The sequence below is a fragment of the Heterodontus francisci genome, chromosome 14 (assembly GCF_036365525.1).
Source record: "Heterodontus francisci isolate sHetFra1 chromosome 14, sHetFra1.hap1, whole genome shotgun sequence".
Taxonomy (NCBI): domain Eukaryota; kingdom Metazoa; phylum Chordata; class Chondrichthyes; order Heterodontiformes; family Heterodontidae; genus Heterodontus; species Heterodontus francisci.
In genome coordinates, this window is record NC_090384.1 from 59,270,914 (window position 1) to 59,847,629 (window position 576,716).

Below are 576,716 nucleotides of genomic sequence, written 5' to 3' on the forward strand. Positions count from 1 at the left end.
AAATGAATCATCAAACAAGGCCATGTGGGTGAAGCTGCATTACTGGGAGTGTACTATAGATGCTCAAATAGTGAGAGGGAGATTGAAGAACAAATATGTAGGTAGATTTCTGAGTGCAAAGCTTTAGGGCAATAATAGTTGGGGATGTCACCTATCCCAATATCGACTGGGTTACAAACAGTGTGAAGGGCACAGAGGGGATAAAATTCTTGAACTGCGTTCAATAGAACTTTTATAGCCAGCACGTAGCAAGTCCAACGAGAGAGGGCGCAATTCTAGATTTAGTCTTTGGTAATAAAGCTGGGCAAGTGGATGAAGTAACAGTGGGTGTCCATTTTGGAGATAGTGGCCATAATACATTAGTTTTGGCATAATCATGGAAAAGGACAAAGATAAAACAGAAGTTAAGATTCTAAATTGGGGGAAGGCAAATTTTACGAAACTGAGAGGTGACCTAGCAAAAGCAGACTGGATACAGCTACTTGAAGGAAAATCAGTGGCAAACCAGTGGGAGACATTCAAGAGCAAGATTGTACGGGTACAGTGTAGGCATGTCCTCAGAAAGATAAAGGGTGGTACTACCGAATCTAGAGCCCCCTGGTGTTCTAAAAGCTTACAGGGTAAGTTAAAGCAAAAGAAGAAAGCTTAGAAATATCTTAATACTTTAGAAAGCCTAGAGAAGTATAGAAAGTGTAGGCGTGAAGTAAAAAAGGAAATTAGAAAAGCAAAAAATTATTGGCAGGTAAAATCAAGGAAAACCCAAAGATGTTTTATCTGTACATTAAGAGTAAGAGAATAACTAAGGAAAGGGTAGGCCTATCAGAGGTACCAGAGGTCTGCGAACATTGTACCATTGTTTAAAAAGGGTGCGAGGGATAAGCCAGGAATTATAGGCCAGTCAGTTTGATTTCGGTGGTGGGTAAATTGTTAGAATCTATTCTGAGGGACAGGATAAATTGTCACTTAGAAATGCATGGATTAATCAGGGATATTCAGCATGGATTTTTTAGGGGAAGGTCATGTCTTACTAACTTGATTGAGTTTTTTGAGGAAGTGACAAGGGTAGTGCAGTTGATGTGGTTTACATGAATTTTAGCAAGGCATTTGGCAAGGTCCCGCATGACAGACTGGTCAGTAAAATGAAACCTCATGGGATACAGGGGAAGGTGGCAGGTTGGATCTAGAATTGGCTCAGTGACAGGAAACAAATGGCAGTTGTCGACGGATGTTTTTGTGAACGGAAAGCGGTTTCCAGTGGTGTTCCACAGGGCTCAGTGTTGGGTCCCTTGCTGTTTATGGAATGTATTAATGATTTGGAATTAAATGTGGGTGACATGATTGGGAAATTTGCTGATGACACAAAAATTGGTCGTGTAGTTAATAGTGAGGAGGAAAGCCAAAGACTCCAGAATGATATCAATGTTTTGGTTGAGTGGGCGGAAAAGTGGCAAATGGAATTCAATCCAGAGAAATGTGAGGTATTGCATTTGGGGAGGGCAAATAAAGCGAGGGAATATACAATAAATAGGAGGATATTGAGAGGGGTAGAAGTAGTTAGAGACCTTGGAGTGCATGTCCACAGGTCTTTGAAGGTGGCAAGATAGGTAGCTAGAATGGTAAAGAAGGCATATGGATTGCTTATGGTTCCCCTTGTCCTCACTTTTCATCCCACCAGCCTCCATATCCAAAGGATCATCCTCCGCCATTTTCGCCACCTCCAGCGTGATGCCACTACCAGTCGCATCTTCCCCTCCCTTCCCCTGTCAGCATTCCGAAGGGATCGTTCCCTCCGCGACACCCTGGTCCACTCCTCCATTACCCCCACCACCTCGTCCCCGTCCCAGGGCACCTTCCCTTGCAATCGCAGGAGGTGTAATACCTGCCCATTTACCTCCTCTCTCCTCACTATCCCAGGCCCCAAACACTCCTTTCAGGTGAAGCAGCGATTTACTTGTACTTCTTTCAATGTAGTATACTGTATTCGCTGCTCACAGTGTGGTCTCCTCTACATTGGGGAGACCAAGCGCAGACTGGGTGACCGCTTTGCGGAACATCTCCGCTCAGTCCGCAAGCAGGACCCTGAGCTTCCGGTTGCTTGCCATTTCAACACTCCCCCCTGCTCTCATGCTCACATCTCTGTCCTGGGATTGCTGCAGTGTTCCAGTGAACATCAACGCAAGCTCGAGGAACAGCATCTCATCTACCGATTAGGCACACTACAGCCTGCCGGACTGAACATTGAGTTCAATAATTTCAGAGCATGACAGCCCCCCACTTTACTTTCATTTTTAGTCATTTTTAGTTATTTTTTCTTCCTTTTTTTTGCATTCCTTTTTACATTTTTTGCATTTATTTCATTTCATCTTAGTTTGTTCAGTTTGCTTACCCACTGTTTTTTTCAGGTTGTTTTTCTTCAGGTTTGCACTTGCTGATGTTCTATATTCAGTATATTCACACCTAATCTGTACTAATGCTTTGTCTTTCAAAACACCATTAACATATTGTTTGCCTTTGCTCCGTGACCTTTTGGTCAGCTATGTGGCCTGGTCCAATCTGCACCTTCTCCTTTGTTATCTCTTGCCCAACCCCCACCTCACTTGTTTATAATCTGTGACTTTTCTAATATTTGTCAGTTCCGAAGAAGGGTCACTGACCCGAAACGTTAACTCTGCTTCTCTTTCTACAGATGCTGCCAGACCTGCTGAGTGAATCCAGCATTTCTTGTTTTTGTTTCAGATTTCCAGCATCCGCAGTATTTTGCTTTTATATGGATTGCTTACCTTTATTGGCTGAGGTATAGAGTACAAAAGCAGGGATGTGATGTTGGAACTGCATAGAGCGCTGGTTAGGCCACAGCTGGAGTATTGCGTACAGTTCTGCTCACCACATTACAAAAAGGACATTGTTGCTCTGGAGAGAGTACAGAAGAGATTTACAAGAATGTTGCCAGGGCTTGTAGATTGCAGTTATGAGGAAAGATTGGATAGGCTAGAGTTGTTTTCCCTGGAACTGAGGAGGCTGAGGGGTGACTTGATTGAGGTGTACAAAATTAGATAAAGTGGACAGGAAGGACCTGTTTTCCTTGGCGGGGAGGTCAGTAATCAGGGGGCACAGGTTTAAGGTGACTGGTAGAAGGATTAGAAGGGACATGAGGGGAAACTTTTTCACCCAGAGGGTAGTGGGTGTCTGGAATTCGCTGCCAGGAATGGTGGTGGAGGCAAAGACTATCAGTACTTTTAAAAGGTACCTGGACATGTACCTGAGGTGCTGTAACCTGCAGGGCTACGGACCAGGTGCTGGAAGGTGGGATTAATTTGGCGGATAGTTTATTCAGTCGGTGCAGACATGATGGGCTGAATGGCCTCCTTCTGTGCTGTACTTTTTCTATGGTTCTATGGTTCTATTTGATAGAGATGTTCAAACTCATGAGGGGTCTGGACAGAGTAGATAGGGAGAAACTGTTTCCAATGGCAGAAGGATCCAGACACCGATGTAAGGTGAGTGGCAAAAGAAGCAATTGTGACATGAGGAAAAATGTTTTTATGCAGCGAGTGTTTAGAATCTGGAATGCACTGCCTGAGAGTGAGGTGGAGGAAAATTCAATTAAGGCTTTCAAAAGAGAACTGGACAATTATTGAAGAGAAAAAAATTGCTTGGCTACGGGGAGATAGCAGGGGAGTGGGGCTAGGTGAGCTGTTCTTGCAGAGAGCCTGCACAGACACGACAGGCCAAATAGCCTCCTTCTGTGCTGTGCTGTAACCATTAGGGCTGAACTTAATGGGCCCCTCGGAGACAGGTTCGGAGGTGGAGGGGGGTGCGCCCATAGAATTGCAACAGCAGGCGGGGGATGGAGGGCCCGTCGCCTTCTCGTCACACTGAAATTTAGTCGGGAGTGAGATAGGCCGACAACGGTGCCTTCCTGCCCAGAGGCCCTTAAGTGGCCTATTACCAGTCACTTACAGGCCTCTTTCTTCTTCCACTGGGATTTAGCCAGTGGCGAGGGAGCTTCCACCACAAGGGAGGTTGCCCAGTAAAACGAGGTGACTTTCTTGATGGCTTAGAAGTGGGTAGCCCTCCTGCACGGGCAACCTGTAACCCATGGAGTGCCCTCACCTGGAAACACTCCAACCAAGTGAACCCCCCTCTTCCTGCACTAAATTACCACCCTTCCTCCCCGCATTGCTGGGGCCTACCAGCCTGGCCCTGGCGACCCCGCCTCACTTACTCACGGAAACATACCTTACATCCAATGTCCCAGACACCACCATCACCATTTCTGGGTATGTCTTGTCCCACCAGCACGGCAGACCCACCAGAGGTCCTGGGAGTCCACAACATTGACTCCAGTCCCCATGAAATCTCATGGCATCAGGTCAAACATGAGCAAGGAAACCTCCTGCTGATTACCACCCACCGCCCTCCCTCAGCTGATGAGTCAATACTTCTCCATGTTGAATACCACTTGGAAGAAATACTGAAGGTGGCAATGGCACAGAATGTACTCTGGTTGGGGGACTTCAATGTCCATCACCAAGAGTGGCTCAATAACACCACTACTGACTAAGCGGGCCGAGTCCTAAAGGACATATTGGCCAGACTAGAAATGTAACAGGTGGTGAGGGATCCAGGAAAAGGTAGAGGGATGGCTCTGTTAATTAATGATGGTATTAGTGCATTAGAAAGGGATGACCTAAGTTCAGGAAACTAGGATGTAGAAGTTGTTTGGGTAGAGATGAGAAATGATAAAGGCAAGAAGTCACTTGTGGCAGTGGTGTACATGCCCCCTAACAGTAACCACATGGTAGGATGGGGTATAAAGGAAGTAATAATGGGAGCTTGTCAGAAAGGTTCGGCGATAATCATGGGGGATTTTAATCTACATATAGACTGGAAATATCAGATGGACAAGGGTAACCTAGATAAGGAGCTCATTGAATGCATTTGGGATAGTTTCTTAGAACAGCACCTTCTGGAGCCAACCAAAGAGCATGCTATTACTCAAACTGATATTGTGCAATGAGATAGGATTAAATAATGACCTCATAAGTGAAGGTGCCCCGAGACAGCAGCGATCATAATATGATTGAATTTACATTCAGTTTGAGGGAGAGAAGAGTGGGTCTGAAACTAGTATTTTAATCTTAAATAAGGGCAATTATGAGGGCATGAAAGTAGAGCTAGCTAAAGGGAACTGGCAAAGTATGTTAAAGAATAGGTCAATAAAGATGCAGTGGTAGACATTTAAGGAGATATTTCAGAATACACAGAATAGATGCATTCCAATGAGAAAGAAACATTCCAAGGGGAGGACCCACCATCCAGTTAACAAAAAAAAGTTAAAGACAGTATCAAAATTAAAGAAAAACCATATAATTGCACAAAGATGGATGGCAAGTCAGAAGATTGGACAGAATATAAAAAACAGCAAAGAATGACTTTCACAGAATCACAGAATCATTACAGCACAGAAGGAGGCCATTCAGCCCATCGTGTCTGCACCAGTTCTCTGAATGAGCAACTGCCTTAGTTCTATTCCCCTGTCTTTTCCCCATTCTTCCTTTTCATATAACTGTCTAATTACCTTTTGAATGCTTCAATTGAATCTGCCTCCACCACGTTCTCAGGCAGTGCATTCCAGACCTTAACCACTCGCTGCGTGATAAAGTTTTTCCTCATATCATTTTTGCTTCTCTTACCCAATACTTTAAATCTGTGCCCTCTCGTTCTCGATCCTTTCATGAGTGGGAACTGTTTCTCTCTATTTAGACTGTCCAGACCCTGTATGATTTTGAATACCTCTATAAAATCACCACTCAGCTTTCTCTTCTCCAAGGAAAACAGTCCTAACTTCTCCAATCTATCTTCATAACTTAAATTCCTCTTCCCTGGAACCATTCTCGTGAATCTTTTCTGTACTCTCTCCAATGCCCTCACATCTTTCCTCAAGTGTTGCACCCAGGATTGGACGCAATACTCCAGCAGAGGCTGCACTAGTGTCTTATACAAGTCCAACATAACTTTCTTGCTCTTGTACTCTATGCCTCTATTAATAAAGCCCAGGACACTGTATGCTTTACTAACCGCTCCCTCAACCTGTCCTGCCACCTTCAATGACTTATGCACATATACACCTAGGTCCCTCTGTTCCTGCACCCCCTATGGAATTGTACCCTTTATTCTATATTGTCTCTCCATGTTCTTCATACCAAAATGAATCACTTCACATTTCTCTGCATTGAACTTCATCTGCCACCTGTCTACTTTGATAACTTCCACCAACTTGTCTATACCATTTTGAAGTTCTACACCATCCTCCTCACAGTTCACAATGCTTCCAAGTTTCTTATCATCTGCAAACTTTGAAATTGTGCCCTATACACCAAGGTCTAGGTCATTAATTTATATCAGGAAAAGCAAGGGTCCCAACACAGATCCTTGGGGAACCACGACAAACCTTCCTCCAGCCCGAAAAACATCCATTAACTGCTACTCTTTGTTTCCTGTCACTCTGCCAATTTCACATCCACGTTGCAATCGTCCCTTTTATTCCATGAGCTACAAGTTTGCTCAGATGTCTGTTGTGTGGTACTGTATCAAATGTCTTTTGAAAGTTTATGAACACCACCCCAACAGCATTGCCCTCATTAGCTCTCTCTGTTACCTCCTCAAAAACAGTTAAACATGATTTTCCCTTTAGAAATCCATCCTGGCTTTCCTTAATTAACTCGCATTTGTCCATGTGGCTATTGATATTGTCCCGAATTATTTTTCTAGAAGTTTTCCCACCTGCTAAACTGACTGACCTGTAGTTGCTGGGCTTACCTTTACACCCTTTACTAAAAGATTGATAAGGAGGGAAAAATTAGAGTATGGGAGAAAGTTAACTAGAAATATAAAAGCAGATATTAAGAGTTTCTATAGATATTTCAAAAAGAAAAGAGTTATCAATGGTCCTATAGAAAGTGATTCTGAGGAATTAATAATGGAAAATAAGGAGATGGCAGATGAATTGAACAGGTACTTTGCATTGGTCTTCACTATTGAGGATACAAGTAACATCCCAGAAATAGCAGTAAGTCAGGAAATGGAAGGGAGGAAGGAACTCAAGAAAATTACGATCACCAGGGATGTGGTACTGAGCAAATTGTTGGAGCTGAGGGCTGACAAGTCCTCGGGTCCTGATGGACTTCATCCTAGGGTCCTAAAAGAATTGGCTACTGAGATAGTTGATGTGTTGGTTTTAATTTTCCAAAATTCCCTAGATTCGGGGAAGGTTCCATTCGATTGGAAAATAGCGAATGTAACTGCTTTATTCAAAAAGGGGGAGAGACAGAAAACAGGAAACTATGGCCAGTTAGCTTAACATCTGTTAAAGGGAAAATGTTAGCAGCTATTGTTAAAGACGTTATATTAGGGCATTTAGAAAAATTCAAGGTAATCAGGCAGAGTCAACATGTTTCTGTGAAAGGGAAATCATGCTTAACCAATTTATTGGAGTTCTTTGAAGAAGTAACATGTGCTGTGGATAAAGTGGAACCGGTGAATGTACTACACATAGATTTATAGAAGGCATTTGATAAGGTGCCATATCAAAGGTTATTGCAGAAAATAAAAGCTCATGATGTAGGGGTAACATATTGGCATGGATAGAAGATTGGCTAGCTAACAGGAAACAGAGAGTAGGCATAAATGGGTTATTTTCTGGTTGGCAAGATGTAATGAGTGGTGTGCCACAGGGATCTGTGCTGGGCCTCAACCTTTTACAATTGATATAAATGTCTTGGATGAAGGGACCGAAGGGATGTTGCTAAATGTGCTGATGACACAATGGGCACAAAGATAGGTAGGAAAGTAAGTTGTGAAGAGGACATAAGGAGGCTACAAAGGGATATAGATAGGTTAAGTGAGTGGGCAAAGATCTGGCAAATGGTGTATAATGTGGGAAAATGTGAAATTGTCCATTTTGGCAGGAAGAATAAAAAGAAGCATATTATCTAAATGGTGAGAGATTGCAGAGGGATCTGGGTGTCCTAGTGCAAGAGTCGCAAAAGGTTAGTATGCAGTTACAGCACGTAATAAGGAAATGTTATTGTTTATTGCAAGGGGAATTAAATACAAAAGTAGGAAGCTTATGCTTCAGTTCTACAGGGCATTGGTGAGACCACATCTGGAGTATTGTGTAGAGTGTTGGTCTCCTTATTTAAGGAAGGATATAAATGCATTTGAAGCAGTTCAGAGAAGGTTTACTTGACTAATACCCAAAATGGGCGGGTTGTCTTATGAGGAAAGGTTGGACAGGCTAGGCTTGTATCCGCTGGAGTTTAGAAGAGTAACAGATAACATGTAAGATCCTGAGGGGTCTTGACAGGGTGGATGTGGAAAGGATATTTCCCCTTGTGGGAGAATCTAGAACTAGGGGTCACAGTTTAAAAATGAGAGGTTGCCCATTTAAGACAAAGATGAGGAGAAATTTTTTCTCTCAGAGGGTCGTGAGTCATTGGAACTTGCTTCCTCAAAGGCAGTGGAAGCAGAGTCTTTGAATATTTTTAAGGCAGAGGTAGATAGATTCTTGATAAGCAAGGGGGTGAAGGTTATCAGAGGTAGGTGGGAATGTGATCAGCCATGATCTTGTTGAATGGCGGAGCAGGCTCTAGGGGCCGAGTAGCCTACTCCTGTTCCTAATTCGTATGTTCGTGTAAAAAACCTACTAGACCTTGTCCTCACCAATCTACCTGTTGCAGATGCATCTGTCCATGACAGTATTGGTAGGAGTGATTACCGCACAATCTTTGTGAAAACGCAGTCCCATCTTCACACTGAGGATACCCTCCATCATGTTGTGTGGCACTACCACCATGCCTAATGGGATAGATTCAGAACAGATCTGGCAGCTCAAATCTGGAGATCCATGAGCTGCTGTGGACCAACAGCAGCAGCAGAATTGTGTTCAAACACAATCTGTAACCCTGTGGCCTAGCATATCCCTCACTCTACTATTACCATCAAGCCAAGGGATCAAGTCTAGTTCAATGAGGAGTGCAGGTAAGCATGTCCGGGGCAGCAGCAGGCATACCTAAAAATGAGGTGTTCACCCAGTGAGGCCACAACAACAGAAGCAGCATGCAATAGACAGAGCTAAGCAATCATGGTGCTTCCAGGATAGCAGGCATTCACCAACATGATTCTATGTGCCGGGCCGCAGGCCAACTGTATGTTGAGGGAGTGGAACCCTTTGCGGTTCTGATACATCTCCCTGTCGAGATGTGGAACCCGCAGAGCCACATGGATGCAGTCAAATAAAAGCAAAATACTGCAGATGCTAGAAATCTGAAATAAAAACAGAAAGTGCTAGAAATACTCAGCAGGTCAGGCAGAATCTGTGGAGCGGAAAGCAGAGTTAACGTTTCAGGTCTGTTACCTTTCATTAGTTCCGATGAAAGGTCACCGACCTGAAACGTTAACTATGTTTCTTTTGGGCATTGCCTCTTGCAGCTGAACACATGTTCCCTGGTGAGTGACAAGTGAATGCATTCTGTGGACCTGAGTGCTCCAAGTTTGTAAATCATGCATCAAATCAGCTGGAAGGGCTGCTTGATGTCATGATCTGACCATTTGAGAAGCTTCTGAAGCATGCATGGCATGCCCGTGTGAGCGCCACCCCCAGCTTGGGATGCCACCCGACCCACTGGAAGCGGTGGGAAGCGCAGCACCCCTTCCCACAACTCAGAGGGCCTCCGGCTTCCGTAGTGCCAGCTCCAGCAGTGGCACAGAGCTGAATTTCTCGGTCTGTATATGCTAACACATATAGAGTGGCTCAATGGGCATGGTACTGGAGGGGTGACTGGCCAGTATCAACATTTTCAGAAAAGAAAGAAAGATAATTGGAGAAGGGGCACTAGGGCCAAGGGAATAGAAATTATACTCTGAAATATTGTTGTACGAATACTTAGACCTTTCATATTGAATTCCTCTATTATTTTAATGGCAGTGTTAACACATTTGTCTTCATGTGATAATATTGTACAGGATAATTTCTGGGTTTAAAAGTCATTCAGTGCCCAAAAGGTTAATGACATGTGTAAATAATTCAACTATGTACATTTTTAATTGCTTAATTCTGTGCCTCTACCTGATACACCTGGCAGTGATTTGCAGCAGAATTTATGCTTGGATCCAGCAATAAAATTTTAATAATATGTAATAAGATGTTGAGTGTATGCTAAGCAGTCTTAACTTAGCATTTATCTGAGACACAGAACACCGTAAAACCAAGTATCAGTTTACAACAAAATAAATGCATAGATATAATTCCTAAAATGCTTTTTTTGATTCTTTAAGGTGAATGTAGAATGCAAATATGATAGATAAACCAATAGTGAAGTTTCATATCAAAATTCAAACTTTGGTGAAACTCAAGTCAAATTTAATCCTATCTACATTAATGCTAAACATGATACTCAATGCATTTTTAATTAACAACCCTCAGGATAACCTGCATCTTCTGAATGCAAATGCAACATTTTCCACTTGTTTTAATTGCCTAATCTGAGTAGAAATCTGATCAAAAGGGTGAATTTTTACAAAAAAGATTTACTTACTCGGCATGAATAGATCCATTTTGATAAAATGACTGAATCTTCAAAAGTCTTAAAAAGGGAAAGTGCTGAAATTTCTGGCAGGCATTGGTTAGCTTTTATTGCAAGAGGGCTGGAGTCTCAGAGAAAGGCAGCCTCACTTCAATTATATAGGGCTTTGGTGAGACCACACCTGGAGCACTGTTACTGATTTGGTCTCCTGACCTAAGGAAGTATATACTTGCCTTAGATTGATTCCTAGGATGAGAGAGTTGTCCTACGAGGACAGCTTAAGTAGAATGGGCTTATATTCTCTGGAGTTTAGAAGAATGAGAGGTGATCTCTTTGAAACGCATAAAGTTCTTAGGGAGCTTGACAAGGTAGATGCTCAGAGGTTATCTCCCCTGGCTGGAAAGTCTAGAACGAGTGGGTCATGGTCTCAGGATAAGGAGTCAGCCATTTAGGACTAAGATGAGGAGGAATTTCTTCATTCAGAGGATTGTGAATCTTCAGAGAGTTGTGGATGCTCAGTTGTTGTGTATGCTCAAGATTAAGATCAGTAGATTCTTGGACAATGAGAGAATCAAGGGATATGGGGATCATGCAGGAAAATGGAGTTGATGTAAAAATTCAGCCATGATCTTAATGAAAGACAGAGCAGGCTTGAGGGGCCGAATGACCCACTTCTGCTCCTATTTCTTATGTTCCTATATTGCTGAAATGGTACTTGCACCCATCTGACTCATCTAAATGAGGTGCTGTCCCATTCATCCCACAAACTCTGGCAGGTTCAAGACATTAGGACACAATCCCAGCAGTTATGCCGGGATCACAACAGAGGAATGTATAAAGTTACTTATGATTAACAAGACTGACCATTCATGCCAAGACGCCTACCTTCTCCAATAGATCATTAGTGAGAATGAAAACCCAGAAAAAATTATTTTATGGAGTAAATAGAAATTTATTTTACACCAGGAAAGTGTAACATGAACTCTTCAATATTTTCTGAGGTAATGCATATGATATTATGCCAGCTGGCTTCCTGCAACAATAAGTATATAAAAGAATAACACAGTTACAGCTGTTGAAAAAAAAAACAGCAAGCACAGAAGAATTCAGTGCAAGCCTTTCTATTTTGGAATATATTCAAAATGGTTACAACAGCTATACATTTTTATTCATGTTTATATGTACATTGCCTGCTCTGAGTTCTGACTGTAAAATTATGGCGGTCCGTACCATTATTCTAGTTTGGGGGGGTGTTCCAAATAAAAGCCCTGAATTTACTTTGGCAACATAAGGCTGAATTTTATCAGCGCACTGTCCTCCGTGCCGGCGCTCTGTGAAGGCAATGGCCTTCCGACACGGTAATGCCACTGCACAGCCCCCGCGATATTATGTGTGGGGCTTGATTTAAATGGAGGGTGCGGAGTATCTGCCCCTGATGATGTAGAGGGGGACACCAGCCAGACCCATGCTAATGAGATGTTCTCAAATTGACTCTACAAAGTCCAATGGGGCCAGCACTGGTAAGCTCCAGCAGGTGTGATCCCAGTATTACTGCCAGGATCATGGCCTGAGGATTCCCAATTATTTTCAACATAAATACTTAGTTCAGAGTCTCTGGAGAAATCTTTTACAAACTCTTTTACAAAATCTTTCATTAGCTATATGTATTCCTCCCCACTTCCACACTCCAGCAACCTGTTTGTAATAGTTTTCTCTCTGACTCATCATGAGCGATACCACAGAAAAACTATTTGCTCTTGTATACAAAAATTGTAGAATGTATTTTCTTTTTTGCTACAACTTGGGAATCAGCATTTATTAAAGAGCTAAAAGCCATTGACTCCTGGCAAATGTCTAAGGCTGATCCAGACCATTCACAACCTTGATATCCTATTTGACCCTGAGATGAGCTTCCAATATCTGCTCCATCACCAAGACTGCTTACTTTCACCTTTATAACGTGGCCCATCTTCACCTCTGCCTCAGCTCATCTGTTGCTGAAACCTTAATCCATGCCTTTGTTAATTCTAGACTTGGCTATTCAAGAGGCACTGGAGAAAGTGCAACAAAGATTTACTCGAATGATATCAGAACTGAGAGGTTCTACTTATCAGGAAAGATTGAACAGGCTGAAACTCTTTTCTCTAGAAAAGAGAAAACTGAGGAGTGATCTGATAGAAGTCTTCATAGTAAAATTATGAAGGTGTTTGATAGGGTAAACATAGAGAAATGTTTCCATTGTTGGGGAGACTAGATCTAGGGGCCATAAATATAAGATAACCACTAATAAATCCCACAGAGAATTAAGGAGAAACTTCTCTAAACAAACAGTAGTTAGAATGTGGAACTTGATATCGCAGAGTTGTTGAGGTTACTAGCATACACACAGTTAATGGGACGCTAGACAAGCACATGATGGAGAAAGAAATAGAAAGATATGTTAATAGGATTAGATGAAAAAGGGTAGGAGTAGGCTCATGTGGAGCATTAACATTGACATTGTTCTGTTGAGTTGGATGCCTGTTTCTATACTGTAAATACTATGTGTTATAATGCTTCAGGGATCTCCAACATTCAGGAACTCAGCTACCTCTGATGCTCCAGAAAGACCTTTCTTGTGCATGACTCCTGAGGCCAAGCACCTTAAACCAGCAAAGCTTGGCTGTGTCTGTCCTCCATCCTCCGAGGGGGCTGCCCACCACTGCTCACTCACTTCCTCTTGCTCACTTCTGAAATGCTGCTCACGCAGCATTTTGAGTCAGGCCCAAATGAGGTGAGTGCACCTGGGCTGGTGCATAATGTGTAAGTGTGATGTAATGGTGCAGGTTGAGAAGGCTGGCGATGTCTGTGCAGGACCACTCTACTCTGCCTCTGCTTCAGGCCCTCCTATGGGAAATACAAAAAGGTGGTGATGAGAACTGGGCCAACTTACAGGTGCATGAGCACAACCTGCTCCACAGATGACAACGGTTGAAGAGCCACAATGCACACTGGGAAAGTTTCCTCCATGCCCTTCACCTGAAGATAGAGCACTCAAATGACCCTGCTCTTTATGGCTTCCAGTCTCACCATCACTGACGGCCTGCCACAATGGCACCCGCGCAATATCAAGCACCACCTCCTCCATCAATGTCAGGTCGTGAAAGTTAACCACACCACCACCTGTTCGAGCCATCTTGTGCCTGTTTGTGCACCTGCTTTTCCTGCAGGACGAGGACACAAATATGTATGAGTAGGCTGCCCTCCCTCACCTCTTCTAGCATGGCATTAACATGATCTGCTGTGCTCCTCAGTGATGCCACCTTCTCAATTGCGCCCCATATGTGAGGGTTGCTAACGTCTTAGTGATGCAACTGGACACTTGCTCTGACAATGTTAGGGAGATCTATGGGCACTCAGTCTACTCCATTGATGTGCAATGTTAGAGGCCTGTCACCCGGGTGTCACTTGCCACTCACCTTCCCAGGTCTTAACAGGTCATTGAACCTCTTATGACACTGGCCAGGTATTTGAGGCTGAAAAACTTATAGGGTTATGGACAAAAAACAGGGATATGAGACGAAGCACAACTGCCACTTCAAAGAGCCAGCACAGGCACAATGGGCCGAATGACCTCCTTCCGAGCTGTAACTTTCTATGATTCTATAGAACTTGCAAAAGCATTCAAACAGGCTCCTTACAAACAGACATTAGACCTATAATAAGAGCTTTAACAAAAACCCAATTGGCAGAATGACCTTTGAAATATATGTCTCAATAACTGTTCTTACACCAACTTACAATATTTTTAATTTTAAAAAATGGGTTTACTTCTGAAAGGCTAATGAAGCTTATTGGAGTGCCTATTTTGTCTATGTAAGTTGTCTCTTCCACCACTTGCACATGAGCACAAGTCGTTAAAACTAACTTCCCACACAAATAACAATCTGAATCAAGCATGATTGAAATTCAAGTCAGTGGTTTTATGTTAATGATAAGCTATACTTAACATTAACCTCCTAAAAGGATGGCACAGTAGGGGAACAATGTGAGTGCTCAGCCTTGAGAGAGCATTTGTTAATTATTAACTGTGAGTATTGCAGAGATGCAGTGGGATGTCATGTGAAGTATCTACAGACTACCAAGGGAGAAGAAAAGTTTTCTCATCAGATAAAATTGTACTTGTGGTGGATTTTAATTTTTTATCCTGAGATACAAGTGGTAAAAATGAGCCTAAACAAACGGAAAAATATTAGCATTAGAAAGGTAGAGGACACCAACAATCTTCGCTGGGCCAGGGTTGCAAATCGAAGAGAGGAAAAACGAAATGCTCAGGTACTGAGATTCATCCAGAGAACTGCAGCTGCTAACTGCTGCAATATGAACAGAGAAAAGAAGGCACTTCAGAGATTCTTAGAGAAGGTGAAGACAACTACAGGCTACCTGCAAGAAGAGCTGCACAATTAAAGGAGTTCTAAGCATTAAGATAACAGTTGGAAGTCAGTAGTGGTTCTACATATTATATATTCCAACATGGATTATTGTTCTGCAAGTATTGTTTGCTGTCGCTTAACCACTATTTCTTGAGTTATTGTGTCTTGTCTACATTTTGCCTTGGTAATGTTCTGCTGCACCCTCACTCAGTCTTCTCAATTAATTATGGAACGCTGAAATAGGTCTCAGTATCACTTGCCTCTGCAACTTTATTGAATTCAAGGTCTTGAATGTAAACAATATGCCTCAATAAAAAGAAAAAAATTAATTATTATTGGGATTTTTACTTCCTTAGTGGGATTTCTTTCTATAGTTTCATGTTCTCACCAAAAATGCCTTTAATAAAAGGAAAAATTAAATCAGCTGTGTGCTGCTGCTTCCCAAATTTGTTCACACTGTAAAAAGCAGCCTGCTTTGTAGCCCCAGCCTGCAGCCCCATTTTTAACTGAAGCTGTTATTAGTTTAAACATTCTCTCACCCACCCCAGTCCATGTGGGATAGCTTTTAGCTTTGTTCAGACACTCTTTATTCATAATAAACATTAGCTCTACATTTGCTCCTCATGAGATTTTGTTTTTTGCCAACACAGAAGTACACAGTTTGTACTGACGGAACTGCCGTCCTGCAAACATGCTTCTGGTAATGTGCATAACACAAATTAAACTCGCCATCCTTTTGGGAAGGAAAAGCCTTGAAGAACTCAGCATGATTTTTGTCATAAAGCCGTGGTGATTTGGTGACGCTGTTATGGTCAGCCTTCATATATATTATTAAACTATTTTAGGAAACAGAAAGAAGCAATCTGATCAACTTTATTTTTTAAAAAACTATTCAGCTGCCGTTGATGTTCAGCTGTAGCTTTATTATTTTGACTATTGTTTATCCTTGGGTGTTTCAGCAGTCATTTGCTTTTTAAATGCAGTTGATCAGTTAATGTCAATGACTGAATAATGTTTAATAAGGAACATGGGTCAGCATAAGATTTAGAATAAGATAAACCTTTAGTTGGTTAATTGTTTAATTGGTACAAGGTTTTGAATGGACTAACTCAACAAAGTGATTTATCAGTTTGCTGGATGACTAAAAGACTGATATTTCTCTACATAGAACCTGACAAGCTTTCATTTCCTGGGTGTTATGGAGAGGTAAACTAGTTGGAGGCCTATTATGCCAGATACCCACCCACTTGACTTTTCCTCATCTCTGGGGCTTTCACCATTAGCAGATTCAGCATATCCATGTAAATGAGGCAACAGGGTTTTTTCCCAAACCTCTTGCCTCAAAGTCTTATTGGTATGACTACAAGGTACCCATTTCTAAAACAAAAAGCCCTAATGAGCTAGCAATTGGCCTTGTGCCTGGAAACCCTTCAGATTGGGGACTTGAGGGAGTAAGGCAGCAAGATGAAGAAGATCCAAAAGGTGAGTTTTTTATTTTATTTTCAAAGACTTACTGAATCTTTGGGTCTTGAGGACTTCTGGTTACTGTTTTCCAACAGCAGGCAGAAAGCTCTTGAGGTTGGTAGTCAGTCCTGTGCCAGGAGTGTGACTGGGTAATGCTAATGATTCAGCTTGTCATCTCTGCCAACATGGCAACTTGAGCAGATGGGCAGCACTTCTGATGCACTTTTCCTATCTATAGCTTGAGCAGAGGAGAAGCAATATCTGGGCACTGTGTGTAAGCCATACAGGCCACAAAATTTGCAAGTTTGATCTCCGATCTGAATTAGCTAACCTCAGCTGGATGTAGTAAGATTGTTGTAATATTTTCCCATTCCTGATTGCTATCCAGTAATGTCTGCTGGAAAGTATCTGTATGTGAACATCAAACAGCTTGGCTGTGTTGTCCTATGCACTTGAATAGACTGCCGCCACTCACTAACAGTGCTTACAAATAAATAACAGTTACTTGAGCAAGGAACTGAATGCAACCATTGACTGTGGAACCAAGGGAAACAACATCTTCAGGAGGGAAGGAAGCAAAAAGGAGAAAATTGAAAATTTAACTGAAAAAAATAACTAATCATGCAAACGTGATTTTCCTTAAGAAAATAAGATCAAAATAAATAATTTAACATGGAGCAGGAAATTAGATGAGTGTGGTGCATTCATGTAAAAGAGCCCGTGTTTAATTAGATTTTAAAGACCTGCGCTTTTGTATTATTTATAAGCAAGACTTAGTAGGCTGAACACAGGAATTGTGATACCACCTGCCATCAAACAGGTTAATGATAACATTAAATCCTTTTAAATTTTTAATGAAGTGTTCTCAGTTGCCAATCATTTAATGTTGTCTATACATTAACACTGGACAATATATTAAATATATTTTCAATTAAACATGGGCATATCTATGCTTTAATCACAATCATTTATGATACAGTGCATGCTTAAATATTAGTACTGAGCAAATTGGGATTTGAATGTCAGCCAAGGCAACATGAATTTGTGTGAATATTTCTGCAGCACTTTAACATCATGCTACCAGAGTATCTCACACAGAGCAGAAGAATGCCAAATAAATATTGTTCTTTGAATTTAGATTTTTGGTATTTTTTAATGCTCCTCAGGCTAAGGGATGTCTGTGTTAGAGAATAGATTTTTTTTAAACTTTTTGCACCCAGTATCAGCATCAAATACTCACAGGTGATTGGCAGCATTATATGGTGTAAAATTGCCTTTACTCTGGCTCAAGTACAATCATAAAGCCCATCCTCAGAAGACCCTTCTACAGAAGTAGCAGCAACTTCTCAATTATCATTGCAACCGTCATTATGGGTTCACTGAGTGAGGTACTCATTTGATGCAGCCAGATGTGCACACTATTTGCATCTTCACATGCTTTTTTAATTTTCTGGAGCTGCTCCTGCTGTTCTGAGGGATGAAACATTCTGCTGGGAATTCTTGAGAGAGTTTTACAAGATCAGGAATGCCAATCTCCCAAAATAACCATGAGAATTCCCACCCACAACAGTGTTACATCCCTCAGAACTGCAGGAGTGAGGAGCAATGCTTCGAGGTGGAATGACAGAAGGGAGGGGGGAGGAAAGAGCTAACATAAACTGAAGGAAGCAGCAAAGTGCCAATATGAACTGTAGATGCCAACATGATTTGCCTGGAGGGAAACAAAGGGCAGAATTTTAACTGGCAAGGGAGTCCAGGCAATGGGGAATTTTAACTGGCAATGGAGAGGCCAGGCAATGGGGAATTTTAACTGGCAATGGGGAGGTGAGTTCGGGTGTGGGCGGGTGGTTAAATTTCAGAAAAATGCTGTCTGGTCGGAAAACGTGCCTGATCCCACCCCTTCCGAGTTTTGTCAGAGTGCATTCCTAGGCAACTGGGAATTCCCCGTGTTGAATCAATGATTTAAATACTCAAACAAGCAACTAATTGTGGCTTTAATTCAGGATTCTGACTTTAACAGCCAGCACACGGATTCGTCGCGCTGTGTGGAACTTGGCAGGGTCAACAAGGCGAGAGCATGATGCGGAGTCATTGATCAATGAAACTGATAGGCTGGAAAGCCTTTAGACAGTGAAACTGCTTAGACGCTGGCCTGCCTATGTGAAAGCCTTGTGCTCACTGCACTTGCTCTGAGAAAGAGCTTTCAGTGTTTCTCAAGTGATTTTCAACTTTTTGGAAGTCATTTCAAAGGTAGGTAGCTTAGCCTTTGCAAAACCAAAATACTACAGATGCTGGAAATCTAAAATAAAAACAGAAAATGCTGGATACATTCAGCAGTTATGGCAGCATCTGTGTAACGAGAAACAGAGTTAAAGTTTCAGGACATTAACTTTTCATCAGAATTGGGAAAAGTTAAAAATGTAACAAGTTTTAAGCAAGTGTAAGGAGGGTGGGGAGAGTCGAAAAAGAACAAAAGGGAATGTTTGTGACAAGGTGGTTGCTGAAGCCTGAGGAAGCAATGCAGAATTCAGCCACACTGCCATCTGACAGGGTCCCTATAACTAAAATTCCTTCCATTGACAGGTGCAGGTCACCATCACACCCACACTCTATGATTGGTCAAGAAACCCGGAAGCGAGATGCTATTGTCATGGCTGAGTTCAAGAACCATGGCAAAGCCTGCTCAATGACAAATGGGTTCCTGACCCACTGCCCATGGCCTCCCTCCTCCCACCCTGCTGCGAGCAGTCTGTTATATTAAAATTCTGCCCAAAGAGTGCCAGTTGTCATGGTCACGCAATACAAACTGATGAACTATAAATTGAACTTATGAAATAAACCCAAAACAGACATTTTTCTGGTAAAACAAAATGGAGTTGAGAGGTCAGCTGACATTTTTTCCTCCCAATAGACATGAAACTGCAAGAACCCTGAGCTAATCTTCATGTCTGAATAGGTCTTGGAGAAGTCATTAAAATACTAATGATCTTTCGGAACATATCTTTGAGAAGTCATTAAGACTCCTTTCCCTGGTAATGGCTGCATCTCTCCAATCAATAAGATTAACAATGCTGTGGCAGACTTTTTGACTCCAGGTTTGAACTCCAGAGAAGGGGTGTGAAAAGCTTTACTTTACCAAGACGGTATGTGATTGAGTGAAACCTGCACTCCATTGTCTGACAATGGCCTAACCATCAGAACCTATTTATGAATTCAAGGGAGAGAAACTCTGGTCACATGACAGAAACTAGGGCTGAATTTTATGAGTGCGGCGCAAATCTCGGCAGTGTGCTCTGATCTCGGCGGCCCGCTAATGCAAATCTGCCATTGCTGAGTCCCCGCAATACTTCGTGCTGGGCCTCATTTAAATGGAGGGAATGGAGCAGTCAATCCAGATGACATAGAGGGGGGCAGCTGCTCCGGCAATGGCGTCCGGCACCACCGCGCAGGCACCAGTGCATTTTTAAAGGGCTTCAAGCCCTGGCAGCTGATGCAAAATTTTAAAGAGATCAGCACATTAAATTTCAATATAAACAATAAATTAAACATCAATGCCCCTCTTCCACGCCTCCCCCCCCCCCCCCCACCCCCTCCAATGATCAAACAATATATTTATTTCTGTCTCCCCCCGACAAAACATTTTTGCCGGTCCCAACCTTTCAACCTCAGACTTTGCGCTCTTTGCCCTTCAACCTGAGCAGCGGGGTGGGGTGGCTGCACCGAGGCCTCGCAGCCACTGGTAAAGTGCAGCGGGCCTTCTTGGCATCTGGGGTTGTAGTGGACCTCTCCCAGAAGAATTTTCAGGGCCCCCGCCATGAACCCTGATGTTGGAGGCCGAGTAAAATTCAGCCCTAGGTTTCTGATAAGGAGTTTTAATAAAGGTATATTCCAGGCAGACAAAAAGGAGAGAGAAAAACATCTGTGCCATCGAAGAGAAAGGAGCTGCCTAACACCACCAGCTTTTAAGCTACATGTAGGCAGAGAGTGGAGTTGGTCTTGAACTCCTCATCTGAAAAATCACACCAGGGTTTCGCCACAGAACTTTGACTGGAATATAACAAGAGAAATTTGCAACAATTTATCCATCCTGTGAAGAGTGCTAACGTAAACTAGGTTAAAAAAAGACAAAAGCAATGCCTCTGTAAACTTGAAGGACTGAGTTGAAGGTTTAGTACTTAGAAATATCAATAAATATCCACAAATGCCCACATTTCTTCACAAGAAATCCCCACAAATGTTGCTATATTCTTCAAGATACAGCTGAAGGATCTATGACCCATAGTGTAAAGAAATATCATAAGACTGCTTTTGTTAGTTTTTTTTGGACTTTTTTCTTAGAATCTACTGTTCAGCATTTTCTAATTCTCTAAAATGCCATCCATGATCTCAGTATTTGACCCCGCAAAAGTCATTCTGTGGCCTCGCTGTGCTGCATGTGGGAATTCTTGGGTTCCAGATTAATCAGGAATTCCCATCTACTGCAAAGTGGAAAATCCTGGAAAGAAGCAGAACTGTTTAGGAGCTACAGTCAGAACCAACAGTAAGATACACATCAAGAAAGTGAGTGTCTCTGTGAACTAGATGGAGTTGAAGAGGGAGGGGATCTCAATGAATAATTGGGAACAGGTTAAAGGCAATGTCTCTGTGAAGGGGAAGAGTGATGGTTGAAGTAATCTTTGGTTAAGTAATGGTCAGTTTAATATGCATATATCTTAGTGGCATTTTTTTTTTAGGAATAGGTAACAAATGCTGGCCTTGCCAGCAATGCCCACATCTCATGAAAGAATAAAAAAAAGTCACTAAGATACACATTTCCTTTAGATTAAAAATTATTAATTATGCAATAGAAAGATAATTAAATGAAACTGAATGCACATTTTTTCAAAATTTCCATGATGTCTAGAAGTGCGTCAACAAATGAATGTAGGGTGCAGTATTTGGAAAGAATATATACAATTTTAAAATATTGTTAACTACTCTAATATAGTACCAATCAGCCCATAATATCGTCAGGTTTTTGTGCTCTACCTCTTTGTCCACTGCAAGCTGAGCAGTAATTCATTTAGAGCCCTTACAACAAGCATAGACTTTTATCCAATCAGCTTAGGTTGGATTCTAATCTGAATTCCTGAGGCAAAACAGCTGGGCCACATATTTGCCTGGAAGTATTACTCTGGCTTTTAAAAAGACTACAGGCAAACCACTGTACACATGTACCAAAAACAATTGCAGACATGTTTGTGAGTGCATACTCGCTGTTCCTAACATACTCTTTTATGAAAAATTAACCAAATATATTTTAAACAGGTGTTTTTCATGATGTTTGATTTAACATCAGTGTCCTTACCTGTATGAGTGTTCCTGTACCCTGGAGACCAAATATAATATCAGGATGCCTTGATTCTATAATTTAGAAAGAACCACATTTAAAATGACAAACACTTATAAAGTGGTGAAATGGTCATCAGCCTGGCAGTGAAATGTGCTTGTTATACAGCATCATAAAGTATACAGGTGACTATTTTTCTGCAAGATGCAATATTCATGTCCAGTTGGCTCCAAACCAGTAGAGGAGGCAGAGGAGTCAAAAAGGCATAGAAGAAAATAGAAGGGAGATAAGCAAAAGAAATGATAGAAAGAGAAATGAGAAAGGAGGAACAGGCAAAAGGGAACTGAGAAAGACAATGGGGGTTTAAATTCTGCAATGCCCATTTTTGGGAGCCTCCTCCCAGCTCCCCACCCCACCCACACACAGTGTTAACACCTCGTGCATAAATGATGAGGTCCGAGGAGCCTCAGATATTGGGCCTTGGACCTCATCATAATAAGGATGGGCCAGTGGGAGGACGCAGTGCGCAGCTGAGGCTTTTGCTAGCATAATCTGTGGGCAAACAGCTGCTTCTGTGACTTACTTTGTACATCAGTGAATCAGTGAGGAAAATATCGCCAGTGGTAGCTTAAAAGGACAACGCTAATGCGACTTGCACAAAAAAGGGCAGGGCTGTCCTTAGATCTTGTCTGCAGGCAACATGTTTCAGCTTCTACAGGATTGATTTCTGGGGATGAGAGGGTTGTCCTATAAGGAGAGATTGAGTGGAATGGGTCTGAATTTCTAAAATAGAATTGGCCAGTGACACTGAACTCCAGAATTTTTACTGCTGACCCCAAATTTTTATCAAGTATTTTATGAGACTGTAACTGTTGATGTAATTACTTTAATCATTAAAATACATTTTTCCTTTATGCTTATTCCATATAAGATCATAAGAAATAGGGGGGAGTAGGAGTAGGCCATTTGGCCCCTCGAGTCTGCTCCACCATTCAACAAGATCACAGTTAACTCTTGACTCCCTTGTAGGTCAAAAATCTGTCCAACTCAGCCTTGAATATATTCAATGACCCAGCCTCCACTGCTCTCTGGGGCAGAGAATTCCAAATATTAATGACCCTCAGAGAGAGGAAATTCCTTCTCATCTCTGACTTAAAAGGGAGACTCCTTATTTTGCAACTGTGCCCCCTAGTTCTAGATTCCCCCACAAGGGGAAACGCGTCTCAGTATCTACCCTGTCAGGCCCCCTCAGAATCTTATATGTTTCAATAAAATCACCTATCATTCTTCTAAACTCCAATGACTATCGGCCAAACCTGCTTAACCTTTCCTCATAAGACAACCTCTTCATCCCAGAAATCAGGCCTTCTCTGAACTGCTTCCAATACAAGTTAATTCCTCCTTAAGATAGGAGACCGAAACTGTACACAGTACTCTAGATGTGGTCTCACCAATGATCTGTACAGTTGTAACAAGACTTCCCTATTTTCTAGTCCATCTCCCGTGCAATAAATGCCAACATTCCATTTGCCTTCCTAATTACTTGCTGTACCTTCATGCTAACTTTTTGTGATTAATGTACAACGACACCTGATTCCACTGTACCACAGAATTCTGCAGCCTCTCTCCATTTAAATAATATCCTGCTTTTCTATTCTTCCCACCAAAGTGGACAACCTCACATTTTCCCACATTATACTCCATCTACCAAATTTTTGCCCACCTTCATAACCTATCTATATCACTTTGCAATGGGGGATCAGTTAGCTCAGTTGGCTAGATAGCTAGTGTACGATGTGGAAAGATGCCAACAGTGTGGGTTCAATCCCTGTACTGGCTTTGGTAGTTTATGGAGGCCTGCTTCCTCACTTTGCCCCACACTTGAGGAGTGGTGACCCTCAAGCTATACATCACCAACTGTCTTTCCAATGGGGCAAGATGCCTGTGGCTTTAGCACATTCCTTTGCAAACTCTGTGTACTCCTCACAACTTGCTTTCCTACCTATCTTTGTAGCATCAGCAAATTTGGCTATATACACTCAGTCCCTTCATCCAAGTCATTAATGCAGATCATAAATAGTTGAAACCCCAGCACTGATCCCTGTGGCACTCCACTAGTTACAGTTTGCCAACCTGAAAATGCCCCATTTATGTCTTTTGGAAATCCAAATACATTACATCTACTGGTTCCCCTTTATCCATCCTGCTCTTTACATCCTCAGAGAATTCTAATAAATTTGTCAATCATGATTTCCTTTTCATAAAAACTATGTTGACTCTGCTTGATTGTATTATGGTTTTCTAAATGTCCTGCTACTACTTCCTTAATAATGGATTCAAGCATTTTCCCAATGACAGATGTTAGGCTAACTGGCCTATAGTTTCCTGCTTCCTGTGTCCCTCCTTCCTTTAATCGGGGCATTACATTTGCAGTTTTCCAATCCTCTGGGACCTTTCCAGAACCTAGGGAATTTTGGAAGATTACAACCAATCCACAATCCCTGCAGCCATATCTTTTAAGACCCTAGGATGCAGGCCATCAAGTCCAGAGGACTTGCCATCCTTTAGTCGCATTAGTTTTCCTAGAACCTTTTCTCTAGTGATAGTTATAATTTCAAGTCCCTCCTTCCCTTTTGCCCCATGATTTTCCACTATTACTGGCATGCTTTTATTGTCTTCTACTGTGAGGATAGATACAAAATACTTGTTCAAAGTCTCTGCCATTTCCTTGTTTTTCACTATTAGTTTGCCAGTCTCATCCGTTAAGGGATCAATGCTTACTTTAGCTACTCTTTTCCTTTTTATATACTTGTAGAAGCTTTTACTGTCTGCTTTTATATTTCTTTCTAATTTATTCTTTCTCTAATTTCTCCCTCTTAACTTTTTTTAGCCATTCTTTGCTGGTTTTTCAAATCTTCCCAAAATTCTGGCCTACCATTAATTTTTGCAGTATTGTACCCCTTTTCTTTCAATTTGATACCATCCTTAACTTAATTAGTTAGCCATGGATGGTGCATCCTTCTCATGGCGTCTTTCTTTCTCAATGGAATATATCTTTGTTGAGAGTTATGAAATATCTCCCCAAATGTTTGGTGTACGTGCGATTCCTCTCAGTTGTTTATGCAGAGTTCTATGGAATAGGTCCATGTGGGATTTCCAAATTCTGAAAGCATCGCAAGAGCTTGTGTTGCCTGGTACTTTGCTTTTGTTTTCTTTTAGCTGAAATTAAAAGAGCACTTGAGCTACATTTTAGGAAGAATAAGGTGCTCTTTGCTGATTTGTATGCTCTATAAATCTTGTTTTGACTACTACATGAGATAAGAACGGGGTGCTTCTTCCAGAATTGTGCCACAATAGATGTTACCAACAATTCTGATCTCAACATCTTTTACAAGAGCATTCTGCAAATCTCTTCTGGCCCGTGAATGATAGGAAATTGAGATAAAGATGTGTCGATGTTGCCTTGTAGCTAGATCTATACAAGCAACTAAAAGGCAGCAGCTATTATTCTGGATTTGGTCAAAGTAAATAATTGCAATGTTTACATTACTGCTTGTACTGTGATCAGCTGTAAATCTGTACTGACATGGACTCAGTATAACCCAAGCTGTTCTAAAGATAGTTTTCTTTTATGTTATAGATTGAAAGGCACAAGGGATTTTATTCAAGACCAATCTGCCAAGGCTAATTTCATTTGATCCTTAAAAGCTATCATAGTACAGTATGAATAGTGATAGGCACTACATTTTGCCCTGGAGCCTTCCAAGCTTTCCTAAACCCTCTTGAGTCTGACAAATAACAGAACAAAGCACATACAGCTGGAGTTTGGAAAGAACATGTGTAGTATTAAGGTTTGAAAATGAGATGGTGGGAGACCAAAGAGGGTAAACATTTGGAAGAAACATTAATTTGACATGTATTAGATGTTGTCATAATAAAGTAACACAGAACAAAGTTCTGATTGCCTTGCACTCTCACTAATTTTTCATCCTGCCCTGGGATTGCAAGGTCATTCTGGAATATGGTTTACAAGGACACACTCTGTTACCTTGTTCAAGTAACCATCCATCAGGTGTAAGCTCAGAAAGTGACTCAATAGACTGTTGGGCCATTGGTGAAAATTACAATTGAGCATGATCCTGTCTTCAACATCCACACGTGACTCCTCAGATACTGAAGCAGTCCGTGTAGAAATGCAGCAAGACCTGGACAATATCCAGGCTTGGGCTGATAAGTGGCAAGTAACATTTGAGCCACACAAATGCGACAGAATCTAACCATCTCCCCTTGACATTCAATGGCATTACCATCGCTGAATACCCCATTATCAACATCAAAGGGGCTACCATTGACCAGAAATTGAACTGGAGTAGCCATATAAATACCGTGGCTACAAGAGCAGGTCAGAGGCTAGGAATCCTGCGGCGAGTAACTCACCTCCTGACTCCCCAAAGCCTGTCCACCATCTACAAGGCACAAGTCAGGAGTATGATGGAATATTCTCCACTTGGCTGGATGGCTGCAGCTCCAACAACACTCAAGAAGCTCAACACCATCCAGGACAAAGCAGCCCACTTGATTGGCACCCCATTTACAAATATTCACTCCCTCCACCACTGACGCACAGTGGCAGCAGTGTGTACTATCTACAAGATGCACTGCAGCAATGCACCAAGGCTCCTTAGACAGCACCTTCCAAACCCGTGACCTCTACCAACTAGAAGGACAAGGACAGCAAATGCATGGGAACACCACCACCAACAAGTTCCCCTCCAAGTCACACACCATCCTGACTTGGAACTATATCTCCCTTCCTTCACTGTCACTGGGTCAAAATCCTGGAACTTCCTTCCTAATAGCACTGTGGGTGTACCTACCCCACATGGACTGCAACTGTTAAAGAAGGCAGCTCACCATCACCTTCTCAAGGGCAATTAGGGATAGGCAATAAACGTTGGCCTGGCCAGCGACCCCCACATCCCATGAATGAATAAAAAAAAAGCAGGGGAATTAGATAGCCAACAGAAGTGAAAAATTCTCTACAACTGTCATTTCCATAAGGAGCTGATAGCACTCTTGTGACAAAGAGCCCTTCCAGGAAAAGCCAGGAGATTTGGCAAGGATCACTCAGTTTGCAGTGATTAATTGCAAGGGCCTTCAGCTGTCCTTCTATGCATGCACACCTGTGTGGGGCCGAACCCGAAGACTAAGCCACCCAGAGGAGCTGTGCATCCCCATCTCCTTTGCAGCTGTGCATGTGCCTAGCTGGAGTCTGTGGCCTGAACCAAGTGAGAAAGTGATCCAGATGGGAAGACGGATCCTGTTCTCCCCACCTCTGTTAAATCTGGAGCACATTCCCCAACCCCACCCACTTTATACCTGCACTATGTTGTCTCTCGCCTCCCCTCTTAGACATGAATCATGGTTTTTACAATAGACGCTGCTGATTAAAAAACAAAATACTGCAGATGCTGGAAATCTGATACAAAATGATGGAAATATTCAGCAAATAAGGCAGCAATTATGGAAAAAGAAACAGAGTTAGCGTTTTATGTTCTGATGGAAGGTCATCGACCTGAAGCGGTAATTCTGTTTCTCTCTTCACAGATGCTGTCAGACCTGCTGAGTATTTCCAGCACTTTCTGTTTTTCTCTCTCTCAGATTTCCAGCTTCTGCAGTATTTTGCTTTTATCTTAGTGTTTAATTCACTGCCACTTCTTTTCCAGGAATGCCTACCTTGAAGAAGTTTTGCTCCTCTCTCCGAGATTTCTGTTTATCTCTTTTACCTTGTTCACCTTCATTGTTTTCCATTTCCTTCCTGGTGTTCGATAAGGTGTCTACCAAAACTTGTTTTCACAGCCACATCTCCTTGCTCAGCGACTGTCTCTGGCTCCTTCTTATTCCATGTGGATTCCAGCTGAAGTTTCGTCCATCATGTTTTGAATCCACGCTGGATTACAGGTATCTCCGAGACATACAAGAGCCAGAATTTTATGCTTGCTGGACGGGAGCCATCCACTGACTGAAAAGCCAATGGTGATCCCGCCTCCGTGGGGCCTGGGATCCAGACTGGATTTTAAGGTTCCCAGGTCCTTAATTGGTCTTAGGCAGGACTTCCACCTCCTTGACGTAGTGGCAGCTCTTAATCCCAGCAGCACCACCAGGAGCAGTGGCCACTGCTGGGACTGCAACACAGCTTCAAAATGAAGAGGAAGGATGGCCCCCGAAAAGAGGTTAGTTTTTGAAGCCTCACGGGGAGTGATCGGTCAGGCCCCGGAAAGGCAAGGGTGGGGGAGGTCGATTGGGGGGCGGGTGTGTGTTGGGAATTGGGGGTGGTTGGGGCATCATGGACGGCTCTTTGACCGGCACAGGGTGCCTGATCAAGATGGCGCCCCCCCCCCCCCACCACCGCCCCAGGCCATCAGAAGGCTGCCTACTTTTATCAGGCGGCTTTTCTCAGGCCTGGGCCACCCGCCTGCCAACGGTACAATCCCCATGGTGGCGGGTGGAGACCCTTAGGTGGCTATTAATTGGCCACTTAAGGGCCTTGATTGGCCTAGGGCAGGTGGGCCGTTTCTTGCCTCCGCTGCCCCACGTAAAATGGCGGGGGAGGAAGGAGTGGGTCGGGAAGCGCCCCCCCGAGCCTCCCACTCCATTTTACACCCCGCCAACCACCAGCCCGCTCTTTGGGCGGGGGGAGGCATAAAAGTCTGGCCAACATTCCTCGGACTGCTGTTCTCACCGCATCCTGAGATTCACATTCAGTGCCATGACCCATCACATGTACACGCTTAACCTCTCTCTCCAGCAGCACCAACTCACTCTATTTCAAAGCTGTCCTGCCCCGCAGTTTCATTTCCTCCTCATCTAAACTCTTGCATGTAGCTTGTCCTCCAAGAGGACCAATCAGAAATCTGGTCCAATCCAATAGCGTTGCAAATAAACACAACCATGTTTTTCAAACAAGCGCAAAAGTTCGCAGAAACTCAATATGTGTTGAACGTAATTTGTACTTGAATTTCCTCAACCTTTGCACCAGTTTGGCTACTCTTAGGTTTTGCTGATTTTTTCCAGTGCAATGTACCCAACAGAAACTCTATCCCATACAATGTGTAAAATCAATCCCAGTCACATACGGTATGGGGTCTCCAGGCTTGATTGACAGGAAGATTACTCAATCATTTCTATTCTGGCCTGGAACAGAAGTGTCACTCTATGCAGCCATCTTTTTTGGCCTGCTTCTAAAAGTTATTAACCATCTTCATTATTATTTCTTGTTTTGAAATTACAGTAAGTTAATGAATCAATATGGATTGAGTATACTACCAACATTTCTGACACCTGTAACTTAATTTGATTTGCATAATTTCCAACATATGCATCAGGTTACATTTAATTACCATCAGCCTCGTTGCTCACCCTCTATTTCAAACTTACCCCACAGCTGAATTGATTTACAATGTACTGTTTATATCAATCATATAGTGGTTACGACTTAAGCAGCATTATTGTAGTTGCTTTTAGATTCATCACTCAGTTGTGCACACTAATACACCTAAGCTTTCAGAATGTGCAGAGTTAATTTGTTCCCTACTGGGACAATTTCTATGCTAACAGTGGCATATGCATGCAAATTATTGTTGTTAACAGCATGCCTGGAAATAGGAGGATAATTTCATAGAATCATAGAATGGTGCAGCACAGAAGGAGGCTATTTGGCCCATTATATCTGTGCCAGCTCTTTGAAAGAGCTATGTAATTAGTCCCACTCTGCTGTTTTTCACCATAGCCCTGCAAATTTTCTCCCTCAGGTATTTATCCAATTCCCTTTTGAAGTTATTATTAAATCTTCTTCTGCCTTCCCCTTCAGGCAGTGCATTTCAAACCATGACAACTCGCTGCGTAAAAAAAAGTCCTCACGTCACCTCCAGTTCTTTTGCGAATTACCTTAACTTTGATTTAGCACATTTACCTCACTCAGCACCATTCCCTACCACCTCCCCAGCCCCCAGCTGTTCTAATGTATGGGCTGTGTGCAAAAACTGCAAAGCACACCAAACGTTTTCTGATATACACTGCCTGGATGCAAAATGTGGCCTCAATGGATTGTGCTGTATGGATTGTGTTCTAGTATTTGGACATATAGCAAACAATTGTAAAGATTCAATCAAAGAAATGCCATTCAATTTAATAATGAACACAGGCAGAAGCCTTCATATTTAAAGGGCTGAATTTAGTGGAGCTGCCGGTGGTCCCAATGCCGGGCCAAAAAGGCAAGGGGAACACCGCCTTGGCCCTTTGGAGCGTTCCCCCCCCCCACCCCCGACTCTATTTAACGATGCTCAGGCAGGTAATTGCCTGGCACTGTGGTCCCCATCCCTTTAAGAACGGGGATCCCGCCTCCCAGAGCTGTCGGCCAATCAGCAGTGCCACCAGGAGCAGTGGCCACTGCCAGTACTACACCAGGCCTGGGATCAGAGCCATTGCTGAAGCCCCGGACCCCAGGTAATGTGGCGTGGTCACCGGGACCAGTCCAGCAGGCCCTGGCAAGTTGTGTGGTGGTGGAGGGTGGTTATTGAGGGTTGGGGGGTGGGGAGGTGGGGCACGTGTTCTCAGAGGGGTGGCCTTTGCCACCGGGGCCCTCTGTGGGCCACAAATGGCCTATGGAGGAGGGCCCCCCAACACCACACACCCCCCACCACCTTCTTTTACTGGACAACCTCCCCACGTGGTGGAGGCTCCCTCTGCCACTGGTGTGATTCCAGTGGCGGCGAGAACAGGCCCTTAAGTGGCTATTAATTGGCCACTCGAGCCTTAATTGGCCTCTGGCTGGGAAGGCCATCTTCGGCCTTTCCTAGCTCCGATTTAATCGCAGGGCAATGGGATGGCAATGGGCACTCTGCCACCCCCCCACCTGCCTTCTGCCACTATTTTGTGGGTATCCCACCCCGTCTCCTGGGGGCCCATGAAATTCTGCCCAGTGTGCAATTTTAAATGTCTACATTTCAAATGATATCTAAAATCTATGTGACACTGTTAATGCATCACTTGTTAAAACACATCTAGCTGCTATTCATGGCTTATTTTCTTTCACATTAAATCATAATTCCACTGGAGTTAATTAATGGTTTAAATCAACAGTTCATAGTTCAGTGAGATAAATACCAGCAAGTACCGTGTCACTGATTTCCATCGTGAAACATTAAAACTAATTGCTGTGCTATATACCACATACTGATCATTTCAGGACAACAGTAATTGGTAAAATTTTCTTCCGGTACTGATGAGCCATGAGCACACAATATCGCAGAACCCTTTTCTATTACACATCACAGCTGACGTGCTCTTCCCAGACAGTCACTCAACCCAACCTCGGCAGTTCTTAGACCTCTGCAAGATTGTCACGAACTGAAACCTGTTAAGGATTCTTGGAGGCAGAAATGAAACCCTGCTAATGTGGAAGTTTTTAGTGATGAACATCTCAATATTAGTACTTGCCTAAAAACTAATAACAGGCCTGAGAAAAAATTAATTTCACATTTTCATTCCCCTTTAACCCAATTGTATTTCATAGCATTTTACTATAAAGCTAAAAGAAAGTCATTTCCATTAAAAAATCAATGGCGCAACTTCAAAAAAAACTCTGACAAGAAAGAGAGAAATTTACATCTTGTCCTTTTGGGGAAAGGGGCCATGACATTTCATGGACTACACACTGATATAAGTGTAAAACGCATCTCTCACATTTCCAGACCAGAAACCCATTGAGAGCATGAACAGATGTTAAATAAAATATTACTTCTTTTTTCCATCCTTTCTCTGAAAACAACACAGAATTGCATTATTTTACAAGTACTCATGACTGCAAGTGAAAGGGACTCAAGTCTACTGACAGAAAATAGTCCAGGAAAGGCCCAACAAAACATGATTTACAACGAAAAACATAGATAGAGAATATAAGAGGTACGTGGTGAATGAAGGGTACAAGAGCCTAATGGTTTTGGTACTAATCTAGATGATCATGATAAATATCAGCCCTCTAGGGACAGCCTGGGAGGTGAGGGGGCCCGTAAAGTGGTGAGAGAAGTCTGGGGTGGAGTGCCCGTTGCCTTCTCTATGCCATTGAAATTTTTCAAGTGCGGGGATGATTGAGGTCAGCCTTCCCACACAGAGGCCAACTGAGGCCCTTAAGTGATCAATTAATAGCCACTTAAGAGCCTCTTTCCAATGCCACTGATACTTTACCAGCGGCTGGTAGGACCCCCACCAAGTGGAGAGAGCACACAATAGAACTAGGCTGCCTCCCTGTGGGCTGGGGGTGAGGTGGGCCCTCCTGCTGAGGCAATCTGTAGCCCATGGAGGGTCCCCAGGCAGCAAAGGCTGTTACCACAACAACAAGCCCCTCACCCTCACCAACCACACTCCTTCACCCACTACCCCTCACCGTGTCCTGCCTAACTGGCCGGACCAAACTCACCCTCATTTACCTGCTTCTGAGGCCGGCGTCCATGTTGCCTCTTCGAGCTGGATGCAGTCCCAACATTGGCCACCACTCTCAGTGACGCTGCTGAGCTGCCGGTCCTCTGATTGACCGGCAGCTCTTGGAGGTGGGATCCCCATCCTTAAAGGGTGGGGAACCCTCATGCCAGGCAGATAACTGCCTGAGCTCTGTAAAATGCAGCTGGGGATCCCCCCCAAACAGCCAAGGCCAGAATCCCCCTACCACCTTTCTAGCCTGGTGTCAGGACCCCAGCCGCCTACATTGAAATTGAGTTCAATAATTCATGGGCTAGCACCTGAAAGCTTCTGGGGTGTCATAAAAACCTAACTGGTTCACTCATGTCAGCCTGCCACCATACCTGGTCTGGCCTACATGTGACTCGAGGCCTACACTATGTGGTTGACTCTTAAACCCTCTGAAGTTCAATGATAATATAATACAATTAGATGAACCTATGTACCAGGCATTGCATCAAGATAAGACTTTTTGTCAATCTCAACCCAATCAACCTTGCAAAATTCTCCTCACTAACACCTTAGAACTGGTGTCCATGCTGGGAAAGACTAGTCAAATTACCAAAACAACTGCAACATAACATCAGCATATTGGTAATGTTCTACAAGATTGCTCTGGGATTTTCACATCCTATCTCCCTGTTCCATGAGTTAACCAACACATTTTCTCAAATATAAAACCATAGATAAAAAGGTTAAAACCTGTTGTAAAGGGAACGCAGAAAGCTATTAAAATACACAATTAGAATCATTGCAGATGTGGGAGACATTCGCCAACAAGCTCAGAAAGTGAGCAATCTGTGATGTTGTGCTCTCAAACAGCAGAGAATTATAATGAATATCAACTTTTTAACTTTTATTCAAAAGGGGAAATTTATGCCTTTGCCATCCCATCAGCTAAAATTATAAAAACTATCCCAGCTACTATTAAAACAGAAGAATACAAGCAAGGATATTAACTCATGATTCTCAAAATCTAATGTTCCCTTTCTTCCTTGTGAACCACGGACAGCACAGTTGACATTCTGAAATGAATAGCTATACAAGTCACCCTTCAGACTGCACAGTAGTCAAGAGATTCACTAACTTGCCACCTTATAATATGTGTTCTCATCTCCCTTACCAGTAATTAATTGCCTGCAGAACATTAAAAACCCTTTCCTCTAAATCTTTTACATCAGCTCTCTTGTGCCGCCTGGGATACTTTTCTCAAATGTTAGCCAAAGTCTATTGCACTCAATTTTCTTACAGGAGAAGCTTACACACAATGGTCATAGTAGGCAAAGGACCAGAGAGCTCACGCTGAAGCGGCATTCTGATCTAGCTATGAGAAATAACATGATTATGGGAAGTGCAGGATTCAGGTTAGCAGAAACACACCTACATATTTGCCATGACATCCGTGTGACATGACAGACAGCCATTAAGTTTCCACATATTTCCCTGTCTCCCATTAACACTCACCCATTAATAGCTGTATCCTCCTTTCCTGCAGAACCATCACAGCAATACGGACAGAAGGAAGATGATTATGATGAGGAGGAAGAGCAGGAGGGCAGAAACTTTCTCATCAACTAAGCTGCTGCTGATAATGAGGAGAAGTACAAAAATGAACACCAGACTTCACAAGTGTTCTGGGAGCAACTCCAGTCCCATTTTCCTCTATGACAAACCATTCAATATTACCTCCTGCGTTACTTGCTTCTCAATCCTATGCAGCATCTCAGATACTGTCACCCGGAAGGTGGTCCAGAGGTGGGGGTAGGGGGCATACTGCAGGGGTTAAACAGTGGTAAAGAGTAGATGGCACTGGACATGCAGGAACCGGAGGGATGGGGAAGAAAAATTAAATTTCAAAGCATCATACATGAGGATTATTTAACAACCTTATCAAGTAAAACAAAATAAATCAAATATTTTTTCCCCTTAGACATCTTTGGAATTTTGTTTAACTGCTATATCAGCCTTCCTGGATTGCTCCAATTCATTGTCATTGCAGCATTGGGTGAATGCATCTTCAGTGGTAGTGCAGAACAGCTGTTGGTGAATCAACAACACGTTTTACACTCTACCTAATTTTCTTTACCAAATGGAAACCTACTTGTGTAGGGTTATAAAAGATTACAAAGGCATGGCAAAAGAGTTTAACAGATGTTTTATTTCTGTTTCTAACTATGGGCAGGTTAGAATTGCCCATTGCCTGACAGATAGGGCTATAACTCAGATCAATTGCTTGCAGGCCACTAGAGAAATGGTATTAGCTAATTCAAAAGACTGCATGTTAATAAAGGTAGCAAGGCTAGATTTAACTTGTCCAAAGCTGCTCAAGAAGCAAAGTGCTCAAAGTCTTATGTGATCTCCTGGCAGATATAGCTTATTTTGAACCAGGGTAGTGCAAGGTGATTAGATGGAAGCACATATAGGGGTAGGAATGTCTGGGCTCATTCTCTGTTGCTCCTGCGAGGTGCTCCCCAGTGGCTTCAGCAGAGCTGATGAAAGGCTGCTGTTACTTATTTGGGGACCCTTGAGATTCTTATGACTGATGATTTCTGGGAGCCAAAGCTTCTGTGGGCCTAGTTAGTGGCTACTGTGAAGGGAACATGAGATAGAAGAGTATGTGTTTGGAATGATAGTGCAAAGTGGTATAATGTAGCCTTGGGTGGTTACTGAAGAATGTAATAGAAGGGAGGGAATTAATGAGACTGGTGGGAGAGGGAGGAAAGTACTTCCGCAATGTGCTGTTGAGAATGTTAGAGAAATGAAGAGCTGTATTCACCTTGCTTCACTTCTGAGGTCATTGAAGCATTGCCTCGTCTGGATCTAAGTTGTGAGGGAATGTGTCTGCAGCTGACCACCTCAGCAATCTTTATCTATGTGTGATGCACTTGGTTTTGCCGGATCCTCCTGGCACTAACTGGGAAGAGAAATTTGTTTCTCACCCTGACCTCTTCCAGCAGGTCCTCTCGGGAGATTTCAGAGAACCGGGGGCTTACCTGTGACTCACGCTAACTTAGAATTTTGCAGCACCACTCCAACAGCAAAATCTTGCAGAAGGGAATGAAGCCTCTCTTTGAGAGGGTCATTCCCACATTAACAAGCCTCTAGTTAACACATTGAAAATTAGGCTACAGAAATGGGTGGGTTTCCCATCAGGACAACAAATTTGAACTGTTGAAAGGTGAAAGCATTATGGCTCTGGGGCCATCTTGCACTCACCTGCATTATTCAGTTACGATGGTCTGTCACCACATGGGCATTAATGGAACAGAATCCTTTGTGGTTCATAAAAGTCATTTGGATGTTGTTAGTAATCCTGTTGGCTACTTGAGTATTAGCGTTGAGGTCCTGCATTATCCACCTGCTAGAAGTATTGCACACTTTTGAGTTGATTTTCTTTTTAATAAGGAAAGTGACATATGTGTTCCCACTGGCAAATAAGGCTACAGTTCTACATGGAGCTTGATGCACTTGTGTACAGACATTTGACTGATGTGGCAAATGGCATCAGCGGTGCCTCGAAATTAACCACTGCCATAAAAGATCAATGTGGAGGTGACTACAGCAGGCAGGGCAGTACCTGTGCTGGATTTAATCTGTTGGTCATAATTCATAATAATTCATAAGCATAATTCAATGATAGCATCTTTGCTAAAGCTTAGCTGGCAAAGGCAGGTTTCTTTAGACACCTTCAAGTAGTTATGTGTGGGTCAGATTATCTAATTCCTGAGCAGAGATGGGTCCCAGACGCCCCAGGTGCAAGGGCACCTTCCTTTCTTCCCTCAATAGGATCTCCTCTTCCTCTGCCAAAGCCGGAGAGCGAATGGCAGACTGAGTGGAATGTCTATGCTGAGCACTATGCTTGCAATGACAATTAGGCATTGGTGGCAACAGGAATGCTGCAAAAAAAGCAGCAAGTAGCAGAAAAAAATACACAAGCTGTAATGCACAAATGTTCACCAACTCGAAGATAGCAGAAAAATTCCAAGTCTCAAAAAGTCAGGCAGCTTATCTTTAAGTATTTAAGTTATGCAATGAACAGCATGGAGGTTTCTTAGTGCTCATTTTATATGGGTACTTGGTAAATAAGGAGTGGAAACAGCCAAAGAACAATTAACATATTGTTTGCCTTTGCTCCGTGACCTTTTGGTCAGCTATGTGGCCTGGTCCAATCTGCACCTTCTCCTTTGTTATCTCTTGCCCAACCCCCACCTCACTTGTTTATAATCTGTGACTTCTCTAATATTTGTCAGTTCCGAAGAAGGGTCACTGACCCGAAACGTTAACTCTGCTTCTCTTTCCACAGATGCTGCCAAACCTGCTGAGTGAATCCGGCATTTCTTGTTTTTGTTTCAGATTTCCAGCATCCGCAGTATTTTGCTTTTATTAAAGAACAAGGGGAATTGGTCAGAGGACAATTAAAACTCATTGAGATAATTCTGTTGACTCTAACCAGGCCTGTTCATGCATGTGGAATGGTCTCCTCACCCACTGGAACTGGGCACTCAGTGCATTGGAAGCTATGTGCTTTATTCACGCAATCTGGACAGGGACTAGCCCCTCAGCAAGACATGAGGGAATCATCTCTTTAATAGTTTCCTAAACAGTCTGCTCATGAATCAGTTGGTCAGAACATTTGCTGGTGTGGTATTTAGCTATGTAGACAAGATCGTTGCAATGCTGTCCATTGAGTTAGCTAATTTCAAACACTTATGTTTATGTTATAGTTCAAAAGTTTCTCTGAAAACAGAAGGAAAGAAAAAAAGGAACAGCAGAAGGATCATTCGGTGCTGCATTTGTGTACTCCAATTGGCTCACTGACAGACGATCAAGTCATCTGGCCAACCTCCCAACCAGTTCAATGATGTGAGGGGCAGAGAGCAAGACAATCAAACATCATAAAAATGCCAGAAAGTAATTAGTATCATTCACGCTAACTGAAGCTGAGATAAAAGAGTTAATCCAATCTCCTTTAGCAGATATATATATATATATATCAACAAGGTACAACTATGAAGAAAAATAAATTAAAATAGGATAAAATGTGCTACAATGTCCAACATAGTGTCACGCTCAGGCAAGTAGAAATTATGAACTATAGAATGAACTTAGGAAAAAAAGCCCAAACAGACTTGAGGCTGCCAAAGTGGCCTGGATTCAAACTGACTAATCAGGAGAAAGGATTGTGACCAGTGACAGTGGCGCACGAGTGAAACAACAGCATGTTTTGGAACAATTGGAGTGGAATTAGTATTGGTTTTAATTCAGTTATTAGATCAAAAGTGAAAATTATATCTATTCCAGCAAAGAGGAACGACCCTGCCTAAGATTACCATCTTAAAATACATGTAGGCAGAAACTGGAGTTAGCCTTGAATTCCCTACCTGAGAAATCAAACTAGGCTTTCGCCATTGAACTGTGACTGAGATATAACAAGAGAAGTCTGCAACAATGCATCCGTCCTCCTGAACATTTCGAACTTTTTTTTTCAGTGAATCAGGAAAAAAAAACAAGCCTGCATCGTTTCAAGACTTCACCCCAGGGAAAAAGTAAATTTTAGAGCAAACTCTTTTTAAAACCATTGAACCTAAATGCGTGTTATCTTTTCATCTTTATCTTTTCTTGTGTGTGTGTATCTGTATGTCAGAGTGGGTGAAATTGCGTATATTTTCAGGTGTTACATTATAAACATTTATCTTTCTTTTAAACTTACAAGAAAACCCGTCATTTGTCCATTTGTAGACCATTAAAAGGCTCAGGGGTTAAACACTTTTTAAAAGTATGCTGTCTTCAGTCAGTTGAGTGGTGAAAAAGGGGAAACCATTCCTATCATCTCCCATCTGTCCATAACAATTGGCAATGTTGTTTTTGGACTGTTGTATAATTGACTAGTTCCTACATAGTTAATCAATATTATTTGTTTCAATTGCTGAGAGCAGGCAGTGCCATCATCGTGGTGGGTGAGGGGTGCCGCCTGGGGGTGTCCTCCATGTGCCAAAGAGTGTCCAAAAAGGAATGCCCCTCCCCTGGAACCTGCTGGAAGGCTGCCAGGGTTTACCTGGCAGTCACCCCATGCAGTGAAGGACCCTCCCCGCCACTGGTTAAATGCCAGCGGAGGCAGTAAGTGGCCTTAATTGGCTGAATTCTGTTCTGGGTGGGAGGGCTATCTGCCATCTTTACTGCCACTGGCAAGATAGCATGGCAGTGGGAAGATGACAGGCTCGCCACCTGCTGCCTTCCCATGCCATCTTCCCAGCCTTCCCACCTCCTAGCCCATCCCCAAAGGGCTGGTAAAATCCAGTCCAACAATTGTCATTACTGGAAATTTGTCAGCACTGGAAATGTGGCTAGAATTAACCCTTCGGAATGAAAACACCATTACTTGTAAAGCTTGCTGAATTTTCATTACATTCCAGTCATACCCCTTCAGAGCATAGCTTTTGTTAACATTTAAAGGGCATAAATAGGGCAAGATGTCAAGTACACTTCTGGAAATCATTTCAAGTTTTGAAGAAATTAGCATTTGGACAAAGTAGACAAAAAAATAAGAAATGCAGTAATGACAATAATTTTATTCACATTCTAGCAGGTGGTTTGGAATAATTTATGTAGAAATTTAAAGAAAACTGTAAAGCAGTTTAAACAAAAACTGGATCAATTGTTAAGGGGAATGATTATAGTGTAAAGGGACATAATTGTTAGTTTTATTTAGAGATACAGCACTGAAACAGGCCCTTCGGCCCACCGAGTCTGTGCCGACCATCAACCACCCATTTATACTAACCCTACATTAATCCCATATTTCTACCACATCCCCACAGTTCCCCTACCTTTCTGAGAGGCAATTTATAATGGCCAATTTACCTATCAACCTGCAAGTCTTTGGCTGTGGGAGGAAACCAGAGCACCCAGCGAAAACCCACGCAGTCACAGGGAGAACTTGCAAACTCCGCACAGGCAGTACCCAGAATTGAACCCGGGTCGCTGGAGCTGTGAGGCTGCAGTGCTAACCACTGCGCCACTGTGCTACCCACAAAGCTTTTAATTTCGAAGCTGCACCTGGGACTGAAAAAGAACTAAAAAACCAATTCGTATGAAATTCAACATCTGTTTATAGAAGCTGTACTTTAATGAATTAGATTTTCACCTCTGCCACACATTCAAATTTTCAAGTACATTTTTTAGAAAAGCCGAGACAATCTTCTCTACAGTTTCCTCTTCTTTTATTTCCTTGTGCTGTTCACCATCTATCAATGAAGGACATGTGGGTAACCTACTCCCACTTTTGAATGTGATCCAGGCACCTTCCTTTCAATTCCTCCTCCCTCGCTGTCAGAGGGGCCTGCCTCTGTTTCTCATCTTATTGTGGCACCGCATTTCATCAGCTTAGGGATTCAGAGAACTAAACTACCTTGCAGCATGCTACAGCATTTAGTAGGGTGCTTCAACTGATTGTGCCAATACCCTACTCCAATTCCTGAAGCCTCTACCTTTTATATGTATATCATTGTAAAAACTAATCTCAGTGCACACTAACTACATCTGCTTCTTAAATACCTTTGACTGCACGTGTAAAGTACACTCAAAAATGTGCTCATATTCCACTTTGAAATAAAATATTGTTATTTGAGTATTCCACATTTTTTAAACTATTCATTTTGATTTTACTTAAAACACTGTATGTAGAGTGATGTATAATCCAAACCCACCCATTTACAATGACAGTCTCAGTATATCTATTGGGGTGGGAATGATATCTTTCTGACCTGCCTGGAGCAGAAGGGCTAGTAATGTATGGGAAATCTGGAAGTCAGGGTTTCCCTGCACTCTGTGGAGATTTAATAATCCCTGACCCCAGTGGGGAAAGTGGGGTGGGGCGTGGTGGGTTCTGCGTCCGATCCTTCATCCTAGGAGGGAGGGGGAGGAACTGATTCTGGTAGGGGGAACTGATCCTGAGGAGGGGCGATCTTGAGGGTGTGGAGAGTTGCAAATCGGAGGCCTGTGGAATCAAGCGGCAGGAGGGTGGGTTGGGGAGTGGGGTCGGGTTCAGATGCCTTAGAGGGAAGATCAGGAAGAGATCAGAGGCCTCAGTGGGGAGGCCGGAGACCTGGGGGTGGGAGGTTGTGGGGAGATCAGAAGGGTCTAAGGGAGTGTCCGAACACAGCGGGGTTGGTGAGACTGATACATTGGATCCAGCAAGTAAGTGGAAAGGCACCCCGCAGAATTCCCAGCCTCTGACCTGCTCTCATGGCCACTGTATTTATATGGCTGGTCCAGTTAAGTTTCTGGTCAATGGTAACCCCAAGGATGTTGATGGATGTTGTGTATTTGAAAAAATTGTTTCACTGCTGCAATGAATTTGTTAAAAACTTTCAAAGTCATCAGAGTGAAGAGACAGTGGTTGTTCATTCATGTGCATTCTAAGTAGAATTGCGCACATTCATAATTCACGAAGACACTGCAAAAAATTTTGCTTTTCGTATGGACTCAAAGCTCCATCAAGGACGTGCACTGGTGAGGTGTCAAACTGTATGCATTAGATTCCTAGGATTACAAATAACTTGTAAAACCATCAAAGCTATTACAAATATAATGTGAAAAGATTCAGTACAGAAAAAATGTTTTTGTCAGGTAGAAATGTGGACAAAAGGAGAAAGTTTTCACAGTCAAGTACTGATTGGTTCAAAATATGCTTAAATATTTACTTTCAGCGCATTCCTAACCAAGATTATCTGATGATGGATACTGTTGGGGGGGGGGATGGCCTATCAGGGGAAAACAACAGCAGCAGCCAGAGCAGTGGCACCACAGCTGGCACTGTTGTTCAGCAGGGAGGGACAAAGCGCAGAAGAGCAATAGTTATAGGGGGCTCTATGGTCAGGGGCACAGATAGGCGCTTCTGTGGACATGAAAGAGACTCCAGGATGGTATGTTGCCTCCCTGGTGCCAGGGTCAAGGATGTCTCTGAACGGACAGGGAGCAGTCTGATGGGGGAGGATGAAGAGCCAGAGGTTGTGGTACACATCGGTACCAACAACATAGGCAGGAAGAGTGACGTGGTCCTGCAGAGGGAGTTTAGGGAGTTAGGTAGAAAGTTAAAAGACAGGACCTCTAGGGTTGTAATCTCGGGATTACTCCCTGTGCCAAGTGCCAGTGAGGCTAGAAATAGGAAGATAGTGCAGCTAAACATGTGGCTCAACAGCTGGTGCAGGAAGGAGGGTTTCAGATATCTGGATCATTGGAATCTCTTCAGGGACAGGTGGGACCTGTACAAGAAGGACGGGTTGCATCTAAACTGGAGGGGCACAAATATCCTGGCTGCGAGGTTTGCTAGCGTCACTCGGGAGGGTTTAAACTAGTGTGGCAGGGGGGTGGGAACCAGAGCAGTAGGACAGCAGGTGAAATAAATGAGGGGGAACTAGTAAATAAGGCCAGTAAGACTAAGTGGAAGAGCAGGCAGGACACAGCGAGACTGGTGGTCTGAAGTGCATTTTTTTCAATGCGAGAAGTATAACAGGTAAGGCAGATGAACTTAGAGCTTGGATTAGTACTTGGAAATATGATGTTGTTGCTATTACAGAGACTTGGTTGAGGGAAGGAAATGATTGGCAGCTAAATGTTCCAGGCTTTAGAAGCTTCAGGCGGGATAGAGGGGGATGTAAAAGGGGTGGGGGAGTTGCATTACTGGTTAAGGAGAATATCACAGCTGTCCTGCGGGAGGACACCTCGGAGGAGTCATGCAACAAAGCAATATGGGTGGAGCTCAGGAATAGGAAGGGTGCAGTCACGATGTTGGGGGTTTACTACAGGCCTCCCAACAGCCAGCGGGAGGTAGAGTAGCAGATATGTAGACAGATTTTGGAAAGATGTAAAGGTAACAGGGTTGTGATTGTGGGTGACTTTAACTTCCCCTGTATTGACTGGGACCCACTTAGTGGTAGGGGCTTGGATGGGGCAGAATATGTAAGGAGCATCCAGGAGGGCTTCTTGAAACAATATGTAGATAGTCCAACTAGGGATGGGGCCATACTGGACCTGGTATTGGGGAATCAGCCTGGCCAGGTGGTCGAAGTTTCAGTAGGGGAGCATTTCGGGAACAGTGACCATAATTCCTTAAATTTTAAGATACTTGTGGATAAGGATAAGAGTAGTCCTCGGGTGAAGGTGTTAAATTGGGGGAAGGCTAATTATAACAATATTAGGCAGGAACTGAAGAATTTAGATTGGGGACGGCTGTTTGAGGGGTAATCAACATCTGACGTGGGAGTCTTTCAAACGTCAGTTGATTAGAATCCAGGACCGGCATGTTCCTGTGAGGAAGAAAGATAAGTTTGGCAATTTTCGGGAACCTTGGATAACGAGGGATATTGTGAGCCTAGTCAAAAAGAAAAAGGAAGCATTTGTAAGGGCTAGAAGGCTGGGAACAGACGAAGCCCTCGAGGAATATAAAGACAGTAGAAAGGAACTTAAGCAAGGAGTCAGGAGGGCTAAAAGGGGTCATGAAAAGTCATTGGCAAACAGGATTAAGGAGAATCCCAAGGCTTTTTACACATATATAAAGAGCAAGAGGGTAACCAGGGAAAGGGTTGGCCCACTCAAGGACAGAGGAGGGAATCTATGTGTGGAGCCAGAGGAAATGGGCGAGGTACTAAATGAGTACTTTGCATCAGTATTCTCCAAAGAGAAGGACTTGGTGGATGTTGAATCTAGGGAAGGGCGTGTAGATAGTCTGGGTAATGTCGTTATCAAAAAGGAGGAGGTGTTGGGTGTCTTGCAAAGCATTAAGGTAGATAAGTCCCCCGGGGGACAGGATTTACTCCCATTTGGAAACAAACAAACTTATTAGCGAGAGGCAGCATGGTTTTGTGAAGGGGAGGTCGTGTCTCACTAACTTGATTGAGTTTTTTGAGGAAGTGATGAAGATGATTGATGAAGAAAGGGCAGTGGATGATGTCTATATGGACTTCAGTAAAGCCTTTGACAAGGTCCCTCATGGCAGACTGGTACAAAAGGTGAAGTCACATGGGATCAGAGGGGAGCTGGCAAGATGGATACAGAACTGGCTCGGTCATAGAGGACAGAGGGTAGCAGTGGAAGGGTGCTTTTCTGAATGGAGGGCTATGACTAGTGGTGTTCTGCAGGGATCAGTGCTGGGACCTTTGCTCTTTGTCGTATATATAAATGATTTGGAGGAAAATGTAGCTAGTCTGAGTAGCAAGATTGCGGACGACACAAAGGTTGGTGGAGTTGCGGATAGTGATGAAGATTGTCGGAGGATACAACAGGATATAGATCGGTTGGAGACTTGGGCGGAGAAGTGGCAGATGGAGTTTAATCCGGACAAATGTGAGGTAATGCATTTTGGAAGATCTAATACAGGTGGGAAGTATACAATAAATGGCAGAACCCTTAGGAGTATTGATTGGCAGAGAGATCTGTGCGTACAGGTCCACAGGTCACTGAAAGTGGCAACGTAGGTGGATCAGGTAATCAAGAAGGCATACGGCATGCTTGCCTTCATCAGTCGGGGCATAGAGTATAAAAATTGGCAAGTCATGCTGCATCTGTACAGAACTTTAGTTAGGCCACACTTAGAATATTGCGTACAATTCTGGTCACCACACTACCAGAAGGACGTGGAGGCTTTGGAGAGGGTACAGAAGAGCTTTACCAGGATGTTGCCTGGTCTGGAAAGCATTAGCTATGAGGAGAGGTTGGATAAACTCGGATTGTTTTCACTGGAACGACGGAAGTGGAGGGGCGACATGATAGAGGTTTACAAAGTTATGAGTGGCATGGACAGAGTAGATAGTCAGAAGCTTTTTCCCAGGGTGGAAGAGTCAGTTACTAGGGGACATAGGTTTAAGGTGTGAGGGGCAAAGTTTAGAGGGGATGTGTGAGGCAAGTTCTTTACACAGAGGGTGGTGAGTGCCTGGAACTTGCTGCCGGGGGAGGTGGTGGAAGCAGGTACGATAGCGACGTTTAAGAGGCATCTTGACAAATACATGAATAGGATGGGAATAGAGGGATACAGTCCCCGGAAGTACAGAAGGTTTTAGTTTGGACAGGCATCAAGATCGGCGCAGACTTGGAGGACCGAATGGCCTGTTCCTGTGCTGTACTGTTCTTTGTTCTTTGTATCTTTAGACAGGCTAACCTAGTCTGTCCGATATATTGATGGATTTATCTCAGTCACTCAGATATAGTGCTGGGCTTACCCCAGTCTATCCAATATATTGCTGGGTTTACTCCAGTCTATCTGATATATTGCTGGGTTTACCCCAGTCTTTCCGATATATTGCTGTGTTTATCCCAGTCTCTCCAATATATTGCTGGGTTGACCCCAGTCTCTCCGCTATATTGCTGGGTTTACCCCAGTCTATCCAATATATTGCTGGGTTTACCCCAGTCTTTCTGATACATTGCTGGGTTTACCCCAGTCTATCCAATATGTTGCTGGGTTTACCCCAGTCTTTCCGATATATTGCTGGGTTTACCCCAGTCTATCCGATATATTGCTGGGTTTACCCCAGTCTATCCGATACTTTGCTGGGTTTACCCCAGTCTACCCGATACATTGCTGGGTTTACCCCAATCTATCCGATATATTGCTGGGTTTACCCCAGTCTATCCAATATATTGCTGGGTTTACCCAGTCTCTCCGATATATTGATGGTCTTATCCCAGTCTCTCCCTGTCCAATATAGTGCTCAGTTTACCCCAATCTGTCTGATATATTGATGAGCTTAACCCAGTCTCTCCCTAATAGTGTTAGGCTTTCCCCAGTCTCTCCCTGACACTGTTGGGTTTACCCCAGTCTTTCCTTGACAGTGTTGGGTTTACCCCAGTCTCTCTCTGATAGTGTTGGGTTTACTCCAGTGTCTCCCTGATAGTAATATAAAAGCAAAATACTGCAGATGCTGGAAATCTGAAATAAAAACAAGAAATGCTGGAAATACTCAGCAGATCTGGCAGCAGCTGTGGGGAGAGAAGCAGAGTTAACTTTTCAGGTCAGTGACCCTCATCAGTCCCTGACATTGTTGGGTTTACTCCAGTCTCTCCCTGATATTGTTGGGTTTACCACAGTCTCTCCGGTACCGTAACTGTTGGAGTCACCCCAGTTTCTCTGATATAATTATTGCTCGGTTCACCCCGGTCTCGGATATTTACTCTTCTGCTCACCACAGTCTCTTTAGTATAGTTTCAGATCCATTTGTGCCAGTTTCACTTACAGTAACTACTGTCGTTTCTTACTATTTGGCTCACCCCAGTCTCTCTCATATAGGTAGTGTTGGGATTACCTTAGTCTCTCTGATATAGTTATTGGTGGACAGTCCCTTGTCTTTCTAATATAAGTAGTCTTGGGCTTGCTACAGTCATTTTGATATAGTTATTGTTGGACTGGTCATCTCTCAATATAGTGTTGGAGTTATTCTAGTCTCTCTGTACAGGTCCTGCTGGACAGAGAAACTGGAGCTCCAAAAGAACCAAGGGGGAGTTTAGTAGTTTTTTTATGCAATAGGTTGTTAGCACTTGGAATTCTCCACCAGAAATATTGGTAGAAGCAGAATCATAATAGTTTTTATAAGGAAGTGGATAAAATTTGAAAAGGGTATAAAGATAAATCAGGAGAATGGGACCAAATGGACACAATGGCTGGATGAAGTCCCACCACTGGAGCCAAAAAGTGGGAAGTGACCCCATTTTGGCCGGCAGCAGGATACAAGGAGGCATATTCCCAGCGGTGGCCAATTAAGCAGCCACCACCAGGGCCGCCCCCAAGAGCTGCTGACCCAGTCAGAGAGCCAGCAACTCAGCAGTGCAACTGCTAGTGGTGGCCATTGCTGAGGCTGCAGCTGAAGGGAGAGGGCACCTCAATGGCCTAGCGCCCTCGAAGAGGAGTAAATGGGTTGGGGGGATGAAGGCCCTGGAGATCAGAGGTGGGGGGAGGGGGCAGGCCTTTGCTGCCGGAAAGCCCCTCCATGGGGCATAGAGTGCCGAGAAAGGAGGCCCTCCCCCCCACCCCATTGCCCACTGGGAGACTGGCAAATGGGTCTCCCCACGTGGCGACGGATCCCTCAACAGAGGTGAAATGCTTGCAGAGGCAGGCCCTTAATTGGGTGGCTGATCTGCCACCTTTCCTGCTGTTGGAAAAATAGCATGGAGGCGGGAAGACGTCAGGTACCCCTCCTGTGCCTTCCCATACCATTTTGCCAGCCTTCCCACCTCCCGGCCCATCGCCAAAGACCTGGTAAAATTCCAGCCAAAAGATCAAACTTTTCCTCCTATGCTGCAAAAGTTGATTTTATAAGTAATTATTTCCAAAAATACTGTAACGTAACTTGACCACTGTAGAGTTCCTATAGTTTTTAATATTGCAATCCTCACTTTCAGTCACTTTATTACCAAGCACAAAATAAAGCTTGGCATTTAAGCATATACTTGCTTGCCAAGTCTTTGGTTACATCAACTTGTGTCTTGCAAATCAGTTTCAGCTACCTGCTGATAGATAAATATTCTGGCAGCCAGAAAAGCAACAACTTCTATTTAACATCGCTGCCTATTAACCACCACCCCTGCTCCTTGCCCTCCCCCCACCCCCCTACTCCCAATTTCCTGCAGGATTTTTTCATAGGCACATTTTCAGAAAACTTTCAAGTTAGTTTAACTTTTCGTGCTATGAACAGAAACTCAAAATTTACTTTATGAGCATTTGACTTTAAAGAACAAACAGACTGGAAACATTTGTCACGATAGGTAAAGAGAAAAGGTAGCCTATTTTTTCTCCGTCTTTAAGACTGACAGTTAAAAGAAAACAGGTATTTTTGGCTAGGCATATTGAAAATGTAATCTATGTGAGTTTGTGCTTTATTTTCTATGGTTTTTATTTCAACTCTTTTTGTTGCTGTTGGTTCCAAATACAGTCGATTCTCATTATGGGAAACTTGTTATTACAGCCCTTTCCACTGCTCCCTTTCTCGGGGGTATTGCACCATAATAATTTCTGCATGAACTCACAATGAGATAACTTGTAAAAAAAAAAATTTGAAGTATCAGTGGGGTAATTTTTAACCTCGCTGCCTGGATGGCAGCCTGGCACAGCAGATCGCCCACCCACCCGCTCTAGAACTTGTCTGATTCTACTTCCATTGAGATCAACAGTGGTTGAAAATTACCTCAGTATCTTTTTCTGAACAGTCTTGTTTACCAGGGCAACAATTTTCTTTATGTGTTAAGGGTAGTGACAGCAAAAACCTGCTTTCTGTTAATACAAGGAGTGATTCTGTTGTACCTAGTGCAATCAGGGGATGTTCCATCCAAGTATATAAATGCAAAATCAGTCTCTGGTCATCATGTATGAACTTTTAGTCCACTGGGAAATAAATTATGGAAATAATTTGAGAGTTTCAAATAAGGAAGCTCTGTTGATGGCTTTATGGAGAAATGGACAGTGTGCTGTGGTATTGAGCCTTTGAATGAGATTTGACTGCAGACACATTCATCGAGGATGTTCAACAGCATGAAGCATTGCAGCATCTTCCATTGACATGCCTCTGCCTTTATTTGTATAATTTATTTTAGTTTTTGCCTTATGTTCTCTGAATGAAAATATTAAAACATAGCATTTTTCTTCAGCAGTGGTGATTAAGCCCAGGATCTCATGTGTTCTTCAGACCTTTTGAAAGAATTATCAGACAAAACTTTCTTCCATATTTGAGCAGAGTAAGAAAGAATCCACAAGCCGAGGTTTGATTAACTGCTGGTAGTCGGAGTCCTCAAAGCTTTGTGGACAGGAAGCTGCCAGTCTCCGCAATGCTGCCTGGAACAGACAGAGAGCTATGGATCAGAAAAAATCATATTGACATACCAATAGAATCAATGAAATGCTAATGCATGTCCAGAACCTCTGAACCAAAGCAAGTGGAATTGTACTTCCCAGTGCTTAACCTACACTTCTTTATTTATTATAAATTGATTTGTTCTGAAGAGGAAGGCATTTGATGTTATTTGTTACATTTCTTTTATAATAATCTTATCCCTTTTGCTGATCTATGTGTAGAACTGCATTCTTAATATTTTAGCAATATCATACGTTGCCAAATATGTTTTCACATTTTTGGCCCATTCCTTTATTTCTCTTGACAAATATTTTTCTTCCTGTCTGTTGGTTCTGATGAACATTATAGATCCTATAGCATAATTAATAGAAGAACAGCAATTTCCCATGGGTGTCCAAGGCAACATTCCTCTCCCAATCTTTTCATTCATTAATTTGCTGGCTGTACAATCTTGCTTTGCACAAACTGGCTGCTGCTTCGAAAGTAATTCAGTAAAGGTACTTAAGTCCTAAGGTTCGTAAAGGCACTACATGAATGCAAGTTCTTTTTCCTAACCAATTTTCTCCCTTTTTTCCTGAAAGGCATTGATTCATGCTTGAATACAGTTCTATGATTGCCAGTAACTCTCCAGTTTGTCATCCATGTAGCTATTTACATATGAGTCTTCACTATGACTGTCGGCAGGCTTTCTGGTACATGTATTTTCCAACATGCATCATGATCAGGAGTGGGAACCCTGCGTCATGTTTCTTTCCACTAAATCAGAGGCAGTAAACTTTTTCATGCTGTAAAACATTCATCTTTTAAGGATTAGGATCCATTCTCAAATTCCTGGTGATTACTATTATCATCTATGATATATCACATCAAATATCCTGTACATGCATATGCTTCCTGTCTGAAAAAATATGGGTTTGAGTAATGCTTTTGTGTCAACAGTTTGTCAATCATTCCAAGTCAGCTCTTAAATTGGGGATTCCCATGCTAATTCTGCTAACAATGGGCTTTCATAATTCAGGCCTCCACCCAGTAGGTGCCGCTGTAGCAGTCCCTCTGTCCCTCTCCCAGTAATTTTAATTTTTAGTACCAACATTTCTCAATCTCTTCAGAGCTCACTATAATCTTTTTTTTTTAAAGTTCCTGTAAGTTATGGAAGTTTAATATGATTTTTTGAACTTTTTATGACTGATTATTAATATAGAATCAAAAAAATTTATAACACAGAAGGAGGCCATTTGGATCATCTTGTCTGTGCTGGTGTTTTGTGAGAGCAAACCAAAACTAACACCACTGCTCCACATATTCCCCATAGCCCTGTATCTTTCTCTGTTGATCTATCCAACTATCTTTATCCAATTTTCCTTTAAAGGATGCAATGGTTTCTGCAGTATCTTCCACCTCTCCTCACAACTATAATTGCCCATCTCAGGCTTCATTTTGGTGAATCTTTCTTTTAATTGTTATATGTCAGTATTATTTCCTTATGTATTATTCAGTAGCCTTTTCGTATTCCCTTTTAGACTTTCTATTCCCACTCTACACTTTAAAATTTATCATGATTTTCTTTAGCATTGTCAGCCCTAATTTCATCATATCTCTCTTTTTATGTCTCGTTTTATCTTCATTCTATTTATCCACAGAACTCTGTTCCTTGATACCATGATGGAATAAATATATTTATACTCCATCTATCTCATATGTGAAGATGTTCCACTGCTGATCCATTGAAGTGTTTTATTGCCCTATTTACTTTAGATCAGATAATTTCTTATCTCATTGAGCTTCACATTTTCATAGTCCAGCACTCTTGGCTTTGACTCTTCCACTCTTTTCTATTCCTACATTGAAATGTTATGGTCGCTATTTCCTAATTATTCTACTACTTTAACCTCAGGTATTTGACACATTTCATTTCCAGAATTAAATCAAGCATGCTTCTTCCCTTATTGGAATGAAAATCAACAACAACAGTAACTTGTATTTATATATTGCTTTTAACATTGTAAACCATCCCAAGGCACTTCACAAGAGCAGTATCAAACAAGATTTGACATTGAGCCACATAAGGAGATATTAGGGCAGATGACTAAAAGCTTGGTCAAAGGTTTTAAGGAACCTACTGAAGGAAGAGAGACAGAGAGGTTTTGGGAGGGAATTCCAGAGCTTTTGGCCCAGGCAGCTAAAAGCCACCGCTGCTAATGGTGGAGTGTTTAAAATTGTAGGATGCAGAAGAGGCTAGAATTGGATGAATGCAGAGATCTCCAATGTTTGTAGGCTGGAGGAAATTACAGAGATAGGGAGAGGCAAGGCCATAGATGGATATGAAAACAAGGATGAGAATTTTAAAACTGAGGATGTAAATGCAAAGACAGGGGTGATGGGTGAATGGGACGTGGTACGGAAACCCAATGAGGGATTCAAACATGACATTGTGGGAAAGCTGTGAACAGATTTGAGAGACTACAGCACATTCAAGGATTTTGGAGAGGAAAGGGAGGATGCAGATGGGGCAGTAGTTTGCAAGGACAGACCATACTGAGTTGGAAGCTTTCCTTCCAAAAAGTATTTCTCACATTGACCACATGCATTACCTTTATTCCAACCAATCTTGGAACAGTTAAAATCTCTCTGCAACTCTTCACACCTATCTGATTTCCACTGTAATGCAGACTGAACATTGTAAATTTTCTTCCCTAGTTCTTAATTCTATCCATATGGAATCTGTTGTAATCCAACCCCTATTTTTAACGTGTGCATTTTTTTTTGCATCACAAAATGCTATGCTAGTGTTGTTAATCTCTAACTACCTCAAAGCCTTTTTTCCCATTTATCTAAAATAATATATTTTCATTTATTTCAACTTACCTTCCCCACAAGGATGCTGCTGCTGCTTCATTTCAGGTGAAGGCCAATCCTTCAGGATAGCTTTCCTTGTTTCAGAACTTCGTCTAACACTCCAAGAACCCTTCCCCCATACAGCACTACAGCCACACATTGACCTTGCCAATCTTTCTTTCCTTAATCTGTGGTACAGGTTGGAATCCAGAGATTACTGCCTTTGAAGTCTTGCTTTTCAATCTCGTGCCTAATTCAAACTCATTCACACTGCAAGACCTTATTATCTCAGATGCTGCAGAGTGTGCTCATGCAAATATGCTTGCCCCTGGAAATATAGATGATCCATGATGACCCACTTACTGTATTTTGCACACATTCCCTGTGCAGATCTTCCTCTGAATCTAAATGCCTTATTTAAAAATGTGGTTGGCGTGAGCCTGAACTCACCTAAATGGAGAATTTTCTCTAAGGCTGAACTTGACACTATTGTGACATTTCTCACTGTAATAGCTTGTACCTTCGTCTCCTTCATTTATAACTGAAACTCTGATCTTTGTCCTATAAATAATGTGGGCAATGCCATGGGGAAGTTAGTGTATGTTAAAGTTTCAAGTAGAGAAACTTTGCTGATGGCCTTCTGTTCAGGAAGATTAGCGTATTTCAATCAAGGTGGTAACTGGAGTCATCGACAACTGGTTTCTACAATTCTGAGCTGGAGCAAAAAACTAAATTAGTTCAGGCCCTTGCTCCAAATCACCATTCAGTGATCTGTGCTGGAAAATGCATGCATCTTGAATAGTTTGTTGACAAATGCACTTCCCAGCTGAATGCAGTTCCACAAATAAACCAACAAAGGGGTAAGATTAACAAAAGAAATTTAACATCGAGTATCAAAAGTTACTCATCAGAAAAATAAGCTGACACTAAATTAGGAAGTAAAGACCTACAGAAAATGTTAGAATGCATGAATTACAAACTTAGAGTATGTTATAGAAAAATTAGTACGGTATTATTACTTCCATAGAGACTGAAGATCATGAATGGTGCAGTATATTTCTAACGGAGCTTATTTAAATACCTGCAGCGCACCCACTCCCTTTTTTCTTCCCCCAAATTCCATCTTTGATTTCCAACCAAGGTACTTTCTCACCTGCTCTTCTGAGTGTATTTCCCAATTCTTTCCATGTCGTTCACTCAACCCTTCCACCCACTGAGGTAGTTTTCTTACGATCTCCTCATTGAGGTATATATTTTCTTCCACCTACTTTCATCCCACTAAGGGAGTATGCCAGAAGTCTGCTTTTCCCTTTCCTCTCACTGTGGGTGGTGACTCACTCCCGACCGCTGAGAGTATTTGGATCTCCCTACTGAAAAAGTACACCATTCTCTCCCTCCTTTCACCCCGCTACCCTCACCTGCACCCATTCAGAGAGTCCCCTTGAGGTTCTCTGCTTTCTTCCCTTCTCACTGATTTGGTTATCTTGCTTCTCTCTTGCAATCCCTGCCTCCAATTGAGATAGCTTCCTTGCTCCACAGCTGAGTTATTTCCCTACCTCTTGGCTGTGGTGGTTTCCCTGCTTCCCACCCTTCAGTCCTTCTCTGCTTTGAACCAATTCTCCCCTACACTGTAATTCTGGGTGATCAAAAACTGTACTTGGTCTTGACTCCCCGTGTGCCTTGGGGGATCATCTCAATGTCCAAGTGGACTGGACCAATTGACATACAAGCAATAAAGTTACCAGTGCATTGTAACATTTACAAATGGCACATTTAATGGAAATCCGCAGTATGTTCTCTTGATATTATGTTTCTTGTCAAATTATTGTAGGGTTTATAAACCAGTAATCTAACTTTGAAAATAATACATAGTATTTAGCACAGGCATATTGGGTTTTGCATTTCATGGAGGTAAAGTGGCAATTTGGCGGCTGTTCATTGTTTGGAAAAAATGGATTGTGTAGGGCTAGAGAGTATGTCCAGGCTTAGCAGAAAATAAGCAGCTGAAGAGGCTTTGAGAGGCAGTGGAGAGAGACTATAGCCAAAAAATTTGGCTTCGTGGTGCTGCTGGAGCTAGTGCTATGAAAGCTGGAGTTTCCGAAAACGGAGGGTGCACTCCTTCTGGCATGGCCCGCGATGTTGGTAACAGCACTAGTGCAAGCATGCTGTGTGCGCACTGGAAGCTTTGACAGTTGCCAGATTGTAACATCAAACAGCCTTTCAGGCTGATTTGACAATAATTCTACCAATTTGAACTGAGCAGGTTGAGTTAACGCCGTGTTCTAAACACTCCCACCTGAACATACATGAGGGACCCCCATTAGTGTTATTTAAAGGGCCAGCCATTCAACTTGCAACTGAGACGCTTTTGATTTACTTTTGCTATTGATGTTAATTGGCCAGAGGAGTTTATTTATTTTATTTTTTTATTTATTTAGAGATACAGCACTGAAACAGGCCCTTCGGCCCACCGAGTCTGTGCCGACCAACAACCACCCATTTATACTAACCCTACAGTAATCCCATACTCCCTACCACCTACCTACACTAGGGGCAATTTATAATGGCCAATTTACCTATCAACCTGCAAGTCTTTGGCTGTGGAAGGAAACCAGAGCACCCAGCGAAAACCCACGCGGTCACAGGGAGAACTTGCAAACTCCGCACAGGCAGTACCCTGAATCGAACCCGGGTCCCTGGAGCAGTGAGGCTGCGGTGCTAACCAAAATGGAGTTCCTACAATGTGTACAAGATTCTTTTCCAACCCAATGTGCAAGAAGCCCAACAAGGAAGGATTGGCTACTAGATCCACTAATGGGGAATGAGCCAGAACAGATAAAAGAAGTAAAAATAGGGGAATAGTGGCCATAATGTTACAAGCTTGAAGATAATTATTGAAAGGACACAAATGTGACGAAGGCCAGAGTAATAGATTGGAAGAAAGAGGATTTTAAGGGGCTGAGAATAGAACTTGGGAAAATAAAATGGATGACAACATTGGTAAAAAATGATGTATATCAGCAAAGGCAAACATTTAAACTGGTGTTCAACAGAGTCCAGGAAACAAATATTCTGCTAAAAAAACAAGAGCAAGCTAAAACACTAATGGCCCACCATGGATGAATAAAGGCATAAGGAAAAAAGAGAAGAAAAAAGACATACACTAAATACATGGACAGCAAGGAAGAGCATGACTAGGAAGAATAGAAGAGATTAGAAGAGAATCAATAAAAACAATTAGAAGGGCAAAGAGGAACTCTGAAATTAATTATCAAGGAACATAAAACAAAACAGTAAAATAGTTTACAGGCACGTAAATAAAAAAAGGAAAGTTGAGATGGGGTTAGAGCCACTTAATGATGGACAGGATAATATCGCAGGCAGTGATAGAGAAGTGGCAGCAATATTAAATAATTACTTTGCTTCAGTATTTACCAGGGAAACAGGACAGGTGGACATGACATTGGATGATGAGATTAGAATAAAAAGAGGTAAAATATTAAATAAACCAATCAAACGTAAAGAGAATAAAACCCCTGGTCCAGATGAATTAAATCCATACATTTTAAAAGAATCTAGGAAGAGATAGCAGAGGCATTACTTCTTTCTTTCTTTCTTTTGGGCCTCCTTATCTCGAGAGACAATGGATACGCGCCTGGAGGTGGTCAGTGATTTTGGAGTGACCTCTCCATGGCGCATGCCTGGGCAAATTTATGGAGGTTGAGAGTTGCCCAGTCGTCAAAACCCCCCTCTCGGCCTTTCTGGTGGGGTCCAAAGGAGTGCAGGACACGACGTTTGGCACCAGTATGGCTGCAGGAACTGCCGGAAACATGCCAAAGGTGACACATGACCGCCTACGGGGTTCCGCTCCGGATTTTCTGTTAGGGTTTACTCCCTTAGCCTTGGTCTCTCCCGAGACGCCCACAAGGCAGTGGGGTTGTTGGGGCCCCTACACAGGTGTAGGATGGTGCCGGTGGGAGGAGGGGATGCAAGGGGGAGGGGTAGAGGGAGGGGGTGGGGGGGGGGGTGCAGGGGAAGGGATCTACTTATATTGTAAAAATTAAGTGAACAAGTTTAGTAGGTACACTTTCGTACTTAGAATAGTTTGGATCCAGGATTGTACGTAGGTAGAAGAAAACTTTCTTTTAATAATTATCAAAATGAGACAATTCTGGAACTGTATTATGTAAATAGGGTGTTTTTAGTTTACGAGATGTCAAAGGCAGACTACACAATACCCAGGAACAAGGATACTAACACCCTTAACCCATATGTTCATAAAATCCCTTCAGTTGTTGCATCCTACACTGACATACCAAGCTTTACACAGGCAGAATTTTGCCCAATCTGACAAATTCTCACTACATTTGAAGGAAGCTGTTGCATGTTACATTTCATTGGAATCAGCCCTGGAAAAATAATTGCAGTACTGAGACAAAAAGGAAGCAATTCCCTAAAATTTAACCAGCATTTGTTTGTATATTTACTACAGTATAAAAATAGAATTAAGTTGTGAATTTCAAAAGAAAAAAATATAAATAGAATATTCTTCTTTGGCCTCCTTGTCTCGAGAGACAATGGGTAAGCGCCTGGAGGTGGTCAGTGGTTTGTGAAGCAGTGCCTGGATATACCAGGAAATTAAAACAATGGAAGCATGAGATAGCGGGAAACAAAGTAAATCATTTCATCTAACATTAAACTTTCTCAAATTCTATTTTTGACACAAGAGTTGACTGCCCAGGTGTGACGGCAGAATAGTTCTAATCACGCCTCTTAAATGACTTTGTGCTAGTGTGAATGTAATATTCACCCAATAATGTAAACAGATGTTGCGCAATATAGAATCAGCATAAGACATTTTCCTGGAATCAGACGAAGCCCGTGTAAAAAAAAAAAGCTCCAATTGCCTGTGAAGCAAGTGTATTTATAACCCTGCTTTCTGTTCCTGGGTGTGCCCAAGGGCAATGTACCTACATATACCACTCCCTAGGGAAAGCTACAATTATCACTTTTGTGAAATAAGTGAGAAATACTGAATTGTTTCAATTGAATGCACCGTTTGTGACGTTCATTTTTACCTCATCATCATCTGCATCATAATGAGCATAGTGCTGTTCTAGCAGCTCTCTTTGATGTCGCTCCTGCTCTAGAGTTTGGCTGATCAGCTGAGCAACTTCACTGCTCTGGCCAGGTTTCTCTCGCCCAATCAGGAATCTAACACTGGCATTACTACACATTTTTAATAATGGTTAGTGAAAGGTGCAGTGCCAGAAGACTGGCAGATAGCTAATGTTATATCTATATTTAAGAAGGGAGATAGAACATGTCTAAGAAACTATAGACCAGTCAGTTTAACATTGTTGGTAGGAAATCTAATGGAATGCCTACTACAGGAGAGCAAGAAGAACATCTAGCAACAAAAATACAACAATAGATGGAGTGGATTTCAAAAGGGGAAGTCTTACTTGGCCAACCGTATTGAACTTTTTGAAGCGGTAACTGAAAGAGTAGACAAGGGTAATGCAGTAGATGTAATTTATCTAGATTTTCAAAAGGCCTTTGATAAGGTACCACATAATAAACTAGTGAATACTGGCAAATGAGTTTCAACATAGATAAATGTGAGGTATTACATTTAGGCAAGAAAACTAAGAAGGTTGCAAATTACTTAGAAAATAATCTAAATGAGTAAAGGAACAAAGGGATATGGGAGTACAAATACACAAATCACTACAAGTTGTGACACAGGTTAATTATTCCATAAAAAGCAACCCAAGCACTAGGGTTTATTTTGAGAGGGATAGATTTGAAAAGTAAAGAAGTTATGCTAAACTTTCCTCAAACCTTGGTTAGACCACACCTGGAGTACTGTGCACAATTCTGGCTGCAATATTATAAAGAAGATATAGCAGCACTGGAGAGGGTGCAAAAAAGATTTACAAGGGTGATACCAGAAATGCGGGGGTATACCTTTCAGGAGAGGCTGAACAGTTTGGGTCTCTTTTCTCTTGGAAAGAGAAGGCTGAGGGGTGACCTAATAGAGGTCTTTAACATCATGATAAGATTTTTATAGAGTGGATACAGAAAGAATGTTTCCACTTGTGGGCAAGGACAAAACTAGAGACCAGCAATATAAGATAGTCACTAAGAAATCCAATAGGGAATTCAGAAGAAACTTCTTTATCCAGAGAGTGATGAGAATGTGGAATTTGCTAGCACAGGCTGTGGTTAAAGTGAATAGTAAGATGCATTTAAGGGGAGGCTAAAAAGTATGTGAGGGAGAAGGAAATCGAGGGTTATGCTGATAGAGTTCCATGATGAAAGACAGGAGGAGGCACAAGTGCAGCATAAATGCCAGCATGGACTGGTTGGGATGAATGGTCTGTTTCTGTACTGTATATCTTATGTTAACCATGTGGAAGTACTGTGTTGTGCTCTTGGAGGAGTTTTGGTGACTTGTTGGATTTTGAAGGAGCATTACTGTATCATAAAAGGGAAGTTGAAGTTTTCTTCCCTGTGTACAGAAAGCCTCCTGGAGCTATGGGGGCTTCAGTTGCAGTGCCTCTTGTGTTGCAACATGACAGGACCATGGAACATAGGCTGCACAGAGGGGAAGCTGTGCGTAGAGGAAGAAGGAGGAAAGCTCTCCACATAAGGCCCGATCAATCAAGGGTATTCAGGGAGCACTTCTCCTGTCACAGGAACAGTGTGTGAAGTGCCTACAATTCATCAAGGAGTTGAGTCACTGAACTGGGTCAGTTCCACACAGCAGGGCAAGGACAGCGCTGCCAGTGACCATCATGGTCACAGTCGTCCTTAACTTATATGGAAGTGGATTCTTCCAGGCAGGAACAGGCAACATAGCCAACATTTTCCACTTCACTACCCACTGCTGGATCTGGGAAGGGACAAAGGTCCTGCCCTGTACACCAGGAAAGGGGGCTTCATCGTCTTCTCTCTGATGGGAGAGTAGCTGGAGGAGCAGGCATGTGGCTTTGGCAAGGTAGTGGGACTCCCATTGGTGCAGGAAGCCACTGACTGCAGTCACGTGACTCTGTGGGCAGCACATGTAAACAGGGAGAAGTACAGGAACTGCAAGGGCTACCACTCTCTCACTGTGCAGTTGGTGTGCACCCACACCCAGGACATCATGATGGTGAATGCCTGGTATTCTGGTAGCAGCCATAATGCCTTCATCATGAGAAAGTCAGCCAATCCCACTGTCTTTTGGCCATCATGCCAAACCAGAGGCTGTCTGCTTAGAGACCAGGAATACCCTCTGTACATACAGCTCATGACTTCCCTCCACCACCTGACCATGCGAGGACAGCGTATATATAACGAGAGTCATGCAACTATATGAAATATTGTGGAGCAGACCATCTGCATCCTCAAGCAACAGTTCTGCTACTTGGATTGCTCGGGGTACTCACACTCGGCGCAGGCTTGGAGGGCCAAATGGCCTGTTCCTGTGCTGTACTGTTCTTTGTTCAAACTCACCCTCCGGGATGGTTGCACACAAGCTATCCTTCTTCCCCGGCCTGGGTGCAGCCCATTCATGCTCAGTGAATCACCACGTGCAGATCCCGAATCTATACTACCCTTTAACGTACATGCTATGCCAATATCTGAGCTGGTGGCTGCGATTGTCAGATCAAGCAATGCCACTTCTTCCTGAGAGGTCTGTAGGTGCTCTCTCCCTTCCTCATGAGGCTGAAGTAGCTGGCATGTGGCAGTTCTTGGTTTTCTAAAAGAATAAATGCAGAAGGGGAGGATTAGGGTGAGAGAAGGGAGGTGGGTGGAAAGCAAGGGGTCCATGGTCGCACCATCTGCAGCTTGCGGTGCATACTAGAAAGCAGGATGAGGGCGAGGTTTGGATTTGAGAAGGGCAGAAGGCAGGAACATACTGTGATCTTGAATATTCTCAGCAGTAGCAGATTCAATGGGCTCTGGCACAGCTATCTGCAAGGTACAGAGCATCAAGTCCTCCAGAAGGAACATCTGATGCCGGCATGTCTGTGCCCTTCTGTTTCTGGTCTGTTCCTTCCTGTTATGGGCCACCTTGTCCTGCAAGAGAGAAGGAAGAATGTCCATGATTGTGTTTGGGTGATGAAAGAATGCAGAAGGAGGGAGAGATGGATGTGAGGATGGCAGCAATGGAAGGTGTGTGAGGGTGAGGTGGAGTATTTTTATGTTAGGCCTGAGTCCTGAGCGCTAGGGACTGCTGATGCATGAGTGATGGGGGTGTGATGCATTGAGCAGTGTGTGGAGTTGGTGGTGTGGTGGGTAAGAAATGTCCTGTGAAGTTACATTCACTGGCCTTGACCACCCACATGAGGTCGACAGCCAGGTCGTCAGGACGAGACTCTAGGAATTGACCTCCCTGGCCAACTATTCCCATTCCCTTCAGAGGGTTTGCCTTGAGGGTCTCCTGGTCTCCTACGGAAACATTGCTTCTCTCCACTCGTGCACTAATGCCTCCAGCGCTACATCAGAAAAAGTTGATGCCCTCTCTCTTGACTGTTGCTCCATTTGGGATGCTTCTCCTTGCAGTCCATTCCCGCACAGACAGTCAGCAGCTGCTTCCTTATAACGACTGCAACTCCCTCTTTAAGAGAGCCAGGCTGACTTTAAGAGGCATAGACTCACTTAAAGATGTGCTAGCCATGCCTGCTGCTGGGCCCCTGTTGAGCATTCAACCATCCAGCAGCATAGGCCGTGTTCAGCTTAACACGACAATCATTCAATGAGGAGGCAGCACAAAATTTGAGTACTGTCTGCCGAAACAGGACTGGGTGTGGGTTAATTACAAATCGTGATCCCTGTATCTGAAAATGGGAGCAATCCAAGTTTCCCCCCCATACAAGTCTTGAGATTAACAAAAAGAGAAAAGTTAGATTATATTATGTAATTGGTAAGGTTTTAAATATGAATTGCTTTGCTGCTTTCTATATTTAGAAAGAAAGTAGTCCTCTTAAAAAGAATATACAAAATAAACGTTTTACTGCAGCTATATCCTTCTACAGTTTACATCAAAACACTTGACTTTTGCACTTCAAGTTTCTGCTCCATGTAAACTAAACTAATGTTGTTATTTAATGTATTAGGAAATTAAACTTAAAGTCAACTAAAGTTTGGGCAACTAATTCTATACCGAGAAGAACAAATTCATTAAAATGATATTCCATAATTGCTTTTGTGGGTCAATAATTTCTCCATTGGAACAGATTTTGTCAAAAAAAGTTTGAAATTTTATTGTTGACTGTTAATAGAAAAACTATGTGGTGAATTATGAAAACAACTAACATTGTTACTAAAAATATCACTCACCAGGCATGCCACTAATACTGAATCGCTATTATTCCTCTCAGAGGGGGATCGGCAGAGCTCAATCAAACGAGGAATACCTGCATACCAGATTAATAGAAAACCATGAGATATGTATCATGGAGAATTGTAAACATATATGTACAATACTATAAGTGCAACAATGAATATATTTCTAATTGCCATATTTACTAAAAATATGACACCTATGTTTTTGAGCAAGTTGTAAACATAGTAAAATAATTTGTACATCCCTTCTTCTCTTTCCTTTCCCTTTCCATTTTCAAGATGCTGACTCTTGGGATACAGTTCTACGGATGGCGGCAACTGTACAGTACTCTGCCTAAATGGCCAATCTTCACATCTGAGTCTGAACAGTGTGTGTTGACAGATTATTCAATAGTGAAAGGCAATACAGCTGAACCCTATCCTGGCTGCACTTTCTGTCCACATACCCATACTTCCAAGCAAGGTTGAAACAATAATGATGAGGAGCTGAGACCTTGATTGAATATTCCTCTAGATTGTCAAGGGTACTTCGACCAACTTTAGTGCCTGAGTGAGACCAGCTAATTTTGATCTTGATCTGCCTGGCTCAATGCCATACTGAATATTTCACTTAATGAACCATGGGGGAGTTCATCGAGTCATAGAGTCACTTATGGCATAGAAGGAGGCCATTCAGTCAATCTAGTCCATGCCAGCTCTCCACAGAGCAATCGAGTTAGTCCCACTACCCTGCTTGATCCCCATAGCCCTGCAAGTTTATTTCCTTCAAGTGCCCATCCAATCTCCCTTTCAAATCATTGATTGTCTCCATTTCCACCACCCTTGTGATCAGCGAGTTCCAGGTCATTACCACTTGCTGCGTAAAAAGCTCTTCTTCACATTTCCCCTGCATATCTTGTCCAAAATCTTCAATCTGTATCCCCTAGTCCTTGTACCATCAGTAAATGAGAACAGATGTTCTGGTGTTTCCTATCAATTAGATTTACAGGAATACCTTAGCAAAGTATGTCTATAAACCACTATCCAGTGAATTACAAAATCAACATAGTACCGACACATGGAAGGAAATATAAATTATGTTTCATTGCATGTTGCTCTTACAGTTAAGGCTTGTGGCAATGTGGGTTATGTTCGGCTCTCTGCTTAGACGGGCTAGTGTAACTGCAGACTTTTGTAAAACTCTTTCTAATGCTGCACCCTCTGCAGAAATCCCAGGTGAGGTTTTCTCATGGAGAAACTCCAGCAAAAGCTCCACACCTTAAAAAAAAATCACAATTTTTTTTAATAATCTGTTTTAAATGTACTGTTGTCATTTTGTTCATCATTCTGGTTTAACTTGGACAAACTTTGGTCTACTTTTTATCAGAACTTAAATAATCATGCTTTACATGCCTCATGGCCAATATTGACACATTGTGCAGTGGTAAGAATCATCATCATTCTGATGAGATATTAAACTGAGGTCCCTTCCATCAAACATGATGGACACTATGAAGAAGGGACTGTTGTCCCAGTGTTCAAAGATCACGTTTCTGCTATTTGCTTTCCTCAGAGTCCCCAGTACAAATTGCTGCTAGTGACATCACAAAGCCCACTCTGCAACACAGCTAATGCCGGTTGATCAGGATGCCTAGTAACAAGCATTCAACTCACCATTAACAATGGTGCGACTGGGCAAAGCTGTTGGCCAGATGCACCAAAAATTACTAGTAACATATTGCCATAAATCAGAAATTGCACTAAAACAGAAAGATATAAAGGTTAGTCTCTTTTAGCAACTTATGGAAACATATTCTACTTTTGTATCAATCTGTTTAAGAAATATAAGGTAGAAATAAAGATAAAAAGATTTGCATTAATATAGTCTCTTTCACGGCCTCAGGAAATCCCAAAGCAGTTCCATAGCCGATAAAGTACTTTTGAAGTGTAGTCACTGTTGTTATGTAGGAATGTAAGAGGTAGGCAGTTATATTAAGGTATAAATTAGGACAGTTTTTAAAAATATGTTAAATATTATATGAGTAGCCAGCTAGAACACAAATGGGTTGAAATGATGCTGTGTGATACTTGCAACAAATACATCAAATATGTTTGTCTGATATCCCTCTGTCGACTATTTTGGCAAAGACATAAACCTTTTTTAAATGAACAGTTTAATAATTTTGTTGAAATAGTTGGTTGGCAATACCATACAGGGCAATTTTGACCCTAGAGAAGGTAATGTCTTATTTCATGTCCATATCCTTGGCAGTAGTTCTTCTCCTGTAACTGATGAAGTTCCGACTTCAAGAAATCAAAAAGCACTCAGAACCCTCTACAGCTTGTCTGAGGCACAAATAGATAGTTATGATGTTCACAGATGTAGGCATATCTGATTTATAGTAAAAAGAGAGACTTGCAAAGAAGCATTTTGTAAAGTTACTGATATAGAACAGAAATACATTTTTGAACAATAGAAAATGCAAAGGAGGAATTGAGAAGAGCAGCTGAGCAAAAAAAAACTCAGAAATGTTGGAAATGCATAGTGTTCCATCAGCATATCAAACAAGTAAAAAGGCAGGTTACTACTCAAGTACAGACCCTATTTTAGAACTCAAGAAACATGAGAAAAGAGGAGGGAGGAAAAGATCTTGTAGGTAGGTAGGTGAGGAGGAACGACAGAAAAAAAGCGGGGAGCAGTTGAGAACCAAAGCTGAGACACCAAAAAAATGACTAGTTCAAAAACATGTCTCGACACTGAAGGAATGAGATCAAGAATGACTGAAAACAACATCAGTGTTGAGTGTTAGTGCTAAGAAAATCATTCCTAGATGACAGCTGAGGTTGATAATCAGAATGAAATAAGTAATCGTCAATGTTCAGCTGAACTGCTGAAGGAAAGAAATTGTTTTTTGTAGTAAAATTGTCCTAAAATCAAGGCTGCCTTGGAACAGGATAAATTATTTGAATAATAAGTGGTCACAGAAAAAGATACATTTTAGTTTAATCTCAAGCTCAGCAGAAGGAAGGTGTATAGATAGTTTAGACTTAACACCCTTATGCAAAGAGTAGTGAATGTTTAAGAGACCAGCAGAGTCAGATAGTGTGGAAAAATTTAAGGGAGAATTGATATTTGAAACGATTAAATGGCATTAGTTTTTGGGATTGGCCAGATGTACTGCGGAAACTTTTTCAATCTTGTACTTTCCTATGTTCCCACGATCTGGCTAATTATAAAAGAACGCATTGATTTGAGTGAAACCAAGGCCCTTTTACAACCAGCTATAGAATTGAGGGGGTGTCCAAACACTGAAAGGAGCCAACAACAATACTGGAGGACTCTTTGGATTAGAAGAGGTTTTGAGGGTGGAGGGCCAGTTCTTTCATCTCCAGTTCCATTTCCTTGTCAAGAAAACGTTTTGCAACAACAATCCTATATCATTTAATTGGGGGGTGGCGGAGGAAAGAGAGAACTGAGCATAAAGAGGCACTGAAACACAAATAACAGAAATTCAAAGAGGCAATTCTGTACTCACGGTGATTGCTAGAGAATAAGAACTGACTGTAATAACCGCCCAGAAAATGTTATGGAACAACAGTGGCTTTATGTGGAAAGGTCAGGCAAAACAAATTCATTGCGCATAAGAGATGACTAGATGTCATGCATGCAAGTGAAACTGAATGTGTGCTGAGGCAAAGCCTAATCTGACAGAGAACAGGCAGTTTTGTCTAATAACACGTATTTTCAGACACAATCTAATTTACCTCTTTTATATTAAAAAAGGATTTGAATAAAATGTGAACTTTAGTTTGCAATAATTGCATTTATTTTATAATTTTCTTTTTCAAAAATAAATGGTTACCTGAATCATATGAACTCTGTCAATTTAAGTACTTTTGATCGGAGGCAATTACATATAGATTTTTTCAGTCACTGTTGTTAGTTCATGAACATTTGAATCAAATTCATGGTTCCAATAAAGCTTGTTCCCTCTCCCTTGCTCTGGCGATGTTTATTGGGTCTCTGCCACCACCATTGGGTTATTGCTGTTACTACCTCAGTGACTAAATTTTAATAACAGTTTCTCTTTTCATAATGCAATTTGTCGTCATTCATGCAATCAACAGGTAGTAAATGTGACTGTTAAAATATCATACGATTTACAATCATTTTCAGTAAAAATTGTGGGCACATGCATTACATCGCACCAGTGCAAATATTTTCTGTGCAGAAGAAAGCTCGAGTTACATTAGGATTATAACAAAGGAAAGTATGTGTATGATTAAATGCAAACCATTATCATTAATGTGACATATTAAAATAATAGATCCAGAGCTGATGCTATAAAAGTTTTGATATTTTAACATCATTATAGCTGGCTGACAAAATACTTCAACCAGCAAGATATAACCACAAGTTTGATTTTAACATCTGGCCTTTTATTACCCAGTAGCAGGGAAGATGTATATGTTTCTTCAAGGAACTTATGGCCCTGTTACACCAACTGATGCAGTATCAGCATCATTTGTAGCAGAATGTAGGGTGTGCCCATTTATTCTAGACACTCACATCACTGTGAAAGGGGGACAATGCCAGAAGCTCTTGTGTTTGTACTCAGGTGCCTGGAATTTAATTTAACAACTCACTGTACTCATGTTGTATTTATTTTCTTTTTGATCAATCCTGATGGATGATCAGTTCTCTTCAATCATTGATATATAGAATAACGGTGCCACAGATGGAATCAGTTTAAGTTGGGGTTGGGGGCGGTGGGGGTCGAGGTGGGGGGGGCAGTGGTGGAGGTTGCCGGGGAAGGCAGAAACAAAAATAGAAACTGCTAATGTACACAAATGGCCCATCAGCATCTGTGAAGAGAAAATTCAAGTTAACCTTTCAGTTGTGACTATTTCCCAGAAAGATAAGCAAGGATTTTAGTATGAAAAGATAGAAAGAGAAGAAACATTGGGCTGAATTTTACAAGCCCCTCAATGTCAGGTGTCGTGTTGGGGGGGGGGCCTAAAATTCTTCAGGGAGAGGCCCGCCTCGACCCCCGACGTCGAGAAGACCCCGCCGGATATTAGCAGGGGCGGCGAGGCCTCGGTACGGCCCCCTTCATCTAAATATTTAAATTAGCATTAATGAAATGCAAATTAACTTACTTGCCGACGGCGGCCGTCCCACATCGATTTTACGTCGTTGGAGTTCAGAGGGGAGACACTGGAGGGGAGGGGGGCACGGGGTGGGGGGGGGAGTGGGGAAACACTCTTTATTGGCTGTGGGGATGATGGGAAGGGTTTAAAGGGCAAATGTGAGAAGGTTGGGGGGGGAAGGTTCGGGTTGGGAATAAAATGAGTTTTCAGAATAAAGAGCAATGAAAAGACCATGGGGGCGGGCGGGTTGGGTTGGGAAAGGGCTGCATCTTCTACTTATTTATTAAAAACAAATAAAATGTAACATGCCTTTAAAAATGTAAAATTTATGCTAAGGACTTGAAGCCCTTTAAAAATGTCGCCGGCGCCTATGCGGTGGCACCAGACGGTGTAGCCTGGGACGCAGCAGCCGCCCCCTCTACATCATCGGGGGCAGCTGCTCCGCTCCCTCCATTTAAATCAGCAGAGCGCGGTGCGCTGATAAAATTCAACCCATCATGTAAAAGACACAATTTGTGCCAGATATAATTAAACTTCAGCTGCCCCAAGGAAAACTAAACACAGGACTATATATTTGAAACAGAAAGAACAACAAAAGGAAATTGCAGAGAAGCACCCACCAAAAACTATCAAGAAAGCTGGCAATGAAGAGAAAAAGGTTGGCGTTCAGGGAAATTGACTATCAGATATTGAGCCTTTTACCAGCATCTTATCCAGGAAAATGAGACATGCGAGAAAATCCTCCATAGATATGGTAATAATAGTCTTGTGTTATGACCAGGTGAGAAAGATGTCTGGGGGACCCTTTCAGCCTTCACCTGGTTCCACCGTAACAGCGTTTAATTTTAAACACACAGTGTTTTTAGCTCCCCCTTGGTGAATCCTTGTTCACCTCTTTCCAATTATAAGGCAAAGAAACTAGCACAAACAGATTGTCTTAGAGTTAAAGAAGAAAGATTGATATTTATTAAACTTGAACTTAATTCATTTGACGCCTACGGACACACAAATCACCCACGCTAGCATGCATAGGCAATACGCACATTCAAATAGAGAAGGAAAAGTCCCGAAGGAAAATAAAATATAGAAGTTTGAGGCAATATTTGAAGAGTTGCTGTTACGGTTCTTCGAGCTTGCTGTAGAGTCCTTGATTGTAGGTAGATCTTGCTTTTCGTTGGGGCCCAGTATTCTTCTTAAACCTTGTTCGCTGCAGGACACTTTTCTCTCTTGGGGTTCATGTGTCTTCAGTGGATTCAGAGGCCTGTGAGAAAGAGATGGGAGCAGACAGGAGAGAGATCTCAGTCCAGGAGCAAACAGTATTTCTCAGTTCAAACTCTCTGTGGCCAGTTCAAAAGAAAACCCTGGAACAGCTAATTATTCATGTGACCAGCTGGTTTAACTAGTCCTGGCCCTTGTGGATTGTATCCTCCTGAGCAGGCCCTGGAATGCACTTCTTCACCTTCGATGTCTGTTAGTTCGTAAATGTTTTTTTCCAGCCATTGCTGATCTGTTTAACAAGTCATTTCCTTCCACAAACAACAGTTAAAAATCAATGTTCATGACAAAATTGATGTGCTTCATTCTTGGGAGGTGGGGGTCTAGCGCGACATTTGCCTTGAATAGACTTGGGCTTTTCAGAAAGTTAAGTGGTGTTGAGAGAGATGAGGTGCATCAGCTTCCAGAAGGGTGTAAGTGGGTCCATGGAATGTTTTCAAAGAAAGGAGATTTTTTTAAAAAATCATTGTTATCTTCCTTATAAAGAGGTTGCAGGGGAGCTACATCAGATCCCCCAGCCCATCCACTGGCAGGCAGGTGCCAAACTTTCAGGCAGCTGGGTATCAGAGACATGTCCATAATGGAACAGGTGTCCACTGGTCCCATATAAATAAGGCATCCTACCACAGGCACTGCAAACTCTGCTAAATCAATGCTGGCAAGCACAATCCTGCTGGAACTGTCATAATCTGGCTCATAAATTTGCAGGACTAAGGCTTTCATTGTCACATTGAAAGCTATAGTGAAGATCAAGATGTAATAATTCAGCCATTGCACTGAAACAGAGGATGTTTAATCTGAACAAAATTGATTGGTCAATCTAGAATGGTACTAAAAGAGTTAGACATTGAGTGGAGGAAGTTATTGATATGAAAAAAGAAAAGAGAAAGGAGTTCTGATAAACCCCTCATGGAAAGACCAATTTGTAAAAGAACTGGAGAGCCAATTCACCTTTGCTGAAATTTCAAAAGTTCAAAATTTCAACTTGGTGAAATGCTATATAATGTAATATTTACGAGTGCATGATGCCAGAACCTGCCAAAGACTTTGGAGGCGTTGACAGCAAGGATTGATGAGTTACCAAAATCAGGTAGGAAACCAAGGATTAGGGTTATTGATGTTTTCTTGAATTGGAGTAGGGATGAAAGTGATATACTCCAGAGGCTTGATTTTCAGCCCCCACCGGGGACGGGAATGGAGGCTGGAGGGCACTAAAAAAAACACTGCCAGTGCGCGTGCCAGTTCCCTGGCTCCATCCTACCCCTGAACCATTGTCCCAGAGGCAGCACGGGGCATGGCAGGGCTACCCCCTCACTCACAGTGGGTAGCCGATTAAACCAATTAAAGGCCTATTAAGGCCTGTTAACGGAGTCCAATTGGGATTTTCAAGTTGACCTCCAGGTTCTCAGAGGCAGCAGGAGACAGTTTAGCTGCCTGGAGGCAGCCTTCCGGTGGTGGGGATGGAGGCAACCAGCATTCCAGGCAGGCTTAGAGGCCTGGCTGCAAAAAACATTTTTTTATTTAAACTTTAAAAAGGCTGGAAAGAGTTGTGGGATGACCTTAAGAAGGGACCGTTTTAAGAATCTGTAAGTAAAGGTCACTGGAGGAAGTGTTGTCGAGTCACACATGGCTAAGGAGTTGTGAGTGTAGCCCAACAGAGTGAGATGTGTGTAGATGTAGCTCCTGCAGTAGCTGTGTATATATGTTCTAGTTAAGTTATAATAAAACCTCATGTATTCTTTGGATATTGCTTGTAGTCCTGTGAATCTTACAATAGTTCACACACTAAAGGAACAAATAAGATTACATGGTGGCAATGTTTGGGATTTATTTTTCTGAAGACCACCAAATATCACACCATGGCAACATATATTTTTTTTTTCTGAAGAACACACCAAGAAAGAACAAAGAACAGCTAATTGCCTACCTGGAGTGACTGAAGATTCAGGCAGACAGCAGTTGGCAGGAGACCTCACAACAGTTCGGTGACTGCAGACAGGACCCCATGAGGTGTTGAACTCTGTGAGTACAGTAGGCAAATTGCCTGGAGATTGGAGCTTTCAACTAATCTGGCAGTGGGTCAAAAAATTTGCAAAGCAGTAGCTACAGTCATAACAGCTTTATTTTTTTTCTATGTGGGTGGGGCCTAAGCCAGAAAAAGCAGGAAAAGCTCAACAGCACCACTGGAGGTCCATCTCAAAGTAAAAGGCTGGCTGTGGCAGCTGCCAGTACTGCAAGTTGAAGTGCTCCCCCTAGGAAAAAAAACTCTCAGTTTTAAAAAAGCTCAACGTTAAAAGAAAAACAGACAAGCTGTGTAAGCAAAGGCAACTGTAATCTCACTCTTAGAAAAGGGCAAGCCTGCAAAAACAAACCTGTCAAAAAAGGAACAGAAAGCTGTACCTGTAGAGCAGAGAGCCCATAAAAGAAGCGTGCTTGTGAAAAAGAAATCCTGTAAAAAGTCGTATATTTATTTTAAAAAAGTATGATCATTCAAAAAATTACTTTCAGGTATCCAATCATGGATTGGGAGGTATCAGGCATAGTGTCTGAATTTAAACTGTTTCAACAACAGTTGGAACTGTGTTTCCTGGATCAAGAAGTGGGTGAACCAGAGAAACAAGATATCAAACTCTAGATCACACTGGGCAATGAGGGCCTGCAATGGATCAAAACATCAGGATTGTCAGCTAAGGATCAGAAGGACCCAAGCAAGCTATGGGCATTCCTGGAAGATTAACTCAAGGTAAAGGTCAATTTCCGAGTACATAGGCTTGAGCTTAGGACCTACTGGCAAAGGCAAGATGACTCCATTAACCAGTTTGTTGCAAGGTGCCGAGACAAAGCTCAGGAATGTGACTTCGCAGATATTGAATTGTCGGAACGAGCTAGTAATCAGGTCAACCCCAATAGAGGCCTTTCAAAGAGACCTGCTAGAAAAGAAGAAAGGGCACTGCATAGATGCACTACTCAATGATGGAAGGAAATTTGAAGCCACCATGGCTGGGTGCCAACAGTTACAAGCGTTGGGGGTGGCTACGACAATTGGTATCGTAACCAAGGCTCAGAAGTTTGCTATACCTTGTGACAAATGTGGCCTGACTCATCCAATTTGCAGTTGCCCAGCCTACCAGGATCAGTGCAAAGCTTGTGGCATGCGTGGACATTGGGCAAGGCAGTGCAGAAGGCCAAGCTCAGATAATGCACACCAGAATGCTGGCAGATCACATGCAGGGAGAATGTCTGCAAGACGGGGTGGCAAACGTAACAAAAGGTATGCTAACATACAATAAAAGCCCAAGCAGGTAGATCAGATCAGCGAAGAGATAGATTGCCAGGAGGATACAGATGAAGAATGCACTCGTACGATCAGCGAGCAAGCATTTCACATAGTTAATTTGGATCAACATGTCAATGCCATTACGCAATCTGAGGCATTTGCCATGATCAGGATTATATATTCTCAAAAGAGCAGTAGGCATAAGCTCAGAGTGAAAATTGATACCAGAGCAAGTGCAAATATTCTGCCCATCCGTAAGGACATATATTTAAAGAAATTGGAAACTAGCTATCTACAATCTAGTGCTTTGGAGTGATAACCTTACAGTGCAACTGTGGGAGCTCCGAGTGGCTACTACAAATGTTTTATATTGTAGACACAACTGGGAAGTCTTCCAGTATGCTGAGGTTTATGAATTGTCACAATACATGAAGTCAATAATGCACCGAAGATGGTATAAAATATACAGTTCGAGTGTTTTGGATAGTCCATGTAAAGGATGACACAAAGGCTGGGAGTCTTGACATGAAGAGGCAATATGACCGGGGATCTCGCCTCAGACTTCAGTTTGTTGTAGCAAGTACCCAGAGGCCAGAGGGATTGCTGGTGATTGGTGAAGTTGCTAGTCATCATCTGTCTTAAGTTTTCCACAGTAAAGGCTATATTTCTCTCTAAACAAAGGAAGATGAAGGTATTATATGACAGGCAAGCAGGACCAGAATTAGCTCGATTGAGAGTAGGACAGAAGCTCAGAGTCCTCAACCATGCGTCGGGAACTTGGTATCCTGCAGAAGTTGCTAGGATATGCAATCAGCCCAGATTGTATAAGGTCCAGACACCCAATGGTGCTTTTCTCAGATGGAACTGAAGTTAACACAGAGAGCTATATGACAACACTACATGTGACAACCCTGTGGCACCGTGGACACTTTCAAAGACAAAATCTGACGATGAATGTACAGAGGCTATGAGCACAGAAGAAGAATATGCTAACCAGAGTCTCAGAGGAGTAGTCAAGACGATCTCAGCTCTGGGAAGAGATTTATGATGACAAGATTGGGATGAATAAGCAAAATTCCTCTATGTTTTAGAAAGTGTTAAACTTGCTGTTACGGCCACGTGGTGTGATGTGGGTGGTTCCCCCTGTTCAACTCCCCACCTGACTGCAGCATGTGTTTTGTTATTAGGGTTTAATCCCTTTGGTGGTTTATTTCTCAAATGAACAGACAGCGACAGGTTTTCTTGTAGTCTTTAAAAAGCAGAAAATCAATTGTTTATCGATCAATATGCCTTATCCCAAAATTATTGCAACTGCACTGTCATGAAAACCCCACCTGCCAAGAATGAGGCATATTAATTTCATCATATGAAACATTAATTCTAAACTGTTGCTGGACTGAAAAGATGACTTGCTTAAAGAGATCACAGCAGTGGCTGGAAACATTTGCATTCTAAGAGACAGTTGCCTGCAGAAGACAATGGAACTGCTCCCTGATCCAATTAACCCAAATTGATTTCGATCACCAGAAATTAAATGTGTAAAACGCCAGCATTCCATTCCTTCCCCCCGCCCCCGCCCCCCACCCACTGAGGGTGTCTGCTAAGATGGAGAATCCACAAAAACGCAAGAGAATTTGTTAAAGAAAAAAGTTTTTCACGTGACTAATCTGTTGGCCCAGGTTTGGTTTTGAATTGTGTTCACAGAACAGTTTGAGTCAGACTGCAATTTGAAGACAACAGAGAAGGAAGGTCTCTCTCTCTCTCCCTCTCACGCAAAGACAGGGACCCACAGAAGGAAACTAAGCTCAAGACAGAAAACCATCTAAACAAGTTTGTAAGTGCATTGGGCCCCAATGAGATGGCAAGATTGAACTGCAATCAAAGATTTTACATCAAACTCAAAAGACAGTAAATGAACTCTAGCTATTGCCCATGATTCTTTCCCCTTTTCTGTCTCTATCTGCGTGTGTGTTTATTGTGTAGGCATGCTAGCGTGATCGCGTCACGTATTTTTAGTAGTTTTAACTGAATTAGAGTTTTAAGGTGAATAAACTCACACCTTTCTTGTTTAAATCTAAGAAAACCTGTCTGGTTGATTTCTTTGCCATTACAATTGGAGAGCAGTGAACAAGCATTCACCGAGAGGAAGCTAAAAACAGTGTTTTAAAAATTAAATCCTGTTACGGTCAAGCCAGGCAAAGATTAGAGATACAGCACTGAAACAGGCCCTTCGGCCCACCGAGTCTGTGCCGAACATCAACCACCCATTTATACTAATCCTACACTAATCCCACATTCCCACCAAACATCCCCACCTGTCCCTATATTTCCCTACCACCTACCTATACTAGTGACAATTTATAATGGCCAATTTACCTATCAACCTGCAAGTCTTTTGGCTTGTGGGAGGAAACCGGAGAAAACCCACGCAGACACAGGGAGAACTTGCAAACTCCACACAGGGAGTACCCGGAATCGAACCCGGGTCCCTGGAGCCGTGAGGCTGCGGTGCTAACCACTGCGCCACTGTGCCGCCCAAAGGCTGAGAGGGAATCCCTAGACCCCTTTCTCATCTGGTTTTAACAGACATTTGAGGGCTAGCATCTGGATTTGACCCACAGAAATTGAGAAATTGGAAGTGGGAAGTCAAATTGATCCCAATCAAAAAGAGAAAAGATTTCAATACAGGTTTTCCTGTGGTTGTGTGTGCTAGAATATTAACATGTCTGCCATTGAAGCCAGAAACTCCCTAAGCCAGGGTGAAGTTACTTGGGATAAGTTAAAAGCACTGTCTGTGGAAGAGTTGAAAAAACTGGCTGAGCAGTGTGGAATCACTGTCCGTGCCAAGGCTAGAAAGTCTAAACTCCTAAGACTAGTGGCCAACCATTTTTCCCTCGAATCTGAAGAAGGAGAATAGGTGAGATATAGACTCTGACAGGGTATTGCGAGCAAAGATACAATTGGAACAGAGGAAGCTTGAATTTCAAGAAAGAGAGAGAAAGGAGAAAGATAAAGAAAGGCAGGAAAGAGAGAAAGAAAGAGCCTTTCAGAAGGAACGTGAGGAATGAGAAAGAGAAAGACAGGAGAGAAAGAAAGATAAGAGAGAGAGAAAGAGAGAGAGGAGAGAGAAAGAGAAAGAACCTTTCAGAAGGAATGCAAGGAGAGAGAGCTGACATGGCTTGAGTTAACTAGGGGGTGACAGAGTAACGCCAGTGAAAGTACGGCCAATATGGAGGAACATAATTCAGGGCTGGGTACAGAATTGCTAAAACTTTCCCAATTGATTCCAAAATTCAACAAGGGAGACGTGGAAGCATTTTTTGTAACTTTTGAAAAACTTTCAAGGCAGTTAAAGTGGCCAGCTGAGACTTGGACTCTGCTGTTACAAAGCAAGTTAACAGGAAAAGCCCATGAGGTTTATTCCCTGTTGCCAGATGAGAGTTCATCAAATTATGAACTGTCAAAAAATGCTATCCTTGGGGCATGTGAGTTAGTACCGGAAGCCTATTACCAAAACTTTAGAACCCTCAAGAAGCAAGCTGATCAAACTTACTTGGAGTTTGAGAGAAGTAAGCAGCTGGCTTTTGACCAGCGGCAGAGGGCTGTTAAAGTGCAACCCAGCTATGAAAATCTCAAAGAGGTAATTTTGCTAGAGGAATTTTAAAAAGTCTCTCCCACTCTCCATAAAAACCCATGTAGAGGAACAGAATGTTCATAGAGCCAGGCAAGCTGCAGTTCTGGCTGATTAGTTTGTTCTCATCTATAAGTCGGATCCCCAGGGGAAAATCTTTCCGAGTCGCCCCCACAAATCCGAAAAGAACAAAGGGTGGGAAGGTGATAGAAGCCTAAGCAGTCCGGGGAGAGAAAGAAAAGCAGGAAACACAGGGGGCCCTCCTCCAGCCAAAAAGGATAGTGCTGTAAGTAGGAGTGAGACCCGGAGACCTGCGTGCTTCCATTGTAATAAAGCAGGTCATCTAAGAGGTGACTGCTGGAAACTACGGGGAAAACATGCAGGGTTAATCAGGGAACACCTGCTCAGTGCAGGAGAAGGGAGCCTGATGGAAAGCACAGCAGACCAAGCTGTGGCTTTAACTGTGGCAGTAGTAATGCCCAGAAAATGTATTGCCGTAGGTGCAGGAAAATTTAATAGGGTTCCTGAAGGCTATCAGGACTTTGTGTCTGAAGGGCGAGTAACCCCATACCCCTTGAGTGGGGCAAGCAAGCCCATAGTAATCCTTGGAGACACAGGGGCCAATAGATCCTTTTTACTGGGAAAAGGCCTGACCTTTCCCCTAGAGAGTGCGGTAAACACCAGAATGGTGGTGAATAGTATTGGAGGGGAATGTATGCCTGTACCTTTACGTCGGGTGCACTTGGAGTGCAGACTAGTTTCAGGACCAGTGACTGGAGGGATTGTCCCTAGTTTGCCTGTGGACGGGGTTGACCTGCTCCTAGGTAATGATCTGGTGGGGACGAAGGTGGTAGCTTCCCCAGTAGTGAAAGAGAGACCGCAGGAGGTCAGAGAGACAGGGCAGTGGCAGGACGGTCCCCTGCAGTTTTCCTGAATGTGTAGTGAATCGGGCCATGACCAAACCAGCTCCCCCAGAGGAGGCTGAATTGGCACAGCAGGCAGATGACCATGAGGTCTGTCTGTCCAAGACTTCCTTTGGAAAGTTAGAAGACCCAGGGAATGAGTTAAATGGATCTTTCCTAGCTGAGGCTCAGCAAGCTGACCCAGTACTGAGAGAGTTAGCACAGGCTGCCCAGTCTGAAATTGAAGCAATCTGAAATTGACTGCTACTATTTAAAGAATGAGGTACTGATGAGGAAGTGGCGTTCTCCTCGCAGGCCTGAGAGCAAGGAGTGGACAGTGGTTCACCAGTTAGTGGTGCCGCAGAGGTACCAGAGAGAAATATTAAGAATGGCCCATGAGATTACAGTGGCTGTACATGTCGGTTTACGAAAAACCAAAGCCAGCATAAAACAGCAGGTTGACTGGCCAAAACTCCACAAAGATGTGGTGGAGTATGTAGGAGTTGCCACATGTGCCAGGTTGAGGGGAAACCCCAACCTACAGTGAAATCTGCACCCCTAAGTCCTGTATTGGTGTTTGGAGGCCCTCCAACAGATGGCTGGTGACCTGTATGGGACCCTGCCAAGAATAAAAGGGGACAGACAGGCAAAGGGCTAGCAAAAAGTTAGAGAGGAAAGGGGAAAAAGGGACAAAGAGGATAGGTTAAAGGAGATCCGAGAATCCCAAATTGAAACCCTTACTATCCGCTCAACCAACGCCGAAATGTTTGAATTATCAGACCCCCTGTCCTCCTACGTAAATGTAGAAACCAGATGCACCCCATCAGAGTTGCTAACAGCATTTACAGAAACCTGCAGAGACAAAGAAAGTCTTCAAGAGGGGAGAGAAACCATTAGGGTGATGCCTCATCTAGTCGAAGTGCCGCAGGGGAGTGCAGTAGAATCGAGGCAAATACCTGCAAGCAGGGGTGTCCCAGATGACAAAGGGAAGATTAGCAAGGAATCCGCCCCCACAATCAGAAGAAAAGAGAACCAACCATCCCCTAAGGTGAAAAGCCCTTGCATGACTCATCAAAGCCCTGAGAGTTCAAAATAGATTCACCCACTACTGAGTCTCCTGAGCAGAACACCAACTTAGGGTTAATTAAATCTAACCCTCCCACTGCAGACCTCAACGGGAAGAAATACCCCATGGCAGTCATGGAAATGTGCAAACTGAAAAACTTCCCCAAAAATAACATGTTTATTGGGATGCCAAAAAGGCAGTTTAAAGCAGCACTGCTACCAAGAAAAAACAGGCGGTAACAAGTTTCAGGATTTTTGAATGAAAGAGAGAGATGCATATTGTCTTCCTCTTCCGTCTTGTCTTTTTTAATGAAATGCTCTTCTAAAAATCGCATTTGATTCCACTGGGGGTGGAGGTGCTATGAAAACCGCACCTGTCAAGAATGAGGCATATTAATTTTGTCATATGAAACATTAATTTTAAACTGTTGCTGGACTGAAAAGATGACTTGCTTAAAGAGAACACAGCAGTGGCTGGAAACATTTGCATTCTGAGAGACAGTTGCTTGGAGAAGACAATGGAACTGCTCCCTGATCAATTAACCCAAATGAAATTTGATCACCAGACATTAAATGTATAAAAAGCCAGCATTCCATTCACCCGCCCCCAACTGACGGTGTCTGCTAAGATGGAGAATCTACAAAAACACAGGAGAGTTTGTTAAAGAAAAAAGCTGTTCACATGACTAACCTGCTGGCCCAGGTTTGGTTTTGAATTGTGTTCACAGAACAGTTTGAGTCAAATTGAAGACAACAGAAAAGGAAGGTCTCTCTCTCTCTCTCCCTCTCACGTAAAGACAGGGACCCATGGAAGGAAACTAAGCCTCAAGACAGGAAACCATTGAAACAAGTTTGAAAGTGTACTGGGCCCCATCGATATGGTAAGATTGAACTGCAATCAAAGACTTTACATCAAACTCAAAAGACAGTAAATGAACTCCAGCTATTGCTCTTGATTCTTTCCCCTTTTCTGTCTCTATCTGCGTGTGTTTATCACGTATGCATGCTAGCATGGTCGTGATGTGTATTTTTAGTAGTTTTAACTGAATTAGAGTTTTAAGGTTAATAAACTCACACCTTTCTTGTTTAAATCTAAGAAAACCTGTCTGGTTGATTTCTTTGCCATTACAATTGGAGAGCAGTGAACAAGGATTCACTGAGGAGAAGCTAAAAACACGGTGTTTTAAAAATTAAACCCTGTTACGGTCAAACCAGGCAAAGGCTGAGAGGGAACTCCTAGACCCCTTTCTCACCTGGCCATAATAGCATCCACTCACGCATTCACTCACACATGCAAGAGGCAGATAGAGAGGGAAACAAAAGGAAGGTGACTTTGAGTGGGGGTGGCGGGCGGCGGGTGGAGGTCATGATAAACCTGTTGAATTCTCTTGGAAGTCAAGTTCCCAATGGGTGTAGACCTGAGATGATTGCAGATGTCTCTCTTGATTGAAGGTTAGGTTAGGCTGGGGCCAGTCCGGAAGGCCCTGGCGAGGGGGGTGGGGGATGTACATTTGGTCCAGGGGGAGGGGGGAATCTTGGGGTGAATTGGTTCCCAGTGGGGGTCTTCCGTGGACCACAAATTGCCCATGGAGGAGGGCCCCACCAGGACGGCAGGGAGGGCGCCTCATTTTCCAAGGCATCCTCCCCATGCAACGCAGGGCCCCTCACCACTGATAAGATCCCAGTGGCGGTGGGAAGAGGTCCTTAAGTAGCTGTTAATATGCCACATAAAGGCCTCAATTGGCCTCTGGGTGGGAAGGCCATTGTCAGCCTATCCTGCCCCCAGGAAGATCTGGCCCAGCAATCCCAATGTTGGGTTCCATGGGAACTGCTGCCACACTGATTCTCCAGCTCCCCTGCCACAAAACCCGACATCGGGCTGAGAACAAATTCCAGCCCTTTTTTTCAGAAGCCATTCAATTCTGGAATGTTTTTAGGATGGGGTACAATTGACACCTCTTAGCTTTGAAGATTTGTCCTTTGTCTTCGTCGGACAGTTAGAGTACACAAAAGGCCAATCCCTTGTCTTCGATGGCCATTTTGGACCATTGTTCACTTTTTAAAATAAAGGTTCATTTTTAAAAGACAAAGTGAGTTTTTCATAACTCTTCAGAGTTAGTCCATGATTGTTGTATCATTGCACTTTTGCCGTGCGTGCCACCTCCCCAAAAATGGGAAAAATGAAATTCCTTGGATTTTATTTTTATGTTTTTTTTGGGGGGAGGGGGTTAGAATGAAGGGGAAAAGAAACAGTAAGAAAGTTTCGGGTCACACCACTGTGCACATTCATTTCATTCACTCCTCCATTTTACAACTGCTGCAGCTGGCAAGCTTGTAACAGCCATTTCAGATTCAAGTTTAAGTTTTTTCATCATCCTTCCTTTGGATAACGTACCATTAAAAATTGCATTTCTTTTAGTTACATGTTGTCAAATGGGGTTGCAGTTTCTTTCGCACCAGTTTATACTACTTTAGGAATGTTAATCTCCAGGACCATGTGATTGTTGGTGAAGCTTGTAGTAGGCAAATTTCTGTTACTTCTTGTGGCAAGGTTCTCTGTACAAGCTTTAACCCCTTAACTACAGCTTCTACAATACATGGTGTTAACCATTCAGGTTCTGGCACATTGATAGTTCTTATTATTAGGGTGATTGTGGGTGATATATCGCTTATTAGCCCCTGCGAGGCATCTGGGATTTCTTCCTATCCCTTGTTTTTTCTGGGTTCTGAATCTCAATTGTTGAGTTTGATTAGCTTTGGATCTGGAGACCTGATCATGTAATTCTTCAGTGGGTAGATCCATACTGACCTCACTTTTAGTTTTTTTGTGATTTTCACAAATTTGGTTCACATTAGGATATGTTACCTTCCCTTTTCCTTTTACTTCAGAAATCAGTGTTTCCCTAATCTGTCCCATTCCCTCTTGAGCACTACTGCTCAAAGGTGGTTGTTCAACATCCACTGCATGCCCCTGTGGCACTTCAACTAGGTGAGGCATCTCCCTCACTCTTGGCTTTCCAGTTTGGGAACTTTCCTCGTCTCTATTTAAATCTTTAAAAAAGGTTTCGGCTAACCATATCACTTGTGCTTTTCCTTCAACTTTTCTGGCTTTTATCTTAGCTTCTTTACATCTTTTTGGCTTCCTCTGGGTCTTTTAAATTCTTCTGGCTTTATTGCCCCTTGTGGAATTTTTGGGACTTACCCAGCCCTCTGTTGCTGTACAGAGTTTTGTTTGCTCACCTCAGTTTCCCCAGTCTCCTTGGACTGTTCTGGACCCTATGGGTACAATACTGTGCTTCTTGTCATGTCATTGCCCAGCAATAGATCTACCCACTGTACAGGTAAGCTCGAAAAGATTCCGACTGTCGCTACCCGATAACCAACTTACGCTGTAGTTAAAGTTTTACTAAGGGAACCTTCAAGCATTTGCCAGCAAGCCCTGGAAACATGTCAGACAGATCCCTACTGGTTTATCACCTGCAATCCTTCTATTAAAAGTTGGAGACTGGTCGGCTTTTCCTTCCTGGCTCTCCTTTTCTCTCGAGCCCATTTCTGCTTCATCTGCATCCCTGCTATCTCTCCCTAGCTTGTAAGAGTTACTAGACCTAAATTTATTCTGAGTTAGGGATTTGTGTATTAATTCATTATCATCAGCCATTTTTGCGGCTTCACTTACTCTTGTGACTCTTTGTTCTTCGATGTGGGTTCCAATACTACTTTTAAAATTCTTCCAGCAACATCACTTCTCTCAAATTTTCATATGAGGGTTCTAGCTTGAGAGATTGTATCCAGCAATCAAAAGCCATAAGCTTAATACTTTCTAAATCAGTGTAAGTCTGTGTGGATCTTTTTCTGGTGTATTGGAATTTCTGTCTATATGCATCCGGTACCAGACCATATGCATTTAGAATTGCAGTTTAGGTTTGTTCATAACCAGAGGAACTTTCTTCTGATAACAGGAAAAGGGTTTCACAAGCCCTACCCACAAGCTCGTCTTGTAAGAGGAGAGTCCAAATTTCTTTCAGCCATTTTAGCCTGGTTTCAAATGAAATAAAATATGACTCAGCCTCCTCGTCATTAAATTTTGGCACTAGTCTTGAGGGTCCAGCACATCAAAGATTTGCTCTGATTTGGGGATAAGATTTGAGTGGTTGGCAGCATTCTCATTTTGGGTTTGCAGCCTCAGTAACTCAAACTTTCTGGCTGCTTCCTTTGTCTTTGCATCTCCCTTTCCTCTTTTCCCTTCTGAAACCACATCTCTTCCCTTTTCATCTGCAAATGCATTTCTTCCCTTTTCAACTGAATTCTAAACAGAGCTATTCTTTCAGACTCTGCTTCCATACTGTTTTCTTCTAGTTCTGGGGTAAGTTTAAAATGGTTAGCTATATTTTTCACCAGTTCAGGTTTCTTTGCTTTTTGTCTGAAAGTGATTCCCGCCTCTGTAGCTAAACTTTAAAACATTTTCAATGCTTAATTTGTTTAACTTATCATGGGATATCTCTCCCTGCTCTACAAACTCCTTAGCATTAAATGTGGCCAGCTGTTTTGTTTCTAACACCATACAGGAAAAAAATGGAAGAATACAAGAAAACCACAATTTTAGAGGTCAATTGTCCTCCCATTTTCCAAATCTCTTGTTTATCTGGTGGTTCAGATCACTGGCTTCAAACCCTCAATTTGTCATGGCCACGTGGTGCAATGTGGGTGGTTCCCACTGTTCAACTCCCCACCTGACCGCAGCGATTGTTTCATTATAAGGGTTTAAACTTTTAGTGTTTTATTTTTCAAATAAACAGAGTGACAGGTTTTCTTGTAGATTTTAACAAAAAAATCAATTGTTTATTGATTAATACGCCTTATCTGAAATTGTTGCAACTGCATCCACTCACGCATTCACTCACAGACAAGGGACAGATAAAGAGGGAAACAAAGGAAGGTGACTTTGAGTGGCGGTGGGTGGTGTCACGATAAACCAGTTGAATTCTCTTGGAAGTCAAGTTCTCAAGGCGTGCAGGCCTTGTAGATTGTAGATTTCTCTCTTGATTGAAGGTTCAGTTGAAGATGGTGGGACACTTCTGGTTCACTGCTATCTAATGTAGATGTAGGATTTTACAGCAGGACACATGCCTTCTGGCTTGCTGGAACACAAGCTGTTAGATATTGCTTCTCTCTCTCTCTTTCTTTCTGGCTCTCTCATTAGGCTGTCTTTTTAAAGACAAAGCTGTGCACTTCTCACCTCCTAGTAGATGTTCTGATCTCTACCCCATGGTGATCAAACAATGGCCCAGGGCAAGGCTACTTCACACCTTCTTTGTTTCAGAAGAAGACATTCAATTCTGGAATGTTTTTAGGATGGGGTGCAACTGATATCTCTTCGCTTTGAAGATTTGTTCTTTGCCTTTGTCAGACAGTTGGAATACACAAAGACTAGTCCCTTGTCTTCAGCAGCCACTGTTCACTTAGTAAATAAGGTTAATTTTTAAAAGACAAAGTGAGTTTTTCATAACTCTTCAGAGTTAGTCCATGATTGTTGTATTGTCACACTTCTGGTGCGCATGATATTGCTTACTTGTAAATAATGTTTTGTTTTATTCACGTATTGTCAGTCTGAACTGCAACATCATTGTATATTGCACATACGTTTTTATCTTTGGAAATAAGGAATGCTGTGGGCGACCTTAAGAAGGTCACATTAAGAAGCTGTAAGAGAAGGTCACTGGAGAAAGTGATGTCATGTCACACATGACTAGGGAGTTGTGGGTGTAGCCCGACAGAGGGAGATTTGTGTAGATGCGGCTCCTATAGTAGCTGTATATATATATTCCAGTTAAGTTATAATAAAAATCCACATATTCTTGGATATTACTTGTAGTCCTGTGAATCCTACAATAGTTTACACACCAAAGGAACAAGTAATATTACAGAGAGGGCACCTCGCTTTTGAAGTGTCCTCTCCGTCACTTACCTGCCATGGCATCTGCTGACCCACCTTTCTTCATTGGATGGCGAGCTTGCCCTCTAGCCATTAATTGGCCGCTCCGGGGAAAATTACATTCAGTGACTGTTCCCATTTGAGCCTGATGCCAGCATTCAGAAGCCTTAGCAAAAATCCTACCCCAGCAGTCAGTATTGTGTCCACTTACGCACTTAATATATATACATGATTTGGACTATGGGAAGTACAATATTGATATTTCGGATGGAATAGGAATTGGCCACTTGCCTCAATTGGCACATTTGATAGATCAATACCTCCTAAATGCCTTCTCATCTTTGGGTCTGCAATATTAGGAACAAATACATGAATGTGTTGATATAAAATTCCTCTATCCACCTCAGTAAAAATAGCAGATAAAAGAATTTCATAGAAACACATTAATTACTGACATCACAGAGCCTGGTTTCAATCTGCATAACTCACAATATCTCCTCTCCCAGAACACATCAAGGGTGAAATTGTTCAGTAGTGCAAAATGGGCCAATAGTAAATTGGCAGTACATTTTACATTGCACCTTATTATCTATACCATTGAAGTGCACTACTGGCGTTGACCAATTTCATCCCCATCCAATTGTCTTATGGACCGATTCCGGGGGCTGAATTTTGTTGGGGCGACGGTGGCATCGCTGGCAGACCGAAAGCCAGGGGCAACCGCACCTCGCCCGTTTCCGGGAGCCGCGACCCAATTCTGTTGCCATCAGCCAATTAACTGCCTGGCTTTGGAGCTCCCACCCCTTTAAAGGCAGAGATCCCACCTCCAAGAGCTGCTGATGCTGCCCTGGAACCAATGTGAGTGGGTCGAGGTCAGCCAGGTCTGTCAGGCAGGTGAGGGGTGGGGGAAGTCGTTGGGGAGGGAAGGGGTGGTTATTTCCATGGGGTCGCCCTTGCTGCCAGGAGGGTGGGGGCCCTTCAAGTCCATAGGGAGGCTGTCATCTTTTACTAGGTTGTCTCCCCATGCGGTGGAGGGTGCCCCAGCTGCTGTTAGAATGCCAGCAGCAGCAGGAAGAGGCCCTTAAGTGACCCTTTATTGACCTCTTAAGGGCCTCAGTTGGCCTCTGGGTGGGAAGGCTGACTTTGACTTTCCCTACCACTGATAAAGCAGCATGGTGTCGGGAAGGCAACGGGCACTCCGTCCACCCCACCCGCAACCCCCACACCACCCCCCACCCCGTGCCCTCCTCCCCCCAACCTTCCCTCACCATTTTACGGCTGCCTCCGGCTCCCAGCCCATCCCTAGAGGGCTAGAAAAATTCAGCGCATACTGTTTGTTTTCAAGGGCTTCGCAGGTATTTTCTTCCTTAAGTCCATTGTGTTTTGAATGAAAATGTTTTGCCTGATTTCCATTTTTATTTCTGATTGTCAACTATAATTTACTTAGAAGGAAAATCTATATTACTCAAGGCTTATTACTGTATCTAGATTCTTCCAGTTAAAGTATTTATCATGCTGGTCGGCCTTATGAATTGATCACAAAATTCAACATATAAAAGTATAGTTGAACCTATAAATTATAATTATGCTTGCGTCACATATTAAAACAGAAGAAGAAAAGCAAATGCTTACCATTTTCCTGTATCATCTCAGAAGCACATTGGTCTAACACAGCCATATTTGCCAGTATTGTCACTACCTGTGTTGGGTACAGTACATAAACAAATATCACATTGTGTGCAGTTAACAAGATTTGTACAGTAATACCTGACACACTTTTAACATTCTCAAGATGCAGGTTTCCCTCTAGTTTTCCTCCCCACGTGTCTTAAAAGTGATGTCACCTGGTGTCGTGGCCAATATTTATCCCTCAACCAACATGGTATAAGATATTATTAGTTAGTGGCTGTGGAACCTTGCTGTGTGCAAATTGGCTGCCATGTTTCCCTATATTACAACAGTCACTACATTTTATAACAACAACTTGAATTAGTATAGCACCTTCAACATAATAAAAAGTCCCAAGCGCATTATAAAATAAATATGACACGGAGGCACATAAAGCGATATGAGGGTAGATGACCAAAAGATGGCCAAAAAAATAGGTTTTAAGGAATGTCTTAAAGGAGGAAAGTGAGGTAGAGAGGTGGAGAGGTTTAGGGAGGGAATTCCAGAGCTTAGAGCCTAGGCAACTGAAGGCACAGCCACCAAAGGTGGAGCGATTAAAATCGGGGATGCTCAAGAAGCCACAGTTAGTGGAATGCAGATATCTGAGGGTTGTAGGGCTTGAGGAGATTACAAATATAGAGAGAGGCCAGGCTATAGAGGGTTTTGAAAACAAGGATGAGAATTTCAAAATTGAATGGTTGCTTAATCAGGAGCCAATCTAGATCAAAGCACAGGGGTGATGGGTGAACAGGATTTGATGCAAGTTAAATCACAGGCAGTGGAATTTTGGATGACCTCAAGTTTAGGGAGGGTAGAATGTGGGAGGTCGGGCAGGAGTGGGTGAGAATAGTCAAGTCTGGAGGTAACAAAGGTTTTGATGAGGGTTTCAGCAGCAGATCAGCTGAGGGACGAAGTCAGGCGATGTTACAGAGTGGAAGTAGGCAGTGTTAGTGATGGTGCAGATATGTGATCAGAAGCTCATCTTGGGGGCAAATGTGACACAGGGGTTGCGAACCGTTTAGTTTAGTCTCAGCCTGTTGCCAGGGAGAGGGATGGAGTCAGAGGGCAGGGAGCAGAGTTTGTGGTGGGGGCTGAAGACAATGGCTTTAGTTGTCCCAATATTTAATTGGAGGAAATTTCTGCTCATCCGGTGCAGTCTGACAATTTAGCAACAGCGGAGGGGTCAAGAGAAGTATAGTAATGAGGTACAGCTGGATGTTGTCAGCGTACATTTGAAAACTGACGTATTTTCAGATGATGCTGTCGAGGAACAGTATTTAAAGGATTTAATTGGCTGTGAAGCGCTTTGGGATATACTGAAGTCATGAAAGATGCTATATAAATGCAGGCGCAGGACCCAACCAATCACGTGGCAGGTGCAGTCTCCAAGGTGCAGATGATCCCTCAGCAGTGGTTAGAGCCAAAATTAAATCGGTGTCAACCCTGCTTGTATTGCTCTCTTTCAGTGAGGCAGTGCATTTGTAGCTGCTGGAGCCCTTTGATGGTAATTTGAACTGCTGGCACCCCTGCAACACTACTGTAGCTGCTGGTTCCTGTGACTACTGGACCCCACCCCACCATCAACCCCCCACCCCCTGCAACACTACTGTAGCTGCTGGTTCCTGTGACTACTGGACCCCCCCCCCCCCCACTCCCTGCAACTCTACTGTAGCTGCTGGTTCCTGTGACTACTGGACCCCACCCCACCACCCCCCCGCCACACCCCCTGCAACACTACTGTAGCTGCTGGTTCCTGTGACTACTGGACCCCACCCCACCACCCACCCCCACCCCCTGCAACACTACTGTAGCTGCTGATTCCTGTGACCACAATTCCTGGACCCCGCTGCAACAAAACTTCCGACCGTCGAAACAGAGCCTGATAGAACTGGGACCACTTCCGAGGCAAGACGGCTCCATGGTTTAGCAATGCCTCCCTGCTGATTATCCTCCAGGCTGCAAGGGAAAGGTGGGAGGTCCTCTTTCCCAGGGATGGTCAGAGACCCTCCCGCCTGATCAAGCAAGCCTGGATGGAGATCACAGAGGAGGTCAGCAGCTGTGGGGTCACCTCCCTGGCATGGGTCCAGTGCAGGAAGAGAGTCAACTACCTCCTACAGTCTGCCAAGGTGAGTGCTCCATACCTGTCTCCTCTTGGGGCTTGCATGTGGGTATGCTGCAGTTAGTGTGACATGGAGAGGGAGGCAACACAAAAACACTGACAAAGGCAGTTAGGCATCATCCTGGCTGATGTATGTATGCATCTCAACCACAGGCAGTTCTTTCAAACCTCCCCCCACTACTTCCCCTGACAGCACACAGGGCGAGAAGCCATGTAGGAAACTTCAGCAGGGACGAGAAGCTGCTACGAGCAGAACTGTTACTATCTCCCTCTTTTCACTTGCAGGACAAACCGGCCCATATCAGGAGGGAGACCTTGTGGACTGGCAGAGGAATTACTGACATACGGCCTCTCTCAATGGCTGAGGAGGAGGCACTCGAGTTAGCGGGCACCAAGGGCGGCTGCTCAATAGCGGATGGTGAGACTGGAGTCTCGGCGCAAGAGAATGAGGATTGTCTTCAATCGACATCCGATACCCTTCTGCAGATGCACATCATGCATGGATGGCATGACGAGATCTGCACAGCCTAACCCACACTTGTTTGTGTTCTCTCATGCAGGTCGGTAGACTGCAGGAGACTCCAGTAGTAGGGGGACATAATTCCACCCCTGAGAAGGATCTGGAGTCAGAGGATGCCGATCAGCAGCTTGCCTCCAGCCCAGCTGCTAGCATAGGGTTACACCTCGTAGAAGCACTCATAAATGTATAAAGAAAAGCACCCTGAGACACTTGGTGTTCACAGGTGTTTGACATTTGTTTTCTCAGATAAAATTCTTTTGTTTTTGAAATTAACTTTCATTGTGGAAAATGATTATTCTGCCATGCCTTAATTGTGAGCTGCTGACTTCATCATTCCCCCTTAGTCGATGCCAGTTGAGGCACAATTAGCATTTCCCATGGGTCATAACGCGTGGTTCCACTGGGCGCTAGGTATGCAAGACAAATAGAAAGGAAGCGACAGACTGTATGCATTGAGGTGAGTCTTTATAGATTTTACTCTGAGATGCCATCATGATGGCTGGAAGTAGATAAGTATGAAATTGAGCAATGGGCCTCCGGTGCAAGGGTTCAACATCCAGTTGAACCTGCCCAGCATTCTCCTCTATGTCCTTGTTGGTTAAGGAGTGGCATTTAATCATGTTTTCATCATGCAAAGCCTCCCCCCACTGCAGTGCTAGATTGTGCTGAGCACAACAAACCACCACGATACACGAAACCCTCACTGGGACATACTGCAGGGCTCCACTGGATTGATTGAGGCAACAGAATCTCATCTTCAACAGCCCAATACTGCACCGTGGCAAGTGCTGTACCTCTCCTCTGCTACAATGCAAGGGTTCCTCACAGGTGTCAGTAGCCACATCTTCAATGGGTAGCCCTTGTCCCTGAGAATCTGTCCCTGAAGGTGAGTGGGGTGCCTGAAAAGCTGTGATACCTGGGACTGTCGAAGTATGTAGCAATTGTGGTTGTTTCCTGGGAAGCAGGCACACACCTGCAGGAAACGCTTTCAGTGAATGCAACCAGTCCTTCTTGTTGGTGAAGGTGGATGGCTGGTCTGTGGGAGCCTTGATGGCCACATGCATGTAGTCTATCACACCAGGCACCTGGAGAAATCCAGTGATAGCCCCAAATCAGATGGCCCTCTCAGCCTGGCTGTCAGGGTCAGTCCAGTAGTGCGCATGGTCGCCGGCCCTCTTGAACAGGGCATTAGTCACCTCCTTGATGCAATGGTGGGCTGCTGCCTGGGAGACTCCACACATGTCCCCGGTGGATCCTTGGAATGATCCAGAAGCATAAAAATTAAGTGCAACAGTGATTTTCAATGCCACTGGCATTGGGTGATTCCCAAATCCCGTACGTCGTAAATTGTCCTGCAGCAGGGCACATAAGTCAGTGACAGCCCCTCTGGAGAGTCGTAGTCTTCGCTGACAGTGCTGCACAGACAGTTGGAGGAGCTGACTCGAGTCTGGCACACTCTCCGGTGCAGGTGGGCCCTTCTTGACAAGGCTGGATGCTGTTGCTTTTGTCACGGAGCTTCACGGACAGGCAAAGCTGCCTCCTGGTCCTCCTCTGTCTGAGGTGCTGCATCACACCACATGGGTGCAAAAAAGATAGGGTGTATGAGACCCATGCCAAGTAGGCATCCAGAGCGCTGATCTTGTAGATATGAACTTGCCTTGGCAGCTTTCTCTTTGCTACTTCTCCCGGCAGACTCCCTAATGGCCTTCAGTGCCCACCCTTATGGATATTCGACTCTCTCACCCAGCAGTATGGGCATCCGAACCTCTCACTCAAAAGTTTGGTCACCCGATACTGCCACCCAAAACTAAGACCCCCTTACAGACCACCCAACACCCAGCACCCTTTTGCACAACACCAGACACCCAGCACACGCGGTACTGCCACCTGAGAGCCTGCTCACCCGGTACTGCCACCCAAGACATTGCTCACTTAGTACTACCACCCGAGACCAAGCCCACCCAGTACTGCCACCCAAGACACTTCTCACCTAGTACTGCCACCTGAGACCAAGCCCACCCATGCAGAGTGCATAGCAATGCAAGCCAACAACGGTCTCCGCTCCCCTCTTGCCCTATGCAATGCTGTCCATGGCTGCCTACCCAGCTTTCAACAGCTGGGGATCCAAAGGCATGTGAGGGCTGTCCATCATCCACTGAATTCCAAGCCCCCATTGAATCACTTACAATTTAAAATTATACTCCCATCACGTCGGGCTTGGTGCTTTCCCGCCGCTGACTATATCCGGAACCGACGTCACAACATCAAGTTTGCAGGACGACTCTTCTGATGCTATTCTCCAGCCCCACCCCCCCCCACCCCCCCCACCCCTCCATTCCCGCTCCCAACGGCTGCACTAAATTCAGCCCTTTGTGTGCTCTGTGTGTTGGAAAGGTTCTGAGTGCACACCACTGTAAATGGAGGTGTTGAGTGCAGTTTATTTCTTTGGCGTTTTTCCCAACAAAATATCTTTGTAACAAGTTTACAAATTTTCAGTTCCAGTTTGATTAAATTGCTGATGGAGAAACGTTATGATGTCTGAGCATTTCCCTTTAAATGTTACAGACCAAACTCACAGTAACTGCTTTTACAAAACTGCAAAAAATCTCCAGTTGGGGGGTGATGGTGGGGGTGGGGGTGGGTGGAGGTGCGGTTGGAATTTCCACAGGGGTTCTCCCGCTTGTCCACCATAAATTCATTGGAAGAACCTGTGAAGCCCCAGAAAAATGGTGGAAATTCATTTACATCATTACAAGAGAGATTGGAGTTCTAATTTTTAATTATTTCCACAACAAATCACCTTTCCTGTAAAAATTCCTTCCTAAAACAAAACTCTGTTAAGTAACATTTTAAACTATAGCACTTATGTCCATGATAGAGAATAGAGGGCTGAATTTTATTAGCGCTCCGCACATCGTGGCAGTGCGCTTTGAAGTCTGCAGCCTGCCCGCACTGAGCGGCTGCCACAGAGCCCTCACGATACTATGCGTGGGGGCTCAATTAAATGGAGGGGGTGGAGCGGCCGCCCCCGATGACAGAGAGGGGGCGGCCGCTACATCCCCAGCAACAGTGTCTGGCGCCACCTCACAGACGCCGGCCCCATTTTTAAAGGGCTTCAAGCCCTTCGGGAGAGATTTAAATATTTAAAGGTGCCAGTTTAATAAAAATTTCTATAAAAGTTTAATTTAACCCCCGAACTTCAGCATCTTTGACCCTCAACCCCTTCCCACCATCCCCACAACCAATAGGAATAGTTTACCCGCTCCCCCCGCCCCCTGCCCTTATAATTTTAGTCCTCCCCCCTCCCCACCAGTGTCTCGCCTCGGAATTCCGTACAGAGTTCTGAAGGCACGTGAGTTGCGTCCGGTGGCCGTAAAATCGGTGCGGGACGGCCGGCGGCGGCAGGTGAGTTCTTTGCATGCTTATAACCAACATTTGAATATTTTAATGAAGGCCTTGCCGCCAAACATCGGGTTGGGGGGGGGGTGGTGGTGGGCCACACCGAGACCTCGCCACTGCCGCTAATGTCCGGCGGGGCCTTCTCGGCATGGGGGTCGTGGAGGCCTGCTCCCGCCAGCATTTTACAGGCCTCCCTGCCATGACCCACGGCATCTAGGGGCTGGTAAAATCCAGCCCAGTGAGTTTGAACATGAATTAAAATGAGACACATTGCATGTGCTTCCTTGATTGCCTAAGGCACCACTTGTGTACCAAATAATCAATACTGACCAGAAGATCTCAAGTTCAACAACTGATTTATGTTGAGTTAGCTGATCTCATCCAGAGCAGTAATATCGGTGCTGAAAATGGTCCCAGTTCTGAACAGGGAAGGGAAAAATCTGCTGGGTTCCCACTTTGAATCAGTATGTAGTGACCATGCTGAAAAATGCCCATGTGCAAACATTGAATGAGAAAACAATCAGGCTTTGCATGTGATGCCACCCTATAATAGGTCATGGCCTGAAACCCGGAAGAAAAATTGTAAGGTTTTTAAAAAGAAAAATTAAATGCCGTTCATCTACAAAGCGGGCACTCAATTTATTTCCAGGAAGGGGACAAGTGCCGAGAACTGGCAACAGTGAACAAATTTTCTGCCCTTTTAATAATGATAGGTGCCCACTTTTTCCATGCAAATAAGGGACCTCCACCGATAATGTAACCTTAATGGGGTCGTAGGCAGAGGTCATAGAATCACTGGTCCATGCATTGTCAGGGCTCTGCTATCTAAATCCACACAAGAAAAGTGGGTACTTGCGTGAAGAACTGAAAGAAAGTTGGGGCCTCTGAAAACAAAGTCCACAAAGAGGTAGGGCAGGATTTTGTTGAGTTCTCGACATAGGTCTCCGTAGCGGGGGCGGCTGGAAGATCGTACTGGCAGCGGCCCGCCACGGAGTCCAACACTAGTTTTGCCAGGCCCGATCTTCCTGGTGGCGGCAAATCTCCGTGGCGGCCACCCCACCGCTTGGCGACAGGACCCGACATTAAATATTTAAATAAAGGAAATGGACACATTTAAATAACATTCACACCAACATTACTTGCTGCTCGGGATCTCCTGTGCAGCAGCCTGCACTCACGCGTCTTTACTTTCCTGTCCAGGGAAAGCTGGCGCCACAGAGGTGGGGAAGGGGGCAACTTAGGTTTTACGTGTAGTGGGCCGGGGCGGGGAGGGGGGGTAAGTGGGGTCAAATCTGCATTTCTAGTGTGTGGCGGGGTGGAGGGGTGATCTCTGCACTTAGTGAGGTTAGTAGGGGGGAGAGATCAACTCAGCAGTTTAAGTGTTTTGGTGGGAGGGAGAGGACAACTATGCAATGTAAGTGCTTTGGGGGGTAAGGGGTAACATTTTATTAGAGGTGTATGGCGGGGGGGTGGTGGGTACAGGTTTAAATATGCAATTTTTTCGACATGTCTGGCAGCCTTTAAAAATGGTGCCAGGGCCTACGCAGAGGCAGCTGAAGCCATTGCCATCATCGCAGAGCCAGCCCCCACCATGTGATTCGGGTGGCGGGGGGTAGTGGCCTGACCGGCATATTATAATGAGCCACCACACGCCAAATTGCTGCGGCATGGTGCGTGTGGCCCGCACTTGCTGCCAATCCAGCCCATTGTGTCTATCTATTTTTGAAAGGTTGATAACTTCATTTGTCTGTATTCTGATGCTAACTAAAGTCATCACATTATATCAATGTAGATTTCTAAATTAGTGAATAGTTGATCAAAATACCCCTAGGTTGGACAGCATAAAATATTATTTCTATGCTTTTGTTCTGGCTTCTCACTGAAAAATAATCAACCATAAATTACAAAAAATACAACCCTTCATCATATCTATAAATGTCTTGCTTTGGTTTTAGTTTTGCCCACACAAGGAAATAGCTCTACAGAGCTTTAACTCCATTAGATGATAACACAGTGAGAGAATAAAACATTGCACTGGATGGTGATATTCGCACTTTAATGGGCTGGACAAGGCATGAGTGGAGTTGCTGGGTAATCTTATTACAATGTCAATCTCAAATTTAGATGACAGCCCTTCAATCCTTCAAGTGACAATTGATCCTCTCCTACTTCCAGTGACCCACCTCTCAGAAGGCTACAATTAACTAATGACTTTGTCCACTGTATATCTTAAAATTAACCTTAAAGTAGGCACTGTACAAGCTCTAGATTAGGATTTGTGACCCTTGAAATTCAGTCAAAGTGCATCAATGTTTAAATTCACTTCTTCAAATAAAATGACTCAAACTAAATTTCAGTTCTCAACTTTTTAAAAATAGGGAAAGTAAAAGAATTGAACTGCGGTGGTTTTATGAGTACTTAGTAAGAGTTGGATGTTTGCCTCAGTTGAGGTGGAAGGTTGTAGGCTTAAGCTCTGACTTGAGCACATATTCTAGGCTGACATGACAGTATCACGCTAAGGGAGTGCTGTATTGCTGGAGGTGCCATTGCTCGGATGAAATGTTAAACTGAGACTCCAGTCCAAGTGGTTGTTAAAGATCTTACAGCACCAATTGAAAAAGAATAGGAAGTGCTCCTACTGTCCTGGCCAATATTCCTTCCCTTCCCAAAAATAGATTAACTGATCATTCATCTTACATGTTTGGGGATCTCTGCTTGCCACTGATGCTTACATAACAATCAATGCACTTTAAAGTAAATTATTATCTCTGAAGTGCTATGAAACATTTCCTAGGGACAAATAAGTCACCAAATAACTCTCTGACGAGTTCCAACATGATTTAATAAAAAAAAAATGATACTTCTTGCAGGAAAGTGCTGTGCTTTAGCCCTGTCTTTTATTCTGGCTCCTGTCAATTGGGGTACCACACCGAGTGCAAATCCTCACAAAGTTACACCAACATTGTCCCTACTAGACTGCAGATATAGCTGTCTTACATAAATGTAGCACAACACCTCATGGACAGTTTCTTGGCTTCCCATTAGTGAAGGAAGTGATTGCATAAGTTCAAATCATCTGCCCATTTTTTAAAGTAAGAAAGCAATGAAATAGAACTTTAAATATATGGAAATAAAGGCGAGCAAAGCTGGCATTATAGCAGTTTCCTTTTATTACTGAGAAAGAAGATTTACTTGTGTTATTTTAAAAGTGAATAATTCTTAAATATTCACTCCCAAATCTCCTTTTTCCTCTCTAGAAGGCCACTGGATTTTACTGTGAGACAGTTACACAGATATTGGTTGCCAAGGGGTAACTTTCTCAAATGACTTCAATGGAGAGTAAACCTTTGACCCAATTTCCTGCCAGATGGGATTAAGTTAAAATTAACTCTCTTCCTCCACACTTGTTAGCAGCCTTTTTGACCATGAGGGGGAAAATCACAGCCAACTCCAATCCTGCCTTTACTTGATGTCCACAAACATGCACTTTCGAACCTTTACTCTAGGACCAAAGAGGTCAATTCTAGAGCATTCATTGACGCGTCAACTGAGATCAACTAACTCAGAACAGATTAGGGATTGAACAACTTTGCCTATGTGACTTAGTAACATAACAGGTGCTGGCTTTAACCACCAGCTTTTTTGTAAATTGTTTCATCTCACCTGGCATTTGTCCCTCTCTTTCAAATCTGGCATCATTCCACCTCTCCAAAAAAGAAAAATCCAACATCTTTCTATCCTTGCTAACCATAGCTCCACCTCCAACCTTTCTTTCCTATACAAAGTCATTAAAAGTGTTTTGGTCTACAAGGTTCATGCCCAACGTTCCCATAACTCCCTATTTGAAATTGCACCAATATATTCTTGCACCAAAACAGACCTTATCAAAGTCACAAGTGACTTTTCCTGTGACTCTGATATTGTTTCATTATTCCTCCTAGCATCCTTTAAAACAGTGATCATACCATCCTCCTCCTCCGACAAATTTGTAAAATTGTCCACCTTGTTGAATGATAATTTTCTTTAATCCACTGACTGGAGATCTGAATTTATGGCCGGAATTTTACGCCCCGAAAACGAGCAGGCTGATGGCAGGGGTGGGGTGGGGGTTGTAAAATTGAGCGGGAGGCAGTGGGACCGTTCCTGACCGCCTCCCACCTCCGTTGCAAATTTACACAGGGCGGCGGCAATGAGAAATGGCCCGCCTGCCCCCAAGGCCAATCAAGGCCCTTAAGTGACCAATTAACTGGTACTTAAGGCCCTCTGCCTGCCACCGTGAGTATTTTATCCTTGGCTGGCAGGTAGCTGATGCCTCAAAAAGCCTGCCTGGCCTTCTTGCAAGCTGGTGGGGGGCCTTCTTGATCAGGCACCCTGTGGCCCACAGAGGGTTGCCCCCATAGCCCCAACCATCCCCAACGTACAACACTCCCCTGCCCCCCTAACCGACCCCACTTGCCTCACGGGGGCCCGACCAATTGTCCCCAGCGAGGCCCTAAAAACACACCTTTTTTCCAGGGCCGTCCTTCCGATCAGTTCTGATGAAGGGTCACTAACTTGAAATGTTAACTCTGCTTCTCTCTCCACAGATGCTGCCAGACCTGCTGAGTATTTCCAGCATTTCTTGTTTTTATCCACAGACTGTATACGTTTTTTTATGGACTCTAGCTCAACCAATCTACCTATCCTCACTCTGTAACTTATTTGTGTGTGTGTAAACCTCTAGTGTGTGTGTAAGCGTGCAGAGAGATCGACCGTCGACATGCTGTTCTCCCTTCGTCAGATACAGGAGAAATGCCGCGAACAACAGATGCCCCTCTACATTGCTTTCATTGATCTCACCAAAGCCTTTGACCTCGTCAGCAGACGTGGTCTCTTCAGACTACTAGAAAAGATTGGAGGTCCACCGAAGCTACTAAGTATCATCACCTCATTCCATGACAATATGAAAGGCACAATTCAACATGGTGGCTCCTCATCAGACCCCTTTCCTATCCTGAGTGGCGTGAAACAGGGCTGTGTTCTCGCACCCACACTTTTTGGGATTTTCTTCTCCCTGCTGCTTTCACATGCGTTCAAGTCCTCTGAAGAAGGAATTTTCCTCCACACAAGATCAGGGGGCAGGTTGTTCAACCTTGCCCGTCTAAGAGCGAAGTCCAAAGTACGGAAAGTCCTCATCAGGGAACTCCTCTTTGCTGACGATGCTGCTTTAACATATCACACTGAAGAGTGCCTGCAGAGTCTCATCAACAGGTTTGCGGCTGCCTGCAATGAATTTGGCCTAACCATCAGCCTCAAGAAAACGAACATCATGGGGCAGGACGTCAGAAATGCTGCATCCATCAATATTGGTGACCACGCTCTGGAAGTGGTTCAAGACTTCGCCTACCTAGGCTCAACTATCACCAGTAACCTGTCTCTCGATGCAGAAATCAACAAGCGCATGGGAAAGGCTTCTACTGCTATGTCCAGACTGGCCAAGAGAGTGTGGCGTACTGACACGGAACACAAAAGTCCGAGTGTATCAAGCCTGTGTCCTCAGTACCTTGCTCTATGGCAGCGAGGCCTGGACAACATATGTCAGCCAAGAGCGACGTCTCAATTCATTCCATCTTCGCTGCCTCTGGAGAATACTTGGCATCAGGTGGCAGGACCGTATCTCCAACACAGAAGTCCTCGAGGCGGCCAACATCCCCAGCTTATACACACTGCTGAGTCAGCGGCGCTTGAGATGGCTTGGCCATGTGAGCCACATGGAAGATGGCAGGATCCCCAAAGACACATTGTACAGCGAGCTCGTCACTGGTATCAGACCCACCGGCCGTCCATGTCTCCGCTTTAAAGACGTCTGCAAACGCGACATGAAGTCCTGTGACATTGATCACAAGTCGTGGGAGTCAGTTGCCAGCATTCGCCAGAGCTGGCGGGCAGCCATAAAGGCGGGGCTAAAGTGTGGCAAGTCGAAGAGACTTAGCAGTTGGCAGGAAAAAAGACAGAGGCGCAAGGAGAGAGCCAACTGTGTAACAGCCCCGACAAACAAATTTTTCTGCAGCACCTGTGGAAGAGCCTGTCACTCTAGAATTGGCCTTTATAGCCACTCCAGGCGCTGCTCCACACACCACTGACCACCTCCAGGCGCTTACCCATTGTCTCTCGAGATAAGGAGGCCAAAGAAGAGTGTGTAAGAGTGAAAGTTGGTGTGTTGTTTATTATTTTATTAGTTCGGTTTAGATACAATAAAATTAACCTCTTTCTTTGTTAACTCAAGCAAACCTGTTTGTGTTATGATCATAGCAAGTAAGTAATCAAACACCTACTGAATTGGCCTGTACATCCACTTTAAAGAAGAATTAGACCTGTTTTGGTCAAACAAGGAGAGGGAAAAGAGGGAAGCCCTTCAACTCCTCCTCACTTGACCGTAACAGTGACATTTCTTGTCTTTGGTCCAGGAAGCTTTAGTTTGAGCTATGCACCTGTCAGATAAAAATGCAATGGGTTTGGACTGAACACAGATAGTTCTGCACTATTATAAAAGTCTACATCGGAGCTTCAATATAATATTTGTACAAAAACAATCATGCTCAGTTACTTAAATCAAGAATATAATTCAGTGCATTTGGCTTCAAAATGATGATACATATCCAGTCAGTTTTAGAAAAGCATAAATCAGAACTATCTCAAAGGTCTTGCTTTGCAGTTGCTAACCAAATCAATTAATCTGCCTTGAATGCCTCAATAAACTAATTCTTGCTTATTTCACCTATATGAATTTGGCATCTTACAAAAATCATTCAGCCCTATTTATAGTGACTGATTTCAAACGTCTGACCTTTCAAAGGAAAAGCTCCCTGCAGCAATAAAAAGAAAGATCATTTGACAGTATAGTGGACATGTACAAACTTTCTATATGGGAGGTATTTGAATTCTGGCATGTAATGCAATTCATTCACACTGACCACAGTGTGATGCATTTACTACATGCAAATACTCTGTTTTGTTAAAAGAAATATTTGGAGATTGTATACCCAGGGCTGGATTTTATCAGCCCCTCGGGTCGTGGCGGGGAGGCCTGTAAAATGCTAGCGGGAGCAGCCTGCCACGACCCACAATGCCGAGAAGGCCTCGCCACATATTACCAGTGGTGGTGAGGCCTCAGTGCAGCCTTCCTGCCACTGAGTGGCGGGGCCTTCATTTAAATATTAAAATGCATTCAAATAAACGGTAATGACCTTATCTGGACCAGGCAGCCGTCCCACCGTGATATTACAGGCATTGGCCGCAACTTGCCACCTTCGAAACTCCGTACGGAGATCCAAGGCGAGACACTGGTGGGGAAGGGGGAGGACTAAAATTGTCAGGGCAGGAGGGGAGAGCAGGGAAAACTATTCCTATTGGTTGTGGGGATGGTGGGAAGGGGTTGAGGGTCAAAGATGCTGAAGTTCGGGCGTGAAAGTTCGGAATTTCAAGAAGTGTTTTTTTGGGGAGATAGGTCAATTTATGTATTGAGTACTCAGTGGGGGTGAGGAGTGGGAGAGGGCATTCAAAGTTAAATTAAACTTTTTTTGAAATATTTAAATCCCTCATGAAGGGCTTGAAGCCCTTTAAAAATGGTGCCGGCGCCTGCGCTGTGGCCTCAGACGCCGTTGCCGGGGTTGCGGCGGCTGCTCCCGATGATGTAGAGGGGGCGCCCACTCCGCCCCGCCATTTAAACGTGCCCCCGCGCGTAATATCGCGGGGGGCTCTGCAGCGGCCGCATAATACGGGCAGGCTGCCAACTTCAAAGTGCACCGCTGCGATGTGCGACACGCTAATAAAATTCAGCCCCCAGAGATTCAAAATGCTAAAACAATGTTTAAACACTTCAGTTCTTCAATGAATGGTCTGATGCAGCTGCTTTATTTTGGTGATCAGATGAAGATGATGGTGTTAACAAGCCTCCTTTCCCTTCTGAAGCAGACACACTTCTGCCTCATTACCAATGTCATTAACTTCAATGTTGTTAAACAACAAGAAACATTTATTCAGCATTTTTAACATAGAAAATACCCCAAGGTGTTTCACAGAGGCATTGGGAAAACATATGCTGACTACAAGAGATTTAGTACCAAAGAGGTAGATTTAAGAAGAGGTAGGAGTAGAGAGGTAGAAATAGTTGAGGAAGAATTGCAGACCATGGGGCCTAGGCATGTCCTTCAAAACAGTGGGTGAAGGGCTGAAAGGAGGTGCAAATACTTAAAAGGCCAAAATCAAAGGGATGAAAAGCTGAGGAAGGAGTTCTAGAGCTGGACAAAGTTATGGAGATAGGGAGGGGAACTGAGGTTGTGAACTGTCTGGTTAGGTCTGACATAGTGGCTGGGAAAGTTGGTGAATTGGAAGAGTGGAATGGAGTCCACTGCATGGCTGAAGCTGAAGATTGCAGTTTTACCAATGTTTAGCCAAGGGAAGTTCAGACTCATCAAAGCTTGGATGACAAACAATCAGTTTGATAATGTCATATTGGTAGATAAACAGCATGAGAGAGATCCATTACTTAGACATGACTGCAGATGACAGGCCACAAGAATGGTAGTGCAATGGGTAAACAGTATAGGACAAATTCTGTCCCAAGCATTATGAAGCTAAACCATGGGACAGTATTGAGGAAGTGATTCATCTTTCAGAAGATACATTAAACCTAGATCCTGTCTGCCTGTTAAGTGGTTGTTAAAAATACCAAAGTATTATTCAAAGAGGGGCATGGATTTTTCCCAGTGGTTCTGGTCAACATTCCTCCCTCAACTAATATCAACACAAACAGATTAATTGGCCATTCAGCTCATTGCTGTTCATGGGATCTTGCTGGATGCAAAATGGCTGCTCAAATAACAACAGTCACTGCCTTCAGAATAAATAATTGTAAGTGATGTATTCTGAAATATTTCTAAGAGATACAGTAAGATACACTATAAATACAAGACTTTATTTTTCCATGGTGATGTTGTCAGGAGCAAGGGGGTATAGTGTAGAAAGCACCAACCTGCCATTTCTGGCATAATTATCATATATATATATTTTTTATATCTTCAAAGTCAGATCTGCAATGTGTTATGAAGGTGCTCCCATTATTAATATTCTTTGAGGACCTGTGTTTAAAAGACTGCGAAAATTGGTTCATTTGAAAGACTGAGGAGATGCTGGATTTGTTTTTTTTTAAAGATTGCTGGAAGGACACTTTGGATTATTTCTAAAACACACTGGAAGAGACAATGAAGAGTTAAATAAATATAAGGAGCCTTGCAGGCTAATGGAGTTGTTTACAGAGAAGTCGCATTCTAGGTTTATGATTGTCAGGATTTTGTGGCATTCTGATTTGGGCGTTGACTGTTAGAATGCTCAGTTGGTGTATATCCTGCTGAGAGAGAAGTCACCCAACTCATCCTTTTCCACTTGCTTTGGAAAATCTTCTGAGAATCCAATGAGATAGCTGAAATCACTCATGCAGTAATTATCTTGAAAAGCCTGCAAGATTACTCCTGGACATCTCCTGAACAGAACTGCTTCAGAAAGATCCCAGTGATAGTCGTCTGCATATACCCGGAAGCCAGAGCAAAGGTCACCTGGAACATTCCATGTCTTATCCTTTATCGTCAAGAATTGGCAATAATTTGGCCAAAGTATTTTTTTAAAAGTTGACCTCTGCAGAGCCAGTTTTTTCATTTTTCTTTATTGTGTGTGTGCATGTATGTTAGGTTATTTTAGAAGGGTAGATATTTATACTTCTGTATTTCAAACTGTGTGTTAATAAGCTTTGTATTTTTATTGAATGTCTTGTTTTATAATAAATCAACAATTTTATTGTTTATTAAAGAAACCTGGTTGACGGATTTTTATTTTGAAACTAATCTCGATAAAGTCTATAATTAGCCATATCGAAAGCTGTGTAAAACATTTAGATATATCTTGTGACCCGTGGAATAGTGGAACTAGAGAAAGACCGTGCATTCCTCCAACCTCGGTCACAACAAATGATAGAAACTCTTGAGATTTATTTACAAAATCCTTGCATCTTAGTGTTCAAGATGATTAACAAGCTCACAAAATAATGCTCATCACAGCAGTGATCTCCCAATAGAGCTGTAGTCCCTCATTCTGTTCTCATTAAATACTTCACAATATATTTAATAATGTTTAATAATTAGCATTTAATTCCATGTATGTTGAACTCAAAAAGCACAGAAAATAGGAAATGTTAGGCTTGGATAAAATTAATCTTTGACTCACATGTCTTAAAGTAATTAATTTGCAAATTTCTGCAATGTAGCCTGTGAAATCTTTCACATAGATATTATAAATTAACAAAAAGAGAAGAAAATACTTTAGAAAAAGTAACATTCATAGATACCCAAAGACCTCTGATGCCATGTTTGATCATCTCCTCACCCCACTTACACATACCCAAGAAATTCTGGGATAGTTTTTCCTGGGGTGCTGAGAACAATGGCAACATCAACAATCTCAGTACAGGTCAAGAGTACCGTCTCACTCCAAGTGCCATTGGCCTTTAGTCAACAGTATAAAGCTGTCTGTAATTGACATTAACTTTATAAGAGGATGTAAAAATATATAAGTAATGGCATCAAGAAGTAAGATCAGAGCAGGTATTTTAGTGAGAGTTATCAGTGACAGGGGAGCAAGAGGACAAATGACCTCTTTCTAAACTAAAAATTCCTATTTTAACAAAAATAGAAAAGCAAGATTTGTACAGCTAGATCTACAAAAGGTCAGTGATGCCTCAATTCTATCAGCAGAATGCAATTTTGCTGAAAATTAGCTTTGCTGAGCATTGTGCTACAAAGTGAGCCAAAGCTTCTGATTTCAATTCCTTTTGGCTATGTATCCCTTTAGATGAACAAGTCCTGGTTGTAAATTTCATTCTGCTGTAAGAAACATTGACTGCTTTGAACTGTTCTTCTTTGTAACTTAACATAGCCAATGTTTGGCAAGGCAGGACTCCCTGGTTTTCCAGTGCTCTGTCCAGAGGGCTGCTGCTTGTGCAAATCCTTCAGATCCGCAGCATGTCATCACTCCTGCAACTTGCCACTCTATTCTGATTTCTTTTAAAGTACTTTGAGTGGCATAGCTGGTATGACTTGCACTTCATTAAAAATTTCACATTTCCACAGGGGAGTAACAATGCTGGAACATTGTAAGTAAAAATGGCAACTTTTACACAACACAAAAGGAAAATGCAGAACAGTTGGAGATAAAATAATATATAAATTACAAAAAAATACTGTCCCATTATTAGAACAAATGGAAGGAGTACGGATTTGTCTTGGTGTAGGTGTATGTATGTGCAAATGAGGAAAGGAAAAGCATTTACAATCTATTTCATCCATTTTACAATGGATGCATTATTGATATCGCACCCATCGGCACTCAAAGTTAAAGTCCACATCAAACTTTTAAATTTGCAGAAACAAATGGAATTAATTTTCAGAAGTAAATTTTCATGCACTTTTTGTTGGTTCATATTCTACCTTTAGCTATTTAATGAGAATAAGAGTTCAAATACATTCCACTATTGCTTGTACAGTATGAGCAATGTTCTAACTAAATGTACTAACCTGATCTTTGGAGTAAGGAGTGTCAACTCTCTGTGGGTCATGACAAGCTTCGATGAGAATTTTTGTTGCATTCAATTGCAACAAAATCTCACAGGCCATTGAATCAAAGAATGTGATGTTGGCAAGAGCAGCAGAAGCCAGTAGAAACACTTCACTTGATGAAGTATCTTTGCATAAATCTGTGAGAAAAGAATAAATGCTTTATATAAGTACAGAGACTTCAGTGGAAGTAAACAGACCTTGGCTATTTCATATTTATCCAATTTCAAAAGAAAACAGTTTCTGCACAGTTATTTTATAGGTTCCATTCTTTGGTATAACATGTAAATTAAATAACAAATCTGACATGGAAATTTATACTCCCAAATGCCTCTTGAATTTTGTAGTTTTAAAAGTATTATATTAAAAGATTCATGTAGTACAGTTACTAAACAGCATAATGTAGATTAATATTGATTACGTTATTCACATTATTTTATCTTCTACAGCAGTGAATTTTCTTGCTAAGTAGATGCTTTGGAAATAGGATTTAGCACTGTGCAGTTGGTAAGTAAAGCACCTGGGAATTTATGCAATCACTAAGCTAGCAATAAGTTATTTTTAAAATTCTTTCAGGACAAGTGATAATCCCAGGAGGGAAGGATGTGGCTGTGTGACAGCTGGGGGTTTATTAGTACAGTAAATTACTGTAAAATGTGGGATTAATGCATACTAATTTAAAATACTAATTGAAAATATTTTGTATTCTATTATTTCTCTTCCTAAACTGACCAGTTTGTCTTGTACAAGAGCAACTCTTTGACAAATAATGCCATCTGCAGGAATATTACAAGTTTACCAAGTTCAACAATTCTACTATAAGAACGGTTTTCTCTATTGGGATGAAAGTTTCCCTTGTCAGATGGCTACAGGACTTCTTTGTGAAATTAGTTTTGGCAATCTTACTCCAGTTCCTCATGGGTTTGAATCGACAGCATAAAACTAAACCTAATTTGGCACTAATTGGTACTAAATTGGCATCCTCACTCAAAGATTGGTGTGGGAAATAGAAACATGTCATGCCGGTACAGTAAAATCCCCTTCTGAGGTTAGAGTGGAGGCAGATTGCTGGAGCAAAGTACAGGAAGCTTTGGTCTGCATCTAATATCTCACCTGGGTATATTTGACAATGAGACTGAATTCCTGGAATGTAGTAAGGAAAAGCAAAATACTGTGGATGCTCAAAATCTGAATTCAGACCATGCCCGTCTTATTTCCCGCACTTCTGCTCTCATCCCTCCTTCCCAGAACCACAATAGGATTTCCCTTGTCCTCACCGCCCACCCCACCAGCCTCCACATTCAATGAATCATCCTCTGTCATTTCTGCCACCTCCAGCAAGATGCCACCACCAAAAACATCTTCCCCTCCCCTTTCAGCATTCTGAAGGAATCATTCCCTCCACAACATCCTGGTCCATTCCTCAACCACCCCAACAACCCCTCCCATTCCCACGGCAAGCACAAGAGATATAGCACATGCCCTTTCATGTCCTCACTTCCCACTGTCCAGAGCCCTAAACACTTCTTCCAATTGAAACAGTTCAGAAGTTGTGGTGACGAACAGCTGGGTGTCATCAACATACATGTGAAAACTAGATGAGGAATAGGTGGGGGCCAAGGATAGATCCTTGGGGGATACCAGAGGTAATGGTGCGGAGTGGGAAGAGAAGCCATTGCAAGTGATATTCTGAATATAATTAGATAGATAATAATGGAACCAGGCGAGAGCAGTCCCACCAAGCTGGATGACAGTGGAGAGGCATTGAAGGAGATTGGTGTGGTCAACTACATCAAAGGCTGCAGACAGGTCAAGAAGGATGAGGAGGCACAGTCACATAGAATGCCACTTGTAACTTTCATAAGAGTTGTTTCGATACTGTGGCAGGGCAGAAACCCGACTGGAGGGTTTTATACATGGAGTTCTGGGAAAGATGGGCATGGATTTGGGAGGCAACAGCATGTTCAAGGACTTTGGAAAGGAAAAAGAGGTTGGGGATGGTATGGTAGTTTGCAAGGATGGTGGGGTCAAAGATTGTTTTATTGAGGAGAGGGATGATGATGGCAGATTTAAGAGAGAGAGGGACAACACCTGAAGAGCAAGAATCATTAACAACATCAGCTAACATAGGAACCAGGAGAGGAAGTTGTGTGTTCAGCAGTTTAGTGGGAATAGGGTTGAGAGAGCAGGAGGCGGGTCTCATGGACAAGATGAGCTCAGAGAGGGCATGAGGGGAGATATGACAAAAACTAGAGAAAGATGCAAATTAAGGGCTAGGGCAGGAGGGAACTTTAGAGGAGGTTTAGACCGGTGGGCAGGCAGAATGGAGGAACGTGGCAGAGGCAGCTGATCGGATGGTCTTGATCTTAGCGACAACCAAGTCCATGAGCTCCTCACACTTATTGTTGGAGTATTGGGTCCAATTCTGGACACCACACTTTAGGAAGGATGTGAAGACATTAGACAGGGTGCAGTGAAGATCTACATGAATGGTTCCAGGGATGAGAGATTTCAGTTATGAAGATAGGTTGGAGAAGCTGTGACTGTTCTCCTTAGAGAAGAGATAGTTGAGAGGAGACTTGATAGAGGCGTTCAAAATCATGAGGAGTCGGGACAGAGTAGATAGAGAGAAACTGTTCCCATTGGCAGAAGGTTTGAGAACCAGAGGAAGAGGCAGGGGAATGGGTGTAGTTGAAAACTCTCTTACAGAGAGTCGGCACAGACATGACGAGCTGAATGGACTCCTTCTGTGCTGTTACCATTCTATGATTCTTCCAATTGAGTATATTGTATTCGCTGCTCACAATGTGTTTTCCTCTACATTGGGGAGAGCAAATGCAGATTTGCTTTGCTGAGCACCTCTATTCACTCAGCAAGCTTGACCCTGAGCTTCTAGTCACTTGCCATTTTAGTTCTCTGTCTCACTCCCACTCTGTCTTCTGCCTCTTACACGGTTCCAATGAAGCTTAATGGAAGTTCGAGAAACAGTATCTCATCTTTCAATTAGGCATTTTACAGCTTTCTGGACTCAATATTGAGTTCAACAATTTCAGGTCATAATCGCTGCTCCCATTTTTTTCAGACAATGATTGGCAATGATTCTGCTGTTCATTAAATCACAAGCATAAAATATCTGGGATAAAAACAGAAAATGCTGGACATACTTAGCAGGTCAGGCTGCAAATGTGGAGAAAGAAACAAAATTAATGCTTCCAGTTCTGATGAAAGGTCATTTTCAGTTAATTTAATCATTCCTGCCTTGCACCCTATCACAAACCTTCCCTTTTGTTCTTTACCCCTCTCCCCCCACCACCCTGTACTTGCTTAAAACCAGTTACATGTCTAACTATTTCTACTGCTGATGACAGTTCATCGACCTAAAACATTAACTCTGTTTCTCTCTCCACAGATGCTGCCTGACCTTATTAAACTTGTCTTCTGTAATCAACTGAAGAGAGCAGTGTAAAGGAAAAGATATGGTTAGATGTAATATGGAAGAAAAAATGGTTTGTAAAATCTAGCCAGCATTGAAAATGCTCTTTAATAGGTATAGTAATGGTTTTGCTGCAGATTTGTAAGTTGCTTGCGTTAAAGAAAGTGATACTTGTGAAGATTTTCGCATTAATTGTATGAAACCAGATGCCACTTGGCATCCTGGAAACAGTTCCCAATATGTTAACAGATAAACAGATGTGAACAGAAAGAAGTCAGATTTAAACAGAGAAAACTTACCCAGAGATGAGGACATGGATATTGAGGATTGAAGAAACTGCTCTTCCAATTTAAGGCTGAGTGAGAGATGACGAGAAGGATAGGGAGAGTGTTGGATGTTTAAAGATAAAAATGAGAAAGGCTGAGATTTAAAAGACAGATATCATAAACAAGCTCAAGAGATTGAACTAGAGCTGTTCAATATTAGTATGAAATTCCAATTTCTGTTATTTTCTTACAAAGCTGCTAACTCAGTTAAAATGAACTGATTGAAGATTTGCCAAAGTGGCAGACAAGGAAGCTTCATATGAATGTGATTTTACAAAATGTAATTCCATCCAAACAGACATCACAAATGGAAAAAAGGCTGACTCAGAAATAATATAACAAGAAGGAAGACATAGCTATAATAATGAAGTACTGAGATTAAGAGGTGATCATGGAGGAATGTCTGAAGATAGATTTTTAAAAATCCAGTTCACCTTCAATTTTGTGGAGTATTATGTAGTCTTAAATCATGCAGTTACTTTTGACATGATGCTTTAATTCAATACACTATGCCTTATATGTCAATACAAATGTTCACAGCTGTCAGTATAAATATGTTAAAGCAGCTGGCAATCATGGTTCTATGTAAAATTAATGGGCGGGGGTAGGTTTCCCCAATTTTAAAACTCCTTTCAGTAGGTAAAGGAGAGAAATAAGGATCGATGAAAGTGCAAACATATCAACCTAGAAATTCAACCGTGTCTGTTTTTGGAGAACAGGAAACCCATTACCCACATCTGTTCACTGGGGCAGAGGAACCAGGTGAAAGTGGTACTGGCAGGTCATTACCATGAGGCAGGCATGCAGCTAGCACTACCCGCACTGCTTATTGACTGGCCGTTGGCTGGCTAGGGGTTATGACAGGGGTGGGGGGGAGAGAGGAAGAAATCAGGTGGCTCTGAAACCACTTAAAGGAAATCACCACCTCTAAAAGGGGAGGCACACTATGGCTGTCGACAGCAGGAAAGGTACATACAGGTGCAAAATAGCTATAAGAAGTCCAGGCCATGAGTTCTTTCTCTGATAATACAACTTTCCAGTGAAGAGAAAACAAACTTGGAAGATGCCATGGAACTTTCCCTGCCACCATCCTTCTCAGAGAAGCTTACCATCGACAAGTTTATTTCCTGGAGCAAATGGACACTCAAGGTAATCAGAAGTCGCAAACTCAAAGCAGGGAATAATGGACCATGCTTTTTTGAGTCCAGCTCTGCCAGAAGCTACTTCTTAGCTATACATGTTAAGGTCACAGGAACATTGACCTTTGTTTGTTTATGGCTCATTTCAGATGCCTGCAGGGAAATAATTCTGACATTAGCCAAGCATTCATGTTATATTGTCTGTTTCAGGTAGTCACTGCTCCTGTCAGAACAAGTCAATGTATTTGTTTCTGTTGGACAGCCCAGCAGCAACAGAATAGTCAAAAATAACTGTATCTATAATACCCAAGCCTTCCAATGATCAATAAGGTCATGAATTGCACACACCTAGCCAAGAGATTATCGCATGCAAGAAGGACAACTTTTGCTATAGAATTATATGAATATACATATGCCTATAATCCCAAACATAATATCACTCACATGGTTACTGGATTTCAAACCTCATTAATATTGTCAACTTTGTGTCTGGTTCATTGTTTTAATACAAAGGAGATTCCAAGGGTTTGAAAGGAAGAATAGGAAAATAATTGATATTTAGTTTTTTTATGTTCTTTATGGTACGATAATTGTGGCTTTCTTGCTGACTTGTGACGTCTTAAAAGAAAAGTATAAATGGGAGTTGTAGTGCATTGCTTTGCTCCTCGCCTTGATCAAAGTAATCTTATCAATCCTACATAAACTTTGACCCCATTTCTACCGTTTTCCTATATGACTATGAAGAAGCAAGTAACATCTTCCTAGCTTATGGTGTCTTATAAAATATTGCTATAGTGAGGGATATTGCCACATAGAGATGGGCAGCAGGATTAATACAGATGCCCAGTCTCATCAAACTGTGTTGCATCTACATATATATGGTCGGTAATTACCTTTCAATATGTATGATTATAGAAACGGTACATCATACATCATGCCTTTACATCATACTTCATGTGTAACACTCAAATTTTTGTCTAATTTCAAAAAAGCTATAAAGAAACAAAGGCACTTATTTAAGACTGAGGGGGCGATTTTTATCTCAGGCCCTATTTTTAGCATGAAACATGACAATAGTGAGACAAAAACTAAAAGAAAAGCCAATCATTGTGATTTTCATGTTGGTCTCAATGTAAACATCAGCCTTATATATATAGGCTTGATTATATATTTAGTACACAAGTCTTCACCTAAATTGTGACTGCCAGTTCCTAAGACCATTCACAAGCCATGAACAGCACAAGATGGGGTGGGGGTGGGGGGAGGGGGAGGCATCCTTTTCCAGAAATATATAAGGGGATCCTCAGCTGTTGTCAGGAAAACACTAGAATGTTTTAGGAGGTATTTGGCTTCTATTACAATGTGTTTTTTGTCTACTTATACCACTTCAATGTGCTTGCAGTGTTGATAGAATATTATCAGCTCTTAAGGGGCTTCTAGCAATGGACTTTTTTCATCATGCAGGGCCCTCTGGTAATTCCAGCATCTTTAGGAGAGGCAAAGACAAAATAGTGAAGTATTGTTGAGGCAACAATAATGCTTTTCTAGTAATTGTATTTAATTCCCTTAAAGGGTTTTCACTAAGTTATTTGCCGTGTATCTACTTCTGTTTGGCCTTTACCAACCAAAACAGGTATATCTTTACAACATGAGTTGATTAAATGACTATTTTCAATAACAGATAAAAACCACACTGAATGCAGTTGTACTATTTTATTACTACAGAATTGTTGAAGACATCATTTAGTCCAATCAGAAAACAAATCTTCTAATAGGACGTGCATATTCTATTGTTCATAAGAAAGAGCTCATAGTTGTAAATCAAATCTATTCCCTTACTACATTTTATGTAATAAAGTTGCTGGCTGAGCTCATTTGATGGTTCAATGGATAATTGTACCAATAAGTGAGACATTGAACAACACAGATGGTCTGATTTTGAGATTTATGGTATTTTGTTTTTCTTGACAACAGATTTTTTAAATTGTTAAATTGTTTAAATGTTGTATTTTAAAACAAAGATAATTCACACAAGTGTTTTTAAAATAAAAAAAACTACAAGCTGCATGCAGGCCGAAGGGCCTGTTTCAGTGCTGTATGTCTAAATAAATAAATAAATATTAAAGATACATATTCAAGTTAGAAAGGCTAGCTTGTGGATTGTCAGTTTTCAGTCTATTCCAAACTGATACAATGTGGGTTAATTGCTTCATTCCAGGGCCAACTAGCCAGAAAAGGCTCCTTTCATATTGAGTACAGCAGTAGACTTTTTTAAGCTCACACCCAAAGTAAGAGGAGATATCGTTGGTTATATTAGCAGGCCTACTGGTGAATCGTTGACTGGGTGGGAACAGAGAGACAGAAGGGCAAAGGATCCAGTCAGTCAAATTTCAAACAAGGGCTATGAGGGACAGTCCTCCCTGGAGACTAAAATGCAAGAAATCTTTGCAGTTATGAGTTGCCTAGAAAGATATGCCAAAACAGTAAGTCACCCCACAGTGTGGAGAGAAGTTAAGTAGAACAGAAAATTGCTGCTGCAGGACTTTGGCAACTGCAGCAGCTTGAAAGGGTTGGTTGCTATATAATGTACGAATAACGGAAGCAGAATCATTTGTCCCATGATCAATTATACTTCCCGTGTTGGACCATTTCATTTTTAAGTGGCCTCCACTAGCCCTAGCAATACTACGGCAGGATCACATTGCTCAATCATCATTACTTAACTCAAGTATATTCATCCATATATAGATGGGTACCTCTGTGGAGCTGCTGGCATTCGTGCTGGAAAATTTGACAGGTGAGGATCTGGCGTAATGGGTCCCAGCCCAATTTTCCATCTTTCCCAATCCACTACCTCCACTGCAGTACCAGAAAAGATGAAGAGAATCCTGCTGGTGTTGTCTCAGCTTACATGTGAATAAAAGTTACTTAGGGAAAGAAAGTTTCCAGCAGTCATAAAGTTTTATTTGGCTATCGGCAGACTGCCATATATAATAGCCAAACAGGTCAGATTTGACAGATCCCTCTGTGGTGTCACTACAAACAGCATGAAATGTTCCTCTCAATGAGAAAAATTATACATTTTTGAGGTTTTTCGCAGTGTGTTTACCTGGAAAGTGTTTTAAATTGAACTAAGAGAATCTGATTCTTTTATGTTATATTGAATAGGAGCAGTGAATGGAGTATATATTTTTGTTCCTGAGGATATTTCAAAATATATTAGTAATTTTGACAAATCAGTGCCCTATCATATAACCACCTTCTGATCTCAAAATGTTCTTTTTAATAATGCTAAAGATTTCTGACAGAGTTGAGGAAACTCTTTGAAAGCAAGAATGCCCTCTAGTGTACAGTTACCCACTTGCTGGTTGTACATTCTCCTGTCCCGTTTCAAAGATACAATCTGCTTAAATCAATGTTATATTATTTTTCCATAGGCATTATATGAAAAGTGGAAAATACAAATGGAATCTTAAGGTGTTGTATCAAAAGATTACACTATGACAGCTGGTGTGAAAAATATTAATATAAATTATATTATGCATTGCTCTGACCAGAGGGTGCATTTCTATTGAAGAATTGGACTTATAAAAAGGCAAAAGATTGATGGCAACAAATAATCATTTTGGAAAAAATGTGTATGTGTTTTTAACAGCACACAATTACAGGAGGTGGAAGCCATCACAGCAACAGGGAAAGAAGTCTCACACAGTTTGAATGTATATTGTCATGCAAGCAACATCTTGATATCAGCAACATCTCACAGAGATCTCCTATGTTGTTGAGTTGCTGCTTTACAAAGATTGCATAGACTAGGCTTGTATTCATTTGAAAGCGGAAGGAGGGCAGAACCCTGTCTTGAGAATCCCTTTTCCTCAGGGCAACTCCTGTCCTCTCTGCCCAAAGATCTGTAGCTCCAGGATTGGCCTGTTGAGTCACCTGAGGGCACACAAATTATGAATGCCTGGCAGACGTCATCCTCATTTCAAGGGACTGACAACAACAATTCTTTTAAATATAGAAGATTAAGGGGGGATCTAACTGAGGTGTTTTAGATGATCAAAGAAGTTAATCGAGCAGATAGAGAGAAACTAATTCCGCTGGCTGGGGAGTCTAGAACAAGGGACTATAATCTTAAAATTAGAGCTAGGCCTATCAGGGGTGATCTTAGAAAGCATGTCTTTACACAAAGAGTTGTGAAAATCTCTCCCAATAAGCTGTTGAGGCTATGTCAATTGAAATTTTCAAAACTGAGATTGATCCTTTTTGTTCAGCATTGATTTAAGGGTTACAGATCCAACAAAGCAAAAGTTTGGGGCAGCAAGGACCCAGGGATCATTTTTAAATAATTATTTCCAAGTACCTTTTCAGCCAGGAGGAACAGAAGTGGTTCTTGTGGTCCCTCAAAGATAATGTGGGCTTCCCCTTTCCTGACCTTATCCCTCCCTCCCCAATCGCTGATTTACAGATCCCCATCCTTTTATCCCAATTTGAACTTACTTTGCTCAGGACCGTTTCAATAGCGGTGCCATAATGCCCAGCTGCTCCAGGCAGGAGTTAGAGTTGGGGAATGCAAATGAAGCCCAGGAGTTAAAATCTCCTGGGCTTCACTCATCAGGGGGCTGGACAGTTTGCCATTCACTTTGGCCCCCGTACCCCGACTCCTGCCCCACTATAAATTGACCCTTATGTGCCAAGGTAGCCTGTTGATCTGTTATTAAGATTTAAAGCTGAAGGTGAGTTTCTATTTTGATACATAATTGTATAAAAAAAGATCTCTTGCTGGTAACAACAATGAAACCTGCTCACCATGTAATCCACCAGCCTGAATTTTTTTTATGACAATAGTGTCAAATTAAATTTTCTGTTCAGACATTGCAGAAGCAGTTCAAACTAAAAGGTTTTGTTATCCCACAGGCGCTATTTAAGTACTGAAGGAATATCATGATTTGTCTAATCAACTACGCAAACAGGTTTCAGAACTAAATAGAAGATATGCAATGGGAAAGAGTGGAATGCCAAGTTTATTTCACAATCCCACAAAGATTGTCCTTGGTTTGAGTAATGCTCAGGAGAATTATAATGTTTGAAATGTAATGATTTAAGTTTTATTGATTTTTGCATGTACAGTTAATGATAATTTTAACTGTACTGTCTTTTTGACTAAATTGTAAGTCACTGTACTTGAAGAAATAACTTGCTATCTAAAGTTGAGGTGTTTCAAAGTGAAAGGCACTATATAAATGAAAGTGTCATTATTAATATTGCATGGCAGCCCTGCCCATAGGTTATGTCCAGCTTTACCATTTGCTGAAAATTCCAGAAGTTCTCTCACAGTCCTCCCCAACTCTTTGTTCCATGACAAGGAGCATTTAAATATTCCTCAGTGTGTCAGGTAAGCTGTGTCATTACCTCTTTTCAGATGCAATTAGTCACCATTCTGAAAGTCTTCTGAAAAGAGGCAAAGCTTTAAAATTCTATGTTCAAGATACCACTACATTCCTAAACAACATATCAAGGAACTTTGAATAATTAGCTCCCTGACTCCATATGCTCAAATACAATTACAAATTATTAAGTAAGTGGACATAAAGAAAAGACATTTTTGATAATTCAAGTCAATTGATGTTGTTACAGTAAGTCCAGACGAAGGCTGAGGGGGACCCCAAGGCACCTTTCTCACCTGGTCGTAGGGGTTTAATTTTAAACATGCCGTGTTTTTAACTCCCCCTTGGTGAATCCTTGTTCACCGCTTTCCAATTATAAGGCAAAGAAACCAGCTCAAACAGGTTTTCTTTAAAGAAGAAAAGTTGAAATTTATTAAACTTAAACTCTAATTCGGTTAACACCTACGGATACACAACGCGCCCATGCTAGCATGCATATACGACACACACATGCAAATTGAGACCAAAAAGAGAAGAAAAATAAAGTGGAAAAGTTTGAGGCAATATCTGAAGAGTTGTTGTCATGGTTCTTTGAGCTCACTGTAGAGTCTTTGATTGTAGGTAGATCTTGATTTTCGTTGGGGCCCAGTATTCTTCTTAAACCTTGTTCACTGTAGGAGACTTATCTCTCATGGGGTTCATGTGTCTTCAGTGGATTCATTTTTGTGAGAAAGAGATGGGAGCAGACAGGAGAGATCTTCTCAGTCCAGGAACAAACAGACGTTCTCGAGTTCAAACTCTCTAAGGCTAGTTGAAAAGACCCTGGAACAACCAATTAGTCATGTGACCAGCTGGTCTAACCAGTCCTGGATTGTATCACCTTAACAGTCTCTGGAATGCTCCTCTTACACACAATACCTGGTGATAAAGGTCCATTGTGGGTTGAATGTGTCAGGGAATGGTTCTTTGTCCTTCCAAGCATTGTCTGTTAATATGCAAATGTCTTTTTCCAGCCACTGCTGATCTGTTTAACAAGTAATTTTCTCGCTCCAGCAACAGTTTAAAATCAATGTTCATGACACAATTAATGTGTCTCATTCTTGGTAGGTGGGTGCCTAGCATGACAATGTAAAGCTCCTGAATAGGACAGATATACGGTATTATTCCCGTTCTGATACTAGCGCACCAGATTGAATTTTTCTCCAAATTACCACTTATTTTGGGATGGAATTGGGAAAGCAAATGAAACAAAATAGGTTCTTAGAGGCTGCTGTTTCAAAGGCCTCCAACATATTTCTTCCACTGTCATCCCAAACCAACCTTAAATCATTACTGCTACTCTATTAGTGGTGGCAGGAGCTGCAGGAAGCTGGTGTGATCCCAATCTCAGAGAAGCAGCTGCCCTAGTAGAACCACCTTCCAATAGCCTTCTCTTGTAATAGCAAAGAGGGCCAGGCACATGCCTGAAGCTCTCTCATACCTATGCATTGGAATGGAATTTAAGGAAACAGGCTGAATGGCACACTCCAGAGCTACATTGACATCTAAAGCCACTCCTTGCCACCCACTGAAACTGGGCACAGAACCAGATGAGTTAAAGGTTGGTGTCAGTACAGTTCACATGTCCTTATCAAAGTCCCAATCTATGGTAGCACTTCAGAAGCCAATTTCTTGGCATCTTGCTGCCTTGGGATGTTTTACTATGCTAAAGGTGCTATATAGATGCAAGTTGTTGTTTTTCCTGCCGAAATCTCAGAGTGTTTGTCGGTCATGGGAAACTTCCTGCAGTGTGCTGCAGATGCAGATCGTGTATTCCTCCCAGTTGTTCATCATTGCAACTGTATGCTTGGAAACTGTCTTCCATGTTTAGGATAGAAATGCAATACTGTATTAATGTGCCTCCTGGGTGTCTGTGCTGTTGCTTATGCTGGTAGGTGCCATAAAAGATTTGGTAAGGAGATAGCAGCAGTTGACACTTTGAGTCTGCCACCAAATTTCCCAGTGAAAGTGCCTGGTTCTGATCAGCCTCTTCCTGCAAAGCACCTGCTATGATGTGAAACACAGAAAAGCTTATTTGGCTGTCCACACAGTAACCTTTCCCCTTGTGTGTAAGGGGATTGTAAAACTTTAGTAAAGCACATAAAGTTGAAACAAGCTTTATAACGAGCATGTCCAGCTTCTACCAGCCTCCGGTTACCATCTGGCCTCTAAACTTGCCCTCTCCCACAGGTTATCCAGGCTGCCTGCTTATGATGTGCAGTGCTCTGTGTTTTCAGTGCTGCTAATCCTCCCTGGGTGTATTTCTTTGGCACTAGTTGTAGGCATTGTTTTCTTTGGAGGGTAAGAAGACAATGTTATGGGAGTGTGAGTGACATAGACACTTCCCCCATATGAGTGCATACAACTCATGATGGAAAGATATTGAGGTGCACTGACCCTTTAAATGCAGAGTCCTTGAAAACCAGCTGTAGTACTGGTGACAGCCAATCTGACTTGCCAGAGTGGTTTTGAGTAAAGAGGTGATTGAGTGTTTGCAGAGATTTTCCTCTCCAGAAGTGAGTTCCCCTGGGAGCCAGATGTTGAGCGAGAAACAGTAGGATAGGTAAGGAGCTGAGGAAGGCTGTATGAGTGGTAGAGAATGTGTATGGTCAACAGCGCCTTGACTTACCTTGGCTACCCTTGTGAGATCATGGAACATTTTCTTGAACTGTGTGGTACTTCTTGCTGTGATGCTGCTTGTACTGACTGCTTCTGACCTCCCCCTGATGGAGCTTCCTGCCATTAATGCTCAGCAATCTTCTTCTTCTGGTCCTTGCCAGCTCACTGCACTTCTAGAGGTGCATCTGTGAATCTGGAGAGCCTTGCAGCAGAAGAATGCCTCCTTGCTCGAGGATGCTGCTCGTGTGACTAGAGACATTACTGCCAGTCTTTGTCTGCCTGTTCTTCAGAAAGTGATGCTTCCGTCTAACTAATTGCATCTTTTAAAAAGTTGGACGAGACAGTATTTCCCTTCCTCCCGGCTATTAGAACCAGTGTTACCACTCCAATTCCACCCTCCTAGCAAATGAGAGCCCATGGAGAAAATTTCATTGGGTTAACAGGAGACTCCAGTTGCTGGGCAGTATTTCTGCCCAGCTGCAAACCTTTCAATGGGAGAAGAATTCAGCCCACCACATCCAAAATATTCTAAAACATTGGTATCTAAGAGCACCTTTTGTATAGCACCTTATATATAAACTGTGGCTTACGATAAACAACAACTTGTATTTATAAAGCACCTTTCACATACTGAAACATCCCAAAATGATTCACAGGAGTGTAATCAAACATATTTTGTCACAGAGCCACATAAGGAGATTGACAGGCAAACCCCCCACCTGCCAAGACTGAGGCAGACATTATTTCCCCACATGAACATTAAAACTTAAAATTGCAAGCCCCCGACTGGAAAGACATTTGCATAGTAACAGACAGTGTTAGAACAAGGGGACCCAGTCGTTGCTTCCCCAATACACAGAAGAAGTGGTCAGACCAGTTTTAGTCACATGACTAACTGACTGTTGGAGTTTTTTTGAATTTGAACTTCCAACAGTGAAATAAATCAGAAAGCACTTTTCTCCTGGACTGAGAACACCTCTCTCCTGTCTGCTCTCATCTCGCTCTCACCAGCTTCGGAAACCATTGAAGACATATGAACCCCAAGAGAGAAAAGTCTCCTACAGTGAACAAGGTTTAAGAATAATACTGGGCCCCAACAAAAAGTAAGAACTGTCTACAATCAAGGACTCTGCAGTGAGCTGGAAGCACAGAAACAGTAACAAGGAACCCTCTTTAGAGACTGCTTCAAACCTCCCCATTTTATTTTTCTTCTGCTCTTCTCTGTCCCTATTTGCATGTGTGTATCGCGTGTGCATGCTAGCATGGGCAAGTCATATATCCGTAGATGTTAACCGTATTAGAGTTTAAGTTTAGAGGTTTAATAAATTTCGCTTTTCTCCTTTAAACTGAAGAAAGCTTGTTCATGCTCATTTCTTTGCCTTATAGTTGGAAAACTGTGAACAAGGGTTCAGAAAGGGGGAGCTCAAAACACAGTGCACTTAAAAATAATACCCTGCTACAATAAGACCAGGTGAAGATAGTAAAAGACCCCTAGACACCTTACTCACCTGGTCATAACAAGATATTAGGATTGATAACCAAAAATGTGGTCAAAGAGGTAGATTTTAAGGAGGTTCTTAAAGGAGGAAAGAAAGGAAGAGAGATGTAGAGGATTAGGGCGGGAAATCCAGAGCTCAGAGCTTTGGCAGATGATGGCATGGCTGCCAATGGTGGAGTGATTTAAATCGGGGATGTGCAACAGATCAGAATTAGATGAGTGCAGATATCTTGGAAGGTTGTGGGACTGGAGGAAATTACAGAGATAAGGACAGATGAGGCCATGGAGGGATTTGAAAACAAGGGTGAGAATTTTAAAATCAAACTACTTCTCCTTCGAAAGCCAACATATGTAGTTTTTAAAGTCATCATTATTCAAAAGTGCAGACGATATGGCTGCATTGTAAATGATCTTCTCGCTAAACATCTTGGTATTAATTTTTCCACATGATTTTTTTTGCAATCAGAAAACCAAAAATAATAATTTTGATTTCACAGTTTGAGTTATGCACTATCTCTATCTCACTAGACATGCAAAATGAGGGTGATTGAGTTAATACGGATCAAGATAAAAACACTTTTAAAAGCCCCTGAGTCCTACACCTTCACACATGCCAGCAAGATATGTGATAAATAACCTTCTGTTTTGTGACCTCTCCAGTACAGACCTCCCTTACACCTTCCATGGGAACTAGACTACTGAGGATAGAATAACATTAACATTTTTATTTGAAGCAGATGTAAACAGACTTCTGAAGCCTAATTTATCTCCAATCAATGTATTTTCATCTCTATCAATTCTACAGCTCTATCCATAGTGTCATGCAGACCCCCACCTGCCAAGAATGAGGCATATTAATTTTGTCATATCCACATTTGTTTTAAACAGTTGCCAGAGTGAAGAAAGGACTTGTTAAAAAAAATCACCAGACACTTGGCTGGAAAAAATATTTGCATACTAACAGACAGTGCTTGGAGAGACAAAGGGCTATTCCTTGGTCCAGTTAACCCAAAATGGGCTGTGATCACCAGACATTGAAGGTGAGGACACTCACATTCCAGGATGACTGCTAAGATGGCAGAATCCACAAAGAGAAGTGGTCAAACCAGCTGGTCACTTGACTTACCTGCTGGGCAACCTGTTTTTTTTTATTGTACCACAGAGAAAGAGGCAGAAGGCTGTTTGAACTGGAACCTGGGGCAAGGAAGCCTCTCTCTCTTTCTCTCTCTCTCACTTTCTCCCAAGCCACCAGACCCACATAAGACACATAAACCTTAAGAGAGAAAAAACTCCGACCTTGAAACAAGTTGAAGCATGCTCTGGGCCCCAATGAATTGCAAGTCTGACAGCAAATTCAAAGGACAGTAAAATAGAAACACATCTATTACCTCAAATTTTTCCCCTTTATTCTTTTCTACTTTTCTGTCTCTATTTGTGTGTATGTTTGTTGTGTATGCATGGTCGCGTCACATATTCCTAGTTAGTAACTGGATTAGAGTTTAAGATGAATAAACTTCTACCTTTCTTGTTTAAAATCTAAGAAAACCTGTCTGAATTGATTTCTTTGCCTTACAATTGGAGCAGTGAACAAGGATTCACTGAGGGGAAGCTAATAACACAGTGTTTTTAAAATTAAACCCTGTTACAGTTAAACCAAGCAAAGGCTGAGAGGGAACCCCCAGACTCCTTCACACCTGGTTGTAACAATAGCCATCTCAAAATCTGCATCCCACTGGGAGATGTGTGTTTTTACATAGGAAGCTGTCAGGTGGAAAAGTATTTATCTGACTAGTTCAATTGTCAAGCCTATGCACCTTAACGTGAGTCAACCTTTCACCAGCCCTCTTCAATAGACATTCTTATAATTGAAATTATCTTTCAAACTGGGTTTATACCAAGCCATATGTTTCTTTCAAATCAGCGAAGAAACCAAACATATGTTCAGAATATAGTTGCGTGATGGTGTGAATGTTAACTTGCTCCAAAGCACCTGGACAAATGAGTCAATAACCTCCATCCCTCTCTTCCCCTTCCTACCTTCTTTTTTTCTTCTTTGGCCTCCTTATCTCGAGAGACAATAGGTAAGCGCCTGGAGGTGGTCAGTGGTGTGTGGAGCAGCGCCTGGAGTGGCTATAAAGGCCAATTCTAGAGTGACAGGCTCTTCCACAGGTGCTGCAGAAAAATTTGTTTGTCGGGGCTGTTACACAGTTGGCTCTCCCCTTGTGCTTTTGTCTTTTTTCCTGCCAACTGCTAAGTCTCTTCGACTCGCCATACTTTATTCCCGCCTTTATGGCTGCCCGCCAGCTCTAAACAATCTGAATCTTACAAAGCTGCCCACTTCCAAAACAGTCCCATAAAGAATCATACAAATGGGACACTCCACATGGGCATGTCGCAGAGTCGGATAGTACATGGAGTTCAAGATTTGAATCAACAACCTTCCACTTAGCAGGTTCACATCAGCCAGGGCACTTGTGAGGATTAAGCGATTTTCTCCTAAGACAAAGGCCTTGAAATTCCTTGATGTCCATAGCACTGTTATAGTACCATTCACATGCAGGGTACGTTCATTTGCATATAAAGTGGCAATAGTGTTGTAAAGGTACTGGGAGCAGTGTAGGCCCCAGGTATTTTCAGTGCAGAAATGTTGCAGCCTCTGTAAGTACTGCATTCTTCATAAGAGCATTTGGGACAGAAAGGGGAGGCTGCAGAGATTCTTACCTTGATCCCTTGGCATTTATCCACTGAGGGCATCTCCCACCTTCACCTGCAGTTGTCTTGCTGGAACCATAAGGAGTAACAGGCCAGCTGTGCACACAGGTCACCATAACAGGGCAACAAGTCGCCAAAAGGCTATGAATTTTTCTCGACTTACAAGCTCTCCTGGAAGAGGTGAAAGACCAGAAGGGCAGACTCCTAGGTGTACCAGGCAGCAAACCATCCAGGAGTGCCAGCCTTCCCACTGGCAGGAGATTAGAGCAAGCACTCAATGGCAACTCCATAACACAAGTACTGCACAGCCATGTAAAAGTCCAATGGCTTGACCAAGACAGGCCTACCCTGAGCACTGTCACATTCTTGACCCTTATAAAGTAACACACACACACTACTCACCCTTCACTCTCCACCCTTCTTGGGGGTACCTATAACTGCCTATCCAGAACTATAGTCACACTCCCCTAATCTTTATTACATAACCCCAGTACACTCCATCCTCTCAAGCATACTGAAACCACTTCCCTCTGACCTCATAACACCTACCAATAACTCCTGACACATTTTTAAACTGCACGTCACAGGAGAGCTGGTAAGTGATTGGTGGGTATTTCTTTCTTCCATTTGAGCAGCGGGAGCGGTGAGAGCGCGAGCCAGGGGGCAGCCGGGAAGGTAAGTTGAGCTATAAAGTCCTTACCTCGTGATTCGGCGGACGCAGACAAGGGGACTGCTGGGTAAGTGAACTTATATATTCGGGCAGTGGCTAAACCCGAAACACTACACGTGTAGTGTCTCCCACCCATCCTCCTCCTCTAACCAAAAAAAAAGGACTCTTGTGTGGAGGGTTTGGTAAGGTAAGGTTTTCCTTTATTTTATTTTTTTTAAATCTCTTTTGTCAATTTAGAGCGGAGGGGTTGGAAGCTAGGGCAGCTGCATGCTCCTCTTGCAGGATGTGGGAGGTAAGGGTCACCACTTGTGTCCCTGCTGACTTCACCTGTTAGGGGCGGCACAGTGGCGCAGTGGTTAGCACCGCAGCCTCACAGCTCCAGGGACCCGGGTTCGATTCTGGGTACTGCCTGTGTGGAGTTTGCAAGTTCTCCCTGTGTCTGCGTGGGTTTTCTCCGGGTGCTCCGGTTTCCTCCCACAAGCCAAAAGACTTGCAGGTTGGTAGGTAAATTGGCCATTATAAATTGTCACTAGAATAGGTAGGTGGTAGGGAAATACAGGGGCAGGTGGGGATGTTTGGTAGGAATATGGGATTAGTGTAGGATTAGTATAAATGGGTGGTTGATGGTCGGCACAGACTCGGTGGGCCGAAGGGCCTGTTTCAGTGCTGTATCTCTAATCTAATCTAATCTAAGTGCACCCAACTCCAGCTCCTCACAGACCGCATTAGGGAACTGGAGCTGGAGCTGGATGAACTTCGGATCATTCAGGAGGCTGAGGGGGTGATAGAGAGCAGTTATAGGGAAGTAGTGACACCTAAGTTACAGGATAAAGGTAGCTGGGTGACCGTCAGGGGAGGGAAAGGGAATAGGCGCACAGTGCAGGGATCCCCTGTGGCCGTTCCCCTCAATAATAAGTATACCGTTTTAGATACAGTTGGGGGGGAATGACCTACCAGGGGAAAGCCACAGCAGCCAGGTCTCTGGCACTGAGCCTGGCTCTGTGGCTCAGAAGGGAAGAGGGGAGAATAGGAGAGCGATAGTGATAGGAGATTCAATGGTTAGAGGAACAGACAGGAGATTCTGTGGTCGCGAACGAGACTCCCGGATGGTATGTTGCCTCCCAGGTGCCAGGGTCAGGGATGTCTCGGATCGAGTCTACAGGATTCTTAAGGGGGAGGGGGAGCAGCCAGAAGTCGTGGTAGACATCGGTACCAATAACATAGCTAGGAAAAGGGATGCGGACCTGAAAAGTGAATATAGGGAGTTCGGTTGGAAGCTAAGAGGCAGGACAAACAGAATAGTAATCTCAGGATTGATACCGGTGCCACGTGCTAGTGAGGCTAGAAACCGAGAGCGAGTGCAGCTGAACACGTGGCTACAGAGCTGGTGGAGGAGGGAGGGCTTCAGATATGTGGATCATTGGGATACCTTCTGGGGAGGGTGGGATCTGTACAAGAAGGATGGGTTGCATCTGAACTGGAGGGGCACCAATATCCTGGGCGGGAGGTTTGCTAGAGCTCTTCGGGAGGGTTTAAACTAGTTTGGCAGGGGGATGGGAACCGGGGCTACGGATCAGTGGATGGGGTAGCTGTTGAACAGGCAGATACAGAGTGCAGAGAGTCTGTGAGGAAGGTTAGACAGTTGACAGGGCATAGTTGCAGCCAGTATGATGGGTTGAAGTGTGTCTATTTTAATGCAAGAAGTGTCAGGAATAAGGGTGATGAACTTAGAGCATGGATCAGTACTTGGAGCTACGATGTTGTGGCCATTACGGAGACTTGGATATCACAGGGGCAGGAATGGATGTTGGATGTTCCGGGGTTTAGATGTTTCAAAAGGAATAGGGAGGGAGGTAAAAGATGTGGGGGAGTGGCATTGCTAATCAGGGATAGTATCACAGCTGCAGAAAGGGAGGTTGTCGAGGAGGGTTTGTCTACTGAGTCAGTATGGGTGGAAGTCAGAAACAGGAAAGGAGCAGTCACTTTATTGGGAGTTTTCTATAGACCCCCCAATAGCAACAGAGACACGGAGGAACAGATTGGGAGGCAGATTTTGGAAAGGTGCAGAAGTAACAGGGTTGTTGTCATGGGTGACTTCAACTTCCCTAATATTGATTGGAACCTCCTTAGTGCAAATAGTTTGGATGGAGCAGATTTTGTCAGGTGTGTCCAGGAAGGTTTCCTGACTCAATATGTAGATAGGCCGACTAGAGGGGAGGATATGTTGGATTTGGTGCTTGGCAACGAACCAGGCCAGGTGGCAGATTTCTCGGTGGGAGAGCATTTCGGTGATAGTGATCACAACTCCCTAACCTTTACTATAGTCATGGAGAGGGATAGGAGCAGACGGGATGGGAAAATATTTAATTGGGGGAGGAGGAATTACAATGCTATTAGGCAGGAACTGGGGAGCTTAAATTGGGAACAGATGCTCTCAGGGAAATGCATGACAGAAATGTGGAGGTTGTTTAGGGAGCACTTGCTGCGACTGCTGGATAGGTTTGTCCCGATGAGGCAAGGAAGGGATGGTAGGGTGAAGGAACCTTGGATGACAAGAGATGTGGAACAGCTAGTCAAGAGGAAGAAGGAAGCTTACTTAAGGTTGAGGAAGCAAGAATCAGACAGGGCTCTAGAGGGTTACAAGGTAGCCAGGAAGGAACTGAAGAATGGACTTAGGAGAGCTAGAAGGGGACATGAAAAAGTCTTGGCGGGTAGGATTAAGGAAATTCCCAAGGCGTTCTACACTTATGTGAGGAAACAGAGGATGGCCAGAGTGAGGGTAGGGCCGATCAGGGATAGTGGAGGGAACTTGTGCCTGGAATCGGAAGAGGTAGGGGAGGTCCTTAATGAATACTTTGCTTCAGTATTCACTAGTGAGAGGGACCTTGTCGTTTGTGAGGACAACGTGAAACAGGCTGATATGCTCGAACAGGTTGATGTTAAGAAGGAGGATGTGCTGGAAATTTTGAAAGACATGAGGATAGATAAGTCCCCGGGGCCAGACGGGATATACCCAAGGTTATTACGGGAAGCGAGGGAAGAGATTGCCGCGCCTTTGGCGATGATCTTTGCGTCCTCACTGTCCACTAGAGTAGTACCAGATGATTGGAGGGTGGCAAATGTTATTCCCTTGTTCAAGAAAGGGAATAGGGATAACCCTGGGAATTACAGACCAGTCAGTCTTACATCGGTGGTGGGCAAATTATTGGAGAGGATTCTGAGAGACAGGATTTATGATTATTTGGAAAAGCATAGTTTGATTAGAGATAGTCAGCATGGCTTTGTGAGGGGCAGGTCATGCTTCACAAGCCTTATTGAATTCTTTGAGGATGTGACAAAACACATTGATGAAGGAAGAGCAGTGGATGTGGTGTATATGGATTTTAGCAAGGCGTTTGATAAGGTTACCCATGGTAGTCTCATTCAGAAAGTAAAGAGGCATGGGATACAGGGAAATTTGGCTGTCTGGATACAGAATTGGCTGGCCCATAGAAGACAGAGGGTGGTAGTAGATGGAAAGTATTCAGCCTGGAGCTCGGTGACCAGTGGTGTACCGCAGGGATCTGTTCTGGGACCTCTGCTTTTTGTGATTTTTATAAATGACTTGGATGAGGAAGTGGAAGGCTGGGTTAGTAAGTTTGCTGATGACACAAAGGTTGCTGGAGTTGTGGATAGTGTGGAGGGCTGTTGTAGGTTGCAACGGGACATTGACAGGATGCAGAGCTGGGCTGAGAAGTGGCAGATGGAGTTCAACCTGGAAAAGTGTGAAGTGATTCATTTTGGAAGGTCCAATTTGAATGCAGAATACAAGCTTAAAGACAGGATTCTTGGCAGTGTGGGGGAACAGAGGGATCTTGGGGTCCACGTCCATAGATCCTTCAAAGTTGCCACCTAAGTTGATAGGGTTGTTAAGAAGGCGTATGGGGTGTTGGCTTTCATTAAAAGTGGGATTGAGTTTAAGAGCCACGAGGTTATGCTGCAGCTCTATAAAGCCCTGGTTAGACCACACTTGGAATATTGTGTTCAGTTCTGGTCGCCTCATTATAGGAAGGATGTGGAAGCTTTAGAGAGGGTGCAGAGGAGATTTACCAGGATGCTGCCCAGACTGGAGGGCATGTATTATGAAGAAAGGTTGAGGGAGCTAGGGCTTTTCTCATTGGAGCGAAGAAGGATGAGAGGTGACTTGATAGAGGGGTACAAGATGATGAGAGGCATAGATAGAGTGGATAGCCAGAGACTTTTTCCCAGGGCGGAAAGGGCTATCACCAGGGGGCATAATTTTAAGGTGATTGGAGGAAGGTTTCGGGGAGATGTCAGAGGTAGGTTCTTTACACAGAGAGTGGTGGGTGCGTGGAATGCACTGCCAGCGGTGGTAGTAGAAGCAGATACATTAGGGACATTTAAGCGACTCTTGGATAGGTACATGGATGATAGTAGAATGAAGGGTATGTAGGTAGTTTGATCTTAGAGTAGGTTAAAGGGTCGGCACAACATCGTGGGCCGAAGGGCCTGTACTGTGCTGTACTGTTCTATGTTCTAAGTTTAACCCCCATTTACTTATCATATTGCAGAGATGTTGACATATAATGCAGACTCCTAATCCCGCCCACCCCCATAAGATGACCTCGGACATGCTGGGCATGTGTGGCCTTATCACTACAGGTGGAGGATTGCTAATGCCTAGGTATACCTCAACATGTACAATACCACCATGTCAGCCCATAGCGTAACTACACACACACTCAACTGCTCAGGCCTCTTGTCCATTGCACCTTCAGAGTAAAGAGGTCGTTATAGATCCTTCTCACCTTCTGCCATCCTTCCCTGGAGATGGCCTTCATCCACAGGAATCATCCATGACAGAAGAGGACTCTGTGGACCCAGTTTCAGCAATGGAGCAGGTAATTGAAGTTCTGGAGGAGGATAAGGACAGCAGGGCATGGTGCAGAGCCAGCATACTGATTCCACCCAGTTGACCTCATTCTCAACTCCAACATCCACCCCGCTGCCCCTCATTGCTCATGCCACATGCTCATGCACCCAGAACTCATGGTCCCTCTGTTAAATTCCAGAAAGCGTGTTGTGAAGGGATGATACTGGAGCCTATCTTTACTCAGTTTCATATTTATTGTACAGAGTAAAAGGATTAAAAACATGTAGTTCCTCATTCAAACCCTTCACCAGTCTCAGAGTCTCCTTAAAGTGCTCAAGTAAGACCCCAGATAACACCCTTCACCTGCATATAATTAAACAATTGATACACCCTCAACCCCCAAAAAATGTGATAAACATGCCAAGTGTTTCAAATAGAAAACACGTTTTTTGATTCAAAATAACTCCTGACAAAGCAGCCCCCCGCCGACATCGTCAGAGCGCTCCCAGTTTCACGCACGCGCAGAACAGATGTTTGCTGCCAGTATGGTGCTGCACATGCACAGCCTACGTCAGCAATCGGCTTGCCGCACCAACACAATTAATTCACGCATGCAGACGACTTAGTCATTCGTTGTTCGTCACTCCCAGCACACAGTTCCCTCCCGCTACTGGTCCTGCTACTCGTCCCTGCTCCCTCCCGCTACTGGTCCCCACTCCTTTCCACTACTGATCCCCGCTCCCTTCCACTACTGGTCCCCGCTCCCTCCTGCTACTGGTCCCCACTCCTTCCCACTACTGATCCCCGCTCCCTTCCACTACTGGTCCCCGTTCCCTCCTTCTGCTGGTCCCGCTCCTTCCCACAATCACAGCCTTTTTTCCCCGCATGGAGGAAGAGAGAGAGTGGCAAGATAGGGAAACTGGGAGCGGGAGAGCGAGCGGCCGAGGGGGAAGAAGGGCGAGGCCACAGATTCTGTTGTAATGCACACACAATCCCGCACATGCAGCTATCCTGGAGCTCAGGTCTAAGCACAAAGCTTACTGAAGTGATGCTGGATCAAGTTGTTGATTTGGCTCTTATTACAACACAGAAGCAGCTCTCTGCTGGTGTTCGTGCTGAACTCGAGCTCCCAGGATTTATCTGTTCCAACTTCCAAAGCATTAGAAATCTCTTTTTAAAATGCTCACTGGTTTAAAATTCAGGTTTGTGTCCTGAAATAATCATCAATAAAATTAATTAAACAAACCATTGCAGGGAAGAGGAGTGGGGACCAGAAGTGGCCATTTTAGTTTCATTTGTTTTCATTTTTGTGATATATTGAGCAGCGTCATCTTTGCTACTGGCAGCTGCCAAAACATCACAGACAGTGATGTTAAAGTGCACGAGGCTGCATTTGCTCATGTGCAAGTACTGTGGCACCTAGTGGTTGCATTGTTAGCAAAAACAGCCTTTTTGATTACTACACATTTTGCACCTCCCTTGTACCTTGTTGTTCATAGACATTAAAGTAATATTTGAAAGGAAGCATTCGACAGGAGTGTGTATTTATACTCAGATGATGATTATTGTCACACTCTTGTTGGAAGGATTTATCATGACCTCTTTGGGATGAAGGTGAAATGGAAAAGGGGATTGAAAGGTTGAGTGTGTGGTTATGCGCTGCCATGGTGCGATTTGTACATACTCAGCAGTCGTGTGCTAAGATTGGTACTGATTACTGGCACATATGTAGGAAAGCATGTGGATAAACAACTGTACAATCTGACTTCAGGTGGCTCTTGCAGCAGCTCAGGATGATCCCTCTGAACGTTTATCCTATTCAGACCTGCAGCTCCCTTTCCTCGGGCAATACAGGCTCCTCGTCAGGGAAGTTGAACTCATGGCTTTCCTTCAGTGCAAAATTATGCAGACTGAACCAAGCAGTGATGAGCCTTGTCAATTTTGGGGGCATGTACTGCAGTCCTTTGCTAGATCTGTCCAGACATTGAAATCTTCTCTTCTAACTCTATGGCTCTCTCGCTGCATTGGCCTGGTTGAATGTATCCTATGCCTGCAGTCTCTGTTTCCTCTGAGGAGCTTCCTGGATATAGTGGTCCTCATGGAAGAGGTTAGCAAGTGTTGAGTGGTTCAGAATGAAAGCAGCATAGAATCACAGAATTGTTACAGCACTGAAGGAAGCCATTCAGCCCATCATGTCTGCACCAGCTCTCCGAATGAGCAATTCATCTCGTACCATTCCCCTGCCTTCTCCCCGTAACCCTGCACATTCTTCCTTTTCAGATAATTATCCGATTCTCTTCTGAATGTCTCGATTGAACCTGCCTCTACCACACTCTCAGGCAGTATATTACAGACCTTAACCACTCGCTATGTGAAAACGTTTTCCTCATGTCGCTTTTGCTTCTTTTGCCAATTACTTTAAATCTGTACATGGAGCTGCCAGCATACCTGGTATTCTAACGAAGGATCTTCTGGTTGGCATCACATACGATCTGAACTTTTAGTGAATGGAATTTCTTTCTGGTCACCAATGTCAGTAGATATTCATTTGCACTGTCTGTGCAGCGAGTGTGTCATTTATAACATGTTGCATCATAAGGAATTCAGCAATGCACTAGAACTCCCTGGTTCTCTACCTCTGCTACCAAAGCACTCTCCAAAGTGGATGAACTCTGAAACTTTATCGAACAAGACATCCATGACATGTTGAATGGTTGTTGTAACCACTTCCTCACTGATGCTGCACAGATCCCCTGTGGCACTTTAAAGTATCTGGTGCCAAAAATATCAGTGCAGTGATCACTGTTGTGGTGACAGATCGAGCTGTTCTGGCAGTGAGCCTGGCTGAAGATCTTCGCAAAGGAGATTGAAGTGATGTGCAATGACAGCCTTGTACAATCACAACTTTTCAAAACAGAGATCCTCTGAGAGGCTCCTGAAGGGCCAGTGCTGCTTATAGGCACGGTGTTGAGAGTAATACCTGGAGGGGTGGTGTCTTCTGCCGTGTTTCTTTATCGTTCCTTGCACCAAGCACGGCTGTAATTCCTGCTTCTCCATAATGATGGTGTTAAGAAGTATGTCTTGGAGCAGAGGTTCCCAAACTGAGCAAGGTTATCAGGTAGATGCTAGCTGTAACTCACTAACAGTTAATTCCTGCAATACAAATTTTCTCTGTTGATGATACTGTAGCCCTCAACTCTCTCGGGCTGATTCCTGACTCTGCTCTGTCGGAAGTTTAGGCAGCCCCTGAAATCAATTGCCGCTTATAGGTATTTTCAATACTCTCATCAGTTTAAGCATGTTTTGTTGAGTTAAAAAAAGTTGTTTGTTATCTGTACTGTACATCGGGGCACGGTAAATCTCTTTTTCAAAGTGCTCATGCCCTAGGGACCCTACTATCATAGAGAAATAAATAAATAGCAGCAATTGGTGCCACCCACCCCATCCCCAAATCCGCTTCAGAAATTTATTAAAAGGTTCCGATTTCTGCAGCTCCTTAGACTGTCCTTTTATTTGATCCATGCGTCTTTGAATCTCTGTGATGTTTGGATGAAATAGATAATAGTTCTCCTTATGTTTCACTGTCATAGTGGTCAGGAAATTCCTCCAATCTGCTCACACTTCACTGGTGGCACTTCATGAGAAGAGCAGTGGAAACCTGATTCACTTCCACAGCACTTGTGACAAAGTAGCACCAGTAAAAAAAGAGCAAATTCAAGGAATTACTCGGCCACTAGTGAGTTGTAATGATATGATTCAACTTCATACCAAATCCCAAGTGTGTAAGGGAGCAGAATTAAAACAGCTAAAATGACAAAACTGATGAAGTATTCTGGGGTATCAGCTATATCTAAATTAATGTTAATTTTGAAAAAATATTGTTAGAAAGCTAAGGGGGCATGCATCTGATTTGAATCGCAGCCAGAATAGCCTTGGTTTAACTTCTCATCCGAAAGACAGAACCTCCAACAGAATAACACTCCCTCAGTTACTGTACTAGAGTGTCAACTTTGATTTCTGTGCTTGAGTCCTGGAGTGGGACTTAAACCTAGAACCTTGTGACTTAGAACACAAGAAGCACAAGAAATAGGAGCAAGAATAGACCATATGGCCCACTGAGCCTGCTCTGCCATTCAAAACGATCGTGGCTGATTTTAGGATTCAACTCCACTTTGCCGCCCACTCAACAAGAAGAGAGAGGACTACCAACTAAGCCACAGCTGACACTCTAAGTGGCACCCAGTCACCATTTATGGATATTCTACACAATAACTGCTCACTAGTACATTCTGGAATACTGTCAGCAAACTTGAGAAGATATTTATATTTATACTATCACCAAGTCGCAGTTAAATGCTGTAAATGGTGCTCTAAATCACTGGTGCAAGTTGCATTATTTAGAGCAGGTGACAGCCTGTGAACACAATACCAAACTCCCACCTAAGGAATTTTCAAGATGGTAAACAGACACTTATGAGGTGAAATAGTAAGATTCATTAAAACACCTTCTACAGTTACATTAATGCTCAAAAATTTGTTATTTTTAAATATCTTCACATATTGCAGAAACAGAATTCACAAGAGGGCTATATTCCTCACTTAGTGCCCCACACAGCATGTGATATAGTCAATGTAAAGTGTCACCATTTTTGCTCAATTAGCATAATTATTTTGATACTAAGATATTTAGCCTATTGTCATGCTTACTAATCAGAGACAATCTGAAATACATTAAACATGATCATTAAGGATTATGGCAAAAAACCAAATAAAAGCCAAGATCCAGTGGATGCTTTGTGACGAATGCATTTTTGACATTGAGAAAGCACCATTCCTAGGTCCTCGATATTATTCAAGAAATGTGGAAAAAAACAGGTGGCCTCTCAGGGGCAAATTTTTTGTCACTTAAGCTTTATTGAAAACAAAAATACACAAATGAAATCCCTTACCCACTGCGGAAAAGCTTGGAGTTAAACTTTCTCTTGTCATCTTACCTTCTCATTGATCAAGCTGTGCCCGAGAGATACTCACTAATAAGTGCTGTTACTATGTCCTCCATGTTTTCTAAGAAGCTGCTGAGATGCTGTGTGAAGGTGAGGTGTGGAGATGTAATCTGTGACACCACTGCTGCAGCTTCTGCACGTGTGGCTTCAGAGTTTGTTTCATTGGTCAGGAGATCAGCCAAGCACAGCACACCATCTACCTAAAAGAGGAACATAATTGAAAAAATGTAACAAGTAAAATATTAAACCATAATCAGTATTCCTATTTTCATCAGTCACAGAGGAGAATAGTAAGTTGTTGTTCAAACCCACACAAAGTTCTTACTAACTGAAGGAATATAGTCAAGCACAACTGGAACAAAGAAATACTCAGAATGCTGCACAATACTGGGCACCTTGACTTTCACCTCTGGACATTGCCTCGGATCTAAACTGGAATGATGGGGTAAGAACCTATTTCACATAAACAGTCCGAAAGGCCCACAGCGAAATTACAATGGGCACTTTTGATCCAGTATCTGCCTGTAAGCATCTAGGTTAAAAAAGTGCCCACAATTCAGAAATATTTGGTACTAAATCATCAGACTCACTCAGAAAATGCACAAAGATAGAAAGGAACAGATGAACCGGAGAAGGTTCTTTTAAGCCCTCAAGCCTGTTCCTCTATTCTAACAGAACATGGCTGATCTGTACCCCAATCCCCTTACCTGCCTTTGCTTCATATCTTTTGATACCCTTATCAATAAATAATATATTAACTTCAATCTTGAAAATGTCAATTGACCCATCAACTACAGCCTTCTGGAGAAGAGAGTGCCAGATTTCCACTACACATTGTGTGGAAAAGTGCTGTCTGATTTGCTCCTAGCTCTAATTTTACGATCCTGCTTGAAAAAGAGAAAATGCTGCAAATTCTCAGAGTTGATGGGTGAGTTTTGGCAGACAAGGGGAGGTGTGTTTGAGTACATGCGGGCCGTTACATCCCCTAAAGGTGTCATTGGTTCAGGATCCCAACATCATTCCGCCCGCTTCCAGGCTTTGTCTGGGCAGGTTCATTGGAAAGCAGAGAACCCCTTGTGCAGCTATTGGGTAAATCATTTAAATATTCAAATAGGTAATTAAATACTGTTTTAACCAAGGATTCTTGCTTTAACAGCAAGCGTGTCTATTTCTGGAACTGTCAGCAACTCACCAGGGTCACCAAAGCAAGTGCATAGCGGGGAGTGCTTCTTCAGTGAAACTGACAGGTTGGGAAGCCTATGATCAGTGAAACTGAAGAGCTCCAGCCATAGCCAGGTAAGAGACTGCTGCTCACAGCACTCCTTCTCAGAGAGTGCTCTCTGTACTTGACAGGTGATTGCCAACTTCTTGGAAGTGACTTCACCTGTCTCGCACTTCACTTACCTTCAGCTGCATTTCCCAGCTGCTAGCCATCACCACCATATGGAAGCAGCTTATGTAGCTACATCTTGTACCTTTGGTGAGGAACAAGAGAAACCACATCAGCAGCAGGAGCAACAGCAACACCAGCAGCAGCAGCTGCCTTCTCCTCAGCCACAGTGGGGAGGGGATGGTCACAGAGATCTAACTCCAATGAGGTGTTAACCCCAATAAAGGATTGACAGATAGATAATCAGCTGTCTCAACATTTCTGAGTGCTAGCGCCTCAGGTTTCTATGGCAAGTTGTTGCTGATCTCTGCAGCTTCCTGAACAAAACCTCTCCCAGTGGACCAGGTGAGTATGCATTACCAGCAGCCATCAAGGTGACTGTCACTACAGGGCCACTAGAGGGTATCTACCTCTCCCCTGCAAGGAGAGAAAGCAGAGAGGTATAAGTATTCGGAATGGCTTGGGTAGTTAGATGGGAAGGACAACATTTGTGAGGCATGGATTCAAGAAGACAATAAGGTGAGTGTGAGTGTTGACTGTTCACGTGGGGATATGAGGTACCTGGAGAGAGACGAATGTGCGAAGCTGCATGGTGCATTGTTCTGAGGGGTGCTGGGCAGGAGAATGCTGTGAAAGTCAGAGTGTGGGGCTTGGCACCTGAAAGTGATATGCCACTGTCAGGCAAACCCTCCACCTACCAAGACTGAGGCACACATTATTTCCCCACATGATCATTAAAACTTAAAATTGCAAGACCCTGACTGGAAGTACATTTGTATAGTACTAGCAGTGTCAGAACAATGGGGACCCAGTCATTGCTTCCCCAGTACACAGAGGAAGTGGTCAGACCAGTTTTAGTCACATGACTAACTAGCTGTTGCAGAGAATTTGATCTTCCAATAAAGGATTTGAACTGAGACAAAGCCGTGTGCTCATGGAGTGGAGATCTCTCCTGGAACTGAAGCAAGAAACATCTCCTCTCCTGTTTGCTCTCATCTCGCTCTCACCAGCTTCGGAAACCATTGAAGAGACGTAAACTCAAAGAGAGAAAAATCTCCTACGTGAACAGGCTTTAAGCAGAATACTGGCCCTAACGAAACACAAGACCATATCGTCATTCAAGAACTACAGCGAGCTCGAAAAACAGTAACAAGTTATTGCCTCAAACTATTCTACTTATCTTTTCTTCTGCTCTTTTCTGTCCCTATTTGTATGTCTCTATCGCATGTGCATGCTAGCATGGGTGTGTCATATATCCATAGGCATTAACTGTATTAAACCACAGAAAGCCTGTTTGTGCTCATTTCTTTGCCTTATAATTGGAAAGTTGTGAACAAGGATTCACAAAGGGGGAGCTCAAAACACAGTGTGTTTAAAATTGAACCCTGTTACAATAAGACCAGGTAAAGACAGCAAAAGACCTGTCGACACATTTCTCACCTGGTCATAACAGAAATTGGGTGCTAGCGTCCAGACTATTACCCACAGATGAATGAGTGAAATTTGAAGTGGGAAGACAAATTGTTCCCAATCAAAAAGAGCAAAATATAAATACAGGTTTTCTTGTGGTTGTGTGTGATTGTATACTAACATGTCTTCAACTGAAGCAAGTAGCTCTCCAAGCCAGGGTGAAGTAACTTGGGATAAGTTAAAAGCACTGTCTATGGAGGAGTTGAGAAAAATGGCTGAGCAGTGTGAGATCACTGTACATGACAAGGCTAGGAAGTCTGAACTCCTAAGGCTAGTGGCCAACCATTTTTCCCTTGAATCTAACAAAGCAGAAGCAGTGTTAGAAGCAGACCCAGAGAGGGTACTGCTAGCAAAATTACAATTGGAACAAAGGAAATTTGAATTAGAGGAAAAAGAGAGAGAGAGGCAGGAGAGGGAGAAAGAAAGAGCCTTCCGAAAGGAAAATGAAAAGAATGAAAAGCAGGAGAGAGAGAAAGAAAGAATATTCCAGAAGGAATGCGAAGAGAGTTACGGCGGCTTGAGTTAACTAGGTGACGACAGAGTAACCCTAGTGGAAGCATGGCCATTATGGAGGATCACAATTCAGGACTGGGTACAAGATTGCTAAAACTCGCCCAACTAATTCCAAAATTCAATGAGGAAGATATGGAAACATTTTTCGTGTCCTTCGAGAAACTGGCAAGGCAACTCAAATGGCCAGCTGAGACCTGGTCTGTTTTACTGCAAAGCAAACTAACTGGAAAAGGCCATGAGGTTTATTCCTTTCTGCCAGATGAGAGTTCTCAAACTATGAATTGACCAAAAATGCTATCCTCGGGGCATATGAATTAGTACCTGAAACTGACCGCCAAAAGCTTAGAACCCTCAAAAAGCAAGCCAATCAAATTTATCTGGAGTTTGAAAGAAGCTGGCTTTTGATCAGTGGCTGAGGGCTTTAAAAATACAGCTCAGCTATGAGACTCTCAGAGAAGTAATCATGTTAGAGGAATTTAAATACTCTCTCCCATTCTCAATAAAAACCCATGTAGAGGAGCAGCGGGTTCAGGGAGTTCGGCAAGCGGCCATTCTGGTTGATCAGTTTGCTTTAATTTATAAGTCGGTTTGCCAGGGGAGAACCTTTCCTGATCACCCCCACAAATCTGAAAAGGACAAAGGGTGGGAAGGTGATCTCCACCCAGGCAGTCCTGGAAGAGAAAGGAAAGCAGGAGACACAGGGGGTCCTCCTCCAGCCAAAAAGGAAGGTGCTGTGAGCAAGAGTGAGACCTGGAGACCTGTGTGCTTCCATTGTAATAAGGCAAGGCATTTAAAAGCTGACTGCTGGAAACTAAAAGGGAAACCGGTAGGGTTAATCAGGGCACACCCGCTGAGTGATGATGGGGGCCTGATGGAAAACATAGAACAAGCTGTGGCTTTAACTGCAGTAAGAGTGCAACCCAGGAAGCTTACTATGACCAGTGCAGGAAAAGTTAATAGGATTCCTAAAGGTTATCAGGATTTTGTATTTGAAGGGAAAGTAACCCCATATTCCTCGAGTGAGGCAAGCAAGCCCATAGTAATTCTCAGGGACACAGGGGTCATCAGGTCCATTTTACTGGGGAAAGGCCTGGCCTTTCCCCCCAGAGAGTTCAGTGAACACCAAAATGATGGTGAATGGTATTGGAGGGTAGTGTATTCCTGTACCTGTACATCGGGGGCACCTGGAGTGCGACCTAGTCTCGGGACCGGTGACTGTAGGGATTGTCCCTAGTTTGCCTGTGGATGGGGCTGACCTGCTCCTAGGTAATGATCTGACGGGGGTGAAGGTGCTAGACACCCCCCCACCCACCCCCGTAGTCAAAGAAAGACTGCAGCAGGTCAGTGAGGCAGGGCAGTGGCAGGAGAAGGTCTCCTGCAGCCTCCCTGAATGTGTAGTGGAACAGGTCATGATCAAACCAGCTCCCCCAGAGGAGACTGCATTGGCACTGCAGGCAAATGACCATGAGGTCTGCCTGGCTGAGACTTACTTTGCAAAGTTAGGAGACCCAGGGAATGAATTAAATGGATTTTCCCTACCTGAGGCTCAGTGAGCCGACCCAGTATTGCGAGAGTTAGCACAGGCTGCCCAGTCTGAAAGTGAAGCAGAGGGAGTCCCTGACTTCTACTATTTAAAGAATTAGGTACTGATGAGGAAATGGAATTCTCCTCACAGACCTGAGGGCAAGGAGTGGACAGTAGTTCACCAGATAGTGGTGCTACAGAGGTACCAGAGAGAAATATTAAGAAGGGCCCACGAGACTACAGTGGCTGTACATGCCGGTGTACGAAAGACCAAAACCTGCAGAAGGCAGCAGTTTAACTGGCCAAAACTCCACAAAGATATGGTGGAGTACTGCAGGAGTTGCCAATTGTGCCAGGTTGAGGGGAAACCCCAACCTACAGTGAAACCTGTACGCCTAAGTCCTGTACCAGTGTTAGAAGGACCCTCCAGCAGAGGGCTGGTGAACTGTAAGGGACCTCCGCCAAGAACAAAAGGGGACAGGCAGGCACATGGCTGGCAAATGTTTAGAAGGAGAAGGGGAAAAAGTGACCAAGATTGCAGGTTAAAGGAAGTCTGGGAAGAATCCCGGGTGAAAACCCTCACTGTCTGGTCAACCAACCCTGAAAAATCTGAAAAGTTAGACTCCACATCCTCCTATGTGAATGCAGACTCGAGAAGCACCCCACCAGGGTTGATGACTGCATTTACAGGAACATGCAAAGACAAAACGAGATCTCAAGGAGACACAGAAACTGTGAGGGTGATGCCTTACCTAGTCAAAGTGACACAGGAGAGTGCAGTGAAGTCTGCACAAATACCTGGAGGTAGGAGTGTCCCAGCGAACAAAGAGGAGAGTAGCAAAGACTCCTCCCCCACAGTCAGAAGAAAAGGGAACCACCCATCCCTTGAAGTCAAAAGTCTTTGCATGACTGGGAGGGTTCAGGATAGACCCACCCCTTTACTAACTCTCTTGAGAAAAAAAAATGGGGACATTAAAGTAGCCCTGGCACCCAGAACAGCCCATTTTTAATGAGCTTTAAGATTGGTGAATGAATGGAAATGAATGAGAGAAATGTATAGTTTTCTTTCTGTATCTTATATTTCTCAAATTCTGTAATGAAATGCACTGTTTTTCTTCAAATCGCGTTACATTCCCCTGGCTGTGGAGGTGTCAGGCAAACCCACCCCCACCTTCCAAGACTGAGGCACACATTATTTCCCCACATGATCATTAAAATTTAAAATTGCAAGACCCTGACTGGAAGGACATTTTTATAATACTAGCAGTGTTGGAACAATGGGAACCCAGTCGTTGCTTCCCCAATACACAGAAGAAGTGGTCAGACCAGTTTTAGTCACATGACTAATTGGCTGTTGCAGAGAATTTGAACTTCCAACAAAGGATTTGAACTGAGACAAAGCCGTGTGCTCATGGAGTGAAGATCTCTCCTGGAACTGAAGCAAGAAACGTCTCCTCTCCTGTCTGCCCTCATCTCGCTCTCACCAGCTTCGGAAACCATTGAAGACACATAAACTCAAGGAGAGGAAAATCTCCTACATGAACGAAGTTTAAGCAGAATACTGGCCCCAACGAAACGCAAAACCATATCGTCATTCAAGGATTACAGTGAGCTCGAAAAACAGTAACAAGATATTTCCTCAAACTGTTCTACTTATCTTTCCTTCTGCTCTTTTCTGTCCCTATTTGCATGTGTGTATCGTGTGTGCATGCTAGCATGGGCGCATCGTATATCCATAAGCATTAACCGTATTAGAGTTTAAGTTTAAGGTTTAATAAATTTCATCTTTCTTCTTTAAACCACAGAAAGCCTGTTTGTGCTCATTTCTTTGCCTTATAATTGGAAAGTTGTGAACAAGGATTCACAAAGGGGGAGCTCAAAACACAGTGTGTTTAAAATTAAACCCTGCTACAATAAGACCAGGTGAAGACAGCAAAAGACCTGTCGACACATTTCTTAGCTGGTTGTAACAACACTCACCTTTCCTGCCCTCCTGAGGTCCTGGATCCTCTTGGTGTACTGCCTCCAGTTTGGAGGGGCCACACTTCTGCTGCTGATTTCCTCGGGCACTTCCATCCATGCCCGCTTGATTTGAGAGGCTGGCCTCTTCCTCCCATCCTTGGCAAACATCAGCTCACTCCAGTCCCTCAGATCCTCCAAAGTAACAGTGAAAGACCCGAAGAGCAACATTCTCAGGTCTCCTCTCCATTCTTTTGATTGTTGCGGTTTCAAAATCCAAGTGCAATTGAGCCTTTCTGACCCATGCCCTTTAACTGGAAACCTTTTCTTTGACAGATCCAGCATGTCATCCAGCTCGCCCTCTCTGAGTGGTCAGGGAACTTGGATGCAGGATGCTAATGCTGTGGCTCATTTAAAGAGCCATGGCAAAATCCGTTGAAGATTCCAATGGGTATCCGACCTGCTAATGGCCCCACCATTTCAGCAAGGACCATATTTTAAAAAGTCCACCCTACATTTCAGGAAGATGGTCTTTCAACAGAGCCCATTTCTGATGAAAGGCCATGACTTGAAATGTTACATCTGTTTCTCTCTCCACAGATGCTACCAGACCTGCTGAGTATTTCCAGCAGTATTTCAATTTAAGATTATACTGCCTTCTTCAAGACTCCCCCACCAGAGGAAATTGTTTCTCTGTGTCTACTCTTTCAAATCCCTTAATCATTTTAAAGACCTTGATTAGATTAGCCCTCAACTTTCTGAAGTCAAGGAATATAAAGCAAGTTTATGCAACCTGTCTTCATAAATTAACCCTTTAAACACTAATATCATTCTAGTAAATCTACACTGTACCCTTGCAAGGCCAATTTATCTTCCCATGGTTTGGTGCACAAAACTGAACTTCTATAAAGATGGTGTTTGACGAAGGCTGTTTTTGTGAGAAAGGAAAAAAAAGTCACAATGGTACATCACAGCCTCTTGATATTGGTGTTGTCGAGTACCAACATGATCATCCTCATTTCTTGTCCAGCCTTTTTTTTATTCATTCAAGGGATGTGAGCATCACTGGCAAGGCTAGCATTTGTTGCTCATCCCTAATTGATGCTAAGAAGCTGGTAGTGAGCTTTGGTCTTAAAGCTGTTGTCGACATCTCAGACTTGCCTCGTTCTCCCATATAGGCCTATAGTCTCAGCCACTCCCTGCGTATTGTTTCTTTGGTAGAATCTATCACTTGCATTGCCTTCTATGACTTTTGGTGCTACTAACAGGTTTTAATTGTTGTGACCATTTCTCAGATATATCAATGGATTGTAGCTGTTGTGTTTTAATTTTGCAACCAGTATGTTGATTTCATAACTGATGTCCTTGTTCCATTATCATTGCAGTCAGCTTCTACCCAACATGCTCAGCAAGTAGAACAATTTGAAACTAAGAATCATTAGCAATATTAAAGTGCAACCTTAGATTGATTTGATTTTGAAGTTCTTGACTAAATACAATCACTCTGGACTGGAATTTTGCATTCGCAATGGCACCCCAACTTTGGGACCATTCCTAGGTACCGATCCTGCTGGAGGTCAGAGTCCGCCAAACATCAGAATTTTGTAGGAGGCGACCAATTAGTGAGTCACCTCCATAATACCGGTCTAATGAGGGATGGCAGGTCAATCAGGAGGCGGGAGTTATAAGTAGCAGGCCCAATTTAAAGGGAGCCCATCTGGATTCAAAGTCAAGCAGCCAGAGAGAATCAGCCCTGAGGGAACAGGCTATCAGAACAGTGATATGGCAGTCTGTAATAGTACAACTACTACAAGGCTCACCGACGCCTCATTGGAGCTCATGACAGAGGCGGAAGAAACATTTTATTTCCAGAGAGCAGCAGCAGTAGGCTTGCTAGGCAAGCAAAGGATTCCAATGGGTATCCGACCTGCTAATGGCCCCACCATTTCAGCAGGGACCATATTTTAAAAAGTCCACTTAAAAAGTGGCTGGAGGTCACCAGAGACGTTAGCGGGACTTGGGTCCGGTAGAGGACGTGCCTTCAACAATCTTATGCATTCTGGCAAGGTGAGTATGAGGCAAAGCCAAGCTGTCAGCCATGAGTATATTACAGGGGTCGCAAACCTCTGAGCAGCAGGGCCTCAATGCAGTCAGTGATTAGGTACACTGAGGAGATTGTTATCCATTACCAACCCTCACACAAGGGAAGTGAGGAAAGCAATGTAAGCTTGGGAGGATTTTTTTTTTTATCCTTTCATGGGATGTGGGCATTGCTGGCAAGACCAGCATTTGTTTCCCAGCCCTAATTGCCCTTGATAAGTGAGAGGCTTGCTAGGCCATTTCAGAGGGCAGTTAAGAGTCAACCACATTGCTGTAAATCTGGAGTCATATGTAGGCCAGACCAGGTAAGGACAGGAGAGATCCTTCCTTAAAAGGACATTAGTAAGCAGATGGGTTTTTATGACAATTGATGATAGTTTCATGGCACCATTACTGAGACGAGCTTTCAATTCAATAATGCAAATTGAATTCCTCTGTTAGGATTCAAAGAGAGAAAGAAGAAAGAACTTTCATTTGTATAGTGCCCATCATATCCTCAGGATGTCCCCAAACACTTCACAGACAATGAAGTACATTTATAATGTAGCCACTATTGTTTTGTAGACAAACATGGTAGCCAATTCGCACACAGAAAGGTCCCATAAACAGCTTTGAGAATATTGATTAGACTGGGGTTTAACGACTAGATAATCTGTTCTGGTCATCTTCATTTAGTGGGTGAATGTTGACCAGGGGATTGGGATTGGGATTCCTGCTTTTCTTTGAATATTGCCATGGATTTTTTTACATCCACCTGAACTGCCAGGAACAATGGTTTAACATCTTATCAGAAAGAAATAAACCTCCGACAGTGCAGGAGGCCCTCAGTACTGAACTGAAATGTCAGCCTATCTCATGTGCTTAAGTCTCTGGCATAGGGCTTGAACCCATAGCCTTCTGACTAAAAAGCAAGTGTGCTGGCAATATACACAATGGAGTATAAAACAAGGACATGCACAGTTACTTCAACAGCAATACAGCATAAAAATGACCCCCATTTTAGAAATATTTGAAAGTTACAATTTTACGGGGTCGGGATTCAGATTTAACATTTAAAAAACTGACAAGAAATGGCCAGCACACAACTGTCAAAAAGCTTTACAGCAATGAAATACCAGAGTTTATCAATTAGAAATAACTTTCCATGTTAAAAAGTACTTAAAAAACACACTTGTAAATTGTAATCCAGGTACTATGGCCGATAACTAAATTGTAGAATGACAGTAAGTGTAATTACAAGAGATATGCAAGGCCTATATCTTTTCACTAGAGGATTATATAAAATGAAACAATCTCATCTGAGCAAATTGCATCTCATGGCTGGAAGGCATATTAGAAAATATGTTTTTTCATAGCTGAGTCACAGTCCCAGGCAATATCACAATATCTTAATGAAGATATGGGAGCAAATTTCACAATCGATCATATGACTACCAATAAGCTTCACAGACAAAATTGACCGGCACCTTGTCTCTTTTTATGCCTACGGAATCTTTTGGATAGCAAAATAAGGCTCAATCACTTTGACAGAGAATACCTTAATTTAATGCAAGGTAATAGTCTGCAACAAGATCCAAAGCAATAATTCATTCAAGCATTTTCAATGGTGCCACAAATGCTTGAATGGTTCATTAGTATTATTCAAACAACAAGCTTGAATCACCCATTCCAGGATTTCCCATTTATAGTCTTTTCTATATGCAAAACATTTATTTTCAATAAAACATTATCCAACAGGCATGTTGTGCTCAGCAGTAATGTAGATGGAAAGATAACAAAAATGATAGTGTTATAGGAGCAATAGGTAAAGATTAGTGATTTGCCGTGGAAACATTTGCCAGAATTTATGGACAGCTGTGGGTAAAATCAAGACAATCCTGCTCCCTGAAAGCCAAGTAGGATTGAGTGGTAATTCACTCCACTCACTGCCTATGTTACATTAAAGTTACTCCACACTCAAATAGGCAGGGTTGCTTTTTGTCCCCCAACTCCAGTATTGCCCCACCACTGCTGTTCCAACCAACTCCCAACATTAGTCTCGATTCCCATTGGTCCCTTTCATTCAACTCTCTCTCATCCACCAATCTCCCAACTTCAATATTGGCTGCCCACTCAACTCCTGTCCGAAATCTCAACTCAAGCAGATTTTTCCCACATACTTTTGTTAAGAATAGCATGATTACTCTCTCGCATGATTATTAAAAATCTAGTTATGTGTGGCAAAAACACACTGATCACAGTAGATTGTAAAGATCACAGGATTTGCCACAGAGTGACATATCATGACAAATAATTGTAATAATAGAACAAAGAACAAAGAACAAAGAACAGTACAGCACAGGAACAGGCCATTCAGCCCTCCAAGCCTGCGCCGATCTTGATGCCTGCCGAAACTAAAACCTTCTGCACTTCCGGGGACCGGATCCCTCTATTCCCATCCTATTCATGTATTTGTCAAGATGCCTCTTAAACGTCTCTATGGTACCTGCTTCCACCACCTCCCCCGGCAGCAAGTTCCAGGCACTCACCACCCTCTGTGTAAAGAACTTGCCTCGCACATCCCCTCTAAACTTTTCCCCTCGCACCTTAAACCGATGTCCCCTAGTAACTGACTCTTCCACCCTGGGAAAAAGCTTCTGACTATCCACTCTGTCCATGCCGCTCATAACTGTAAACCTTTAGCATGTCACCCCTCCACCTCCGTCGTTCCAGTGAAAACAATCCGAGTTTATCCAACCTCTCCTCATAGCTAATGCCCTCCAGACCAGGCAACATCCTGGTAAACCTCTTCTGTACCCTCTCAAAAGCCTCCACGTCCTTCTGGTAGTGTGACGACCAGAATTGCACGCAATATTCTAAGTGTGGCCTAACTAAAGTTCTGTACAGCTACAGCATGACTTGCCAATTTTTATACTCTATGCCCTGACCGATGAAGGCAAGCATGCCGTATGCCTTCTTGACTACCTTATCCACTTGCGTTGCCACTTTCAGTGGCCTGTGGACCTGTACGCCCAGATCTCTCTGCCTGTCAATACTCCTAAGGGTTCTGCCATTTACTGTATACTTCCTACCTGCATTAGATCTTCCAAAATGCATTACCTCACATTTTTCCGGATTAAACTCCATCTGCCATTTCTCCGCCCAAGTCTCCAACCGATCTATATCCTGCTGTATCCTCTGACAATCCTCATCACTATCTGCAACTCCACCAACCTTTGTGTCGTCCGCAAACATACCAATCAGACCAGCTACATTTTCCTCCAAATCATTTATATATACGACAAACAGCAAAGATCCCAGCACTGATCCCTGTGGAACACCACTAGTCACCCCTCCATTCAGAAAAGCACCCTTTCACTGCTACCCTCTGTCTTCTATGACAGAGCCAGTTCTGTATCCATCTTGCCAGCTCACCTCTGATCCCGTGTGACTTAACCTTTTGTACCAGTCTGCCATGAGGGACCTTGTCAAAGGCTTTACTGAAGTCCATATAGAAAACATCCACTGCCCTTCCTTCATCAATCATCTTTGTCGCTTCCTCAAAAAACTCAATCAAATTAGTGAGACACGACCTACCCTTCACAAAACCATGCTGCCTCTCGCTAATAAGTTCGTTTGTTTCCAAATGGGAGTTAATCCTGTCCCAAAGAATCCTCTTTAATAATTTCTCTACCACTGACATAAGGCTTGCCGGCCTATAATTTCCTGGATTATCCTTGCTACCCTTCTTAAACAAAGGAACAACATTGGCATTCTCCAGTCCTCTGGGACCTCACCTGCAGCCAAAGAGGATGCAAAAATTTCTGTCAAGGCCCCAGCGATTTCTTCCCTTGCCTCCCTTAGTATTCTGGGGTAGATCCCATCAGGCCCTGGGGACTTATCTACCTTAATGCTTTGCAAGACACCCAACACCTCCTCCTTTTTGATAATGAGATGACTGAAACTATCTACACTCCCTTCCCTAGGCTCATCATCCACCAAGTCCTTCTCTTTGGTGAATACTGATGCAAAGTACTCATGGGGAGGTAGTCACACCTCAGGTAAAAGAAGTAGGTAGATGGGTTACCGTCAGGGGAAGGAGAGGGAACCAGCAGGCTGTGCAGGGATCCCCTGTGGCCGTTTCCCTCAACAACAGGTATACCGTTTTGGATACTGTTGCGGTGGACGACTTACCAGGGGTAAGCAATGGGGTACAGGTATCTGGCACAGAGTCTGTCCCTGTTGCTCAGAAGGGAAGGGGGAAGAGGAGCAGAGCATTAGTCATTGGGGACTCCATAGTTAGGGGAACAGATAGGAGGTTCTGTGGGAACGAGAGAGACTCACGGTTGGTGTGTTGCCTCCCAGGTGCCAGGGTTCGTGATGTCTCGGATCGTGTTTTTGGGATCCTTAAGGGGGAGGGGGAGCAGCCCCAAGTCGTGGCCCACATAGGCACCAACGACATAGGTAGGAAGAGAGATGGGGATTTAACACAGAAATTCAGGGAGCTAGGGTGGAAGCTTAGAGCGAGAACAAACAGAGTTGTTATCTCTGGGTTGTTGCCCGTGCCACGTGATAGCGAAGCGAGGAATAGGGAGAGAGAGGAGCTGAACACGTGGCTGCAGGGATGGTGCAGGAGGGAGGGTTTTGGTTTCCTGGATAATTGGGGCTCTTTCTGGGGTAGGTGGGACCTCTACAAACAGGATGGTCTTCACCTGAACCAGAGGGGTACCAATATCCTGGGGGGGAGATTTTCTAGTGCTCTTCGGGGGGGTTTAAACTAATTCAGCAGGGGAATGGGAACCTAAATTGTAGTGCCAGTGTACAGGATGTTGAGAGTAGTGAGGGCAGGGATAAGGTTACAAGGACGCAAGAGGGCACTGGCAAGCAAGAACCTGGTTTAAAGTGTGTCTACACCAACGCCAGGAGCGTCCGGAATAAGGTGGGTGAGCTTGCAGCATGGGTTGGTACCTGGGATCTCGATGTAGTGGCCATTTCGGAGACATGGGTAGAGCAGGGGCAGGAATGGATGTTGCAGGTTCCGGGATTTAGATGTTTCAGTAAGAACAGAGAAGATGGTAAAAGAGGGGTGGGTGTGGCATTGTTAATCAAGGAGAGTATTACAGCGACAGAAAGGACGTTTGAGGACTCGTCTACTGAGGTAGTATGGGCCGAGGTTAGAAACAGGAGAGGTGAGGTCACCCTGTTGGGAGTCTTTTATAGACCTCCGAATAGTTCCAGAGATGTAGAGGAAAGGATAGCGAAGATGATTCTCGACAGGGGCGAGAGTAACAGGGTAGTTGTTATGGGGGACTTTAACTTTCCAAATATTGACTGGAAATACTATAGTTCGAGTACTTTAGATGGGTCAGTTTTTGTCCAGTGTGTGCAGGAGGGTTTTCTGACACAGTATGTAGACAGGTCAACCAGGGGCGATGCCACATTGGATTTGGTACTGGGTAGTGAACCCGGCCAGGTGTTAGATTTAGATGTAGGTGAGCACTTTGGTGATAGTGATCACAATTCGGTTAGGTTTACCTTAGCGATGGGCAGGGACAGGTATATACCGCAGGGCAAAAATTATAGCTGGGGGAAAGGAAATTATGATGCGATGAGGCAAGATTTAGGATGCGTAGGATGGGGAAGGAAACTGCAGGGGATGGGAACAATCGAAATGTGGAGCTTATTCAAGGAGCAGCTACTGCGTGTCCTTGATAAGTATGTACCTGTGAGGCAGGGAGGAAGTTGTCGAGCGAGGGAGCCGTGGTTTACTAAAGAAGTTGAAGAGCTTGTCAAGAGGAAGAAGAAGGCTTATGTTAGGATGAGACGTGAAGGCTCAGTTAGGGCGCTTGAGAGTTACAAGCTAGCCAGGAAGGATCTAAAGGGAGAGCTAAGAAGAGCAAGGAGAGGACACGAGAAGTCATTGGCGGATAGGATCAGGGAAAACCCTAAGGCTTTCTATAGGTATATCAGGAATAAAAGAATGACTAGAGTTAGATTAGGGCCAATCAAGGATAGTAGTGGGAAGTTGTGTGTGGAATCAGAGGAGATAGGGGAAGCGTTAAATGAATATTTTGCGTCAGTATTTACAGTAGAGAAAGAAAATGTTGTCGAGGAGAATACTGAGATTCAGGCTACTCGGCTAGATGGGATTGAGGTTCACAAGGAGGAGGTGTTATCAATTTTGGAAAGTGTGAAAATAGATAAGTCCCCTGGGCCAGATGGGATTTATCCTAGGATTCTCTGGGAAGCTAGGGAGGAGATTGCAGAGCCTTTGTCTTTGATCTTTATGTCGTCATTGTCGACAGGAATAGTGCCGGAAGACTGGAGGATAGCAAATGTTGTCCCCTTGTTCAAGAAGGGGAGTAGAGACAGCCCTGGTAATTATAGACCTGTGAGCCTTACTTCGGTTGTGGGTAAAATGTTGGAAAAGGTTATAAGAGACAGGATTTATAATCATCTTGAAAAGAATAAGTTCATTAGCGATAGTCAGCACGGTTTTGTGACGGGTAGGTCGTGCCTCACAAACCTTATTGAGTTTTTCGAGAAGGTGACCAAACAGGTGGATGAGGGTAAAGCAGTGGATGTGGTGTATATGGATTTCAGTAAGGCGTTTGATAAGGTTCCCCATGGTAGGCTATTGCAGAAAATACGGAAGTATGGGGTTGAAGGTGATTTAGAGCTTTGGATCAGAAATTGGCTAGCTGAAAGAAGACAGAGGGTGGTGGTTGATGGAAAATGTTCATCCTGGAGTTTAGTCACTAGTGGTGTACCGCAAGGATCTTTTTTGGGGCCACTGCTGTTTGTCATTTGTATAAATGACCTGGAAGAGGGTGTAGAAGGGTGGGTTAGTAAGTTTGCGGATGACACGAAGGTCGGTGGAGTTGTGGATAGTGCCGAAGGATGTTGTAGGGTACAGAGGGAAATAGATAGGCTGCAGAGCTGGGCTGAGAGATGGCAAATGGAGTTTAATGCGGAAAAGTACGAGGTGATTCACTTTGGAAGGAGTAACAGGAATGCAGAGTACTGGGCTAATGGGAAGATTCTTGGTAGTGTAGATGAACAGAGAGATCTTGGTGTCCAGGTACATAAATCCCTGAAGGTTGCTACCCAGGTTAATAGGGCTGTTAAGAAGGCATATGGTGTGTTAGCTTTTATTAGTAGGGAGCTCGAGTTTCAGAGCCACGAGGTCATGCTGCAGCTGTACAAAACTCTGGTGAGACCGCACCTGGAGTATTGCGTGCAGTTCTGGTCACCGCATTATAGGAAGGATGTGGAAGCTTTGGAAAGGGTGCAGAGGAGATTTACTAGGATGTTGCCTGGTATGGAGGGAAGGTCTTACGAGGAAAGGCTGAGGGACTTGAGGTTGTTTTCGTTGGAGAGAAGGAGGAGGAGAGGTGACTTAATAGAGACATATAAGATAATCAGAGGGTTAGATAGGGTGGATAGTGAGCGTCTTTTTCCTCGGATGGTGATGGCAAACACGAGGGGACATAGCTTTAAGTTGAGGGGTGATAGATATAGGACAGATGTTAGAGGTAGTTTCTTTACTCAGAGAGTAGTAGGGGCGTGGAACGCCCTGCCTGCAGCAGTAGTAGACTCGCCAACTTTAAGGGCATTTAAGTGGTCATTGGATAGACATATGGATGAAAATGGAATAGTGTAGGTCAGATGGTTTCACAGGTCGGCGCAACATCGAGGGCCGAAGGGCCTGTACTGCGCTGTAATGTTCTAATTTTAATTCTAATTCTAATTTAGTACCTCGCCCATTTCCTCTGGCTCCACACATAGATTCCCTTCTCTGTCCTTGAGCGGGCCAACCCTTTCCCTAGTTACCCTCTTGCTCTTTATATATGTATAAAAAGCTTTGGGATTATCCTTAATCCTGTTTGCCAATGACTTTTCATGACCCTTTTAGCCCTCCTGACTCCTTGCTTAAGTTCCTTTCTACTGTCTTTATATTCCTCAAGGGATTCGTCTGTTACTAGCCTTCCAGCCCTTACGAATGCTTCCTTTTTCTTTTTGACTAGGCTCACTATATCCCGCGTTATCCAAGGTTCCCGAATACAAGGCATCACTTGATATGTACACCCTCTTATTGTACTATTATATCTTATGCTACTGGATCATAAGTACAGTACATAATGCATGTTTTTAACTGTATAATAGATCTTTATTCATGAATGTAAAATGAAAATGGCCCTGGCTTGCTCCAACCAGCTCTGTTTCTTTGATGATGCAGTGAAACATTGGCAGTTCCATTTTTTTCAGAAAGGGCAAACTATTTCGCATGAGAGATTTCAAAACAGTTCTACAATGGTATCGCCAAAAAAAGTACCATGTTCTAGACTACTGCTGTACACACTTGAGAAAAGCAAACACCTTCTCAGATCCTGACACTTTGACTTCAACAGTCAGAGCAAAATGCCACACAGCCATTAATTTTAAAAGGATTTCCTTTCCCCAATGAGAGTGCAGAATTTAAAATTCTATTATTTTGACAACCTTCATGGTTTTCAATTTCTATTATCTTGACATTGACATTAGAGAGAATTAAATAATTTCCAATTCCAGCACTGAACACCACTTAAATCTTTTCCCAGTTGCAGCACAGCACAGGATTTTCACTCTGTTCTCAGGTCGATATACCCAGCTCACTTGGAAGCAAAGTATAGAGGAAAAAAGTGAGCATGTCTAGTACTTTCATGTTGCTTTTGTTCAAAGCCAGAATTCCACAAATTATTTCTTTATAAGTTACAATTTACAGAACATGAATTCTATTGGTGCTATTTGTCCCAGGGCCAGGCCAAACCTTTGCTTCAGTTTTTACATAGGAAGCTCAAAATTGCCACGGTAGTTGAATTTGGAGTTACCTACTCCAGTGGTTGACTGCCAGGTGATTCATTTTTCACCCCAAGCCTTCAACCTCTCTCTTGCAGCCTACCTCATCTTTATACATTTTAATTCTTTTTTTTCTTTGGCCTCCTTGTCGCGAGAGACAATGGGTAAGTGCCTAGCGGTGGTCAGTAGTTTGTGGAGCAGCGCCTGGAGTGGCTATAAAGGCTTATTCTAGAGTGACAGACTCTTCCACAGGTGCTACAGATAAAATTGGTTGTTGGGGCTGTTACACAGTTGGCTCTCTCCTTGCACTTCTGTCTTTTTTCCTGCCAACTGCTAAGTCTCTTCGGCTCGCCACTCTTTAGCCCCGCCTTTATGGCTGTCCGCCAGCTCTGGCGATCACTGGCAACTGACTCCCACGACTTGTGGTCAATGTCACAGGACTTCATGTCGCGGTTGCAGACATCTTTAAAGCACAGACAGGATGGCCGGTGGGTCTGATACCAGTGATGAGCTCGCTGTACAATGCGTCCTTGGGGATCTTGCCATCTTCCATGTGGCTCACATGGCCAAGCCATCTCAAGCGCCGCTGGCTCAGTAGGGTGTATATGCTGGGGATGTTGGCCACCTCGAGGACTTCTGCGTTGGAGATACGGTCCTGCCACCTGATGCCAAGGATTCTCCAGAGGCAGCGAAGATGGAATGAGTTGAGAGGTCGCTCGTTTTCCAGGCCTCGCTGCCGGAGAGCAAGCTTGAAACACTCGGACTTTTGAGTTCCGTGTTCGTGCGCCATTTTCCCACACTCTCTTGGCCAGTCTGGACATAGCAGCAGATGCCTTTCCCATGTGCTTGTTGATTTCTGCATCGAGACAGGTTGCCAGTGATAGTTGAGCCTAGGTAGGTGAACTCTTGAACCACTTCGAGAGCATGGTCGTCGATATTGATGGATGGAGCATTTCTGACGTCCTGTCCCATGATGTTCGCTTTCTTGAGACTAATGGTTAGGCCAAATTCATTGCAGGCAGCCGCAATCCTGTCGATGAGTCTCTGCAGACACTCTTCTGTGTGGGATGTTAATGCAGCATCGTCAGCAAAGAGTTGTTCCCTGATGAGAACGTTCCATACTTTGGTCTTCGCTCTAAGATGGGCAAGGTTGAACAACCTGCCATCTGATCTTATGTGGAGGAAAATTCCTTCTTCTGAAGACTTGAACGCATGTGAGAGCAGCAGTGAGAAGAAGATCCCAATCAGTGCAGGTGCAAGAACACAGCCCTGTTTCACGCCACTCAGGATAGGAAAGGATTCTGATGAGGCAACGCTATGCTGCATTGTGCCTTTCATGTTGTCATGGAATGAGGTGATGATACTTAGTAGCTTTGGTGGACATCCGATCTTTGCTAATAGTCTGAAGAGACCACATCTGCTGACGAGGTCAAAGGCTTTGGTATGATCTATGAAAGCAACATAGAGGGGCATCTGTTGTTCACGGCATTTCTCCTGTAGCTGGTGAAGGGAGAACAGCATGTCAATGGTGGATCTCTCTGCTTGAAAGCCACACTGTGCCTCAGGATAAACACGCTCAGCCAGCTTCTGGAGTCTGTTTAAAACGACTCGAGCAAAGACTTCCTCCACTATGCTGAGCAGGGAGATTCCGCGGTAGTTGTTGCAGTCACCATGGTCACCCTTGTTCTTATAGAGGGTGATGATATTGGCATCGCGCATGTCCTGTGGTACTGCTCCCTCATCCCAGCACAGGCAAAGCAGTTCATGGAGTGCTGAGAGTATAGCAGGCTTGGCACTCTTGATTATTTCAGGAGTAATACCGTCCTTTCCAGGGGCTTTTCCACTGGCTAGAGAATCAATGACATCACTGAGTTCCGATTTTGTTGGCTGTTCGTCCAGCTCATCCATGACTGGCAGAGACTGGGCTGCATTGAGGGCGGTCTCAGTGACAACATTTTCCCTGGAGTACAGTTCTAGGTAATGCTCCACCCAGCGGTCCATTTGCTTGCATTGTTCAGTGATCGTTTCCCCTGATTTAGACTTGAGGGGGGCGATCTTCTTGATGGTTAGCCCAAAAGCTCTCTTAATGCCATCATACATTCCTCTGATGTTTCCGGTGTCAGAGGCCAGCTGAAAACGACAGCATAGGTGTTGTCAGTAGTCATTTGCACAGCGCCTGGCTGTTCTTTGTGCAGCGCTTCTAGCTACTTTAAGTGCTACGGATGTTAACTCGCTGGGGGCTTTCTTGTAGTTCAACAGTGCGGTGCGTTTAGCGGCTATGACAGGTTCCAGCTCTTCAAAGTGAGATTGAAAGCAGTCTGCATTTTGCTTCTCACGTTTGCCAAAGTTGGTCATTACTGAGTTATAGATGGCGTCTCTGATGTGGGCCCACTTCATCTCTGCATTCCCTGCAGGAGTGTTTTGAAGGGCTTTTCCAAATGAATTTAGAAACTTATGTAACAGCTGTGGATAAGAAATTCTGTTAGTGTTGATGCGCAGGTGGCCCTTCTGCTTGGAGTGATGTAGCTTCTTTGGTTTGAGTCTAACTTTGCTGCACACCAGGAAGTGGTTGGTGTTGCAGTCCACACTGTGGAAGCTGCGTGTGATTTGAATGCTGTTTATAGAGGCTCGCCACATGACAATGAGGTCCAGCTGATGCCAACGACGTGATCTTGGGTGTTTCCATGAAACCTGGTGACAGGGTTTCGTATGAAAGAACGAGTTGGTGATGCAGAGGTTGTGATAGGTACACAACTCAAGCAGTTTCTGTCCATTCTCATTCATCCTTCCAATGCCATAGCGCCCAAGGCAGGAGGGCCATGAGTCATGGTCGGCCCCAACCCTGGCATCAAAGTCCCCCAGCAGGAACAAATGTTCGGTATTAGGAATGCTACTAATGATATTATGGAGTTTCTCGTAGAACCGGTCTTTAACTTCAGGTGGGGAGCAGAGTGTTGGCGCATAGATGCTGAGTAGGTGTACTGGGCCAGAGGCGGTGAGAAGTCAGATGGACAGTATGCGTTCCAAGCCATTTGAGGGAGGCTCTATCATGCTGAGCAAAGAGTTTCTGATGGCGAAGCCCACTCCTTGCTGTCTTGGTTCTTCAGGATCCCTACCCTGCCAGTAGAAGGTGTAGTCTTGCTTCTTAGAGATCTGCTCACCGGGAGGCGTGTCTCCTGAAGTGCTGCAATGTCCACATGGAGTCTACTGAGCTCGTTGTTAATGACGGCGGTCTTCCGAGAATCGTTGGTTTGTGTAAGGTCTTCCGACAGGCTAGGACACATAGTGCTGATGTTCCAGCTTGCAAAATGAAGGGCTGGTACCTTCTTTCCCTTTTTTGTCATGCTGTTTGGTGCGGTGTTACAGCCACTTGTCAGGCAATGATCCTAAGCTCCAAGCACCCACTGAAGCAGGTGGACTGTGGTGAAACCTTTCTGACCGGGGGCTGCCCGGATTGAGGTGGGCGGTAGCTGTCCAGTGAGATGCGATGACCTCTCCCACCGACAAAGGCAACCTGTGGCGCCCAATCTCTATGCCAATTGAGCTGGACATAACCCATAACTGCTGCCTTCCGTGTTGTTTTGGTCGCTGTGAGGGGACTATGGAGTGACCTCTCCATGGCGCATGCCTGGGTGGAATGTATGAAGGTTGTGAGTTGCCCAAGCGTCAAAACCCCCCTCTCGGCCTTCTTAGTGGGGTCCAAAGGAGTGCAGAGAGTATGGCTGCTGGAACTGCCGGAAACATGCCAAAGGTGACACTTGACCGCCTTAGGGGTTCCGCTCCAGATTTTCTGTTAGGGTTTACTCCTTTAGCCTTGGTCTCTCCCGAGACGCCCACAAGGCAGTGGGGTTGTTAGATCCTATCCCTGAGTAGGGCCCCTAACAAATAAGCTGTGCGATTTCATGGAGAGAGAGGGAAGGGGGGAGGGGGTGGGGGGAAGTGGGTGCGGGGGTGGGGGGGGGGGGAAGGGGGGAAATGTGCACCCCCGCACATTTTAATTATAGTACAACGATTATTTCTGCTTCGAACCTTCCCCTATTGTTGCAGCTAAGCTCCAAATATGCCTTTAAATTTCTCTTCCTCCTTCTTCTATCTTAACTTTGTTGAAATCAAGAATCATTACATTGTTTCCTACTCTAAGCTCTTCTTTCCCAATACTTCAAAAGTCTGCAACTCCTTGCTTACTTAAGCCTTCCTTTCCTCCCACAATACATTGATTTTTGAACTCAAGCTTTATCTTTGATTTTAGTTACCTCATCTCTTCTGCCTTTTCAACTCTTAGTCATCTCCTGACTTGAGTCTTTGTCTTTCCCCTACATTTCTCAATTTAAAAATGTTTATTCCAATTATGGACTCAAAAAATACACTCATCCTGGAGCACATTGGCTGCCCACTGGGTGCCCTCACATTATTGTGAATTACTGAAAATTCTGCCAATACTGCTTTGAAACATATCTGTTCTAGACCATAAACAGAGTGGAGTTGCTGTGGAAGCATACATTCAGTAGAGTACAATATTTGAGAAGGTTTTATAAGTTTGAACACAATTCAATCATACATAGAACGCAATTCTTGAGAGTACAGTATCCGTAAGCTTCTTAAACACAATTCAACTAGCTTAGCACATCCTAAGTTGAACCAAGCAATATTTTGGGGGCATACCCAAATGGATTTCTGTTCAGCTATCAGATACTATAAACTTAAAGCAAAATCTCAGTCTAATCTAATCCAGTCAACAGTCACTTTTATAACCCCAGATAAATGATTGCCTGCATAGAGCACTTATATAATTAGCACTTTCATTGGTAAACTCTGGATAGGTGCCATATTTTCATCTCAGTTCTGATTAAACCATCATTTAAATTGTCAACAGTGGTGCTAACTTTGCAATGGCTAGACTAAGATGACAGTTTAAAACAAAACAGCAAAAAGTTCTCTTCTAGCAACCTCAGACACTCACAACTTACCTATAATTGCACTATTGTAGATTAGGTGACTGATATTTGAGTTTCAGAGGACCAATAGAAACTGGAGGGAAGTCAACTTTTATACTCAAGACTCTTTAGTTTACTCATTTTTGACAAAGAACCAGCAGAACTCGGGAAGATGGAGCAGAAGCAGAAAAAATGTTGACATCTGACACAAGTTACATTCGCCTGTCTTCTCGCTACTCAAACAGAAGCAATGGTCAGGATGTCATCTGCTTTGTGTAAGGAGATTCAGCATAGTATATAAATCAACCTGTCTTGCCTGTGCTGTTGCTGGCTTTTCAACTGGAGCTATCTACTCTAATCCCAATTCCCTGCCATCAAAAAGTACATTGGCCCCCAGTTAAGCCAATTGATTTTAAAATTCTCATCCTCGCTTACAAATCGCTCCATAGCCTTGCCACTCCCTATCTCTGTAATCTCCTCCAGTCCTATAGCACTCCAAAATATCTGCATTTCTCCACTTCTGGCCTCTTTAGCATCCTGTTTTAAATCACTCCATCATTGACAGCTGTCCCCTCGACTGACGAGCCCTAAGATCTGGAATTTCCTCCCTAAACCGCTCCACCTCCCTTCCTCTCTTGCCTCCTTTAAGAAGCTGCTTAAAACCTACCTCTTTCACCAAGTTTTTGGTTACCTAATATCTCCTTACGTGACTTGATGTCTAATTTTGTTTGATAATGCTCCTGTAAAATGCCTTAGGACGATTTAGTATGTTAAAGGCACTATATCATTGATGTTGTTGTTGTTCCCCAGTCTGTGCTGGATTAGCTGATCTCCTTACCAGTCCTCCTTACCAACATCTGAGGGCTTGTGCCAAAATTGGGAGAGCAGGCCCACAGACTAGTCAAGCAACAGCCTGACATAGTCATACTCACAGAATCATACCTTTCTGAAAAAGTCCCAGACACCACCATCTCCATCCTTGGGTATGTCTTGTCCCACAGACAGGACAGGCCCACCAGAGATGGCGGCACAGGAGGAGGAGGTTGCCATGGGAGTCCTCAACATTGACTCCAGAGCCCATGAAATCTCATGGCATCAGGTCAAACACAGGCAAGGAAACCTCCTGCTGATTATCACCTACCTCCCCTCTCCCCCACCCCATCGGCTGCTGTTGAACACCAATTGGAAGAAGCACTGAGGGTAGCAAGGGCACAAAATGTACTATGGCTGGGGGACTTGAATGTCCATCACCAAGTGTGGCTCGGTAGCACCACTACTGACCAAGCTGGCTGAGTCCCAAAGATATAGCTGCTAGACAGGGTCAGCGGCAGGTGGTAAAGGAACCAACAAAAGGGAAAAACCTACTTGAACTCGTCCTCACCAATCTACCTGTCATAGATGCATCTGTCCAGGACAGAATTGGTAGGAGTGATCACCGCACAGTCTTTGTGGAGACTAAGTCCCGTCTTCACACTGAGGATACCTACATCGTGTTGTGTGGCACTACTGCCGTGCTAAATTGGATAAATTTCAAACTGATCTAGCAACTCAGAACTGGGTATCCATGAGGCACTGTGGGCTATCAGCAACAGAATTGTATTCAACCACAATCTGGCCCAGCAAATACCCCACACTACCACTACCATCAAGCCGGGGGACCAACCCTCGTTCAATGAAGACTGCAGGAGGGCATGCCAGGAGCAGCACCAGGCATGCCTATAAATGAGGTGTCAGCCTGGTGAAGTTGCAACACAGGACTACATGCATTCCAAATAGCGGACACAGCATGCAATAGACAGGGCTAAGCGATCCCACAACTAACGGATCAGATCTGCAGTCCTGCCACATTCCGTCATGAATGGTGGTGAACAATTAAACAACTGACAGGAGGAGGAGACTCCACAAACAACCACATCCTTAACAATGGGGAGCCCAGCACATCAGTGCAAAAGATAAGGCTGAAGCATTTGCAGCCATCTTCAGCCAGAAGTGCCAAGTGGGTGATCCATCCTGACCTCCTGAAGACCCCTGCATCACAGATGCCAGTCTTCAGCCAATCCACTTTACTCCGCGTGATAGCAAGAAATGGCTGAAGGCACTGGATACTGCAAAGGCTATGGATCCTGACAATATTCCGGCAATAGTACTGAAGATTTGTGCTCCAGAACTAGTCGCACCCCTAGCCAAGCTGTTCCAGTACAACTACAACACTGGCATCTACCTGGCAATGTGGAAAATTGCCCAGGTATGTCCTGTACACAAAAAGCAGGACAAATCCCATCTGGTCAATTACTATCCTATCAGTCTACTCCCGATCATCAGAAAAGTGAAAAGGTGTCGTCGACAGTGCTATCAAGCAGCACTTGCTCAGCCATAACTTGCTAACTGATGCTCAGTCTGGGTTTTGCCAGAGCCACTCGGCTCCTGACCTCACTACAGCTTTGATCCAAATATGGACAAAAGAGCTGAACTCAAGAGGCGAGGTGAGAGTGACTACCCTTGACATCAAGGCAGCATTTGATAGAGTAAGGCATCAAGGAGCCCCAGCAAAACTGGAGTCAATGGGAATCAGGGTGAAACCTCTCCACTGGTTGGAGTCCTACCTAGCACAAAGGAAGATGCCCATGTTCAGATGCAGCAAGACCTGGACAACATGCAGGCTTGGGCTGATAAGTGGCAAGTAGCATTCACACCACACAAGTGTCAGGCAATTTATTTTTGTTTATTCATTCATGGGATTTGGGCGTCGCTGGCTAGGTCAGCAGTTATTGCCCATCCCTAATTGCCCTTGAGAAGGTGGTGGTGAGCTGCCTTCTTGAACTGCTGTAGTCCATGTGGGGTAGGTACTCCCACAGTACTATTAGGAAGTGAGTTCCAGGATTTTGACCCAACGACAGTGAAGGAGCAACGATATAGTTCCAAGTCCGGATGATGTGTGGCTTGGAGGGGAACTTTATTCATTCATGGGATGTGGGCGACGATGGCCAGGCCAGCATTTTTTGCCCATCCCTAATTGCCCTAGAGAAGGTGGTGGTGAGCTGCCTTGTTGAACCGCTTCAGTCCATGTGAGGTAGGTACACCCACAGTGCTGTTAGCAAGGGAGTTCCAGGATTTTGACCCAGTGACAGTGAAGGAACGGCGATATAGTTCCAAGTCAGGATGGTGTGTGACTTGGAGGGGAACTTACAGGTGGTGGTGTTCCCATGTATTTGCTGCCCTTGTCCTTCTAGCTGGTAGAGGTCGCGGGTTTGGAAGGTGCTATCTAAGGAACCTTGGTGCATTGCTGTAGTGCATCTTGTAGATGGTACACACAAGTGGAGAGTATGGCTACAAGAGCAGGTCAGAGGTTGGGAATTCTGTGGTGAGTAACTCACCTCCTGACACCCCAAAGCCTGTCCACCGTCTACAAGGCACAAGTCAGGAGTATGATGGAATACTCTGAACTTGCCTGGATGGGTGCAGTTCCAACAACACCCAAGAAGCTCGACACTATCCAGGACAAAGCAAACCACTTGATTGGCATCCCATCCATCACCTTCAACATTCACTCCCTCCACCACCAATGCACCGTGGCAGCAGTGTGTACCATCTACAAGATGCATTGCAGCAACTCACCAAGGCTCCTTCGACAGCACCTTCCGAACCCGCGACCTCTACCATTGAGAAGGATAAGGGCAGCAGATGCAAGGGAACACCTGCAAGTTCCCCTCCAAGCCACACACCATCCTAACTTGGAATTATATCACCGTTCCTTCACTGTCGCTGGGTCAAAATCCTGGAACTTCCTTCCTCGCAGCATTGTTAGTGCACCTACACCTCAAGGACTGCAGCAGTTCAAGAAGGCAGCTCATCACCACTGTCTCAAGGGCAATTAGGGATGGGCAATAAATGCTGGCCTAGCCAGTGACACCCACATCCCCTGAATGAATAAAAAAAAAGTCAGGTTGGTATTAGCAGTGTTCAGACTGGCCTAGATGCCTCTGTAACAAGAAGGAGAAAAAACAGCGAAGAGTTTCTACTCCTGTCATTGCCCTTTAACTTCTGCTGAAAAATGCACAAGTATAGATATCAGGTGAGGACAGAATCAAGTTCAGCAATTATAGCCCTAATTTTAGCACTGGACAGGAATCAAGGGAAAGAGCATGGGATGGGGAGGAAGCAGAAAATGACAATAAACCAGCTGGCCATCCAAAACCAGAGGCCCAGGCCTCATTAGCATTTGGGGAGGCGGTGGCGTACTGGTATTGTCACTGGACTAGTAACCCAGAGTCCCAGGTATTGCTCTGGGGACATGGGTTCGAATCCCACCACAGCAGAAGGTGCAATTTGAATTCAATTAATAAATCTGGAATTAAAAGCTAGTCTAATGATGGCCATGAAACCATTGTCGATTGTTTTAAAAACCCATCTGGTTCACTAATGTCCTTTAGGGAAGGAAATCTGCTGTCCTTACCTTGTCTGGCCTACAGGTGACTCCAGATCCACAGTAATATGGTTGACTCTTACATACCCTCGAAGTGGCCTAGCAAGCCACTCAGTTCAAGGGCAATTAGGGATGGGCAATAAATGCTGGCCTGGCCTGTGACGCCCACATCCCATGAATGAATAAAAAAAAAAAATTCTTGACACAGACTCATGCCAAAGCCGGTAGGAATGACATCACCACCGGTTGGGTGGGAATCAAAATTTGTTGGTGGGGGGGAATAGTGGGATTGGCGAAGTAAGAAAAGAATGGGGAGAGAATAGAGTAAGGGAAGTGTAAGGCCTTTGTGGGGCCTGGAGAAGCCATCTCAATCCCCTTCTCTGCACCATACCCACTGGGTACGTGGGTTAAATTACCCTTTATGTCTCCCAAGTTCAAATAGTCTACTGACACTCACCATTGGACTACATGAAGAATGGTCACTTTGGCAAGAGACAGAGGCTGGTTGGAAACCATAGAGTGGGTATCGAGCATGAGAGAGCACCTTCAGAAGATGAGGACAGCAAATTGTAGGGTAAAGAATAAAGAGATAGCATGTTTGGGGAAAATGAAAAATAAATAATTCTGACAGTCCTTGTGCATAAATCTTGGGGAAAATGTTCTTTTACATCAAAATGATTGACTGTACTGTGAGACAGAGATACATTTCATTGCGGTTCGCAAAGATACTGGAGAGAGAGGGATATACAAAGATTTGAAGCTTCATTTTCTTCCTTCCAACTCAAATGGCCAAAAGCATAACAAAAGATCAGAAAAAGTGAAAATGTTCTACGCACAATATTGTTGCTAAACAAAGATTTGAATTGTGGGTAAAAACAGCTTGCATTTAACGTACTGAAATATCCCAAGGTACTTCACAAAAAAGTTATCAAACAAAATCTATCACCATGTCATACAAGGAGATATTAGGACAGGTGACCAAAAGCTTGGACAAAGAATTAGGAACATCTTAAAGGAGGGGAGAGAGATGGAGACTTTTAAGGAGGGAATTTTAAAGCCTGGGGCCTAGATGGCTGAAGACACTGCCATCAATGATGGGAAGAAGAGAATTTTGAATGCTCAAGAGGCCAGAATTTGATGAATGCGAGTTTTTAGAGGGGTGTAGGGCCGGAGGAGATTACAGAGAGAGGAAGGGACAAGAGCATTGAGGAATTTGAACATAAGGATGAGAATTTTAAGTTTGAGGTATTGCTGGATTGGAAACAAAACAGGTCGGTGAGCACAAGGGTGGTGGGAGAATGGAGCTTGGGACGTGTTAGGAAATGGACAGCAAAGCTTTGGGTAAGCTCAAGTTTATGGAGGGTGGAACGCCAGAAATCACCCAAAAGGTCATTGGCGTAGTCGTGTTTTGAGGTGACAAAGGCACGGTTGAGGGTTTCAGCAACAGATGGCAGAGGCGGATGCAGGTGATATTCCAGAGGTGGAAATGAACGGTTTTGGTGATGGAGAGGGTATGGGGTCTGAAGCTCGGCTCAGGGTCAAATAGGACCACAGTAACGATCATGGGTCTTAATGCCTCAGAGTTAGAAAGTTGAGGGGTCAAGCTTCATTCCATGGAATGGATTACAAAATCTAGCCTGATACTTCAGTGTAGTACTGAGTGAGTGCTGTACCAACAGAAGTATTGTCTTTTTTTATTCGTTCTTCGTTGGCAAAGCCAGCGTTTATTGCCCATCCGAAATTGCCCTTGCAAAGATTACAATGTTAACAGCAATACTCCCCGTCCTCTCAGATGGACATTAAAGATCCCATCCCACTGTTCAAAGAGGAGCAGGGAAGTTCTTCAATTGCACATATCAACTTATTAACACTCTGCAACTGGACAGTAGAAGCACATACTCACTGCATAGGGAAGGAAACTGCAGGGGATGGGCACAATCGAAATGTGGAGCTTATTCAAGGAGCAGCTACTGCGTGTCCTTGATAAGTATGTACCTGTCAGGCAGGGAGGAAGTTGTCGAGCGAGGGAGCCGTGGTTTACTAAAGAAGTTGAAGAGCTTGTCAAGAGGAAGAAGAAGGCTTATGTTAGGATGAGACGTGAAGGCTCAGTTAGGGCACTTGAGAGTTACAAGCTAGCCAGGAAGGATCTAAAGGGAGAGATAAGAAGAGCAAGGAGAGGACATGAGAAGTCATTGGCGGATAGGATCAAAGAAAACCCTAAGGCTTTCTATAGGTATATCAGGAATAAAAGAATGACTAGAGATAGGTTAGGGCCAAGCAAGGATAGTAGTGGGAAGTTGTGTGTGGAATCGGAGGAGATAGGGGAAGTGTTAAATGAATATTTTTCGTCAGTATTTACAGTGGAGAAAGAAAATGTCGTCGAGGAGAATACTGAGATACAGACTACTAGGCTAGATGGGATTGAGGTTCACAAGGAGGAGGTGTTAGCAATTTTGGAAAGTGTGAAAATAGATAAGTCCCCTGGGCCAGATGGGATTTATCCTAGGATTCTCTGGGAAGCCAGGGAGGAGATTGCAGAGCCTTTGTCCTTGATTTTTATGTCGTCACTGTCAACAGGAATAGTGCCGGAAGACTGGAGGATAGCAAATGTTGTCCCCTTGTTCAAGAAGGGGAGTAGAGACAGCCCTGGTAATTATAGACCTGTGAGCCTTACTTCGGTTGTGGGTAAAATGTTGGAAAAGGTTATAAGAGACAGGATTTATAATCATCTTGAAAAGAATAAGTTCATTAGAGATAGTCAGCACAGTTTTGTGACGGGTAGGTCGTGCCTCACAAACCTTATTGAGTTTTTTGACAAGGTGACCAAACAGGTGGATGAGGGTAAAGCAGTGGATGTGGTCTATATGGATTTCAGTAAGGCGTTTGATAAAGTTCCCCACGGTAGGCTATTGCAGAAAATACAGAAGTATGGGATTGAAGGTGAATTAGTGCTTTGGATCAGAAATTGGCTAGCTGAAAGAAGACAGAGGGTGGTGGTTGATGGTAAATGTTCATCCTGGAGTATAGTTTCTCGTGGTGTACCGCAAGGATCTGTTTTGGGGCCACTGCTGTTTGTCATTTTTATAAATGACCTGGATGAGGGTGTAGAAGGGTGGGTTAGTAAATTTGCGGATGACACGAAGGTCGGTGGAGTTGTGGATAGTGCCGAAGGATGTTGTAGGTTACAGAGGGACATAGATAGGCTGCAGAGCTGGGCTGAGAGATGGCAAATGGAGTTTAATGCGGAAAAGTGTGAGGTGATTCACTTCGGAAGGAGTGACAGGAATGCAGAATACTGGGCTAATGGGAAGATTCTTGGTAGTGTAGGTGAGCAGAGAGATCTTGGTGTCCAGGTACATAAATCCCTGAAAGTTGCCACCCAGGTTAATAGAGCTGTTAAGAAGGCATATGGTGTGTTAGCTTTTATTAGTAGGGGGCTCGAGTTTAGGAGCCACGAGGTCATGCTGCAGCTGTACAGAACTCTGGTGCGGCCGCACCTGGAGTATTGCGTGCAGTTCTGGTCACCGCATTATAGGAAGGATGTGGAAGCTTTGGAAAAGGTGCAGAGGAGATTTACTAGGATGTTGCCTGGTATGGAGGGAAGGTCTTACGAGGAAAGGCTGAGGGACTTGAGGTTGTTTTCGTTGGAGAGAAGGAGGAGGAGAGGTGACTTAATAGAGACATATAAGATAATCAGAGCGTTAGATAGGGTGGATAGTGAGAGTCTTTTTCCTCGGATGGTGATGGCAAACACGAGGAGACATAGCTTTAAGTTGAGGGGTGATTGATATAGGACAGATGTTAGAGGTAGTTTCTTTACTCAGAGAGTAGTAGGGACGTGGAACGCCCTGCCTGCAGCAGTAGTAGACTCGCCAACTTTAAGGGCATTTAAGTGGTCATTGGATAGACATATGGATGAAAATGGAATAGTGTAGGTCAGATGGTTTCACAGATCGGCGCAACATCGAGGGCTGAAGGGCCTGTACTGCGCTGTAATGTTCTATGTTCTACGTAGGTAGACTACTCAAAAGGGTGATGATCCCACAAAATTTAATATTTCCTGGTATTTAATCCAATCCTTTATCTACAAATAATTTATACATTTCCTTTATTCCTACCAAGCTTATCCATCTCAAACAGCCTGTACAACCTGACTAAGGCCCATCCCTTCATCATTTAAAAAAAATCATATCCCCTTTTAAACTATGCTCATAAACAAGTGTCCTAAGGCTAGGTGTCATTCTATACATCTCGATGAAACCTTCCTATAGAGCCTCACCATTTACAGGATCTGAAATTAGACATGGTACTCCCAAGTGGGGATGCTATATATGTATTTTATGCTCTCCCTCCATGGCGAGTTTGAAGGCAGGGAAAGCATTTAATCAGGCAGGATGATGGCAGGTGGGGACCCTGCCATCTTCCCGCCTCCACCCCAATTAAGTCTGTGGTGGGAAGGCCTGTTCATGGTTTTCCTTCCCCACTGCAAATTGAGGCCCTTAAGTGAGCAATTAATGCCCAATTAAGGGCCTCATCCTGCTGCTGCTGGTATTAACCCAGCGGTGGACTGGTGTTCCTGTCCCGGGGTCGAGATCCCAGGAAAGGCCCGCTGCTGCCCAGTTAAGTGCCTGATTTTCACGTGGTGCAGCGGGCCTTCCTGAAAAGAGGTGTGCGGGGCTGTCACTGGCTCTTTAGCTGGCAGGCAAGATCCCAGTCGCCTCCATTAAATACTGCCTATAATGCTTTTTGTTTTATGATCAATGGACCGAGCTACACAAACAAAAACCCCATTTGCTTCCCCTATAGCCATTTCACAGTGTTTGTGCACTTGAACAAGTGTCAATAATTATCCCAGGTCCCTTTCTTGATCGATTATCCTAAAGGATTACCCTGCTTGTTAAAACCTAACACATTTGGGGCGGCACAGTGGCTAGCACCAGAGCCTCGCAACCCAGGTTCGGTTCAGGGTACTGCCTGTGCGGAGTTTGCAAGTTCTCCTTGTGACCGCGTGGGTTTCCGCCGGGTTCTCTGGCTTCCTCCCACAGCCAAAGACTTGCAGGTTGATAGGTAAATTGGCCATTGTAAATTGCCCCTAGTGTAGGGAGGTGGTAGGGAATATGGGATTAATGTAGGGTTAGTATAAATGGGTGGTTGATGGTCAGCACAGACTCGGTGGGCCAAAGGGCCTGTTTAAGTGCTGTATCTCTCTATGAGTATGACTCTATTGTTTGCTGATGTTTAAAGACATCTGACACGCAGGCCCATTCCCTAAACTTTGTCCAGATTGGCCTGCAATCGATTGATTGGTTTAAATGACACAGTTCCACATCATCTGCTAATTAAGCAATGATAACATTTATGTCCTCCTCTAAACCATTAATGAAAATTATATACAACAATGAAGACAACATGGGGCCCTTTGGAACTGCATTGGTGAAGAAACCCCATCCGATCAAGCCCCCATTAATGATAACTCTCTACCTATTGAGATCCCAACCAAAACAACGACAACTACATTTGTATAGCGGCTTTAACATAGTAAAATGTTTCAAGGTGCTTCACAGAAGTGTTATCAAACAAAATTTGACACCGAGCCACTGAAGGAAATATTAAGGCAGATTTTAATGAACATCTTAAAGCTGGAAAGAGAAGTAAGTAGGGAGGTTTAGGGATGGAATTCCAGGGCTGAGGGCCTAGGCAGCTGAAACCACGGCTATCAATGTTTGAGCAATTAAAATCCAGGATGCACGAGAGGGTAGAATTGGAGCAGCGCAGAGATCTCGGAGGGTTTGCAGCTCTGGAGAAGATGACAGAGATAGGGAGGGGTGAGACCATGTAGGGATATGAAAACAAGGATGAGAATTCTAAAACTGAGGATTTGCCAGACTGGAAACCAATGTAGGTCAGCGAGCATAGTGTTCAAGGGTAAATGTGACTTGGTGTGAGTTACGATTAGGGCAGCAGAGTTTTGGATGAGCTCAGGTTTATGGAGGGTGGAAGATGGGAGACTAGTCAGAATTGTGTTAGAATAGTCAGGTCTAGCGGTACAGTGGCGCAGTGGTTAGCACTGCAGCCTCACAGCTCCAGCGACCCGAGTTCAATTCTGGGTACTGCCTGTGTGGAGTTTGCAAGTTCTCCCTGTGTCTGCGTGGGTTTTCTCCGGGTGCTCCGGTTTCCTCCCACAAGCCAAAAGACTTGCAGGTTGGTAGGTAAATTGGCCATTATAAATTGCCCCTAGTATAGGTAGGCGGTAGAGAAATCTAGGGACAGGTGGGGATGTGGTAGGAATATGGGATTCGTGTAGGATTAGTATAAATGGGTGGTTGATGGTCGGCACAGACTCGGTGGGCCGAAGGGCCTGTTTCAGTGCTGTATCTCTAAACTAAACAAAGACATATATGAGGGTTTGAGTAGCAGATAAGCTGAGGCAGGGCAGAGTTGGGTGATGTTATGGAGGTGGAAGTAGATCGTCTTGGTGATGGCAAAGATATGTGGTCAGAAATTCATCTCAGGGTCAAATGCAGCAGCAGTTCAGCCTTAGATAGTTGTCAGTGAGAGGGATGGAGTCAGTGGCCAGGGGATGGAGATTGTGGCAAGAATTGAAGTCAGTGGCTTTGGTCTTACCAATATTTAATTGAAGGAAATTTCTGCTCATCCAGATGTTGAATAATCAGTCTGGCAAATTAGATACACTGGAGGGCTCGAGAGAGGTGGTGGTGAGATAGAACTGGGTATTGTCAGTGTACGTGTGGAACCTAATGTGGCTTTAGATGGTATTGCTGAGGGGCAGCATGTACATGGGAAATAGGAGGGGCCTAGGATAGATCCTTGGAGGAATCCTCAGGTAATGGTGCGGAAGAAAAGGGCTGAATTTTACAGACCCCCTGACATCGAGGGTCGTGGCAGTGGGTGAGGGGGAGCTGTAAAATGGCTTCGGGAGAGACCTGCCATGGACCTTGATGCCGAGAAGGCCTGGCCCCATATTGCTGGTGGCAGCGAAGCCTCCTGGCGCCACCCACCCCCGCCGCCGCTCGATGACAGGAGCTCAAATTAAATACATAAAATTATTTTAATTATTTACTGTCGCGCTCTGCCGTCCATCCTGAAGCGATATTGGTGCCAGTGGCTGGCACTCCCGTGCCTTCGGATCCCGGTCCAGGGATCAGAGGCAGAACACTGGTGGGGAGTGGGGAGCAGGTAAGTTTTTCAGTGTGGGAGGAGGGCAGCAGGGTCAACCTCATCTCATTGGTGTAGGGGATGGTGGGAAGGGTTATAATGCACAGTTTATGAACTTTGGGGGAGAAGTTAAGGTGCACAAGGTAAGTATTTTGGGGGGGGGGGGGAGAGGGCAAGGAATTAATTCAATGGTTATTGGGGGGGGTGGGAGAGGGTCAAGATCAATTTATTTAATTTTTTGAGAACAATCTAGCTTTAAATACTTAAATTGAAATGTAGGGCTCGAAGCCCTTTAAAAATGGCGTCAACGCCTGCACAAAGGGGGCAGCGCCATTGCCCGGGACGGACAGCCCACTCCCTCCATTTCATCAAGGTGGGCGGTCTGCCACAGCTATTTAAATGAGCCGTCACACTTAATATGGCGGCAGCTCCACGACTTGTGGACCACCATTGTTTACATCTGCCGCCCTAGTATAAATTTCAGCCCAAGCCATTTCAGGTGATTCTCTGGCCATGACTGGATAGCTAAGAATGGAAACAGTGAGTGCAGTCCTATCCAGCTAAAAGATGGATGAGAGGCATTGGAGAGGGATTGTGTAGCGAGATCGAGAAAGACAAGGAGGGATAGTTTACCACGGTCTCAGTCACATAGGATCCAGTCAATTATCCAGCACAAGATTTACTTAATAATCTTACGTGAGCAAATTAAATCCAACAATCTCTGCTTTGCATCAGGCAGTAATATATTGATTGGAGGCACATAGTGAAATGCATAACTTATGCAATATACCTGATATATGGAATATTGGGTAGCTTGAACTTGCCAGCTTTCTTAACATCTTCAATCTTCTGTATATGTTGCCAGGCCCTGCGGGTACTGAAGGAATTATTGATCCTGGTCACCACCGGGTCTGAGGCATGCTCTCTGATGGTCAGGGTATCTGGTAGAGCCAAAGAGGAAGCCTCTCACACACCCACTTCCATCACATCATCTGTAAAAGGGAACTTTCAGTTTCACTTCAGCAATTATGCAGAAATTCTGTTTGCTTACTGAAAGTGTCTCTGTACCTCCCAATGGCCAATTGCCTTTAAGTGGTTCCTTTTCTTTAAAAGAACAGCACAAGAAACATAGGGCTGAATTTTTCAGCCACGCCTAGGGTCCTGCCACCGGGACCAGAAGCAGAAGTGGCTGTCACTTGGGCGGGCTGGGAAGCAGTATTCAGCGGCGGCTGAGCAATTAACCACTAGTAGGTGGAGGAGGTATCCTGTAAGGCAGTGGTTTGGTGTAAGGTCATGCTGCTGGAAGTGCTGGTGCCATATTTAAAGAGCTTCCAGCACTCTCACATTGATCCAGTCCTAAAGAAGCCTGCGTGGAAGAGCTGCTATAGAAGGCCTGTAAAAGAATGGCAGAGGGAAGATCCCCGGTGGCCCCATGGTTTAATAATGCCTCCCTGCAGGTTTTCCTCCAGGCTGCTCAAGCAAGGCTGGAGGCCCTCTTCCATTGGGACAGGCGGAGGAGATCTGCCTGTCAGACTAAGCAAGCCTGGATGGAGATTGTAGATGACTGCCGTGATTCTGAAGAAGAGTTATATCCAACACAAAACGCCAACTCTGCTTCTCCCTCTACAGATACTGCCAGACCTGCTCAGTATTTCCAGCACTTTCTGTTTTTACTCCACCACAATGATACATGAGACCCTTGCTGGGGCATACTGAGGGGCTCCATCAGATCTATCTAGGCATTTGAACTGCATCTTCAAAAGCGCTGTTGCCTACTCACTGGTCACTCATGTTGTCCCATGCCAGTGTTGTATCTCTCCTCTGCAGCAGTGCTAGGGTTCCACACAGGCATCAGTAATCACGTCTTCAGTGGGTATCTCTTGTCACCATCTTTGAAGGCACGCAGGGTTCTGAAACTGCTTTAGGATGTAGGCATCGTGGCTGCTCCCCGAGAACCATGCATACATCTGGCAGGATGCGCTTCTGGTGGGCACAGACCACATGTACATTGATTGAGTGGAAGTCCTTCCTGTTGATGAAGGCAGCTGCCTGGTCCATGGGAGCTGGTACTGGCTGGCCGTCTTCAGCATGGCATTAGTGACCATCTTGATGCAGCGATGAACCACAGACTGAGAGGTCCCACTCATATCTCGAATAGATTCCTGGAATGATCCCGAGATGTAGAATTTCAGTGCCACAGGGACCTTCAGTGCCACAGGCATTGGGTGTCCTGCACTTCCCATGGGGCTCAGAGACTCAGCTCATCCTCCATCATGGCACACAGCTATGTGACAGCCTCCCTGGAGAGGCAGTCTTTGGCAACACTGCTGATCCAACATCTAAAAGTAGCTGAGCCTGAGACAATAGACCCTCTATGGCCGGCAACCTCTTCTTCACACATGAGGCTGCTTGTGTGCCCCTCTATGCCCTTCTCCTCCATCTCCACAATGAGCCTGGCCCTCCTACTGCCCCTGTCTCCCCCTCTGATGTTCCTCATCACTGGAGGAACTGAAGTCTGAATGAATGAGGCCCTGAGTGATTCACTCAGTTCTCCGGGCTTCTTACCACACCCTGCTTTACCCACAGGTGCCAGCTCCAAGATGGCACTCTGGTGGTATGCCCCACAGTTATAGCAACTCTTCCCCTTCTCCTGATTGACAGTGCCAATGCCTGTTCTGTTCCACCCTCCCTGCCAGGCTTCACGATGGCTGACAACTGGATCCAGAATTGTCCTCCCGCTAGCTCACCATCTCCTTATACCTGGCAGGATTCTGAAGCTCCGTGGTTTCCGTGCACTCCTGGAAAAATCTGAACACCCTGGAAAATTGAAGTTAATTGTCTGTTTAACAGGCTGAATGACCTTCTGCTGCATCAGAACATGAGGACCTCCCGCCATGCCGGCTGTCCTTGAGAATATCTGGGTGCGAAATGAAAACGTCAGGCTTTCTTCTCGACTTCTTCTGTCCTGATATTCTGACCCCTCCCACTTTCCAGCCCGACCCCAGTGGACCAGGAAAGTTCAGCCCATCATCTCCCAACTTGTGAGCTCCCTGAGATCGATGGCTTTATCAGGAATCTTATGAAAAAGTACATTTTCTCTGAAGTGGAAATAAAAAATACTGGCCCTACACAGCAGGTCAGTTCGGACCTGAAAGAGAACGATCAGCTAATTTTTCACCTGGATGAAGAGTGCCTCCCAAAAATTACTCTATTATTTTCTTTCTGATCCTGACTGACCTTCCATGCTCTTGCAACATTTTCTCCTTTTTTTTCAGGGGTGATCTGTTATCCTATGTTCCACATAGATTTCCACATTCCACAGAGTGCAGGTTGGTGAATAGGCTCTACTGTGTTGTAGCCGCTTTTACTGACCCCAGACCGCTGACCTGAGTGACCTATTGTGAGTCTCCCAGCTGTGAGTGCATGATTATAGAATCACCCCTGTTATCGTTTCTCTAAAATAGCCCTGTTATGTTGGGGATGGTTTTCCTTGAGGGGTATCTCAATCGGCTGCCATAACTTCAGTGGAAGATCGGCAGAATCCCCATTGTCATGCCCAGTAAAGACATATCATATCCATATGTTTAAGATTCAAACTTTATTCAACGTAGAGTCTTTGAAATTGACTTTTTCTTTTAAAAAAAGTGGACACTGTGCTGCAAAATATGGCCACTGAAGGTCAGGTGACTTGGCCTGAATATTCAAACACCGCTTCATTGTCTCAAAAGGACAAAAGGATACATTCCAGATTAAGAGGTGTCAACTGTACCCATCCTGGAACCATCAATAGACATTCCCGAATTGAATGGATTTCTTCTGAGACAAAGAAGGTGTGAAGAAGACACATCATAACTGAATGAATTCCACATCCTGGTCCATTGTGTGGTCACACCAGGGGAGAAGGCCATGTATCCAATACCAGAAATGTTAATATGATGAATTGTGACCTTAAAAGGCAACCCTCTGGAGAGATCACAGCAACATCACAGAAGGCAGTCCAGCCAGGAGCTGCGGAAAGATCCTGCCTGAACAAGAAGAAGCCCTGCTGCTAATTATACACTTCCACTTGGTGCAGCAAAGAACTGAAAGTGACCGCCACCTCCAGTCTGAAATCTTAACCACCAGAAATCTACAACAACTCAACAAGTTCAAGATTACAAACACCCAGGCCTACATCTTTAAAAGAGACTGTCCTACTTAGAAGATTCAAAAGGTTTACCGTAAATTAAAACATCTATCATACCTTGAACTCCTATTCTTTACCTTCTATCTATCTTATTTGAGATGCATGTGAGAATAAATGCATGCGTGACTAGTGTTGTGAACATTTTGGGGAATGAAAATTGTTCAATAAATAGTTAATCTTCGGTTTTAAACTTCCAAGAAAACCTGTCACTGTCTGTTTATTCGGCAAGTAAAACACTCGGGCTAACTGATCATTTTAAACAAAATACGACTGCGGTCAGTTGGGAGGTGAATAGTGGGAACCACCCATACCCCTTATCACCTGTCCATAACACCATTTACACACATAAATAGGGTTTCTGCCAAAGTTACAGTGGCTGATCAGGTGAACTCCCCAAGGAAATTCCTGACAGTTACTTATACAAATTTGGGCTGGTTCATGCACAATTCTTGTGGCAACGCATGAATCAGATCAGTGATACAAATCATCTTACTTTTTTCCAATACTCAGAGCCTGCACAATTTACATTGGAGAGGCAAAAAAAAACTCTGCAGGTTGACTCATATACAGGAAAATTATAGCAAAGAATGACAGATCTGTACATTATTTAAAAGGAAGTCATTGCTCAGTCGATCAAGTAAAATTACAGAAAGCATGATGCATAGCAATTAAGCAAGTGTGAACACATAATGTACAGACTTAGGAAATAGGCCATTGTAGCTTTATAATGTTAGACATCTTAGTAATATTGTACAGACATTTCCTGCAAATGACATACTCTATCCCAGAAGATGATGAGTTATACTCTTAAGTAACTGAAGGGAACAGCAAGAAATGAGTCAACTTTGCAGATGGAATGTTTGTCAAGTTCCAAGCTATGGATTATTTTCATAATCATGTCTTAGGCATTTATTTAGGCATGTTGTACATGTCACTGTTAGTAGCTAAGGGCACGGTCAGTTGAAATAATTGCCCCGATTATTGGAGAGCTGGCAAGTGCATATGGAAGTGCATTAACACGGGGAAACACCAGGAAGGCCAGGGACATGGAAACCTGGCAATCTTAAATAATCTGCAGCCATCTCCCCCGACAGCTAGACATATTAGCAGCCTGGCCGGCCTGCGGGGACAAAAATTTGTGACAGGCTGACCTATGCCTTTAAAGAAGAGGTAATATCACACTTGACTAGTCATATTTAAACCACAATGATAACTATATGGAACATTTAACTATAAGTTAGTTTTGTGAATGGAGTGTTCCATTTTATTGTGGTCATTGTTGAAACTCAGAATGGAAGGACATCACAGAATTTAGGTTCCTCTTAGGGGATGATTTTCTACTTGCTATTTCCCTACTTTCTCCATGTACTCTTGCATATATTCTTTTTGAATGCTGTAATTTAACATTGAGTGCCACTTGGGCATAGGCCTTGCATGAACAAGTTTCTTCCAATACTGCCCATGTATCTAGTGCTTATCTTAAAATGACTTCCTTGTGCTTTTAATTTATCAGTAGAAATAATCCATCTATGTTTGCCTTGTCTACTTCTTTGATCATTGTGTATAATTCCATCAAATTACTCTCAATCTTCTCGGTTTAAGATAATTCAGCCCTAGTTGCCTTCGTTGTTGATCATAACTCAGATCCTCCATCCCTGGAATCAGCTGGTAAACTTTTGTTGCAGAATCTTGTATGCCTTCTACAAAAAAGAGTCTACAACTGCAGAACAGCATCACAGATATGGACTTAACACAATTTTATAGAGAGTCATTGTAATGTTATTGCTTCGAATTCAATCCCTTTCAATTAAAACTCCATTTGTTGTCTTAATTTTTTTTTAAAAGCTGTCCATCCTCTGCTTCTACACTGCACTGAGAAAATTAATATTTATGATAATAGTCACTTGGTAGTACAGAACTTGAGTTTTGTTGAAAAAAGAGACATGCTGTCGAAGGTTTTCATCTTGCACTCATCAGCACAGTTGCAAAAATGCCAAATTTCAAAAGGAGCAACAATTTATACTGCATGAGAAAAGGGTGCTGATTGTTTGGCAAGTTGACTCTGGTCGAGGCGTTGCCATGGAGAATGCACCAAAGAACTACTGTCCCCCATGCTTCTGTTCAATTCAAAAAAGGCGCAATGCTTGGACATGTTCCTTTTGTCTGCAGAGGTCATTATTTCTACCTCTGGATATCTGCTGTATTCATCTTGTGGGCAAGGGCGCATCCTAAGTGGTTCAGGCTGCTTGGCATGATATGCATTCCCTTACTGCTTCTTCTACCATTTTGACAATTCCAGGGAACCATATCTTCTCTCGCAGAAGGCGTTTTGTCTTTACAATTCCTTGATGCATTGCGTGAATGATCTCAATTGCTTTTCATCTTAATGATGTAAGGACAACAAGTCTGTTGCCTTTGAGTATGAGTCCTTCACATACTGTGAACTCATCCTTGCATGATTGGTATACTTTCACATCAGGGTGTTTCCAATCATCATGCTTCTGTGTTTGTTAAACTTTCATGAGAAGTTGCAGCGTTTTATCTTTCCCTGTTCCTTTTCTTACGTTGTCTATTGTCATGGCTTAGGCACAGCATGACCACATATGTAATTTACATAGAAACATAGAAAATAGGAGCAGGAGTAGACCATTCGGCCCTTCGGGCCTGCTCCGTCATTCAAAAAAGATCATGGCTGATCATCTAATTCAGTACCCTGATCCCGCTTTTATGTGGTTAATGTCGAGTTCAGGTTCAGCAGAATTGTCTCTGATTGGATAATAACTTAAAAAGTCAACTGGGTTCTCTTTGTCTTTGCCTGGTTTGTATATTAGTTAACAGTTGTATGGCATGAGTCTCAATCTCCATTTCTCTATTCTTGCGGATATTGGTTTCTGTTTTGTAAAAATGCCCAGCAATGGTTTGTCATCTGTCACGACATTCAACTTTGCTCCATATGGGTATAGGTGGAAATATTCTACTCCCCATACAACTGTGAGCATTTCTTTCTCTGTCTGCGAATATCTGGTTTCGATGTCCATCAATGATCTGCTGGGGAATGAAATTTTTTTTTGTCTTGGCAGAGCATGGCTCCAAGACCAACTGAACTGGCATCTACTAACAACTCAGTGTGTCTTTTGGATTGAAATAAGGCATTATTTGTGTGTTTGTCAGAGCTTCCTTTAAGTTATGAAATTCCTGCAATTTTGCCTCATCCCATTTCCAATTGACATCTTGTCCAGTGAGCTGTTGAAGTGAGGCTGAGTTAGAGGCATACTCTGGGATAAATCTCGCAATGTACGATACGAATCCTAGGAGAGATTTGACTTTTTTTGCATTTGCAGGAGGATTTGCGTTCAAGATTGCCTTCAACTTCTTCGAATCGGGAGATAGACATTTTTTATGAAACATGTACCCATAGAACTTCACTTCCACAGCTGAAAGAGTGCACTTGTCTTTATTGAGTCGCAAATTGTGGAGTGACAGTGGCGTAGTGGTAATGGCACTGAACTTGTAAACTATAGGCGCAGGCTAATGTCCTTGGGACACGAGTTGAAATCCCACCATGGTAACCGGTGGAATTTAATTTAAATTAAGTTAATTTTAAAAATCTGGAATTGAAAGCTAGTCTCAGTAATGGGGCCATGAAACTGTCAACAATTGTTGTAAAAACCCATCTAGCTCACTAATGTCTTTTAGGGCAGAAAATCTGCCCTCCTTACCTGGTCTGGCCTACATGTGACTCCAGAGCCACAGCAATGAGATTGACTATTAACTGCCCTCTGAAATGGCCTAGCAAGCCACTCTGTTGTCAAGGGCAATTAGGGATGGGCAATAAATGCTGGCCTTACCAGTGATGCCCACATCCCATGAAAAAATAAAAAAAAAACTTGGAGTCGATCCAAGACTACTTGTAAGTGTTCGTCATGTTCTGTTTGTGTTCTCCCATATACAATTATGTCATCTGAGACATTCTTGATTCCATTCAGGCCTGTAAGTAGCTCTGCTAATGCCAAGTGAAAAATTTCAGAGGCTGCATTTCCTCTGAACATTAACCACTTGTATCTTCTTAATTCAACATGGGTACTAAAGGTAGTTATGTATCGACTGGATTTGTCTAACTCAAATTGGTAAGATCCCCAGTGGTCACATCTAGGGTACTAAGATTGTTGACCCATTCATGTCTTCAATTATCTCATCTAGCGTTAGCATTGTGTGCCTTTCTCGTTTATCACTTTGTTGGCCAGTCTCATGTCCATGCAAATTCACACTTGTCCTGTAGGGTTGGGGACTACAACAATTGGGCTGATCCATGGCATTGGCCCTCCTGTCTTTTCAATGATGTCCAACTCTCCAGTCTGTCCAATTTTTTCTCTATGTCTTTTCTGGTATGAAATGGAATCCTCCTGTGTTTCTGTTGTATGGATTGGCCTAACTCACCTATGTGAAGCTTGATTTTATTGTTTTTCACTTTGCCAATGCCTTAAAATAATTGTGGATATTTCTTCTGGATGTCTTCTTTTGTCAGGTAGTTTTGTCCTCTGATGGTGTGGATCGTGATCAGCTTCAATTCACTGGCAGTTTCGAAACATAGCATATTTCCCTTGCTTGAGTCTATAACATAGAACTCAGTCTGGCATGTAGACCCAGGATTTGACAGCAACTGGATGATCCCTAGGACCAGTAGAAGGGTATCTGATCTTAGGAGATTTTAGATATCGACTTGTTCAATTGTATTTTCTGTTTTCTCTGTAACTTGTAGAATGTCGGGGCATTCATTATGTTGACTGTTGCTCCTTAGTCAATTATTTCAGACATTGTCGAATTGCCTATGAACACATCACCCACGGTCAGGCGTTGGTACTTATGGTTATGAGTGACAAGAATCCCCTCGCGTGCTGCAAATATGTACTCTCGCCTTATGTTATTTGCCTCTTTCCATTCTAAGACTTTGGTTTATCTTTCACTGGCTGCCAGCATTCTGCCAATATCGAGCAACCTTTGCAGTTGAACGATTCACCCTCTCCACGAGCTTGCCTTCTTAAACTTGGTGATTGGCAGTCATAATGATCTGGGAGGTGATTTCTTTGTCCATGTTTGTGAAGTTGCAATTGTGGCTCAGACTTCTGAGTCTCGTCATGTAGTCAAGGGTCTCGCACTTGTCTTGTTTTGCTTGCCAGAAGACATAAATTTTGTAATGAGGATTTTCCCTCGATTGGAAATATTTTGGTAGAGCATTCTTCGCTGCGTCATAATCACCGTCAGGTCTGGTGCCTGTGAGTGTATCGAAGATATCATTGACTTTTGGTTCAACATAGTGTAGGAGTAACACTTTCTTTTTTCGGGGTCTATTGACATTGAGTGCCACCATTAGGCATTTAAATTTTGCTAGCCATTTGCACCAGTGTGGATTGCTGTCTGGAAAGACTGACAATTGTTGCACACACATGGTGATTATGTTTGCTCAAATCAGGATGCAATTCTCCTGTATGTTCCTGGGTTGTCTGTGTGGTTTGCCTTATAGAATCATAGAAATCATAGAAAAGTTACAGCACAGAACAAGGCCATTCAGCCCATCATGTCTGCGCCAGCTGAAAAAAACTAGCTTCCCAATCTAATCCCACTTTCCAGCACCTTGCAGGTTACAACACTTCAGGTGCATGTCCATAAACCCTTGTCTCAATGTGTCGCAAACCCTTTTTTCAAAAATAGCTAGTGTGTTCAGGTTTGCACCCCTTTTAATAATTAATTTATGGCTGCATCACATTTATTTTCCTTATTTCTGTGTACCAACAAAATGTTTTTAATTTCCTATTCCAGCCAAGGTTTTCTCTGTTCTAGTCCACAATTTCTCTCTGATCCAGTTTCTTGACTTTTTCCCATGTTCCTTAACCTTGGAACCTTCTGTACTTTGACTTTTCATTTTCTTTCTCTTTTTTTTCTCCTCGTTGCCAGAATAATGTGGTGTTGTGATGTGTTTTAAGTCTTCACTAAATGATGACCACAGGCTTCATATTTGGATTCAACACAAACACTATTTATTCTCTTACTTATCGACTTTGCATGATCTCAGGTCCAGGTCTTTTCCTCACTGCTCTCTGTGAGCCAAATGCTGTGTTTGTCTCTCAAAATGACATATCCTCCTTATATCTGTATGATGATGTCTTAAAGGTATGTTTTTTTTCAAAGGTGAAGCCACCACTACACTACCTTACAGTGCTGAGCCCATCACCTACCAGCAGTGGGGAGGGGGTGGGGCTATGCCATATGGGGGTCACTCCTGTTCGGGCACCCTGTGACCCGCTGAGGGCTTCCCCAGCAGCAAGGTCCACCCCTGCTTGAACAACTCCCCTTGGCCTTTCAAGCTGCCAGTCCTGTGATTGACCAGCAGTTCATGGAAGTGGGAAATTCTATCTCAGGCAATTAATTGCCTGACGACCGTAAAATCCAGTGCTGGATTCCAGGGCTGGCATGACTTTACAGCCAGTGGGCAGGGCCACCTTCTCCATGTTAAATGCCTGCCATAATGTCAAAGGTATGAGTTATTAGGAAAGACTGAAACAAAATCAAGGATGAGAATAGGCCTTTAAGCCCATCAAAGTTCATCCTTCCAGTAGTATAGCTCCCACATTATAATATCCAACATTACTTTCAAAGTCTCTCATATCGTGCCCAACAGATTATTCCACATATTTAGCACTCTTTGATTGAAGCAGTTCATTGTATTATTGATTATAACTTATAAACTTAAATATATGAACTCTGGCCCTACTTTTCTGGCTTATATCAAAGTCATTATCAAGGTTTTTCTTATCTACATGATAAGTATTTTATGTACCATGATGAGATCGCTCCTTAACTACTATTTTCTAGACTGTAGAACATGAGCTTCCCTATTCTTTCATCAACGTTCATCTTTTTACATTTGTGACAATTCTTGTCATCTTTCTCTGTACTTTCTCTCATGCATCTATGTTTGCATGGCATAGAATTGAATAACATCAGTGTATCTGTCCCTTTAAAAATAGTGGAATAAAATTTTGCAGGATCACTGCATAATTCAGCACATATGTATTGCAGTCTTCTTTGTTTTATTTTCTCCCACATGGATAGAAGTGGGATCTGAGTGACACCACCACAGGCCGATATGGTGGTCTTACTTTTTCTATGATTTATTGGTGCATCAGTGTGATTCCCTTTATGAACTGTTTATTGCAGCTATGTGTTCATGCTGTTCTCACTAACTTGAATGTGTTCACTTGTGAAATAACATCAGTAACTCTCTACCAATGTCATGAATCATTTATGTAACCACCACATGAGGTCACTGCTGTACAGTTTGAGCATTCCATCCCACACCACAAGCCTTGGCAACTAATGTTGATGTAATGTGTACTACTTGCCACTGCAGTTGTAACAATAAATGAGTAGCATGCTTTAAATTGGTAACACAAAAGCACAATTAAACAAACTTCATTATATATTAAATTTCACTTCTTTTACTATTATCTCCCCTCATTTCTCCCGTTCTGAAAGTGCCGACACAAGTTAGGGTGCTATTCTACAAATCCCTGTCATCCTTCACTGAGTCATCAATCTTCTTGTGTTAAGCTACAGAGTGAATTTCAGCAAGCTATTTGGCCATGGAGAGCAAGAGAGCATCACACCTGAGCCTAATTCTCTCCTGAACCAACATACATACACACAAGTGATTGGGGATCACTGGATCACAATCAGCATTAGAAACAGTGGCTGATTTTTCCACACACAAGCACAGGGCTGCTGCTGTGAGCTGTTGCATCCTTAACATCACTCCAGCCGAGATCAGATATCTCAGCAGAGGCTAGGGATCAAATCTGGAAGCTACTTGGTCCACCCGTCCCAGTTTCACAGTTTTGTGCCTTTATCTAATAAGCTATTGAGGAAACTAAATTGCCAATAACGCAGAGATTAAAGCAACATTCAGAAAGGGTTCCGCACAATCAAAACTTTGTGCTACTCTTTGGCACAACCAGAAGAGGCCACTGAAAGGGTTACAAAGATGCATTATCCACTTTTGTTGAAACTCACCACTAAACACAGCAATGGAATATCTTTTGAAAAACATCTGGAAATATTTTAAATATTATTTTCAGTACCATCTTTCGTATCTACAGCGAAGTAATGCTAAACATGTGGCCGGATCTCTTTCCATAACATTTTTGCTGTTGGCTCCTCGCCACAGAGTATAACAAGATGACATTGTGACTAACAGGCTGCAATTCGAACAGTACAAAAATATTAAGTATATATCACTGAAAGTTCAAATCAGTACATTTCCATTTGGATGCCCCAAAAATGTATTCTAATCAGAACTTTTGCTGTAATTACTCTATTTTTTTCAAGTATTTCCCCACAGCACAGAGAGTTAAGACAGAGTCTGCATGCCGTTTGATCATGCAACCATCACAGCCAAACCCAATCCCAGCCTCAGTCGATGCCTACACACATATATGTAATTTCCAGCTGCGGTCACAGGACAGTGATAAACTGCACAAACTCTGGCTGAATTCAACAATTTGGCTCATCTTCAAAATGCATGTTAACCTCTCAGTGAATCAGTAAATGCCTAATTTAGTTGGGGAATCTGATTCTACCCACGATGTTTTTAAAAATTATCTATGTAGACAGCCATTAGACTGCCCAGACATAATATGGATATGTTGCTGTTAGCATATTTGTATTCTAGTAAACATATAACTCTGTGCATCCTGACTGAAAATTTGATAATAGGACAAGAGTATCTGTAAATGAAAAGGTATAAAAATGTAAAACCGTTCTCTGAGCTGTACAATGGAGTAAAGGCCTGCCTGGGTATGAAATTGAAACCTGACCCGGGTCCTACCTGACCACATCCAACCCGAACCCGACCCGGGCCCGAGTTCTTTGATTTTTTGCCTGCGCCCGACCCGACCCGACCCAATCCGACTACTGTAATAAAGTTAATTATATCAAACATACCTTGTCCAAATGTTGTAATCCTCCATTCCGGCAGCAGGCTATCCCTGCAAAATTGTGCAGAAGTTCCCTCCCTGAGCAAGGTAGCACTGTGTCCGCGTCCAGCCCGACCTGACCCGAGCCCAAATGCCAGACCCGGAAGAGAGACCCGACCCAACCCGAACCCGACGCATGTCGCCGGGTTGGGTCGGGTTCGGATCGGGTAGCCATGCTTTACAATGGAGTGTAATAAATGATGTAAGCTTCTACACATGTAGCAGAAACACAGCACATATTGCATTCTGTACAGTGGCCTCTATTATACCCCCAGTAACCTTTCACCCCCTTCCTTATCAAGAATCTATCTACCTCTGACTTAAAAATATTCAAAGACTCTGCTTCCACTGCCTTTTGAAGAAGAGTTCCAAAGAATCACAACCCTCAGAGAAAAAAATTCTCCTTATCTCTGTCTTAAATTGCTGACCCCTTATTTTTAAATAGTGACCCCTTGTTCTTGATTCTCCCACAAGGGGAAACATCCTTTCTACATCCACCCTGTTAAGACCCCTCAGGATCTTATCTTTCAATCAGATCACCTTTTACTCTTCTAAACTCCAGCGGATTCAACCCGAGCTTGTCCAACCTTTCCTCATAAGACAACCCATCCATTCCAGGTATTAGTCTAATAAACCCTCTCTGAATTGCTTCAACGCCTTTACATCCTTCCTTAAATAAGGAGACCAATTCTGTACACAGTACTCCAGATGTGGTCTCACCTGTATAACTGTATAACTGCAGCATAACCTTCCTACTTTTGTATTCAATTTCCCTCACAATAAACTATAACATTCTAATAGCTTTCCTAATTACTTGCTGAACCTGCATACTAACCTTTTGCGATTCATGCACTAGGACACCCACATCCCTCTGCATCTCAGAGCTCTGCAATCTCTCACCATTTAGATAATATGCTTCTTTTTATTCTTCCTGCCAAAATGGACAATTTCACATTTTCCCACATTATACTCCATTTACCAGATTTTTGCCTACTCACTTAACTTATCTATAGCCCTTGGTAGCCTCCTTATGTCCTCTTCACAACTTACTTTCCTACCGATCATTGTATCATCAGCAAATTTAGCAACCATACCTTCAGTTCCTTCATCCATGTCATTTATATCAATTGTAAAAAATTGAGGCCCCAGCACAGATCCCTGTGGCACACCACTCATTACATCTTGTCAACCAGAAAATGACCCATTTATGCCTACTCACTGTTTCCTGTTAGCTAGCCAATCTTCTATCCATGCCAATACATTACCCCCTATACCATAAGCTTTAATTTCCATAATAACCTTTGATGTGGCACCTTATCACCTTAGTCTTCTGGAAAGCTAAGTACAGTATATCCACTGGTTCCTCTTTATCCAAAGCACATGCTACTTTTTCAAAAGAGCTCCACTAAATTGGTTAAACATGATTTCCCTTTCACAAAACCATGTTGAGTCTGCCTGATTACCTTGAATTCTTCTAACTGCCCTGCTATAAAGTCTTTAATAATAGCTTCTAACATTTTCCCTTCAACAGATGTTAAGCTAACTGGCCTGTAGTTTCCTGCTTTCTCTCTCCCTCTCTTTTTGAGTAAAGGAATTACATTTGCTATTTTCCAATCCAATGGAAACTTCCCCAATTCTTGGGAATTTTGGAAAATTAAAACCAACGCATCAACTATATCACTAGCCACTTCTTTTCGGACCCTAGGATGAAGTCCATCAGGACCTGGGGACTTGTCAGCCCGCAGCTCCAACAATTTGCTCAGTACCACTTCCCTGGTGATTGTAATTTCCTTGAGTTCCTCCCTTCCATTTCCTGATTTACAGCTATTTCTGGGATGTTACTTGCATCTTCTATAGTGAAGACTGATGCAAAATACCTGTTCAATTCATCTGCCACCTCCTTATTTTCCCTTATTAATTCCTCAGACTCACTTTATATAGGACCAAAGCTCAATTTGTTAACTCTTCTTTTTAAAATATCTATAGAAACTCTTAGAATCTGTTTTTACATTTCTAGCTAGCTTTCTCCCATACTCTAATGCTTCTCGCCTTATCAATCGTTTAGTCATTCTTTGTTTTTTATTATATTCTGTCCAATCTTCTGACCTACCACCCACCTTTGCACAATTGTATGCTTTATCTTTAAGTTTGATACTATCTTTACCTTTTCATAAGGTCTTCACAGCACTGCATGTGGGCCAAGAGGAGAAATCCTGGCCCAACAAGTTTATCTGCTTCCAGCACCACAATTGCCGACACCACTGTCTCTCTCCCATCATCCACACTCTCCCATGCCTGACCATGCTTTTCCCCCTCCACCCCACCACAATCCCCACAGGCCACAATGAGACCATCTCAATGACAATCTCTCACTGCCTCCCGACCTTCTCCTTGCCCAGATGCTGCCTTATGCTGCAGGCTATCCCACCCAATAGGCAGGCAGCCTGTCAATCAAGTTGGCTAGTAGGCAGGAAATCTGTAGAAAAATATTTAAAAGTAAACCTGTACTTCTGGGTTTCCCATCCAAAATTACATTTCTCATTTCTGCCTCAGGCATTTTCCATATTCTACTCATCACAAGAATCACCTATTCCTATCTCTGTAATTTTAAAGACTTCAACCCTTATTTAGTTGAATATAGTTGAATTTGTTGTCTTCACTGTCATTACCTTTAGGAATAACTTATCCAAAGTTCTACTCATTGACTTCCTGAAACAAACTCCAACTTTAAAAAAGCTCTCTCATCCAGATCATATCCTGCACCAAGTCATTCTTATGTATTCTTCCTGCCCTCATGATGTCTACTGGTTCCCCATTCTCCAACATAATAATTTCTAAGATTTTATCCTCGTTAGCAATCCTTTCATAGCCTTTCCCATCTTACATCTGCAACCTCTTTTACTTCCCAGCTTGCACCCTCTACTCTTCTGTGAAAGTGCACTAACTAAGCATTGTATGTCCCTCCGCTCCAGCATCGATATAAGAGACTTCAGCTATCATGGCCCATCACTCTGCAATTACATAATAGGGAAAAACAAGAAAGTTTACAGCAGAGGATAGACAGTTTTATAATTTGCTTGAGTTAGATGTAAGGGTTAATGTGATTAACAGCAACAATAATGCTTATTTAAGCTACAAAGAAAATTAATGCCTTTCTAAGTATTAAAACTGCCATAACTTTTGTGTCAGGAGAAACAATGGTCTATTGTTTGTGTTGCAGTTATTGCTTTGATAACTCTCTAACTGCCGAGATAAAAGTTGCAAATGTCACGTGATCGGACTACGAGCCAGAGGCTGAGTAAGCAGAAGCTCTTCACACATGGCGCATGAGATTGGAGGACCTCTGCATATGTGAGAGACTTGTGCTTAGGAAAGGAAAGAGGTGTAGCCAGGCCTAAGACGGTGATTGGACCAGCTTTGACATGGTACTGGCAAGGTATAAAATAAGAAACTCAAAGTAGGTTGGGTGTGGAAGACTTCCAGAAGAACTCAGGAGGCACCAAGATGGACCTGAAGCAAGAGGTAAGGGCTCTGAACACATGTAGTCGCAACTTCTATCTGTGACACCACGGGTAATATAAATCTCAATTGTACTCTGTAAAGTATTGTTCTAATACTATAATGTATTAAGTCTTGCTTGTACTGAATAAAGTTAAATTACTGGGTTGAATTTTACCAGCACCCCGACGTCGGGGGTCAAGGGAGGGATCCTGGAAAATCCTTCTGAGAGAAGCCCACCGTGGGCCGTGACGCTGGGAAGGCCCCACTCCATTTTACCAGCGGCGGCAAGGTCTTGTGGCGGCGCCCCCGCTCGCCCCACCCCCCCGCACCCCCCACCATCGCTCGGCACCAGAACCTTAATTTCAATATTTAAATAAATTTATATCACTGCATACTTACTTACCTTTCCACAACAGCCATCTCACGCCGATATTTCAGCCGGTTTCCAGAAGTCCCAAGCCTTCAGATCTGCATTCAGAGATCCGAAGCAAAACACTGGTGGGGAGGGGGGAGGAGTGAAGTTTTCATAGTGGGGGGGAACGGGGAAAAATTTTACTATTGGCTGAGGGGATGTTGGGAAGGGGTTGAAGGACAAAGTTATTAATTTTGGGGGTGAAAGTTCGGGACTGGCAAAAAGGTTTTTTTTGGCAAGGGTGGGAAATATAACTTGTTTGATCATGGCAGGGGTGGAAGAAGGGTTTCGATCTTTCATTGAATGTTTAAATTTAAATGCAACTTGCAGTTCTCTTAAAAAATTTTAATGACTTGTAAGGGCTTGAAGCACTTTAAAAATGGTGCCGGCGCTAGCGCAGTGCCGGATGCCAGACACCGCTGCCGAGGACAACCGACAGCTCCACCTACATCATCGGGGCTGGTGTTCTGGCCCCTTCATGTTGATGAGCCTCTGCGCACATCTTGCACTTGAGCAGCGCCGCTTTTAAAGCTCACCGTCAAGATCGGCGGTGAGCTATAAGAATTCAGTCCACTGTCACCAATATGGGTTAACTCTGAATCATTGGAAATTCATGTCCACTTTACACTTGTAAAGTTAGATTCCAATGCACCAACATCTGTGACTCAACATTTACATGACTAAATTCCAGCTCCTTCATCAAGACTCTGCTTTCAAGATAAGGGAACCAGAGACTGACCGAAAGAAATGTTAGTATAAACAAGGCCTGAGAGATGCTAGAGCTAGCAATGTTTGTAAACAGGAAGTAAAAACACGTATAACAGGTTGACTAGCATTTGAAAGAGAAAGATAGGGTGGGCCTCGATTTGAACTTGGCAACACTACTTATAGCAACAAGCAGTTTAGTGCATAACAGTTGAATTAATATTGAGTACCCATCAGGGTATACTTACAGGTGCATACTTCTTTTAGCAAATCATTATGGTGGTTAGCAAATGAAGCAAGCTGAATCCTATAGCAACGGCATGATTTAGTGAATTTCCAGAATGCTTTGCTGGAGATGTAATTTAAATACTTACACTATTTGGCATAGCATGTTCACTGCTAATTAATGAAGAGCCTTTGTCAAGAAGCGAAATCCACTAAATTAGATTTAAGGGCCTCAAAGTGGGTATTAATTAATTATTCAAAACAACGAGCAGTTGAATAAAAAGAATGCTAGGAAATAACGGGTAGAGGTACTTTGTGAAAAATATACTATCTCTGTTTTGATCATGCTCTCATTTTTTTGTTCAGCAAGCAATCAGAATATGTCTCTCAAATTGTGACCCACATAGGCCTATAGTGATGTCGGAGATACATGTCACTCACTGCAGTGACTGCAATTATAGCAGAGGTCAGTAGATTTTAGGTCAATAAATAAAAAGGCTAGCTATTATTCTTCATCAGGTAAGTGATTTGTCACAAACAAAAACTGGTGTGAATCCAACAGTCCTGAAGTCATGGTAAATGAATTGATGCATCCCATTCCCATTTAAATTACAGTCATTTGTTTTCTTCTTTGTGAGTTTGTGTATTAATACATTTTATTGTGTGCTTATACTCCTCTTATTTTATTATTACATTTTTAGAAACAACAGTTGGTATTTTAGGCATTCTTAATATTAAAAGCTTTCAAATAATGTTTCCTGGTGACAGTAGGTAAATGGACCATATGGTGTAGCACGAAGCCATAGAGAGCAGGAAGGTCCCAAGTTCATGCCTAGATTTTCCAGTTAGTGCACCTCAGCCGAGGCAGCAATGGAATTATTATAATTGATCCTACCAACCTGAATTAGAGATTGGGAAAGAAAAATCAACCAGGGTTCACACTCCCGATCATTTAACCTGCGTGAAAGAGCAGGACATTAGTTGAGTTCGGATCAGGCTCAACCTTGTTGAATAATTCACCAACTTTCACTGTTTACAGCATTTGATATGGTGAACTATAGGATCCTTGTTCATTACTACCCCTCCACTATCCAGCAATGTGGGCTGTCCTTGTGTAGCTTCACTACGAGTGGTTGTTGTTGACCTATCTAAATGCAGCCACTGCATCTCCAACAATGGGTACTCTTCCTCTCCCTACACTGACACTTAGAGTGCACTGAGATTCTAACCTTGGCCTTTCCTCAACTTCATGTAGTCCCTTGTCATGGGACCAGCTTCCATGTGCATGATGATGGCAATCTTATTTTACCTCTCCATCGGCCTACTTGATCCCATGACCACCATTTTGTTAGTCATGGATAAGCCACAATTTCCTTCAGTTTAACATTGGAAAGACAAAAGCCATCATTTGTAGCCCTATCATAAACTCTGCCCCCAACCCCCTCCTAACCATTCACTGAAACTGAACAGACCATGTGAAACTTCAACACCTTTTTCACGGTTGAGTTGAGTTTTAAACCTCATCCTTCAATCAGTGAGACTGCCTGTTATGTTCTGCACAATAGTGCATTATATCAGCGATGTAATCCTTAACTATGTTTTTGTCAAATCTAAGCTTGATTACTCCTCTGTTCTGGCTTCCAATTCCCCACAAACTCCAACTTGTCCAAAATCTAGTTTCCCACATCCTATCCTGGACTAAGGCCTGTTTGTCCACCACCCTTGTGCTCGCTGACCTCAGGATATTTCATTGCCCTAATTTTGCTGTTTCCTACAGTATTTTATACCCGTCCCACACGCTTCGATTCACTGACTCCGGTCTTTTGTGAGTCCCTTCATCATCCTCTCATTCCATCATTGGTGGCTGAGCCATCAGTTGCTGTAAAATTTAATCTCTACCTGTATTGCTGGATTGAGTTTCTTCAAATCTATAATATTTCTGTAATGTTAAATGCTGTATTTTTATTGAGCATTTAAGTTAGCAGAGATAGAGCCAAACTGGTTGCCATAGTAATCTGACATGTAAATTTGCTATCCAAAGAAAGTTTTATGACTGAGACATGATGACACCTAAACTACTTGTTTGTGCAAGTTTCTGTACCTAGGAATGTAATGACCACAGGATATCAATCAGCTGAAATGGTCAATCATTGTCAAGCTTCTTATGCTATCAGCTCTCATTCAACATTGAAAGCCTGCTGTTCTGGGTTAATTAAAAATGTCCATAGTTCCAACAGTGAGTCTAATTTTGCCTAAACATCTGACATCACAGTCCTAAGGGACAGGATCTTTCCCTTTCTTTCTCTCTATCACTGTCTTCTATGGGTGGATAGTGAGCCTGAACAGCATGGTAAAAAAAAACAGCTAGCTTTGAAATAGCTCAGCTCAAAAGTCAACATATGTTTAGGGCATTAGTAAAATTATATCTTTGTTATATACATAAAAAGGAGGATTGTAGAATATTGACTGATCTTACTGTAAAAACTGTTCATTTTTTCAAAATGAAGCAAGCCAATTTCTTGCAGTCATGCCTCATTTTGATGCAATGCTTATAAAGGTACTATATAAATGCAAATCTTTGTCTCTCTTCTGTAAAGAAAGAACATACCTGATGGTAATTGCAAAATTTCAGTAAAATATTCATAGCAAGAGTTCTGTATTCCGAATGCTTGGTCACATTCCCATTTAACTACATGTTGAGCAGAAAAGGGTGCATTTGGGATTGTAAGGGATGCAAGGTCTGCTTACATGAAAGATGATGGTATGGTTCTTAATGAATACTTTGCGTCGGTCTTCACAAAAGAGGGGGACGATGCAGATATAGTCATTAAGGAGGAGGAATGTGAAGTATTGGATGTGATAAACATAGGGAGAAAGGAAGTATTAATGGGATTAGCATCCTTGAAAATTGATAAATCACCAGGCCCAGATGAAATGTACCCCAGGCTGTTAAAAGAAGCAAGAGAGGAAATAGCAGAAGGTCTGACCATCATTTTCCAGTCCTCACCAGATACAGGTGTGGTGCCGGAGAATTGGAAAACTGCTAACGTTGTACCTCTGTTTAAAAAGGGAGTGAAGGATAGACTGAATAAATACAGGCCAGTCAGTCTAACCTCAGTAGTGAGCAAATTATTGGAATCTATTCTGAGAGACAGGATAAACAGTCACTTAGAAAGGCATAGGTTAATCAAGGATAGTCAGCATGGATTTGTTAAGGGAAGGTAATGTTTGACCAACTTGATCGAATTTTTTGAAGAAATAACAAGGAAGATAGATGAGGGTAGTGCAGTTGATGGGGTCTACATGGATTTTAGCAAGGCTTTTGACAAGGTCCCACATGGCAGACTGGTTAAAAAATGAAATCCCATGGGATCCAGGGAAACACAGCAAGGTCGATACAAAATTGGCTCAGTGGCAGGAAACAAAGGGTAATTGTTGAGAAGTGTTTTAGCAACTGGAGGGCCATTTCCAGTGGCATTCCACAGGGCTCAGTACTGGGTCCCCTTTTTGTGGTGTATATTAACGATTTGGACATAAATGTAGAGGTATGATTAAGAAGTTTGCAGATGACACAAAGATTGGCCGTGTGGTAGATAGCGAGGAGGATAGCTGTAGGCTGCAGGAAGATATTGATGGTCTGGTCAGATGGGCAGAAAAGTGGCAAATGGAATTCATCCTGGAGAAGTGTGAGGTAATGCATTTGGGGAGGTCAAACAAGGCAAAGGAATACACGATTAATGGGAAAATACTGAGAAGTGTAGAGGAAGTGAGGGATCTTGGAGTGAATGTCCACAGATACCTGAGACAGGTTGATAAGGTGGTTAAGAATGCATATGGAATCCTTTCCTTCATTAGCTGAGGTACAGAATACAACAGCAGGGAGGTTATGCTGGAACTGTATAACTCATTAGTTAGGCCACAACTTGAGTACTGTGTGCAGTTCTGGTCACCTCATTACAGATAGGATGTAATTGCACTAGAGAAGGTACAGAGGAGATTTACGAGGATAAAAGCAAAATACTGCGGATGCTGGAAATCTGAAATAAAAACAAGAAATGCTGGAAATACTCAGCAGGTCTGGCAGCATCTGTGGAGAGAGAAGCAGAGTTAACGTTTCAGGTCAGTGACCTTTCTTCAGAACTAGCAAATATTAGAAATGTAAAAGGTTATAAGCAAGTAAAGCGGGGGTGGGGCAAGAGATAACAAAGGAGAAGGTGTAAATAGGACAAAGTCACAGAATAGCTGACCAGAAGGTCGTGGAGCAAAAGCAAACAATATGTTAATGGTGTGTTGAAAGACAAAGCGTTAGTACAGATAGGGTATTAATGGACTGAAAATTGAACAGCCGCAAGTACAAACATGAAAGAAAAAGTGGGTAAGCAAACTGAACAAACTAAGATGAAATAAAATAAAAACAAAAAAAATTATATAAAAAAAAGAAAAAGAAAAAAATGGAAAAAGAAAAAAAATAACTAAAAATAAAAGTAAAATGGGGGACCCGTCATGCTCTGAAATTATTGAACTCATGTTCAGCCCGGCAGGCTATAGTGTGCCTAATAGGTAAGTGAAATGCTGTTCCTTGAGCTTGCGTTGATGTTCACTGGAACACTACAGCAATCCCAGGACAGAGATGTGAGCATGAGGGCAGGGGGGAGTGTTGAAATGGCAGGCAACCGGAAGATCGGGGTCCTGCTTGCGGACTGAGTGGAGGTGTTCCACAAAGTGGTCACCCGGTCTGCGTTTGGTCTCCCCAGTGTAGAGGAGACCATATTGTGAGCAGCGAATACAGTATACGACATTGAAAGAAGTACAAGTAAATCACTGCTTCACCTGAAAGGAGTGTTTGGGGCCTGGGATAGTGGCGATTGCAGGAGGTGTAATACCTGCCCATTTACCTCTTCTCTCAGCCCCTCCAGGAGAGGTGGGCCCTGCTGAGGCAGCTCCAAGAATGCAAAGGCACCTCAGAATGGAGGTGTCCCCGGAGCCTAAGAAATAAATAAGGAAAGGTTTTAGGTCCCTCGGATCGGACAGGAAACCCCTTCGCTTGGATAGTATGGACCTTCCTTTGATGCCTGCAGCCCCATTTTTGGGGCATGGAGCCTCCGACTCCAATGGCCACCAGAACAGCTGCAGGGAGGCTGTTTCCATTATCTGGTGGCCTCTGCACACCACTGGCAAAATGCCGGCAAGCGCACAAAAATGCCCCTAATTGGGCACTTAATTACTTCAATTGGCTGATGACCTCCATTTAGCTGGCAGCCGATTAACATGCCAGCCCGTCCCTGTGAAACCTCCCCAGCAGTGGGGATGGCATCATGCATTGGGGAGTTGTCCCAACGTAACTCCCTGTTATTTTCCGGGCCCACCCTCCCCACCGCCTCCTAGCCTACCAACCGAGGGCCAGGAAAATAAGTAGTATAAAATCTAAAATTGTAACACCTTTCCTGGTCCCACTCTTTGTTACTCCTGAATAAACCTCTCCATGTCTGCACTTCTCTTTCCTTTATGAAGACACTTCTCAAAATCTATTCTTTTGACTAGCCTTCTGGTCATTCCTCCTAATCTCTCTCTCCATTCCACTGCCCTAACTATTTTCACCCATGTGTCCTTGGACTTTTGTTTTTGGTGTTTTATAAATGCAAGCTGTTGTTCAGATTCACAAACTGAAAATCTCCTCCTAGTCAACCAACAAGTCTCCTGAACGTTCTGGTTCATGTTGGATTGTAGTTGCCCAATGACTGGCATTTTGCCTGCACTTGGTCCAAGGGCCAATTCATTTCATGAAAGCCTAGCAATCAAGTGTTGGCGAAAGGTCATCAACCTGAAACAGTGGGGGAAATTTTCATGGGCAAGGGGAGCGGGGAGTTCAATCCCCTGAAATTGACATCAGGTCGGGATCCTGACATCATGCCACCCTTTTCCGGGTTTCTACGGGGTGGGATTGAAGGTGAGCAGGACATGCCCTTGGATCTGCTGGGTAAGTAATTAAGGTAATTAAAAAGCCAATTAAGAACTGTTTTAACCCTCAATTCTGGATTTCCCAGCCAGGACATCTGTTCCCCAACCTGTCATTAACTCACCAGGGTCACTGAGGTGACTGCACAGTGGAAAGAGTTTCTTCAGTGAAACTGACAAGCTGGGAAGGCTTTGATCAGTAAAACTGAAGAGCTTCAGCCATAGCCAGGTGAGAGGCTGCTGTTCAAAGCACTTCTTCTCTCAGAGAGTGCTTTCAGTGCTTGATTGCGAACTTCTTGGAAGGAACTTCACCAGTCTAGCACTTCACTCACCTTCAGCTGCACTTCCTTGCTGCCAGCCTTCACCATGGCATGGCAGCAGCTTATGCAACTCTACCTTGTACCTCTGATGAAGAACAAGAAGAAAAGCAACACCACCACCAAACAGCACCAGCAGAAACAGAAGCAGCACCAGAAGCAGCACCAGCTGCCTTCTCATCAGCAGAGGGGATGGACACCAGCTGGAATGAGGCAAGGCCCCTATCACAGGGTCTACAGGCAGAGGATCAGTTCTCTCGACATGTCAGAGCACCACTGCCTCAGGAGGCTCAGGCTCTCATGGCAGGTCGCTGATGATATCTGCAACCTCCTGGAACAAGACCACCTTCTCAGTGGAGCAGGTGGGTATGCATTGCCAGTGGCTGATAAGGCGCCTGCCATTGGAGGTCCACCACTCACCCCCTGGGTCTCTGCCTCTCGCTAAGTTGTGTGCTCTCTTCTTCTGCAAGGAGAGAAAGCAGAGAGATGTGAATGTTCATAATGGTTTGTGTGGAAAGGAGGAAAAGACAACATTTGTAGAGGGTGACTGTGAGGCATGGGTGCAAGAGGCAGAATCACAGAATACTTACAGGGCAGAAGGAGACTGTTCGGCCCATCATGTCTGTACCAGCTCTCTGAAAGAGCAATTCCCTCAGTTCCATTCCCCTGCCTTCTCCCCATAACCCTGCGCATTCTTCCTTTTCATATAACTGTCTAATTCACTTTTGAATGCTTCAATTGAACCTGCCTCCATCATGTTCTCAGGCAGTGCATTCCTGATCTTTACCACTCGCTGCGTGAAAAAGTTTTTCCTCATGTCGCTTTTATTTCTGTTACCCATTACTTTAAATCTGTGCCCTCTTGTTCTCGATCCTTTCATGAGTGGGAACAGTTTCTCTCTATCTACTCTGTCCAGACCCCTCATGATTTTGAATACCTCTATCAAATCACCTCTCAGCCTTCTCTTCTTCAGAGAAAACAGTTCTAACTTCTCCAATCTATCTTCATAACTGAAATTTCTCATCCCTGGAACCATTCTCGTGAATTTTTTCTGTACTCTCTCCAATGCCCTCACATCTTTCCTCAAGTGCGGCGCCCAGAATTGAACGCAATACTCCAGCTGAGTTCGAACTAGTGTCTTATACAAGTTCAACATAACTTCCTTGCTCTTGTACTCTATGCCCCTATTGATAAAGCCCAGGATACTGTATGCTTTATTAACCGCTCTCTCAACCTGACCTGCTACCTTCAATGACTTATGCACATATACACTCAGGTCCCTCTGCTCCTGCACCCCCTTTAGAATTGTACCCTTTATTCTATATTGTCTCTCCATGTTCTTCTCTGCATTGAACGTCATCTGCCACCTGTCTGCCCATTCCACCAACTTGTCTATGTCATTTTGAAATCCTGCACTATCCTCCTCACAGTTCACAATGCTTCCAAGTTTCGTATCAGCTGCAAAATTTGAAATTGTGCTCTATACACCAAGGTCTAGGTCATTAATATATATCAGGAAAAGCAAGGGTCCCAATACTAAACCCTGGGGAATTCCACTACAAACCTTCCTCCAGCCCGAAAAACATCCATTAACCACTACTCTTTGTTTCCTGTCACTCAGCCAATTGTGTATCCATGTTGCTACTGTCCCTTTTATTCCATGAGCTACAAGTTTGCTCAGAAGTCTGTTGTGTGGCACTATATCAAACGCCTTTTGAAAATCCATGTACATCACATCAACAGCATTGCCCTCATCAACCCTCTCTGGTACCTCCTGAAAAAAATCCAGCAAGGCGGCACAATGGCGCAGTGGTTAGCACCGCAGCCTCACAGCTCCAGCGACCCGGGTTCAATTCTGGGTACTGCCTGTGTGGAGTTTGCAAGTTCTCCCTGTGTCTGCGTGGGTTTCCTCCGGGTGCTCTGGTTTCCTCCCACATGCCAAAGACTTGCAGGTTGATAGGTAAATTGGCCATTATAAATTGCCCCTAGTATAGGTAGGTGGTAGGGAAATATAGGGACAGGTAGGAATATGGAATTAGTGTAGGATTAGTATAAATGGGTGGTTGATGGTCGGCACAGACTCGGTGGGCCGAAGGGCCTGTTTCAGTTCTGTATCTCTAAATATAAATAAATAAAAATATAAGTTCATTAGACATGATTTTCCCTTTAGAAATCCATACTGGCTTTCTTTAATTAACTCTCATTTGTTCATGTGACTATTGATTTTGTCCCGAATTATTTTTTCCAGAAGTTTTCCCACCACCGAAGTGAAACATCCAATAGGATGATATGAGTTTGAGTTTTGGCTACTCAGAAGCGGATGTGAGGTGCATGCGGAGAGAGGAAAGATTGCAGCTGCATAGTGTGTTGTCCTAAGGAGTGCTATGCAAGAGAATGCTGTGAAAGTCAGAGGATGGAGTTTGGCACCAGAAAGTGTTATGCCACTCACCTTTCCTGCCCTCCTGAGGTCCTGGATCCTCTTGGTGCACTGTCTCCAGCTTGGAGGCACCACACTTTAGCTGCTGACTTCCTCAGCCACTTCCATCCTTGCCTGCTTGATTGGAGAGGTTGTCCTTTTTCTCCCATCCTTGGGAGAGCTCACCTCACTGCAGCCTCTCAGATCCCACAGCAAGACCTCCAGGTAAGAGTGAGGGACCTGAGGGGCAGCCTTCCCAAGTCTCCTCTTCATTCCTGTGGTTACTGCAGCATCAAAATTCCATGTGCAATTGAGCCTTTCTGACCTATGCCGTGTTACCTTTAATTAGAAATCCTTCCTTTGACAGATTGGGCATGTCTGCCTGCTCACCCTCCTTGATTGGCTGGGGAATCTGTAGGTGGGATGCTAATGCCATGGCTCAGTTAAAGAACCTCGGCAAAGCCCGTCAATGGGTTTCCCACCCGTTAATAGTCCCATCGTTTCGGCAGGGACTAAGTTGAGAAATTAGGCCCATTTTTACTGTTATTGGGATAGATATTCATTATTTAAAAAATATCAATCACACCACTTAGGTCTGAAAACTGTCAGTTAATAGAAATAAAAAACATGGCTTGTTAAAAGTTAAGAACATGATTATTTATGAATATTTACTGATAATAGAAAAACAGATTCAAAAATTACACATTCCCTGAAAATACATTGTAATTTACATAAAATACATTCAGCCAATGGGTAGAAATGACTCCATGTTATTTGGATTCAAGCAGTAGGAATATGATAACTCCTACGTTTGACATAAGTGTAAATGGAATTTATTGAGAACAAAATGGATGGAAATCTAATTTACTTTTCACAGTAAAAGTATCACAGGTTAATATTTTTATTTATGATTTGAAAATGTCTTCAAAATTCATTTATACCAATAAATAATATGGAAAAGGGCACACATAACAACAACTTTCATTTATATATTGTTTTTAATGTAGTAAAATATCCCAAGCTGATGGACAGGAGAGATTTCAAACAAAATTTGACATAAGGAAATATTAGGACAGATGACCAAAAGCTTAGTCAAAGAGGTAGATTTTAAAGAATGTCTTGCAGGAGGAGAGAGAGGTAGAGAGGCGGGATCAGAATTGGAGAGATCTTGGAGGGCTAAAGGAGATTATAGGGACAGGGAGGGATTTGAAAGCAAGAATGAGAATTTTAAAATTGAGGTGTTGCTGGACCAGGAACTAATATAAGTCAGTGAACACAGGGGTGATTGGTGAACAGGGCTTGGTGCAAGTTAGGATACAGGCAGTATGTTTTGGATGAGCTCATGTTTATGGAGGGTGGAAGGTGGGAGGCTGGTCAGGAAAGCAGTGTTATGGTCAAGTCTGGAGGTAACAAAGGCATGAAGAAGACTTTCAGCAGCAAATGAGCTGAAGCAGCAACAGAACCTAGCTGGAAAATAGGACGGTCAAAGTGTGCTGAAGAGGTGGAGTTGGGATTTGGGAGGGCAGAGCAACCAAGTGGGGAGAAATGAAAGGAGGCATGATGACAAGAACAGAAAGCCTAGGAGAGGCAAAGAGGGGAAATAGAAGCGATGGACTCAGATCTGGAGCAGCAGCCAAAACGCATACACGAACACATACAGGGATACTAAAGTTATATTGGCTTGGTTACATAGAAAGATTAGGATATTGTTATGATCTTGTAGTTTTTTTTGGGAAATATGTGGTGCATTTTTAAGACAGCAAAGGATCGGTATTGCTTTAAGAGTAAGCAGGCCTCAAGAGTTACTGAGCAGGTGCATTCTCGTTGCCTTGAATATAGCCATTCGGAGACTGTGATTCAAAGGGTGCATTCTCGTTGCCTTGGATACAGCCACTGAGACTGAGCATCGAAAGATACATTTGTTACAATTCAATTTTGAACTGGCTTATAATGCAAACAGCCTGTTCTAACAGAGGAACACAGACTGACATCTGGTGTTAGCACCTGAAAAAAGAGCTCTCAGCCATTTAAACTGAAGGAAGAGAATTTAGTCTGTTTATTTATTATTATCTCTCAAAATTGTAAAAAAAAAAGTCAAGCCAAAACAGAGATCTCTGATAATTTAAACTGAAGGAAGGGAAGTTAGACTGTGACAATCTTTTATCCCTCAAAAACTCTAAAGTCAGATTGATTCTATTGAAAGTGTTTGCAAGTTAATTGTTGAAATCCATCGCTGGAGAAGGAAAGCATCACTTACTGCTGGAATTCGACTAAGGACTGTTCGACTGTGGGAGAACCTTTTTTCCCCATTGGACAGCTGTGAGGACTTCAAGCAACATTGGACTGTAAATTTGCAAGGACTCTATTTTTTTCTGTTTTAAATGTTGCTATGTCTTAGTAGAGTTTAAGAATTTAGTTTCTCTAATTAAACAGTTAATTTGTTGATTTAAAGACACCTGGTTTGGTTAGCCTCATTCAGGGGTTAATAGATGGTACAATTTGGTTGGGTCTTTCTTGAATTTGGAAAGTTTAAAAATGATATGTTAGGCGATCTGTGGAGGGAAGGGATTGATTTAACAGTGTGTTTCTCCCACCACAATCAGAATCGTATATTTTGATTGGGGGCTTTGACTGGAGCGGTCGGTCGTAACAATATATATATATATAAAATAAAAACAGAAAATGCCAAAAGTACTCAGCAGGTCAGGCAGCATCTGTGGAGAGAGGAGGAGAATTAATGGGCAGAATTTTCTGCGCTTAGCCCTGCCAGGACGGCAGGACTATTTGTAGGTCAGGAACCCGAATGGTGAAGGAGTGAAATTTTCCATGGCTGTTTCCCAGAGCCATAGCATTAGCATCCCACCTACAGGTTGGTGGGGTGATGCGTCCATTCCTTCAAAGGAGGTATTTCTAATTAAAGGGACTATGGCACTAGTGCTCACCCATGTCGAGAGAGCTGATCCTCTGCCTCTAGACTCTGTGTTGGGGTCTTGCCTCTTTGGAACTGGATCACTGTGTCCATCCCTTCTGTAGAGCACCATGTGGCTGAGGAAAAGGCAGGCTGTGCTGTGGCTGGTGTTGTGTCTGCTGTTGGTGTTGATGTTGTTGCTTCTCTTGCTCTTTATCAGACGTGCAAGGAAAAGCTGCATCAGCTGCTCCCAAGCTGTGATGAAGACTAGCAGCAGGAAAATGTAGCTGAAGGTGAGTGAAAAGTGAGACAGATGAAGTGACTTCCAAGAAGTTGGCAATCACCTGCCAAGCACTGAAAGCACTCTCTGAAAAGGAGTGCTGTGAGCAGCAGCATCTCACCTGGCCATGGTGGGAGCTCTTCAATTTCACTGATCAAAGGCTTCCCAACCTATCAGTTTCACTGAAGTAGCAAACGCCACTGTGCACTTGCTTCAGTGACCCTGGTAAGTTCCACAGCTTGGGAAATAGGCCCACTGCCTGTTAAATTCAAAATCCTTGGTAAAAACAGTAGTTGTGAAAGAGGAGATAGTTGAGATAATGGATGGGCTAAAAATTGATAAAGCGAAGATATTGGATAGGCTAGCTGTACTTAAAGTTGATAAGTTTTTTAAAAATTCATTTGTGGGATGTGGGCATCGCTGGCCAGGCCAGCATTTATTGCCCATCCCTAATTACCCTTGAGAAGGTGCCGGTGAACTACCTTCTTGAACTGCTACAGTCCTTGGGGTGTAGGTACACCAATAATGCTGTTAAGAAGGGAGTTCCAGGATTTTGACCCGGCGACAGTGAAGGAATGGTGATAAAGTTCCAAGTCAGAATGTTATGTGGCTTAGAAACAATAATCTGTGACAAAATTAACAATTACTTGGAGATATGTGGATTAAGTAAGGAAAGCCAAAATGGATTTGTTAAGGGCAAATCATGCTTAGCTAATCTGATTGAGTTTTTGCTGAGGTAACAAAGAAGGTTGATGAGGGTAATGCATTTGCGATGGTGTACATGGACTTTCAAAAGGCATTTGATAAAGTGCCACATAACAGGCTTGTCAGCAAAGCTGGAGCCCATGGAATAAAAGAGGCAGTGGCAGCATGGATATGAAGTTGACTGGGTGACAGGAAACAGAAGAGTAGTTGTGAACAATTGTTTCTTGGACTGGAGGACGGTATAAAGTGGGGTTCCCCATGGGGCAGTATAAGGACTACTGCTTTTCATAATCTATACTAATGACCTAGACTTGGGAGTGCAGGGCAAAATTTCTAAATTTACAGATGACACAAAAGTTGGAAGTATTGTGAACTGTGAGGAGGATAGTGACAGACTTCAAGAGGACATAGACAGGCTGTTGGAATGGGCAGACACGTGGCAGATGAAACTTAATGCAGAGAAATATGAAATGATATATTTTGGTAGGAAGAACAAGAAGAGGCAATATAAAATAAAGTATACAATTCTAAAGGGGTTGCAGAAGCAGATGGACCTGTGGGTAGAAGTGCACAAATGGTTGAAGGTGGCAGTGCAGGTTGAGCAAGAGGTTAATAAGGCATACGGTATCCTGGACTTTATAAATAGGGACATAGAGTACAAAAGCAAGGAAGTTAGATGAATCTTAATAAAGCACAGCCTTGGTCTGAACTGGAGTATGGTGTCCAATTCTGGGCACATTTTAGGAAGGAAGTGAAGACATTGGAGATGGTGCAAAAACTATTTACAAGAATGGTTCCAGGGATGAGAGATCAGGGACGAGGGACTTCAGTAATGAGGATAGATTGGAGAAGCTGGGGGTATTCTCCTTAGTGAAGAGAAGGTTGAGAGGAGATTTGATATACATGTTCAAAATCATGAGGGATCTGGACAGAATAGATAGAGAGAAACTGTTCCAATTGGTGGAAGGGTCGAGAACCAGAGGGTACTGATATAAAGTGATTGGCAAAAGAACCAGAGGTGACATGAGGAAAAGTTTTTTATGCAGTGAGTGGTTAAGATCTGGAATGCACTGCCTGAGAGTGTGGTGGTGACAGATTCAATCAAGGCTTTCAAAAGGGAACTGGATAATTTTCTAAGAGAAAACATTTGCAGGGCTATGGGGAAAAGCTGAGTTGTTGGCCACTGGCCATGCCCAACACCTAAATATCCAATGACATAGGTATGAGGGAACTATTAAAATAGGCTGGGGAAGTTATTTATTGAAACCTCAATGAGGATAAGAGGAACACCTTCAATGGGTGGCCAACCCAATTCAGTCAGCTTCTTGTCAGGTGATTTAGGTTAAAATTACCCCAGAAATATCTCTTAAAATGTTTTAGTACCTTTTGTTTCTAATGTACAATCTCAATTTAATGAAATGTAGTGCTGATGAGATGTGTGGAATTAAATTAATGTTTTCAACCCTCCATTGGTGCTTTTTGTGTCAGTTATATAGAATATAGGTGTTCAAAAAGTAATTGAAAATTGGTTTATGACTGATTAAAAAAAGACAAGAATACTGTACTGGTACAGCTTGCACAGCTTGCGTAACTGAGGCCTTTTCTCCTTCTAAACAGCTGCACTACAATTCCCATGAGCCACCACATGATCCAGTGTTCATTACAAAACATGGACAAACTGTGTTACTGGACCAAGAGGCTGCTGGGATAAAAACAAACAACCATTGCACAGATGCAGACTATAACAATATTTATATAAAAATGAGAAAAGGAGATAATGGTACAATGTGTACACAAATTGGAGAAACATGCAGAAATAACACAGTTATAAGAATCCATGACTTTAATTATTTAAAGATAGATCGGGGGAAAACAATATAAATAAGAAAGAAGACGAGAAATTTTAACAGTGCATTCAGGACTGTCTTCTGGATCTTTATGCTTTTAGTCCACCAAGGAAAGAGATAGTGTTAAATCTAGGGCCAGGAAATTAAGTGAAGCAAGTAGGTTAGGGAAGGTTAAGGATAGATGAACATGTAGGGTACATATATGGATTTGGCTGAGTGAAAGGAAACAAAGAGTAGTGGTTAATGGATGTTTTTTGGGCTGGAGGAAGGTTTGTAGTGGAGTTCCCCATGGGTCAGTATTGGGACCCTTGCTTTTCCTGATATATATTAATGACCTAGACCTTGATGTACAGGGCATAATTTCAAAGTTTGTGGATGATAAAAAACTTGGAAGCATTGTGAACTGTGAGGAGGATAGTGTAGGATTTCAAAAGTATATAGATAAGTTGGTGGAATGGGAAGATAGGTGGCAGATGAAGTTCAATGCAGAGAAATGTGAAGTGATTCATTTTGGTGGGAAGAACATGGAGAGACAATATAAAATAAAGGGTACAATTCTAAAGGAGGTTCAGGAGCAGAGAGACCTGGATGTATGTGTACATAAGTCATTGAAGGTGGCAGGACAGGTTGAGAGCACGGTTAATAAAGCATACAATATCCTGTGCTTTATTAATAGGGGCATAGAGTACAAGAGCAAGGAAGTTACATTGAACTTATATAAAACACTAATTCAGCCTCAGCTGGCATATTTACAACTAGTTCTGGGCGCCGCACTTGAGGAAAGACATGAGGGCATTGGAAAAGGAACAGAAAAGTTTCACGAGAATGATTCCAAGAATGCGGAATTTCAGTTATGAAGATAGATTGGAGAAGTCGGGACTATTTTCCTTGGAGAAGAGAAGGCTGCGCTGATTTGACAGAGGTATTCAACATCATGAGGGGTCTGGACAGAGTAGATAGGGGAAACTGCTTCCACTCGTGAAAGGATCAAGAACAAGAGGGCACATATTTAAAGTAATGAGTAACAGAAGCAAAAGCGACATGAGGAAAAACTTTTACACGCAGCGAGTGGTTAAGGTCTGGAATGCACTGCCTAAGAGCGTGGTGAAGGCAGATTCAATGGAAGCATTCAAAAGAGAATTAGACAGTTCTATGAAGAAAATGCAGGGTTACGGGGAGGAGGTGGGGGAATGGCACTGAATGAATTGCTCATTTGGAGAGCCGAAGCAGACACGGTAGGCTGAACGGCCTCCTCTGTAACAATTCTGTGATTCTGTGGCCATAACATTATGAAGTTTGAAATAAAAAGAAAGATGACGCTGCTTAGCTGAAAAAGGTGTTGCAAAGAGGCCAGGTGGTTGAAGTTTCAGTAGGGGAGCATTTCGGGAGCAGTGACCATAATTCCATAAGTTTTAAGGTACTTGTGGATAAGGATAAGAGTAGTCCTCGGGTGAAGGTGCTAAATTGGGGGAAGGCTAATTATAACAATATTAGGCAGGAACTGAAGAATTCAGATTGGGGGTGGCTGTTTGAGGGTAAATCAACATCTGACATGTGGGAGGCTTTCAAACGTCAGTTGATTAGAATTCAGGACCAGCATGTTCCTGTGAGGATGAAGGATAAGTTTGGCAAGTTTCGGGAACCTTGGATAACGCAGGATATTGTGAGCCTAGTCAAAAAGAAAAAGGAAGCATTCGTAAGGGCTGGAAGGCTCGGAACAGACAAAGCCCTTGAGGAATATAAAGACAGTAGGAAGGAACTTAAGCAAGGTGTCAAGAGGGCTAAAAGGGGTCATGAAAAGTCATTGGCCAACAGGATTAAGGAGAATCCCAAGGCTTTTTATACGTATATAAAGAGCAAGAGGGTAACCAGGGAAAAGGTAGTCCCACTCAAGGACAGAGGAGGGAATCTATGTGTGGAGCCAGAGGAAATGGGCGAGGTACTAAATGAGTACTTTGCATCAGTATTCACCAAAGAGAAGAACTTGGCGGATGATGAGTCCAGGTAAGGGAGTGTAGACAGTCTCGGTCATGTCGTAATCAAAAAGGAGGAGGTGTTGGGCGTCTTGCAAAGCATTAAGGTAGATAAGTCCTCAGGGCCTGATGGGATCTACCCCAGAATACTGAGGGAGGCAAGGGAAGAAATTGCTGGGGTCTTGACAGAAATCTTTGTATCCTCATTGGCTACAGGTGATGTCCCAGAGGACTGGAGAATAGCCAATATTGTTCCTTTGTTTAACAAGGGTTGCAAGGATATTCCAGGAAATTATAGGCCGGTGAGCCTTACGTCAGTGGTAGAGAAATTATTAGAGAGGATTCTTCGGGACAGGATTTACTCCCATTTGGAAACAAACAAACTTATTAGCGAGAGGCAGCATGGTTTTGTGAAGGGGAGGTCGTGTCTCACTAACTTGATTGAGTTTTTTGAGGAAGTGATGAAGATGATTGATGAAGGAAGGGCAGTGGATGTTGTCTATATGGACTTCAGTAAAGCCTTTGACAAGGTCCCTCATGGCAGACTGGTACAAAAGGTGAAGTCACACGGGATCAGAGGTGAGCTGGCAAGATGGATACAGAACTGGCTCTGTCATAGAAGACAGAGGGTAGCAGTGGAAGGATGCTTTTCTGAATGGAGGGCTGTGATTAGTGGTGTTCCGCAGGGATCAGTGCTGGGACCTTTGCTGTTTGTCGTATATATAAATGATTGGGAGGAAAATGTAGCTAGACTGATTAGTAAGTTTGCAGACGACACAGGTTTATAGGTAAATTGGCCATTAGAAATTGCCCCTAGTATAGGTAGGTGGTAGGGAAAATATAGGGACAGGTGGGGATGTGGTAGGAATATGGGATTACTGTAGGATTAGTATAAGTGAGTGGTTGATGGTCGGCACAGACTCGGTGGGCCGAAGGGCCTGTTTCAGTGCTGTATCTCTAAACTAAACTAAAACAAAGGTTGGTGGAGTTGCGGATAGTGATGAGGATTGTAAGAGGATACAGCAGGATATAGATCGGTTGGAGACTTGGGCGGAGAAATGGCAGATGGAGTTTAATCCGGACAAATGTGAGGTAATGCATGTTGGAAGGTCTAATGCAGGTGGGAAGTATACAGTAAATGGCAGAACCCTTAGGAGTATTGACAGGCAGAGAGATCTGGGCGTACAGGTCCGCAGGTCACTGAAAGTGGCAACGCAGGTGGATAATGTCATCAAGAAGGCATACGGCATGCTTGCCCTCATCGGTTGGAGCATAGAGTATAAAAATTGGCAAGAAGGACGTGGAGGCTTTGGAGAGGGTACAGAAGAGGTTTATCAGGATGTTGCCTGGTCTGGAGGACATTAGCTATGAGGAGAGGTTGGAAAAACTCGGATTGTTTTCACTGGAACGACGGAGGTGGAGGGGCGACATGATAGAGGTTTACAAAGTTATGAGCGGCATGGACAGAGTGGATAGTCAGAAGCTTTTTCCCAGGGTGGAAGAGTCAGTTACTAGGGGACATAGATTTAAGGTGCGAGGGGCAAGTTTAGAGGGGATGTAGGAGGCAAGTTCTTTACACAGAGTATGGTGAGTGCCTGGAACTTGCTGCTGCGGGAGGTGGTGGAAGCAGGTACGATAGCGACGTTTAAGAGGCATCTTGACAAATACATGAATAGGATGGGAATAGAGGGATACGGTCCTCGGAAGTGCAGAAGGTTTTAATTTCGGCAGGCATCAAGATCGGCGCATGCTTGAAGGGCCGAATGGCCTGTTCCTGTGCTGTACTGTTCTTTGTTCTTTGTTCTTCTTTGAGAACTAATGCAGCTAAATTTTAAAGATAAATTGACAGTTGAAATGGTAAGAGTACAAGCTAAGCACATCTCCAAAAGCAGTAAGGTATGCAACAAAACCTGTAGCTCACTAGAGAAGAGAAACACTAAAATGAGGCCTAGAAAGAAGAGTATCACAAATCTGGGGCAAATAAAACCAAAAAGCAAAGACTACAGAAAATATCGAGAGGAAGCAAAAAACAGGATTGCGGTAGCTAAGCAGGTATGAAGAAATACCAGAAATTTAGTAACAGATTTTATAAACACATGAAAAGCAAACAATCATTAGAAAAAGGACAGGGCCAATTAGAAAGGAAAATGGAAATCTCATGCAGATTGAAAGAATTGTAGAAATAATAAATGAGTATTTTGGCTTAGCTGTCAATGGAATGTATGATAATGGAAATAAAAGGTACAGGAAGAGGCAATGGATTAATTAGATCGCATAACAATAGGCAGGAAACTTTGAAAAAAGTTGGTATAACTTAACGTGGTGTTGGAGCCAGCTAATTACACAGCCCTCCCTCCCACAACCCACAACCAATGAGCCACACCACTGTGTAGATTGCCGCCGCAGCTCACCGGCTGTGTTCAAAGGAGGTCCAAACCTGAAAACCATTCCAACCTCCTAACACCGGTGTTGGGTGAGACACGTGGTCACTCTGCTGATGCCATGCTCATTTGGACAGAAGCTGAAAATAACCCCTGCACTCCAGGCAGGGATTTCAAGGTAGAATAGCAAAGACGAAAACCCTGGAATCGTTTCGGAAACAATTTGATGCTGTGATTGGTGATTGTAAGGTCTTTACGGATGAAAGAGCTAAGATGAGTCAATTGGCCTTCCTCATCTATATCTATTTTGTGACAGCAAACAAGCAATCAGACAGCACATCAATAGTCATGGAATCAAAAATGGTGGTGGAAAAGTAAAACTGTGTTCCATTAGCATATATATGGAAATTGACCGCATGAATAAAAAGCAAGTTACAATTTCAGAAAGTAAGTGGGCTCCATTAATAATCTGAACTCAGCTGGCATTGACTTCTTTTGATGGTGAGTTGTGCAGTGGGCCTAGCAAGTTTTATCAGTGTCAGCCTTGGCTCAATCCATCTTCCATCTTACCCAGAAGGTTGTGGGCTCAAGCCTTACTTCAGGACATAAGTATGTAACCTAGGCTGACACTTCAGTGCAGCACTGAGGGCATGTTGCATTGCCAAAGGTGAGACATTGGCCTAGAATTTCCTGCGTGGGTCGTAAACCGGAAGTTAGGTCTGAAATTATGCCTATTCTGCCAATTTCAAGCAATGCTTAAATTTCTTGCCAATCGCATTGTCATATATCTGAATGTAAAATTGGCATAAAACAGTGTAAATTCCCAGCATGGTGTACTCATAATGGGAACATGACCAATGGTGCACAACAAGGGTGGAGGACAATAAAAGTAGAACAAAAAAACCAATTCCTTCCTAGTCTAGGCTTCCCTCCATCCCATACCACCCATCATGCAGCATCTAAGCATTGACAAAGCCATCCATTCTAACCCTCTGTTTCTCTTCACTTCAGTCATTTGCCATGGAGGAAGAGGGGTACAACAAGGAAGTGGAAGAGGAGGTGAAAGAGGGGGCGAGGGAGAAGGAGCAGCTTCCAAAGGTGTTGGCGAATGAGGACACTGGGTTTGATGAGAAATTTGTCCCCACTTAGCAGCCTGATGGTCGATGGAGAGCCAAAGCCAGACACTTCTGCTCTTTCCTGGGAGTGCAGCTTCTCTTGTACCTTCAAGATAACCCCAAGCAGAGACAGAATCATCCAGCTCTCAACCAGCGCAGCCACATTCCACTGGGACAAGAAAGCACCTGATCACTAGGTGAGCTCTCCATGTCATAATCCAGTTATGGGAAATGTGGCAACTCTGAAGAGGTGGAGGATGGCACCACCTCTCCAGAGACACTGACTAGAAGGTGATCATTGTGCGCAAATTGGCTGCCCTATTGCCTATATTACAACAGTAATTGCACTTCAAAAGAACTGAATTGGCTGGAAATTGCTTTGGAACATCCTTGCAATATTACTTGTTCCTTTGGTGTGTGATGTATTGGAAGACCCACAGGACTCCAGGTAATAGCCAAAGAAAACATGGGTTTTATTCTAACTTGAACATTTATATATATATATATATATACACACACATAGAAACAGTTACTGCTTGAGCTACATCTAAACATGTCTTGCTCTGTTGGGCTCCTCCCACAATTCCCTGGTCATTTGTGACATGACATCACTTCCTCCAGTGATCAGCACTTACAGCTCCTTAAGGTGATCCATTGTTAAGGTCATCCCACTACATCCCCCTTTTTTTCCAAAGATAAAAACATATGTACAATAAACAATGATGTTGCGGTTCGGACTAACTATACATGATTAAAACAAAACGTTATTTACAGGTAAAAAATAGAGCAGGTTTGCATATTTGTCCCGATCTGGTTACTGTGAACCTCTTCCCTTGTTTGGAAATCTTAGAAAAATGGTGACTGGCAACATCACTAATTACCGGCAATCCCTGTGGCCTCCGTGTTCTTGCCACAACAAACTGAAGCCAGAAGAGAGACTCCTGGACATAACACCTCCCCGTGTCAAAACTCCCAGCCTATGTGTCATCCTTTCTATTGGTTGACCCAATACACTCGACCTGGGTGTTTTCTATCATCTTCAGTGCATTACTAACTTCATGTATTATAACGATTCATAAATCTTGGCATACTTGAAGCCCTGCGATAGCTGGTCCAGTTGCGTCTACAATATAAAACATTTGTGGTAGCCATTCAGAGCTCCCATAGCTGCACTGCAAGGTTACCATTCCAGTGCACTTGATTGAAGAACCACTGTAGGCAGTCAGCCTAGCTGGGGTAGGTTGCACCATAGATTCCCATTTCTTTAAATACATATCCTTCAGTAAACGATGGGCAGAATATTTGTACTTGCTCCAGTGTTAATTTTTACTCTGAGCTTATGCTTGTCACTCTTCTGCGGACATACAATCCCAATCATGGTGAATGCCTTAGATTGCGTAATAACATTGACATGTTGGTCCAAGTTAACTATGCGGAATGCTTGCTTGCTGTTTGCATGAGTGTACTCTTCATCTGTATCCTCCTGGCAATCTGTCTCTCCACTGACCTGATGTACCTGCTTGGGCTTTTGTTATGTGTTAGCACATCTCTTGTTGCGTTTGCCATCCTTTTCTTGCATTCTCTCTGCATATGATCTGCCACCATTCCTGTGTGCAATATATGAGCTTGGCCTTCTGCACTACCTTGCCCAATATCTTCACATGTCACAAGCTTTACACTGGTCCTGGTATGTCGGACAACTGCGAATTGGGTGAGTCAGGCCACATTTGCCACAAGGCTTAGCAGACTTCTGAGCCTTGGTTACCATACCAATTGTTATAGCCGCCCCTAATGCTTGTAACTGTTGGCTTCAAATTTCCTTCCATCATTAAGTAGTGCATCTGTGGTGTGTGCTTTCTTCTTTTCTAGCAGGTCTTTTTGAAAGGCCTCTTGTGGGTTAGCTGCAATTATTAATTCTATTATCCATTCTGATGATTCAATATCTGTCAAATCACAGTATTGCGTTTTTCTCGGCACCTTGCAAAAAACTTGTCAATGGACTCATCTTGCCTTTGCTGGTAGGTCATAAGTTCAAACCTAGATACTCAGAAATTTACCTTCACTTTGCGATGCTGCTCCAGGAGTGTCCATATCTTGTAGGGTCCTTCTGATCCTCAGCTGACAATCCTGACTTATTGATCTGTTGCAAGCCATCATTACCCAGTGCAATCTTAATCTTGATGGCTTGTTTCTCTGGTTCACTCACTTCTTATCCATGTTTCAGGAAATACAGCACCATTTGCTGCCAGAACAGTTTAAATTCAGATGCTATGTCTGATGCCTTCAAGTCTATAACTGGATCTCTGAAAGCCATTGTCTTAATGATCCTGATCTTTTATAAATAGAGGCATTTTTACAGATTTTCCTTTTCACAGGCATAGTTCTTTTGTTACCTTTTTAAGACACATTCATTTTTGCAAACCTGCCCCTTTTAAGAGCAAGAGACTACAGCTTTCATTGCTTACACAGCTTGTCTTTTTTGAAAATGTGAGCTTCCACTTATTTTTTTAAAACAGAGCAGTATTTTTAAGAGGGCTGGAGCTTGTAATCCAAGAGCTGCCACAACCACTTTGTGCTAGACCTCCAGTGGCGCTGTTGAGTTCTTCCCACACTTTTCAGGTTAGGCCCCACCCACAAAGGAAAAAAAGGGAAACCTACTGCTTTTCAAATTTTTTGACACACTGCCAGATAGGTGAAAGCTCCAGTCTCCTGACAAACTGCCTGCTGTAATCAGAGTTTCTGGGTCCTGTCCGTAGCCTGTCTCACTGCAATTATTATCTGAATGGCTACAAACTGAGAGAGGGGAATATGCAATGAGACTTGGGTATTCTCGTACACCAGCTGCTGAAGATAAGCATTCAGGCGCAACAGGCAGTAAAAAAGGCAAATGGTATGTTGGCCTTCATAGCGAGAGGATTCAAGTACAGGAGCAGGGATGTCTTGCTGCAATTATATAGGGCCTCGGTGAGGCCACACCTGGAATATTGTGTGCAGTTTTGCTCTCCTTATCTGAGGAAGGATGTTCTTGCTTTAGAGGGAGTGCAGCGAAGGTTTACCAGACTGATTCCTGGGATGGCGGGACTGACGTATGAGGAGAGATTGAGTCGGTTAGGATTATATTCGCTGGAGTTCAGAAGAGTGAGGGGGGGATCTCATAGAAACCTATAAAATTCTAACAGGACTTGACAGAGTAGATGCAGGAAGGATGTTCCCGATGGTGGGGGAGTCCAGAACCAGTGGTCATAGTCTAAGGATACGGGGTAAACCTTTCAGGACTGAGATGAGGAGAAATTTCTTCACCCAGGGAGTGGTGAGCCTGTGGAATTCGCTACCACAGAAAGCAGTTGGGGCCAGAACATTGTATGTTTTCAAGAAGGAGTTAGATATAGCTCTTGGGTCTAAAGGGATCAAAGGATATGGGGGGAAAGCAGGAACAGGTTACTGAGTTGCATGTTTAGCCATGATCATAATGAATGGCGGAGCAGGCTCAAAGGGCCGATTGGCCTACTCCTGCTCCTATTTTCTTTGTTTCTATGTTTCAATATTGTGGGATCTGCTGCTGACTGCTACTCCAGGTAGGCAGCCTGCTGGTCTTTGTTTGCACTTCATTGGTGTGTTCTTCAGAAAAAATCCAACATTGCGACTGTGTAATTTTTGGTGGTCTTCAGGAAAATAATCCCAAATGTTGCCTCCATGTAATATTATTTGTTCCTTTGGTGTGAGAGCTATTGTGAGACTCATAGGACTACAAGCAATATCCAAAGAAAATGTGTGTTTTATTATAACTTAACTGGAACATATATATATATATATATATATATGCAAACAGTTACTGCACAAACTACATCTAAACACGTCTTGCTCTATCGGGCTCCACCCACAACTGTCTGGTAATGTGTGACATGACATCACTTCCTCCGGTGATCTTCACTTACAGCTCCTTAAGATGGTCTGCTCTTAAGGGTCTCCCACAACAATCCTGAGATTGTGAAGGTCAAATTAACATCATGGGTGTAGGGGATGGTGGGAAGGGTTATAGTTTAAAGTTTGCGCAGTTGGTTGGGGGGGGGGGGTGGCGGTGGGAAGGTCAGATGGTAAAGGTAAGTGTTTTTTGGGGGGAAAGGGGAAATAATTTATGTACTTGTTATGGGGGTGCAGATGGGAGAGGCGCAAAAGAAATGCATTTATTTAATTTCATTAAATGTTTCTTTAAATATTTAAATATCCTGGTAGGGCTAACAGCCCTTTAAAAATGGGGTGGGGGGGGGGTGGCGCGGCCTGCCCCGACTATTTAAAAGAGATGCCGCGCTAGGAATTGCGGCGGCTCTTTAGCATGCGGCCCGCATAGGCAGGCTGCCATTTTTTTCGGCGGGCTTATAAAATTCAGCCCATTGTAGTTACATGCATAATTGCTTAAGTCCAATTTTATGGTCTTTGAGGCCATGTATTTGTTTTGTACCTTGATTGTGTGATTGGTGGCAAAAGATATGCAGTAAATTTTAGCTTGTTAATGAGAGCCCTGCCTGCCTGCTCCAACTAATGTAAAAGATGCCATGGCACTATTTGAAGATTAACGTGGGTGATCTCTCAATGCCCTGGCTGATATTTATCTTCTAATCAAGTCCACCAAAACAGATTAACTGGTCATTTATCTCATAGCTATGTTATAACAGTGACTACACTTCAAATCAATACATTGGCAGTAAAGCACCTTGCAAGTTCTGAGAACATGAAAAGTGCTACATCAATGCAAGTTCCCATCATATATTTTGACTTCATACAAAGTTCCTATCTTATAGTAAAATCCAAATCTATTTTCCAGTCCAAACCAGTAAAATTCATCAACATCTTCAGTCTTCTGTTAACTGATTGTCAATAGAATATTAGAGCCATTATTCCTGATTTTACAACTTCTCGCTAATTATGTATATTAAATCAAATTTGTAATTGTGCTGTTAACATAAATTTTCTGAGTGAGATTGGGGAGTAAGACATACATCTTGATTTATTATCTTGAGTTCTTTCAACTTTATTTCGGGCAGATATCCACAGTGAGAGGAATCGTGAGTTCTTATAGAAGGTGCTGCCTGAAAGTTAAAGTAGCAACACATTTCAGTTCCGAGGGCACATATTTTCTCTTAAGCATCTCCACAGCATTGTTACCATTTCATCAGGAATTATCGGTACTCCATTGTCAATTCACCATAGATAACACACAGAAAAAAGTATGCAGTCCACTATAATTAGTAAATCAACACTTCCAGGTCTAAGCTAGACTTCAGGACTCACATTTTGTTCATACCCACAATGGATAATTTTGTGCAGGCTTTTCTTGTTTAACATTTAATAAAACCATAAAAGCAATTTTTTTCTCCTTTAATTTCCATTCATACATTTCAGATCTGAGCAATGTTAAGAATTGTGGTAAAATCAATAAAATGTCTGTTTCTGCTTTAAACCAGTTTTGTTCACATTCATTTACTAAATTTCTAAAATCTAGGAAAATAAAGTTCTTAATGATTATGGGAGAAGACATTGCTCCCATTTTCTCGATCCAAGGCAATCCTAGATCAATAGGAAATTCTTCCTCTTTTAAATATTTTTGACAAAATTCTTGGTAGAATTCTTTAATAATGCATAATAATATGTCATTTCACACACACAATTACTTGATATTTTTTACAGAGAAGTCTGTGGAAATAATTGAAAAGAAAGTGAAATGTAACCTGAAATTCACAGAATGAAAGATTGTAAATTTAGAATTAAAATGTGTGTAAAATTAGATTCAATTTTCAGAATATACTTTTAAAAATGCACATTCTTTGAATTTTAAATTCCCACAGGCAAAGGGGCAAAGCCCATGTAGCAGTATAATAATAAGACTGAAAAGAGGAAGAGATAAATCAATAAATAGTGGTTAGGCAATGCAAAGCATTTTAAAACCTACAGTTTTAGGGGGAAGGGAGGCAGAATGAGGAAAGGAGTTGCACAGTTTGGAGGTCTAGAAACCTAGAAGTTTACAGCATAAAAGGTCGTCATTGGCCATTTAAGTCTTGTTTCCATTTTTTTTCTAGAGCAAAAGTAACCTCTTCTTGTGCTTGCTTCCCATAACACTCTATCTTCTTGTACCTGAAATATTTATCCAATTTTTCTTTCAAACATGCAATTACTTCTGCCTCAAATTTCTTTTATTAATGAAATTGATTATCCAATTCAGGCCTGAGGGGGATTGCGCCAAGGATGCTATTTGAAGAAAGTGGTGAGTGACAGCAGGAATCATCCATCAAGACCAACAAAATAAATTCCTTATATCAAATTATTATAACTGAATTAAAAATTATCCAAAAACATTTATTGATTGGGAATGTCACTGTATGATGCTGTTACAGATTTAGGTCTGCCTTAGATATTCTCATGGGTACAGTGGTTCTGGTCACTCACATAAATGGTCTGATCATTTCAATTTAAGAAGCCTGACTGTCAGTGAGACTTTGTATCCCTATATTTTTATAGACTTCTGTTTATAATCAGGCCCATTTCAGACATCTCCTTCCAAGGACCTCCCAACATAACATTTATCAACTCGCGAGAGAAAAAATTGAATTGATTATTGTCTTCAGTTTTTGGGGAAGTGACCTAAATACTTTTAACATTTCCACCTTTTGTATCAGTTATTTTTCTTTAACTTGTTTGAGTACACTTTCCTTTATAATCCAATGATTAACTGATACTGACAACTTCCAATCCCAGTGAAAAATATTTCTTTTCCATATGAGATTCTAAAAGGCTGTGGATTTAAGCATTATTAAAATAATAAACATAAAATGATACCAAAATTAATGCATACTTTCAAGGCATACTTTAATCTTGAAAATGACTGAATAACATTATATTGTTTAGAAACTCTGCATCACAGATGTCCTGGAATCATTCAAAGATGGCATTCTCATCTTAGGATTCATAGACTTGTTATAAACAGCTTGGAATTGGTTTGTATTGTAATCTGAACCCTCTATCAAATTACTGTCCCATAATCAATCACTCACAGGGGGTAATTTTGACTTGGGGTGATAGTGTAAAATGGGGGGTATTGATTCAGCTGCCCGTTATATATCTCGCCCGATATTCATTTCCATTGAAGTCAATGGAATTGAAAAATTCTGAGTCTTATCTGGGGGTTAAGAGGAATTACAGGACTTATAAGGCTCGAATAGTGCTAAAAGAATTATAACAGTCTTCCAGTGGACTGTGTGAAAAGGAAAGGAAACTGCTAAATTTGAGTTTGATTCCAAAGATGGGCAAACTGTGAATGGAGAGCCAGAGATACAGCACCAAATGTGATGGGCAGGTTATCCCCCAAGCCATGTTCTGAATAACACTGATGTATAATACATGATCAATGATATGTATGCAATAATTTATGTCTGCTTATGAATACCACTGTAATAAAATAGACCACTAGATTTATGTACAGTGATCAAAACAAAAATGTGGTTGAAGCTATAAACATTTACGATCTAATAAATGTCTCAGCTTTGTTAAACCTTCATTAACATCCTATTAATCACAGTAGTTGAATGCACTAATATGGACAGCACAATTTAATGCTTATATATATATACACACACAGATAAAAGGATTTCTCACTTTCATTAATCTGCAAAGTCAAATAAATAATTTATTGCTTTTATTTTAAATTTTATTGCACTCACTGTTAGTTTGGGAATCTACAAAAAATTTTATAACTTACAATGTTCATGAGTATCCATAATATAAACTGGCTTGTCAACATTATTTATTCCCTTCATTTTGAAGTCAACAAAATTGGGTGTGGTGCACCTGAGCTGGTAGTGGGTAGGTTGGGGCTGGCTAGCACCTCCTGCTTATTTGAATAGACTCACTTTAGAAACATATATATACAGGGAACCTGGTTAAAGAGCATTTAGCTGGAGGCATGGGAAATCTAGCCAGACAGCAGCTCCTAAAGGGCTGCTGGAGCATTTGGCTGGAGGCATGGGAAATCTCGCCCTTTAGCAGCTGCTGCTGGCATTTAAAAGAGAGTTGGTGTTTTGTTGTGGATTCTGTTGTCTTTGCAGTAGAAGAACAGTAACTGCAAGAAAAGTTAAAAGAGTCTTGTGCAAGGCTAGTGCAAGAAGAGTTGTGCAAATCGAAATGTGGAGCAAACTCCCCAACTAAGAAGGATGCCTTGTAGGTCCTGCTACAGCAGGTGTAGCAAATGAAGAAAGCATTATTTGAAGTAGAACTCAGCCCCTTGTGAAAGCTGAGAAGGTTAAAGTTACTTCAAAAGAGGTTGCAAATAGACTAAATAAAGTCAGACCTGGTAATAAGCAATAAAAGTGTATTGTGGTATCAGGTGGATTATCAAGCAAAGTGAGCCCACCACTGAGTACATTGTTTGACTTTTAGGGTTTTTTTTTGCATGGTCCAAAAAATTAGCTACCTTCTTGCAAGTAATATACAAAGCATAGAGGCATCTAGTTCCTCTTTCAAAACATTCCTTTATTTTAGAATAATAGAATGATAGAGCACAAAAGAAGGGTATTCAGCTCATCATGCCTATGCCAGCTCTCTGAAAGAGCTAGCCAATTGGTTCTATTCCACTGCTCTTTCCCCACAGCACTGCAATTTTCCCTTTTAAGTATGTATGCAATTACCTATTGGAAGTTATTATTGAATCTGTTTCCCCCAACAATGATATCATTGAAGAACTCCACATGGCCTGTGACGCTGTCTGCCCTGAGAAATCAACATTATCTGCGTAGAGCCACTACAAGTGGTGCAACATAAATTAATTTCTCCCCCATTATGTTTTATAATTGCGCTGGCTCCTGGCAGACCTTGCATTCAGTGATGTGCAGATGAGTTTGAGTAGAAACATGGGAAAAAAACTCTTTCAAAATGAACACAATTTTGGGCGCAGTTTGCACCAGAATAGTCGATTGCTCCGAAAGCAGCAAGTCTACTCCCATGCAATTAACTTGAAGTAATTTATTTCTGCTTAGTGTGTATAGTTTTCTGGTGAGTAGGATGGGCCATATTAAGGTAATGCTTGATGGTAAGGTGATGTAAGATGGTATCAAGTAAATGGATATCCGCAGTATTTTGCTTTTAATTTATTATAAATGGATATGTTTACCTTGTTGTTTACTGGTACATTGTGTGGTGTTTCATCCCTCTGCAATATTTCTGCACGACTGAATCTGGGAATGGCTAGAAACAATTATCAATCATTGACTTTCATATCAATCTTACAGATGACTCTACCTCACCCTCCTCCTCTGCTTCTGCTAAAATATGTGTCATGAGTTTCTTTGTGTTATCTTAAGCAACACAATGAGGTATGTAGATTCCAGTTCCGCTGTTCTGATGACCTGAAGTGTTAACTCTGTTTCTCTCTCCACAGATGCTGCCAGACATGCTGAGCATTTCCACCATTTTCTGTTTGTATTTTAAAATGTATCTCACTATTTGGCAAACTGAATATCTCTTCAGCAGCACTATCTCAATCTCTTTCTGAGTTGTCCTGGTCCACAATTCCATTTCATCCTTTGCATCATCCGGTGCTTTAAGAAAACTGCTGTTTAGGGGTTTCTCAGTGAAGTCAGCAGCCGAGGTTGTAGATGATATCAATGATGTGCCATAAGCTAGCCATCCTTTTTGACCTTTCAAAAATGTACATAATATGGATATGGATTGTCATACGAGAAAAACTTCATGGTGCTCCGGAGATAAAGAGCAATCATGTGCATAATGTTGTTTCTGTGATCACACAACAACTGAGCATTAAATGAAAGAACCCTTTTCAATTCATATAAGCAATGGGTTGATATATAAGAAGCCTTGATATTTATGTGACACACTATATAGTTGAGATTGCTGCCACCTGGTGAAAGTTAGTACCTGACATAGCCCTCTCCACCACAATGAAACAGATGAAGATGTTGTCATCTGCTTGATATATGGGTGCATGCTGACTGGCTGATCTGATATATTTAATCTTAGAAGGCCCTATGAGCATAAAAGCTGAATGCTGTATTCATTGTCACTTCTATAGGAAGTGCCATCCATATTCTAGATGCTGGGCTGAATTTTATTCGCGGGCCGCGCTCTGCTGTGGCACACTTTCAACTTAACGGCTTTCTGACACGGAAGTGCTGCCGAGGAGCCCCCATGATATTACGAGTGGGGGCTCATTTAAATAGAGGGAGCGTGCTGCCATTTTTAAAGGGCTTTAAGCCCTAAGTGAAAATTACCATTTTAAAGGTGTAGCATTATCAATTTTTATTAAATAAAAACTGTTGTGATGAAGGCCCTTGCCCAACCTCCTAGTGGTAATTTCATAGCCCGGAATAACCAAAAAATGATTTTTTCCCATACTGAACTTCACCCCCCAACCTTCAAACCTTTGCCCTTCAACCCCTTCCCACCATTCATACAGCCGAGCAAATTTGTTTTCCTCGCTCCACCGCCCCTCCCGCCCTGAAAATTTTATTTCTCCCCCCTCCCCACCAGGTTCTCGCCTTGAAACTCCATACGGAGTTCCAAAGGCGCGCGAAGCACAAATGGTGGCCGTAAAATCGGCATGGGACGGCTGCCGCCTGCAGGTACATTTACGTATTTACGTATTATTAATGTTAATTTAAATATGTGGATGAAGGGCTCGCCACCAGGCAGCGAGGGGACTGCACCGAGGTCCCCCCGCTGCTGATAATATGCGGCGGGCCCTTCTCAACATCACGAGTCGAGACAGGCCTCTCCCCGCAAAATCCTACCATCCCTGCGCCATGACCCATGGCGTCGAGGGGCCAGTAAAATTCAGCCCGCTGTCTGTAGGTTAGTGAGCTTGCAGCAGGTGACAGTGTCCTTTGTGAGGCTTAACTGGTGAAGAATGTGCTTAGTAGACATATTCAGGTTGATGTAGTGAGGTCGATAAATGGGGGCCTGGGATCATGATGTGTGTGGACAAAATGTCTTTCATTTTCTAGCCCATTTGGGCTCATTTTAGGATGGACAAGTTAGTGCAATTTAGGTAGATGTATTCAAATGATAAATTGATGATGGGGCTATGTCATCCCATGTATTTCTTATCATTATTGCATTAGCAATGCTAGGTTTCAGGAATGCCAATGTATTTATAGCATTCAGCATTGCCAAGGTAGTTAGGAAGTTACCAATTGCTTGCTCCAAAACTGATTGCTGTGGGAAAAGTGGAATATTTGAAAAAAAAAATTAAATGTCTCTTTTCAGCTGGCCACTGCCATTATTGCACAGCAGCTATTTTATTAGCCTTACCTGAGGTGGGTAATCTGGCAGCCAAATCTAGTGGGAGCCCACCAACATGCAAGCAAGCCTGACTGTGGGTGATCCACCAGAGTCAGGGAGACAGGTAGGTACAGAATCTAGGGGGACTCTTTGTTTAAGAAAAAAAGTTTGAAATGTAATAATAATTTCTAATAATGATCTGATTGTTAGTATTCTACTAGTTGTTAAGACCAGGTGAGAAAGAAGTCTAGGGTTCCCTTTCAGCCTTCACCTGGTCTTACTGTAACAGGGCTTTATTTTTAAATACACTGTTTTTAGCTCCCCCTTGGTGAATCCTTGTTCACCGCTTCCCAATTATAAGGCAAAGAAACCAGCACAAGCAGGCTTTCTTAGGTTTAGAGAAGAAAAGTTGAAATTTATTAAACTTAAACTTCAACTCTAATTCGGTTAATGCCTACAGATACATGACGTGCCCACGCTAGCATGCATGCGCGATACACACATGCAAGAGACAGAAAAGAGCAGAAGAAAAATAAAGTGGAAAGGTTTCAGGTAATATCTGAAGAGTTGTTGTTATGGTTCTTTGAGCCCACCTGTAGAGTCCTTGATTATAGGTAGGTCTTGCTTTCCGTTGGGGCCCAGTATTCTTCTTAAACCTTGTTCACTGTAGGAGACCTTTCTCTCTTGGAGGTTCATGTGTCTTCAGTGGATTCAGAGGCTTGTGAGAAAGAGATGGGAGCAGACAGGAGAGAGACCTTCGCAGCCCAGGAGCAAAATAGCTTTTTGCCCAAACTGTTTGTACAAATTCAAAAAACACAGGTTGCCCAGCAGGTTGTTCATGTGACTAGCTGATTTGACCCATGTCCATTTGTGTAATCGGCCATCTTAGCAGTCAACCTGGAATGCGAGCTCCCCCACCATCAATGTCTGGTGATCAAAAGTCCATTGTGGGTTGAATGTCAGGGAATGGCTGCTTTGTACTTCAAAACACTGTCTGTTTATATGCAAATGTCTTTTCCAGTCATGGCTGATCTGTTCAACAAGTCCTCCCCTCACTCCAGTAACAGTTTAAAATCATATTCATGACAAAATTAATGTGCCTCATTCTTGGCAGGTGGGGGCTAGCATGAAATAGTTATCTATTAAGATAATAAAAATGGTACATCTGGCATGTCTTGTTTGTTCTTCACACTTTACATGTCACATTACAAGTTTCCTCGTCATTGTTAGAAATGTATAGAGAAACAAAGGAATGATAGGAAATACCTAGTTTCCAGCAATTTAAAATACAAAAGTGTCAGAATGTCTATTACACCTGAATGACCTTAAATCCAGGAAAAAAATAAAGAGAAAGAAGCACAAGGAAATTGATTTTACCCTCTATTCAATTAACAACAGTTAAATCTTGTGTCCTTAGAATTTGCACACAGCAAGGTCTCACTAACAATACATGAGATAAAAGATCAGTTAATCTGCATTTGGGATATTGATTGAGAGAAGAAAGTTTGCCATGGTATAATTTGGTACAGCACTTTGGGGAATGAGAAAGGAAATGAGGGAAGGATCCTATGTTTGGTTGACTGAGAAACCTGTTGCCCTCTATGGCTCTACAATTCTAAAGTACATGTTGAAGGAAATTGGGAGGAAAGAAGGAAAATGCCAACATTTGCTCGGAGGTTGATTTCTGAAAATTGTAGTAATAGAAACAGCTACTGCAGGAAATAAATAAAAACAATTTAAATTCCGAATGACAAGTTGAAAGGAGTTTTCAATAAAATTGAGAAAATGTGTCTGTCTTTTTAGATTTAAAAAACCTCTTGTACATTACAGATTCCAAAATATTTGAACTTACTCCAAATAAATTACGACAGTGATGACACTTCAAAAGTGCCTCATTGTCTATGAAACAATTTGGGATCTCCTGAGGTTGTTAAAGGCATTGCAGAAATGCAAGTTCATTCTTTCTTTCTTCCTTCTATCATACTTTTCTGGGAAGTCATGCCCCACACCTTTCCAAGAAAACAAAACTTGTTCCTTCAACACTTGTATCTACTTTCTGCTGTATGTTTGTTTGGTAGGCTATCACCTTAGTTAGTCTAACTTAGAGACATTATTTGGTCTGGAGTAATTAGAGCATTAACATTTATTATATTACAACAATATACATCTTCACACTAGTCTATGTGACTCATCCAAAGCCACACTGCATCTATCTTCAAGTCTCTCTCACATGTGATCTCTTACATCATCCTGGTTGGAGGTATGCTTTACACTGTCTCAAGAGTAACCCTTTCAGACCCTTATACTACAGTTTCATGTACCAAATCCTGCAATACAAGTGAAGGAACATTGTGGGCAATATTTTGAGTAATCACTGTCATGTAGGGGCCATGCCATCGCTAACACATATTGCAGAACAGTGTAGGTGCTGCCAGTGTGTGCTCCTCCACTTATTTAGATGCAAAGAAAACTATGATTATCCAAAGCATGATGCCTACAGCTGAGGATCTGCATCTCTATTACATATTCAGAAAATTACCTCCGTTGAGATTATCGACAATTTATGGTAAAAGTCAGTGCCCCACTATACTTGCAATATGACTATTTGCCTTCACATGTTTAAATATAGTCAGGCTTGTGTTCCGGTTGTTAGCATTTTTTAAAATTTGTTCATGGGTTGTGGGTGTCACTGCCAACATTTATTGTCCATCCCTTAACGCTCTTGAGAAGGTGGTGGTAAGCTGCCATTTTTCTTATTCTTTCATGGGATGTGGGCGTCACTGGCAAGACCAGCGTTTGTTGCCCCATCCCTAATTGCCCTTGACAACTGCGTGCCTTGCTAGGCCATTTCGGAGTCAACAACATTGCTGTGGGTCTGGAGTCACATGTCGGCCAGACCAGGTAAGGACTGCAGATTTCCTTCCTTAAAGGATATTAGTGAACCAGATATTTTGTTTTACAACAATTGATAGTTTCATGGTACCACTACTGAGACTAGCTTTCAATTCGAGATTTTGTTTTATTAATTAATTGAATTTATTCCACCAGCTGCCGTGGTGAGATTTGAATCCATGTCCCCAGGGAATTAGCTTCGGCCTCTTGATTACAAGTCCAGTGACATTACCACTATGCCATCATCTCCGCCTTCTTGTACTGCAGCAGTTTCTGATGAAAAGTCACAGATCTGAAACATTAACTTTGCTTCTCTATCCACAGATGCTGCCCGACCTGCCGAGTATTTTCAGCACTTTCTGTTTTTATATTAGCAGTTTATGTGGTGTAGGTAAGGAATTCCAGGATTTTGACCCAACGGCGATGAAGGAACAGTGATATATTTCTGAGTCAGAAGGGTGTGTGACTTTGAGGGAACTTGGAGATGGTGGCAATCCCATGCACCTGCTGCCCTTGTCCTTCTAGGCAGTAGAGGTTACGGGTGTGGCGGTGCTGTTGAAGTAACCTTTGCGAGTTACTGCAATGCATCATACAGATTGTATATACTGCAGCCACAGTGCTCCTGAGGTGGAAGGAGTGAACATTAAAGGTGATGAATAGGGTGCCAATCAAATAGGCTGCTTTATCCTGGATGGTGTCAAGCTTCTTGAGTGTTGTTGAAGCTGAACTCATCCAGGCAAATGGAGAGCATTCCATCACAATCCTGACTTGTGCTTTGTAGAAGATGGAAAGGCTTTGAGGAGCCAAGAGGAGAGTCATTCACCTCCAGAATTCCAAGCCTCTAACCTGCTCTTGTAGCCACAGTATTTATTTGGCTGGTCCAGTTAAGTTTCTAGTCCATGGTAACCCCCAGGATGTTGATGGTGGGGAATTCAGTGATGCTAACACCGTTGAATGTCAAGGGGAGACGGTTAAAGTCTCTTTTGTTGGAGATGCCATTGCCTGGCACTTGTGTGGCATGAATGTTACTTGTTATTTATCTGCCCAAGCATGAATGTTGTCCGGGTCCTGCTGCATGCAAGAATGGACTGCTTCATTATTTGAGGTGTTGCAAATGGAAATAAACGCTGTGTAATCATCAATGAGCATCCTCACTTCTGACCTTATGTTGGAGGGAAGGTCATTGATGAAGCAGCTGAAGACACTTTGGCCTAGGATGCTGCCCTGAAGTGGTGTCCTGGGGCTGAGATGATTGGCCTCCAACAATGACAACCATCTTCCTTTGTACTAGATATGACTCCGGCCAGTGGCGAGTTTTCCCGGATTCCCATTGGCTTCAATTTTACTAGGGGTCCTCGAAGCTACAATTGATTAAATGCTGCCTTGATGTCAAGGGCAGGAACTCTTAGCTCAGGCATTCAGCACTTTTGTCCATGTTTGGACTTGGGCTGCAACGAGATCTGGAGCTGAGTGGTACTGGTGGAACCCAAAATGAGCATCAGTGAGCAGATTATTGGTAAGTATTATTTGATAGCATTGTCGATAACACCTTCCATCACTTTTCTGATGATTGAGAATAGACTGATGGAGTAATAACTGGCCAGACTGGATTTGTTCTGCTTTTTGTGGACAGTAGATACCTGGCAATATTCCATTTTGTCAGGTAGATGCCAGTGTTGTGGTTGCATTGGAACAGCTTGGCTTGAGGTGCAGCTAGTTCGGCAGCACAAGTCTTCAGCACTACATCCGACATTCAGGATGTTGATGGGCCCATAGTCCTTGTTGAATCCAGTGTACACAAATGTTTCTTGATATTTTTGTAATTGTATCACCTATAACATGATGCAAACTGGCTGATGCATAGATCGCTATTCTGGAAATAGTGACCTAGGAACAAGGCTGAATCAGCTTACATATTTAAAAGGCTGCCAAACAGGTTTTTGAATCAGATGGTAGATGATGGGAACAGATTTGATCAATGATGCCTATGTTAAGCTCAAATAGCACAAAAAGATTATCTAAAATAAATCCACGTCATGTCACCAAGTGGTGGGAGGGCCGCCACAGAGCCTCGCTGCCGCCGTGAGGATCAGGACGGGCCCTCCTGCATCGAGATCCATGATGGGCCTCATTGTGACCCATCTTCAGGCCCCCACCCCATCCCGCCACGGATCATGATGTCAGCGGCTTGGTAAAATCCAGCCCAAAGTGTCTACCCTGTCCCAGCAAGAACCAAGACGTGGGAAATTTAAGGGAACTGCCTGTTCCCATTAGCAAGGCATCAAGACTATCACTTGAACAATGGCACCCTGGTAAGAAATCCCCAGCCATGGACTATTAAGCTGCAAGAAGAAATACACACTGATAACGACCATGCTTGAATCTCTGGGTGACTGTCATGTCACATGCCCCCCACCCCCCACACATCCAGCTGTGTGTCTTAAGCTGCTGTTTCTCTGCAGCAGGCTGCATCAAGGCAGCATTTGACCGAGTATGGCATCAAGGAGTCCTAGCAAAACTGGAGTAAATGGAAATCAGTGGAAAACTCTCCACTTGTTGGAGTCATACCTAGCGCAAATGTAGATGGTTGTGGTTGTTGGAGGTCAATCATCTCAGCTCCAGGACATCACTGCAGGAGTTCCTCAGGGTAGTGTCCTCGGCCCAACCATCTTCAGCTGCTTCATCAATGACCTTCCTTCAATCATTAGGTCAAATGTAGGGATGTTCACTGATTATTGTACAATGTTCAGCACCATTCATGACTCCTCAGATATTGAAGCAGTCCATGTAGAAATGCAGCAAGACTGGGACAATATCCAGACTTGGGCTGATAAGAGGCAAGTAACATTTGCACCACACAAGTGCCAGGCAATGACCATCTTCACCAAGAAAGAATCTAACCATCTCTCCTTAAAATTCAATGGCATTACCATCGCTGAATCCCTACTATCAACACCCTGGGGGTTACCATTCACCAGAAACTGAACTGGAGTAGCCATATAAATACCGCGGCTATAAGAGCAGGTCAGAGACTAGGAATCCTGTGACGAGTAACTCACCTCCTGATTCCCCAAAGCCTGTCCACCATCTACAAGGCACAAGTCAGGAGTGTGATGGAATACTCTCCACTTGCCTGGATGGGTGCAGCTCCAACAACACTCAAGAAGATCGACACCATCCAGGACCAAGAAGCCTGCTTGATTGTCACCCCATCCACAAACATACGCTCCCTTCACTACCGACACACAATGGCAACAGTGTGTACCATCTACAAGATATACTGCAGCAATGCGCCAAGGCTCCTTTGGCAGCACCTTCCAAAGCCGCAATCTCTACCACTCAGAAGGACAAGAGCAGCAGATTCATGGGAACATCACCACCTGCAAGTGCCCCTCCAAGCCACACACAACCCTGAATTGGAACTATATCACCATTCCTTCACTGTCACTGGGTCAAAATCCTGGAACTCCCTTCCTAACAGCACTGTGGGTGTACCTACCCCACATGGATTGCAGCAGTTCAAGAAGGCAGCTCACCACCACTTTCTTAAGGGAAGTTAGGAATGGGCAATAAATGCTGACCTAGACAGTGATGCCCACATCCCATGAACGAATAAAAAAAACTGGACTCTGACAAGAGCGGACCCAAGTGGGGCTCACTCCTTTCTCTCTCTCTCCATTCCAGCGTTCAAACGTCGTATCCTGCCTGCTGATGACCACCTCTGCATTACCCCTCCTCTCACATGTCCCATTCTCACTTGGCTCACTAGCTGCACTCTTCCTCTCCTCACACATTCCATTCTACTCCTCCTCCCATTCATCCCATTCTGTCTCTCCTCACACATCCCACATGTGGACTTTTAGCTCCTCATTCCCAACACAACAGCTCACACTTTCAGAAGATTAGATAAAATGCAAAAGAAGTGGGGTGGTTGCACACAGCTTAAAGTCTGGGCTTAGTCCACTGGGTTTGTAACCTTTATTTGCTGTTAAGGTTTCAGGTCATTCGGCTCCAGGTTGGGTCCTGGGCCACTGAAAGCTTCTGAACGAGGAGCACTCCCGACTCTCACTCTAATCCAGGGCTGTCAATCAGACACTCAGCAGGCCCCATTTCTTTCATCTGGCTCAGCCCCTACCCTCACAGGCTGACTGGCTACTGGGGAATTTTCCCGAGTCTCTTCTCCTTCCCCAACCCTTGATCGATGAATCCAGAGTTCTCTCAGCATCTGAATCTCAATCTCTCCTGGGGCTTTGAGGCCATGACCAGCTCCTCGCCTCCCACCCATCTTGTCATGCACTGCTGACCTCTACACACACCTCCCCTCTCCTCCAGCCAATCGTCTGCTTGATCTCGCTTTTCCTCCAATCACAGATTCCCTCTCTCCCCCACTTGCTGCTCCTCCAATCACAGCTGTACTTTTTCATACTCTATCTCTAGCTGCTCGCAATTTTGCCATTGGGAATTGCTGTTCAGCCACATCCCTTGCTTGTGCTCACTGTCATGACCAGCCTATTTATCTCAATGCGTGGTACATTCCAGATTGTTGAGCAGCTGTGCACATACACACCTTATTGGGAACATTGCTTAGGTCGCATACTCCATTGAAAATGACAATGTCAAATTTTCAATGGAAATTTCAATGTTAAAATGTTCACACCTCCCCTTTATTTTTCCCTGTAATGGCAGTAGTTGGCACTCAAATAAGGCTTCCAACCTCAACCCGAAAACAGACCCATCACAATTCACTGTAGCGCCATTTGTGGTACTTTATTATCTTTTCCCCACAAATTAATGACAATGCATTATTAGAAAAACTGCTGATCAAAATTAAACAAAATTTAAAAAAAATCAAAAATCTATGCTTCACAATATCATGATTATATTTATTCATGGATTTTTTTAAAAATACTTTTGATACTTCCATTCTAAAAGCCTGGGCTCGGAGCAGTTATTTTTCCCCAGAGCTAGGACTCTGTTAGTTGAATGTGTATTATATAATCTGAACATATTCAATGCAATCAATTTTCCAATATCAATACAATAGAATCAACTGAGATGAGGATTTTTTTGGCTTCTAGCTGGTTCCATCTGTTATTCTGAAAATTATTTGCAGAAAGAATAGTGGGCAAATTTCAAAAGCTTTATTCAGGTAAAGTTTATTTAAGTGTTTTCTTTTTTCAAACAGAGATGCTATGTATTTATGTGTGTGGGTCTGTTTGTGAGAGTGATAAAATGACAGACTCCATTGATTATATACCTATTGTGGTATTTGTTTTGTGTTTCATAAACATCTGATGTTTTTTCATCCTAATTGGAGTTAATTTAAAAAAATTAATTGTATTTGGAAGTAAATAGAAAGCTTTCCAATCACCTGCATTTTATTGATGGCTATAAAATATAAACATCCAAATTACTGGCAAAGAAGAGATATAAAGAGGGTAAGTGTTGGAGAAGGAATACATAGAAAGAGGCAGAGTGTCTTTCTTTATCGTGATTACATTTTTAAAAAGTAAGTAAATTGAAATTTGAAAACAAAAAGGGAAATGGATGGGATGGGAGGTTAGGAGAGGCTTGGAAACGAGAAACAGGTTCAGGGTAAGGTGGACTCTGGCTTAGTGAGTGGTAGTGATGAGGAAATGGTGAGAGTGCTAAGGGTGAGGCGATTGACATTGCAGCTCTGAGAAGGCGAGGAAATGATCACCCCTCAGCCAGATAGGTGGTTACTCCATTGCCAGGTGGGGTTCAGAAAAGCAAGTGGGTGACCACCCAAATAGGAATTACAGCAAGCCTCTGCAAGAATGACACTTTCAAACCAATATTCAGCATTTAATGAGGATGTGCAATGAGGGTGACGACACCTAAAATTAGTGCAGTCCCAAGCCTGGAACTGTGAAGCAAGGGACTGCACAGAAGGTACAGCAAAGTGTAGGAATGCAGTAGTAATTGGGCATTCGATAGACATGTAGTTCTGCTACTGTCGATGTGAAATCAGTATGGTATGTTGCATCCCTGGTGCCAGCTTAGGGGGCATCTCAAAAAGGGTGTAGAAAATTCTGTGGGGGAGGGAGGGGCAGGAAAAGAGCAAGAGGACAGGATCCATGTCGGAACCAATGACATAGGGAATAAGAGGATTGAGGTCCTGCAGTTTAAGAGTTCAGAAGGAAATTAAAAAGCAGGACCTCAAAGTAATTTTTTTGATTATTCCCAGTGCTCCGCAGTAATAAGAGTAGAAATAGAAGGATATGGAAGGTTAATGCGTGGTCAGAGACATGGTGCAGGAGGAAGGGCTTCAGATTCCTGGGATATTGGGACCAGTTCCAAGGCAGGAGGAATTAGGTTGCACCTGAACAGAACTGGGACCAATATCCGTGCTGGCAGGTTAACTAGTGCACTGGGGGAGGGTTTAAACTAATTTGGCAGGGGATTGGGCAACAAAATGTAATATTAAAAAGTGCAACCAAGGATCACAGAGGACTGGGAGAGGCAGAGTTAGAAATAATACAGAATTAGGTGGGATCAAAGAAAATACGAAAAGATCTGATTTAGGTTTGGAGTGCGAGTAGATAAATACATAACGTGTGCTTAATAAGGTTGATGAGCTGCAGATGCAAATAGCCATGTGGGAATATAATGCAATGGCAACACATGAGACCTGGCTCAAAAAAGGGGAGGATTGGATGCTTAATATTCCTGGATACAAGGCAAGTTAGGCATGGAAAAAATGGAGGAGGGGTAGCAATTTTGATTAAAGAAAATATTAAAGTGCTTGAACGAGAGACTGTTCCTGATAGGCCAAAGACAGAATCGATTAGGTTGGAGTTAATAAGCAATAAAGGAGCTATTACATTTTTGGGTGTATTTTATAGACAAACACATAGTGAAAAGAAGAGAGTAGATTTGCAAAGAAATTACTGAGAGATGCAAGAACTATAGAGTGCTGATAATGGGACTCTTTAACTATCCCAATATTGATTATGTCAAGGGCTGAGAAGGGGAGGAATGTCTGAAATGTGTTCAGGAGAATTTTCTTGGACAGTTTGTTTCCTACCCAATGAGGAAGGAAGAATTGCTGGATCCATCCTGGGGAATAAAGTGGTTCAAATGGAGAATGTCACAGTCAGGAAGCATCTTGGGAATCATGATCATAGTGTTATAAAGTTTTGATTAGTTATGGAGAAGGACAAGGTGCAATCTAGATTTAAAATACTTAATTGGAGGAGGGCTAATTTCAGTGAATTGAGAATAGATCTGGCCGAGGTAAATTGGAGTCAACGATTGACAGGCAGAAATGTAATGGAGAAATGGGTGGCCTTTAAAGAGGAAATGGTTCGGACGTAGTCTAGGTGCATTCCAATAAAAGAGATAAGCAGGGAATACAAAGCCAGAACTCCCTGAATAATAAGAAATTAGACAAGTAAGATTAAACAGTAAAAGGCGGCATATGACAGGTGTCAGCTTGACAATAAAAGGGAGATTCAGGCTGAATCTAAAAAATACACAGGGGATGTGAAGAAGGAAAGAACAGAGGTAGAGACAGTACAAGAATAGTTTGGAGGCTAACATAAATGGGAATCCAAAGGTATTCTATAGGCATATTAATCGTAAAAAGATTGTCAAAGGAATGGTGAGGCCATTAGGGATCAAAATGGAGATGTATGGGTGGAGGAAGAAGGCATGTTTGAGGGACTAAATTGTGTTTACCAAGGAAGAGGACTTTGCCAAAGCTGCAGTAAATGAGGTGGTGGCCGGGATACTGGATGAGATAAAAATAGATAGAGGAGGTACTAAAAAGGTTGGCAGTACTTAAAATAGATAAGTCACCTGTTCTGGGTGGAATGTATGGGTTGCTGAGTGAAGTAAGGGTAGAAATTGCGGAGATGCTGGCCACAATCTTCCAATCCTCCTTAGATGCAAGGCTGGTGCCAGAGGACTGGAAGATTGCAAATGTTGTACCCTTGTTCAAAATATGGGATAAGGATAAACCTGGCAATTACAAGCCAGGCAGTTTAATGTCGGTGGTGGGGAAGCTTTTAAAAACAATACTCCAAGAAAAGATTAACAGCCACTTGGACAAACATGGACTAATAAAGGAGAGCCAGAACAGAGTTGTTGAGGACAAATATTGTTTGATTAACTTTACTGAATTTTTAGATGGGATATTAGAGACGGTAGATGAGAGCAATGCAGTTGATGTTGTGTATATGGACTTTCAAAAGGCGTTTGATAAAGTACTACTTATTACGTTTGTTAGCAAAATTGAAACCCTTGGGATAAATGGGGCAGTAGCAGTATGGATGCAAAATTGGGTAAGGGTTAAAAAACAGAGAGTTGTAGTAAATGGCTGTTTTAGGGACTGGACACAGGTTATACATACAATGGTGTTCCACAAGTTTCAGTACTTGGACCACTGCTATTTTTGATAAACATTAATGACCTGGAATTGAGATTATAGGACACAATCTCAAAATATGCAGATGACACAAAATTTGAAAATGTAGTAAACACAGTCAGGAAGATAGTAATAGATTTCAAGAGGACATAGATAGGCTGGTGGAATGGGCAGACACATGGCAGGTGAAGTTCAATGCAGCAAAGTATGAAATGATACAATTTGAAAGAGGAAAGGCAATGTAAACTAAAGAGTACAATTCTAAAGGGGGAGTTCTAAAGGGGGTACAAGAACAAAGATACCTGAAGGTGTTTGTGCGCAAATGTTTGAAAGTGGCTGGACCAGTTAACAAAGCAGTTAAAAAGACATATGGGATCCTAGGCTTTATAAATAGAAGCATAGAGCACAAAAATCAGGAAGTTATGCTCATCCTATATAAAATACTAGTGTGGGCCTAGCTGGAGTATTGTGTTCAATTCTGGGCACCACACTTGAGGAAGGATGTGAAGGTGTTGGAGAGGGTATAGAAGAGATTTACTCAGTTGGTTCCAGGAATGACGGATTAAGGGAACGTGATTAGGCTGGAGAAGCCGGGGTTGTTCTCCTTATAGTTAAGAATAGATTGATAAAAGTGTTTCAAATCATGAAGGATTTAGAGTAAATGAAAATAAACTGTTTTGCAACGGGATTTCTGCAGCTACTGATTTGCTCAACCGCATCCTCACCTCCACCTTTGATGCCCTAGTCCGCAATAAAGCCATTTGCACTCTCTCACCCTGGCCCTGGTATGACCTGGTATGACCCTCACCTCCACTCCCTTAAGTCCAAGGGACACAGGCTTGAAAGGATATGGCAGACAACTGGTTTAGCCATCCACCGCCAGATCTGGCTGGAGCACCTAAAGCACTATTGAGTCCTGTTCTCATCTGCTAAAACTGCTCGCCATTCCAGGACCATCCTGGAATGCAAAGATAACCCTAGGCTTCTTCTCTTTGTTGCAAACCATCCACCCTCACCTCCAACAATAAGTGTGAGGAGCTCATGGACTTCTTCGTCACTAAGATCGAGACCATCCATTCAGCTGCCTCTGCCGTTTGCTTCCCTTTCCCTAGCCCACCAGGCCATGCTTCCTCTAAAGATCCCCCTGCCTTAGTTTTGAACTGGCATCTTTCTCTAGTTTCTCTCCTGTCACCCATTATGCCCTCTCTGAGCTCATTTGTCCTTGAGACCCATCTCCTTCTCCCTCAAAACTATTCCCACTAAATTGCTGACAACTCAACTTCCTCTTTGGGTCCTTATGCTTGACGAAATTGCTAACAGTTCTCTCTTCACTTTAGTCCATCTGAGTGGGACTGCTTAGAGTTGGTTCCATTCTTATCAATCTAATTGTAGCCAGATTAACCCTTGCAATGTCTTCTCTTCTTGCTCCTGCACTGTTACCTCATTGTGGGGACAGATCAAAAGTAAGCTAATCAGCTAACAAAATAACTGTGCAGTTGTGGAGCCAATTTATAAAAAATAACAAGCAGAAGCTAACAGGACAGCTGCAGATAGCTTAATAGTAGCCTATTGTTTAATAATCATCCTAACAGTTCAAGGAGGGGGGGATGTGAAACTACTGAAATAAGATGCAAGAATAAAATGTTGGGATGAATGAACCAATCATGCACTTTTGCTTTTTGTTCCTTTTGTATCCTTGCAATGTAACAACCATATACTGCAATAAAGTTTCTAAAAGTTACGGTTGGACTTCGTCTCCCTTTGTAACTGATGGGATCCAACACTCATGTTCCCCAAGGATCTATCCTTGGACCCCCCCCCCCTCCTATTTCTCATCTACATGCTCAGCAATGCCATCCAAAAGCACAGAGTTAGTTTGCACGTGTACGCTGCTGACACCCAGCTCTACCTCACCACCACCACTCCCGACTCCTCCATTGCTGCTAAATTATCAGATTACTTATCTGAGATCCAGTGCTGGATGAACAGAAATTTCCTCCAATTAAATATCAGGAAGACTGAAGCCATTGTTTTCGGTCCCCACTCTAACCTCTGTTCTCTAGCTACTGATTCCAACCCTCTACCTGGCAACAGACTGAGACCAAACCAGTTGGTTCACAGCCTTGGTGTCACATTTGACCCTGAGATGAGCTTCCGACTACATATTCGCACCATTACTAAGACACTGTAACATCGCTCGACTTCACCCCCGTCTCAGCTCATCTGCTGCTGGAACCTTCATTCATGCCTTTATTGCCTCTAGACGTGTCTACTCCGATGCACTCCTGGCTGCTCTCTCACATTCTACCCCCCATAAGATTGGTCATTCAAACCTCTGCTGCCCATATCTTAACTCACACCAAATCCGTTTCACCTATCACCCCACTGCTCACTGACCTATATTGGCTCCCGGTGAAACAATGTCTTGATTTCAAAATTCTCATCCTTGTTTTCAAATCCCTCCATGGCCTCGCCCCTCCCTATCTCTATAATTTCTGCCAGCCCCACAGCCCTCTGAGATATCTGCGCTCATCTAACTCTGGAATCTTGAGCATCCTTGATTTTAATTGTTCCACCATTGGTGGTCATGCCTTCAGTTGCCTAGGTCCTAAGCTCTGGAATTCCCTCACTACATCCCTCTTCCTCTCTGCCTCTCTTTCCTCTTTTAAGACACTTCTTAAAATCTACCTCTTCGACCAATTCTTTGTCGTCTGACCTAATTCTCTTTTATGTAGCTCAGTGTCATATTTTGTTTTATAAGGCTCCTGTATAGCCTTTGGGACATTTTATTACGTTAAAGGCATTACATAAATATAAGTTGTTGCTTCCAATGGTTCAAGGGTCAATAACCAGAGGGAGCACATTTAAGGTGATTGTCAAAAGAACCAGAAGTGACATGCAGAAAATCTATTTTACATAAGTGGCTAGGGTTTGGAATGTACTGCCTGACTGGGCGGCGGTTACAGATTCAATAGAAGCCTCTGAAGGGGAATTGGATAAATACTTAAAGGCTAAAAACAATTGTAAGGAAATGGGGAAAGAGCAGGGGATTGGAGCTAACTATATTGCTCTTCAAAAGAATCAGTGCAGACTCGATGGGCCGAATGACTTCCTTCTGTACTGTACTACACTATCATCCTACGAAGATTGAGGTAGGGATAACCATGGGAGTGAGTAGGGTTTGATTTGAAAGTGAAGGGGACAATGGGAAGGTCAAAGGCTATTGAATACAGCGGGAGATAGCAGAAGGGAAAAGCATGAGAGTTGGAGGATTAGATAGGAAGGGAGCAACTGATTGCCGATCTAATTTTTCCTGCAATCCTCAAAAGAAAATGTAGGACGCTTGCCATTATCAGCTCACCTCTGTGCCACACCACCTGCCTTGCAGAGTTAGACAGAAACAGAAGAATGAAACAGAGATAGAAACAGCAACACATCAGAGACAGATAAGAAAAAGATGATGGACTGAATTTTACGCCCTGCCCCCATAAAGTGCAGGAAGATGGCGAGGCTGGGGGGGGGGATGTAAAATGGAGCAGGAGGCACAGGGGGCCCTTCCCAACCTGCTCCCTCCTCCACCGACACCTTGCACAGGGCGTTGGCGGTGAAAACTGGCCCGCCCACCCCAAGCCAATCAAGGCCCTTAAGTGGCCAGTTAACAGCCACTTAAGGGCCTCTGCCCACCTCCACCAGGATTTTACCCTTGGCCGGTCCGGCAGCCCAGGCCCAAGAAAAGCTGCCTGATGAAAGCAGGTGGCTCTCTGAAGGCCTGGGGGTGTGGGGGGGGGGGGGATGCCCTCATGGTCAGGCACCCTATGCCCGACGGAGGGCCACCCCTGATGCCCCAACCACACCCAACACACCCCTGTCGCCCTAATCGACACCCTTTCCACACTGGAGCCCGATCAATCACCCCCGGCGAGGCCCCAAAACTTACCTTCCTTCCTCAGCCATCCTTTATCTTCCTTCCAATGGCTGGGTTGCAGTTCCAGCAGTGGCCACTGCTCCCAGTGGTGCTGCTGGAACAGAGAACGCTGGCCCACTGATTGGCTGTCAGCTCCATTAGGCGGGACTTCCTGCCTCAATGAGGTGGAATCCCCACCTCAGACCAATTAAAGGCCTGGGGACCGTAAAATGCAGGCCTGATCCACAGGTCAGGCGGAGGCGGGTTCGCCACCGACTTTTGAGTTGGTGGACGGCTCCTGTCCGACTAGGGTAAAATTCAGCCTGATATTGTCTAATTTGCATTGTGCAATACTGCAGGAGATCCAGTGATATAAAATGGCCAAAGTTCCATATCTATCATATTCCTTAAATATAAAGTGGAGTCATAACAATGGCCCGCAATCAAAACATTCCAGTGGACAAAGCAAAAGACCAGAAAAGGAAATGTGGCAATTGATTGGTGAGTATTCTTCAAAATAATATTTTATCAGGCACTACAGGTTTGATCAGCACAAGTCTTTTAAACAGCAGCTGCAGAGTGATTTATAATATATTCTCAAATCTCCAACAGGCACTCATAACAAAACAAAAATCAGTTAAGGCCTGAGCTGAAATCAATAATTCATAGATAGACTGGTATAAATATTTTACAAAGTGCTCTCTTACTCATTTATCTCTATTGTTTAATAATATTCATTTATGCATTATTGGTTGCCAATAAGAACACAGCAGCCAATTACTTGTCACAATCAATGGCTTCAAAATAAAGTGAATGTTCTTCAAATCAGGACACCATTCGTATGCCAGTTCTTGTCAGTATTTCCAATAACTTACAGATGTGTGCAGGACCAAGTTTGGTTAATTATCCCTATTGTGTTTAATACATTCTTTTGAAATTTTGAGAACAAAATTGCTCACGAATGTCAACTTAAAGACCAAAGAGTGTTCACTGTCCTTTCTATTTAACACTGAATGCCATACCTTTTCAAGTTCATTGATGCCTTCCTCCACACCACATATTGATGATAGTGCTCTGAGGGCATGTATATGCAAGTAACTAGGAGCATCTTGTCTGCATAATTTGAATAGTACTGCCACTCCTCCTTCCTGCAACAGAGGAAAAAGATACAAAATTTTACAAAACATACTCAAAGATTATTGCTTACAAACTTCTGCTTAGTCAATGAGGGCTGCAATCAATAGTAATTTTTGGTTATTGTTAAACATGGGTTGAAGAATTGGAAAAAAACTATAAATAAACCCATCTTTTTCTTAAGGTTCTGCACCAAATGTATTAATGTTAATATATGTCAGTTTCAAACCACCATTAGATCTATTTCACCAAAATGAAGTATTCCTTTCTTTATTGTATCCTGCTATTAGTTTATTTCTGTGACAGTACATATGGAGTTACAACCAGTTCAGTCACATAAATAAGTAACATTCGAGCCACACAAGTGCCAGTCAATGACCATCTCCAACAATAGAGAATCTAACCATCTCCCCTTGACATTCAATGGCATTACGATCACTGAATCCCCCGTTATCAACATCCTGGGGGTTACCATTGACCAGAAACTGAACTGGAGTAGTCTTATAAATACCATGGCTACAAGAGCAGGTCAGAAGCTAGGAATCCTGCGGCGAGTAACTCACCTCCTGATTCCCCAAAGTATGTCCATGATCTACAAGGCACAAGTCAGGAGTGTGATGGCATACTCTCCACTTGCTGGATGGATGCAGCTCCAACTACACTCAAGGAGCTCGATACCATCCATGACAAAGCAGCCCGCTTGATTGGCACCCCGTCCACAAACATTCACTCCCTTTACCACCGAAGCACAGTGGCAGCAGTGTGTACCATTTACAAGTTGCACTGCAGTAACGCACCAACGCTCCTTAGACAGCACCTTCCAAACCCGTGACCTCTACCAACTAGAAGGACAAGGGCAGCAGATGCATTGGTACACCACCACCTGCAAGTTCCCCTCCAAGCCACACACCATCCTGACTTAGCACTATATCGCCGTTCCTTCACTGTCGCTGAGTCAAAATCCTGGAACTTCCTTCCTAACAACACTGTGGGTGTACCTACCCCACATAGACTGCAGCAGTTCAAGAAGGCAGCTCACCACCACCTTCTCAAGGCAAATTAAGGATGGACAATAAATGCTGACCAGCAAAGCCCATACCCAACGAACAAATAATAAATAAATAAATTGATCCAACTTATTAGGATATAATCACTACAGTAATATTTTGGAAGTTCTGTATAATACTATTACCATGAGGACCACACTGATTCAATCAAGAAGGTGGCTTTTCACTACCATCTCAGGGTAACCAGGAATAGGCAATAAATGCTCCCTTGTCAAAATATAAATGTTGCATCCAGTCACATATCCGAGAGAGGCGCCAAAAAATTCAATTGAAATGTAAGTACATTGTGGGGTTCATTTGTATGTATGTTTGATTAATAGTTCTTTTTGAATTTGCTTGTCCCAATCATTTTTTGAAATGTATTTCTCAGCTTGCCTGATCCAAATTGAGTAGACCATCTGAAAGCATCAAAGAGAGAGAAATATAGGGCAGAGGGGGACTCTGTGGACCATCAGCAACAAACCATATCAGAAAAGTGAATATTCAAGGATCTTGGGCTAAATTTTCAAAATTAGTTCGGGAACCCGCCACCTGGATGATTTGTGGGTCCTGACACCATGCCTCAGCTGTGCAGCTAACATGACACAATCGTCAAATGTAAGTGTCCTGACTGGGCAAACGTCAATCTCAGTGCCCAATTTGTGGCGCCAAGCATCTGCAGGAGCTGCCTGCAGAGCGCAAGTGGCAAAGCCATTATGGGGCCTGCCTTGCCAATGGGACCAGACAGCTCCAGGAAGGGCCCATGGAATAAAAAGGTGAGCCAGCTCTTCCAGAATTGAAAGAAAATCCCACACTTGGCCCAGCACAAGATCCCCATAGGCCCCAAATATTTCATCGCCCACCCAAGATATTTGTCGCCTGCCTGCTGCGGGCCCAACAGCTGTGCACCTGACCGGTCAGGCTCATCAGAATCCTCATTGAAAATTGCAATGTGAACCACTCCAATATCACCCTGGCCCCTCAACAAGTTCCTCCTTGAGCTTTAATGGGCCATTAATTGGAGGCGAGCACCTTCCCCATCCCCTCCACCCTCCCCCACCCCCCGCCCTCACATTGAAGACTGCAGACTGTCCCGGAGGTTTTGGGTTTTGGAGAAGACCTCCAAGACTACAATTTTTGAATCACGTCCACACCAGCTCCTGAACCTGCAGCTCTTTGAAAATCCAGCCCCTTGTGTTTGGATGAGCTGAAGTTTACATGTTGAGGACTTCAAAAATCTAGTCTGATATAATAGCCTAACTGATGGAAAAGTTTTGTTAAAGGGCAATTAGGGATGGGCAATAAATGCTGGCCTTGCCCGCGATGCCCACTTCCCAAGAACCAATAAAAAATATATATATTTCAATGAAAATAATTTCAACATGAGTTTTGAATTAAATACATACCAGGTTATTATCCACAAGTCATCCTTAATTACTTTGCCCATGGCAGAGCATGACAAGAAACATAAATCAAGGTTACTTGTAAATGAGATGGTAACATGATACAAAATGTCATTCTTTTACATAGTCTCATTGCCCAGCTCTATTTTACTTTGATATCTGTACAATGGTTATCTCTCCCTGCAAAAAACAGTATATCCTGCAGATGTGGTAACAATGCTGATTACTATTTATGATGGAAAGGACAGCAACCAGGTTAGAGAATTATACCAATGCGGTTAGAGAAAGCAGAGTAGTTTGGTAGCTTGTAGCCCATCCAATAAAAAAATTGCTAAATTTTAAACAGTTTGACAGCCTGGAATTAAAACAAAATCTGTGATCAAAAAAATGAGGTTAATGATGTGTTGCAATAGATTTTCAAAGGAAAACGTTTTATCGTATGTCTGTCTCCATTACAAAATAACAATTTTTTGGGCACTAAATATTTCATATCTCTTATATTTAGAGTTTAATAACCAGCTACCCTTTTTGCTGCAAGAATTGCTGATCACCTCTGCAATTCTATATAATACTGTAATAATAAGACTCTCTCTAGAGTTTATGATATATTACATACAGCCAGTGAATTAATGGAGGGCCTGCAATCCAACATGTATGCTGAAGGAATATATAAATTTTAACAATCTGGCAATACCGATTGGTGCTGTCACATAACAAAACAGCTGTGATTGGAGGTAATAGATCAGATAATTGTGCTACTCATGCAATAATTTACGAATATTAGGTTAAATACTTGAAACTTCAGCTGAAGATGTTAAATCTTTTAAAATGACTAGGGAATTCAGAGGCAGAAAGAAATTACTTTTATAGGTAATATCTCAACAGCAAGGTCAACCATGCAGCAAATCCTTATAGGGATGAGAATTTATACCTTTTTTAAGGCAGATAGCAGTTAATAAATATACTGACATTGTAGGTGAAAACTGTACGAAGTCCTCTTCTTAAAGGGCTAGCACTCCATAATTTTTATTTTTTATTTATTTCAGGAGCATTAAATTAAACATAAAAATCAGGTTTAAAGATAAAGCATTTCAAAATTATGTGTACAATTACAATGTGAATTGCTATTTTAAACTGTTCAAATGAAAGCTTGTGTTTTTTTAAAGAATTTCTTTATTTTGACCATACTTCTGCAAGATAAATATAAAAAATAACTATGCTCTAGAAAGGCAAGCCGTGCAAATTTGTGGTTGTTCAGTAAGATTGATGATCAGGAGACAATTGATTATTGCATCACAAATTTCTAATCCCTATGAACTGGTTTGAAATTGTGCAAAATCATTTCAATTTGAACTCTTTAAAGAGTAGAAATTTTCATTTTGCAGTGGCTTCAAGCCAGTACGGTAGCACGATGGTTTTGTTATAGGTCCTAGTAATCCAGAGGTCTGGATTCATGATCTTGGAGACCTGAGTTCAAATCCTACTGTGGCAATTTAAATTCAGTTAATGAAATAAGTCTGGCATTACAAAGCTAGTACCAGTAATGGTGACAATGAAACTGCAGGATTGTCATAAAAAAAATCTGGTTCACTAATGGTCTTCAAGGAAGGAAATATGCCCTTACCTGATCTGGCCTATATATGAACCCAGACCCACAGCAATGTGGTTGACTCTTAACTGCCCTTTGAAATGGCCTAGCAAGCCAAGAACATGGCTCATCACCAGCTTCTCAAGGGCAATTAGGGACGGGCAATAAATGCTTGCCAGAAACACCTATATCCTGTGAATAAAATAAATGGTGATTTGGAAAGATAATGCTGTACCCTGCTGCCACTGAGTTACAAAGTTTTACTTGACTATTCTTAATTTGTTTTCTTCTTGGCTGTTTTTGGTGAGAGACATTAGTATTTGGGGAAGTAGTACTGAAGAATTACTGAGCAAGAGAACAAAAGAGTCGGGTCAACATGGTTTAAGAAGCACAGAGGTCATTTTAATCCAAAAATAAGTCAGGTTGGTACGTGTGAGAAGTTAAAATGTAAAAAAATTCAACTCCAAACCCAACCTGCCTCAAACCCACTTCTGGTTGCAACAGAGGCAGATGAGGGTTGGCCAGCCAACCTCTTTCAAGAAACAGATCCCTCATTTAAATATTTTAATGAGGTTGCGTGCATAAAGATTTCATCTGTGTTCCAGCTTCAACAAGGCTGGCAGGATTTTCCAGGCTTCAAGAAACCCAGCAGCTAAAGGGAGGCAAAACTGCTGAATGGAAGAAGTCAGTGCTTTTCCAGTACTGCTCCAGGAGGAGCCGGAGTGCTTCCCCTGGCCCACCAAGCTAATCCCCAGCACTGGAATTGCACCACCCCGCACCAGTCCACCCTCCCAACCCCTACCCAACCCATGATGCAACACCCTCCCAATGAATTCCATGACCTGCAATCTTCTCCATGGCCTCCCCGATCTTCTCCAAAGACCAACTCCCATGATCATCTCCTCATTCCGCCCCTTCTCTGATCTCTACGTCTCACTCTACAGATTGTCCCCAACCCTCAATCTCTTCTTCCCTCCTTCCAACATCTACACTCCAAGCTGTGGCATGGTGCCGCAGGCCTACCCACCCGACAGCCAGTCAGCCTTGCAATCTGGCTGGCTGTGGCCAGGAATCAGATTCCAAGATGATAATCAGGACCTGATGTTAAATTCGGTAGGACCTGAGGGAAACCCATACTTCTGGGTTTTCTGACCTGTGTGTGTGTTCTCCCCGAGGAGAGGAGCTCTTTGACATTTCAACACAAGGTGCAGGTAAATGGTTCAAAGGCTGTTGGCATCCAGGGAAGATGAAAATGGCTAGATACTTCAAACAAAAGGATGATTTTCTAGACTAGAAACTGTGGAGGTACAAAAAGCAATCAAAAAGACTAATGAAGTGTTGGCCTTTATCTCACGGGGATGAAAGTGAGGTAGTTGTGCCTCAGTTGCACATAGTCTTGGTCAGACCCCATCTGGAATACTTGTTCAGCCCCAGACACCACAACTCAGGAGGCTATATTGGCCTTGGAGGAAGTGCGACACAGATTCACCAGAAAGATATCGGGACTAAAAGGGTTAAGTTATGAGGACAGGTTGCATTGACTTGGCTTCCCTTGGGTTTATAAGGTTAAGGATCAATCTAATTAAGGTGCTTAAAATGTTTAAGGGATTGGACAGAGTTGATCAAAGATATTTCCTCTGGTGGGGAGATCCAAAACAAGGGGAACAATCTTAAAATTAGAGCTAGGCCATTCAGGGATGATGTTAGAAAGCACTTCTTCATATAAAAGGTAGTGGAAATCTGGAACTCTCCCACCACACCCCAAAAAAAGCTATGAATGTTGGTGCCAATTGGAATTTTCAAGACTGAAAAAGACATATTTTAGTTCAGTAAAAGTATCAAGAGAAACAGAGCAAAGGTGGGCAAATGGAGTCGAGGTACAGATCAGCCATGATCTAAATGAACAGGCAAGAGGGATTGAATGGCCTACTCCTGTTCCTATCACTTCCTATAAACTTCTCCCCCCATCCAGTCCCTTTCCACCAATATTGGGCCCATGTTATTTTTACTATTTGAAAGAAATTACGCTACTTGCTATTGAAATTTACAAACATTATTTATAGCGAACAGTGGAAATCTTATGTATGTTTTTTGCTTTCACACCTACAGCGCTTAATATTTCCTATCCAACTCTTCCAATCATGTCATCGATTTTCAATGTTTATAGCCCCAATTTTGACCTAGCACACCCAAGGCAGGATTTTGCCTCCGGGGTCAAGAACCTGATGTCAGGACAATTTCAAGGTCCTGAATCCACTCCAAGTGGGGGAGAGGGAAGTAGTCACAGCCCGCAATTTTGACAGAGGTGGGCTGCTAATCAGCAAGTTTTGCGGCCAATTTGGCAGCAGGTGCAGAATGGGGATGGCACTTCTAAAATCCAGCCCCAATTTAAGGGATCATGGCAGCCATTACTATGGAAGCCATTTGAAAACAGGCTGCAAGCTCATGGGCAACAGGAGGAGAGGCAAAGGCCTGGTACCCATGGTAGGGTTGTCCCTCGTTTCACTGATGCTGATCTTGTGGTGTTCCTGGAGGCTGTGAGGGAGAGGAGGGAAGTTCTGTTTCCAGGGGGTGGCAGGAGAAGGTCACCCAGCCAAACAAAACAAGCAGGGCTGGAGATAGCCGAAACTATGAGCAACATGAGTGTAGTGAGGAGGAACTGGGTGCTCTGCCGCAAGAGTTTCAATGACCTTCCTCACTCTGGCAAGATGAGTGCGAGGCATGATATTGATGACAGGCCTCTAGGTCTTCAACCTCCAGGAAACACTGTAGCGAGAAGCCTGAGGCTGCATGTTGCTCCTGAACATGGAAGAAATGTCTCCCCAGGGTATTTCCTGAGATCCCTCAACAAGGCCCAAAGCCCTAGTGCTGTTGAGGACCTGATACACTGATATATGCAACTTCTTGTCTAAATGAGCAGTTGGCATTAGTCACAGAGGTGAGCAGTGCCTTATCTCGCTCTCGTTTGTCCTTGCAGGAGAAGAGGGCACATAATTCCAGGGAGAGGGCTCGCGCTGGAGGTCGAGTGCCCCACCTAACAATCTTGACTGCAATGGAAGAGGCAGCAATGAAAATCATCAGAGTGGCCCAAAAGGACCACGTGGGGTACAGAGAAATGGGTAAATTTGGAGGAGAGGGTGAAAAATATTGCTATCTGAGAGCTTGCCTCCAGCATGCCAAAGACTCAGCTGCATTGGGAAGCCTCAGCACTGCAGAGGCTTCTGCTGTCAGAGGCAAGCTCTCACAATCTCCTTGTTGTGTCTTCCATAAGGTCAGTCATGGAGGGCGAGCAGCTGAGATCTGTCACGTCACAGGGACCACCTGAAAAATCCAAAACAGCAGAGCCAGCACTGTCACATCTTACCCTCAACCCTCCACCAGCACAGATACATTCCTATCGGTGGGTCCTTGCACATGCTTAGAAAGGGTGGTGCTGGCTGAAGAGCATGGCACTAGTGTGTAGGAGGAGGCAAGAGAGGCAGAGGCAGCTGTGGGCAGTCTCCCTTGGAAGATGGAGGACAGACACAGCCATGCTCAGCTGGGCCCAGATGCAGGGCCTCGGAAGGCACACAAGAGGAGGCTCTATCTCAAGCAGCAGCAACAAATGTGCTCCCACATGTCAAACTTTTCTGAGGCAGTGCTTCATCATGGGTAGAGAATGGAGGAGTCCATTCAGCTCATGTGTGCCATCATGGCTCAGGGCTTTGAAAGCATGAGCTCCTCCATTGACAAAGTGACCAACCTCATGCAAAGCAATATGCAGCACCACAAGTAGTGGATGCAGGAGCAGCACAGTGACTTGCACAGAATGCATACAATGCTCTGTAGCATTGACTGGTCAGTGGCACTGGTGGTACAAAGATTCATGAAGTGGATGCCAGTTCCACACTTGCTGGTAGCCCCCTCCAGTGATCTGGAGCATCATCCAAAGGCTGAGTCAGTCACTGTTGAGGAACAGGGAACCTCCACTCACGGTGTGCCATCATCATCATCAGCCTCGTTGGCCCTTCTGACTGAGGGACCATCTATGCAGCAGAGCCCTGCGATGCAAGCTGCCCCTGCATTGATGCCAGAGTAGCAGCCTCTGGAGTACACCCACTGGCACCTCCAGGCCAAGGACACATGCCACTGGCATCTCAGCCGCAAGCAGGCACGTGTGAGCAGGCTGCCCCAACCTCATCTGTGGCCACACGGGGAACACCGCGTAGAAGTGACCAAGAGCAGAGGAAACTGCATCGGTGAGAGTATTGAGTGATTCACTGGGGCTCGTTTCACTTGTTAATGTGCACTTTGTTACTTTTTGACCACATTGTAAATATTGACACGTGACTCCAGACCTATTTTTTATATTTGTTTATGGCATGTGGGCATCGCTAGCTAGGCCAGCATTTATTTCCCATCCCTAATTGCCATTGAAAAGGTGATGGTGAGATACCTTCTTGAATCGCTGCAATCCTTGGGGTGTAGGTACATGCACAGTGCTGTTAGGAAGGGAGTTCCAGGATTTTGACCCAGCGGCAGTGAAGGAATGGTGATATAGTTCCAAGTCAGGATGGTGTGTGGCTTGGAGGGGAACTAGCAGATGGTGGTGTTCCCATGCATCTGCTATCACTATCCTTCTAGGTGGTAGAGGTCGCGGGTTTGGAAGGTGCAGTTGAAGGAGCCTTTGGTTGGTTGATGCAGAGCATCTTGTAGATGGTACACACTGCTGCCATTGTGCGTTGGTGGTGAAGGGAGTGAATGTTGAGGGTTGTGGATGGGGTGCCAATCAAGCGGTCTGCTTTGTCCTGGATTGTGTTGAGTGTTGTTGGAGCTGCACCCATCAGGCATGTGGTGAGTATTCCATCACGCTCCTGACTTGTGTCTTCTAGATGGTGGACAGGCACTGGGGAGACAGGAGGTGAGTTACTCACTGCAGAATTCCCAGCCTCTGACCTGCTCTTGTAGCCACAGCATTTATGTGACTGGTTCAGTTCAGTTTCTGGTCAATGGCAACCCCTAGGACCTTGATAGTAAGGGATTCAGCGATGGTCATGTCATTGAATGACAAAGGAAGATGGTTAGATTCCCTCTCTTGTTTGAGATGATCATTGCCTGGCACTTGTGTGGCACGAATGTTACTTGCCACTTATCAGCCCAAGCCTGGATATTGTCCAGGTCTTGCTGCGTCTGGACACGGATTGCTTTAGTACCTGAGGAATGGATGGTGCTGAACATTGTGCGAACATCCCCACTTCTGACTTTATAATGAAGTGAAGGTCATTGATGAAGCAGCTGAAGACAGTTGGGCCTAGAACACTACCTTGAGGAACTCCTGCAGTGATGTCCTGGGACTGAGATGATTGACCTCCAACAACCACAACCATCTTCCTTTAGGCTAGGTATAACTCCAACCAGCGGAGAGTTTTGCTGGGGCTCCTTGATGCCATACTCAGCCAAATGCTCCCTTGATGTCAAGGGTAGTCACTCTCACCTCACCTCAGGAGTTCAGCTCTTCTGTCCATGTTTGAACCAAGGCTGCAAGGATGTCAGGAGCTGAGTGGCCCTGGCGGAATCCAAACTGAACGTCAGTGAGCAGGTTATTGCTGAGCAAGTGCCGCTTGATAGCACTGTTGCTGACCCCTTCCATCACTTTGCCGATGATCAAGAGTAGACTGATGGAGCAGTAATTGGTTGGGTTGGACATCCTGCTTTTTGTGTACAGGACATACCTGGGCAATTTTCCACATTGCCAGGTAGATGCCAGTGTGGTAGATGTACTGGAACAGCTTGGCTAGTGGCTTGGCTAGGGGCTCAGGTAGTTCTGGAGCACAAGTCTTCAGTACTAATGCCGGAATGTTGTCAGAGCCCACAGCCTTTGCAGTATCCAGTGCCTTCAGCCATATCTTGATATCACGAGAAGTGAATCAGATTGGCTGGAGACTGTCATCTGTGATGCTGGTGACTTCAGGAGGAGGCCGAGATGGATCATTCACTCAGTACTTCTGGCTGAAGATGGATGCAAATGCCTTAGCTTTTGCACTGATATGTTGGGCTCCCCCATCATTGAGGATGGGGATATTGCTGAGCCTCCTCTTCCTGTCAGTTGTTTAATTGTCCACCACTATTCACAACTGGATGTGACAGGCCTGCAGAGCTTAGATTTGATTCATTATTTGTGGGATCACTTAGCCCTATCTATAGCATGCTGCTTTCACTGTTTGGCATGCAAGTAGTCCTGTGTTGTAGCTTCACCAGGTTGACACCTCATTTTTAGGTATGCCTGGTGCTGCTCCTGGCATGTCCTCTGCACTCTTCATTGAACCAGTGTTGGTCCCCTGGCTTGATGTTAGAGTGGGGGATATGCTGAGCCATGAGGTTTCAGATTGTGGTCGAATACAGTTCTGCTACTGCTGTTGACTTACAGCGCCTCATGGATGCCCAGTTTTGAGTTGCTAGATCTGTTCGAAATCTATCCCATTTAACATGGTGGTAGTGCCACACAAAACGATGGAAGGTATCCTCAATGTGAAGACAGGCCTTCATCTCCACAAGTACTGTGCGGTGGTCACTCCTACCAATACTGTCATGGACAGATGCATCTGCGACAGGTGGATTGGTGAGGACGAGGTCATATAGATTTTCTCCCCTTGTTGGTTCTCTCACCACCTGCCTCAGACACAGTTTAGCAGCTATGTCCTTTAGGCCTCGGACAGTTCGTTCAATAGTGGTGCTACCAAGTCATTCTTGGTGATGGATATTGAAGTCCCCCACCCAGAGTACATTTTGTGCCCTTGCTACCCTCAGTATTACTTCCAATTGGTATTCAACATGGAGATGCACTGATTCATCAGCCGAGGGGATGCGGTAAGTGGGTGGTAACCAGTGGGAGATTTCTTTGCCCATGTTTGACCTGATGCCATGAGACTTCCTGGGGTCCACAGTCAATGTTGTGAACTCCCAGGGCAACTCCCTCCCGACTGTATATCACTGTGCATCCACCTCTGGTGGGTCTGTCCTGCCGGTGTGACAGGACATACCCAAGATTGGTGATGGTGGCGTCTGGGACATTTTCTGTAAGGTATGATTCTGTGAGTATGACTATAGGAGGCTGTTGCTTGACTAGTCTGTGGGACAGTTCTCCCAATTTTAGGAAAAGCCCCCAGATGTTAGTAAGAAGGATTTTGCAGGCTCGACAGGGCTGTATTTGCCATTGTTCTTTCCGGTACCCAGGTCGATGCCAGGTGGTCCGTCTAGTTTCATTCTTTTTCATATACTTTGTTGCACTTTGATACAACTGAGTGACTTGCTAGGCCATTTCAGAGGGCATTTAAGAGTCAACCACATTGCTGTGGGTCTGGAGTCACATGTAGGCCAGACCAGGTAAGGATGGCAGATTTCCTTTCCTAAAGGACATTAATGAACCTTGTGAGCTTCCATTCTTTAATGGCAAAGTTGAAAAAGAGGGGTGAAGTGGGAAAGGGAAGGAAAGGTCTTTGAAGTGGGACAGTGAGACTGCTGGACAAAACAGCACCATGTACTGATATTAATATTGGATCTATTCAAGGCTGAGTCTTCAATGGAAGTGTTCTCACAGACAGTTCAAAGTGGGTTCCAGAGCATGCTGTCATTCTAGGTTAGAATTGCAGGATTGACGTATGAGGAGAGATTGGGTCAACTAGGCTTATATTCACTAGAGTTTAGAAGAATGAGAGGGGATCTTATAAAAACCTATAAAATTCTAACAGGACGTTCCCGGTGGCTGGGGAGACCAGAACCAGGGGTCACAGTCTCAGGATATGGGGTATGCCATTTAGAACTGAGATGAGGAGAAATTTCTTCACTCAGAGGGTGGTGAACCTGTGGAATTCTTTACCACAGAAGGCAGTGGAGGCCAATTCATTAAATATATTCAAGAAGGAGTTAGATATATTTCTTAATGCAAAGGGGATCAAGGGATATGGGAAGAAAGCGAGAACAGGGTACTGAATTAGACAATCAGCCATGATCCTTTTTGAATGGCGGAGCATGCCCAAAGGACCAAATGGCCTACTCCTGCTCCTATTTTCTATGTTTCTAGAAGCACTCAGGTGATACATGCCTGGATCATATGTTCCTTGGTGTTAACTCCATCCTGATGTGACCCTCAAGTCCTGCGCCAGCATCAGCCCTGGCCCTAGCCACATTCCAGCACAGCCTGGGCACCTCTCTGCTCCGCATCTTCTTCCTCTTCCACCGATGAGCTGTGTTGTTCCAGGACCTTGCCCTCTTCAAGGTCCCCACCTCTCTGGAGGGCCATGTTATGGAGAACACAGCAGAACTCCATAATGCACGAGACCCTTGCAGGAGTGTACTGCAGGGTGCCACCTGACCAGTCCAGGCAGCAGAACCCCATCTTCAGAAGCCAGATGGCCTGTACAATGGTTGTCCTAGTGAGCAGGTGGCTTCATATGTAGCACCTCTGTGGCTCCATGTTGGGGTCATGTAGTGAATAGCCATCTCTTCAAGGGATATCCCTTGTCCCCTAGAATCCATCACAAAGTTTGTTTGATGAAATGAAGAGCTGCAGCACTCTGGACTGCCAGAGAATGAAGGACTCATGGCTGCTGCCAGGTAAGCGAGTGCATACATGCATGAAGCTCTTGATGTGCTTGCAGACCAGCTGAATTTTGAAGGAGTGGAAGCCCTTCCTGTTGATGAATCTCACTGGCCACTCACTCATCGCCTTGTTGGCCACATGGGTACAGTCAATGATGCCCTGCACCTGCGGGAATCCAGCGATAGCGGCAAATTCCACTTCCCTTTGTGCCTGTGAGGCCCCATCTGTTTAAAATTGGATGTACTGCCCAGCTGTCACAAATAGGGCATCAGTGGCCTGTGAGATGCAATGGTGCGCTGCTGCTTGAGAGACACTACCAAGGTCTGCAGCTGATCCTGGGAAGGAGACAGAGGCAAAGAGGTTCAATGCCACAGTAACTTTAACGGTTACTGGCAGGGCATGGCGAGCAGCGCTGCGAGGTGTGAGGTCTTCCGTTATGAGGGCACAAATCTCAGTGATCATCTGCCCAGATGGGACAGTTTACTGTGGCACTGGTTCTCCAAAATGGCCAGGTAGCTTCTGCTTCAGTGGTACACATAATGCTGTGAGTATGGCCTCCATTGGACTCCTGCTCGTTGTTCCTCTCCTCTACCCTCCTCATGCCCAGGACTCTGCCTCTGCTATGAAGGATGTTGATCCTCATCACTAGGATCCAACAGCTGAATACATTCATTCCATGTCCAGCTGTTGCCTTGCTCATGCTCAGCTGCACCCACAATAAGTTGTGAGGCCAACCAACCTCACCCCTCTATTGCTACACAACCTCTACACACCCGATGTTACTTGTATGCCAATGGTTGACTACCCCTCTCAGCCATGCTCCCTTTTATAGGCCCACCTAATTTGATCCCGCTGACTGGCTCCCCGCTGTTGTGCCGCCTCCATGCAACTGGACTGTCCCTGATCCAGCGTGCAACCCGAGCAACCCCCACCAAAATTTCAAACTGACCGTTGATGAACTGACAATAAGCTTGTTATAAAGATTAATTGGCTACTTATCCAAATCGGGAGTGAAGCGGGGGTGGGGTGGGGGGGGAGATGGGAGGGGTTGCTGGGATGTGCCTTCCCCCCCTCCACCCCCTGCCGAAGCAAAATTGCTGACGGAAGGAACAGCGACATCAAACCAGCATACCACCTAGCGGCACTAATGTTCGCAGCCGCCCATCTCCACAGTCGCCCCATCGAGGCCTAAAAAGCCTGCCTCCAGTGAGAACATTCGAGTCTAATGCCCAATTTACACCCCAACAGATCTTATGCTCCATTAAAATCAATGGAATTGAAAATCAAGTGGGAGCAAATTGGACATTCCTATCAAACATGCCCCCTTCATGCTGGGTACGTGAGCTTAAAATTGTAATTCTTTTGGGTGGGGGCGAAATTTAATTTTTTGAGATCCTCAAGGCGAAGGATAGGAAAGAAGCAACATACAATTATTACGCATTTTCCAAAATAGGCATCCTGTAGCTTGGGTATTGCTCAGTATGTTTTGAGCAGCTAAACCACTGAGAATTGTGTTGAGGCAGCCCAAATTTAGGACCCTTACAGAAGATAAACAGACAAGGCTTTAATCCTATAAATCTGAGCTGGATTCAAACCCAGAACTCAAAAGGTACATGTAGATTCCGACACGTTGTTTAAATATATAACTGAAAAATATATTAATTTTCTGTTTTTCAACCGTGAGGCTTTTAGAAAGTGACCTGGAGCCAAAAATCATGACTCTTTCAGTGCACTCCTGGGACCGCAAATAATTCTGGGTCTTGGACATGTCAGAGATTCCATGAAATAAGCTACTCCTTGGATAAATTCTTTGAACCACCAGACGACAAAATCTGATTTCTGTACATTTCAACATTTTGTAAAATATTTTACTTTTCTTCTTTATCTGCTGTTTACAGTTCCTGAAAGTTAAACTGAGCTGCGTCAGATATTTAAAATTATGTTTCTCCCTGATTTCATGATGCTTTAGATTATCATCTAAGCATTATAAACTGCAAAACAACAGTCAAAAAGCAAAGTAATTCTATAGCCAAACACTAAAGGAAAAAATAGAACCATCGCGAATGGGAGTGTTACTATGCTCAAATTAAATTTTTTTTATAGCTACTTCCAGGAAATAGTGGCGGTCTTCACAACTGACAGCTTTTATTGGAAGGAAAGATCTACTCAGTCAATATGTGTAATTTTACTTATCAGAAGCAAACTGATATAGACATGAAAAGATGCTAGTTTAAAATCCTATGGCTGGAATTTTTTGCTTGTCGGATCGGAGCTGTCCACCAACCGAAAAGTCGGTAGCGAACCCGCCTCCGCGGGGCCTGGGGATCTAGCCTGAATTTTACAGTACCCAGGTCCTTAATTGGCCTTAGGCAGGACATCCATCACATTGCGAGGAGCAGCCTTGACAGAACGAGGTGCGGAGCGGACTTTCAGCTGAGCGGTCAATTTCAGTAAGTTACAAGTTAATCCCCTTTTGTTTCGGAGGACCAGGGGACTGCTGGGTACGGGAAAACTATTTATTTGGGCAGTGGCAGTACCCGAGACACTACACGTGTAGTGTCTCCCACCCACCCTCCTCCTCTAACCAAAAAAAAAGGACTCTGGTGTGTTGATAAGGTAAGCTTTTTATTTAAAAAGTTCAGTCCGTCGGATTGCTAAGCGAACAAGTTTTTGACTTTTTTTTTCGTTTGGTTTTTCAGTAGATTTATTGGGAATCTAGAATAGTGGGAATGGAGGTAAAGGCAGTTGTATGTTCCTCCTGCAGAATGTGGGAGGTAGGGGTCGCCAAGAGTGTCCCTGCTGACTGCATCTGCGGGAAGTGCACCCAACTCCAGCTCCTCGCAGACCGCGTTAGGGAACTGGAGCTGGAGCTGGATGAACTTCGGATCATTCGGGAGGCGGAGGGGATTATTGAGAGGAGTTATAGGGAGGCAGTCACACCTCAGGTAAAAGAAGTAGGTAGATGGGTTACCATCAGGGGAAGGGAAGGGAACCAGCAGGCAGTGCAGGGATCCCCTGTGGCCGTTTCCCTCAACAACAGGTATACCGTTTTGGATACTGTTGGGGGGGACGACTTACCAGGGGTAAGCAATGGGGTGCAGGTCTCTGGCACAGAGTCTGTCCCTGTTGCTCAGAAGGGAAAAGGGAAGAGGAGCAGAGCATTAGTCATTGGGGACTCCATAGTTAGGGGAACAGATAGGAGGTTCTGTGGGAACGAGAGAGACTCACGGTTGGTGTGTTGCCTCCCAGGTGCCAGGGTACGTGATGTCTCCGATCGTGTTTTTGGGATCCTTAAGGGGGAGGGGGAGCACCCCCAAGTCGTGGTCCACATAGGCACCAACGACATAGGTAGGAAGAGAGATGGGGATTTAAGGCAGAAATTCAGGGAGCTAGGGTGGAAGCTTAGAGCGAGAACAACCAGAGTTGTTATCTCTGGGTTGTTGCCTGTGCCACGTGCTAGCGAAGAGAGGAATAGGGAGAGAGAGGAGTTGAACACGTGGCTGCAGGGATGGTGTAGGAGGGAGGGTTTTGGTTTCCTGGATAATTGGGGCTCTTTCTGGGGTAGGTGGGACCTCTACAAACAGGATGGTCTTCACCTGAACCAGAGGGGTACCAATATCCTGGGGGGGAGATTTGTTAGTGCTCTTCGGGGGGGTTTAAACTAAATCAGCAGGGGAATGGGAACCTAAATTGTAGTTCCAGTGTACAGGCTGTTGAGAGTAGTGAGGTAGGGGATAAGGTTACAGGGACGCAAGAGGGCACTGGCAAGCAAGAACTTGGTTTAAAGTGTGTCTACTTCAACGCCAGGAGCATCCGGAATAAGGTGGGTGAGCTTGCAGCATGGGTTGGTACCTGGGATCCTGATGTTGTGGCCATTTCAGAGACATGGGTAGAGCAGGGGCAGGAATGGATGTTGCAGGTTCCGGGATTTAGATGTTTCAGTAAGAACAGAGAAGAGGGTAAAAGAGGGGGGGGTGTGGCATTGTTAATCAAGGAAAGTATTACAGCGGCAGAAAGGACGTTTGAGGACTCGTCTACTGAGGTAGTATGGGCCGAGGTTAGAAACAGGAGAGGAGAGGTCACCCTGTTGGGAGTTTTCTATAGACCTCCGAATAGTTCCAGAGATGTAGAGGAAAGGATAGCAAAGATGATTCTCGACAGGAGCGAGAGTAACAGGGTAGTGGTTATGGGGGACTTTAACTTTCCAAATATTGACTGGAAATACTATAGTTCGAGTACTTTAGATGGGTCTGTTTTTGTCCAGTGTGTGCAGGAGGGTTTTCTGACACAGTATGTGGACAGGCCAACCAGGGGCGATGCCACATTGGATTTGGTACTGGGTAATGAACCCGGCCAGGTGTTCGATTTAGATGTAGGTGAGCACTTTGGCGATAGTGATCACAATTCGGTTAGGTTTACCTTAGCGATGGGCAGGGACAGGTATATACCGCAGGGCAAGAATTATAGCTGGGGGAAAGGAAATTATGACGTGATTAGGCAAGATTTAGGATGTGTAGGATGGGGAAGGAAACTGCAGGGGATGGGCACAAACGAAATGTGGAGCTTATTCAAGGAGCAGCTAATGCGTGTCCTTGATAAGTATGTACCTGTCAGGCAGGGAGGAAGTTGTCGAGCGAGGTTTACTCAAGAAGTTGAAGCGCTTGTCAAGAGGAAGAGGGCGGCTTATGTTAGGATGAGACGTGAAGGCTCAGTTAGGGCGCTTGAGAGTTACAAGCTAGCCAGGAAGGATCTAAAGGGAGGGCTAAGAAGAGCAAGGAGAGGACACGAGAAGTCATTGGCGGATAGGATCAAAGAAAACCCTAAGGCTTTCTATAGGTATATCAGGAATAAAAGAATGATAAGAGTTAGAACAGGGCCAATCAAGGATAGTAGTGGGACGTTGTGTGCGGAATCAGAGGAGATAGGGGAAGCGTTAAATGAATATTTTTCGTCAGTATTTACAGTAGAAAAAGAAAATGTTGCCGAGGAGATTACTGAGATACAGCCTACTAGGCTAGATGGGATTGAGATTCACAAGGAGGAGGTGTTAGCAATTTTGGAAAGAGTGAAAATAGATAAGTCCCCTGGGCCAGATGGGATTTATCCTAGGATTCTCTGGGAAGCTAGGGAGGAGATTGCAGAGCCGTTGTTGTTGATCTTTATGTCGTCATTGTCGACAGGAGTAGTGCCGGAAGACTGGAGGATAGCAAATGTTGTCCCCTTGTTCAAGAAGGGGTGTAGAGACAGCCCTGGTAATTATAGACCTGTGAGCCTTACTTCGGTTGTGGGTAAAATGTTGGAAAAGGTTATAAGAGACAGGATTTATAATCATCTTGAAAAGAATAAGTTCATTTGCGATAGTCAGCACGGTTTTGTGAAAGGTAGGTCGTGCCTCACAAACCTTATTGAGTTTTTCGAGAAGGTGACCAAACAGGTGGATGAGGGTAAAGCAGTGGATGTGGTGTATATGGATTTCAGTAAGGCGTTTGATAAGGTTCCCCACGGTAGGCTATTGCAGAAAATACGGAAGTATGGGGTTGAAGGTGATTTAGAGCTTTGGATCAGAAATTGGCTAGTTGAAAGAAGACAGAGGGTGGTGGTTGATGGCAAATGTTCATCCTGGAGTTTAGTTACTAGTGGTGTACCGCAAGGTTCTGTTTTGGGGCCACTGCTGTTTGTCATTTTTATAAACGACCTGGATGAGGGTGTAGAAGGGTGGGTTAGTAAATTTGCGGATGACACGAAGGTCGGTGGAGTTGTGGATAGTGTCGAAGGGTGTTGTAGGGTACAGAGGGACATAGATAGGCTGCAGAGCTGGGCTGAGAGATGGCAAATGGAGTTTAATGCGGAGAAGTGTGAGGTGATTCACTTTGGAAGGAGTAACAGCAATGCAGAGTACTGGGCTAATGGGAAGATTCTTGGTAGTGTAGATGAGCAGAGAGATCTTGGTATCCAGGTACATAAATCCCTGAAAGTTGCTACCCAGGTTAATAGGGCTGTTAAGAAGGCATATGGTGTGTTAGCCTTTATTAGTAGGGGGATCGAGTTTCGGAGCCACGAGGTCATGATGCAGCTGTACAAAACTCTGGTGAGGCCGCACCTTGAGTATTGCGTGCAGTTCTGGTCACCGCATTATAGGAAGGATGTGGAAGCTTTGGAAAGGGTGCAGAGGAGATTTACTAGGATGTTGCCTGGTATGGAAGGAAGGTCTTACGAGGAAAGGCTGAGGGACTTGGGGTTGTTTTCGTTAGAGAGAAGGAGGAGGAGAGGTGACTTAATAGAGACATACAAGATAATCAGAGGGTTAGATAGGGTGGATAGTGAGAGTCTTTTTCCTCGGATGAGGATGGCAAACACGAGGGGACATAGCTTTAAGTTGAGGGGTGAAAGATATAGGACAGATGTCAGAGGTAGTTTCTTTACGCAGAGAGTAGTAGGGGCGTGGAACGCCCTGCCTGCAACAGTAGTAGACTCGCCAACTTTAAGGGCATTTAAGTGGTCATTGGATAGACATATGGATGTAAATGGAATAGTGTAGGTCAGATGATCGGCGCAACATCGAGGGCCGAAGGGCCTGTACTGCGCTGTAATATTCTAAAAAAAAAAATTGAGGCAGGAAGTTCCGCCTAATAGAGCTGTTGGCTGATCAGCGGGCCAGCAGCTCTTAGGCGCAGCAGCGCCACCGGGAGCGGTGACCACTGCTGGGACTAAACCCAGCTTCAAGATAAAGAGGAAGGATGGCCCACAAAAGAAGCAGGTTTTTGGGGCCACGCCGAGAGGTGATCGGTCAGGCCCAGTGGAGCAAGGGGGGTCGATTGAGTGGGGGGGGGGTGCAGGGGGCGTGTTGGGCATTGGGGGTGGTTGAGGCATCCGGGGCGGCTCTTCATCGGGCACAGAGTGCCCAATCAGGAGGGCTCCCCCAACGCCATCAGAAGGCCGCCTACTTTTGCCAGGCAGCTTTACTCAGGCCTGAGCGGCCCACCTGCCAATGGTAAAATCCTAGTGGCAGCAAGCAGAGGCCCTTAAATGGCTGTCAGTTGGCCACTTAAGGGCCTTGATTGGCTGGGGCAGACGAGCTGTTTCCCACCCCCGCCATCCAGCGTAAAATGACGACGGAAGCGGGAGTGGGTCGGTAAGGGTCCCCAGAGCCTCTGACTCCATTTTACGCCCTCCTGCTACCAGCCTCCTCTTCGGGGGGGGTGTAAAATTCTGGCCCACAACAAAGAACATTTTGCCACACTAAATTTTCAGGATAACATTTAAAATCCGTCTAAAACAACCAATACGAACATGAAGAACAATAAAGAAATGTGAATAGCTAATGCCAACAAAGATTATTAACTCAACAATAATAGCCCTGCTTCTTCATACCAATAGGACATGTACCTACAGTTTAAGTTGTCTGTTTACACTTCAGTTCCCCTTAGACCTTTTCCTGATGCAAAGTGGCATCTGTGAAATTTATAAACATGTTATAAACCCAAGGACAATAAAGTACGACCACCACAGTGTTTCGAGATAATGACAGTAGATCTAAATGAAGTAAAATCCTGTCAAGATGTCCAAAGAAGATTGCTGGAGGCATTTTCTCATTTCTTTCCATCAGATACCAGAAGTAGATTTCCCCCATCCCCTTGCAAATACAAAGATATTCAGAACTCAGTCAGATAGACAGCTACAGAGTTATTGATCCCTTTACATTGCTGGCAAGTTAAGGAAATTCATATCACCCCGAGTGACCATTTTTGTTCATTTTCAGTTATGCACCATGACACTGAAATGAACAATAAGATTACAGCTATTCACAACTTTATTAACTGTATTTCGATCATATTAGCTCTAAACTAATAACTTAAACATCAATACACACTTAATGAACTTTTGATTTACTTGTCCCTTTCTTCCTTCTATTCCTATTTACTACTTTAATCTTAATTTCACTCTTTTCTGTCTGGTCTCTTTTACTTTTCAGTGCATTTGTTAACTTATCATTCTTTTCCTGTCTCCCTGTTCATAGTGTCGCCTTGAAATTGATTGGTGTAAACTGGGTGCAGGCTCGAGGCCTATCCGATATCAAGCCTCGGGCCTTATTTACAAGAAACTGGTGAGCTGCAGATACATGCTGGGCATCCCCAGGCAGCTTGCCGGCAAAGAAATTTCCATTTCAGGCCATAGCAAATGAGTGGATCCTGGGAGAGGGAGTGGAAGTGATCAGGAGGGAGTGGGCCAATCGTGGACATGGTGATTGGGAAAGGAATGGACAATCAGGAAAGGGGATGATGATCAGGAGAGGGACTGGTCTTCACCAGTGCTGTGGAGTAGGGAGGAGCTCTCCTCTTTTTCCCAGCTCACATTCAGGTAAGTATTTTTTTTTCAAATTTACCTTCTTAATAGCAGCCTCCAGGTAGACCATGTTTTTGGAAATGTAGTCATTTCGGTAAGGCTGAGCTCATGACAGGATGTGAGCAAAAAGGATGAGAATTTCAAACTTGAGAAATTGGAAGAGTGAGAGCCAATGTGATCGGAGGTTTACAGAGAATGGTGGATGGGAGGCCAGCCAGCAGAGCACTGGAATAGTTGAGTCTGGAAAACACAAAGGGATGCATGTCGGGTAATGCCAAGCAGGCACCTTCCTGCTCCTGTACAGTTTGATGAGGCACCCTCTCCATAATCCTCTTCTACTTGCTCTTGTTCAGCCTCCACCAGTAAAGATCATGGTCTGGATTTTATGGACACCAGTGAAAGAACTACCCTTGCCACTGACCTTGAAGAAAGCTGCCCACGAGGATCTGGTGTTCTCAATGACATGGACTTTCCTTTTCCCAATGACAGTTTAAACCTGGCGCCAAATCAAGAGGATCTCCAGACGTACAGCAGCAGTGAACAAGCAGGGTAAGCAGCCAACCACATTGCAGTATTCTCAAAGACAGCAAACTAGGAAGTTTAAAGCACTGAATCCCTTTACTTTCAATATAAAATTTCAGGAAGTGAAATAAATGATCATGATTGGATTAAGATAGAAGATAAAATAAAGATAAACAAATGTTTAAAAAATGATTTTTTAAAACGTGGAATTTTTTTTATCATAATGGAGAAATTTGACATTCCACTAATATAATGTTATTCTTTCAGGGCCAGTGAGGGTGTTTAGCAGTAATTATGAAATTAAGACACCATTGAAAACCTAGTTACATCTCGTTCAACAAGATGCAACTTTTTCAAAGGGCTTTACAGCAAGACTAACAGCGTAAGATTGGAAGTTCTCATCAGTTCACAGATTTCCCATTGGTTGCAATCTGGGGAGCTCAACACCCACCGTCTGAAGAAGGGTAGCATCACTGACAGCAACTGCTAGATTTACACATTATTCTGCGCACGTGCAGACTCCAGATGTTGCTGACAATTTCAGTGGAGTAATGATGTGGACGAACTGTCATTACCACTGCAAAATCCAGGGCAATATTCAAATACTTGTGGAGAACACCATGATCCAAAATATTTAAAGCTTGAACTGGACAGTGCACAGTAGGTAATTATCAACCCTCCTGTACTAAAAGAACAAACAAAATATCTAAATCATTCCAGAATCTATTTCCTCCAACACCTTAAACTTTCAGTTCCTCTATCACCCGCGCACCATGGCAGCAGTGTGTACCAGCTACAAGATGCACTGTAGCAATGTGCCAAGGCTTCCTTGATAGCAACTTTCAAATCTGAAACCTCTACCACCTAGAAGAACAAGGGCAGCAATTGCATGGCAACAACACCAACTGCAATTTTGCCACCAATTTACATACGATCCTGACTTAGAAATATATTGCCATCCCTTCATCGTCTCTGGATCAAAATCCTGCAACTTCCTACCTAACAGCATTGTGAGAATACTGACACTACACGGATTGAAGCGGTTCAAGAAGGCGGCTCACCACCACCTTCTCAAGGGAAATTAGGGATGGACAATAAATGCCGGCCTTGCCAGTGACACCCTTGTTCAGTGAATGAATAAAAAAGGTCTCAAGCTAAGAATACAGCCAGGACCTCTTCACATCTGATAACACAAGAAAAAAGTCAATTTATATGGTCCAAGACAGAATATAACAAAAGCACTAAATCGCACAAATAGATTAACTTTTCGCCTTTTGACTTGATATAATGGCTGGAATTTTACAGCCCCCCCAAACGAGTGGAAGCCGGGGTTGGGTTGGTGGGGGGAACCACCCCAGGCCAAGCAACTGCCACTTAAGGGCGTCCTCCCGCCGCCGCAGGTATTTTACCCTTGACGACCGGATGGTAAAGTCTCCAAAAACCCCACCTGGTAAAACCATATGGCCTTCTTGCGGGCTGCAGGGGGGACTCTCCTGATCGGGCACCCTGTGCCCCATGGAGGGCCGCCCGGAAGCCCCAACCACCCCCAATGCACAACACTCCCCACCCCCCAACCGCCACCCCTTTCCTCTCCTGGGCCTGGCCAATTGTCCCCGGCGAGGCCCCAAAAGCTTACCTGAGTTCCGGGGCCATCCTTCCTCTTGCCTCCGTTGGCTGGGTGGACTCCCAGCAGTGGGCACCACACCCGGTGGCGCTGATGGGACTAAGAATTGTCAACCCGCTAATCAGCTGGCAGCTCCATTAGGCAGGACTTTGTGCCTCAAGGAGGTGGAAGTCCCGCCCAAGACCAATTAAGGGTCTGGGGAGCAGAAAATTCTGGCGTGGCTCCCCAGGCCCGGTGGAGGCGGGCTCGCCCCCAAATTTTCGACCGGCAGGCAGGGCCTCCCGCCCAACATAAACCTCCGGCCAAAGAAAGGAAAATGTAAAATAATTTTTAGAATTGGAGTTCAGTCACTGTATGAAATTGAAGTGTGAGCCATCTATTTTAATTCCATACAGCAGCTCAATTCTAATTTGTAGAACTCTTCAACTATTTTCTGTCTATGTTGAGTCATGTACTTAAAACTTCATCCTCCGCCATGACTCACTAATGCAGTATATTCTATTTCAAGCAGAAATGATACCGTGAATTTAATTCTTCATACCCAGTCTTGCTCCTGAACCAAGAAGGCAGTTATTGACTTTTGAAGAGAACTTAAAGACAGTTCGCCTGATTGACCAAGAAATGACAAACTACTACCCTTATTGACGGTAAATCGAAAAGAACTTAAATTGAATGTATCCATACATTATTAAATCAGTGCACTTGTCACAACTTCCATTGAAAAGTTCTACATGAAAACTTCCTCGGGGGTTTTCATGTTAATTTTGTCCAAACCTGCCTGTCAGGCTTGCATTTAACTCTTTTCGCTATGAAGACGATCATTTTCGAATCGGCTTTCCAGTATTAAAGCAGCACTGTGTGATGTAGAAATATTTTGAAAGAATTGCTTCAGTATGCATGCAGGTAAAGTCTCTAACAATAAGGTGGCACTGCTGAGCTTAAAATTATTTTCTGTAGTTGCTCTTTGTCAAGAAAAATGCTTTTCACATCTGTGAGGTAAGTGTCTTTTGGCTTATACTATAAATCTATAAACATTTTTTTTTACCTTTTCCCATTTGTGGGTAATATTGGGCCACTACTGCTCATTCGCATTGCAGTTCTCTGATTGATGGAACAAGCTATTCATACCCATCTTCTTTTCCCAGGCTTCTAACTAGCCTCCCTCGCAAACTCTTCCAGATTTATCTACACACATTGGCCGAAACTTTATATAGGCAGCAGGGATCCCAATGCCAGGGCCAAAAATGGGGTAGACCCTGCTTCAGTGGGCAGCAGGACCTGGGGACGCATTTTGTTGGAGGCAGCCAATTAAGTGGCTGCTGCCAGGGCTGCAGTCCCTATTAAGGACTGCAGCCCGGCCTCAACAGCTGCCGATCCAATCACAGGATGAGGGTGCATTGATGGCCGTGTACCCTCACAGTCAGGTAAGCATGGTCTGGGGGCATTGGGGCCAGTCAGGCAGGGCCTGGCGAGGGGGGGCTGGCACAGAGAGCAGGTGGTGTCTTTGTAACAGGATGGGCATTGTCACTGGGGCCCCTCCATGGGCTAAAGAGTGCCTGAACAGGATCGCCAACGCCACCCTGGAGCCCCCCAGGAGGTTGCTCGCTTTCACTGGATGGTCTCCCCACATGGCAGAGGACCCCCCAGCAGCAGAGGTGGGAAGAGGCTCTTAATTAGCCACTTAAGTAGCTCAATTGGGCTCCGAGCAGGTGGGCTGTCTGCCAGTTTTCTGACCGCTGGCAAAATGGCACGATGGCAGGAAGATGATAGGCATGGCGCAAAAACAATCAACTACAAGGGATCCAACTTTTACAATAACATTTTCAAACTTCCAGCAACTGTCATGTGATCAGATGCCACCTTTAGATGTCATGTGATCAAACCTCCAGGAAAATATCCAACGAGAGTTGGCTACCCTATCTCATAGCTCTTTGGACAGCAGAGGTAAACACTCTATCAGACCATGCAACTCTGGCTATAATCTACGAATCAGGCTTATTAAAATAACTAAACAATTGCAAAAGATCAACACAGCAGATTTAGTTAAATTACAGCAATTAACTCAGTTTACAATGTGATAAAAATGGTGATGCTTCACTAACTTCCCCAATAATAACAAATCTTGTTCTTTATCTCCAAGTCAAATATGAAAGGTTATCAACTTGAAACTTTTTTTAAATGTTAACTGTTTCTCTCACCACAGATGCTGCCTGATCTGCTGACTAATTCCAGCAGAGAGGGGAGGTGGTGGCATAATGGTATTGTCACTGCACTAGTAACCCAGAGACCCAGGGTATTTCTCTGGAGAGGTGGAATTTGAATTCAATTAATAAATCTGGACTTAAAAGCTAGTATAATAATGGCAATTGTCAATTTTTGTAAAAACCCCTCTGGTTCACTAATGTCCTTTCGGGAAGGAAATCTCCTGTCCTTACCTGGTATGGCCTACATGTGACTCCAGACCCACAGCAATGTGGTTGACTCTTAAATGTCTAGCCAGCCACTCAGTTGTATCTAACTGCTACGAAGTCAATAAAACAGAATGAAACTGGACGGACCACCCGGCATCGACCTAGGCATCAGAAATGACAACGGCAAACCCAGCCCTGTTGACCCTGCAACAGTCCTTGTGGAGATGAAGTCCTGTCTTCACATTGAGGACACCCTCCATCGTGTTGTGTGGCACTACCACTGTGCTAAATGGGATAGATTTCGAACAGATCTAGCAATTAAAAACTGGGCATCGATCAGGCACTGTGGGCCATCAGCAGCAGCAGAACTGTACTCAACCACAATCTGTAACCACATTGCCCGGCATATTCCCCACTCTACTGTTACCATCAAGGCAGAAGACCAAACCTGGTTCAATGAAGAGTGCAGGAGGGCATGCCAGGAGCAGCACCAGGCATACCTCAATGAGGTGTCAACCTGGTGAAGCTACAGCACAGGACTAACAGCATGCCAAACTGTGTAAGCAGCATGCAATAGATAGAGCTAAGTGATCCCATAACTAACGGATCAAATTTAAGCTCTACAGTCCTACCACATCCAGCCGTGAATGGTGGTGGACAATTAAACAATTAACTGGAGGGGGTGGCTGCACAAATATCGCTATCCTCAATGATGGGGCATCCCAGCACATCAGTGCGAAAGATAAGGCTGAAGCATTTGCAACAATCTTCAGCCGAAGTGCCGAGTTGATGATCCATCTCGGCGTCCTCCTGAAGTCCCCAGCATCACAGATGCCAGACTTCAGCCAATTCGATTCACTCTACGTGATATCAAGAAACAACTGATGGCACTGGATACTGCAAAGGCTATGGACCCTGACAATATTCCGGCGATAGTATTGAAGACCTGTGCTCCAGAACTTGCCGCGCCCTTAGCCAAGCTGTTCCAGTACAGCTGCAACACTGGCATTTACCCGGCAATGTGGAATATTGTCCGGGTATGTCCTATAGACAAAAAGCAGGACAAGTCCAACCTGGCCAATTACCGCCCCATCAGTCTACTCTCAATCATCAGTAAAGTGATGGAAGTTGTCATCGACAGTGCTATCAAGCTGCACTTGCTTAACAATAACCTACTCAGTGATGCTCAGTTTGGGTTCCGCCAGGGCCACTCAGCTCCTGACCTCATTACAGCCTTGGCTCAAACATGGACAAAGGAGCTGAACTCAAGAGGTGAGGTGAGAGTGACTGCCCTTGATATCAAGGCAGCATTTGACCAAGTATGGCATAAAGGAGCCCTAGCAAAACTGAAGTCAATGGGAATCGGGAGAAAGCTCTCCATTTGTTGGAGTCATACCTCGCCCAAAGGAAGATGGTTGTGGTTGTTGGAGGTCAATCACCTCAGCTCCAGAACATCACTGCAGGAGTTCTTCAGGGTTGTGTCCTAGGCCCAGACATCTTCAGCTGTTTCATCAATGACCTTCCTTCAGTTATAAGGTCAGAAGTGGGGATGTTCACTGATGATTGCACAATGTTCAGCACCATTCGCAACTCCTCAGATACTGAAGCAGTCCGTGTAGAAATGCAGCCAGATTTGGACAATATCTAGGCATGGGCTTATAAGTGGTAAGTAACATTCGCGCCACACAAGTGCCAGGCAATGACCATCTCCAACAATACAGAATCTAACCATCTCCCCTTGACATTCAATAGCATTATGATCACTGAATCCCCCACTAACGACATCCTAGCTACCATTGACCAGAAACTGAACTGGAATAGCCATATAAATACCCATGGCTACAAGAGCAGGTCAAAGGCTAGGAATCCTGCAGCAAATAACTCACCTCCTGACTCCCCAAAGCTTGTCCGTCATCTACAAAGCACAAGTCGTGAGTGTGATGGAATATTCTCCACTTACCTGGATGTGTGCAGCTCCAACAATACTCAAGAAGCTCGACACCATCCAGGACAAAGCAGCCCACTTGATTGGCATCCCGTTCACAAACGTTCACTCCCTCCACCACCGACGCACAGTGGCAGCAGTGTGTACCATCTACCAGATGCACTGCAGCAACCCACCAAGGCTCCTTAGACAGCATATTCCTAACCTGTGACCTCTACCAACTAGAAGGACAAGGGCAGCAGATGTATGGGAACATCACCACCTGCAAGTTCCCCTCCAAGTCACACACCATCCTGACTTGGAACTATATCGCCATTCCTTCACTGTTGCTCGGTCAAAATCCTGGAACTCCCTTCCTTACAGCACTGTGGATGTAGCTACCTCACATATGCTACAGCGGTTCAAGAAGGCAGCTCACCACCACCTTCTGAAGGGCAATTAAGGATGGACAATAAATGCTGGCCTAGCCGGCGATGCTCACATCCCATGAATGAATAAAAAAATTATATTTTTAATTTGATAATCATAATGATAACCGTGCTATTAAAAAGAAGAATTGCCAATTTGTCACACTCCTCATATGTGACCTCAGCTGTTGATTATGATTTTCTCTGAAGTGGTCCATGGACAATAGCAGCCCTCTGACATCCCAATCTAAATGCTCATTTTTCATATCGAGCTTATAAAGTGAATAATGATGGTGAGTTACCATGGGGAAAAGGGGAAGAAAGTATGACAGATATTAGTTCTGTCCTTGTGTCATGCCAATATGAGCAACCAGCTGGATGGAAATCAGAAAAACACAGCACACAACAGGAAACTTATGAGAACCGGTCGCATTTAACAGAACTGTTCCTCTTATTGGTCACTCAGGATGCAGCACTCAAGAGTATCTGTGGTACAGGCTATTTTGAGGTATGTTTTCTCTCTCACACACAGATGCACATAGTTAGAGACCAAAGTGAGGAAGCCACAGTGTGGGACTGTGAAGCAGGGCAGAGCAAGTGTTTTCAGGTTGTATGACATGCAACTATAGCTTCTTGTGGCCATTTTGAGTTGCCTTAATAAATGAATGGAGAGAGACAGAGACAGGAAGAGCTTCCAGCGAAATCACACCAGTATTTGGTGCCAAGTCACTTTGTTTTTATTTTTTCAATATTTTTTATTGGCTCAAATAGATTTATTGAGTAAACACACAGTACAAGCAAGTCTACTTCCTGGATCATTGATATTTTTTAAAAACCTGAATTATTTATAAGATGAACTATTCTTATTAATGTTAATGCAATTTTGTCAAAAATTCAGTAATTATTTTTGATTTTAAGTTAGTTTAATAACCATAGTAAACCAAATTTTATATGAAATAACATCTTGATAGTTACTTGGATTAGGAATCAGTCTCGATATTTCAGGGTACTGAACCTCTGATTGACAGATAAAATTGAATTCTAAGTCTAGTCACCTGCCCTTTTCCTCTGGAAATGAAGTGAAAAATAATCAGGATAACTCAGAGAACTCATGCTGTTCAAAGAGATATTGACCAACAAATCCCCAAAGAGATTGACATTTGCTCCTGCTTAAAGAGGAAAAGAAGCAAGTGAACTATTTTGTATTCTGCTGTTGTACTCAGGTGAAAGAAGAGCATGTCATATTAGCAGATTTTTAAAATAAAAACTTATATAGGCTGTCAACTTAATTTGAAATGAACAGTTGTTACCAAGAGATTTAACACAGTTAATCTCTAACAAGTCTCAAAGTTTTTGAAACAACATTGTTGAACAGGTGAACAGGTGAAATGTGTTCTGCATTGTATTATGAGCTTCTGATTTAGAGTGTACCAATTTCTGGGAAATATTGTATTAGTATTGAAAATTAAATTTCAAATCATATACAGATCAGATCAAAGCTCTGCAGTTCTGCCACATCCACGAATGGTGGTAAACAATTAAACAACTAGAGGGAGGAGTAGGCTCCATGACCATCCCTATCCTCAATGATGGCAGAGCCCAGCACTTGAATACAAACAACAAGGGTGAAGTGCTTGCAACCATTTCCAGCCAGAAGTCCCAAGTGGATGATCCATCTCAGCCTTTTCCTGAGGTTCCCACCATCACAGAAGCCGTTCTTCAACCAATTTGATTCACTCCACGTGGTATAATTAAGTGGTTGAATGCATTGGTTACAGCAAAAGGCTACGGGCCCCAAAAACATCCCAGCTGCAGTGCGGAAGACCTGTGCTCCAGAACTAGCTGTGCCTCTAGCCAAGCTGTTCCACTACAGCTACAACACTGGCATCTACCCAGCAAAGTGGAAAATTATCCAGGTATGTCCTGTTCACAAAAAGCAGGACAAATCCAATACAGTCAAATACTGCCCCATCAGTCTACCCTCAATCATCAGCAAAGTGATGGAAGGGATCCTCCACAGCTATCAAGTGACACCTACTTACCAATCAACTGCTTACCAAAGCTCAGTTTGGGTTCCATCAGGACTAATCGGCTTCAGAAATCATTACAGCTTTGGTCAAAACATGGACAAAAGAGCTGAATTCCAGAGGTGAGGTGAGAGTGACTGCCCTTGACATCAAAGCAGCATTTGAGCATGCGTAGCATCAAGGAACCAAGTAAACCTGAAGTCAATGGGAAAAGGGGGAAAGGTCTCCACTCAATGGAAACATAATCTCAGCCCCAGGACATTTCTGCAGTGTCCTAGACCCAAATATTTCCAGCTGTTTCATTAATGGCCTTCCCTCCATCGTAAAGTCAGAAGTGGGGATGTTCGCTCTTGATTGCACAGCGTTCAGTTTCATTTGCAACTCTTCAGATATCAAACAATCCATGCCTGCATGCAGCAAGACCTGGACAACATTCAAGCTTGAGCTGAAAAATGGCAAGCCAAGCGCATGCCACACAAATGCCAGACAACGACTATCTCCAACAAGAGAGTCTAACCACCTCCCCTTGACATTCAATAGCATTACCATCATTGAATCCTCCACCATCAACAGCCAGGGGGTCACCATTGACCAGAAACTTAACTCAACTGGCCACATAAATACTGTGGCCACAAGGGCAGGTCAGAGGCTGGGAATTCTGCAGTGTGTGACTCGCCTCTTGATTCCCCAAAGCCTTTCCCCTTTGGGGACAAGACACAAGTCAGCAGTATGATGGAATACTCTCACTTATCTGGATGAGTATAGCTTCAACAACACTCAAGAAGCTCAACGCCATTCAGGAGAAAGCAGCCCACTTGATTGGCACCCCATCCTCCACTACCTTAAGCATACACTCCCTCCACCACCAGCGCACTGTGGCTGCAGTGTTTGCCAGCTACAAGATACACTGTAACAACTCGCCAAGGCTTCTTTGATAGAACCTCCCAACCTGCAACCTTTACCATCTAGAATGACAAGGGAAGCAGGCGCCTGAGGACACCACCACCTCCAAGTCATACACAATCCTGACCAGGAAATATATTGCCATTCCTTCATCACTGAGTCAAAATTCTGGAACTCCCTACCTATCAGCATTGTAGGTGTACCTACATGACACAGATTGCAGTGGTTCAAGAAGGGGGCTGGCTCATCACCACCTTCTCAAGGGCAATTATGGATGGGCAATGATTGCTGGTCTTTCCAAAGATGCCCATTTCCTTTGAATGAATAAAAAAATATCATGGCAAGAAACTCTGTTTGGTGGAAATGGCTCCACTGCTCGTGCAATTTAAATCAGATTAGCAATTGTTGGTAAACATTTAGAATCCATAATCCATTTCTTTGAGCATTTAGAGAGGCATGGGCTGTACAGATTTGTTAAAGGACGATCACGGTTGAAAAATGCAATATTTTTTGTTGAAGAAGTGGCTGATTGGAAAGAGAAAAAGAATGCAGTAGACCTTTAAGGTGGAGTGTGATAAATTGTCTCACAGGAAATTCATTATAAAAATTCAGGCTTATGCTATAAGTAGAAATGTAGCAGCAAGGATAAAAATTGGTTAACATATCATCACGAGTTAGAGTTAATAGTTGTTCTTTGGCTGAAAAAGCATTGGAAGTGGTGTACCCCATGAGTCAGTACTGGGGCCACTTTTGTTTTCAATATATAGATGAATTGAACTTGGACATTGGCAACATGATATCAAAATATCCTGGTGGAACAAAAAGTGGAGGTTTGGCAAACAGCAAGAAGGATTGTAATAGACTTCAGGACAAAAAAGTCCAGGTGCAGGCAGATAAAACTGTATTAGAGGCTATTAGCATTTTGGATTTTACAAATAAAAGCATAGAGTACAAGAGTAAAGAGGTTGTGATAAAGTTTTACAAGACAGCAATAACAAACAAACTTGTCTTTTTATAGCATTTTTCACAACCTCAAGACATCCCAAAGCACTATTCAGCCAATTAAGTGCATTTGAAGTGTAGTCACTGACATAATGTTGGAAAGTACAAAAGCCAATTTGCATACAGGTATGGTCCCAACAAGAGGAATGAGATAAATGCCCAGATAATCTGCTTTAGTGACAATGACCGAGGGGCAAATATAGCCCAGAGCATTGGAAGAATTCCTCTGCTCTTCTTTGAATACTTCCGCAGGATCTGTTATGTCCACCTGAGACAGCAGACTTGGTTTAAGTCTCAGTTGAAAGATGACATCTAAGGAATACCTTAGCACTAAAAGCAATTCATTTCTCGCCCTATTTCACTACTGTTCCTCAGGCTGCATCTTCTTGTTATACTATTCATTTTCTCAATGAAATCAGTTCCTAAGATACTACTTGCAGGATACTCCTATAAATAGGCTCAACTTTAATAATCACATTACACTTGGCACCATAACAGCCAGCTATAAAGGATAACTAACTAAATGTTTCCAAGTCATTTTTCATGTTCAACAATATCTATGTCACCAAGCTTTTGCTTTGGATTGAATGCACCAGCCCTTTTGCTAGTTTAATATACAGTAGAGATTCCTATTTGAAGTGCACACTCCTTTGCTTTGCAATAAACTGCACGTTGATGAGTGGCAGCCTGTACTTGCTCTGCAGTTATCATGTGTGAAATACTGCATGCTGGTTTCATGGACAACCAGCAATGATTCATGCAGTTAAGTCAACATTTTTGTATCAGTTTCCGCTTGTCCACGTTTGCTGACAAAATATAAACATTTCTCAGCTCTGACCTGCTAAACCTCCCCAACAAAATGAATGCAGCTGTGGATTGTAATTCATGTGATAGCTTTGCAATATGAGGAATTTCCTCACACAGCATGCAGTAGTTGGTAGCTGGAAGTAGCAATGAAGGGTGAGGGGAGGAGAGTGCTAGAATGGAAGGTGAGCAGAACACCTGTGGCTTGAACTGAGGCATGAGATGGGAGGGTGGGGGGGGGAACAGAGACAAGTAGTAGGTTGAACTGGGGGAATGGGAAGAAGAGTACAAAAACTCATAAGAGGAAAGAGCCCCAGAATTCTCAATTATCTAAATTTTGCTGGTAGGACTTAGAGGCAGTAATACCTCAATTACACTGACACAAATGCCATAGTCTGAACTTAGATGTAAAATTAGAGGATGGACTGGTGAAGATACCTCACTTTTATTGGATTCCCTCAGCTCATATTTAAATCAGAGCAAAAGCAAAAACATCCCCAAGGTGACTCTGCTTTACACTGTTATTTACGATTGGATTATAAATGAAATATTGAACTGTAACTAATTCTGGAGTTGAGCTACTCACCAAATGCAGTTTATTGCAAAGCAAAGGAGTATGCACTTTAAATAGGAATCTCTACTGTATATTAAACTAGCAAAAGGACAGGTGCATTCAATCCAAAGCAAAAGCTTGGTGACATAGATACTGTTGAACATGAAAAATGGTTTGGAAGCATTTAATTAGTTATCCTTAATAGCTGACTCTTATGGTGTCAAGTGCAATGTGATTATTAAAGCCGAGCTTATTTACAGCAGAATCCTGCAAGTAGTATCTTATTTCTGTAACTGATTTCATTGAGAAAATGAATAGTAGGTCTAACAAGGTGGTACAACCTGAGCAACAGTACTAAACTAAAGAGTCAGGAGATTGATTAGTCACTCTGCTTGTACAATTTATCACCTATGCTAATCAGTAATGATTTTGGTGATAGGTTGGACCAGAAATGTTAATTCATCTGAATCTTTCAGAAACTGACTCTCAACATTTTCCGTGGGAGATTTCTTCTGTGCACTATGCGTTACCAAATCATAAATCTGTTTATAAGAAACAAGTTTATGATTTCATTATATATAGTGCACAGAGGAAATCTCTCTATTTTCATGTCAGTCCTGGTATGCATTCTCTTGAAATACATGATTTCAAACAGACAACCTAGATGAAATCTCTCTATTTCATATTTTGTTCATTTTGAACTCTTTGTAGGGCAGAAAATACACGTGTAGGCTTGTGTGATGTGAGGCAGTGCTTGGCCTGTTTACTAAAATACTGTATGACAACTGATAAATGAAGTGACAAGATATTTGTTCCTGATGACACAATATGTTAGGCATTCCCTCTGTTTTGGGGAACATGTTTAAATCATGATAGTTTTGAGCGAAATTACATTGGAGAAAATTTTTTATGCGGTGACATTTCAGTTGAGTGACTTGTGGATGAAGGACAGTTGTGGTTGTCGACAGTTGCATCTGCAAGTGTCTCATTAAGGATTGGTATCACTTGAAAAAGATATATCCATGTGACAGAAACCCCACATGCCAAATGGAAATATTAATTTCGCTGTGTGGAACTTTGCCTGAGACTTTTACTGAGATTGTTACAGATAACTTACACAAAACAGAACAGTGAGCAGCCAAGATGGCCACACAAATTTGCACATGAGAAGCCAAATGCCGGCTGGAAACAGAGGTGATTACCCAGTCTAGCCAGAACAATGGGGTGCTCTCTGATTAAATTACCTAAAATGGTTTTGTCAATACGGTCATAAAAAAGCCATTGACACCCATTGACTGTGAAAGAGTCAATCCCCCACCCGCCTTCCCTACCAAGTATGTTTGAACAGCTTGAGAGGAGAACCTTGAATTTCAAAGACTTTTTTCCGGAAGCTTCGGTTTCAAACAAAGAGGTGGTCACATCACATGACTGCTTGTGTAACTGTGGGAGTTTGTGAATTGTGCCTCAGAAGGCAGACTGTAACTGTAAGCCAGCAAGAGAGCTGCAGTCTCTCTTTCTCTCTCCCTCTCTCTCTCTCCAGCAAAGATCCAGAGATGCCTCAGCTGCAAACCTACAGCCCAGCACAGCCATCAACAGACAAGGATAAAGCCCCTCTTCTGCCTTCCAGAACCAGAGAAGCAAGCCCGAATTATGCACGTGGCCCAGCAAGGACTTCAGGACTACAGCTTCAACTAAGGATTAGAACAAAGAACAGTACAGCACAGGAACAGGCCATTTGGCCCTCCAAGCCTGCGCCGATCTTGATGCCTGCCTAAACTAAAACCTTCTGCACTTCCGGGGACCGTATCCCTCTATTCCCATCCTATTCATGCATTTGTCAAGATGCCTCTTAAACGTCGCTATCGTACCTGCTTCCACCACCTCCCCCGGCAGCAAGTTCCAGGCACTCACCACCCTCTGTGTAAAGAACTTGCCTCGCACATCCCCTCTAAACTTTGCCCCTCGCACCTTAAACTTATGTCCCCAAGTAACTGACTCTTCCACCCTGGGAAAAAGCTTCTGACTATCCACTCTGTTCATGCCACTCATAACTTTGTAAACCTCTATCATGTCACCCCTCCACCTCCGTTGTTCCAGTGATAACAATCCGAGTTTGTCCAACCTCTCCTCGTAGCTAATGCCCTCCAGACCAGGCAACATCCTGGTAAACCTCTTCTGTACCCTCTCCAAAGCCTCCACATCCTTCTGGTAGTGTGGTGACCAGAATTGCCCACAATATTCTAAGTGTGGCCTAACTAAAGTTCTGTACAGCTGCAGCATGACTTGCCAATTTTTATACTCTGCCCCGACCGATGAAGGCAAGCATGCCGTATGCCTTCTTGACTACCTTATCCACCTGGAACTAAACTTCAGTATTTAAATTCCATTTTTTTTTAAGGACTCTACTCCAACTTCCCAACTTAGTTTTTTTTCCCTCTGTAATCTATTTGTGTGTGTGCCTCTCGTGTGACTGTGAGCTTGGATGAGTCATGTATTTTAATCGCTTTAGAGTATTAAGGTTAATAAACTCACATCTTTTGTGTTTAAACTCAAGAAAACCTGTCTGATTGGTTCATTTGCAATTATATACTGGAGTAACAGGAGCAAGTGCTCACTGAGGTGGTAAGTTAAATCACTGTGTTAAAAAGATAAACCCTATTGCAGTCAAACAGAGAAGGAGTGAAAGGGGAGCCTGAGACCCCTTCCTCACTTGGTTATAACAGGAATTTGGGGGCTCTAGTCCGGCATTGTACCCACAGACAAATGAGAAATTGGATGTGGGAAACCAAATGGATCCCAATCAAAAAAAAAATCAGTATAGGTTTTCTTGTGGTTTTTGTTGTTCGAACACTAACATGTCAGAATACAAGTCAGTACCTTCCCAAGCCAGGGTGTAGTAATTTGGGATAAGTTAAAGGCCCTATCTTTGGAAGAGTTGAAAAATGTAGCTGGGTAGTGTGGGATCCCTTTCCATGCCAAAGCTAACAGATCCAAAATCCAAAGACTTGTGGCCAATCATTTTTCTCTCAAACCTGAAGAGTTAGAGACAGGGTTGGAATTAGACTCAGACAGAATAATGTTAGCTAAAATACAATTAGAACAGAGGAGACTTGAATTGGAAGACAGAGAAAGGGAGAGACAGGAGAGAGAACTTTCCAGAAGGAGCAGGAAGACAGGGAGTTGAGGCAGCTTGAATTAGCTAGGGGTGACTGGATAACCCCAGTGAAAGCATGGCCAATATGGAAACTGCACTTAACTCAGGATGTGTGCTGAGCTCTTAAAGTTCTCCCAATTGACCCCAAAGTTCAATGAGCAAGATGTGGAAGCATTGTTTGTCACTTTTGAAAAGTTTGCTAGATAGTTAAAATGGCCGGCCAAGAGCTGGACACTACAGCTGCAAAGCAAGCTAACAGGAAAAGCCCATGATGTTTATTTCCCGTTGCCAGATGAAAGTTCATCAAATTATGAACTGACTCAAAATGTTATCCTCGGAGCATATGAGCTAGTACCAGAAGCGTACTGCAAGAAATTCCGAACCTTCCGGAAACAAGCAGATCAAATTTACCTGGAGTTTGAGAGAAGTAAGCAGCTGACTTTTGACCAGTGGTTGAGGGCCCTTAAAGTACAGCCCACGTATGAAAACCTCAGAGAGTTGATTATGCTTGAGGAATTTAAAAACTCTCTCCCCCTCTCTATATAGACCCATGTGGAGGAACAAAAAATGCACAGAGCGAGGCAAGCTGCAGTTCTGGCTGATGAGGTCACTCTCATATACACATCGGTTCCCCAAGGAAAAACCTTTCCTAGTCACACCCACAACCCCGAAAAGGATAAGAGGTGGGATGGTGATCAGAGTCCAAACAGTCCTGGGAGAGAAAGAAAAGCAGGACACAAAGGGGCCCTCCTCAAGCCAAAAAAGATAGTGCTGAGACTAGGAGTGAGACCTGGAGACCTGTGTGTTTCCATTGTAATAAGGCTGGTCACCTCAGAGCTGACTGCTGGAAACTATGGGGAAATCCTGTAGGCTTAATCAGGGCACACCCGATCAGTGCAGGAGAAGGGACCCTGATGGAAAGCACAGCAGAGCAGGTTGTGGCTTTAACTGCAACAGCAGTAAGACCCAGAAAAAATACTGCTGTGGGTGCAGGAAAATTTAATGAGATCCCTGAAGATTATCAGGATTTTGTATCCAAAGGGAGAGTAACCCCATACCCCTCGAATGGGGCAAGCAAGCCCATCGTCATATTCAGGTATACAGGGGCCACCAGATCCATTTTGCTGGAAAAAGGCATGCCCTTTCCCCCAGAGGGTGCAGTAAATTCAAGGATGGTAGTGAATAGTATCGGAGGGCGGTGTACACCTGTACCTTTCCATTGGGTGCACTTGGAGTGCAACCTACTTTCAGGACCGGTGACCGTAGAGATTGCCCTAGTTTGCCTGTGGATGGGGTTGACCTGCTCCTAGGTAATGATCTGGTTGGTGTGAAGGTGATAGCTTCCCCAGAGAGACCGAAGGAGGTCAGACAGACAGGGCAGTGGCAGGAGACGGTCCCCTGCATTTCCCATGAATGTGTAGTGAATGTGGCCATGGCCAAACCAGCTCCATAAGAGGAGACTGAACTGGCACTACAGATAGATGAACATGCTGTCTGGTTGTCTGAAACCTTCTCTGGGACGTTAGAGGACCCAGGGAATGGGTTAAACGAATCTTCCCTAGTTGAGGCTCAGCAAGCCGACCCAGTACTAAGGAAGTTAGCACAGGCTGCCCAAACTGAAATTGCAGCAGAGGAATTCCCTGATTGCTACTACATGAAGAATGAGGTGCTGATGAGGAAATGGAACTCTCCTCACAGACTTGAGGACAAAGAGTGAACAATAGTTCACCAGTTAGTGGTGCTGCCGAGGTACCGTAGGGAAATACTAAAAATGGCCCATGAGTTTACAATGGCTGTACACGTTGGTGTACGATAAACAAAAGCCCGCATAAGGCAGCAGTTTGACTGGCCAAAATTCCACAAAGATGTAGTGGAGTTCTGTAAAACTTGCCACATGTTGTGAGGAAGCCCCAACCTGCAGTAAAATCTGCACGCCGAATTCCTGTACCGGGTTTTGGGAGACCCTCCAGTAGAAGGCTGGAGGGGACATAGCTTTAAGTTGAGGGGTGAAAGATATAGGACAGATGTCAGAGGTAGTTTCTTTACGCAGAGAGTAGTAGGGGCGTGGAACGCCCTGCCTGCAACAGTAGTAGACTCGCCAACTTTAAGGGCATTTAAGTGGTCATTGGATAGACATATGGATGAAAATGGAATAGTGTAGGTCAGATGATCGGCGCAACATCGAGGGCCGAAGGGCCTGTACTGCGCTGTAATTTTCTAATCTAATCTAATCTAATCTAATAGTGAGGGACCCCTGCTGAGAATAAAAGGGGGCAGACAAGTACAGGTCTGGCAGAGAGTTAGGGAGGAAGAGGATGCAAAGAACATGAGGACAGGTTAAAGGAGGTCCAGGAGGATTCCAAAATTGAACCACCTACTGTCCGGTCAGCTAACCCCGAAATGTTGGAAAAATTAGACCCCACATCCTCCTACGTAAATGCAGGCAAAAGGAGCACCCTACCAGGGCTGCTAACATCATTTCTAGAAACCTGCAGGGACAAGTAAAGTTCCCAAAAAGGCAGAAAAACCGTGAAAGCGATGCCTCATCTAGTCGATGTGCCACAGTGGTGTGCAGTGGAATCTGGACAGATACCGGTGAGCAGGAATGTCCCAGAGGACATGGGGGTGATTAGCAAAGAAACCCTCCCCACAGTCAAGAGAAAAGGGAAACAAAAATGCCCTAAAGTGAGCAGCACTTGTATGGCTCACCAGAACACTCAAAGTGAGGCCAGGGTGAATCTACCCACTGCAGAATCCAATGATCAGAGTTCAAGCCCAGAGCTAATTTAATCCCACAATATTACTTCAGAATCCAGCAAGAACAATGGCTCAGAGGAAATCTCAGACATCTCACGGGGGCTGAAAACTAACTCATCACCAAATACTACCATAGGGAGAAAAATTAGCATGTACTAGAACATGAACGGTTAAAACCACATGTTGTAGAAACAGCAGCTTTTTTTTATCATTCATTCATGGGATGTGGGTGCGCTGGCCAGGCCAGCATTTATTGCCCATCCCTAATTGCCCTTGAGAAGGTGCCTTCTTGAACCGCTGCAGTCCATTTGGGGTAGGTATACCCACAGTGCAGTTAGGAAGGGAGTTCCAGGATTTTGACCCAGTGACAGTGAAGGAACGGCGATATAGTTCCAAGTCAGAAAGTGACTTAGAGGGGAACTTGCAGGTGGTGGTGTTCCCATGTATTTGCTGCCCTTGTCCTTCGAGGTGGTAGAGGTCGCGGGTTTGGAAGGTGCTGTCTAAGGAGCCTTGGTGCATTGCTGCAGTGCATCTTGCAGATGGTACACACTGCTGCCACTGTGTGTCGGTGGTGGAGGGAGTGAATATTTGTAGATAGGGTGCCAATCAAGCGGGCTGCTTTGTCCTGGATGGTGTCGAGCTTCTTGAGTGTTGCACCGATCCAGGCAAGTGGAGAGCATTCCATCACACTCCTGACTTGTGCCTTGTAGATGGTGGACAGGCTTTGGGGAGTCAGGAGGTGAGTTACTTGCCTCAGGATTCCTAGCCTCTGACCTGCTCTTGTAGCCACGGTATTTATATGGCCACTCCAGTTCAGTTTCTGGTCAATGGTAGCGCCCCGTATGTTGATAGTGGGGGATTCAGCGATGGTAATTCTGTTGAATGTCAAGGGGAGATGGTCAGATTCTCTCTTGTTGGAGATGGCTATTGCCTGGCACTTGTGTGGCGCGAATGTTACTTGCCACTTGTCAGCCCAAGCCTGGATATTGTCCAGGTCTGGCTGCATTTCTACACAGACTGCTTCAATATCTGAGGAGTCACGAATGGTGCTGAACATTGTGCAATCATCAGTGAACATCCCCACCTCTGACCTTATGATTGAAGGAAGGTCATTGATGAAGCAGCTGAAGATAGTTGGGCCTGGGACACCACCCTGAGGAACTCCTGCAGTGATGTCCTGGAGCTGAGACGATTGACCTCCAACAACCACAACCATCTTCCTTTGCGCTAGGTATGACTCCAGCCAGTGGAGGGTTTTCCCCTCATTCCCATTGACCTCAGTTTTGCTAGGGCTCCTTTATGCCATACTCGGTCAAATGCTGCCTTGATGTCAAGGGCAGTCACTCTCACCTCACCTCTTGAGTTCAGCTCTTTTGTCCATGTTTGAACCAAGGCTGTAATGAGGTCAGGAGCTGAGTGGCCCTGGCAGAACCCAAACTGAGCATCACTGAGCAGGTTATTGCTAAGCAAGTGCCACTTGATGGCACTGTTGATGACACCTTCCATCACTTTACTGATGATTGAGAGTAGACTAATGGGGTGGTAATTGGCCGGGTTGAACTTGCCCTGCTTTTTGTGTACAGGACATACATTTCCACATTGCAGGGTAGATGCCAGTGTTGTAGCTGTACTGGAACAGCTTGGGTAGGGGCGCGGCTAGTTCTGGAGCACAGGTCTTCAGTACTATTGCCGGAATATTGTCAGGGCCCATAGCTTTTGCAGTATCCAGTGCCTTCAGTCGTTTCTTGATATCACGCAGAGTGAATCTATTTGGCATCTGTGATGCTGGGGACTTCAGGAGGAGGCCAAGATGGATCATCAACTCGGCACTTCTGGCTGAAGATTGTTGCAAATGCTTCAGCCTTATCTTTCGCACTGATGTGCTGGGCTGCCCCATCATTGAGGATGGGGATATTTGTGGAGCCACCTCCTCCATTTAGTTGTTTAATTGTCCACCACCATTCATGGCTGGATGTGGCAGGACTGCAGAGCTTAGATCTGATCCGTTGGTTATGGGATTGCTTAGCTCTGTCTATTGCATGCTGCTTACACAGTTTGGCACACAGATAGTGTTGTAGCTTCACCAGGTTGACACCTCATTTTGAGGTGTGCCTGGTGCTGCTCCTGGCATGCCCTCCAGCACTCGTCATTGAACCAGGGTTGGTCTCCTGGCTTGATAGTAATGGTAGAGTGGGGGATATGCCAGGCCATGAGGTTATAGATTGTGGTTGAGTACAATTCTTCTGCTGCTGATGGCCCACAGCACCTCATGGATGCCCAGTTTTGCATTGCTAGGTCTGTTCGAAATCTATCCCATTTAGCACGGTGATAGTGCCACACAACACGATGGAAGGTATCCTCAATATGAAGGCGGGACTTCGTCTCCACAAGGGCTGTGCGGTGGTCACTCCTACCAATACAGTCATGGACAGAAGCATCTGCAGCAGGCAGATTGGTGAGGACGAGGTCAAGTATGTTTTTCCCTCGTGTTGGTTCCCACAGCACCTGCCGCAGACCCAGTCTAGCAGCTATGTCCTTTAGGACTCGGCCAGCTCGGTCAGTAGTGGTGCTACCGAGCCACTCTTGGTGATGGACATTGAAGTCCCCCACCCAGAGTACATTTTGTGCCCTTGGCACCCTCAGTGCTTCCTCCAAGTGGTGTTCAACATGGTGGAGTACTGAGTCATCAGCTGAGGGAGGGCGGTAAGGGGTAATCAGTAGGAGGTTACCTTGCCCATGTTTGACCTGATGCCTTGAGACTTCATGGGGTCCGGAGTCGATGTTGAGGACTCCAAGGGCAACTCCATCCCTCCAGTATACCACTGTGCTACCACCTCTGATGGGCCTGTCCTGCCGGTGGGACAGGACATACCCGGGGATGGTGATGGCAGTGTCTGGGACGTTGTCTGTAAGGTATGATTCCGTGAGTATGACTATGTCAAGCTGTTGCTTGACTAGTCTGTGGGACAGCTCTCCCAACTTTGGCAGAAGCCCCCAGATGTTAGTAAGGAGGACTTTGCAGGGTCGACAGGGCTGGGTTTGTCATTGTCGTTTCCGGTGCCTAGGTCGATGCCGTGTGGTCCGTCCGCTTTCATTCCTTTTTATTGACTTCGTAGCAGTTAGGTACAACTGAATGGCTTGCTAGGCCATTTCAGAGGGCATGTAAGAGTTAACCACATTGCTGTGGGTCTGGAGTCACATGTCGGTCAGACCAGGTAAGAACAGCAGATTTCTTTCCCTAAAGGGCATTAGTGAACCAGATGGGTATTTACAACAATCAACAATCGTTTCATGACCATCATTAGACTAGCTTTTAATTCCAGATTTATTAATTAAATTCAAATTCCACCTTCTGTTGTGGTGGGATTCGAACCCATGTCCCCAGAGAAATACCCTGGGTCTCTGGGTTACTAGTCCAGTAATAATACCACTACGCCACTGCCTACCCAACTAAGCTAAGGGGTTAAAGCTTGTGCACAAAGAACTTACCCTAGACAATTATGGAAATTTACAGACATCAGGCTTCCCCAACAACCACATGTTTATTAAGATGCCCATTCCTAGCTCATTACAAACTGATACTAAAGAAAATTTAAACCCATTGGGCAACACCTAGCCATCCCAGACCAACTTCAAGGGAAAAGGGCAGCTAAAAATCAGCACTGCTGTTGCAGGGAGAAAAAGACAAGCTGCAACAATTTTAGGATTTCTGAAAGTGAATGAAAAAAGGCATGTGTGTCTTCCTGTGTTTTCTCTTTGTAACTCCTATAATTGAATGCTCCCATTGTTGCACTTCATTTTACGTGGTACGGAGGTGTGACAGAAGCTCCACATGCCAAATGGAAATATTAATTTTGTTGTGTGGAACTTTGCCTGAGACTTTTACTGAGATTGTTACAAATAACTTTTACAAAACAGAACAGCGAGCAGCCAGGATGGCCACACACAATTTGCATGTGAGAAGCCAAAGGCCGGCTGCAGACAGAGGTAATTACCCAGTCTAACCAGAGCAATGAGGTAGTCTCTGATTAAATTACCTAAAATGGTTTTGTCAACGCAGTTGTCAAAAAGCCATCAACACCCATTGACTGTGACTGTATGTTTGAATGGCTTGAGAGGAGAGCCTTTAATTTCAAAGACCTTTTTCTGGAAGCTTCTATTTCAAACAAAGAGGTTGTCACATCACATGACTGGGAGTTTGTGAATTGTGCCTCAGAATGCAGACTGTAACTGTAAGCTAGCAAGAGAGCTGCAGTCTCTCTCTCTCTCTCTCTCGAGGAAAGATCCAGAGACACCTCAGCTGCAAACCTACAGCCCAGTACAGCCAACAACTACGGAGACACGGATAAAACCCCTTATCTGCCTTTCGGAACTAGAGAAGCTAGCTCAAATTGTGCATGTGGTCCAGTGAGGACTTCAGGACTACAACTTCAACTAAGGATTCTGGGACTAACCTTCAGTATTTAAATTCCATTTTTATTAAGGACTCTACTCCAACCTCCCAACTCCATTTTTTTCCCTCTGTTACTCTGCTCTATAGAATTCATCTGTGAAGCCATTCCCTCAGTGTCATCACGGCAAGAAATAAAAATTCAAGCCATTTTAATCTTTTCAGTGTAGAATATTACTTATTTATATCTTGATTCTGGTGTAAGAATCCATGCTGCAGACACTGTATATGATGGATGTGTCTTTAATAGGCCACTTAAGGACCTCTTCCTGCCGCTGCTGGGATCTTCCCGCCACGTGGGGAGGACATTTTGTAACACAAGGCGCCTTCCCTGCGGTCTTGGAGAGGTGTGGTCCCTCCTTAGTGGGCAATTTGTGGCCCATGGAGGAACACCACTGGGAACCAGTTTAACACCTGGGACCCCCCCCCCCCCCCCCACCCCTGGATTGCACGACCACCCTCCAAACCCTGCTCGCTGAGGCCTTCAGGACTGGCCCTGATGACCCCGCCTCAACTACCTCTGGTCTGGGGTTCCAGTGCTGGACCTGGGTCTGAGACCACTGCAGTACCAACAGTGGCCACCGCTCTCAGTAGCACTGCTGAACTGCTGGCCCTCTGATTGGCTGGCAGCTATTGGAGGCGGGATTCCTGTCCTTAAAGGGACTGGGATCCTGGCTCGTGAAACTTAGATTAAAAAAGACCTGAGGATCGCTCTGGGGTGGGGGGTGGTGTTGTTGGGGGCACACAAAGGCCAAGGCGGGGATCACCCCCCCCCCTTTTCAGCCTGGCACCAGGAGCCCCGGCTCCAGCACAAAATCCAGCCCAACATATTTGCAAAATGTTACAACCTACTTCTTCTAAATCTATCAACATAACCTCTATTCCTTTCTTCCTTGTACTCATCTAGCTTCCCCTTAAATACATCAGTGCTATTAACCTCAACTATTGCATGTTGTAGCCAGTTCCACATTCTTTACCCAGTCTCTGGGTAAAGAAGCTTCTCATAAATTTCTTATTAGATTTATTCAGGACTATCTTATATTTATTGCCCATAGTTTTGGATTCGCCCCAGTGGAAACATTTTCTCTACATTCTTTTTTTTTCTTTCTTTGGCCTCTTTATCTCGAGAGACAATGGGTAAGCGCCCGGAGGTGGTCAGTGGTGTGTGGAGCAGCGCCTGGAGTGGCTATAAAGGCCAAATCTAGAGTGACAGTCTCTTCCACAGGTGCTGCAGAAAAATGTGTTTGTTGGGGCTGTTACACAGTTGGCTCTCCCCTTGCACCTCTGTCTTTTTTCCTGCCAACTGCTAAGTCTCTTTGACTCGCCACACTTTAGCCCCGCCTTTATGGCTGCCCGCCAGCTCTGGCGAACGCTGGCAACTGACTCCCACGACTTGTGATCAATGTCACAGGATTTCATGTCGCGTTTGCAGACGTCTTTAAAGCAGAGACATGGATGGCCGGTGGGTCTGATACCAGTGGCGGGCTCGCTGTACAATGTGTCTTTGGGGATTCTGCCATCTTCCATGCGGCTCACATGGCCGAGCCATCTCAAGCGCCGCTGACTCAGTAGGGTGTATAAGTTGGGTATGTTGGCCGCCTCGAGGACTTCTGTGTTGGAGATACGGTCCTGCCATCTGATGCCAAGTATTCTCCGGAGGCAGCGAAGATGGAATGAATTGAGATGTCGCTCTTGGCTGACATAGGTTGTCCAGGCCTCGCTGCCATAGAGCAAGGTACTGAGGACACAGGCTTGATACACTTGGACTTTTTTGTTCCGTGTCAGTGCGCCATTTTCCCACACTCTCTTGGCCAGTCTGGACATAGCAGTGGAAGCCTTTCCCATGCGCTTGTTGATTTCTGCATCTAGAGACAGGTTACTGGTGATAGTTGAGCCTAGGTAGGTGAACTCTTGAACCACTTCCAGAGCGTGGTCGCCAATATTGATGGATGGAGCATTTCTGACGTCCTGCCCCATTTCCTCTACATCTACCCTATTAAACCCCCTTCATAAGTGTAAAGATCTCTATTAGATTACCCCCTCAGTCTTCTCAATTTATAGAGAAAACAGCCCCAATGTGTTCAGTCTTTCCTGATAGTTATAACTTCTCAGTTCTGGTACCATTCTTGTAAATCTTTTTTGCACCTTTGCCAATATCACTCTATCCTTTTTGCAATATTGGAACCAGAACTGTGCACAGTACTGCAAGTGTACTACAGGGTTTGATAAAATAACTTCCCTGCTTTTCAATTCTATCCCTCCAGAAGTGAACCCATTGCTTTGTCTACATTTTCTATGAGCTTGTTAATTTGCACTGCTACTTTTAATGATGTGTGATATGTGCTGCTAGATCTCTTTTGCTCCCTTTCACCATTTAGACTCTTAAGGTGGAATTTTACCAACCCTCAGGTGGCAAGCGAGGAGGGGGCCTGTAAAATGCTGGGGAGCCATAGTGGGATGGCTCCCTGACACAGTGCTCCTGCCACGGAGGTTTCCTAGCAGCAAGAATGGCAGTGGCTTGGCTGCCCACTAATCGGAGGTGAGCGGCCAATCTAGATAGTTATAATGCCAATTAATGTCCATTTTCAGGGCCGCTGATATTTTGTCAGTGGCGGAGCTGCCCCCCCCCCCCCATCTTGTGGGGAGGTGGTTGGCTGCACGAAGACAGCCTCCCTGTGGCTTCCCGGGGGATGTGGGGTGGGGGGGGTGGTGCTGCACCATCAGAGCCGGAGGCTCCACGTCTCAAGGAGGGGGCTGCCAGTGGCAAGGCCGGCCCCGCGATCCCAGTGCCGCTGCTGTAGTGGTTTCCCCTCTGATCACCGGGGCCTATCTGTTTGACTCCAGCAAAAGAAATGTCTGCCACCCCTGCAAGGGTGCCTCAAAATGGAGACACCTTGCATTTCACTTGTGGACTTAGCAGGGGCCACCTCTCTCAGTGGCACTGCCAAGGTTACAGAGCTGCCGGCCCTCTGATCGAGCTGGCAGTGTGGAAGGCCAGCCTGCCTTCCCTAATTGGCCACCTCCCCTGCCTGCCAGCTCTTGATTGCCTCATGCTGGCAGCATCGCTCGGGCCGGCTAGCCTTCCACCCAAGCATGCTGGCCACCTGAAAAACTACCCAATGTTGGAACCTCCCCCCTTTCTGGGAAGATGCTGCTCCTATTTTCCAAAGAGTAGGTGACTTCCTTATTCCTCCTACCAAAATGTACCACCTCGCATTTACCTATAATAAAATTGATTTTCTACTTACTACAAGTTTCTTAATGTCACCTTGCAATTTGTTGCAGTCTTTCCCAGTATTATCTATACCCCATCCCTCCAATTTGATGTCATCCATTTTGAACTTGTACTTCTGATTCCATGATTCAATGAGGATTTCAGTGATTTACATCATGTTGCCTTGGGTCTACAGCACAGAAACAAGCCATTCAACACAGCAGGTTTATACTACCGTTTATGCTCCGCATGAGCATCCTCTCACCCTCTCCATCTCACCATGTCAGCATATTCTTCTATTCCTTTCCCCCTTGTGTACTTATCTAGCCTCCCCATAAATCCATCCATGCAATTCGCTTCAACAACTCACTGTGATGTGCATTCCACATTCTTACCACTCTTTGGATGAAGAAGTTTCTCCTGACTTTCCTACTGAATTTATTAGTGGCTATCATTTATTTATGACCTCCAGTCCCCATGAGTAGAAACATTTTCTCTAAATCTACACAAACTCTTTCATTATCATAACGACCTCTTTTAGGTCAGCCCTCTCTTTTCCAGAGAAAAGCACCCAGCCTGTTCAACCTTTCCTGATAAATATATTCTCTCAGTTCTGGTATCATCCTTGTGAATACTTTTTCGTATCTTTTCCACTGCATCTATTTCCTTTTCATCACATGGTAACCAGAACTGCACAATATGCAAAATATGCTCTAGCCAAAGTTCGTTGCAAGTTTAACCTAACTTCGCTGCTATTCAATTCTATCCCTCTAGAATGAACCGTAGTGCTTGGTTTGTTATCTTTATGGCCTTAGTAACGTGTGTCACTACTATTAGCAACTTGAAAGTGTGTAGCCCTAGATTCCTTGCTCCTCTACTCCATTAAGATTCTTATTATCCAAGCTGTATGAGGCCTTTCAATTGTTCTTACTGAAATAAAGCACCTCATACTTATCTATATTGAAATTCATTTGTCAATTACACTTTCCTTGGTTCTGGACTCAAATATGAAAGAGTTGGGTTAACACTGACGAAGCAGGAGAGAATATCTAAACTGCGAATGGTCCTCTCTTCTCTAACAAATGTTAAATTCTCTTAAGCACACAACTCTGGAAGGACATCATTTGTGATTACTGGCGACAGTGATTTCTGGCCTACAGTTCTTTTACTGGAAATAATGCTCATTACAAAATCTAATCGTTAATAAACAAAGAGTACACACAAATGTGATTTCCAAGAACAAGCATGGAGACCTGATTTGTGCTCTCAGTTGTAGCAGACAAATTGCCTCCAGTCTGGAGTTTACAATCTATTATATGTCTTATTGATTAAAATGTCTCCCCCATATTTTGCCAGGTCATTGGCCAGTCTAATAGAGGTGGCACCGATCTCCTCCAGTTACTTCTTTGTAGCAAAGGAACTTCAACCATACAGAAACAAATTGAAAACAGGCAAATTACAAAACATAAATAGGCACTGCCAGTATTTCCAAAATTCCCTAAATTCAAAACAGTCCCAATGAATTGGAAGTTAGCAAATATAACACTGCTATTCAAGAAAGGAGGGAAGAGAGAAAATAGGGAACTACAGGTCAGTTAGCCTGACGTAAGTCATCAGGAAAATGCTGGAATGTATTTTTAGGAAAATCTTAACAAAGCACTTAGAAAATCAAAGTATGATTATAATGAGTTCTATATGTTGTCTGATGAAACGTAAGTGAGATGCGTGGAGTCCGCTAGGTGTTGCAGTTGCAGAGTGACTCTGGTTTGTAGTTACAAGACTGAATCTTGGTGTTTAGCTCATTAGTTCACTAAGATCTTAAAAGGACATCACTCTTAAAGGCAACCATACAACAATGATCAGGGAGCAGTTTAGAATTCAGCAAAGGAGGACCAAGGGATTGATTAAGAAGAGGAAAATAGAGTACGAGAGTAAGCTTGCGGGGAATATAAAAACTGACTGTAAAAGTTTCTATAGATATGTGAAGAGAAAAAGATTGGTGAAAACAAATGTAGGTCCCTTATAGTCAGAAACAGGGGAATTTATTATGTGGAACAAAGAAATGGTTGACCAACTAAATGCAAATTTTCGTTCTGTCTTCACAAAGGAGGACACAAATATCATACCAGAAATGTTGGGGAACACAGGGTTTAGTGAGAGGGAGGAACTGAAGGAAATCAGTATTAGTAGAGAAATGGTGTTGAGGAAATTGATGGGATTGAAGGCTGATAAATCCCCAGGGCCTGATGGTATGCATCGCAGAGTACTTAAGGAAGTGGCCCTAAAAATAATGGATTCATTGGTGGTCATCTTCCAAGATTCTATAGACTCTGGAACAGTTCCTACAGATTGGAGGGTAACTAATGTAACCCCACTATTTAAAAAGGGAGGGAGAGAGAAAACAGGGAAGTATAGACCAGTCAGCCTGACGTCGGTAGTGGGGAAAATTCTAGAGTCCATTATTGACGATTTTATAGCACAGTGGTAGAATCGGGCAGAGTCAACGTGGATTTACGAAAGGGAAATCATGCTTGACAAATCTACTAGCATTCTTCGAAGATATAACTAGTAGAGTTGATGAGGGGGAGCCAGTGGATGTGGTTTATTTGGGCTTTCAGAAGGTTTTCGACAAAGTCCCACATAAGAGATCAATGTGTAAAATTAAAACGCATGGGATTGGGGGTAGTGTATTGCAATGGATAGAAAATTGGTTGGCAGACAGGAAACAAAGAGTAGGAATAAACGGGGCTTTTTCCGAATGGCAGGCAGTGACTGGTGGGGTACCGCGGGGATCGGTGCTAGGACCCCAGCTATTCACAATAGTATATTAATGATTTAGATGAGGGAACTAAATGTAATATCCCCAAATTTTCAGAAGACACAAAACTGGGTGGGAGGCTGAGTTGTGAGGAGGATGCAGAGAGGCTTCAGGGTGATTTGGACAAGTTGAGTGAGTGGGCAAATGCATGGCAGATGCAGTAGAACGTGGATAAATGTGAGGTCATCCACTATGGTAGCAAAAACAGGAAGGTAGATTATTATCTGAATGGCTATAAACTGAGAGAGGGGAATACGCAATGAGACCTGGGTGTTCTCGTACATCAGTCGCTGAAGGTAAACATGCAGATGCAACAGGCGGTAAAAAAGGCAAATGATATGTTGGCCTTCATAGCGAGAAGATTCGAATACATGAGCAGGGATGTCTTGCTGCAATTATACAGGGCCTTGGTGAGGCTACACCTGGAACATTGCGTGCAGTTTTGGTCTCCTTATCTGAGGAAGGATGTTCTTGCTATAGAGGGAGTGCAGCAAAGGTTTACCAAACTGATTCCTCGGATGGCAGGACTGACGTATGAGGAGAGATTGGGTCGGTTAGGATTATATTCACTGGAGTTCAGAAGAGTGAGGGGGGATCTCATAGAAACCTATAAAATTCTAACAGGGCTTGACAGGGTAGATGCAGGAAGGATGTTCCCGATGGTGGGGGAGTCCAGAACCAGGGGTCATAGTCTAAGGATACGGGATAAACCTTTCAGGACTGAGATGAGGAGAATTTCTTCACCTAGAGAGTGGTGAGCCTGTGGAATTCACTACCACAGAAAGCAGTTGAGGCCAAAATACTGTATGTTTTCAAGAAGGAGTTAGATATAGCTCTTGGGGCGAAAGGGATCAAAGAATATGGGGGGGAAAGCGGGAACAGGTTATTGAGTTGGATGATCAGCCATGATCATAATGAATGGCGGAGCAGACACGAAGGGCCAAATGGCCTACTCCTGCTCCTATTTTCTATGTTTCTATGTTTCTACGTTTTCTGTCTCTATTTACATGTGTGTTCAACGCGTATGCATGCTAGCGTGGTCGCGTCGCGTATTCGTAGTCATTAACCGAATTAGAGTTTAAAATTAACAAACTTCCACTTTTCTTGTTTAAATCTAAGAAAACCTGTCTGATTTGATTTCTTTGCCTTGCAATTGGAAAGCAGTGAACAAGGATTCACTGAGGCGAAGCTAAAAACACGATGTTTTAAAATTAAAATTTGTTACGGTTAAACCAGGCAAAGGCTGACAGGGAACCCCTAGATCCCTTTCTCACCTGGTCGTAACAGAAATTTGGGGGCTTGCGTCCTGTATTTGACCCTCAGACAAATGAGAAATTGGAAGTGGGAAGCCAAATTGATCCCAATCAAAAAGAGAAAAGATTTCAATGCAGGTTTTCTTGTGGTTGTGTGTGCTAGAATACGAACATGTCTGCCATTGAAGCCAGAAACTCCCTAAACCAGGGTGAAGTAACTTGGGATAAGTTAAAAGCACTGTCTATGGATGAGTTGAGGAATATGGCTGAGCAGTGTGGGATCACTGTACGTGGCAAGGCTAGGAAGTCTGAACTCCTAAGACTAGCAGCCATCCATTTTCCCCTTGAATCTGAAGAAGAAGAAACAGGGTTAGAAGTAGACTCCAACATCGTATTGCCGGCAAACATACAATTAGAACAGAGGAAACTTGAATTAGAGGACAGTGAAAGAGAAAGAGAGAGGAGAGAGAGAAAGCAAGAGATGAGAGAGAAAGAGAGAGCCTTCCAGAAAGAATGCAAAGAGAGAGAACTGAGCAGGCTTGAGTTAACTGGGATGCGACAGAGTAATCCCAGTGAAAGCATGGCCAATATGGAGCGGCGTAATTCAGGGCTGGGTACAGAATTGTTAAAACTTTCCCAATTGATCGCAAAGTTCAATGAGGGAAACATGGAAGCCTTTTTTCACAGAATCACAAAATTGTTACTGGTGTCTTGAAAAACTGGCAAGGTAGTTAAACTGGCCAGCTGAAGCTTGGACTCTCCTGCTACATAGTAAGCTTACCGGAAAAGCCCATAAAATTTATTCCCTGTTGCCAGATGAGAGTTCATCTAATTATGAACTGGCAAAGAATGCTATCCTCGGGACACATGAATTAGGACCGGAAGCCTATCACCAAAAGTTTAGAACTCTCAAGAAGCAAGCTGATCAAACTTACCTGGAGTTTGAGAGAAATAAGCAGCTGGCTTTTGACCAGTGGCTGAGGGCTCTTAAAGTGCAGCCCAGCTATGAAAATCTCAGAGAAGTAATTTTGCTAGAGGAATTCAAAAACTCTCTCCCACTCTCCATTAAGACACATGTAGAGGAACAGAAGATTCATAGAGCCAGGCAAACTGCAGTTCTGGCTGATGAGTTTGCTTTAATCTATAAGTCAGTTTCCCAGGGGAAAACCTTTCCTAGTCACCCCCACAAATCCGAAAAGGACAAAGGGTGGGAAGGCGATAGAAGCCCAATCAGTTCTGGGAGAGGAAGAAAAGCAGGAGACACATGGGGCCCTCCTCCAGCCAAAAAGGAAGGTGCTGTAAGTAGGAGTGAGACCCGGAGACCCGTGTGCTTCCATTGTAATAAAGCAAGGCATCTAAGAGCTGACTGCTGGAAACTAAAGGGAAAACCTGTAGGGTTAATCAGGGCACACCTGCTCAGTGAAGACGATACCCTGATGCAAAGCACAGCAGAACAAGTTGTGGCTTTAACTGCAGTAAGAGTCAGACCCAGGAAGCTTACTGCTGCAAGTGCAGGAAAAGTTAATAGGATTCCTGAAGGTTATCAGGGTTTTGTGTCTGAAGAGAAAGTATTCCCATACCCTTTGAGTGGGGAAAGCAAGCCCATAGTAATCCTCAGGGACACAGGAGCTACTAGATTTCTTTTACTAGGAAAAGGCCTGACCTTTCCCCCAGAGAGTGCAGTGGACACCAGGATGATGGTGAATGGTATTGGAGGGCAGTGTATGCTTGTATCTTTACACTGAGTGCACTTGGAGTGCGACCTAGTTTCGGGACTGGTCACCTTAGGGATTGTCCCTAGTTTGCCTGTGGACGGGGTTGGCCTGCTCCTAGGTAATGATCTGGCGGGGATGAAAGTGGTAGCTTCCCCAGTAATGAAACAAAGACCGCTGGAGGTCAGAGAGACAGGGCAGTGGCAGGAGATGGTCCCCTGCAGTTTCCCTGAAGGTGTAGTGTATCAGACCATGATCAAACCAGCTCCCCAGAGGAGACTGAATTGGAACTGCAGACAGATGACCATAAAGGTCTATCTGTCTGAGACTTTCTTTAGAAAGTTATAATGACCAGGGAATGAGTTAAATGGATCTTCCCTAGCTGAGGCTCAGCGAGCTGACCCAGTATTGCAAGAGTTAGCACAGGCTGCCCGGTCTGAAATTGAAGCAGAATGAGGAAGTGGAGTTCTCCTCACAGACCTGACAGCAAGGAGTGGACAGTGGTTCACCAGTTAGTGGTGCCGCAGAGAACATAAGAACATAAGAAATAGGAGCAGGAGTAGGCCATTTAGCCCCTCAAGCCTGCCCCACCATTCAATAAGATCATGGCTGATCTGCCCCAGACCTCAACTCCTCTTACGTGCCAGCTCCTCATAGCCCTCAACTCCCCGAGATTTCAAAAATCTATCTACCCCCTCTTTAAATACTTTCAGTGATCTCGCCTCCACAACTCTCTGGGGTAGAGAATTCCAGACATTCACTATCCTCAGAGCAGAAATTCTTTCGCATCTCAGTTTTAAATGCATGTCCCCTTATTCTGTATCTATGTCCCCTAGTTCGAGATTCCCCCACTAGTGGAAACATCTTCTCAACATCTACTCTGTCAAGCCCCCTCAGAATCTTGTACGTTTCAATAAGATCACCCCTCATTCTTCTAAACTCTAATGAATAAAGGCCTAACCTGTTTAGCCATTCTTGAATAAGTCAACCCCTTCATCCCAGGAATCAGCCTAGTGAATCTCTTTTGAACTACCTGCAAAGCAAGTACATCCTTTCTTAAATACGTAGACCAAAACTGTACAAGGTACTCCAGGTGCGGCCTCACCAACACCCTGTATAGTTGTAACAAGACTTCCCTATTTTTAAATTCCAACCCCCTAGCAATAAAGGCCAAAATTCCATTTGCCTTCTTAATTACCTGCATGCTAACTTATTGCGTTTCATGCACAATAACACCCAGATCCCTCTGTGCTGCACTTTTTTGGAGTCTCTCTCCATTTAAATAATAGTCTGCTTTTTGATTCTTCCTACCAAAGTGGATGACCTCATACTTTCTTACATTAAACTCCATCTGCCAAGTTTTTGCCCACTTGCTCAACCTATCTACATCCCCTTGCAGATTCCTTATGTCCTCATCACAACATGCCCTCCCACCTATTTTTGTATCATCAGCAAATTTGTATATATTATACTCTGCCTCCTCCTCCAAGTCATTAATATAAATAGCAAATAATTTAGACCCTAGGACTGATCCTCATGGCACTCGTCTAGTTAGTCTTTCCAACCTGAAAAAGACCCATTAATCCCGACTCTCTGTCTTCTGTGAGTTAATCAATTCTCAATCCGTGCTAATACATTACCCCCAATTATGTGGCACCTTATCGAATGTCTTCTGGAAATCCAATTGCACTACATCTACCGGTTTCCCTTTCTCAACTCTGCTTGTTATATCCTCAAAGAACTCTAACAAATTTGTCAAACACAATTTCCTTTTCATAAAGCTGTGTTGACTCTGTTTGATTGCATTAAGCTTTTCTAAATGTCCTGCTATTTCTTCCTTAATAATGGACTCCAGCATTTTCCCAACAACCGATGTTAGGCTGACTGGCCTGTAGTTTCCTGCTTTTGGTCTCCCTTCCTTCTTGTACAGGGGCGTCACATTAGCGGTTTTCCAATCCGCTGGGACCCTCCCAGAATCCAGTGAGTTCTGGAATATTTCGACCAATGCCTCCATTATTTCTGCAGCCACTTCTTTTAAAACCCTTGGATGCAGGCCATCAGGTCCTGGTCTGCATTGAGTCCCATTTGTTTGTCAAATGCTTTGTCCCTCGTGATAGAGACTGTAACAAGATCTTTCCTCCCATTAGCTCCTTGCTTATCTGATATCTGTGGAATGTTTATAGTGTCCTCCACCATACCGACATGTGCAGCCACTGTTATCTCATGGGCCATATTTGTATATGTGCTGTCAACTCATCTACCTTGTTACAAATGCTGCATGCATTCAGATAAAGAGCCTTAAGTTTGACTTTTTACCATTATTACTCATTCTGGTTCTCATTTCTGCTGCAGTCTTCTGCTTATATTTTCTGCACCTTCCTGGCACACTGATTACCTTTCGCCTCTTCACTACCCTGCACCTCTGCTCTATCGTTTCTTTTTGATTTTTTAAACTTCCTTTCAGTTGAACTCTCCCCCCCCCCACTAATAATTTAAAGTCCTATCTACAATCCTAGTTATACAATTTGCCAGGACACTGGTCCTAGCATGGTTCAAATGAAGCCCGACCCAACAGAAGAGCTCTCTCCTTCCCCAGTACTATGTAAGTGCCCCATGAATCGAAACCCATTTCGCCCACACCAATCTTTGAGCCATGTGTTTACCTCTCTAATCTTAGAAGTACCAGAGAGAAATTTTAAGAATGGCCCTTGAGACGACAGTGGCTGTACATGTCGGTATACGAAAAACCAAAGTCCATATAAGACAGCAGTTTGACTGGCCAAAACTCCACAAAGATGTTGTGGAGTACTGTAGGAGTTACCACATGTGCCAGGTTGAGAGGAAACCCCAACCTACAGTGAAATCTGTATCACTAAGTCCTGTATTGGTGTTTGGAGGACCCTCCAGCAGAGGGCTGGTGAACTGTAAGGGATCCCTGCCGAGAACAAAAACGGACAGGCAGGCATAAGGCTGGCAAAAAGGTTTGAAAGGAAAGGGGAAAAAGGGACCAAGAGGGCAGGTTAAATCCTGGATGAAAACCCGTACTCTCTGGTCAGACAACTCCGAAATGTTTGAAAAGTTAGACCTCACATCCTCCTGTGTAAATCCAGACAACAGAAGTACCCTGCAAGAGTTGCTAACAGCATTTACAGGAATCTGCAGAGACAAAGAAGGTCCTCGAGAGAGCAGAGAAACCGTGTGAGTGATGCCTCACCTTGTCGAAGTGCTGCAGGGGAGTGTAGTAGAATCTGGACAAATACCTGCAAGCAGGAGTGTCCCAGAGAGCAAAGGGAAGAATTTCAAAGAATCCTCCCTCACAGTCATGAAAAAGGGGAAGCAACCATCCTCTCAGATGAAAAGCCCTTGCATGACTCATCAAAGCACTGAAAGAGAGTTCAGAGTGGAACCACCCATTGCCACTGCCCATGAACAGAACTCCAACCTAGGGCTAATTAAATCCAACCCTCCCCCTGCAGACCTCAATGGGAACAAAAATACTCTCGGCAGTCATGGAAATATGGAAACTGAAAAACTTCCCCTAAAACCACCTGTTAATTGGGATGCCAAAGAAGGCAGTTTAAAGTAGCACTGTTACCAAGAAAAGACAGTCTAAAACCATTTTTTTAGGATTCTTGAATGAATGAGAGAGATGCATGTGTGCTTTCCTGTACCTACTCTTCTCTCTAGTCCCTTTTAATGAAATACTCTTTTAAAAAATTGCATTTCATTCCGCTAGGTGTGGAGGTGTCATGAAGGCCCCCACCTGCCAAGAATGAGGCATATTAATTTTGTCACGAGTATTAATTTTAAACTGTTGCTGGAGTGAAGAGATGTGAAGAGGGTAGTTGTTGACGGCTGTTTCAGCGACTGTAGGGCTGTTTCCAATGGCGTTCCTCAGGGCTCAGTACTGGGTCCCCTGCTTTTTGTGGTAAGTATTAACGATTTGGACGTAAATGTAGGGGGCATGATCAAGAAGTTTGCAGATGACACAAAGATTAGCCGTGTGGTAGATAGCGAGGAGGACAGCTGTAGGCTGCAGGAAGATATTGATGGTCTGGTCAGATGGACAGAAAAGTGGCAAATGGAATTCAACTTGGAGAAGTGTGAGGTGATCAAAAAAGGCAAAGGAATACATGATTAATGGGAAAATATTCAGAAGTGTAGAGGCAGTGAGGGACCTTGGAGTGAATGTCCACAGATCCCTGAAGGTAGCAGGACAGGTCGATAAGGTGGTTAAGAAGGCATATAGAATCCTTTCCTTTATTAACCAAGGTATAGAATATAAGAGCAGGGAGGTTATGCTGGAACTGGACAACTCATTGGTTAGGCCACAAACATGAGTACTGTGTGCAGTTCTGGTCACCTCATTACAGAAAGGAGAGGGTACAGAGGAGATTTACAAGGATGTTGCCAGGACTGGAAAAATGCCGCGATGAGGAAAGATTGGATAGACTGGGGTTGTTCTGCTTGGAACAGAGAAGGTTGAGGGAGATCTGATTGAAATGTACAAAAGTTTGAAGGGCCTGGATAGAGTGGAGGTGAAGGGTCTATTCACCTTAGCTGAGAGGTCAGTGATGAGAGGGCATAGATTTAAAGTGATTGGTAGCAAAATTAGAGGGGAGATGAGGAAAAACTTTTTCACCCAGAGGATTGTGGGGGTCTGGAACTCACTGTCTGAAAGGGTAATTGAGGCAGAGACCCTCAAATCATTCAAAAGATAATCTGTAGGGCTACGGACCAAATGCTGGAAGATGGGATTAGAATAGGTGGATTATTTTTCAGCCAGCACAGACATGATGGGCCAAGTGGCTTCTTTCTGTGCCTTAAACTTTCTATGATTTTATGACTTGTTAAAGAGATCAGCAGTGGCTGGAAAAACGACTGCATACTAAGAGACAGTGCTTGGAGAGACAAAAGAATTACTCACTGATTCAATTAACAGATATTGGTCTGGGCAATAGTGATCCACATCTTGTCGGTGTAAGAGACACCACTACATCCCCCTCTGAGAGCTTTGAAATCCACAAACTGCAGGAGAGGTTGTTCCCAAATAAGGGGTTAGTCACATGACTAACTTGGAGTTTTGAATTGTGCTCACAGGGACAATTTGATGACAGAGACTGCAGATTGCAACTGATCTTGGAACAAAAGCTTCTCTCCTGTCTGGCTCTCTCTCTTTCACTAATGTCCAGATCCACTGTAGTCACTTAAACCTCAAGAGAGAAAAGACTCCTACATCGAAACAAGTTTTAAAGCACGCACTGGGCCCCAACGAAATGGCAAGACTTGCCGGCAACCAAAGACTCTACATCGACCTCAAAGGACAGTAAATAGAAACCCAGCTATTGCCTCAAACCTTTCCCCTTTATTCTTTCTACGTTTTCTGTCTCTATCTGCATGTGTGTTTATCGCAATTGCATGCGAGCGTGGTCGCGTTGCGTAATTGTAGTCGTTAGCCGGATTAGAGTTTAAAATTAATAAACTTCCACCTTTCTTCTTTAAATCTAAGAAAACCTGTCTGATTTGATTTCTTTGTCTCGCAATTGGGAAGCACTGAACAAGGATTCACTGAGGGGGAGCTAAAAACACGGTGTTTTAAAATTAAACCTGAAATGTGACAATTGGGTATTGTGAATATTTAAATAAATGGAGGACACTTTCATTGCTGAGAATCTCTCATGCTTTCCCTGCTGCTCTGCCATCTTCACACTCGGTCCCTCAATGGGCTGCCAGTGCAGGGGCAGTCTGCATATCGTCATCTTCTCAGCTCTGTGAGTGCACCTGGTGGACCTGGACACAAGGCACAAGAGTGTGATAGGAAAGAGGCAACACGTGGAATACAGTGAGGTGTGTCTTTATTGAGTTCACTTGGAACAAACATCATGGTGGCAGAAACCGGGTATGTATGAGATTGTCCCAAGCCTCCCTTGCATGTCTCTCAATGACCCTCACCTCCAGGACAAGGGCTTCATCATCCTGCTCTGCCTGCTCAGCATCCTCCTTCACATCTCCTCGTTGGATGAGGAGTGGCATTCAATCATGTCCTCTTGATGCAAGACCTCCCCCCTCTGCAGTGCTAGATTGTGCACAGCACAGCACACCACCATGATGCGCGAAACCCTCGCTGGGGTATACTGCATGGCTCCACTGGATCGATCCAGGCACCGGAATTTCATCTTCAATAGCCCAATGGCCTGATTGATGGTTGCTCGGGTGGAAATGTGACAGGTATTGTACCTCTCCACTGCTGCAGTGCTAGGTTCCTCAAAGGTGTAAGCAGCCATGTCTTCAATGGGGTAGCCTTTGTCCCTGACAATCCATCCCTGAAGGCAAGCGGGGATTGGAAATGCTGTGGCACCTGTGACTGCCAAAGCATGTAGATGTCGTGGCTGCTTCCCGGGAAGCGGGCACAAACCTCCAGGAAACGCTTTCAGTGGTCACAGACCACAGAATTGTTACAGCGCTGAAGGAGGCCATTCAGCCCATCGTGCCGCACTGGCTCTCTGAAAGAGCAATTCCCTCAGTCCTATTCCCCTGCCTTCTCCCCATAACCCTGCATATTCTTCCTTTTCATATAACTGCCTAATTCCCTCTTGAATGCTTCAGTTGAACCTGCCTCCACCACATTCTCAGGCAGTGCCTTCCAGACCTTAACCACTCGCTGCAATAAAAAGTTTTTCTCATGTCACTTTTGCTTCTCTTACCAAATACTTTAAGTCTGTCCTCTCTTGTTCTCGATCCTTTCATGAATGGGAACAGTTTCTCTCTATCTACTCTGTCCAGACCCCTCATGATTTTGAATACCTCTATCAAATCACCTCTCAGCCTTCTCTTCTCCAAGGAAAGCAGTCCTAACTTCTCCAATCTATCTTCATAACAGAAATTCCTCATCCCTGGAATCATTCTCGTGAATCTCTTCTGTACTCTCTCCAATGCTCTCTCATCTTTCCTCAAGTCCAGTTGATCATTGATTGAGTGGAGGCCCTTCCTGTTGATGAAGGCAGCTGGCTGGTCCGTGAGAGCCTTGATGGCCACATGTGTGCAATCTACCACACCCAGCACCTGGGGGAATTTAGTGATGGCCCTGAATCCGATGGCCCTCTCCATCTGACTGTCAGGGTTGGTCCAGTAGCCTCTTGAACAGGGCATTGGGCACCTCCTTGATACAGCGGTAGGCTGCTGCCTGGGAGACTCCACACATGTCCCTGGTGGATCTTTGGAAAGAACCGGTGCCGTAAAATTTGAATGTCATGGTGACCTTTAGGCCCACGAGCATAGGATGTCCACCAAAGCCCATGGGTCACACATCATCCTGCAGCATGGCACACAAGTCAGCGACGGCCTCCCTGGAGAGCTATAGTCTTCGCTGACACTGCCGCCTGGACATCTAGAGGCAACTGAGGTGAGTCCAGTGCACTCTCTGCCATAGATAGGCCTTTCTTGGCATGGCTGGCTGCTATGGCTCCCCTAGTCAATCTTTACCAGCTTGCCCAGCCGCCGCCTGGCCCTGTCTCCCTCGGAGTCTCTGCTACACAACACGGGAACTAAGAAGACTGGGTGTATGAGACCCATTCCAGCTGGTCACACCCCATCCTGTGCACTGTCCCTGGAAAGATGGCCTTGCTTTTGGAGCCTTCCCCTTGCCACTTCCCTCTGAACATGGGCTAATGCCCCTCTGCACCCATCCTTGCTTCGAGGTTTGCACTGTTTTCGGGCAATGGCCGCCGCACATCTCTATTCCCCATTCTGGATACATCCAACACTCCCCATGGCTGCCTTCCCGAGAGGGGGGAGATTGAAGAGGAGGGGATGGGAAGAAATGGACTGTAAGGAAAGAGTAAGGAATTGAGGGGAAATGTCAAAGAGGAGAGAGGGAGAGAAGGTGAAACAGCACAGAGTGGAGGTGGCATTACTGGTCTGTGTGCCACAATTCTGCTCACTAGGTCAGAGTTTAGAGATTTTACTGGTTCTACATGTTCGATTGGGCTACCTAGGAGCAAAGGGGTTGTTATGTTTTTTTCAGCTTTATATTCCAGTTGACTGTTCAGCGGGAGGGAGGGAGTTTTGATGTTACTGGGCTCAGATTGCAGAATTATTATTTGTTGGGTGTTAGATGGGGAATGAAATCTGAAAACAAATCAGAAATAACTGGAAATACTTAGCAGGTCAGCCGCATCCTTCAAGAAACAGAACGCAATCCGTCAGTCAACATTCCTGATGCCCTGAGCTGCCACAACACAATCACAACGTCAAACAATAAGTGAGGTCAGAAGAAAAGTGCTGCCTGTAGTAGAAATGTTAGGAAACTCCGAGCGGCGTTTGGCACACGCATAAGCAGAAGTCAAAAAGATCACATATGTAAGGGAGTTTGCAAAGTTTTGGGATTCAAAGTCCACCTGAAGAATCCAAATTTTGGGAATGGATCAGAAAGTAAGCCCCCAGTGCTGAGAAAGGGAGACCCATAAGGTGTGTGTGAGTAGTGGGGGTTGGATGTCTTTAGAACATAGGATGGATAAGTTTAGTGATTTTACTTTCAGAATTCTTTAATTTTTTACTATTATGTAATAATTTTTAGGGGTGCATTTTGGGCTGCATGAGGAAAGTTGATTTTTTTAAGGAATTTCATTGAATGCTTTTGTGGTTGTTCATTCAATGATATTTTAGTGAATGAAATGTTTTAAAGGGAGAGTTTTTTGAGATGATCACTTCACAGTGAATATGAAATTTGAGACAATCATCAAGCTTTACAATCCAGAGGCACGTCTAATATTTCTTCATGCCCAATAGTCACTTTCTTAAGTGTTATAGACATATGACAACCACAAATCTGGTCATCATTTAGATGCTTTGCAGTTTTACTACTCATTTGATGAAGCCTACTCGAATTACGATAGAACTTCTTTTAAAATTAGTAATCTTCTTGTATAGTTTCTTACGAAGCCAGCCTCATCTACATCATTTTTATGGCCCCGAGTTTAACTCTGTGTAAGTGAATGAGTTTTGAGTGAGTTAAAATCTCACCCAATGTGTCAGCCTTGGCCAATTGGTAGCACTCTCACCTCTTAGTCCGAAGATTTTGAGTTCAGGTCCCACTCCAGAGATTTGACCATATAATCTAGGTAGGCACAACAATGTAGTACTGAGTGAGTGCGACACTATCAGAGGTGCCTTTCAGATCAGCTGTTAAAAAGAGGCCCTGTTTGCCTCTTCGGTGGATGTAAAATATCCTGTGGAGTTTTCCCAATGTTCTGGCCAGCAGTTAACTCTCAATCAACATCTAAAATTATGATTTGGCCACTTGTTTGTGGGAGCTCGCTGTGTGCAAATTGACTGCTTTGTTTCCTATATTATAACAGTGACTACACTTTAAAAGTACTTTGTTAGTTGTAAAGCACATTGGAACATCCTGAGGCTTTGAAATACATGAGATAATTGTCTTTTATTTTATATAATGAAACCTACTCTCACTAATGAGCCGCTGGCAAAAAGGGAGCATTCAGCACTTTCAATGAAATGAATATCATAGAGAAGGATTTTGTACCATTTGTATGTTAATATGGAGAGGTTCTGAATGCGGAAAGGTGTTGGTCACATTAGGATAGCCTGCAATTTGTTAGCTCACCGTTGAACCTATTCCAGGATCAGCATAAAGTTGTCAGTGGACACTATAGGACACCCAGGCTGATTTAGCTGGTAAAAGTTTCCTGATTGCGAGAAACAAAAATGATCTCCTGATGAATCATAACTCATTCTCTGATATTGTACATGAGTACTAATTGAGTTCTATTTGTAGTATTGGAATAGGAGGATATATGAGCTGTTTGTCATGACAGATGTACATAGACATCCAACATTCGTTTAGTTCACTGGTATTTTTGTAATCGAGGCATCTGGGCTCCTAGATATCCTATCATTTTCAGTCTGCAATTGCTCACAAAAAAGGACGGATAGGTACAGTCTTGTTTTCTGATGACTGTTAGAGATATTGAATATCGATTGCAGTAACCTCATTTTCAACCAGGCCTGACCCCACACTGAGATGTTAGTGATGCTGGAAAGTAGACACGAGATTGAAGGAAATTGTATCAGTGTGTCCTGATGCTTACAAATGCACACTATAAAGTAAGGCTGTTTGGAATGGCTCCATTTGTTGTGCTGTAAGAATGCTTCTATGCCTAATGTAATATTTATGAGCTATAATTCATAATTTCAAAGAAACAAATTTTAATTTTAACAGATTTCTGTGATTCTGTAAATTTCTGTGTGCAGATTTTTGTCCATATTAACTTAAACTAGATATCTTATTTCAAAGCCATATATGCAGCATGTAAAAATTAAGGAGATATGTATTTAACTGTGGGCTGGATTTTTGTCGGGGTGGCAGGGGACCCGACTACGGCAGGAAAGCTAGAGCAACCCAGCCTCAGCCATTTGGAAGATCCAATTTCGTCTTTTATGCCCATCTGGCAAACTAATTAGCTTCCCCCTTTAAAGGATGGGCTCCTACCTCCAAGAGCTGTCGGCCAATCGGAGGGCTGGCAGCTCTTCAATCTCAGCAGCACCACCAAGATCGGTGGCCACTGCTGGGACTGTACCCAGCCGAGAGGGCGCATTTATGGATGTTGCCTTGGAATAAGATGAGCGGGATCAGAGGGGGGTGGTCGCTGTGGCCAGTCAGGCAAGCCCCGGCGAGGGAGGGGTGTTGATTCTGAGGGCAGGGGTGGGTGGGATGGTGATGCTGCTGTGGGGGTGGCTTTTGCCAATGTGGGGCTTCTCTGTTGGCCACAGAGTGCCCAATTAGGAGGGTCACAACCTCCGTCCGAGCCTGCAGGGAGGCCACCAGGGCTTACCTAGCAGTCTCCCCATGTGGCAGAGGGAAGGGTCCTTAATTGACAACTTAAGTGGCTCAATTAGCCTCTGGATGGGAGGGTGGTCCTCCACCTTCCCTGCCACTGGCAGAAAACGATGGGCACTCCAACACCCATGGCTTCCCTTGCCATCCTATTTCTCCTCCCTCCCAATCAACCCATCCCCAGAGGGCTGGTAAAATCCAGCCCTGTGTGCACAAAGTCTGTCTATTTATACTGCCTCCAAAGCCTTAAAATTAAATGTTACAGTTTGGTCTTTTTTGCAACACTTTTCTTCTATTAATGGGTAACTACAGTTTCTATACACAAAACAAGTATTTAATGAGCCAAAAATATCCTATTTATACTATTATTGTTGAAAATGTGGACTAGCAACAGACATGACCATGGAGACACCGTCTTATGAGTAAAAACAAAATCTTGCATGCTATACAGATACCTTCCATCTACATTTACTTAAATATCTACCAACATTCAGCACAAAATTTGCAGTCTTTCTCTTTCACTAAAGTTTGGACTTCTGGCAAGAGTTTGACAATCATAAAACATTTTGGGTTGGATTTTACCCGGCCAGCAGGAGTGGGAATGGAGGAGTGGGGGGGGGGAGGGCGGGGGAGCATAGAAATCAGGAGGGAAGGTGCTCGCCTGGAAAATCAACTTTGTGACTTCGGTTCCAGGTTTTGTCAGCAGCGGGAAAGGTCCAAGGCAGCGTTGCTGCTATGATGTGGCAGGGCTGCAATTATAATTGCTGAGAAGATATTTTCCATGTATTTGCATCAGCCTGACTCAGATTTAATAGGGGGAAGGTTTCCTATCTAGTGAACAGCACACGGGGATCGCATGCCTTCAGAGCCTTTCATCGTCCCAGATTTCACTCCTCCCTCCCTCTCTTTCCCCTCCATCCTTTTACCCTCCACTCCCTCCTAGCATGATGGCACTGGATGTTAAGACCATTGGTGACTGGGAAATTTTAGTGCAGAATTTTTGTCCAAGCTCAGAACTCAACAATAAGCTGACTTCCATTACAACATCTGTGTCAAACCAAGTTATATTTCATAGCTTTGAAGCAATTAGCATCGATTGTCAGTATTTTTATGGAACTGTCAATTTAATAATTCTAATTAAATTCGTTGGTGACCTATAACTTTGATATTTCTCTATAATGTCTCAAACAATCTTATTTTTTGTGACAAATTTTTATTACCCAGCTAGATTATAAACAGCCCCAACAGAATGTAATAAATACATAAATTTCTAGAAATACACAGGTCAGTTAACATCTATCAAGAGGGAAAACAAGCTAATGTTTCAGATATATATCCCTTAGTCCTGATGAAGAATCTACACCCAGAAATGAATGTATTTTTGGTTTAAAGATCTGCCTGACCTGCTGTACACTTGTAGACGGTCATAATTTTATTTCAGATTCTGCAGTTGTTTTTTTCTTTTTTATTTCCCAGCTAATTGTATAAAAAGTAACTTGCACAAAGTAAGAAAATTTGAGCCTCAATCACACAAAATTCCAATCCTTGAACTATTTTTAAGTTAGATCGACATAATGTTAAGAAAAATGCTCCATAATAGTGATTGAGCTACACCTATACATACCCTTACAAGGTCAAAATCTATCAGAAAAAGCTATCTACTCAGTTGTTTATTTATACACAACAATTTTGTGACAATGAGAAAATCAGAGTTTATCAGACTATAGGCACAGGCACACCAGGGCTGATCTGGTCAAATCTAAGAAAAGGAATGAAAGTGGACAGACCACCCGGCATCGACCTAGGCACTGGAAACGTCAATGGCAAACCCAGCCCTATCAACCTTGCAAAGTCCTCCTTACTAACATCTGGGGACTTGTGCCAAAATTAGGAGAGCTGTCCCACAGACTAGTCAAGCAATAGCCTGACATAGTCATACTCATGGAATCATACCTTCCAGGCAATGACCCAGACGCCACCATCACCATCCCTGGGTATGTCCTGTCCCACTGGCAGGTGGTGACACAGTGACAGTCGGGAGGGAGCTGCCCTGGGAGTCCTCAACATTGACTCCAGACACCATGAAGTCTCATGGCACCAGGTCAAATATGGGCAAGAAAATCTCCTGCTGATTACCACCTATCATCCCCCCTCGGGTGATGAATCAATGTTTCTCCATGTTGAACACCAATTGGAAGAAGCACTGAGGGTAGCAAGGGCTCAAAATATATTCTGGGTGGGGCCTTCAATGTCCATCACCAAGACTGGCTTGGTAGCACAATTGCTGACTGCGCTGGCTGAGTCTGAAGCTAGACCGGGTCTGCAGCAGGTGCTGTGGAAACCAACAAGAGGGAAAACCTGTTGCAGATGCATTTGTCCATGACAGTATTGGTAGGAGTGACCACCGCACAGTCCTTGTGGAGATAAAGTCCCATCTTCACACTGAGGGTACCCACTATCATGTTGCGTGGCACTACCACTGTGCTAAATGGGATAGATTTTGAACAGATCTAGCAATGCAAAACTGGGCATCCATGAGTAGCTGTGGACCATCAACAGCAGCAGAATTGTATTCAACCACAATCTGTAACCTCATGGCCCGGCACGACCCCACTCTACCATTACCATCAAGAAGGGGGACCAACCCTGGTTCAAAGAAGAGTGCAGGAGGGCATGCCAGGAGCAGCACCAGGCATACCTAAAGATGAGGTGTCAGCCTGGTGAAGCTACAACACAGGACTACTTGGATGCCAAACAGCGTACGCAGCATGCGTAGACAGGGCTAAGTGATCCCACAACCAATGGATCAGATCAAAGCTCTGCAGTCCTGTCATATGCAGTCTTGAATGGTGGTGGACAATTAAACAGCTGACAGGAGGAGGCTCCACAAACATCCCCATCCTCAATGATGGAGGAGCCCAAAATATCAGTGCAAAAGACCAAGCGGAAGCATTTGCATCCATTTTCAGCCAGAAGTGCCAGGTGGATGATCCATCTCGGCCTCCTCCTGAGGTCCCCAGCATCACAGATGCCAGTCTTCAGCCAATCCGATTCACTCCACGTGATATCAAGAAACAGCTGAAAGCACTGGATACTGCAAAGGCTATGGGCCCTGACAACATTCCAGCAATAGTACTGAAGACCTGTGCTGCAGAACTAGCCATGCCCCTAGCCAGGCTGTTCCAGTACAGCTACAACACTGGCATCTCCCCAGCATTGTGGAAAATTTCCTAGGTGTGTCCTGTGCACAAAAAGCAGAACAAATCCAACCCAGCCAATTACCACCCTATCAGTCTACTCTCAATCATCAGCAAAGTGATCATCAACAGTGCTATTAAGCAGCACTTGCTTAGCAATAAACTGCTCAGTGATGCTCAGTTTGTGTTCCGCCAGTGCCACTCAGCTCCTGACCTCATTACAGCCTTGATCTAAACATGGGCAAAAGAGTTGCGCTCCAGAGGTTAGGTTAGAGTGACTGTCCTTGGCATCAAGGCAGCAGTTGATCGAGTATGGCATCAAGGAGCCTGAGCAAAACTGGAATGAGAATCAGGGAGTACTCTTCGTTGGTTGGAATCATACCGAGCACAAAGGAAGATGGTTATGGTTGTTGTAGATCAATCATCTCAGGAGTTCCTCAGGGTAGTGTCCTAGGCCCAACCATCTTCAGCTGCTTCATCAATGACCTTCCCTCCATAATAAGGTCAGAAGTGGGGATGTTCGCTGATGTTTGTACAATGTTCAGCACCAAGCCTGGACAACATTCAGGCTTGGGCTGATAAGTGGCAAGTAACATTCTCGGCATACAAGTGCTAGGCAATGACCATCTGAAACAAGAGAGAATCTAACCATCTCCCCTTTACATTCAATAGCATTACCATCACTGAATCCCCCATATCAACATTCTGGGGGTTACCATTGAGCAGAAATTGAACTGGACCACCCACATAAATGCTGTGGCTACAAGAGCAGGTTAGAGGCTGTGAATTCTGTGATGAGTAACTCATCTCCTGTCTCCCCAAAGCCTGTCCACCATCTACAAGGCACAAGTCATGTGATGGAATAGTCTCCACTTGCCTGGATGGGTGCAGCTCCAACAACACTCAGGAAGCTCGACACCATCCAGGCCGAAGCAGCCCACTTGATTGCCACTCCATCCGCCACCTTCAACATTCCCTCTGTCTACCACCAACACACAGTGGGAGCAGTGTGTACCATCTACAAGATGCACTGTAGCAACTCACCAAGGCTCCTTCGACAGCACCTTCCAAATATGCGACCGCTACCACCTAAAAGGATAAGGGCAGCAGATGCATGGGAACACCACCACCTGCAACTTCCCCTCTAAGTCACACACCATCTTGACTTGGAACTATGTCGCCGTTCCTTCACTGTCACTGGGTCAAAATCCTGAAACTCCCTTCCTAACTGCACTATTGGTCTACCTACATCCCAAGGACTGCAGCGGTTCAAGAAGGCAGCTCACCACCACCTTCTGAAGGGCAATTATGGATGGGCAATAAATGCTGGTATAGCCAGCGATGCCCACATCCCCCGAACGAATATAAAAAAAATCTTGCAACGCTAGTCCCTTCCACCCAACTAATTTAACAGCTCCAGGATCATAAAAAACACATTCTGTCAGCTTGGCCTGGAGCACAGTCAACTGTAGGGCTTCAAAATGGGGCAAAGCAGCAACTCTTAAAGATCTTCAGCTTTCCATTTAAAGGCAGGTTGTGATGGGGCAGAAAAACTGAGCAATTGTTCAGAATGGCACATAGGAGAAATATAGGTAACACATTTCCTTTTGATGCTACAGAGCTGGAGGTGCTGTTACTGATGAGGCACCAACAGAGAAGGACCCTATTTGGGACTGAAGGACATCTTCCCACAAAAATATTGAGAGCACCGTGGACTGCTGCATGACTGTCACTGGATAATGGATTGACATGCATAATATAATTGCAGACAAACCTTTTCTGCTTATGTATGGTGTTACGACCAAGTGAGAAAGGTGTCTAGGGGTCTTTGGTTGTCTTTACCTGGTCTTATTGTAACAGGGTTTAATTTTACACACACTGTGTTTTGAGCTCCCCCTTTGTGAATACTTGTTCACAACTTTTCAATTATAAGGCAAAGACATTAGTACAAACTGGCTTCCTTTGGTTTAAAGAAGAAAGATGAAATTTATTAAACTTTAAACTTAAACTCTAATAATGTTCACACCTACGGATATACGACACACCCACGCTAGCATGCACACGCGATATAAGCATGTTGATTGGGACAAAAGAAGAGAAGAAAAGGTAAGGAGAACAGTTTGAGGCAATATCTTGTTACTGCTTCTCGAGCTCGCTGTAGTCCTTGATTGAAGATATGGTCTTGCATTTCGTTGGGGCCGAGTAGTCTTCTTACAACCTTGTTCACGTAGGAAACCTTTCTTTATTAGAGTTTCACGTGTTTTCACAAGATTCAGTTCCTTGGGAAGAGATGAAGGCAGGCAGGCAGGAGGAGGGGATGTTCTCAGTCCATGAGCACACGGCATTCTCTGTTCAAATCCCTTTGTCGGAAGTTCAAATAAAAAAAACTCCCATGTTGCCCAGCAGGGTAGTCATGTGACTAGCTCCTTATATAGAACAGTCTCTTCAACATCCTTTGTTGGAAGTTCAAATTCTCCGCAACAGCCAGTTGGCCATGTGACTAAAACTGGTCTGATCACTTTTGTGTATTGGGGAAGCAACTGCTGGGTCCCCATTGTTTCAACATTGTCTGGTACTATGTAAATATCCTTCCAGTTAGGGATTGCAATTTTTAAGTTTTTGTTCATGTGGCAAAATACTGTGTGCCTCAATTTTGGCAGGTATGGGGAGGCGGAGGAGGGGAGGTTGCCTGACAGTGGCCTTAGAGTTGATATGGGGGTTTCTACAGCACCCTCAGTTGAGAAAATCCTGCCTGAGCCCTGTTCAGCTGATGCTTCCTTTCCAAAGAGAAAGTGAATTAGTTTCCCCTTATAGTCAAAGCATTTGTCATTTGCTGGATACTCCAATGCACTGTAGATTGCCGAGTTTGGCAATTGACACCTTGAACGTGACATTGGGGAGTTTTTGTCTGGTGGGGATGCAGAAGGAAGTGAGTTTGAAACAGGATAGGGGGATGTATGTAATGAGAGATACAAGGAAGTGGCCAGATGTAGTCATGTTGGTGATTGAGATCTTGAGCATCAAGAGGCTACAGGAGATGGTGAGGTTGAGTTGATGACCGTGAGTATTGGTAGAGTGAGCCCACACAAAGGGCTAGCTTTTAAGAGCCTGCCGTCGCTCTCGGCGGTGAGCTCAGAAAATGGCAGCCCACATTTGCGGGCTGCACGCCTCAGAGGCGCCGCAATCTCCCGCTCATTTAAATGGTCGAGGTGGCCCACCCCCGCCCCCCCAATCGCGTGGAGAGGATGGGCTGTCCAACGACAGCAATGGCATCAACTGCCTGTACACATGTGCTGCCGCCATTTTTAAAGGGCGGTCAGCCCTGCTGGCATATTTAAATTTTTTAAGGTACACCTCGCCCCCCCCCCCCACCAAAATTTATCAAATAAAATTCTACCACCCCTTTCCCACCCCCCCAATACCAATTACATTAACTATTTGCCCTTCCACCCCAAAAACACTAAGCTTTTAAATCTGACCTTCCCCCCTACAGACTGCACACAGTTTAAAGTTCACGTCATCCCACCATCCCCTACACTCATTCCAATTATTTGATCCTGTTCCCCACCGACGCCCCCCCCCCCCACCACCACCACACTGAAAATCTAAACTCCTCCCCTGTTCCCACCAGTGTCACGCCGGCTTTCCCCAGATGGGGAATTGAAGGCACGGGAGTGCTGGCCGCCGCACTGAGGATTGCGGCGGGCCCGGACTATTCAAGGTAAGTTCATTTATTTTTATTCATCTCATTAATTTAAGTATTGAAATTGAGGTCCTGTTGCCCAGCGGCGGGTCCCCGCCACAGAGCTTTGCCATTGCCCGGAGAATCGGGCAGGGCCCTCCCAGCATCGAGTTCTGTGGCGGGCCTCTGCCGCAACCATTCTGCCCCCTTCCAACAGATTTGTGTACAGTGGCTATACAGAATAAATCTGGTCCCTACTCCCTACTGGTTTTCTCAGAGTTCTACAAGTGTGTCTGGGAGACGAAGAAACTCCAACCAAATTTCAGCTCCTGCTGACTGTACAATGATCCTTACTGGATATGCATTTGTAGACATCGGGTGAGGACAGAAATAGGCTTAATTGGTCTACACGGTTGCATAGCCTGCCAACACCTATGAAGGAAATTTCCCAAGGGGTCTCTTAATCAACGGGAGATCAGAGGAAACAGGGTTCCCATTGATCTTCTGTTGAAGGTACAGTAGCGGATCAGGAGAGCTTCCAAGGAAATTGCCCAGGCTCACGTCTGAGTATTGGTAACTTCAGTAAGGTACCAACTCACGGTTGTCTGGGAACTGTGCCTTAGCATGAATTACCTTCAAGAAATGAGGAGTGGGGGAAGAAGATCAGAAAAAAAAAATTAAAAAAAGGAAAGAAGAAAGAGATCAACGGAATTGCAAGAAAATTGGTAATAAGGTGGAGCCATGCTTAAATTTATTAACTATATTTGTTCAGTCGTGTAGTTCAATTCGTAAATTGTATCATAACAAACAACATGGGCTGAATTTTCCCAGGTGGGTTGTGAACTCGATGGCAGCCTCAATTCCAGGTTAGGAACCCAGAAGTGGGCATGGTGGGACGTCAGGCACAATCTTCCCGGAGGCAGCCAATTAAGAAGCCGCCTCCATGAGCCCCGTCAATTAAGGACGGCAGCCTGGTTTCAGCATCAGGAGGTCCGTTGAGCCCAGCCCATGGGTAGGGCCGCCGGCCACCCTCGCAGTGTGGGCATTGCTGAAGGGCCAGCAGCAGGAGCATCAGTTCCGCCAGAAAGGCACCTTCAGTTGGAGGGCAGCGACTGCCATTGCAGCAAGAGCTACATTAGCGGAGACATGAGTCTGCATGCAATGAAATGCCTTTTACTTGGGGAGACCCGAGCACTGCTATTTAATGCCAGCAACTTAATATAAGGTCTCACATGGAGCTGAGCATTCCTGGTCACGTGGAGGCAGTTTAGGAGACGGGACTGGAGCAAAGTTGCTATCTAGCACATCGGATTGGCTACCCAACCCGTTCCCACCTCTGAGCAATCTTGCTGGAGATGGGATCAATGCAGTAGAGGTTACCCACCCAGCAGTGGCAGGTAGCCAACCAGGCCCATTAATGGGCCAATTGCAAGGAATGTTGTTGGCACCACAGAGATCCTTGCAATGACAGACAGACCACACACTGAAGCTGGAGCCTGGCATTTAACTGGAGGCAGCCTCTTGGTGAGCATCAATGCCTCCTCTCACTCACCCCAACACAGACCCACTGGGATGAGACGGCCGCAACCATGGCCACAAGCCATCCTGTGAAGGGTTACCCAGGTGTAATTTTTGATTTTTCCCAATGCTGCAGAAAGTACCTCCATTTTGAGGCACCCTCATGGTCTCATGCCTCCTCAGCAGTGCCCACATTTCCCGGTGGGGTTACTAACTGGACATCGCTGTGGGGCCTCCTATTGGGCCTGCTGGTTCACTGGTCCGCCTACCATCCTTAATTGGTTGGTGTTCCTGGAGGTGGCTTCCTAATTGGCTGCCTCTGGGAAGATCGTGACTGACAGCCAACCAGGGCCACTTCCAGATTCCTAACCCGGAATCAAGGCAGACGTCAGGATTGCAACTCAACTGGGAAAATTCAGCCTATGGTTCACAGTGTGGACCTCCTGCTGTGAAGCTGCCTCCAAGCTTCTGACACAGCAGGGGGCCTGTGTGCTGTTGGAAAAATTGTATTCCATTTCCACAATAGGGACAATTTCCCCATTAAGTGCCCTAATTGGCTACCCACCACTGCAGGGCAAGTTGGCCTCACTGCCGGTAGCCTGCCTCCAGTTAAAGAGCACAGAGGTGGGAACATGTCACAGAATCAGGCTCACATGAGTCAACTGCATTTTCCTTGCCACCAACCTCCCCAACGCCTCCAAAGCCACCTTTGCAGGGCTGGGAAAATTCAGCCCTATGTTGGCAAATAATTGTGTTATCTATCCACTGAAAACCATTGGATTGGAAAAAATTCTTCCTTACCTTGGCTATGATGTGGCACAAGTGGGCCCCTTCCTGTGTCAGGCCATTGAGGTTACTGACAGCTGTCTCAATATTGTATATGTTGGTTGCTGAATCCAGTTGCCTCACCAGGCCCTGTAAAACAAGACAATATGAGAATAAATATTGGCGATTCCCTCCTATGAATGTAATGGTGCAATATCAATGCATAATTCCTAGCTTCACACAGATACCAAGTGCAGGGTAAACATTTGATCTGTTTAATTGCTGAGTTAACATCTAGAAAAGACCATGTTGAGTAAAATGACATAAATTTCCTGCAAGGAAGCAAATACTTGATAACATTACAAATGCATTTGAAGTTGGCTGCTTTCTTATGTTTACATTGAGAAAAGGCATAATTTTCTAGACACAAAATTTGTGGAGTTGGTTTGTTCTTATTTTGAAAAGTAATCATATTAGGTTTTATAGTGCATTCTATTTTTTCTTTTCCTCTTACAATGGGTACATTTCCACCAATGCTAGCATTTTTTGTTATTTCATGCAAACAGACATTCTTCACATGCCAGCTGAAACAATGATAATGTTATGGACAGGTGGCAAACGGTATGGGTGATTTCCATTTTCTACCTCTCAACTGACTGCAGATAGTATATATATATATTTTAAATAGTGCTTTAGTCCGTCATTGTTTTAAGGGTCAAATAAACAGACCCTTTTTAGGTTTAAAAAAGAGGAAGTTAGCTATTTACTAAACAAAACCGAAAATGCTCACAGCCTCACCCTCTCAGATACATGCACACACACAAGAAAAGATAGAGAGGAGAGGGTAGCATACAATTATAATCTGGTTGTTGCAAAGAGAGTTCACTTTAGAACCTTCTTGGTTTTCCGGGAGGAATTTTTAATAGCGTTGTCTTGGAATTGATGAAGTGTCGCAGACTCCTTTGGTTAAAACTCAGTCTGAAGTTGGTGGTAGAAATCCTGGTTCAATTTTTCAGATGGGGAGTTCTCAAGGTCACCTTGCAATCCCTCTGCCTCAGTAGCGTAAAGATGGTGCTGACAGGGCTCCTTCTTAGCTGGATCGATCTCACAGCTTCTCTGATGAGAATGGCTTTCTGTCTTTCTCTCTCTCCCTCCCTCTGGGAAGTTACTTCTTTTAAGGTAAAAACGAATCAGGTTGAGGTTTCGGTCAGGTAACTCAAAACGCTCTTCCCTGGGGTGTTCATACATTGTCCCAGGATGTGGGGACCATTGTTCCATAATGGCATCCGAATGTGGTCCATTTTGAGAAATAGGTGTTACTTCACACCTGTTATCTTGGCCTTGGCTTCGGAGTCAGTCTGTCTGCAAAAGCCTTTGCTAGCTCAATTTTTAATGATAGGAGTCGTTAGCGTGGAGTGGGCTAACTTGCATGTCAATTTGCCTGCTCAAGTCGATTCCAGACGTTAATAATGGTCCCATCTTCAACAGACAAACATGTTGATTGGCAGTACAGGAGGGGATCTCCCCCCCACCCCCCTCCCTAGAGCCGGGAAGCAGCCCGCATGGTTTGTCATGCCTTGCTTCCTGTGCAGTGAGACTGCCCACCGCATGGTTAATTGCGGCTGCAGTGGGAAGAGGCCCTTACCTGAGAGTTAATTACCCAGTTAAGGGCCTCAATTGACACCGGGGCGGGTAGGCAGTTCACATACCTTCCCGCTCCGGACTAAATTTCGGCAGAGGCAGGGTGGTGGCAGGGTACCCACCACCCCCGCAACCATCTCACCTGATTTTATGTTCTCCTCGCCTCCAAACCTGCCGCGGGAAGAGCATAAAATTCCATTCATAGAATGTGGGAAAATGTTGCACTCTTTGTTAGTAGTGTAGGTGGAGGCAGCAGGGGAGAGGGGTTTAAGGAGGAAATTTGCTCATGGAGTAAAGAAACTGGAGTAATCACCACTCCCCAGGCCAATGTAAGAGTAGTGGATAGTTTAAGAAGAGGAGAGTACAGCCAGTAGAAGTTGACATGGTCCAGCCAGATCTAGCAATGGATGGCTACAAGGAAGTGGTAGAAGATGGCCTTGTCAGTTCTCAAGACTACAGGAGTAAAGAGACAACTAGAGGTTGGGAGGTTGAAGGAATTTCCAAGAGTTTGGATATGAGAATTAATGTAGAGTGAGAGAGACAAAAGAAATTTCATAGAAATGCCCTAACATTTAACACATTGACTTCACACCACAATTATGATAAGCAGAATGGTCAACACTTCTTTGAGACAAGTTTCTCAGCCTCCACTTGTGAGGGTGAAATGTACCTCACTCTATGATTTTATTGCAGTGAGTTATTACAGGAAGACAGATGAATACAGTTATTTATTATAAACTCAAAAATTACATTAAACTTAAAATATCACAGAAAAACTTGGATATGATGCTGAGTCATTTATCTGGTTATCCTGTGAAACACTTGCCTTTATCCAAAACGTGGCTGCATTACATGAAGAATTAATGCACACTGACTGGCTGCTAAAAGACTGTAAATCAAAGTGGCAGAATACATGCTTGTCACACTGAAGTTAAGCAATGATGGATGTGTATTATGCCTGATAAATTGATTACTAAAACGTCAGAAACAAAAAGGCTTTATCTACTGAACTTGGTCTGTCTGGTTCACTCAAACCTTTTGGCCTCAGCTCAGGTATCAATTAGAAATAATTAGAAAAAATTAGAAATAACTAAAACCTGAAAAAATACAGATCCAATTTTTAGCAAGTCTGAAAAGGTGCAGATGCCAAATACGTGGGAACAAAGCACTTAGAACACCTGTTCAATATTTCACACAGATTATACTAGCAGAATAAGAAGGAAAAATGTTTGCTAATTGTAGAATGCAATGTAAGCGCATTGCTTGGATAATCTTGAAAATCTTGAAGCCATTAGTGTAACAAGAGAAAATACAATATTGTAACAAAGAAGAGTTCTTAAAGTATTGGTTAAGTAAGGTTGAAAGCATTGCTTTTCAATTTCCCTGTGAGCAGATTCACTAGAGAACTAAAAGGCTGCATTTATCAAAAGGGAAATAATCTTAATACATTAAAAACCTTCAAATGGCTAACACTATCAGGAAATGAAGCCCAAAACTATTTCCAGAGGGCATCTGGAAAGGCAGCAACATTACATGTGATGCGTCACCTTGTTCTCATTTGCTGTCATTGAATAACACATTTCATTTGAACTGGCAGATGGGAATCAGTTTTTTTTGACAAGCAGCGTAGTCTGATCTACAAAAAATTTTTTTTAATAGTTTCTTCTCTATACTTGTAGGAGCAAAATAAACATTTTTCCCATAGATCCTAATCAACAGAACAATCAATTCGACCCTTAGTTCACTTCTTTTCTTTTATAATGCGGATAGACAATCATGAGTAGCTTGACTATGATTTTCTGATATGCACTGCGGGTGAGAGAGGTTTCCCTTCACGGGGCACATACTTGGAGAATTATCTCACAAGGATTATATTATAAACCACTGGGAAGAAAAATTGGAAAGTCCTGCACCTGGTTCAAAAGCTTTGGGGTTCAATATGGAGCATAAAAGCAAAATACCACAGATGCTGGAAATCTGAAATAAAAACAGAAATTGCTGGAAGCATTTAGTAGGTCTGGCAGGATCTGTGGAGAGAGAAACATAGTTAGCGTTTCAGGTCAATGACCTTTCATAAGAATAGATAGATTTTGTGTGATCTCACACAGCTGTCAGGGACACATACAGCTACCACATATTAGAATTTCACTAGTGCACTGCCCGTTCAATGATTTCAGTTGATTTGCCAATGTTCACTGGGTATGTAAGCTCCATCCCTGGCACTGGACCTCACAAAATTGACCCCATTAGCATTTTGACATCCTTGGAGCAAAGCATTTGACTTGCTACAGCATTATAGGTGGTGGCATAGTGGTATTGTCACTGCACTAGTAACTCAGAGACCCAGGGTATTGCTCTGGGTACATGGGTTCGAATCCCACCATGGCAGAAGATGGAATTTGAATTCAATTAATAAATAATGATGGCCATGAAACCATTGTCGATTGTTGTAAAGAAACCATCTGGTTCACTAATGTCCTTGAAGGAAGGAAATCTGCTGTCCTTACCTGGTCTGGTCTACATGTGATTCCAGACCCACAGCAATGTGGTTGACTCTGAAATGGCCTAGCAAGCTACTCAGTTGTATCTGACTGCTACGAAGTCAATAAGGAATGAAACTAGATGGACCACCTGGCATCGACCTAGGATCACCATTCCTTCACTGTCAATATCCTGGAACTCATTGATGAAGCAGCTGAAGATGGTTGGGCCTAGGACACTACCCTGAGGAACTCCTGCAGTGATGACCTGGAGCTGTATCCACCTGAACAGACAGGTGGGCCATTAATTTAAAAGCTCACCCGAAAGGCATCTGCATTAATATAGCACTCCCTTAGTACTTAACTGGAGTTTGTCCACTGAGGTTATGTGCTCAGGTTCTGGACTGGGACTTGAACCTAGAATCCAATGACTTGATGGCAAGAGTAGTAACAACTGAGCCAAAGCTGATGTGACTGGGATAATTCTACAATTCTGCACTCCCAGCAGGTAATCCTGGTTGGAGATAAGGCTACAACACTGCAGCACCAATTGTTTGTGAACATAGCTCCCCACTGGGATCACAGAATTATCCTTTAAACATGTTCTGTATTATAAAGCTGCATTTCTCATTCTAAAGTTGATATTTAGAATAAGTAGTTGTCAGCCAAAATCCTGCCACAAAAGACAACCAACTTACAAGGAAAACCATATAGCTCTGCGTATACACGAAAACATAAATGTAAAATATCAGGAGTATCCTACGGCTAAGCATCTAGCCTATTTTTGACACCGAGCATCAAATCCCACACTTTCTTCTGCTCCATAACACAAATCAAACTGGTCTGCATGAGATTCGATGATTAAAATGCTCCAGTGAGTCTGTGTCCTCTTATCTGTAAATACATGTAGTAGATAGGGACAAGTTTGCAACAATTCCTAGACATTTCAAGTCTCAAGATATAGTTCAATAAATGCAAGAAATAAAAGCCAGCAAACCCGTCTATGTACTAATGGTGGAGCCATTCCGAGGGGCGGCATTACAAAGAACCCTTAAAGGCATTTTAATAAGCTTCGTGAATGTTGTCTATCACTCTCCATTTTGCAGCACTCTGATGAGGCTATTGTACCTTTTCACCAATCTTAGCTAATTTAAACCAGGAATCATAAAGTGGCCCTTAAATCTGAGCATATGTATTTGCCTGGACTTAAAGGGCTAGATTAATTAACTCAACATATAACTATATGAAACATGGAGGAAAAATCTATTGAATTTAAAATTAAGAACAATTATTACAGGAAATTATAATACTTGATAACTTCATAACAGCTAAATATTACCACAAACTAATTCATTTTCGGGTAATTCACTGCACACTGAAGCTTGCTATTCACATCCCAACAGTTGGGAATGCACATAATAAGACAGACATCAAGTTATCTACACAATATATTAGTTTTCTGAGGAGATAAATGAATTCTTAGTCCTGAAAAGATTAAGCTGCTGCAGATGTCAAAAGTTCACTAATTCCTACTGCTGAATACAAACCTGCAAATTAATAGAAGAGAATTTCTTTCAGAAGTAACTAAGGCGTTTTTTTTAACGTGTTATATGCCATATCCTATTCATGGTTATGGTCAACTGAGATTCTTGCTAGCAAGAATTATATTACTTCTTTTTCATCTGGACCAACAGACTAATAGAGGACAGAAGCAAAATACTGTGGATGCTGGAAATCTGAGATAAAAACAGAAAATGCTAGAAATATTCACCAGGTAAGGCAGCATCTATGGAGAGTGAAACAGAGTTACCATTTCAGGACAATGATCTTTCATTAGAACTGGAAAAAGTTAGAGAAAAAGTTATGCAAGTACACAGGCAGGGAAAGTGGTGGAAGGAAAGGAAAACAAAAAAGGACTGTGATAGGTGGAATGCAGGAGAGATTAAATGACAAAATGGACAATGGTGCAAGAATTAAAAGATGGGTCAAGAGGAATTGTAAATGGCAACAGCAGAATCATTGCCAACAGCTGCTGTCTAAAAAAATTGGGAACAATGGCTATGATCTGTGGTGTTTCTGCCTGGTAAGACTAATAGAGGAATTCCTCCCAGTCCCAATCACTTCGTCACAAGCCTTTCAATCACATCCGATTTTCAATTTGCCTTGATCTCATACAATGTGATGAGGTAAAATGAAAATTCAATGTCCTAGAGCTAGTGCACCAATGCATCAATTTAAGACATAAGTCCCAACATTAACTTGGAGCAAGAATCAGGTGAGCAGAGCCTAGACCAGCGCCAAACCCCTCTAACCTTCTGTGCATAAGACATGGGCAATTTTAACTCTCAGGCCTCATCTGCATGCCCCCAGTCTGTTACTTATCCAAGACTAGAGGGAAGCAGCATCTGGTCGGCAAGCAAGAGCATAATTTTGATTAGCTGGAGTCTTTCAGCTTGGATCGAAAAAATGATCCTTAGCACACAGGTATAGTGAGGTCTCCCAATTGGGAAATTGTAGAGCCCAGGACAGGTGATAACTAAACATTCCTTACGAGGGCCAGAGGAGCAACCCTGCTCTTCACGACCCCATAGGAAAATTACCAAAAAAAAAAAACTTACCATCTCCTTTTCTGCTAGTTTTACCAGGCAGGAAATCCACAATGGCTTCCCCACTTAGGCGACTGGTTAACATAGCAGTCGACTCCCAATGAAGTCATCAAAGAAAGGAAGACACTGCTGGTTTCAGAAGAACAAGTTAAACTAGAAGACATTGAACACAGAGCCAATGTTGGTGAATAAGTCTTCTGGTCAATGTTAATGGCACACTTACCTAGTTCCTGCTGGCAAGGTAATGTTAAAAACTTCCGGATCGTAGTTATGTAACCACTATACCAAAACTTACAGGAGATTCTATGCTGATCTTGCTAATGAGAACCTAGAATCATAGAATCATATTGTTTCATCTTTATGCTGTTTCTGGTTCCCAGATGTTGGAAAGAATCACACTTTAAATTTGGAAAAGGCTGGAGTCAGTCTTGTTTATTCTAGCACCATGCTTTGTGCTATAGAATCTGATTCAACTGGTTCTCCTGTTATATATAACATGACTCCCCAGTGCAGCCGTGAATGTGGCCCCCCGATTGGAACACTTACACATAACAACAAATTCCTAGCTAATTAGTTCCTAACACTTTACAGATAGTATAACAATATATAACATATATAACACATATAACACAAGAGGCCATTCAGCCCATTGTTCCTTTCCTAGTTCTATGGAACAAGTATCTAACTAGTCCCAATCTCCTGTTCTGTTCCCATTGCACAGCAAATGTTTCCCCTTCAAGTATTTAACCAATTCCTTTTCAAGGTTACGATTGAACCTGTTTTCACCAGGCTTTCAGGCAGTGCATTGCTCACCACAACAATGGGTTGCGTGAAAAAATGTTTCCTCATGTAGCTTCTGGTTCTTTTGCGAATCATATTAAATCTATATCCTCTGGTTACAACTCTTCTGCCAGTGGAAACAATTTCTCCTTATTGACTCTATGGACAGCATTCATGATTTTGAATACCTCGATCAAATCTCATCTTAGCCTTCTCTCCTTTAAGAACAACCTCAGCTTCTCCAGTCTCTCCAGATAACTGAAGTGCCTCTTCCCTGGTATCATTCCAGTAAATCTCTTCGGCAACCTCTGTAAGCACTTGACATCCTTCCCAAAGTGTGGTGCCCTGAATTGAACACAATACTCCAGCTGAGGCCTAACCAGTGCTTTATAAGCGTAACTTCCTTGCTTTTGTACTCTATTTCTCTATGAATAAAGCCAAAGAATCCATATGCTTTTTTTAAACAGCCTCTGCATTTGACCTGCCACCTTCAAAGATTTGCGAATATACATTCCCAGGTGTCTCTGTTCCTGCACCCCCTTTAAAATGGTATTTAGTTCATATTGCCTCTCCACATTCTTCCCACCCAAATGTATCACTTCACACTTGTCTATTAAATTTCATCTACCCTGTGTCTGCCCATTTCACCAGTCTCTCGATGTCCTCCTCGAGCCTATTACTTTCCTCATTGTTTACTAGTTTTGTATCATCTGAAAACTTTGAAATTATGCTGTGTATACATGAGTCAAGGTCATTAATACACAACAAAAAGAGCAGTGGTCCTAATAATAAATACATTAAATAAATAAACATCCAATCCTACTGAAGAATTCTTGTAGTATAATCTAGTAGGAAAATGGCACATAATATGAAGATGCCAAGGTAGAAAGAGAGAGATGTCAAACTGTAACAGACTTACTGCAGCATGAGCTAAAAGACATTGAAGAGCTGGCTGAGAAATTTCTAACAGGCCTCTCTCAAGTGTAAAGACCTTGAGATAAGGAGAGAATAAGACAGTGTTGTGTAAGGGCATTATGTAATTATGTAAGGTTAGCAGTCACCTGACTGGTCAAGAAAAGGCATCCACAGGGCATGAAAGCCACGGGGATGAACATGATTGGGGACGGGGAGGGGTTAATTGGAAAGAGCCAGGATAAGAAGTCAACCGATCAGTTGTAGACGGCAAAGAAGAACCAGAAACAGGAAGACAAAAGACGAGACAGAGAGAGAGAGAGAGGGAGAGAGACAAAGTGAAAAGCTTGATGACTGAAGACCAAAACTGCAAGAAAAGACATGCGCTCTTCCGTCCAGGCTGGATACAGGTAGTATAACCTGTATTAAACTGTAAATTGCTGCATGAGTTTATTGCTTGAGTTTGCATAAAACTTAATAAACTTGTTCTGAATTTATCTCAATAAGTAGCTTCACAATTGAATTTTTGTCATGTCCAATCCCATTGTAAGGAGTTAAATCCTCACAGATTGACTCCTGATTACATCCTCCTCAAGTCTGTTACTATCCTCCTCATTGTTTACTAGTTTCTTGTCATCTGCAAACTTTGAAATTATGCTCTGTATCCATGACTCCAGGTCATTAATACATAACAAAAAGAGCCTTGGGGATTAACATTTTATACTGCCCTTCGGTCTATGAAACAACCATTTACCCCTACTCCCTGCTTTCTGTCCCTTAGTCAATTTTGTATCCACACTATCACTGTCCCTTTAATCCCATTGGCTTTAATTTTACCAACAAGTCTATTATGTGGTACAACGCCGATGGAAAGTCCATACAAGTCCATCAACAATTCCCTTTACTTCATCAATGAACTCAATCAACTTAGTCAAACACGATTTGCCTGCAACAAATCCATGCTGACTTTCAATAATTAGCCCATACCTTTCAAAATGTCAATTAATTTTGTTCTGGATTATTGCCTCTAAAAGTTTCCCCACCATCGATGTTAAACTGATGAGCCTTCTGTTTTATCCCTCTCATCTCTTTTAAACAGGCGACTAACAATTGCAGTCCTCCATTTCTCCTGGCACCACCCCCATCTTTGAGGAGGATTGAAAGATTGTGGCCAGAATCTCTGCAATTTCCACCCCTACTTCCCCCAGTAACATTGGGTGTATCCATCCAGACCAGGTCCTCATTTAGTACCTCAGCCAGCCCTCTATATCTGTAAAATTATCTCCTTTTGGGTCCCTAATTGGCCCTACCCTTTCTTTGACTACCCTTTTACTATTTATATATTTAAGAAAAACCTTTTGGTTCCATTTAATGTTAGTTGCTAATCTATTCTCATCCTTCCTCTTAGGCCCACTTGTAAGAACATAAGAACATAAGAAATAGGAGCAGGAACAGGCCATTTAGCCCCTCAAGCCTGGCCTGCCATTCAATAAGATCATGGCTGATCTGTCCAAGGCCTCAACTCCTCTTTTGGGCCTGCTCTGCATACCCCTCAACGCCCCAAGATTTCAAAAATCTATCTACCTCCTCCTTAAATACATTTAGTGACCTGGCCTCCACAACTCTTGATCTCCTCTGTACTTGTAATATTTTGCTTGGTTTTCTACTGTATTATGAATCTTACATTTGTCATAAGTCCTCTGTTTCTATGTGATTTTACTCTGTTTGGGGGTTAAATTGGATAGCACCTGAAATCGGGCGCAGAGATTGGGATTACCTCGTGCCTGATCAATGTGATGCAGGCAGCACACAGGTTTCATGCTGCTTGCTCATTTTAGTGATTGTGAATGTGCTGCTGAGTGGCTGCACACCTCAGTTTGGGGCCCAAGTTCATGCGAAGCCAGCACCACTTAAAGCTAGACTGGACCTCTTAAAGGGAGGTGCATTCTGGCTGCAGCAGGTTCTGAAACTGCTTGGCAACACTTGAAATCCTTTAGGAAGGCCCTAAAATGATGCAAAAGGCAAGAGAATGTGTCCCCAGATTTTCAGATGCTGCCCTGGAGTTGCTGGTGCAGGAGGTTGACTGAAGGAGAAAGGTTTACATCTCTCCGGGGCCCAGAGGGCCCTCCAGACAAGTGTTCAGAGGGCAATGGGAGCAGGTAGCCATGGTAGTCAATGTCAAAAGCCTTGTTATGAAAGCCTGGATACAGTGTAGAAAGAATTTTAATGACCTCACACACAAATGGTCAAGGTCAGTGAATGAATCCTTACATGCCAAATCCTAGCCAGTTGCATAACTAGCCTCACCACACCCCTTCAGATGCCTACCAACAATCAGATCAACCACAACTCAAAGCTCACAGTCTTATACTTTACCTCACCTCCACACACTTAGCACTGCTGCAAGCTGCACACTGCCATCTCACAGCTTGCGCATACTATTAGTTATTCACCTGTTGTAGGGACATCATCCAAAGACATTGCAACACTCTTCTGGAGGACAAGATGGTCCTTAATAGATGGCAGCAGCAGCAAATCAGTGGACAACAGGTGCAGCTGCATGTGATGACCTTCATGGAGTATATGGTAATTGGAATGATTGGAGCCACCATCACTGGGGCAGTGACCAGTGGCATTGTTGAAGCCACTGAGAATGGCAGTATGTTCCTACCTAATGCACTTTGTAAAATCCCACTCTGCCCTCATATCACAATCTGTTGTGATGTACAAGCTGCAGATGGTGTACTCATGCATCTCTTGCTTCCCCTGGCCCCCACCACTCTTCCCTGAACATCCCCTTGTGCATTTATGCTTTCAGATACCCAAGAACTGTCTCCTGACCAGCGAGTGGTGTCTGAGGCTGAAAGCCTTGTGGGAGAGTAGATGGAGGAGGAAGTCACACTTTCACTTGATCTGACATTCGCAACTACCAGCACAGACACTAGCACTTTAGAGGGTATTATAGAGACAGGATCTGCATGTTATGAGTCACTGGGCACGCCAGGCTGGGGGAAAGGGTATCAAGGGTGCCAAGTCCCCACAGGGTAAGGTCACACACAAGTTCTGCTGCAGTGGACTCAGATAAGGACTTTGATAGGGCAGCCTACAGAAAAAGGCTGATGGGCATGCAAGCAGAAATTCTTGGTGCATTGGCAGGCCTAGCAGAGAGCCGGTTGTCACTGTGAAGGAGCATGACAGAGTCTGGATCCAACTTGGCACAGGGCTTTGTGTAGAACTTGGAGCCCAGCCTTTCCAGTGTGAAGGTGATGGCCAACTCCACATGAACACTTGCAGAACAACCGTGATGCAGCATCTGATGCCAATGTCTCAGCTTCCATTGCAGCACAGGCAGAAGCCACCCAATATCTCAGTGCTGTAGTGGAAGCACTGATGGAGGTCAAGAGATCCTTGCTCGTTGTCATGCAGCTTGGTGACATGTAGGCTGAAACCGCAGCCTTTGTGGCTACAGATACTAGTGCTTAAAGGGGTTTGCAGGGTCTCACAGAGGTCCAGCAATTTGTACTCCAGCAGATTACCAGGATTGCTAAGGTGCTGCCCCAGAGGAGCTGTGCTGTCTCCATGGAGTACGAACCTACTATGCTGTCTCAGGATGACAGCATTCGTGCCCGAACCACTGCACCTCCACCAATGCTCTTACTGTTGCCTGTCAGCCAGCCAGCCCAGACTGCTGCTGCCTATGCCAAGGTGATGCAGTCTGAAGTCAGGCCTCCAAGGCCCAAAGCTGCTTGAGGGTGTCCTGCAAGGCTATCTGCAGTCCCCCCACTGAAAGTCAGCAGCCTTCTACCATTCATGCTGCAGCCACTGGGGGAGCACTGCCCAGGAGCATTAGGCCAGGCACCCACAAGCCAGACATGAAGGGAATGCACAATAGTGATTAGTTGAGTATTGTGTGGATGCGTCGTCGGATAAAGTTGCTATGGAATTGTTTGGCCTGTGGGAACTTTTATTGCAGAATTGTGGCCAAGCGGATGCTGTAATGATCCAGAACAGAGTGAGAGTAAGGTGGGGAAGTATTGAGCAGTGGAGATCTGGGGTTTCATTCAGGGAAACTAGAGTCTGATGATGGATCCATGGATAGCTATTTGGAACAGCGATGTGCTGGCTGCATCCTCCCTTCCTCCCCCTGAGGAGTCATTAAATACTTCAGAGCATGGGCTGTACCCTCATGATGGCCAGGTTGTGAGGATGAAACAGACCACCACAAATTGGGACACCTACTCCTGTGAGTATGGAGCTCTTCTGAAGTGGTCCAGGCAATGGAGCCATTGCTTCAGCATGCTCACAGTCTGCTTGATGGTATTCCTCACTGCAGCATGGTCTCATTGAATGAGCGCTGGCCACATAGGGTTGGGTTGCAGAGGAGTGTCATTAGCCAGGTGTAGAGCAGATAACCTTTGTTGCCCAGCAGCCACCCTCTGGTTCGATGTGATGGCTGAAAGAGTGCTGGAACTAGAGGCTGATGCAGGATGAAAGTATCAGGATTTCTGCCAGGATACTGAGCATTTTCCAGCATGATGTGCTGGGTGTGATACTCTTTGCCGTATTGGTGCATCTCCCCATTGAAATGCGATGCCCACAAAGCTGTGTGCATGCAGTAAATGGGACCCTGCGCCATGGGGATGCCCGCTACCCTGGCAAAGCTACATACCCACTCCTCCTGCTTCTCTCTATTCAGGGAGAAGACAATGAAATCCCCTCTCCTGGCATACAGAGACTCTGTGACTTCCTAGATGCAACAATGGACAGCAAACTGCGAGATGTTTGCAATGTCACCTGTTCCAGCCATAAGGATCCGCTGGCGAAAATATTCAGAGTTGCGGTCATCTTCACAGCCACTGGCAGCACTATCCTTTCCCTGCTCTGGTTCCAAGAGGTGGCACAGTTCTGTAACCACCTAAGTGTTCCCTGAAGACCCTAGGTGGGTAAGGCTCCCGTTGACAGCCCTCCTCCTCCTCCCACTGCGAGCAGCTTGCCTTCTCTGCTACCTCTGCTCCATGTCCCTCTGATATTGCAGCCCAAGGAGAATTGCAACTCTGGGCCCCATGACCAGCAACAAGTGGTGTACTCAGAGGCCTTTCAGAAGCACATAATTCCTTCCAAATGTCCAGCCCCACTCCCTGCAGACATAACCAATCTTTCATTACTCCTCCCACCCCAGTACTTCCACTAACTCCGCAAGAGCAAGTAGATCGTAAAAAAGCAACTAACCTGCAAGTTGTATGGTGATGACTGTAAGTGACACTGGAGGGGGTGCCTTCAGCATTAATGCATGCTCAGCTGCACAAGTCTAGGAGAGGATGTTAACTGGATCAGCAAGGTCGAAAATGGTAGGTCTGGCATCAGATCAGTGTTAGGCGCTGAGTGATGTCATGATCTGCCCACTCTGCATATTCCTGCTGCATGCATGTTACTTTCATGGTATATCCCTCAACCATATGGCACTCGGCGCAGGCCATGCCAGAAGTAGTCAGATGCAGTGCTAACACCATTTTTCACATAGCTGGTACTTGTAGCGCTGAGACTGCCAGCTCCACAGAGAAAAAATTTGTGGCCCCCAACTTTAGTCATGCAGGGAGCTTTAGTTTGGGATGCCTTTCCATGGGAATGTGTCTATTCTATAACGAAACGATCTCCTCTGAAAGTCTCCTATTGTTCAATTACTGTTTTGCATACCAATTTTTGATTCCAATCCACCAGGGCCAGATCCCTTTTCAACTCACTGAAGTTAGTCCTCCTCTAGTTAAGTATTTTATGCTTGATTTTTTTCTTGTCCTTTTTCATTACAATTCTAAACCTGATATTATGAGCACTGTTCCCCCAAATACTCACCCTTTGAAACATACTCTACTTGCCCCATTTCATTTCCCAGAACTGGATAGAGCATTGCTTTCTTCCTTGCTGGGATGAAAACACACTGATCAAGAAATTTCTTTTGTACACATTTTAGGAATTCTTCCCTTCTTTGCCCTTTACATTGTTACTATCCTAGTCTCTATTAGGATAATTGAAGTCCTGCAATATCGCTACTTTGTAGTTCTTGCATCTTTCTGTAATTTGCTGCAAATTTGCTCCTCTATCTCTGTCGCACTATTTGGTGGCCTTTAGTGTACAATCAGTAGAGTAATAGCTCCCCCATTGTTCTTTAATTCTAATCAACAGACTCATGTCTTTGACCCCCTCAACGACATCAATCTCCAGTTCAATAATAGTTTCTTTGATCAATACTGCCACCCTTGCTCCCTTTTCCTTTCCTTATCTTTCCTGAATACCTTGTACTTAGGAATATTAAGTTCCTAATCGTCCACTTCTTTGAGCCAGGTCTCGGTTATTGCCATTGTATCATAGTCCAATGTAGTGACTTGTGCCTGCAACTCAACAACCTATTTAGCATGCTACATGCATTTACTTGCACCCAGATTTGCTGAGGAACTAATTTGTCTCTATTGGAAGGTAAAATCCAGGATAAAATAAGTAAATAAAATAAGTAAATGAAGTAGGATAATAGGGAATGGACTGTTATCTTTGTTATGGTGCCTGACGCTCACAGCCTCTTACTTCAGTTGCTGCTCTTCCTCTTCCCTTTGGGAAGGCTATTCCAGCTATTTAGTACTTCTGAACTCATCAAAACAATTTCAGATGCACAGAGACTAGCAGTACTTTTGTTAAGTATAGTTCAGAGCTCGATAAGGAACATTAAAAAAAACATTGTAAAGAAAATTGCCATCAAACTCCAGAAACCTCCATTTCAATGATATCAAGAGACTTTGGGCCTTGTTGCACCCATATATTTGGGCATAAGTCGAAGCCAGCACATCACTAGCGTAAATGCAGGAAACTTGCGCAAACTGGTCTTTTCCATGTGGTTCAGAGCAAAGTAAATGAGCGGCAAAATGTTTTAGTGGACATATCTCGGAAATGGCAGAAAGGGTTGAGAAATTGGTTCCAGTACAGCCAGCATAAATTTCCCTGGAAAAAATTGACAGCACCACTCTTGTGCTGAAAAATTGTAGGAAATTTCAGTGTGTAGATTTATTCTGGTGATTCTCCAAATGGTAATCCTGGCTATTCTTACCTTGTCAGCAGCAGTGGAGACCAGTTATTCCACCACAAGAAGGAGGACGAAATGAGAAGTGATCCTAGATGCTCGCTTGCACTTACCAGCAACCAGCTAGAGAGTAGTATTGACAGTAGTGCAGAACCTTGTCAACTCCCTGTCTTTTCAGCTGAGGAGTGATGTTTGGCACAGGGAAGTGGGGGGAAAACATGTAAATACAATGGGAAGTGTTATGATCCTGTAGTTTTTCTTTCTGGGAAGTATGCAGTGTGCCTTTAAGCCAGCAACAGGATCAGTACTGCTTTAAGGCAGCAAGCTCCATGGACTGAGTCTAAGAATGCATTCTCATTGCCATAGGATACAGCCAGCTTCAAATATGCATTCTTGTTGCCATAGGATACAGCCACTCAGCACCAAGGACACGAGATACAATGTTGCTGATTGACATTTGAAACTAGCTGAAAAACTGGCTTTTGATATACAGTTAACAAATACGCATGCAGACTGTCTGCCAGCATTCTTTTGGGCCTCCTTATCTCGAGAGACAATGGATACGCGCCTGGAGGTGGTCAGTGGTTTGTGAAGCAGCGCCTGGAGTGGCTATAAAGGCCAATTCTGGAGTAACAGGCTCTTCCACAGGTGCTGCAGAGAAATTTGTTTGTTGGGGCTGTTGCACAGTTGGCTCTCCCCTTGCGCCTCTGTCTTTTTTCCTGCCAACTACTAAGTCTCTTCGACTCGCCACAATTTAGCCCTGTCTTTATGGCTGCCCGCCAGCTCTGGCGAATGCTGGCAACTGACTCCCACGACTTGTGATCAATGTCACACGATTTCATGTCGCGTTTGCAGACGTCTTTATAACGGAGACATGGACGGCCGGTGGGTCTGATACCAGTGGCGAGCTCGCTGTACAATGTGTCTTTGGGGATCCTGCCATCTTCCATGCGGCTCACATGGCCAAGCCATCTCAAGCGCCGCTGACTCAGTAGTGTGTATAAGCTGGGGATGTTGGCCGCTTCAAGGACTTCTGTGTTGGAGATATAGTCCTGCCACCTGATGCCAAGTATTCTCCGAAGGCAGCGAAGATGGAATGAATTGAGACGTCGCTCTTGGCTGGCATACGTTGTCCAGGCCTCGCTGCCGTAGAGCAAGGTGCTGAGGACACAGGCCTGATACACTCGGACTTTTGTGTTCCGTGTCAGTGCGCCATTTTCCCACACTCTCTTGGCCAGTCTGAACATAGCAGTGGAAGCCTTACCCATGCGCTTGTTGATTTCTGCATCTAGAGACAGGTTACTGGTGATAGTTGAGCCTAGGTAGGTGAACTCTTGAACCACTTCCAGAGCGTGGTCGCCAATATTGATGGATGGAGCATTTCTGACATCCTGCCCCATGATGTTCGTTTTCTTGAGGCTGATGGTTAGGCCAAATTCATTGCAGGCAGACGCAAACCTGTCGATGAGACTCTGCAGGCACTCTTCAGTGTGAGATGTTAAAGCAGCATCGTCAGCAAAGAGGAGTTCTCTGATGAGGACTTTCCGTACTTTGGACTTCGCTCTTAGACGGGCAAGGTTGAACAACCTGCCCCCTGATCTTGTGTGGAGGAAAATTCCTTCTTCAGAGGATTTGAACGCATGTGAAAGCAGCAGGGAGAAGAAAATCCCAAAAAGTGTGGGTGCGAGAACACAGCCCTGTTTCACACCACTCAGGATAGGAAAGGGCTCTGATGAGGAGCCACCATGTTGAATTGTGCCTTTCATATTGTCATGGAATGAGGTGATGATACTTAGTAGCTTTGGTGGACATCCGATCTTTTCTAGTAGTCTGAAGAGACCACGTCTGCTGACGAGGTCAAAGGCTTTGGTGAGATCAATGAAAGCAATGTAGAGGGGCATCTGTTGTTCACGGCATTTCTCCTGTATCTGACGAAGGGAGAACAGCATGTCAATAGTCGATCTCTCTGCACGAAAGCCACACTGTGCCTCAGGGTAGACGCGCTCGGCCAGCTTCTGGAGCCTGTTCAGAGCGACTCGAGCAAAGACTTTCCCCACTATGCTGAGCAGGGAGATTCCACGGTAGTTGTTACAGTCACCGCGGTCACCTTTGTTTTTATAGAGGGTGATGATGTTGGCATCGCGCATGTCCTGGGGTACTGCTCCCTCGTCCCAGCACAGGCATAGCAGTTCATGTAGTGCTGAGAGTATAGCAGGCTTGGCACTCTTGATTATTTCAGGGGTAATACTGTCCTTCCCAGGGGCTTTTCCGCTGGCTAGGGAATCAATGGCATCACTGAGTTCCGATTTGGTTGGCTGTATGTCCAGCTCATCCATGACTGGTAGAGGCTGGGCTGCATTGAGGGCAGTCTCAGTGACAGCATTCTCCCTGGAGTACAGTTCTAGGTAGTGCTCAACCCAGCGGTCCATCTGTTTGCGTTGGTCAGTGATTATGTCCCCCGATTTAGATTTGAGGGGGGTGATCTTCTTGATGGTTGGCCCAAGAGCTCTCTTCATGCCATCATACATTCCTCTGATGTTTCCGGTGTCTGAGGCCAGCTGAATATGACTGCATAGGTGTTGCCAGTAGTCGTTTGCGCAACGCCTAGCTGTTCTTTGTGCAGTACTTCTGGCTGCCAGCATATACTGAAGGAAAAGAGAGCTCTCTCTTGGTTTATTTAAACCCTATTTATTGTACTCTCAGAATTCTGATGTCAAGCCAGATTAATTTTGTAAAAGAAAATAACCAAATTCCTTTAACTACTGATCTGTATTGCTGAAATTCATCACTAGAAAAAAGCATCAATTCAACTGCTGAATTAGACTACAGACTGTCCTACTGTTGAAGAACCTTCTTTTTCCCCCATCGAACCCTGCGAGGACTTCATAGAACCTTAGATAGTCATAGAGTCATAGAGAGTTACAGTACTGAAACAGGCCCTTTGGCCCACCGAGTCTGTGCCGACCATTCATTTATACTAATCCTACATTAATACCACATTCTGCTACACGTTGGAAGATTCCACTTTGGCAGGAGTGCAAATCTGCAAGGACGCTAATGTTTTCTATTTTAAATGTTGCTTATATCTTAGTAGGGTTTAAGAATTTTGTTTTTCTAATTAAACAGTTAATTTGTTGATCTAAAGACACCTGGTTTCACTAGCCTCATTCGGGGGTTAATAGTTGGTACAATTTGGTTGGGTCTTTCTTTAATTTGGAAAGTTTAAAATGATATGTTAGTCGATCTGTGTAGAGATGGGACTGAATTGGCCATGTTTCTCCCATCGCAATCAGAATCACATATTTTGATTGGGAGCTTTGTCTTGAATGGTCGGTCATAACAGAAGTTCCATTTTGACATTTCAGTTAAGACTCAGTGTGTACATTGTAATGCCAACAGTTTTTCAGTCATTTATCAGGAGATGGAACTTTTTTTTGACATTCTTGTTCCCTTCGCCCATAGAATAATGTATCTGGTTCAGTATAACTGCCAACTCTGTTACATGAAGTAATTCTTTAACTAAATATAATTCAGCTGATACTGGCACTTTGCCAGATCAGGGGGAAATTGAAATCATCTCCATCGCCCATTGATGAGTTAATTCATGAGGTCTTACCGTGCTTTGACTGTATTTTGATGGAGTTCTCATCCTAGGCAATTAAATATTCACAAACAGTTCATAGCCAGCTCATAGCTTCACAACTAGTATTAACAAAATAGCTGTATATTATTATTTCAATGAAAAAGCATGAACTGCCAATCAAGCATGACATCTACCTCAGTCACATAATTTGGCATCTTGATAATAGAGTCTTACATCTCAACAGATGCTTGTTTAAACAGAAAATCATATCCACGAAGCAGATTGTATAGACAGCTAAAACTCAATCTCGTTATCACTATACCATTACTTCTTGATTTACCTCATCTTCTCTCCTATTCTTTTCAACCTTGGTGTCCTGCAGGATTTAGCCCATAGATTCATAGACTAGTACAGCACAGAAGGAAGTCATTCAGTCCATCGAGTCTGAGTTTCCAAAAGCAATCCAGTTAGACCCACTCCCCTGCTCTTTCCCCATAGCTCTGCAATGTTTTTCTCCTTCAAATATTTATCCAATTCCCTTTTGAAGGATAGTATTGAATCTATATCCATCATCCGATCAGGCAGTGCATTCCAAATCCGAACCACTCATTGCATAAAAATTTTTTATTCTCATGTTGCCGCTGCTTCTTTTACCAATCACCTTAAATCTGTGCCCTCTGATTATTGATCCTTCAGGTACTGGAAACCGTTTCTCTTTATTTACTATATCTAAACCCATCATAATTTTGAACACTTCTATCAAATCTACTCTTAGCCTTTTCTGTTCCAAGAATAACTCCAGCTTCTCCAATCTGTCAACGTAACTGTAATCCCTCATCCCTGGAATCATTCCAGTAAACCTCTTCTGTACCCTCTCCAAAACCATCACATCCTTCCTAAAGTATGGTTCCCAGAATTGTACACAATACTCCAGCTGGAGCCAAACTAATGTTTTGATAGGAAGATGATGTCTAATATAAATGCATTCCTGTTACCGTATTTGTGGAATTACTAGAGTTTGAAAATGCAATAGGGAGTGGGGCGACAAAGATGACATGTGAGACTCATTTAGACTCCCACAACAGCCAACACTAAGATTGCTGGTTGTCCAAAGAGAGAAATTTGCATTTTGAGCAAAAGATTTCCACAGCACCAGAGGGAAGCGAGATGCCTCAGGAGTGTCAGAGGCCTGGCACCCGGGTCAGGGCTGCCCCTCGCTTCTTTGATGCTGACCTGGATCTAATGCTAGAGACCATGAGGGAGAGGACAGAAGTCCTCTTCCCAGAGCGTGACAGGAGGAGTGCACCTCATTGTACATCAAGGACACTTCTCTGTTTAGTGCCATCTCCCTCTGCCTCTTCTTCTTGCTCCTATCTCACCTCTTGCTCCTCCCCGATGAGCTGTCTCCCTCCAGGGCCTGACTGTCCTTGAGGTCCACATTTCTCTGGAGGGCATGTCATGGAGAGTGCAGCAAACCACCACAATGACAGAGACCCTTGCAGGAGGGACCACCCGACTGGTCCAACCACTGGAATCGCATCTTCAGACGCCCAATGGCTTGCTCAATGGTTGTCCTACTGAGCAGCTGGCATGGTTGTATCACCTTCTGTGCCTCTGTCTGGAGCACCTGCAGAGGGGTGAGTAGCCACTCTTCAAGGCATACCCCTTGGCCCCTGGGATCCATCTACGCACCATGGGGGTTGAGGTGAAGATCTGAGGCAGCCTGGACTGGCGGAGCATGAAGGAATCATGGCAGCTGCCAGGAAAGTGAGCACACACATGGAGGAAGCTCTTGATATGGTCACAGACCTGTTGAATGTTTGGAGAGTGGAAGCCCTTTCTGTTGATGAACCTGAGTAGCCGGTCACTGGGTGCCTTAATAGTCACATGGATGCAATTGATGATGTCCTGCACCTGGGGGTATCCAGGAATGGCAGTGAAACCCAATGCCCTATGCCCCTGTGAGGCCATGTCTGTCTTGAAATGAATGTACTGTCCAGCCCTGGCAAAGAGGGCCTCAGAGACCAGCAAGATGCAGTGGTGTGCAGCTGCTTTCAAAATGTCACCAGTCTGCAGCTGATCTTTGGAAGGAGCCAGAAGTGAAGAAATTCAAGGTCACAGTGACGTTGACAGCTACTGGCAGGGCCTGGCAACCAGTGCTGCAAAGTGCGAGGTCTTCCACAATGACATCACAGATGTCTGTGACCATCTGCCTCCAGAGTCGCAGTCCTGACTCCCCAAAGCCTGTCCAGCATCTACAAGGTGCAAGTCAGGAGTATAATGGCATACTCTCCACTTGTCTGGATCGGTGCCGCCAACCAGGACGGAGCAGCCCGCTTGATCGGCACCCCACTCACCACCTTCAACATTCACCGCCCCCAACACCGGCGCTCAATGGCAGCACTGCAGCAACTCACCATGCCTCCTTCGACAGCACCTTCCAAACCCACGACCTCTTCCACCTAAAAGGACAAGAACAGCAGACATATGGGAACACCACCACCTGAAAGTTCCCCTCCAAGCCACACGCCATCCTGACTTGGAACTATAATTGCTGTTCCTTCACTGTCACTGGATCAAAATCCTGGAACTCCCTTCCTAACGACATTGTGGGTGTACCTGCATCAGATGGACTTCAGCGATTCAAGAGGCAACTCACCACTATCTTCTCAAGGTCAATTAGGGATAATAAATGCTGGCATTGCCAGCGACACTCACATCCCATGAAACAAATAAAAAAAGTCTCCTGCTGCATTGGGTCTCAGTCATTTCCAGGTAGCACTGTCTTTGACAGTAGTTTCTATGTTGAGGGTACAGACTCTATTTCTTTCCTGCCCCTCTTTCCTCTCCCATGTCCTCCTGCTGCTCAAGTTTCTATATTTCCTGTGGAGGATGTTACCCCCTTATCGCCACAGGGCCCGAAATCAGACAGTCGTGCCCCTATTGCCAGGTGCAGCCTTCCTTCTGGGCAGGTGGCTGCCCTATTGTGATTGGTTGCCTTGCCCCCTGTTCTTCTGCCCCCACAATGCCAGGGGTGCCGACCCCATTCAATGCCCAGACGATGAGTGTCTATTCTCACTGCCACCTGCAAACTGCTAAGGGCACCTCCTTACCAAGTTCCGAGCCCCACTTTGTCCCACTGACCCTCTTATGGGACCAGGGTGATGCCCTGGGGCAGCCTTGACTGGCTTTCCCTCTGTACCCGCCCCCCCTTCAGCTGATCAGAAACGGACAGCACCTGAAACCCATGCAACCCTTTAAATATTCAAAGTGACTCCTGACAACACAGAGCATGCGCAGAGCAATCGTGGATGTCATCAACGTGTGCAAACATTTGCTAGCTTACCTGTAGGAATGCACGCACTCACACGCATGACCTCACCACTCAATGGCACCTCACCCCTCAATATTCCCCCGTCTCCATTCACGCGAACAGTACCCCGCTCCCTCCCACCATCCCTGCTTCAAACGCCACTCACTGCCCCTGCCCGCTTCCCCCTCCTCCCCCAGCTACTCGATCCATCCGCCTGCTTCCCCCCACACAGCTACTCGCTCCCACCCCATTGGCTGCTCTGCCCGTTTGGCCACTTGCTCCAGGCCTCGTGCTTTCTTGCCCTCCACCCTCTTCCCTACTGGGTGGTTTCCCCCCCATCAGCCGCTCACTCCAGACCTCCACCGCTCCCCCTCCCTCCCCTCGGCCCATTGTTCCCCGCTCCTCGCTTCCCCCCACTCCCCCAACCTGCCACCTTGCTCTCCGGCCACTCACTACCCACTCCCCCCAATTCCCGCCCCGCCCCCCCCCCACTACCCTATTCTCCAGCCGCTCGCTCCCCGCGCTCCCCCATCCCTCCAGCCGGTAGCTCCAGGCCGCACTGCTTCCCTCCTCTCGGCCACTCGCTCCTATGTCGCCCCATTATCTCTCGTGGCCCGCCTTGCTTCTTCAGGCAGCGCGGCGGAGAATGATCGAATGTGGAGCAAGTGAGCGAGAGGAGGAAAGTGGCGCAGCCTGGAGCTAGTGGCTGGAGCAGGGTGGAGGGAAGTGAGGAGTGGGGTACGATCAGCTGGGAGGACGGTGGGGGGGGGGTGGGGGGAGAGGGGTGCGAATAGTGGCAATGTCTGCAGCGAGCGGCTGAGTTGAGGGCGGGGAAGCGGGGAGCGAGTGGCCAGAGGTGGGGGGAGCAGTGAGGCCAAGCGAGTGGCTAAGGGAAGGCTAAGGAGGGACCAGCAAAGAGCAGTTCAATGGTAGGAGGGAGCAGGGGACTGTTGGAGATGGGATGGAGGCAGAAATGGCAGCCATTGAGGGGATTTTCAGGTTGAATTTGTTTTTTGTGATAAATTGATCAGCAACATCTTTAATCCTGGCAGCTGCCTGAAACATCACAGACAGTGATATTTCAGTGGAAGAGGCTGCATTTCAGCATGTGCTAGTACTACGCCACCTAGTGGTTGCGTTGTCAGCAAACGCAGCCTTAAATATTTCACCCTCTCCCTCCAACAAGCTCTTAACGAGCTTTTTAATGAATTTAATAGGCCTCAATTGGGAGGAGAGCGGGTTCCTGTCCTGCCCTAGTAAACATTGCTGGTGCTGGGAATGGTGTCCTGAAGCAGACATGTTGTCTGGCGGCGGTATGTTCGGCCTCTCCCTGTACCCCTGCCTCCCAACCCCACCCCCACCCCAATACCTCCATTGGCGTGGGGCTGAAAATCCAGACCTGTGGCTTTGGAAGAGGTTCCTTTGTCGCATGCAGTAACTGGGGAGACAGCTTGCACCATCCTTATAGCAGCAGCCAATATCGCGGGAAAATGTGAGAAGTGACATAACAAAGAACAAAGAACAAAGAACAGTACAGCACAGGAACAGGCCATTCAGCCCTCCAAGCCTGCCTAAACTAAAACCTTCTGCACTTCCGGGGTCCGTATCCCTCTATTCCCATCCTATTCATGTATTTGTCAAGATGCCTCTTAAACGTCTCTATGGTACATGCTTCCACCACCTCCCCCGGCAACAAGTTCCTGGCATTCACCACTCTCTGTGTAAAGAACTTGCCTCACACATCCCCTCTAAACTTTGCCCCTCTCACCTTAAACCCATGTCCCCTCGTCACTGACTCTTCCACCCTGGGAAAAAGCTTCTGACTATCCACTCTGTCCATGCCGCTTATAACTTTGTAAACCTCTATCATGTCGCCCCTCCACCTCCATCGTTCCAGTGAAAACAATTCGAGTCTACCCAACCTCTCCTCATAGCTAATGCCCTCCAGACCAGGCAACATCCTGGTAAACCTCTTCTGTACCCTCTCAAAAGCCTCCATAGCCTTCTGGTAGTGTGGCGACCAGAATTGCACGCAATATTCTAAATGTGGCCTAACTAAAGTTCTGTACAGTTGCAGCATGACTTGCCTATTTTTATACTCTATGCCCCGACCGATGAAGGCAAGCATGCCGTATGCCTTCTTGACTACCTTATCCACCTGCGTTGCCACTTTTAGTGACCTGTGGACCTGTACGCCCAGATCTCTCTGCCTGTCAATACTCCTAAGGGTTCTGCCATTTACTGTATACTTTCTACCGGCATTAGACCATCCAAATGCATTACCTCACATTTGTCCGGATTAAACTCCATCTGCCATTTCTCCGCAAAGTCTCAAACCGATCTATATCCTGCCGTATCCTCTGACAATCCTCATCACTGTCCGCAACTCCACCAACCTTTGTGTCGTCCGCAAACTTACTAATCAGACCAGCTACATTTTCCTCCAAATCATTTATATATACTACAAAGAGCAAAGGTCCCAGCACTGATCCCTGCGGAACACCACTAGTCACATCCCTCCATTCAGAAAAGCACCCTTCCACTGCTACCCTCTGTTTTCTATGACAGAGCCAGTTCTGTATCCATCTTGCCAGCTCCCCTCTGATCCCGTGTGACTTCACCTTTTGTACCAGTCTGCCATGAGGGACCTTGTCAAAGGCTTTACTGAAGTCCATATAGATAACATCCACTGCCCTTCCTTCATCAATCATCTTCGTCACTTCCTCAAAAAACTCAATCAAATTAGAGAGACACGACCTCACCTTCACAAAACCATGCTGCCTCTTGCTAATAAGTCCATTTGTTTCCAAATGGGAGTAAGTCCTGTCCCGAAGAATTCTCTCTAATAATTTCCCTACCACTGACGTAAGGCTCACCGGCCTATAATTTCCTGGATTATCCTTGCTACCCTTCTTAAACAAAGGAACAACATTGGCTATTCTCCAGTCCTCTTGGACCTCACCTGTAGCCAATGAGGATGCAAAGATTTCTGTCAAGGCCTCAGCAATTTCTTCCCTTGCCTCCCTCAGTATTCTGGGGTAGATCCCATCAGGCCCTGGGGACTTATCTACCTTAATGCTTTGCAAGACACCCAACACCTCCTCCTTTTTGATAATGAGATGACTGAGACTATCTACACTCCCTTCCCTAGGCTCATCATCCACCAAGTCCTTCTCCTTGGTGAATACTGATGCAAAGTACTCATTTAGTACCTTGCCCATTTCCTCTGGCTCCACACATAGATTCCCTTCTCTGGCCTTGAGTGGGCCAACCTTTTCCCTGGTTACCCTCTTGCTCTTTATATACGTATAAAAAGCCTTGGGATTTTCTTTAATCCTGTTTGCCAATGACTTCTCATAACCCCTTTTAGCCCTCCTGACTCCTTGCTTAAGTTCCTTCCTACTGTCTTTATATTCCTCAAGGGATTCGTCTGTTCCTAGCCTTCCAGCCCTTACGAATACTTCCTTTTTCTTTTTGACGGGGCTCACAATATCCCGCGTTATCCAAGGTTCCCAAAACTTGCCAAACTTATCCTTCTTCCTCACAGGAACATGCTGGTCCTGGATTCTAATCAATTGACATTTGAAAGACTGCCACATGTCAGATGTTGATTTACCCTCAAATAGCCGCCCCCAATCTAAATTCTTCAGTTCCGGCCTAACATTGTTATAATTAGCCTTCCCCCAATTTAGCATCTTCACCCGAGGACTACTCTTATCCTTATCCACAAGTACCTTAAAACTTATGGAATTATGGTCACTGTTCCCGAAATGCTCCCCTACCTGAAACTTCGACCACCTGGCCGGGCTCATTCCCCAATACCAGGTCCAGTACGGCCCCATCCCTAGTTGGACTATCTATGTATTGTTTCAAGAAGCCCGCCTGGATGCTCCTTACAAATTCTGCCCCATCAAAGCCCCTAGTACTAAGTGAGTCCCAGTCAATATAGGGGAAGTTAAAATCACCCACCACTACAACCCTGTTACCTTTGCATCTTTCCAAAATCTGTCTACATATCTGCTACTCTACCTCCCGCTGGCTGTTGGGAGGCCTGTAGTAAACCCCCAACATTGTGACTGCACCTTTCCTATTCCTGAGCTCCACCCATATTGCCTCGCTGCATGACCCCTCCGAGGTGTCCTCCCGCAGTACAGCTGTGATATTCTCCTTCACCAGTAATGCAACTCCCCCACCCCTTTTACATACCCCTCTATCCCGCCTGAAGCTTCTAAATCCTGGATCATTTAGCTGCCAATCCTGTCCTTCCCTCAACCAAGTCTCTGTAATAGCAACAACATCATAGTTCCAAGTATTAATCCAAGCTCTAAGTTCATCTGCCTTACCAGTTATATTTCTCGCATTGAAACAAATGCACTTCAGACCACCTGTCCCGCTGTGCTCAGCAACATCTCCCTGCCTGCTCTTCCTCTTAGTCTTACTGGCCTTATTTACTGGTTCCCCCTCATTTCTTTCACTTGCTGTCCGACTGCTCTGGTTCCCACCCCCCTGCCACACTAGTTTAAACCCTCCCGAGTGACGCTAGCAAACCTCGCAGCCAGGATATTTGTGCCCCTCCAGTTTAGATGCAACCCGTCCTTCTTGTACAGGTCCCACCTGTCCCTGAAGAGATCCCAATGGTCCAGATATCTGAAACCCTCCCTTCTACACCAGCTGTTCAGCCACGTGTTTAGCTGCACTATCTTCCTATTTCTAGCCTCACTGGCACGTGGCACAGGGAGTAATCCCGAGATTACAACCCTAGAGGTCCTGTCCTTTAACTTTCTATCTAACTCCCTAAACTCCCCCTGCAGGACCTCGTCACTCTTCCTGCCTATGTCGTTGGTACCGATGTATACCACAACGTCTGGCTGTTCACCCTCCCCCTTCAGAATGCCCCCTGTCCGTTCAGAGACATCCTTGACCTTGGCACCAGGGAGGCAACATACCATCCTGGAGTCTCTTTCACGTCCACAGAAGCGCCTATCTGTGCCCCTGACTATAGATTCCCCTATAACTATTGCTCTTCTGCGCTTTGTCCTTCCCTGCTGAACAACAGTGCCAACCGTGGTGCCACTGCTCTGGCTGCTGCTGTTTTCCCCTGATAGGCCACCCCCCCCCCCCCCAACAGTATCCAAAACGGTATACTTGTTAGAGAGGGGGATAGCCATGTTGGTTAAAAGGATAGGTTTCCAATTACATTAGATGTATCAAACAGAGAAAATGTTTAAAAAAGCATTCTGAATTTGTTGCACATAACAGAGGAATTTTTGCACTAATACATTGGTCACAAATTTTGTGTCCAATATAGATTATCTTGTCGCTTAGTATCACTGATCTCTTCCATAAGCAGAGCTTGCATCCCTCAAAGTAAGGTGTTTATTTTTGCAACCCAGTATAAATCATCTGCAAATCTCTCGATGGTACAACGTTTGAATATTCTGAAGCATGACAGTCTACGGACTGCAACCTGAAAAGAGCACATTCTAAGCTCCTCTGATGGCTCTACCATGATTGTGCATAGTTGAGCCATACAGATCAGGAGGGTGTAGTGTTTGAGCCACAGTCTCAGCTAAGTTAGCCAATCTCAGCTGTACCAGTGACAGGGTTTTTGCAATTACCCTCAGTGCCCCTGGCTAGCAAGAGGAAAATCAGCCAGGTTCCCGCTCCTGATTATTATCCAGTGACCCTTTTGTTTAAGTTCATGCCAGATGAGGCAGGATTAGCATCAGCTATGATTTCATCCATGGTGAATAACCCGTCAATACTCACTGTCCAAGCTCCCACATAAAAAATGGTGACTTAAGCAAGGTTCCAGAGTGTGACCTGCGCCTGTGAAACTTTACTGCAGCAACAAGCAGCATCACCAACAGAAAGGGACAGGGTGGGATAGTTTCAGGTAAACCCGTACCAGTATCCAAATCAGACAATAGACTAAGCATGGAGAAGACAAATGATTTATTAGCATGTTCAGCAATCTAGACAACATGAGGGCAATAAGCCTCCTGATAGTACAATGATTGATGTTTTAAAAACTCAATCTAAGCTATTAGCAGGCATTCAATTGTAGTGGATTATAATCCTAGCCCTTTTATGGGGTTATCCTGGATCAGTTCATTCCCATTTATTTCCCAAATAAGCTGTATAACTGTTAATTTCTAGGTAAGGTCCATCCTCTATGATTCCTAAGAAAGGTTGTATAACTATTAATTTCTAGGTAAGGCCTGAGCCTCTTTGATTTCGAAGAAAGGCAAGCTGAGAGCTTCATGATGGTCAAATTTTCTTTCATCATTTAACTGTGTTTCAAGATTATAATTCAGTTTTTGAGTTTGGTTAGCTTTGTCAAAAATTTAGTTGACTGTGGTTTAGGGCTATCAGCAGAAAACCATCTCATCAACTATTATGCTGTGGTAGCTTTTGATACAGTTTGCAAAACTATGTTATCAATGTTTTACCATGTCATGAGATTTGTGACAATAGGACTGGATCCCTCTTATCAGAAGCTGCCTTTATGCTTCGAAGATGAGGCCAGCTTTTTAACACAAAGGCTTATGTCCAGTTAGTATTATAGAGATTAATATTTTTTACCTTTTAAGAAGATGAATCCTTTAATTTTTTAATCCCTCATTCATAGGAAATTAACTTTTAAACTTATAACCGCTCATTATGGCTGGGTTCCTTCACACAATCTCCAGGTGACAGCTGGAAAAAACCATTCATGAGGTTGATGATCATAAGAAGATAAGTTAATTCAGGTCTGAGAAAGTGACGTTTGGCCTATTCCTCTTTATAAGCTAACTGTCCCATCATCTAATTGTAGTTTAATAATAAAAAGCATATTTTGTCATTATCATTAGCAGTGGGAATAAAGTTGATGCAAGATGGTCTCTGCTTGAATATTTTCACTAATATTAAGAATAAGTAAATTCCTGTCATAAGGTGTTAGGACTCAAGACCATAGTTTTTCTGAGCATTGCCTCACGTAACATTTTACAAAAGAGAAGAAAGCAGCAAATCTACTATCTGGGCACTTTCTGCCCACTGTATAAAATGACCACATATAGACAACACTAGTCATATCACTCCTAGTAACATTAACCATGCCATTAAGGCCGCAAATAGATGTCTTAAATTAAACAGGAAATCATTTTATTTTCTGATGGAGCTCTGTGTTTTCAGAAATAATCAGATTATACACAGGATATATATTATTTTAGTCTCTTTAAAAATGGATTTTACTCTTTGCATTCTGCTTTTAAAAATAGCACTGAAGTGATCTATCACTACCTGAATACACCCTGGGTTAGCATTTTATTGGCCCCCTGGTGGCAGGCTAGGAGATGGGTTGGTGAGGGTGTTGTGGTGCCAGTAAAATGCTGGGGAGCCACATCGGGACAGCTCCCCCATGCAGTCCTGCCACCGGGTCATTTTCCCAGTGGTGGGAACTGCAGAGGCTGCGCAGACAGCCAATTAATTGGCCTATTGTCAGCTATTTTACCAGGCTACTGGCATTCTTCCGTGTCGGAAAGGCCCCCTGCCATGTAAAAGTTCACCAGCTGCATCATTGCAGCTTTCTTGGGTGGGGGAGGGTTGTGGGGGAGCTGGGAGGTGCAGGGGCCTTCCTTTATGGAGACTCCATAACTCAAGGCTCAAGGAGGGTATCCCTGGCGGCAATGGCTGCCTCAGCAGCAATAGTCACGCTCAAAGTCCCAATTGTGCTGCTGGAGGTTTCATCCCTCCAATCACCGGGGCTTGCCTGCACAGCAGTAGACTTCTTACCTCAAAATGGAGGCAGGCTCTCCTTCTCCTTGCAGACTCAGCAGCAGCCATCTCTCTTAGTGGTGCTGCCAAGGTTGCAGAGCTGCTGGCCCTCTGACTGGGCTGGAAGCATGGAGATCCAGCGGTGGCCTCTTAATTGGCTGCTACCATTAGCCGCCTGCTCGCACGAGATCAGGACCCTCATTTGGTCCCGACATTTAGACTCACCCTGTACCAGTAAGATCCTGGCTGATCTCTGCTTTATCTTGTCCATGTCAATGGAAGACATTAAGAAAAAAAATTCCTAAAAGTTAGAGAAGCATTTTTTAAAATCACTTTGAAACCAATTCTAATGAGGTGTCAATCGTCTATATTTAGTATAAAGGGTACTTTGTTTAGTGATAGGATTTACTGCTGTGATGAATTGTACATTCGATCAGTATTTAGCTCAGTTCCTCTCCATTAATGGGATAAATCGCATACTAAATTATTCAATACTGATTGTTCTATTTATTCTGTTTCAGGATTTCCTATTCTTATTTAGTGTTCATACATAAACATAATTGATTATTGAATGTAGAAAACAGTTAAATTTATCCCAATGAATTTCCAATTCATGCTATGAATATTAAAATCCAATTGAAAGAAACACTTGTGTCATAAAATATTCAGCAATTTCAAAGGTAATATCAATTTAAATTTGAACATATAGGACTACTGTACAAGGCCTCTATCAGATGGGAATGGGGCCATAGCGGTCTAAAATTTATGGTGCTGAACTGATCACCCGATTCCTGCTCTGATCCACCAAGTACAATTTCATTTGGTTCCTTCAAAAGGGCGACAAGCACCTGCCTGCTTCAGGTAAGAGGGTTTCAATGATCTTATAGGACTCCTACACATCTTTGAGGTACTAATAGAACTATGCATAGAGCACTCTACCCATATCCTACCTTCTTTGATTGTCTCTACCCCATTAACATGACCTTTGATTCAGCTTACGTAAGAGTCACCAGATTTTGTGCCCCTCCCTTAAAGGCGCACTTCCAGTGAGTGCTGGCTCAGTGCTTGCAGCTTGCCATTGTTACACTCAGATGAAGTGAAGTGATTGAAAATACAAGAACCCAAACTGAAGAGTTATAGAAATTGACTTTTTCTATAAAAAGAAAGACGATGTGCTGCAAAATGGCCACCGAATAACAAACCTGTCTCTTCAAACTATCTTACTGTCTGGTAAGGGCAAAAGGATACATTCCAAGTTAAGAAATGTCAATTACACCCATCCTGAACTCGAGACATTTTTGAATTGAATGGGTTCTTCTGAAACAAAGAAGGTGTGAAGTAGCCACATCCTGGGCCATTGTTGGGCACCATAGGGATAATCTCCCAACATAGGCACCATTTTGATCTTAAAAGTAGCTCTGTGGAGAGGCAGAGAACCAGGACAAACATCATGATAGCTTGTCCAGCTGAGAGAAATCCAGCAAAAGACAAAGAAGGTGCCCTGCTGTGAATTCTACTTGTGCAGCAGAGAACTGAAAGTGATTCCCCATTTCTAGATTGAAGTCTCAGTTACCAGAGAAATCTACAAAACCCAAGCCTGCAACTTTAAAAGAGAAATTGACCGCTGAGAAGGTTCAACAGGTTTACCTTGTACCCCAAACACTACCTCACTTCAAACCACTTACCTCCTTTCCTCACCATCTGTCTCTTTGTATGTGTGTATGTGTGTATGTGTGAGTGAGTGAGTGAGTGAGTGAGTGAGTGAGTGAGTGAGTGAGTGAGTGAGTGAGTGAGTGAGTGAGTGAATGAATGTGGAGATATGGTTGTGACCATTTCTAGATTTTTTTATTTGATCACGGGATATGGGCAGCACTGGCCAGACCAGCATTTGTTACCCATCCCTAATTGCCCATGAGAAGGTGGTGGTGAGCTGCCTTCTTGAACTCCTGCAGTCCATGTGAGGTAAGTACACCCACAGTACTATTAGGAAGTGAGTTCCAGGATTTTGACCCAGTGACAGCGAAGGAGCAGCGATATAGTTCCAAGTCCGGATGGTGTGTGGCTTGGAGGGGAACTTGCAGGTGTTCCGAGACATCTGCTGCCCTTGTCCTTCTAGGTGGTAGAGGTCGCATGTTTGGAAGGTGCTGCCTGAGTAGCCTTGGTGCATTGCTGCAGTGCATCTTGTAGATGGTATACACTTCTGCCACTGTGCGTTGGTGGTGAAGGGAGTGAATGTTTGTGAACGGGGTGCCAATCAAGTGGGCTGCTTTGTCATGAATGGTGTCGAGCTTCTTGAGTGTTGTTGGAGCTGCACCCATCCAGGCAAGTGGAGAGTATTCCATCACACACCTGACTTGTGCCTTGTAGATGGTGGACAGGCTGTGGGGTGGCAGAAGGTGAGTTACTCAACACAGGATTCCTAGCCTCTGACTTACTCTTGTAGCCACGGTATTTATATGGCTACTCCAGTTCAGTTTCTGGTCAATGGTGACCCCCAGGATGCTGATAGTTGGGGATTCAGCGTTTGTAATGCCATTGAATGTCAAGGGGAGATGATTAGATTCTCTCTTGTTGGGGATGGTCATTGCCGGCACTTGTATGGCACAAATGTTACTTGCCAGTTATCAGCCCAAGCCTGGATATTGTCCAGGTCTTGTTGCATTTCTACACGGACTGCTTCAGTATCTGAGTTGTCGCGAATGATGCTGAACATTGTGCAATCATCAGCGAACATCCCCACTTCTGATCTTATAATTGAAGGAAGATCATTGATGAAGCAGCTGAAGATGGTTGGGCCTAGGCCACTACCCTGAGGAAATCCTGCAGTGATGTCGTGGAGCTGAGATGATTGACCTCCAGCAACCACAACCATCTTCCTTTGCGCTAGATACGATTCCAACCAGCAGAGAGAGTTTTCCCCCTGATTCCCATTGACTCCAGTTTTCCTAGGGCTCCTTGATGCCATATTCAGTCAAATGCTGCCTTGATATCAAGGGCAGTCACTCTCATCTCACCTCTTGAGTTCAGCTCTTTTGTCCATGTTTGAACCAAGGCTGTAATGAGGTCAGGAGCTGAGTGGCCCTGGCGGAACCCAAACTGAGCATCACTGAGCAGGTTATTGCTAAGCAAGTACCACTTGATAGCACTGTCAATGACACTTTCCATCACTTTTCTGATGACTGAGAGTAGACTAATGGGACGGTAATTGGCCGGGTTAGACTTGCCCTGCTTTTTGTGTACAGGACATATCTGGGCAATTTTCCACATTGCTGGGTAGATGCCAGAGTTGTGTCTGTACTGGAACAGCCTGGCTAGGTGTGCGGCAAGTTCCGGAGCAGAGGTCTTCAGTATTATTGCTGGAATATTGTCAGGGCCCATAGCCTTTGCAGTATCCAGTGCCTTCAGTCGTTTCTTGATATCACGCGGTCTGGCATCTGTGATTCTGGGGACTTCAGGAGGAGGCCAAGATGGATCATCCACTCAGCATTTCTGGCTGAAGATTGTTGCAAATGCTTCAGCCTTATCTTTCGCACTGATGTGCTGGTCTCCTCCATCTTTGAGGATGAGGATATTTGTGCAGCCACCTCCTCCTGTTAGTTGTTTAATTGTCAGTCACCATTCACAACTGGATGTGGCAGGACTGCAGAACTTAGATCTGATCAATTGGTAGTGGGGTTGCTTAGCTCTGTCTATCGCATGCTGCTTACACTATTTGGCATATAGTCCTGGGTTGTAGCTTCACATGGTTGACACCTCATTTTGAGGAATGCCTGGTGCTGTTCCTGGCATGCCCTCCTGCACTCTTCATTGAACCAGGCTTGATTCCCCGGCTTGATGATAATGGTAGAGTGGGGGATATACCAGGCCATGAGGTTACAGATTGTGGTTGAGTACAATTCTGCTGCTGCTGATGGCCCACAGCGCCTCATGGATGCCCAGTTTTGCATTGCTAGATCTGTTCGGAATCTATCCCATTTAGCACGGTATGAGTGCCACACAAGACGATGAAGGGTATCTTCAATGTGAAGACGGGACTTCGTCTCCACAAGGACTGTGCGGTGGTCACTCCTACCAATACTGTCATGGACAGATGCATCTGCGGCAGGCAGATTGGCGAGGATGAGATCAAGTATGTTTTTCCCTCGTGTTGGTTCACTTATCACCTGCCGCAGACCCAGTCTAGCAGATATGTCCTTTAGAACTCAGCAAGCTCGGTCAGTAGTGGTGCTACCGAGCCCCCCTTAGTCATGGACATTGAAGTCCCCCACCCAGAGTACATTCTGCACCCTTGCCACCCTCAGTGCTTCCTCCAAGTGGTGTTCAACATGGAAGAGTACTGATTCATCAGCTGAAGGGGGGAGGCGTTAGGTGGTAATTAGCGGGAGGTTTCCTTGCCCATGTTTGACCTGATGCCATGGGAGTTCATGGGGTCCAGAGTCGATGTTGCAGACTCCCAGGGAGATTCCTTCCCCACTGTATACCACTGTTCTGCCACCTCTGCTGGGTCTGTCCTGCCGGTGGGACAGGTCATACCCAGGGATGGTGATGGCCGTGAATGAATGTTGCTCAATAAATAGTTAATCTTTGGTTTTAAACCTGCAAGAAAACCTGCCGCCGTCTGTTTATTGAACAAATAAAACAAAGTTTTAAGCCTCTAGTCATAAAAAATACTTGCTGTGGTCAGTTGGGAGTTGAACAGTGGGAACCACCCACACCCCTTACCACTTGGTCGTAACACCATGCCTACTGAAATGAGTCCTAACCATTAAAATGGCATGGGCCTATCGGAGAGGACATCAGGTGGATGTACAATTGCATCTCCTATCATCTGTCTAATGTCTGTCCAAAGTTAAAATCAGGCCCTTTGTATATCAACACCTTCAGGATGGTATGCTGCACCAACGAGTAAAGTAACCAATACATGTCTTAATGAACAATACAGGATAAAGGTAGGGAGTTATATTCACTGTATGCTGTTTTTCCCAGCATTATACTCCATCAGTAGCTTTGGTTATGTTATTTTATGTTGCCCTCTCATTCATTAGTTGTCACTAATAGTAATTCATCAAAATCAACTATATACTCCCTTGTCTCCTATGTCAAATTGTTAATTGACTCACTAATGAAATTGACTCAGACCAGTGACTGCTGACTCACTCCTCAATGTTCACCAACAATTTATCCAGACCTGATCTATACTTGCATTCTATATAATGCATTTAAATAGCAAATACAAGAGCACATGTCCAAGAATAGTGAATGTAAGAAAAACTACTCTTGTTGGGCTTAAAGGGGAAGATAGCAGGCAGGTATTCACAAATAGAGTTTCTTCATAATCTCAAGTTACAATTGACAACACTAGAATCATAGAATGGTTACAGCGCAGAAGGAGGTCATTCAGCTTGTCATGTTTGTGCCAGCTCTCTGCAAGAGCAACTCACCTAGTCCCTTGCGTCTGCCTTTACCCCACAGCCCTGCAATCTTTTTTTCTCTTCAGATAATTATCCAATTCTCTTTTGAAGTCCTCGATTGAATTTGCCTCCACCACACTCTTAGGCATTGCATTCCAGATTATAACCATTCACTGCGTAAAAAAGTTTTTCCTCATGTCGCTGTTGCTTCTTTTGCCAATCACCTTAAATGAATGTCCTCTAGTTCTGAATCCTTCGGCCAATGGGAACAGTTTCTATCTACTCTGTCCAGACCCCTCATGATTTTGAACACTATCAAATCTCCTCTTAATCTTCTATTCTCCAGGGAGAACAGCCCCCAGCTTCTCCAATCTATCCACGTAACTGAAGTTCCTCATCCCTGGAACAATTCTCATGAATCTTTTCCGCACCCTCTCTAATGCCTTCACATCCTTCTGAAAGTGTAGTGCCCAGAACTGGGCATAATCCTTCAGTTGAGGCTGATCCAGTGTTTTATAAAGGTTTACCATGACTTCCTTGCTTTTGTACTCCTTGCCCCTCTTTATAAAGCCCAGGATCCCCCATGCTTTATTGGTCATTTTCTCAATCTGCCCTGCCACCTTCAATGATTTGTGCACATATTCCCCCAGGTCCCTCTGTTCCTGCACCCTTATTAGAAATATACCCTTTAATTTATATTGCCTCTCCTCATTCTTCCTACCAAAATGAATCACTTCACATTTCTCTGTATTAAATTTCATCTCCTATTTGTCCATGTGTTCTACCATCCTGTCGATGTGTTCCTCACAGTTCACTATACTTCCAAGTTGTGCTTTATACATGCAAGTCTATGTCATTAATATCTATCAAGAAAAGCAGGGGCCCTAACACTGACCCCTGGGGAACCTCACTATATATCTTTCTCCAGTGCGAAAAGCAACTGTTCACATGTACTTTCTGTTCCCTGTCACTCAACCAATTTTGCTTCCGTGCTCCTACTGTTCCTTTTATTCCATGGGCTCTAACTTTGCTGACAATGTTATGTGGCATTTTATCAAATGCCTTTTGAAAGTCTATGTACACCACATCAACTGCATTGGCCTCATCAACCCTTCATGTTGCCTCCTCAAAAAACTCAATCGAGTTAGCTAAACACAATTTGCCCTTAACAAATGCATGCTGGCTTTCCTTAATTAATCCACATTTTTCCAAGTGGACTGTTAATGTTGCAACAAATTATCATTTTTAAAAGTTTTCCCAACATCGAGGTTAAACTGACTGGCCTGTCGTTGCTGGGCTGATCCTGTAAGGGAATTATTGTTGGTATTCAATTGTACTAATTGTGTTAACATTTAAAGGGATTATGTTCAATTATAGTCAGCATTTAATCACGTTAACATTCCATTTTGTAACTGCTGAAAATCATGTTAATGTTCCATTTTCTAACTACTGAGACCACTAAGGGACAGCAGGGTGATTAGTTGTATGTGTTTTAAACTGTTCATGTCTGTGTAATGAACTCAGGGACAAAGTACTGGTTAGGACTACCAATTGCTAAAGTACGATTGCAGACATCATTAATTCCTGATCTTAATTGTATTAAGAAGCTATGTGGACTTTGCTTGAAACATACCTTTGGATATCCAGGACAGCTGACACAGGAGAGCAGCTTAAATTAATAAATAAGTAATTTGTATCTGTCTTTACCAAGGAAGAAGATACTGCCCATGTCATGGTGAAGGAGGACCATATAAGGAAAGCGTATGTGGTCATGCCCAATGTACCTTATAAGAAATAGTATGCAAATGTCAGTCACATGGACAGAGCTAAGCTGACTTGAACCAATCACAGAACTATTACTTGCCTTCAGAACCAATCATCAGTTAAAAACAGATGATGCACAAAGGAACTCTCATGTCCAAAACAGGATAAAAGAACACAGCCAAGAATTGGTCTTTACAAGGGAAAAGAGGAACACCACAGCAGACAGCTTCACGACTACGTAAAGATGTTATAGCAAGACAAGGGGAAGAAGCAATGAGGTCCAAGCATGCTCCGTGCCCAAGGTTAACACGGGAAGTAACGCCTGTAGCGCCCTGCAAACTACTGCCTGATTTATTAAGTTTTATACTTTTTTTATACTTAATAAATTCTCCCAAATTGCCACAAATTGATCTGTCCCTCTGTTGATTTTCTTTGTCAAGTTCAAGAATCCTCACAACCTTTACACCCTTTTTTGAACAAAAGTGTAACATTTGCAATTCTCCAGTCCTCTGGCATGGCCCGGTATACAAGAAGGATTGGAACATTATGGCCAGTGCCTCTGCAATTTCCTTCCTTACTTCCCTCAGTATCTCATCCGGTCCTTTAAGTACAGCCAGCCTATCTAATACCTTCTCGATCAATTTTTAGCTCAACTACCTCCTCCTTCACCATGGGCAGTATCTTCTTCCTTGGTAAAGACAGATACAAATTATTCATTTATTACCTCAGCCATACCCCCTGCCTCCATGCATAAATCCCCTTTTAGGTCCATAATCAGCCTTACTCCTACTTTTACCACCCTTTTACTATTTTATGCCGAGAGAAGACTTTTGGATTAACTTTTATGTTAGCTTTAAGAAGCAAATAATAGGCTAACAAATTGACATTGATGAATCAGTGCAATTTCCTACAAATACCATGTAACAACACTCTACAGTGATATTACAAAATAAATGCACTTCCCCTGAATGTAAATAACATTTTAAAATAAACTAATTTTTCTAAAAAGTAACTTCCAGTGCCCCTCTGTGGCGTATCAGTGTGGACTCTGAATGTACTGAGACAGTGTGAAGCTAATTTCCTTCAAAGTGCACATTCCACAGCAAGGAGCAACATTTACTGATTTCATGGAGACCAATCAGGGCTGAGGTTTGTGTTTTTTTAAGTACATCAGTTGAGTGTTTAGTCAATACTCTGGAGATGGGATGTCCTCCTTCCTTGCACCCACTTTGATTGCTCTTTAATGAGACCAGGAAACATTGATCTTCTTCTGTGGTGTAGTTGTGCTAACATTGATTCCTATGCCCTGTGTTCATTCCAATGTGTTTGCTTCGCCTAACATCAGCTGAACATCAGAGAGGAGCTTTCTGCACAATGATAGAGCATAGAGTTATACAGCACAGAAACAGGCCCTTTGGCCCATCGTGGCTGTGCCTGCCATCAAGCACCTAACTATTCTAGTCCCATTTTCCAGCACTTGTCCCGTAGCCTTGTATGCTATGGCGTTTCAAGCGCTCATCTAAATACTTCTTAAATGTTGTGAGGGTTCCTGCTTCTACCACCACTTCAGGCAGTGTATTCCAGTGTATTTTCACCCTCAAATCCCCTCTAAACCTCCTGCACCTTACCTTAAATCTATGCCCCCTGGTTATTGACCCCTCTGCTAAGGGAAAAAGTTTCTTCCTGTCTAACCTATCAATGCTCCTCATAATTTTGTATACTTCAATCATGTCCCCCCCTCAGCCTTCTCTGCTCTAAGGAAAACAATCCTAGCCTTTCAGTCTCTCTTCATAGCTGAAATGCTCCCGTCCAGGCAACATCCTGGTGAATCTCCTCTCCAGTGCAATCACATTCTTCCTATAGTGTGGTGCCCATAACTGTACAGAGTACTCCAGCTGTGGCCTAACTAGCGTTTTATACACTCCATCATAACCTCCCTGCTCTTATATTCTATGCCTCGGCTAATAAAGGCAAGTATCAAAAAAAAATAAATAAATAAAGGCAAGTATCCCATATGCCTTCCTAACCACCTTATCTACCTGTGCTGCTGCCTTCAGTGATCTATGGACAAGTACACCAAGATCTCTCTGACCTTCTGTACTTCCTAGGGTCCTACCATCCATTGTATGTTCCCTTGCCTTGTTAGTCCTCCCAAAATGCATTACCTCACACTTCTCAGGATTAAATTCCATTTGCCACAGCTCCGCCCATCTTACCAGCCCATCTATATCGTCCTGTAATCTAAGGCTTTCCTCCTCACTATTTGCGACACCACCAATTTTGGTGTCATCTGCAAACTTACTGATTATACCTCCTATATTCACGTCTAAATCATTAATGTACATTACAAACAGCAAGGGTCCCAGCACCGATCCCTGCGGTACACCACTGATCACAGGTTTCCACTCACAAAAACAACCCTCGACCATTACCCTCTGTTTCCTGCCACCAAGCCAATTTTGGATACAATTTGCCAAATTGCCCTGGATCCCATGGGCTCTTACCTTCTTAACCAATCTCCCATGCAGGACCTTATCAAAAGCCTTACTGAAGTCCATGTAGACTACATCAACTGCTTTTCCCTCATCTACACATCTGGTTACCTCCTCGAAAAATTCAATCAAGTTAGTGAGACACGATCTCTCCCTGACAAAGCCATGCTGACTATCCCCGATTAATCCCTGCCTCTCCAAGTAGAGATTAATCCTGTCCCTCAGAATTTTTTCCAATAGTTTCCCAACCACTGATGTTAGACTCACCAGCCTGTAACTACCTGGTCTATCCCTGCTATCCTTCTTGAATAATGGTACCCTATTCACTGTCCTCCAGTCCTCTGGCACCTTTCCCGTGGCCAGAAAGGATCTGAAAATTTGTGTCAGAGCCCCTGTTATCACCTCCCTTGCCTCACACAACAGCCTGGGATACATCTCATCTGGGCCTGGGCATTCATCCACTTTTAAGCCCACTAAAATATCTAATACTTCTTCCCTTTCAATGTTAATATGTTCAAGTATATCGCATTCCCCCTCTTCGCTCTCCTAATTACTTTTTTAAGTACCCCCCCCTACCCTTTCTATACTCCTCTAATGCCTCCGCTGTTTTCAGTGCTCCGAATCTGCCATAAGCCTCCTTTTTTTTCCTGATCCAATACTCTATATCCCTTGACATCCAGGGTTCCCTGGACTTGATGGTCCTAACCCTTCACCTTAACAGGTACATGTTGGCTCTGAACCCTCACTATTTTCTCTTTGAATGACTCCCACTGGCCTGATGTAGACTTTCCTACAAGTAGCTGCTCCTAGTCCACTTTGGCCAGATCCTGTTTTATCAAATTGAAATCAGCCTTCCCCCAATTAAGTACCTTTATATCTGGCCCATCTTTGCCCTTTTCCATAACTACCTTAAATCTTTCAGAGTTATGGTCACTATCCCCGAACTGCTCCCCCACAGATACTTCTACCACTTGTCCAGCTTCATTCCCTAGGATTAGGACCAGTACTGCCCCATCTCTTATAGGACTTTTTCCATACTGGCTCAAAAAGCTCTCCAGTATGCATTTTAAGAATTCCTCCCCCTTTAAGCCTTTTGCACTAAGACTATCCCAGTTAATATTGGGGAAGTTGAAATCCCCTACTATTATTACAGTATTATTTTTACACCTCTGAGATTTGCCTACATATCTGTTCTTCTATCTCTCCTTGACTGTTTGGAAGCCTGTAGTGCATGCCCAGCCAAGTGATTGCCCCCATTTTGTTCTTAAATTCTACCCGTATGGCCTCATTTGAGGAACCTTCTACGATATCATCCCTCCTTACTGCAGTAATTGACTCCTTGATCAACAGTGTAATACTACCTCCTCTTTTATCCCCTCCCCTATCACGCCTGAAGATTCTGTACCCTGGAATATTGAGTTGCCAGTCCTGCCCCTCCCTCAGCCATGTCTCTGTGATAGCAATAATATCATAATCCCATGTGCTAATCAATGCCCTCAATTCATCTGCTTTATTAGTAAGACTCCTGGCATTAAAGTATATGCAATCCAGCCTTGCATTTTTCACTTGTGCCTTAACAGGTCTATATTTGCTCTGCCTTCCAGACTGACTCAGTTTCTCTTCTATATCTGGCTGTGCCTCACCTCCTACTGTATCTCCACTCTGTATCCCATCCTCTTGCCAAATTAGTTTCAACACCCCCCAACAGCACTACCAAACCTCCCAGCAAGGATGTTGGTCCCGTTCCAGTTCAGGTGCAACCCATCCAACTTATACAGGTCCCACCTTTGCCAGAAACAGACCCAGTGATCCAGGAACCTAAAGCCCTCCCTCCTGTACCATCTCCTCAGCCACGCATTCATCTGCTCTATCCTCCTATTCCTATACTCGCTAGCACGTGGCACAGGGAGTAATCCAGAGATTACAACCTTTGAGGTCCTAATTTCAAAACTAAACAACCTGGAAAGCAAATTCAGATTTCTCATGAATGTCTATGGCTTTCTGTTAGCTCATATTTCATAAACAAAACAGGTTGGGGTAGAATTTACACTGGTGCAGATTTCAGGTCCAATCTCAGGATGGGGTATGGGGTGAGTGAGGGGTGAATATCCAGAGCAATTGTGGGCTAGGCTGGATTTGTGAAGCTCGGGGGAATACTCCTTCTCCTTCTGGATCCACAAAATTACAGCAAAATTTGTCTGTGGGCTCCTTTCTAGTTGGACCACCAGCTGGATAGTAGACAGAGCACATGCAGCATATGCTCTACCCAGTACAGTCCTAAAATGGCAAATGGAATACAATGTATATCATGGGATCCCTATTGCATATTAAAATGGCTCACCACTTAACTCAGACAGGTGTTCAGACTGCCAATCGAAGGCCCAAGCAAAGATTGCAGCGGCCACATTGTGATGTAGAACGTGCAAACAAACTTCAGGGAATGTGAGAGAATTACCTGATAGACAAGCAGTTGGTAAATTTGTTTCTAACCACAGCACACTGGCAGTGAGCCACATCAAACTACGGCATATGTTTGACTCCCTATTTCCGCAGTCACAACCTCTTTTCAACATGATGGAAAGATGACAGGAAGAAAAGATAACATATTCCATGTCTTCTGGCACTCTCCTACTATACAATAGAGAATGATTCCAATGGCGTTTAGGAGATTATGCAAATGCCTATTGGGCTTAACTGCTGGGTGTGTTTAAGTAGACCCCTGTTATATACACCATGCACTTGCATCCTGCTGCATTACACTATAAATTTGGGTCCCGTGATGTACATTGTACACCACTTGCCATTTTAGGACCATACTGGGTGGATTGTGGATTGAGTGTTCCGTTCATTCTCCAGCTGATGGTCAAGCCAGAGAGGAGCCCACAAAGAGACTTTGCTGTAATTTTGTGGATCCAGAAGAAGTGTTCGCCTGAGCTTCATAAAATCAGCCTAGACTACTGTCGCTCTGGCTATTCCCCACCCCCCACCCCCCAACCCAACCAGCCTCTGTATACCCCGTCCTGAGATTGGACACCCTCCTCCAGCAGAAACCCTTCTCTTCCTGCAAACAACAACAACTTGTACTTATATAGCAACTTTAATGTAGAAAAATGTCACAAGGCACCTCACAGGAATGAATATCAAAGAAAATTTGACCCCGAGCCACATAACGAGATATTAGGACAGGTGACCAAAAGCTTGGCCAAAGAGGTAGGTTTTTAAGAATATCTTAAAGCAGGTGAGAGAGGTAAAGAGAAGTTTGGGGAGGGAATTCGGAGCTTAGGGCCTCAGCATCCGAAGACAGGGCCGCTAATGGTCAATGGAGAGATGAAAATCAGAGATGCACAAGAGGCCAGATATATCTCCTGTGAAAGTCAGCAAAAGCAGAGCAATATATTATATAACATCAGTTATGTCAAATAGAGAGGAGCTTGACCTAGCAGTACAATTAGTGGAGTGAAACTCCCATTTTAATGAAACATGAGCATCCTGTCTTTCTTCATAATTTCTGCATTTTGTTAATAGGCTGCTCTGCCATTTTTTCTTTAAATGAGAAATTTTGCTTTTGGGAAGTGTACTTACAGGTCATTTTTCTCATGGAAATGCACCACAGTGTTATTTCAATCATCATTTGCATGTGCCGATACTGCTGAAGTATAACACTTCATTGCAAATACTGTTTGATACTATAATGTAGTTTGCATATCAGTGGCAGTGATAAAGGGCTGAATTTAGTTCAGAAGCCACTGGTCCCAACTTTGGGACCGGAAGCAGGTGTGCTTCCATTCAGGCCATGAGCAGTTGGCCACACACAGTCAAGTGGCGGCCGGCCAATTAAGATTAATGAGATGTGGGGGCTGTGCAATGAAGAGGATGGTGGCGGGTGCAGAAGCAGCGATGGTGGCATCAGTTGATGCCGCGTCAGGTGCTAGTGCCATTTATAAAGGACTGCCAGCCCTGCATTTAATATATGATTTTCCACTGAAAGCTTTTCTTCAAGGAAAAGGCAACACAACCATGGCAGAAGACAGACACTGGGTGGCCTCATAGTTTAGTGATGCTTCCCTCTAGGATTTCCTCCAGACTGCAAAGGAAAGGCTGGAGGTCCTCTTCCCCAGGGACGGGTGGAGACCAGCCCGCATGACGAAGCAAGCCTGTCTGTAGATAGTGGAGGAGGTCAGCAGCAGTGGGGTGACAACAAAGACTTGGATCCAGTGCTGCAAGCAGCTCTATGACCTCACCCAGGCTGCTAAAGTGAGTACCTCAAACCCTTGACCTCTTGGGCATTGCATGCATCAATGTGGGAGTGCCCATTGGGTGGAGAGGGAGTGCCCACCCAGACGTGGGCAAAGGGTCAGGGCATAAAGACACGCTGCCTGAGGCATGACAAAAAGGCGCTGAAAGGCACCTGTCTGTCATTGAAGACCCGTACAAAGTTCCTGGAAAGTGAACACATGCAAGATGCATCTGTGTGCACCCGTCAGTAACTGCTGGAATATCACCAGCACATATCTTGGGCTTGTCCTCACTAGGAGACCAACAACATTCATCTTTGTGTCTGCAGGAGAAGATAACACACAAGCATAGACAACAGACCAAGACCGATGGTGGACTGCCACATCTCTATATTCTGAGCCCAATGGAGGAGGAGGCAATACAGCTGGCATGGCTGCAAGATGGACGTTCTGTAGCAGACCGAATTGAGGCTCATGGAATAGGAGGGTCAGTGTACAATTGGATAAAAAATTCGCATAAGGGCAGAAAACAGCGAGTCGTAGTAAATGGTTGCATTTCAGACTGGAGGATGGCAGACAGTGGTGTCCCCCAAGGGTCAGTATTTTTTTATTCATTCATGGGATGTGGGTGTTGCTGGCTCGGCCAGCATTTATTTCACATCCCTAATTGCCCTTGAGAAGGGCAAGAACTGCTGGGTAGGTACAAACAAAGTGCTGTTAGGAAGGAGTTCCAGGATTTTGACTCTGCGACAGTGAAGGAACTGTAATATAGTTCCAAGTCATGATGGTCTGTGACTTGGAGGGGAACTAGCAGATGGTGATTTATTTATTTTTTTTAATTTTTTTTTTATTTAGAGATACAGCACTGAAACAGGCCCTTCAGCCCACCGAGTCTGTGCCGACCAACAATCACCCATTTATACTAACCCTACAATAATCCCATATTCCCTATCACCTACCTATACTAGGGGCAATTTACAATGGCCAATTTACCTATCACCTGCAAGTCTTTTGGATGTGGGAGGAAACCGGAGCACCCGGCGAAAACCCACGCAGACACAGGGAGAACTTGCAAACTCCGCACGTACCCAGAATCGAACCCGGGTCCCTGGAGCTGTGAGGCTGCGATGCTAACCACTGCGCCACTGTGATGTTCCCATGCATTTGCTGCCCTTGCCCTTGTAATTGGTAGAGGTCGTGGGTTTGGGAGATGCTGTCTAAGAAGCCTTGGTATGTTGCTGCAGTGCATCTTGTAGATGGTACACACTGCTGCCACTGTGCACTGGTGGTGGAGGGAGTGAATGTTTGTAAATGGTGTGCCGATCAAGTGGGCAGCTTTGTTCTGGATGGTGTCGAGCTTCTTGAGTGTTGTTGGAGCTGCACCCATCCAGGCAAGTGGAGAATATTCCATCACACTCCTGACTTGTGCCTTGTAGATGGTGGACAGACTTTGGGGAGTCAGGAGGTGAGTTACTCACCACAGGATTCCTAGCCTCTGACCTGCTCTTGTAGCCATAGATATTTATATGGCTACTCCAGTTCAGTTTCTGGTCAATGGTAGCCCCTAGGATGTTGATAGTGGGGGATTCAGCAATGGTAATGATGTTGAATGTCAAGGGGAGATGGTTAGATTCTCTTTTATTGGAGATGGTCATTGCCTGGCACGTGTATGATGCAAATGTTACTTGCCACTTAACGGCCAAGCCTGGATATTGTCCAAGTCTTGCTGCATTTCTACACGGACTGCTTCAGTATCTGAGGAGTTGCAAATGGTGCTGAACATTGTGCAATCATCAGTGAACATCCCCACTTCTGACCTCATGATTGAAGGAAGATCATTGATGGAGCTGCTGAAGATGGCAGCAGCTTTTTCGGGAGCAGTGAGTGAGCGAGTGAGCAGCTGGGAAGGTCAGTTTGAAAGTAAATTTAATTTCCTTTTGTTTTTCGGCGGAGGCCAGGGGGCTGCTGGGTAAGTAAAACACTATATATTTGGGCGGTTTAAAATAACTTTCCTTTCATTGCAGCAGCTTTTTCGGGAGCAGTGAGTGAGCGAGTGAGCAGCTGGGAAGGTCAGTTTGAAAGTAAATTTAATTTCCTTTTGTTTTTCGGCGGAGGCCAGGGGGCTGCTGGGTAAGTAAAACACTATATATTTGGGCGGTTTCTGAACCCGAGACACCACACTTGTCGTGTCTCCCACCCGCCCTCCTCCTCTAACCAAAAAAAAAGGACTCGGTGGGGTGTTTATAAGGTAAGGCTTTTTCGATTTCTCTGGTTTATTCTGATTGGTAAAAACTTTTCGTTCCTTTTTCATTTAACTAAGTTAAGCTTAAGATTAAAAATGGCAGGAGATCTCAGACCCGTGTCATGCTCCTCTTGCTCAATGTGGGAGCTCAGGGACACGGCTGATGTCTCTGACTCCTTCACGTGCAGGAAGTGTGTCCAACTGCAGCTCTTGTTAGACCGCATGACGGCTCTCGAGCTGCGGATGGACTCACTTTGGAGCATGCGCGATGCTGAGGAGGTCGTGGATAGCACGTTTAGTGAATTGGTCACACCGCAGATTAGGATTGCTGAGGGAGAAAGGGAATGGGTGACCAAAAGGCAGAGAAAGAGCAGGAAGGCAGCGCAGGAGTCCCCTGCGGTCATCTCCCTCCAAAACAAGTATACCGTTTTGGATACTGTTGGGGGAGATGGCTCACCAGGGGAAGGCAGCAGTAGCCAGGTCCATGGCACCGTGGCTGGCTCTGCTGTTCAGAAGGGCGGGAAAAAGAGTGGAAGGGCTATAGTCGTAGGGGATTCGATTGTAAGGGGAGTAGATAGGCGGTTCTGTGGTCGAAAACGAGGCTCCCGAATGGTATGTTGCCTCCCAGGTGCACGGGTCAGGGATGTCTCAGATCGGCTGCAGAACATTCTAAAGGGGGAGGGTGAACAGCCAGTTGTCATTGTGCACATAGGCACTAATGATATAGGTAAAAAACGGGATGAGGTCCTACAAGCAGAGTTTAGGGAGTTAGGAGCCAAGTTAAAAAGTAGGACCTCAGAGGTAGTAATCTCAGGATTACTACCAGTGCCACGTGATAGTCAGAGTAAAAATGAAAGAATAGTCAGGATGAATGCGTGGCTTGAGAGATGGTGCAGGAAGGAGGGGTTCAGATTTTTGGGACATTGGGACCGGTTCTGGGGGAGGTGGGACTATTACAAATTGGACGGTCTACACCTGGGCCGGACTGGAACCAATGTCCTTGGAGGTGCTTTTGCTAACGCTGTTGGGGAGGGTTTAATGTGGCAGGGGGATGGGAACCAATTGAGGTCAGTTGACAGTAAGGAGGTAGTAACAAAAGCCTGTAAGGAACTAGATAATGAAGTCAGTGTGACTAAGGGGAAGAGCAGGCAGAGAGCAGATGATGAATATAAAGGGACTGGTGGTCTGAGGTGCATTTGTTTTAATGCAAGAAGTGTAGTAGGTAAGGCAGATGAACTTAGGGCTTGGATTAGTACCTGGGAGTATGATGTTATTGCTATTACTGAGACTTGGTTGAGGGAAGGGCATGATTGGCAACTAAATATCCCAGGATATCGATGCTTCAGGCGGGATAGAGAGGGAGGTAAAAGGGGTGGAGGAGTTGCATTACTGGTCAAAGAGGATATCACAGCTGTGCTGAAGGAGGGCACTATGGAGGACTCGAGCAGTGAGGCAATATGGACAGAACTCAGAAATAGGAAGGGTGCGGTAACAATGTTGGGGCTGTACTACAGGCCTCCCAACAGCGAGCGTGAGATAGAGGTACAAATATGTAAACAGATTATGGAAAGATGTAGGAGCAACAGGGTGGTGGTGATAGGAGATTTTAATTTTCCCAACATTGACTGGGATTCGCTTAGTGTTAGAGGTCCAGATGGAGCAGAATTTGTAAGGAGCATCCAGGAAGGTTTTCTAGAGCAGTATGTAAATAGTCCAACTCGGGAAGGGGCCATACTGGACCTGGTGTTGGGGAATGAGCCTGGCCAGGTTGTTGAAGTTTCAGTAGGGGACTACTTTGGGAATAGTGATCACAATTCCGTAAGCTTTAAAATACTCATGGACAAAGACGAGAGTGGTCCTAAAGGAAGAGTGCTAAATTGGGGGAAGGCCAACTATACCAAAATTCGGCAGGAGCTGGGAAATGTAGATTGGGAGCAGCTGTTTGAAGGTAAATCCACATGTGATATGTGGGAGGCTTTTAAAGAGAGGTTGATTAGCGTTCAGGAGAGACATGTTCCTGTGAAAATGAGGGATAGAAATGGCAAGATTAGGGAACCATGGATGACAGGTGAAATTGTGAGACTAGCTAAGAGGAAAAAGGAAGCATACATAAGGTGTAGGCGGCTGATGAAAGACGAAGCTTTGAAAGAATATCGGGAATGTAGGACCAATCTGAAACGAGGAATTAAGAGGGCTAAAAGGGGTCATGAAATATCTTTAGCAAACAGGGTTAAGGAAAATCCCAAAGCCTTTTATTCATATATAAGGAGAAAGAGGGTAACTAGAGAAAGGATTGGCCCACTAAAGGACAAAGGAGGAATGTTATGCTTGGACTCAGAGAAAATGGGTGAGATTCTAAACGAGTACTTTGCATCGGTATTCACCGAGGAGAGGGACATGACGGATGTTGAGGTTAGGAACAGATGTTTGATTACTCTAGGTCAAGTCGGCATAAGGAGGGAGGAAGTGTTGGGTATTCTAAAGGGCATTAAGGTGGACAAGTCCCCAGGTCCGGATGGGATCTATCCCAGGTTACTGAGGGAAGCGAGAGAGGAAATAGCTGGGGCCTTAACAGATATCTTTGCAGCATCCTTAAACACGGGTGAGGTCCCGGAGGACTGGAGAATTGCTAATGTTGTCCCCTTGTTTAAGAAGGGTAGCAGGGATAATCCAGGTAATTATAGACCGGTGAGCCTGACGTCAGTGGTAGGGAAGCTGCTGGAGAAGATACTGAGGGATAGGATCTATTCCCATTTGGAAGAAAATGGGCTCATCAGTGATAGGCAACATGGTTTTGTGCAGGGAAGGTCATGTCTTACCAACTTAATAGAATTCTTTGAGGAAGTGACAAAGTTGATTGATGAGGGAAGGGCTGTCGATGTCATATACATGGACTTCAGTAAGGCGTTTGATAAGGTTCCCCATGGCAGGCTGATGGAGAAAGTGAAGGCGCTTGGGGTCCAAGGTGTACTAGCTAGATGGATAAAGAACTGGCTGGGCAACAGGAGACAGAGAGTAGCAGTAGAGGGGAGTTTCTCAAAATGGAGACGTGTGACCAGTGGTGTTCCACAGGGATCCGTGCTGGGATCACTGTTGTTTGTGATATACATTAATGATTTGGAGGAAGGTATAGGTGGACTGATTAGCAAGTTTGCAGACGACACTAAGATTGGTGGAGTAGCAGATAGTGAAGGGGACTGTCAGAGAATACAGCAGAATATAGATAGATTAGAGAGTTGGGCAGAGAAATGGCAGATGGAGTTCAATCAGGGCAAATGCGAGGTGATGCATTTTGGAAGATCCAATTCAAGAGTGAACTATACAGTAAATGGAAAAGTCCTGGGGAAAATTGATGTCCAGAGAGATTTGGGTGTTCAGGTCCACTGTTCCCTGAAGGTGGCAACACAGGTAAATAGAGTGGTCAAGAAGGCATACGGCATGCTTTCCTTCATCGGACGGGGCATTGAGTACAAGAGTTGGCAGGTCATGTTACAGTTGTATAGGACTTTGGTTCGGCCACATTTGGAATACTGCGTACAGTTCTGGTCGCCACATTATCAAAAGGATGTGGATGCTTTGGAGAGGGTGCAGAGGAGGTTCACCAGGATGTTGCCTGGTATGGAGGGCGCTAGCTATGAAGAGAGGTTGAGTAGATTAGGATTATTTTCATTAGAAAGACGGAGGTTGAGGGGGGACCTGATTGAGGTGTACAAAATCATGAGAGGTATAGACAGGGTGGACAGCAAGAGGCTTTTTCCCAGAGTGGGGGTTTCAATTACGAGAGGACACGAGTTCAAAGTGAAAGGGGAAATGTTTAGGGGGATATGCGTGGAAAGTTCTTTACGCAGAGGGTGGTGGGCACCTGGAACGCGTTGCCAGCGGAGGTGGTAGACGCGGGCACGATGGAGTCTTTTAAGATGTATCTAGACAGATACATGAATGGGCAGGAAGAAAAGAGATACAGAACCTTAGAAAATAGGCGACATGTTTAGAGAGAGGATCTGGATCGGCGCAGGCTTGGAGGGCAGAAGGGCCTGTTCCTGTGCTGTAATTATCTTTGTTCTTTGTTCTTTGTACCCTGAGGAACTCCTGCAGTGATTTCTTGGAACTCAGATGATTGACCTCCAACAACCACAACCATCTTCCTTTGCGTTCGGTATGACTCCAACCAGCGGAGAGTTTTCCCCCTGATTCCCATTGACTTCAGTTTTGCTAGGGCTCCCTGATGCCATACTCGGTCAAATGCTGCCTTGATGTCAAGGGCAGTCACTCACTTCACCTCGAGTTCAGCTCTTTTGTCCATGTTTGAACCAATGAGGTCAGGGGCTGAGCGGCCCTGGCGGAACCCAAACTGAACGTCACTGAGCAGGTTATTGCTAATCAAGTGCCGCTTGATAGTACTGTTGATGACACCTTCCATTACTTTACTGATGATTGCGAGTAGGCTGATGGGGCAGTAATTGGCCAGATTGGACTTGTCCTGCTTTTTGTGTACAGGACATACCTGGGCAATTTTCCACATTGCCGGGTGGATGCCAGTGTTGTAGCTGTACTGGAACAGCTTGGTTAGGGGCGCGGCAAGTTCTGGAGCACAGGTCTTCAGTACTATTGCCAGAATATTGTCAGAGCCCATAGCTTTGCAGTATCCAGTATCTTCAGTAGTTTCTTGATATCATGCGGAGTGAATCGAATTGGCTGAAATCTGGCATCTGTGATGCTGGGGACTGCAGGAGGAGGCCAAGATGGATCATCAACTCGGCAGTTCTGGCTGAAGATTGTTGCAAATGCCTTATCTTTCGCACTGATGTGCTGGACTCCCCCATCATTGAGGTTGGGATATTTGTGGAGCCACCTCCTCCAGTTAGTTGTTTAATTGTCCACTACCATGCATGGCTGGATGTGGCAGGACTGCCGAGCTTAGATCTGATCTGTTGGTTATGGGATCGCTTAGCTCTGTCTATCGCATGCTGCTTACACTGTTTGGCACGCAGATAGTCCTGTGTTGTAGCTTCACCAGGCTGACCCCTCATTTTGAGGTATGCCTGGTGCTGCTCCTGGCATGCCTTCCTGCACTCGTCATTGAACCAGGGTTGGTCTCCTGGCTTGATGGTAATGGTAGAGTGGGGGATATGCCGGGCCATGAGGTTACAGATTGTGGTTGAGTACAATTCTGCTGATGCTGATGGCCCACAGTGCCTCATGAATGCCCAGTTTTGCATTGCTAGATCTATTCAAAATCTATCCCATTTAGCACGGTGATAGTGACACACAACACGATGGATGGTATCCTCAATGTGAAGGTGGGACTGTGCGGTGGTCACTCCTACCAATACTGTCATGGACAGATGAATTTGCAGCAGGCAGATCGGTGAGGACGAGGTCAAGTATGTTTTTCCCTCCTGTTGGTTCCCTCACCACCAGCATACCCACTCTAGCAGCTAGTGTGCTGGGACCACTGCTTTTTTTGCTATATATAAATGACTTGGATCTTGGAATGGAGAGTAGAATCTGAAAATTTGCTGACGACACCAAACTTGGAGGTGTGGCAAACAGTGAGGATGAAATGAACTATCTGCAACAGGACATAGGTAGACTAGCAGAATGGGCTGAGAAGTGGCAGATAGAATTTAATACTTACAAGTTTCAGCTGATGCATTTTGGCAGAAGGACTAGGAAGAGGCAATATGTAACTTAACGGCACAATTCTAAAGAGTGTACAGCAACAGAGGGACCTGGGGGTGCTTGTGCATCGCTCTTTGAAGGTGGCAGGACACATTAAGAGTGGTTAATTGTTACGACCAAGGCAGGAGGAGTGCACTGTTAATTCAGTCCCACTTCTCCACAGGTCACAACATATCAATAAATTTTCCCACTTACCAAAACAATCAATTTGATATTCGATTTGTCCCCAGAATAAAGCACATCAACCAGATTTATTTAATAAACAACAAAATTATCCATTATTATAAACCAAATCTTAACTAATAATGAAGTACATACACAAATTGAAATATTAAAGCCTGTTTTTTTTTTTATCGTAGCCCTCACACACACTCACATTTAAAATCAGTTAACCAGGGGGAAAAAAAAGGAATTTTTCTTTCCAGCCATTACAATGAAATAAAAGGAACAAAATAAAATAACTTATACTGAAGAGAAGAGATGGAAGTCCTTCGTTTTGGCAAGGTATCCCAAAGTCAAATCGGTGGCTGCCATTAGGAATCTTTCCAGGCAATGTTAATGAACAGTCTGTTTGGGTGGGCAAAGAAATTCAACTACAGAAGGCTTCAAAAAGGTCTTACAGCAGGTGTGCAGCAACAGAGGTTTCAGTTCTCACACATTTGATGCATAGTTCTTTTAAAGATGCAAGGTTTCTGCAAACATTCCGGATTTCTTCAAAATACAGATGGTATATAAAAAAACAGTATAACTTGATACAAGATTGCTCTTTTCAAGAGCAGGGATTCTTCAAAGAGAGGTAACTGTTGTCTGGATTTTCTTCTGATCTCCTGGCAGGTCCATAAACAAACTCCAACTGCCTCTTTTAGTCCAAAACCCAGATGGCTTTTAACAGTTGAAAATGAAACTAGCTTTTTTTCAGGCAAATCCTATGATACTTATAAATCCTGTCTTGTCACAATAACCCCCTGCTAGGTTTACTTGAAATCACATGCTTTCCAGTACTTATTTACTGGTTAACCTTTCAAAAAAAACACCCACAGTGTTCAGTAATCTCCAGATGATTCAAAGCCCATGAAATCCTTTTCAGTTTTTAAAATATAGGTTCTCAAGTTTTAACAAAAAATGGAAACCCATGTAACATTAGTAAAGCATATGGGATCTTGGGCTTCATAAATAGAGGCATTGAGTACAAAAGTAGCAAAGTTATGCTGAACCTTTGTAAAGCTCTGGTTAGGCCCCAACTGAAGTACTGCATCCAGTTCTCATCACCACGCTTCAGGAAGGATGTGAGGGACCTTGACAGGGTAGACAGGAGATTTACCAGAATGGTTCCAGGAAAGGGGCATTTTAGTTACAAGTTAAGGTTGGAAAAGCTGGGTTTGTTCTCCTTAGAAGAAAGGAGATTGAGGGGAAATTTAATAGAAGTGTACAAGATTATGACAGGCTTTGATAAGTTAGACAAGGAAAAACTGTTCCCATGAACAAATGGTACACGGGAACATAGATTGAAAGTTTTGTGCAAAAGATACAGGGAGAATATGAGGAAGCACTTTTTTTTTTTTTTACACAGCAGGTGGTAATGACCTGGAACTCACCGACCACAAAAGTGGTGGAAGCGAAGACAATGACTTCAAGAGGAAGTTGGATTGCCACCTTAGAGAAATAGACTTGCAGGGCTGTGGGGATCAAGCCGCAAGTGGGACTGACTACATATCTCTGTGGAGAGCTGGCATGGACTCTATGGCCAAATGGCCTTCTTCTGTGCTGTAAATGACTCTATATGGGAGCCTTCTCAAGACAGTAAGTAAGGTTGGCATGAGGCACAAGGGTGCATCTGCAGCAAAGGAGCCATGTTGCTCATGTGGCAACTGTTGCATTCAGGGAGCTCCAACATAGGGGTGGTTGGAAAGTCAGGAGGGAAGGCCCTTGGCCCTTCAATGTCTGTTTTCTCATGCAAGTCACGTAGAACATCAACAAAGAGCCGCAGAGACAGTGGGAGAGTCTGGTGCCTCTGAGGAGGAGGAGGGAGCCTCAGAGGGTGTTCCATCACCTCATACCCCCACATCTTCCACCAGCACAGATATTCTCATGTCAATGGGTGTGGGATGCAGTTAGATTCGGTCACACAATCTGGTGAACACAGTAATGATGCGCCCGAGCAGCTAACAGAGGCTGTGACAGCCCAGGCCACTGATAGTCGGGGAACTGTGGGAGGCCAGGTCCATGCTGGGCCCCAGGATCATAACATGCCTCTGGTGTCACCAGCATCATGGGAAGTGCTGCAGCTGTAGCGAGAGGTCAGGCAACATCTGGTAGAGATGCCAGAGGCTATGCGTGTCAAATCATGGATGATTGAGGATTCCATCCAGGCCTTAACTGCTGCAGTGTCTGATTGGTGCATGAGTGGCATCCTCCATTAACAGACTGGAGGCTCTCAAGGAGAGCCACATCCAGCAGTGCAGTCAGTGTCGACAGGAGATTTGTGCAGACTGCATACCCTTGTCTTGACCATGAGCTCAAGGCAGCTGTAACAAAATGAGACAGACGAGGCATCTTGAGTCACCACCAGGTCCTCTATTCTCTCAGGTCAGCAGGGAGGCACAAGTGTGCTTGACAAGGGTGGAGGAGCAGCTGCCTCCCATTGCTGGGGGCTCCTGTCAAGCTGCTCCTGGTGTAGGCAGCAGTTCCTCAGCCCCTCTGCCAGTGACACCAGATCCTCCTCCATCCCCAACGACAGAGGGTGGTACTGTTTCTGTGCAGGAAGCACTTAGCATGCGAGGGCCCTCCAGGCCTCAAGGATCCAGAGGACAACTGCCAAGACCTTCCCTAGCCAAGGGGCAGCAAGATCAGCAGCCAGCCTCCACTTCAGCTGGCAGTGCAGGGGGTATAGGAGCATATGTAAAAGAATAAGAGCACCTAGAAGTGCTTGGGATTCACGGGTGAATGTATAAATAGAAAGGGTAGCATTTGTTTTCAGGGATAATAAAGATATGTGTCTATCTCACAAAATCTCATTCCCCTTATTTATGGCTTTTGGGGGGGGCTTCATTTTAACCTTGCCTCTGTCAAGGGGCTCAAGGAGAGGGATCATGCTGTAAGTGGTCTGGAGCCTTGTCAGCTGAGCACTGTGCACCTGGGCACTGGGCAATAGATTGCTAAAGGAAGGAAGGTGACAGCAGGGCTGCATAAAGGTAAAGCTTTATTGGTCAACTTACAACTGGTAGTAAGGATCATAGGAAATGTGATTGTATAAGGGCATCGCGTGCCTCCCTTGCACATATCTCATGGTGTCTTTCCTGGTGCCTCCACCCCCCGACCAACTTCCTTTGTCTGGAGATGCTTGGTCAGCTTCCTCCTCCTCATTATCATTGTCTGAGGTGGCACCGCACTGCTCAATATCCTCACTGGCCAATGTCTCCCTCCTCTGTAGCAACATGTTGTGCAGCCGACAGCAAACCACCATGATTCGCGAGACCCTCGCTGGGGCATCATACTGAAGGGCTCCATTGGACCGATCTAGGCACCGGAATCTCATCTCGTGTAGTCCAATGGCTTGCTCAATTGTCACTCACATTGTCCCATGGCAGATGTTGTACCTCTCCTCTGCATCTGTGGGTGGGCTCCTCACTAGCATTATCCAAGAATCCATCCCTGAAGCCGTGCAGGGGGCCAAAAAACCTCTGGCAACTGGGACTGCTTTCAAATCCAGGCATTGCGGCAACTTCACAGGATGTGTGCACAGATCTGCAGGACCCATTTACAGTGGCCACAGGCCAGTTGTACATTGAGCGATTGGAAGCCCTTCCTGAAGGCCGCTGACTGGACTGCCGGAGCCTTGATGGCCACACACGTGCAGTCGATGACATCCTGCGCATGGGGGAATCCAGCAATGACCCTGAATCCGATGGACCACTCAGTTTGACTGTTGGGATCTATGCAGAAGTGCACATAGTCACTAGCCCTCCTGAAAAGGGCACCTCTGTGATGCACCGATGGGCCACTGACTGAGATTCCACACATGTCCCCAGTGCATCCCTGAAAAGATCCAAAGGCATAGAATTTTAGTGCCACAGTAATCACTGGCATTGGATTTCAATCAAGTCCCCTGGGGCCCAGCTCATCCTGCCTCATAGTGCAGAGGTCAGTGACAGCCTCACTGGAGAGGTGGAGTCTTCATTGGCACTGCCTCTCAGACAACTGTAGGTAGTTGAGCCTCGACCATGAGAACCTCACTGGAGGGTAGCTTCTTCTGCGCAGAGGGGGCTGCCGGCTTTCCCCTCTGCACCCTGCTCCATTGTCAGGAAGCTGATGCCGACCCTCCTGTGGACGTACAGGTCGTTGCAGTGCCGCTGCCAGTGCCTGGACCACCCTCCTGCTCTGCTGAACCTCCTCAACAGGGTCCCCAAAGCCTGGATAAATGGGGCCCATGATAGGTGGCGTCTTCCTAAGTGCAAGGCCTTCACTGCCAATGGCAATACCCCCCGAACTTTCCCCCCCATTTGTCACCTCTGACAAGGTGGCACTAGCCTGTTGCCCTTCTTGCATGGCTCTCCCAGAGTGCTGGCACCTTTTCCCCCCCCAATCCTTAGGTGATTTCGGATGCCCTCCCTTCTCTACCCTGCCTGGCAATTGATGCTGCCTCTCCTGATGGTCTCCCTTTGTAGCCAGCTATTAGCTCCCACCTCCATGTTGCCTTCTTCTGAAGCCCCATGATTCCCGAGCGCCATTAGCAAGATTGAAAACGGAGAATAAAATCTGTCAATAGGCCTCTTAATTGCCTGCCCAATGAGTCGCTGTCAGATCTCCACCCTCCATGTTTGCCCATCTATAAAATCAGGAAGGGGTGTTTATGCACTGCAGCCCTCGCCCACCACCCCCCCCCCCAACCCTTGCCTCCATTCCCATCTCCAAGGGCCAATTAAAATCAGTCCAAAGATACATCCTGCAGAGCCAGAAATGTACAAGTTCCACACTGTGACCATGACATGTTTTTGACTCCAACCGCAAATTAAAAACACAGTAAGCTTTTTGGAATTTGCAGGATTTACTCATGCAACAATCACACTGATTTTCATGAAATTTTCTGTGCTTTTAGTTTTCCTATGCTGGAACATAAAAACCAATGTATAGAAACAATGCAAATACTGTGTAATGAATCAGGGCTTTAGGCAAAGCATTTTAAAAGCAAAAGGAAAGACCTCCTTGTTCAGAGTGAGGCTGCGGAGTGGAAAGTATGTGGCAGACTGCTTTTCCTCAATTAACAAAAAAAAACTTTTTTTTTTCCAGTATCTCAACAGAATTTCCATATTCACAGTGAGTAATGAACAACCATGAGATGCCAAGCAATTCTAGCATCAGGAGGACTTGAAACTTTGTGGATTGAGACATTCAGACTTTCCTGGAGGAAACAGAGACCAGATGGGACCAGCTCCTGAGCTCCAGGAAGGCCAAGACATCTCGAAAAGTCAGCTGTAGCGTATAGAGGGAGATGGAAGGGGGACTGAGTGCCAACTCTGTGACCCAAGAATGAACGAGAAGTGCCGGAAAAAATTCAAAGGCCTGACCACAGCTAAAAAAAGGCAAGAAATTCACCATTCTCTCCTTTTCTTTCTTGCCTACACTGGGTCACACCACACCTAAAACTCTCTGAAAGCAGCACTCTCAGAAGTAGCACTTCAGACAACACTTGGCTTAAGGGCACCTCTATCACCCACGACTATATTAGACATTCCCACACCATTCCACTATCACCCAGCAACTGACTAGCATAAGTGCCAAATGTACTACACCAATTTGGCACCTTAATACCGCCACCTGTCACACAGCACCTCCAGGCTGAAACTTCAAACAGCTAAAATCTACAAAGGATGCAAAAGTCGAAGGAAAAGGAATAAAAACAACCTTTTAAAATTAAATCAAACAACCTAACTCATAAGGTAAATGATTTAACATGGCTTCACATTCCAGTAAATGTCACAAATTTCTACACTTACCATGTATATTGAGATTCTTTGTCTGAGTATTGCAATTTTGCAAAATTGATTCAAAATTCCAAAACTCAATCTTATCAGAAGGAAAAAAAGCTTTAATGGCTTGTTCTGTGATTTTTCTACTGGGAATAAAAGGAAATACTATATGCCTGCTGGAACATACTTCTGAGGACTCTTTGCTAACTTTTCCTAAAATCAGTTTACTAATTTGCAATCTGGAAATCAACCCTACTATACAAAAAATGGCAATTGCGGAAAATTTCAATATAGGTCAACTTGGCCTGAAAGTAACAAACGGAACTGTTAAAAAGTGGTCCCTTTTCACCAGCAAACGCTCAAGCTGTCCTGTGTTGTTTCTTAAATGGGCTACATATGAAATACAATGTAAATTAAAATTTATACACATTAAGGTCAAGAAAGAAACTGTATTTGGACTAAATGTAATTGCCTTATGATTGACATTATTTCCATTGAATTATTCTATGTAATTTCAGCAATGAAATTAGTTGTTCCTATGTAAACTTAATGATTGAAAAATAAAATACACATGTGCACCACTGCACTAATTTCCCTTGATTCATCACGTTGAAAAGTTATAGAATGTGAGAATTCACTTCCTATTTTTTCACCTGCAAATATATACTGGCACATTACAATGTTACAAATAAATAAAGTCATATTTTCCAGACATTTTCAGCCTTAAGAGACTCATAACATTAACAAAAGAGGAGAATGAAAGCATCCACACATTATTGCATCGACTCCATGATTAGATACAGCTAGGAATGCATGAACAATACATGATCCTAAAAACTAAATACAAATATATTACCTTTTTAATGAATTATCCTTGAATTTGTATTATTAAAATGGATAGAGTTAATATTGCATATGTTCATTAAACAGAGAACTAAAGGGGCAATTAATCACAGAATAGGTAAATACTTAAAAAAGAAAGAATTAGCCGACATAATTGGCACTTCAACTGAATTTATCTACCTTTCTGACCAGTCAAAAGAGGATTATAGAAGGGCTATAATTTACAATGTGTTACTGACCTGTATTTCATAGGTTAAAGCAAGCTCCACCATCTGACTGAATGACTGACTGAATGATGTCAGGGTTTCAACAACCTCAGCTTTCATAGAGGCTATTGTTGCTTCATCTTCATCATGCAAACAGCTGTAAGGAAAGGTGTAAAATGTTCAATCACAACAGTGACACAAATTAAATTTAACCTTTGGGAATAATTTCCAATCTGACAGCAGGGCCAGGAAAAATTGCAACCTCGTCATGTAAGTCATTTATCTTTCAATTGAAACAATACTAATATAATAACAAAGTTATTCAAGTATCAGCATTCATTTTACTGCAATAAAATTCACCCTATAGAACTAAAATAAGCACAACTTTAAATAAAAACATGATTAAACACCACTTATGTTCACCTGGCTTTTTCAAACGTCTCTCAATTTTGTTGCCTGATGATTTTAGGGTTTCATTTCCTTTTTAAAAACAAAAACGCTTCTATTTCTTACCTTTCTTTCTTTTTTTTTATTCATTCATGGGATCTGGGCATCGCTGACCAGGCCAGCATTTATTGCCAATCCCTAATTGCCCTTGAGAAGGTGGTGGTGAGCTGCCTTCTTGAACCGTTGCAGTCCATGAAGGGTAGGTACACACACAGTGCAGTTAGGAAGGGAGTTCCAGGATTTTGACCCAGCGACAGTGAAGGAACAGTGATATAGTTCCAAGTCAGGATGGTGTGACTTGGAGGGGAACTTGCAGGTGATGGTGTTCCCATGCATTTTCTGCCCTTGTCCTTCTAGTTGGTAGAGGTCGCGGGTTTGGAAGGTGCTGTCTAAGGAGCCTTGGTGTGTTGCTGCAGTGCAACTTGTAGATGGTACACACTGCTGCCACGGTGCATTGGTGGTGGAGGGAGTGAATGTTTGTAGATGGTGTGCTAATCAAGTGGGCTGTTTTGTCCTGGATGGTGTCGAGCTTCTTGAGTGTTGTTGGAGCTGCACCCATCCAGGCAAGTGGACAGTATTCCATCACACTCCTGACTTGTGCCTTGTAGATGGCGGACAGGCTTTGGGGAGTCAGGAGGTGAGTTACTTGCTGCAGGCTTCCTAGCGTCTGACCTGCTCTTGTAGCTACGGTATTTATATGGCTACTCCAGTTCAGTTTCTGGTCAGTGGTAGCCCCTAGGATGTTGATAGAGGGGATTCAGCAATGGTAATGCCATTGAATGTCAAGGGGAGATGGTTAGATTCTCTCTTGTTTGAGATGGTCATTGCCTGGCACTTGTGTGGTGCGAATGTTACTTGCCACTTATCAACCCAAGCCTGGATATTGTCCAGGTCTTGTTGCATTTCTACAGGGACTGCTTCAGTATCTGAGGAGTCACGAATGATGCTGAACATTGTGCAATCAGCAAACATCCCTACTTCTGACCTTATGATTGAAGGAAGGTCATTGATGAAGCAGCTGAAGATGATTGGGCCTTGGACACGACCCTGAGAAACTCCTGCAGTGATGTCCTGGAGCTCAGATGATTGACCTCCAACAACCACAACCATCTTCCTTTGCGCTAGGTATGACTCCAACCAGCGGAGAGTTTTCCCCCTGGTTCCCATTGACCTCAATTTTGCGAGGGCTCCTTAATGCCATACTCGGTCAAATGCTGCCTTGATGTCAAGGGCAGTCACTCTCGCCTCATCTCGAGGTCAGCTCTTTTGTCCATGTTTGAACCAAGGCTGTAATGAGGTCAGGAGCTGAGTGGCCCTGGCTTAACCCAAATGGAGCATCACTGAGCAGGTTATTGCTAAGCAAGTGCCGCTTGATGGCACTGTTGATGACACTTTCCATCACTTTACTGATGATTGAGAGTAGGCTGATGGGGCAGTAAATGACCGGATTGGACTTGTCCTGTTTTTTTTGTACAGGACATACCTGGGCAATTTTCCACATTGCAGGGTGGATGCAGTGTTGTAGTTGTACTGGAACAGCTTGGCTAGGGGCGCGGCAAGTTCTGGAGCACAGGTCTTCAGTACTATTGCCGGAATATTGTCAGAGCCCATAGCCTTTGCAGTATCCAGTGCCTTCTTGATATCATGCGGAGTGAATAGAATTGGCTGAAGTCTGGCACCTGTGATGCTGGGGACTTCAGGAGGAGGCAGAGATGGATTATCAACTCAGCACTTCTGGCTGAAGATTGTTGCAAATGCTTCAGCCTTATCTTTTGCACTAATGTGCAGGGCTCCCCCATCATTGAGGATGGGGATATTCGTGAAGCCACCTCCTCCAGTTAGTTGTTTAATTGTCCACCACCATTCATGGCTGGATATGGCAGGACTGCAGAGCTTAGATCTGATCTGTTGGTTATGGGATCGCTTAGCTCTGTCTATCGCATGCTGCTTACGCAGTTTGGCACACAGATAGTCCTGTGTTGTAGCTTCACCAGGTTGACACCTCATTTTGAGGTATGCCTGGTGCTGTTCCTGGCAAGCCTTCCTGCACTCTTCATTGAACCAGGGTTGGTCTCCTGGCTTGATGGTAATGGTAGAGTGGGGGATATGCCAGGCCATGAGGTTACAGATTGTGGTTGAGTACAATTCTGCTGATGCTGATGGCTCACAGCACCTCATGGATGCCCAGTTTTGCATTGCTAGATTTGTTCGAAATCTATCCCAATTAGCATGGTGGTAGTGCCACGCAACACGATGGAGGGTATCTTCAATGTGAAAGCGGGACTTTGTCTCCACAAGAACTGTGCGGTGGTCACTCCTACCAATACTGTCATGGACAAATGCATCTGCGGCAGGCAGGGTGGTGAGGATGAGGTCAAGTATGTTTTCCCCTCTTGTTGGTTCCCCCACCACCTGCCACATACTCAGTCTAGCAGATATGTCCTTTAGGACTCGGCCAGTAGTGGTGCCACCATGCCATCTTGGTGAAGGACATTGAAGTCCCCCACCCGGAGTACATTCTGTACCCTTGCCACCTACAGTGCTTCCTCCAAGTGCTGTTCAACATGGAGGAGTACTGACTCATCAGCTAAGGGAGGGCGGTAGGTGGTAATCAGCAGAAGGAACAAGAGTAGGCCATTCAGCCCCTCAAGCCTACCCGCTATTCAATAAGATCGTGGCTGATCTGCCCCAGACCTCAACTCCTCTTTTGTGCCAGCTCCTCATAGCCCTCAACTCCGATATTTCAAAAATCTGTCTACCTCCTCTTCAAATACTTTCAGTGATCTAGCCTCCACAACTCTCTGGGGTGGAAAATTCCAGACATTCATTACCCTAAGAGAAGAAATTCCTTTGCATCTCAGTCTTAAATGAGTGTCCCCTTATTCTGTAACTATGTCCCCTAGTTCGAGATTCCCCCACTAGTGGAAACATCTTTTCAACATCTACCCTGTCAAGCCCCCTCAGAATCTTGTATGTTTCAATAAGATCACCCCACATTCTTCTAAACTCTAATGAATAAAGGCCTAACCTGTTTAGCTGTTATTGATAAGTCACCCCTTCATCCCAGGAATCAGCCTAGTGAATCTTTTGAACTGCCTCCAATGCCAGTATATCCTTTCTTAAATACGGGGACCAAAACTGTACACAGTACTCCAGGTGCGGCCTCACCAATACCTTGTACAGTCGTAACTAGACTTCCCTATTTTTAAACTCCAACCCCCTAGCAATAAAGGCCAAAATTTCATTTGCCTTCTTAATTACTTGCTGCAGCTACATGCTAACTTTGTGTTTCATGCACAACACCCAGATCCCTCTGTGCTGCACTTTTTTGAAGTCTCTCTCCAGTTAAATAATAGTCTGCCTTTTGATTCTTCCTACCAAAGTGCATGACCTCATACTTTCCTACATTAAACTCCATCTGCCAAATTTTTACCCACTCACTCAACCTATCTATATCCCCTTGCAGATTCCTTATGTCCCCATCACAACATGCCCTCCCACCTATTTTTGTATCAGCAAATTTGGATATATGACACTCTGCCCCCTCTTCCAAGTCATTAATATAGATAGTAAATAATTGAGGCCCTAGGACTGATCCTTGTGGCACTCCACTAATTACGTCTTTCCAACCTAAAAAAGACCCATTAATCCAGACTCTGTCTTCTGTGAGTTAACCAATCCTCAATCCATACTAATACATTACCCCCAGTACTGTGAACTCCTATCTTGTGCAATAATCTTTTATGTGGCATCTTATCGAATGCCTTCTGGAAATCCAAATACACTACATCTACCGGTTCCCCTTTATCAACTCTGCTTGTTATATCCTCAAAGAACTGTAGCAAATTTGTCAAACATGATTTCTCTTTCACAAAACAATGTTGACTCTGTTTGATTGCATTAAGCTTTTCTAAATGTCCTGCTATTTCTTCCTGAATAATGGACTCCAGCATTTTCTCGACAATTGATGTTAGGCTGACTGGCCTATAGTTTCCTGCTTTTTGTCTCCCTCCCTTCTTGAACAGGGCCGTCACATTAGCGGTTTTCCAATTCACTGGGACCCTCCCAGAATCCAGTGAGTTCTGGAATACTTCTACCAATGCCTCCACAATCTCTGCAGCCACTTCCTTTAAAACCCTTGGATGCAGGCCATCAGGTCCTGGAGACCTGATGCCTGTGGTCCCATTAGTTTGTCAAATACTTTGTCCTTCGTGTTAGAGACTGTTACAAGATCTTTCCTCCCATTAGCTCCTTGCTTATCTGATATCAGTGGGATATTTATAGTGTCCTCCACCGTGAAGACCGGTGCAGAATATTAGTTTAAATTATCTGCAATTTCCCTGTTCCCCGTTATCAATTCTCCAGTCACATCCTCCAAGGGAACCACCCTCACTTTAGTTACTCTTTTTATATACGCATAGAAGCTTTCACTATTTGTTTTTATATTTCTTGCCAATTTACTTTCATAATCAATTTTCTCCCTCTATTAGCTTTTTAGTCATCCGCTGCTGGTTCCTAAAAAAATTCCCAATCCTCCGGCCTGCCACAACTTTTCGCCGCTTTGTAAGCCTTAGTTTTTGATTGGATACTCTCCTTGACTGCCTTTGTTTACCACGGGTGGTTTATCGTTCTCAGAGTCCTTCTTTTTGAGCGGGATAAATGTTTGCTGAGCATTATGAAATATCTGCTTAAATGTCTGCCACTGCTCATCCACTGACCTTAGTCTATTTTCCCAGCCCGTTTTAGACAACTCTTTCTTCATACCTCCGTAATTGCCCTTGTTTAAGTTGAGGACACTGGTTTGAGACCAGAGTTGCTCACCCTCAATCTGAATTTAAAATGTTACCATGTTGTGATCGCTACCCCCTAAAGGATCCTTAACTACGAGATCTCTTATTAATCCACCAAGTCTAAAATAGCCTGTTCCTGCGTAGGTTCTGCAACGTATTGTTCTAAATAACAATCCCTGATGCACTCTACAAATTCGTCTTCCATGTTACCTCTGCCAATCTGATTTGTCCAGTCAACATGCAGATTAAAATCTATCATGACAATTGTAGCGCCCTTCTTACACGCCTCCATTATTTCCTGATACATACTTTGTCCTACAGTGAGGCAACTCTTCGGGGGCCTACAGACGACTCCCACCCATGACTTCTTCCCCTTGCTATTCCTCATTTCCACCCAAACTGATTCCACATCAATCTATTGCACCCATATCACTACTCACCACCACACTAATACCTTCCTTTATTAACAAAGCTACCCCACCTCCTTTTCCATTTTGCCTATTTTTTCAGAACATCGAATATCCTTGAATATTGAGTTCCCAGTCTTGGTCACCCTGCAAGCACGTCTTTGTAATAGCTATCAAGTCAGATTCATTTATTTCTATTTGTGCTGTCAACTCATCTATCTTGTTCCAAATGTTGCATGTATTCAGATGAAGAGCCTTAAGCTTTGACTTTTTACCATTATTACTCATTCTGGTTCTAATTTCTGCTGTACTCTTCTGCTTATATTTTCTGCCGCTTCCTGTCATACTTTGATTACCGTTCACCTTTTCACTACCCTGCACCTCTGCTCTCTCGTTTTTGATTTTTTTTAAACTTCACTTCATTTGAACCCTCCCTCCCAATAATTAGTTTAAAACCCTATTTACAACCCTAGTTATATGATTCGCCAGGACACTGGTCCCAGCACGGTTCAAATGAAGCCCGTCCCAATGGAACAGCTCTCTCCTTCCCCAGTACTGATGCCAGTGCCCCATGAATCGGAACCCATTTCTCCCCCACCAATCTTTGAGCCACGCATTTACCTCTGTAATCTTATTTACCCTAAGCCAAATTGCACATGGCTCAGGTAGTAATCCAGAGATTATTACCTTTAAGATTTTGCTTTTTAATTTAGCCCCAAGCTGCTCATAGTCACTCAGCAGAACCTCTTTCCTAGTCCTAGCCATGTCGTTGGTAACTATGTAGACCATGACAACTGGATTCTTCCCCTTCCACTCCAAATTCCTCTCCATCCCAGTAGAGATGTCCTTACTCTTGGCACCAGGTAGGCAACACAGCCTTCGGGACTCTCTGTCTTTGCCGCAGAGAGCAGTATCTATTCCCCTAACTATGCTATCCTCTATTACAACTGCATTTCTCTTTTCTCCCCCCACTTGAATGGCACTCTGAACCACGGTGCTGTGGTCAGTTCGCTCATCCTCCCAGCAGTCTGTGCCCTCGTCCACACCAGGAGCAAGAACCTCTTACCTATTGGATAAGGGCACTGGCTGAGGCTCCTCCAAAGCTAAATTCTGGATCCCCATACCTGCCTCACTCGCAGCCACACCCTCCTGTCCCTGACCACGGTCCAAATTTGATGTAATTAATCTAAGGGGCATGACTGTCTCCTAAAACAGTGTCCAGGTAACTCTCCCCCTCCATGATGTGTCACGGTGTCCTCAGCTCAGACTCCAGCTCATCAACTCTGAGCCGAAGGTCCTCAAGCAGCCAACACTTGCTGCAGATGTGGCCACCATGGATTGCACCAGCGTCCACCATAAGGTCCCATACAAGAGGTTAGTAAATAAAATTAGAGCACATGGGATTGAGGGTAATACACTGACATGGATTGTGAATTGAATAATGGACAGAAAACAGTAGGCATAAACAGGTTATTCTCAAGTTGACAGGCTGTGACTAGTGGGGCAGCACAAGGATCAATGCTTGGGCTCCAGCTATTCAAAATTTATATAATCATTTGAATGTGGGGACCAAATGTAATATTTCCAAGCTTGCTAATGACGCAAAACTAGGTGGGAATGAGAGTTGTGAAGAGGATACAAAAAGGCTTCAAGGGGATTTAGACAGGCTAAGTGAGTGGGCAAGAATATAGCAGAAGGAATATAATGTGGGAAAATGTGGAAGTTGTTCACTTTGGTAGGAAAAACAGAAATGCAGAATATTTCTTAAATGGTGAGAGATTGGGAAGTGTTGAATTCCAAAGGGACCTGGGTGACCTTGTTCATAAGTCATTGAAAGCTAATGTGCAGGTGCAGCAAGCAATTAGGAAGGGAAATGGTATGCTGGCCTTTATTGCAAGAGGATTTGTAATTGTATAGAGCCTTGGTGAGACCACACCTGGAATACTGTGTACAGTTTTTGTCTCCTTACCTAAGGAAGGATATATTTGCCATAGAGGGAGAGCAACGAAGGTTCAGCAGACGGATTCCTGAGTTGGCACGATTGTCCTATGAGGAGAGGTTGAGGAAACTGGGCCTGAATTCCCTGGAATTTAAAAGAATGAGATGTGATCTCATTCAAACATACAAAATTCTTACAGGGCTCACTGGGTTGATGCAAGAAGGATGTTTCCTCTGGCTGAGGGGTCTGGAACCAAGGGACAGCGTCTCAGAATAAGAGTTAAGCCATTTAAGATTGAGATGAGGAAGAATTTCTTCACTCAGAGGTTTGTGAATCTGTGGAATTCTCTACCTCAGAGGGTTGTGGAGGCTCAGGTCATTGAGTATGTTCAAGACAGAGTTCAATACATTTCTAGATAATAAAGATATCAAGGGATATGGGGATAGTATGGGAAAATGGCTTTGAGGTAAAAGAGCAGCCATGATAGAGTTGAATGGTGGAGCAGGTTCGAGGGGCCAAATGGCCTACTCCTGCTCCCATTTCCCATGTTCCTATGTCCTTATGATCAAACTCAGTCAACAAAATCATACATGTGTTTTCACAATCAACACATGATGCTGTTGAAATATTTACCATATTGTTCCTAGATCAATAAGTAGATTCAGGTAACTCATAATTCCATGTATTTCATATCAATTGTGGCTAAGTCGAAAAGTAGATCTGTGCAAGAGTAACCTTGCTTTGTACTGAAACAGAGAATCACTGTGGTACTGCCACAATGAAGGGTGATCAAGGAATGATATATAGGGAGTTGAATATTTTCCCAGTGATATTTTTCAGGTTTAAATATTGAGTCAGATATATATTTCATGATTGTAAAATCTTCAAGATGTTTAAAATCATGAAGGGTTTTGATAGCGTAAATAAAGAGTAACTGTTTCCAATAGCTGGTGGGTCGATGACTAGAGGGCACAGATGCAAGTTAATTGGCAAAAGAATTGAGATGACATGAGGAAAAATCTTTTTTGACACAAGTGGTTAGGGTTTGGAATGCATTGCCTGATAGGGTGGTAGATACAGAGTCATAGCAACCTTCAAAAAGAAATTGGATTAATAATTGAAGGGGAAAAAATTGCAGGAATATTGGGTAAGAGCAGGGGAGTGTGAATAGCTGGATTATTCTTTGAAAGAGCTGGCTATTTTTGATGAGTCTTTTAGATGTTGGAGAGACTTTCAGCAGATTACGCTGTCCTGCTCTTGTAGCCATGGCATTGAGATAGCTGGTTTAGTTCTGGTTAAGCTTCTGGTCAATGCTGGCCCCAAGATGTTGATGGTGCAGGGACTTTGATGTTGGGGGTGCGTTTGAAGGTTAAGTGGAGATGGTTGGTTTTTTTCTTGTTCACGATGGCCATTATATGGTACTTATGTTTTCTGCCACTTGTCAACTGAAGTCTGGATGTTATCCAGGTTCTGCTGTAGGCTGGCATGGGCTGCTCCATTATTAGTTGCGAATGGAGCTCAACACCGTGGAATCTTTGGTTGAGTCGAGGTCGCTGGTGATGACTGGCCTCCAACAAAAATAAATCTCTTCCTTTGTCAGTTATGACTCCAGCTATGGCAAGGTTTTCCCTTTAGCCCCCACTGATCTCAGTTTTGTTCTGGCTCCTTGGTCCTAAACTGTATTGAATACTGCCTTGATGTTGAGAGCAGCTAATCTCACCACTGCTCAATACTTAGTTCTTGATTTTTGTCTGTATCAAGGCAGTGAAGAAGTCTGGAGCTGAATGGTTCCAGGACAGCCTGAACAAAGCAGGTTGTTAACGAATAGGAGTCACTTGATGGTATTGTTGATGACTCACTTTTTCACTGATTGGGAGGAGACTGACAGAATATTAATTTATCCTCTCTTTTGGATGGAATATGCAGAGACATTTTCCTTCACATTGTCAGTTAGATCCCAATGGTATAGCTGTAACTGCAACCATTTGGCTAAAGGAGCATCTAGCCATGGAGTGCCATGATGCATTGAATGTTGTTTGTAAGATCTTGTGTTGGAACTCACACCAGAATACTGCAGCAACTTTGTTATAGTGCGCATTATCACATAGCCCTGGACACTAACTATGACTGGAATTTTACCCTCGGCAGGCAGGAGCTGTCCACCGACCGACAAGTCGGTGACGATCCCACCTACGCCTGGCCTGGGGATCCAGACTGCATTTTGCAGCTCCCAGGCTCCTAATTGGTCTGAGGCAGAACATCTACCGCATTGAGGCAGGAAATCCCACTTAATGGGGCTGTTGGCCAATCGGCGGGCCAGCAGCACTCTGTCCCAGCAGCGCCACTGGGCGTGGTGGCCACTGCTGAGACAGCAACGCAGCTGAAGACGGAAGATGTCGGGGAGCCCCAGAGAATCGTTAAGTTTTTGGGGCCTCGCCAGGGGCAATCGGTCAGGCCCCAGTGAGGCAACGGTGGTTGACAGGGAACGGGGGTGTTGGGCGTTGGGGCCTGATAATGAGGGCCCACCCCCACCCCCACCCCCACCCCCCCCCCCCCCCCAGGCTGTCAGAAAGCCACTTACTTTTAACAGGCGGCTTTTCTCAGGCTTGGGCCGCCCACCAAGGGTAAAATCCCCGTGGTGGTGGGCTGAAGCCCTTAAGTGGCTGTTAACTGGCCACTTAAGGGTCTTGATTGGGGCCAGGGGCGGGCAGGCTGTTTAATCACCGCCACCCTGCATAAAATGGCAGCAGAGGTGGGAGCGGGTCGGAAATGGCCCTCTGTGTCTCCCGCTCTATTTTATGTCCACTCCCCCACCACCATCCCGCTCTTTGGGGTGGGGGGGGGACGTAAAATTCCAGCCCATGATATAACCATGCAATTATTGTCAACTCATGCTTTGAGACTAATTTTCAGAATTAAGCATTCATAAAATGAATCTAAACAATTTATGGGTTCATAGATAAATTTCTGAATTAGTTTCTGAATTCTTTTTAATTTGAAAAGGCTCAGTAGCTACTCAGATTTATGACAGAATTAAAACTCGGATATTGGCTGATGTATTTAATAGAAAAATGTCTTCCAATTACCAAATGAAGTTTGAGACTAGAACAATCCCATTTTATTCAATTTATATCTGCAATAGGAACTTTAACAGTAAGCAGCAAAGCAATAATGTCATATTAAAAAACTCAAATGACAAAAAAGTTCAAAATAGAGAATTTCAGTACAGGCTGGGGAAACAGAAAATTTACCTTTCAGTTATTGTAGTCAGGTCAGTGCATTTCTCTATTAAAATCTTTTCAAACTGCAGAGAAATAGAAACAGACACATGATAGTTGACAATGCGATAGTATGCACAACACAATATGTATTACAGTTACTCTACTCATATGTTGGTCTTTAGGTATTCCATTGTTGTACTTAGAGTAGTGCTCACCATTAACTCCGCTAATCTAATAATGAAGTTACAGAAATTACAATGTGCATAATCTGCCACAAGATATTTTGGTCTCAGTTTTGTTTTTTTATTTGAAATAGATTAAGTTATATGTCAGATATCATTTAGCATAATTAGCTTTCCCAAAATAATTCTCATTGTCTAGACAATCTGGTTATAAATCAAAGTCAGACTGGGATGAATGTCTCCTCTTTCTGCTGAGGTAAGATCCTTCTGTGAAATGAACTTATACAATAGTCAGACAGTTTCCAGCATGGAAGAGTCTTCCAGCATCAAGCTATCCATAATTCAGGAGTATATGGCATTAATTTGGCATAACACTTGCTGTTAGAAAGAAAATATCCTATTGAGACGACCACCTTTCGCAATTATGGTTAAGGCACATCGCTAGGGTAGAAGAGGTGGAAAATAAATTAAAATAAATTTCAATTAAGATTAAAGTAGCTGAAAGATTTGTATTAAAAAAATTACATGGCATTCCTTCTTCAAGTATGCCAGCTAAGCATACTGCCTTATTCTTCAGACATCTACAGAAGAAAGAAGCGCTGAGGGGAGCAAGGGCACAAAATGTACTCTAAGTGGGGGAATTCAATGTCTATCGCCAAGAGTGGCTCAGTAGCACCACTAATGACTGAGCTGGCTGAGTCCTGAAGGACATATTTGCCAAACTGGGCCTGTGGCAGGTGCTGAGAACCAACAAGAGGGTAAAACCTTGACCTTATCCTTACCAATCTGCCTGTAGCAGAAGCATCTGTCCATGACAATATTGGTAGGAATGACCACCGCACAGTCCCTGTGGAGATGTAGTCCTGTCTTCATACTGAGGACACCCTCCATTGTGTTATGTGGCACTACCACTGTGCTACATGGGATAGATTCAGAACAAATCTAGCAGTTCAAAACTGGGAATCCATGGGGTGCTGTCGGCCATCAGCAGCAGAATTGTATTCAACCACAATTTGTAACCTCATGGCCTGGCATATTCCTCACTCTACCATTACCGTCAGGCCAGGAGAGAAACACTGGTTCAATGAGGACTGTAGGAGAGCATGCTCGGAGCAGCACCAGGCATACTTGAAAAAGAGATGCCAACCTTGAGTTGCAACACAGCACTACATGCATATTGAACAGCAGAACAGCATTCTATAGACAGAGCTAAGCAATCCCACAAACAATGAATCAGATCAAAGCTCTGTAGACATGCCACATCAATTTATGAATGGTGGTGGACAATTCAACAACTATATGTAGGAGAAGGCTCCAAAAACATGCCTCTCCCCAGTGATGGAGGATGCCCAGAACATCAGTACAAAACACAAGGCTGAAGCATTTGCAACCATCTTCAGCCAGACATGCGGAGTGGATGATCCATCCTGGTCTCCTCCGGAGGTCCCTAGCAACAGAGATGCCAGTCTTCAGCCAACTCGATTCACTTCACGTGATATCAAGAAATGGCTGAAGGCACTGGATACAGCAAAGGCCCTGACAACATCCTGGCTGTGGTACTGAAGACTTGCTTCAGAACAAGGCACACCCTTAGCCAAGCTGTTCCAGTACAGCTACAGTACTGGCATCTACCGGACAATGTGGAAAATTACCCAGGTATGTCTTGTCCACAAATACAATCCAGCCAATTATCGCCCCAGCAGCCTGCTCTCAATCATCTGCAAATTGATGGAAGGTGTCGTCGACAGTGCTATCAAGCACCACTTACTCAGCAACAAAAACCTGCGCACCGATGTACAGTTTGGGTTCCACCAGTGCCACTCCGCTCCTGATCTCATTACAGCCTTGGTCCAAACATGGACAAAAGAGCTTAATTCCAGAGATGAGGAGAGAGTGACAGCCCTTGACATCAAGGCAGCATTTGAATGTGTGGAATCAAGGAGCCCGAGAAAAATTGGAGAGAATGGGAATCAAGGGGAAATCTCTCTGCTGGCTGGAGTTATACCTAGCGCAAAGGAAGATGGTGTGGTTGTCAGAGACCAATCATCTCAACCCCATGACATTACTGCAGGAGTTCCTCAGAGTAGTGTCCTAGGCCCAACCATCTTCAGCAAGGACCTTCCCTCCAATATTAAAAGGTCAGAAGTGGAGATGTTTGCTGACAATTGCACACTGTTCAGTACCATTTTCAACACCTCAGATACTGAAGCAGTCCGTGCCCACATGCAGCAAGACCTGGACAACATTCAGGCTTGGGCTGATGTGTGGAAGGAATGTTACTTGCCATTTAAGTGCCAGGCAATGACCATCTCCAACAAGAGAGAATCTAACCACCTCCCTTTGATATTCAATGGCATTACCATCGCTGAATCCCCCAGCATCAATATCCTGGTGTTACCATTGATCAAATACTTAACTGGATCAGCCATATAAATACTTTGGCTGCAACAGCAGGTCAGAGGCTAGGAATTCTGACTCCCCAAAGCCTGTCCATCATATATAAGACACATGTTAGGAGTGTGATGGAATACTGTCCATTTGCCTGGAAGGCAAAAACACTCAAGAAGCTCGACACATTGTAAGACAAAGCAGCCCGCTTGATTGGCATCCCATCCTTCACCTTAAAGCATTCACTCCCTCCACCACCAATGCACAATGGCAACAAAGTGTATCATGTGCACTGCAGCAACTCACCAAGGCTCCTTCGACAGCACCTTCCTAACCTGTGGTCTCTACCATATAGAAGAACAAGGGCAGCAGATGCATGGGAACACCATCACCTGCAGGTTTCCCTAGGAGCCACACACCATCCTGAACTGGAACTATATATCTCAGTTTCTTCACTGTCACAGGGTCAAAATACTGGAACAGCCTCCCTCACAGCACTGTGGGAGTACCTACAACACATGCACTGCAGCAGTTCAAGAAGGCAGCTCACCACCATCTTCCCAAGGGCAACTAGGGATGGACAACAAATGCTGGCATAGCCAGTAACATCCCAAGAACTAATATAAAAAAAAATCCCTGTAAAGTTACAGGCAGTGTGGTACGGAGCCATTTAGACCAAAAAAGCTTCCAGGTTTCATTGTGATTTAGGTGTTCTTATATAGGGAAACACAGTCAATCTACACAATTGACCTAACACAATTTAACAAAAGGAACTGAAGAAAAAAATCAGGCAAAATTCATGCTTCTGACACTAATGAGCGATGTGCGAAAAAAGCACTTGTATGAAAATTACGGGAAGCAGATCAGACGTAATTGTGATACCCTCCATAGCTGAGCAGCAACTTAGTAACAGTCTGGGATTTTACACAAAGAATTCCCACTTGGGTAAGGTAGAGGTGGGCTTCTGGCATTTATAAACAGTAGTGGCCTTAGGAGTGGAGGAGAAAAAAGAAAGAAAAATTGAGGAAAATAAAAGATTGCAGTGTAATTTTTACAATAGCACATCCTACAATAGATTGTCAACATATAATGAGTCAGTAAGAGGATACAGTACTATATTCTCTAATGTAAATTTGCTCCAAATTTTAATACCATTCTAGTTGTTTATTTAATGTTATGTCACTCAGTTAATTAAACTGCATGTTGAATCATTTCCTTCCTTCACACAATAAGCAATTACTAAGGGGGCAGGTCATGGCTGTGAGTCTACAGAGTTGAGTCTACAATGATGACAACTGAATATCTGACCTTTTGAAGTGCATAATTATTTGTCTTTTCCAACAATAGAAGACTATATTTGAAATTCTGTTCACATTTCTGAATTCCATAGCTCAGCATAAATATTACTTATTAATACTTCCAAATTCATGTCTAAAGTAATTTTGAAGTGAGACTTAAAGCTTTTTATATATCAGAGAAATGAAAGGAAAACAAAGACCAAACACAATCTTGCAATCAATACCTGTTATAAGCTATTTAATTATTCCTTTGGATACGGAACTTTTCTCCCTAATTTGGAAGTGTTGGGTATTAAATTAATTTAAATTTTTATAGTGTAATAATGGAATGCATATTGCAACTACAACAACAATTTGCATTTAAATAGCATCTTTAATCTGTTTGTGCATCCCAAGGCGCTTCATAGCAGCATACCAAACAGAATTTGACACCAAGCCACATGAGATGTTAGGACAGGTGACCAAAAACATGGCTGAAGAGGAAGAGGAAGAGAGGTAGAGAGTTGGAGAGGCATAGGGAAGGAATTCCAGAGCTTAGACAGCTGAAGACACAGTCAATGGTGGAGCAATTACAACTGGGGAAGCGCAAAGGACCAAAATTGGAGGAACATTGAGATCTCGGAGGACTGTAGGGCTGAAGGTGGTTAGAGATAGGGAGGGGAGAGGCTATGGAGGATTTTTAAAGGAAGATAGAAATTTTAAAAATCGAGGCATTGCCAGACTGGGTGTGAATGTAGGTCAGCAAGCACTCTGATGGATGCAACTCAGCAGCAGTGATTTAGATTAAATCCAAGTAAGTTGTTCCAATTCCATTCATAACAGGTGAAGTCTACTGGATGTAGTGTACAGAAAGGCACAACCACAATCAGCCCTATGTGAATTCTAGCTGATCCTCATTGTCCACTCTAATCATTTGAATGAAACATCACTAATAAAGCACTGAAACAGGCAACAGAAGAATGTTTAAAAAAAGCTATTCAGCCCATTAAAGCCTAATACTCTAGTACTCTAATTTTCTCATTATAGTATGCTGCTGTATTTTGAATCCTGCCCCAATGTTTGTGCCAGCATTACCCTTTTGGGAAATTATTCCAAGCATTAGTATTTTTTTGAAGTATAGATGTGTGATAACCTTCAACCATTTTAATTTAAATGCTTGTAAATAATGGTCGATGCAATAATTTAAGATCAATTGTGTTAACTCATAAGTCAAAAGAATCTATTATCTTTCTACACTCTTGTTCATTTTCCTAATTTCCTTCTCTGTTTTCATTACTCACTTATCTATCTTCAGAAGAGGCATCAAAACAATTATTGGTAACTGCCAATCGATTGGTCCATATCAGTAACTGGCAAAAGTAGAGACTCAATTAGCAGAAATGTTAATTATTATAATCTAGGTAAAATCTGTTGGTTTTAATCATGTTCTTAATTTTACTTTTCAATGCGATTTGCAGCTTTTATTCTAAGTCCTATAATCCATTAGTGTTTGATATTAATCGGAGACATCAGAAGAAAACATGGGATCCATTCTATCGTTAATTCATATCTCAATTTTAAAAAAAGATTCACTCTTCATAGAAACATAGAACTTAGGAGTAGGGCATTCAGCCCTTCGAGCCTGCTCCATCATTCTATAAGATCCTGGCTGATCTGGTTGTGGCCTTAACTCCACTTTCCTGTCTGGCCCCCGCCCCCCCCCACCCATAACCCTTGAATCCCTCATCTATCAAAATGTATCTAACTCAGTATCGGGGATATGCTAGCCAAGATTACTTTGCACATAAAATCACATTTTAATTCATAGGGAGTGAGACTTGTCGAGTGCCCCAGTGTTTGATGCTGCAGCTCCTATTGATCACAATCTGCATAGAATATCTGCACTCAAAGTATAATTTGCTCAAATTTGAAGATTATACTAAATTTAGGGGCAAGGCAGTCAATCCGATGATGCAAACAATAAAATTAGAGAAAGGAATAAAAACAGAAAATGCTGGAAATATGCAGGTCAGGCAGCATCATTGGAGCAAGAAAGAGAGTTAACATTTCAGGTCAATGACCTTTCATCAGAACCTTCTTGTCAATTCTGACAAATGGTCATTAATCTGAAATGTTAACTGTTTCTTTCTCCACAGATGTTGCCTGACCTGCTGAGTATTTCCAGCATTTTCTGTTTTTATTTCAGATTTGCAGCATCTGCAGAATTTTGCTTTTGAATTACGGAAGGTGCATGATAAAATTTGTGAATGGAAGAATTGTGGCAAATTGAATTTGATACAAATAAATGCAAGGTATTACACATTAGAAGAATGGCAAACATATTCAATGAATAGTATTGAGCTAGCTAGGTGAGGCTGAGATAGTAGACTCCACACTTAGCACATATGGTCATTGCAAAGCAATAATCAATAATTCTAACATAATGCTAACAATCCAAGTGCTAAACTGTTTCAGTGCAAGATTGAGGCTATTATATTGACACTGCACAGTGTTTGTCACACCTTGCATACTAGTCTCCAGGACACAAAAATAGAATATCAGAAAACTAAACCATAAGGACAGGCCAGATCAACACAGACTCCTCAGCCCTGATGGAGATAAATAAAGTGAGCACAAAATGAAAGATAATTCTGGAGCACTATCTTAAGTTAGACAATGATGCAGGACAAAAGTTAGCAAAAGGAAAGTTCATAACTAGCGTCAGGAAGCAGCTCATCATGCAAAGTGCAGTCAATACCATAATTGTTTTCTGGATTGTATAGTAGAGGCAAAATCATTAAAAACACTCAATAGTCAGCTAGGTGTTACAACAGTGTCGGAACATAGAACTGCCTCTTTAATGATTCCATGGATGGATGAGATAACTCAGAAAAATGACTTGACTGATCTTTGTTTAATCTTAGAGATCATTAAATTCTATCATATTTTACATCTTGTTGTACCTTGGTTGATTAATTGCCAATATCTACTTGTCCATTGTCGAGCAGTCATTTTCAGCTGTCAGAGCTAACTTAATTTTAACCAAAGAAATCTATAGAATATCTGTTATGTCAAAAAAGCCAAATTAATAACATAGAACTTTATAGTACACCTCAGCCTTCTCATTCTCTTACTTTCAGTTCTAATTTTGGGCAGTATTCCACCATAGCAGTAGCCATTTGATGCTAACAGCAAAAATACAACATTCTATCCACAACTTCGGCCTCCAACATCAGACTTTACCAAAATATCTTAAAATCTTAATATGCATCTGTTGCTCCTTCACTACAAAAGCTGTAAAAAATTTGACTCTTTACTCTAAATTTATAACCAGTCTGCTTTGTTAGATAACAGTGGCATCACAAACTAGTGCATTAATTAATTTTCATACAATGCAACATAACACTCTTCCAGATGAAAAAACACTTGCTTTTCACATGGTATAAATAAAGCCATGGTATAATGCACTGCAGAGTTTGCTTAACTCCCTCTTTTGTGCAACCATCGATTCTTCCCTATTTTACAAATCAGCAACGATTAAATTATTACTCAGCAAGCTTACAGTGAGTTGACAGCCTGTTATACCCAGCACCCGGTTTCTTTTCCAATGGTGGAGTGTAAAACAGGCTGCCATTTCACTATGAGCCTGTTTCATGCTACTGCTGGTGACCAATTTTATTCCCAGAATATCTAATCCACACAGGAAGGTAAAAATGAGAAAAAGGTCACCTAATCATGCTCAAGACATACTCAGATCATTTCCATCTCCCTCTTGACTCAGTTAAACACTATCCATGAATTTACCAGTTTCTTTTGTGAACATTTAAAAAAAGTTTGTATTTATTTTATTTTCTATTTGAGCAAATTAAGTAGTTGTTAAAATTCAGGCTCAGTTTCCAACACCTTTCTGGTGTTCATGGGGAAACAACAACAATTTCCATAAACTGGTGAACTGTCTTATAAACTCCAATCAGCATCTTGATTCTCTACCCGATATGGATTAGTATAGCCCAAGTCTTGCAATTAACCCAAATCATGGTTAATCACATATTGCAAAATATGAGATGGTGTCATATTTTCCTGGAGCTCAAGAAGTTGGGGAAACAGCACACTGCAATAATAATGCATACAAACTAATTCTACCTTTCCAGATTTATTTATAGATAAAGTTACACACAAAAGCAAAAATAGGCAACAAAAATAAAGAGCACAAATAAAATAGGATTGACTGTTAAAAAGGCAAAGACAACTATGGAAAAATTGAATAAATCCCAAAAACAGACGCGGGGATGGTGAAAGACAATTAACTCTTGCCAATTTGTTGCAATGCAGGCAGCGCACAAACGTTGTCCCGTCTGCTAATTTAAATGATGCAGTGTGTAGCACAGTGCTAAACATGCTGCTGAGTGGCTGCACGCCTCAGCAGTGGACCCAAGTTCTTACAAGACTAGCACTACTTAAATCCAGTTTGTACCTCTCAAAGGGGAGGTGCATTCTGGCTGCAGCAGGTGCTGGAACTGTTTGTGGAACAGAATCTGAGCAGTAAGAGTGAAAATGGCACAACAAGGCTAGGAGTGTGACGCAGCCCTAGAGGCCTTGGTGCAGGAGGTGGACAGGAGACAAGAGGTCCTCTTCCCGGATGGGGCCATGAGGCCCCCCAGACGGGCACATGTCACATGTCAGGCTGAAGAATCACACTTAAGCCACAGTTTAACTTTAACAAAGATTTAACAAGCTTTATTAAAAAAGACTTCTGTTCACTGCAGCAGCATTGCCTATCTGACCTTACAACAACCCCCAGGTCAGGTATTTTCCCCAAAACACCGAGTTCCTTTTGGTTTCACTTCCAAGTACAATATATTCTCGAATACTCAAGCCCACACATACAATCATTACATCCCTCCCTTATCAGACTAAAACGTGTCCATGATTTTTGAACATAATCACAACACAAAATCTTGATATAATTTTGGTGGTCTCCTCTCGTGCCGTGGTCTTCCTTTGTCTCAGGAATTCTGGTCACCATGTCAGGATTAGGAAATGTCATTCGCCCCTCTAGAACCGATGTTTCTCCCTCTAGATAACAAACTGTCTGCCTGCCAACAGCATCACTGGCTTGGACTTCTGAATTGCTGGATGTCAACTGCGCCTCAGCTCCTACGTCTGGTTCGTCTGCTGTTGTGTCTTTGTCACTATGATGCTTTTTAATGCATGAAGAATTTTTGTCATACCCTACTCCTTCTGGTGACTGCACAGTCACACTGTTTCCCTTGTTGGCAATAACAGTGTATGGCTTGGGATAATATGGTGTATCCATCTTACTTGCACTCTCCTGGCTCAGCAATACTTCATCACCTGGTATCACAGACAGTCTAGCTCTCCTTCTGTGGTCTGCATAAAACTTTGCAGCACCTTTTTTCTCAGCATCATGATCTCAAACATCCTGATCAACTCTAATGTCCCTCAGCTCTGGTATCGCTGCATATTTTTCACCCAAATAACTGGGCTCTTTCCTGTTGTATTTATAGCTGCTCTATACGTGGCCACATACGACAAGACCTCCTTCCAGCCCTTACCCTCGGCCAGAGCAATCCTCAGCCGTTTCTGTAAGGATTGGTTTTGTCTTTCCATTTCCCCATTTGCCTCTGGCTGTTTGGGAGTTACTTTGACGTTGAATACCTGTGACTTGCATGTAATCTGAAAAGGTCTGTGAAATGAATTGTGGTCCATTGTCTGAATACAAAGTGACTGGTAGACCATGCCTTACAAATACTTCAGTCAATGCAAGCATTGTTTTCTCTGCTGTTGTAGACTTCATTACCACATATTCATAATAACGGCTGTAATGGTCAACCACACTTGTATGGAATCTCCCGATGGAAATGGACCTAATACGTCAACTCGTACATCCTCCCATACTCCAGCCAGGAACAGTGTTGTGTACTGGTTCTGGTGGATTGGGTTTACTGACAAGTTGACATCCATGACATGTTTTGACCAACTCTTCCACATCTTTCTCCATCCCTGGCCACCATACTTTGGTTTGTACGTTTTGCTTAGTACCAACCACTCCCAAGTGACCCTCATGAGCTAGCTTCACCAGTCTAAGTCCAAGCTTTTGTGGCACTAAGTCTGTACAGGAGAATACACTTCTCAATTGTGCACTGTTCATCTCATAACAATGTATGCTCTGTATGGGCAATTATCCCAATTTCCAGCTTGAATTCTCTGTCTGAGGACATTCAGTTCTGGATCTTTGTCTGACTCTTTTAACCTCTCAACCAGTTGTCATTGCTCTCGATGTAGCATGAACTGCCACAAACCAGCTTCCTTCTCCAGTGAAGGTCTCTATGATGTCTTCATCAAACAGTTCCTTGATCTTTGCCTCAACTTTCTCCAACAGACCAAAAGGTGTTCTATTTACAGGCTGAGCTGCAGGCTTCACGTTCTCATCAATTGTTAATCTCACTTGGCAGTTGTGCAACTTCTCAATTCCTTGAAACACTGGTCTAAACTCCTCTCGAAGCTCCGCATAGGATTTCAGAGAATTCACTTTCAATCCAATGTGTAGCACCTCCAAGGCGTGGCCAGTTTCTCTATTCAGAAGAAGGTCACTATCCTCCTCAATCACTACAAATTCTGCCTCCACACTCTGATCTCCAGCTCTTACACTCAGTGAAACATACAACAATTTGAATTGGGGTTTTAGACATGTCAGGATAAAGCTTTTTGACACATTCTCAAGATGTGCACTTGATTCTCTTTGTCTTCAGTGTTCAACTCCTGAAAGCTTGTTGTAGAAGGATAAGGCTGGAGCCTATATTTACTCATTTGTTCAGTTTCCATAGTTTTCCTTCTGTAGCTGCTGCCTCTTTAGGTGGTTTCAGATACTTTTCAGAGAGAAATGCAGCTTTTATGTCAATGGATCTACAGTCCCATGAATATGTGGCCCAAAAAAAAGAGCTAAAAAGATTTTTAAGATTACTTTTCCAGCTGTGGGAGAGTCCACTCTAACATTAGTATCCCCCAATCGCTCTTCAAAACCCCTCACAACTATCCCTGCTTTAGCCTTATAAGTTCCATCAGGAACGCCTTCCAGTACAAATCCATCTATGTGACAAGACCGGTTGTTCCCTATCTGGTACCTCAGAATAGACTCCGAACTCTCTCCAACTCTAATTACTTATGTTTTGCTTGTCTTATTAGTTTATCCTCAAGTTTATTGGCAGCCACTAAAGCTTCACGATCATGATGACTTCTGCTTCTAGTTCTATTCTGAGACTGCCCTCCAACCTTCATTTCATTGTGGAATCAGTTCATACTACGGCCTCTATTAGCACTTTGATGTCTTTCGGAACTACTGCTCGAAGATCTCCTTTGCACTTTATCGGAAGCTCTTTCTCCAGTATGTGATCGCTTCCAACGCAAGAGTCACTTCCTGACCCACTAACAAAACTTGCACTGTGCTCTCTTACCCTCCGCTCTTTCACTCCACTTTGCCAGTTCATGGGTCTGGCTTCTTGGCCATCATCTTGAACATTTAATCAATATTTAAACTTGCCTGTAGATTTTCCTGCATGCCCCACAATTGTCACATCCCTCCATTTACCAGACCCCTCTGGAATATATGTCACTCGAGTACCTACTCGAGGCAATTGGCCTTTGGATGTGATAGCTCTTTCCTGAGCATCATGATCGGTTACATTACTATCCAAATCTTGATCTACTTGTGCCTTAGGACCTTCATCACAAAACACATGTGTATTTGAGGTACAAGGTGCATCTTCTCCCTCTACTAGCTGCTCAGATTCTGAGAATTTGTAATCAACCCTGATTAATCATGAAGAACGAACCTTAACAGTTTGATTTCTATGCTTGATAACCACTGTTTTACCATCCTGACCTTACCAGGGTGCTCCCATTCCCTATGGCCCTCTCTTTTACAATAGACCAAATTTCCTGAACTAAATTCTGCCTCAGATAGCCTTATACGATGCCTTAGAGCTCGACGAATTTTCTCACAGACCTCAGCCTTGATGAAAGCCTGTCTCCCTGCATGTAAAGCATTCAAATGCGTAGAAAAATGAAACTAATTGTCGTACCTTCCAGAGCAGGAGGACAGTCGCACATTACAGAAGGCAATTTGGGATTCCATAGACCAATTGATAGGGATTATATCCTCCCACCATCTGAAGCGAATTCTTCGCATGAACTGCCCATGCCAGGGCAGTTGTCAACTTGCAGTTTGGCTGGTCAGCCAAGATTTTATGTAACATTTCATCTACCACTGCATGATTCCTTTCACAGAGCCCATTGCTGAAAGGACTTTCAGCTGCAGTATTCATAACCGTAATGTTCATGTTTTCACACATATCCCTGAACTCGTCATTAGCAAATTCCCCTCCATTATCAGTTAGAAACTTAGTTGGTGCCCAAACCTGGTCCCTATCCATTTCTCCATAATTTGGTCTATAATCACCCTTCTGTCCTTACTATTTATTATTGTAGAAAGACTAAATCTAGTTGCGAGGTCTATAAAATAATGAAAATATTTTTGTCTTTGTCCCATACCTTTAAATCCATGGCAACTACCTTTTAAAGTCCCGTGCCAATGCTCCCATGCTTCATATCAAGTTTCATCTGTGCTTTTTTCATTGAAGGCTTACTCAAGTGTAAAGGTATCTCATTGGAAACGACATCAGTACAAATAAAGTGGCTTACCCCAGCCATGTTCACTATGGAGAAGGATGATGTAGGTGTAGAGATCAGGGAGGGGGATTGTGATATACTCGAACATATTAGTATTGAAAGGGAGGAAGTATTAGCTGTTTTAGCTGGCTTAAAAGTGGATAAATCCCCAGGCCTAGATGAGATTTATCCCAGGCTTATTGAGGCAAGGGATGAGATAGCAGGGGCTCGGACACAAATTTTCAAATCCTCGCTGGCTGCAGGTGAGGTATCAGGAGGACTGGAGGACAGCGAATGTGGTACCATTATTCAAGAAGGGTAGCAAGGATAAACCAGGTAATTACAGGCCGATGAGTCCAACATAAGTGGTTAGGAAACTATTGGAAAAAATTCTGAGGGACAGGATTAATCTCTACTTGGAGAGGCAGGGATTAATCAGGGATAGGCAGCATAGCTTTGTCAGGGGGAGATCTTGTCTAACTAACTTGATTGAATTTTGAGGCAGTGACTAGATGTGTAGATGAGGGTAAAGCAGTTGATGTAGTCTACATGGACTTCAGTAAGGCTTTTGATAAGGTCCTGCATGAGAGATTGTTAAGAAGGGAAGAGCCCATGGGATCCAAGGCAATTTGGCAAATTGGATTCAAAATTGGCTTAGTGGCAGGAGGCAGAGGGGAATGGTCGAGGGTTGTTTTTGCAAGTGGAAGCCTGTGACCAGTGGTGTACCGAGGGATCAGTGCTGGGACCCTTGTTGTTTGTAATGTACATTAATGATTTAGATGTGAATATAGCAGGTATGATCAGTAAGTTCACGGATGACACGAAAATTGGTGCTGTCATGAATAGCGGTGAAGAAAGCCTTAGATTACAGGACGATATAGATGGGCTGGTAAGATGGGACGAGCAACGGCAAATGGAATTTAATCCTGAGAAGTGTGAGGTGATACATTTTGGGAGGACTAACAAGGCAAGGGAATATATAATAGATGGTAGGACCCTAGGAAGTACAAAAGGTCAGAGGGACTTGGTCACAGATCACTGAAGGCAGCAGCACAGGTAGATAAGGTGGTTTATTTTTATTTTATTTAGAGATACAGCACTGAAACAGGCCCTTCGGCCCACCGAGTCTGTGCTGACCAACAACCACCCATTTATACTAACCCTACAGTAATCCCATATTCCCTACCACCTACCTACACTAGGGGCAATTTACAATGGCCAATTTACCTATCACCTGCAAGTCTTTGGCTGTGGGAGGAAACCGGAGCACCCGGCAAAAACCCACACGGTCACAAGGAGAACTTGCAAACACCGCACAGTCAGTACCCAGAATTGAACCCGAGCCCCTGGAGCTGTGAGGCTGCAGTGCTAACCACTGCGCCACTGTGCCGCCCCGTTAGGAAGGCTTATGGGATACTTGCCTTTATTAGCCGAGGCATAGAATACAAGAGCAGGGAGGTTATAATGGAGCTGTATAAAACGCAAGTTAGGTCACAGCTGGAGTTCTGTGTACAGTTCTGAGCACCAAACTATAGGAAGGATGTGATTGCACTGGAGAGGGTGCAGAGGAGATTCACCAGGATGTTGCCTGGCCTGGAGCATTTCAGCAATGAAGAAAGACTGAAAAGGCTAGGGTTGTTTTCCTTAGAGCAGAGAAGGCTGAGGGGGGACATGATTGAGGTATTCAAAGTTCTGAGGGGTATTGATAGATTGGATAGGAAGAAACCTTTTCCCTCAGCAGAGGTGTCAATAACCAGGGGGCATAGATTTAAGGTAAGGGGTAGGAGGTTTAGAGGGAATTTGAGGAGAAATGTTTTCATGCAGAGGGTGGTTGGAATCTGGAACACACTGCCTGAAGGGGTGGCAGAGGCAGGAACACTCACGACATTTAAGTCGTATTTAGAGGAGCACTTGAAATACTATAGCATTAAAGGCTATGGGCCAAGTGATGGAAAATGGGATTAGGATTGGTAGGTGCTTGATGGCCGGCACAGACACGATGGGTCGAAGGGCCTGTTTCTGTGCTGTAAGACTCTATTTTCATGGAATTACTACTCTCTTCAGTGACTTCAAGGTGTTGTCATTACCAAACCTAAAGCTGCTAGTACTTTTATACTCCTTAACCTTGCATCGATCCTCACTACTGAGTGAATCCAGATAACACTGGAACAAATCAGTTCCACATACTGTCGATGTACAAGCACTATCCAGTACTGCACAAATCAGAAACCATTACATTCATCTCAGGACTGAAACTCCTTGTGACTAGTACAATTCCTTCAGATCCATCAGTATTTTCCTCTTCTGCCTCAGAATTTTCCACGTCATGTGTTATTTTGAAGACTCTGCCCCTCCGATTAGGGCAGTTCATTGCATAATGGTACTTTGAGCCACATCTGAACCACCTATTAACTGTTCCTTGGGCATTCCTGGGATTCATTCGCCTTTGATTGCTGTTCCAACCTTGTCTTCCACTGTAATATTCAGACCTGTTAAAGGTGCTTTCATCCATTCCTCCTGTCTTTAACTCTTCCATTGCACTTAGGCCTGCTTCCAGTACCTGGATTATTTCTAAATCTTGTAAACATTGAGTCCTCCATTCTTTGTGTCACTACAGAGTGTCCCACTTGCTCTACGAGGACTGCATGAAATGACTGTTTCCCTAGGAATTTTGTTAAGGCCGTGGATAGTTGGTCCAACAGGGAGTCTTGGTCCAAGAACCAAACCCCAGTTAGAATCAGGAGTCTGAGCATATGCGACACTCTAGCACAATCTAGCAATTTAAATGCTAGCACTGAACCAAGGATCTCCAAACTGAATTTCCTCAATCTTTTATACAGTCTGTTAAAGTCCATGATATATTCCTCCATTGAATAATCATCTGTTTTCCGAAATCTATCAAAGGCTAACCATGCCTCATACACATTCAATAGGTCATCTTTCTTGTAAATTTCAGCCAAGAATTCTTACAGAAGATCCAACCCTTCACCAGTATCCAACTGACAAGCATTCAGTTCAGAAAACACTTTACTTCTGATTTTACTTTTGGTAGGAAGTGACAACACCAAGGCCATACCTTGTTTCCTTTTTGGTAGAAATGTAACCCTTGTCCACATATCCATTTCATTCTACCACTGGTCATATGGTTCAGACTCTAAAAACACCAGAGGGTAACCACACCTTGACAATTTGCACTTGCTTTCTGCCATATTTTTCACAATGGCCCTTGAGACTTCAGTTTTCTATCCAAAAAAAAATTCCTATTTTCCAACCTTCAGCTTTAGGCAGCCATCCTCTGCTACCATGCTGAACTCCACAAAGTTTGTTGGATAAGGCTGAGCCTATATTTACTCAGTTTCACATTTATTGTGCAGACTAAAAGGATAACAAACATGTAGCTCTTCATATAAATCCCTCACCAAGTCCCAGTGAGTATCTGCTTTTAAGTGCTCAACTAAAACCCCAATTAACTCCCTTCACCTGCATATAATCACACAATTAACACATATAATCACACAATTAACATTCGGTTCCTCCCACAGTGCTCTGCTGAGGCTATTACTGTCACTGCCTGAATCTATAATAATGTTCACTTCAACACCCCCAACAATCACTGGAACTTTCTCACGGTTGCTTCCATTGACAGAAAACATGTATCCACAATTGCTATTCATGTCCTCACTCACTGCAACTTCTTCAACTCGTCTGACACTTGCATTACTTCCATCTCTCTTTCTTTCACATGGTTTGCCAGGCTTCTCACTTGTTCAGTTTTGCATCTGCACTTCTTGGCAAAATGGTCTCTGCCCCCACATTTTCTGTTTATCTTTCCCTAGGCAAGGCAGCAATCATCTCTTTCATAGTGCCCCAAGTTGCCACATCTGAAACACACTCTCTCAGGCTTTCGCTGTTTACATCTACGCATACCTGGATTCCATTGCATCACTCGATTAATCTCAGATTTTATCATGGTGGAAATGGGACCAAGTTTCATGCTGTGAGCTTGTCCATCCACTGCTTCCAATGCAGCCGCTATTTTCAAAATGTATCCAGCGTTAAGTCACCTCCTCTTTCCAGCAGCCTACTCCTCAACTTATCCAACTTGCAATGTTGGACCATCTGATCCATTATCTGATTATTCAGATCCGTCGCAACATAATTACATCCATCTGACGCCTGCCTCAAATGAGTCACAAATTGGGCTACTGTTTCCCCCTCTTTCGGTCTCATTTGAAGGAAAACTTGCCTTTGGAATGTGACATTTGGTGTCACCACATAATGGTCCTTCAAAGCTTTCACTGTGCATTCATAATCTGCCTTTTCTCCATGTCAGGCAATGTCTTGAAAGTCTCTCTCACCAACGCACCCGCATTGAACAGCAATAAGGCCCGTCGCTGTGCTTTCTGCACCTCTGTCACCCCGTCCAAAAACAAAACTGCGACAGTCAGTATACACTTCAAACTCCTCCAGCCATGCTTTTCATTTCACACTGATGGTACTGGTATCATCCATCGGATCAAATGGCTCAATTCCCCAGACTGCGGACAGATCAGCTCCAGCAAATGCCATGATACGATCCTAAATATCTCCAAATTTACCTCTGTATTGTTTGTCTTTATAACCTCATTACCAATATCACATGTCAGGCTGAAGAATCACACTTAAGTCACAGTTTAACTTTAACAAAGATTTAAAAAGCTTTAATAAAAAGACTTCTGTTCACTACAGCAGCATTGCCTATCTGGCCTTACAACAACCCCAAGGTCAGGTATTTTCCCCAAAACACTGAATTCCTTTCAGTTTCACTTCCAAGTAACATATAATCTCTAATACTCAAAAGCCCATACGTATAATCATGACATAACAGAGCGAGCCATTGCTGTCAATGCAAGCAGTCTTGCCCTGAGGACCTGAATGCAATGCAGGAAGAAGTTTAATGACCTCACATGAATGGTCAAGGTCAGCGAATGCATCTTCAAATGCCTTTGTCTTCCAAATGAACCACTATTCTCACACACTGCTCAATTCACCACACCCACTTCATTCGCCTACCAGCATTCTCTATCAAGCACCTAGCATTCACAGCTTCACCTCATCATCACACAATTAGCACTGCTGCAAGTTGCACACCTACATCTCTCAGCTTGAACACAGTGCCAACTATTCAACTATGGTAGGTACATCACCCAAACATATTGCAACACACTCACTGACACACTTCCCTCTCTCTCGCAGGACAAGATGGCACATAACTGCAGACAGCAACACCTAAACAGTGGAGGACAGCCGTGGCTACACGTCCTCACCCCTTGGAGGAGGTGGTGCTCGCAATCATTGGAGTGGCCATGACTAAGGCCGTGGTCAGCGGTCAGGCTGAAACCACAGAAGATGATGGTGTGTTCTCACTAATCCACCTTCTCACATTCCACTTCCCCATCATCCCACAATCTCTTCTGATATACAGGCTACAGGTGATGTAAGCATGCACCTCTTGCTTTCACCCCCTTCCCTCACCACAATCCTTTCTCCTTTCAGATACTCAAGAACTGTCCCCTGGCCAGGCAGTGGCACAGGAGCTTGAAGTGCAAGAGAAGCAGGAAAATAATGTTGATGAAACAAGATCACTCGATTTCATACTCATAGTCACCAGCTCAGATACTGACGCTGTGCATTCTTTTGAGGGTAACGTAGAAGCAGGATCTGCACATGACGGGCTGGATTTTGTGGCACCGGTGGGGCTGCTGGTGCCAGGCCGAGAAGGCTGGGGGAGCCCCTCCTCAGCCTTTCCGAGCCTCCCCGCCCCAGGCACGATCTTGTGTTGTTCGGCACTTAAGTGGCTGGTGCCAGGATCCCCATCCCTGTAAAACGGGGATCCCACCTCCAAGAGCTGCTAGCCAATCACAGAGCCAGCAGCTCAGCAGTATCAGCAGCGTTACTGGGAGCAGTGGCCACCGCCAGTACTGCAGAGGTCTTGGACCCAGGCCCAGTGCTAGTGACATAGAATCCAAATAAATGAGACGGAGTCACTGGGGCCAGTCCAGAAGGCCCTGACGAGGGGGGCGGGTGTAGTGGAGTGGGTGGACGTGTAGTGTAGGGGGAGGAAGCCCAGGAAGGATGGAGTTTTTCCCCAGTGAGGGTCCTCTGTGGACCACAGATTTCCCACAGAGAGACCTCCGCTAAGCCCACAGGGAGGGCGCCTCGAATTACTCGGCAACCTCCCCACATGGCGGCGACAACCACTGCTGCTGGTTAAATCCCAGCAGTGGGAGAGAAAGGCCCTTAAGTGGCCAGTAATAGGCCACTTAAGGGCCTCAATTGGCTTCTGGGAGGGAAGGCCGTTATCGGCCTATCCCGCTGCCAACAGAATTGCTTGGCGATGGGGAGGTAACGGGCTCTCCAGCCCCCGCCTCCCTTGTAATTCTATGGGCCCCTGACCTCCGACCCTGTCATGGGGAGCCCATAAAGTACAGCCTGGTGAGTCACCGGACACGTGGGCTATAACCAGGGCAGAAGGACAGAATCACAAAGATGCCAGCTGCCCGGAAAGCAAGGCTGCACATATGTTCTGCTGCAGAATACTCAAGACGAGGACTTCAATGGGATGGAGTTCAGAAGAAGGCTGATGGACATGCACAATGAAATGATTGGCACATTATGCGGCCTACCAAAGAGCCTATCACTGTCGAGGAACATGAAGGAGTAGAAGCTCAGACTGAGGTCATGCAAGGCCAGCTTTCTGCCATAAAGGCTCAGACTGCTGCCATCATAGCTGCAGATATCAGTTCACAAAGGCCTGCAGGGTCTCACGGAAGTCCAACATTCTATCCTCCAACAGATAACTAGGATTGCTGAGGTGCCATCCTGGGGGAGTGGCAGTGACTCCATGGAGCACAAGCCTGCTGTTCCCTCTCAAGATGACAGCATTTGTCTTCCCACCACTGCCCCTTCTCCAGTGTCCTTGCTGTTGCCTGTCAGCCACCCAGCCCAGACTGGTGCTGCCCATGCTGAGGTGGTACAGTCTGATGCCAGGCCTTCTAGGCCCAGAGCTGCTTGAGATCATCCTCTAAGGCCATCTGCAGTCTCCCACGTTGAAAGTCAGCAGCCATGCTGCAGCCACTGGGGTAGCACTACGCAGCAGCATTAGGCCAGGCAAAAGCACCTGCAAGACAGGCACTAAGGGAATGCACAAGGATGAGCAGTTGACTTTTGTATGAAATATTGGATGAGTTGTTTGATACAACTAATTTCAAATGATCATTCTTTGGTGCCTTTTATCTAAGCATTGTGGTCAAGCAGTGGTGGTACAACTTTGCACTTAGATGTGGCAGCCTCAAAGCCATATGTGTGCAGTCAATAGCACACTACACCATGAGGAAGCCTGCTATCTTGGTCAGAAAGAATGCAATGTACTCCCCTCTTCTGGCATAAAGAGAGTCAGTCACTCCCTTATGCAGCAGTGGACAGCGAACTGGAGATGTTAGAGATGACGCCTGCTCCATGCAGCCTAGAAGGATTCCAACAAGAAGAGATTCATGGCCACAATCACCTTCACAGCGATTGGCAGGACTGTCCTTGCACTGCTCTGAGATTGCAGTTCTGCCTGCAAGGAATGATAGATTTCCCTTTGTAAAATGAAGATGGCACATACTGTTCCTGGTTTAGATTGAGGTAAAACCCTAGGTGAATTAGGCTTCCTGCTCAGAACCCTTCTACTCCTTCTCATTCTGTGAGCCGCTTGTCCTCTTCAATGCAGCCTCTGCTCAACCTCCCTTTCATGCTCTAGTCCAAGGGGTTTGGAACTACAGCACTCATGACTGGGAGCAAGCAGTCTGACCAGCATCCTTGAAGTCAGAATCATGGCATTCTCCAGGTGCAGAACCATTCCCTGTTGACTTCACCACTTTAAATAGCACTAGAAAACTTACAGACTGATTTTTACTGGCTCTATCAGCAAGTAACCTACAAGTATTTGATGATCCCTTTAAAGAGTTCTTCCTGTTGCTGATGTATGTTCGGCTGTGAGTATTTAAGAGGTGTTAGCTAAAGCAGCAAGATTAAAAAATGGCAGTGCTGGCATCAAATGAGCATTCCATGCCTACTCTGCATACTTCCGTGCTAACGCACTCATGAAAATGGCGCGGTGTGTGCTGCACCGGAAGTGTGCATGCACAGCATGGTTGCCATTTTGGTTCTAAAACAGCACCCGGAGCGCTGAAACAAGGGAGCTACAAAGTCGAATTTTGTGGCCAACATTTACAATTCTAGCAGAAACTCCTCAACTTGGCTTTAGAAAAAACAAGCCCCAATAATAACATTGAGGCACAGTCGGAGTAAGAGCGTCCAATATCACATGGGAAATCCGAAAGTAAGTTCAGCGTGCCTGACAGTGACATTTTTAATGCAGGCAGCTCATTATCATTTTACTTCTTGCTTTGGCATTTGGCAGCACACATGGTGAGAACCTGCATGATGCAATCTCAACTCCAGTATTAAACAGTCAATCCAAAATGGAATTTGGAGGAATTGGGAGTTGGAAACAAGACAGGAAGATCTTTGTCAATGGTTTCAGGATGGTCAAAGGCTACGTGTCCCTTTATGTACTGCTAGCGAACAGTGAAGAGCCAGAGAGAGATACCCTTCCCCAGCAGAGGAAGTAGGAAATCTGCTGCTGCCATTGAAAAAGAGCCAGAGGTGGCCCAGAAGGTCAGCAGCAATGTGCCACACTCCTGGATTCAGTGCAGAAAGTGCTTTAATGCCCTAACCAGGTCAGAAAAGGCGAGTACAGTTACACATTCACCTGCTTCCTGCTGTGTGCATCACTACCAAAACCCCACCACTCTGCCTTGTTAAATCTACTCTATCAAATCACTCCTTGCACTTACTTAACTTTCCATGCTCTTCTTCACATCCCCATCTGTCCATTCACCACTGCCATTCACCTTCATCCTTTATGCAATTTGATGCTTGTCCCTCACTGCATCTATTGGGTGAATACATTCCATTATAGGCACTCATAAGTCTGCTCGTTTCCCCATTGCAGGAGAAGAGAGCACAGAACTCAAAGGATTTCACAGCTAACTACTACAGAGGAGAAAGCACTAGAGATCAGTGGCATCTTGGTATCCCTAACCATCGGAGATGGGGAGATGGGACTTCCAAGCTGCGTGCTAACAGAATGAAATACAATGCACATGCATGTGATACAACACTCAGTCATGTTGGCTTGATTTCAGCAGCAACTAAAATATGATCAGCTTCAAAATGATAATTTGCAACATTCTTACCTTCCCAGTAGTAATTCATATTTTTCTCTCTGACAGTAGCTTCATGCATGCAGCAGGAGTCCACGGACCTCGTAGACGACAAGGAGCTGATTCTTTCTGAGGGTGCACTGTCACAAGACTGATGCTTACCATGCACTGCTGCGTATTGTTGTTGTAGTAGTTGTAGGGAAGCTAGGGTGTTGTAGATAAAGTCTAGGAGTCTAGATTAGATCAACTAATGACTCTTTATTACATATGCGTTACTATTTACACTCTCCTCAAACCTCCTTAGCTATCATCGTTTGTGTGCTACTCTCTTCTTCCAAAAGCCCATTATCATGTGACTATTATATCATGATCGCTACAATGGGAGGGGTTGCTCTCACTGTCTCCAACATTAACCCTTACATGTCCTTATACTACATTGCCCCCCAAGTCTTTATCCAACATTTTCTTAAACATATATACATTCTTGACTTAACCTACTACCCTTTCTCCCCCAAGTCTCTGACTTCACAAATTTAGTCTGTTCGGAGGTTTCACAACTCTCCCCGATCTTGTTCTAGTCTGAGTGGGATGATCAGTTGTCTTCCTCTGGATCGCTGACTATTTCTATTAAGGATTATATTATTCTGTTTGCTTTGTGTTTGTCCAACTTCATCTGGGTTTCCAAATGAATGATTGACTGTTGCTTCTGGGAAATAGGGATAATGTTTCTCTTGTTTCGACATATGTTTCCTTCAGTTATGTGTACCACATACGATCTCTGGTAGTTTTCATCTCTGTGGATTACAGTACCTTCCCTTTCTAGATCTTATATCCAAACTCTTTGACCTTCATTCAGTTTCAATAAGTCTCTGACTCAAAATCTTTTGTTGTAATTTTGAGTTTGTTGCCTTCTATAAGAGTTTTTTTAAATTAATTCATGGGATGTGGGCATCACTGGCTAAGCCAGCATTTATTGCCCATCCCGAATTGCCCTTGAGAAGGTGGTGGTGAGCTGCCTTCTTGAATGGCTGCAGACCATGTGGGTTAGGTATACCTACAGTGCTGTTAGGAAGGGAGTTCCAGGATTTTGAAGTTGGAAGATCTTCATTCTTCTCCATAGGACTTTATGCTTTTCACTTCACCATTCAACTGTGGATACTGTGGTGAACTTGTGAGATGTTGAAATGTGGGACTCTCCATTGAACATGAATAAATCCATACCTAGACATTGCCAAGGTCTGTTTGGAAATTGTGTAGTTAACAGAGGTTCATGCCATTCTGGTCTTTGTATTGCACAGATTTGACAGTTCTAGATCAGATTCTTGGTGTCTTTGGATATTCCTGGCCACCACATTGATGATTGTGCCCTTAATCTGCACTTCATTATTCCCATATGGCCTTGATGTAGACATTCTAAGATATCCAATCTCAGTGAACTAGGAATGACTAGTCTGTCATTATAAACTAGCAAATCATCGATAATTGTGAAGTATTTTCCAAATTCAAAGAAAGTTTTCATTATTTTTCCACAAGGACATTCTTGTGGCCATGCTTGTGTGCAATATTGCCTTATGTGAATACAATATTCATCGCTTTTTTGGGCTTGACAAATTTCTTGCAGTTTCTATATGCTTGCTGGCCAATTTTGTGTGGTATACTACGAATATGACTCTATTCATGCACAAAATTCATGTTTTCTTGTGTTGAATGGCCTACCATCACTCTTAATAGGGCATCAGCAGACATTTGCATCTTTCCCTGGACTTTCTCATATGCATATCTCATCAATCTTAAATGAAATCTTTGGTTTATGGTCTGTCTTGATGATGACTCTCAATACGACAATATAATCAGAATGTTTCTCACATGCCCATGTGATGGCAAGTTCTTCTTTACCGCATACCTTGTCTCTGTGTCAAACAAAGCTCTAGATGCATAGTATATTGGCCTACGAGAACCATCAGGTTGCTCCTGGAAAAGGACTGCCCCTAACCACTTGAAGGAGGCATCTGCCACTACCGTTGTTGATAGTGTGGGTTATAGTGTACCAAAATGTCTGATGAAATGAACATATCTTTAATCTTCTGGGATGCTTGTTCTTGGTGTGAACTCAATCATCACACTTGCTCTTTTCTGAGAAGTTGTCTTAGTGGTTCTGTTACCTGTGCTAAATGAGGTAAAAACTTTGCTAATTGATTCAACATTCCCAGGAATCTTTGGAGTTGCTGAACAGAAGTAGAAATAGGGAATGTTTTGTAATGGCTTGTGTCTTCTGTGGATTTGCCATTATACCTTTAGATTTAGATTTAGAGATACAGCACTGAAACAGGCACTTCGGCCCGAGTCTGTGCCAACCATTAACCACCCATTTATACTAATCCTACATTAATCCCATATTCCTACCACATCCTCACCTGTCCCTATATTCCCCTACCACCTACCTATATTAGGGGCAATTTATAATGGCCAATTTATCTATCAACCTGCAAGTCTTTTGGCTGTGGGAGGAAACCGGAGCACCCAGAGGAAACCCACGCAGACACAGGGAGAACTTGCAAACTCCACACAGGCAGTACCCAGAATTGAACCCGGGTTGCTGGAGCTGTGAGGCTGCGGTGCTAACCACTGCGCCACTGTGCCGCCCTTTACTGCTTGCTATGTGTCCCAAGAAACGAATTGAAGTATTGGAAAATTCACACTTTTCATTCAGAGTTAGCACTGTTTCTTGAAGTCATTGTAGAACTGCTCGGACTCTTTTGTCATGTTCCTCTACTATCTGCCCATGTATCAGGATCAGGACATCCTTTAAGTCCTTCTAAGATGTTAGACATAGATCTTTGGAAGATCTCTGGTGCGAAAGTTATTCCAAACTGTAACCGATTGAAACAAAACCTCCTGAAAGGTGCTATAAATGTGGTTAGTAATCTTGAGGTCTCATCTAAGGGTAGCTGCCAGAACCCATTATTGCCATCGTGTTTGGTAAAGATGGTGCTCTAATACAATTTCGCTAAGCTGTCATCCACTGTAGACATTAGATGAATCTCGCACGCAACTGCTGTGCTAAGCTGTGTTAAATCCACACAAATACATGGAATTCCATGTTGTTACAGGACAGGAACCATGGCCAAAGACCCGTCTTTAATTCTGCATATTCACATCCCTCTGCCAATCTGTACAGATCATTTATAAAAGAATCTACAGATTCGCCTATTCTCGGGACATGCTTGTTAAATTTAGTTCTTTCCAGAATTTTGTTACTGCGTAAATTGAAATATTTGTCAAAGGCTTGTATCACATCTTCAAATTTATCAGAAGCATCATTTATCCCTTGCCTCACAATCACGTCGTCCGCGATGGAAACCATAGAATATAAAAGGGTATTTACTTGTTCTGTTTCTGATTTAGTATGGAATTGGGAAGCAATCCTAAATCATAGGAATCTTTTTCTCTATCAGGACCAATTTTGTAACTGACTGGATCCTTCCTGATCGTGGAAGCTTTCAGGCATTCTGAATTTTGAATCCATTCCATTTCTTATGCTTTGTTAGACTTTTTAGGGTGTTGCCCTTCCTTTTTAAATTGTACTGGCTTTACTGGAGGTGTTCATGCTGTTATGACAGTGCTTCTATATTTTTTGTTAAGTATTTTTTGAGGACTCATGTATTTTAGAATTATGGACATTGTTTTATTTGGGAAAACTGAAAAGGATTCCATGGATATTTTTTTCACTGGGGTCATTGAAAGGACACTGAGAGGTCTTGTTTGAAAACAACATTTACTGAAAGTCACCTATCTTCAGATAAATGCCCAGCAGGGGCTTTCTGACTTGGGGGAGATGTTTACAGAGAAATGACAGGTCAAGATTTATAGGGGTCAGGAGGCTTGACTCTTGAGATATTGTTTTTGATTTTGCATTGGACAGTGTGTTTGGGTGTGAACTGTTTTGAAGGCAGTTGGAGAAAACCAGCCAAGAGTGCAGTTACCATCAACATCCTCTTCAATCTCTTAGAGAACTTCCTGAGAATCAAGTGTAAGAAATAGGGAAATTGATGCTGCATTTCTCCTGAAAAGCCTGCCAGAAACCTCTGTTGTTACAGTTCCCCTGGAAAGCCTGCCAAACTGATCTTCAATGTTGCCTGAAAAGAACTGTTCTAGAAAGATCCCAGTGACAGCCATCTACACGTATTTGGGGTGCCAAAACCAAAAAGGGACAACTGACATGTTTCCATATCTTTTCTTTTTCTTCAAGAATTAGCAGGTAATTGGCCAAAGTATTCTTTTTGGGTCTTTTCTTTGTAACAGAGCTCTAAAGAGAAAATCTCTTTATTTTTCGGTTAACCGGTGTGTGTATGTGTGAGGGGCTAAGGTAAAAGGGAACTTTCATATTTTAATCTGTGTGTTGATACTTTGCTTCATTACTGGTTAAGTCTTATTTTATAATAAACTGATAATTTTGTTGTTTATTAAAGAAACCCTGGTTGGTGTATGTTATTCTGGATAAAGAGCAGAATCTATGATTGACCCCATCAGTAACTGTGTAAACATTTAAATATATGTTGTGACCTATGGAGAAGTGGAACTAAAAAAAGATGGTGCACTCCTCCCACTTCGGTCATAACAGTGCCCTTTCTGGGTTTTTCCCGCACTTTCCGACCATTCCCATGCTTTCTCTCCACCATCTTGTTGAATAATAGCTGCCATCTCTGCCTGACTCTCGAATCACTTTTTCGCCTAATCAACCACTCTTTTTCACCCCAGTGCACTGTTAGCCAAGAATGGCCCCTTTGCAATTCTATCACCCAATCCTCAACCGTTGCCCGGCGCTGAGACTCAGAACCCAATCGCTGGACCTGGATGTTTCATTGCAGACCACCACGCTTCTGTGGTGCAGTCTGAATGTCTGCACAGCTGACTCATTGACTGTCCGTGTCCTCTTTGGCTGTGGAGCTGCTCTGGAGTTCGTAGCAGTCTCCCAATGAGATCTGCTGTTCTCCTGGTGCTACTTCATGAGGTAAGGTGATTTTCAATATTTTCTGGGCATTTTGACCAGTGTCACCATGATGCATGTTATTGTAGTAGAAGTTGTAGCATAGCTAGAGCATTGTAGATAAAGTCTAGGAGTCTAGATTAGGTCAACTAATAACTCTTTGTTATATATACATTACTATTTACTCATCTCATTCAGAAGACGGCACCTCCAAAGTGTAGCAGTCTCTCAGTATTGCACTAGAGTGTCAATCTTGATTTTTATAGTCAATCCTGGAGTGGGACTTGAACCCACAATGCTCTGACTCAGGGTTAAGAGTGCTACTAACTGAACCATGTCTTACTAACTTAATTGAATTCTTTGAGGAAGTAACAAGGAGGATTGATGAGGATAGTGCAGTGGATGTGGTGTACATGGATTTTAGTAAGATATTTGACAAGGTCCGCATGGCAGACTGGTTAGTAAAATGAAAGCCCAGGGATACAAGGAAGTGTGGCAGCTTGGATACAAAAGTGGCTTAGCGACAGGAAGCAAAGGGTAGTAGTCGATGGATATTTTTGTCAATGGAAAGCTGTTTCCAGTGGCGTTCCACAAGGCTCAGTGTTGAGTCCCTTGCTGTTTGTGGTATATATTAATGATTTGGACTTAAATGTGGGAGGCATGATTGGGAAATTTGCTGATGGCACAAAAATTGGTCATGTAGTTGATAGTGAAGAGGATGCCTGTAGACTCCAGAATGATATCAACGGTTTGGTTGAGTGGGCGGAAATGTGGCAAATGGAGTTCAATCTGGAGAAGTGTGAGGTAATGCACTTGGGAAGGCAAATAAATCGAAGGAATACACAATAAACGGGAGGATATTGAGAGGGGCAGAAGAAGAGATAGACCTTGGAGTGCATGTCCACAGGTCCCTAAAGGTGGCAGGACAGGTAGATAAAGTGGTGAAGATGGCATATGGAATGCTTTCCTTTATTGGCCGAGGTATAGAATACAAAAGCAGGGATGTAATGCTGGACTATATAAAACACTGGTTCAGCCACAATTGGAGTATTGTGTACAGTTCTGGTCGCCACATTACAGTAAGGACATAGTTGCTCTGGAGAGAGTGCAGAGGAGATTTACAAAAATGTTGCCAGGGCTTGAAAGTTGCAGCTATGAGGAAAGATTGGATAGGCTATGGTTGTTTCCTTAGAACAGAGGATGCTGAGGGGTGAATTAATTGAGGTATACAAAATTATGAGGGGCCTAAAAAGAGTAGACAGGAAGGACCTGTTTCCATTAGCAGAGAGGCCAATTACCAGGGGGCACATATTTAAGGTAATTGGTAGAAAGATTATAGGGGACACGAGGAAAAACATTTTCCACTGGAATTTTCACTGGAATTCACTGCCAGGAATAGTGGTGGAAGCAGAAACCCTCAATTCTTTTAAAACGTACCTGGACATGCACCTGAAGTGCTGTAACCTGAAAGGCTATGGACCAGGTGCTGGAAGGTGGGATTAGATAGTGGCTAATTTTTCAGTCAGCACGGACACAACGGGCTGAATGGCCTCCTTCTGTGCTGTAATTTCTCTATGGTTCTATTAAAATTAACAATGTGTCAAAATATTTGCAACCATCTTCAGCCAGAAGTGCCAAATGGATGATCCACCTCGGCCTGCACCTGAGGTCCCCAACAGCACAGATGCCAGTTTTCAGCCAATTTGATTCACACTGCGTGATATCAAGAAACAGCTGAAGGCGCTGAATACAGAAAAGGCCAGGGGCCCTGACAACATACCGGCTGTTGTACTGAAGACTTGTGCTCCAGAACTATCCACGCCCTAACCAAGCTGTTCCAGTAAAGCTGCAACACTGGCATCTACCCAACAATGTGGAAAGTTACCCAGGCATTTCCTGTACATAAGAAGCAGGATAAATCCAATCTGGCCCATTTCCACCCCAAAAGACTACTCTCAATCATCAGCAAAGTGATAGAAGGTGTCATTGAAAGTCATATCAAGCAGCACTTCTTCAGCAATAACCTGGTCAGCGATGCTCAGTTTGGGATCCACCAGGGCCACTCCGCTCCAGACCACATTACAGCCTTGGTCAAAACATGGACAAAAGAGCTGAATTCCAGAGGTGAGGTGAGAGTGACTAGTCTCAACATCAAGGCAGAATTTGACCGAGTGTGACATCAAGGAACCCTAGCAAAACTGAAGTCAATGGGAATTGGGAGGAATACTCTCCACTGTGGTTGGTGTCATACCTAGCACAAAGGAAGATGGTTGTGGTTGTTGGAGGTCAATCATCTCAGACCCAGGACATCGATACAGGAGTTCCTCAGGATAGTGTCCTAGGCCCAAACATCTTCACTGCTTCATCAATGAGCTTCCCTCCATCATAAGGTCAGAAGTGGGATGTTCACTGATGATTGCACAGTGCTCAGTACCATTTGCGACTCCTCAGATACTGAACACAAGAAATAGGAGCAGGAGTAGACCATATGGCCCATTGAGCCTGCTCTACCATTCAAAACTATCATGGCTTATCTTAGGCTTCAACTCCACTTTCCCGCCCGCTCGCCAGCTATACCCCCTGATTCCCTGAGAGACCAAAAATCTGTCTATCCCAGCCTTAAATGTATTCAACAATGGAGCATCCACAACCCTCTGGGGTAGAGAATTCCAAATATTCACAACCCTTTGAGTGAAATAATTTCTCCCCATCTCAGTCCTAAATGTTCATCCCCTTATCCCGAGACTGTGCCCCCGTGTTTTAGATTCCGCTGAAGCAGTCTGTGCCCTCATGCAGCAAGACCTGGACAACATTCAGGTTGGGCTGATAAGTAGCAAGTAACATTCATGCCACATAAGTGCCAGGCAAGTAACATTCATGCCATATAAGTGCCAGGTAATGACCATCTCCAACACAAGAGTATTGAACCATCTTCCTTTGAAATTCAATGGCATTACCATCGCTGAAGTTCCACCAGCAACATCATGGGAGGTTACCATCGATCAGATACTCAACTGAACCAGCCATATAAATATTGTAGCTACAAGAACAGGTCAGAGGCTGGGAATTCTGTTGCAAGTAACTCACCTCCTGACTCTCCAAATCCTGTCCACCATCTACAAGGCACAAGCCTTGATGGAATACTCTCCACTTGGCTGGATGACTGCATCTCCAACAACACTCAAGAAGCTCGACACCATCCAGGAAAAAGCAGCCTGCTTGATCGGCACCCCATCCACCACCTTAAACATTCACTCCATCCACCACCGGTGCCCAGTGGTAGCAGTGTATATCATCTACAAGATGCAATGCAGCAACTCACCAAGGCTCCTTCGACAGCACCTTCCAAACCCACGATCTTTACCACCCAGAAGGACGAGGGCAGCAGACACATGGGAACTCCACCACCTGTGACTTCCCCTCCAAGCCACACACCATCCTGACTTGGAACTATATCACCGTTCCTTCATTGTCACTTTGTCAAAATCCTGAAACTCCCTCCCTAACAGCCCTGTAAGTGTACCTACACCTCCACATTCTCAAGGGCAATTAGGGGTGGACAACAAATGCTTACCTTGCTAGTGATGCTCACATCCCATGAAAGAATAAAAATAAATCCAAATAAGCTATTACCAACTTTAATAGTCATCCCACCTCTCCTGAGGGAGTTGTGTGAAATCAGTCTAATGCACCTGATTAAGCATGGAAGTCAGTGGGTTGGAGCTGACTTTCTGACAAGCTTGCATTTTTGCTGGCTTTAACCTGGAATTCCACCCACCTCCCACCACCCCCCCCAACACCCCCCATCAACATCTCCCACCCAAGATCCACGCCTAAACCCAGATGCTTCTCCATGTTAGAATTATCCCCACAGTATCTAATTCTAAGTCTATTATGTTAAATGACCTCCCATAATTTGCATTCCTTACAAAACCAGCTAGTCAAATAGATTACTGAAGACCTGGAGGATCCATGGATTGTAAGGCAGTCATTTCTATTGATAAAACTATCACATTGAAGATAGTCCTCAATGAACAGTATCTGACCAGATACACCTTAAACAAAATAAATTCATGGAAACTAATTTTATCATAAGAAGGTAATCACACCTTTCCAATTACATTGGTTTTTGATACGTAATTAAACAGGAAACTTCATTTTGAGTTAACTGTCACCAAAATGAATTCATATAAGTAACATTGGGAAGGAACCTATATAAACAAACAATGTTCCATGATTCAGCCAGTCAGATATGGATTGAAACAATCAATTTTGATTAGGATAGATGTCTCCTTTGAGGAGATTGATTAGGTTTGGACGCATACAATCAACAATATGTATTACAGATGAAAAGGAACCTGCACATTGCTCCCCTTTCCCTGAAATGACTGAATGGTTTGAGCAGAATTTATCACATTATTCACTGACCTGTCTCATCTTTGAATTGAAACACATTTTCTCTAGTGCTAATTCTACAGGAAGCACCATACTTACAATTTAAAAAAATGCATGATTGTATTATGTTTATCTACAAGCTACAAGTGTTTTACATCAACCTATGATTATGATGTTGTCTTCCTAGCTGTATTTTTCAATGTTAGTGAGTAATGAATATGTTAACCGTGTTCTCACGAACCTGCAAATGGGCGCATCTCAATCTAAGTGCCAAAATACACATGCTAGGAACCTTGGTTAACAAACCTGGGAGATTTTCTCGGGCCAGGAGGAGAGTCCTTAATTTGCCTGCCAACAATGGGTGCCCATAGCACTGCGAGTACAATTAGATGCTGGAAACTCCAGCAAATGTGGCTGGCCTGACGTTCGAGGGGTTAGGGGGAGATGTCGTGATCCCCCCAGTTCACAATAACTAAACAGTACCCCTAGATTCCATTTAATAGTTAAATTTATTTGCATAGAAGGAAGTAAAAAATGTTGTTTTTGAACAAGGAAGCGTCATTAGTTATTAATGTGTCCCTCTCCTAAAAAAAGTTTCAGACCTGAGAAATGCAGAGGCGAATGTGATACCTATCTTAAAAAAGGTGAGATTACAAACAAAAGCATTATAGACCCTTTGGTCTTAACTTCCATTCTGTCTAAAATAATGGGAATAATTATCAGGCGTGAACTTGAGGTCTATCCATAGAATGATAGCTTTGTAAACTGCAGTCAACTTATATTCAGGAGGAGATGATCCCACCTAACCAATTTCCTCGAATTTTATGAGAAGTGGCAACCTAAGTGGCCTGTGGAAAGCTCTGTGATGTGGCTTACCTAGACATTCAAAAGACTTTTGAGAAGTTATGCACAAAAAACCTATTAGTTGAATTCAAAGCTGTGGAAATTCAGGCTAAAATTTGGGAATGGATAAAAACAGGCTGAAGGTTAGAAAATGAGTACTTGTTACAGTAGTTATGTTAGAGTGGGTGAAGTGGGGAGTACTTAATGGGTGCCCCAGGGCTCAGTGTTGGGACCACTGTTTCCCATTTACATAAATGAGAAATTCTGAAACTCAATGCAAAGTGGTTAAATTTCAAACTTGGAAGACAATGGAATCAGTGAAAGGCAACTGAGAAGTTATAGAATGATTTGGACAAATTATCTAATCAGACAGAACAATGCCCAATGAAATTTAATAATGCAAACTGAAACAAGTTAAAAAAAGGACCCAGATTCAAACTTGTAAAAGGTAAAGGTAAGGGGAAATTCTTCTTCCAAGACAGAGTGGTCAACATAGGGAATAAATGGAGATATAAAGCAAGGACGATAGAGCAGAAACAAATGGAATGGAAGAAACCTAGCAACATGACTACTCAAAGTGCACAAGTGTGATATTTCAGTCTGATATTACTCTAGTCTCTCAGTTGTCAGTTCAAAGCCATATGCGCAGTGACACCTTTGTTCTTGGTTCTCTTTGCAATATTTTGCCATACATTTCTTAATATTCATAAACAGCTCAAGTAGACTTCTGCAGCTTTCTCTTTTCCTATTCTGACAATTTACCTGATAATGGAGTATCCAAAATCACAATTGTTGATTAGAAATTTATTGATTAATAACCAATTAGTCACAATGTGTGGGAAACCTGTTTGAGTTCTGTTCAATTATTTTAGCAGCTAAAAAAAATAAAATTTCACCCTCCAATCATATTAAATTCACTTTGATGTTTCAAACAAACTGGTTCTACATTGCAGAGAAATGCCCTATAATGCATAAGTTTCAGTGATATGTTCGTTGGCAATACGACTACTAACCAAGATGTTTCTGAAGTTGTTCATACTATCCTTTTTATTATTCTCTTAACTCTTTTGGTCTCTTGAACAACAAGATAAACAATAATAAAAGACATTTAGTGTCTTCTCTCAATTTCTTAATCTGACCTTCTTTGGTCAATATGATCAGATAATCTAAACCATTCAATACTTTTGACCGCTATCAATATTCATACCCAATGGCTTCTGCCATGGGGTTGGTGGGCAGAAAGAGGAATTAAGCACTCTAAGATATGCATGAATATACAAACATAATATTTAATCACCCCAACCACTCGGAGGATAATACAAAATAGATATGTAATGCAAAATTCCAAATGCAATTTCACTTGTTATGCTTAGAGACATGTCAATCCCACTGTGTCATAAATCTAGAAACAAATTCTTAAAAATCAAGAGGTTTGCTATAAAAATTATGAGCTGCTTTTTTTCAGACATAAACCAATATAGATTGACAGATGATTTATAGATCTCATTAATGGCTGATCTAATCTTAAACAGGTCAGAGCGCTTTACAAAAATCATATTACTGCATCTGAAAATGCTTTACAAAAAATGTTTTAAAATACCTTCCTGTTATCACCAGTTGCATCATAGTTTAAGGTTACAATGACAGTGATTGGGAGACAACTGGACACGGGTGATAATATTTAATGTTATAAGTTTCCTTTTGTTTTATAGTTAGTTCTTTATTAGTTATGCCTCTCTCGAAAAGAGAGCACTTTTGTTTTATGGGGAAAACCCAACATCCCCTCATTTGTTTATCAGAAAAAAAGAACAAAAAAGATCTCATGCAACCTGCAACTACGGTAATCCATGTTGCATCCTGAGCATTGCATGTTGTGAATTGCCTCTTTAAGGATCGCAAAGTGTGGGGGAGGGACAAGTCGAAATAAAGCCCGACAGAGTTGGTCCCATCTTTTATTGGGCAGCCGTTGCTGATTGGTCAGTGCAGATGTCAGTCGAGGCATTATGGTGGTGGGACATCAGTGATGTATAAGCTTAACTTTTGGTGTGGGAATGAAGCTGGCCAAGTGCAGTATAATATCCTGAGCTTTATTTCTTTTAAATCTCTAAATCATGAGCGAGGCTTAACTTTATAGAAATTGCGTCTCCTGCAATAAATTCACGAGAGTTGGTATGTCGGTACTTACAATAGGATGTGATCGCTACATCTAGATGACCAATCCCATTAAAGCGTGACACTCCAATTAGCAAGCAGGTTGAAAACTGCACAAATCCCTCTCAGGTACACAATTTTGAATGAAAACCAATTTCTCTATGAAAATTCAACTATGGTTAGAAAATCAGACTGTATGTTGTCTGTGTTGCAGGTGTCCCTATAATTTGAACAATTGTGACATTATAACCGTTAGCATTACCTCAGAATATTATAGAGATTCAAAGTGTAACTGAACAATGAGATAGCTAAAAAAAACCTCTGTAGTTATAGAATTAATAAATCATATTTCATAATTTTACATTTCGTTCTTGAATATTAATTCATAACTAAATTTGATCTGATCAACATTACCTGCTGTATCTCTGTTGAAATGCTCCTAGTGTAACTGTTGTATTCATTTATCAATGACATGATGTGACAGTTCACCCTCACTGCAGTGCTGTGGATCTGTTGCCACCTGTTTTTTTCTAGATTGTAGAAAATGTTGGACAGCTCTGTGGTGATTGTCCATGCTCTCTTCAGCAGTGCCTGCAAGCTGTCTTGTAAATTTTCCTGAGGTGTTATGACAAGCTCGTTGAGTCCATCACCATCCACACTGATAGGTTTTGATTGAAGTATGCACATGCACTCACATTCTGCCATCAATCTCAAGTCCTCCATCCAACGCTGCACAGAATCCATTTGTATCAGATGCATTCTAGAAAAAGGATACCATGAAGTTATAAAACAAAACAGAATTAATGCTGACACTGTTGTAGTTTTTTTTATTGTACTTCCAAATCTCCCCGCCTTTTCTTATTCTGGTGGCACTGACACACTTGTGGTTACACAAGTTCAAGCAATCCCCCAATATTTTCTGAAGTGCCTATTCTTTATCTGTGAGATCAGACAATGGTCCTTAATTACTTTGCTCATCTTCAATACTTATGCCATTGTTATACCTTAATTGTGCTGAAAAGATTAAGGAAATTTGTATTTTAGCACATTTAGGTGCATTAATGCCATCATCACGCTGAGCGCAGGTTTCCTTGATCTTTTAGCAGTGCAAGCCTTGAGAAAGGCACAGATCCAAGGAATACACAGGAAACAAAAATAAAATACTGCTGATGCTGGAAATCTGAAATAAAAAGCAGAAAATACTGGAAACACTCTGCAGATCTGACAGCATCCGTGGAGAGAGAAACAGAGTTAACGGATCAGATTTTCAAAGTCCACTAAGTGTGGGAATGGAGGCCAGCACGATTTGAAGATCATGTTCACAATGGTCGGCACTGGTTCTGCCACCTAGGGAACGTGACGCCATTTTTAAAGGGACACCGGCAGCAAGGGAACTGGTCAGGTGCACGACTCCAATTATGTGTCTGTTGAGCTCAATAAAGAGCTCCTTAACAGGCTTGTCAGAATCAGTGAGCAATTTTTGAAGGCTGGGAACGGGAAAGATGCTATGGGGGTGGGGAACACAGCAGGGTAGTGAAGACATTGACAGTGTGGAGGGCCATGAGGGCTTTGGAAAGGGCTGATTGAAATAAAGCAGATGCAGCAGATAAAGCTCAGCTGCTTCAGATGTGCCTCAGTGTAGCTGTTGCTGCAGCTGCGAGTTGAATTTCTCATTGGTAAGTTGGAGAGGGACATGAGCTGCTGGCATCAAAGGGACAGCTGGGTTTGGGAGAGGAAGGCCTGGTGAACATATAAAGCCCAGCTGAGGGAGTTTAGATGGGAACAGGCTATTATGGCATTGGCTAGAGCAGCCAGGATGAGTTTCAGCAGATACAACCTCCCAGACAGCTGGAGGGCAGAGGAGCACAGCAGGAGGCTGCAAGGGGAGGAAGACACTACCCAGGACATCAAGTGCACAGCCCAAGTCACGTACCTGAAAATGACAGAGCATCAGTGCCATAGGAGGCTGCGCCTATCCAGGCTGATGGTCATGGCCCTGTGTGCTCTGATCCAAAATGACCTGAGGCCTCACAGCTCCCATGGCAGTCCCCCGCCCACAGCCATCGATGTCATCCTTGCCCTGAATTCTTACAAAACTGGGTCACTCCAGGGATCAGCTATGGAACTAGGTGGTATCTCACAGTCAGCATCTCATGAGGCCATCAGGCAGGTCACAGATGCCATTTTCAGGAGGGCAGGGACTACATCCACTTTGACACAGATGGGCATGTGCTGGCACAGAGGGCATTGGGTTCAGCCTCCATAGCTGGATTCCTCCAGGTGCAGGGCATCGGGTTTGTGAGGATGCGATACTGAGTGCCTGGATGAGTTGGGTGACACCCTCCAATACCCTCCTGCAAAGGTCTCGGTCATTGTGGTGCTCTGCTGTGCTCTCCAGTACATGGCCCATCAGAGAGGTTTGGATCTAGAGGATAGTGAGGCTCTGGAAGGAGACAGTTCATCAGGAGAGGGGCAGGAGGTAAGAGAGGAGGAGGAAGAGAGGGCAGAGGGGGATAACACTGAACAGAGATGTGCCTCTAATGCATAATGAGGTGGCCTCTCCCTCATGGCCTCCAGCATTAGATCCAGGTGGACATTGATGAAGCAAGGATCTGCCCTGTCCCTAGTGCCAGGCCTCCAGCTCCCCGATGACATCTTGCTTCCCTCTGGTGCTTGGAAAGTAGATCTCTCTCTCAGCACAACAGGCAGCCTCAGTGATGGCTGACCTGGAAGTCTACATGAGTCCCACTCTTGATCTGACCCACTGCCGTTTTCAATTGCACTGGCTCTAAGAGGACAGGAAACCTGCCTCCATACCAATTAAGGCTTTCCCACTTGAAAATTGCAATCTGAATCAGCTTCCCAGAGGTGGCAGGTTTCTGACCCAAAACCAGACCCGTTTCCCACCTCCATAATGAAAATTCATCCCAACATTTCAGGTCTCTGACATTTCTTCAGAACTGAGAAAAGTTAGAAATGTAATAGGTTTTGAGCAAGTGAAAGGGGGAAGCGTGGGAAGAAGAATAAAAGGGAATGTCTGTGATAGGCTGGAGGGCAGGAAAGATTAAATTACAAAAGGTTTCATGGTGCAAAGCCAAAGGGAGTGGTAATGGGACAAGTAAAGAAACAAAAGATGCGTCCAGAGGAGGTGTGAATGGCAGGATAGCAGCTGTCCAAATGCAAAGTAAAGGAATTAAGAAAGAAACAAGAGAAAAAAAAACTAACCAACAAAAAAAAGCATGAAACGAAATGGGGACAGAGGTTATGATCTAAAATTGTTGAACTCAGTGTTGAGTCCAGAAGACTGTAAAGTGCACAGTTGAAACATGAGGTGCTATTTCTCGAGCTTGCATTGAGCTTCATTGGAACACGATATCAAGCCAAGGACAGAAAAGTCAGAGTGGGAGCAAGGTAGAAAATTAAAATGACAGGCGACTGGAAGCTCAGGATCATGCTTGCAGACTGAATGGAGGCCACCCAGTTTGCAGGATTCTTCATGATGGCATACATGCTACAGAGTAGTCACTGGCACATTTGGACAGGAAAAGGATCCTATTCCCAGGATGCCTAGCTCATCTGTGATGCAACCCAGGTCATATCCTCACTTGCCACTACAAGAGGCATCAGAGGGCATTATCTGCAGGACATCATCACTGTCTAATCAACTATAGTGGAAGTGCCTTAACCATAGCCTTTATCTGTGTAGCCTTACAGATGACACAAAGCAGTTCTCGTTTACCCAGCAGAACCTTTTCTGGAATTCTCGCCTATATGAAAATATCCAAACCTATTGCATGGTCCATTTCCTGATTTACTATAAAACTTATAAGTAACAATTCACAATGGCTGGGATTGTATCTGGGCAACAGGCACTCGGCCACTGGCTCAAGTGCCAGCAAGAGCCCCACGTTGCCTCCTCTAGGCAAGGCCTGCTGAATTACATGCCCATTAGGCACTTAATTGGACAGCTGTGTGCCCTTCCTGGGATTAAGGACCCTGGCGATGGAAGTCCTGCCTGCTGAGAGCTGCTCAGAGCACCACCACAGAGGTGGTGGGTGCTGCCAGTACTAGACTCACTGGAGGCACTGGACCCAGGCCCAGGTGTTTCATGGGGTCGGAGACATGGGGGAGGGTAGCAAGGGTAGGGGGTGGCTCTCAGTGGGCCCTTCCCGATGCCAGGTCCCTCTAACAAGTACTAAGTGCCTTTTAACAAGGGACCTCCCCAACCTCCCCTTCGGAGCCGGCAAGCAACCCGCACGGGTTTGTTTGGCGTGCTCCCCCGTGTGGTGACAGGCCCGTGCGCTGCTGGGATAATACTGGCGGAGGCAGCCTGAGGCCTTTAATTGGGCATTAATTGCCCACTTAAGGGCCTCAATTGGTGGCGGGGCAGGAAGGCCATCCATGGGCCTTCAAGCCACAGACTTAATTTGGGTGGAGGCAGGAAGGTGGCGGGGTCCTCACCCACCACTATCCTGCCCAATTATATGCTCTCCCCGCCTCCAAAGCCACCACGGGGGAGATATAAAATTCCCCCCAATGCAACTATCCAGTATTTTATAAAGCAAACATTTCTTTTATCACGATCTAAGAGGGTGGAATATTGCATATCTGAGGATATGGCTCAGCTAAGCCATTTGTGGCAATTATGCTCGGGGAGATGAAGTGAGAGACTGGGGAGCATGAGGATGTTAGAGTGGAGGAAGATATTTTTGGGTTATGCAAGATGGTTGGTAGGTGGGAGAGGTGTAGGTACCTTACCCAGTGTTTAACGTGAAAGCTTCATCATGCGAGTGCTGTTTTAAGAGAGTGAAGAGTGTGGTGCCCAGAGTGCACAGGGAGGAACGGGAGTCTGTGGATAACATGCTACGCTTGCCTATGCTTGTGAAGTGTTTTCATTCCTTTCTGTACCGTTGATTAGTTCTGATTGTGAGGGAGTTGGTACTCGTTGCCAAAGAAGTTTCCCTGCAAGCAGCACAGCTTGCTGAAAGAAAGACAGGCCCCGGAATGTGAGGCTCCTGTCTTGTACCACTTGGAGGAGGACTCGGATGTCTTCATCAGTGAACCCAGCAGTGCATCTTCTACCTTGTTCCCAGCTGACACCTATCTGGTGCTAGTTGAGAATGAGTTGCCAACAAGTGATCTGGTGGAAATTGCCTGTGGAACCACTTGTCAACTGCTGTCAGACAGTGAGCGTTCATGCCAGGCATCTGCAGATTGCTCTGTGGAATTTTCCTGAGTGGATGGGGAAATTCAGAAACTTACACAGTTTCAAGATCAAGTAACACCAGGGATGAACCAAAAATATTTATATCAACTACCCAAGGAAAATTAAATATTACTCAGTCTGCTGGTGAACTGCGTAACTTTCCGGCATAAAACCAATATAGCTAAGGCATAACTGACACTGAGAAAATTCAAGGCACGTGCTAACGAGCCACTCAGTTGTAAGGGAAATCACAGACCATCGTGTTCTTGTTCTTATAAAATATCCTCATGCATATACTTTCTATCAGTAGATACTGTATAATAACCAGAAAATCAGATATTTCTCATAGCTCAACGGTGTTTGACCAAATGTAGCACCCCCACTCCTACCCCAGCTGAGATCAACTAACCCAATACAGATTGGTAATTAAACTGGTATAGATCAGTTTCATAATGGGCAGTGAATTTAGGAATAAAGCATTTGTAAGAGGTTTTTTGTGGCAATGTGCTAATATATAAAACAGTTGTCCATATTGATATCTGAATAAAAGAACAATATGAACAATACTGAGAAGGCGAAGGAGCAGAGATATGTTAGGTACTATATAAATGCAAGTTGTTGTTAATGCTGTAAGGCATGGATTACTTTTAATTTACAGGTAAAATAATACCAAGCTTAGTTATTTCTTTCTTTATACACTATCAAACAGTATTTATGTTGGATTTGGGTTGGCAGTAACAGTACGTTACCACTTTTTTCTTCCAACATGACTCATCTAGGCTCTGGTTCTTCATCCTGGTACTCATCAATAGAACAGTCTAAGGCTTTAATAAAGTACTATGAGTATATATTTTTCAAGAACACTGACTAAGGAATGACAGAATCAGAGAATTAAATAAATGACAAAGAAAGTTGGGATAAACATAACTTTCTTATTTAGAGTAAAAACAAAAATACTGAGCAGGTCTGGCAGCATCTGTGGAGAGAGAAGCAGAGTTAATGTTTCAGGTCAGTAACCCTTCTTCAGAACTGGAGTTCATACTAATCCTACATTAATCCCATATCCTCTACCACATCCCCACCATTCTCCTACCTACAGTAGGGGCAATTTACAATGGCCAATTTACCTATCAACGTGCAAGTCTTTGGCTGTGGGAGGAAACCAGAGCACCCAGCAGAGACCCACACAGTCACAGGGAGAACTTGCAAAGTCCACACAGGCAGTACCCAGAACCAAACCCAGGTCACTGGAGCTGTGAGGCTGCAGTGCTAACCACTCCGCCACTGTGCCACCATGTTGCTGAATTTTAAAAATACTGGACCAGATTTTTCTGGAGAGGTTCAGTTTTATGCCGTGCCTTGTTAGTTAGACTTTTTCCCTCACTCTTTGCCTCAAAATACCTTTGCCTGGTAAGTTGCTAAAAGTGTGAGCTGATAACAATATGGCGACAGGAGTGAACGATGCGACCAACAGTGTATCTCCTTAACCAACAAGAGTTACAAATTGAGAAAGGAACAGAGGGACAATGGAGAAGGAGGGCGAATTAAAGTCAAATCAGGTACAGAAAGAGAAATATGGACTGAGTTAAGAGAAAGAAAGAAAGACAAAATGGAAAAGAAAATGTAAAAAGCTTACATTTAAAAATCTTTAACCACAATTTATTCCATGTACGAATGAGACTCCACAGTTTAAATGGTTCCCTTTCTGGGCTGGAGAGGTTGAATGGCATTGCTGGGACATAAATCTCCTCATGAATAACGTATTTACACTCTTAAATTGCAGCCCTAACTGTCTACAGTGAGTTAAATTGGCTATTAATGCGCAAATGCAGCAACTTCATAAAATTCATGGGGAAATTGTTGGGTGCTGTTGTTTCCGTGAGGCTAACAGTGGAGTGGTGCAAATCATCCAACAATTTGTGTCAGTTTGCAATTCATGATGCATCTCTTCCTTGCCAGAAGTTGCAAGACAATTTGCACATTGTTAACGGCAAGCACCATTAAACACCGTTATGTTGTCTTAAAATTAGAGTTATAGAGCCATTATGGCACAGAAAGAGGTCATTTGGCTTATCAAGTCCATGTCAGCTCTCTGTAGAGCAATCCAATGAGTCTCATTCCCCCACTCTACCCCTGTAGCTCTGAAAGTTTATTTCCTTCAAGTGCTCATCCAATTTCCTTTTGAAATCATTCATTGTCCTCGCTTCAACCACCCTCGTAGGTAGCGAGTTCCAGGTCATTACCACTTGCTGCTTATAAAAGTTCTTCCTCACATCCCTGCTGCATCTCTTGCCCAAATTCTTTAATTTGTATCCCCTAATCCTTGTACCATCGACTAAAGGTGGTAGAGTTCAATGGTACAGCATGAGAAGGATGTGATTAGTAAAATATGTATATACTGTGAGTAAAATTGATGTCTATTACAGAATAAATATATTCAAACACCAAAGATTTATTGGAATTCCATACAATGTAATTTGGCTCTCACCCCTTCCCCTCCCTCCCAGAACCACGATAACGTTCCTCTTGTCCTCACCTTCCACCCCTCATCCTCTTTCCATCCCACCAGCGTCCGTATTCATCCTTTGCCATTTCCTCCACCTCCAGTGTGATGTCACCACCAAACACATCTTCCCCTGCCCTCTGCTTTCAACATTCCAAAGGGACGTTCTTGCCAGCCTGTTTTTTCTCTTGTTTCTTCTCTTGTTTCTCTCTTATTTCCTTCACTCTGCTTTCGAACTGGAGCTATTCAGGATCCTGCCATTCACACTTCCTCTAGACAATGTTTTGGTCCTTTACTTGCCCCATTAGCAGTCCCTTTGACATTATAACAAGAAACCTTTGTAATTTAATCTCTCTTGTGCTCCATCCTATCACAGACCTTCCCTTTTGTTCTTCTTCCAAACAACAACATTAACAACTTATATTCATAGAGCACTTTTAATGTAATTTTTTTTATTCATTCATGGGATGTGGGCATCGCTGGCTAAGCCAGCATTTATTGCCTATCCCTAATTGCCCTTGAGAAGGTGGTGATGAGCTGCCTTCTTGAACTACTGCTGTCCATGTGAGGTAGGTATACCTACAGTGCTGTTAGGAAGGGAGTTCCAGGATTTTGACCAGCGACAGTGAAGGAACAGCGATATAGTTCCAAGTCAGGATGGTGTGAGACTTGGAGGGGAACTTGCAGGTGGTGGTGTTCCCATGCAACTGCTGCCCTTGTCCTTCTAGTTGGTAGAGGTCATAGGTTTGTAAGGTGCTGTCTAAGGAGCCTTGGTGCATTGTTTGTAGATGGTACACACTGCTGCCACTGGGCATCAGTGGTGGAGGGTGTGAATGTTTGTGGATGGGGTGCCAATCAAGTGGGCTGCTTTGTCCTGGATGGCGTTGAGCTTCTTGAGTGTTGTTGGAGCTGCACCCATCCAGGCTAATGGAGTATTCCATCACACTCCTGACTTGTGCCTTGTAGATGGTGGACAGCCTCTGGGGAGTAATAAAATGTTCCAAGGCACATTATAAAACAAAGTATGTTACTGAGCCACAAAAGGAGATATTAGGTCAGATGACCAAAAGCTTGGTCAAAGATGTCAGAGAAATCTCCAAGCCTGTTTGTGAAGAAGACACTGAGACTGGGATGCTTTGGTGTGGATTGTTTATTGCTTGTCACAGAGCTTACTTCTGATCTCCAAACAACACCACCAGCCAGTGCTGGCTGGCTCTTCTTTATATATACACACTTGAATACAATTAACTAATTAACACCCAACACCTGTTCACCCTATCATCTTGAACTACCAAGTATTTATCATCCATTAACAGAACTTTATACCCTAACAAAAGAGGTAGGTTTTAAGGAGTGTCGTAAAGAAGGATGGTGAGGTGGAGAAGTGGAGAGGTGTAGGGAGAGTATTCCAGAGCTTGAGGCTGAGGCAATTGAAGGCACAGCCACCAATGGTAGAGCAATTAAAATCAGTAATGCACAAGAAGCCATAATTATAGGAGTGCAGGTATCTTGGAGAGTTGTGGGGCTGGAGGAAATTATAGAGATAGGAAGGGCTGAGGGCATGGAGGGATTTGAAAGCTTACTCAAAACCTATTACATTTCTAACTTTTCCAAGTTCTGATGAAAGGTCACAGATCTGAAACATTAATGCTGTTTCTCGCTCCACAGATGGTGACAGATCTGCTGAGTATTTCCAGCATTTTCTGCTTTTATTTCAAATTACCAGCATCCGCAATATTTTGCTTTTGTAACTTGGCTATTACTTGACAGTGAATGCATAACCAAGGAGACATCACAGACAGAGAGGTAAATATTTAAACATCATTATAGGACATGTTTTCCAAGTCCTTGTGAAAGCTTTACTCTGACCAACAGTGGAGTTCACTAATTAAAAATGTCTGCAGAGTCAATGCCTGCAACTTTAATATTGAGGTATAAATACATAGTTCATTGAAAAACAACATCAAACTTAAAACCCTGATGCCAATTCTGTCCCATATATTGCATCATTATCAGCATCAGTTGAAACCTTCTGCTTGCTGTCTTCCCATGAGACACATTGTGCTCTCAAAAGTACTTCTAAATGTTCAATTGTGGACAAATTCCTTTAATTGGTGCATGCATGACGGCAGTCCTACTCTCTTCCTAGAAAATGGCAACAAGGAAAATCAATATGTCAAATAAAAACAACAGTAAAAAAAATCCAGCAAAAGCCAATTAGAAAATTTTAACCCTATACCCACTTTCCCAGAACATCTGGAGTTAGTCTATTTAATCTGTTCAAATGTTACTGCGCTTACAAGTAATGATGAACTTTCATGAAAGAAAGCTCACAAAACATTGTATGAAATGACAGCCTGTTTTCTGTTTCAGGCACTGCATTATTCAAGTTCTTCTAAAGGAATTATGTCCTACCTTGCACACAAAAATTTGACAGTGAATGCGTCGCTACCTATATACCTATTAATACGTGAAAGACATAAAACAGCCTGGGAAATTGCTGACTTCACTTAAACTGTCCAGTTACAAAAAAAGTGGTGCAAATTCCATTTCAAACATTGACAAGATTCTGGACATGCATATATTTCTCTGTGATTTTTCAGACAGAAAATAGGCTTGCTTTTCATTGAAAAAAATTGCACAGAAAGAAAACTAGCTTCAAATAAGTTGTCTGACAAAACAATCCCTTCAATAATTTGCATTAGACAATGACATTAGAAGTGTTTTCCCATGAGCCCAATTTCCTGGATTGTGAGAAATATTAAGTTAATATGATCTCTCTTCCTAGCAGCTAGCAGACATACTGATGGATTGAACATAAGCTCCATAGTCCTACATACCAAGAGATGAAGGAAGGTCAAATATTTATTTTAAACAAACTTTGCATCCTATTTGGAGGACACCATGCCCTGCTCGCAGAATCTCTAATTGTCTGAAAATGTTTGAACAACAAAATCAATGATATGGCCTTCAGCCATTAACATATTGTTCGCTCCTGTCTATTTTGCTGCCCTCATCTTCCTTATATTCCAATTACAAATGCAAGGCACCATATCTGATCCTCTGATAGGTCTCCTTTCCAAATGCCAGCTACTTTGATTGATGATGGCATATTGCATTTACAGCACCAAGAGATCAGTGTTTCAGTCAGTAAGTTACATTAATTTTAACTTGGCTACATTGACCAGCATAGTTGAAATTATACCACTTCTTTAGCTGTTTCATTTTGAGCCTAAGTTGAGCGGAGGTGGAGAACAAAAGGCGTGGTTGAAGAGGAAATGTTTAAAAGCAGAGTGGGAGGGAGGTGGAAAGGTGGAGGAAACTGTTAAAGAAATCCACAGGGAAGGAACATAGTCATTTAATGAGTGGGCAAGTATGGTGATATAGAGGGAGTGAGAGCTGAGGAAGAGTCCATTGTTAGAGGAGTAGCAGGTCCAGCAGCATCTTAAAAGAGTAAGCGTGTCCTAATAAATTAATTACTTCTGAAGTGCAGCCACTGTGGTTTAGTCATCAAACACTACAGCAAATTTGTATATAGCAGGGTTCCACAAACAACACGATGGGGTTCTGCTCTCTAGAAAAGAGATGGCTGAGGGGTAACCTGCTAAACATCATTAAGATTATGAAGATCTTTAATAAGGGTGATGTTTAGAAGATGGCTGAAAAATTCACCTCTGTAGCGCCTGTAGTTTCAGAGCTACAGGTGCCATTTTAGAACCAAAATTGCATCCGCAGCACGAGCGAACACTTGCGGTGCAGCGTGCGCCGGATGCCACCTTGGTGAGGGCATTAGTGCAGATGCTGGAAGTCTGCAGAGTAGGTAGATCATGATGTCAATCAGTGTGTAATGCTGATTTAACGCTGCAATGATCACACAACAGATGCCAGCGCTAGCATTTTCAACCTCCTCACTCCAGGTAACGCCCTCTCTTAAACATGCACAGCTGAACATGCATTCAGCAGCAGGAAGGATGACCCACTACCCCACTCCCCCAACCTCACCCCCAGCACCATTTGAAGTGATCATCATCCACTTGCGGGTTAGTTGCTGATTAATCTCTACTGGTTCTGTTTGACTTTTCACAAGTGCTTGATGATTTGAAGAGTTGGTTAAAGTTGGTGAAGTCTTCAAGGAGCAATGCTGGTCATGGAGAAGACCTTGGTTGTGACTCCAAGGGCTCTGGGAACACAACCTGCTCCCAGTCATGGGTGCTATAGTTGCAATTCCCCTTGGGTTGCCACATGTGAGGGAGAGGCAGTAAAGAAGACAGGCTACTCACAGAGGGAAGAGGAGGACAGGGAGAAAGGCACTCAGCAGGAGGCCTTATCCACCCACAGTCTTGGGGGAGCACTTCTTTTACATCCACCTAAGCCAGGAGCAGTGGCCTGAATTTAGTGAGCCTGCCACCTGCAAATGGGTGGCATTCCTGTCGGTCACATGGCAGCCGCCCCAATCTGATCATGTGGCAGGCGGCCACTTTGCATAGCGGAGGCAGGACCCACCCGATCATGCAGCAGGGAGACAAGTCACCAATTACAGCGTCAGATAACTCCAGAGCAGGTGCTGGTGCCATATTTAAATGCTCTGCATTCACTCCTGTCTTAGGGTCACTGGCAGCTTTCGGTGCACTGCTGAAAATGGTGTTGGACTGACTCCTGGGCCTCCCAAACCTCCGAGGAAGACAATACAGGATGGCCAAGGCAAGACACAGGGTAGCCCCATGGTTCAGTGATGCCTGCCTTCAGAGTTTCCTCCAGGAGAAGAGGTCTACCCGCCTGACCAAGCAAACCTAGATGGAGATCGCTGAGGACGTCAGCAGCTGTTAATCTCTGAGAAGGAACCAGTCAGTGGAAGTACCGTCCCGTGGCTCTCCTGCACCTTCCACCAGTACAGATACTTTCACCTCAGTGGGTTTGCGCCCGGCCTTAGAATCAGGTTGACAAGCTGGTGAAAGCACCACACATGCAGCCAAGCAGCTGGCTGAGGCTGAGACAGTCAAGGCCACTGACAATTGGACTATGGGTGGCCAGGCCCTTGTTGAACCCCAGGCTGATGACGAGCCTCTGATGTCAACAGCACGGGGCATGCTGGAGTTGCAGAGAGAGGTAAGGCAACATCTGGCAGAGATGCCAAGGGCCATTCACTGCCATGAGCGGACGATGGAGGAGTCCATCCATGATTGCTACCATGTCTCAGGCGTGTGAGTGCATGGCTTCCTCCATAGAGCAATTGCCGACCCTCATGGAGAGCCAGGTCCCACAGATGCGCACAGACCTGGACATCATCGCCTTGGACATGGGATCAATGCAGCAGTGGCAAGGTAACAGAAAGATGAGCTCCCTGAAGTCTTCTCCAGCTCCTCGTCAGCAGGGAGGTTCAAATGAGCATTGAAAGGGAGGAGGAGAGGCTGACTTCTGCAGCTGGGGGCTCCCCTCAGGGCACTGTAAGTGTGGACAGCGGAGCCTCAGCTCCTCCCCCAGTGCGCACAGATCCAGCAGATGCGACGCCTGACGATAGTCCTGCACCTGTGCGGGAAAACCTCAGGCAGCCAGGGCTTTCCAGGCCTCAGGCAACCAGAAGATGGTCATCAAAATCATCCCAGGCCAAAGGCTGCCTGATCAACAGCCTGCCTCCAAACCAGCTGCTGTTGCTGGAATCACACCTCGTGGGAGCACTCACAAGCATATTAAGAAAACCACCTAGCCACACTTGGGGATTCACAGGTGTCTGACATCTCACATGTATTGACTAATACAAAGTTCTTTTGTTCAAATCATTAACGATCATTGTCTGAAAGTCATTATTCCATTATGCCTTAATTGTGAGCTGCTGACTTCACCTTTCCCGCTTAGTGGAATGCCAATGTAACCATAGCCCTCATTAACATCTGGTCTCCCATGGGCACTGGCATGATTTGCAGCTGGGCACAAGTCAGGAACATAAATGGAGAGGAGGCAATAGACTACATGCATTGAGGTGAGTCTTTTTTGGTTTCTCTGTGAGTGGACATCAGGGTGGCTGGAAGTGAGTAATTATGAGGTTGCCTCTTGCCTCCTTGGCATGTTACTCAATGTGCTTCATCTCCAGTGCAAGGGAATCACCATCCAGTGCTGCTTGCTCCTTTTCCTCCTCCACATCCTCCTCATCAGTGGAGGAGAGTCGCTCAGGCATCTCATCTTCATGTAAGGCCTCCCCCTTCTGTAATGCTAGATTGTGCATAGCACAGCAGACCACCACGATACCCTCACTGGGGAATATTGCAGGGCTCTTCTGGATCGATCAAGGCAGCGGAATCTCCTCTTCAGTAGTACAATGGCCTACTCGATGGTTGCTCGGGTGGAATCATGGCAATTGTTGTCCCTCTCCTCTGCTGGATTGTGAGGGTTCCTCACAGGCGTGAGTAGCCATGTATTAAATGGGTAGCCCTTATCCCAGAGAATCCATCCCTGAAGGCGAGCAGGGAGCCTAAAAAGCTGTGGCATCTGGGACTGTCGAAGGCTGCTTCCCGGGAAGCAGGCACATACCTGCAGGAAATGCAGGTGGTCACAGACCAGTTGAACGTTAATGGAATGGAAGCCTTTCCTGTTGATGAATGCATCTGGCTGGACCGTGGGAGCCTTGATGGGCTTATGGATTCAGTCTATCACACCTTGCACCTGGAGGAATCCAGTGATGGCCCTGAATCCAATGGCCCTCTCAGCCTGACTGTCAGGGTTGGTCCAGTAGTGCATATAGTCGCTGGCCCACTTGAACAGGGCTTTAGCCAACTCCTTGATTCAGCACTGGGCTGCTGCTTGGGAGACCCCACACATGTCCCCACACATGGATCCCTGAAAAGATCCAAATGCATAAAAGTTCAGTGCCACTGTGCTCTTCAGGGCCACTGGCACAGGGTGACCACTAAATTCCATAGGTCACAACTTGTCCTGCATAAGTCAGTGACCGCCTCCCTGGAAAGCCATAGTCCTCGCTGACATTGGCGCTCGGACATCTGGAGGTAACTGATTCAAGTCTAGTACACTGTCTGGTGTAGGTGGACCCTTCTTGGCATGGGCAGCTGCTGCTGCTCTCATAGTAGAGCTCATAGGCAGGCACAATTGCCTCATGGCCCTACCTTCGTCAGAGGTGCCCATCATACCACGGTGGTCCAGAAAGACATGGTCAGTGAGACCCATGCCAGATGACCAGCAGGCCTACAGATCACTGTCGATGCAGAGACGATCTTGCCTTGGAACATAGGAACATAGGGGCAGGAGTAGGCCATTCAGCCCATCGAACCTGCTCCGCCATTCAATACGATCATGGCTGATCATCCACTTCAATACCTTTTACCCACACTATTCCCATATCCTTTATGTCATTGGTATTTAGAAATCTGTCACGCACATGTTCCTTTCCCCTTGGCCTCGCTGCAGCTCACTTGTGCCCACTGACTCACCACATACAGATCCCGTCTCTATGCAGCTCTCCCAAGTTCATGCAGTATCAGTATGTGAGTTGGTGCCTGTAAGCGTGAAAGCGAGTGACTGTGTTTCTTCTTTATCACTGTCTACTCTTTCTCTTTCCCCCATTGCCTGGCCAGGTTGCAATTCTTGGGTATCTGAAAGGTTAAAGGCACAAGGGTAGGAAGGGAAGCGGAAGAAAGCAAGAGGTGCATGCTTACACCTTCAGCAGCTTAAAACATTGTGGGATGAGGGGGGAGTGGGTTGTGAGGAAGTGGATTAGGTACAAACATACAGTCACTCTGTATAGTTTAAGCCCTGCTGCTGCCCATGGCCAGAGCCGAGGTCGCACCAATGATTGCCAGCACCATCTCCTCGATGCAGGTGAGGCCTTGTAGCCATACCTGCTCGCCACCGGTTAGGTGCTGCTGCCTCTGATTATTGGCCATCTTCTCCTGCACGAGAAAGGGAAGTGTGTCAGTGAGTGTGGTACAATGCGTTTGTGTGATGTGGCTGCCACAGTTGAATAGCTGGCAGTGTATGCAAGCTGTGAAATATGAGTTTGAGGCTTGAAGCAGTGATAAGTGTGTGAGAATGAGGTGAAGCTATAAATGTTGGGTTTGAGTCATACTTGATAGAGTGTTATGTAAGTGAGGAGAGAGGGTGTATGTGGCTAGTGGTTCATTGGTAGGGATATGGCATGTGAAGATGCGTTCACTGATCATGACCACTTGTGTGAAGTCATTAAACTTTTTGCAGCACTGCCGCAGATCCTTGAAACTAAACTGCTGGCATTGTCTACGATGGCTATCTGCTTCATTATGACCGTTTGGAGGGCCTCCTGGCTCCCAAGTGAAGAGGCCCTCTCTCCTCCTGTCCACCTCTTACACCAAGGCCTCCAGTGCTGCATCGCAGAACCTTTGGGACATGCTTTCTGGCCTGTTGCTCCATTTTCACTCCTCCTCTTGCTCATAAACATTTCCACAATGATTTCCACCACTCGCTGCAGCCAGAATGCATCTTGCCTTTAAGAGATGCACATTGGCTTTTTGTAGTTCACACTAACATGAATTTGGGCTCCTTGCTGAGCCATGCAGCCACTCAACAGTGCATTTAGTGTTGGGCTGTAAGCCACTATAAATGTAAATAGCAGGCAGCGTGCTACTGTATTACATTGAACAGGCACGAGGCCCTGTGCACATTTTCAGGAGCAATCAAATGGCTAGCCTGATATTTCCACTTGCAGACTAATACTAATAAATCCAATAGGAGATTCGTGAAAAACCTTATTACCCAGAGAGTGGTAAGAATGTGGAAGTCACTACCACAGGGAATAGCTGAGACAAATAGCATAGATGTATTCAAGGGAAGCTAGATAGATGCATGAGGGAGAAATTAATAGAAGGATATGTTGAAGGGCTTTGATGAAGTGGGATGGGAGGAGGCTTGTGTGCTGCATAAACATCAGCATGTACCTTTTGGACTGAATGGTCTATTGCTATGCTGTTAATACTTTGTAATTGCAACAGTGAAAGAAATGAACAGTCAATCTGGTAGTTGAGGGATGAGTGTTGGCCAGGACATGAGGAAAATTCCCCTGTTCGTCTTTGAATAATACCAAAGGATCCTTTATATTCACCTAAGCAGGCTGATGAGACCACAGTTTAATAGCTCATCTGAAAGATAGCACCTCTGATAGTGCAGCACTTTCTCAGTGCTGATTTAGGTTATGAGGTCAAGTCCTGTCATGGAACTTGAACCCTTTACTTGCTGATACAAAGGTAAGACTACATCCAATGAGCCAAGCTGACAGTGGCTGCTTTAAGGTATCAAAAGGCAGCTATTGAATTATACACCAGGAAAGAACAAATACTTTCAGAGAACAAGGGGCAAAAAAAAACTGAGAAGGAGGAAAGATCACCGGACCCGGGTTCGATTCCAGGTACTGCCTGTGTGGAGTTTGCAAGTTCTCCCTGTGTCTGCGTGGGTTTTCTCCGGGTGCTCCGGTTTCCTCCCACAAGCCAAAAGACTTGCAGGTTGATAGGTAAATTGGCCATTATAAATTGTCACTAGTGTAGGTAGGTGGTAGGGAAATATAGGGACAGGTGGGGATGTTTGGTAGGAATATGGGATTAGTGTAGGATTAGTATAAATGGGTGGTTGATGTTCGGCACAGACTCGGTGGGCCGAAGGGCCTGTTTCAGTGCTGTATCTCTAATCTAATCTAATCTAATCTATATCAACTACTTAAGATTTTGCTTTGTGGTTTATAAGTGTTTCCAATAACGAGCATTACTTGCATTAGTTATGACAAAATATATTTATATTCTATATAACACAAAAAAACATTTGATTTTTTAATTTTATTTAGAGATACAGCACTGAAACAGGCCCTTCGGCCCACCGAGAATGTGCTGACCATTAACCATCCATTTATACTAATCCTACACTAATCCCATATTCCTACCACATCCTCACCTGTCCCTATATTCCCCTACCACCTACCTATACTAGGGGCAATTTATAATGGCCAATTTACCTATCAACCTGCAAGTCTTTTGGCTGTTGGAGGAAACCAGAGCACCCGGCGAAAACCCACGTGGTCACAGGGAGAACTTGCAAACGCCGCACAGGCAGTACCCTGAACTGAACCCAGATCCCTAGAGCTGTGAGGCTGCAGTGCTAACCACTGCGCCACTGTGCTGCCCTAAGTTGCTGCGTTTCAGGAAAAATTGTCACTTTATGATGTTTTCAGGTTAGCTACATCCTGATAAAGTAACATCCTTTGAGAAGCTTATGTTCTATTAAGAATTGAAGCACTGATAAGTCTTGTTAACTCAAATAACAATACCAACTGTCGCTTTTGAACAATGCCACTTCTTATGGCCTGGTGGAGCAAGAGGTGCTCAATACTAATGTATTTTATATCTGAAAATGTTTTTATCCATTATTGATCAGGTTGAATAGCACAGTAATAATAAAAGGCAATAGAACCTGCCCCAAGTAGTATAACTTTTTTTTATTTCCAGTTCTGTATGCCATTTTTAAAAGATAGCAATGAGGAAATGTCAGTCATCCCATTTGGCTTACTCTGTACTTCAGTCATTTAAATCTTTCTACTCCCTATTGAATATCAATTATCTGTCTTTTTAAATGCCTCTATTCACTGCACTGTGTGTCTGTCCATCCATTCAAATTGTAAGAGTGAAATTGTTACCTTTTATTTAGGTTTAGCTTACTTTTCTTATCTTGTATTTCCTATTCCCATTGTCTTTTCCTGATTTCACATAAAATACATTTAAAAAATTACTTAATTGATTCCTTTTAAAATTGAAAAGTGCCAATTTTCCTCCCCCAGTGCTGTCTGTGAGCAATTTGGATATTGTTCCTCAGAAGTGCACTCCACCAGCACCACAACGTCAGTGCTGAAATTCCTCTTACAGCTAATTAGAATAAACAAAGTGTCAGGTAAGCCCCCCACCTGCCAAGAATGAGGAAAAATTAAAATCGCCACATGAACATTGATTTTAAACTACTGTTGGTGAAGAAAGAACTTGCTTTAAAAAAATAATTGGAGACATTGGCTGGAGAGAGACATTAGCATATCAACAGACAAGTACTTCAAAGGACAAAGGAGCTAGTCCCTGCTCCAATTTAATCCACAGTGAACTTTTGATTACCAGACGTTGAAGGTGGAAAGGCTTGCATTCCAGGTTAACTGCTAAGATGGCCGAATACTGTTGGAGTTTTTTTTGAATTTGAACTTCCAACAGGGATTGTGAACTCAGAAGTATGTTAGCTCCTGGACTGAGAACACTTGTCTCCTGTCTGCTCTCATCTCGCTCTCACCAGCTTCACAAACCATTGAAAACATATGAACTCCAAGAGAGAAAAGTCTCCTACAGTGAACAAGGTTTAAGAAGAATACTGGGCCCCAACAAAAAGCAAGACTACCTACAATCAACGACCCTACCGCGAGCTCAAAGTACAGTAAAAAAAAACTCTCTGCAGAGATTGCCTCAAACCTCTCCATTTTATTTTTCTTCTCTTTTCTGTCCCTATTTGCATGTGCGTATCTCATGTGCATCCTAGCGTGGGCATGGTGTGTATCCGTAGACGTTAACTGAATTAGAGTTTAAGTTTAAGGTTCAATAAATTTCACTTTTCTTCTTTAAACCTAAAGAAAACCTGGTGTGCTCATTTCTTTGCCTTATAATTGGAAAGCTATGAGAAAGGATTCACAAAGTGGGAGCTCAAAATACAGCGTGCTTAAAATTAATCCCTGTTATAATAAGACCAGGTGAAGACAGTAAAAGACCCCTAGACACCTTTCTCACCTGGTGGTAATAAAAGTATGTTCCTGGGGCAACTATTGGATGCACACATGAAGGGAAGAAAAAGTTTGAGTGTTCCTGGACCCCAAAGGCAGCAGAAACATTAGAAGGTCAAGTATAGTGGAAACCTCACAGAAGAAATAGGAATTTTTTTAATGTTTGGTAACTGGAACAGAAAATGTTAATTGGGTGAATTACTGATGAGTAATGGAGAATGCTGAAATTCATTTTAAGCAGCCAGAAGCTTAAGTGCACATCTTATTATGTGTTCTTAACATTTTAAAAAATCATGTGCCAACCTACATGAATTTGGGCATGCAAGGACAGCACAGTGGAACTAAACAGTAAGTGGAGGAACAGGGAAAACAAGGGCTGGATTTTGTGCTGGAGGCAGCCGGGCCGAAAAGGCGGGGAGAACCCCGCCTCTGCATCTTCTCCGCCCCTCGTAAGCGATCCTCCGGTCTTTTTGTGTCAAAGTTTTAGGAGGCGGGATCTTCGTCCCTTTAAAGACTTTAAAGGGATTGGGATTTGTCTCCACGAGCTGCCAGCCAATCAAAAGCCAATGGCAGAAATGGTGGGATAATAAGGCAGTGAGTAAATCTGTTTCTCCACCCTGATCTCAATTTCCCTCTACCTCTATTTCTGCACATTGTGACATTACTCCCAATGGCAACCTTTTCCTAACCCCTCATACATCAATGCTGCTGGAGAGTGGTGGAACTTGGCCTCCTGTCCAAAACATCCCAGAAATGCTTAGTGAATGGAGTGGTGCAGTGGTTAGCACCGCAGCCTCACAGCTCCAGCCACCCGGGTTTGGTTCTGGGTACTGCCTGTGCGGAGTTTGCAAGTTCTCCCTGTGACCGTGTGGGTTTGCTCTGGTTTCCTCCCACAGCCAAAGACTTATAGGTTGATAGGTAAATCGGTCATTGTAAATTGCCCCAAGTGTAGGTAGGTGGTAGGAGAATGGTGGGGATGTGGTAGGGAATATGGGATTAATGTAGGATTAGTATAAATTGGTGGTTGTTGGTCGGCACAGACTCAGTGGGCTGAAGGGCCTGTTTCAGTGCTGTATCTCTCTATGACTCTAAAGGTAGCTCTAAGACTGGAGCAGTGGTGGTAATGTTGCACACTGCAGCAGTAGAGGGAGAGGGCTTAGTATAGACCTCCTCTCCTTTCAATTCTGCTCGCATACCTTTATAGGCCTCAGACTCTGCCATAACCCACAAGGCTGCAGTTCCTGCTGTTTTAGGGGCAATAAAATAACTTTACGATCCCTGCCTGCCTCTTATGACTGCAGTGGATCAGAAAAATCGGTTGAAATTATAGCAGAGTCAGACAGGAGGGTGGAAGTCATGCCCTACAGAAGTAATGGCTTGAAGAGAAGAATTCAGTTCACTAAGTACTGCTCCAGAGATATTTTATCAAAGAGAGATACGTGAAGAAAGTTAAACCAAGGTCTGTATATTTCTTGATATTTGCTATAAATGGTCACATACTATCGGACAGTAAAGGCAAGGAACCGACTCCCCACCTGCTATATTACAATGTAGAAATCATAGAATTATAGAATCATAGAAATGGAAGGAGGCCACTGGCCTATCATGTCTGTGCCGGCCGACAAGGAGTCATCATGCCTAATCCCACTTTCTGGCTCTGAGTCTGTAGCCTTACAGGTTACTGCACTTTAAGTACATGTGCAAGTACTTTTTAAATAAGATGAGGGTTTCTGCATCTACCACCTTTTCAGACAGTAAGTTCCAGATCTCCACCACCCTCTGGGTAAAAGAATTTCCCCTTCAATACCTCGAAATCTCCTGCCTCTTATCCTAAATCTATGCCCCCTGGTCATGGACCCCTCAACCAAGGGGAATAGTGCCCTCCTATCCATTCTATCTAGACCCCTCATAATTTATATATTTCAATTAGGTCTCCCCTCAGCCTCATCTGTTCCAAAGAAAATAACCCAACCTATCTCTACCCCAGAGGGCTGTGGAGGCTCAGTCGTTGAGTACATTCAAGACAGAGATTGATAGATTTCTAGATATTAAAGATATCAAGGGATATGGGGATAGTCCTGGAAAATGGCGTTGAGGTAGAAGATCAGCCATGATCTAGTTGACCAGCGGAGCAGGTTTGAGGGGCCGAATGGCCTACTCCTGCTCCTATTTCCTATGTTTCCTATGTTTATCCAAGCTTTCCTCATAACTAAAATACTCCAGTCTAGGCCACATCCTCATAAATCTCCTCTGTACCCTTTCTAGTGCAATCACATCTTTCCTAAAGTGTGGTGACAGTACTCCAGCTGTGACCTAACCAGTGTTTTATACAGTTCCAGCATAACCTTCCTGCTCTTTTATTCTATGCCAGGGCTAATAAAGGCAAATATTTCGTATGCCTTCTTGACCACCTTTTTTACCTGTCCAGCCACATTCAGGGATCTGTGGACATGCACTCCAAGGTCCCTCTGTTCCTCTATACATCTCAATATCCTACCATTTATTGTGTATCTGCCTTGTTAGCCTTCCCCAAATGCATTACCTCACACTTCTCCAGACTGAACTCCACTTGTCACTGTTCTGCCTACCTGACCAGTCCATTGATAGCTTTCTGCAGTCTACAGCCAATTTTTGTATCACTGCAGACTTCATAATCATCCCCCCTGTATTCAAGTCCAAATTATTGATATATACTACAGAAAGCAAGGGACCTAGTACTGAGCCCTGCTGTACCTGACCAGAAACAGCCTTTCAGTCACATAAACACCCATCGCTCATTACCCTTTGCTTCCTGCCTCTGAGCTAATTTTGGATCCAACTTGCTATTTTGTCTTGGATCATATGGGCTTTTACTTTTGTGACCAGTCTGCCATTTGGGACCTTAGCAAAAGCCTTGCTAAAATCCATATAGATTACATCAAATGTACTACCCTCATAGACCCTCCTTGTTACCTCCTCAAAAAATTCAATGATGTTAGTCAGACATGACCTTCCCTTAACAAATCTGTGCTGAGTGAGTTTGATTAATCTATGTTTTTCTAAATCACTTTTCATTCCCCAGGCCCTTAATTTGTCTTCGCTGGACTTCCACCTGCTTGAGGCAGCAGGTCCCACCTAATGGAGCTGCCGGTCAATCAGTGGGCCGGCAGATCTTAGTCCCAGCAGCGCCACTGGGAGCGGTGGCCACTGTTGGGACTACACCCAGCCATTGGAGGCAACAGGAAGGACAGCCCCAGAACTCAGGTAAGTTATTAGGCCTCACCGGGGACAATTGGCTGGGCCCCGGCGAGGCAAGAGGGGTTGGTTTGGGGGGTGTCGGGGAGTGTTGTGTGCTGGGGGTGGTTGGGGCTTTGGGGCGGCCTTCTGTGGGGCACAGGGTGCCCGATCAGAAGGGCGCCCCCAGCCCACAAGAAGGCCGCCTGGTTTTACCAGGTGGGGGTTTTAGGCCTTTGTCATCTGGCCACCAAGGGTAAAATATCCATGGCGATGGGAGGAGGCCCTTAAGTGCCAGTTAATTGGTCACTGAAGGGCCTTAATTGGCCTGGGGCGGGCAGGCGGGTCATTTCTCGCCGCCACCGCCCCACGTAAAATTGCAGCAGGAGCGGGAGGGTATATGGAACGTTCCCCCCCCGCCCCACCTCCCACTCAATTTTACACCTCCCCCCCCCCCCCCCCACCGCCACCATCCTGCTCATTGGGGAGGGCGTAAAATTCCAGCCCTGTAGTCAGGAAGGATTGAAAAATGATGGTCAAAGTCTCCATAATTTCTTCTCTTGCTTCCCTTAAACAGCCTAGAATACATTTCATTTGGGCCTGGGGATTAATCCACTTTCAAAGATGTTAAACCCCTTCATACTTCCTCTCTCAGTATGTTAATTGCATCTAATATTTCACACTCCTCCTCCCTGATTGCAATATCTGTGTCAACCCTCTGATTTGTGAAAACCCTCGCAAAGTATTCAATAACAGAAGAAGCACTTCAAGGATGTGCTGAAAGCCAACATGAAGAAATGCAACACTGACATCAACTCCTGGGAGACCACCGCCCTGGACTGAACCAGATGGAGGCAGAGTCTGTGGAAAGGATCCCAGCATTTTGAGACCCAACGACCACAAAATGAAGAGGAAAAGTGGGAGCATTAAAAATAACAAGACATGACCCGAGCTAATAATACACAACCAGACATCCCACATGACAACAAATGCCCTACGTGCCAAAAACTCTGTAGATTCTGAATCAGCCTCATCAGCCAGCTTCATTCTCACGAAAGACAATCATCCTCACCTGCGAGGGATAGCGAACAATTCATTAAGAACCATATCCACTGCCTCCCCGCCATACACTTATGGTCCCAATCGGCCCTACTCTTCCTTCAATCATCCTCTTGCTCTTTATGTATTTATAAAGAATCTTTGGCTTTTCCTTGATGTTACTTGCTGATATTTTTTCATGCCCTCTTTTTGCTTCCTAATTTCCTTTTTTAATTTCGCCCCCGCACTTTTTATACTCCTCTCGGTTTTCTGCAGTATTGAGCCTCGGTATCTGTCACAAGCTTCCCTTTCTTTACTTTATCCTGTCCTTTAAGCCCCTTGATTTGTTAGTCCCACCCTTTTTCTTTAAGGGAATATACTTGCTCTGACCTTCACTTTCTCTTCCTTGAATATCTCCCACTGAGCTAGCACTGATTTATCTTGAACTAGCTGTTTCCAGTTCACTTTAGCTAAATCACATCTCAGCTTAGTAAAATTAGCTTTTGCCCAATTGGGAACTTTTATTCCTGGTCTGTCTTTTTCCTTTTCCATAACTACCCTTAATCTAACTGAATTATGATCACTTCCACCAAAGTGCTCAGCAACTGATACCCCTTCCACCTGTCCAGTTTCATTCCTTGTAACTAAGTCCAGAACCACACCCTCTCTTATATAAAAACAAAATACTGCAGATGCTGGAAATCTGAAATAAAAACAAGAAATGCTGGAAATACTCAGCAGGTCCAGCAGCATCTGTGGAGAGAGAAGCAGAGTTAACGTTTCAGGTCAGTGCCCTTCTTCAGAACTGACAAATATTGAAATTGTAAAAGATTTTAAGCAAGTAAAGTGGGGGATGGGGGGAGGTTGTGGAGCAAGAGTTAACAAAAGAGGTCTTGATAGGACAAGGTCACAGAGAATAACTGACCCGAAGGTCATAGAGAAAAGGTAAACTGTATGTTCATGGTGTGCTGAAAGACAAGGCGTTAGTACAGAGAGGGTGTGAATAGACTGTAAAACACAAAGCACTCCAAGCACAAACACTAATTTTAAAAAAAACAGAAACAGTGGGTCGGCACAATAGAAACAAACTAAACACACTAAAAAAGACCTAAAATAAAATAACCAAATAAAAAAGAAAAAAAGAAAAAATAACTAAACATAAAAAGGGGAGGCCCGTCATGCTCTGAAATTATTGAATTCAATGTTCAGTCCGGCAGGCTGTAGCGTGCCTAATTGGTAAATGAGATGCTGTTCCTTGAGCTTGCATTGATGTTCGCTGGAACACTGCAACAATCCCAGGACAGAGATGTGAGCTTGAGAGCGGGGTGGGGGTGGGGGGGGACGGGGTGGTGGTGTTAAAATGGCCAGCAACTGGAAGCTCGGGGTCGTGCTTACGGACCACACCCTCTCTTGTTGGGCTTGCTATGAACTGGCTAAAAAAAAGTTCTACTGAATGCATTTTAAGAATTCTGCTCCCTCAGTGTCTTTCACACTAATTCTATCCCAGTTGATATTAGGGTTGAAATTCCCCACTATTACTGCCCTTTGTTTTTGCATTTCTCAGAGATTTGCCTACATATTTGCCCTTCTGTCTCCCTCTGACTGTTTGGGGGTCTATAATACACTCCCAGGAGTTTGATTGCCACTTTTCTGTTCTTCAGTTCAACCCATATGACCTCATTAAAGATCCTTCTACCATATCTTCCCTCCTTACGGCTATCATTCTTTGTTGAATCAATAATGTGTCCCCCCCACTTTTTTGTCCTCCTGTCTCTCTCACCTGAAAACCCTATAACCAGGAATGCTGAGCTACCATTCCTGTCCTTCTTTCAGTCATATCTCACTAATAGCATCTCCCACATGTCAATCTGTATTTTCAGCTCATCTGCCTTATTCCCTCGACTTCTTGCACTGAAGTATATACCATTTATCACTGCTAAATTCCCCATGTAATGTAAGTGTGGCAAGTAAGGAAATAAATTATTTAAATTATCTACCTCCAGTTATTAAAATAAATATTTATCTATTACACTATTGATTTATTTTCCAAAAATGAATCAAAAAACACTTCCTTTTTGTACAACTTCTTTCCAAATTCTTCTAATGGAGATACGCACCTCTTTGCATTCCAGTACCCCTCCCCATTGGAAACACATAGCCTCTGACTCACTGAATAGTGCCAAGGGAGAGGTGCTATTATAAAGTATGATTCATATCAATTTCATAGTATACCTCAGCAAGACAACTCAAATCAATAATTTAAATCCATCAATTTCCGCTCCACTAATTATTGTATATACGCCAGTAACTATTAACCAATGTGCTCTTCTTATTTTCAAAGACATGCAAGGAGCTCAGTGCTGCACTATTGCATGCTACTGCATCTTTTGGATTGAGATGTTAAACCAAGGCCATGTCTGCCTGCTCAAGTAGACATAAAACATCTCACTATTCAAAGAGCAAGGGATTTTTCCTGTGTCCTGGCCAGCACTTATCCCTCAATCAGCATCATGAAAAGCAGATTAACAGCTCATTTATGTCCTCTGTTCCTTGCAAGACATTGCTGTGCACAAATTCTCCTGAGTTTGCCTACACAACAGTAATTACATTTCAAAAGTAATTCATTGGCTATAAAATGGGACATCCTAAGCATATGGAAGGTGTCATGTAAACGTAAGTTCTTTTTTCAACAAAACTCTCATAAAATGTCTTATTAATAATCATAAATCTTTACTTTATGAGATCACACTATAAAGCTGCAAATTAAAACTTATGCGATTATTAGAAGCAATCACCATCATTTTATCATATCCCTGCTATTTTAAGACATCTGAATATATAGCTGGCATGAAACTTAAAACTACATTACATTTTAACCAGGCACAATCCTATTCTGAACTAAAAATCTACAACAGTAGGTTTAAGGATGAAAAGTAATGGATTTAATTCATTATTATTGTGATTTGTTTTTTAGTTTCCCTCGTTAACTTATGTTATTGGACAATTACAGAAATCTTATTTAATCTAAGGAAAATATTGTATTGTACTGAGATAAAAATTATTCCCTATTCTGTTTGAGTTTTTTCTGTTAATTCAACAATAATTCCTGTAAATTTTCTTGTAAGTTTATAGTTCTAATACTATCAATCACAAAAGGAAATCTCAAGTGGCAAATGCTAGTTAACACTGAGATTGTGTCATAGTCCATAACTCATTCTATCTAGTATTAATGGCTTGAAGAGGAAATTTGATGTGTTTCTGGGGAGAAGTGATTGAGCGAAATGGTAAGAAGGTGGGTAAGTTGGTTTGATCTATCCAAAGGGGAGGGTTTGTTAGGTCTAATGGTATTTTCTTGTTCTGTTACTAATTTTGGCCTATCTCCAACTGGTAATTTTTATATTAGTTACTCACATAAAAAGATCAGCTGAGGCCACAGTAACTTAACAAAATAGATATTCCAATCAGATATGCCAGTTGTGCAAGCATTTAATCAGGCATGCAAGGTTTGAAGAATCAGATGAGTAATTTGTTCCACAGATATGAATTTAAAGTGAAGGAGACATCAGCAAATTTACTTCAATGGTAAACACAATGTCCAGGGATGACAAGGAATAAGATTTCTCATTCTTTTGGTTTGATTATCAACATGCACAAGGATCAGTCTAAAAATGATATACGTTTCAGTGTTTCCAACTACATCATTCATTTTATAAGCAAGGCTCTTAACACAAAGATTAGCAGGATGTCATCTTGCTATCTAAATGACTGAGTGCTCACCTCCCAAATGGGCACAGATTATCCTTGTATAAAGCTTGTGAGAATCCTATAGAATCATAGAAGTTTACAGCACAGGAGGAAGCTATTCGACCCAGTGTATCTGTGCCGGCCAAAAAATATCTATCCGCCTAATTCTATTTTCCATCTCTTGGTCCATAGCCTTATAGGTCACCGCACTTCAAATGCATATCCAAGTACTTTTTAAACATGATGAGGGTTTATGCCTCTACCATTTTTTCAGGCAGTGAGTTCCAGTCCCAACCACCCTCTAGGTGGAAACATTTCTCCTCAACCTCCCCCTAATCATTCTCCCAATTACTTTAAATCTATGGCCCCTGGTTATTAACCTCCCTTAGCTCCTCAATTAAATCTTCCCTCAATCTCTTCTGTTCCAAAGAAAACAACCTCAGCCTATCCAATCCTTCCTCATATCTAAAATTCTTCATTCCTGAAAGCAGCCTCGTAAATATTCTCTGTACCCTTTCCAATGCAATCACCTTTCCTGTAATGAGATGACCAGAACTGTAAGTAGTACTCTAACTAGCATTTTATGCAGCGCTAGCATAACCATTCTACTCTTATATTCTATGCCTCAGCTAATAAAGAGTATCCCACATGCCTTCATAATCATATTATCTACTGTTCTACTACCTTGAGGGATCTGTGGACATGCACTCCAAGGTCCTTCTGTTCCTTGACACTACTCAGTATCCTACCATTGATTGTGTATTCCCTTGCCTTGTTTGCCCTGCCCAATGCATTACCTCACACTCTTTTGGATTGACTTCCATTTGCCACTTTTTAAGATATTGGAGAATGAAGGCATCTATCCTGCTACCTCTCACATACTAAATGAGTGCTCTACCATTTGAACTAATTCCCTATTAAGACATCAATTGTAAAATAAATGTATGTAATAGATGTCAACCAAGCTTTCTGTGCTTTTCACTAAGAATATGTTAATATTGTTTCACGCACATGTAAGTTGGGGTCTGGACAGAAGCGTTTGAAATCTTTGAAGATACTTCTAGATGTACAGCAGAATTTCCTTTCGCACTAATATTTAAAGAAGGAAGAGGGGTTTCTGATGACTGATCACAAGTAGGTGTAGATAGACAAGAGAAGTGTTGCCTGTACCTGCCCATACTTCAGAAACTTGATCATGGACTGAGGCAGAAATGCTTAGATCATCCAAAGGAGATCTGCCCTCACCAACTAAATTTTCAGAAGGAGTCGATAACTCAATTACAACATCTCATCAAGCCAGCTCTTCAGATTTCAACCACAGGAACAGTTGCTGTGATGATGATAAGCTTGAATTCTATGCATTATTCTAAGCCACCAGCTGTGACATTTGCCAAATAAGACTGTGCAGTAACAATGCATCCATCAGGTGACAAAAATGTTGTTTGCAGCATTTATAATGGAAATTATGCACAAAAGGATCTTAGAGTCATAGGGTCATACAGCACAGAAACAGGCCCTTTGGCCCATCGTGTCTGTGCCGGCCATTAAGCACCTATCTATTCTAATCCCATTTTCCAGTACTTGGCCCGTAGCCTTGTATGCTATGGCGTTTCAAGTGCTCATCTAAATACTTCTTAAATGTTGTGAGGGTTCCTGCCTCTACCACCCCTTCAGGCAGTGTGTTCCAGATTTCAACCACCCTCTGGGTGAAAAATAGTTTCCTCAAATCCCCCCTAAACCTCCTACCCCTTACCTTAAATCTATGCCCCCTGGTCATTGACCCCTCCGCTAAGGGACAAAGTTTATTCCTATCTATCCTATCAATGCCTCTCATAATTTTGTATACCTCAGTCAGGTACCCCCTCAGCCTTCTCTGCTCTAAGGAAAACAACCCTAGCCTATCCAGTGTCTCCTCGTAGCTCAAATGCTCCAGCCCAGGCAACATCCTGGTGACTCTCCTCTGTACCCTCTCCAGTGCAATCACATCCTTCCTATAGTGTGATGCCCAGAACTGTACACAGTACACCAGCTATGGCCTAACTAGCTTTTTATACAGCTCCATCATAACCTCCCTGCTCTTATATTCTATGCCTTGGCTAATAAAGGCAAGTATCCCATATGCCTTCCTAACCACCTTATCTACCTGTGCTGCTGCCTTCAGTGATATAGACAAGTACACCAAGGTCCCTTTGACCCTACATACTTCCTAAGACCCTACCATATATTGTATGTATCTTGTGGTACAGATACACAAATCATTAAAGTAACAATGAAGTTTAATAAAGTACTGGGGTTCATTTCAATAGGTATAGAATTTAAGAGCATATAATTTATGTTAAACTTGTATAGAACTCTGGTTAGACCACATTTAAGAGGGCCTTGCACTGTTTCGGTCTCCATCTTACAAAAACATAGAAGCATGGGAGAAAGTGCAGAAACAATTTACAAGGATGATACCAGAACTGAGAGGATACAACTATCAGGAAAGACTGACCAGGTTAAGCCTCTTTTCTTTAGATAAAAGGTCTTTAAGATTATGAAAGGGTTTGTTAGGGTAGGTGTATAGAGGATGTTGCCACTTGTGGGGAGTCCAAAACTAGTGGCTAGGATAGTCACTAATAAAACCAATAAGCAATTCAGGAGAAGCTTCCTTACTCAGAGAGTGGTGAAAATGGAGAACTCGCTACCACATTGAGTAGTTGAGGCAAATAGCATAGATGCATTTAAGGGGAAGCAAGATATGTACATGAGGGAGAAAGCAATAGAAGGATATGCTGACAGCATGAGATGAAGTAAATAGGTGGGAGGAGGCTCATGTGGATTAATTCTAAAGGATTCTGAATTGAAAGACATCATAAATGGCATAAGTGTTCATCTTGGCTGCTACTATTCAATGCTATGCTGTTCATGAACAGAAGGTAATTTAATTCAATTAATGTGCAGTGCTGTGTGACCATAGGCACTAAATAAGTCAATGCCTGCCACCTGCCATCAGCTAAAAAAAATTCATTTCAAATAAATCTATTCTGTTACCATTACTTAAAGGCAGACAAAACTGGAAGTATGGCTCTTTGGGATCTAGGATACTCTATATAACCCTGGCTAACAATCCCCTTGAGACAACCATGAACAACAGCAAAATCCGAAGATAATAAAACTCATGCCTCCGCCAGAGTTCAGGTGGTACATATAAAAGTAAATTGCCGGATCCTTGAACTGATGCAGTGTCCTGCAGTATAGCCTACCCGATATCTTCAAACTTTGAGCACTCTTTTGACCCTCGTTCAGATTCCTCATAAAGAGAAGTGTTACCAGACAGCATGAGGACAAGAAGACCCAACTGCTGCCATTGGCCAATGAGAACATGGTTGAAAAAATGGAAGATGAAGTTAAATGTCAATCAGCAAGCTTGCTACTCCAGGCTCTCATTGATGGAACATTTATTTTAGTGCATAGCCACCCAATAAAGAACCAGACCTGTCTATTTGTGGTCTCAAACAGAATGCCCATTAGAAAAGAAGTCTCTGGACAATACTGATATAAAACACACCCATTTTATTTCTCTACAAGGAATCAGCACATATTTTGATTCCAGTCATAGTTTTGGAGAAAGAAATTACAACTGAGCATTGGACCTCTAGAACTGGGAGTGAGTAAGTGAGTGATGGAAGATGAACAAGGAAAGAATGATAACAGCAAAATACTGCAGATGCTGGAAATCTGAAATAAAAACAAGAATTGCTGGAAATACTGGAAAGAATGATTATGTCCTTGAGATTCAATAAAGCCTCTAAACTCTTCTTCACTCATTTTATGGCTTTTCGTCCTATCATTTAGGAGGAAAGCCTCTTGAAATTAAATCAAGGTCCAGTTTTTCAAAGATCTGCCTCCAGCCCATTGTCACCTCCATCTATTACGTAACACCTTTTCCCATAAGCAGAGACAAAATGAACAGGTGTTAGAATTTGGAAAAACAGAGACAGTGTTACACCACATCCCACCAGTATGCGTCCACGAAAATGCACCAGGTAAGTAGCTTGCGTTAGCAGCATGCTATGGGAAGGTGATTTTCATATGACATTGGATGTATACTTCAGTGCCATTACCCTGCAGCAAAACAGATAGAGCTGTGCACGTGCGAAATAGCTGAAGGTCAACTAAATGCTTTGCGTATTGTCTCAATAAAGCTGCAGCAGGTTGAAAGTAAACTCATTGTGACATTACCCCTATGGCTATAAACTTTTTTAAGTAGACACATTGTGGTTAGTCCTACCCCAACTATCTTCCCAAGATCTGCAAATTTCTTCATTTGTTCCCATAGCCTACGGACATTGGAAGATTTTGTTCACTAATGCTAAACATATCCACCCCAGGCTTCTTTCAATGATAAGACACTCCTCAACTCCGAAAGGGTAACCTTCATTTGCTGCAACAACTACATCAATACCTTGAGGACAGCATTGTTAATGGGGTTATCATATACCTTTGTCTTCTACCCTCCTTTGCTTAGTATCAGTTTTCAGGGCCCCAAACATTCCTTCCAGGTGATAGAGTGATTTACATGCAATTCTTTCAATTTGGTATACTGTATTCACTGCTCACGATGCAGTCTGTAACACATGGGGGAGACCAAACGCAGATTGTTTGATCACTTTGCAGAACACCTCTGTTCAGTCCTCAAATGTGACTGTGAGCTTCCAGTCACCTGTCATTTTAATTCTTCACTCCACTCTCACTCTGACCTCCCTGTCTTGACCTGCCACACTATTCTAAGGAAACACTCAACACTGAGTTCTACAATTTCAGATATAAAACAAAGCTCCCATTTTGCGGACAGCAGCTGCTGGTAATGATTCTGCTATTACCGTTTACAGCTCCTCTAGACTCATCATTTGTTTCTTTACTTATCCCATATCCATCCCATTTTGCCTTGCACCATCATCCCTTTTGTCACTTAATCTCTTTTGCCTGCCAACCTATCACAGACCGTCCCCACAGGCCCCTTTTTCCCTCCCTCTGTACTTGCTTAAAACCTGTTACCTCTAACCTTTTCCAGTACTGATGAAAGGTCGTTGACCTAAAGTGTTATATCTGTTTCTCGCTCCACAGGAGTTGCCAGACCTGCTGAGTGTATTTCCAACATTTTTTGATTTTATCCCAGCTCTGCTTCAGTCTAAACTGCTTGCTTTGGTTTTTAATGGTTCACATCTAGACCTCTACATGGAAGACTGCATTGAGGTGACAGTAAGAGGGGAAGAAACAAAAATGGACTTTGTCCAAGTTGTCCAGCTTAAATCATGTTCATTCTTAGGTTATTACATAGTATCATGAATGAAGTCATAAATATGCCTGCAGCTCTAACCTCTGTACTTGCTATTTATTAACCATCACTTTTCTTCATCACATAACTCATAGAAACAGACTATATAGCAGGGCTTGGTATCTCAATGAAAAAACAAGACTGATGCTTGGTTTTGCAAATCATAAGCTCAAAGGGAAAGTGAGTTATGTCAGGCTCTCTCATATGCCATATGCCTGTGCTGGGCCTTAAAAAGTAATAACTGTCTTCCGTTGCATTATCTATCAACTGGAACAGTAAGAGTCATACTGACAGGTAAGTACACAAGCAACACTGAGGCATATCTTGTCATGATGGGCAATAGATTCTGGGACTCCAATTACTCTAGTTGTTAGATCTCAGCTGACACAATGCAAATTCACTGCCAAGATACCATCTTGGATTATTTTCTCTTCTACTCCCAAAGTTGAGAGCAATTTTGTGCAAACAGATCAACACTTTACTTTTAGTGTCTCACTTTGTGATTACAGTAATAGGAATGTGGAATTAAAAGAAAAAAAGGCATTTATGTAATGACTTTGTTGATCTCAAAACATTCAAAAGCATTTCAGAACTCTGAAGTGTACTCACTCTAGTAATGTGGGGAAAATTCAAGTATAACAGGATTACAAGTGTATCTATGATGGTATGTTATCCAGTACATAACTGATAATCTAGGTAAGACAATTATACTCCATTTTGCTTCATCATTTAGTTGAATAGAATTCTGAGAAGACAGTTGCAAGTTTTCAGGCTGGTCCTTGGTAGTATCATAAAAGATCTCTTGTCAGCTGCTAAATGGGATGAGCTCAAAGCTTCAATTTATTGATTTTCATTTACCAACAGCTTTATGTGACCACAAGAGTATTCATCTTCAATAAACAGTGTTTGATTTACTCAGCGTAAGATTCAAGAACTGAGTAATAAAAGAAACCTTGATACAGCACTTAGAAAATTCTTCAAAGAGCTTCAAGTAGAATAAATTATTTTGAAGTGGTGTGACTGTTATGACATAGCAAAGTTGCCACTTATTCTACACATAAAAAGACTGCATAAGAAATAATGAAATGAATGATCAGTTAAAGAGAAAATTCTGGTTAAGAAAGCAAGATTTCTCTTTAAATAGTGTAATGGATCTTAACATACACTTGAACCATTGGAAATGTCAAACCTCTCATCCAAATGATAGCACGTTTAATAATGGAGCACTACCTTACTACTGCACTGAAATGTCAGCCCAGATAATATGCCAAATTCCTGGCATCAGGCATGAACTCACAAGCTTCTGACTCACGACTGTAAGTGCTACCAACTTGTTGGTTCAAACCTTATTATAGAGTTAAAAGTCTGGATCTCTGCGTTGGCCATCAGACTTTGCAGAGCAATAGGACTTGTCCCCACTACAGGGATATGTCCATGACCCTGGATGAATTTCCAGCCTCAGGGTCATTAATTTTGGTGACCTCCAAGGCCTGTCACAGCCAATCACTGCCCCTCCCCCACCCCCCCTCAATGGAGTGTAGTATATCTTGGAAGCCAGTTTCTCTGTGTTGCAAGTTTAAATTGAAAAATCCAAATCAACATTTCAATGCTAAACAACATTGGCTGCATTTAAAAGTACTTCATTGTTTCTGAAGGTGTTTCAGAAGTTCTGAGGTCATAAAAGGCATCTATAAATGCAAATTTGTTAGTTCCTTTAATGTCATATCCCTATTACTCTAATCACAAATGAGATACTATGAGTAAATGTTGATTTGCTAACACAAAGTTGCTCTTAAATCTAGGAGAGAGAAAATTATTCAAGGTGGTGTTTAGGCAGTGAATTTGTGGTGTGTCAGCACAAATCTAACAACAAGAGCAACTGGAATGCCAGGTGCATTGCACAACATGACATAATGTACCTCAGTGCCGCTTACCTATCAATACGACTCTTAACTCTTCCAGTTGATAGATCGTGCACCGGAAGGCAGTTATTACATCTTAGGGACCAGCACAGGCATATGGCAGTAACAACATTAACCTTAATGGCATAAACCAGAAAGTGCTGGAAAAACTCAGCAGGTCTGGCAGCATTTGTGGAGAGAGAAGCAGAGTTAACATTTCAGGTCAGTGACCTTTCATCAGAACTGAACCTTAATGGCACATTGGTTTATGAAATTGATCAAAGAACAATTGATTATATAGGCTATTTTCCCCTTAGTAACATTAGACAGCAGGGATGAACCTTGCATCCAACACCTCTATGGCACAAATGACTCAAAAAATGTCTGATGACCTATGTCTGTCATTTGCACAGCATTTCAATGAGCCTGTCCACATACTATATTTGTCCACAATGACGTTTGTCATCATCATGAAGGCCCTATAAGTAAAATTTGAGGTACACTGTCTCTGTCTAGTTTAAAAGCAATTAAGAAGACCTAACTATGACAGGGCTAGCTGAATCCTGGTTTAGGATCTGAAGGGTCAGAGGTAATAGGGTAATTTACAGTTGCATCTGCTGTCTATTGTATGTGTCAACACATTGGTAAGGAATGGTCAAAGGAATCATGCAAGGTTGACCAAATTGAGCATCTGAAAGACAGCCATACTGTTGGCATATAGAACAAATCACAGTGCAACATGATTACTTCGTGAAGTCCATTCACCAATTTTGCTAGCACATCTGAATGACAAAGTTGTGGAGAGCTATGTTGCAGAGGACTGGTTCCCAGGTTTTATCTACAATTGTACAAGAAAGAACAAACTTGCATTTATATAGTGTCTTTCATGACCTCAGGATATTTCAAAGTACTTTACAGTCAATTAAATTGTAATGAAGGAAATATGGTAGCCAGTTTGGTCACAGCAAGGTCCCACAAACAGCAATGAGATAATGGCCAAATAATTTGTTTTAATGATGTTAGTTGAGGGATAAGTATTGGCAAGAACAATGGGGGAGAATGCCCCTGCTATTCCTTAAATAGAACTATGGGATCTTTTACAACAACCTGAAAGGGCAGATGAGGCCTTGGTTTAACATCTCATTGGAAACACAGCACCTCCAACAGTGCAGCACTCCCTCAGTATTGCACTGAAGTATAATATTACAAATAAATAATATTTGCCCAATCTACATTCTTAATCTACGGAAATATAGCTAAATATGCACACTTTTTAAAAAAATAACACACATAAACAGAGTTGGCTTTTAAGGTACTTGAAAGTCTTTTCAATTGGATATGCTTTGGTAATGACAGCAAAAAGCTATGTGTATGAAATGACAGTATGTTGAGCCATTGCCTCTCAGGCTAAAACACAGATTAATTACTTTATTCAGATTGGATGATGCTAAAGTTCAGGCATTTTCATGATAAATAATTTGTAGTACATGCCTTATTAGAGAACCTCTTGCCATGATGTCCACTAATATAACATACTAGCATAAGACTCTGGGCTGATCTTGTTCTCCCCCAGGGTTTGGGTCCGTGGCGGGGGTGACTCCGGATGAGGCCCGCCACAGACCTCGATGCTGTGAGGGCCTAGCCCGATCTTCCCAGCGGCGGCGAGGCACCGTGGCGGCCACCACCCCCGCCACTGGGTGATGGGACCACAATTAAAATATTGTTATGACCAGGTGAGGAAGGGGTGTCAAGCTCCCCTCTTGCCCACTTCCTGGTTTGGCCATAACAGGGTTTAACTTTTAAAACAGTGTTTATAGCTTCACCTCAGTGAGTCCTTGCTCATTGCTCTCTAATTGTAATAGTAAAGGAATCAATAAGACAGGCTTTCTCAGGTTTAAACAAGAAAGGTGAAAGTTTATTCACCTTAACACTCTACCTCAGTTAAAACTACTAAAAATACGCGATGCAACCCCGCTAGCATGCATATGCAATAAACATACACAAAAATAGATACAGAGGAGGAGAAAGAATTAAAGGGGAAGGTTTGAAGTAGTAGATGGAATTCTGTTACAGTTTTTTAGTTTTGCTGTGCAGTCTTTGATTCAAGTTAAGTCTTGCATTTCTCATTGGGGCCCAGTGCACATTTTCAAACTTGTTTCGCTGATATCAGAAGGCTGAAGGGGTCTTCTGTCTTGAGGCTTAAGTCACTTCCATGGGTCCCTGGAACTTTGCAAGAGAGAGAGGCAGAGAGAGAGAGAGAGAGAGAGAGACCTTGCTTCTCTTTGGTCTTCAAAATGCAGTCTGTCCCAAAACTTTCCTGTGATGTACAATTCAAGGTTGGCCAGCAGGTTAGTCATGTGACTAGCTCTTCGTTTCAAACAGCATTATCTGCGAGGTTTGTTGACTCTTCAAAGCTTACTAGACACACTCAGTGGGAGTGTGAGGGCGGGGGGTGGAGTGCTGGCTCTTACACAGACAATGACTTTCAATGTCTTTTGATCATCACTATTGACTAAACCCATCTGGCTAATTGAATCAGGGAGCACTTGCATTGTCTCTCCATGCAACTGTCTCTCAGAATGCAAATGTGCAGCCATGTTTTCAACCACTGCTCTGTTGTCCTTTTAAACAAGTTATGTTCAATGTCCAGCAAACGTTCAAATAGTGTTCCATATGCCAAAATTAATGTGTTTCTATTTGGCAGGTGTGGTTTCTGTCACAATATTCAAATCAATAAAATGAATGAAGTAACATACACTTACCTGTGATCTTGAGGGCCCGCCATGATCTTCGGCGCAGTGGCCAACACTCCCATGCCTTCAAATTCCTGTCCGGGGAAAGGCGAGGCCACACTGGTAGGAAGGGGGAGGGGGTAAGATTTACAGTGCAGGAGTGGGGTGGATGGGGTCAATAAACGTAATGGGTGTAGGGGATAGTGGGAAGGTTTGAACTGTAAACTTTATACAGTTTGGAGGGGTAAAGGTCAGATGTTAAAGGTAAGTGTTTTGGGGGGAAGGGCAAATAGTTAATGTAATTGTTATTGGAGGTGTGGGAAAGGGGCATTAGAATTTTATTTATTTAATTCTGCAGGGCCTGTCTTTAAAAATTTAAATTAGATGGCAGGGCTAGCTGCTCTTTAAAAATGGCGCCAGTGCCTGCGCACAGGCAGCTGCCGCCATTGCTGAGGACGGACTACCCACCCTCTCTACGCGATTAGGGGGAAGGTGGGCTGCCCAGGCTATTTAAATGAGCTGCCGCACTTAAGATCATGAAGGCTCTTTGGCATTTGGCCCGCGCGGGTGGGCCGCAATTTTTTGAGCTCGCTGCTGAGATCAGTGGCGGGCTCTTAAAATGGCAGCCCTCTGAGACAAATTCCAACAGAACTATTGACAAGCAGTGGCAGATTTATCCCTACAAAGCTGTAGAAAGCCAGTCAAAGAAAAGATAATTGTCTCCTCAGTTAAGAGAGGTTGACTGCATTCTATTTGCTCTGAAGAAAAGTAATTGTGAAGTGTCAGCAGGATCTACATGTATGAAATGACTATATTGAGCCATTGCCTCTCAGCCTAAAACACAGATTAATTACTTTATTCAGACTGGATGATGCTAAAGTTCAGGTGTTTTCATGATAAATAATTTTTAGTACAAGTCTTACTAGAGAATCTCTCACCATGATGTCCACTAATAAATGACTTGAACAAAGCTTTGTTTATATATGATATTTTCTGCTCCTGCAAATAAAATATTTGTGTGTCATGTAGAACAATATTCCAAATGGATATTAAAATAGGAATGACACTTCTGTAGCATGTACATAAATAACAAAGGGCACCATCTTAACAATATTCTTCATTTCAAATTATCTAATTTAATTGAGAATTACTTGTGCCTTTGAAGGGTATAATTGGAGATCAAATGTATATTTTACGTAACTGTGTAAGCACTTCAGGGCAAAACTCATTGTTGATAAAATTGGCAGTGGCTATGGGGTTATGTTCTTGGTGGTTAATTGCAAAGGAAGTATTGTAGATCAGATTATTTCTTCAAATTAAACCCCTTTCTTTGGCTTCTTGCTCTTTATTTATGTCACCCAATGGATTGTTCCTTCAATGAAATGGAACAGCCTGGGTTATAGTTGTGCCACAGTATTCTCAATGACAATCTATGCCATGAGGGTTGCACATTTCATGGTAAGTCTAACATCATAATCCCCACCTATAAATAAAACAATAAACATATTCCCCAAACCCAACAGACCAGTTTGTCTTCCTGACATCATTCTAAAGTTTTCTTACACATTGTGTTTAAGCTATCAGTATGGCACAGGGAATATCAATTCTAGAGACAGAGAGAAAAGACCTAGTTTACAGAGATTATTCTACAATTAATTATTGCGTTGCTTTGGCATTTACAATGGTAGACAAATATGTAACAAAACTAAGAGCTAATCTTTAGCCTATTTCCATTGATTTGGATACAGCTTCTGGTAAAGAAATTAGACAAAATTGGTTTAAATCCAAAAATAGTGATTATTTTAATGTCAATGCACATAGATACAAAAGATTCCAAATGCATTTTCTCTAACTTCAGTGATGCTGCCAAGCCACTTTAATACCTTTATTAATGATCTAGCATCATAATTAGAAGATTCTGGTAATGGAGGATTGCTGCACTAGAGCCTCCAGGAGTATAGAAGGTGCGGGCTGCCGCTTGGGGTGAGGATGCCCTATTGGTAGATGATCAGCAGGATAGTTCACACCCCTGGGGTCTACCTGCCTTTTTTCTTCCACATTCCCAGGCCATGGGAGCCTTCTTTTCTGTGCCATATTTTCCATGCCTCCCCATCCCTGCCACTCCCATGACTACTATTTTGCTGCAACCATTTACTTTCTTGCCCTCCTTCCTATTACGGACTATTCCCTTTTGTTCTTTTTCTTCCTCTTTTTCTCTTAACTTGCTTAAAAGCTGTTCATCTCTAACATTTTCCAGATCTAAGGAAAGGTCATTGACCTGCAGTGTTAACTGTTTCCCTTACCACAGATGTTGCCTGACTTGCAGAGTGCTTTCTGTTTTTATTTTAGGAATAAATTATTGTAGATTTACTGCCAACAAAACATTAAACCCTGCTAAAAAAAAGATTCAGTTCAGTGTATCATTCAGATGTTGTATTTTCTTCAAGCAGCATGCAACCTCAAAGATAAAAACAGAAAGTGTTGGAAATACTCAGCAGGTCAGGCAGCATCTGTGAAGAGAGAAGCAGAGTTAACGTTTCAGGTCTGTGACCTTTCATGCAACCTCAGAGGTCAGCTTTCGAGGATATGTAGCAGCTGATAGGTGTGTCTGGAGTATACGACAGGATAAGGGAAGCTTTTTCTTCATTGCAGGCATGAAAGAAGCATGTGGTATTGTCAGTGGAATCCCAGCTGAGAAATAGTCTGGAGTATTGAGTTTGGCCTCAACTGGAGTATTGTGTCCAGTTCTGGGCACAAAACTTTCGGAAGGATGTTAAGGCATTAAAGAGGGTGCAGAAAAGATTCGCGAGAATGGTTCCACTGATTAGGAACTTCAGTTATGTGGGTAGATTGGAGAAGCTGGGTCTGTCCTCCTTGGTGAAGAGGAGATTTGATAGGGGTGTTCAAAATCATGACGGGTCTGGATGGAGTTGATAGGGAAAAACTGTTCCCATTGGCTGAAGGATCCAGAACCAAAGGATACTGATTTAAGGTGATTGGCAAATGAAGCAACAGCGACATGAGGAAAAACTTTTTTACACAGCGAGTGGTTAAGATCTGGAATGGACTGCCTGAGAGTGTGGTGGAGCCAAATTCAATCAGGGCCTTCAAAAAAGAACAGGATAATTACCTGAAGAGAAAAAAATTGCAGGGCTTTTGGGAAAAGGCCGGGGAGCGGGACTAGGTGAATTGCTCTTGCACAGATGCGACAGGCTGAATGGCCTCCTTTTGTGCTGTAACCATTCTATGATTCAGTCAGGGACCAGCCAGTGCCTCCACCTCCAAGGAAGCACAAACTCCAGCTCTGGAGGCAAGAGAAAGAATGAACAAACTTGCCATTTATATAGTGCCTTGCATGACCTCAGGATACCCCAAGCTGCTTCACAACAATGAAGTACTTTCTGAAGTGTAGTCACGCTGTAATATAAGGAAATGGGAGAAGAGAATAGAAAGCAGTATGCATAGTAGCTTACAGATGATGGTGGTCATGATGCAGGTGTTATCTCTCAAAGCTTTCAGGATATGATAGCTGCCATTAGACCTGTTATCCCACTGATCAGTGATGACACAGTGGAATGGCAACAACTGGAGTCCATCTACCTAATACTACCATCTCTCAGGACAGCAGCACATGCTGGGTCTTCAGTATTCCTTCTCACAGCATCACTCTAGTGGAACATGAGATGAAACATCAGGCTGCCCAGGAATAAGCTGAAGAGATGCTCCCTGTTAGGAGCAAGCTTCTATGAAAGGATAGCCACCTCAGTCCCATGAAACTTTTAAGCATGCACAGCCAAGAACTCTCACGATCCTGGCTCTCAGAATGCATCTAGGAAAAGCACAAGTAACCGCTGAGGGGAAGCAAGATATTTGAAAAAAGTGCATTGACTCCTGTTCACTTTGGACTTTATTGTAATAAAATAGAATGTGCACAGCCATTGCATTGTTATTCCTGGAGGTTAGAATCATACAGGAAAGGATGCATTTATTTGATGTGGACTTTATCACACATGATGTTTATTGGCAGGGCCATGTAGAGGCAAAGAGGACTGCTTTATTGTCATGCTTTAGGATTGAGGGTATGTCTTTATACTTGAAAGTAGCAGAGAAGGAGGTAAGGCTCTGGTATCAAAGGTAGTCTACATTACACAGAAGAGAAGACTTAAGTGATGAGCTGCACTCTGATGTCGCTTTCTCATGGGTCCTCTGCAGATCATCATGATGCTCTCCTCTATTTAGTTCTGGTTACAACAAAGCCAGGGGCTCCTCAGACTTTTGTGAATTTGAAGAACACAGTAGGCTCCAGCTATTTGTGGCATACTACAGAGACTATCCTGATCTCACCATGCAGTAAAAAAGTGCTTTTAATGGTTGAGATGGTGCACTCAATGGCAGTTTTAGTGCCTCATTGTAGCACTCCTCTGCTGCTGTTCAGGACACTGTTAGAGGAGGAGGAGGTAGGCTTTATCAACCAGGAGCCATCTGATTTTCCTTCTGGAAAAGGCCAGAGAGGGCTAAATTTCAAAGAATGAACGCATTGTGACAAACTTCCAATATATCATATGTTGGCATGTAGAATCCTCTGCATGTTGTCACAATACATATATTCAGGGAGTGGAAGTTCTTCATGTTGAGATAGTTAAGGGGTGTTCTGTGGAAACATGCAAAACAACATTGGTGCAATCGATTGCAAGCCAGCAACTTCATAAAATTTCATGGCCCTATCTCATTGTTTTCTTTCTGTGATGCCAAAGATGATGAATTTCCCAGCTCTCCTATAAAGTGTATCAAACACCTGATGAATGCATGCACATACTGTTGACTGGCTGATAATACAGAGATCGCTGCAGCTGCCTGAAAAGAAACTGTGCCATAAAAGTTGAGTTTGATAATCACCTTCATAGCCATTGAGATAGTAGTGTAGGCAGATAAGCGTGGCTAACATAAGAACATAAGAAATAGGAGGAGAAGCAGTCCATTTGGCCCCTCCAGCCTGCACTGCCATTCAATAAGATCATGGCTGATCTGATTGTGGCCTTAACTCCACTTTCCTACTTGCTCCCCATAATCCTTGACTCCATTGTAGATCAAAAATCTGTTTAACTCAGCCTTGAATATATTCAATGACCCAGCCTCCACTGCTCTCTGGGAAAGAGAATTCCAAAGATTAATGAGCCTCTGAGAGAAATTCCTCCTCATCTCTGACTTAAATGGAAGACTCCTTATTTTGAAACTGTGCCCCCTAGTTCGAGATTTCCCACAAGGGGAAACATCCTCTCAGCATCTACCCTGTCAAGCCCCTTCAAAATCTTATATGCTTCAAAGAACAAAGAACAGTACGGCACAGGAAAAGGCCATTCGGCCCTCCAAGCCTGCGTCGATCTTGATGCCTGCCTAAACTAAAACCTTCTGCATTTCCGGGGTCTGTATCCCTCTATTCCCATCCTATTCATGTATTTGTCAAGATGCCTCTGAAATGTCTCTATGGTACCTGCTTCCACCACCTCCCCCGGCAACAAGTTCCAGGCACTCACCACCCTCTGTATAAAGAACTTGCCTCGCACATCCCCTCGCATCTTAAACCTATGTCCCCTAGTAACTGACTCTTCCACCCTGGGAAAAAGCTTCTGACTATCCACTCTGTCCATGCCGCTCATAAATTTGTAAACCTCGATCATGTCGCCCCTCCACCTCTGTCGTTCCAGTGAAAACAATCCGAGTTTATCCAACCTCTCCTCATAGCTAATGCCCTCCAGACCAGGCAACATCCTGGTAAACCTCTTCTGTACCCTCTCCAAAGCCTCCACGTCCTTCTGGTAGTGTGGCGACCAGTATTGCACGCAATATTCTAAGTGTGGCCTAACTAAAGTTCTGTACAGCTGCAGCATGACTTGCCTACTTTTATACTCTATGTCCCGACTGATGAAGGCAAGCATGCCGTATGCCTTCTTGACTACCTTATCCACCTGCATTGCCACTTTCAGTGACCTGTGGACCTGTACGCCCAGATCTCTCTGCCTGTCAATACTCCTAAGGGTTCTGCCATTTACTGTATACTTCCCACCTGCATTAGACCTTCCAAAATGCATTACCTCACATTTGTCTGAATTAAACTCCATCTGCCATTTCTCCGCCCAAGTCTCCAACCGATCTATATCCTGCTGTATCCTCTGACAATCCTCATCACTGTCCGCAGCTCCACCAACCTTTGTGTCGTCCGCAAACTTACTAATCAGACCAGCTACATTTTCCTCCAAATCATTTATATATACTACAAACAGCAAAGGTCCCAGCACTGATCCCTGCGGAACACCATCAGTCACATCCCTCCATTCAGAAAAGAACCCTTCCACTGCTACCCTCTGTCTTCTATGACCGAGCCAGTTCTGTATCCATCTTGCCAGCTCCTCTCTGATCCCATGTGACTTCACCTTTTGTATCAGTCTGCCATGAGGGACCTTGTCAAAGGCTTTACTGAAGTCCATATAGATAACATCCACTGCCCTTCCTTCATCAATCATCGTCGTCACTTCCTCAAAAAACTCTATCAAATTAGTGAGACACGACCTCCCCTTCACAAAACCATGCTGCCTCTCGCTAATAAATCCATTTGTTTCCAAATGGGAGTAAATCCTGTCCCGAAGAATTCTCTCTAATAATTTCCCTACCACTGACGTAAGGCTCACCGGCCTATAATTTCCTGGATTATCCTTGCTATCCTTCTTAAACAAAGGAACAACATTGGCTATTCTCCAGTCCTCTGGGACCTCACCTGTAGCCAATGAGGATGCAAAGATTTCTGTCAAGGCCCCAGCAATTTCTTCCCTTGCCTCTCTCAGTATTCTGGGGTAAATCCCATCAGGCCCTGGGGACTTATCTACCTTAATGCTTTGCAAGACACCCAACACCTCCTCCTTTTTGATAATGAGATGACTGAGACTATCTACACTCCCTTCCCTAGGCTCATCATCCACCAAGTCCTTCTCTTTGGTGAATACTGATGCAAAGTACTCATTTAGTACCTTGCCCATTTCCTCTGGCTCCACACATAGATTCCCTTCTCTGTCCTTGAGTGGGCCAACCCTTTCCCTGGTTACCCTCTTGCTCTTTATATACGTATAAAAAGCCTTGGGATTTTCCTTAATCCTGTATGCCAATGACTTCTCATAACCCCTTTTAGCCCTCCTGACTCCTTGCTTAAGTTCCTTCCTACTGTCTTTATATTCCTCAAGGTATTCGTCTGTTCCTAGCCTTCCAGCCCTTATGAATGCTTCCTTTTTCTTTTTGACGAGGCTCACAATATCCCGCGTTATCCAAGGTTCCCGAAACTTGCCAAACTTATCCTTCTTCCTCACAGGAACATGCTGGTCCTGGATGCTAATCAACTGACATTTGAAAGACTCCCACATGTCAGATGTTGATTTACCCTCAAACAGCCGTCCCCAATCTAAATTCTTCAGTACCTGTCTAATATTGTTATAATTAGCCTTCCCCCAATTTAGCACCTTCACCCGAGGACTACTCTTATCCTTATCCATAAGTACCTTAAAACTTATGGAATTATGGTCACTGTTCCCGAAATGCTCCCCTACCTGAAACTTCGACCACCTGGCCGGGCTCATTCCCCAATACCAGGTCCAGTACGGCCCCATCCCTAGTTGGACTATCTACGTATTGCTTCAAGAAGCCCTCCTGGATGCTGCTTATAAATTCTGCCCCATCCAAGCCCCTAGCACTAAGTGAGTCCCAGTCAATATAGGGGAAGTTAAAATCACCCACCACTACAACCCTGTTACCTTTACATCTTTCCAAAATCTGTCTACATATCTGCTCCTCTACCTCCCACTGGCTGTTGGGAGGCCTGTAGTAAACCCCCAACATCGTGACTGCACCCTTCCTATTCCTGAGCTCCACCCATATTGCCTCGCTGCATTGACCCCTCCGAGGTGTCCTCCTGCAGTACAGCTATGATATTCTCCTTAACCAGTAATGCAACTCCCCCACCCTTTTTACATCCCCCTCTATCCCGCCTGAAGCTTCTAAATCCTGGAACATTTAGCTGCCAATCCTGTCCTTCCCTCCACCAAGTCTCTGTAATAGCAACAACATCGTAGTTCCAAGTACTAATCCAAGCTCTAAGTTCATCTGCCTTACCTGTTATACTTCTTGCATTGAAACAAATGCACTTCAGACCACCAGTCCCGCTGTTCTCCTCAACATCTCCCTGCCTGCTCTTCCTCTTAGTCTTGCTGGCCTTATTTACTAGTTCCCCTTAATTTATTTCACTTGCTGTCCTACTGCTCTGGTTCCTACCCCCCTGCCACACTAGTTTAAACCCTCCCGAGTAACGCTAGCAAACCTCGCAGCCAGGATATTTGTGCCCCTCCAGTTTAGATGCAACCCGTCCTTCTTGTACAGGTCCCATCTGTCCCTGAAGAGACCCCAATGGTCCAGATATCTGAAACCCTGCCTTCTACAACAGCTGTTCATCCACGTGTTTAGCTGCACTATCTTCCTATTTCTAGCCTCACTGGCACGTGGCACAGGGAGTAATCCCGAGATTACAACCCTAGAGGTCGTGTTTTTTAACTTTCTACCTAACTCCCTAAACTTCCCCTGCAGGACCTCATCACTCTTCCTGCCTATGTCGTTGGTACCGATGTGTACCACAACCTCTGGCTGTTCACCCTCCCCCTTCAGAATGCCCCCTGTCCGTTCAGAGACATCCTTGACCCTGGCACCAGGGAGGCAACATACCATCCTGGAGTCTCTTTCATGTCCACAGAAGCGTCTATCTATGCCCCTGACTATAGAGTCCCCTATAACTATTGCTCTTCTGCGCTTTGTCCCTCCCTGCTGAACAACAGTAAGATCACTTCTCATTCTTCTAAACTCCAATTAGTATAGGCCCAACCTGCTCAACCATTCCTCATAAGACAGCTTCTTCATCCCAGGAATCAGCCTAGTGAATCTTTTCTGAACTGCCTCAGTCGGTGACACAACTGCTTTGTTATATCTTTGGTGAAGCGCACTCTTCTTATCCACATCTGAGCAAGGCTGATATTTCCTACACTACCTTTCTATTCTATGGGGGAGGCGAGGCAAAGAGGAATAGCATATGGTGAGCTGCATCTTCTTTAAATGCTGCCCAACTTTTCTCTGCTCCTCCTTCTCAATGACAATGGAATCCAAGGGAAAGCCATACCTGCGCCTGAGAAGCCCTCTCGGTGGGTATGGGGTGAGGTTGGGGGAGGTGGAAACCTGCTGGTGGTCTGATCCTGTCAGAAGCAGTGAGAAGCAATTCAAGTGTGTGTCGGCCAAATGGCAATAAATAAAAATGCTGTAATGTCTTTCCCAGCTGCAGAAATCACTATAGTCACACTCTTCAGGCTCAGAACTCCTATTTCTGCCTGTCTTCACTGATCTTGGCAACAGCTATACTTTATAACTTTCAGTCTAAATTACCAAGTATATTTTAGAGTACAAAAGCAGAGAAACCAGAACTGTAGCCCCATTGGTGCTCATTATCATTTATTAAAATGAGGGCACCATGGACTCAGCCAGCTGACGGTGAGATGTGCCAAAAATATGAAGAATCTTGGGGAAAGCGATTTAATCATTAAAAAAAACAACTTCTGCCTAATTTTCCTGACACCCAAAATTATTATGCTGAAATTATGCACTGAAAATCTGCTGAAAACTGAGAGGAAATTCACCCCCACTGACACATTGTAGACTAAAGTGCTATAGAAGGCAATAAACTTTCTCGTACTTTAGCCATGTAGATATTTCTTCATGTGTGAACTTAGACATTGAAGGGTAGATTTAGCTTAACCCGGCAGGTGGGAAACTGACGGCATTGGATCAGCCATCCAATCATTTTACTTCATATTCCTCTCCATTCATTTCAATAGCAAGTTAAATTGGGCAGGGTGTAAAACAGACAGCTGATCCAATCCAACCAGTTTCCCACCAGGCAGGTTAAGTTAAAATTAACCCCCACCTACACCCCCAAATCTATTGGATGGAGGCATTATATCATATGACAATAGAGGTACACTTTACATATGGAACCCTGACTTATTCTTTCTTTAGTTTACATTGCAAACATCTGGTGTGTTGAGATTAGCTAACTCAGCACAAATGAGGGGTCCAGCCTGGAAACTTCCTATTCTGTATGCCTCATTACCACACTGGGCAAGAATTTACCCAATAAACCATCTGAAAAGCCAGTGACCACTTTTAGGAATTCTAATTGTCTATAATGTACAGTTACACGGTAAAGGAAACATTACACCATTCTAAGAACAGTCATGTATAGTTACTGAACAGAAATTAATTTCACCAATTTTTCGAACCACTTTCAAATTAAAATTACCCTTTATTTGAAATTGTATTTTCCATTTTAACCTTTAGATGGCAATGCAACCTACAACAGCATCCAGAAGTAGAAAGAAAATCAGCCTTTCAACTATATGCAAAAAACTTTGTTAATTGGCTGAACTGAAACTAGCCCTAACTGAATTAATCTTTTCACGTTACAAGCTCGATAACAACTGGAAAACAAGGAAAATGTCACCTCCCTTTTGAAATTATAAACTGCAATAATCATTTATATGTTAAAGTCATCTTCATTAACAGAGCTGTATAAAATTGTACACATACCTTTAATATCAAAACCATGATGAAATGTTATTAATGACTCTTCAGTGACATAGATTAGCTGGAAATCGTTCATTCTCATTGGTCTAGAGTTTTTCGTTATTCTTCTCTAAACTCCTATTGCATGCATTCAACGAAAAACAGAAATATTGGGCAGAATTCTCCTAGCCAATTGGAGACGGGTTTCAGTGCATTCAGGGAGTTAAATCCCCTGTAACAGACATCAAGTTGGGATCCCGAAATCACCCTGCCCTCTTCTGGCCTTCCCTGGGGCGGGTTCTGAGTCTTTTGGGGACTCCCCTTGGGTCTGACAGGAAAGCAATTGAGCCAATCTTTCCCAACAGAGCACAGGTTCCACACTGTTTCTGCACCTCTCCAGGGTCATCAAGGCGAATGCGCAGCAGGAAGAGCTTCTTCAGTGAAACTGACGGGCTCCAGCCATGGCCACGTGAGAGGCTGCTGTTCAAAGCATTTCTTCTCTCAGAGTACTATCACTGTTTGACATATGATTGCCAAATTCTTCATCTGTCAAGATTTCACTCACCTTCAGCTGCAGTTCCCTGCTGCCAGCCTTCAACATGGTATTGCAGCTTCACTTTCCACCTCTGCTGAGGGGCAAGAGCAGAAGCCACACCAATGCAATCTGCAACAACAGCAGGAGCAACACCAGCAAAAGCACCAGTTGCCTTCTCAACAGCATGCCCTTCCTCAGGGCAGATAGGATTGACACCGAGATTCAGTTGAAAGGAGGTGAGACCCCCAAAACAAGATCTACAGACAGAGGATCCGTTCTTTTGACATGTCTGAGCACCAGTGCTTCAGGAGGCACAGGCTGTCCTGGCAGGTCACTGCTGGCATCTGCAGCCTCCTGGAACAAAATCTCCTTCCCAGTGGACCAGGTGGACATGCATTGTCAGTAGCAATGTGCCAGCCACTAGAGGGTTAACCCAACCCCCTGCCCTCCCCTGGTCTCTACCTCTCGCCAAGTTGTGCTCTCTTCTCCTGCAAGGAAAGAAAGGAGCAAGGTGTGAGTGATCGTAATGTCTTTTGTGGACAGAAGGACACCATTTGGGGAGGTGGCTGTGAAGCATGGATGGGAGAGGGCAATAGGATGAGGGTGAATATGAGTGTTGGCTGCTCGAATGGAATTGTGAGGTGCCTGATGACAGAGAAATGAATGGAGCTGCAAGGAATGTTCGCCTAAGGAATGTTCTGCAGGAGAATGCTGGGCAAGTCAGAGTGTGGGCACCTGAAAGTGCTGCACCGGGCACCTGAAAATGCTGTGCCACACACCTGTCAAGCCCTCCTGAAGTCCTGGCTCTTCTTGGTGCCGTGTCTCCGGGTTGGAGGGACCATACTTCTGTTGCTAACTTCCTCAGCCATTTCCATCCACGCTTACTTGGTTGGACCAATTGTCATCTTCCTCTATATCCTGGGATAGCTCACATCACTACAGCCCCTCAGATCTCACAGCAGAACTTCCAAGTAAGAGTGAGAGACCCGGGAAGAAGCCTTCCCAGATCTCCTCTCTATTCCGGTGGCTACGGCAGCCAATCCAAGTGCTGGAGAGCCCTTGTAACTTATATCATGCTCCCTTTAATTAGAAATCCTTCCTTTGACAGAATGGACACATCATCCTGGCCACCCTCCCTAAATGGTCGGGGAACCCGGAGGCAGGATGCTAATGACGTTGCTTCAGGGAAAGAGCCTCGACAAAACCCGTCCATTGGGACATTGAGTTCCCGCCCTGAAAATGATCCCGCCATTCTGGAAGGGAGACTAAGTCCACAAGTTTCACATCTCGTTGATAAAAATCTATTGCTGTTTCAAATCCCAGGTTGAAAGAAAGTGGATCTAAATAAATAGGAAGATTTGTTTTTATTAATCCTTGTGATGTGGATGTAGTAGCAAGCCAACATTTATTGGCCAACACTAGAGATACAATTGAGTGGCGTCACTTCAGTGGGTAGTTAAGAGTCAACTACGTTAGTGTGGGACTGAAGTCACGTATATGCCAGACTGAGCGAAGATTGCAGGTTTCTTTCCTGAAGGACATTAGTAAAGCAGTTGGATTTTTGAAACAGTCTGACAGATTCATGGTCACTTGTACAGAGAGCAATATTTTATTGCAAGATTTATAAAACTGAATTCAATCCTCAAAATGTTGTGGTGGGATTTTAACTTACGTTCTCTGGATTATTAGTCCAGAATGTGAGTTCAAATTCAATCATGGTAGTTTGAGAATTTTGAAGGGCCAGAAAATGATAAATGTTCAGGCATAAAAGAATAGTTTGTACGTGTTTTTATGAAAATATTGTCTAGCTCAATGAGTTGATGAAAAGGTTTAGCACCACAGATTTTGGCATTGCCATACTTTGTTTAGGTCCTATAAATTCTGACAATAGGCTTCTCTCTGGGAGTTTTGTATATTTACATTTACTGCAAGAGAAGGAAGAGAAGGACTAGAAGAATGTCAGGCAATTCATTTGGCCTGGAATAGGCATGATGGGCCAAATGGCCTCATTCTATGATTCTAGGTGAGACTGTACCTGACAAGGACTGTACCAAACCGATTTCACCCTCCAAATTGTGAATGCAGGTAAAGTGTGAATTCACCTGTGAAAAGCAACCTACCATTACAAGGACATCTGCAGCAAATCTATGACAAAGCGTTGCCATTCTCAGTAGGGGGCTAGATAATAACTCATTCATTTTTTCTGGCACCACCTTTTTCAAAGCTTGTATAGGTCTTATCTATAATCTTCACCAAAGTGATGCCCATAGATGCATTGATCAACTGACTGCTGAATTGATGAAATAGGAGTGTAACATTGCTGCCCAGTGTCACCACACTACTTCATTTCTCAATGTACAGGACATCCTTCATGACAATCAAAATGTCCTCTTTTGTGTCCACCACTTGCTCCTCTTCTCCTATGCTCTAGGGTGCATTGGGACAAATTTTATGGGGCCCTCAGGTTGGGGGGGGGTGCAAAAAATCAGGAGGGGCGTGCTTGCTCAGAACCCCAATATCATGATGTTGGTTACACATTTTACCAGCAGTGGGAAAGCTCCAAGGCAGCATTGCTGCTACGATGTGGCAGGAAGGCAATTATGCTCATTCAGCAGGTACCTAACAGTGATTTACATGCAACTATCTTCGATTTTATGCGAAGTTTGGGATTTCACAAGCGGCGAATGGGGATCACGGGCCTTCAGATCCTTGACTGGTTAAAGCTGGTGGTATCAAGATTAGGCCTCAGTGTCGCCTATGGAAATCAGCTAGATTGAGGTGGTGTCTTGGTTCCTGGTTGACCTGAGGTGGAAGAGAAGGGAGCAGAGATCATTGCCAGCCTGCGGCAGCAGGCGGCTAAGAGTGGGAACTCAGTCAGCTGGTGGATTCACATCAATGCAGAGGGGAATTGGTGCTGGTGCAAAGTGGGATGTCAAGGATGGGGTCCCAGGGGAGGTAGACTCCAAGGCAGCACGGATTGCACAATGGTCAGCCTTCAGGTTCGAGGGGTCCACTCTAGAGGAAGTACTGCAGCGCCATTTAGAGCGTGCACAGCTGGACTGAATGCAGGGCTCGCAGGCCTTTAAAAATGGTGCCAACACCTGCCTCCACATCAGGTGTCGCTTAAATCAGTACCTCAGGGCTTGCCACCCCGCCAGCACTGGATGGGCCCTGTGCCTCCAGGCCATTAATTGGCTGGCTGCCACATGATTGCAATTGGTCAGCCTCATTTCTCCTGTGCAGCAACAGCACTCACTTTCAAAGCCACCACCAAGACTCGCATAACACGCACTAAATTCAGTCCATTATTTACTACCTCCACTACCTTTCACTGACCAGATCCTCTGGATGTCTTTTTTAAAATTAATTCATGGAATGTGAGCATCATTGGCAAGGCCTGCATTTATTGGCCATTCCTAATTGACCTTGAGAAGGTGGTGGTGAGCCACCTTCTTGAAGACAACTGAATGGCTTGCAAGGCATTTCAGAGGGCAGTTAAGAGTCAACCACATTGCTGTGGGTCTAGAGTTGCATATAGACCAGACTGGGTAAGGATGACAGATTTCCTCCCCTAAAAGACATTGGCGAACCAACTGTGCTGCTTGCAACAGTTAGTGAGAGGGATGCAGGGTACTGTAAGGTTCTGTCTTGCTCTAGTTCACTATGGCAATAAATGTCAGCCTTGTCAAAATGCCCACATTACAAGAATGAAGAAAAACAATTCTCTTGCTATTCATTTACATCTGTTTTCTTTTAACCTGGGATTTGAAACAATGCATTCTTACTAATAAGAAGGCAGAATGGTTTATTTTATTTATTTAGAGATACAGCACTGAAACAGGCCCTTCGGCCCACCGAGTCTGTGCCGACCAACAACCACCCATTTATTTATACTAACCCGATAGTAATCCCTTACCACCTACCTACACTAGGGGCAATTTACAACAGCCAATTTACCTATCACCTACAAGTCTTTGGCTGTGGGAGGAAACCGGAGCACCCGGCGAAAACCCACACGGTCACAGGGAGAACTTGCAAACTCCGCACAGGCAGTACCCAGAATCGAACCTGGGTCCCTGGAGCTGTGAGGCTGCGGTGCTAACCACTGCGCCACTGTTTTTCTTGAATGGGTACAATATGAATTTGGAGAAGAATAGCTATAGTTGTTCTAGTCCTTCAGTGACAGGAAAGTTACTAATCTTAGCATGCTGTCTCCAAGACACCTTTTCTAGCACTGCTTTGCCCTTCTCTACTGTTTCTGTTACTTCTTCAAAGATTTTTTTTCTTTGGAATTCTCTACCCCAGAGAGCTGTGGTGGCTGAGTCATTGAATGTATTCAAGGCTGAAATAGACAGATTGTTGAACTACAGGGGAGTCAATAGTTATGGGGAACAGGCAGGAAAGTGGTGTTGAGGTCAAGATCAGATCATCCATAATCTTATTGAATGGCAGAATAGGCTTGAGGAGCCATATGACCTCTTCCTGCTCCTTTTTCTTATGTTCTTATTTCAAAGTTTTTCAAACATGACTTTTCATTTTTAAATCCATGCAACCATATCATGTTCTCCTTCTCAAGATGTTTTGTTATCTCACCTTTTAGCAAAGCTTATAATATCTTTCCTACTACTGACTAAACTAACTGATCTAAAGTCAACTGGATTTGTTTTATCTCTCTTTCTGAAGGTAGGAATTGTATATGCTGCTTGCTAGGCCTCTGGCACTATTCTTTTTTTCTATTGTATTTATATATTTATGCCCTATTACCACTTCCTTAGCAGACAGGCCTCAGTTTAATAATTCATCTGAAAGATGGTGCCCCTCTCTCATTTGCAGAAAAATATGGGCACCATAACTGATGTCACAAGTCACTGAAAAGTCAGACTGTATTTTCTGCATAAGACTTTATAGTGAGGCTTGAACACATCACCACCTAACTCAGAAGCGTGGAATGCCACTGAGCTAAGGCCATGCACAAGAGATATATCAGGCAAGCATCCATTAATACTTGCAGAATTGGAAGCAAGGAATGGCCCAGATTTTCTTGTAATGGTGAAATTAATGAATTAGACTGTAAATTTAGCGAATCGGCATGCTGATCTCACCAGAAATAGGTTCCTCTGTATTTTCCTGTATTTGTAATTAAAATACATAACACCGAGGATAGCAGAGAATCAAAAGCGGAGCCACCATTTTTCCCTGTGATTCCATGAATACATCAACTGGTTGTAAATTTTAAGTTTTAAAGTTGTCTTTTAATACGAGTCCGTAGTATGGCACTCAACCAAAATTCTTCATCTTCTGAGTAGAATTGATCGGCCTGCTTCCATTTCGAACATGTCATGAATTTGAGTAGGGAGAGACCATGGATGTGCTGCACCTGTTCTCTAACCTCTGACCAGCCGATGTTTAATCGTTTCAGCAATTTAATTATTTTATCTATTAGCTATAAAACATGACGCTATTAGGTCACCAGCACCATTAGGTTTAACTATTTTGGCAGCAGTGTTAAAAATGGCGAGAATCCAGCAAAATCGCAATTGCCATCTTTTTCAATGGGGTCAGAGCTATGAAAATTAGCTTTGCAGAACATTTGCAGAAAAATATGGGCACCATAACTGATGTCACAAGTCACTTACCCTTTAATTTCCTCTTTCTTTTGTGTCATTCAAGGGTCTCAATGATATAGACACTCTGGAAAAAGCTGGGCCAGTATCTATATTAAAGGGGGACAAATCTAGTCCATCAAATGCAAGGCTTGCTGGTCCAACATCTATAGTATAGTTTATCATATGGTTTATTCCGACTTCCATAAAGTCCATTGGAGACCACAGGCATAAAGAAAGAACTTGCATTTATATAGCACCTTTCACAACCTCAGGCCATCCCAAAGTACTTTACAACCAATGAAATACTTTTGAAGTGTAGTTACTGTTGTAATATAGGAAACATGGCAGCAAGGTCCCACAAGCAGAATTGAGGTTAATGATCAGTGGTAGGGAAATTATTGGAAAAAATTCTGAGAGGCAGGATTAATCTCCACTTGGAGAGGCAGGGATTAATCAGGGATAGTCAGCATGGCTTTGTCAGGGGGAGATCGTGTCTAACAAATTTGATTGAATTTTTCGAGGAGGTGACTATAGGTGTAGATGAGGTTAAAGCAGTTAATGTAGTCTACATGGACTTCAGTAAGGCTTTACATAAGGTCCCGCATGGGAGATTGGTTAAGAAAGTAAAAGCCCATGGGATCCAGGGTAATTTGGCAAATTGGATTCAAAATTGGCTTAGTGGAAGGAGGCAGAGGGTAATGGTAGAGGGTTGCTTTTGTGAATGGAGGCCTGTGACCGGTGGGGTACCGCAGGGATCGGTGCTGGGACCCTTACTGTTTGTAGTGTATATTAATGATTTAGACGTGAATATAGGAGGTATGATCAGTTAGTTCGCAGATGACATGAAAATTGGTGGTGTTGTAAATAGTGAGAAGGAAGGCCCTAGATTACAAGACGATGTAGATGGGCTGGTAAGATGGACGGAGTTGTGGCAAATGGAATTTAATCCTGAGAAGTGTGAGGTGATGCATTTTGGGAGGACTAACAAGGCAAGGGAATATACAATGGATGGTAGGACCCTAGGAAGTACAGAGGGTCAGAGGGACCTTGGGGTGCTTGTCCATAGATCACTGAAGGCAGCAGTACAGGTAGATAAGGTGGTTAGGAAGGCATATGGGATACTTGCCTTTATTAACCGAGGCATAGAATATAAGAGCAGGGAGGTTATGATAGAGCTGTATAAAACGTTGGTTAGGCCACAGCTGGAGTACTGTGTACAGTTCTGGTCGCCACACTATAGGAAGGATGTGATTGCACTGGAGAGGGTTCAGAGGAGATTCACCAGGATGTTGCCTGGGCTGGGGTATTTCAGTTATGAAGACAGACTGGATAGGCTGGGGTTGTTTTCCTTGGAGCGGAGAAGGCTGAGGGGGGACTTGATTGAGGTATACAAAATTATGAGGGGCATTGATAGGATAGATAGGAAGAAACTTTTTCCCTTAGCAGTGGGGTCAATAGCTAGGGGGCATAGATTTAAGGTAAGGGGCAGAAGGTTTAGAGGGGAGTTGAGGAGAAATTTTTTCACCCAAAGGGTGGTTGAAATCTGGAACAAACTGCCTGAAAGGGTGGTAGAGGCAGGAACACTCACGACATTCAAGAAATATTTAGATGAGCACTTGAAACGCCATAACATACAAGGCTACAGGCCAAGTGCGGGGAAATTGGATTAGTTAGGAAGGGTGCTTGATGGTTGGCACAGGCACGTTGGGCCGAAGGGCCTGTTTCTGTGCTGTAAAACTCTATGACTCTATGATCAGATAATCTGTTTTAGTAATATTGGTTGAGGAATAAATACCAGCCTGGACACCAGGGAGAACTCCCCTGCTCTTCAAATAGTGCTACAGGATCTTTTTTATCCACTGAGAGGACATCAGTTTCATGGAAAAGAGAGCACCTGCAACACTGAAACATCCAACAGCTTAGATTTTGCATTAAAGTCTCTGGACTTGAACTTACAACCTTCCAACTCAGAGGCAAGAATTCTAGCAACAATACCACAGCTGACTCATGTACAAGCTCTATTAAAATGGATAAGAAATAGGTTGAAAGATGGCAAGCAGAGCATACTTGAGAGCTGCAGTATCAGACTGAGGTGGGAGGTGTTGGAATGAGTACTGCACGTCTCAGTTGCTTCTTAGCAATCTAAATAAACTGGATGTAGAAACTAATTATAAGTTTGTGAAGTTTGTAAGTTAGGGACTGTAGTAGGGTCAGAGAATGTAATTTAACATTTTAGATTCAGATATGTTATGTAATTGGACAAAAAAATGGCAAATTAAATTTAGCACTTACACATGAAAGATGTTGCTTATTGGGAGAGAAAAATGTACACTAAGTTACATAATGAAAGGAACAGAATGGCCACAGAAGACTCTGGAAGGGGGCTGGAAATGATAATATACTTTTCAATTTCACTGTAGATACTTTGTTCAGATGCAACTAAGAAATCAAATAGAATGTTGATCTACATGGTCAGAACAGTGAAGTATAAGTCTAGAGGTCATGTTGAAGCTTTATAATGCAGGAGTCAGAACACACTTGTAGCACTGTACACAATGTTGGGTGCCACATTATAAAAGCACCACAAATGAATTGGAGTTGGTGCAGGTAAGAGCAACAAGAAAGCTCCCAAGTCTAAAGAAAATGTGCCATGAAGAAAACTTAGAGAAGCTTAAGCTCTATACTTTAGAAAAGAAGTTTAGTGAGGGCTTTACTGAGCTATATAAAGTAATGAATGTTATAAATAAGGTGAATTCAGACTTCAAGGTGGGTCAAGACATCAAGACAAGAGTACAACAATTTAAATTAGCCGAAAGTAAATTCAGTACAAATCTAAATAGTTTCTTTACTTAATGAGTGACAACATTTCAAATAGTCTATCAGGTAAGGTTGTGCAATTAACAACAATAAAGGAGTTCACAATGCAATTAGATGGGAGGCTGGGTGACTTAGAGCACGAGATAGACCAAACTCTCTTTTCTCACTTGTGCCTTTCTTATTAGCTGTGCAGCTGGATGCCCAGCTTGCTGGTCTGATGTAAATTAGATTCGAGGCCCCATATTGGATGGGTCTCAGGCCATGCATTCCATTGCAGGGATTGCTTCTTTTGCCCAGTTTGCAGCTGTAGCCCAGCAAACACCAATTTCTAAGCTACGATACCTTGAATCACGGATATTGTGCATAGACAATGTTTTCTAACCCTCCTTCCAGCAATGGCAGGTAAGTCCCAATTACTAACCACTATTACAGAATCTAAGAGCACTTGGTGAAATATAAATATAATTTCCGGTCTGAGATGAGACAACTCTTAGATCAAATGAACTGAGAATTCTGTGCATCACTCCAAACACTGCCACAGTGTGGGATTTATCCTGCTAAGAAAAGAGGGATAGGATGTGATGAACAGTGGGGGTCTATATTGATGTATAAAAAAGGAATCTTGCATGAAAACATCAATGATTTTATTGAAATCTTAGATTTTCACATCTCTAAGATGCCTATCTAGTATAGTGTATTACTTGCTTCTGTTTTAGGGATAGGTGAATTGGATATGTACCAAACAATCAAATTATATTGCAAGCTCCAAAGCTTGTAACTGGGTAATGTCCCAGGCAAATGCACATATCTACATCTCAGTAATATTAAAAGTGCAAAACACGGAAATTGCAAATGGAATAAAGCTTAAATAATTATTAACAATATACAGGAATTGAAAATATACGGCCATTCCAGTACACTCTGACTGTAAGTCTGGTGAGACAGCAGTGGAATGCCCAGGAATTGGACCCGGCCCACCGCTTCAATTTACATGGGACTTTAATGGAAAATCACAACCTACTCACAACAGGGGACTGGCTGGCCAAGGGATGGGACTCCAAGGCTGGGAGTTCCTTCGTACTTGGTCTGGCAAATGATCAACAGCTATCACACCAAATGAAAGGAGGCATACCAGCCTGTGGACTGGTGGGTGCGCAGCCCATCCAAGGTCCAGGCCTGGGACTTGGCCTGGATACCCAATGATTTCTAAAATTTTAAAGTCTTTTTCAGTCCTCTTATAAACCACACTTCCAGGATCCTTCTGGCAGGGACCCCAGCTTCCTCTCACCAAGACATAGAAACACAGAAACATAGAAAATAGCAGCATGAGTAGGCCATTCGGCCCTTCGAACCTGCACCGCCATTCATTATGATCATGGCTGATCATCCAACTCAGTAGCCTGTTCCCGCTTTTGCCCATACCCTTTGATCCCTTTAGACCCAAGAGCTATATCTAACTCCTTCTTGAAAACAGACAATGTTTTGGCCTCAACTGCTTTCTGTGGTAGCGAATTCCACAGGCTCACCACTCTCTGGGTGAAGAAACTTCTCCTCATCTCAGTCCTGAAAGGTTTACCCTGTATCTCAGTCGATGACCCCTGGTTCTGGACTCCCCCACCATTGGGAATATCCTTCCTGCATCTACCTTGTCAAGACCTGTTAGAATTTTATAGGTTTCTATGAGATCCCCCCTCACTCTTCTGAACTCCAGCAAATATAATCCTAACTGACTCAATCTCTCCTCATACGTCAGTACCGCCATCCCAGGAATCAGTCTGGTAAACCTTCGCTGCACTCCCTATATAGCAAGAACATCCTTCCTCAGATAAGGAGACCAAAACTGTACACAATATTCCAGCTATGGCCTCACCAAGGCCCTGTATAATTGCAGCAAGACATCCCTGCTCCTATACTCAAATCCTCTCGCTATGAAGGCCAATATACCATTTGCCTTTTTTACCGCCTGTTGCATCTGCATGCCCACTTTCAGCGACTGGTATACGAGAACACCCAGGTCTCGCTGCATATTCACCCCTCCCAGTTTATAGCCGTTCAGATAATAATCTGCTTTCCTGTTTTTGCTACCAAAGTGGATAACCGCACATTTATCTACATTATACTGCATCTGCCATGCATTAGCCCACTCACTCAACTTATCCAAATCACCCTGAAGCCTCTCTGCATCCTCTTCACAACTCATCTTCCCACCCAGTTCCATGTCATCTGCAAATTTGGAGCTACCACATTTAGTTCCCTCATCCAAATCATCAATGTATATTATGAATAGCTGGGGTCCTAGCACCGATCCCTGCCGTACCGCACTAGTCACTGCCTGCCATTTGGAAAAAGACTCATTTATCTTTGCTTCCTGTCCGCCAACCAATTTTCTATCCATCACAATACACTACCCCAATCCCATGCGCTTTAATTTTACATGCTAATCTCTTACATGGGACTTTGTCAAAAGCCCTCCGAAAGTCCGAACAAACCACACCCACTGGCTCCCCCTCATCAACTCCACCAGCAACACCTTCAAAGAACTCCAGTAGATTTGTAAAGCATGACCTCTCCCCCGTAAATCCACGCTGACTCTGCCCGACTCTACCACTGTTCTCCAAGTGCTCTGCTATAAAATCTTTGATAATGGACTCTAGAATTTTCCACACTACCGGCGTCAGGCTGACTGGTCTATAATTCCCTGCTTTCTCTCTACCTCCCTTTTTAAATAGTGGGGTTACATTAGCAACCCTCCAATCTGTAGGAACTGTTCCAGAATCTATAGAATTTTGGCAGATGGTCACCAATGCATCCACTATTTCTAAGGCCACTTCCTTATGTACTCTGGGATGCAGACCATCAGGCCCTGGGGATTTATTGGCCTTCAATCCCATCAATTTCCCCAATACTATTTCTCTACTAATACTGATTTCTTTCAGTTCCTCTCTCTCACTAAGCCTTGTGTTCCCCAATATTTCTGGTATGATATTTGTGTCCTCCTTTGTGAAGATAGAACTAAAGTATGCATTTAGTTGGTCAGCCATTTCTTTATTCCCCATAATAAATTCCCCTGTTTCTGACTGCATGGGACCTACATTTGTCTTCACCAATCTTTTTCTCTTCACATACCTATAGAAACTTTTACAGTCAGTTTTTATGCTCCCCGCAAGCTTGCTCTCGTACTCAATTTTCCCCTTCTTAATCAATCTCTTGGTCCTCCTTTGCTGAATTCTAAACTGCTCCCAATCCTCAGGTCTGTTGTTTTACCTGGCAAATTTATATGCCTCTTCCTTGGATCTAATGCTATCTCTAATTTCCCTTGTAAGCCATGGTTTGGCTAGCTTTCCTGTTTTACTTTTGCGCCAGACAGGGATAAACAATTGTTGCAGTTCATCCATCTCTCAGACCCGGCACCCTTTGCTACATTTTGAAGCCTCCTTCTCTGGCAGACACCACTGCATATTTAAATGAGGTGACGTCCCCTAATATTTTGGCAGGCCCAGAGGTCACAGATTACCACATCCCCGGCACTACCTCAAAAATTTGCAGCCCCACTGATTTATGGCTGTACGATATTTAACAAATTGAACTGTAAATAAATACATATCAAGAACAGAATTTACGGCTTGGATTTTAATGTGCAGGAGCATGTGTGGGGGTTAAAACAGGCAAAATTAATGGTGCATTGGGAAGCCGGCTCCAACCCGTCAACTTCCAGGTTTCAATACAGTCTGTGTGCACTGAAAATATGTTAAGCACTCATATAGAGTGATATTGACATCGGCTTTTCAGCTTAACTTTGGGCCCATGGGTTTCCCTAGATTCTTGGAATGTGTCAATGAAAGCAAATGGCAGTTCTCAGGAATCTCAGGAAAATGCCAATTAAGGGTAGGCTGGGTACTAACAATTTCTGGAAATAAGATGTTCAGGGAAGATAGGGGAGGAAAGAAAGATGGAAGTGTGGCAATATCGATTAAGGAGACTATTACGGTGCTGGAGAGAGAGGATGTCCTGGAGGGGTCGAGAACAGAATTTGTTTGGTTAGAGGTAAGAAATGATAGAGGTACCGTTACACTACTGGGTGTATTCTATAGGTCACCAATTAATGGGAAAGATATAAAGGAGCAAATTTGCAGGGAGATTACAAAGAGGTACAAAACTATAGAGTAGTGATAATGGGGGATTTTAATTATCCTATTATTAACTAGGATGATAATAGTGTAAAGGGCAGAGAGGGGGAAGAGTTTCTGAACAGTGTTCAGGAGAATTTTCTTGAATAGTATGTTTCTGGCCCAACAAGGAAGGAGGCATTGCTGGATCTGGTTCTGGAGAATGAGATGGGTCAAGTGGATCAAGCATCAATAGGTGAAAATTTAGAGAATAATGAACATAGTATCAGAAGATTTAGGTTAGCTATGGAAAAGGACAAGGAGTATATCCAGAGTAAAAATCATGAATTGGAGGAGGGCCAATTTCAGTGGGGCAAGTGGGCACTTTACAGCTTTTCAGATTCAACAATTTCAGATTGTTAGCTCTGCACCATTTTGATTGCTTTTTCTTTGCAGGTTTTGGTTTTAACTCATTTTACTCTTGTATTTGCTTTCGGTTAGCAGTAGTTCATCATTCTGCCATTCACACTTCCTTTAGATACATCTTTCATTTCTTTACTTTTCACATTACCCACTCCATTTGGCCCTGCATCATTCACCCTCCTGTCATTTAATGTCCCCTGTCTTGTACCCAATCGCAGACCTTCCTTTTTGTTCTTTTTCCCACCCTTCTCCCTTTCACTTGCTTAAAACCAATTACATTTCTAACTTTTCCCAGTTCTGATGAAAGATCATTGACCTGAAATATTAACTCTGTTTCTCCCTCCACAGATGCTGCCTGACCTGCTAAGCATTTCCAGTATTTTCTGTTTTTAATTTCAGATTTCCATAACTCACCGTATTTTGCTTTTGCATTAGAAGTTATGATGAACCTTTATAAAACACTGGTTCAGCCTCAACTGGAGTATTATGTCAAATTCTGGGCACCATACTTTAGGAAGGATGTGAAGGCTTTAGAGAGGGTGCAGAAAAGGTTTACAAGAATGGTTCCAGGGATAAGGGACTTCAGTTACAAGGATAGATTGTAGAAGCAGGTGTTGTTCTCCTTAGAGAAGAGATGATTGAGAGGAGATTTGATAGAGGTGTTCAAAATCATGAGAGGTCTAGACAGAATAGAGTGAATCTGTTCCCATTGGTGGAAGGGTCGAAAACCAGAGGACAACGGCATAAGGTGAATGACCAAAGAACCAACAATGACATAAGGAAAATCTTTTTTATGCAGTGAGTGGTTAGGATCTGGAATGCACTGCCTGAGAGTGTGGTGGTGGCAGATTCAATCATGGCTTTCAAAAAGGAACTGGATGAACACCTAAAAAGAAAAGAAATTGCAGGGCTACAAAGAAAGGATGGGGGAGCGGGAGTAGCTAAGCTGCTTTTGCGGAAAGCCGGCACAGACACAACAGGCTGAATGGCCTCCTTCTGTGCTGTAATCATTCTATGATTCTCAGTGCTCAGTACACACAGTTGCTTCCTTACCTACTTGTGGGAAAGGGTTTCTCACAGTACTTGTGCTGAGAGATTACTTTACACACTTCAAAGGTTTTTTCAACACTTTGGAGGTGTCATCCACATTTTGGAGGTTTAGAGGACTGATCTACAAGATCAGGATAAGTATCACTTAAGCTATCTTACATTGGACCTCATATGAGAACCAAAATGACCAGTAAAAGTACCAACATCAGTGGCAGCAACAGCACCAGCAGCCCCAGCAGAAACAAACTGTTGGTTGCAGGTCTGTAGCTCAAAGTCACCACTGCCCTCAACTTGTTTGAACAAAGAACAAAGAAAAGAACAAAGAAAATTACAGCACAGGAACAGGCCCTTCGGCCCTCCAAGCCTGCGCCGATCCAGATCCTCTATCTAAACATGTCGCCTATTTTCTAAGGGTCTGTATCTCTTTGCTTCCTGCCCATTCATGTATCTGTCTAGATACATCTTAAAAGACGCTATATTGCCCGCGTCTACCACCTCCGCTGGCAACGCGTTCCAGGCACCCACCACCCTCTACGTAAAGAACGTTCCACGCATATCCCCCCTGAACTTTTCCCCTCTCACTTTGAACTCGTGACCCCTAGTAATTGAATCCCCCACTCTGGGAAAAAGCTTCTTGCTATCCACCCTGTCTATACCTCTCATGATTTTGTACACCTCAATCAGGTCCCCCCTCAACCTCCGTCTTTCTAATGAAAATAATCCTAATCTGCTCAACCTCTCTTCATAGCTAGCGCCCTCCATACCAGGCAACATCCTGGTGAACCTCCTCTGCACCCTCTCCAAAGCATCTACATCCTTTTGCCTCTGGCTCCTTCCAGGGTTCTGCCAGAGAAATTTGCAGGATCTCCCAGTCAGTTACTCACAAATACATAAGACAGAAGACTGTTGCCTTGTTTGTCAGTGCTGTCAATTATGTCAACTTTGCCTGCAATAATGTGGTCAGAATGAGCAGGCGCTCGGGTTTGTGCCTTTGGCTGGCTTCCCATAGGTGCAGGGCAACATAGACTGCACACACATGGCAATTAGGACATCCCCAGATCACCAAGGAATGTTCATCAAATGCAAGGGCATCAATGTGCATCTGGTGTGCAGCCATAAAAAGATCTTTATGCAAGTGTGCGTAAGATTCCCAGGAAGCTGCCATGATGGCATCCTGTGGCTGTGACACCTCTCAGAAATCCAAGGAGCAAGGCAAAGGAGCAATACACTGAATGCCATATGACCACCAGATGTGCCATTGAACAAGCCATAGGCATGCAGAAGATGTGCTTCAAGTACCTGGACAGATCTGGAGGTGTCCTTCAGTACACAACAGCCATGATGTCCAGAATGGTTGTGGTGTGCTGCGTTCTTTACAACATTGCACAACAGTAAGGTTTGGATCTGCAGGAAGACAAAGGCACAGAGCACAGAGCCTCTTCGGAGGATTCCGAGGAGGAGGAGGACGACGAGGAGATGGAAGGTGTTATGCACATTGCTGTCCGGATGCTTTCATTATTGTGAGTTTCACTTAGGTTCCACCACTGCACCCATCTCACAACCTCATCAAAAGACACTTTGGCCCTCCACCACTCTATCTGAATGTCATTAACACAAAGCAGCTCTGCAAACAACCAAGCAGCACTTTCACTTCCCCCCCTACTTTGGGCTCCATCAATTCAGGTCTTCCATTCAACATCAAACAATTGAAAAATCCACTTGCTAACCAGCAACCAATGGTGGGCACTGTGGGAAAGTGATGCAAAAAAATAATATTTATATGCATCAAATGTGAAGACACTTAATTACACAAAATGTGTAGCACAGCCCTGTGCATATCCTTGTGCACATAAAACTCTTTACATTACCTTTTATTAGTCCTTCTACGAGGAGCAACTTCTGTGGCTTCAGCAGAGGCCGGCCACTCACATCACTGCTCTGACTGCTAACTTGTTCTTGGCCGTTATTGTCTGGGTTTTGGAGCCAATAAGGGTCCCACCAAAGACTGCTCCACCTGCACCTTTGCAGAGGCAGACTCAGTCAACAGGCCATGAGGCAGTACATCGGGTACTGACTGAAGGGGCAGCAACAGGTGAGAAGTGGAAGCACTTGAGTGGATTCCCCACCACCGTATCCTCTTCCGTCATCATCCCTCTTACAGCGCAATCACATTTTCCTGCTACCCACTATGCTGGCAAGCACTTTGCTGCAGTGGGGCAATAAAATGCCAATGCTAGGTTATCGTTCAATGTATTTAAGGTGGCATCCAGAGTCTACAAGCCCTTGTTGATGGCCTGCATGCACTTGTTCAATGCTACATTTCACGTTCCATGCAGTTGGCAACTCTAACCATAGATGAAGACCTTGTCGCAATGGTCTGCAACAGCAACCAACTCATGCTTGATGTGGATTCCTCCAGTCTTCCTGCAATCATCGACAGTATGCTTGGAATGTCTGTGAGTTCATCGCATTGCTGTTCCTGACACTAGCATCTACTCTTGCTCACTTGTGAAGTGCAAGTCACCAAGTGAAAACTCAATTATCTTTGTAACTGGTCCCACCGAAGTGTGAGCATTTGAACTGATCACTGGTTTGCATAAATCTTGTGACGGCGCACCCTCAGATGGATTGAGCTCCTCTGAGGAGTCATCATCAGTGACATCAACCAGCTCCTGCTGGATGCATGAAGGCCCTGTGGGAGATAAAAGCCATGAATGAGTACAGACAAGGTAAAAATGCTTGAAGTTGTCATATTTCACTTGACGTTGACACCAAGCCAACATGAGTGAGTGTCATATGTCACATGGCTGACTGATATTTAATTCTGTCACCATCAGAGACTGGGATGCCCCCCATCTCCCCACCTCCAATAGCCAGCACACCAAGACTCCACTCTTCTCCAGCCCCTCTTCCTTTGTATTTGTTAGTTGTGAGATTTGTGGAGGGCCACCTTCAGTTCTCTGCTTCACCCTGCTGCTCTTTGTTCTCTTCACCTGCAAGGTGGGACGGAAGAGACCTATGAGGGAGAGTAATGGAATGTGTTCACCCAATGGATGGAGAGCATTTGTTAATGGTGACTATGAAGGAGAGGTATGACATTGCAACAGGACAATGGTGAGTGTCATAGAATCTAATGCACAGAAACAGGTAATTTGGCCCAGCTGATCCATGCCAGTTTTTATAATTTACACGAGCCTTCCCCCACTCTAATTACCTCTTCCCACCTGCCCCATATGCCTCTATTCCCTGTTCCCTCATGTATACATGAAGCTCCTCTTAAATGTGTCACGCTCACTGCTTCAACCACTCCATGTGTGCCCGCCAGACAGTGGTGGATGGACAGATGGGGATGTGAGCAAATGTATAGACAGAGAGAGATGAATGCACCTGCAAGTGTGAGGAGTGATATGCTGCAGTAGGCTTGAGAAGACAGAGTGAGGGGGTTGGCATGATAATGATGATGGAGGTGAATGTGCCACTGTACTCACCTTTCCTGCCAGGCTTAGCTCATTAGATTGCTTCCAGCGTTGGATCCAGAGCAGGTACATCATCCTTCTACTGCTGATGTCTTCTGTTACCTCCAATCACACCTTCTTGATTTCTTCAGCAGGCTTCTTCTTCCTCTTGGTCGGGAAGAGTATCTCCCTCCTGGTCCTCACAGTCCCCAGAAGCACATTGAGGGAAACGTCCATGAATTGCAGGGTGTAGCCTTAATCATGCAGCTTACATTTCTGACTTTCCTTCTCTATTCTTCCCTGTTCTAACTACTCTAACTTGCACATTTGGATTGTCCCTTGAAATACTGGAGTTGAAATTGCGTCTTGTGGATCATCATGCCTGCTGACGTTGATTCGATGGGAAACCCAGAAATAAGATTTTAATGAAGTGGCTGCACTAAAAAGCCACTGACAGACGTGCTTAACGTATTTCTGGGTCTTCCATGTGCTATCGACCCAACCCCGTTCCCAGCTCATCAGCACAGTAAAATACATCTTCACAGCATCTAATAACTTTTAAGCATTGACCAGTCAATGATAAAGTTTTATTCAATTATTGTATTATAAAGGATATTTTTTCAACTTTATCTTGGCAAAAGAATGCAGGATGAAACAGTAAAATGATAAATGTCATTAAAATCCTCAGTAGTTAATTAATATGAACATTTATAGAGATTTAAATAAAATCAAAATCAAGTCAATTTTGCCTTAACTCCATTCTGTGCGACCACACATACAGTACTTCTCTATTAATCTGGTTTAAGGCCAAAGTTTCCATTTCATTTAGAATGAAGATGACTCAGAGAGATGGTAATAATGAGAAAATCTATCTTTTAGTACCATTGATGTCTCATTTGTATAAGGCTCAATAAATACATTTTCTGTGCAAAAGCTAATTTTACCATGAATTTGCCAAGTTGACAAAAGAAGCATTAAAACAGTAGTGCAACTCATGCCAGATGCTTTGCTAAGGTTAGAGTATTGACTTTTTAGGCATTTACAAATTCATTATTAAATTAGCTCAAAACTTTAGCAACTTTTGATTTACAAATTTGTTTGTTGCAAATTTGCTTTCAATTGTGTCAAGTCAGCGACACCATTTAGTTCCTGGCAATGGTAAATAGCATAAAGGCCAATTTTGTGAAGCTGTTAGAAGCATAGGGCTATCCCCTGCATCCATAATAGCAGAGCAGCACATCAACTGGGTGCTTCAGCATCTGTTTACTGATTAACAACAACAACTTGCTGTTATATAGCAAAAAACACCCAAAGCACTTCACAAGAGCAATTGACAACTGCAATTCGATACCAAGCCACATAGAAGATTAGGACATGCGATCAAAAGCTTGATCAAAGAGATAGCTTGTAAGGAGTGTCTTAAAGGAGGCATGGTAGATTTGCAGAGAGTGTTAGGGAGGAATTCCAGAGTTTAGGGCCTTAGCAGCTGAAGACACAGCCGCCAAAGCGCAAGAAGCTAGAATTGGAGGAGCGCAGATATCGCAGAGAGTTGCAGGACCAGAGGAGCTTAAAGAGATAGGGAGAGACAAGGCCAAGGAGGGATTCAAAAACAAGGATGAGAATTTTAAACTCAGGATTTTTTTTATTCATTCATGGGATGTGGGTGGCGCTGGCTAGGCCAGCATTTATTGCCCATCCCTAATTGCCCTTGAGAAGGTGGTGGTGAGCTGCCTTCATGAACCGCTGCAGTCCATGTGAGGTAGATACACCCACAGTGCTGTTAGGAAGGGAGTTCCAGGATTTTGACCCAGCGACAGTGAAGGAACAGCGATATAGTTCCAAATCAGGAAAGTGTGTGACTTGGAGGGGAACTTGCAGGTGGTGGTGATCCCATGCATTTGCTACCCTTGTCCTTCTAGTTGGTAGAGGTCGTGGGTTTGGAAGGTGTTGTCTAAGGAGCCTTGGTGCATTGCTGCAGTGCATCTTGTAGATGGTACACACTGCTGCCACTGTGCATCGGTGATGGGGGGAGTGAATGTTTGTGGATTGCCATATCAGGATCCAATGTAGGTCAGTGAGCACAAGGATATTAGTGCAAGTTAGAATACAGGCAACAGATCTTCGGATGAGCTCAAGTTTACAAAGATTGCAAGGTGGGAGACCAGTCAGGACAGCATTGGAATAGTGAAGTCTAGAGGTAACAAAGCATAGATAAGGGTTTCAGCAGCAGATGAGCTAAGGCACAGGCGTAGATGGGTGATATTATGGTGGTGGAAGTAGGTGGTATTTGTAATGGAGAGAGTATTGTTCTACTCCAGGAAGCCAGACAGTGAAGGATAGAACTGCAGCCTAATCTTTACCCACTTTATAAGCTTTAATTTACAGAGCTACACATTATAAACATGCACCTCCAAACCCAACCACCACAGTTTCAGTTTGCTCCAACACATAGGAGCTCAAGTGAATTCCCCATTACTGCCCACCACCTGAATACAATTAAACACCCAATTATTTTACAAATAACAGATATGGGGATGGTAGCTCAGCTCACAGTCAAATAGAATGCCAAAGGTTGCAAACAATCTGGTGCAGCCTCAGAAAGTGGCCAGGAGTCAGTGCCTAGAGAACTGAGTTTGTGGTGGGGACAGAAGGCAATGGCAAGGTCTTCCCAATATTTAGTTGGGGGAAATTTCTGCTCATCCAATACTAGCTGTCAGTCAAGCAGAATGGCAAATTAGAGAGGTAGTGGTAATGTAGAGCTGAGCACCATCAGCATACTGTTATGAAAGTGCTTCCATTTTTTAATATTGCTTGAGGACTCGTGTTTAAAAATTGGGGAAATTGATTCATTTGAAAGACTGAAGAGATTCCAGAAATGTTGGACTTTTCAAAAAATAAAGGTCACTGGAAGGGCTTGGGACTTTGCTTAAAAACAAACCCTTACTGGAACTCACATATCTTAAGCTAAGTAAACAGCAGGAGCCTTGATGACTATGGGAGTTGTTTACAGAGAAGTGACATGTCAAGATTTATGGTGGTCAACAGTTGTTTTTGTTTTTGGATATTGTTTTGAGTCAGTTGGGGGGGGGGGTAAGCCTGCTAAGAGAGGAGCCACCAGCTCATCCTTTTTCCACCTCTTTGAGAAATCCTGAGAATCCAGTGTGATAGCTGGAACCCCTGATGCAGTGATTCACTTGGAAAGCCTGCCAGACAAATCCTCAATGTCGCCTGAAAGGAACTGCTCCAAAAAGATCCCAGTGACCACTGTCTACAGGTATTTGGTTGCCAGAATAAAGGACCAGCTGGTACATACTACATCTTATCCATTTCCTTCAAGAATTAAGTAGTATTTGGCCAAAGTATTTTTTTTTTGTAAAGAGATCTCTGCAGAGAAAACTTCTTTATTTTTTCTTTAACTGGTGTGTGTGTGTATGTGTGTGCATGAGTGTTGGGTTAATTTAAAAGGGAACTTTCATATTTCAACCTGTGTGTTAATAAGCTTTGCATGTTTATTGAATAAGTCTTGTTTTATAATAAATTAATAATTTTGCTGTTTATTAATGAAGCCTGGTTGGTGAATTTTATTCTGAGACTAGTATAAAGTATATAATTGGCCGTATTGATAACTGGGTAAAACATTTAAATATATGTTGTTACCATTGGAGAAGTGGAACTAGAGAAAGACAGTGCACTCCTCCAGCCTTGGTCGTAACATATAATTGGGGCTTGATGCAGGATAACCCAAAGCTGACGAAGTGCAATTGTAAGCGGGCTGATAATATTTGAAAAAGGGAAATGAAAAACGCCAGGTTTCTTGTACATTAGAGTAAAGCTTATACTACTGGAATGGCTACTTTTGATGCAAGTCCATTTGTACAATAGTGTGGAATAGATTATGAGTCTCTAAAGGCACTGTCCACTGATGAGCTGTCAAGTATGGTAGAGTACTTGAAGTTAGACATTATACCAATAGCTAGACAGGCTGAAATTCAGAGATTAGTGGCCAGACAATAGGAGTTGTCCATAGTTTGCCTGTAGACGGAGTTGACCTACTCTTGAGGAATGATTTAGCTGGTGCAAAGGTAGTAGCTTCTCCAGTAGTCAAGGAAAGACCAAATGAAGTCAAAGAGACAGAGCAGTTGCAGAAAAAGGCTCCAGGCATTTTTCCTGCATGTGTAGTGGCCCGAGTAATGACTAAACAAGTTCCATTCTCGGAGGTCAAAGTGGCACCACAGACAGATAGCGGAATATCTGAAACTTTCTTTGGAGATTTGAATAATCAGAAGGAAATGTTCACTCAGCCTTCTCTGATCAAGGCTCAGCAAGCCGACCCAAAGCTAAGTAAAGTGGCTCAATCGCTCTAACTGAAGCTGAAGCAAAGGGAGTTCCAGAAAGCTACTATGTTAAAAATGGGATTCTGGTGAAGAAGTGGAGACCTCCTCATGAACTTGCGGATGAAGAATGGATGGTAGTCACCAGATAGTGGTACCGCCAAAGTATTGCCAGGCAATATTAAGGATAGCACATGAAATTCCTACGACGGGACAGGTGGGGATCCAGAAGAACCAGTCATGTATAAGTCAACATTTTTACTGGCCAGATCTTTACAAGGACTTGCTGCAGTTTTGTAAAATGTGCCAGATTGTGGGAAAACCTCAACCTGCCATAATACCAGCACCTCTAATACCCAAACCAGTTTTTGAGGAACCATTTAGTAGGGCGTTGCTAGACTGTGTGGGACATTTACCAAAAACAAAAGTGGGACACCAACATATACTTACTATTATGGATATGGCTGCTTGATTTCCAGAGGCCATTCCCTTGAGAACAATTTCTGTTAAGGTAGTGGTGGAGAAGATAATCCAGTTCTTCACTCAATATGGATTACCAATTGAGATTCAGTCAGATCAAGGTTCCCAATTTTTGGTCTAAAATCTTTCAGGAAGTTATGAGTAATCTGGGTATAAAACACTTTTGGTCCTCAGCTTACCACCGACAGGCACATGGGGCTTTAGAATGGTACCATCAGACCCACAAAACGATGATCAGGGCAGATTGTCCTGACTATCCCCATGATTGGGACAAAGGGAAGGAATCTCTTGTGTTTGCCACCAAGGATTCAGCTAATGAGTCTACTGGTTTTAGTCCTTTTGAATTAGTTTATGGACATGAGGTAAGAGATTTTCTAAAACTATTCAAAGAAAAGTTTTTAGAACAGAGAGACAAATCTTCTGTGTCAGATTATGTATCTGTATTCCGGGAGCAGCTCACGAGAGCCGGCAAAGTGGATCAGGAACACCTTAAAGCTTTCCAAACAACCATGAAGGAATGGGCAGTCAAGCATGCCAAGAACCAAACATTTCAAGCAGGGGATGATGTGTTAGTATTACTGCCTTTACAGGGTCACTGGACTATATAGAGTGGTCAAAAGGATTGGTAAAGTAAATTATTTAATTGAACCCCAGATCGCCGAAAAAAGAATCGGCTGTGTCACATCAATATGTTGAAACAATATCACCGACGGAAGGTGGATAAGCAAGAACACGTATGTCAGGTAGTAGGGACAGTGAAGGATGATAGGGATAGTGAGTATCAGGCAGAAGGAGGCCTAGACAATTCCCAAATTGAACCTCCTACTGTCCGGTTAGCTAATACTGAATTGTTAGGGATATTAGACACTATGCTTTCATATTTAGATGCAGAACAATGAGAAGACCTGACAAGGCTACTCACAGCATTTAAAGGAGTCTGTAGGGATAAACCAAGATGTACAACCTTAGCCACACATGATATAGGGGAATTCTGTCCTATAAAAAGCATCCTTATCATTTAAGTGGAGAGAAACAATCCCAAGTGAAAGCAGAAATCCAATACATGTTGGAAAACCACCCAATTGAACCCAGTCAAAGCAACTGGAGTTCCCCATTGGTGTTATGCCTAAGCCTGACAGTTCAACTAGATTTTGTATAGGCTACAGAAAGGCAGACTCCTACTCACTTCCTTGCTTGGAATTCTGTATTGACAGATTTGTTAAAGGGATACTGGCATGTTCCTTTAACAACCCGAGCTAAAGAAACATCGGCCTTTGTCACACCAGACAGTCTGCTCCAATGCAGAGTGATGCTATTCAGGCTAAAAATGTCCCAGCAATTTCCTAGAGACTAATGAACCAAATGCTAGCCAGTGTTCCTAACTGTGTGGTTTACCTTGATGATGTGCTCATATACAGTGACACTTGGAAGGACCACGTGGTACAACTAAAAGCTCTGTTTAGAAAATTACAGTCAGCTGATTTGGTGATAAACTTTGCCAAAAGTGAATTTGCAAAATCGCTGGTAACCTACCTAGGGCATATAGTAGGACAAGGACAAATGTTGCCAAGAACAGCAAATGTACAAGCATTGACGGAGTTCTAAATGAGACATCAGGAGGTTTTTGGGGATGCGTGGTTTTTACTGCAAGTTTGTACCAAATTTCAGTACTATAGCTGCTCCACTGATGGATTTGCTACAAAAAAAGAAAGCCAAGGTAGTGTGGTCAGGAGAGTGACAAGCATCTTTTGAGAGGCTGAAAGCCATTTTGATCAATAAACCAGTGTTGGCAGCCCCAAATTTCACTAAGCCCTTCAAGGTAACAATTGATGTTAGTGACCTGGGGGGAGGTGCAATCCTGTAACAAGAAGGTGAATTGGGCATGGAAAGGCCAGTGAGATACTTTTCCAAAAAGCTAAATCAACACCAAAAGAGATACTGTACAGTGGAAAAAGAAACCCTGGGCTTATTACAAGCTCTTAAACATTTTGAAGTATATGTCCACCATGACTACAGAAAGACACTGGTATATACTAATCATAACTCATAGCCTTTGTGGAAAAATTCAAAAACCAGAATGCTAGACTATTTCAATGGCGTTTACAGCCCTGTCACTTAAAGATTATCAATATTGTGGGGGGAAAACAATGTAATTTCTGATGCTCTGTCTAGAATTTAACCTTGCTTTGAGTTATTTTATACAAAGATGGTACAGGGAATAACTGTATTAGTTACAGGTGAAGAGTGAATGAGAATGAGTGTGTAAATGTGTTTTAATTTTTTTTCGTCTTCTGTTTCTTCCACTCTTTGTAATGAAACGCATTCAAAAATGGCGTTTCATTCCTCCAAGGATGGAGGTGTTATGAAAGTGCTTCCATTTTTAAATATTTTTTGAGGACTTGTGTTTAAAAATTGTGTAAGTTGATTCATTTGAAAGGCTGAAGATATTCCATTGTAGAGTATCTCTTTTGGTGTCGATTTAGCTTTTTGGAAAAGTATCTCACTGGCCTTTCTATGCCCAATTCATCTTCTTGTTACAGGACTGCACCTCCCCCCAGGTCCCTCGCATCAATTGTTACCTTGAAGGGCTTAGTGAAATTTGGGGCTGCCAACACTGGTTTATTGATCAAAATGGCTTTCAGCCTCTCAAAAGATGCTTGGCACTCTCCTGACTATGCTGAAGATATTCCAGCCTCAGATGCTGGACTTTTTTAAAAAAAAGATCACTGGAAAGACTTGGAACTTTGTTTAAAAACAAACCCTTACTGGAAGTCACATGTGTTAAGCTGCATAAATAGCGGGTGCCTTGATGACTATGGGAGTTGTTTACAAAGTGGCATGTCAAGATTTATGGTGGTCAAGAGTTGATTTTGTTTTTGGATATTGTTTTGTGTCATTTGGGGGGTTAACTTGCGAAGAGAGAAGCCACCAGCTCATCCTTTCTCCCCCTCTTTGAAAAACCCTACGAATCCAGTGTGATATCTGAAACCCCGGATGCAGTGATTCTCCAGGAAAGCCTGCCAGACTGATCCTCGACGTCACCTGAAAAGAAGTGCTCCAAAAAGATCCCAGTGACACGTATTTGGATGCCAGAATAAAGGGCCAGCTGGGACATACCATATCTTATCCATTTCCTTCAAGAATTAATAATTGGCCAAAGCATATTTTTTGCCTTTTTTTGTAACAAGAGCTCTGTAGAGAAAACTTCTTTATTTTTTCTTTAACTGCTGTTTGTGCATGTGTGTTGGTTTAATTTAGATGGGAACTTTCATATTTCAACCTGTGTGTTAATAAGCTTTGCATCTTTATTGAATAAGGTTTGTTTTATAATTAATAAACGACAAAATTATTAATTTAAGAAACCTGGTGGGTCGATTTTATTCTGAAACTAAACTAGATAAAGTATATAATTGGCCCGTATTGGTAAATGGGTAAAACATTTAAATATATGTTGTGACCCATGGAGAAGTAGAACTAGAGAAAGACAGTGCAGTCCTCCTGCTTCGGTCATAACAATACATGTGCAACCTGACATTGTGTTTTCAGATGATGTCACCAAGGGGCAGCACATAGATGAGAAATAGGAGAGGGCCATGGATAAATCCTTGGGGGACTCCATAGGTTAACAGTGCTGGAGTAGGAAGAGAAGCTATTGTGGGCGATTCTCTGGCTACACCTGAATAGGTAGGAATAGAATCAGGTGAGGGTAGTCCCACCTAGCTCAACAACTGAGGAGACATGTAAGAGAAGGATGGAGTGGTCAACCGCATCAAAGGCGGCAGACAAGTCAAGTAAAAGAGGAAGAATAGATTACCATGGTCTGGCATGGAGAATGTCATTTGTGACTTTTTAAAGGGTTTTTTCAGTGCTGTAACAGGGCGGTAACCTGATTAGCGGGTTCAAATATGATGTTGTGGGAAAGATGGGCTCAAGTTTGGGAGTCGACAACAAATTCAAGGACTTTGGTGAGGAAAGAGAGGTTTGAGGTGGGACAGTAGTATACAAGGACAGAGGGGTCTAGGGTGTTTTTTTTGAGAGTTGGTGATGATGGCAGAGTTGAAGAATTTACAAGATATTAAAAGGTATAATGTTAAAGGAATGAATTGTTCAATTTTGCTCTCCTGAAATCTATGTGTGCGTTGGTAACTTATGTCTCCCTCTTACCTTCAAAATACAATTTACCTGGTTAAGTGGCAAAGTGTGATAGTGGAAGTAGAGATGAATTCTCAAACTATGCAATTGCTTTCCTGCATTACTGCAGAGAAATGATAATAAAATACCACTTTATTCAATAGCCAAATATGAAATGATGTTTGCAATACACTTCAGCCTGAACTGACTAAATAAAGCCCAAGTTGAAGCATTTTCAAATCAATATAAATACTATCCATCACTTGCCCTTCATTATATTACAACCCTTAATATTCATCTTGGATAAATTATGTATCACCACATGAGCATATGATACCATGTCACCGAACTGATAAACATTGTTACTCAGCCCTCAGTGTATTCCCTTCAATTGTAAATATCAATTTCTGTTTTGCAAGGGCCTGCAAGGTAAAATTCACTCTATAAAGCACAATAATTGCAACTCACTTCTCCTCCAATAAACAGCAAATAGCCTCTGGCATTGACTAAATCATTTAAACTGAATTCGAATCATTAAGAGAGATATTTGGCCTCAAATATTGTATAGAGTGGATTCACATTTCCACATTTTATATTTTCACACAGACACAAACAAGTCCAGTCCTCTAAAGAGCATACACCAATTGACTTATAAAGTATTTGTTTAACTATGGGAATTCCTGCAATTATTTAATGGTGAGGTGGATGGCAAGGATTTGAAAATGGGAAGGTTGCGTTGATGGAGAGGACTGTAATTTTCCGTGTCGCATTCAGTATCTCTTTTTTTTTTATTCATTCATGGGATGTGGGTGTCACTGGCCAGGCCAGCATTTATTGCCCATCCCTAATTGCCCTTGAGAAGGTGGTGGTGAGCTGCCTTCTTGAACCTCTGCAGTCCATTTGGGGTAGGTACACCCACAGTGCTGTTAGGAAGGGAGTTCCACAATTTTGACCCAGCGACAGTGAAGGAACGGTTATATAGTTCCAAGTCAGGATGGTGTGTGACTTGGAGGGGAACTTGCAGCTGGTGGTGTTCCCAGGCATTTGCTGCCCTTGTCCTTCGAGGTGGTAGAGGTCGTGGGTTTGGAAGGTGCTGTCTAAGGAGCCTTGGTGCATTGCTGCAGTGCATCTTATAGATGGTACACACTGCTGCCACTGTGCGTCGGTGGTGAAGGGAGTGATGTTTGTGGATGGGGTGTCAATCAAGCGGGCTGCTTTGTCCTGGATGGTGTCGAGCCTCTTGAGTGTTATTGGAGCTGCACCCATCCTGGCAAGTGGAGAGTATTCCATCACACTCCTGAATTGTGCCTTGTAGATGGTGGACAGGCTTTGGGGAGTCAGGAGGTGAGTTACTCACCGCAGGATTCCTAGCCTCTGACCTGCTCTTGTAGCCACGGTATTTATATGGCTACTCCAGTTCAGTTTCTGGTCAATGGTAGCCCCTAGGAAGTTGATAGTGGGGGATTCAGCGATGGTAATGCCATTGAATGTCAAGGGGAGATGGTTAGATTCTCTCTTGTTTGAGATGGTCATTGCCTGGCACTTGTGTGGTGCGAATGTTACTTGCCACTTATCAGCCCAAGCCTGGATATTGTCCAGGTCTTGCTGCATTTCTACACGGACTGCTTCAGTATCTGAGGAGTCACGAATGGTGCAGAACATTGTGCAATCATCAGCGAACATTCCCACTTCTGACCTGATGATTGAAGGCAGGTCATTGATGAAGCAGCTGAAGATGGTTGGGCCTAGGACACTACCCTGAGGAACTCCTGCAGTGATGTCCTGGAGCTCAGATGATTGACCTCCAACAACCACAACCATCTTCCTTTGCGCTAGGTATGACTCTAGCCAGCGGAGGGTTTTCCCCCTGATTCCCATTGACCTCACTTTTGCTAGGGCTCCTAAATGCCATACTCGGTCAAATGCTGCCTTGATGTCAAGGGCAGTCACTCTCACCTCTTGAGTATTTTAATCAATCAATGGCCTAGAAATTTAATAAAAGTAAAATACTGCAGATGCTGGAAATCTGAAATAAAAACAAGAAATGCTGGAAATACTCAGCCAGTTTGGCAGCATCTGTGGAGAGAGAAGCAGAGTTAACGTTTCAGGTCAGTGACCCTTCTTCAGAACCTAGAAATTTAACCGTGTAGAGCTTGTTTTTCAGGCTAAACAGCCTCCTAAATGGAAGACAGGAAGTGCATGATTATTACAAGCCAGAAGTGCACCATCCTCCATATTTGTGTCAGCAACAAAAAAAAAGCCTCCAGGACCCATGCCTAATGTAAACATTAGGTCCCATATCTGAATATGCAAAGGACCTAACGTCTGTTTGAAACCCGCTCTATAATATTGGGTTGCTCTGAATGCAGCAGGAGCCAGACCCCTGATGCTGACCTCGGCCTACTATCCACCCTTCTCACTCACTGCTACCTAGCCCTTTCCCACGCAGCCACCACCACCCTCCTGATCTGATCGCCCTCCCTCTCAACACAGTTGCACCTCCTCTTCCCGACCCAATCACCTTTCCTCCTGATTCGGTCACCATCTTTCCCGAACCAATTGTCCTTCATCCTGACTGTCTCCCTTCCTGGTCCCTTTTAACACCTTGTCTGAGGGTCACTGCTGGCATTGCGGTGATCCAATTTTTGATTCCTCTTTGTCAGCGAGCTGCCTGGAAACACTTATTACACATCCGTAGCTTGTCGGCTTGATGATAGTGAGACCTGGGGTCCAATTTCACGTCCTCCCCGAACCTATGCATTTAGGTGTGGTCATTGCTCTCTGTGCCCCATGTGCTCATTTTTGGATGTGCTCATATTTCTAAGCCAATCTGTCTCCCTCTGTCTCTCTCTTTCTCTCTGTAGAACTGGAGTAAGCTGGTGAGACTTTGGTAGAGCTATTCAATTAGTCCCACTCCCCTGTTCTTTCCCCAAAGACCAGCAATTTTTCTTTTCAAGTATGCATCCAATTTCCTTTTGAAATCTACCAAATCTGATTCCACCACACTTTCAGGCAGTGCATTCCAGATAATAGCAATTTGCTGTGTGAAAAATATTTCCTCATGTCACCTCTGGTTCTTTTGCCAATCACCTTAAATCTGTGTTTTAGTTAAATCTGGTTACTGACCATTCTGTCACTGGAAACAGTTTCTCCCTATTACCTCTATCAAAACCATTCATGATTTTGAACACCTCTATCAAATCTCCCCTTAACCTTTTCTGCTTTCAGGCAAGCAACCCTAGTGTCTCTAGTTTCTCGAAATAACTGAAGTCTTTAAACCTTTCTGCCACACTAATCAATCTTCTTTGCACTCTCTCTAAGGGCTTGACATCTTCCCAAAGTGTGGTGCCCAGAATTAAAAATAATACTCAGATGTGGTCTAACCAGTGTTTTATAAGGGTTTAGCATAACTTCCTTGCTTTTGTACTCCATGACTCTGTTAATAAAGCAAAGGATCTCATATGCTTTTTTAACCAGCCTTCTCAACTTGTCATGCTACCTTCAAAGATTTATGTACAAGCCCCATTAGGTCTTTCTATTCCCGTGACCTCTTTAAAGCTGTACCATTTAGTTTATTCTGCCTCTCCTCATTCTTTCCACCAAAATATATCTTTTCACACTTCTCTGCATTAAATTTCATCTACCATAGTCTTCCCATTTCACCAATTTGAATATGGCCTCCTGAAGCCCATGGGTTTATTTTGGTGAATGGGTGAGAACAGGTATTAAGTGGGCCCTGTGCTGGTAGAGACCGGCCTGTTTGAAAGTCTAGCTTTAGCATACAATTTTGGGGCTAATTGCTGATTACCATAATTTGAACCTGCCTGGAAATGCTAAAACTAACGCCTGCAGGTTTTCCAGCCAAGGGCTGATTAGAAGCATTTTTTTGTGGAGCAGTATACATAGCCTCCATGCAACAACTTCCACTGATCGTGTGTAGTGCGCTGACTGGCACATGACAGATCGTTTCGGGATGACTCAGGGACCGAGGGAGAGGACGCACAGGTTCTCAGACACAGCATTGGAGTCCTGGTGAAAGAGGTCCAGATCGAGGAAGAGGGATGCCCTGTATCAAGCAGAGTGGGGGTGGAGTCAGGGGAAAGGAATCCACCTCATCCTCTTGTACCTCTCTTCAGCAGCAGCTGGTGCTGTTCTGCCTGGCCTCATGCCCTCCTCCCATTTCTCCTCCAGGCCAGGGGGGACCCCCGAGTAAATAACCAACCACTCCTTTTCTCCTGCTGATATCTTTGAGGTTGAATAACACAGCACTCACTCTCTTTAGATGAAGTACCCAAAGAATTTCTGGAATAAATGTTGAATAGAGTGTTAGTGAAGTCTGGACAAAGTGTCCCAGAAAGTCTCCCAAATGTGGGCTGAAATTTATACTTCCACTGCCATAATTGACGGCGAACGTAAACAAAGGCGATCCGCCCGCGTGGGCCGCATGTCGCGGAGAAGCTGCGATATTAAATGTGGAGGCTCATTTAAATGGCTGGGGCGGACTGCTTCCTCCCTGATGACATGGAGGGACGGGCGGTTCGTCCCCAGCAATGGCGTCAGCTGCCTTTGCGCAGGCACTGACGCCATTTTTAAAGTGCTTGAAGCCCTATTGTTACATTTAAATATTTAAAGGAGAATGGATTTTAAAACATTAAATTAATTGATCTTGCCCCTCTCCCACCCTCCCCAACAACCATAGATTTAATTCCATGCCCTCTCCCCCCTGTCAAAATACTTACCTTGTGCACCTGACCTTCACCCCCCCACCAAAGTTCATAAATTTTAAACTTTATCCCTTCCTACCATCTCCTACACCAATGAAATGACTCCGACACCGCTCCCCCCGCTCCTGCACAGAAAAACTTACCTGCTCCCCCCTCCTAACCTGTGTTCCACCTTGGATCACCATCCGGGGATCCGACGGTGTGGGAGTGCCAGCCACCGGCACCAATATTGCTCTGTGACAGACAGCGGGAGCACAATGGTAATCAATTCATTTATGTACATTAATTAACATATTTAAATTGGGCTCCCGTTGCCGAGTAGCGGGGGCCGCAAGGCTTGCTGCTGCCGGCAATATGGGGCTGGGCCTTCCCTGCGTCGAGGTCCATGTCAGGCCTCTCCCGGTGGAATTTTCTGCCCCACCAAACCCACGGCCCCTGGCGTTGGAGGGTCTGTAAAATTCAGCCCTGTATCTCAAAATTCCTCTTCAAACCTGCAGCAGCAAGTGACCGGTGCTCGAAATCCTCAGCAACAACTTGTTAACTCTTTTTTTTATTCAGATAGACTTTTCAGTGGTCCAACATTTTTATTATTTCAAATCAACTTATATGATCCGCTAATGTTTACAGAGGCTTGGGAGGAGGTCCACGTGGGATGTTGCTGCCTGGCCTGAAACGTGGAGGCGGTGTTCGGTCCTTCCTGGCTTCTCGTGAACGATTTCTTACCACTTTGCTGTGGATGGCACAGCTGACACAGTAATGCAATTTCACGTACAGCTTGGGCAGCATGTATGCATCAAAGACGCTGGCCTCCGAAATATCACGAACTGCAGCAGCCTCCACAATGTTACGGATGAGAAACTTCTTAATGGCTTTGTCTTTGGTTCAGCTGACCGCTGTTAGGAGCAGGTGGTAGTTGAAACGTTAGGCAGCAAAATGCTGTGCAGCCTGTTGAATGAGCTCTTGCAAGCAATTTAATTGTCAATCGCACCCTTAATGATCCTCTGGGCAGCTGTTCCGAGTAGACACTTGAACTCCTTCGCCAAGATGGCGCCTTGCAGCTCAAGACTCCACCTTAGCCTCCTCGAAAACTCTTTAGCACCTAATGTATCTGGGGAAAATTGCCCCCTGCTACTATTCCCCTTTCACAATTTACTACATTTCTGAGCTTTGCATCACCTGCAAGTTTTGAAATTGTACCCCCATATACCCAACAAAAAAACAAATAAAACTTAATCATGGAGAAGGGGGTGAAATTGGACATGGGCGGGGATAAGTGGAGCTGGATTTTACAGCCCCCCCCCCCCACCGACGTCAGGGTTTATGGTGGGGAGGCCGGAAAATTCCTCCGGGAGAGGCCTGCCACGGGCCCCGATGCCGGGAAGGCCTGGTCCAACATTGCCAATGGTGACGAGGCCTCATGGCGGGCCCCCCCCCTCACTGCTCAGCGACGGGAGCCAAATTTAAATATGTTAATTTATTAAAATAAATAAATCAAGTACTTAACCGCACCCGCTGTCCATTCCGCAGCGATAATGTTGCCGGTGGCCAGCACTCCCGCGCATTCGGATACCCGTTCGGAGATCTGATGCTGGACACTGATGGGGAGGGAGAAGCAGGTAATTATTTCAGTGCGGGGGGGTGGTGGGGAGAAGCGGGGTCAAACTAAACTGATTGGTGTAGGAGATGGTGGGATGGTGTGAAGTTAAAGGTTTATGAACTTTTGCGGGGGAAGGTCAGGTACACAAGGCAAGTATTTTGGGTGGGAGAGGGCAAAGAATGAATTGTACGTTTATTGCAGGGGGTGGGAGAGGAGCTAGAAAATTTTATTTCATTTAATGAATTTAAATTCAATATCTCTTTAAAAATTTAAATTGAAATGTAGGGCTCAAAGCCCTTTAAAAATGGTGTCGGCAACTGCGCAGTGGCGCCAGATGACATTTCTGGGGATGGACCACCCGCCCCCGCTATCGGAGGCGGGGGTGGTCTGCCCTGGCCATTTAAATGAGCCACCGCGCTGATTATCACGGCAGCTCCATGACACGTGAAGCGCGCACGCAGATCGCCATTTCCTAATCCAGCCCAAGACATCCAATATTGCACCAGCCACCTGTTATATACCCCACCCAATATTCTGTTCTACTAACTTCAAAAGAATTGACTACCGGGTGTGTCGTCTCATGAGCGACAAAAGAAAGTTTTGTTATTAATTCGTTCATGGGATGTGGCATCACTGAAAAGGACAGCATTTATTTCCCATCTCTAATTTCCCAAAAGGTGGTGTAGCGCCACCTTCCAGAACTGCTCTCATTCATGCAGTGAAGGTACTCCCACAGTGCTATTAGGCAAAGAGTTCCAGGATTTCCAGCAACGATGAAGGAACAGTGGTATATTTCCAAGTCAGGATGGTGTGGGACTTGGAGGGAAACTTGCAGGTGGTGGTGTTCCCATGTACCTGCTGTCCTTGTCCATCCATGTGGTAGAGGTCATTGGTTTGAAAGCAACAGTAGAAAAGGCCTTGGCAAGTTGCTACAGTGCAACTTGTAGATGGGAGATACTGCAGCCACCGTGTGTCAGTGGTGGAAGTGATGCCAATCAAGCTGGCTGCTTTGTCCTGGATGGTGTTGAGCCTCTTGGGTGTTGTTGGAGCTGCACTCATGCAGATAAGTGGGGGGGTATTCCATCACACTCCTGCCTAGTACCTTGTAAGTGGTGAAAAGGTTTTGGGAATTCAGGAAGTGAGTCACTCTCTGCAGAATAGCCAGCCTCTGACCTGCTGTTGCAGTCACAGTACTTATGTACTGTGGTGGTTCAGTTAGATTTTTGGTCATTGTTGATCCCAGGATGTTGATGGTGGAGAATTCGTTGATGGCCATCTTTTTGAATATCAAAGGGAGCTGATTGGACTTTCTCTTGGTGCAGATGGTCATTGCCTGTCATTTATGTAGTGTGAATATTACTTGCCACTTATCAGCCCAAGCCTGAATATTCTCCAGGTCTTGCAGCATGCAGGCACAGACTGCTTCAGTATCAGAGGAGATACAAATGGCACTGGACACTGTGCAACCATCAGCAAACATCCCCACTTCTGACCTTATGATGGTGGGACAGTCATTGATGAAGCAGCTGCAGATGATTGGGCCTCGGACATTACCTGCAGCAATATCCCGGAGCTGAGATGATTGGCCTCCAAATAACAATCACTATCTTCCTTTGAGCTAGGTATGACTCCAGCAACTGGAGAGTTTTCCCCCGATTCCCATTGACTTCAATTTTACTGGGGCTCTTTGATGCCACACTCAACTAAATGCTGCCTTGATGTCAAGGGCAGTTACTCTCACTTTATCTCTGTAATTCAGGTTTTATGTCCACATTTGGACCAAGGCTGTAATGAGGTCAGAAGCCGAATGGTCCTGGCAGAACCCAAACTGAGCATCAGTGAGCAGGTTATTGCTGCGTAAGTGCCACTTGATAGCCCTGTCGATGGCACCTTCCATCACTTTGCTGAAGATTGAGAGTAGACTGATGGGAAATTAATTGGCTGGATTGGATTTGTCCTACCTTTTGTGGATAGATACAACTGGGCAATTTTCCACATTGTCAGGTTGATGCCAGTGTTGTAGCTGTACTGGAAAAGCTTGGCTCCAGGCACAGCTAGTTCTCGAATATTAGTCTTCAGCACTGCAGCCAGAATGTTGTCAGGGTCCACAGCCTCTGCTGTATCCAAAGCACTCTGTCGTTTCTTGATATCATGTGCAGTGAATCGAATTATCTGAAGACTGGCATCTCTGAAGTAAGGATCTCAGGAAGATGGATCATCCACTCGACACTTCTGGTTGAAGAAGGTTGCAAATGCTTCAGTCTTTTGCACTCGTGCTGGCCTTTCCCTCATTGAGGATAGGGATGCTCATGCAGTCTCCTGCTCCCATTGGTTGTTTAATTACCCACTACCATTCATGACCACATGTGACAGGACTGCAGAGCTTTAATCTGATCCGTTGCTTGTGGGATCACTTAGCTCTTTTTGTAGCATGCTGTTCCTGCACCTGAAATCTGCTGTCCTTACCTGGTCTGGCCTACACGTGACTCCAGACCCACATCAATGTGGTTAGCTCTTAAATGCCATCTCAAATGGCCTAGCAAGCCACTCAATTGTATTAAACCGCTGCAAAGTCAATAAGGAATGAAACCGGATGGACGATCTGGTATCGACCTCGGCACCGGGAAAATCAACAGCAAACTAAACCCTGTTGACCATGCAAAGTCCTCCTTACTAACATCTGGGGGCTTGTGCGCAAGTTGGGAGAGCTGTCCCACAGGCCAGTCAAGCAACAGCCTGGCATAGTCATATTCATGGAATCATACCTGATAGACAATGTCCCAGACACTGCCAGCACCATCCCCAGGTATGTCCCGGCCCTCCCCTCAGCTGATGAATCAGTACTCCTCCATGTTGAACACCACTTGGAGGAAGCACTGAGGGTGGCAAGGATGCAGAATGTACAGGGGTATTCAATGTCCATCACCAAGAGTGGCTCGGTAGCACCATTACTGATCGACCTGGCCAAGTCCTAAAAGACATAGGGGCTAAACTAGGTCTGCAGCAGATGGTGAGAGAACCAAAAAGAGGGAAAAACATACTTGACCTCATCCTCATCAATCTGCCTGTCGCAGATGCATCTGTCCATGACAGTATTGGTAGGAGTGACCACTGCACAGTCCTTGTGGAAACAAAGTCCCGTCTTCACACTGGGGGTACCCTCCATCGTGTTATGTGGCACTGCCACTGTGCTAAATGGGATAGATTTCAAACAGATCGAGCAATGCAAAACTAGGCATCCATGAGGCGCTGTGGGCCATCAGCAGCAGCAGAATTGTACAGAAACACAATCTGTATCCTCATGGCTGGGCATATTCCCGCTCCACCATTACCATCAAGCCGGGTGACCAACCCTGGTTCAATGAAGAGCGCAGGAGGTTATGCCAGGAGCAGCATCAGGCATGCCTCAAAACGAGGTGTCAACCCGGTGAGGCTACAACCCAGGACTACGTGTGCCAAATAGTGGAAGCAGCATGCAATACTGTCGGGAGGCAGTTGGCCTGGTAGTCCTCAAGATCGACTCCAGATCCCAAGTAGACTCATGGCATCAGGTTAGACATGGGCAAGGAAATCTCCTGCTGATTACCACCTACCTACTGGAGGAGGTGGCTCCACAAATATCCCCATCCTCAATGATGGGTGAGCCCAGCACATCAGTGCGAAAGATAAGGCGGAAGCATTTGCAAAAATCTTCAGCCAGAAGTGCCAAGTGGATGATCCATCTTGGCCTCCTCCTGAAGTCCCCAGCATCACAGATGCCAGACTTCAGCCAATTCGATTCACTCCACGTGATATCAAGAAACGACTGAAGGCACAGGATACTGCAAAGGCCCTGATAACATTCCGGCAATAATACTGAAGACCTGTGCTCCAGAACTAGCTGCGCCTCTAGCAAAGCTGTTCCAGTACAGCTACAACACTGGCATCTACCCGGCAATGTGGAAAATTGCCCAGTATGTCCTGTACAAAAAAGCAGGACAACTCCAACCCAGTCAAATAATGCCCCATCAGTCTACTCTCAATCATCAGTAAAGTGATGGGAGGTGTCATCAAGCAGCACTTGCTTAGCAATAACCTGCTCACAGACGCTCAGTTTGGATTCCGCCAGGGCCACTCAGCTCCTGACCTCATTACAGCCTTGGTTCAAACATGGACAAAACAGCTGAACTCAAGAGGTGAGGAGAGAGTGACTGCCCTTAACATCAAGGCAGCATTTGACAGAGTATGGCATTCAAGGAGCCCTAGAAATTCTGGAGTCAATGGGAATCAGGGGGAAAACTCTCTGCTGGTTGAAGTCATACCTAGCGCAAAGGAAGACGGTTGCTGTTGTTGGAGGTCAATCATCTCAACTCCGGGACATCACTGCAGGAGTTCCTCAAGGTAGTGTCCTAGGCCCAACCATCTTCAGCTGCTTCATCAATGACCTTCCTTCAATTATAAGGTCAGAAGTGGGGATGTTCGCTGACGATTTCACAATGTTCAGCACCATTCGCGACTCCTCAGATACTGAAGTAGTTTCTAGTAGAAATGTGGCAAGATCTGGACAATATCCAGGCTTGGGCTGATAAGTGGCAAGTAACATTCGCACCACACAAGTGCCAGGCAATGACTATCTCAAACAAGAGAGAATCTAACTAAAAGCAAAATACTGCGGATGCTGGAAATCTGAAATAAAAACAGTTCCGAAGAAGGGTCACTGACCCGAAATGTTAACTCTGCTTCTCCTTCCACAGATGCTGCCAGACCTGCTGAGTGATTCCAGAGAATCTAACTATCTCCCCTTGACATTCAATGGCATTACGGTCGTTGAATCCCCCACTATCAACATCATGGGGGTTACCATTGACCCGAAATGTTAACTCTGCTTCTCCTTCCACAGACGCTGCCAGACCTGCTGAGTGATTCCAGAGAATCTAACTATCTCCCCTTGACATTCAATGGCATTACGGTCGTTGAATCCCCCACTATCAACATCATGGGGGTTACCATTGACCAGAAACTGAACTGGAGTAGCCATATAAACACCAGGGCTACAAGAGCAGGTCAGAGGCTAGGGATCTTGCGGCGAGTAACTCACCTCCTGAATTCCCAAAGCCTGTCCACCATCTACAAGGTACAAGTCAGGATTGTGATGGAATACTCTTCACTTGCCTAGACGGCTGCAGCTCTAACAACTCAAGAAGCTCAACACCATCCAGGACAAAGCAGCCTGCTTGATTGGCACCCCATCCAGCACCTTCAACATTCACTCCCTCCACCACCGACACACAGTGGCAGCAGTGTGTACCATCTAAAAGATGCACTGCAGCAAGGAACCAAGGCTCCTTTGACAGCACCTTCCAAACCCGCGACCTCTACCAACTAGAAGGACAAGGGCAGCAAATACATGGGAACACCACCACCTGCAAGTTTCCCTCCAAGCCACACACCATCCTGACTTGGAACTATCTCGCTGTTCCTTCACTGTCGCTGGGTCAAAATCCTACAACTCCCTTCCTAACAGCACTGTGGGTGTACCTACACCCCAAGGACTGCAGTTGTTCAAGAAGGTGGCTCACCACCACCTTCTCAAGGGCAATTAGGGATGCGTAATAAATGCTGGCCTAGCCAGTGGCGCCTACATTTCATTAATGAATAAAAAAATTATTTGGGATACTTTGTCATCACAGTACACAAGCCTTTTTATGAATTTTATTCTCAAGTTAATGTCAATGCTAGGAATAGAACGCTTTCCATTTTAGATGCTAAATGTCAGTACCAAGTTCTCCCAGATCAAGCCTCAAGAAAATCCTTCACTCCAAACCTCAGAAAAGCAGTCCCTAAACAGTGTGAATGTTTTCCTTTTCTTTCACCAGGCGTCCTCTGACTGCTGAGTGAAATTGTCAACTTAAATGTTCATTGGCACCAGATTTTGTGCTGTGGGCACACACGCTGTGAATTGGATTGAGAATTCTGAGAGTTATTTCTTGTAGGAACCTTAGGGTCAACAGAGGGAAGAGACATTTCACTGGTCTAGATATTTGAATCCTGGTTCTGGAGATAATGGCAAGGTTTTAACATACAATAACCAGTCACTTTCAGATAAAACGTGTACATTAAAAAATGGCCAAAATTCCCTGGCACTCTGAAATTACTTGACTGAGGATTGGTTTTTGATTAATTTATACTAAAATTGCACTGTTAAGTTAATGTCAGCTCACTAAGGGTTAATTCCACACAACACAGAAGCTTCTGAGAACTGGGATTCAATCTAGATAAAGCATGTATCAAAATGATGTTTCTCAAAGCCACATCAGTCTGAGACGAAGGGGCTCATTAATGCATTCACACTTAGTATGCTGAGCCCAATTGAAGGGGGATAGCTGCCAGAGCAGTGCAGATTTAGAAAAATAGCAAGTTTGATTGGCACCACAAACTATACTCTGTTCATTCACCTACTATCTGTAAAATAAATCAGCTTGTTGCCTTAAAATTGGCCTCATCAGTCTACAGTATTTATCAGTCCATATTCCGAAAGGTAGAAAATGCATATGGGGCACATACAAGATTATAATAATCAGGTCATATAAAGAATTTCATTGTTATGCCCGCCATCCCCCTCCACCACCCCACTCTCCAAGTCAAACATTTGCCTGACTAGATTGGTCAGTAAAGGTAAATGTCTGATCATGCGGCACTCAGGGTCCACATATGGGAAAGACCAGGACAGATCGTTGACAATGAACGTGAATATCTATCTAAGGTAGACCTGAAATTTATAACACATTGGGTTAAAAAGTAAAGCAATTAAATAAAAAAAGTATTAACTGGTGCAGCAAGCTTTAAAAAAAACTACAATTACATTATAGTTTGCATGAATCTAATGTGGCATTCTAATTTTATGTCAAAAGTTCTAAAAGTTTATGCTGTGATTAAATAAAATTAGCATTATTAAACACTAATGAAGAAAATTACAATATTTTTAAGGGCATAGGAATACTATCTTACCCATCATTTCCATTTTAGCTTTTTCTCTTTTGTTTTAGTGAATTTTATGTACTGTAATCCTTCTGCAAATACATTTTATAACTTTCACGACTAAAATAAATGGAACGTCTGCATCAAGTTATTTTCATACAAATGATAATAATTCAGTCATTTTTAGGAAAACATACCTGTGAATTCAAATACTTGCATTGAACACAGTGAGACCATACACCTTGCATTGCTTTATGTAATTATTTCTGGCGTATATGTATCTACGTGAAGATTGCAGTTTAAGAAGCAGGACACTTGAAGGACAGATGGAATTTTATACTCCCTATTAAATGAGATTTATATGAGTTTCAGGCATAAAATACTGGCAGAGCAGCAAAGATCTTAAGATTCTACATGTCTATTCCTTCCATGTTCAATAAGGTACAGAGAAAGTGAGTTTCATGAATTTTCTTACCTTCAAACTTGAAATTGCATTCACACAAGCAGCAATTACAATAAATACAATATTTAAAAACACATGTCACAATGAAATAATTCTAGGAAAGATGCTATGATTTTACATAGAAACAGAAGTAGCCATTCAGCCCCTCGAGGCTGTTCCTCCAATCAAGTAGATCTTGACTCCATCTATTTGGATGCGTAAACCTTAATACCCTTGTCTAACAAAAATCTACTAATCTAAGTTTTGAAATTTTCAGTTGACCTAATTGCAGCAGCGTTTGAGGGACAGTGTTCCAAATTTCCATTACCCCTTGTGTGAAGAAGTGCTTTCTGACATCACCCCTGAACGACCCAGCTCTAATTGTAAGATTATGCCCTCTAGTTCCTCTGGACTCCCCCACCTGAGGAAATAGTTTCTCTTTATTTACCCTATTAAATCTTTTAATCATCTTGTTCTATGGTATTTCAAAAACATTAACACACTGACCTTTCCCCAGTGCCTGTTCTCCACAAAGCCCCAATGTTAGAGGTTGCAGATCTTAATATCTCACAAATAGAAACTGAGTAAGGCAGCAGTTTACAGTATTCATTTCCTGTGGTATGGACTATTGGATTTTATAGTTATAAATTTCAAACCGTAGAGATTGTCGCTTTGAAGTATTGTTTTGAATGGGGATTCTCTATCCTTATTAATGTCTGCCTTCAATTCAGCTTTCTGATACATCTCCCACTGCCATTCTTGTTCCAAAATACAACTCTTGCAATCTTCACACAGATTATTAATCTCAGGCAAAGAGCAGCTTTGAAGTTTTACTTTGTTGGGTTACTGAGTGGTTGACAGTACAGGACAGGTAAACATTGCAGCTGACACGAGATTGAATGGAGCTGGCTGCCCAATACCACAAAGCAGAAAGTTTCTAGGTCTGTGAAAGGGAATGCTCAGAATGACATTCTCATTTGTACAAACTTCTAAGCAGACCAGAATTGAAAAATACATATCAATTACCTTGATTCACAGGTATGTCACCAGCCAGTGGCCAGCAATGCAGGCATAAAAGTGTTTAGTAGTGAGGAGGAAAAGGACTGCAAGGAAAGAACTGCAACCTTTTGATAAATAGTTTCCAAACTTTAGACAACTTTTTCCAACTTTACACAAGTTTTTCAAAACTTTTTCCAAATATTGTTAAAAATTATTCTAAATATTTTCCAAACTTTGGACAATTTTTTCCAAACTTTCTGGGTCATGGATTCAACAGCACAAACTGCACTTATGTTTCAACAAGATGTGTTCCTGATGGTATAATTCTAGATTATACAATGGAACCTGTAAATTACAGACACCTTAGGGACTGCACCAACTACCAGCTGTCCGTTATTCTGAAGGTGTCCTTATTTTCAAAATGGCCATTGTATGTACTGTAAAACTTTTGGGTAAAATGTGAATTCTCTACTCAGCATCCAGAACAGCAGAAAAAACACCCTATCCCTGTGATAGAGCTATGCAAACAGTCAATTCCAGTGAAGGGACCATTTCCCTCCCACTATACATACTGGGTAAAGAGTTCCCCATTCACCATTCTTTCACAAAAACTGCTGACCAGCATATATTGACTTCATGAGAATTTGGGGGCAGATAGGAAGCAAACTGCAAGGGGACATTCCAGTGATCCCAACTCAGTTAAAGTTCCAGATACAGCAGCTTTGTATAAAGGACTGATGCACTGAAACCTACCCATAGTTGAGAGTTTTCCAGTGTCTGTGGTTTCAAACTGCCTCTTGTATATTTTACCATGAAATAAGTGTTTTTTTTTAAACAGGTGTCCATTTTTTGGGCGTGCCCATTCATAATGGTTTCACTGTGCGCAGAATTACACAAAAACTTACAGCACAGAAACAGGCCAATCAGCCCACCGGCAGGACAGACCCAGCAGAGGTGGTGGCACAGTGGTATACAGCAGGGAGGGAGTTGCCCTGGGAATCCTTAACATCGACTCTAGACCCCATGAAGTCTCATGGCATCAGGTCAAACATGGACAAGGAAACCTCCTGCTGATTACCACCTACCGCCCTCCCTCAGCTGATGAGTCAGGACTCCTCCATGTTGAACAGCACTTGGAAGAAGCACTGAGGGTGGCAAGGGCACAGAATGTACTCTGGGTGGGGGACTTCAATGTCCATCACCAAGAGTGGCTCGGTAGCACCACTACTGACCGAGCTGGCCGGGTCCTAAAGGATATATCTGCTAGACTGGGTATGCGGCAGGTGGTGAGGGAACCAACATGAGGGGAAAACATACTTGACCTTGTCCTCACCAATCTGCCTGTCGCAAATGCATCTGTCCATGACAGTATTGGTTGGCGTGAGCACCGCACAGTCGTTGAGGAGACGAAGTCCCGCCTTCACATTGAGGATACCCTCCATTGTGTTGTGTGGCACTACCACCATGCTAAATGGGATAGATTTTGAACAGATCTAGCAATGCAAAACTGGGCATCCATGAGGCACTGTGGGCCATCAGCAGTAGCAGAATTGTACTCAACCACAATCTGTAACCTCATGGCCCGGCATATCCCCCATTCTACCATTACCATCAAGCCAGGAGACCAACCTTGGTTCAATGAAGAGTGCAGGAGGGCATGCCAGGAGCAGCACCAGGCATACCTCAAAATGACGTGTCAACCTGGTGAAGCTACAACACAGGATATCTGCATGCCAAACTGCGTAAGCAGCATGCGACAGACAGAGCTAAGCGATCCCATAATCAACGGATCAGATCAAAGCTCTGCAGTCCTGCCATATCCAGCCATGAATGGTGATGGAGAATTAAACAACCAACTGGAGGAGGTGGCTCCACAAATATCCTCATCCTCAATGATGGGTGAGACCAGCACATCAGTGCAAAAGATAAGGCTGAAGCATTTGCAACAATCTTCAGCCAGAAGTGCCGAGTTGATGATCCATCTTGGCCTCCTCCTGAAGTCTCCAGCATCACAGATGCCAGACTTCAGCCAATTCGAATCACTCCGCGTGATATCAAGAAACGGCTAAAGGCACTGGATACTGCAAAAGCTATGGGCCCTGACAATATTCCGGCAATAGTACTGAAGACTTGTGCTCCAGAACATGCTGCGCCCCTAGCCAAGCTGTTCCAGTACAGCTACAACACTGGCATCTACCCTGCAATGTGAAATATTGTTCAGGTATGTCCTGTACACAAAAAGCAAGACAAGTCCAACCCGGCCAATTATCGCCCCATCAGCCTACTCTCAATCATCAGTAAAGTGATGGAAGGTGTCATCAAACAGTGCCATCAAGCGTTACTTGCTTAGCAATAACCTGCTCAGTGTTGCTCAGTTTGGGTACTGCCAGGAACACTCAGTTCCTGACCTCATTACAGCCTTGGTTCAAACATGGACAAAAGAGCTGAATTCAAGAGGTGTGGTGACAGTGACTGCCCTTGACATCAAGGCAGCACTTGACCGAGTATGGCATCAAGGAGCCATAGCAAAACTGAGGTCAATGGGAATCAGGGGGAAAACCCTCCACCATTTGGAGTCATAACTAGCGCAAAGGAAGATGGCTGTGGGTGTTGGAGGTCAATCATCTCAGCTACAGGACATCACTGTAGGAGTTCCTCAGGGTAGTGTCCTAGGCCCAACCATCTTCATCCGCTTCATCAATGACTTTCCTCAATCATAGGTCAGAAGTGGGGATGTTTGCTGATGATTGCACAATGTTCAGCACCATTCGCGACTCCTCAGATACTGAAGCAGTCCATGTAGAAATGCAGCAAGACTTGGACAATATCCAGGCTTGGGCTGATAAGTGGCAAGTAACATTTGCGCCACACAAGTGCCAGGCAATGACCATCTCCAACAAGAGAGAATCTAACCATCTCCCCTTGTCATTCAATGGCATTACCATCGCTGAATCCTCCACTATCAACATCCTAGGGGCTACCATTGACCAGAAACTGAACTGGAGTAGCCATATAAATACCGTGGCTACAAGAGCGGGTCAGAGGCTAGGAATCCTGTGGTGAGTAACTCACCTCCTGACTCCCCAAAGCCTGTCCGCCATCTACAAGGCGCAAGTCAGGAGTGTGATGGAATACTCTCCTTTTGCCTGGATGGGTGCAGCTCCAACAACACTCAAGAAGCTCGACACCATCCAGGACAAAGCAGCCCGCTTGATTGGCACCCCATCAACAAACATTCATTCCCTCCACCACCAACGTACATTGGCAGCAGTGTGTACCATCTACAAAGATGCAATGCAGCAACGCACCAAGGCTCCTTAGACAGCACCTTCCAAACCCACGACCTCTACCAACTAGAAGGACAAGGGCAGCAAATGCATGGGAACACCACCACCTGCAAGTTCCCCTCCAAGTCACACACCATCCTGACTTGGAACTATATCGCCGTTCCTTCACTATCGCTGGTTCAAAATCCTGGAACTCCCTTCCTAACAGCATGTACCTACCACACATGGACTGCAGCGGTTCAAGAAGGCAGCTCACCACCACCTTCTCAAGGGCAATTAGGGATGGGCAATAAATGCTGGCCTGGCCAGCGATGCCCACATCCCATGAATAAATAAAAAAAAACCTCTGTGCCAGTGTAATGCTCCATATGAGCTTCCTCCCACTTTACTTCATCTAACCCTATCAGACAGTTTTTTTCCAGTCCTTTCTCCCTATTGTACTCATCTAGCTTCCTCTTAAATGCATCTATATGTGCCTCAACTACTCTGTATTATCACAAGTCCCAAATTCTAACCACTCTTTGGGCAAAGAGATTAGCCAAACACTTATTGATACAAAATGGCCTCATTGGCCTTATTCTCAAACATGTGTACAAACTGACTGGATTATACCTGTATCTGTGCGGCTGAAATTAGTCTTGAAGAGTAGCAAAAAACAGGCAATAGTAAATCATAACCCATGTTACACCCTGCCCTATTTTCTATTCTATTGACAATGCAGCCTTATGCTGGGATACAGTTGCACAGATGCTGAATTCCCTTTCCTATCTCGTCCAATGAGTACTCATCATGCTAGATAGTGGCTGACACTAAGCTATTTGACTACATGAGACATTAAAGCAGAGACTGATTCTGTCCTCCCCCACTATCTATACATATGCACTTACCAGAAGAGTCTACTGACTTGATCTGACCTTGTCACAGTGCTGCTTGATGGGAACTAGACTTATCAGCTTTTTTGCTTGATTTTTGTGTGTATTTGGTCAGTCATCCTGAGCTCAATTGTTACGCTGATCATTTTCTCTTGCTATGTTCTGCAGATCTGAGTGTAACCGTGTTCATGATGCAATAAGGTCGTCAGGCACAGTGTTGTTAGCTAGTCCTCTTAGCTGACTTCAATTTCTTCTTAGCACTGCTCCGTTGGGGGTGGTTACTTCATAAGATCTTGGTTTGTTGCATATTTTGGATACTTCTGCAGGCAACCACACTTTTTCTTGTCGATGAATTACCCTGACTTTCTGCCCTATCTGTAATGGTGATAGTTCCACACCTGCATGCTTATCATGTGTCGTCTTCATCTTGAGATGGTGAGATGGTGACTTGGAAGTGTTGTCCTAACCTGTCTTCCAGATATGATTTCTGAAGGGGATGGCAGCCCTGTGTTGATTGTTATCACCCTCAGGTGTAACTTGGCCAAATGTAGATCCTATTTTGTTTCACGCCACTTTACTGTAATATTACTTGTTTCTTTCATATGTGAACCATTTTAAGACTCAAAGGACTATAAGTAAAATCCAAAGAAAACATGGGTTTTAGTGTAACTTAACTAGAACATATATATATATACACAAACAGTTACTGCACAAGCCACATCTAAACACATCTCACTCAGCTGGGCTACACCCACAACTCTCTGGTCATGCTTGACACATCACTTCCTTCAGTAACCATCACTTACAGCTTCTTAAGGTGGTCTACTTTTAAGGTCATCACACAACATTCAAATCAATGATTTGATTGTACATACCATTCTCTCTGCTAGGCCATTCGACCTAGGGTAATGCAGTGAAGAAGTGATATGGTTTACACCCCATCTCCTGCACATGTCTTGGAATGGCTTGGCAATGTATTGCAGACCATTGACTGATGCTATCTCCTCCGGGGGACCGAACAAGCTGAAAATTGCACTGATAGTATTGGCAACTGATGTGCTCGAAGAGTTCCTTAATTAACGAATTACCGGAAATTTAGAGTAGAAATCACTGACCAACAAGTAATCGTCGCCTTTGATTGTGAAGAGATCGGTGGCTATCCTTAACCAAGAATGCGACTGGATGTTGTGAGGAAGAAATGGCTCTTTATGCTGGCATGGTTAGTGCTGCTGGCAAGCATCACATGACTTTACCACTCGCTCAATGTCACTGTTCATACCCGTCCAGTAGACGGTCTTGCGCACAAGTCTTCTAGACTTCTCAATACCTTAATGGCCAATATGTAACTGAGAGGATGGCAAGGTGAAGCGTCTGCAGAATTATTACCTGCCTGCCTTTGAAGATAACACCATTAGAAATGCCCAACTCATCCCAGTTTGCCAGTAAGTCCTGAGCTCCTCAGGATCTTTATGTCTGCAGTCAGGCCATCCTTTAATAATGAGTTGCCAAAGTGTCTTCAAGACTGTGTCTTTTGAAGTTTCTTTTCATAATTCTTCATGCTTCTTCTGCCTGAAATGCATCAAATTGGTTTTGGTATACATCATCTAGCTCAGTGTCAACCTCATCAACCTGGACATCCAGTGGAATATCTTCGCACTTTCTGGGATTAAGGAATCTGCTTAAAGCGTTAGAGGTCACCATGAGATTCAATGGCTTGTACTTGACTTTGCAGTCATATCTTGCACTTTTATCAACAGCCTTTGTAGCTGTGGAGGTGTGCTAGCCAGCAGGTTTTGCCAGATCATCGATAATCATTTATGATCTATTTTGACTACTAAGTGTTTCCCGAAGAGATAAGTGTGAAAACTTACGATTCCGAACACCAGTGCTAGTGTTTCCCTTTCTCTGTTGGAATAGTTGGATAAGCTCCTTGAACCAAAAGCCATTGGACGCCCGCCCTGCATCAAAAATGCTCCTGGGCCTTTGTGTGCCATTTTTAAAGGAGAGCCAATCCTGCCACCCAATTGAAATTTTTTAAGTCTCCCAAAATTAAATAAATTTCTAATGCCCCTCTCCCACCACCCCCCCCCCCCGAATAACAATTACAATAACTATGTGCCCTTCCCCCCAAAGAAACACTTACCTTTATCTGATCTCCCCCTGCCAAAACTGCACAAAGTTTAAGGTTCAACCCTTCCCACCATCCCCTACACCCATTACATACCTTTGAGCCTGTTTCCATACACATCCCACACTGATAAACATACCTTCTCCCCCCTCCCCACAAGTGTGATGCAGGGATTGGAAGGCGCAGGAGTGCCGGCCACTGTACCGAAGATCATGGCAGGCCGTCAAGATTGCAGGTAAGTCTATGTAAATTTATTAATTTTATTCATTTGAATATTTAAATTGTGGTCCCGTCGCCCAGCAGTGGGGGGAGGGGGAGTTGCCACAGAGCCTCACTGCCACCGGGAGGATCAGGCTGGGCCCTCCAAGCATCGAGGTCCATGGTGCGCCTTGTCCAGAGCCATCTTCCGGCTCCCCCAACATGGAACCCGACATCTGGGGAGAACAAAATCCAGCCCTTTGTCAATGGTCGTTGACCCTTCTTCTGTGTAACCACATCCATTTGGTGTGTAAGGGCTACTGTGTGGAAGGCTTGTTCACCTTCAGTGCCCTGCATATTACTCACATCACTGTCAATCTCATGGACATTTCTGCATTTGATTTGACTTTTGGCAGATGTATCCCTAGTTCTTCCACCAGGTGGTGCCCAATTCTTATCGGGTCGCAGTCTGCTGTGACTCCTGGCCAATTTATCATTATTAGAGCTCTGGCGCAGCCTTGCCCAGTGCCCTTTCTTGCCACACACCTTGCAGTTGTCCACGAAGGCAGGTCAGTTCCTTGGTTTGTGTATCAGGCTGCACTTGCCACATACCTTGCCTGACTGAGGTGTTCTGATTACCTCACCTAGAGCTGTAGCACCAAATGCCCGTATGCACTGCTTACTTGCAGCAATTGCTTCAAATGTCCTGCTTCTCTTAGAAGACTTTCAACATCGTACCCTTTCTCCTTGCTTAGTCACTCTTTCTGAAATGCTTCTATTGGGGTAGACACAATCATTAACTTCATAATGCACTCTGATAATTTCACCTCCTGAGAAGTCACAGAGTTTGACTTTTACGCGGCACCTGCTCACAAATCGGTCTTTGGTCTCTCTTGATTGCTGCCTTTTTGTCATCAGCTCTAGGCTGTGAATTCTGAAATTGATTCTGACCTTGAGTTGGTCCTCTAACATAGACTATAGTCTTGCTAGGTAATTCTGTTCCGCTTTAGAAAGTTCAAGGTGTTATCCGGTATAGCCTATCATTACCGATTGCTATTTTTATCTTGACCGCTTGTTTTTCCAGCTCCATGATGGCCAGATCCAAAAAACTACAACTCCATCCGTTGTTTAAAAAGTTGAAACTCGTGCAGGAGGTCTTGGGCTTGCCAGCTCATGGAAGGATATTTAGTGGGGCCTGGTGCCAAATTCCCAGTGTCAAAAATGCAGCTGGAGCTTTCGCCTTTAAATTGCAGCCTCTCGTTCTGTTTTTTCCTGGGCCTTTTCTTGGAAGGAATAAAAAACTTGCAGGTCTACTGTATCTGCAGCATCAAGCTATTGCCATGCACCTAACCTGTGCCTGCAATGCAGGCTTTCTGACTGCAATCCAGGAGGCCTTGCCCACAAATCACTAACAGCGGGAAAACATTTGACGCGAAATGGTGATGCCGATCCACAGCCTCGATGAGAACTGACCTTGCTCACTGTCTCCGAGCATGATTCCACCCAATTCCTGCAGTTTCTTTCCAGTCACCGCCAATCTGAACAACGCCCTTCGTGTACTCACTGTGTCTTGAGCACCCACTTTATGGACGGTTGTCAAACTTGCCCATGCCGAATCACCGCCGCCCCCGACGATGAGTTACACTGCCCTGTCCATGTTGGACTATGATGGGAGAGATCACTGGTCTCAATGTCCTGCCCAAGATCACTAGTTCCCGTGAGTACCGTTCCTGAGCCTCTCTTCAGCTGTGATCTTCCATGCGCGTCGCTATCGCCATGTTGTGAATGGTGTGCTGCTTCAGAGACCACACACTGTCATGATGTTGCTGAGGGTGTGATTCTTAGAGACGTATGCTGCTACCATGTCGAGGATGGTGCAATTGAAAGTCGAAAAATCTTCAGAAACCATACTCTATAATCATATTGCATTATTGCTTTTATGTAGCCATAAGGTACCAAACAATCTTAAGTTGAGTGGTTATAAAACTGTGGGTTCTTTATTTGTAGCATAGCACACTTACAAGAGAGCTCTCCCTTACACGTGTGTCTAGGTCTCTTGCTCAACTTCAACCAACTGATCACATGCTGAATGACATCACTTCCTGTGATGATGATCGTACTTGTTAAAGTGATATCACATTATGAGATATACGTTCAAAACCCTGCTCCCGACAATGCCAGGCAGGGGCTGAATTTTCAAAATGGGCTCAGGAACCCGACGCCCAGATGATTTCTGGGTCCCGACCCCACCAGCACTTGAAAATCCAGCCCTAGAGCTCTGGCTCTGAATTCTGACATTCAGCAGGGATACTTCTGTCTGCTGGGTGGCCTCACTGCTCATCATATAGGTTATGGAAGTCGATTAAACCCGCCCACCATACAGGAATTAACAACCCTATTGGCTGTCTTAATGAGAGTTATTGCCATAGAAGGAGTGTTCAACTTCCTCCAACCCCAAGGGAGGAATATGAAGGTACAAAAATAACAACTCTATCGTGCATTTGCTGACTGAACTAATTGGGAGACCTAATGTATTTTCAGAAGGATTATCAAAATAAATGCAACAAAAAATATTTAATGACCGCAATATGGTGCAATACAGCATCAACTTCAGCTGACATTTTATTAATATTAGATGTCATTAATTTCACTCTGAACAACAGTCTTCAGTTGTACATAACTGCACTGACAAAAACTTGCATCCTTTTTTTAAAAAAAGTGCTATTATTTCCAATTTTAAAAAAATATTTTGTTCAACAGCATAGTTAACAGCCGATTAACAACTTAAACTCAAACTTTACAGAGCAGCATTTTCCGTCAAGCTAAGGTCACAATGATTCAATCTGCCTGAATGTTTCAGACATGTGTCTAATATTGCTGATACCAGTGCATTTCCGGCACATTGCCATGAAAGCTTTTTCTCATATATTGCATCAGAATCCATTTTCAGCCAGCAACATGCTGTACATCAAAGCAATTAATTAACAAAATTAGCCGAGTACTTACCGCTGGACAGACGACGAGAGAGATTCAAAAATACTGCTGCCTCCAGAAGCCATGTTCAACAGTCAGCCACAGGTAAAATCTTCCATGGACAATACCTAAAACAGGATTTTTTTTTGGATCATTGTTATTAATTTCATGAAAACCAATCACAACTAGTCAACTTGATTTCATCTATTGTAATGAACTACTTAAAACGCTATTGCATGTTTGCACGGGCAACTACTTGTAGAGATTTAAAATATTTTGAAAATTGTCATTCTAGGGGTGGTACACTGTGTTAGAATTCTAACGCACAGTGAAATGGAGTTATACTTCACTGCTAACTTACTGTCTTGTGCTAACAAACCCTTCACTGATCTCCAGTGGTGCACTGACATCAAACACATTGAATCCAAAGTCTTCATGCTTGTTCACAAACTTCTCCACAACCTCAGCCCACACTACCCTACTTCTTTAGTCATATGTTTGCTGCATGGAAAAGTGGCATTTATGAACCTGAGAAACCTCTTGTGTCAACTTTACCCTCCCCCAGGCCCCAAATTCAGTGCCCATGTCTTTTATTGATCCATATATTGACTTTCTACTGTATTAGCAACAGCAAATGTAGCAAGTTGACAAGTTCATAACATTCCATAGGTGTAGAAAGTGAGAGTAGTCTTCCTGCTTATGATACACATGATTGCATTATTGATTTGCAATTAATCCTCCAAGTTTACATAGCAACACTGTGTAGCTGTTAGCACTTGTGGGAGGAGAAAGAAGTACCTAATGTCTCTATTCTGTGTCCACCGATGTATGCACATTTATGGTTCTAGTTCTGGTAGGACTTTAGGTATAGCATCTGCAATCTTTTAAGAGAGAATATTTTTGATCAGCTGCATAACTGACAGGTGCAGTAATTCATCATGCTGCTTGATAGTCTGTAAACTAACCCACTGGGAGCAGTAGGTTTTTCTCATGTATTGCATCAGAATCTATTTTCAGCCAGCAACTTCTTGTACATCAAAGCAACGCAGAGTTTGTTTACCCATCATGAAATGCATATTTTTTCAGTGCAAGGATGCAAGTTGCCTTACTGAGTCCTGAAAATTTAGATAGAAGTTGGCAAGTGCCATGACTTCAGGATACCCAAGTGTATAGAGATTTAACAATGCTTCTTTGCAGCAAAGAGCACTGGTAAGCTTCATACAGCTTTCCCCATTAAGTAATTTCCTTGCATGGTGAACTAAAGGTAAATGTAAAGAACCCCAGCCCCTAAAAATGTAATCCTCCAGGTCCCATTAATGTGTCAGGGTGACTAATCAACAGAACTACAGTCTGGCCTCACCCAGATATCCAATGACTAAGTTTGCCACAAAGGAGTGTTATGACGGTGCTTCTATATTTTTTGTTAAGTATTTTTTTGAGGACTCATGTATTTTAGAATTATGGACATTGTTTTATTTGGGAAAACTGAAAAAGATACCATGGATTTTTTTTCACTAACGTCATCGGAAGGTCTTTCGGACTTGGTTTGTAAACAATCCTTCCTGGAAGTCACCTGCGTTCAGATAAAAACCCAGCAGGGGCTTTTTGACTTGGAGAAGATGTTTACAGAGAAGTGACAGGTCAATATTTATAGGGTCAGGAGGTTTGACTCTTAAGATTGTTTTTGGTTTCACTTTGGACAACATTTGGGGTTTGGACAGTGCTCTGAAAGGAGTTTAAGAATCAATCTGCCAAAGAAAAAAACCTAGCTCAGTCTTTTTCCATCTCTTTGAAAAGCCTGCCAGCTTTTCCATCTCTTTGAGAAGTTCTTAGATGCAAGTATAAGAAATAAAGAAATTGATGCTGCATTCCTCCTCAAAAGCCTGCCAGAAACCCTTGTTGCTGCGTTTCTTCTGGAAAGCCTGCCGAACTGATCCCCAATGTCACCATAAAAGAACTGTTCTAGAAAGATCTCACAGACAGTCGTCTAAGCATATTTGATGCCAAAACAAAAAAAGGGACAACTGACATCTTTCCATATCTTCTCTTTTTTTCTTCAACAATTAGTAAGTATTTGGCCAAAGTATTCTTTTTTTGTCTTTTTAATGAGCTTTAAAAGAAAGTCTCTATTTTTTCTTGGTTAACCAGTGTGTGTATGTGTGAGCGGCTAAGGTGAAAAGGGAACTTTCATATTTCACTCTGTGTGTTAATGCTTTGCTTCGATACTAGTTACGTCCTGTTTTATAATAAACAAATAATTTTGTTGTTTATTAAAGAAACCTGGTTTGTGTATTTTATTCTGGGATAAAGAGTAGAGTCTATCATTGACTGTATCAATAACTGGGTAAACCTTTAAATATATGTTGGCACCTGTGGAGAAGTGGAACTAGAAAAAACAGTGCACTCCTCCCACCTCAGTCATAACAGGAGTGGTTTGGTTCAAATCTTCCTTTTCCAGATGTGCCATCTTGGAGTTAACTCAACACCACCACCCTTTATTTCTTATACTCGCATCTAAGAGCTTCTCAAAGAGATGGAAAAGCTGGCAGGCTGTTCAAAGAGATGGAAAAAGGCTGAGCTGGGTTTTTTTCTTTGGCAGATTGATTCTTAAACTGGATAAATACTTGAAAAGTATTTATATGTTTCCACTATATAAAGGATCACTAAGCCACAGACACGTGCAGGTTTGAGCACTCACTAGTCATACAGCAGATAGAATCATAGAAGGTTGGAATGATGCAGCTCAGAAAGAGGCCATTTGGCCCATTGTGTCTGTGTCGGTTCTTTCAAGTGCAAACCAATTAGTACCACTCCCCTGCTCTTTCCCCATAGCCTTGTATTTTTTTTCCTTTTCAAGTATTTATCCAGTTCCCTTTCAAAAGTTATTATTGAATCTACTTCCACCATCCTTTCAGGCAGTGCACTCCAAATCGTAACAACTCACTGGTAATATTTTTTAAGAACATAAGATAAAAAATAGGAGCAGGAGTAGATCATATGGACCCTTGAGCCTGCTCCACCATGCAATACGATTATGGCTGATCTTCTGTTTCAACTCCACTTTCCCACCCACTCTCCATGCCACTTGATTCCTTGAGAGATCAAAAATATGTCTATCCCAGCCTTGAATACACTCAATGATGGAACATCCACAACCTTCTGTGGTAGAGAATTCCAAAGATTCACAACCATCTAAGTGAAGAAATTTCTCCTCGTCTCAGTCCCCTTTCCTGAGGCTGTGCCCCCATGTTCTACATTCCCCAGCCAGGGGAAACAGCCTCTCAGTGTCTACCCTGTCAAGTCCCTTCAGAATCTTGTATGCTTCAATGAGAACATCTCTCATTCTTCTAAACTCCAGAGAGTATAGGCTCAATTTACTCAGACTCTCATCATAGGACAAACCTCTTATCCCAGGAACCAATCTAGTGAACCTTCACTGTACTGCCTCCAAGGTAAGTATATCCTTTTCCCCTCATGTCACCTCTGGTTCTATTGCAAATTACCTTAAATTTGTGTCCTCTGGTTACCATGCCAACCCTTTCCAAGAGCAATCAAAAACTGAAGTATCTACCTCAACCAAACAATCCCCCATTGAATCATTCAATGCTCCAACAACTCTAGGCATAAGGAATGTCTTTTAATGTCTCATGGCAATTCAAAATTGACATCCCATAATCGCCAATTCTCCAGGCAGAAGAAATATTGTTTCTTTATTCACCCAGTCAAAATCCTTTAAAATGTTGCAAACCCATATTAAATTTTCTCTTAACTGGAAATAGTCCGAGTATCTCACATCTGTCCTCGTAACTACAACTTCTCATTCCTGGTATCAACCCATTGGATCCCCAGCATCACCCCGATTTTGTCGACGTTCGACCCTTTCTTTAGCTTTATTGTCCTTTTGATCATGGTGCACCAAAAACTACACCCTATATTCCAAGTGTAGCTTAACCATTGCATTGTGACACATAGCTTTTGTACTCTATACCCTCATTTATAAAATCCAAAATCTAATATCTATCAGCCCTTTTTATGGTTTTATTTAGCAGTCCTGGTGAGTGGCAAAGCTCCTCAAATGACATAAGCACATTTCCACCATCCTTCTAACCACATCATGGATAAATAATGTACTCCACTGACCAATGTTTTCACTAGTTGGGGATGCATAACTTTGGCAGCAGTTTCAAACCAGAAGAAAATAATTTGTATTCATAGCTCATAAGCTTAACCATCAGGATTGAATACAGGCTGTGGAGAGAGATTGATATTTTTACATTGAGAAATACAACAGCAGGGCAATGCACATAATGTAGGCTGGAACTAATGTTTGAAAAGAGGAAAAGAGATGGTGAGCTAAATCCAATAGTAATGATTAGGTAATCCTAAGCACATATGTCAAAAATTCTGTAGCTTGTAAGAGAAAGGAAAGGCTAAAGGGAAGTAAAATTCAAGGTCAAAGGGCACAAGGTGGGCAGCAGCAGATTGGCTGCCTGTTATACACATCACAAGATTTTCCTTTCCAATGACAGAATGGAAGGGGCGATCGGGCGAGTTGCATAATGGCCGGCAGATTGGTTACCACCCATTTTGTGCTCTGCTGAAATTAAATTTTACCCCGAATGTTTTACAATCTCGAGATGCTAGAATATAATGAGTTAAATTAGGAAAAAATGTCTCAAGTCTGTATTTAAACACATTATGCACAACATTTAGAAGAAGCAAGCAGACAAACCACACTCACTGGAGAAGATTTGAGAACCAGGTATTTTAACTCCTATGCCTCGCTAACATGCTGCTGAACCATTTCCCATCTATTCTGGGCAGGCAGTGGGGGGAAACAGATGCTGGCCTCTGGAAAATTGGATAGCCTTTGGCCAATTGACAACGCGGGAGTAGGCGTGAGGAGTCTCACAGGGAAAGTGAGACAATCCCGGGCAGGAGAGGCCACAACTTTCCTTGTGGGGCCCTGGGGAGTACTCCTGATCACCCTGATCTCACAAAGGAACTTAAAAAACAACTTAACTGCACAAATGCAAAATACTGTAGATTCTAGAAATCTGAAACAAAAGCAGAAAATGCTGGAAATACTCAGCGGATCAGGTAGCACCTGTGGAGAGAAAAACAGAGTCAATGGGCTGGATTTTGTTCTCCTCCGGGCATCGGGTTCCATGGCAGTGGGGGCTTGAAGATGGCTCCAGATGAGGCCTGCCACGGCCCTCGACACGTGAGGGCCTGGCTCAATGCTTCCGGCGGCAGTGAGGCTCCGTGGCAGCCCCCCACCGCTGGGTAACGCGACCTCAATTAAAATATTAAAATCAATAAAATGAATACATTTAAATAGACTTACTTGCAATCATGAGGGCCCACCATGATCTTCGGCACAGTGGCCAGCACTCCCGCGCCTTCAAATGCCCGTCCGGGGAAACGCAGCGCCACTGGTGGGGTGGAGGGAGGAGGTAAGAGTTTCAATGTGGGAGGTGGAAACGGGGTCTAATAAATGTAATGGGTGCAGGGGGGATGGTCAGAATTAAAAGGTAAGTGGTTTTGGGGGGTAAGGGCAAATAGTTACAGTAATTGTTATTGGGGAGGCGGGTAAGAGGCGTTATAATTTATTTATTTAATTTTGGGGGGTTACTTCTTTAAAAATTTAAATGTGACGGCAGGGCAGGCTGCCCTTTAAAATGGCACCAGCGCCTGCGCACAGGCAGCTGACACCATTGTCCGTGATGGACAGCCCACCCCCTCCAACTGATTGGGGTCAGTGGGCAGCCCCAGCCATTTAAATGAGTCGTCGCAGGGGGAATTGCGGTAGCTCTTTGGCTTGTGGCCCACACGGGCAGGCCACCATTTTTTCAGCTCACCGCCGCCCAATGTTTCAGGTTTGTGTGGCCTTTCATCTGAACGTAAAAAGTCACAGACCAGAAACGTTAACTCTGTTTTTCTCTCCACAAGTGCTGCTTGACCTGCGGAGTATTTCCAGCATTTTCTGTTTTTGTTTCAAAGAGCTTATCTGCTTGTGCTTCTTCATCTGCTGGGTAGGTCCCGGTTTCTTCTGAGTGGATAGGGTTAATATTTCCATCTTTGTGTCCAGTCCAGTTTACATTGTAGTTTACCACAACAGAGCAAGTGCTTGTAATGTTCTAACTCCCCAGGAGGGAGGGTGAATGCTGTAGCTACTGAATATCAACATTCTGGCATTGTTTCTGTTCACTTATTCATATACCTTTTTGTGTGAACATTGGTGGTCCAGGTTTACAATTCTCACCCGCCACACTGGAGATACATGTCAATACCTTTAACAGCTGTGGGACATTTTACTATGTTAAAGATGCTGTATATAAATACAAATTGTCGTCAGTTAATAAATTGATTTGAAATTTTATAGTCTGAGTAATGGTCTCGTGAATTGTTTATTCCACCTCCTTTTAAAATCGAGGAAGATCTGAAGGCATATGATATAATCAGTAAACAAATATTCATATATTCATGTCATATTCCTGGGATCACTCCAAATGTTTGTATATTGAGCTAATAAAGGCACATTCTCCCTCATAAGGACTGAGGGCTCATCAGCAGGAATGGATTGACATGCTGAAACTGAGAAAAAAATACCTCATGTAAAAATACCTAGGGCATAATGATTATATTTACCGTCATCTATCGATCTTTCCATATTTAACCCACTACAACAACTTGCATTTATTGGAGCTTTTTACATTCTAAAACTTCCCAAGGTACTTCACAGGAGCATTATCAAATAAAATTTGACTTCAACCCACAGATGGAGATAATAGGTCAGGCAAAAGAGGTAGGTTTTAAACAGTATTTCATAGAAGCAAAGAGAAGTGGAGAGGCTTAGGGAGGGAATTTCAGAGTTTAGGACCCAGGCAGCTGAAAGCATGGCTGCCAATTTTGGAGCAATTAAAATCGAGGATGCACAAAAGACCAAAATTGGAGGAGCATAGAGATCTCAGAGGGTTGTAGGGCTGAAGGACATTACAGAGCTATGTTAGGGCAAGGCCATGAAGGGAAAGGATGAGAACTTGATAATCAATGCATTACTCAACCAGGGCCAATGTAGGTCAGTGAGCACAGGGGTGATGGGTAAGGAGGATTGGTGTGAGTTAAAATATGGGCAACAGAGTTTTGGATGAATTAAAAATTATGGAGGGTGGAAGATAGGAGGTTTGCCAGGAAAGCATTGAAATAGTCAAGTCTCGGGCTAACAAAGGATAGACGAGGGTTTCAGCAATAGATGAGCTGTGGCAGGAGCAGAGACAGGCAATGTTACGAAGGTGGGAGTAGGCAGTCTTGGTGATGGAGTGGCTATGTGTTCGGAAGCTCATCTCAGGGTCAAATAGGATGCCAAACTTGCAAAAAGTTTTGATCAGCCTCAGACAGTGAGCAGGAAGAGGGATGAAGTTAGTGGTTTATTTGTATTTTATATTTCTAAAACACAACTTCAATGAACAGACAGTCCAACGAAAATATTAACATTTACATTCCCAGCAGATTTAGAGACTGAACTTATAACATTGATAAAGGCCGAAAAGATCCAAAGTCTCTTCCAATTAGGAATGCAGGAACTCACTTGCCAACTTGCCCAATTAGCACCTTCTTTAATTAAGTTGTTTTCAGTAACATGTACCAAAGTAGGAGTCACCTATAACAATTCATCCCTTAAAAAATGAGAACGCAACAAAACACACTGATGCTGATCATTATTTTACAAATAATGTGTGAAATTAAATATGAAGTTACAAGTAAAAGACATTTATCTGCACATCAGAATGCTGTTTTGGCATTGTTTGAGAGGATATGTGGACTGTCTTACTGTTTCAAATGGCATTACCATTCGAGAAAGAGTGACTCATTAACTGCCAGAACCTAAATATTCAGAGGGCATCTTCGGCGAAGTGAGTTTTACTTTACAGAATGAACAAGTTAATTGGATACTCAATTTAAATGTTGAGAACTGGATGCTGAAATAACAAGATGCATCATGCTGGCATAAGTTGAAACCAGCTTCTGAAAAACACTTTTATAAAATGTATAAGAATATTTCTTGGGGATGTATATTAAAGCTTGCTCTCTGATCATGATGTGCAATATTTACTCTACTCCAAGGATAAGTCACAAAAATAAGCACAACTTTACATTCACAAGTCCCTCCATCACTGTTTTGTTTGTTAGTTATTCAAGGGATGTGAGCATTGCTGGCTAAGCCAGCATTTATTGCCCATCCCTAATTGCCCTTGAGAAGGTGGTGGTGAGCTGCCTTCTTGAACCGCTGCAGTCTATGTGGGGTAGGTACACCCACAGTGCTGTTAGGAAGGGAGTTCCAGGATTTTGACCCGGCAACAGTGAAGGAATGACGATATAGTTCCAAGTCAGGATGGTGTGTGGCTTGGAGGGGAACTTGCAGGTGGTGGCATTCCCATGCAACTGCTGCCCTTGTCTTTCTAGGTGGTAGAAATCGCAGATTTGGAAAGTGCTATCTAAGGAGCCTTGATGCGTTGCTGCAGTGCATCTTGTAGAAGGTACACACTGATGCCACTGTGTGTCGATGGTGAAGGGAGTGAATGTTTGTGGATGGGGTTCTAATCAAGCAGGTTGTTTTGTCCTGGATGGTGTTGAGCTTCTTGAGTGTTGTTGGAGCTGCACCCATCCTGGCAAGTGGAGAGTGTTTCATCACACTCCTGACTTGTGCCTTGTAGATGGTGGACAGGTTTTGGGGAGTCAGGAGGAGAGTTTCTCGGGCAGGATTCCTAGCCTCTGACCTGTTCTTGTAGCCATGGTATTTATATAGCTGTTCCAATTCAGTTTCTGGTCAATGGTAACCCCCAGCATGTTGACAGTGGGGGATTCAGCGATCGTAATGCCATAGAATGTCAAGGGGAAATGGTTAGATTCTCTGTTGTTGGAGATGGTCATTGTCTGGCACTCGTGTGGTGCAAATGTTGCTTGCTACTTATCAGCCCAAGCCTGGATAGTGTCCAGGTCTTGCTGCATTTCTACACAGACTGCTTCTGTATCAAAAGGGGAGGCGGTGGCATAGTGGTATTGTCACTGGACGAATAACCCAAAAAGCAAGGTTATTGCTCTGGGACAGGGGTTCAAATCCCACCACAGCAGAAGATGGAATTTGAATTGAATTAATAAATCTGGAATTGAAGACTAGTCTAATGATGGCCATGAAGCCATTGTTGATTGTTGTTAAAACCCATCTGGTTCACTAATGCCCTTGAGGGAAGAAAATCTGCTGTCCTTTAGGAGAGGAAATCTACTGTACTTACCTGGTCTGGCCTACATGTGACTCCAGACCCACAGCAATGTGGTTGATTCTTACATGCCCTCTAAAATTGCCTAGCAAGCCAGTCAGTTGTATCGAACCGCTACGAAGTCAATATAAAAGGAATGAAACCAGACGGGCCACCTGGCATCGACCTAGGCACCGGAAACGACAATGGAAAACCCAGCCCTGTTGACCCTGCAAAGTCCTCCTTCCTAACATCTGGGGGCTTGTGCCAAAGTTGGGAGAGCTGTCCCACAGTCTAGTCAAGCAACAGCCTGACATAGTCATACTCACGGAATCATAACTGACAGACAATGTCCCAGACACTACCATCACCATCCCCGGATATGTCCTGTCCCACCGGCAGGACAGACAGAGCAGAGGTGGTGGCACAGTGGTATACAGTCAGGAGGGAGTTTCCCTTGGAGCCCTCAACATCGACTCTGGACCCCATGAAGTCTCATGGCATCAGGTCAAACATGGACAAGGAAACCTCCTGCTGATTACCACCTACTGCCCTCCCTCAATTGATGAGTCAGTACTCCTCCATGTTGAACAGTACTTGGAGGAAGCACTGAGGGTGGCAAGGGCATAGAATGTACTCTGGGTGGGGGACTTCAATGTCCATCACTAAGAGCACCACTACTGACTGAGCTGGCCAAGTCCTAAAGGACATATCTGCTAGACTGGGTATGCGGCAAGTGGTGAGGGAACCAACAAGACGGGAAAACATACTTGAGCTCATCCTCACCAATATGCCTGCCGCAGATGCATCTTGACCATGACAGTATTGGTAGGAGTGACCACCACACAGTCCTTGTGGAGATGAAGTCCCGCCTTCACATTGAGGATACCCTCCTTCTTGCTGTGTGTCACAATCACCATGCTAAATGGGTTAGATTTCGAACAGATCTAGCAGTGCAAAATTGGGCATCCATGAGGCGCTGTGGGCCATCAGCAGCAGCAGAATTGTACTCAACCACAATCTGTAACCTCATGGCCCAGCATATCCCACACTCTACCATTACCATCAAGCCAGGAGACCAACCCTGATTCAATGAAGAGTGCAGGAGGGCATGCCAGGAGCAGCACCAGGCATACCTCAAAATGACGTGTCAACCTGGTGAAGCTACAACACAGGATATCTGCATGCCAAACTGCGTAAGCAGCATGCGATAGACAGAGCTAAGCGACCCCATAACCAACGAATCAGATCTAAGCTCTGCAGTCCTGCCACATCCAGCCGTGAATGGTGGTGGACAATTAACCAACTAACTGGAGGAGGTGGCTCCACAAATATCCCCTATCTCAATGATGGGGGAGCCCAGCACATCAGTGCGAAAGATAAGGCTGAAGCACTTGCAACAATCTTCAGCCAGAGGTGCCGAGTTGATGATCCATCTCGGCCTCCTCCTGAAGTCCCCAGCATCACAGCTGCCAGACGTCAGCCAATTCGATTCACTCTGCGTGATATCATGAAACGACTGAAGGTACTGGATACTGCAAAGGCAATGGGACCTGACAATATTCCGGCAATAGTACTGAAGACCTGTGCTCCAGAACTTCCACACCCCTAGCCAAGCTGTTCCAGTACAGCTACAACACTGGCATCTACCCTGCAATGTGGAAAATTGCCCAGGTATGTCCTGTACACAAAAAGCAAGACACGTCCAACCTGGCCAATTACCACCCCATCAGCCTACTCTCAATCATCAGTAAAGTAATGGAAGGTGTCATCAACAGTGCTATCAAGCATCACTTGCTTAGCAATAACCCTGTTCAGTGATGCTCAGTTTGGGTTCCGCCAGGGACACTCAGCTCCTGACCTCATTACAGCCTTGGTTCAAAAATGGACAAAAGAGCTGAACTCAAGAGGTGAGGTGAAAGCAACTGCCCTTGACATCAAGGTAGCATTTGACCAAGCATGGCATCAAGGAGCCCTAGAAAAACTGAGGTTGATGGGAATCAGGAGTGTGATGGAATACTCTCCACTTGCCAGGATGGGTGCAGCTCCAACAACACTCAAGAAGCTCAATACCATCCAGGACAAAGCAGCCCGCTTGATTGGCACCCCATCCACAAACATTCACTCCCTCCACCACCAACGCACAGTGGCAGCAGTGTGTACCATCTGCAAGATGCAGTGCAGCAATGCACCAAGGATCCTTAGACAGCACATTCCTAACCTGCGATCTCTACAAACTAGAAGAATGTGGGCAGCAAATGCGTGGGAACACCACCACCTGCAAGTTCCCCTCCAAGTTACACTCCATCCTGACTTGGAACTATATCGCCGTTCCTTCACTGTTGCTGGGTCAAAATCCTGGAACTCCCTTCCTAACAGCACTGTGGGTGTACCTACCTCCCATGGACTGCAGCGGTTCAAGAAGGCAGCTCACCACCACCTTCTCAAGGGCAATTAGGGATGGGCAATAAATCCTGGCCGAGCCAGCGATGCCCACATCCCATGAATGAGTAATAAAAAAAATGCTGCCTTAATGTCAAGGGCAGTCACTCTCACCTCACTTCTTGAGTTCAGCTCTTTTGTCCATGTTTGAACCAAGGCTGTAATGAGGTCAGGAGCTGAGTGGCCCTGACAGAACCCAAACTGAGCGTCCCTGTGTCAGTTATTGTTAAGCAAGTGCTTGATTGCACTGTTGATGCCACCTTCCATCACTTTATTGACGATCGAGAGCAGACTGATGGGATGGTAATTGGCCAGTTTGGACTTGTCCTACATTTTGTGTACAGGACATACCTGGGCTATTTTCCACATTACCAGCTGGATGCCAGTGTTGTAGCTGTACAGCAACAGCTTGGCTAGGGGCACGGCAAATTCTGGAGCACGGGTCTTCAGTACTATTGCCAGAATATTGTCAGGGCCCATTGCCTTTGCAGTATCCAGTGCCTTCAGTCGTTTCTTGATATCACGCGGAGTGAATCGAATTGGCTGAAGTCTGGCATCTGTGATGCTGGGGACTTCAGGAGGAGGCCGAGATGGATCATCAACTCGGCACTTCTGGCTGAAGATTGTTGCAAATGCTTCAGCCTTCTCTTTTGCACTGATGTGCTGCGCTATCCCATCATTGTGGATGGGGATATTTGTGGAGCCACCTCCTCCAGTTTGTTGTTGAATTGTCCACCACCATTCATGGCTGGATGTGGCAGGACTGCAGAGATTAGATCTGATTCGTTGGTGATGGGATCGCTTAGCTCTGTCTATCGCATGCTGCTTACACTATTTGTCATGCAGATACTCTTGTGTTGTAGCTTCACTGGGTTGACACCTCATTTTTAGATATGCCTGGTGCTGCTCCTGGCATGCCCTCCTGCACTCTTCATTGAACCAGGGTTGGTCCCCTAGCTTGATGGTAACAGTAGAGTGGGGGCCATGAAGTTACAGATTGTGGTTGAATATAATTCCGCTGTTGCTGATGGCCCTCAGAGCCTGATGGGTGCTCAGTTTTGCATTGCTAGATCTGTTCAAAATCTATCCCATTTAGCACAGTGGTAGTGCCACACAACACGATGGAGGGTATCCTCAGTGTGAAAGCGGGACTTTGTCTCCTGAAGGACCATGCGGTTGTCACTCCTACCAATACTATAATGGACAGATGCATCGGTGGCAGGCATATTGGTAAGGACGAGGTCAAGTATAATTTTCCCTCTTGTTGGTTCCTTCACCACCTGCCGCAGACCCAGTCTAGCAGCTATATTCTTTAGGGCTCAGACAGCTCGGTCAGTAGGGGTGCTACCGAGCCACCCTTGGTGATGGACCCAGAGTACATTCTGCGTCCTTTCCATCCTCACTTACTTTCTTTGGGATACAATTCAGGTATGAGATTGATTCTTTCATTTTGTTTTCCATTTTGTTGCGTTTTATTTATGTTTTACAAACATTTAAAATATAACAATCTAAAATATAGCTTTTTTCAACAATTAAGGTTTTTCTGGATATTTTTCGTGTGATTATGATATTGTTGCAAGCATGTAACATTACTGTTTGGCCCATATTAGTCAACAACAACAACTTACATTGGTAAAGCACCTTTAATGTAGTAAAATGTCCCAAAGCACTTTACAGGTTATCAAATAAAATTTGACATTGAGCCACATAAGGGGATAGTAGGGCAAATGACAAAAAGCTTTGTCTGAGAGTTAGGCTTTAAAAAACCTCCTAAAACAGGAACGCGAGGTAGAGAGGTGGAGAGGTTTAGGGAGAGAATGCCACAGCTTAGGGCCTAGGTAGCTGAAGGTGCAGCCACCAATGGTGGAGCGATTAAATTCGGGGATGCACAAGAGGACAGAATTGGAGGACCGTAGATATCTCAGAGGGTTGTGGGGCTGAAGGAGGTTTCAGAGATAGGGAGGGAAGAGGCAGAGGGATTTGAAAACAAGCTTGAAATTTTTAAAACAAGGACCCAATTTCGGTCAGTGAGCACAATGAGGGTGAAGGGGACTGTGTGCAAATTAGGATATGGGCATCAAAGTTTTGGATGACCTCATGTTTATGGAGGGTAGAATGTGGGAGGCTGGCCAGGAGTGAGGGAGGTGATGATGGCAGATTTGAAGAGGAGAGTGAAAGTAACTGAGAAGAGAGAACTATTAACAATATCAGCTAAAATGGTGGACAGGAAGAGTGGTCAGCAGTTTGGTGGGAATAAGATAGAAGGAGCATGTGAGTCTTATGGACAAGATGAGTTTAGAGAGGACAGGAGTGGAGATAGGAGAGAAACTAAAGAAAAATGTGAGGTCAGGATTAGGTCAGGGGGGAGAACATTAGGGGAACTTTGGCCCAGTGAGCAAGTGAAAGGGAGGGAAGCAGCAGAGGCATCTGAACGTATGGTTTCAATTTTAGTGACAAGCAAATGTATGAACTCTCCACACTTCTTGTTGAAGGTTAGGTGGAGGGGGCAGGGAAAAGAAGCTTCGGAAGACAATTTCTAGTGAATATGAAAAGCCAGGGTCATCTTTCCATGCCAGGATGATTCTGGAATGGTGAGCAGTTTTGGCAGAAGACCCAGTCGTGTGTTATGTGGTCCAGCCAGATCTGGCAATGAATGACTAACCACCATAAACATTCAAATCTGTGCCTCTTGGACCTAAAGGCACAGAGATGAGGGCGGTACCAGGAGAAACAACCAAGGTGAGAGAGAGCAATGGTTTTAATGGAGACTAGGGCATCAAAGATGGAGGTGAGGGTGTGATTGAGCAGTTCGGTCGATCATGGTGAGTGGAAGGCCAAAGGCTAGGCAGTTAGGAAAGTAAAAGTGCAGTTGTAAGTGACTTGGGGGAGAATTTTTTCAGGAGTGGACCAGAAGCAAGTGAGGTTGGGAGGGGAAAGGAGGATGTTGGTAGAAAGGGATGCAAAAAAGTGACCACAGATAGCCTTTTCTGTGATTGACATGACAGGAGTATGAGGCCTCATGAAATGGCAAGGTCAAGTGGAAAACGAGCAGCGGGGTAAACAAGTGGCAGGGGGAAATGAGTGGCGGGGGGAAAGGAGCGGCGGGGGGAGAGGAGCGGCGGGGGGAGAGGAGCGGCGGGGGGAAATGAGCAGCTGGTGAAATGTGTATCAGGGGAAACGTGTGGCGGGGGAATAGTGGCGGGGGAAATAGTGGTGGGGGAAATGAGTGGCGGGGCAAATGCGTGGCAGGGGAAAGGAGTGGCGAGGAAAGGAGTGGCGGGGGAAATGAATGGCGGGGGAAATGAATGGCGGGGGAAATGAATGGCGGGGGAAATGAATGGCGGGGGAAATGAATGGCGGGGGAAATGAATGGCGGGGGAAATGAATGGCGGGGGAAATGAATGGCGGGGGAAATGAATGGCGGGGGAAATGAATGGCGGGGGAAATAGTGGTGGTGAAATTACTGGCGGGGGAAACGAGCGGCAGGGGAAATGAGCACCGGGGAAACAAGCGCCAGGGGCATAAGCAGCAGGGGAAACAAGCGGCGTGGGGAGCAAGGGGCCAGGGAACAAGTGGCGAGGGGAACAAGCAGGGGTTGAGAACGAGCAGTGGGAGGAGAACGAGCGGCCGGGGCTATGAGCGGCGGGTGGATGAGCAATGGGCGGGAACGAGTGGCAGGCGAGAATGAGCGGCTATTGAAGCGGCGAGCAGTTGGTCAGGAAGTAGCGGGAAAGAGAAATAGCGAACAGTGGGGTGGGAGGGAGCGGCAAACGGTTGGGTGGGAGGGGTGGGAATGAGAAGCGGCGAGCAGTTGGACGGGATGGAATGGGGAAGAGAAGCCAATGAAGAGTTTATTGTCTTCTCTGTGTAAGATTGAGTGTCATGCTAGACCCCCACCTGCCAAGAATCAGGCACATCAATTTTGTCACGAACATTGATTTTTAACTGTTGTTGGAGCGCGGAAATGACTTGTTAAACAGATCATCTGTGCTGGAAAAAAATATTTACATACTAACAGACATCAAAGGTGAGGAAGTGCATTTCAGGGCCTGCTAAGGAGGATGCAATCCACAAGGGCCAAGACTGGTTAGACCAGCTGGTCACATGACTAACCGGCTGTTCCAGGGTTTTCTTTTGAACTGGCCACAGAGAGTTTGAACTCAAAGACTGCTTGCTCCTGGACTGAGAAGATCTCTCTCCTGTCTGTTCCAATCTCTTTCTCACAAGCCTCTGAATCCACACCAGACACATGAACCCCAAGAGAGAAAAGTCTACTGCAGCGAGCAAGGTTTAAGAAGAATACTGTACACCAACGAAAAGCAAGATCTACCAACAATCGAGGACTCTACAGTGAGCTTGAAGAACCGTAACAAAAACTCTTCAGATATTTTTCAGCTTTATTTTCCTCCTGCTCTTTTCTGTTTCTATTTGCATGTGTGTATCACGTATGCATGCTAGGGTGGGTGTGTTGTGTATCCATAGGCGTCAACCAAATTAGAGTTTAAGCTCAAGTTTAATAAGTTTCAATTTTTCTTCTTTAAACCTAAGAAAACCTGTTTGTGCTGGTTTCTTTGCCTTATAATTAGAAAGCAGTGAACAAGGATTCACCAAGGGGGAGCTAAAAACAGTGTGTTTAAAATTAAACCCTGATACGGTAAGACCCGGTGAAGGCTGAGAGAGACCCCTAGACACCTTCCTCACTGGGTCGTAACAGAAAGTTGGGTGCTAGCGTCTGGGATTTTACCCACAGACAAACGAGAGAAATTGGAAGTGGGAAGCCAAATAGTTCCCAGTCAAAAAAGTACAAGACTTCAATACAGGTTTTCTTTGTGGTTGTGTGTGCTAATATGTCTGCAACTGAAGCTAGTAGCTCCCCAAGCCAGGGTGAAGTTACTTGGGATAATTAAAAGCACTGTCTATGGAGGAGCTGAGAAAATGGCTGAGCAGTGTGGGATCACTGTACGTGGCAAGGCGAGGAAGTCTGAACTCCTAAGACTAATGGCCAACCATTCTTCCCTTGAATCTGAAAAAGCAGAAACAGGGTTAGAAGCAGACTCTGACAGGGTATTGTTAGCAAAGATACAATTGGAACAAAGGAAACCTTGAATTATAAGACAGGGAAAGAGAAAGAGAGAGCATTCCAGAAGGAACATGAAGAAAATGAAAGGCAGGAGAGGGAGAAACAATATTCCAGAAGGAATGTAAAGGAAGAGAGCGGAAGCAGCTTGAGTTAACAAGGGGGCGACAGAGTAACCCCAAGTGAAAGCATGGCCAATATGGAGGAGCATAATTCAGGGCTGGGTACAGAATTGTTAAAACTAGCTCAACTAATTCCAAAATTCAATGAGAAAGATGGAGAAGATTTTTTGTGTCCTTTGAGAAACTGACAAGGCAACTAAAATGGCCAGCTGAGACCTGGCATCTTTTACTACAAAGAAAGCTAACCAGAAAAGCCCATGAGGTTTATTCCCTGTTGCCAGATGAGAGTTCATCAAATTATGAACTAACAAAAAATGCTATCCTCGGGGCATATGAATTAGTACCCAAAGCAGATCGCCAAAAGTTTAGAATCCTCAAGCAGCAAGCTAATCAAACTTATCTGGAGTTTGAAAGAAGTAAACAGCTGGCTTTTGATCAGTGGCTGAGGGCTCTTAAAGTACAGCTCAGCTATGAGAATGTCAGAGGAGTAATTCTGTTAGAGGAATTTAAACACTCTCTCCCACTCTCCATAAAGACCCATGTAGAAGAGCAGTGGGTCCAGAGAGCTCAGCAAGCAGCCATTCTGACCGATAAGTTTTCTTTAATTTATAAGTTGCTTTTCCAGGGGAGAAACTTTCCTAGTCACCCCCACAAATCCGAAAAGGACAAAGGGTGGGAAGGTGATAGGAGCCCAAGCAGTCCTGGAAGAGAAAGAAAAGCAGGAGACACAGGAGGTCCTCCTCTAGCCAAAAAGGAAGGTGCTATGAACAGGAGCAAGACCTGGAGACCTGTGTGCTTCCATTGTAATAAAGCAGGGCATTTAAAAGCTGACTGTTGGAAACTAAAGGGAAAATCTGCAGGATTAATCAGGGCCCACCTGCTCAGTGAAACAGTGAATCTGATGGAAAGCACAGCAGAACAAGCTTTGCCTTTAACTGCAGTAAGAGTGAGACCCAGGAAGCTTACAGCTGCAAGTGCAGGAAAATTTAATAGGATTCCGGAGGGTTTTCAAGGTTTTTTGTCTGAAGGGAAGTTAACCCCATACCCCTCGAGTGGGGCAAGCAAGCCCATAGTAATTCTCAGGGACACAGGGGCCACTAGATCCCTTTTACTAGAAAACGGCCTGACCTTTCCCCGAGAGAGTACAGTGAACACCAGAATGGTGGTGAATGGTATTGGAGGGCAGTGTATACCTGTACCTGTACACCGGATGCACCTGGAGTGTGACCTAGCTTCGGAACTGGTGACAGTAGGGATTGTCCCTAGTTTACCTGTGGATGGGGTTGACCTGCTCCTAGGCCATGATCAAGCCAGCTCCACAAGAGGAAACTGAATTAGCACTGCAGGCAGATGACCAGGTCTGTCTGTCTGAGACTTTCTTTGGAAAGTTAGGAGACCCAGGGAATGAATCTAATGGATTTTCCCTAGCTGAGGCTCAGTGAGCCGACCCAGTATTGCGAGAGTTAGCACAGGCTGCCCAGTCTGAAAGTGAAGCAGAGGGAGTCCCTGATTGCTACTATTTAAAAAATGAGTTACTGATGAGGAAATGGAGTTCTCCTCACAGACCTGAGAGCAAGGAATGGACAGTAGTTCACCAGTTAGTGGTGCCGCAGAGGTACCGGAGAGAAATATTAAGAAGGGCCCACGAGACTACAGTGGCTGTACATACCGGTATACGAAAGACCAAAGCCTGCATAAGAGAGCAGTTTGACTGGCCAAAACTCCACAAATATGTGGTGGAGTACTGCAGGAATTGCCACATGTGCCAGGTTGAGGGGAAACCCCAACCTACAGTGAAACCTGCACCCCTAAGTCCTGTACCTGTGTCCATAGGACCCTCCAATCGAGGGCTGGTGAACTGTAAATGCCCCCTGCCGAGAACAAGAAGGGACAGGCGGGCCCAGGGCTGGCAAAAGGTTAGACAGGGAAGGGGAAAAAGTGACCAAGAGGGCAGGTTAAAGGAAGTCTGGGAGGTATCCCGGATGAAAACCCCTACTGTCTGGTCAGCCAACCTCAAAAAACATGAAATGTTAGACCCCACATCCTCCTCCGTAAATGTAGATACTAGAAGCACCCCACCAGAGTTGCTAACAGCATTTACAGGAACCTGCAGAGACAGAGGGCACAGAGAAACCAGGAGGGCGATGCCTCACCTAGTCAAAGTGCCACAGGGGAGTGCAGTAGAGTCTGCACAAATACCTGCATGCAGGAGTGTCCCAGAGGACAAAGGGGTCATGAGAAAATAATGCTCCCCTACAGTCAAAAGAAAACGAACCACCCATCCCCTGAAGTCAAAAGCCTTTGCATGACTCAGCAAAGTACTGAAAGAGAGTTCAGGATAGCCCTGCCCACTACTGACTCTCCTGAAAAAAAATTTAAACTCAGGACTAATTAAACCTAACCATCTCAAAGACCCTAGGCAGCCATGAAAATGGGCAAACTGACAAAAAACTTCCCCGAAGAACCACATATTTACTGGGATGGCAAATAGTGGGCTACTAAAGCAGCACTGGCACCAAGTAAAGACAGGTAGTAATAAGTTTTAGGATTTATGAATGAATGTGAATGAATGAGAGAAATGCATGTTTTTTTTTCTGTATCTTATATTTTCTTTCATCCCTTTTAATGAAATGCACTTTTCTCAAATTGCATTTCATTCCACTGGGTGTGAAGGTGTCATGCTAGGCCCCCACCTGCCAAGAATGAGACACATCAATTTTGTCATTAACATTGATTTTTATCTGTTGTTGGAGTAAGAAAATGACGTTAAACAGATCAACCATTACTGGAAAAAAACATTTACATCCCAGGGCTGCTAAGGAGGACACAATTCACAAGGATCAGGACTGGTTAGACCAGCTGGTCACATGACTAACTGGCTGTTCCAGGGTTTTCTTTTGAACTGACCACAGAGAGGTTGAACTTAGAAAGACTGTTTACTCCTGGACAGAGAAGATTTCTCCTGTCTGCTCCCAACTTTTTCTCATAAGCCTCTGAATCCACTGAAGACATTTGAACCCCAAGGGAGAAAAGTCTCCTAGAGTGAACAAGGTTTCAGAAGAATGCTGGGCCCCAACAAAAAGCAAGATCTACCTACAATCGAGGACTCTACAGTGAACTCGAAGAACTATAACAAAAACCCTTCAGATATTGCCTCAAATCTTTCCACTTTATTTTCCTTCTGCTCTTTTCTGTCTCTATTTGCATGTGTGTATTGCGTATGCATGCTAGCGTGGGCGCATTTGTGCTGGTTTCTTTGCCTTATAATTGGAAAGTGGTCAACAAGGATTCACCAAGGGGGAGCTAAAAACATGGTGTGTTTAAAATTAAACCCTGTTACATTAAGACCAGGCGAAGGCTGAGAGGGAACCCTAGACACCTTCCTCATCAGGTCGTAACATTGAGCAACACCATCTTTATTACAGGCAACTGCCTTTGACGTAGCTGACAGTGACATTTCAGTCAATGTTACTGTATTTGCAATAAAAACAAGAAAAGCTGGAACCACTCAGCAGGTCTGGCAGTATCTGTGGAAAGAGGAGCAGAGTTAACGTTTCGGGTCACTGACCCTTCTTCAGAACTGACCCGAAACGTTAACTCTGCTTCTCTGTCCACAGATGCTGCCAGACCTGCTGAGTGGTTCCAGCATTTCATGTTTTTATTTCAGATTTCCAGCATCCGCAGTATTTTGTTTTTATTTTACTGTATTTGCACATGTGCAAGTAGTGCACCATCTAGTGGTTGCATCATCAAGAAACGCGCCCAATACAGAATAGATAGGTGTCAAAGGGAAGAAGATAATTATAGAGCAGCAACCAGAGATACAGAGGCAACAAAAGAAAGCACCCAAGATAAACAAAGTGAGACAGAAAGAAAGGCACCAGTGAAGATAGTTAAAGAATGTGGCACTAGCAGCAAGACAATGACAGCAAAAAGATTTTCTCGGAGATCAGCTGCTAGTAATAAGGTTCACTTAAAGGCTGGTTTTATGGGGATGGGGCAGGGGAAGAGGCTTAATTACTTTCTTCAATGAGAGATTGTTGAAGCTTTGTTCTCAATATGGCAATGCTATGGCCATACGTTCACAAGACCCTAAAGAAACATGTCAGAGAAGGCTATTCATCAAGCCTGTTCCTTTCACAAGTCATATATAATCTATTGCATCATGATGTCGACTTAACCACTTGAATAGCTGATAGAACATTTCTCTCTGATCTTCACAAGTTAAATCAAACAGAGCAACAAACCTACAGAATGACCATTACCTTACATTCTTTATCATTCGCCTTTGGCTGCTTGCTTTCCTTGGTGTGACATTTCCACAGTTCCAGCAGCCCAAGAAACATCAGCTTACACATAGCAACCAGTGCTTATCCTTATAAGTTGCAAAGCTCGTCCAAACCATATCTGCACCCAGCTTTTTTTGGAAATGTTAGTAAAGGCAGAACTTACTTCTTTAGCCAAGAATCTATTCCACATATTCATTACTCTGGGAGAGAAAAAAAAAACCCTTCTTTTCACAAGTTGTATTTGAAGTTTGTTATTTTTATATGTTCATCTTTTGTTCTGCAACTATAATCCAAATTCATCTAAATTATCTATTCTTAACTAGCAACAAAAGCTTTCTTTTAATGAATACCATCACATCCCAAGTGTTGCTTGGAAACACATTACTTACATTCCAGTTAATCACTGCTGGCCAAAATAAAGCTTACACGAGGCTTAAAATCCAACATTTTTGTCTTCATCTGTGGTGGCTGCTCACAGTAATGGAATATATTGAAAACAGATTCATTTAGATCAAGTGGCAACCACTTGACTAAATCCAGTCCATGTTTTAGTGAAAATAAAATACAGGATATTCATGATCAGGAACACACTTTTGATAGTTCTGCAGTGACAACTTACAACTCTTGCTGTAAGTCAACTAGGAAATACAATCTTCTTGAACATGGCAATATTGTATATATCTGAGCAGGAAAAAACATTTCCACACAAGAAACTGCAGATAAATCTTGAAACCAGATAGGAACAAGCATCCAATGAAATGTGAAACCTTCCTGCTTTGGTGCATTTGCAACCTTTTTTAAAAAATTTCCTGCGTAGCTGTCATGTGCTAGAACTGGAATTCGATATGCTCAATCTGAAATGAAATTAAGTCCCACCACTCAATTCTCATGTCCCAGTCTCATCTATAATCAAAACTGTTTGTTCAATATTACAGACATATATTTCTATTTTATCACTTTAACCCATTCCATTTCATCATGATTTTAATTTATTCAAACACTATTCCTAGGATTCATCTCACTCTATCATATTCAGTTAATACTCTAGCACTTGCCTACAATTTTTTTTTAAACTCTGTCATTATTTCAATAATCATATTAAGTTCGTATCCCTTCCAGAAAAGGATGTTTGTCTAAATTGCTTATCAAATCTTTCCTTTAGGATCATCCTAAAAAAATTACCTAAATGCCCTCGATCTAGACTGATAACATTTAGATCTGGACTCTGGTTAGAACAGCTATTAACCTCAATTACAAGTACACATCACTGTATTTTGTGAGTGCATAAAGGATTCATTTGAAACCAAAGTCTTACCCCTTACACATACACACACATAATAAATTAATTCTTACTGCCATCTGTATCATCTACATCTTTCTGTGAATCATTTCTCCTCACTCTTTCCTAATTCTAATTGAAATGCTGGAATGGTACAAAGTGCTGCAAGATGCCAAAGCTTATAATACTTGAATGTAGCTGCCTCAAGCATTATAGTTATTTAAAGTAAGGGGAAAGCAGTTATGTCTAACAAGACCATACTGTATATTCAGACAAATTGCTTTTCATGCCACTATTATCTTTTGGCAGGAGAAGGGAGAGAGTTGTTTTCCTGAATCAAGATTAATTTACTCATCAAGGTAAAGGATACTAGTAATGGGGAATGAATCCCTTTCCCTTTGGACCAGCATCATCAAACACTCCCAGGCCATATATAGCATGACTCATCAAGAGAACATAGACCAAAAATGTGTCAACCTCAGAGTACTTCTTACTTTGTCAGTGTGATATTTTGATTGATATTTTGGTCAAAGAGGTAGGTTTTAAGGAATGCCTTAAAGGAGGAAAGCAACGTGGAAATGCACAGAGGTGTAGGGAGGGTTTTCCAGAGCTTGGGGCCTAGGCAACTAAAGGTGCAGGATCCAACAATGAAGTGATTAAATTCAGGGATGCACTTGAGGCTAGAATTAGGGGAGTGCAGCTATTTTGGAAGGTTATGGGGCTGCAGCAGGTTATAGAGATAGGAAAGGGCGAGGTCATTGAGAAATTTGAATGCAAGGATGAGAATTTTAAAATCAAGATGTTTCTTGACCAGGGCCAATGTAGATCAACGAGCACAGGGCTGATAGAGAAAAGGGACTTGGTGAAAGTTAAGACACAGGCAGAAGAATTTTGGATGGGCAGAAGAATTGTATGTTTTTGTTAAATGGTGCCATGGAATATTTAACATTTATACTAGGCAGTTAAGAATAAGCAAGGCAAATGGCCAAAGCTGCCAGTGCTGCAGGGTGAATGGTGGAGGCCACCGGTGCCACAGGCAGAATGGCAGTTGATCTTTCTGCCTATGAACCATGAGCTGGTCAATTTCCAAGTTCCTGAACTGTTGCTGTTGTAAATGTTTTTCAAAAATTAACACAAAGACTCCATGTACCATCTAATAATGTGGTGAGGCAGTAGATCTGGCTGCTACTATAATTCTGTTAATATCCTCGTTTCATATTCCAGCTTAGAAAGTGTGACTTGAAACATTATAGTCATAATGCATTCTGACTTACTGACCAGAATGTTCAATTGCTTGATTCCAACTCATGAATGAAGGATATATCATAGTCAATCTGGTCACATTATAAATATCTCTAAAATAAGGCCATTACTCCTATGAGGAATTGTTGCCTGAATCATGCTGAGGGACACAACATTTGCAGGGTGCCTGTAGTTATGGTGGTTTTATCATCCAACACTTATAGCAGGCAAATAGCGTCAATGCCCATCACCTTTTCAGAAAGCATTTTGAGAGAATTGCAGGAACCCGGTGGTAAGGTTTCACAGAGTAAGAAGTTTAGTGAGAGGTAGGATAAACCGTCATCTAGAAAGGCACGGATTAATCAGGGATAGTCAGCATGAATTTGTTAAGGGAATGTTGTATCTTACGAACAATTGAATTTTTTGAGGAAGTAACAAGGAGGATTGATGAGGGTAGGGCAGTGGATGTGTTGTACATGGATTTTAGTAAGGCATTTGACAAGGTCCCACATGACATACTGGTCAGAAAAGTAAAAGCCATGGGATACAGGGGAACGTAGTGAGATGGATCCAAAATTGGCTTAATGACAGGAAACAAAGGGTAATGGTCGATGGATGTTTTTGCAAATGGAAAGCGGTTTCCAGTGGCAATCCACAGGGCTCAGTGTTGGTATATATTAATGATTGGGATTTAAATGTGGGAGGCATGATTGGGAAATTTTCAGATGATGCAAAAATTGGACGTGTAGTTGATAGTGAAGAGGATAGCTGCAGACTCCAGAATGATATCCAGAATGAACAAAGTTTGGTTGAGTGGGCAGAAAAGTGGCAAATGGAATTCAATCTGGAGAAGTGTGAGGTAATGCATTTGGGGAGGGCAAACAAAGCAAGGGAATACACAATAAATGGGAGGATATTGAGAGGGGTAGAGGAAGTGAGAGACCTTGGAGTGCATGTCCACAGGTCCCTGAAGATGGCAGGACGGGTAGATAAAGTGATGAAGAAGGCATATGGAATGCTTTCCTTTATTGGCCAAGGTACAGAATACAAAAGCAGGGATATACTGCTGGAACTGTATAAAACACTGGTTAGGCCACAGCTGGAGTATTACGTACAGTTCTGGTCACCACATTACAAGAAGGACATAGTTGCTCTGGAGAGAGTACAGAGGAGATTTACAAGAATGTTGCCAGGGCTTGAAACTTGTAACAATGAGGAAAGATTGGATAAGCTAGGGTTGTTTTCCTTAGAACAGAGGAGGCTGAGAGGTGACTTAATTGAGATATACAAAATTATGAGGGGTGTAGATAGGGTAGACAGGAAGGTCCCATTTCCCCTAGTGGAGAGGTCAATTATCAGGGGGCACAGATTTAAGGTGATTGGTAGAAGGGTTAGAGGGGACATGAGGAAAAACCTTTTCATCCAGAGTGTGGTGGGTGTCTGGAATTCACTGCCCGGATTGGTGGTGGAGGCAGAAACCCTCAACTCATTTGAAAGATACGCGGACCTGTACCTGAAGTGCTGTAACCTGCAAGACTACGGACCATGTGCTGAAAGGTGGGATTAGAATGTTGGGTAGTTTTTTCAGCCGGTGCAGACACGACGAGCTGAATGGCCTCTTTCTGTGCCATAACTTTTCGATGGTTCGATGGTTTTAAATGTGAGCATAGGAAATTATCATGGCAAATCTGCCAAAAAAGCTTGAGGAAAACCTAACAGAAAATCAAATGGTACAGACAGGAACAAAGAACAAAGAACAGTACAGCACAGGAGCAGGCCATTCGGCCCTCCAAGCCTGCGCCGATCTTGATGCCTGCCTAAACTAACACCTTCTGCACTTCCGGGGACAATATCCCTCTATTCCCTTCCTATTCATATATATATATACTACAAAGAGCAAAGGTCCCAGCACTGATCCCTGCGGAACACCACTAGTCACATCCCTCCATTCAGAAAAACACCCATCCACTGTTACCCTCTGTCTTCTGTCACCGAGCCGGTTCTGTATCCATCTTGCCAGCTCACCTCTGATCCCGTGTGACTTCACCTTTTGCACCAGTCTATCATGCGGGACCTTGTCAAAGGCTTTACTAAAGTCCATATAGACAACATCCACCACCCTTCCCTCATCAATCATCTTCATCACTTCCTCAAAAAACTCAATCAAATTAGTAAGACACGACCTCCCCTTCACAAAACCATGCTGTCTCTCGCTAATAAGTTCGTTTGTTTCCAAATGGGAGTATATCCTGTCCCGAAGAATCCTCTCTAATAGTTTCCCTACCACTGACATAAGGCTCACCGGCCTATAATTTCCTGGATTATCCTTGCCACCCTTCTTAAACAAAGGAACAACATTGGCTATTCTCCAGTCCTCTGGGACCTCACCTGTAGCCAATGAGGATGCAATGAGGAAATGCAAGCAAATGCATTATTTCTAATGTATTATGGAGATAGATGTACACAATGCTTGATTTCTACATTTGGTACGTTTCGGCAGAATTTTTCTCAGGAAATTAAATGATTTGGGTCAAGTCCATGATAAAATGAATTATACTTGGTCCATCAAAAGAGCAGGCTGGAATGGCCTTTTTTCAGAATCATAGAAACTATAACAGGATAGCATTCAGTGCTATCGCTCATTGTTTCTTATGTTGAACCTATGTCCTGAAATATAAGGAACAGATAAAATGAAGGGATAACAATTTACTGAGATATGGAATTTAGGGATTAAATCAAGAAGGAAGAAATCTAAAATCTGTCTTTCTCTCATGCCAGATTGAGCAAGATTCACTAAACAATAATGCATGGATTTGATTTACATTCCTGGCTGAGTTTAAGGAAACCAAGAAAGTTGTGTTCCACATGGGAAACCAAAGGCAAGAAGTCCATAGTAGCTCAATGCAAAGGCACTAGTGCTCAGGAGATGCTTGCATTCTGCTGTGGGAACTTGGCCAGAAGCGTTGCAGAAACTTCACCTCCATTGTATTTCTGGCAAAGTTACGGTAGCGAAGCAGCAGCAGCTCCACAGACATTCGGGCCTGAATAAGTTTAACCCCAAACAAAGCTTAAAGGTTGCCTGTTGATACTTCCATGCCAATTATTAAAATAGAATACATAGGAATGTCCTTCCTACAAATGGGTAGGGTAAGGAAGGCTACATGCCCCTATTGCTTCAGCACAGTTTTCTTTCAAAGCCAGATTGAGGGAATACTGGATATATTCCAATATCAGCAGAATTCTACATGGCACAGGATCAATGATTTGATTTTGGCACTAAAGGACAAATTTCTTTCAATTTGCTTTCTAAGCCCTATTTGTAGATGCCTTCCTGGAAGTCGTTAGTGCATCCACTAATAAAGATGGAAACCTTTAAAAAAATTGCAATTAATTTGCCAGTCCATAAGTCAACAAGTGGGAAGACTTAGCAAATTTGGTCCTATTAGTATAACAAGGTTGCTTTTCTGCTGTGCAATTGATGGCGAAGAATGCAGCTATTTAAGAGGAAAAGTAGCTGTTGTGCTGTAAAATAAGGTCCATATTTGTTTATTGCTTCCTCAGTTTCTCCATAACTACTTAAAGCACTACATATTTTGAAATGCAACCTGTTATGCAAGCAAATACAACAGCCACTTTGGCTGAAGCAAAATCCTGGAAAGAGGAATGGACAGTTAATAAAAACGAGAAATGCTGGCAATAGTCAGCAGGTCAGTTAATGGACAGTTAATCTGGTTTTGATTAAAGGAAGAATACTGATCAGAACAAAAGAATTGCCTCCTTGCCACTCTTTCTAGTTTTATCCTAAATGCCAATCAGGGTGTAATATACACTCTTTGAAAGGGTATGGGAAAAGAGCAAGGGAGTGAAACTAATTTAACAGCTCTTTCAAAGAGCCAGCATGGGCACAATGGGCTGATTGGCCTCCTTCTATGCTGTATGACTCTAACTAGAAAAAGACAACGGGGATTATTTTAGCCAAAGGGTGAAAACGGACACTAAACGCGTGCTGTGGTACTAAGAGACATCTGTTTGAAAGCTTGGATTTAGGAAACAATTTTCAGCCTAAATGATGATTTCAAGATTGGAATGTGCCTGTAGACGTAGTAACCAACAACCACAGGTTTAGCACTCAAGCACTGATTAGATGCAATTTTCCTGGAAGTAGATGTAGCCTGCACTGATCCAGTGAAAGTGTGGAGTGTGATGGCTGGAGTGGAGGGATGCCTCAAGGAGCAAGAGAGGAGGTGACCAGGTTCTCTGATGAAATGCTGGAGGTCCTGCTGGAGGAGGTGGAGGGATGTCCTCTACTGGCACGGGAGAAGGGGGCCGCAGAGGCAGCTGATGTACTGCACGTGGGATGAGATCTCCCAGGACGTCACAGCCAGGAGCCCTAGCCACAGGATATGGCTCCAGTGCTTTAAGAAATTTAATGACTTGGTACAAGTGGTCAAGATAAAATCCCATGTTGCAAACACACCTCTCAATAACTGCACCTGCATCAGAATCTCAACACATTCCATCCACCATTGAACTAAACACCAACCTTTTTGTTTTATTCATTAGGGGGATGTGGGCATCGCTGGCAAGGCCAGCATTTATTGCCCATCCCTAATTGCCCTTGAGAAGGTGGTGGTGAGCTGCCTTCTTGAACCATTGCAGTCCTTGAGGTATAAGTACATCCACAGTGCTGTTAGGAAGGGAGTTCCAGGATTTTGACCTAGCAGCAGTGAAGGAATGGCAACATAGTACCAAGTCAGGATGGTGTGTGGCTTGGAGGGTAACTTGCAGATGGTGGTGTTCTCATGCATCTGCTGCCCTTGTCCTTCTAGGTGGTAGAGGTCATGGGTTTGGAAAGTGCTGTTGAAGGAGCAATGGTGCATTTCTGCAGAGCTTCTTGTCGATGGTACACACTGCTGCCATTGTGTGTGGATAGTGGAGGGAGTGAATGTTGAAGGTGGATAGGGTGCCAATCAAGCGGACTGCTTTGTCCTGGATGGTGTTGAGCTTCTTGACTGCTGTTGGATCTGCACCCATCCAGGCAAGTGGAGAGTACTATATCACACTCCTGACTTGTGCCTTGTAGATGGTGGACAGGCATTGGGGAGTCAGGAGGTGAGTTACTTGCTGCAGAATTCCCAGCCTCTGGCCTGCTCTTGTAGCCACATCATTTACGTGGCTGGTTCAGTTCAGTTTCTGGTCAATGGTGACCCCCAGGATGTTGATAGTGGGGGATACAGCGATGATAATCAAGGGGACGTCAAGGGGAGATGGTTAGATTCTGTCTTGTACACACAAACCCCATATTGTTGCATCTTTAACAGGCACTAATCACACTTCAGACACATCTCACTGCTCTTCAACCATGCAAAGCATCATACACACACAAATATATCTGCCATCCAGTCACAATCATCACCAATTAGAACATAATAGGCGGCAGCAGGACCTGACTGGGTGAGGCATGCAAGCAGGACAGGGGGACAGTGGGATGCACAACTCCATGATCACTCCACTTGAGGAGGTAGTGTTGATCGTGATCAGAAGGGGAGTGGGGGACACCCTGGCCAGAGGGAAAGTAGAGGGTTCCTCACCTAGATATATGTGACCTCTGCAGCTTCCTTGCAGAAGCACAACTATTGCTGATCCTTAGTCACAGTGGCGCAGTGGTTAGCACCGCAGCCTCACAGCTCCAGCGACCCAGGTTCAATTCTGGGTGCTGCCTGAGTGGAGTTTGCAAGTTCTCCCTGTGTCTGCGTGGGTTTTCTCCGGGTGCTCCGGTTTCCTCCCACAAGCCAAAAGACTTGCAGGTTGGTAGGTAAATTGGCCATTATAAATTGCCCCTAGTATAGGTAGGTGGTAGGGAAATATAGGGACAGGTGGGGATGTGGTAGGAATATGGGATTAGTGTAGGATTAGTATAAATGGGTGGTTGATGGTCGGCACAGACTCGGTGGGCCGAAGGGCCTGTTTCAGTGCTGTATCTCTAAAAAAAAACTCTCCTCACTCCCAAACATCAGATGATCTCATCACACACATCCTCCTTTTGTGACCATATGTGCTGTACCCCAACACTTGCAGCTTTATCCATGCAGGCTCCCAGAAGCAAGATGCACCTTGGCCCGTGGAGCAAGTTCAGGAAAAGCAACAGCCTCCTAGCAGCCACTCCCTACCCTGCAGGATGAGGAGGAGAAGGAGAGCGAGGACAAATGCACTACATCAATGGCTGCCACAGTCACAGGCACCAGCTCAGAGACTGGTATCATGGCAACTTGGCAGCTAGCTTAGAACAGGAAACCTCACAGTGGGTGCACTGGGCACTAACAGGCAGCAGTCACATAGGGTGGAAGATACACCACAAGTTTTACCTTTTCAGCAAGCAAGGTCTAATGAAGAAGAAGTCTAATGGCAGCAACAAACCAATTGTTGGGTGCAACGGAGAGCCTGCCTGAAAGCCTACAGGTCATGTCTAGGGAAACAAAGGAGTCTGCTTCCAGCGTGGAGGCTGGTGACTTCCTGACAGCAATCTATGAAGCCCAACATCATGCAGCATATGATGTCGGAGGTCATAGTTTCAACTGCAGTCATTGCAGCTTGCAGAAAACAGCAAATTACTGCAATGGAAGCTCAGGCAGCTGTCATGGTGGCTCTGGTCTGCTTGGTTGAAAGGGGCTTGCAGAGTTCTTCGATGTCCACAGATCTGTCCTCCACAGACGGGATGAACACAGGCCGCAAGGTACTGGCATGGGAATCATGGAGCAGGAACCTACTAGCCCTATTCAAAAGCCAGCCTTGCTGCTCCCTCCCCCATCACCCCAGCATTGCAGTTGCCCTTGCCTATCAGCCAGGCATTCCAGACTGCTGGAGCTTTCCACCCTAAGGTTTCAAACAAAGTAGGTGACAACATTGCAGATGCCCTAACTATAATCTTCCAAAGTTCTCTTGCTTAGGGAACTGTCCCTTTAGATTGGAAAATTGCACATATCACTCTGTTATTTGAGAAATTTGAGAGGGGGAAACCTGGGAATTATAGGCCAGTTCCCTACCTTCTGTTGTTGAGAAATTACTATCGTCTGTAGTGAAGGATAGGGTGACTGAACAGCTTGAAAATTTTCAGCTGATCAGAGAGAGCCAGCATGGATTTGTAAAAGGTAGGACATGCCTGATGAATCTGATTACATTTTTTGAAGAGTTGACTAAAGAACTGGACAGAGGAATGTCTGTAGATGTTATTTATATGGATTTCCAGAGGCTTTTGAGAAAATCCCTCATAAGATACTGCTAGCTAAAGTTGAAGTTCATGGAATAGAAGGCAAATTACTGACCTAGTTAGGAAATTGGCTGATTTCTAACAGAAGTGTTGAGCCATATTATCAGAGGGTATCCTTTGTCACCTGGTAGCCAGCCATGCACATGTGTTAGAGACTAGCTTTTAATTCCAGATTTTTATTAATTAATTGAATTTAAATTCCATCAGCTGCCATGGTGGGATTTGAAACTGTGTCCCCATGATATTAGCATGGGCCTCTGGATTAGTAATCCAGTGACAATACCATCATGCTACTGTCTCCCCCTATTTGCCTGCTGGTGGTCACAGACAAACAGCACATTGAGGTGTCTGAACAACTCAGAGTTTAAATGAAGGGCTCAAATGGTTACATGTCTACTGTCAACAGCAATTGGGAATGATATACAGTCATTTCTCTGAGTATATTGAGCTGCAAAGACCCCCATTATACTGAAATGCATAGAAGATTGTGAGATATGACTTATATCATCTGTAGCAGCCTGGAAGGCTCCAGTATTATAAAGGTTAAGTGCTACAATGACTTTAAATCCCATAGGCTATGCACTCCCAGCTGTGCTGCAATGTCTAAGTCTTCATTTCAAAAAGCCATAGATCTCTGTATTGACCTCCTTGGTAAAGAACAGCCTCCACATGCAGTGGTCATGGACCATGTGAATGTAGGAGTATTTCTCTCATTGGAACATAGGAGCAGGAGTAGGCCATTCAGCCCATCGAGCCTGCCTTGCCATTCAATATGATCATGGCTGATCATCCACTTCAATGCCTTTTTCCCACACTATCTTCATATCCCCTTATGTCATTTGTATTTAGAAATCTGTCAATCTCTGCTTTAAACATACCCAATGACTGAGCTTCCACAGCCCTCTGGGGTAGAGAATTCCAAAGATTCACAACCCTCTGAGTAAAGAAATTTCTCCTCCTCTCTGTGCTAAGGTCCCCCTTATTTTGAAATTGTGTGCCCTGGTTCTAGACTCCCCAAACAGGGGAAACATCGTAGCTGCATCTACTAAAATAAAAGAAAAATACTGCGGATGATGGAAATCTGAAATATAAACAAGAAATGCTAGAAATACTCAGCAGGTCTGGCAGCATCTGTGGAGAGAGAAGCAGAGTTAACATTTCGGGTCAGTGACCCTTCTTCAAAACTGGCAAATATTAGAAATGTGAAAGGTTTTAAGCAAGTAAAGCAGGGGTGGGGCAAGAGATAACAAAGCAGAAGGTGTAGATATGACAAGGTCACAGAGAATAACAAACCAAAAGGTCATGGAGCAAAGGCAAACAATATGTTAATGGTGTGCCTACCCACGGGTTTTTTTTTCATGTTTGTACTTGCGGCTGTTCAGTTTTCAGTCTGTTAACACCCTATCTGTACTAATGCTTTGTCTTTCAACACACCGTTAACATTGTGTTGGCACTTTCTTCTCCTTTGAGCATCTCAGCTTGTTCCACCCGTCTCACCTCTCTTTCAAAATCTTCATTGTCCATCACCCTCCCAAGTCCAATAAACATTTTCTCACCAAGATATCTTCACTGCTTTCCTCCCTCAGCCTTTGCACCAAATGACTTCTCATCCTCAGTGATTTCAACCTTCATCTTAACACATCATGCTCTCACTCCTCTGAGTTCATTGCCCTCTTATCCTCCCTAAATCTCTCCCTGTATGTAAATCCCCCAATCCATATTCATGACGATCCCCTCGACTTTGCCATCTCACATGGTCTTGCTACTCCCATTGTATCAATTACATGTAAGGGATTGTCATGAAAACCATATCTGCCAAAAATGAGACATATTAATTCCATCATATGGAACATTAATTTTAAACTGCTACTGGACTAAAAAGATAACTTGTTTAAAGAGACCATGGCAGTGGCTGAAAACACACTGCTCATTTGCATTCTAAATGACAGTTGCCTGGAGAAGACAATGGAACAGCTCCTGATTCAATTAACCAGATGGATTTTGATCAAAAAACATTGAATGTGTAAAAAGCTAGCATTCCAGCCCCCCTACTGAGGATGTCTGCTAAGATGGAAAAATCTACAAACCTCATCGGACAGGTTGTTCCAAATAAGGAACTAGTCACATGACTAACCTGCTGGCCAACTTCAAGTTTTTCAAATTGTGCCACACGGTTTGAGGACAGACTGCAACTGAACTTCAAGAAGACAGCATCTCCCTGTCTCTCTCTCTCTCTCACGAAAAGCACAGAAGCAACTCAAGCCTCAAGACAGAACATCAGCGAAACAAGTTTAAAAGTGTGCACTGGACCCCAATGATAACTGAAAGATTTAACTGCAATCAAAGACTCTACATCCAACTCAAAACGAGTAACTGAACTTTATATACTTCAAACATCTTTCCTTTAATTCTTTCTCCTCCTCTGTCTCTATTTGCGTGTGTGTTTATTGCGTATGCATGTTAGCGTGGTCACGTTGCATATTTCTAGTAGTTTTAACCGAATTAGAGTTTTAAGATTAATAAACTTACACCTTTCTTGTTTAAATCTAAGAAAATCTATCTGGTTGATTTCTTTGCCATTACTATTAGAGAGAAGTGAACAAGGATTCACTGAGGGGATGCTTAAAACATGGTGTTTTAAAAGTTAAACCCTGTTATGGCCAAACCAGAGGGAACTCCTAGACCCCTTTCTCACCTGGTCGTAACAGGGATTTTCTGATCACTTCCTTGCATCGCTCTCCATCCACATTCCCCTTCCAAGCCCCCAGGCTACCTCATTCTGTAGAAAAAACTATCTCCCTATTCACTTACAACTGCACTTACAAAATCTCAACTATCTAGCCCTTGATCCTCCATTCACCACAACATTTCTGCAGCTACTGATTTGCTCAACCACACCTTCATCTGTACCTTTGATGCCCGAGTCCCCAATAAAAAGATCAGTCTCGCTCACCCGCTGTTCCCCCGGTACTGCCCTCATCTCCACCCCCTTAAGTCCAAGGGACACAGACTTGAAAGGATATGGCAGACACCTGGTTTAGCCATCCACTGCCAGATCTGGCTGGAGCACTTAAAACACTACCAGGTCCTGCTTCGTCTGCTAAAACTGCTCACTATTCCAGGATCATCCTGGAATGCAAAGATAACCCCAGCTTCTTTTCTCTACTGCAAACCATCTTCTTAAACCCCTCTCTCCTGTGTCCTCCACCCTCACCTCCAACAATGAGTGTGAGGAGCTCATCGACTACTTTGTCACGAAGATCGAGATCATCTGATCATCTGTCTCTGCCACGTCCCTCCCTTCCACGAGCCCACTTGAAAAACTTCCTATAATGCTCTCTGCTGCCCTAGCCCTGAACTCACATCTTTCTCTAGTTTCTCTCCAATCTCCCCTCATGCCCTCTCTGAGCTCATCTTGTCCATGAGACTCACCTCCTACACCCTCAATTCTATTCCCACTAAACTGCTGATCACCCAACTTCCCCTCCTGGTTCCCATGTTAGTCAGTATTGTAAATAGCTCTCTCTCTCTCCAAGCATTGTTCCTCTATCCGTTAAATCCCTCTCCTCAAAAAAACCAACCCTTGGCGCCACCATCCTTGTAAACTACCATCCCATCTCCAACCTCCCATTCCTCTCCAATATCCTTGAACATGTTGTTGCCTTCCAAACCCATTTCCATCTTTCCCGGAACTCCATGTTTGAATCCGTCCAATCCGGTTTCTGCCCCTGCCACAGTACCAAAACAGCTCTTATCAAAGTCACAAATAACATCCTATATGACTGTGACAAAGGTAAACCTTGTCTCCTCATCTTTCTCAACCTGTCTGCAGCCTTTGATACTGTTGACCACACCATCCTCCTCCAAAGCCTCTCCACTGTCAGCCAGCTCGGTGGGACTGTTTTCACCTGGTTCCATTCTTATCCATCTAATTGTAGCCAGAGAATCACTTGCAACGGCTTCTCTTCCTGCTGCTGCACCAGTACCTCTCGTGTTCCCCCAAGGATCTATCCTTGGCCCCCTCCTATTTCTCATCTACATGCTGGCCCTTGACAACAACATCCGAAAGCATAGCATTGGTTTTCACATGTATACTGATGACACCCAGTTCTACTTTGCCACCACTTCTCTCGACTCCTCCACTGTTGCTAAACTACCAGATTGCTTAATTAACATCCAATACTGTATGAGCAGATGTTTCCTCCAATTAAATATTGGGAAGATTGAAGCCATTGTTTTCAGTGCCTACTCCAAACTCCATTCTCTAGCTACCAACTCCATCCTTCTCCCTGGCAATGGTTTGAGATTAAGTCAGTCTATTCACAACCTTGATGTCACATTTGAACTCAAGATGAGCCTCCAATCTCATATTCGTGTCACGACTGCCTATTTCCACCTCAGTAACGTTGCACGACTTCGCCACTGTCTCAGCTCATCTGCTGCTGAAACCTTCATTCATGCCTTTGTTACTTCTAGACTTGATTATTCCAGTGCACTCCTGGATGGTCTCCCACATTCTACTCTCCGTAAACTTGAGGTCATCCAAAAGCGCTGCATGTATCTTAACTCACAACGTCCCATTCTCCTAACATTCCTCTGCTCGCTGAGCTACGTTGACTCCTGGTCAAGCAATGTCTTGATTTTAAAATTCTCATCCTTGTTTTCAAATCCCTCCATTGCCTCGCCTATCTCTGTAATCTCCTCCAGTCCCACAACTCTCCAAGATATCTGCACTCTATTAATTCTGGCCTCATGAGCAACCCTGATTTTAATCACTCCATCACTGGTAGCTGTGCCTTCAGTTGCCTAGGCCCCAAGCTCTGGAATACCCTCCCGACACCTCTCAGTCTTCCGCCTGGCCTGGGGATCCAACTCACATTTTGCGGTTCCCCGCTCTTTAATTGTTCTGAGGCGGGATTTCCACCTACTTGAGGCAGAAAGTCCCACCTAATGAAGCCGCCGCAAATCAGCAGGCCAACAGCTCTTAGTCCCAGCAGCGCCACTGGGAAAGGTGGCCACTGCTGGGACTGCAGCCCAGCTTCAAGAAGAAGATGTTGGGAAGCCCCAGAACCAAGGTAAGTTTTTGTTGCCTCATCGGGGGTGATCAGTCGGGCCCCTGCAAGGCAAGGGTGGTCGATTGGGGGGACAGGGGGCGTGTTGAGTGTTGGAGGTGGTTGGGGCAATGGGCCCAGCCCTCTATCAGGGCACAGGGTGCCCCATCATGATGGTCCGTTCCCCCCCCCCACAGGCCATCAGAGAGCCGCCTGCTTTTGTCAGGCGGCTTTTCTCAGGTCTGGACCGCCTGACTAGCCACAAGTAAAACCCTCCGTAAAGAGGCGGCGGAGGCAGGAGCAGGTTGGGAAGGGCCAGGGAAGGTGATGGGGGGGGTGGGGGGAGAGGTGTAAAATTCCAGCCAACATCTCCTTTTGTGGCTCAGTGTCATACTTTGTTTCATAATGTTCCTGTGAAGTACGTTGGGACGTTTTATTATGTTAAAGGCGCTATCAATTGCTGCTGCTGCTTCCCAGCTTCTCCAATCTCTCCACATAACTAAAGTTCCTCATTCCTGGGAAAGCTCCTCCACACCATCTCCAAAGCGTTCATATCCTTCCTAGAGTATGGTGCCCAGAATTGTGCACTATGCTCCAGCTGAGGCCTAAACTGATGTGCAAATATTTATCATAATTTCCTTGTTTTTGTATTTAATGCCCCATACATTTTCTTAACTGCTGTATCAATGTGCCCTGTCACTTTCAGGGATTTGTGAATTTACACCCCAAGGTCCCTCTGCTGTTAAATCCAACTCCCCACCCCCACCCATCTTCAAAATGGTACCATTTATATTATAATGCCTCTCTATGTTGTTTCTCCCAATTAAATTGCATCTAACATATGTCCATTTCAACACATTCTCCTGAAGTCTGCTACTAGTCTTCTCACTATTTCTGACATTGCCAAATTTTGTATTATCTGCATGCTTCAAAATTGTACTCCCTATACCCAAGTTCAGGTCATTTATTTATAACAAAAAAACAATGGTCTGAATACTGACCCCTAGAGAACCCCACTACACATTTCTTTCCAGTCGTAAAAGCATCAGTTCACTAAAATTCACTGCCTCCTATCCCTTAGCCAGTTATGTACCAAAGTTAACAGCATCCCTTTAGTACCAAGCATTTCTATTTTCTGAACAATTCTGTGATACGATACTTTGTCAAATACTTTTTGAAAGTCTATAAATACATCTATTGTACCATCTACATCAGCCATTTCTGTTACTTCATTAAACAACAAGAGGTGAGGTGAGAGTGACTGCCCTTGACATCAAGGCAGCATTTGATCGAGTCTGGCATCAAGGAGCCCGAGCAAAACTGGAGTCAATGGCAATCAGGGGGAAAACTCTCCGCTGGTTGGAGTTATACCAAGTGCAAAGAAAGATGGTTGTGGTTGTTGGACGTCAATTATCTCAGCTCCAGGACATCACTGCAGAAGTCCCTCAGGGTAGTGATCTAGGCCCAACCACCTTCAGCTGCTTCATCAATGACCTTCCTTCAATCATAAGGTCAGAATTGAGGATGTTTGCTGATGATTTCACAAAGTTCAGCACCATTCGTGACTCATCAGACACTGAAGCAGTCTGTGTAGAAATGCAACAAGACCTGGACAATATCTAGGCTTGGGCTGATAAGTGGCAAGTAACATTCGCGCCACACAAGTGCCAGGCAATGACCACCTCCAACAAGAGAGAATCTAACCACCTCTCTTTGACATTCAATGACATTATAATCACTGAATCCCCCAACATCAATATCCTGGGGGGGTTACCATTGACCAGAAACTGAATTGGAGTAGCCATATAAACACTGTGGCAGGTTAGAGGCTAGGAATCCTGCGGCTAGTAACTCACCTCCTGACTCCCCAAAGGCTGTCAACCATCAACAAGGCACAAATCAGGAGTGTGATGGAATACTCTCCACTTGCCTGGATGGGTGCAGCTCCAACAACACTGAACAAGCTCAATACCATCCAGGAAAAAGCAGCCCTCTTGATTGGCACCTCATCCACAAACATTCACTTGCTCCGTTACCGACGTACAGTGGCAGCAGTGTGTACCATCTAAAAGATGCACTGCAGCAACGCACCAAGGCTCCTTCGACAGCACTTTCCAAATCCGCAACCTCTACGACCCAGAGGATGAAGGGCAGCAGATGCATGGGAATACCACCACCTGCAAGTTACCCTCCAAGCCACACACTATCCTGACTTGGAACTATATCGCCGTTCCTTCACTGTCGCTGGGTCAAAATCCTGGAACTCCCTTCTTCACAGCACTGTAGATGTACCTATCCCACATGGACTGCAGCGGTTCAAGAAGGCAGCTCACCACCACCTTCTCAAGGGCAATTAGGGATGGGCAATAAATGCTGGCTTAGCCAGCGATGCCCACATCTCATGAACGAATAAAAAAAACTCAATCAGATTAATCAAATACAACTTGCCTGAAACAAATCCATTCTTCTCCAAGTGAGAACAGATTTTAGTTTGGAGATACAGCACTGAAACAGGCCCTTCGGCCCACCGAGTCTGTGCCGACCATCAACCACCCATTTATACTAATCCTACACTAATCCCATATTCCTACCACATCCCCACCTGTCCCTATATTTCCCTACCACCTACCTATACTAGTGGCAATTTATAATGGCCAATTTACCTACCAACCTGCAAGTCTTTTGGCTTGTGGGAGGAAACCGGAGCACCCGGAGAAAACCCACGCAGACACAGGGAGAACTTGCAAACTTAACTTTGTACTTAACAATAGTCTCTAGTAAGTTTCCCACCACAGACATTTTACTATTTGGCCTATAGTTACCAGGTTTATCCATCTTGTCTTTTCTGAACAGGAGTCTAAAATTTGCAATCAATCCTCCAGTCAATGTTTCCTCCAATATTTTTTTTACTGTGTGCAGCCTGTTCATTTCAATGCACAGAACCTTTAAATTATTTTGCCTGGCCACACAAGGGTGTTATCTTAAATGGCACAACTTCTGAGCAGCCTGCGCAGTACCTTTTGGATTGCTGCGCATCCACACGCACGCACACCTTAGAGGGACCATTGCCTGGCACCACTCCCATATCCAAGAAAGATTGAAAGATTGTGGTCAGGGCTTCTGCAAGCTCCATTTGGCCTGGGTGATTTGTTAATTGAGTGATGTTTAGTGACCTATTTAGCACCTCCTTTCTATATATTTTTATGCTATTCAATATCTCTGCTCTCCACCCCCGCACATACTGTAACATTAAATTAATCTTCTTCTTTTGTCAAGATAGATGCAAAGTACTTAGCACCTCTGTTATTCCCTCTGCCTCCACAAGATTTCTTATGTGTGTCCCTAATTGGTCCTACTATTCCTTTAACTATTCTTTTACTTTTTATATGTTTAATAAACGATTTTTGGATTTCCTTTATGTTATCAGTTAATCAGTTCATGTTATCAGTTAATCAACAAATTGTTGATTTATTATGAAACAAGACTTATTCAATAAAGATGCAAAGCTTATTAACACACAGTTTGATATATGAAAGTATAAATATCTAACCTTCTAAAATATCCTAACACACCTGCACATGCACATACCAGTTAAAGAAAAAATAAAGAAAAATGAAAGAAACTGGCTCTGCAGAAATCAACTTTAAAAAAAAATACATTGGCCAAGTTATTGTCAATTCTTGAAGAAAAAGGATAAGATATGGAATGTTCCAGATGGCCCTTTGGTCTGGCGTCTGGCTGTCACTGGGATCTTTCTGGAGCAGTTTTGTTCAGGAGACGTCGAGGAGTAGTTTTGCAGGCTTTGTAGGAGAATTACTGCATCAGTAGATTCAGCGATCACACTGGATTCTCAGAGGATGTTCCAAAATAGGTGGAAAAGGATGAGTTGGGTGACTTCTCTCTTCGCAGGTTACACACCGACTGAACTCCAAATAATATCCAAAAACGAAACCAAAACTCCTGATAGTCATAAATCCAGACATGTGAATTCTCTAAGTCCAAACAGTTCCATCGTCCATAAGGCTCCAGCTATTTACTTAGCTTAGGACATGTGACTTCCAGTTAGTTTTTTTTAAACAAAGTCCCAATTGTCCTTCCAGTGACCCTTTAGAAAAAAGTCCAAGCATCTTCTCAGGCATTTCCCACAGTCTTTTAAACATAAATCCTCAAAAAAATATTAATAATGGAAGCACCTTCATGACACCTTGTATCTTTTTTCCAATTTTCCCCTGCAATCTCTGTGTTCTGCCTGGTTTTCAACCGTATTCTGTACCAGGCACATCATAAACCTCCTTTTTCTATGTTTTTAACCTCTATTTCCATTGTCATCCAGGGAGTAGTAGCTTTGGAGCCTCCTCTTTCCTCCTTATGCTTGGTTTGTACTCAAAATATCGTTGCCTTGAAAGCCTGCCATTGCTCATTTACTGTTTTCCTGGCCAATCTTTGTTTCCAGTCCACCTTATGAAAACATACTCAAGGTCTACTGCAGCCAGCCTGTCACCTTTAAACATATGAACAAATCCGGCAAGAACCTTGGCTAGATATTAGGAAATGTTTTTCAACCTAGCACATGTATTTAAAAAACACACAGTAGCAAATATCTTATTTTCTTGAAATCCAGGCAATCCAGCCTAACAGGTAATAGTATTTTATTTCTACAGTTTACTAAATTTATTAAAACACATTATATTAAAATCAAAGTAAAAATGTTCAATTACAGAGGGTATTTCAAATACAGCTTTTTGCAAATTTTAATGATAATTGTCATAATAATCAGCTCTTGTTCTCAATCAGCCATTTGCATCTCTTTTTTTTTTAATTCATTCTGATAATGACAGACCTGGGGCCATAAAGATGACCATCAGCAAACATAAACCTTCATCCATTCAAATAACCATAGGCTATAAATGTGGTCTGCTCAGTATCACAGTAATTAACTAGCAAAATCACCAGATAATAAGCATTAGAAAAATATGGATGAGTCGTTTGATTAGGGATTCCTTTAAACACTAGCATCAGGTAACCAGTTCACCATATATATAACCCTCTAATGCACTTAGATCCAGCAGCACCATTTTGCATGTCTATTGTAGCTGGTTAACCTTTTCCCAAATATCCATTCATTCTTCATTCTTTGCCCAAAACTAATTAGCTAGATCTACAGTGCAATACTGGAAAAAGACCCAGGCTTTTCTCCTTGCTATTACTGACCAACCATATCTATACACAATCTCAATTATCTGGTGCGAGCCTTTGGCTTCACGGTAAATCTACCCATGTTGAGTCACAAGATGCAGGATTCAAACCTACTTGCCAGAACTGTCTAAAGCGAGAAGATCAGAGCTCTGGTTCTGAATTCTGGTTGACATCAGCAATACAGGAACTGCCCCACCATCACCATCCCTGCAATTCCCCACCTTGTGGCACAGGTATGACAGCCCATAAGACCTTTATAAATGCAAGTCTTTCTTTCTACAAAATTATCCCTCCTTACAGGACTGGTATATATATATCTACACCCTTTCAAACAGTTAATCAGTTTGTGAATACTTCTACTACTTGACATTGTGCCACACAAGTGTCAGGCAATGACCATCTCCAACAAGAGAGAATCTAAACATCTTCCCTTGAGATCCAATGGCATTACAATCACTGAAACCCCCACTATCAACATCCTGGGGTATACCATTGACCAGAAACTGAACTGGAGTAACCATATAAATACCAGGGCTACAAGAGCAGGTCAGAGGCTAGGAATCCTGCGGCGAGTAACTCACCTCCTGACTCCCCAAAGGCTGTCCACCATCTACAAGGCACAAGTCAGGAGTGTGATGGAATACTCTCCACTTGCCTAGATAGGTGCAGCTCCAACAACACTCAAGAAGCTTGTTACCATCCAGGACAAAGCAGCCCACTTGATTGGCACCTCATCCACAAACATTCACGCCATCCACCACTGATGCACAGTGGCTGCAGTGTGTTTCATCTACAAGATGCACGGCAACAATGCACCAAGGCCCCTTAGACAGCACCTTGCAAACGCGCGACCTCTACCAACTAGAAGGACAAGGGCAGCAGATGCATGGGAACACCACTACCTGCAAGGTCCCCTCCAAACCACACACCATCGCCCTTCCTTCACTGTCGCTCGGCCAAAGTCATAGAACTCCCTTCCTAACAGCACTGTGGGTATACCTACCCCACATGAACCGCAGCAATTAAAGAAGACAGCTCATCACCACTGTCTCAGGGACAATTAAGGATGGGCAATAAATGCTGACCTTGCCAGCGATGCCCACATCCCATGAACAAATTTTTAAAAAATTATTCTCCAAAGAGAGTGTAAAGATACAAAAACAGCAACCTCAGTTATCTCTTTATTATTCATTCCTGGGATGTGAGCATCACTGGCAAGGCCAGAATCTATTGGCCATCCATATTTGCCTTTGAGAAGGTGGTGGTGAGCTGCCTTCTTGAATCACTGCAGTCTGGGTGGTAGGTACATGCAGAGTGCTGTTAGGTAGGAGTTCCAATATTTTGACCCAGTGACAATGAAGGAACGGTGATGTATTTTCAAGTCAGGATAGTGGGTGACTTGGAGAGGATCTTGTAGCTGGTGGTGTTCTCATGCACCTGTTGCCCTTGTTCTTCTAGGCTGTAGAAGTTGCGAGTTTGGAAGATGCTATCATTGAAGATGGCTTGGCAAGTTACTGCAGTGTATCTTGTATACAGTATACATGGCAGCCACAGTGCGCTGGCAGTGGAAGGAGTGAAGGTTTAAGGTGGTGGATGGGGTGCCAACCAAGCGAACTGATTTGCCCTGGATGGTGTCAAGCTCCTCAAGTTGCACTCATCCAGACGTTGAGCATATTCCAACACACTCCTGACGTGCCTTGTAGATCGTGGAATGGCTCTTGGAGAGTAAGGAGTTGAGTTACATGCCATAGAATACCCAAACTCTGACCTGCTCTTACAAACACTGTATTTAAATGATTGATCTAGTTAAGTTTCTGTCCAGATCTGGCAGCGTGCTGGCACTCCTTCATTATCTGTGGAGTTGTGAATGGAACTGAACATTGTGCAATCATCAGCGAACATCCCCACTTCTGATCTTATGATGAAGGGATGGTCATTGATGAAGCTGCTGAAGATGGTAGGAGCTAGGACACTGCCCTGAGGAACTCCTGCAACAATGTCCTGGGGTCAAAATCATCGGCCTCCAACAACCACCACCATTTTTCTTTGTGCAAGGTCTCACTCCAGTTAATGGAGAGTTTTTCCCTGACTCCCTTTAACTTCATTTTTACTAGTGCTCCTTGATGCCACACTCGCTGCTTTGATGTCAAGGGCAGTCACTCGCACCTCACCTCTGGAATTTGGCTTTTTTATCTATGTTTGGACCAATGAGGTCTGGAACTGAGTGGACCCACAGAAACCAAACTGAGCAATGCTGAGTAGGTTACTGCTGAGTAAGTGCCCCTTGATAGCACTGTCAACGACACCTTCCATCACTTTGCTGATGATTTATAATCTATATTAATGATTTGGATAAAGGGACCAAGTGTATTGTAGCCAAATTTGCTGATGGTATGAAGATAGATAGAAAGCACATTTTGAGGCTAACAAAGAATCTGCAAAGGGATATAGATAGGTTAAGTGAGTGGGCAAAAATTTGGCAGATGAAGTATAATGTGGGAAAATGTGAGGTTGTCCAGTTTGGTGGGAAAAATAGAAAAGTAGATATTATTTAAATGGAGAGAGACTGCAGTATGCTGCAGTACAGAGGGATCGGGGTGTCCTCGTACATGAATCATAAAACGTTAGCACGCAAGTACAGCATTAAATTAGGAAGGCAAATGGAATGTTGGCCTTTATTGCAAAGGGGTTGGAGTATAAAATTAGGGAAGCCTTACTACAACTGTACAGGGTGTTGGTGAGATCTCACTTAGAGTATTGTGTACAGTTTTGGTCTCCTTATTTAAGAAGAAATATACTTGCATTGGTGGCAGTTCAGAGAATGTTCGCTAGGGGGTGGGGGGGATTCCTGGAATGAAGGGATTGTCTTATGAGGAAAGGTTGAGCAGATTGGGCCTATACTCGTTGGAGTTAAGAAGAATGAGAGGTGATCTTATTGAAACATATAAGATTCTGAGGAAGTTTGACAAGGTAGATGCTGAGAAGATGTTTCCCCTCATGGTAAAATCTAGAACTAGGGGACACAGTTTCAAAAAAAGCAGCCTCCCATTTAAGACAGGGATGAGGAGGAATTTCTTCTCTCAGAGGGTCATAAGCTCTGGAATTCTCTGTCCCAGACAGCAGTGGAGGTTGGGTTAGTGAATACATTCAAGGCTGAGTTAGACAGACTTTGTTCTACAAGGGCCAGGCAGGAAAGTGGAGTTGAGACCAGAATCAGATCAGCCACGATCGCATTGAATGGCAGAGCAGGCTCGAAGGGCCAAATGGCCTACTCCTGCTCCTATTTCTTATGTTCTTATGATCAAGATTAGGCTGATGGGGCAGTAATTGGCTGGATTGGAGTTGTCCCACTTTTTGTGCACAGGACATACCTGTGTAATTTCCCATTTTGCCAGGTAGATGCCAGCGTTGTAGCTGTACCGGAACAGCTTGGCTAGAGATGCAGCTAGTTTTGGAGCACAAGCCTTCAGTAACACAGCTGGGATGTTGTCAGGGCTCATAGCCTTTGCTGTGTCCATGCGCTCAACCGTTTCTTGATATCACATGGAGTGAATCAAATTGGGTGAAGACTGGCTTCTTTGATGCTAGGGACCACAGGAAGGGGCCAAGCTGCATCATCCACTTGACCTTTCTAGCTGAAGATGGTTGCAAATGCTACAGCCTTGTCTTTAGCACTGGCATGCTACAGCATCTTTGAGGATGCGTATGTTCATGGAGCCTCCTCCTCCTGTTAGTTGTTTAATTGTCTACCACCATTCACACTCGATGTCACAGAGCTTTAATCTGATCCATGTCTGTGGGATTGCTTAGCTCTGTCTATAGCATACTTTTTCCACTGTTTGGCAGGCATCTAGTCCTATGTTGCAGTTTCACCAGGTTGGTACCTCATTTTTAGATATGCCTGGTGCTGGTCCAGGCAGGTTCTCCTACACCTTACTGAACCAGGGTTGGTCCCCTTGCTTGATGGTAATGGTTGAGTGAGTGATATGCTGGGCCATGAGGTTACAGATTGTGGTTGAATACAATTCTGCTGCTGCTGATGGCCATATCACATAATGGATGCTCAATTTTAAGTTGCTAGATCTTTTTCGAATCTATCCCATTTAGCATTGTGGTAGTGCCTCACCAAAACAATGGAGGATGTCCTCATGCGAAGATGGAACGTCAACTCCACTGTGCGATGGTCACTTCTACCAATATTACCATGGACAGATGCATGTGCGACAAGTAGATTGGTGAGTAGACAAGTAGATCAAGTAAGTTCGTACCTCTTGTTGGTTCTCTGAGCATCTGCTGCAGGCCCAGTCTGGCAGATATGTTCTTCAGGATTCAGCGAGCTCAGTCGAAAGTAGTGCTACTGAGGCACTCTTGGTGATGAACACTGAAGTCCCCTATCCAAAGTACATTCTGTGCCCTTGCTACCCTCAGTGCTTCTTCCAAGTGATGTTCAACACGGAGGAGCACTGATACATCAGCTGAGGACTGGTGGTAGGTAATAATCAGCAGGAGGTTTCCTTGCCCATGTTTAACTTGATGTCTTGAAACTTCATGGAATCTGACGTCAATGTTGAGGTTTTCCGGCACCACTCCCTCCCGACTGCATACTATTGTGCTACCACCTTTGGTAGCTCTGTCCTGCCAGTGGGACAGGACATACCCAGGGATGGTGCTGGAGATGTCTGGCACATTGGTTGAAAGGTATGTCAAGCTATTACTTGGCTAGTCTGTGGGAAAACTCTCCCAATGTTGGCACAAGTCCCCAGATGTTAGTAAAAGGACTTTACAGTGTCAAATGGGCTGGGTGTGCCTTTGACCTGTCTGGTGCCTAGGTCTACACACTTATATTCATACATTCAATTTTTTGTAAAAGCTTTTGTGGTATGAATAGCTAAACGTTAAAATCTGCCACTTTTCATACCATCACAGCAAGTGCATTTCATTATATTAAACAACTAAGGTTCTACTTTGTTCCTCAGTCCCAGTGCCAGTCATTTCACCTGTTAGTTATTTTACCAGATAATTTTTGTGAATCAGTATGAGGGATATAAGTGCTAGGAATTGAATACTTTTTTTATTTTGCACACTCAACACCTACATTTAATTTTGCTGTCCCTGACCCAAGAATGCTTAGTGCTCAGCAAATTTCTCTCTACTCTGTCTTAAGAATGCGCTTTGGAAAAGGGGAACTTCCTGTTGCACCAGCATGACCCTTCATTCATCCTGTGGCATCTGCATGAATAGGAACAGTTTTTTTATTGCTGTGGACCAGGAAATGAATGGAGACAATGAAAGTCAAATCACATAGGATCCAGTACCAGCTTCAAAACCAAAACATTCTGATCTCTCAACCCAGAAAGCAACTGCACATCTTCTGAGGTTAGCATGTGACCTGAAACAGTTAGCCTCTCTATGTGCTCAGAAACAGTCCTCCTTGCCTTCTCTGAAACAAATTTCTTTCGCTGTATGCATTTTAAGCATTTTATTTTTCCCTCTTACTGTGTTTCATCTTTTCTCTACTCAGCTGCACATTTTTGAAGAGGGATTGCTGATAATTGTGGGAATGCTGGCCAATTTTTCCCTTCGTTAACCAAAGATATTGAGATGAGTTATTCTCCCTCCCCCATCCACTGTTCCAGCTGAGATCATTTCATTCGACACGGGCCAGGTATTGAACAGAGACCTTCCTGATAAATATTATTCAGTATCACATTGCCCAGTCCATTTTCTCCACTGAATCACTGGGAGAGTGGTGGCACTTTTTTTTTTAAAGATGTTAATTATACTTGCTATACTGTAAGTGGGATCAGAGTTTATTTGAACTATGAATATTAAATCAAATCACCAAGAGTAGCAAGTAGGCAGGAACATAAAATACAACAACCTTCCTCACTTTCTACTGAATTACTGACAAGAAGTTAATACAGTTTCCCCAGCAACTTCAACAAATACAAGTGCTTAACATTTAATCAAATGTGAGCATATCTATTATAATTAATCTTCAGAGGAAAAAGACATTCATTAGAAATAATTGGTCGAGAAAATTTGAAGTTGTTTTTCATTCTACACATGGGAGAAAATCCCAGCATGGTTTTCAGGCAAGAGAACATTCCATAGCACATAGCAGTGTTTCAAATATCCACTTCCTCCCAATCACTTATTGTTCTCCAAACTTCCACTACATTCTACTACCCCTTCACTTTCCCATTACCCATTCTCCTTCCCACCAACTTCTGATACTATCACTATCTCTAACCCTTTGAGTTACCCACTCAACACCTCTATCTTCCTCTCCCCCCTTGCTCCACTTTCATCCATCTCACACTAAGAAGGCTGGTGAGAAGCTGGAGGTTGCCCAGGATCTAGAATAAGGAAGCAGGACAAATGAGTCTCAGGAGCGCTTGTGGAGTTCAGTAGGTCTGGTGAGGTGATTTCAGAGCATTAGGTGAGGCAAGAGACTGGAATTATAGTAGAGCTGGATTTTAAGAGCCAGCCGCCAATCTCGGCAGCGAGCTCAAAAAATGGATGCCAAAGAGCCACTGCAATCTCAAGCATGACAGCTCATTTAAATAGTCTGGATGGACTGACACCCCCCGCCAATCTTGTGGAGGGGGCAGGCTGTCTGTCCCCGGCAATGGCGTCAGCTGCCTGTGTGCAGGCGCTGGCATCATTTTTAAAGGGCAGCCAGTCCTGCCGCCCAATTTACATTTTTAAAGTCCTACCCCCAAAAAATTAAATAGATAAAAATCTAAAGTCCCTTTCCCAGCTCCCAATAACAACTACAATAACCATTTGCCCTGTCACCACCCCCCCCCCCCAAAACATTTACCTTTTAATTATGACCTTCAACACCACCCCCCCTCCCTCCCAAACTGCACCAAGTTTGAAGTTCAACCCTTCCCACCAATCCCCTACACCCCTTTCATGTATTTTACCCGGTCCCCACCCCCCCCCCCCCACCCCACCCCCCGCCACGCTGAAAATCTTACCTCTCCCATCCCCACCAGTGTCACACCACCTTTCCCCGGACAGGGAATTGAAGGTGCGGGAGTGCTGGCTGCTGCGCTGAAGACCGCGGTGGGCCCTCAGGATCGCAGGTGAGTGTATTTTAATGTATTCATTCCCTCGATTAACATATGTTCAGTAGGATCCTGTCGTCAAGCGGCAGGATGTGGGGGGGGGGGTGCACAGGGGGTGCCACCACGGAGCAGTCAGAAGTTAGTAGGAGAGGGGAATAACCATTTATCTGCTGGGTGATGGACTGCAGAAAATCACTGACTTCAGTGATCGCTCATGGTTGGTATAATGGCCTGTGCTGTGTTTTTTTTAATATAATTTTATTTGGGCATTTCTCTGGATCAAAGCACACAATTAAATTGCAGGGTACACCAAAATCAAAGGAATGATCATTTACATGAGTAAAATATAATATTTTGCACAATAACTGCTATTTAGTCATAACCTGCAAGATAATAAAGTTAGGATTACAATAGAGATCCTTTAGTTTGTAATATAATTGTCTAAGTCTTCAGGGCTTGTCTTTCCATATTCAACATCTCTATGACTGCATATATTTGTCTTGTTTAAACTTGGATTCTAGAAGACTGACATTTACACTATTAATTCCAGCTCCCATTTCCTGGCAGCAGAATCATAGATCATTGAATCTCATGTTGGAATAATGGAGCCAGCTTTAACACTACATGCTGGATGCCAACTAATGAATGCTAGTCTCTCAGAATCAAACAAAATCAATAATAAAATAGCTTACATGCATCTTCTCAGTCCAGCTTTCTCTCCTCTGAAATTTTAAACACACTTCTTTGTGCTCCTTATGGCTACCTGTTGGTTTCTCACATTACTTCTCTCTGTCTCCTTGTTCCTTCGTATAATGTTATTTAAAAATAAGTCACAATTTATAATTAGAAATTTACATCAGGTACATGAGCTGTCTACAGGTGAGGTTTTTAACATAGTGTAACTGTATATCTGTCATTGAAAGAGGGAATCTACAGCTGCAGCAGAATAGTTCAGAATGCTAAATATTGTTATTAATCATAAACTGGTGAGAACAGAAGTTGATTGACAAAATTAGCAGTGTGTGAGACAATAGTGATGCCTTTTCTCTTCAATAAGTAGAAGACCTAACTAATCCCCTCTGAGGTTAGTATATTTTGTCAGCATCACATTAGGACAATGAAATGATAATTTTTCTCCCTCTTAATTGGGCAGTCCACAAAGTGAAATTATGTGAATCACCATGCAAAGTAAAAGTGCAAAAGTAGCTGTTTAATCAATCTGAAAAGACAATTTAAGGAAATGACCACATTTAACAATTTAAATGGAGTACTGGATTATCTAGGCAATATCATATTCTTTGCTATGAGAATACATCACCCTCACCCATTACTGCTTTCAGTGTGTACACATTTTGTGGTTGAGATTCTTAGTTCCTCATACCTGTAACCTAATAAAAAGTAATTCATAAACCCCATACATGGCTGGAATATTATCAGCCCTTTGGGAGGTGCAGAGGTCGGTGAAGTGGTGGTGGAAGGCAATGGGAGGGAAGTCCAACGTGCTCCTGCCACCATGGGATATTACAAAAGACAGGAATGGCAGTGGCTCAGCATATCGACCAGAGGTAGGTGGCCAATTAATCCAATTAATTCACCTATTGACAGCCATTTTACCAGACCACTGGGATTTTACAAGCCTTAGAATGGCTCTCCACCACGTGGGGAGACTGCCAGCTACATTGTTGCAGCCTCCCAGTGGCTTCTGAGGGTGGGGAGGGGGGGGGACCTTCCTTTCCAGAGGCACCATGGTACATGGAGGGCCCACCTGCAGCAATGGCCACCCCCATGGCCCCAACGCCACTGCTAGAGGGCTCCCCCTTCCAATTGCCAGGAGCTGCCTGCCTGGTCCCAGCATATCAAAACATTTCTTAGTGGCCCTTTCAGGGCGCCTCAACATGGAGGTGCCCTCTCCTCATCCTTGCAGCCTCAGCAGTGGCCACCTCTGCAGAGCTGCCGGCCCAATCAGAGAGGCAGGCCGCCATCCTTAATTGGACAGTGGTCCTGACGGCGGCCTCTTAATTGGCTGCCACCAGCAAAATTGCCTCCCCAGCCCTGCCATTTGTCCACACAGGCTCAGGACCCACATTTGTTCCTGGTGGTGGGACCCACTGTGAGACAATAAATTTATGGTCATAGTTTCTCATTCATGCTGCATTGAACACAAACAATAATACAATAGCACTTTGGATATTTACTACAAAAGTCAAAACCTTAAATGATTCCATTCTTTCAAATTAGACATTGTAGAATGTAACTGCTTGGCAAAAATAATTCACAAGCACAAGATTATTGATAATTGTGCACTGTAACATGCAATGATGATAATGAAAAAAGATTAAAACTTCAAGAAAGAGTGTTTGTGTATATTGGGGATGGGGGTGAAGACAGCATCTCCAAGTGTGTCAAAGATACTGATTTTATTTTAATAGGTATTTTAGATTTTAAACAGAAATTTAAAATAAACAGGCAAATATGCCGAATTTATTCAAAAACATAATCAATAATATACCAAGCACTTTCATCCTCAAAGCTTAAGGGAGCTTCTAATAATGTACCCCACTTTCTATACTTACATTTACAATGATGCCTTGGTTATAACACTGTACTTATTTAGTTTCCCATTCTAATTGCACACAAGATGCCTGTGCAATCTAAATGAAGGTTGTAGATTATTATAAAGTTAACCTTTTTAAAGAATGCAGCATTATTTTTCCACTAAAGCAAAAATATAACCGGTATTTTTGGTTTATTCCAAGGAATAGCATAATTAAAGCTATTTTTTGTTGAAACCTCCTTTTCCGCAGCATTAAACGAAATGTGCATGAAATTCAGATCAGTAACTCAACATCACTGAAGTCGAACACCCTCATGGGAGTGCGTACTGCGCAGCCAATCATTTCCAGCATGGCGCACCATCTTAAGAAGGGCACTTACGTGGGCATCTCCTACATGCGCTGGAAGCAATTTAACTTGTCCAATCACGACATCACATGGCTTCGTTGATGTGACTCCCATTTTCCCAATATGGATTCCACAGGTCCATTCAACAAATTCACATATCACACAGAAAAGATCAAGCATTCAGCTGTTAGATGGGCCTGCACTATTATTACTTAAAGGCCCAGGCACCAACTTGCAGGTAGGGTGATTTTGAAGGACCTGTTATTGCAAAATCTCTGGAAGTACTCTGAAGTTTTTTTGCAGGTGTTGTGCTGAGTTCCTGGATTTGGCAGAGAGTGTTGCTGCTTCTTCAGAGGGAGAGCAGAGGATTTGGTAACCTGTCCACATAAAGGCTGCAACAGGTACGGGGGCTGCAGTTGCAGAGGCTTCCAGCAGTGCAAAAAATGCTCTACCCTACTCTACAATCACGTAGATAATGTGGCAGCACAAAATTTACATATTGCCTACCTCACAGACCTTGACTTTTGTTCTGCCCTCCCCTCCCCTTTTCCCTTCCTCAATAGATGTTTAAAACCTGTTATATTCTCTAACTTTTTCCACTTCTGGTGAAAGGTCATCAACCTGAAATGCTGGGCTGGACTTTACAGGGCCCCCGAGGTGGGATCGGAGGCTGGGGGGCAGGGAGTATCGCGATGGGTGGCGGGGTGCGGGGGCAGAGGACTCGTCGCCTCCCCATTGCCCAGCGATCTTCCCAGGGGCGGGATAGGCTGTGATGGCCTTCCCTCCGGAGGCCAACTGAGGACCTTAAGTGGCCTTTAATAGCCAATTAGAGGCCTCCCCGCCACTACTGGGATTTTACCAGCAGCTGCGGTGGAGGCGAGGGGGGCGCTCTTATGCACGGGGAGAAAGCCTTGTAAAACGAGGTGTCTTCCCTGTGGGCTTGGGGAGGGGCAGTCCCTCCTCTGTGGGCAACTGGTGGCCCATGGAGGACCCCCACCAGGAACCAATACATCCGTCCAGGACCCCTTTCCCCTGGACTGTAAGACCTCCCCCCAGTCCCTCCTCACTGGGGCCTTCCAAACTGGCTCCAGTGACCCTGCCTCACCTACCTCTCGTCCATGGTTCCTCTGCTGAGCCTGGGTCCGAGGCCTCTGCAGTACCAGCAGTGGCCACTGCTCCCAGTGGCGCTGCCGATACTGTTGAGCTGACGGCCCTCTGATTGGCCGGCAGCTCTTGGAGATGGGATCCCCATCCTTTTTCAGTCTCCTAAAAGTTTGACACCAAAAGACCGGAGGATTGCTGTGGGGCGCCGACAAAATGCAGTGACGGAGTTCACACCACCTTTTCAGCTCGGCGCTGGGAGCCCTGCCTCCAGCACAAAATCCAGCCCACTAACTCTGATTTCCAGCATCCACTATTTGGCTTTTAGCAAAAATGTAGGTCAAATGGCATCTGAATTTGGTGGGCTGACACATCAACATGTCCTGTTCACACCCTCCCACCTGCCTGGGACGTGCGTCAGGAAATATGGATGGAGAGATGAGTACAGCAGGAGACCCAGGAAGCATAGTCACCTGTTAGAAGATGGAACACTGCACGTCTCAAAGTCTGCAGAATATCTTTCTAATGGATATCAGTAATTTTTCTTTGATGCAGAACATTGTGATAACTACTTCAACTACAAATGTTGCTGGTGCCTCATTCGTATCACATTCCAGAGGAGATAACTGCCAATTCATCCTTCTAATTACTTGGATGGACCTATACAGACTATCCATGAATTCAATTGGGAAGGCACTCTTTTTCAATCAGCTGGTATTAGACAGCGGGAATGTCAAGATTCCAGCTCATGGAGTACTAATTAGGGCAGCCTTCATGATAGCTTCCTACTCTGCATGTTCTGCTCTCTAACCAACCCAAATCTCTTCTATTCCCACTTGATTATCATGCTATACAATACTGTTACAACCTCAGTGAGATCGTTAGCGTTAAAATACGAGATATGAATCCCCAGACCAATTAAAAGAATTACAAGACAAGATTTCATGTTTTAAGGCTTTTATTATAACAACTAAACTAAAAGAAATCCCCATTAACTAAATAGTACTTTGTGAGTAGCTGATCCCCCAAATTACAAAGAAAAGTATTTTCTTTACTTATTCAAACACTTGAAAACTTCACACCACACTTCTACATTACTCAGTCCTCTTTAATGGTGAAATCTTTGTGGTTAAAAGTCCTAAACTCCTTCCAGTTGCAATGGGTTGGATCTCACAGACCTTTTTGAAATCAGCGTCCTCTTCACTCATCTTTCTGAGCACTTACAACCTGGACATCCATGAATAAGATGATTCGTGGTGATGCTATTGGGCTTTTACTTCTCCACAAACCTCAACTTTAAAAACAGGTTCAAGTCTTCGCAGCCTTTCGCTGTATCAGGCTTCCAAGAGCCCTGTCTCTCTCTCTCTCAAGCTGCCATCGCTGGTTGTCAGCCTTACTGCCTGCTCTGAAGCTGAAACCACTGGGTTCCTTCTTACTGCCTGTCTGCCTTCAGAAAATCTGTTAAACTTATCTGGACTCAAAAGTCAAAAACTTATTGTCCCTTCACCAATATGCAAAGTCCAGAAGGCTGGTTTCACAGAGCGTCACCTGGGCCTTCCATTGTTCCCAGGTGTTAACAGCTGCTTGGTACATTGGCATCTTCAGAATCACTGACTCCTTGACTATGACCTGGGAAGGTGAAAGCATTGTTCTTCAGCTGTTATCCCTGCAGACTGCTTTTTTTCGAAAAAAAATCATTGATTTATGTTCTCTGTTGTCCTGGTAACCAAGATTTATAGAGTCATAAAGTCATTTACAGCACAGACGGAGTCCATGCCGGCTCTCCGTGGAACTATCCTGTCAGCCCTTCTCCCCTGCTCGATCCCTGTAGCCCTGCAAGTCTATTTCTCACAGGTAGCCATCCAACTTCCTCTTGAAGTCACTGATTGTCTCCGCTTCCTCCACCCTTGTAGGCAGAAAGTTCCAGATCATTAACACCCGTTGTGTAAAAAAAGTGCTTCCTCATATTACCCCCTGCGTCTTTTGCCCAAAACTTTCAATCTATGTCCCCTAGTCCTTTCACCATTAGTTAATAGGAACAGTTTTTCCTTGTCTAATTTATCTAAGCCTGTCATAATCTTGTACACTTCTATTAAATTTCCCCTCAATCTCCTTTGTTCTAAGGAGAACAAACCCAACTTTTCCAACCTAACCGTGTAACTAAAATCCTCCATCCCTGGAACCATTCTGGTAAATCTCCTTTGCACCCTCTCAAGGACCCTCACCTCCTTCCTGAAATGTGGTGACCAGAACTGGATGCAATAGACCAGCTGGGGCCTCCAGAGCTTTATAAAGGTTCAGCATAACATCTCTACTTTTGTATTCAATGCCTCTATTCATGAACCCAAGATCCTATATGCTTTACTAACCACTTCCTCAATATGTCCTACTATCTACAAAGATCTATGCATATGCGCCTCCAGGTCCCTCTGTTCATGCACACTCTTTAGAACTGAGCCATTAAGTATATATTGCCTCTCCCTATTCCTTCTGCAAAATGCTTTTCAGTACTAAATTCTATCTACCACCTGTCTGCCCATTCTGTTAACCTATCTTTGTCCTGTTGCAGGCAGTTTGTATCATCCTCACTGTCTGCCGTACCTCCATGTTTGGCGTCATTGGCAAATTCTGAGATTCTACTCTGTATTCCAAGGTCCAAATCATTTATATATAGCAAAAAAAACAGTGGTCCTAGTACTGACCCTTAAGGAACACTACTATCTACCAACCTCTAGTCTGAAAAACAACCATTTACTACGACTCACTGTTTTCTGTCCTTAAGCCAATTTTTTATCCAATTGGACACTGACCTTCCTATTCCATGGGCCTCAATTTTGTTAACCAGCCTTTTATGTGGTACCTTATCAAACACTTTCTTAAAATCCATATAAACAACATCCACCGCATTCCCTTCATCAACCTTCTCTGTTACTTCATCAAAAAGCTCAATTAGATTAGTCAAGCATGATCTGCCTTTTACAAATCCATGCTGGCTATCCTTAATTAACTCGAACCTCTCAGTGTCCACTGATATTTTCCCTGATTATTGTTTCTAAAACCTTACCCACCACTGATGCTAAACTAACTGACCTGTAGTTGCTAAGACTGTCCTTACATCTTTTTTTGAATAAGGGTGTCACATTTGTCACTCTCCAATCCTCTCGTAACTCTCCCTATATCCAGGGAAGATTATGACAACCCCTTCCATTATCTCCATCCCCACTTCCTTTAACAACCTGGGATGCAAACCATCTGGACCAGGTGACTTATCTACCCTAAGCATTGCCCGTCTTGTCTTTTCTGTCCTTTAACAGAATGGGCGTGAGGTCACCTGAAGCCTTTAAGAATCACAGTTTCTAAAAGTCCAGCGTTCATCACAATGTACAGAGCTTCCACTTGCCTCTCCACATCCATAAATCCAAAATGTCTACAATGAACTGATGCTAGTGCAAGTGCTCTGGCAGTTCTGGTACTCTGTACTGCACTAGCTGGACTCCACTGCTTCCTGGCTCGTATTGTAAAGATAGCCAAAGGTATATTTACAAATTCAATATTATACTTCATCAATTTTGAAAGTGATGATGTGGAAAACCTTTGTTCTACATCAGCATCAACATATAGGCTGGTGCACATCACCTAGACACCACAACAGGGGTGCTTTCAATGGTTTCAATTTTGGTGTAAGCTGTCAGCCTTCATTATATTGTTGCTCCTAGCAGTGGCAGTGTGCACACTGTTGTAAGGCAATTTTTCTTTCCCATGCAAGTGACATAAATGGACATTATTAGCAGGCTCCTTTCAGCAAGGCTCGTGTAATGCTATATTAACTTTCCTGTTTGCTTATGGTGCACATATGCAATGGTAAAAGTAGTCTGGAGAATGAGTTTGGAGAATGCTTTTAACACAGTGGCGCAGTGGTTAGCACTGCACCCTCACAACTCCAGCGACCCAGGTTCAGTTCTGGGTACTGCCTGTGCGGAGTTTGCAAGTTCTCCCTGTGACTGCATGGGTCTCTACCAGGTGCTCTGGTTTCCTCCCACAGCCAAAGACGTGCAGGTTGATAGGTAAATTGGCCATTGTAAATTGCCCCTAGTGTAGGTAGGTGGTAGGAGAATTGAGGGAAGGTGGGGATGTGGTAGGGAATATGGGATTAATGTAGGATTAGAATAAATGAGTGGTTGATGGTTGGCACAGAACTGGTTGCCAAAGGGCCTGTTTCAGTGCTGTATCTCTCTATGACTCTATAGTTTCCTGGAACAATACATTGTGTAACCAACTAGGAATAAAGCTATATCAGATCTAGTATTATGTAGTGAAGCAGGTTTAATTAGCAATCTCATAGTAAAAGATTGTCTGCAAACATGTGATCTTAATACAACTGAATTGCACATTAAGTTTGAGAGCAAGATACTCGAGTCCAAAACAAAAATCTTAAATTTAAACAAAACCAATTACATAGATAAGAGGGGAGAGCTGACTATGATTGATTGCGTAAATAGACTAAAAAGGATGGGAAACAGTTAAAGCAATGATTCAAAATTTTCAACGAAAATACATTCCATTGAAAAACAAAACCTCAGTGAGAAAGATCCATCTGTGGCTTGATAGAGAAGTGAAAGATAGTATTCGATCAAAATAAGAGACTTATAATGTTAAAAAGTATAATAGTAAGCCTGAAGATTGGGAGTGTTTTAGAAACCAGCAAAAGACGGCCGAAAAGTGGATAAAAAGGGGAAAAAATAGAATGAGTGTTGTCAGGAAAACCCTATATGCCAAATGGAACATATTAATTTCATTGGTTGAAAACTTACCTTAGACTTTTAATGGAAAAAACCCTACAAGAAACATTTAAAAAACTAACAGCCAAGATGGCCACTGCCATTTACATCTGAAATACCAGGAGATTGGACCGGAGACTAAAAGTCTAACAAGAAATCCAGCCAGGACAATGGTTTGCTTTAAGTGATCGAATTACCTAGAATGGCTTCATTAGCACGGCAGTCAAGGCCATTCCCACCCATTGACTTTGTAAGAGCCAACCCTCTCCAAGGGTGAATGGACATCCTGGGGCATGTAGAACCTTGAATTTCATTAGAAGATTCCAGAAAAACCGCATTAGAAACAAAGGGGATCGAGAAGAACCGTGTGACTGCCTGTTCATCTCTGAAAAAACAAGTTTTGTTACACAGAAAAGCAGACAGGCAGTAACTGAGCATACAGCAGCAGAAGGCTGCTCCCCTGTCCCTCTCTCTTCTCTCTCTCTCCCCAGAAAACATCAAGTGAAACATCAGCCTAAAGACCGCTATAGCCAGCAACCAGGGGAAGAGAACCAATTACAAATTCTGCCTTCAGGAAAACCCTGATCACAGCAAGCCATGCAAAATACATTTTGACCAACCAAGAACTTCAAGAATACAGCTTCAGCTGTGGACTACTGGATCATCCCTTTACAGACTGTATTTAAGTTCCCTTTATTCTGGACTTTAATCCAACCACCAAATTGATTTTCCCTCCTGTAATCTATTTGTGTGTGTGTGATTCCTGTGTGAATGCGTGCGTGAATGTGTAGTGTATTTTTAGTATTTTCAAATCGAGTGTTAAGTATAATAAACTTACCTCTTGCTTAAACTCAAGAAAACTGGTCGATTGGTTCTTTCGCAATCACAGTAAAGGTAAAAGGTAAAACACTCATGGACGTGGTCAGCACAAACACTGTTTAAAAGGAATAAACACTGCTGCAGTCAAATAAGAGCAAGGGGCAAGAGGGGAGCCTGAAACCCATCTCCTCACCTGGCCGTAACAGAAATTTGAGTCTGTAGGCTTGGAGAGTCCCCCCGTTGCAGAAGTTTTTTCCTCTTCGTTCTGGGGTGTCAATCAAATAATTTACCTCTAAGGCTCCCCTCTTGACCCTTCCTCTTATTTGACCACAACAGTGTGGACTAGCCAGGAATATAAAAACAGATTATAAGAGCTTTTGCAAGTATATAAAAAAGGAGAGTAGCTAAAGTAAATGTTGGTCCCTTAGAGGCAGAGACAGGAAAAATTATCATGAGGAATTAGGAAATGGCAGAGACGTGAACAAATATTATGTGTCTGTCTTTACAGTAGAAGACACAAATTACAAGCCAGAAGTAGAGGGTATGCAAGGGGGCTAATAGGAGTGAGGAACTTAAAGTACTTAATATCAGCAGAGAAAAAGTATTAGAGAAACTTAAGGGATTAAAAGCCCACAAATCACAAGGCCTGCATGCTAGGGTTCCAATAAAAGTGGTCCCAGAGATAGTGGATGTACTGGTTATGATTTTCCAAAATTTCTGCGATTTTAGAACAATACCAGCAGATTGAAAGTTAGCAAATGTAACACTGCTATTCAAGAAAGGAGGGAGAGAGACAACAGGGAACTACAGGCCAGTTAGCCTGACAACAGTCATCAAGAAAATGCTGGAATCTATCATTAACAAAGTCTTAACAACGCACTTAGAAAATCATATTATGCTCAGAGAGCGTCAACATGGTTTTACCAAAGGGAAATCGTGTTTGACAAATTTATTAGCATTTTTTAAGGATGTAGTTAGTAAGGTAGATAAAAGGGGATGTAGTATTCTTGGATTTCCAAAAGGCATTCAAAAAGATGCCACACAAAAGGTTAATATGCAAGATAAGGGCTCATGGAGTTGGAGTGAAATTTTTAATTTCATGAAATATAAATTCGACCAAAAGAAATCTATGCACACCTACTGTTTTGACTAACAACTGATCACCATGAGCAAAAATGGCAAAACTTTAATAATCATTTCGAAAGGAATATGGGCCACAATATTTTCTTTTAAAATGCATATAGTATTTGTATTGTACCACTAGATGGCACTAAGATGTTTAATAAACAGTTGAGACATTCTGAAGAATTAAAAACAGAAAATGTTGGAAGCATTCGGCAAGTCAGACAGTATCTGTGAAGAGGAAGGTGGGGTTCACAATTTGGGTCGATGGCCTTTTGTCAAAACCAGGAGATGTTGCAGATGAACAGCTATGAGGACCAGCAGAACCAGGTAAAAAATTGGAGGGGTTGAGGGAAGAGGAAAAAAAGGTCTGTGATTAGGTGGAAGACAAGAGATGATTAAATAACAGAAGTGATAATGGTGTGAAAAAAAAGAGGCAAGTGAAAGAAATCAGAGAAGTTAAAATGGATCTGAAACATCGAGGATGTGTAAATGGTTACAGCTGAATAACAGAGTGGAAAGGAAAATCTGGCAAAGCGGAAAAGGCTCCAGTGGCCCAGGAGTGTGGCAAAGACCAAAGAGCTGTGATTTATACTGCACAAGTGGGTTGACTTAAGGACAGCTAAATCATGAATGACTGATGATCAATGCCATGAGTAGGATCCTCCACAATATATTCTGTACATACCTTACATTAAAAGCTAATTAAGTTAAAAAAAGGTTGAAGTGTGCACTGCATTCCTTCATAACAGTTGGAGACAGTTGAAGTCCTAACTAGATTATTATAACAAGTGGCTTTAATGTGTTCATATTTTAAATATTCACCTCAAAAGAAAAACAATAGTGAAACTTGTAAATATGGGACACCAAAGGAATCCAAGGTGTCCTTATTTTCAAAATAGTCATTGTATGTATAGTAAACCAGATAAGCCAAATATCCTGGGATTGGCACTCCTTATTTTCTTCTCACTCACCTGGGATCATGTCCAATTCTGGAGTCGTCTCAGTGGAATTTGATTTCAGTTCTATTTTCTGTTTTTTGAGCTTCCCAGTTCATTACTATCCTGGGGTCTTTTTCCATTGGGAAAGGGATGCCTGATCCTGGGATCTACTACACTGGCAGTCTGCGTTGTAATGCAAGAAGCTCCAAGAACCAGAAGGCCAACTGTAACCAAGAGGAGAGGGAAACCAAGAAATGATAGTCTAGCAGAAGGCTTTCAGCTCTCAGTGTTGCCATCCTCTTCTGTAAACCCCTCGATCCTTTTATATTCTTCCTTTTCAGATATTTATCCCCTTCTCTTTCGTATTAAATATTAGCCTCTAAGTCAATAACCATATGTGGTAAAGGATTTCACTGTCTAATAGCCCTGAGAACCTTCCTTTTCCCATCCCTTGGTTCTTCTACTTTACTGGCTGCTCCTGTCTCAGTGCTGCTTCTGCTCTATGTTTTTGGTACTGCTCCTGTCTTTGCATGGAAGAAAAGTTGTTACTGGTCTTCAAAACCGGGGTAAGCAGCCTCTGCTAAAAGGCTGGGCAAGACAATGATCTAATAGATCTAATGGTCTGTCAGCAGAATTTTTTTTAAACTACTGAGTATCGCTATCTGGAGATGAACCTCATTTCCTCATGATCGATTGCATTTTTCTTTGCTTCCTTCCTTGATAGGTGGATATTTTCTTGAAAATGCCTCAAGTTCTGCCTTTGGCAAAGCAACAATTCAGCCAAGTGTTCCAATTGAATTCAGCGTGGAAAGAGGATGATAATGATGTAACTCACTCGTTACAACCCCTTTTATCACTCAGATGGACTTCTGCCCTAGCCCAACAACAAGAAATGCGAAAACACCATGGGTGACCATCAAGTATTGCAATTTGATGGTTACTGACAGAGAGAAAAATGCAGACTAAAAAAAGTAGCCAAGGTCTCAGCTCATAGAAAGAATGGTCATTTGGGGCAGGAACTGGAGGATGGCAGCATCCATGTGTCTACATCTGTCAGGAGAGGAACAGTGGGCAATTGGAGAAAAAAAATATACTGATTCTGAAATGTTAAATCTGCTTCAAAAGTAACACTTTAAGGGTGAAAAAAGAAAATAATTGTCTCTCTTTTCCTGCAAGTTTTCTTTAGGCAACCGCATATTTGGACTTACATCATACTGAAGAATTATAGGATTGAGTATCTAGACAAGCCTATTCAATTAATCAACTTATGGCTCTTATCCTATTTTACAATGTAATCTAATTTTAGCTGAACTGGCTTTCAAAAGATGGGCTCAGCAAGTGTCTGACATGCTAACAGACCAAGTTTTTTTTTCCCCTGCATTTTATAACTATGGCTTTCTGCCCAACCATGATTGTACACAATCTGTTAGAAAAAGGGCTCAATGCATTAAGTGCCTGCGACTTTTTTCAGCATACCCTATTGATGGGTCACATTTCAACGATTCCATTTTAAACCTAACGCATTAGAGCTGCAAGTCACTCAGATCCATTTGGCTAATGATTCCCCACTGCAATGAAAGTAAATGATAGCTATTTACAGTAAATTATTCAATTAGCTGTAAGGAAGTGCAGTATTCACATCCTATTGTTTGACATGGAGAAATTAAGACACAATATAGACCTTACCTCACCATAGTTGAAAATGATTAATTATTTAACTCAAAAGAAAAATAATCACTTAACTGCTGAAAAATGTGATGAATAGACTTTGGATATTTGTATTTTTCTTGCCCAAACAGCCACTATTGTGAATCCCCACGTGCTGTCCTGAGAAGATTAGTGAAAGTTGGGGACATTAGCTTACATTCGGCTGGCAGTTATAGCTTTGGAAGAATATGGGCTTGATTTAATGGCAGCCCGTTCATGCGGGCCGCACACCAAAGGGCCACCGTAATCTCCTGCACGGGGCTCATTTAAATGGCTGGGGTGGCCCGCACCCCCCCAATCACATGGAGGGGGCGGGCTGTCCGTCACCAGCAATGGCGTTAGCTGCCTGTGCACAGGCGCTTGTGCCATTTTTAAAGAGCAGCCAGTCCTGCCAGCATATTTAAATTTTTAAAGAGGTGACCCCCCCAAAATTAAATAAATAAATTTATAATGCCCCGTTTTCCCCCCATAACAATTACAGTAATTATTTGCCCTTTCCCCCCCCAAAACATTTACAGTTTACATCTAACCTTTCCCCGACGAACTGCACAAAGTTTAAAGGTCAGCCCTTCACAACAACCCCTACACCCATTATGTTTATTTGACCCCATTCCCCCCGCATCCCACACTGAAAATCTTATCCTCTCCCACCTCCCCACCAGTGTGGTGCCACGTTTCCCTGGATTTTAAGGCATGGGAGTGCCAGCCGCCGTGCTGAGGATTGCAGTGGGCCCTCAAGATTGCAGGTAAGTCTATTTAAATCTATTCATTTTATTGATTTGAATATTTTAATTGAGGTCCTGTCGCCCAGCAGCGGGGGTGGGGGCACCACGGAGACTCACCATCGCCAGGAAGATCGGGCCGAGCCCTCCCGGCATCGAGGTCTGTTGCGGGCCTCATCCGGAGCCATTTTCAGGCACCAACCCCAACTCCACCCCGCCACAGAATCCGATGCCGGGGGGAGAACAAAATCCAGCCCTATGATTCTGTATGAGGGAATGGACAAACTGGAAAAATAAAACTAAGAATGCTGCATTCACCTGTTTTTTGGGCCATCTTTAACATGGTCTTTAATTATTATGAAGCTATTGACTTTTAAATTGCCCTTTTAATTTATCACACCTTGTTACCATCCCATGGTTGAGTATTTGTAATTTAGTGGTGAGATGGGTCAACTACGCCCATTCATCAAAAGAAAAATCTTTCAAGAGCATGTTATTACACGTTCAAGGACAAATAGGAAATAAATCTACTTTCTTTCTCATTACAGTCTCAAGTAACAAGCTCTTTTACAGAACTAAGACTCTCTGTCGTGGTACAATAAAAAAGGGCTCTAGATAATTTGCTACAATCATGTCACAAAAACTTACAACTGATTTTTTTTCCATCACAGCTTTATGGTCTCCTTGTGAGACAGAGAACAAAGAAGATCTTATCAGAAGCCAGGGTAGGTTATACAAATCAGTTGAGCAATTCAGTCATTGCATTTAATTTTGCACGATAAACTGAAGTTAATTATTGTTTGAAAAAAACATTGAGCATTCTCACCCATGCATTGTGATAAGTAATAGACAGGTCTGTAGTTCCATAATTAACTTTTCTATCCATCTCTATTAAGTTTCAGTTACAAAATATGATACCTAACTAAATAAACTATGTAATTTGCAGACCATACAGAAGGTCTTTGGGTATGTGACCGTCTTCCATTCTGAGGACGTGTCTGATCCACCGAAGACACCTCTGTTTGATTAGTGCCAACACACTTGGGAGCTCTGCCTTTGAGAGGACTGCCGCATTTGTGATTTTGTCCTGCCGGGATATACCCATAATGTGCCGCAGAGAGCAAAGATGGAAATTATTGAGCTTCTTTTCCTGGTAGCTTTAAGTCGCCCATGTTTCACAGACATACAGCAAGGTGCTAAGAACCGCAGGCCTTATAAACTATCAGCTTGGTCCTAAGGGTCAATTTGGTGTTATCCCACACACATTTCGTGAATCGGCCAAAGGTGGTAGCTGCTTTCCCCATATGTGTATCAAGCTTTGCATCAAGGGACAGATTATCTGTCACCATGGACCCAAGGTAGCAGAATTTGCTAACCACTTCCAGTGAGGTGTTACTTAATGTGATCGGGACGGAGATGTAACACCTTGTCCCATGACCACGGTTTTCTTGACGCTTATAGTCAAGGAGAATAAGTTACAGGCACTGAAGAGACAGTCCATGAGTCTTTGTAGCTGACTTTTTGTATGGTGAGGTAGCTGGGGTCAGGCTCCTTGCAAGTGTGACATGAAGGCCCTAAATGTCGACTAGCGCACCTGGGAGTCACAATCTGGCAAAAGAGGGACATGGCGACACATGCTATGGACTGGTGTGCACTACCACGATGACCAGTGGCCACAGCAGCTTGGCAACAGGCGCTAACATCAAAAACAACAACTCACAGCATCACATGGCATCTTCGCATGTGCCACTTGTGACAGAACCTGCCTCTCAAGGATTGGCCTTCACAGCCATCCGCAAAGGTGCACCAAGAGAAGACACCCCACCGAAATGGATTGTTTTCTGCATGTCCATCAGCTTTCGTAGATGGAATGATGCCAACCAACCAATTTGTATACATTCAACTTACAGCCCAAAGGGCATGAATTCTAAATTATAAAACAATTCAATACACTTTGAAAGTTGGCCTAACAAATGCAACAGAATGGGCTGAAGGTGTAATTTTCTAACTGACTAAACAATAGACACTCACCCCAGTCCCAACTCGTATCTTTAAAAAGAGAAATAGAGCACATTGATGATTCACAAAGCTATTGGTTGAGGAATAAAAATGAAAAATGTTATAGATAGATGTCACAAAGGTGATAAGCAATGAAAGATAAATTCAAGTAACATTGCACAACATAACTCATGATTGCAGTCAGTATGAGTGAATTTATGTGGGATATATGCCATATGGTTCATCTTGGGCCATACACTGACATCGCAACATGTACTCCATTTATGTTCGATCAGGTTTCAACCTTTTTCCTCATTTGCATTCAACAATTGCAAAAATTAATGCATTATTCTCTTTTCACGTGCATTTCAGTGCCAACTTACCTGGAGTGTGTGCTGTTGATAGCAAAACACAGGTTGAAGCATCGCTATCACACTATACACACTGTAGCCAGATAATGTATTATAAATAATTTGTTTATATAATCCAGACCAGGAAATAGAAGAGTGGTACGGCCATAGAAATAGAGGAAGAGACAAATAAGTGAAAGTTAGAAAAGTTAGGCAGCGAAGCTAAGGGTGGCAGTATTTCCAGCACAAAATCCAAAAATGCTGTTTACTTTATCAGGTCGATTTTTCCTAATTGTAACAAGGAAACCAAAACTGTAAGGTTTTTATTCAATCAAAAATGTGTGGGGGAGGGGGGGGGTGGATTTAAATAAAGGGAAATATTTTAGAATTTAAAAAAGACATTTAGAAAGTTATTTGAGAGAGTTGTATTTCACCTAAACTTTGCTTCCCCTTCAAGTAACTCCTGTTTCACTTTTATCAACATATATACAGTTACAAGGCTGATTGTAACTTAATCCACCTAGTGCAAACTCTGCAAGCAGGGGGTTAAGATAGCAAAGAGTTCACACCGTATTTCAACCCTGCACCAGTTGAATCTGCCTGAATTCAGGCACAGGAAGGCCACCCATGCCAGAGAAGTGGAGGGCCTAATTTCAATGGTAAAGGTGCAACCTGTTGACATCATCAAGACATACAAGCCATTTTGACTCCCACCTGCACAGACACCAGTCCCAGCTGCTTATGTTTAGGAGTTAACAGTGGGGTATGCAAATGAGTTAGCATCTCCCGCCCTCATGCTCCAGGGGCCAGAAAGTTTGCCACCCACTTCCGCCCCCAAGTCTCAAACTGGGTTAAAATCAGGCTTACATTTTCCTAAAAAATTCTGAAAAGGCCAATAATTAGTCATCTATTTAGGTGAACAAGGTGACAAAAAGTTGAAAAAATTATTGGTATTGATGGAAACTGTGACCAGAAATGTTTGTTCCAATACACAATGAATGACATTTGCTCTTGATTTTAAGCATCTACAATTTTCTTCTGCAAAATGTGGCTGTGCACTTCACTTGATTGGTTTTACAAAATAAACATTGTAATCAAATATATGACAAACTTTAGCACTTTACAAATTATAAATTAGGAATAAATTGGATTTTTGCTGGAGGTTACAAAAAAGTGACTGAAAAAGCTGTGGCTTTACGTTAGAACCAACAGCTTTCAATAAGATGGATGTTATATCGTTTAAAATGACAGGAATGTTATATTTTGAAAATGCAATTTATTATTTTACAATATATACAGTTTATTCCTGTGTTATTGCTCAGAGACAATACTCAAACAAAGAATTGTATCTCTCTCCTTGCAGTGAATGCTCCAATTTTGTACTCTGGGCATATTCAGTAAGATAATCACCCACTACAGCAAAAAACACACCTGGGCTATTTTACATCCTGGGTATCATTAACATACCAGTAGGAGGGAAGGAGCAGCTGGCCTGAGGAAATTTAGGCAGCCTATGGATCGCAAGGGAAGGAAGGTGTGGGCAGTCAGAGGCAGAAGCGAGCTAAACTTTCCTTGTAGGAGTATCCTAAAAACCCTTTCTTTAAATGGACTCTTATGATTCCAAAATCATTATCTCTCGACATTATCTGGCAGGAAAGCCACAATCTTTCCCCACTTAGGCCAATGTTAAAATAGCATTCAGGGCTCAATTACATCATCAGACCCAAATCGGCACTTGTCCATTAAGAGTTCATTGACTTTGAGAGGCTGTTCAGTTGCTCATCCAGAAGCCTGAGTTAGAGTAGAGGCTAGAGGAGGGATCCAGATTGCTTAAGGGTGGGTAATTACCCCACATTTTAAGGGCCCACCTCCCTGGCTTCAACTAGGCAAATAGTGTTAAAAAATGCTTCCCATACATCAAACTGTCTGCCTCTTAATGTCATTGTTTATGGTCTACATTTCCTGTTTCACTCTTTCTTTGTATTCCACTCTGCTTTTCTCTTCTCAATTCCTTCTAGATTTGTATCCTAACTCTTTCTAAATTACCCTTTATGCAAGTCCCTCCTTGTTTCTGTCTCTTCTCTTCTGTATGACTTGCAGGCCTGTAAATTGCATCGCACACAAATCAGGATGAAATCCCAATGAAGCATAACTTTCATGCACCTAACGAAGCAGATGGCAAGTTGGTCCATCGACCTCATTAGGATAGTACCTCAGGCCTGAGGCAGTGCATAACTAGCTGGGACACTCCCCAACCCCATCTTCAGGAATCCTACCACTCTGAAAATAGTAATGATCAGTTACAGTTGATAAACTCCAGCAATGTTGTTATGGAAGGATAATGCTGGAGCCTATCTTTACTCAGTTTCACATTTACTGTACAGTGTAAAATGATTGCAAACATATAGCTCCTCACTCAAAACCCTTCACCAGTTTCAGTAAGTGTCTGCTTATAAGTGCTCAAGAAAGACCCCAATTAACACCCTCCACCTGCATATAATCAAACAATTGATATGCAATTAACAGATTAACAACAGTGTTGTCAATTGTTAATAAAGATGATGAAATTATAGTCTCATGTTTTGCTTTATGTATCTATGCACAGCTGATTGACTGTTACTAATTCCCATTACACAGCACTGTTAAGTTTAGGCCCTATTGTACCATGTGTGTCTCTCTCAGATTGAGGATGCAAGTCCCACTCCAGAAACCTGGACACAAAAATTTAGGCTGACACTCAAGTGCAGTACTGAGGGAGTGTTGCACTGTTGGAGGTGCCATCTTTCGGATAAGACGTTAAACTGAGGCCCTGTCACTCTCTCAAGTGGATATAAGAGATCCCATGGGACTAGTTCATAGAAGGGCAGGGGAGTTATGCCTGGTGTCATGATCAACATCACAAAATAGACTATCTGGTCATTATCATGCTGCAATACGTGGGACCTTGCTATTGGCAAATTGGCTGCTGCATTTCCTACATTACAACAGGTACCATACATCAAAAAGTACTTCATTCGCTGTAAAATACATTGGGATGCCCTAAAGGTGTGAAATGTGCTATAGAAATGCAAGTCTTTCTTTCTTAATTCTCATATACAGTTCCCTTTGAGTGCTCAGGTTTGTGATAAGTGAATATGTGACCTCTAATCAGTTGGACCAGTATTTGATTAATTTGCCTTTGCACAGAAAATTTTCTGAACTAAAATGGACAGCAATCTGATTTTCCAAAATTCCTATTCATCTTGCTCACGGTAAAAATGATCATGGTATCTTTGACAGGATAAGCTGTGAAAGTTAGTACGGAAGACTTCAAATCCTTCGTGCCAGCTCTGAGCTGGAATTATATACAACAATTGGAGGACCCTTCAAACTGTGTGGAATCTGCTACCAATAGCCTCTAAATTAGTTTACCAGTTCAGGACCTTAATTCTCAATTTTCTGGACCTTTCTCAACCCATTGCCAACATTAGAAAAGGCACTGAAAACTTGTAACCTTCACACCCGGTGGACAGCCATGTTGAACCATTGCGCACCTTGGCTTCTGAGCTTTGTGCTGTCATTGGGCACATTTCTGGTATGTGTAAGCTCAAATCTTAAACCTTAAATAAGTTTCTCCCAGTCCTTAGCTGCTAAGCAGCTGCTAAATTTGCTATTCCATATAATTTAAAAGGAACTTTGAACTGGGGACTATAAGCTACGAAGATAGAATGTGCATAGCTGCTGGGTTGTTTAAATTGTTTCTCTGAGGCCCATTATTAAAGTAGATTCATTGGTGCCTGCATCACCGGATACATCACCTGATACATCATCTGATACATGTACTTGGAAAATATAGAGATTTTGCATTGACTTACACAACACCTGGCCCACAAATGAATACTTGTGTCTATAAATGAGGAAACTAGAAGTCCATATATCTTTGTGTATTAAAATATCAGTTTAGATTTTTTTTTAAAAAAACAATGTTCAGATCTGGGAAGTCAATCAAGTGTAAAGTATTTAGAATTCTGCTGATAAAGGTAACATTCTTTAGTGAATTGGGTGATTAACATTTCACAGGATAAGCAGAGGCACTGCCAGCTGTAGGAAATGGTATGAAATTTATAGCCAATTTAAATATTATATCAAAGTAAAATTGAAGGTCAGGGATTAGTTTTTTTGTTGGATCCCCTGAGACAGCAACATTTTCATCTTATTTTGGTTCTTTGGCTTGTATGAAGACACTTACCAGACTCAGAGTGCATCCTCAAAGCATATTTGTGTCACAGTCAAGGTCATGGCATTTACCCAACATCCTTTAGTAGTCACTAAATTTATTCCAAAAAACCTTACAAAATACTCCTTTAAGCATCTTGCAAGTTTGACACCCTGTATCAATAAATCATGCATTACCTGGAGTAAGCTGGGTAGCTTGAAAGGAGCAATCTGACCTTGGCAAGAATCGCTGATTTGGCAATTCTACCTTTAACATATAAAATTAAACTTTTAATTTACAGATTATATAAAAAAAATCCACTTCTTTAAATACAATAATGAAAATTGATGGAGCTGCTTCTGGAACTCTGCCAGGCTTATCATTTTATCTCAGCTGCAGTTCAGAGAGCTGTATCTTCACTTTCCTGCCAGTGTTTCCTGCTTATTGTGACCAAGTGCTATATTAGAAACAGATGCGAAAGGCACAATATTAAGTCTAAAGGGTAGAATCTTCATTGGTGCACTGAGTTTATGCATAGTGGAATCATACAGGCAGGCCCAAAGTTAGGCATCATTGAGCTCCAAATTCCCTGATTGAGAAACCAGTTGGGTGTTTTTTTTTGGAGGCTGTGCTGAGAGCCTCATTACATCTGTTAGTTTCAAGATAATCTGTTCAAATTGATCCCGTAATGAATTCCATGTTTTCAGACTTCCTATAGTCCTGCGTACCTGTAGGAAACAGCTAATTAACTCTGCCTTTCTGCATTTTTGGCTTTGCCTTATTTTCCTCTGCTATTCGCTGGCTCCATTTTACAATGTAGGACTCCTTTTACACAGACCTGTAGCCCCAACACTGTTGTTACCAGCAGTTGCAGACCTTACATATAACTGCTTGGCCCAGTTTGAGGACAGCTGCCTTCTGAGTCGTTACTCAAAAGGGGGTCAGTACTGAGTTTTACCATCTACCGGAAACCAAACTGCAGTCAAGATCGAACACATGGACAATCCACCAGTAGCTGTGAAGGCGCAGCACAACATTGAACTTTTACATTATGTTCAAGCCAAAACTACTGATAATCACCACGTTAACCAGACTCCAGTCCACTACTGATCATGAAGCAGGTCACAAAAACCTTGATTCCCAAGTGAAACATTTTTTTTCCATTTCCCCATGGAAAGGAGGCAACAGTACAAGAAGGCACAGCACATTTACCAGGTGGCAGACTTCCCTAATGTGCAGGGCCTCAATGATGGCACCAAGGGCTATAACAAAAACCTTTTGGCATATATGAAAAGAAAGGCATTTATTCTGTTAATGTATAAGTGCTGTTAGACCATCAGGCACAGTAATGCAGTTGAATGCATCCTGGCAGCATTCACAATGCTTTCATTTTGCAGCTATCTACTGTTTGAGACTGAGCAGAAGGATAGGGGGCCAGAGATGCACCAGTGCGGAAACACAGAAAAGAAGCTGAAAGAAAATGCCAGAGGTTCCTGCTGCACCCAAATTCCGCTGAAATGTACAATTCGCCTGTTAAGGAGGAGATCCCATTTTTTGGGATGGATCAGGTGGGAAAATGACAAGCATCTGCTGTGTTTTGCATTATTTTGCTCTGCAGAGGGGAAAACTTTCAGTCAAAGGACCAGGTAGGTTGGTGTGCAACCTTGACAGAGGAGGAGGATGAAAAGGAAGAAGAAGCCAACATGAGGAAGGCAGGAAGACTAGTGTATCAAATCATTAATTGACAGAATATTCTGTTAAAATCTACACTGCATGAACGGCCCCATGCTCCTCTTCATAATATACTAGCCTCATTATAATGGCCTCATTAATAACATACTCTGCAAAATTACATTCTACCATCCCAATATTGGGAATGGTCTGAATGGTAGTTATAAAAATGACTTTGTAGTAAATGTGTGCAATAAGATTGCAATTTGCACAGTTGTATCAAAGTGACATTTCTGGCTTTTGAACAATTGCAGATAGGCAGTTGTTCCAACATGGTCAAATGCATTTCATTGTATAAATAGGGAAAGATCAGGCACTGCTGTTTCTGCCTCAATTATTCCCATTAGTATTAATTCAATAATAGAAATAGTGTATGTTGGTAAACTGTACAGAATTCTTGGTGTTTAAGGTAAATTAACACTCCACAGAAATCAATACTCTAAATAAGAAGTGATACAAAGGAAATGGCATCTGGAATTTTAAAAAAATCTAAGTGATTAAAGGGGACTCATTGATGAGTTTATGGTTCATAGGTTGTACAGAATTAAAAATAATGGGGCTTTATAGTTATTATTTTATTACATTATTACATTTTTACAGAGTAAGAGAGAAGCTGATCAGGGATAGTATCACAGCTGCAGAAAGGGAGGTCGTCGAGGAGGGTTTGTCTACTGAGTCAGTATGGGTGGAAGTCAGAAACAGGAAAGGAGCAGTCACTTTATTGGGAGTTTTCTATAGACCCCCCAATAGCAACAGAGACATGGAGGAACAGATTGGGAAGCAGATTTTGGAAAGGTGCAGAAGTAACAGGGTTGTTGTCATGGGTGACTTCAACTTCCCTAATATTGATTGGAACCTCCTTAGTGCAAATAGTTTGGATGGAGCAGTTTTTGTCAGGTGTGTCCAGGAAGGTTTCCTGACTCAATATGTAGATAGGCCGATTAGAGGGGAGGCTATGTTGGATTTGGTGCTTGGCAACGAACCAGGCCAGGTGGCAGATCTATCGATGGGAGAGCATTTCGGTGATGGTGATCACAACTCCCTGACCTTTACTATAGTCATGGAGAGGGACAGGAGCAGACGGGATGGGAAAATATTTAATTGGGGGAGGGGGAATTACAATGCTATTAGGCAGGAACTGGGGAGCATAAATTGGGAACAGATGTTCTCAGGGAAATGCACAACAGAAATGTGGAGGTTGTTTAGGGAGCACTTGCTGCGACTGCTGGATAGGTTTGTCCCAATGAGGCAGGGAAGGGATGGTAGGGTGAAGGAACCTTGGATGACAAGAGATGTGGAACAGCTAGTCAAGAGGAAGAAGGAAGCTTACTAAAGGTTGAGGAAGCAAGAATCAGACAGGGCTCTAGAGGGTTACAAGGTAGCCAGGAAGGAACTGAAGAATGGACTTAGGAGAGCTAGAAGGGGACATGAAAAAGTCTTGGCGGGTAGGATTAAGAAAAATCCCAAGGCGTTCTACACTTATGTGAGGAAACAGAGGATGGCCAGAGTGAGGGTAGGGCCGATCAGGGATAGTGGAGGGAACTTGTGCCTGGAGTCGGAGGAGGTAGGGGAGGTCCTAAATGAATACTTTGCTTCAGTATTCACTAGTGAGAGGGACCTGGTCGTTTGTGAGGACAGCGTGGAACAGGCTGATATGCTCGAACAGGTTGAGGTTAAGAGGGAGGATGTGCTGGAAATTTTGAATGATATGAGGACAGATAAGTCCCCGGGGCCAGACGGGATATACCCAAGGATATTACGGGAAGCGAGGGAAGAGATTGCTGCGCCTTTGGCGATGATCTTTCCATCTTCACAGTCCACTGGAGTAGTACCAGATGATTGGAGGGTGGCAAATGTTGTTCCCTTGTTCAAGAAAGGGAATAGGGATAACCCTGGGAATTATAGACCAGTCAGTCTTACGTCGGTAGTGGGCAAACTATTGGAGAGGATTCTGAGAGA

At 43.6% G+C, this 576,716-nt stretch overlaps 1 protein-coding gene across 1 annotated transcript; it reads right to left on the bottom strand.

The window, feature by feature from the left end:
* Positions 1-46,925: 46,925 nt before the first annotated feature.
* LOC137377309 (protein inscuteable homolog) lies at positions 46,926-405,668 on the bottom strand. Its single transcript, XM_068046873.1, has 11 exons — positions 405,324-405,668; positions 370,778-370,830; positions 359,977-360,100; positions 301,000-301,113; positions 228,324-228,449; positions 128,601-128,772; positions 100,835-101,013; positions 83,158-83,224; positions 61,415-61,570; positions 60,308-60,384; positions 46,926-48,123 (listed from the first exon to the last, which is right to left on the bottom strand). The coding sequence occupies exons 1-11, from the start codon at positions 405,666-405,668 to the stop codon at positions 47,995-47,997; spliced, it is 1,542 nt and encodes a 513-aa protein (XP_067902974.1). The 3' UTR covers positions 46,926-47,994.
* Between the last annotated feature and the right edge of the window lie 171,048 nt (positions 405,669-576,716).

Excerpts from the sequence above, each read along its gene's own strand:
- LOC137377309 (XM_068046873.1), bottom strand. The coding sequence starts at position 405,668 with ATGCATCTGATACAAATGGATTCTGTGCAGCGTTGGATGGAGGACTTG. Across the intron at positions 360,101-370,777 it reads CTGACTACAATAACTGAAAG|CTGTTTGCATGATGAAGATG; the intron begins GTAAATTTTCTG and ends CTTTCCTTACAG. Across the intron at positions 128,773-228,323 it reads GCATCAATGAACTTGAAAAG|GTAGATGGTGTGCTGTGCTT; the intron begins GTATGGCATTCA and ends TTCCTCTTTTAG.